Source organism: Bos grunniens, chromosome 11 (assembly GCF_055505025.1).
Source record: "Bos grunniens cultivar Pamir isolate PY7600 chromosome 11, Bosgru_T2T1.0, whole genome shotgun sequence".
NCBI classification, from domain to species: Eukaryota; Metazoa; Chordata; class Mammalia; order Artiodactyla; family Bovidae; genus Bos; species Bos grunniens.
The window spans coordinates 40,032,739-40,609,454 of NC_141175.1; the positions used below are offsets into that span (position 1 = coordinate 40,032,739).

General features: G+C 41.5%; 6 protein-coding genes and 2 long non-coding RNA genes across 12 annotated transcripts; 5 read left to right on the forward strand and 3 right to left on the reverse strand.

The window, feature by feature from the left end:
- Positions 1–9,540: 9,540 nt before the first annotated feature.
- Positions 9,541–74,084, forward strand: GFPT1 (glutamine--fructose-6-phosphate transaminase 1). 4 transcript variants are annotated; one of them, XM_086326250.1, is made up of 20 exons: positions 9,541–9,732; positions 19,955–20,062; positions 22,296–22,408; positions 28,141–28,266; positions 36,299–36,357; positions 37,309–37,443; positions 38,878–38,939; positions 40,421–40,500; positions 40,700–40,753; positions 43,612–43,717; positions 45,637–45,800; positions 47,077–47,172; positions 51,933–52,030; positions 54,951–55,071; positions 55,654–55,811; positions 63,151–63,265; positions 64,346–64,473; positions 65,048–65,215; positions 66,515–66,676; positions 67,849–74,084. In XM_086326250.1, exons 4-20 carry the CDS (start codon positions 28,152–28,154, stop codon positions 67,891–67,893), a joined length of 1,866 nt encoding a protein of 621 aa, XP_086182376.1. In that variant the 5' UTR covers positions 9,541–9,732; positions 19,955–20,062; positions 22,296–22,408; positions 28,141–28,151; the 3' UTR covers positions 67,894–74,084. The 4 variants fall into 4 exon arrangements, with proteins under 4 accessions (XP_086182376.1, XP_086182374.1, XP_086182377.1 ...); XM_086326248.1 differs by having other exon boundaries at positions 22,296–22,403; XM_086326251.1 differs by lacking the exon at positions 40,700–40,753.
- Positions 74,085–158,244: 84,160 nt separating this feature from the next.
- ANTXR1 (ANTXR cell adhesion molecule 1) lies at positions 158,245–416,422 on the reverse strand. Its single transcript, XM_086326257.1, has 18 exons — positions 416,136–416,422; positions 388,867–388,938; positions 384,014–384,085; positions 359,565–359,646; positions 358,984–359,017; positions 357,323–357,402; positions 354,688–354,756; positions 353,131–353,211; positions 337,209–337,269; positions 321,980–322,078; positions 294,951–295,020; positions 293,375–293,453; positions 263,545–263,640; positions 243,282–243,323; positions 232,775–232,870; positions 232,079–232,246; positions 219,730–219,810; positions 158,245–162,122 (listed from the first exon to the last, which is right to left on the reverse strand). The coding sequence occupies exons 1-18, from the start codon at positions 416,285–416,287 to the stop codon at positions 161,862–161,864; spliced, it is 1,695 nt and encodes a 564-aa protein (XP_086182383.1). The 5' UTR covers positions 416,288–416,422; the 3' UTR covers positions 158,245–161,861.
- LOC147362976 (uncharacterized) lies at positions 260,094–264,945 on the forward strand. The gene is made up of 2 exons (XR_015136685.1): positions 260,094–260,415; positions 263,885–264,945. It is a non-coding gene; the product is annotated as an uncharacterized LOC147362976 (long non-coding RNA).
- Positions 416,423–461,408: 44,986 nt separating the features above from the next.
- Positions 461,409–467,261, reverse strand: GKN1 (gastrokine 1). The gene is made up of 6 exons (XM_086326258.1): positions 467,208–467,261; positions 465,184–465,237; positions 464,952–465,089; positions 463,889–463,999; positions 462,315–462,462; positions 461,409–461,648 (listed from the first exon to the last, which is right to left on the reverse strand). The coding sequence occupies exons 1-6, from the start codon at positions 467,217–467,219 to the stop codon at positions 461,554–461,556; spliced, it is 558 nt and encodes a 185-aa protein (XP_086182384.1). The 5' UTR covers positions 467,220–467,261; the 3' UTR covers positions 461,409–461,553.
- A 14,508-nt stretch (positions 467,262–481,769) lies between these two features.
- Positions 481,770–489,641, forward strand: GKN2 (gastrokine 2). The gene is made up of 6 exons (XM_086323637.1): positions 481,770–481,875; positions 484,510–484,563; positions 485,002–485,139; positions 486,872–486,982; positions 487,712–487,868; positions 489,425–489,641. Exons 1-6 carry the CDS (start codon positions 481,864–481,866, stop codon positions 489,505–489,507), a joined length of 555 nt encoding a protein of 184 aa, XP_086179763.1. The 5' UTR covers positions 481,770–481,863; the 3' UTR covers positions 489,508–489,641.
- Positions 489,642–493,091: 3,450 nt separating this feature from the next.
- On the forward strand, positions 493,092–500,391 carry LOC147362979 (uncharacterized). The gene is made up of 3 exons (XR_015135852.1): positions 493,092–493,201; positions 496,891–496,992; positions 500,257–500,391. It is a non-coding gene; the product is annotated as an uncharacterized LOC147362979 (long non-coding RNA).
- Positions 497,063–505,215, reverse strand: LOC147362980 (gastrokine-3-like). 2 transcript variants are annotated; one of them, XM_086323639.1, is made up of 6 exons: positions 505,150–505,215; positions 503,809–503,862; positions 503,338–503,407; positions 501,574–501,681; positions 500,441–500,582; positions 497,063–497,385 (listed from the first exon to the last, which is right to left on the reverse strand). In XM_086323639.1, the coding sequence occupies exons 3-6, from the start codon at positions 503,380–503,382 to the stop codon at positions 497,291–497,293; spliced, it is 390 nt and encodes a 129-aa protein (XP_086179765.1). In that variant the 5' UTR covers positions 503,383–503,407; positions 503,809–503,862; positions 505,150–505,215; the 3' UTR covers positions 497,063–497,290. The 2 variants fall into 2 exon arrangements, with proteins under 2 accessions (XP_086179765.1, XP_086179764.1); XM_086323638.1 differs by having other exon boundaries at positions 503,273–503,407.
- Positions 505,216–559,068: 53,853 nt separating this feature from the next.
- BMP10 (bone morphogenetic protein 10) lies at positions 559,069–567,021 on the forward strand. Its single transcript, XM_086323640.1, has 2 exons — positions 559,069–559,437; positions 564,885–567,021. The coding sequence occupies exons 1-2, from the start codon at positions 559,104–559,106 to the stop codon at positions 565,823–565,825; spliced, it is 1,275 nt and encodes a 424-aa protein (XP_086179766.1). The 5' UTR covers positions 559,069–559,103; the 3' UTR covers positions 565,826–567,021.
- Positions 567,022–576,716: the final 9,695 nt, after the last annotated feature.

Below are 576,716 nucleotides of genomic sequence, written 5' to 3' on the forward strand. Positions count from 1 at the left end.
GGAAAGATTGTCTTCCTTGATTGAGAGAGAAGGAAGTTTATATGTAAAGAAGGCTCTTTGCTTCTCCATTCCATTCCTCCCTGCTAGGTACACTGTAATATGAAGACTTGATGTCCAAGGCTCTGACAGTCAGCTTGTGATCATGAAAAGCCAGTTTGCTAAGAATGGCAAAGAAGAAGCGAAAAAAAAAGGAGATCTGGATATTTGAGGACTCTATTGACTTTTGAGCTAGTCCAGGAACCACCCATTTTCAGAGTATCATGTGAGATAAAAGGTTTTCTTGTTAAAGCTGCTGTTATCAATTACTCTCTCATTTGAAGCTGGTTGCCTTCTAACAAAGAACCTGGTAAATCATGGAGAACTTTGTAAGTAATTTTACTGCTTAATTATTTGTGGTAGACAGTGCCTAATGTTTGGAGAAGGCAATGGCAAGCCACTCCAGTACTCTTGCCTAGAAAATCCCATGGATGGAGGAGCCTGGTAGGCTGCAGTCCATGGGGTTGCTACAAGTCGGACGCGACTGAACGACTTCACTTTCACTTTTCACTTTCACACAATGGAGAAGGCAATGGCAACCCACTCCAGTGTTCTTGCCTGGAGAATCCCAGGGATGGCAGAGCCTGGTGGGCTGCCGTCTATGGGGTCTCACGGAGTCAGACACGACTGAAGCGACTTAGCAGCAGCAGCAGCAGCAGTGCCTAATGTTGATCCTAAAATGACAACAAATTTACATTTTTAACTGAGCCACTTTTTCAAATATTTTTTCAATCAAATATTAATTTAGATTTAGATTAATCAGGTGATAGTTTTTCATTTTGAATATTTAAGTTATATTTAATTTCCTCCTCCCGGACAGCCACAAAGAAAGTAATCATTAGTTAGTTGTTTTTCACTAAAACAAAAAAATTAACCCCTCAAAATGTATAAAATTTTTGTTACATGAAATATTCTTGAAGGCACTTTATGGGATATTTTAATATGTATTTGAGACAGAGATTATTGGCCAAAAGTAAAGAGAGCACCTGGAGGATTTTTTACTAAACAAAATTAGGGTGTAGCCTATCATGGAAGGAGTAATTTCCCCCTCCACCTCTCTTGAGTTCTTATGAGTGGACACATAATTAAATTGATACAAGATAGATTCGCTGGAGAAAAAGAAAAAAATTTAATTCTTATAGATGTCTCATAGCAATGCGACCTAAGAAGTGGCCAAAGCAGTTGGCTTTTATATTTCCAGACAAAGTTGAGAGGAATTGACAGAACAAAGAAATGTAAGTTTGGGTGCTTAATTAGTAGGACTTCCCAGGTGGCTCAGTGTAAAGAATTTGCCTGCCAATGCAGGAGAGGCAGGAAACTGGATTCAGTCCTTGAGTTGGGAAGATTCCCTGGAGGAGGAAATGGCAACTCACCCCAGTATCCTTGCCTGTAAAATCCCACAGACAAAGGAGCCTGGCAGGGTTGCATTGAGCCAGACGTGACTGAGCACACAGGCTCAATTAGTAAGGAAGAAGTTTGGACTTGGGTGGGTAGTAAGGTAGAAAGGAAGTGACGAGGTTTGTTTAGATAACCTCCTGGTCCGAATTCCCTATCTCTACTGATAAGGATGTCTTCCTACCTCCCAGTACAGGAAGGGTACCTGTCACATGGAAGATTTATTTCCTGCTTTCAGGGAGACGAGAGGGTCAGTGAGTCCCTCTTGTAATGGCTATTTCTTAAGTAACTTGAATTCAAAATAATATGTCTTTGAGGCATATTTTGGGGTGCCTGCCTTGAGCCCCAACAAACCCTAAACAGAATAATGAGCAAAGTATATAAAAGTAGTAAACTTTCATTGTACATTCACTGTGTGACACTGTTGTAAGCACCTTATATTTATGAAGTCATTTAATCTTATGAGATCAGTAACTATTGTTGTTTCCATGAGGCACAGAGAAGAGAAGTACATATTCCATTGCCATAGAACTTAAGGGGAAAAGACAGGAACATGACCCCTGGGCATTCTGGTTGCAAAGCCTTTGCACAATACTGTACTATTTTGCCTTAAGGGAATTGAACCCATGTACCTTTCCTGAGTATTCCTATCTCAGGGAAGGGAAAAAGCATCTCTTGTCTCCATAGCTACTGCTTTCTAGTGGACAAATGTCTTTTCCATCTGTTATTTGCTCCAGACCATTACAGGCCAAAGCAGTGCATATGGTGGACAGTTTTAAATGCAGGAATATGAAGATAGCTGCTCTCCAGTCCATTGGGAATTTACATCCCTTTGTGAGGGTAAATTTACACTCCCAGCCTTATGCTCTGCTTCTCCACATCAGGATTATCAATGACAATTCCACAGGGTGCTTACAGTCTGCAGAATCCACTTTTGGAAGAAACTCCAGAAAACAGTATTTTTCGTCACTGTACATTTCTAGCTGTCTTTCAGCTCTAGGCAGCTCCTTAGAATGGTCCACTTTTATTTTGGCTCTGGTCACATCCTGCTGCTGCTGCTAAGTCACTTCAGTTGTGTCCGACTCTGTGCGACCCCAGAGACGGCAGCCCACCAGGCTCTGCCGTCCCTGGGATTCTCCAGGCAAGAACACTGGAGTGGGTTGCCATTTCCTTCTCCAGGTCACATCCTAGAGGACAGAAATAGACAGGCCCGGTTAATCTCATGGTGTCCAATTTGTTGACAATTTCTTGGCAGTAGAATGAGTTTCTTTCTAGCAGAGGAAGAAAACTTGCCCCGGGTTCTGCCTACTGCGGAAATTTGGAGCCACCCCTAGAGGGGAGTATTGGGAAGTGTGTTCATTGTTCATTCTAGTTGGAGTCAGTACCTCAAGTTTGTCCTCAAACCTGAGGAGTGGACATCTTTTGATTGTGTGTCTTTGGTGTCCCCTCATTCTTTTCATCCTTTCCTTTGAAGACCTACATTTTCCTGACTCCATGTGGCTCTGTCCAATCACCATGTCCTGCCTTCTTTGCAATGGAAGTGGGGCATGTGACTCACACTAGACCCATCAGAATCCTTGCCTAGAATATAAAAAATGAGGATGGAGAAGTAACCTCTTTCCCCTTGGACTGCAAGCTGGAAATAGGTGATTTCAGAACTGTGGGGGGTGGGGTGGGGGTCTTTTCCTTGTCCATGAGGTCACAGAGAGAGACAGAGTTCTGACAGTTTGTGTCCCTGGATATAGATGTACTTGAAACTCTGTATCTCTGTCCTTCCAATTACATTAGCCAATAAATCCCCTTCTTCAACTAGTTTGAGTTTCCTCTAGAAATTTAAAATAAATACATATATTCACACTGAGGAAATCAGTAAGATCAACCTCGGATGTATTAAGGTTCTCTAGAAAAACATAACTGTTAGGACAGACAGGGAGAGAGAGAGAGAGAGAGAAGGAGAGAGGGAGGGGAAAAGAGAGAAACAGAACTAATAGGAGCGATAGGAGAGAAAGTGAGAGAGGGAAGAAGGGAGAGAGTGAAATTCATTTTAAGGAAGTGGCTCATGCAGTCATGGAGGCTAGCGAGTCCAAAGCATGCAGGATGGGTTCCAGGCTGGAGACAGGGAAGAGCTGATGTTGCAATCCAACTCCAGTTCCGCTGGGGAATTCTTTCTAGCTCTTAGAGGCGGGTGTGTCAGTGTTTGTTCTGTTCAAACTTTTAACTAACTGGATGAGGCCCATCTACGTAATGGAAGGCAATGTGCTTTACTCAAAGTCCATTGAATATAAACATCCGGAATATAATATTTTACCAAATATCAGGGCACTCTAGTGCAACCAAATTGACACATAAAATCAACCATCACGGTGGGTAAAGTTTGCCTTCATCTCCAACTTCTTTCTGATTCCTTCTTCCATATCTCAGCCTCCTCTCTCCGGCATTACCACACCTAATTCCACACGCCCTTATGTTGTCCCTTTCTCGCCCAGTGTGGTAATTTGTCTGGGTGTTCTTGTCTGGAGAATCCCAGGGATGGGGGAGCCTGGTGGGCTGCTGTCTATGGAGTCGCATAGAGTCGGACACGACTGAAGTAACTTAGCAGCGGCAGCAGCCTTCCTTCTAATTTTAGAATTATCTTCACTTTATCCCCATCATAACTTGTATTTCCTCAGGGGTTTTTTTCACACCTGATATCCAAATGAAAATAATCCCATATTTTCACTCTAAAGTATAATGGATGATAATGACTTAATGTAGATCTCCTTGGGGAGGGAGTAGTGAGTAGTGTTCCACATTAAATATATATGTACAGGTAGAGTTCAGGAAATGTGATAGGGAAGAAGTGAAGGTAATTTTGCACAGGGAACTTGCTGATTCCCTTGTAATCTTATTTTGTGAGTAATTGTCTAGTTCTCTATAGTTAAGTCCTAACTACTTAATATTTGGTTCCCTTTTTAATGCTTCTTTTTTAAAAAGGGGAAATGCAAAGATGCAAAAGTTCAGGATTTTTCTTTAGGGAACTACCAATAGATTAAATATAGCTAGACCATAAGATGCTTGAATAGAACGGTGGGAGATGATGCTAATAAAACTGACAAGAGTGAGATCTGAATAACAAATGGTGTGTGCATAGGAATCTGGACTTAACCCTGCAGGTGAAGGATACCCACTGAATTGGAAGCAGAGAGAAACAGGATCTGATCTATATTTTTGAAAGATCACTCTGGTGTGAAGGTGTATAGGATGAACTGGGGCAGTGGTGGAACCAAAGGGGTTCACTAGAGGGGTCTTTCTGAGGCCACGACTGGTGCCTTCTGTTCTTCTGTTTGTTGCTTTCTTCTCATAGGCCTTTGTGGCTCAGCCTACTTCTTTTTCCTTTGATACTTGCTACCACCTTCTCTGTTCACTGAAGTACACTTCACAGAACTCCAGAAAAAGTGGGCTACACATGTTCTTGCTTCCTGTATTCTTTTAATGCACAGACTTTTTAAAATATTGAGATAGGGGCTTCTTTGGTGGTCCAGTGGTTAACAATCTGCATGCCAATGCAGGGGACACGTGTTCCATTCCTGTTCCAGGAAGATCCCACATGCCAAGGAGCAATAAGCCCATGGGCCACAGTTACTGAGCCTGTGCTCTCGGGCCTGTGTTTTGCAACAATAGAAGCCACCGCAATGAGAAGTCCATGCACCACAGTGAAGAGTAGCCCCTGCTTACTGCAACTAGAGAAAGCTTGTGTGCAGCAACAAAGACCCAGTGCAGCCAACAATAAAAGTTAATTAATTAAAAATATTGGGATATAATTGACATATATTCGTTTCAGGTGTATAAAATTATTGATTTGTACTTATTACAAATGATCAGCACAATAAGTCTAGGTGACATCCATCACCATACAGTTATAATTTTTGACCCTGGAGATGAGAACTTTTAATATCTTAGCAACTTTCAAATATATAATATGGTCTCATTAATTATAGTCACCATCCTGTACACTACATCCCCAGGACTTATTTATCTTATAACTAGAATTTTGTACCCAGGCCTTTTTAATTTTAGTAATTTATTGCTACTTATTGTTATAATCCAGATGAGGGATAACAAAAATCACAAACATGGGAGCATTTAAAAATCTTATAAAGCCATTTCAATTATGGTTCTTTGTTTCATTGGTAAAGACAATGAAATCTCTAATGGCCTTCAGCCCATCAGTTAGCATGGCAAGGAGAAGGCTGAGAACCATCATATTCAACAGGATCACTTATTTAACTTATATGCAGAGTACATCATGAGAAACTCTGGGCTGGAAGAAGCACAAGCTGGAATCAAGATTGCTGGGAGAAATATCAATAACCTCAGATATGCAGACGACACCACCCTTATAGCAGAAAGTGAAGAGGAACTAAAAAGCCTCTTGATGAAAGTGAAAGTGGAGAGTGAAAAAGTTGGCTTAAAACTCAACATTCAGAAAACGAAGATCATGGCATCCGGTCCCATCACTTCATGGGAAATAGCTGGGGAAACAGTGGAAACAGTGTCAGACTTTATTTTTTGGGGCTCCAAAATCACTACAGATGGTGACTGCAGCCATGAAATTAAAAGATGCTTACTCCTTGGAAGGAAAGTTATGACCAACCTAGATAGCATTGAAAAGCAGAGACATTACTTTGCCAACAAAGGTTCATCTAGTCAAGGCTATGGTTTTTCCAGTGGTCATGTATGGATGTGAGAGTTGGACTGTGAAGAAGGCTGAGCGCCAAAGAATTGATGCTTTTGAACTGTGGTGTTGGAGAAGACTCTTGAGAGTCCCTTGGACTGCAAGGAGATCCAACCAGTCCATTCTGAAGGAGATCAGCCCTGGGATTTCTTTGGAAGGAATGATGCTAAAGCTGCAACTCCAGTACTTTGGCCACCTCATGTGAAGAGTTGACTCATTGGAAAAGACTCTGATGCTGGGAGGGATTGGGGGCAGGAGGAGAAGGGGATGACAGAGGATGAGATGGCTGGATGGCATCACTGACTCACTGGACGTGAGTCTGAGTGAACTCCAGGAGTTGGTGATAGACAGGGAGGCCTGGCGTGCTTCGATTCATGGGGTCGCAAAGAGTCGGACACGACTGAGCGACTGAACTGAACTGAACCATCCTTACTTTTTTTTTTTTTTTGAGTTCAGTTAGTTCAGAACTTTCGTTCAGGAAAGAAAATCTTTTCCATTTCCTCAGATGTTTGAATTAGACCCAGATGTCCTGTTTCTTTCATAGACCATTTATTTTCTTCTCCTCCAGCCCTTATCCCCAAAGGTCCAGCTATGGCAAAGCTCTGTAGAGATGGGGGTCAGACAAAGTTCTTCTGTATCAGTGTCTTTTGACTGATGGTTACAAAGGCTCTTTGTTGCAGTGGGTGGGTGAGCTTGTTCAAGGTTGGGCTGGGAAAATATTGACCTTCAAAGTTTCTTCCTAGCAACTGGTGCATAAGCATCTTCCAAAATAGCTGTAGAACGGACAAGACAAATTGGTAGTCACGATAGATGAGCAAGCAAAAGAGGAAAGCCAGGGTCTGATAGATAATTAGTTTGAGCATGAGAACTTTGGTGACACTGGGTAACATTTTCTTTGTGGCATCAACGGGTTTTCTGGTGATGCACAAAAGTAATGTTCAAACTTTGGAATCGTACCTTCACTCCTTGAGTGAATATCACTAAGTAAATATCACTAAGATTTTGCCAGAATCTCTTAGATCACGGTTCTGAGGCTAATATGTACATGCATAGACTTTTTTGCCTCTTGAGTTAAAAAATGTGTAGTCTATTAACAAACAGCAAACAGCTCACTGTTTTTTAACTTTGCTATGGGTAATTAAGGAACCTATTTCAGGGCCTGAAATATTAAATGGCTTTCAGGTAAGAAGTACTTTAATTAGTTAAATGTGACATTTTCCTGTCTTCCTTTGAGAACAGTGATAAAAGGGCATCTTTTTCCTTTTTTGAAAACAAACAACTTTTTATTGAAGTATAGTTGATTTACAATGTTGGGTTAGTTTCAGGTGTACAGCAGTGATTCAGTTATATATATATATATATATATATATGTTGAATGTATTAATAGTTTCCTGTGCCATACAATATGTCCTTGTTGGTTATCTATTTTATCTATATTATATATTTTATATATAGCAGTGTGTGTATGTTAACCCCCAAATTCTAATTTATCCCTCCCCCCTTTCCTTTTTGGTAACCATAAGTTTGTTTTCTATGTCTGTGAGTCTACTTTAGTTTTGTAAATAAGTTCATTTGTATAATTTTTTAGATTCCACTTATAACTGATATCCTGTGATATTTATGCTTGTCTGATTTACTTCACTTAGTTTGATAATCTCTAGGACCATCCATGTTGCTGCAAATGGCATTATTTCATTCTTTTTATGGCTGAATAAAATTCCATCATATATATATATATAGAGAGAGAGAGAGAGAGAGAGTATGTAATGGAATATAATGCACCTTCTTTATCCATTCATCTGTCGATAGACATTTAGATTGCTTCCATACTTTGGCTACTGTAAATAGTGCTGAACATTGGAGTGCACCGTATCTTTTTGAATTAGTGTTTTCATCTTTTACAGATACATGCTAAAAGGACATCTTTTTTCCTCTAAGAAAAACTGGAAAGCCCTTTGCATTTGATTAGATAACCAACCATAGAAAGTCAATTCTGCTAAGAACACAGGACTTTTCCCACTCATTCAGAAACATTTTTGATCTCTTACTTTGTGCTAGGGTATACTAGGTGCTGGGCATGCAAAGACTTGTTCTACTCTCAAGAAACTTAGCTTTGCAGGGAAATACTCAAAAAATCATAAAATATAGATGCATATTGCTTTAAATCTGGCAGCTCAAAGAATGAGAGGTTAATGAATAGGCTTAAGTCTCTCTGGGGAAGACAAAAAGGGTTTTCCCCAAGAAGCAGTACTTAGGCAGAGATGGGCTGGGGATTCCCTGAAGGTTAACTAATACATGCAAAAGATTGAGGATGTTGAGAAACTGCCCAGTTGAGAAACTACCTGTTCAGAGTGTAGAGGACTGAAAGGTAGAGTAGGAAGACATCAGTAGTGCGAGAGACGTGGAGTCAGAATATCATGTGGTATTCTGTATATAACACAAATTTTACTTGATTCTAATCTTGGCCATTAATTGAGTTATGATAGCACTCTACGTTTGACCAAAGATAGCATTTAAATCTTCTTAAAGCAAATGCTCAGGTAGTAAATTTTCAGAAACATCGTCTCTCTCTGATTAAGTCTCTCTTGGCAGGAATGGTGCATTAATTCATAGAATTAATCATTCATGAGCCCAAGCTAAGGCTGTCAAATCTAGGCAATTCCTACACTCCTCTCCTGTTGGCCATTCGAAGTCTGGGCCAGCAGAGTTTCTTAAGCCCGAGCACATAGTATTGGATAGTTGAACCTTACAGTCAGCCCCTCCGCCTCTGCAAAAAACGGGGGTTATGCGGTGGGTATGGGGAGCAGAGGTTTTAGAGGCCACGCGTATGACTTAGAGCTTAAGCTGGGACCTGAATCTCCTGTCACCAGAAAGACTGGCCGAACCTGAATACTGCCTTTCTCCCCTCCCCTCACTCAATCCTGTGCAATTTCTCATCAGTCTTCCGTCCTTTTTCCTTCCTGACTTGTTGGTCCCCCAGGATAAGGCCGCCTGTTCTCTTCCTCCTCCTCCTCCGCTCGATGGGGTGCTGGGTCTTGGGGCCTTGGGCTACACGAGGCGAACAACGCACGCTATTTGCTTTGCTAACAAGTCCATCCTCTTTACTGATCCTTTCGTCGTTCCCTGCCAGCCGCCGTGTTCCTTATTCCCCGCAGGGCAGTGCCTAGCGCTGCTCGCCCCGGGGCGGGCGTCTCCAGGAACCTCAAGCGGATACGGCCACGAACCGGTGCCACGTCTCCGCCGCCAGCAGGCCAGGGCCTGCGTGGGCTCGGGGGCGGGGCGGGGCGGGGCGGTGCGAGGAGGCGGGACCTGCGCGTGAGCGGCGCGGGCGCGGCCCAATGGGACCTGCGGGCGGCGGCGGCGGCGGCGCGGTGCGCGCCGGGGGGCGGGGCCCCGCGGCAGTTGCTGGCAAGCCCGGGAGGCCGAGACCGCTGTCGTTGCCTCCGCCGTCGCATCCCCTGAGGGAGTCGTGTCGGCGCCCCCTTGGTCCCCAAGCTCGCGGGTTGCCCTACAGGCTCGTGTACGCTCCCGGACTCGCCAGCCGCTCGCCATTCGCCTTGCCAACCGTGCCTCCTGCAGCATGTGTGGTAAGGGGGCCGCGGGCGGGGGGCGTGTTGCGGGGCGGTGCTGGGGTGCCGTGCGGGCGCCGTTGAGGCCGGTGGCGCCGGCGGGAGCGGGGAGCGGGAGTGTGGAGGGTGCGAAATCTGGGTGTTGGGCCGGGGGCGTCCCGCGGTGGCTGAGGCTGCTGGGGGAAGGGGAGCTGGAGTGTGGAGGGGTGGACCTGGAAGGGCACCTGAGAGGAGGGCGGGCCTTAGAGGGGATCTGGGGGGCCGAATGGGGGCTTTGCGAAAAGAAGAGAAATAGGAGGGAAAAGCAGTGTCTTGTATTGGAAAAGGGGCGAGGGCTGAGGGAACTGAGGTGTGGAGGGGAGTGAATTCAAAAGAGTCCAGGTGAGTGAGGCAACCTGTGGAACATCAGGTGAGGTCTCTTGAATTTATCTCGCATGTTTCTAGGATTTATCCTTTAAAAAATACTTAATTTTAGTTTCTTTCTTTCGGGCACGCCCAGCAGAAAATAGAACTATAACTAGAACTACGATAATGACATTATGCATGATCTTACTTCCTGCCTATCCCCCCGCCCCGCCCCCTGCCCCCGACTCAGCAGAACCCAATGCTGATCAATACCTTTGCGAATGGGCCCGGAAGTGGCCGTGGAGAGAGATCGTACTTCATTTATCCCTTGAGTGTGCTTCCATTTGAAACACTTACTTATGAGAAATATTGGCCTGCATTTAATGAATGTGTTACCTAGAACAGCTAAAACCTGAAGTTAGGCTCTTCTATTACATGATTTGAGACTTAGTCATTTTAATAGTAACCTGAAAGTGTTGTGAATTAAAAGGGGCTTCCCAGGTGGCGCTAGTGGTAAAGAAACGACCGGCCAATGCAGGAGATGTAAGGAGACGCAGGATCGTACCCTGGGTCGGGAAGATTCCCCAGGAGGAGGGTATGGCAACCCACTCTAGTATTCTTGCCTGGGGAATACAAAGGACAGAGGAGCCTGGCGGGCTACAGTTTGTAGGGTCTCAGAGTCGGACACGACTGAAGTGACTTAGGACGCACGCACAGTGAGTTCGAAAGGAATTGTCAGAATTGTATCTGAAATGACTAATATGCTCTAAAATTGGTACTAACTTGGCTATTGTAAACAAAAAGAATTGAATTCTTACCTTCCTTATTGAAATTTACAACAACTTTACCCCTGGAAGATAAACACCTTTTAAGGGAATTATGATTGCAATAGAATTGAAGCTACCTGGGAAAGTTATTCTTTGTAGCCCTTTTCAAGAAGAACTGAGCAGGAGGTAGCTGGTGCTGATTAGTGTCTCTTTTTCTTGTATTTAACTTAATGCTAATTTCAGCTTCTAAAATGAAGATCAGATTTAAATTTAGAGTAGACTAAAAAAACTGCACAAAAAACAAACAACTATAAATAGCTTGCTGAAATTATTTGGAAGAGTGGACTTTAGAATCAGTTATACTTTTGCTGTGTCTCAGGGTAGCAGAATGGTTTTCCGAAAGACATAATTTAGTTTGGAGCTGGCCCCCAAACTAAAGGGGGCCCCCAGGGTGCTTGGTTTGGTAATTAAGTGTTTCTAAGTGATGAAGCATTCACCTAGTCAAGTACCTGGCTTTCTGGTTGCAGATCATTTCTTATCTTGTTCCAGGAAAAAGGAAGTAAAAAATAGATTAGTATAAAAGAAAACATAAGATCTGGTTTAGAAAACGTTCAGATAAGAGTGGAGGTTCAGATTTTAGGGTGGAGATTAAATGTTAGACATTTTCACACAGCCAGCATCCCCATTCCACTGTGTTTTACTACTGAGGAAACAGGTGACGGAGCAAGAAATAAAAAACTAGTATTTGAGGCATTTCGAAGGTCCTGCTCTTAACCTGGATCAGAGTTTTACATGATTCCAGGAATATCCAGAATTTATCTTCTCTTTGGTGTATGGTTCTGAAAGTTAACTGTTAAGACAAGATTTGTCTTTGTTTTCTTCCCACTTATTAATTATTGAAATAGAATTTCTAGGCAGAGGAACTGAGTGGAGATGAGATTAGATGGGAAAATTTAGAGGTTTACTTTGTGAATACCTGCTGCTTGTTAAAGGTTTTCTAAATGATTATTTGATTTCAACATTGCAGAATATTGAAACAGAAGAATGAGGGTAGCAATTCTTTTTTGATAGCTTTTTCCAATCAGAAATACTGGTAAAACTGTTATTTATCAGATTGTATTGGGATGTTAGTAAGTGTTACTGAGGGGAAAAAAGATTTTATGGTCAAATAAACTTAAGAAGCAAATTTAAACAATACTGAACTGGCCTTTTTTTTTTTTTTTCAGTTTTTTAATTGCAGGATTTATTGGAACGTTTCATGTGCCAATAAGCATTAAGAACCTTTGTCTTCCTCTTATTCTTGATTCTTCGGAATGCACTTTGTCCTTTATAATCTGTTTTACCTTTGGCTTCAGTAAGAGAGTCAATTCACTTAAACTTCACACAGCTCTTAACAGATTTTGCTGCATTTTTTTTTTACATAAGTATGGGATTATACGTTTTTGCTTCAGTGGTATATATAAGCGACATTTTCGTAGATGAGATTGTATTTAAAAGCAGTTAGAGAGCCGCAATTAAAAAATATTCTGAAATGAATCCTTAAAAATTGTTTTGTAATTATACTGTGTAATGGCTGTGGGGCTATTTAAGTGATGCTGAGACTGGCTTCTATGATAAATCATAAAATTAGTTATATTGCCATATTCTTAAACATACCGAGTATGAAGTAGAAGTGAAAGAAAAGAATTATCGCTTAATGAGCATTTTCTCAGTTGTGTTCCCTGGAAAAGGAAAAGTTAACAGGTTCTGGTAATGAGCAGTATAAGGTGGGAGTTTTGTAACAGATAAGTTTGGGTAATTCTGCTTTTGGAGATTCTCAATTAGCAAGTTTAAAGTTTTTAGGAAGTTCTACAAATAAAACTGTTAACTTTGTTTAATCCAGTATTTCTTAAACCTTTAATTATGGAGACTTTCTTTTACTGTATGCCTACTTAGCATCCTGCAATATAGTGTTCTCTTTCTGTGGTTTGAGAATTTTTGACTGTACATTTTAGGTGCCTAGAAAGTACTAGAAGGTATTTGATATGTATGTATAACTGAGTCACTTGGATGTACATCAGAAATTAACACACCATTATAAAGCAACTATACTTCAATAACAAAATATTGGTAAAAGAAAAGAAATTTTAAGTGATCTCTTTGTACTTGGCACTCTGCCCTTAGGAGAGACGACTAGAACAAGGGAATTGCCTTCAAGGAATTGCTGTCTGATTGAAAGGAACAGTAAATACACGTGCAACAGGTGTGGGTGATAATAACACAGTCCTTGTTCATTGCCATGTTTAAGATTTTGAGTGAAATGAATAGAAATTCAGAGACTGGTTAGGCCAGGAATGTTCCAGATGACAGGATAGGACTCTTGGTGAGGACTGCTGCCAGCTGGTAAAGAACTAGTGCATTGTGAGAGACACCACTGATGACACATTTTACCAAACAATGTATGAAGTCAGAAATAATAAATTAAGAAGCACTACCAGTGGGTTTGAAAGAAGAAATTGAAGTACCAGGAAAAGAGGCCAAAGAATAGTAGTTAGAGGCACAAACGTTCTAAAGTGGTATATTGCCTTAGTAGAAAGTCTGTAAGAGTAGAAAAAGGGTCATTCATGTTTAATACTGCAGAGAGAGATTAATTGCATTTGGCTATAAAGAAATCATTAGAGAAGTTACACATATGAAGGTAGAAGAATTTAAGTTTGTGTTCAGGAAGAGAGCATGTATACCAACAAGAGAGACAATATTGTGAAACTGAAGTCCCTGGTAGAGTTGAAAAGTTGATTTCCAACATGTAAGCTATGAAATTAAAACCAGGTGTTAACTGGTTGATTCATACCCTAAGCATTGTCTCTAAATTGACTGAAAGTTGAGCTAGATCATTAGATAATGAAAACTCAACCCACTGTTGTGTAGGACAGGGATGCCTGGTGTGCTGCAGTCCATGGGATTGCAAAGAGTCAGACACAACTGAGCTACTGAACTGAACTGTTGTGTAGGATCCTCATAATATTTTGATGTTAACAAAAAGTTCTGTATTTATAAAATCAAGGACTCACTTATCAAGACAAGTAGGAGAGGTTTGTTCAAGTAGGAGAGGTTGGTTCATGGAATAGTGTGTAGAATATCTTTCTCTATTTTGAGTTTATAAGGAAGGATAAGAGAGGTATAGAGTATTATACCCTTAAGATGAAGAAGAAGGCTTCAGTTCTACAAAGAATCTACCAGAAATGAGAAAGAAGCTGGAAAGAGAGAAATGAGGATTTAAGAGTTAGTCTAGATTCTAGACTTTAGCATAATATCTGGGGGTGATTTGAAAGTTAGACAAACAGTGAATTAGCAGAACTGGTCAGCAGTTGGGAGGGTCTCTAGGAAAGTAGACCTCAGATGGATGGATGACCTGAAATGGATGGATTTCACTGTAGGAGTGCTCAGGGACACAGGTGAGAGCATAATGGGCCCAGAGGGGCTGACTTGGCAAGATGATGAAAAACTGTGGTCTGATGTGTGATTGATCAGAGAGAAGCAGGAGAGATGGAATGTTGGAATGTGTGTAAGCAAGGAATGCATGCTTTTTCTCAGGAAAGATGATGACAAAGGTAGACTGTGAGGGAGTGTATAATTAGTGATGTCAGGGTTTAAAACACAGCTTTGAGTTCCAGGGTGTTAAATACGCAAGAGAGAAGTGTTTTGGAGCTCCGTCCAGTGGCCACAAGTATTTACAACAAAGTAGGGGACAATTCAACCAGCATTTTGTAACTAGGAAAAAGATTTTGAACAGTTAAATAAAAAATGGGAATTTCTCTTGTGTCACTCCATGTAATTTTTTCTTTGTGTTTTTGGGGTTGTAGAAAATGTTCTCTCAAATATTTCATCTTTTAGAGGAATCTTACCTATAGAATGTGCCTGCACAATTATAGTATTGACTGTGTTTTATGGCAAGTGTCCAGTTGTGTATAACTTTAATTGCAGAATTGTTTATAATTACAAAGAGTTAGGAAAGCCTCAATAAATAGGTAAATGGCTGGGTAAAAAATGAGAAGTCTATTATGATCTACTATTATTATCCAGCCATTAAATAGACTGGGGTGGATGTGTTGTACTGACATAAAAAGATCTCCAACATCTTAAGAGAAAAATACAGAACAATATGTGTATTATCACATTCATATGCTTTTAGAAAAACCTCTAAGACCATATACATCTGAGTTTATATATGTAGAAAAATTCATACCTGAAGGTTTGGTGCAATTTGTGTGGGGTTAATGGTAGTTATCTCTTGTATGGAGGTGGAAAAGAGATTTTTCACAATTTATTCTGTAGGATTTGTGTAATTTGAATCTTTAGTGATAATTTGTAAGTTGTTATAAGAATTGTAAAAAGGAAACAAATGACATTGTGGATGGATTGTTTCAGAAAATATAAAATTTGGAGAAGGGATTTGAACTCTTAATACTGATAAACTCTGATATCTAGGTTCTCATCAGAATATTGAAGCTGTCAAAGTGAGAAAATACGGAAGAGCAAAATTTCTTCCTGAAACTAATACAATATTGCAAGTTAATAATACCTCATATAAAGTAAAATTTTTTGTTCATAAGAACCTAAATTAAACCAGACATAGAAACAATAATGTGATTGGTCAGCTAAATTGCATTGTTTTCATTTCAGTACAGTTGAACAGTCTTTGCCTATAACTAGATTGCTTTTAACCAGGTGTGTCAAGTCTATGATCTAGGTCATGTCTGAATATCTTGTTAAGCAAGGCGCTTATAAGTGCTTTTATGTCACTGAATTTAAGTTGCCGTTTTCTGAGAATGGTGCTTGTAGGTGCAGCCTCTTGCTTCAGTTAGGGATATATTTATTCCAGGTATATTACATTAACAAGAAATTTTCACTTTGGAAACACAAGCCGACTTGGCAGTAGAAAATCTCCTGTGCTCCATATAGCTACTACTGTTAGTGGCATTGGAACAGTTACTGAAGAGCTGTGAAGAGTTGGTTTTTAGGCTTTTGTAGTTACCTTAAGCAGAACTGTTTATTGTGAGGTTTGACAAGACAAATACCAAAGACCTGAAGTAGGGATTGCTACTCTGTTGCTTTGAGTTATGAATACTTACCCTGTAAACGGCTGTAAATATGCTCTGCATGCCCAATTGGCAATTGTTTGCGGTTCTGTTTTCCCCAAGATTACAGATAACCCCCTAACCTGAACAAGTGGGCCAGCTGTGCTCTCAAGGGGCTGGTGTGTAAATCAACAGATTTATCCTCTTTATCTTTCATTTTCCTAATGCTGGATAACTAACTTTCTTCTCCCAGCTCTGATACTTTGATCTTAGAGAATTTTTCTATGTGTGTCGTCCTTTTAATCCTCTTAGTTTCTGCCTAGTTATGCAAGGAGAAATATCGCTCCTACTACTTCCTCTATTCTACCTCTTCTTTTTTACTTTGTTCCAATAGTGAACCAAAACAATGACAGTAATGATTATTGGTAATAGTAGTGCTTCCTCTCTTGAGAGAAAGGCAGGTTTTGAATTGGAATTGATATATGGTATTTCATTGAATATAAGATGCCATTTATTGGGAAATGTACCATTTTTATATGGACCACAAAGAAAGAAAATATGAATGTCTTGAAATCAGTGTTGTCAGTATCTAAAGGCCTAGAAATTGTTATGAGAATACTTTCAGAGTATCATAGGCTAAGCGATATAGTTGTCTTTACTGTAAAGCTGCGATGAATCTTAGTATTGCTAATAGGGAATCAACAGACAATATAAAAAACATACATACTTACGTGAAACTTCCCTGGCGGTCCAGTGGTTAACCCTCTGTGCTTCCATTGCCGGGCGCGGGTTCGATCTCAGGTTGGGTAACTAAGGTCCTGCACGCTGCAGTGAAGGCCAGAGGTCCTGTGTGCTGCGACTAAGACCTGGCGCAGCCAGATAAATAAAAACCTTGTTTGTTTGGAGAGGGATATTGGTTTAGAGAATATTTCTCTTCCTATAAAATTGTACTCAGGATCTCAGGATCCATACAATGAACCAATGTAAACCAGGGAGATTGAAGTTAGGAAAAATATCAAAGTTGAATGTTGTTGAATTACATGTGTTGAAATTAGTGAATTTAGTATGACATCACTGTGAATTTTCTTTTAAAAAATGTATTGAATCTCTCTATAACTTGTCTTAAAAACAATGTTTTTGTCATTAACATTTAAATTGTTTTAAAAATTGGTATTTGATTATCATATTTCATCTTTAATTCTATGAATGTATTATTTTTTTTACCATCAGAATTGCATTTCTTTAAGTGAACAAACCAAACAAAAACAAGAATGTAGCAACACAGAACAGAGTATATAAGGTATACAGAAGTAGAAATATAATGTTGTATGTGTGTGTGTGTTAGTTGCTTAGTCGTGTCTGACTCTTTTCAACCCCATAGACTGCAGCCCACCAGGCCCCTCTGTCCATGGGATTCTCCAGGCAAGAACACTGTTGGGGGCGGGGAGGGGTTGCCATTTCCTTCTCCAAAAGGAACTATAGAAAGAAGGAAAGTGATGTCGCTCAGTCATGTCCGACTCTCTGTGACCACATGGACTGTAGCCTACCAGACTCCTCCATCCATGGAATTTTCCAGGCAAGAGTACTGGAGTGGTTGCCATTTCCTTCTCCGATAATGTTATATACATGCAACTTATTACCTCAATAAAAAAATAAATACCTCATAAATTATATTGAGGTAGAAAGAAATGCCTCAGTATTACCTCAATAAAAAAAATAAATCTCAGGAAACAGGAATTATATTTCTTTTATTTTTATTTGTAAAAAAATTTTGGCCATGTTTCACTGCACATAGGATCTTAGTTCCCCAACCATGGATCGAGCCCACACATCCTTCATTAGAAGTGCAGAGTCTTAATCACTGGAACGCCAGGGAAGGAATTACATTTCTTAAGGGAGAGCTGATTTAGTAGTGAATTTTTCTGAATGTGTTGCATTATTGGGATTTGGACTTCTTTAAGGCTTTTGGAGAGTGAAAAAGTTGGCTTAAAGCTCAACATTCAGAAAACGAAGATCATGGCATCTGGTCCCATCACTTCATGGGAAATAGATGGGGAAACAGTGGAAACAGTGGCTGACTTTATTTTTCTGGGCTCCAAAATCACTGCAGATGGTGACTTGCAGCCATGAAATTAAAAGACACTTACTCCTTGGAAGGAAAGTTATGACCAACCTAGATAGCATTGAAAAGCAGAGACATTACTTTGCCAACAAAGGTTCATCTAGTCAAGGCTATGGTTTTTCCTGTGGTCATGTATGGATGTGAGAGTTGGACTGTGAAGAAGGCTGAGCGCCGAAGAATTGATGCTTTTGAACTGTGGTGTTGGAGAAGACTCTTGAGAGTCCCTTGGACTGCAAGGAGATCCAACCAGTCCATTCTGAAGGAGATCAGCCCTGGGATTTCTTTGGAAGGAATGATGCTAAAGCTGAAACTCCAGTACTTTGGCCACCTCATGCGAAGAGTTGACTCATTGGAAAAGACCCTGATGCTGGGAGGGATTGGGGGCAGGAGGAGAAGGGGATGACAGAGGATGAGATGGCTAGATGGCATCACTGACTCAATGGACGTGAGTCTGAGTGAACTCCAGGAGTTGGTGATGGGCAGGGAGGCCTGGCGTGCTGCGATTCATGAGGTCGCAAAGAGTCAGACACGACTGAGCGACTGATCTGATCTGATCTTATAGTTTGATTTTTCAGTTTTTATACATTTAAGCTATATTCTTGCTGGCCAAAGCACAATCATGGAAGACCTCAGAATATTTTCATGCTGCTATTCCTAAAATGTGGATTTCCTTTACCTGTGTTCTGTTGCCACTTTACTGGATCAGTTTATGTTGTACAAGTCTCTGTTTATAGTTTTGCTTTTCGAAATGATTGCTCCTTTTCTATGAATTCTCAGTTCAGGTTCAGTCACTCAGTCGTGTCCGACTCTTTGCGACCCATGGACTGCAGCATGCTAGGTTTCCCTGTCCATCACCATCTCCTGAAGCCTACTCAAAATCATGTCCATCGAGTTGGTGATGCCATCCAACCATCTCATCCTCTGTCATCCCCTTCTCCTCCTGCCTTCTATCTTTCCAGCTTCAGGGTCTTTTCAAATGAGTCAGTTCATTGCATCAGGTGGCCAAAGTATTGGAGTTTCAGCTTCAACATCAGTCCTTCCAATGAATATTCAGGACTGATTTCCTTTAGGATAAACTGGTTGGATCTCCTTGCAGTCCAAGGGACTCTCAAGAGTCTTCTCCAACACCACAGTTCAAAAGCATCAATTCTTCAGTGCTCAGCTTTCTTTATAGTCCAACTCTTACATCCATACATGACTACTGGAAAAACCATAGCTTTGACTAGACGGACCTTTGTTGGCAAAGTAATGTCTCTGCTTTTTAATATGCTGTCTTGATTGGTTCTCAAGAGTGAGAATTCTCAAGAGTTAATAATATGTGTTACAGTTATTTGTCCTTTACTAGAGTCTGGTGAACAAGTGAGAAACCACTGCTTCTATGATGATTACATATTTTTTAAGCCTTTTTCTCTATGATTAAATGATTTAGATTGTGAGTATTCTTCACATCATTGTTATTTATAAGTTATTTATTCCTAAATGTGTTGATAGCATGGTCATTGAAAGTAAGAAAAATTATTCTATGTAAGTTTTGTAGGGTACATATGTTACTTAAAATATTTAGTTCAGAAAATGTTTTCCTTTAAAAATAATGCTCAGTGTATAGAACATAAATCCCAAATTTGTTGGTTAATTTTGAAAAATAAATTTTACTTGATAAAATGTCAATGATGAAGGTAAGTCACCAGTCTTACAAACTTCTTTGAAAAACTGAACATTTGTTTTGACATATTTGCTTCAGTCTTTTTTATATGTATAAGAATTGAAAAAGTTTCACTGCCTTTGAACAGTTTGAAGTGAAGATTTCTTTTGTTTTCAAAGATGGACTCAAGCTTCACCTTTTTTGCACATCTTATACATTATTATGCAAATTAGGGTTTTGGTCATAACTATGCCAATTTTGATTCTCTAGTCAGAATTTTCTATTAATTAAATTTGTTTATTTGCAGGTATATTTGCTTACTTAAACTACCATGTTCCTCGCACAAGACGAGAAATTTTGGAGACGCTAATCAAAGGCCTTCAGCGACTGGAGTACAGAGGATACGATTCTGCTGGTATTTCCTTTAAAAAATATTACGGGTGTTGCATGATTCTTGACTCTCAATAAAAAGGGTTTTTTGTTTTCGGTTCCTAGACTTTTTATAATATCCATTTTGTTGTTTCTGGTAAATCTAAAATCTGAAGAATTTTTGTTTTTTATCATATTTAAGGCTTGTTCATTCAGTTTCAACAACATTACCATTTATGTAGAGAATTGCTTCTTATGGGTCTCTTCTTGTGCTAAGAATGTTACTGTAAAAACAAGTTACTGGGGCCATTTTCATTATAGAACAGAGTTTTTGAAGGCTTTACTCTCTAAAATTTTTTTTCTTTCCAATATCTTTTAATTTCTTTTTCTCCATGGATTCCATGCTTCTGGCGTGTGATCTTGCCCAAGATTCTGTCTTACATAAATGACAAAGCAAAGAAAAATAACTTTTTGTCAACTTTATGTTCTACTCCAACTCCTTCCCTTAATCATATTGGGGTTCCCAAGACCATCTCCAGTTTCACTGATTCCTTCAGAGCATTCAGCATATAATTGTACTCATGGCTATAGTTTATTATAGCAAAAGAATAAAAAGCAAAATTAACAAAGAGAGAAGGTGCGTGGGGCGAAGTCTGGAGGAAGCCAGGCATAGGCTTCAGAATTCTCTCCCTGTGGAGTCCCCACACGTGCTTGATTCCCCCAGCGAGTTGGACAACATGTGTAAAATGTGTACCAGGGAAGCTCATTACTAACTCTGTGCTCAAGATTGTCACTGTGGGCTGGTTATGTAGATACCTGGTGCCTAACATGTACCAACATTGCAGGCTCTTAGAAGGGAAGTGGATGTTCAGCATAAGCCACATTGTTTGCTCCAATGGTATAGGTGCAATAAGCCATTCTTAATCAGTTAACCTGGTGGGGGCCAGCTTTGCAAGCAAGCCTTTCTAAGATAGCGGTCTTGGGCCTACCATATTAACTCTTTACACTCAACATTGCCCTATGTAATGGGCGTTTATCTTCCTTGACTCTTCCTCAGCTAATGGAAAGTCAATTCCTCAACTCTTTGTTCTTCAAATTCTCTCTCTCCTTCACCTCTGACAACATATCTTCTCATTCTCTTCCTAACTTGCTGATTATTTCTTTTTTGTCTGCTTTGGAGGCTGCTTTTCTTTCACCTATTACTTATTTTAATGTTCCTCAAGATATTGGGTTGGCCAAAAAGTTCATTTGGATTTTTCCATAACATCCTGTGGAAAAACCCGAATGAACTTTTTGACTTACTCAGTGTTTTCCTGAGTCCTCTTTCCTTATTTTGTATCTTTGTGCGTGAGCTCTGACTTCATCAGCCTCCTGTATGTTGGTGACTTACAATCCATATGTATTTCCCATGTTGCACACCTGTTTTTCCGGCTACTTCTTAGAAATTTTTCCCTGGACAAACCACGATATTGTAAACCTTGCATGCTCAGAATTGAACTGAATACATTCCAGTTCTCATCCGTGTCTCACTCTATCCTTTCTCTCTTCCTTTTGCCAACAGCCAGTCATTCAGCAAGTCCTTTGAGCCTGGGAGTTGCTTTCTCTCGTTACCTTCAGTCAGTTCTGCTTTTCAGTACACCCATCACTTCATGACCATTGTGTAGCTCAGGCCTTCCTCATTTTTGCTTTGCTGTAACTGTAACTTCTGACAGCAGGTTTCTTCTTCCCTGTTTCTCTCCTCCAGCTTTTGCACTGTTTTCAAAGAGTTTTCTAAACTTCTTTGCCGTGTCATTTCTCTGCTTGAAACAACTCAGTGGTTTTCCAGTACCTCTAGAGTAACTTTTTCAAATTCTGTAGGAACTTTAGTAGAATCTTGAGAGCTGTGTGTCCTGGCATCCCTTCCTTACCCTGCTTCTGAGGTGGTGCCAGTCTTCTATCTCCATTGTGCTGCAGTCGCAACCTGTAGCACTTTTATTCTAGTCACATGACTTTTATTATATTAAAACCACACTGTATGGTAATTATTTTTTCCTTGTCTGTCTTCTCAATAGACTGTTGAGAAATTTGAGAACAGGAATTGAATTTTCTTCATTTTTATCTCTAGTGGCTATCATGGTTCTTGACATATAGTACGTTTTCAGTAAATTTTGAATTGATAAGTAAATGAATTAATTAGATGAAAAAAATTTATTTTTCACTTACAAGTTCTGCCTTTCAGTCATAGTTTCTAAGTAGTAGCCAATTTCTAAATCTTGCTTTTCTACCTCTGGATGATTCAGGTGTGGGAATTGACGGAGGCAATGATAAAGATTGGGAAGCCAATGCCTGCAAAATCCAGCTCATTAAGAAGAAAGGAAAAGTTAAGGCACTGGATGAAGAAGTTCACAGTAATGTACTTAGTTTGTTTTTTGTCCCCCCTCCTCTTTTCTTCCTTCTCCCTTCCTTACCAAATTATTTTTCCTCCCATATTTTGGGGCCCATTTTAAGAATGGTGATTCTTAAAGTTGAAGGGAGGGAAGAAAAGTAGTTTTGATACTGTTTATACTGCTTTTAATGTACCTTTGTTGCAGAAATATTATTAACTGGGGAGGGAAATAGCCATCATTCCTGAGGAAGGGCCTTTCATAAGACAAAAGGTATTTTTAGTAGTGCCCTTACTCATGTGGCTTCACTTGGTGCTTGTCTTCACTTTGGACTAAAATGCTGAGTTTGGATATATCATCAGTCTGGATGTTGTACCTTTTAGTAGGTCTGATACAATCAGGTAACTATCATATTTTTACCTCGTGATTTTCTTACTCCCCGAGCATAAAGTAGTTGCCAGAGATACATATTCCATCATACAGAGTGTACTTTACAGTATTTATTCATTATTTTGTGTTTATACATTTTATTTTTTCACAGAAAACTTGAAAACAAAGCAAATACTTTGAAGTAAATTGATTGAAAAAACATATAAAAAAAATCCTCCACAAAACCCAGGAAACAGTAGGTTGTTTATATACCTGCTGAAATGGATGCCATCGTTATCATTGTAAAGGGGTACAGGTGAAAGAGGAGAACAATGGATTTACTCATCTTTAATTTTTGCATAAGCCAGACATTCAGCTTCATGGTACAATTGATGCTTGAACAACATGGGTATGAACTGTGCAGGTTCATTTATATGGAGATTTTTTTTTTTTCCCTGTAGTAAATACTACACTGCTACACCATCCATGGTTGGTTAAACCTGTGGATGTGGAACCTTGGATCCAGAAGCTGGCTATAAGTTACATGTAGGTTTTTGACTGCTCAGTGAGTCAGCACCCCTAACCCCCTGTGTTGTTCAAGGGTCAACTGTACTTGTTCAACAAATTATGACAGTATTTATTTTGAATCTGTTATGGATAAGATTAGCTTGGAATAAAGCAGACACCCAAACAGCTACACTTCAAAAACTTGATTATAAATATTTGGTCTACTGTGTGTACTGCATCCTGTTTACCAGGTTGAATATAGTAGGTTTTATAGGAGAGAACAAACGGATTGGTTTAAGATTCAGAGGAGAGCTAGTTCCCACAAGTTGGGGAGGCTAAGTATATGTAAGGATTGGCTGCTAATTATATTGGGGCAGTGAAGGTGAGAGGGAGGACCTTCTGAATAGATTAGCTTGGGTCAAAGTAAGAATAGGGAAGGCAAGTTTGATGGAATGGTAGATAGCTTTCAAAGCTGCATTGTTGGTCAGTGAGTATGGCAGGCTGGAAAGGAAGATAGTGACCAGAATCACCATCTTTGAATGTCGTCATATTGAAACATGTTCCCTCCTGCAGGAAAGTGATCTCTTTTCTGGAATGGTCACTTGCAGACAGAGCTGGAGAATTTGTACCTGATGAGTCCCTTGGGAGAGCAGTCTGGCACTGTCTAAATGGGAGATGCTTATCCCTTATGGCCAGGCACTTCCATTCGTGGGTGTGTACTCGAAAGAAACACTATGACAAGGAGACATGACAATTAGATGGCATTGCAGCAAAGTTTAGAAGCAACTTCAGTGTCCACCAGCGAGGGAATGGGAGAATAAGCTGTATGTGACAGTGAATGACCATATTTAGCTTCTGGAAGGTATGTACCAGATCTGGCTCTGCTTTCTGAGAACCTAATATTGGAGTGAAAAAAAAAAACACAAAACCTGTGGAAAGGTATGTACAGTATTGTGCTATTAAAAAGAAGAACACTATAATTTATAGCTGTATTAGCACAATGGAAGTTTGAAGGCACAGGTGGGAAAGCTCTTGTGACTCCTTTGGGGAGGAAAGGAATGAAGTAGGGTATAAAGGAGGCACCAATTGCATTTTTTTTTTTTTTACATTTCAGGACTTAAATAGATCTAAAGCATAAATGGCTAGAAATTAACATTTGTTAATTTGGAATGTGTTGTTTGGATATTTGTGGTGTTTATTTTGTTATTGCCAGTGTGTTAGTGTTTAACCTCTTAAGACAAAAGGGAAGGAAGACATCTCAAAGAAGGTCATTAGACTGGTTATTGGTAGCTTCTAACTTGGATAATACTTGCTGACATTTGTTGCTTTCTGTGTCCCAGACGCTTGACTGAATGCCTTCTGTGTAGTCCTCATTGTAACTGTGGAGTAGTTAAAATTATCTTCCTCATTTGCAGATGAGGAAATTGAAGCTCAGAGGAGCAGGTACTGACTTTAGATGGTGTCAACAGTAAAGCCAGTGAGGTTTGGGAGCAGAGGAAAGGCAGAAGAGGATTGCTATCCTAGATCGTGACAACTAAAGATTTTTTTAGTATTTTATATCTTAAAGCTGTAAAACACAAATGATTATATTAATATGTTAACATTTGTTCTCTGGGTGTAGGTATTTAGGTATTTTGTTATTACCAGCACATTAAATATGTTTGGACTATTAAGAAAGGTGACATCTGAGAAAAGGTACCCAGGGGACAAAGAGCCTTGGGAGTGAATGCAGGGGGAAGAGAGAAGATGCAAGAAAGGAAGTGATTGAGGCATTCCAGCTCAGAAAGGTGGGTTTGGGTAGGGAGTTAGCCTTCGTAGGGGTTAAGGGCAAAAGAAAGGCTGATTTAAACAGTTATGAGGTGAAAGAAAGCTGAGTAAGGTAGAGATTGAGGGACTACATAGAATTGAGTCTTAAGGAGAGTGTAAAAGATGTCATGAACTGTTGGGGAATTGAATGAGCTCTCAGTTTAATTAATAAGGAACATGGGTACATGGCTTTAGAGTGGAGTAACAGCGAATAGAAACAGTCAGGATTGGAGCCATGATTAATCTATAAAACCTGAAATACTACTTGTGGGGAATTTGTGTATTGTTGTAGCAATGATTTTTTTCTTATTAGACCTTAAATAAAGTTCCTTTGGCAACAGTGTACTGCTGCTGCTGCTAAGTCACTTCAGTCGTGTCCGACTCTGTGCGACCCCATAGATGGCAGCCCAGCAGGCTCCGCCGTCCCTGGGATTCTCCAGGCAAGAACACTGGAGTGGGTTGCCATTTTCTTCTTCAATGCATGAAAATGAAAAGTGAAAGTGAAGTCACTCAGTCGTGCCCAACTCTTAGCGACCCCATGGATTGGAGCCTACCAGGCTCCTCCACCCATGGGATTTTCCAGGCAAGAGTACTGGAGTGGGGTGCCATTGCCTTCTCCAACAGTGTACTAGATATGGTAATTACCTTGAATTTGAAATGGGTTCATTTTATAGACTCCTGTTATTTTCTCTGATGTACTTTCTCTTGCCAGTATGTGACGGGACATACTGCTTTCAGTTACAGTTAACCTTAATCTAAAAAAGCTAATTACGTGTTTTCATTGCTTGTATTGGCCTGTTAAGTAGTAATAAACGGTGATCCTTACTTTTCTGGAGGTCATTTATCAGGTTGCCTTAATTATTTAGAACATTGTTAAATCAGAAAAGACACTGACGATTTTTCTTCGTTGATTGATTGAGCTAGCCAACAAAAATTCGAGTATCTGCTCTATATAGCTTAATACTTAGAATTCAAAGATAATAAGACAAGCTCCTCCTTTTTGTAGAACTTAAATTCTGGTAGAAGCCAGGTTGACAATATGTCAAATGTTGTAATAGTACAGAAGAGTGTACACTGTGGTTTTAATCTTAGGCTCTGGAACCAGCCAGTCTTGGCTTCAAATTCTATCTCTGCTTCCTATAGCCATGACCTAGGGCAGGTTTTGTGACCTTGTGAGCCTGTTTCTTCATCTATAAAATGGGGACAGTTATACCTAATAGTATGTAATCGTATTGTGAGGATTCAGTAACAGAATGAATATCTATTGAGTACCTGTTGTATACCAGCCATTGTTCTAGGCCCTGAGGACAGAGAAGAAGATAAGCAAAGTCCCTGCCCAGATGGAGCTTACTGTCCAGTGAGAGAGCCAGACAACAAATAAATACATAATATCAGGTAGAGATCAGTGCTATAAAGGACAAGTATGGTAGAGGTGACATTTGAGCAGAGATCATGTGATTGTCTGTATGAGGGAATTCTAGGAGGAGGGAACACCAAGTGCATAGATTGTGTGTGGGCTTGGCCTGCTTGCAGCTGGAAGTCAGTGGGGCTAGAGCTCAGTAAGTGAGGAGTAGAGTGCAGGAGACGAGGCTAGAGAGGAGGCTGATGGCTAGGGCACAGAGGGTCTTCAGAACAATGGATTTTGCTGTTTGTTGGGAAGCCATTGGAACATTTTGCATAGGAAGTAACATGATCTAACTTCTGCTTTGGGTGGATCACTTTGGCTAGATTGTACAGAAGGAAGAGTGGACACAGGGCCACCAATTAGGATTCTGTTTAGTAGTCCAGTGTAGAGATGATGGTCAGAGTGATAGGAATAGAGTGAGGAGGTGTTTGTAGTACCTCACACAAGATAAGTTCTCCATAAATGTTAGCTGTTGTTATTTGTAACAGGTGCATTGAGAGCTTTGAGGAGTGACTGGAGAGGGTTGGGAGATGAGGATGGAAAGGGGATGGAAAGGTAGGTGGGGGCCAAATGGTGAAGGGCCTTGTATATTGTGAAAAGGTGTTGGGGCTTTATCTTGTGAGAAAATAGTTTTTGAGTTGTGTGTTAGAATTTGAGAATCTACGTATAAATCCCTGACCAGGTTTAGGATGGTTCATATGGGTAACTAGGGATGCAAACCACATTTTAAGTAATTGGAAGTCTATTCAAGGATTTTAAGCATTGTTTCTTGATCAGATTTGTATTTTAGAATGACCTTTGATTAGCCAGGATAAAACCCACAAAGACTGTATATTAAACTGCATGGACTTTCCTGTTCAGACTTCTCAGCAGTTTGCTCTTAATTTCGACCTAATTTGATAAGCTTTGTTATTTGCTTCCTTAGCCAAGTGAATTTTGTATGTAGGCAATTAAAAGGGGACATTCTTAGTATATACTAGAACTCTTTTTTTTTTTTTTTTCTTTCTTTCCCCTGGAAGAAGAAAAAAGAGTTCATAGGGAGAGGGAATTAGAGTACCTGCTTTTTAAAACAGAGGAGGAACACCAGCCTGTAACCTCATGCTTTCATAGTATTGCTTTGTTCTCAAAGACTGTTCTTTGATTTTGGAAACTTCATAATTGCAGTTTATGGTGTGAGATACAGGCCACTCACTGGGGACCAAAGACATTGTGGTCATAAGGTTGTGTGGCACTGAGAAAACGAATTTTTCTTAACATGATACTAATTAAAATGATACTAATTTTTTTTCAAAGAAAGGATTAAATAAGATTTTTAAAGATCACATTAGCTCTTTTTGACCATAAGTTTGAAAATTTTCAAATTTGTAGAAAAATTGAAAGAATAGTACATTAATCATCCATATACTTCATCTATTTTTACCAGTTGTCAACATTTTGTCATATTTGCTTTATCTCTTTGTACACACTTTTGGGGTTGTTATTGGAACCATTTACCCTAAATATTTCAGCTGCATTAACTCCTCTAAGTCTTTTAATTACTGTTTGAATAAGCCTGATCTTCAGTTTTAATAATTGTATATTCCAGGTGTAAGACTGTAATAATTTAAATACAGCTTATAGCATTATCCCTACAGTTTGATTTAATATTGGAATTTTTTATTTTATCTTCTTCAGAACAACAAGATATGGATTTGGATATAGAATTTGATGTACACCTTGGAATAGCTCATACCCGTTGGGCAACGCATGGTGAACCGAATCCTGTCAATAGCCACCCCCAGCGGTCTGATAAAAATAATGGTATGGACGGATTGTACACACTTTGGAATGTTTGTATTTTGGAAGCCAGTAGGTAGCACATAGATACATATATCACAGATAACTGGATATCATAGCAATTAATCTGTAATTATGTAAGAGTGTGTTTCTAAAAAGTAAGGACCTAGCAGATTGATTTGTCTCCTAAGAGACTTCTCCTTTTCTCTCCTTTCTTCCTTGCAGTTTACTCTGTTATTTGTACTATTGAGTTTCCTACAGTCTAAATCTTGCTAATGGCATGCATCCTGTGGTGTTATTTCACATGATTCATGATTCTCTGTGTCTAAATACTTTGATAAAGAGAAGCTTCTCCATGTTAACAGTTTGATTGCCCAGATGTACAGATTGTCTAGGAAAGGCAAGATAAATGTTTAATTTTTCCCCCTTTATTTACCATTTTTCAAATGAAGTGGTTCTAATGGTCCAAGATGAACAGATTTTTTCGTTGTTATTATAAACTCATGTATTTAAAATATTTGGTTTCAAAACACTGAAGTAGTTATCTATATTGATGCACAAAATTTTGCATCTTTAGTCACTGGGAGCTTCTTCAGGTTGACTCCTGAGTACTTTTGATGTGATCCAAGTAGGTCCAGTAGTCTTTGTTATTTTGGTAGTTGAAGATATGCAGGTTTTTCTAATCCTGCCCCAAACTTGAAATCAGCCAGTTCTCTAAAGAACCCTAGTTCCTTTCAGTGGAAACAATAAAGACTCTAAGCCTGGGTATCACAGTGGCTGTGGGGGTGGATGTGGAGCAGATGCTGGAAGTAAGGGTACCACTTACAGTGAGAGGGGTACTGCCATACAGTGAGAGCTGCGGCCTGAGGGAGTGGGCGTGGCAACCACAGAAACACAGCACTGTCTGTCCCCTCTTCTCCTGGGGCCTTGTTACTCCCCTCTGCCAGCTGTGGTGGGTGAGTACCTTTGCTGCAGGAAAAGGAGAAGGAAAGCATTGAAGAAGACCACCAAAGGAATAGTAGAAACCCTGTCTTTCATAACTCCTGGGACACATAGTCTTCTAGCAGTGTTAATGGTGGGAGCAGCAATAGCAACAGCATCAGTAACCTAGACAGGGCCAGTGGGCTTGAAAGCAGCTTAAACCACCTCGTCGCCAGTCCAGCCCACAGCATCCCCAGCCTGTGCCGAGCAGTCCATGCTGTGCCAAGGCCCTTACTTCCACATCAGCCAGACCCTGGAGGAGGCCCACTTTCATAGCCAACAGCACTGAGAATGGCTTCCCATGTGGTGTGCTGGCAGTTTCTTGCCTTCTGTGAAGGAACAGTTCTGTGCATGTTTGATATTTCAACTTATAGTGTTTTAAAAAGTTGCGCAAAAAAATGCTTGTTGGTTTTTCAATCAGTATTTGAAATAACAGGTTAATAGGGGTTGCTAAGAGTCGGACATGACTGAGCGACGTCACTTTCACTTTTCACTTTTACTTTTCAGAAGGAAATGGCAACCCACTCCAGTGTTCTTGCCTAGAGAATCCCAGGGACGGGGGAGCCTGATGGGCTTCCGTCTATGGGGTCGCACAGAGTCCGACACGACTGAAGCGACATAGCAGCAGCAGCAGGCAGTTGTTTACTTGTGGTTTTGCTGCACTATTATGATTTCAGAAAGATTTTGAAGCAGTTTTTTATAGGATGCTTTTGAATGTGGGTATCAGGGTAACCATAGGAAGAAATCTCATCTGCATGTTGAATCCATAGTTTGTCCAGTTCAGATTGGTTTCTATATAGACCTGTAAGTTAGAAATTCTACTTTATGTAAAAAAGGACTTTAAAAAATGTGAGCGCTTTAATTTTTAAAGTTCAGAAAATGGGGTGCTTCCCAGGTAGTGCTAGTGGTAAAGAACTCACCTGCCAATGCAGATAGACGTAAGAGACATGGGTTCGATCCCTGGATGGGGAAGATCCCCTGGAGGAGGGCATGGCAACCCACTGTAGTATTCTTGCCTGGAGAATTCCATGGACAGAGGAGCCTGGTGGGCCACAGTCCTTGGGGTTGCAAAGAGTCAGACATGACTGAAGTGACTTAAGCACAGCACAGCAAACTAGATAGAAAAGAGTATCTAATTTCTAAAAAAAAAAAAAATCTAAGTTTTTTCCCAGAAGATAGAAAGCTTGATTTAGTTTTGCACTGAGATTAATTGCTATACTACCTCTTAGTATGCAGATGTTATATTGAAAGTACTCTTTCCTCTGCAGTAGGAGAATAATCAGATCCAAATTAAACTATGTAATAAGCACCCTCCCTGATAACTGTCTTCTGTCTTTATTATATATTTGTGTTTCCAGAGAGGTCTTTCAGACACTTGGATACCCAGATAACTTATTACCATTATTCCTCCAGAGCCTACCTACATCACACTGCTCAGTTCTGACAGTCGAGAAATATGTAGTGAATTTCTGTCTTACAAATTTGTCCAACAGTAGCTTATGTGATCTCATTGATAGTTCCACCTTGTAGTGTCAAGAATTAAGGCATGGGCCTCCCTGGTAGTCCGGTGGTTAAGAATTCACCTAGCAGTGCATGGGTTACAGGTTTGATCCCTAGTCTGGGAAGATCCCACATGTTGCAGGGCAGCTAAGCCTGTGCACCACAACTGCTGAGTGCGTGTGCTCTAGGGCCCATGCTGCACAGTAAGAGAAGACGCCGCAAGGAGAGCCCTCTGCACCGCAGCTAGAGAGTAGCCCCCCTCTCGCTGCAACTACAGAAAAGCCTGAGCAACAACGAAAAACCAGCTCAGCCAGAAAATGAAAAACCACAGCAAAATCTAAAAATGAATTAAGGCATTGGTGAAGGCTGACAAAGTGTAAGCTATCTGAACTGATGTCTGAAATCACAAGTACTGTGAAATTATTGGAAAAGGATTCACTTTCTGCTTCAAGTAAGCCCCAGCAGGAACTAGAGCGCCGCATTCTACCACTGAACCTGGAAAAATGGATGCAGCATAGAAACAGACGAGCAGAGACATCTCTAGAAGAAAGTGTTTATTTAGGGATGATTGTTCCCGTGTCATTTAGTCATATTAGAGAGCCACCCAAGTTTAAATAAATTAAGGCATCTGTGAGTCTTCTTCCTCAGTGACAAGCTGTCTGAATGAGGAGCCAGGATGGGTTGAGTCAGCTGCTCAGGAGAGGGCTGGGGGGACAACCTGCCCTTGTATGTGGAGGAAGGTGCCATAGAGTCTACCTGAGTCCTCCTGTCACTCTCCCTCCTCTCCACTGAGTCTGCACCGCATACATAGCAGATCTGAGGAACATGGATAGTTGTAGAAGAGAACTTTCCTCCTTGTGAAGATTTGAGAAGGATACGGGGGCAGAGTGAGATTTTTTTCATGTGACAGAACTAAAGGTAGAAGATGAGGGTAAACTCTGTACCCCCTTTTCATGGTTGGTTGGTTCCTCTAAATGGGTAGGGTTGAAAGGTCGGTTACTTAAAGTAGAAATGTAGAGTTGTGAGGGAAAGGTTCACAGGCCTGTGCTTATGGAGTAGGTGGTTTGTGTAAGAATTTTTTTTTTTTAACTACCACCTCCCAAGTTCTAAAATCATCTGTTTGACAAAGATTTTAAATCTTAATGGGTTTGATGGCAGGGAGTAGGGAAAGGATACATTGCTAATGTTTTATCTAACAAAAAAGCAAACAACTAAGTACTGTAAGAAGATAAGCTGTCTGAGCTCTCAGACACACATGTACACGACACAATTCAGAAATAGCCAGGAGGGCCCCTGCAGGCTTAATGGACGGCAGCCTACTGAAACGTGTATTAACAAGAACATGGAAAACTCAAGAAAACACATTTTTAAAAATTTCCTACACAGCTAAAAGAAATGAAAGATGAAACCATCACCGAAAAAACAGTTTTTTCCCCAAAAGTGCAGTTTATATTATAAAGTACTAGGCTAGCAATTAATTCTTTAAATTTAAACTTTGTTCTTTGAATTTTCTGTTCAGTTCAGTTCAGTCGCTCAGTCGTGTCTGACTCTCTTCGACCCCATGAATTGCAGCACGCCAGGCCTCCCTGTCCATTACCAACTCCCGGAGTTCACTCAGACTCACGTCCATCGAGTCGGTGATGCCATCCAGCCATCTCATCCTCTGTCATCCCCTTCTCCTCCTGCCCCCAGTCCCTCCCAGCATCAGAGTCTTTTCCAGTGAGTCAGCTCTTCACATGAGGTGGCCAAGGTACTGGAGTTTCAGCTTTAGCATCAGTCCTTCCAAAGAATACCTAGGATTGATCTCCTTTAGAATGGACTGGTTGGATCTTGCAGTCCAAGGGACTCTCAAGAGTCTTCTCCAACACCACAGTTCAAAAGCATCAACTCTTCAGTGCTCAGCTTTCTTCACAGTCCAACTCTCACATCCATACAAGACTACTGGAAACACCATAGCCTTGACCAGACGAACCTTTGTTGGCAAAGTAATGTCTCTGTTTTTCAATATGATATCTAGGTTGGTCATAAATTTCCTTCTAAGGAGTAAGCGCCTTTTAATTTCATGGCTGCAGTCACCATCTGCAGTGATTTTTGAGCCCCCCAAAATAACTCTGACGCTGTTTCCCCATCTATTTCCCATGAAGTGATGGGACCAGATACCATGATCTTAGTCTTCTGAATGTTGAGCTTTAAGCCAACTTTTTCACTCTCCTCTTTCACTTCCATCAAGAGGCTTTTGAGTTCCTCTTCACTTTCTGCCATAAGGGTGGTGTCATCTGCATATCTGAGGTTATTGATATTTCTTCTGGCAATCTTGATTCCAGTTTGTGCTTCCTCCAGCCCAGTGTTCCTCATGACGTACTCTGCATAGAAGTTAAATAAGCAGGGTGACAATAATAGACAGCCTTGACGTACTCCTTTTCCTATTTGGAACCAGTCTGTTGTTCCATGTCCAGTTCTAACTGTTGCTTCCTGACCTGCATATAGATTTCTCAAGAGGCAAGTCAGGTGGTCTGGTATTCCCATCTCTAAGAATTTTCCACAGTTTATTGTGATTCATGGGGTCGCAAAGAATTGGACACAACTGAGCGACTGATCTGATCTGATTGTGATCCACACAGTCAAAGGTTTTGGCATAGTCAGTAAAGCAGAAATAGATGTTTTTCTGGAACTCTCTTCCTTTTTCGATGATCCAGCAGATGTTCGCAATTTGATCTCTGGTTCCTCTGCCTTTTCTAAAACCCGCTTGAACATCTGGAAGTTCACGGTTCATGTATTGCTGAAGCCTGGCTTGGAGAATTTGGAGCATTACTTTACTAGGGTGTGAGGTGAGTGCAATTGTGCGATAGTTTGAGCATTCTTTGGCATTGCCTTTCTTTGGGATTGGAATGAAAACTGACCTTTTCCAGTCCTGTGGCCACTGCTGAGTCTTCCAAATTCGCTGGCATATTGAGTGCAGCCCTTTCACAGCATCATCTTTCAGGATTTGCAATAGCTCAACTGGAATTCCATCACCTCCACTAGCTTTGTTTGTAGTGATGCTTTCTAAGGCCCACTTGACTTCACATTCCAGGATGTCTGGCTTTAGGTGAGTGATCACACCATCGTGATTATCTGGGTCGTGAAGATCTTTTTTGTACCCGAATTTTCTGTTAAACACAAGAAATAATCTCCATCCCATCCTGCTTATTTTCTGCAGTCTTGGAAGCCTGAGATACATTTCTGTTATGAGGCTTCTTGATAGTAAATGGGCACCTTTTAAAACTTCTGTTAGTTCAAGCTACTAACACTGTGTTCTTATATATTTGTGCTCCAAAAAAAAAAAAAAAAGACTATTAACCAGGGAAGTGCTTATTGTACCTAGGCCTTTTCAGTGGGCAGAGCTAAGAGATAGAGACACACACACACAGACACACACACCTGTGTGTGTGTGTGTCCATGTGTGCCTGCATAAATTTAAAAAGAAAATACAGATAATTTTACACTAATGCTTCCAATTCAAATCCAGGGCTATACAGTTTTTATTTTACCTCATTGATTTATATGTTTCCTGTCAATAACACTTAAAACCTTAGTTCTTAACACCAGCGACATACTTACATGATCTATCAAATGATACATGTACAACAGAATCATAATGCCAACATTGCCACAACAGTATATTTATTGTTTTTTGTTACTTTCTTTTGTACTTAAGGGATATCTCTCTAGGGATGTATAATCAAATTACTGTATTTTGGAGTCACTTGGACTAATCCTTCTGTAAGTGGTTGTGCTGCTAGCTGGGTACAGCATTCTGTTAATGTATTTTATTTTGAATTTTAGGGATTGATTTTCTTAAACCGTTTTTATTTAAAATATTTGCATAGTTCTCAGAGGTCACACCTATAAAAAAGACATACTAAAATAAGTCTAGCTTCTATCTTATTTCCTTTTCCTTATTTCATCTTTTCCTGTATATAAGCATTTAACAAAATTTTTAGTGTCTCTTCTTCCATGGTTTTTAAAAATAAGCGAATGCATACATATGAATATATGTATAAATATGCATATGTATGTGTGTGTATATATCCCTTTGAGGTAAGATTTTGTAATTTAATTCAGAAGCCATCTTTTTTAGGTTTTTCATACTTCACATAATTACTGGATTGAATTAGAAAGCTACTGAAATTTTTAATTCAGAAGCTATCTTTTTTAGGTTTTTCATACTTCACATAATTACTGGATTGAATTAGAAAGCTACTGAAATTTTTAACACTGACAATCTTTATAAAAGATTCCTGAAAATGTATATCCATAATTATATTTTGAGAATTTGGCTTTAACTTCAGGCTTTATATCAGCTACTTATGATTCTCTGTGTTCTAGCATTAAAATTTTTTTAAAGTTTTTATAGTATTTTATGATATCTTAATCTGCTGCTGCTGCTGCTAAGTCACTTCAGTCGTGTCCGACTCTGCGCGACCCCATAGACGGAAGCCCACCAGGCTCCCCCATCCCTGGGATTCTCCAGGCAAGAACACTGGAGTGGGTTGCCATTTCCTTCTCCAATGCGTGAAAGAGAAAAGTGAAAGGGAAGTCGCTCAATCGTGTCCGACTCTTAGCGACCCTATGGACTGCAGCCCACTAGGCTCCTCCATCCATGGGATTTTCCAGGCAAGAGTACTGGAGTGGGGTGCCATCGCCTTCTCTGATCTTAATCTAGTGACATGTTTATTTTATTATTTGGTTTGTAGTGCATTCAGTTCAAGCTCACTTAATGTAAGACCAGAATATTAGATCTTATTTTGATAGTTATCAAATGTTATCAAAATAAAATTTTGATAATTTGATGTAAAAGTGAATTTAGTAGTAATTTCTCTGCTGACTTACATGAACTTTGAATAGTAAATCCACAGTAGTAGTCTTTACATACATTCTAAACATACATTCTAAGTGGCTAAAGATAATGTTGTCAACTGTTGATATCACATTTTTAACATTTTTGAAAGTTATTTAATCAAAAATATGAATAAAAATTATCCCACTATCATCTGTATTTGATCTTGGAATTTTCTGGACCTCAGGTAAATATAAACTGAATAACTTTTTTTCTTGCTAAGTTCTATAACTTTAGTTTTGAACTTATTTAGTGTAAACTGGATAAAGCCTTTCTCTTTAAACTTTGGATTGTTTTATGCATAAGATTGAATGATAAAAGAAGTGAGAATATAGTTAGTTCAACCCTTTCGTTTTGCAAATGGAAGAAACTGGCCCAGGGAACATGCTTCTTTTGCGTGATGACATTGGACTGGTATTTTAGCCACAACTGAAGTTGATGCCTCTAAACTCCAGTTTATTCTATTAATCTGCTATACCCACTTCTAAGCACTGTGTGCCTTTACACATGGACTATGCTGCTGATCTACCTGAAGGTAATCTGATGATGAAAACTGGATAATACTTGATTACACCTGAAGTACAGTATGTTACAAATTTTTTGACGTGAGAAAAAAATCTATTGACAGTAATGGCAATTTATTGTGTTTATTAGACCTGTAATTTTTTGGTCAGCAGTGATTTTATCTCTTTTTAGAATTTATTGTTATTCACAATGGAATCATCACCAACTACAAGGACTTGAAAAAGTTTCTGGTAAGTAAAGTGACCTAAAAAGACCACCAGTCTTTGAGAATATTTCTAATGAGAGCATTGAGGTTGTTTGGGATGTGCAGTAAATCCCATCTAGGTATGATTAAATAACTCCTACGACAGTTACAGGGTATGTGGTTTATTGGAGTTTTCTTTGTTGACAGTGGAACTTTTTTGTTTTCTTATATGAAAAGGAAATAATTATTTGGCTTTATTATAAATGACCCAAAAGTGTCAATAAAATTGGAATTTGGGAGAGTCTCTTTTGCATTGAGAGAGACCTTGTTTGTCATTTTTAAAAGTTTCTAGAGTGTCAGAAGACTTAAGACAGATTGAATGAAGGCTCTATGCCCTAAATAGCTATATACTACATTGTCATGATAATGATGATGACCTTCATTAGTGATTGAGCAGAGCTGTCCAGTTCAACTTTTCTGCAGTGATGGAAACTTTCTATACATGTACTGTCCGAGAATGGTAGCCAGTGTCCATGTGTGGTTGTGGAGCTGGGATGAATGAGGAACTAAATTTAAAATTTTATTTCACTGTAAATTTAAATAGCCGCATATAGCTAATGGCCATTGGATCGGATAGTGAAATATCATCATTAAAGAATCATTATGTTCATAATGAAATTAATGTTTTGTGAATGTTACGTATTTCATTATATTTTAATTATTTTAAAATTTATTTAATTCATATATGGCATATATAGATTTATATAATTATAAGTATTATGTTTGTTCATAGGGAATACCTTACTATTTTGGCTTCCACATAATTAGATGGTGACCTTAATTTTGAACAGTAGGTATAATTGGGTGTTTGGTGGTCAAAAAAAGACCAGCAGAAGTTGGCTAATGAGATTTTTGAGGAAAAAAATTACGTAGAAAGAGTTTAGATATTATGAATATTTCCTTAAATGTGTCAATTTTTTTTCCTTTCTAATTATAGGAAAGTAAAGGCTATGACTTTGAGTCTGAAACAGACACAGAGACAATTGCCAAGCTTGTTAAGTACATGTATGACAATCGGGAAAGTCAAGATACAAGTTTTACTACCTTGGTGGAGAGAGTCATCCAACAATTGGTATTAAACCACAGTTTTAAAGATAGTTATTGCCAATGTTAATCACAATTAAACAAACACTTAAAAAATGATAAGTAGGAACTAGCTAATTTTTCAAGCATTTTTTGCTTTTATTCCTCCATATGTGTAAAACTATTCAATTTGAATAATTTTGAGACTGCTGCTTTAATGATTTTACTTCTTTCACTATAATTTAGTGTCATGGGAATGAAAAATGTCTAAATGTGAAGAGTTTGTCGAAAAACTGTGTATACTCATACACAAACCCATACATACCACACACAAGCATGTATACAGTACGTAAGTTGGGGGTTCATCACTTTCCCACTTCCTGCTCATTCAAGTGTTCTTCCCAGTCAATAACTTAGCAAAAGGTAGCTTTGGTGAAATACACACTTATTATTCTGAGATAATGTCTGCATGTCTCTGAGCCAGTACAGTCAATTAATTTTTCCTTATGGGGACTTTTACTTGGCACTGTACCTTTTCAGAAGAATATTTCCCAGCCCAAGAGAAAAGTGGTATTTTTTTAAAATTTCATCCCAGTTGTCCTACTTTAAAGATATCAAAGATACACAAAGGTCCAAATACATAGTGACTTCACCCCACCCTTCTACCCCCACAACTCTAGCTTTCCCGTTTGAAAGCTCTTTACTTCTCTGTAAAGGTCCACCCTTCCTCCCATCTCACCCAGATCTTACGGTGTCTGCAGCAAAAGGAATGAGGAAGATAGAGAAGGTAGAGGACTGTTCTTCCCTTTACTCAAGGCAGAGTAGTGTGCTTTCCCAGCCTTTTTTTGTTTCTACTCATTGTATAACCCAGATTGTTCTGTTCCTTCCCTCTCCTACCTTATGTTCCTCCTTTATTCATTCTTGATTTCCTTAGACCCTGTCTCTGAGGAGTTTGGGTTGAGGGAGTTGTATGGTGTGCATGTTAATAATTATGACTGTGTGTGTATATGTCTCATTATCAAGGGTCACAAAGAGTCAGACATGGCTGAAGCAACTTAGCACAGCACACACAGCACATCAAGTTCAAAAAGAATGAAGGTTAACAGTGATGGAGAATTTCTGGGCTAGAGAATGGGTTTTGAATATGGAGCTTAGTATCTTTTCTGACTCTGCCCTTCCTTTACTAATGCATAGTATGGGACACAGGAGAAGCGTTGGTAGCATGTACAAAGGTGACTTTTATAATGCTCTGTTTTTGAACTATTATCCTTTGACCCTATTTTAAGAGTGGGCTTGTTTAAAAAATGAATATTGGAAACATCAAAGCTGGAATAAGTGCCTGAAATTTAGGCTAATTTATAAAGTGCAAAAGAGCAGTGTGTGAACTGAAAATTTCTGTGCTGAAGCCAGTATATTTTAGGCATTTCTCATTTAACAGTTGATTATAATACATATTGCTAATGCACTTTTTTTCCCTCCATAGGAAGGTGCTTTTGCACTTGTATTTAAAAGTGTCCATTTTCCTGGCCAAGCAGTTGGCACAAGGTATATATAGATTTAATAATGACTAATATTTATATGTATTTTGAAACTTCTGAATTATAAGCATATTCTCTTTATACTATAAAATGATCCTTTACTATAATGGCTCTGCCTTTTCTAGATATTTGTGAGAATCATCCCTTAGTATCCATGAGGGACTGGTTCTAAAAACCCTTGTGAATCCCAGAACTCAAGTCCCCTATATAAAATGGTGTGGCATTTGCGTATAACCTGTACACATATCCTGTATACTTAAAAGCATCTCTAGATTACTTACATACCTAATATGATGCAAATCTTATGTACTTAATTATAAATCCAATGTATATACTACCAGTGTGTAAAAATGTTGCCAGTGTGTGGCAAATTCAAGTTTTGCTTTCTTGGAACTTTCTCAAATTCTTTTTCCCTGAATATTTTCAGTCCACAGTTGGTTGAATCTGCAGATGTGGAGCCCATGCATATGGAGGTCGACTATATATTTTTTTCACATGTTTTCTTATCTGTTTTACTCTTCTTCTATGTGACAGAAACCCTTAACAAAGCAGAACCATTCTGGCATTTGTAATTGGCCTTTTGTCTGCAGTGGGGCACCATTGTTACTTTGTGAATTTGGAGGTTGAGTATTCTATACAATATCCATAGTTTTTGGAACTAAATAGTCTAGACAAAGTCCTAGATGATTGTACGATTATTGCTTTTGCTGGGATATTCAAGCCTAAGCATTAAGTCCTTTTGAGAACAGTGTGGAGGCCTAAGACTTTGTAAGAGAGAGGAGTCTTTAAAAAGTCAGAGGAACTAAGGATAAAGTGCTGAATGTTCATATATTGTTCATCTATCAAAAGAAAGTTTCCATTTAATGTTAAAAATGAGAAACTTTTTAACGTATCATCATAGAACAGGGGTCTGCAAACCTTTTCCGTAATAATGCAAGCGTGCTCAGTTGCTTCAGTTGTGTCCAACTCTTTGTGACCCTGTGGACGGTAGCCTCCCAGGCTTCTGTGTCCATGGAATTCTCCAGGCAGGAATACTGGAGTAGGTTGCCGTTCCCTCATCCAGGGAATCTTAGCGACCCAGGGATGGAACCTGCTTTTCCTGCATCTCCTGCATTGCAGGCAGATTCTTTACCCACTGAACCACCTGGGTAGCCCTTTCTATAACAGGCCAGATAGTGAATATTTTAGGCTTTCTTGGCCATGCCATGCCACTCAGTTTGCTGTTGTAGTGTGAAAGCAACCGTAGAAATAAGTAGAGGAATGGGCGTGGCCATGTTCCAGTAAAAGTAGACAAACCTGGCTGTGGGTCATAGTTTGCTAACCTTTGAATATTTTTTAAAAACTCATTCTTTTGTTACATCTGAAGTCGACCTCAGAGGGAGAATTTAAGCATTATTTGAGTAGCATTCCCTCATCATATTTACATTTTGTATCATTACTGCATTATTTATAAAAATGGTTTAATTCTGTTTAATTTTGTACTAACAGACGAGGAAGCCCTCTGTTGATTGGTGTACGAAGTGAGCATAAACTGTCTACTGACCACATTCCAATTCTCTACAGAACAGGTAAAAACTATTCCTATATTATGGTACGGGGAAAATGTATAAATTGAGTGCAGTAGATACAAAAACTTGTTTTCCATAAATTGATTAAATGCCCATTTGATCAGATCCACTCATATATATAGTTCTGTCTAGACATGAAAAGGATTTGTTTTTGTGATTTCTCTGACGAGTAGAATTTTTTTCTGTTGTATATCCTTAGCTAGGACTCAGATTGGATCAAAATTCACACGGTGGGGATCACAGGGAGAAAGAGGTGGGAAATGCACTCTGCATGGATGGGGAGGAACCTTTATCCTCTTTTGTTCATTCTTTACTAATTCTTTGTTCTTGGAGTGAATGAATGTGCTGGGCCTCTAAAAATGTGCTTATTTTATGGGGAAACATATTTTGACCTTATTTTTCTAATTTGCAGAGTATATTTTGTCTGTCTGCTTTTGCCATTTAGAAAACTGCTTTTAATAATTTGTTTCTTTAAGATCTCTGAGATTTGAGGAAATGGTTGAAATTGTAACTTTTTTTCCCTTTGTTTTAAATTAAAATCATGTAGGATATATTATTATAAATAAGATGCTAAGATTAGGAAAAGAGCATTGTGTGTTAGGCTGTTATAGATTGAACTCCATGGTAGTTATTTGAATAATTTAGCCGAAATATGTTTAAATGGATTTTGTTTTATGCATGACATTTTACTTTTCGATTTACATTCGATATCTTGATTGGGTTTGTTTGAATTTGGAATTTAAAAAAAATTTATGTTTGAAATTTATCTTTTCAGCCATACAAACTAGATCATTTTATTTAGCAAAAAATTAGCAAAAAATGATGTGTTCTTTTAGTTTACCTTTTTACTAAACACTTTCTAGGTAAAAGACACAGGGAGTGGTAAATTCAGGAGATTGAAACCCATATTATTGATGCATAATTCTTGGCTTCTTAAAAAAGATTTAACAAAGTACTCTAAACCTATTCATCCTTAGATAGTGGCTGCTTTCACTATTTTATCTAGAGCAGACAGTTATTTCCTTAAATAACCTTCAAATCCTGAGGTGTTAGAATTTATTTTCCTCTTCTCCTCCAACTCTTTTTGGAAGTAAAGCTAGTCTACCAGTATAAATTTTGGATCCAGAGTTTCAGGTTTCTTTTAATGATTCTGCTTGTGTATATTTATTACTTACATGTTAACATTGTACATTGTCTTAGGCTGCTTTTAGAAGCAATAGAAAAATATTGGCTAAGATCTTAAGAGGCTGGAAGAAAACTTTGTAATGAGACAGATCTTTTTGAGATCAGGAGTTGTGTTATAGTAATCCTGATTTTTTTAGCTCTTAGTAGGTAAAAAGTTTTTGAAGTACAGCCTCTTGTTGAAGAGGCTGTGTATAGGGGAAAACATGGGAGTGACTTTCAGGCATTGCTTTTTCTCCAGGTGTAACCACTGACCAAATAAAGTAGGATGATAATAATTGTTTTCCACTTAGATCAGATGAAATAATCAACAGATGGAAGACGTTTTACAGATTGTAAGAGTCATATAGATGTATGTAAGCAATGTTCATTTAAATAGGCAGTGATACCTTAATTAAGTATGCCTTGTTACTTGAAGAATGAAATAACCAGTATTGGAAGAAAGAATATGGTGAAACTCAACCCCAGTAGGACATTTTATAAGCAAAGCTAGTTGTTTTTATGTAAAAAATGTAGGTACTAGCCGATCCTTTTGCTTATTTTTTAACTTACTTTTTCACATACAGTAAAGTTCGTTCTTTCTGATGTACAATTTAATGAGTTCTGTCAAACACAGTCAGTTGTATAACCACCTCCACAGTCGAGATACAGAGCAATTCATCCCCTATAAAGTTCCTTCAGCTGACTCTGTAGTCAACCCTTGTCCCTGTATCCAGCCTCTGGCAAACACTGACCTGCTTTATCTTTCTGTAGTGTTGTCTTCTCTGGGATGTCTTCTTATACTTATTTTTTAAAAGCATGGTGTCATTTCTACTGTTGGGTATGGATGGGAAGAGCTGTTTTGTTTTCATGCCTAAATTACATCAAATAATCGTGGACTGTGGAGAACTTTGGATATATGTTACTAAGAATAGTTACTACCAAGTTTTTGTACACATTGATTTTAAAGGATGGACACAGTATGAGTTCTTACAAGTGTATTTATAGTATTCTTGGGCCATTGTGTCCATTGGTTATAAGGTCTGCTGTGTCCTGATCTTTGAGAAAGGTGCTTTTTTGTCTCTGAGAATTTATATATATAGTTTTAAGTTAATAGTATTTTCTGTATTTGGCTAATTGGTCAAACTTCATTATACCTTCCAGTTTTGACTTTAGTCAAAGAGGAAAAAGAAATTCTTCATCAGTAGCTTAACAAGTTAAGTAGAGATGCCAGAATTCTACAGTGCTAGAATTAAAAGATGTTACCATTACAAAAGGACTACACTTTATCCTGACTTAAAAGAAATGTAAGAAAATCCAGTTTTTTTTTTTTTTTTTTTTAAGAAAGGAGAGGTTCTGGGTTTATAGTTCCAGTCCTTAGCAATAGCTGCCTTGTATGGTATACCACAGTTAGAGAGTATCATTGTTTTGTTTTTAAATCAGAATTAGTGTAGCCTGAACTTTGATTTGTTACTTACCTTTAAAATCTAGAGAAGTTTTATTTGGAGGTAACACAAATATGCCACTAGCCTTCATTTTATTTTTCATTGCATAATTTTCATATTTTTAATGTAATTTTAATGTTTAAGTGCACAAATTTATATGTATGAATTCCATTAAGTTTTGTTTAAAGTTAAAATTAGGCTATACATACATTTAAAAAGTTAGTGACATCATTTGCCTTTTACTTGGAAAAGAAATATTACATTAAAAAATGCATAACATAGCACTGTATATGCCACGCTGTCTGATAGTTGCTCTTTCACTCTGTGCCCTTTGTTCTTGTTGGCTTATTGCATGGAAATAGGGTGATCTACCTGGCATTGAAAAGTTGCTGGAATTATTTTGCATTGCTATGGTTTTTTTGTTGATTTTGTAGAAGTTGTGTATACTTAGAAATCAGCCATGGTTTTCTATGTGTTTGCTGATTCCTTTAACTCCACGCTCTAGGCAAAGATAAGAAAGGAAGCTGCAATCTCTCCCGTGTGGACAGCACAACTTGCCTTTTCCCTGTTGAAGAAAAAGCAGTGGAATATTACTTTGCTTCTGATGCAAGGTGAGCATCATTGGTTGATACAGAGAAAATTTTTAGTAAAGCTTCTTAGGCTGCAGGAAACCAAAAAGTCATTTTGTATAAATCTAGTCATGCTATATAGGAGAACTTTGTTAATTAAGGTTGTGAAGGTGACCATTCTGGGGTCCTAGAATGTCTTTTCTCTCAATTTAGAGTATGTAGGTCCATCTGCAAAGAAGAGATAATGGTCATTGAGACTTGTTCTGATATATTTACTTGGAGCTCATGTATTTTTTTTGTCTCTTTTTTTAGAGCCATAACCCAGGTTTTATAGGGAGGAGAGATTTTATTTATTTATTTTTACCTGTTTTTTTTTTTTTTTTTTACTTTTTATTTTGTATTGTGGTATAGCCAATTAGCAATTTTGTGATAGTTTCAGGTGAATAGTGAAGGAACTCAGTCACATATGTATCCATCCCCTCCCAAACTTCCCTGGGAGGAGAGATTTTTAGATTGGAGAGTAGAATGGCTTAGCATCATACCAGTGAAAGTATAATTGCTTACCCAGATTGTAGTTTTAATCCAGTGTGGACACATCTTTTTGATTGAAAAATAACTGGCAGCAAAATCACTTATATAGGAAATAGTACTAGACTGAGACATTTTGAGAGAAAATGCAGTAGGATGCTTGGAGGCATTTATAAATGAAATTTAAATAGTAATGAGGGTAAAATGAAATCACCCAAATTGCCAGCAGGTGTTTGAGTCATTCATTGTGCCTGAAAGTAAGGGAACCTAAAAATGAATATTCATGCAGGTTAGGACTGCAAAGGGTGTATTATCTCAGTGGGAAAGCAAGCCTCACTATTTTCTGAATTTTACAGGTGTGTAGGGTATGTAGTCAGTGCTGAGATGTGTCATTGCTGTCATTAAGTAGGCTTGTTACAGAGTTGACAGTTTTGGCTTAAGTGAGCTGGAAGTTATGAAAGGATTTCAACATTTTTTCTTTCACTCATATATTCATATTGAACACTCCAGCAAAGTAATGTACTGGGCTCAAGAGACAAGGGTGAGTAAAAATAAAAATATTACTTGTCCTTAAGGATCTCTTCCTTAATGGGGGGAGACAGATTTTAGTGAATACTCACCAAGTATAGAATTCCATTTGTGACAAGAGCTACAGAATGCTGTGATAGAGGGATTTAACTTTCCTAATGGTACATTTCTTTAAGAGAGTGATGTTTGAACTGAGACTTAAAGAGTTACTAGGAGTTAACTCGGTGAAGAGGTGGAGGGGAAGAGCATTCATTCTCTGCAGGTGCATCAGCCTGTGAGAGCTAGAACAGGTGTGAGTGTGGCTGGAGTAGAGAGAGGAAGTTTGGTGGGAGATGAGGCCAGAGAATGAGGTAGGGGTTGTGGTAAAGGCATTTTGCTATTTTCCTGAGAACTAAGGGGAAGGTGTCAGCTGGTTTACTGGGTGAGGGAGAAATCTTGATTAGAATTGACCTTTGATACACATTTTGGCAGAAATGGAGAGTGGATGGAGGGAGGTTAGAGGGAACAGGGGTGGAAGCTAGGAGGTTGCTGCAGTAGTCCTGTGAGGGCTGGTAGTAACTTGAACTGGTTTGTGGTGGTGGACACAGAAACTCTGGGAAATATTTAGGAGTTAAAATTGGAGGACTTGGTGGTGAGTAGGATGAGAAGGAAATAACCATGCCTTCTGATCTGATCTCATCAAATTTGGCTTTGGTTGTTAGACTGAGGTTTTATTTTCATTGTCTGTATTGACCACCCCCTCCTTCATTTCTCTGTAAGGAATAGCATTGATAACCAGAAATGTATCAGAGATACTGCCAGATGCAACTTTGTATTTAAACTTGGTCCTTTTGTTCTAATGATAGTTATATTTATAATAATCATCCTAGATTATTGATTGTTCTGTCTCCTGGAACATTTTGTAGTGCTGTCATCGAACACACCAATCGCGTCATCTTTCTGGAGGATGACGATGTCGCCGCAGTGGTAGATGGCCGTCTTTCTATCCATCGAATTAAACGGACTGCGGGAGATCACCCTGGACGAGCTGTGCAGACCCTCCAGATGGAACTCCAGCAGATCATGAAGGGTGAATGTTTTTGTCCTGTTATAGCCCAGTGTCCTCGATGGAAAGGATACATCCTCCTTCCTGTCCTGGTGTAGGAATCTGGTGACACAGAAAATAGTGAAGGGTTCACACCAGAAAGGGGGATGATTCTTTGGAGAAGGTATCTGCTCATTTGACCATATTCTGCTACCACCTAACTCATAGTTTGTTGTTTCTCACATTAAAAAAGAAATCAATCATTTAAATAGTACAGGGAAGCCTGGTGTGCTACAGTCCTCGGGGTCACAAAGATCAGACACGACTGAACGACTGAACTGCACTGATATTTTTAAGATGCTTTATAAGCATAGTTTGTGTTCTCTTCTTTATTCGTCTCTTCTCTTTGTGCTTCAGCTTTCTCATATATGAAGTGGAGATCATAGGACTTACCTCATTAAGGTTGTTTTGGGGATTAGCCCTGACAGCAGTGCCTGACATGCTTAGTGAGCTCTATATAATGTTTGTTTCTATTAACTATTGTGATTATGGTGATAGGGGTTTTTATAGTCCTTTCTGATGGGGTTGTAGTGAAAAACGAGCTAAAGTTTATTGCATAATGACTATATATGTCAAGTCTTTACTATATTAACCCACACTACCACACTATGACGGTGAAGGCAATGGCACCCCACTCCAGTACTCTTGCCTGGAAAATCCCATGGATGGAGGAGCCTGGAAGGCTGCAGACCACGGGGTCGCTGAGGGTCGGACACGACTGAGCGGCTTCGCTTTCACTTTTCACTTTCATGCATTGGAGAAGGAAATGGCAACCCACTCCAGTGTTCTTGCCTGGAGAATCCCAGGGACGGGGGAGCCTGGTGGGCTGCTGTCTGTGGGGTTGCACAGAGTCGGACACGACTGAAGCGACTTAGCACCCTTAGCACCACACTATGAAGTAACTGTTAGAACAGATTTAACTGGTTAAGGAGTTTCCCAGAGCCTCTTAGATAATAACAATAGAACCATTATTTGAATCTAGATCTGACTCTAAACCTTAAGCTTGTCTCACTCCCCTGTTTTGCTGTAATTGCATATTTTAGGTATACAGTTAATAAAAGGCTTTTTTCTCCATACTTGCTTATTTTTCTTCCCATAGGGTAAAGTGTCATAAATGAATATTGTTCTCTACTGCATGACCTTTTGTTTAATTTCATTTACTAAGGTTATATCGAAGGAGATAGACTTTTACTTGAATACAAATTTCTTACCCTTTGGCTTGTTAATTTTTGTTTTAATGATACAATTTATATTACTTTAGGCAACTTCAGTTCCTTTATGCAGAAGGAAATTTTTGAACAGCCAGAGTCAGTTGTGAACACAATGAGAGGAAGAGTCAACTTTGATGACTATACTGGTAATTACATATGAACTATGTTATTATTTCAAAGTCTTATGGGGGTTGACATTGACAGCCTTATTAGAGTTCATTGTCCTTTATAGCCTTATAGAATAACTATGGCTGCCAGCTATCAGTGGAGCCCAGTCCTCTTTTAAAAGTCCTTCAGTGTGTGATTCCACTGATACGAGGTTATATCTAAGTTATCCTTAGGGGCTGAGGAGAGGAGGGAATGGGGATTTAGTGTTTAGTGGATATATATCTAAGTTAGATTTGTAGAGACAGAAGGTAGACTAGTGGTTAGCAGGGGCTGAGGAGCAGAGAGAATGAGATTTAGTGTTTAATGGATGCAGAACTTCAGTTTGGGATCATGAAAAAGTTCTGAGATGGGTGACTGTGATGATTGTACAACAATGTGAATGTGCTTAATGCCACTAAATTATACCCTTACAGATCATTAAAATAGTAAATTTTATGTTATGTATTTTACAGTAAAAATAAGGGAATAATAAGTAATGGTTGCCAGGAGCTGAAGGGATGGGGGTGGGGAATGGTGAGTGACTACTAATGGACATAGGTTTTTTGGAGGTGATGGAAATATAAAATTAGATAGAGGTGATGGCTGTACAACTCTGAAATACTAAACACCACTAACCATACACTCTGAAAAGGTGAATTTTATGGTAAATGATAGCATATCTAAAATGGTTATGAAAAATGTATAAGATGGCTAGAGAGTCACATTTGAAAATTGTTGTCAGTTATGGGAGTATTTGGGCTTCCCTGGTGGCTCGAACAGTAAAGAATTTGCCTGCAATACAGGAAACCTAGGTTTGATCCCTGGTCAGGAAGATCCCCTGGAGAAAGGAATGGCTACCCACTTCAGTTTTCTTGTCTGGAGAATTCCATGGCTACAGTCCATGGAGGGTTGCAAAGAGTCGGAGACGATTGAGCGACTAACACTTTCACTTTCATGGGAATATTAGGGTGATCTTCCTGGGACAGGGAAAAGTCCTTCAGTGTACCATTAGAAACATTTAACCCATTTTCAGTTCAGAGATCTTTTATTGAACACTTGCTATTACCAGGGGCTGTTCTGAGCACTGAATTCTCAGAAGAATGCGATGTGGTCCCCTTATTGGGAAGCTTACTTGTATCTGTTCAGCCTAGGTTTTTTCTCTCAGTTTATAAATGAGTGAGATGTGAACTTCCCAGAGGTTTTCAAGTGTTTGCCTAATGCCTTTTGTGGTACTTTGTCTTCCTGTGTGTGTAAGGTGGGATGATAGTGCAGCTCTGGTCTTATTTCTGAAAATTCTCTCTAGACCTTGTGTCATAGGATTTTTTGCACTTAGTAAAATGAGTTTGAGATTGACTTTCTGTGGTCATAGAAGATCAGATTGGACATTCCTTGTGACCAGTTTCATAAACAAGCTTTGGGCTAAACTTCTCAGTGTTAGGAATCAGTTTTTGAGAGATTTTGTCTAGTACACAGAAATCTTTTCCTGAATTTGTGTGTTAAATAATAAATGCCTTCTCCTTTTTGTGATGTCCTGCTAATTGATAGAGAATTATTTCTCTGATAAGTGTGGTTTTTGTATACTTCATTGTCTGAGAATCATCATACTCTTTCTCAGCTAGAGAGATTTCTCGATGGCTGAGTTATAAGTGACATCTGCAGGAGGAGCACCATGCTGAATGCATCAGGAGCTGTGGGAAAGTTCTCTCTGCTGTGGTCTCTTCCTCTAGGTTCTTAGAAGGCGGAGGATTTGCATAATTTTACATAATTAACTATTTAAAGAAAGGTAAAATATGATAAATGACATTAGACCCACAGTTTAGTGTTGAAATGTTTAATGTTGAATTGAGAGAGAATGAATCTGTGTGGACAGGGGGCCAGGCCAGGTTCCATGATGTAGGCAGATATAGTTGTAAAGGATTTGGAAGGTTGGAATAGGTGACAGGGAATTGGGAGCTTTGCAGCTGGGTAGAATGCGTTAGCTAAGGGGAGATAGTGGAAAACCATCAGACGTTTATTTGTGATACAATGTGTAGTCCGGTTTGTCTGCCATGTCTTATACATGAAGAGGGGTAGGGAGCAGTAAGTCTAGGCAGGAGGATGAGAGGATCTGTCAAGGAGGGCCTTGAATGCCTTCTATTGTGTATGAAGGGTGCCTCCCTTGTAGAAATTACAGAGCTTTTAGGAGACTTAGGAGAGGCTTGGGAATGATCCTAGCTTTGCTGAAGCCAGGAATGATCCTAGCTTCATTGACGTGACCGGACTACCAGTCTCCAGTGTGCACTGGAGGAATGAGAGGCTGAGATGCAGTCACCAGTTACAGTGTTGTCCCATCTGGGGTAAAGCGATGGGGAAGGGGAGGCAAGTGGAGGCTAGGAGAGAAACAGGAGCATTGGAAACCAGAACCTGCATCTGCTTGTATGGGGCGAGGGAGTTGTGGAAGGTGGTTGAACTGAAAGAACTGGGAGAGTAGCAGTAAGCAAATACTGTTACAGCATGGAAGGGAAGTAAGATTAGGAAAAAGCGTTGTTTTATAAAGGAAGAGAATAAGATGAACTTTGAGAAGTCATGATTTTAAAAAGCACTTTTATCTATGGTATGTGTTCCTCATAAAAGTTCTGTAATATAAACAGGATGACTGTTATCTTTTTTTATTGTTAAGATAAGGAAGTTGAGGCTCTGTCAGTTTGAAGTCTTGCCAGAGGTCATACGGCTGGTCACTTATGGAGTCAGTCGGGCCTCCAGCGTTCAGTGGTTCCCACTCCTCCAGCCCATCCTCCAGGCGCTCCTGCCACAGTCATGATCTCCCTTACCAGGAGTAGGAGTCTCTCCAGAGCATCCATTCAGACCATGGGCGACTCCTTCCAGAACTCTCCCAGACACCCCTCAGCTAGCAGGGAATGGCAACCCACTCCAATGTTCTCGCCTGGAAAACGTCATGGACAGAGGAGCCTGGCGGGCTATAATCCATGGGTTTGCATGGAGTTGGACATGACTGAGCAACTAAAACACAGACAATTTTAAGGAAACACTTAATGACCAGCTAACCTCATGGTCCAACCTTCCTGTCCTTCTTGGTCATCATCTGAAGTACTGGTCTCTCCGATAGTCTGTCTGCTTTACACTTAGTCATCTCCAGACTCTTTTGCTTTTCCATGACCCCATACCTAGATTCTTAAAGTTGTTTACTCTCCCCCGACTCACATCTTTTCAGTACCTGCTGAGGTCTGTGGAAAAATGCCAGAGACAGAGCTATACGTAAAGGAATAGCAAGGCCAGTCTGGCTGGAGTGGCCTTGGTGAGAGGGCAGATGCCAGGAGGTGAGGTCAAAGTGAGGCAAGAAACAGGGTGTCTGCCTCCTGAAGGCCATGATAAGGAATTTGGACTTTATTCCAAAGTTTATTTGGGAAGCCATTGAGGCTTCTCATTATTGTTTTATATTCTGCTTTACTCATTTCTTAAAATAGAGAAATACAGTATGCCCTCTCAGTATTGAAATTTAAAAGGAAGAATATAAAGTTATTCAAAAATATTCAAAAACCTATATCTTGCTTCCATTTTATAACTAGTTAAGGTAGAAAAAAGAGTGGAGGAGACAAAGAGCAGGGGCAGAGTAGACAGACTGATGGTGAGTCAGACGGAGAAGGAGTCTGCTCACGGGCGTGCTCCTCACTCTCACAGTCAGATGCTGAACTGTCTGATAGCCACACAGGCCTTGGACAGTGTGTTCACTTGGTAGGTGCTCAGAATATTAGTTGAGTGATTGAATAAATGCTGGATGAAACTTGCTCACAAGTAGAAAACTAGCCATGTAACCATGTGTAGAAGAATCCATAGACAAGGCACCTTTAGAAGGATACATACGTGGCTATAGAGACAGACTCATTGGAGGGTTTTGATATCAGATTTGTTTCTAAAGAATCCCTCTAAAAGATCATTCTGGCTGTGTGTGGAGAAAGGCTTTAGGAGGCGGAGAAGAGGTTGGAGAATGTGATCCAGGGTAGAGATGTTGAACTCGGGTGATGACATTAGAGGGGCAGTTTGAAGGTAGGGCTCTCAGGACTTGCTTGTGTAGTGGTTGTGGGGCAACCAAGGATGACCCCGATGTTACGTGAGTGGTTGGCATTTACTGAGATGGGAAAGACTGAGAGGGGTGTGGTATATATTGTGTTCAGAGCACTGTTCTGGGCACGTAGTAGAAATGAACATAAGATAATTTTTTTTTCCAGATAGACTTAGAGATAATTATATAATAAAACTTGACTGTTCTTAATTATAATTCAGTGAGTTTTTACAACCTCTTACAACATGGTCATAATCCTAAACAACCTGTACAACAGTCAAGAGTTAGCAAAGATCCTTCTTAAAAATTTCCCCATGGCCCTTTTAGTCAGCTCTTTCCACATCTCCAGGCACTAACATCTGCTGATCTATTGTCTGTGTTCTTACCGTTTTTGCCTTTAAGAGAACTTTTAATCTGAAGAGAGGAATGTAAAAATGACCAATCAGGGTAGGTTGTGGTAAATACTGTAGTTGTGTAGGCATGTTTGTGCAGTGAGGAAGGTTAATTACAAGTTTGGGGTGATCAGTTACATTCTGACTTATTTAATTTACTTTAAAAACTAGAGAGAACTGTGTTTCCTAAGAGGAATATGAACAGCAGTGTTGTTTTCCCAGAGAGGCAGTGGACACTCTTGGAAAGTGATTACCTGTTTCATATGGTTCTTTCCTAAATAATTATGTCCACAAACTTTCTTTTCAGTGAATTTGGGCGGTTTGAAGGATCACATTAAGGAGATCCAGAGGTGTCGGCGTTTGATTCTTATTGCTTGTGGAACAAGTTACCATGCTGGTGTAGCAGTAAGTGGCTTCTTAAAATTTTAACTGTGTTATTTTGGTTATTAGAAAATATCTGCAGACAAATAGTACCTCCAGTAACATAGCATGTAAAACTATTTTTTTTTGTTGTTATTGTTAAAACATCATGTTTTCATGTTTTGATGACAAAAATCAAGAAGGTTGAGGAAAGGAATTTTAATAGCTACTTGGAATTACTTATCAATGGATCATCTACTTTAGAAAGGTCCTTAGATATACAGGTGGACTGCCTGCAACTGACTTAACAAAAGGCAAAGAGTGGCAAGTTCTTGTGCCCTCCTGGCCTTGTGGTTCACACCGCATGCCTGCTTCTGTTAGAGCAGTTCCTGGGTTTTGTGTGTCATTGTTCACTTACCTCAAACAGGGGGATGGGGCAAGTGAACCTTAACAGGATTTTACCTAGTAAGCACATTTCTGCAGAGAAAGAACGTCTTCTTTTTTGATAGACTTGACTGTTGATTTTGGAAGCTGAAATTCTGTATCAAAGATGTGTGTTGGTTCTCAGTATGGAAATATGGGACTTTAACAGTCTTTCAGTCCAATAGATCAGATCCACATGTAGTTACACTGTAAAGAGACAGGTTATGTGCTATTGATACCAATTTCTATAAGTACAAAAAACCCTTACCCACTCAGTTTCTGCTTTAGGATTGATTTCCAAAGTTCATGACAGTAATTTTTTAATTTGCTGGGGCATAAATATTACTTATCTACAATCGTGGGAACCATTCATTTGATGAGTGAGTAAACCAGCCCTTGCCTCTCAGTAGGCTTTGTTCTCTCTCTTCTCCCTCCTTCCCTACTTCCCCTAAATTACATGGTCCTAAAAAGGAAAATCTGTGCAGTTTTGAAGGGAAGAGTTGTAAGTAAGTAATTGTTTTGAGCATTAGAAATAAAAAGAATGAACTAAAGACATTAGTGTAAATTAAGGGATTGGTTAATTAGTGGTGGCTTAGATCTGTTACTGAATGAACCCTCTATTCAGAAATTAAAAATTGATTAAATGTTTCATCTAATGCTAAGCCTGTATTGTGGGGCATAAATTATATATATGCTGTGTTAGAATTCTCTGATTTGAAAAGATGTATGGTCTTCTTTTGGTTTGTTTGGTTTTTTGGAGACTCTTCAGTTCAGTTCAGTTCAGCTCAGTTCAGTCACTCAGTCGTGTCCGACTCTTTGAGACCCCGTGAATCACAGCACGCCAGGCCTCCCTGTCCATCACCAACTCCCGGAGTTCACTCAGACTCACGTCCATCGAGTCAGTGATGCCATCCAGCCATCTCATCCTCTGTCGTCCCCTTCTCCTCCTGCCCCCAATCCCTCCCAGCATCAGAGTATTTTCCAATGAGTCAACTCTTCGCATGAGGAGGCCAAAGTACTGGAGTTTCAGCTTTAGCATCATTCCTTCCAAAGAAATCCCAGGGCTGATCTCCTTCAGAATGGACTGGTTGGATCTCCTTGCAGTCCAAGGGACTCTCAAGAGTCTTCTCCAACACCACAGTTCAAAAGCATCAATTCTTCGGCGTTCAGCCTTCTTCACAGTCCAACTCTCACATCCATACATGACCACAAGAAAAACCATAGCCTTGACCAGACGAACCTTTGTTGGCAAAGTAATGCCTCTGCTTTTCAGTATGCTATCTAGGTTGGTCATAACTTTCCTTCCAAGGAGTAAGCGTCTTTTAATTTCATGGCTGCAGTCACCATCTGCAGTGATTTTGGAGCCGAAAAAAATAAAGTCTGACACTGTTTCCACTGTTTCCCCATCTATTTCCCATGAAGTGATGGGACCGGATGCCATGATCTTTGTTTCCTGAATGTTGAGCTTTAAGCCAACTTTTTCACTCTCCACTTTCACTGTCATCAAGAGGCTTTTGAGTTCCTCTTCACTTTCTGCCATAAGGGTGGTGTCATCTGCATATCTGAGGTTATTGATATTTCTCCCGGCAATCTTGATTCCAGCTTGTGCTTCTTCCAGTCCAGCGTTTCTCATGATGTACTCTGCATATAAATTAAATAAGCAGGGTGACAATATACAGCCTTGATGTACTCCTTTTCCTATTTGCAACCAGTCTGTTGTTCCATATCCAGTTCTAACTGTTGCTTCCTGACCTGCATACAAATATTAAAAATCTCGTGTGGTGGGATTTCCCTGATAGTTCATTGGTTATAACTCCAGGCTTCCACTGCTGGGGGCACAAGTTTGATCCCTGGTCAGAGCACGAAGATGCCGCATGCTGCACCACTGCAGCTCTCCCCCACCCCTGCAAAAAAAAAGTAATTCCAGTGTGGTTTAGGATACAAAAGTGTCATTGAATTAATCCTATCTAGTTATCTACTGCCTACTCTACCCTCCATACTGCAGAGTTTGAAAATAGTGAGCTTTCTTAAATAAGATTTCTGAAGTGTATTGACTTTTTGAGAAAATGCATTCTTAATGAATACATAGTATTTTGAAGTGTTTAATTTTTCATTTGGTATTTCTGCATCTGTTGTCTCATTTGAAATCTCTTACTGATCTGGTATTATATGAATTGTCATTTAAAACTTAGGAATTGGGAAGGTAGAGTTAATATGCAAGCTAACTCAGAACAGTGCTTTTTCCACTACTCAAAACATTTTATATGTGTGGGTGTATTTGCTTATAAGAACACATGCATTTATTATTGTCTAAAGAGACTTGTGCTGAAATGTTAACAGTGCTTATCTCCTGGGTGGTGGGATTTTGTTGTGTTTTTTTTTTTTAATGCTTTAATCTTTGTGGTTTGTATTTTCTAACATTGCTTACGTATCATTTTTATAATCAGAAAAAGTGAAAACTATACATTGAGTCTAAAGTATTCCAGTGAAAAAGAGTATTTGAAGTACAGTTGTCTGATCAAGGCATCTTTTTCCTCTGCAGACACGTCAAGTTCTGGAAGAACTGACTGAGTTGCCTGTTATGGTGGAGCTTGCCAGTGACTTCCTAGATAGAAACACCCCAGTTTTTCGAGATGATGTTTGCTTTTTCATTAGTCAGTCAGGTATGCTAATTTTAAAGACTTAAAAGGAAAGTCATTCTTTCTAACAACTACAGCATATATCAGCAAAACTGATATTTAAAGATAAACTAGTATTTGCTGGTAGCTTGACAAATAACAGATTTATTTTGATATTATGTTAATGAGTTGATAAAGGCAACACATTTTACACTCAAAAGAGCTGAAGTTTTAAAGACAAAGAAGAAAAGGAGATCCTAAGAAGTAGGATCCTGTTATTAAAAGCTTTATAATTTTATCCTTTTAAGTACATGTTTTAAATTTTATTTAAAACAAATGAGGGGGAAGGCGGGGGAGGGATGAATTGGGAATGGGGATTAACAGATATATACTACTATATATAAAATAGATAAACAAGCACAGGGAGCTATATTCAATATCTTATAATAACCCATAATGAACAAGAATCTGAAAAACATATATATAACTGAATCACTTTGGTGTATGCCTGAAAAATAATAAAGCAAATGATATTGTTGAAAGAGTTGTCAGTTTTCTGTTTTTGCATCTGTGGAAGAGCAAATGTTCACTGCTCTGTCTGTTACTATTGTCTTCTTTTATATCCAGGAGAGACAGCAGATACCTTGATGGGACTTCGGTACTGTAAGGAGAGAGGAGCTTTAACTGTGGGGATCACAAACACAGTCGGCAGTTCCATATCGAGAGAGACAGACTGTGGAGTTCATATCAATGCTGGGCCTGAGATTGGTGTAGCCAGCACAAAAGTAAGTTCTTGACTTAATTCTCATGTGATAATTTAATCATAGTGTTGGTGAAATAGACTAATCTGTATCTTCTATTTCATTTCTTAGCAGTTGTACAGTTCATATAGTTAACTAGTCATTGTAATTATCCTAAGACTTAAGGGTCAAAAATAGATAAAAACACTTGTCATCTCCCTTCCTCATGCTCATCTTAAGAGCTTAAAAGGGACAAAGGTATATAATGTAAGTTCATTTTGCCTGAGTCTCTGCGGGGTCTCTCCATTCAGCATTTATATTACTCCTGCCCTGGGGGTAGGATGTGTGGTAAGTATAACAGCTTCTTCTTTGAGTATAGTAGGGAATTAGAAAAATAACAGAAGCATCCAGTTTAATTCTAATAATTTTTGACGTCTTTATTTACGTATTTATACTGTCCTGATAAATGTGCCAAAATATGCACACTACCTTTGAAGGTTTGTAAAGAGAAATACACTTTTAGTATAAAACTTGGTGATATTAAAAAAAAGAGTAATATATGACACTATCTGTTTTTTCTTTAAATATACCATACATTTGTGGAGATTTAAAAGCACCTTTATTTTTGTTGAGGCCTAGTGAGACTACTTTGCTCTTTGAAATTAGGATATGCATAATTTTAGTACTAGTAATAAAAATAGGAATCTTAGGAAGTTGTATAAATGCAGGAAATGTTCTCCACACATGTATTATTCTTTGTGACTTCAAAATTTCAGTTTCTTGTCTATTGTTCTGCTTAATCTAATATTTATTGCTGATTGTTGAATAAGATGCTTAGGTATTGGTGGATTTATGTTAAAGATGTGTATAGTATGATGTTAACATATACAAATAACATTTGGATTCTTTTTTTCATTTAAAGAACCCCATGGAGAGTTTTTTTTGTGGAAAAGTTACAATTTTCAAGTAAACATTCCAATTTTCAAGTAAACACTCCAAGTGAGGTTTTTGTTTCTTGGTTACTTCGATATTGCTAACACTATAGTTAACAGAAAACTGAAGTCTGAATTTTCTCCATGTGGTAATTAAAACATGTAGGATATTTGTTCTTGGGTTTCTGTTACCTGAATGAATAAACAGCCTCCCTCAGCAGCAGTTTGTGGATTCTTGGAAAGTGTCCAGACCGACAGCTTTTGATCAGGGGTTAGAATCCCAGACCCTTCATTCAGACACATTTGAATCAAGGGCTTCAGCATGGCATGTGTGGGATGTGGGATCATAGCAGTGAACAGGAGCTGTTGATTTATCTTTTTATTGAATCTTTGTTAACTATGAACTGCCAGGAGAAATAATTTATTTTTGAATTTCTAATTCTGTCATTCATGAAAAGATAATTTTCCTCAGTGTTTTATTATAATTTTCAAACTTATTAGCAGAATTAAAAGAATTTTGCATTTAACACCTCTATACCCATCACTTAGATTCTGCTGTTAACTTTTTTCTAAAGCTTTACTGAGGTATAATTTTCATATCAGAGTATTCACAAATTTTAAGTTATACTTTTAGTAGATTTGGCTGTTTATCACCATAGCCTAATTTTAGAAGACTTAATTACTTGAAAAAGTTCCTTTGTGCCTAGTCAATTTCCACTTCTACCCCTCAGCCTCAGCTTCAGGCAAGTATTACTTTCTCTTGCTATATTACTTCATATTTAATTTTATAGAAATTTCTTATAAATGGAATTGTAATAATACATGTCTTTTGTATCTGGCTTCTTGCATTTAATATGAAGCTTTGAAATTTATTCATTTTTTTTAATTTTAATTTTTTAGTTATTTTTATTTTTTTAAATTTAATTTTATTTTTTAACTTTACAATATTGTATTGGTTTTGCCATATATCAAAATGAATCCACCACAGGTATACATGTGTTCCCCATCCTGAACCCTCCTCCCTCCTCCCTTCCCATACCATCCCTCTGGGTTGTCCCAGTGCACCAGCCCCAAGCATCCAGTATCGAGCATTGAACCTGGACTGGCGACTTGTTTCATATATGATATTATACATGTTTCAATGCCATTCTCCCAAATCATCCCACCCTCTCCCTCTTCCACAGAGTCCATAAGACTGTTCTATACAACAGTGTCTCTTCTGCTGTCTCGTATACAGGGTTATTGTTACCATCTTTCTAAATTCCATATATATGCGTTAGTATACTGTATTGGTGTTTTTCTTTCTGGTGTATTTCACTCTGTATAATAGGCTCCAGTGTCATCCACTTCATTAGAACTGATTCAAGTGTAATCTTTTTAATGGCTGAGTAATACTCCATTGTGTATATGTACCACAGCTTTCTTATCCATTCATCTGCTGATGGACATCTAGGTTGCTTCCATGTCCTGGCTATTATAAACAGTGCTGCGATGAACATTGGGGTACACGTGTCTCTTTCAATTCTGGTTTCCTCAGTGTGTATGCCCAGCAGTGGGATTGCTGGGTCATAAGGCAGTTCTATTTCCAGTTTTTGAAGGAATCTCCACACTGTTCTCCATAGTGGCTGTACTAGTTTGCATTCCCACCAACAGTGTAAGAGGGTTCCCTTTTCTCCACATCCTCTCCAGCATTTATTGCTTGTAAACTTTTGGATGGCAGCCATTCTGACTGGCATGAAATGGTACCTCATAGTGGTTTTGATTTGCATTTCTCTGATAATGAGTGAGGTTGAGCATCTTTTCATGTGTTTGTTAGCCATCTGTATATCTTCTTTGGAGAAATGTCTATTTAGTTCTTTGGCCCATTTTTTGATTGGGTCATTTATTTTTCTGGAATTGAGCTATAGGAATTGCTTGTATATTTTTGAGATTAGTTGTTTGTCAGTTGCTTCATTTGCCATGTTTTTTTTTTAATGTCAGTAGTTTGTTTTTTTTTGGCAAGTCATTTTCTAAAATCTTTTTGTTTTGAAATAACTATAGATTTATAGGAAGTTGCAAAGATAATAGAGAAGTCCAGGTACTCTTCACCCAGTTTCCCCCGGTAGTTGGATCTTGTATAGGAAAATAAGCATCTCTTTATAGTATGTACTTCAATTTCTTTAAAAAAATGACTCCCTGAAAATATAGTATTATGACAGTTTAGTCTTAGTTTAATTTTTCTTGGATTCACTAAAAGCTCCAGGCCAATTATCACTGAAGAACATAGACAAAAAAATCAACAAGATACTAGCTAAGCAAATTCAATAATACGTTAAAAGAATCTTACACCAGGATCCGTTGGGTTTACCCCAAGGAGGCAAAGATTTTTCAGTATCTGCAAGTCAATCAGTGTGATACACCACATTAACAAATTGAAGAATAAAAACGATATCATCTCAGTAGATGCAAAAAAAGCTTTTGATGAAATTCAGTATCCGTTTATGAAAATGCTCTTTGGAAAGTGGGCATAGACAGACTCTGCTGCTGCTGCTGCTAAGTTGCATCAGTCATGTCCGAGACTGCGTGACCCCATAGACGGCAGCCCACCAGGCTCTGCTGTCCCTGGGATTCTCCAGGCAAGAACACTGGAGTGGGTTGCCATTTCCTTCTCCACCTCAACATAATAGAGATCATATGTGAGAAACCCATAGATAACAATATACTCAATGGTGCAAAACTGAAGGCATTTCCTCTAAGATCAGGAAGAGACAAAGATGCCTGCTATCACCATTTTTATTCATCACATTATTGAGACCCTATTCATAGCAATCAAACCAGAAAAAGAAATAAAAGGACTATAAATTGGAAAGAAGTAAGACTGTCACTGTTTGCAGATGACATATTATACATAGACTATCCTAAGGATGTCACTAGAAAACCGCTAGAGCTCATCAGTGAATTTAGCAAAGTTGCAGAGTACAAAACTAATACACAGAAATCTGTTGCATTTCCAAACACTAACTATTAGCTATCAGGAAAAGAAATTAAGGGAATAATCCCGTTTACCATTGCTTCAAAAAGAATAAGATGCCTAGAAATAAATATACCTAAGGAGGGGAAAAGACCTGTACTCTGAAAACTATAACACAGTGATGAAAAAATTGAAGATTACACAAGTGGATGGAAATACATTGTGTTCTTGGATTAGAAGAATTAATATTGCTAAAATGAACAACTGCCCAAAGCAATCTACAGATTGAATGCTGCTGCTGCTAAGTCACTTCAGTCGTGTCCGACTCTGTGCGACCCCATAGACGGAAGCCCACCAGGCTTCCCCGTCCCTGGGATTCTTCAGGCAAGAACACTGGAGTGGGTTGCCATTTCCTTCTCCAATGCATGAAAGTGAAAAGCGAAAGGGAAGTCGCTCAATCGTGTCTGACTCTTAGCGACCCCATGGACTACAGCCTACCAGGCTCCTCCATCCATGGGATTTTCCAGGCAAGAGTACTGGAGTGGGGTGCCATTGCCTTCTCCGAGATTGAATGCAGAGCCTATCAAAATACCAATGCTGTTTTTCACAGAACTAGAGCAAGTAATTTAAAAATTTGTGTAAAAACACGAAAGACCTTGAATAGATAAAACAGTCTTGAGAAAGAAGAACAGAGCTGGAGGATTCATGCTCCCTGACATCAAACTATGCTACAAAGCTATAGTAATCAAACAATATGGTACTGGTACAAAAACAGACACTTAGATCAATGGAATGGAATAGCGAGCCCAGAAATAAACCCATGCACTTAAGTTCAATTAACCTATGACAAAGGAAGCAAGAATATACAGTAAAGTCAATCTCTTCAATAAGTGGTACTGGGGAAACAAGACAGTTACATGCAATGGAGTTAGAATGGAGTTAGAATGTTCTCTAACACCATAAACAAAACTAAACTAAAAGTGGATTAAAGAAAGACTTAAAAGTGAGACCAGAAATCATAAAATTTCTAGAAGCAAACCTAGTAGAACACTCTTTGACTTACATTGCAGTAACTTTTTTTTGTATCCTTTTAAAATAATGGAAACAAAAGCACAAGTAAATAAATGGGACCTAATTATACTTAAAAGCTTTTGCACAGTAAAGGAAACCATCAGCAAAACAAAAAGACAACCTGCTTAATAGGAAAAATATTTGCAAATGATATGACCAATGAAGGACTAATATCAAAAATAATCAGCTCATACTTATCAGAATGGCTATCATCAAAAAGGGCACAAATAACGAATGTTGATGAGGATATAGAGAAAAGAGAATCCTCATACTTTGTTGGTAGGAATGTAAATTGATACAGTCACTGTGGAAAACAGTATGGAGAATCTTCAAAAAATTAAAGACAATTATCAGATGATCCAGCAACTTCTCTTCTGAGTATATATCCAAAGAAAATAAAAAATACTAATTCAAAAAAATACATGGACCCCAGTGTTCATAACAGCATTATTTACAGTTGCCAACTTATGAAAGTAACCTAAGTGTCCATCAACAGATGAATGGATAAAACAGATATGTATATGAATCACTTCTTTTTTATCCATTCACCTATACACACACACACCCACACACACAGTGGCATACTACTTAGCCATTAAAAATGAATGAAATTTTGCCATTTGAAATAACATGAGTGGACTTGGAGGATATTATGCTAAATGAAATAAATCAAAGATAAATAATATATTGTGTCACCTATATGTGGAATCTAAAAATATAGGAATCTAAAAAATACAGCAAACTAGTGAGTATAACAAAAAAGAAGCCGAGTCACAGATTTAGAGATCTAGTAGTTACTAGTGGGAACGGGGAAGAGGAGAGGAGCAATATAGAGGTAGAGAATGAAAAGGTACAAGCTATTATGTGTAAAATATGCCACAAAGTATAATATAGGAACTATATCCAGTATTTTATAATAACTATAAATCAACTATAATCTTGAAAAATTATGAATCACTATTTTGTACTCCTGTAGCTTACGTAATATGATACATTAAGTATTACTTCAATAAAAATAAGTTTTAAAATATACAGAAGTCTTTCTCTGTAAGCTGACAGTGGCTACTTAGAAATGTATGGGTGTGTGTGTTTGGAGAGGGGATTCTATTTTTTAACAACTATGTGTTAGTCACTCAGTCATGTCTGACTCTTTGTAACCCCATGGACTGTAGCCTGCCAGGCTCCTCTGTCCATGGGATTCTCCAGGCAAGTACTGGAGTGGGTTGCCATTTCCTTCTCCAGGGGATCTTTCCAACCCAGGGATCAAACCCAGGTCTCCTGCATTGCGTGCAGATTCTTTACCATCTGAGCCATCAGGGAAGCTATAAAAATACTTAAAATACTTAAAAATAACTCTACCAAGAAATGTGTAAGATATTCATAAATGTTTGTCAAACAGATGAAAACTATATAACTTTTTTTTTTTTTTTTTAAATGGGCTTCGCTGTGGCTCAGTGGTGAAGAATCCACCTGCCAGTGCAGGAGATGCGAGTTCGATCCCTGGGTCGGGAAGATCCCCTGGAGTAGGAAATGGCAACCCACTCCAGTATTCTTGCCTGGGTAATCCCATGGACAGAGAAGCTTTGGTGTGGGCTACAGTCCCCGGGGTTGCAAAAGTCAGACATGACTAAGCAACTAAACAACAACAACATATAACTTTCTAGACTTTTAAATTCCTAACAAATTGATAGAAACCATGTTTCTGGATGGGACGATTGTTTTGTAAATAAACTAAAAATGTGAGGCAGGATCTGTATTCTGTGACATAGCTCTAGTATATCAGAGAACTTAGGCTACAGGAAGTGTCTAAGGAAAAAAGCAGAAAGGGACAATGGAACCAACAGAATTAAGAATATTTAATAATACTTAATTGATGTTAGGGTGGAAGGACTGTTTATGCTAGAAAGTATGACCTAAAGTTAAAAAATTAAAACTTTTGTGTCAATACACACTATTATAAAAGATTAGCCTAAACTGGGAAAATGTATTTGAAATTTAACGAGATCTTTCAAGACCAACTGAAAAGAAAATAAACCAAGTCAAAAAAAAAGCAAGTGAAGAATAATGAAATTAATTTTCAATAGATAAAATGACTGACTAACATGAAAAATCTTAATTTTTTGAATTCAAGGGCTGTATGATGAAGTAGTAGTGAGAGTCTATTGTCCAGCTGTCTGGTAAAAGTTTGTTAAAAGGATAATTCTCCACATTGCAAAGAATGTGGTAAAATAGGCATATCTCATATTCATGTACAGCTAACAGGAATGAAGAGGGTCTGGGCACTGTGATTGCAGGTCTTTAAGATATTCACAATCCTGTAACCTCAGTGGAAATTTTTTGTTTATTTTCATCTTTTTTTTTTTTTTTTAAGTTAATTCCAAGTTCTTAAAATGCAGTGCAGCTAATTCTGCGCATTCTTGTGCTCTTTCAGGCATACACCAGCCAGTTTGTATCTCTTGTGATGTTTGCTCTTATGATGTGTGATGACAGGATCTCCATGCAGGAGAGACGCAAAGAGATCATGCTTGGATTGAAGCGGCTGCCTGGTATGAAGACCCTTACACACACAGTAGTTATTGTCTGAGGGAGTGGGGGATGGGTGAAGCTGTGGCTTGTACCTATTTAGTCAGTAGTATCTTTTTACTTTGTACCTGTTCATTTAAAAACCCCGCACTGATAGCACAGAAGATTAGAAACATTGGTGTTTTACCGATTGTTACCCGTATGGGCTGGAAGAAGCACAAGCTGGAATCAAGATTGCTGGGAGAAATATCAATAACCTCAGATATGCAGATGACACCACCCTTATGGCAGAAAGTGAAGAGGAACTAAAAAGCATCTTGATGAAAGTGAAAGAGGAGAGTGAAAAAGTTGGCTTAAAGCTCAACATTCAGGAAACAAAGATTATGGCATCTGGTCCCATCACTTCATGGGAAAAAGATGTGGAAACAGTGTCAGACTTTACTTTTTTGGGCTCCAAAATCACTGCAGATGGTGATTGCAGCCATGAAATTAAAAGACGCTTACTCCTTAGAAGGAAAGTTATGACCAACCTAGATAGCATATTCAAAAACAGAGACATTACTTTGCCAACAAAGGTCCATCTAGTCAAGGCTATGGTTTTTCCAGTGGTCATGTATGGATGTGAGAGTTGGACTGTGAAGAAAGCTGAGCGCTGAAGAATTGATGCTTTTGAACTGTGGTGTTGGAGAAGACTCTTGAGAGTCCCTTGGACTGCAAGGAGATCCAACCAGTGCATTCTGAAGGAGATCATCCCTGGGATTTCTTTGGAAGGAATGATGCTAAAGCTGAAACTCCAGTACTTTGGCCACCTCATGTGAAGAGTTGACTCATTGGAAAAGACTCTGACGCTGGGAGGATTTGGGGGTAGGAGGAGAAGGGGACGACAGAGGATGAGATGGCTGGATGGCGTCACCAACTTGATGGACAAGAGTTTGGGTGAACTCTGGGAGTTGGTGATAGACAGGAGTCCTGGCATGCTGCAATTCATGGGGTCGCAAAGAGTCGGACATGACTGAGCGACTGAACTGACCCATATGTTATTATTATATTGTTTAGTATATTGTCCTTGTTTCATAGATTTTGCTAATATTACTTCTTAACAGATTTGATTAAGGAAGTTTTGAGCATGGATGATGAAATTCAGAAACTGGCAACAGAACTTTATCACCAAAAGTCAGTCTTGATAATGGGCCGTGGCTATCATTATGCTACTTGTCTTGAAGGGGCCCTGGTAAGTCTTCTCATTTCCAGTTGTAGTCTGTTGACTCATGAACCTGGCACATAGTCATATTTTCAGACTGAATGAAATAGATGGAACTTTGACAAAAGTGCCTTTATATTTACACATTCTGATTTGTTTACCTTGAGAAAGTATAACAGAATACTTAATTCAGAAATTGAAAATCAAGGAAGTACACTTCAGCATGAGAACTTGGGTTTAGAAAGTAACTTGGGTTAATGTTTTGTCCACATGTGAATAAAATAAATAATATATTCTCTAGGTGTGAGATTTGAGGTGAAATATGAAACAATTAGGAAAACAGTTACAAAGAAATACGAGTACACTTGTGATAACCTAAAATCTTCAAAAAGTCCTTTTGGAGCTCTAAAATTCCCAGCTGCTTGTTAACATTATAGAAATAATGATCAGTAAATGTATTAGCTCTGTTTGTACATCACAGATCCTTTAATACTGTCTGATAAATAAGACAGGGATTTCCAACAGCAGATATCTTGTGTAATATTTATGTAAGAATGGGTTTTTGAAAAACAGACTGAAGACTAATCTAGTTCTTTCCTCTTAGAAAATCAAAGAAATCACTTACATGCACTCTGAAGGTATCCTTGCTGGTGAGTTGAAACATGGCCCTCTGGCTTTGGTGGATAAGTTGATGCCTGTCATCATGATCATCATGAGAGATCACACCTACGCCAAGTGTCAGAATGCTCTACAGCAAGTGGTTGCTAGGCAGGTAAGTCGGGGGCTACTGTGAGGACACAGGCTGCACGTGCAAGGGATCTTGGTTGCATTACGAGAATCATCCTGAAACCATCCCAACCCTCCCCCCACCCACCCAGGTCTGTGGAAAAATTGTCTTCCACAAAACTAGTCCATGGTGCCAAAAAGATTGGGGACCACTACCACAGAGCTTCTATTTCCTTGACTTATGCATGAGACTTACCACATGGGATTGTGAGTTTAAATAAGCTTAAATAAGTTTAAATCAGTGTGGAAAATTCTGAAAGAGATGGGAATACCAGACCACCTGACCTGCCTCTTGAGAAATCTGTATGCAGGTCAGTAAGCAACAGTTAGAACTGGACATGGAACAACAGACTGGTTCCAAATCGGGAAAGGAGTATGTCAAGGCTGTACATTGTCACCCTGCTTATTTAACTTATATGCAGAGTACATCATGAGAAACTCTGGGCTGGAGGAAGCACAAGCTGGAATCAAGAATGCTGGGAGAAATATCAATAACCTCAGATATGCAGATGACACCACCTTATGGCAGAAAGTGAAGAACTAAAGAGCCTCTTGATGAAAGTGAAAGAGAAGAGTAAAAAAGTTGGCTTAGAGCTCAACATTCAGAAAACTAAGATCATGGCATCCAGTCCCATCACTGAATGGCAGATAGATGGGGAAACAGTGACAGACTAGTTTTTTTGGCTCCAAAATCACTGCAGATGGTGACTGCAGCCATGAAATTAAAAGACGCTTACTCCTTGGAAGAAAAGTTATGATGAACTTAGCATGTTAAAAAGCAGAGACATTACTTTGCCAACAAATGTCCATCTAGTCAAGGCTGTGGTTTTTCCAGTAGTCATGTATGGATGTGAGAGTTGGAATATAATGAAATCCAACCAGTCCATCTAAAGGAAATCAGTCCTGAATATTCATTGAAAGGACTGAAGTTGAAGCTGAAACACCAATACTTTGGCCACCTTATGCGAAGAGCTGACTCATTTGAAAAGACCCTGATGTTGGGAAAGATTGAAGTGGGAGGAGAAGGGCACGACAGAGGATGAGATGGTTGGATGGCATCACCGACTCAATGAACATGAGTCTGAGTGAACTCCAGGAGTTGGTGATGGACAGGGAGGCCTGGCGTGCTGCAGTCCATAGGGTCGCACAGAGTCAAGACACGACTGAGCGACTGAACTGATGTCAATGAGGCCACATTGAATTGAGCAGTGCAAAACATGCATGTTCACGTGTTACAGCCCTGCCTTTACTTAACCAGTGATCGTGCCTGTGATCTCTTTCCCAGGGACGGCCTGTGGTGATCTGTGACAAGGAAGACACTGAGACCATTAAGAACACAAAAAGAACAATCAAGGTGCCCCACTCAGTGGACTGCCTGCAGGGCATTCTCAGCGTGATCCCTTTACAGCTGCTGGCCTTCCACCTGGCTGTGCTGAGAGGTTATGATGTAAGTGACGGACCACTGTGGAAATTGAGTTTCCTTCCAAATTTTTAGCAATAGAATTTGATAATTCCATCATACATACATCTGTCACCTGTTGTAGTTCCATGGCCCAGTTTTGTCAGTTACATCCTGACATTTTCACACCCATCGAACCTGAAGGAGTTTTGGACATAAGCTCCATCAGGGGAGATTACCTCCCTGGGGACTCTCCACCTGTTTTCTTTCTGTGTTTCTCAGTGGGGTAGCTCTTGGAAATTCTTTGGGACTTCCTCACACATTGAAGGACTCTCAGCATTCCTAGTCCCTCATTCATTGTGACAACCACAGTGACAATCAAAACATTCTACTCTTAACAGTCTCTGTGGCAGTCACTATTATTTTTCTGTTAGGACTGCATCACTGCCTCTGAGCTTTAATCTTGAGGGTCCAATTGTACTTACTGTTCCACATTTTCTGAGGGCAGAAAAATGGATTAATCTGTATTTAAAAGATTTTAATATAGATTCAAGTCAAAAGGGCTCCTTCTGCTCAACTTTTGGTTAATCTAAAGAATCTATTCCAAAATCACATATAGCTAAAAATTTACTAAAATGTATCCTTCTATTGTGTTTTGTATAAAAAAATAAATATACAGACAGTGAATGCTGAAAAACAAACAAAAACATCGCACTCTTATACATTTCTAGTGTCCCGGGAGAGGGATGCCAGCTCATAGAGGACCACAGAAGTTTTCCATGTGCTGAACTGGGTCCTTTGGAATTCTTGTTCTGAATTGATTTCAGGTCGTTTTAAGATGCATTATATCACTATATTTCTAATCGAATTCTTTGTAGTCTCTAGTAAAGATGGTTAATGAACAAGTTGTTTTCTATTTTCATGGGGTTTCTTTGGTCATTTATTTGGCTGTACCAGCTCTTAGTTGTGGCATGCAGGATCTTCTGTTGCAGCATGTGAACTCTCAGTTGGCATGCAGATGGCAAATCAGTTGGCATGCAGCATATAGTCCTCGAGCAGGGATCAAACCCAGCCCCCTACATTGGGAGTGCAGAGTCTTAGCCCCTGGACCACCAGGACAGTCCCTGTTCTTATGTTTGTATAAGCAAAAATAATTTGTTGATGGCAACTGCCACCCCAGTTTGTATCATCTCTCAAATCTTACTTTTTTTTTTTTGCAGGTTGATTTCCCTCGGAATCTTGCCAAATCTGTAACCGTAGAATAAGGAGCATCTGAAACTGGGCGATTAAGCAACACAAGACACCTTTGTATTTAAAACTTGATTTAAGATATCACCCCTTTAAGCCTTTTTTAGTAAATCCTTATTTATATATCAGTTATAATTATTCCATTCAATTTGTGATTTTTGTGAAATTACCTCATATTTTTCCAGTGATTTGTGGGGGAGTTTGAATAGTGGAATCTATGTTGGTATCGGTATCAGAGAGATTTAGCTCTCATTTTCTTTAAAGGATGCTGAGAGTTGGATTTTGGGACCCTCCACTTCAAACTGAAAGGATTGTGTGTTATTAAAATAATTGGCATTTGTTTCAGCATACATTGACATTTCATTCAGGCCAATGAAAGTGTGTTTAATTGGAATATTTAAAGCCGGTGACAGTGTACTTGGATATTTAATTAAGGTTTTGCTAAGTTATAAAGAAAAAATGCCATGATTATTTTGAAATTTATTGTTTGTTTTTAAATCAGTCTATGAAACTTAAAAACTGAAAACTTCTTCATGGGATTTCTGAGTTAATCTTAGTCTCTCAGATTTATTGCCTGTTATCTGTAGATCAAGGTTTCTTAGGAAGCTAAGAAGTATAGTAGTGCATTGGTTTTCTCCAGCTCTTAACAGAGAATGCTTGTGCAATTTCATAGCACAGACTTTAAATCTGAGCTGCTTTGAACAGCTGACAATATGATATTAAATTTGAAGATGGGATACAGATAAGTTGGATATCCTACTTCTTGTTTTTTTTTTTTAATCTCCTAAAAATGGTTTTGGTTTCCTTGTATCTGTAGTTTCTTTTTAAAAATTACTGCTGAAGGACATTCTATCTTGTTCTTTGAAATCACCACAGAGAGTTGCTATCAAATATGTCAAATACTGATGTTCAGAATTCTCTTCAGTTTTGTCCCAGAGAAGAATTCCTTACAGTTAATTTTAACTTCCCTTTACTGCTTTGTTGAATCAAACTCTAGTACCTGCATGCCAATTTGGAAACTCCTTGCAGTTATTTGGAAGATTTGCAAGTCTTTTGACTAAAATTTGGCTAAATGTATATGATGGGCTAAAATTAGAAAAAGCTATCAGCTTTACAGTGATAGTAGTGAAGGATTATATAAAATTTTTAGTATTACTTTCTAGGTATTTTTCTCTCTGAATATTCTGTGTTTTACCCCTGAAATATACTTAGGAATGAAGAAAATATAAATATAAAAGGGATATTGAGGTGCCTTTAGCTGGCTAGTGTCAGAAATGGAAACTTAACAACTTAGATTAAAAAATTTAGAGTAGAATACTAGTTTGACACCCAAAAAGTTGTGAATAATAATTTCTTCACGGAGCTTTCTAGCAACATCTTGGGCATCACAGGGCAGTGTGTTTATGTTTTGGTTAAGTCCTTTTCCTTCAAAAGTTTTCATTTTTAAATTGCAAAGGTAATTAGCCTAATAAAGTTAGCTGAGCCTTTCCCATTTTCTGTGTTTGAACTTCTAGTAGCTGTTGTCAGAGAAGCATAGAATTCTGCCTTGTGTTAGCGTTAGAGAAAGCACTGGCATATTTTGAGGTAATTCAGAAAGACTCTTAGATTGAGACTAGAAACCTGTTTTTAAAATAGGATTATTATTCATGTCATTATATAGCTACTGCAGGTATAAATTTATCTATTTTAATTGTTTGTAATATTATTTTGTGTAGGCCTGCTAGTTTTAGTCTGTGTGTAGTGTCATCCTTAACTATGTTATTTTAGCATTTTTATGCACATGATTTGTATGGATTTGTAGCATTTCTGAAGTTCAGATTAGCTTTCTAAGTGAAACTGATATGTGAAGTCAGTCATTAGTTTTCAGTCTGTTTCCTCTCCCTCTTTGTGTGTGTGTGTTTGTGTGTGTGTGTGTGTGTGTCTTTCTCTCACAGACACACACAGATACACTTCAAGCTAGGATAAGTTCTAAATCAAATCTCAAAAACCAGTAGTAAGAAAAAAAGAAGTGGTATTTTCCAAACAAACATCGTTTTTCTTCCCTACCCCTTTTTCTTGCTCCCTACACTGTTTAATGTAGTGATTTTTAGATGCTTTTATGAATTATGAACACAAAATAATGTAATGAGGCAAACTGCTAGTAAGTGTGGATGCTCAGATAAAACCAATGTAATAAGTATAAGAAAATCATTTTGGGGGAAAGATATTCTACAAAAGGAGTCCTTCATATAAGAAATTCTTTCTTGTAATACATTTAAAATTAAATTCACTTTTGTATAACTTAGTACTCTTTACCCAGGCCATGAATCCTTTTTAGGCCAAGGATCATGTTAGCATCTGACACGTGGCACAGTAAATGATTGTTACTTTGACATCAGTCAGCTCTTCCGTCTGTTTAAATCACCTATGCCATAGGAATAAATAGTTGAAGGAAAGTTAATGTTAACTGTCTTTGGCTTGTTATAACTCTGTCAACAGTGTATTATGTGAAAGTCACTGTGCCAGAAACTGAAAAATACATCCTGTTTAAAGTCCACTTGTCTCCTTGTGTACTTACCGCTCCTGGAGACTAGGATCATTGGAAGGTACAGGGTGAGAGAGTGGAAAAATGGAGTTGAGCTTTTAAATGTTGGGAGTGAATTTGTTCATTGAAATGATGGTTCAGGTTTTGGTGTATATCATGTTCCTAAGAGGTGAAGTGCCTTTTGCAGAGTTAACTGTTACCACAGGCTATAAATCCATGTGTCTGTAGTACTGTAAGGAACAGCAGTTGTTAGATACAAGGTGAAAACAAGCAACACAACTAAAAGGGAACTGACACAGGTGACACGTAGGTGAGACTGTTGGTTAGAGAGCTAATAAAGATTTTCTTTAAGGTTCTTAGAAAGATGTTTCTGAGATGATACTGTTTTAACCTTTTGAATACAGATCTCTTGACCTGAGTTAATTATGAGGATGAGAGGAAAGGAACCCCTTTAGCTCCTTGGTTATATTCCTTTGACATATTTCTAGTAACTCTTGAAAGAGGGAAAACTATCTGAAATGTTGACTTCAGCAAACATATTTTAAGAAGTCCTTTGGGTTCAGTTTCCTTTGTCTCTCTCTCTCTTTCTAATTAGGCTATATACTATAGCAGTAAAAGGGAAAGACTGAGGTTAATTATTATATGCTACAGCTTAAGTGATTTTTCTAAAGAGAACAATGTCATTGAAAGTGTTTATTTAAAAAGAAATCACAGCTCACATTGAATTTATGAAGGCCAAAGAAATTGAAGGGAATGGTAAAGGTAGATAAAAAAGTGTTATATCCACATATTTAATAGATTTTTTTTTATATTGGAATACCAGGTAGTGTTTTACCTGTGAAAATGTATTTCAGATTACTTTGTTTTCTTGTGTTAGAGCCTCAAGTTAAAAATTGTAACAATTAAATCATTTTTTCCCGGAGTATTTAAAGATTGTTAATATGACAGTGTTTCTCTAGCTTGACGAATTTAACTCTCTTTAGATCTGTGATGATAACCAATAGGATGGATAGTACTAGCTTTGAACTGATAGTATCCGCAGTTAAAATAAAATCATAGTTAACTAGCAAAACTGTCAAGTTATGCCATATTAACTTGTGAGTCTGTAATAACTTGATATCAATGTTATGGAATATACGATAAATAATGGCTAATGAGAACTTTTTAAGAAATCTTAAATTACCTTTCTTACTATACTAGTTTTCAGAATGAATATAAAAATGATCCTGTTAGCCTTTTAAAACTGTTCTGCAGTAGAAATTTTTTTTTTTTTTGCTTAAATAAAACTTTTCATATTTGTTTAAGTTATATTTCTTTTGAGCTGGAAGTTTTAGAGTCATCCTGGCTTTGTTTCAGTTTTCTGTTCTTTAAGATGAATGTTTAGTTTACTGAGCCACTTAGTCATTTCTTCCTCATGTCTTCTCAGTCTAATGACTATTTCTGAACTGTGAATAAGTTACCCAAATCTTGCTGCGAATTACATTTTTAAGCAGTTTGCCAATATTTGAAGTATATACATGTTTGTTGTTGTGTTAAATATTGTATTGTACTAAGATTGTAGCCAATGTTTAGTTGTCAGTAAACATTTTTGATGCTAAAAGTTTATTCATCACTGTTGCTTTTAAAAAGAAGAAATATTACATTATATTCAAAAGTCATGTCTTCACTCCAACTTCCCAATTACTTTAAAAAGGATCATTAGATAAAACAAAGGCTCTACTTTTTCTGATGTTATGCTCTGTAAATATTATACTTACTCAAGTCTTTTAGACTTGTGTGTTTCCAGCACATTTACAGGGTATACAGTGATCAGCAACTTTAAGTTGTTGATAGTTGCAAAAGAAGGGTGTTTAGGATGGGTGAATAGTAAAATAACATATACTCCAAATCTAAAGTTTCTGTCATATCTGGCAGTCTATTAATTGTAGAACAAAGAGTCCTTTTACAGGATCCTTTGATAAACAGCAAGCTAAAAATCTCTGTCCCTAGTGCTTACAGCACTTGCTGTGTTTTGCAGGAGACAGAGTTATGCCCAGCGTGGTTTGAATGAATGGATATGCTGTGTTGCCTTCCCATAGAATTGAGCCCAATCTTTCATCTCTCTTTTGCTCTGTGTTGCTCTGCAGCAAAGCCCAGGGCTGCCACACCAGCATGAATCATTTTTTCCACAGGCCACATTTTTTACATAAAATTTAGCTTTACTTCTAGTGAAAAGTTTTCTTTAAATCCTCTTCAATTCACTATCAGTAAGTATTTACTGAGTACTTTTAAAGGCCAAGAAATAATTTCCCTAGAAATTACGAGGCCACTTTTCATTGGAGTGGATTTAAGGAAAAATAAGTTCTTTAATTTTTTGGATGAGTGAAAGAAGTCTTTATTAAGTTTCTCTCATTATCCATGGTTAAACTGTTCTATCTCACTTCAAAAAATGACGTAGAAGCTTTATTAGCTAGCTTTAACAAGCATCCCAGAGATCAAAACTAATCTTGTAATAATATAAGAAAAGTTGCCAGGTTATAGGTCATTTAACCAGACAAAATTTATTACTGTCTTTTTGGTTAGCATGTATACAGGAGATTTTTCCCACAGTTGAAAAGACACGTTTGTGATCTTCATATTAACATGATTCATTGACTCAAACACCAAAGTTCACACATGTATTTTTTCATAAAGAATGCTGTTATGCAGCCACATTTCCTTTTCCGTATTTCAAAAAATATTTGAATATGGAGCATGGATATGTAATTGAAATATGGAATAAAAAGTGGAGCTTGTAAGCAATTGGAGAAGTGCTCTCTGGATAAAATGATAGCTATTTCCTTCCCATTCATTTATCAATCTGCCTTTATATATGTTTATAAAAAGTAAAAAACTTTTACTGTTAGGAGGAAAGCAATTGGCATGGTTTCATATGTTTTTAATTTCTGTTGGGTAGTGAGTATTGCATTATTTCCAACAATGCAAGTAAGTTATATTGTGGAACTCACAGCAATTGTACACCCGGGGGATCTTTAGGGGTTAATTTTTGCCTCTGTCACTCAGCTTTGTATGTTTTGAAATGGAGATAAATACTGTGTGGTCTTCGAAGGAAAATGGCCAAAATTCCCAAAGCTTGTAATATAAGTAAATACTCATTGAGAGTTCTAGATCCATTGTACCGAAAAGGCAAATGATCACGTGTTCTTAACTAATGTGTTCTTAATTTGTGAGACCCAAATGTTGATTTCCATTAATTTTAGATTGTCATGCAATAGCCAAGCTTCAAAGGTCTAGATTTGTCAGCATCACTACAGTTTCTGCAAACAGCCCCTTTGAGGTGACACTGTTGTTGGCATTAGGAAAAGCCAGTGTGGCAACAGTCAAGGATGTTTTACTATGGCAAGTTCAATGTGAGATGGACTCATTAGAAAACTTTGTCTTCAAAGAATGCCCCACACTGGGATGGAAAATAGTCTGAGACAATAAAAACCAGTTTCTAGGTAAGCAAAATTGCATTAAATTCAAGTTTCTTTCTGTGTTAGACTTGAATGTATCTAGCTAGTGTGATTTATGGGGGCTTTTGGTGGGGTTTTTTCCCCCTATTTGCTTTGTGTGTAGAATTGTTTTGAAATACTGAGTATATTTGCTTTGAATTTTATCTCTTTCTGTTTTGTATTCAACCTTTGAATAAAATTGTAAATCCAATATTGATTTTATTCTTAATTTACTTTTACCGCTGCTGTGGAAAAACCAAGGAACTGTGGGAGATCTTTGTAGGTTTTCTGTCTGAAGTTCTTGGTTATTAACTTGGAATCGTGTGTTACTGAATTTCAAAGCATTTCTTTCTTTGAAAGAAACAATTTTAAAACTTATTCATATAGATTGTCTCTTTTTGTGCTTTAAGTGAAGTGGAAAAATATACTGGTCTCTGAAAGCAGAATTGACTTTACTGGTACAACATTAATAATTTAAATACTTTGAGTTGTTATCTTGGCAGAAAAGACAGGTTTATATCAATTTATTTGCAAATTCCTGAGATTCCCCAAGATAGAGAAAAGTTAGCTGCCTTATGGAATTACGGAATAAAAAATGGAGATTGTAAACAATTGGAGAAGTGCTCTCTGCATAGAACTGTAGTTACTTTCTTCCCATTTGTTTATCAGTCTGCCTTTGTATATGTTTATATTAGTTAAACATTGGTCTCTTCAGTGTGATGTTCTGAAGTTAATGGTTCTCAACTTTGTTTGGGCTTAATATGCTGAAACAAAATAGGGGCTGCTCTGAGAATGTTGATAGTCACCCTATCAGAAGATGGAGCTGATATTTAATGGTAATATTTTAAAAATTAAAGATCTATAATGGCTTAGCTTGTGCTCAAATAGGATGCCTGAAAATTGGATCAATATTTAAATGGATAATCTCTTTACAAAGTTTAACAGCCAACTGTTGCTTTCTTGTCCATCTTACCTTATGTTATCCAGTGTACTGGGTACACCAGATATACAAATCATATGAGAAAGACCTAAGGATAAATGGGCTTCCCTTATAGCTCAGTTAGTAAAGAATCTGCCTGCAATGCAGGAGACACGGGTTCGATTCCTGGGTTGGGAAGATCCCCTGGAGAAGGAAATGGCAATCCACTCTAGCATTCTTGCCTGGAAAATCCCATGGACAGAGGAGCCTGGCAGGCTACAGTCCATGGGGTCGCAAGAGTCAGACATGACTTAACAACTGAACCACCACCAAGGATAGATGAGCTCAGCATAAACAAGATATATCTCTGTGCCTGAGCCCATGACTGCCATAGTAGTTGGCTAGTAAAATACTGGCTGACCTAAGTTATACTCTAAATAGCATTTTCCCTCTTATTTTTTCTTTCAATGTCTTTGCTTGCTCAATTAAAGTTTGGTCAAGAAATCATAAATCACTACTGGCATTTCCAGTAAGAAAGGATTTAATATGAGAATTGGGTTTACACAGGCATTAGGTCTGAGAAATGCAGATCAGGGAGGAAACAAATCTGCAGGAATTGCAGGGGACTTCTGTTGGTGATCTCAGTTGTCCATAGCACTGGGGTGAGTTCTCGGAAAGATGCTTGGAAGATAATGGCAAGTCCCGCATTAGCTGTCTGATGCTCATTAGTCTGTTTGCAATTGCCATTGGAGAATATTATTTGTCCTTTTCTTTTTCCTTCCAAATTGTGTTCAAATGATTCTCACTGGAGAAATCGAATGGGATATCTGTGTACAAGTATCCAGTAGGAGGGAGAATTTAGAAGGGTGGGTATAGTATATATAGAATATTCAACAGATGTTGTCCATCACAGTTCACCCTTTGGAATACACGGTGTCTTTACTTACCCTTGTATCCATATTTAAGTTTCCAGAAAACAAAAAGAATATCATGATTCTGCCTGATATGCAGCAACTATCCCTGTTGAAATAAAGATGTTCTCAACTTCTTCCCAGGAAGAGATACATTTCGTGAATTTCTCTGTCCATCTCTGTGTGATGTTTTTCTTTATCTGTAAAAACAATCCTCCTTGTTATAAAAGTCTTATATAGTCTTAAGTGGAATAATTGGAAGGAGAAAGGAGAAAAGTTGATTAATTATATAAATATATATATATCTCTCTCTCTCAAGGAAAAACAGTATACATTGCTACTAAGTCCCTTATTTGTATAAAAGTCCATAGTTCTATTATATAAATACATGCATGCAGATACTTACTTACAAATACGTACATTTTCTCTTCCATTACCTGTTTTGTGCTTCCTTAGCTCTCACCCAGCACTCAGGTAGTTGTGATATTTGCCAGAACCTTTTGCTTCTCTCCTTAAACCTCTTCCTCCCACCCATTCTTGTACTTAAGCTAGGGGCCTATATGTGAAAAAGATACCAGCAAGAATTTCTGACAATATGGTAGATTAGATGACCTGAGGAACTTCCTAGGACAAATTTTAATGCTGTATAAAAGTCCAAAAAACCCACATTTCCTTTATATAGTTAAATTAGTTGTTAAGAAGAAGAAAAAAAGGAATTCTAAGACACAAAAGGTAAGACAAATACTGAAGCTGATAGTTAGACTAGGAGAGGGGGGCATTGGTTAATATCTTGCTGACTACATCGTTCAGTTTTAATGGGTTGCATATGGGAGATGGGAAACTAAGCCATGGGTTGGAGAAAGGTGGGAAATCAACCAAAATGGAAAATGACATGTTTGGTAAAAGAGTAAATTAGGAAATAAAATTGTCAGAGTTATTGTGAAGAAAATGCAGGCCTCAACTGAGGGTTGTGGATGAGAGAGAAATCTGCCATGAGAATCCCATGGGAATTCTTACCACAGCTAATCTCCACGTAGGCTTTGTGTAGAAGTTTGCCGTACCCGTATGTCCTAAAAAGCCTCAAACTGAGTTTCTTTCACAGTGATTCCGAGTTGATGGAGTCCCAGGAAGCAACTCCAAATCCTTGCTGGAGGAGTGTGCTTTACCACAAACCACAAAGCATTCCCACTAGTATTCCAAGAAACAAGCTCAAATCCAAAATCACAAACATGCAAGAGAAGAAATTACAAATGGCAAAATCAAACCTTCAAAGGTTGCAGAAATTGGAAGTATCAGAAGCAATGTGGGAATAAGACAATTATGTATGTATGACAAAAGAATAAGAGAAAATAATGTCAAGGCAGAGTTCAGGACTAAAAATGAGATGTAGAAATTAGAATGGATAAATAGACATAATTGAAGAGAAAATTAGGGAACTCAAAAGAAGGTCTGGAGAAGGTTTGATGAAGCAAAGAGTTATAGAAAACGAATCAAAAGTCAAAGCTTTTCAGAGAATGTCCTAGACCAGATTAAAGGCAAGTTATGGAATTTAGGGAGCCCCCAAAATCCAAAGCATTAGAAGAAATTCCATTCTTAGATACATTGTTTCAAAACCACAGAAAAAGAGACCTTAAAAACAATTAGAGATAAGTTAAATAAGCAGGGTGACAATGTACTTGTCAGCCTTGTCATACTTCTTTACCAATTTTGAACCAGTTCATTGTTCCATATCTGGTTCTGTTGCTTCTTGACCTGCATACAGATTTCTCAGGAAAGAGGTAAGGTGGTGTGGTATTTCCATTTCTTTAAAAATTTTCCACAGTTTGTTGTGTTCCACACAGTCAAAGGCTTAGTCAATGAAGCAGAAGTAGATGTTTTTCTGGAATTCCCTTGCTTTCTCCATGATCCAGTTTGTGCTGGCAATTTGATCTCTGGTTCCTCTGCCTCTTCCAAACCCAGCTTATACACCTGGAAGTTCTCAATTCACGTACTGTTGAAGCTTAGTTTGAATGATTTTGAGAATTACCTTGCTAGCATGTGAAATGAGTGTCACTGTGCAGTAGTTGGAACATTCTTTGGCATTGCCCTTCTTTGGGATTGGAATGAAAACTGACCTTTTCCAGTCCTGTGGACATTGCTGAGTTTTCCAAATTCGCTGGCATGAGTGCAGCACTTTTCACAGCATCGTTTAGGATTTGAATTAGCTCAGCTGGCATTCCATCACCACTAGCTTTGTTTGTAGTAATGCTTCTGAAGGCCCACTTGACTTCATACTCCGAGATGTCGGTCTGTAGGTGAGTGATCACACCATTGTGGTTATCCAGGTCATTAAGATCTTTTTTGTATAGTTCTGTGTATTCTTGCCACCTCTTCTTAATATCTTCTGCTTCTATTTGGTCATTACCTGATGAGACATAAGTTAGATTATCTCACCCTATTCTCCGTGCCTCTCTCATCCTCTCAGGTGTATTTTCCATCTTTTTGTCTCTCTGTGAATCATTCCAAATGATTTCTTCTAATCTGTTTTCTGGTTCACTAGTTTACTCTTATCTGTGTCTAATTTGTTTTGAAGGCAATTCTTTGAGCTTTGTTTTTAAACAACTTTATTAAGGACTACTTTATATACCATAAAGGGCTTCCCTGTTAGCTCAGTTAGTGAAGAATCTGCCTGCAATGCAGGAGACACTGGTTTGATTCCTGGGTTGGGAAGATCTGCTGGAGAAGGGATAGGCTACCACACTCCACTGTTCTTGGGCTTCCCTTATGGCTCAGCTGGTAAAGAATCTGCCCACAACGTGGGAGACCTGGGTTCAACCCCTGGGTTGGGAAGATCCCCTGGAGAAGGGACTTCAGTATTGTGGCCTGGGGAATTCCATGGACTATACAATCCATGGGGTTGTAAGGAATTGGACATGACGGAGCAATTTTTACCTTATATACCCATAAGTTTTATCCCTTTTTACTGGAGAACTGATAAGTTTTTGTGAATTTATGGTTGTGTAACAATCATCACATTTCAGTTGTAGAATATTTTTATCTCCCCAGAAAGTTCCTTTGTGCCTGATGACAGTCAAGCCACTGACTTTTAAAATTTCAATGATTTTTCTCTCTCTCTCTTTAAATACTTAATATTTATCATAAAAATATTTTTATAATATTTAATACAAATATATGTATATTTAGCATAATTATATACACATTTATGTATATATATGTGTATATATTTATACATTTACTTTTTGGTTATTTTTCAACTTTGGTCATTGTTTTCCTTCAAGCTTTTTTCCACCTCATTTTTACTTCTTTAAACATGATGTGGAAATTATTTTTAAGTCTATGCCTGATATTTCCAGTATCTGGATAGTCTGTTGTTTCTGCTGATACGCACTCCTAATGATTTCTTTCTTTCTGTGCTTTGTTCATTTTGACTGTGAGTTCCCCAGTGAATTACTTCTGGGAATTCTTTGAGTCCTAGGTTGAAGATGCCTTCCTTCAGAGAAGTTTTGCATTTATTTCTGTGAGGTGCCTCAGACTCTACCAGTTCAGAATTTTGCTTTCTACATTCATGGTTTGAGATTTTTTGCTATCGAGTGATGTGAATTTGGGGCTTAAATGTGCACAACTGTCACTCCTAAAGGGCTTGATTGGTATCTGGTCAGCACTGATTCCCAATACAATTTTACAAAGAGAGACTACCACATCTTCCTTAGAGACATGTCTCCTTTTAGGCCTTGGGGAAGTAGTTCTTGAATTTTAGTGTGCTAAGAAGCCTATTAAACAGTGCAGATTCTCAGGTCAACAGCAGGGACTGTTGATTCAGTGAGTAGAGTTGCAGCCCAGGAATCTGCATTTCTAATAATCACCAAAGATAATCTGGCTATAAGCAGCCTAGATCCACACTTTGAGAACCATCACCCTTAGATCTCATAGCTTCATTGGATCCATTGTACAATCTTGAGCAAGAGTGTATGTGAGCATGGCTGTCTCCCTGGAGGAGAACATTCATTACAATGTTCAGTAACCATTTATCTCTTTATATGCATGGGCTGACCTACTTAAGTCTATTCTTTGACCATGGTACAAGAGGGAGTATTCTGTCCTCTTGCAGATCTGATTCTGAGTGAAATAAGAGAAAAAGTACCTTGTATATTGTGGTTTTGTGATTTATAATAGATATGTATTGTTTAGTCTCCGGCACAGAGCTCCTAAAACACTTGGAATTTCCTGAGTGATGAGCATCATAAGATGCTCTTGTATTAACGAGGTGACTTTAGAAAAACTTCTGGTCACCTCAGGATGGTAGTTGGTGGCCAACCACAGGATTAGAGGGTTAGAATTTTTAGTCCCATCCTCTGATTTCCAGGGAGGGGAGAGGGGCTGGAGGTTGAAACAGTCAACAGGGCCAATAACTTAATCAACCCTGCCTCTGTGATGAAGCCTCTGGAAAACCCAAAAGGATGGTGTTTGGAGAGCTTCTGGGTTGGTGAACACATGGAGATGCTGGGAGAGCATAGGAGCTCCATGTCCCTTCCCCATACCTTGCCTTGTGCATCTCTTCTATCTGGGTGATTCATATTCTTTGATAGTCTTTGTAAATCAGTAGCCTGGTGGGGAAGCAGGTTTCCCGAGTTCTGTGAGCTGCTCTACCAAATTACCTGAACCCCAGGAGGAGTCCCAGATGGCACTAGTGGTAAAGAACCTGCCTGCCAATGCAGGAGATGTAAGAGACGCAGGTTTGATCCCTGGATCAGGAAGATTCCCTGGAGGAGGGCACGACAACCCACTCCAGTATTCCTGCCTGGAGAATCCCATGGACAGAGGAGCCTGGAGGGTAACAGTCCATGGGGTTGCAAAGAGTCAGACACAACTGAAGTGACATTATGTATGCATGCAAGGAGGAGTCATGGGAACTCTGATTTATAGCCAATGAGAAGCATAGGTAATACCTTGGGTTTGTGATTGGCATCTAAAGTCTTGTGGGATTGAGCCCTTGTCCTGTGGCCTCTGATACTCTTTCTGACTAGATAGTGTCAGAAATGAATTAACTGCTTGGTGGTGTGGGGAACACCCCTGCTCCCACATTGGAGTTGGTATCAAATTATTAATATAGTTATTCTGGCACTAGTTATAAAGAACCTGCCAGCCAATGCAGGAGACATAGAGATGTGGGTTCGATCCCTGGGTCAGGAATATCCCCTGGAGTAGGGTATGGCAACCCAGTTCAGTATTATTGCCTGGAGAATCCTATGGACAGAGGTGGCTGGTGGGCTACAGTCTGTAGGGTCACAGAGAGTTGGACATGACTGAAGTGACTTTGTACACACACATTCAAATATTTACCACACTGAAGAAAGTAATGATGTAGAAGGTTTCATTTATGCAGACAGGTATTTAGTTCTTTTTTTCTTGCAGTTCATGCAGTTCTAAGCAGAGAACTGCAGTTCATGCAGAGCTCCCCAGTTCATGAAGAGCTAAGCAGAGGCTTCATTTTCTTGGTGTGACACTTGGATTGAAACACACCAGCAGAAGCCAGTCTGCCCTTCTCTAAAAGTAATTTTTGGCTCCCATATACCCTTGGCTGAGTTGGAAGTGTATGAATTGAAGCCTGAGTTGAGATCGAAAAGAGGGTGAATTGAGGTCATGAAGCTCTTAAACACTTATTACCTGAGAAAATATCTATAAAAGGACTTTTAATCCTATAATGTATATAACATATGTAATATATGTAACATATGGAAGGGGAAACTTACCAGAAATGTGAATGAGAAGTAGGTAATACAGAGAGAAGGTATTACTTATTCTCTATTAAATTAAGAACTTTAAAGAGTAAGCAAAATTGTAGTAAGCCAGGTTTAAAAAAAAAAAGAGAGAAATCTAAAATGTGACCAAACTTAATAAATAACTGTGTGTTGCAACCTCACTGTATCTCTCAGACCTGGTTTCCTGGTGTATCAAGGAGAACATTTCAGGTAAAAGCGAAACGATGCTCAATCGTAAATCCACTTGAAAATAATAAAGTTCTTGATTCCAGTTAATTTCCCTTTTATATTATCAATACCCCAGAAATGGCTACCCAGTCCCGTACTCTGGCCTGGGACATCCCATGGACAGAGGAGCCTGGCAGACTACAGACCATGGGATGGCAAAAGAGTAGCCATTAATGAGCGACTAACACTTTCTGTCCTTTTGAAAACTGGAATGTGGAATGCAATGTGGCAAATGTTAAGAAGTGGGAAACGCTGTTGGAAAATAATCTGATGTCAATGTACTTTTCTCCTGGAGTAGAGCAATCCTTTCCCTCAGGGCTTGGGCCCAGACCATCAGCCTCAGGCGGGCAGATGGAGACGGTGGATGTCACTGCTGCATTCTCTAAAGGTCTCTCCTGTTGGAGGGATTGGAGTTCCCCACTTGAGTGTAAGTAGGTCAGACATGTTGGGACATGTCTGAACTGGTAGGCGGGGCCCCCAGATGCCTGTTTGGGTGAAGGCCTGAGCAGCCTCCTGTGGATTAGACTGGATGCTTTGACCTCAGTCACTGGAGGGAAGGGTATCCTGAGACACGCCAGGCGCCACCACTTGGACTGGCCATTGGATATGTGGCTGGGTTCTTTGCATGGCAGGGACATCTTCTGCTACAAACGTTAGTAAGATAATCAGACAGTGGGCACAGTAGCCTGGTTTGATGTGTGTTAATTGAGCAGAACATCAAGGGATGCAAGGGCTTCTCTGGAGTTCCCCCACACATCACTGGGTCCCCTGACTTCCAGGGAGAGCGCAGAGGTGGTGGGGGCCCTGTGGACACCACCGGGGGAGAGGCTGCACTGTCTCACACTGGATTTGTTCAGGGGCACCTCTAAGTACACCCCTTAAGATGCTCTGTGAGCAGGTAGGAGAAAGACCCAGAATACGGGTTACAGCTGCCTGTATGTTGTTATTTCATTGGTCCTGCAGGCTTGTGGGGCCCAAGGAAACTTTGGTTACATAAAAAAGGAAAAGCATACTGTAACTGGCAAACAAAATCTGTGTGTGTGTGTGTGTGTGTGTGTGTGTGTGTGTGTGTGTGTGAGAGAGAGAGACAGAGAGAGAGAAATGAGCTTTCATTTAGAAGCTTTGGACGTGGTTGCAACCGGTTCCCCCAATACTTTTTAAATGACATTTTCTGAGCCTGGAAACCCAGCAGGCAAATCATGGAATTTTGGCTGGGGATGTTTTTAAAAAATGTAGGCTAGCAGTGAAAAAGGAGGCGGGAATTTGGCTGGGAGGCTTTAGGCTGTAAACCAAGCAGGGTTACCATGGTGGTGCTTCTACTGTTTATATAAACAAAGGTTTTTCCTGACAAACATACTTCATATTTAATAATCTTCAATCCACAGGGGCCTCTTCTCTTTGTGTGTAGCTAGTTCAAGCCATTTGGACTTGAGTAGAATTTTATTATTTTGGGAGGCTGTTTTCAGGCACCCTATACACTTTAAAAATTAAGCATTGAGGACTTCCATCTTGAAGTATAAGGGTGAGAGGGGTCTAATGATTGGAAGAGAGATTAATCTGCAATATGATAGTGTCAAACAGGCTTCTTGTGGATCTAAAGTCTATAGGACCAGCCTCCACTGAGCCCTCTGAAGAATCGACTGCCATTTTAATTCAGCTCGTGTGTCTGACAAAACACGTACTCCATCCCCCTGACTTCTCAGTCTCTCTTAAGAGCACCGAGTCCCCCTAGTCAACTCTGCTTCATGCTGCCATTGCCCAAGATGGAACCCGCATCCAATCATATGTAAAGTTGTAACAAGCTCCTGTATTGTAAGAGGACTCATTTGGTTATTAGTAAAGAAAAATCCTACTTTTTTGAACTGAAGCACAAAAGGGGATTTATTGGTTCATATAACTGCAAAGGCAGGGGTAGATCTGGCCTACACACCCATATCTCCAGAGGGCCCCGGTTCTGGTACATCAGACATTGCTTGCTCCTCAGAGACTTTAGGTGGAATTAGTCTTTCTAGAAGCTTTTTTTCTTTTTTTTTGGCTGCACAGAAACTGTAGTTTCTGACCAGGAATTGAACTTGGGCCCTTGGCAGTGAGACCGTGGAGTCCTAATCACTGGACCACCAGGGAATTACCCAGTCCTTCTAGAAATCAGGACTTCTAGAAATAAGGAATGAGATAAGGAACTTAAAGAGCGCTTTCAGGCATCCTTTTCCCAAGACCATGAAGTGATCAGGAATCTCTGAAAGCCTCTGGGTAAAGAAAGCCGTTTGCCATTTTTCTCCCCCCTGAACATCTGGACACTTGCTCTGAGCAGCCTATGGGCTCAGAGCAGCTTCTTCAGGTGTCTCGTCATGGCCCTCTGGAATCTCCAAAGCCTGCAGGGACCACCGGCTTCTGGGCTGTTGCCCCTTCCAGAGTTTCCCTAATAAACTGGTTCCATTCCAGGGGCACCAAAGTGCATGATGCCTGTACACATGGCACGAGGGTTCCAGAGACCCAGATGAACCCTGGTGATGTCCCCTGGGCATCTCCAGGACCAGCCAACCTGGGGTCCATCCATTAGCTTCATGACCCCAACTGCAGGGCCCCTAACAACTACAGGACCTCTGGGTTCCCTGCTACTCCCGGTGACATAGGAATTTTGCTCAGGTGTTTGGGAAAAGCCCACTCGTAGGTCTTCTGCCAGGTCTGGGTTGGATGTCTGTCTCGCTTGTCACGCCCTCTCCTAGGGCCATGCCTGGCCACCCCAAAGGTGCACCTTTGAGGCACCACAGGGCTCAGTTCCTGGAGTGGATGGGGCTGGGATGACACACCACGATGTCCACTCTCTCGCCCTTGGCTCCACCAAGAGCCATCTCCTTCTCAAGATTCTTCTCCATCGAGTGTCCCATTCCCCTCTCCCCCATCCTATTCCTCCAGGCTTCCGTACTCACTACTTGTTATTTTAATGGGGAACAAATGATGCACAAAGAGATCTCCAGATTCCAGAGCTGGTTGGTGACCACTGGGCTGGGATCCAGGTGTCCTCATTCTCTGCTTTTTTCTTTTATAACAAAACAAAACAAAAGACACAGTGCAAATATAGCTGGTGTGTTAGTTCTGACAGTCTAATTTGAGAACTTTGGGGGATGCCAGTGTAATTACAGTGTCGGGGCTATTGGCACCAGGGCCCTAGCAGATAGTGGCTGAAGGCAACACCAGACCCTGATGCTGGGAAAGACTGAAGGCAGGAGGAAAGGGGGATGACAGAAGATGAGATGGTTGGATGGCATCACCGACTCAATGGACATGAGTTTGAGCAAGATCCGGGAGTTGGTGATAGATAGGGAAGACTGGCGTGCTGCAGTCCATGGGGTTACAAAGAGTCGGACATGACTGAGTGACTGAACTGAACTGAAGGCAACATCAACTTGGTCTGAAGACAGTGGTTGATGCTCAGAGAGAAAGGACAAGCTTCGAGTAAAGTGGCCTCTGAGAGGGCCCCTACTGGCGCTCCGAACTGAGAGTACTGGGAAGAGACGGAGATCAGTGGGTGGCGAAAGGGCCACCTTGATAAGAGAAAATAGTGGACGTCACAAAGGGGCTCCCAGGGGTTTGTTAAACTAATTTGGTTGGAACTTGTCGGGGTCCACAGTACTCACAATTCTGCAAGTGGGGCCAAACCAGAAAAATGCTGTTCTGTGCTGTTACTGCGATCCTCTTGTACCTGCTTCCAGGTAGATGTGATCAGGAGCAAGCAGAGGGTGACTCAAACGTACAGAACCGAGAAGTTTTGTTCAGTTCAGCTTACTCTCTCAGACTCATGTCAGACTCTTTGCGACTCCATGGACTGCAGCATGCCAGGCTTCCCTGTCCATCACCAACTCCCAAAGCTTGCTCAAACCCATGTCCATCGAGTCGGTGATGCCATCCAACCATCTCATCCTCTGTCTACCCTTCTCCTCCTGCCTTCAATCTTTCCCAGCATCAGGGTCTTTTCAAATGAGTCAGTTCTTCGCATCAGGTGGCCAAAGTATTGGGGCTTCAGCTTCCGCTAAAGAAATTTTGTTACGAAATGTGAAAATCTCGGACGGAAGACAGTTGCTGTGACGGGCGGAGGCCACAAGGGGGCAGTGCCTCGCCAGTCTGTCTCGGTCCAAATGTGCAAAATCCCGCGGGAGTCGGAGGAAGAAAGGAAATGTAGCCACATCGCCAGGCCTTTTATCCACACTGGGCACCCGCTCCCACTGCAGAGGTCGGAGGCACCCCGCTCCCTGCTCTCACCCACCACAGCCCCCTCCCTCTTCCCCTTTCCAGAAATGTTTGGTAAGCAGCCACTGTTGCTCGGGCACTTTTCTAGGCCCTGCAGGCACCCGCAGTTCTGGGATCTAGATCCTGGAGGGGAGGGGCCGAAGTCTCCCGGCAGCTCCTCCCACCTGGCCACCACCTCCACCTGCGCCCGGAGCCCCAGACTCGCTCGGCCCAGCGGCAGATGCTTCAATCGCCCCAGGCCTGACTTTAGAAGGCCGGGTGACAGAGGACCTTCAGCCTTGCCACATCTGTCTCCCACACCCCGGGTGTGGCTGGGATAACAGAATGGTGATCGGGTGACAGAGCTGCAGGGGCGTGCAGTGACCACCAGGTGGCGCTTGGAGACACCAAAGGCACTGTGATCGCAGGGCCCTAACAGTTACTTCTTTGGGGATGCCAAAGGTCATAGAGACAGGGCAAGCGCAGCATAGCTTTAGAACAGTTCACTTGCCCCTGCGTGCTTAGAAAATTCCCAAGAGTGCTCTAAACGCAGAGATAAGTGTTCACTTGCAAGATGGGGCCAGCCTGCCTCCCACCCAGGGTCAGGGCAGGAGTAAACGAGCTGGTGTCTGCAGGGCATGATCCCTAGGCAGAAGACTGTTTCCCTGAGTGTTTTAGACATCTGTGGTTTCTTCCTTCCTCCTTAACTGGATCCAGGAAATGGCTGTTGCCTGGGACAGCTGGGTCCTGAGTCCTGGCTTCTAGTGGAAAGAGGGGCTGAAGGGAAGTGGGGTTTCTGGTTGATGGATGACCACCCTAGATGGGTGTGTTAGTTAGATGCTGGATTTATTGGTAAAGAATCTACCTGTAATGCAGGAGACCCAGATTCAATCCCTGGGTCAGGAAGATCCCCTGGAGAAGGGAATGGCAACCCACTCCAGTATTCTTGCCTGGAGAATTCCAAGGACACAGGAGCCTGGCAAGCTTTAGTCTGTGGGGTCGCAAAGAGTTGGACACAACTGAGCAGCTAACTAACATTTACATGCAGAAAGCCCTCCTTCAGTTATGCAAAGCCGCAAAATGCTCCTATTTTTGGTGGCTAAAGCCCATCTCTTGTGAAAGCCCACTCTTTTATTCTCTGCTGGTTTGGAGTAGAGAATTCAGGGTCTGATATAGCCACCCACGCCAGCCAGACATTTGCCTGACATTTGATAGCAAATTGCAACTTTCCAGGTTAAAATTCAGGTGTAGAAATCAAGAAAGTAAATCCATCTTTAAATGTTCTTCTCCTTAGTGTTATCTTTTTTCTTTTTGGCTGCTATCCCTTTGGCACAAGGAATACAGCTGAGGGTCGCAAAGCTGGAATGTTTCTTTCTCAGTCCACAGCACAGTGGGGATAAGAAAAGAATGTCAGTGTCCTCAAGGTAAGCGTGCTGTCTGCCTCAGCATCCCAGGCTGGGTGTGACCAGGGCACCCTTATCTCTGACTGTAGCTAAAATGAGAGTCTAAGGTAAGTGGAATTTTGCCTTGATTTGGAAGTTGGATCTGGTTGTTCAAAACAATTTGGAATTCCTGGGTGTCGAGGTAGCTTTGGGACCCTGGGTCTCATTAGTGCCTGCTTCTTGCTCCATGAGCAGTGGCCCTGGTGTGGAGAAGAGCAGACATCAGCCTCTCAGGTGGCCAGCTTCCTGGTTAATCTTCAGGGTCAGCTTGGAGGGATCAGAGGTCTGGCTGAGAGCAGATCTGAAAAGACCTGCTAGGGCATGGGGCCAAGAGAACCAGTCACGCTGAACGGCAGATACAAACAGGTGGACGGTGATTCAGCCTTGATCTCCCAAATGCCAAACTGGCTTGTCCTGGTTTGGCCAGTATGTGTGACTCTCAGCAGTTACCTGCTAGTAGAAACTCACATTTCAGTCAGCTTTACAGATCACTACCCACACAGGGCCCTTGCCTTCCCCCTCCCTTCTCCCAAGCCTCTCCCAGTGTGCTGTCTTATTATAAGAACTCACCTGTGGTCCTAGCTCTGCCTTGTCTCAACACATGGCTGCCCTGGCTTGGGACAAGGGACATTGTTCTTCTTTTTGCTATTCCATGGAAAGATATGGGTGTCAAATAAAAATCTAGTCACAACCTGAAAGTAGAGAGTTATTTTATTTGGTGGGAATGTTTAGGACCCTGAGCCTAGGAGACAGCATCTCAGTATCTCTGAGAAAACTGCTCCAGGGAGGCAGGAAGGGGAGTTAGGGCTATATATGAGTTTGCAACAAAGATTATTGTGAGGTAAGGAAAATCAGATACCAAGTTAAGAAATTTAGCGTTCTTCTGTGTATGGGAAGATGCAAGCCTCTGGGCTCACTGAATTCATTCCTTTCATACACACCTCAGCTATCTGGGGCCAAACCTGGTTTCCTGATTGTTTACATCCTTCTTTCCTTGTTCACCTTATGGGGTGGCAGATGGCTGCTTCTGCATTCCCCTCCTCCCCCAGCTCCTCAGCAATCACCATGGGGCGCTGGGTGGTGGCATCTGCTGGATCACGTGTGTTGTGTTCCATTTTGGGAGCCCTCCTTCACATTTGGAGGCCCGAAATCGCTGATGGCTGTGACTTTTCTTGTTTATTGATATAGCAGCAGATATTCCATTTCACATGGGTAAGCTTTTCTCTCCATACCCTGTGATGTGGCTGTGATCAGCTGACATATTTCATAGACTGTAGGAGAGGCTTGGACAAGCAGAGGTCTGTGAGACACAGAGTGTCCTGGTATCCACCTACCTGATGTAGTGGTACTTAGGGCCACCAGCCCGTCCTTGGGGAGCAGAGTTCTATCGTCATCCTCTCTCCCCCGGAGAGAGGGCCGTGTACACCCTCCCTACATCCTGGCCTTCAAGTGTGAGAGAGGGTGGGGACTGGAATTCACCTTTGGGACAAACTTTACTTTATCCCCAGGCCCAGAGAGAAGAGGAAATGCCTTTTCACCCCAGCCCAGGACTCAGATCCTTTCATTTCCTGTGCTGGGACCTGCCTTTCCTAGGACATTTGATAGTGGGGCTGTTCATCCAGCCCCACCCGTCGGGGTTGCTCTGTCCTCCTGGCCAGCAGGATGGACCTCGCGGCGTAGCAGTGCACTCTAGCACACTTGGCGGGTGTGGAGGATGGCAAAGTCCAGTCCCTTTGCCTCCCCTCAGCACCAGGTGAAGCTCGTGTCTGCCAGGAACGTCCTCATGCAGCCTCCGGGTAGCTGCACAGGTCCCCTTGGGGATAATGTGTGGACATTTGCTGGACTCAATGTGGTTTTCTCAGAAAAAAGGCAGCTCTGCCTTGGGGGTGGATTTAACCATTGACCGGTCCTTATGGACACAGACTGACAGCCTCGTGAGAGACCCTAGGTCAAAGGACCCAGCCAAACCTGGCTAGACCCCCACTGCAGGAACTGTGAAATAATAAATGTTTGTTACTCTAAAATGCTAAATTTTGGAGTAATTTATTACACGGCTATTTGTTTTTTTTTTTTTTAATTTAAATTTATTTATTTATTTATTTTAATTGGAGTCTAATTACTTTACAATATTGTATTGGTTCTGTCCATCAACATGAATATGCCACAAGTATACACGTGTTCCCCATCCTGAACCCTCCTCCCACCTCCCTCCCCGTACCATCCCTCTAGGTCATCCCAGTGCACCAGCCCCAAGCATCCTGTATCAAACCTGGACCGGCGATTCATTTCTTATATGATATTATACATATTTCCATGACATTCCCCAAATCATCCCACCCTCCCTCTCCCACAGAGTCCAAAAGACTGTTCTATACATCTCTGTCTCTTTTGCTGTCTCGCATACAGGGTTATCGTTACCATCTTTCTAAATTCCATATACATGCGTCAGTATGCTGTATTGGTGTTTTTCTTTCTGGCTTACTTCACTCTGTATAATAGGCTCCAGTTTCATCCACCTCATTAGAACTGATTCAAATGTAATCTTTTTAATGGCTGAGTAATACTCCATTGTGTATATGTACCACAGCTTTCTTATCCATTCATCTGCTGATGGACATCTAGGTTGCTTCCATGTCCTGGCTATTATAAACAGTGCTGCGATGAACATTGGGGTACACGTGTCTCTTTCTCTTCTGGTTTCCTCAGTGTGTATGCCCAGCAGTAGGATTGCTGGGTCATAAGGCAGTTCTATTTCCAGTTTTTGAAGGAATCTCCACACTGTTCTCCATAGTGGCTGTACTAGTTTGCATTCCCACCAACAGTGTAAGAGGGTTCCCTTTTCTCCACACCCTCTCCAGCATTTATTGCTTGTAGACTTTTGGGTAGCAGCCATTCTGACTGGCATGAAATAGTACCTCATTGTGGTTTTGATTTGCATTTCTCTGATAATGAGTGATGTTGAGCATCTTTTCATATGTTTGTTAGCCATCTGTATGTCTTCTTTGGAGAAATGTCTGTTTAGTTCTTTGGCCCATTTTTTGATTGGGTCATTTATTTTTCTGGAATTGAGCTGTAGGAGTTGCTTGTATATTTTTGAGATTAGTTGTTTGTCAGTTGCTTCATTTGCTATTATTTTCTCCCATTCTGAAGGCTGTCTTTTCACCTTGCTTATAGTTTCCTTTGTTGTGCAGAAGCTTTTAAGTTTAATTAGGTCCCATTTGTTTATTTTTGCTTTTATTTCCAATATTCTGGGAGGTGGGTCATAGAGGATCCTGCTGTGATGTATGTCGGAGAGTGTTTTGCCTATGTTCTCCTCTAACAGTTTTATATTTTCTGGTCTTACATTTAGATCTTTAATCCATTTTGAGTTTATTTTTGTGTATGGTGTTAGAAAGTGTTCTAGTTTCATTCTTTTACAAGTGGTTGACCAGTTTTCCCAGCACCACTTGTTACAGAGATTGTCTTTTCTCCATTGTATATTCTTGCCTCCTTTGTCAAAGATAAGGTGTCCATATGTGCGTGGATTTATCTCTGGGCTTTCTATTTTGTTCCATTGATCTATATTCCTGTCTTTGTGCCAGTACCATACTGTCTTGATGACTGTGGCTTTCTAGTAGAGCCTGAAGTCAGGCAGGTTGATTCCTCCAGTTCCATTCTTCTTTCTCAAGATTGCTTTGGCTATTCGAGGTTTTTTGTATTTCCATATAAATTATGAAATTATTTGTTCTAGCTCTGTGAAAAATACTATTGGTAGCTTGATAGGGATTGCATTGAATCTGTAGATTGCTTTGGGTAGTATACTCATTTTCACTATATTGATTCTTCCCATCCATGAACATGGTATATTTCTCCATCTATTAGTGTCCTCTTTGATTTCTTTCACCAGTGTTTTATAGTTTTCTATATATATGTCTTTAGTTTCTTTAGGTAGATATATTCCTAAGTATTTTATTCTTTTCATTGCAATGGTGAATGGAATTGTTTCCTTAATTTCTCTTTCTATTTTCTAATTATTAGTGTATAGGAATGCAAGGGATTTCTGTTTGTTGATTTTATATCCTGCAACTTTGCTATATTCATTGATTAGCTCTAGTAATTTTCTGGTGGAGTCTTTAGGGTTTTCTATGTAGAGGATCATGTCATCTGCAAACAGTGAGAGTTTTACTTCTTCTTTTCCAATTTGGATTCCTTTTATTTCTTTTTCTGCTCTGATTGCTTACACAGCTATTTGTTGTTGTTGTTCAGTCATGTTAGTGTAGTCAAGGAAGCAGAAGTAGATGTTTTTCTGAAAGTCTCTTATTTTCTCTATGATCCAATGGATGTTTGCAATTTATCTCTGGTTCCTCTGCCTTTTCTAAATCCAGCTTGTACATCTGGAAGTTCTCGTTCACATACTGCTGAAGCCTAGCTTGAAGGATTTTGAGGATTATCTTGCTAGCATGTGAAATGAGTGCAATTGTAATGATAGTTTGAATATTCTTTGGCATTGCCCTTCTTTGGGATTGGAATGAAAACTGACCTTTTTCAGTCCCGTGGCCACTGCTGAGTTTTCCAAATTTGCTGGCATATTGAGTGCAGCACTTTTAACAGCATCATCTTTTAGGATTTAAATAGCTCAGCTGGAATTCCATCACCTCCACTAGCTTTGTTTACCATGATACTTCCTATGGCCCACTTGACTTTGGATTCTAGGATAACACCATTGTAGTTATCAGGGTCATTGAGATCTTTTTTTGTATAGTTCTTCTGTGTATTCTTGCCACCTCTTCTTAATCTCATCTGCTTCTGTTAGGTCCTTACTGTTTCTGTCCTTTATTGTGCCCATCTTTGAATGAAAAGTTCCCTTGGTATCTCCAGTTTTCTTGAAGACATCTCTAGTGTTTCCCATTCTGTTGTTTTCCTCTGTTTCTTTGCCTTGTTCATTTAGGAAGGCCTTCTTATCTCTCCTTGTTATTCTCTGGAATTCTATATTCAGTTGAGTATGTCTTTCTTTTTCTCTTTTGCCTTTCTCTTCTTTTCTCAGCTATTTGTAAGGCCTCCTCAGACAACCACTTTACCTTCTTACATTTCTTTTTCTTTGGGATGGTTTTTGTCACTGCCTCCTATACAATGTTACGAATCTCCATCCATAGTTCTTAAGGCTTTCTCTATCAGATATAATCTCTTGAACCTATTTGTCACATCTATTGTATAATCATAAGGGATTTGCTTTAGATCATACCTGAATGGTCTAGTGGTTTTCCCTACTTTCTTCCATTTAAGCCTGAATTTTGCAACAAGAGGCTCATGATCTGAGCCACAGTCAGTTTCAGGTCTTGTTTTGCTTACTGTATAGAGCTTCTCTATCTTTGGCTGCAAAGAATATAATCAATTTGATTTTGGTGTTGACCATCTGGTGATATCCATCTCTTGTGTTGTTAGAAGAAGGTGTTTGCTATGATCAGTGTGTTCTCTTGGTAAAACTGTTAGCCTATTCCCTGCTTCATTTTGTCCTGCTTCATTTTGTACTCCAAGGCCAAACTTGCCTATTACTCCAGGTATCTCTTGACTTCCTACTTTTGTATTCCAATCCCCTATGATGAAAAGGACATGTTTTTGGGGTTTTCTTTTTGGTGTTAGCTCTAGAGGTTCTTGTAGGTCTTCATAGAACCATTCAACTTCAGAAACGTTCAACTTCAGGCATTAGTGGTTGGAGCATAGACTTGGATTACTGGTATAGCTATAGATAAAGAATACAAGGGCCCTCAGACTTGTCAGTTTCTTAGCTCTGAAAAATTTGAAAAGATTTGAAGATCTACATAAGGTTGCCACCTTCTTAGTTTACACAATAGGTCTTGAAAAATGACAGTCAATTTTTACTTCCATTATTTTTATAAAAGAAGGATCATTTGAAATTTTTATCACAGTGTTATTTGTTTACATACACTAAAGTTCATCCGTTTAAAATTTGAGGAATTTTGATAATTCTAAGTGATTTTAAACTCCCTTCCATAATTTATATATAGAATGGCTTCTTTGTCCTAAAAAGTTTCCTTATGCTCCTTTGTTGTTAGCCCCCTCCTAAGGTGGCCCCCATGCAACCTTTGACTGGCTTAAGAGGAAGGACAATTGAATATAGCAAAACTTAGGAAGGATGTAATCTCAAAATAAAAGGCAACCATTAAACTGAGTATATTTAAATGTATAAGCCAAACTTTATTTATACAAGGTCTTATGAATTCATAGACTAATGGCTTTCAACACCACTGTTCTGGCTCCCAACAATTTTAGATAAGCTAGGCTGCAATGGCACCCCATTCCAGTACTCTTGCCTGGAAAATCCCATGGACGGAGGAGCCTGGTAGGCTGCAGTCCATGGGGTCACTAAGAGTCAGACATGACTGAGTGACTTCACTTTCACTTTTCACTTTCATGTGTTGGAGAAGGAAATGGCAACCCACTCCAGTGTTCTTGCCTGGAGAATCCCAGGGACGGGGGAGCCTGGTGAGCTGCCATCTATGGGGTCGCACAGAGTTGGACACTACTGATGCGACTTAGCAGCAGCAGCAGCAGCAGGCTGCTATAACAAACAGTCCTGAGTACACTGGTTTAAATAAGATGGAAGAGTTTTCACTCCCTCACATTTCAAAGGTAGGTCGGCAGTTAAGGCAACTAGAGGGCTCTACTGTACAAGGTCATCTGGAAAACAAGGCCTGTGAGCTGACCTGCCGACCTCTGTAAGTGATGCCCTTCTCCAGGCCCAGAGCAGCTGCTGCATTTCCAGCCATCAGGAAAGGAGAGAGTGTGTCCATAGCAAACACCTTTAAGGAAATAACCCAGAAATTTAATATGCAACTTAAAAAAATTTTTTTTTTATTTTTCAGTTGTGCTAGGTCTTTTTTTGCTATGCGTGGGCTTTCTCTAATTGTGGCTAGCTGGGGCTGCTCTCTAGTTGCAGTGTGTGGGCTTCTCACTGATGTGGCTTCTCTTGTTGCAGAGCATGGGCTCTAGGTGCACAGGCTTCAGGAGTTGTGGCACTTGGGCTTAGTAATTGTGGCACATGGGTTTCGTTGCCCTGCAGCATGTGGGATCTTCCTGGACAAGGGATCAAACCTCTGTCCCCTGCATTGGCAGGCAGATTCTTAACCACTGGACCACCAGGAAAGCCCTAACACCTAACTGTTGCTGATATAGCATTGGCTCAAACTAGTCAGATGACCAAGTCTGTGGGAGGTGGGAGGCAGGAAAACACAGAGACTGCTGGGTGACCCAAAGTCCAGTTAACAGATGGAGGATTCTACTGCCAGCCAAAGAGATGGTTAGCATTATGCCCTCTCTTCTGAACTGCCAGTCTTTTCCTCTCTTCTGCTTCCAGCTGTCAGCATTTCCAGTGCTTCTCATCTTTAAAAGCGCTTCCTTGGGCTCCATGTGCTGTGCTCTCCTTGTTGGTACCCTATCTCCTCCCTGTTCCTCACACTCTCTTCCTTCTTCCTGAATCCTGTTCACTACTCAATCCACGCAACTTGGCTCTCTCCCAACATGTCTCTAAGACTCATTTTTATTGAATTCATGCTTTCCTTACTGGATGTTTCTTTAGCCTCTAATATGTTGACCTTCTCTCTTAAATATTTTCTTCCCCTCATTCATTTGATATCATGACTTCATGTTTTCTACATTCACTTAGTTGCTGTTAGTCCCTGCCCAGAATGGTTCTCCTGCTGCCTTCAGTTACCTCTCAGCATTTCCCAAGACACTATTCTGTTTTATTCTTTTGTCTATACACTCATCTTAGTAGACCCACTCCTATGGTGAGTCAGTTAGGATTGTGTTTGACTGCATGTAACAGAAATCCAACAAGTGGTGGCCAACAAAAGTAAAAGGATCATCTTTTTCATGATGTAACAGGGTGTTTGGGGGCAGGCTGTCAGTCCAGGGATATCTGTGCTCCTTTTATGGACCTGCTTTGCCAACCTGAGTGTGTGGCTTTTTTCCCTGTGGTTCAAAGTTGCTTCCATGTCTTCAGGCATCACATCTACATTCCAGGCAGGAGGAAGGAGAAGAGAAAGGGCAAAAGGCAAAAGGAGGATACTAATTAATCTGTCACATTGCAAGAAAGCTCCCTCAGGAGTTCCCCCAGGACTTCTATCTCAGAAACAGTTCCCATGGCCTCTTGTATCTAGAAGAGTGTCCTGGGAAGTGAGTGATGTAGCTGTGCACAGCGCCAACATGAACAATGCTGGGAGCATTAAGAAAGAAGGACAAGATGGATACTGGATGGGAGTGGATGCCACCCGTGACTTGAGCATCTATCTGCTGACAACTCAAAAATCTGTATCTTCTGTGCAAATGGCCAGTTCTAATACGTCACTAATGATCAGTTCAGTTCAGTCGCTCAGTTGTGTCCGGCTCTTTGTGACCCCATGAATCGCAGCACGCCAGGCCTCCCTGTCCATCACCAACTCCCGGAGTTCACTCAGACTCACGTCCATCGAGTCAGTGATGCCATCCAGCCATCTCATCCTCTGTCGTCCCCTTCTCCTCCTGCCCCTAATCCCTCCCAGCATCAGAGTCTTTTCCAATGAGTCAACTCTTTGCATGAGGTGGCCAAAGTACTGGAGTTTCAGCTTTAGCATCATTCCTTCCAAAGAAATCCCAGGGATGATCTCCTTTAGGATGGACTGGTTGGATCTCCTTGCAGTCCAAGGGACTCCCAAGAGTCTTCTCCAACACCACAGTTCAAAAGCATCAATTCTTCGGTGCTCAGCTTTCTTCACGGTCCAACTCTCACATCCATACATGACCACTGGAAAAACCATAGCCTTGACTAGACGGACCTTTGTTGACAAAGTAATATCTCTGCTTTTCAATATGCTACCTAGGTTGGTCATAACTTTTCTTCCAAGGAGTAAGCGTCTTTTAATTTCATGGCTGCAGTCACCATCTGCAGTGATTTTGGAGCCCCAAAAAATAAAGTCTGACACTATTTCCACTGTTTCCCCATCTATTTCCCATGAAGTGATGGGATTAGATGCCATGATCTTCATTTTCTGAATGTTGAGCTTTAAGCCAACTTTTCCACTCTCCTCTTTAGCCTTCATCAAGAGGCTTTTTAGTTCCTCTTCACTTTCTGCCATAAGGGTGGTGTCATCTGCATACCTGAGGTTATTGATGTTTCTCCTGGCAATCTTGATTCCAGCTTGTGCTTCTTCCAGCCCAGCGTTTCTCACGATGTACTCTGCATATAAGTTATGCAGGGACATGCAAATGATGCTAATCAGGGACATGCTAATGATCAGGGACATGCAAATCTAAACCGCAAACCTCACACACATTAGAATGGCTACCATGAAAAACAAAGAACAGAAAACTAGTGTTGGTGAGGATGTGAAGAAATTGGAAGCCTTGTACATTTTTTGTGGGAATGTAAAATGGTGTCACTGTTGTGGAAAACCATAGGGCAGTTCCTTAAAACATTAAATATAGTATTAAAAAATAGTATAAAAAACCAAATATAGTATTACCCAGCAATTCCATGTCTAGGTATACACCTAAAGAAATTGAAAACAGGGACTCAAAAAGATATTTCTACATGTGTGTCCATAGCAGCATTATTCACAGTAGTCAAAAGGTGGAAGTAATCCAAATGTTCGTTGACAGTTGACTGGATAAACAAAATGTGGTGTATATGCATGGTGAAATAGTAATATATCTTCTAAAGGAATGAAGTTCTGATCATGCTACAATGTGAGTAAACTTTGAAGACATCCTGCTAAGTGAAATAAGTCAGACACAAAAGGACCAATATTTAAATAGTGAAATAGGCAAATTCACACAGACAGAAAGGAGAACAGAGGTTACCAGGGGCTGGGGAGAGGGAAGAGGGGGAAATTATTACTTAATGGGTACAGAATTTCAGTTTTGCAAGATGAAAAGAATTCTGGCAATGGATGATGGTTGATGGTTGCACAATAATGTGAATATATTTAATGCTACTGACCATCCACCTAAAAATGGTTAATATGGTAAGTTTTATATTATATATATCTTACCATAATAAAAATCCATATCTTCAGTTTTGAGCTCCTTTGAAAAAACCCACTTACTTAGGTACTAGACATTTTAATTTGGATACCTCTGTGTTCAGAATGGAACTCCTAAAGTCCCACACGAGGCTTGATGTTTTAGCCCTTTGAAATCACACTCACTCAGTCTCAGGCCTGCAGAGCTTCACAGGGCACCAGGATAGGAGGGTCTGCAAAAGTTCCAGTTTCAGCCATAGGCTCATGGGAACCAGCCTCCTCAGTGACCCTCGGCTCCTTGGGGCCAGCCCAGGTTACTTCCCCTCCAACAAACGAGCAACTCTTTCCTCTTTTCCTGCTGGTGAGTTCCTCTTTGGAGCTTATGGTGTCTTTTCCTGATATGTTGCCAGCTTTGGAACAAGTGTCTGGGCTCTTCTTGGACATACAGCGCTACCTTTTTCCAGAATGCTGCCTGTCACGAGATGTCAGGGACTGGAATGCCTTTGTCCAGCCTCCCAGGCTTCTGGCACACCTATTCCTCAGGACTGGGGGCTTACCCGGGACATGATGAATCATCCAGCATCCATCCTGGTCAGTTCTCATGCCCAGACTTGTTAAATATGTTGAAGCCTAAGGCTGTGGGGCCACTTTCTGCAAACGGAGGTCCGCTGACTCTTATGAGAAGGAAAGTTTTCTCCAAGGGGACCTCCAGTCCCCTACAGTGTCTGCTGACATTGAGTGTGACATAATGTAAGGGCTTCTGCTTCATCCAACATTTCTACAGACACAAAGTAGTTCTCAAGTTGAATGATTTAAAAACTATGTACTAAGCTTTTTGGGAGACATACTAATTAATGGTGAGGACAGGGGAAGATTTAGATGAAGGGGATATTTCTGCTTGTATCAGGCACAAATGTCAGCTCAGGCACACATATGACCTGGTTTTTATCCCTGGAAACCTGATTAGACTGGGTATTTGTTATCTCTTGCTGGATAACAAATAACCCCAAACTTAAGGACTGAAAACAACAATATTATCTTCCAGTTTCTGTGGGTCATTAATGGATTGGTTGGGTCCTGGGGCTCAAGACCTCCTAACCAGCCATCAAGGTCTCAGTCAGGGCCACAGTTATTCTAGGCTACCCCGGGCAGAATCCTCTTCCAAGTCAGTACAGTTGGCAGGATTCAGATGGTCGATGGCTGTTGGCCAAAGGTCACTCTCAGTTCCTGATCATGTGGACCCTTCTGCCTCTCATAACGTGGCAGCTGGTTCGTCAGAGTGAGCAGCTAGATGAGCCAAAGAGAAAGAGTGAGCAAGAAGGAACTCATCGTCTCAGGTCTAAATCAGAAGTGACAGCCCATCCTTTTTGACTGTATTCTTCTAATTTGAAGTCTCTCACTAGGTCCAGCCCACGTTCAACAGGAGGAATGGTGGGGGCTGGGCGGGGGGCAGTCATTGGCAGACATTTGGAAGTTGCCCACCACAGAGGTCTCATTCTTGCGAGTGTATTTCATCTTCCAGGGAACTTTGATCAATCGGTGGGATCAATCAAAAGCTAGGAGGTGGATAAATCACCTGACAGATCTCTGAGCAGCTCTCCCTGCCTCTGCATGTCTTTTCCAACTCGGGTTGATTTCAGTATTTTTAAGCACAGATGGTGAGATTGCAGACAGAGTGGAAGGACCAGGTTTCCTCCCTGGTCTTTTAAGAAGGAGAGAGCGCCGCTTCTCAAGGCAGCTTCTCCTCTCTTTGTCTGACTAGCTCTCTGTGGTTTGGCTTTGCTTTGTGGTTTGTTTACACGGCTGGCAAGAAAGATGACTTAACTCATCCAGACTGAACTCAGGGCTGATTTTAAAGCGAACCATCCGTCAAAAAAAGGGCATAATCAACATAACAAGCAGAAATTCATGTCTTTGCTACACACGCACCAGAGTGAATCATATTCTGTGCCTCTGTTCCCATCTGAAATGCTCTCCCGACTTCACCTATCCTTCCTGCCAGGGGCCCCTTCAGGAACCTTCCTGACGATTCCTGTCCACACAGCTCTTCCTCTTTCTTCTCTGAAGTTTTAGAGCAATTAATGTCTGTGCCTCCCAGTTGATCTCCTGGTTACATCCTGCCTCATGGGGGTGATTTCCTGCATGTGGGCTTTATGCTCTGTCTCCGATGAGATGTAAACTTCTCCAGGGCAAGAACTGTTGTCCAGTTACACCCGCCCTGGTATCCAGGCCAGGGCACACAGTTTGTTGATACTTGAGGGCAGAGGCCTGGTCAGGTCTTATATTCTGAGCCTCTCTAAACTTCTTGCACAGCATCTGTCCATGCATGGCAGGCTTTCCCTCAATAAGTGTAAATTTGATCTTGGTGTCTGTAGCATTTGCATGGGTGGAACCTGTTACTGAGGAGATGGATGGAGAGGATGCTGGTCTCTTCCTGTTGGCAACGGTGGTGTGTGGGCGGAACCCGCTGTCATTCAACCTCCTCTGCTCATTTCACACAACGTCTTTGTGCATTTCACTCACGGCATCTGGGTTAGACCTTCTCTCCTGGGGTGGCTGGGTGTGCCGCCTCCATGGTGATGCCCAGTCTCTAGAAATCTCTCGGACTAGGGAGGGGAATCTGAATCTTTACTTCTGGGCAAGGAACCCTCGCCTCCCCAGCATTCCTGTCTTTTGGAAAGAGCAGCTGTTTTTCTGCTTTGAAGGAAGCAGAGGAAAATGTACGTGGGAACTGTGGGGAGAAGCTTGGCGGTTGTTCAGCAGCCTCTCTGCGCAGGCGCAGCCCTGGTGCCAACTTGGAGCCCGAGCTGGAATGGAGCAGATAGAGGGGTTGGCTTCTTGCAAGGGTCATGCTGTGGATTCTGTCCTCAACTCTGCAGTTCTAACTCTAGGACTAGGCCTGGAGTGTTCTGGTGCCCCTGGGAACAGGAGGCCGTGTGGCCCTTCTGGTGGCATTCCTGTCTCCTGTGAGCGCCAGGGAGCCTGTGACTGCAACTGAGTCTAGGGGCTGGGATGGGGTGGGGCCAGGATTCCTTACCTTCCTGTGCAACTGCATTTATAACCAGCATCTGCTGGGCTCCCACTGTGTTCCAGGCTTTGGGGTGGCAGACACTGAAAATGGTCACATAAGGCAGGTCGTTGCCCTGGAGGAGCCCTTACAGCCTAAGGGGAGAGGACAAGGGGCCCTCAGAGGACTGCATCCTCGCTTGGCTGCCGAGGGGCTTCCCATGTGACACAGTGGGTAAAGAATCCGCCTGTCAGTACAGGTACCTCAGAAGACCCGGGTTCAATCCCTGGATGGGGAAGATCTCCTGGAGGAGGAAATGGCAACCCACTCCAGTTTTCTTGCCTGGAGGATCCCATGAACAGAGGATCCTGGCAGGCTCAGTCCTTGGGGTTTCAAAGATTTGGACATGACTGAGAGACTGACCACTCATGCATTGGGTGCTGAGAGTCTAGATGAGGGGCCATTGCAGGTGAGAGCCATCAGGGATAGTGAGGGAGACCGTGCTTAAGATGAAATTTGACAAATATGAATGAGTTACTTGGGGAAGAGGAGTTTCAGTAGAGGAGGTGTAAGGTGTGTGAAGACCCAGCAGGATGGGACTACACGGTGCATTGAGGGATGCTCGGTGAGTTGGACCTGGCTATAGTATGAGGATTTCAGGCAGGAGAGAAGCAGTCAGGCTTGGATTTTAGAATGATTGCAGTGCCTTGTAAGGTGGGAGAGCTGGAGGGGCCAGGAGAGCAGTGGGTAGGCGGGGGGTGGGTGGGGGACTGTGCTCTGCAGTGGTCCCCTCCCCTGAGGGAATCCAGAGAGCAGGTGGCCATGGAATAGATGTTGTGGAAGGCAGCCAGAGTTTCTGCTGGTTGTGTGTGTGCAAGCGTGTGTGTGAGCGTGTACAAGTACACATGTGCATGTGTGTATGCACGTGAGAGCAGTGCCTGCATATGTGTGTGCATGTGCTTGCATATCGAGATGCATGTTCGTGCACGTGTGTGCTTGTGTGCTGGGACTGGGGGAGGGTATGAGAGAGCCAGGGAACCCACATTTGGTGAACTTGGTATTGTAGTCTCTGTTTTCCATTTGAGTAAACTGAGGCTTCCGTGTATTAAATGATGTCCTTTCTTCATTTAATGAATATTGAACCGTCCATTTGAAGGGCATATTTCACATATTTAATCCTTAAAGAAACATAAAGAAGGTACTGTTATCACCCCATTTTATAGATGAAGAAACTCAGGCTCAGAGAAATAAAACTCCTGAAGAGATTGAACTGACTATCGTGTATTGTATGTGGAATCCGTGGTAAATGTCAGCTGGGACTTTTCTAGACAGGTGGGATTCTCATTTTGAATATTCCAGTTCTCTCCCTGCTACCTTTCATTTTTCACAAAAAGTGATCTGAGTGCTTTTCAGAGCCCTCCAAGGATACGAGCAAGACAGACTGAGAGGACCAGTAAAGATTTCTTCAAACAATAAGAAATATATATGCACACCATCCTCCATGAGGCAGTTCCCTCTATGACAAAGTCCAAAGCAGTGAATGGGGGTAGAGGGAGTCCGCTGGGTCACTCTTTGCTGCAGGGTGGACATCCTTCTGTTTTAATGTCAAGCCTCTATGTTGGATACATGTTAAAACAATGATCATTGGAAAGAAAGATGGTTGTGATACATGATGCAAACCTGCACTTCCAAAAATTACATCTGGGGATCTTGTTAAAACACACATTCTGATTCAGTGGGTCTGAGTGGGAACTGAGATGATGCGTTTGTCGTGAGTTCCCAGGGAAGTCCATATGCCCACATGGCAGGGTTTGAACAAGCCTCTGGGGAGCAAGACCAAAAAGGAAACAAAGTCAGGGGTGCCTGTGATTAATGATGAGGGGAGCATGGCCAGCTGCTTAAGGGAGAAGAGAATGAGTGTCGCTTTGGATGTGTTGGTTTGAGGCACTCAGATTCTTGTGGGAAACTGTGATGACCAGTGGGGTCAGAGTTTGGTGAGAGTCAGCAAGAGGTCAGCAAGAGGCCAGAATCAAAGACACAGATCACCCCCATCTTGGGGACTGCATGGATGCCTGGTGGGTGGGAAGGAAATGAAGTTGTTAAAGGAGGGAGGGACAGAGTTTGTGAAGACAAAAAATAGTCAGGCATAGGGTCTAGGACAAGACAGTTAAGATGTTGGTGGGAGAGAGGGATCAGTGAAGACCCTGACAAGTGTGGTTAAAGCGTTAGGAGAACAACCAGAAGAGTCAGTGACAAACCAGGAGAGAAGACAGGAGGAGAAAGAGAGGCAGTGCCGGGGCTTTCTGTCCCCAGACCCCCATCCCCATTCAGCTCCTGGGAGGGGACCTGCACCCGCAGTGATGGCGCTATTGCCTTCTGGGCTCTGGTCGGTTCAGCCAGTGGGGAGCACTGACTGGAAGGGGAGGGTGGGTAGCTGTGTGTTCTCCTCGCCCCTACCCTCCACCTCAAGCCTCCAGCTCCCATAACTCCCTCTGGTTCTGGCAACTCTTCTGTCCATTACTGGCCGTTACTAGTATTCTGACCATTCCTTGTGAATAGAGGTGCTATTTGCAGAGGTGCTGGGTGGTTTGGGAAAACCCCCAAGTTTGGTGTGTGCCATTTGCATTCTGTTTGAACCATGAACAATAGGGAGGGAATGGTTGGCAGGGCTAGATGCTGTCAGAGGAAGACTGGGACCAGGACAGAACACCTCACAGTTGAGAGCTCGCCTTGTTTCCCCAGAGCCATTTCCCAAAGATGCTGGGCATGGTGAATTGAGGATGGAATGAAACTGGAGGAAGTAGAGCCTACTCCTTTGAAAAGCTTGGCTTTGGAGAGAGTGAGGGAAGGCAGGCAGTTGCCAGAGGGAAGGCTGGGGTCGAGGAAGGTGATCTTAGGGTTGGAGACACTGGAGCATGTTTATGGCAGACAGGAAGGTGCTGTCAGAGACGGAGAGACCGAAGATGCAGAAGAGCAAATGGATGACGGGTGGAGAGATTGAGAGGGCCTGAGGCCTCAGGATATACATGGGAGATGGAAGACTCAGCTTCGTAAAGGAGGAGGCACGTTACCTTTGTGACAGATAAGGAAGAAGGGTTGAGTGGGCAATGACAGTCATTTGTGGAGGAGGGAAGGGGCATGGACATGCCTTCCCTTGGAGGCTTTGCTTCTTCTCCTGATGGAGGAGGCAGATCTCCACTGGAAAGTGAAGGGGTGAGGGGTGGAGAGAGGTTTGGGAAAAGCTGCTGTAAGGAGGGAAGCCAGAAACATCTGGAGAACAATGAAAGGAGGGGCAGCAGCCAGGAGGCCTTTTCCACGTTCTGTGGTCTCCAATTTCTCTCACCGCGTGGGCTACTCTTCATGTATTGGCCCATTCTCTTTCCCCTCACAATGGCTTCTGCCACAGCATTCAACACTAAACGCACTGTGGTTGTGAAGACTCTTGCCTTTGTGGCATAACTGCTTGTCTTTCAGGATTTCTGCCCCCTCTCCCTCCTCTGTTCCAGCATGGTGTCTGGGTTGGGTGGGAAGCACATGAGTCCTCATCAGGTTTGTTTGATGGCTCTGGTTGATCTCCCGTTGAGGGCTCAGACCCCCTTCTCAGGTCTAGGGGCATCCATCTACACCCTTCATTCGGCTCAGCTCCTCATGGCACTAATCCTGCTTGGTCTGGAATCACAGATCCAGGGCCTACCTCTCTCTTATCCCCTTTTGAAAGGGAGAATCTGATTGGCTCAGTTCAACCAATGGGTAGGTTTCATCTGGGTCAGGACTACACTGGTGTTTCAGGCAGGACTAGGGGGCCACATGGTCCAAATATGGGCCTAGACTCACCCTTCACAGAAACTGTGCTTGGTGTTCAAACAGATTTGTATGAGAAGCTCTTAATGAGACTAGTATCCTTGAAAGAGTTTATTTTACTTTATTAAAAAAAATTTTTTTTTGACTGTGGTGTGTCTTCGTTGTGGCAGGCAGGTTCTTTGTTGCAGTGGGTTGGCTTTCTTGAGCTGTGGAGTGTGGGCTTCACTTATGGCAGAGGTCAGGCTCTACAGTGGGCAGGGTCAGTCAGTCATTGGCAGCCCATGTGGTATGAGGGCTTAGTTGCCCTGTGGCTTGTGGGATATTAGTTCCCCAACCAGAGATCGAACTTGTATCCCCCTGCGTTGGAAGGTGGATTCTCAACCACTGGACCACCAGCAAAGTCCCTTGAAAGAGTTTAGTTCATTGGACTCCGGATTGATGCGAATGAGATTGTTTCAAGAAAATTCTTTTGATGATTTTCCTGGGATGGTGAGAGCTTCTGGAGGGATAAAAGGGAATTAGGCTCCCCAAAGATACTTCACCAAGAGGTGGAACTACCTAAGAGGAAAAAGTGATATTTCTCTTTATTGTTATTATTTTTATGACTCCAGGAGATAGATCTGACTGGTGAGCCCATCTACTCAGAGGCTGAGGTGGTAGAAATAGAATGTGGGCATGCTTCTCACCATCACCTGCCCAGAGCTATTATGCCTTAGGCAGAGAATGTCTTAATAGCCCAGAGAAGGGAGAAGGGCTCCAGCCTCATCCTAAGGCATAGCGGTGAGGTCTGGAAGGAGCTTGGCATTTAGAGTCAGAGCATCTTGTTGGAATCATCCCCACTCTGTTCCATATAATTTCAGTCAAATCTTTATCTCACTGAGATTATAATTTTCAATAGACAACACTCCAGGATGGATAAGACATTGGGTTAAATTCACACTAAGGTGTGGCTGATGGATTATGCAAACTTTTCCTTGGAGCCAGTTCTGACTCTAAGAAGAGTACTGAGCTCTGAAGAACAGGAGTGGAGGAAATACCACAGAAGGAAGATGTCAGTAAGTCTAGAGGCCAGGAATTCTACTCTGGAGATTTCTACCCTCTTAGCCTTGGGCTGATTATTCTCAAGCCTGATTGCATAGGCATGGTGCCCAGTGGGCTTTAAACATGCATGTCGATGTAGAAGAAAGCCATCACTTGGAATGTTTGTAAAGGGTTTGTCTGTCACGGACTTGAAAATGTTTTGCATGAGATATGTGCCGACTCTCCCCCTCAACTGTCCACACCAATTCTGCTTGAAAGAGACAATTCTGAACACTGTCAGTGCTCTGCTGTGACCCTTCAGTCTGCTGACCCATGAAGGTATGTGTTCCCTCCATAAAGGGCCAGGTACCCTGACTTATTGCCAATTTTCTTGAAAAACTAAAAGCAAAAGCTAGGGAAGCTTCCCTCCCCAAGCAGCAGCAGAGCCACAACAACAACAGCAGCAAGACCCCCTTGGGCCTGTTTCTCAAGGAGACGCTCCTTCATCAAGTCTCACTGCGGCATGTTTTTCTTTTGTGAAGGAGTCCTGACTTCATGTCTCCCCAAGGACTCTGTCCGGATGATCTCACCCTCTGAAAATGGCAGGAAAGAAGAATTCTGATTGCGTTCCAGCTCAAGAACAGAAAGGTGGTTGTTAAGCAGAAATTGTCCAGTCAATAATCAGACAAGCCCAGTCCCTACGTCCCAAAAAGATTTGGGCCAGATCCTGGAGATGCTTTCTGCATGTAGGGTTGACCTTGAACTCACAGGCATCTGCTTCTGGCTTCTGTTTAAAGTCCTGGTTGCTTTTGAGGGGCTCTGTGAAAGAAAGGAAGTCTTGGGAGGAGTGGACTCGTGGAACCCTTCCTGTTACAAGCACAGAGAAATGCAAGATAAAATGAAAACCAAATCAGTTCAGTGGCTGGAACTGAAGAGGTAATGGAAACACATAGCTGGAAGTGGCGAGTGGTGCCCCAGCAAGCCAGGGGTGTGGGTGTGTCTGTCTGTGCTCTATTAGATGGGGGTAGGGCCCATGCAGAGATGAGAGTGAAGGCCTTGGGCCAGAGCCAGGCAGAGGCCTAAACAAGAAAGCAAAAAGGCAGAGGGACTGCAGGGCTGAACTCTCCAAGAGCGGAGGACTAGGAAAAAAATAATCCAGTCATGAATCAGGCAGATGCCAAGAAAGTTTGCCTCTGCCTGGATTCTGGGTGGAAAAAATAAAAGCCATTTTGCAAAAAAGTGAAACCCCAAGCTTCTGCGTTGATAGGTTCTGGAGACAATGTACACTGTCTGAATTGGGGACATCCTAGATTAAGAAATGCCCATAAAAGAGTGGTCTCGGTTATGTTACAATTAGGACACATGCAGAAGCAGATGAAAAATCACTCTGGTCATAGGAGTTTTCATTGAAAACTCAAGTTCAGTTGAAGATTAGCTTTCAGTAAAAGATCACAATATGAAAAGATCTACCATGAACAACAATTTGCAGAAACAAGAAGTAGGTGGTGGAGGTCAGCAACCCCCACCTTGAGATCATAAAGAAGCAATCAGAGAGAGACCATAAATATAGGGATGTTTAAATGATTAAAGAGAGAAAAAGAAAAATATAGAAACCACAATAAAAGAACAACCATTATGAAAGAGTGGGAGTAATACTGATAATAAAATATATTTGTGTTCACGTTCAGATTTACAAATAAGTAGACTTAAACTAGGAGCTTCCCTGGTGGCTCAGCAGTAAAGAATCCACTTGCCAATGTACAAGATACAGGTTCAATTCCTGGGTCAGGAAGATCCCATGTAGAAGGAAATGGTAACCCACTCTAGTGCTCTTGACTGGGGAAATTCCATGGACAGAGGAGCCTGGTGGGCTACAGTCCACGGTGTCACAGAGTCGGACACAACTTAGCGATTAAATAAAAACAACAAGACAAACTGGGGAAGATGGGTTGCCACCAACCAACCACCTGACCAACAAACAAAAAAACAAAATTCTAGAGCATCCCTCTACCCAGCCCCTTTCCCCTCCCCCGCAAAAAAACCCCTGAATTAAAAAACAAACCAAAACTCTAAAGCCAGACCTTGGAAAGAGAAAATGGGAGGCTAACATCTTGTCTTTGTGTATTTCAGCCCACTGAAGATTAGCATGGTTTGCATTAGGTTAAACCGGACCAGTTAGCTTTAGGTTTGTCATGAAGATGAGAATGCAGGCTCTCAAATTGGTTGCCTAGGATGCCAAAATAATCTATATGATAATGGAAAGAAAAGTATTGGGCCAGTAAAATTTCTGTGAGCAGCCCCATAAGGTTACACAGTGGGAGAGAATGAATGGGAAATCTGAATGAAGACATGAGATGGGGAAAGGAAGTTGTATAATTGTAGAAATAAAAATTGTATAATTGTACAATATGTGGTAGAGAACGTGGGCGCTGAACACCCCTGATGGTCAGCCACCATCAATTTTAGCTTTACCTCCTCCTCATTCTGCTCATGCTCCATCCCAGTGTTGCCACAGTGTTGTTAGTACTGGATCTAGGTTGCAACTGATGTGGTTGTAGAAAAAAGAAGAAAAAGGTTGGATAGGAGAAAAGGAAACTGCCATGATTTGAGATTATATGATGGCCAACTTGGGTCACCTATGAGAACCTGTGGGCAAAATATTCAAAATAGTTGAGTTTAGAAAAGTTATTGGAAATGATCAGTGTACAAAATCATTAGTAACAAAATTTAGAAAATTTAATGAGAGATACTATTTATAATAACAATAGCAACTAAAAACTATGAACTCCAAGAAACAGACATAATAAAAGAGTATAAGATCATTAGGGGAAAAAAAAATCAAAACAATTTATTGAAACTATAAAATAAAACCAAAGTAGTTGGAGACAAAATACCATGGATGGGAAGACTTGATATCATAAAACATGTCAATTTTCATCCAAATTAAAGTCTATTCAATTCAAATAAAAATTCCCAAGAAATTTTTCCTCCCAGAAATAGACAAAAATAGGTTCAAATAGTCACACAAAAGAAAGAATGCCAAAAATATTCAAAAAATTTAAAATAATCATCGTAACTGTAATGATGATGAAGAGAGATTTGCCCTACCAGATTTCAAAAATTTGTACAAAACTATAGTAGTTTAAACAGTGTGATGTAGGCATTGAATAGAGAAATCTAACAATGAAATTGAATAGAGATTGTAGAAACAGATTTATGTATATGTTAAATTTGACTTATGATGACAAAGGTAGCATTACAAAGTAGCAGGAATAGGGCAGACTATTTAATAAATTGATCTTGGACAATAAATTACGGATAAAGATAAAATAAGATGCCTACCTTACCACATACACATACACTTCTAGCTAGATTAAAATATAAACATAGTAACTTTTGTTGTTCCTTCACTGTCATGTCTCTTTGTGACCCCATGGACTGCTGCACGCCAGGCCTCCCTGTCCTCCATTAGCTCCCGGAGTTTGCTCAGACTCATGTCCCCTGAGTTGGTGATGCTATCTAACTATCACATCCTCTGTCAACCCCCTTCCCCTTTTGCCTTCGATCTTTCCCAATATCAGGATTTTTTCCAATGAGTCACCTCTTCACATCAGGTGGCCAAAGTATTGGAGCTATAGCTTCACCACCAGTCCTTGCAATGAATATTCAGGGTTGATTTGCTACAGGATTGACTGGTTTGATCTTGCTGTCCAAGGCACTCTCAAGAGTCTTCTCCAGCACTGCAATTCGAAAGCATCATTTCTTCAGTGCTCAGCCTTCTTTATGGTTCACCTCTCACATCCATACGTGACCAATGGAAAAACCATAGCTTTGACTAGATGGACCTTTGTCAGCAAAGTAATGTCTCTGCTTTTTAATATGCTGTCTAGGTTGGTCATACTTTTCTTTCAAGGAGCACGCGTCTTTTAATTTCATGGCTGCAGTCACCATCTGCAGTGATTTTGGAGGCTAAGAAATTAAAATCTGCCACTCTTTCCACTTTTTCCCCTTCTATTTCCCATGGAGTGATGGGGCTAGATGCCATGATCTTAGATTTTTTTAATGTTGAAGTTTTAAAAACATGTATTCTTATTTATTTATTTAGCTGCATCAGGTTTTAGTTGCAGAAAGTGGGATCTTTGATTGTCTTTTTGGCATGTGAACTCCTAGTTGCAGCATGTGGGATCTAGTTCCCTGACCAGGGATCGAACCCAGACCCCTTGCATTGGGAGTGCAGAGTCTTAGCCACTGGAGCACCAGGGAAGTCCCTAATGTTGAGTTTTAAGCCAGCTTTTTCATTCTCCTCTTTCATCCTCATTAAGAGTCTCTTTAGTTCCTCTTCACTTTCTGCCATTAGAGTGGTATCATCTGCATATCTGAGGTTGTTGATATTTCTCCCAGCAATCTTGATTCCAGCTTGTGCTTCATCCTGCATAGCATTTCACATGATGTAATCTGTATGTAAGTTAAATAAGCAGGGTGACAATATACAGACCTGTTGTACGCCTTTCCCAGTTTTGAACCAGTCTGTTTTTCCATGTCTGGTTCTAACTATTGCTTCTTGACCCATATAAAGGTTTCTCAGTAGACAGGTAAAGTGATCTGGTATTCCTGTCTCTAAGAATTTTCCACAGTTTGTTGTGATCCACACAGTCAAAGCCTTTAGCATAGTCAATGAAGTAGATGTTTTTCTGGAATTCCCTTGCTTTCTCTATGATCCAACGGATGTTGGCAATTTGATTTCTGATTCCTCTGCCTTTTCTAAATCCAGCTTTTACATCTGGGAGTTCTTGGTTCACATACTGTTGAAGACTTGCTTAAAGAAGTTTGAGCATAATCTTGCTAGCATGTGAAATGAGTGCAATAATATGGTATTTTGAACATTCTTTGGCATTGCTCTTCTTTGGGATTGGAATGAAAACTGATCTTTTCCAGTCCTGTGGCCACTGCTGAGTTTTCCAAATTTCCTGACATATTGTGTGCAGCACTTTAACATCATCATCTTTTACAATTTGAAATAGCTCAGCTGGAATTCCATCACCTCCACTAGTTTTGTTCATCTTCCTAAATCTTCCTAAAGCCTGCTTGATTTTACACTCTAGGGTGTCTAGCTCTAGAGTATGGTATGGAAAATATTTTAAAACAAAATGACATAGGTAAAAAAGTTAGAGGAAAGAGGAAATTTTGATAAATTTGACTACATGAAAATGAGAAGATATTTGCAACCTACATAGCTAATAAAGAGCCAGTTTGCAGAATATACAAAAAGCCTTGAAAACTAAAAATAAGGATCTAGGCAATAATATTGGTAATTTATAAACAATTGAGTAGGTAAGGATGACCCAAGGAGGAACTTGGTTTTTCACTAATGAAAGAAATACAAAATGAAACAAGAAATCATAGCCTTCCTTGGTGGCTCAGTGGTAAAGAATTTGCCTGCCAATGTGGGAGACATGGATTTGGTCCCTGTCTGAGAAGATCATACAAACTGAGGAGCAACTAAGCCCATGCACCACAGCTATTGAGCCTGTGCTCTTCTAGAGCTAGGGTGCTGCAAATAATGAAGGCCATGTGCCCTAGCGTCTGTGCTCCACAACTAGAGAGGAGCCCTTGCTCCCCCAAGTTAGAGAAAAGCCTGCACAGTAACAAAGACCCAGAAGATTTAGCCCAACCAAAACTAAATAAATAAAATTATTAAAAAACATCATCTCACTCCACCAGATTGACAAAAATACAAAGACTTGTAACACCAAGTGGTGGAAACTCTTTAAAAATGCTGATGGCAATGTAAATTCATACATCAGTTTCTAGGAAAATTTAGCAATATTTACTACAGTTAAATAGGTGCAAGCTTTGACTTAAGCAGTTTCATCTCCAGTTATGTATCTTAGAGAAACTTTTGAGTTTATGTGTAAGAAAGTTCACTGCAGGACACGTTGCAATAGTGAAAAGAGAGAATCAGGCTAATTGTCTATAAATAGGAGGATAGATAAATGTTTGAGTAACATGACTAGGTAAAAATGAATGAACTCCTTGGGTCAAAATGACGAATTCTCAAAAACTATTGGACGTGAAAAAAGAAGCTATAAGATGATATTACAGTGGAATGCTAATTTTCTCAAACTGTTGGTTATGACCCATCTGTAAATTGTGAAATGAATTTAATGAATAACTGCCAGCATGACGAAATAAAATTAGAAAATCTCCGCATGTGCTGATGGTAAGAAAACAAGTAATTTCATGAAAGTTTTATTTCATTTTATGTATACATGCACACACTCAGGTGTATATGTATATGTACACACACAAGTGTTTGCATGTGCATATTTATGGGGTCAAAATGTAGAATGCATTTTTTTTACACTGGGTGTGGTAGAGAAGTCTAAAGCCTCTGTTTTATATAAAAAGAATACTATATGCTTACACATCCTGTAGAATGCATGGGAGTGATAAATACAGTATTCAGAGAGTGTTTTCCTCCAGAGTGGGTGGAAGGAGGAAGACACGGAGTCAGAGTATGAAGACTTTATTCCATTTATGTTGATATATTACAAAACCACATTAATATCTGTTAAGTCTAGGATAAACATGGATGTCCATTACAGTATTATCTGTACTTTTCCATATGTTTGAAATATTTCACAATGAAAAAAAAAAAGCCTTAAAACTTAACCAACAATAAAAGCTACAGGGATGTAGGTGGGGAGGCAAGAGGGACCCAGATGGTTGCAGGAGGCTTGGAGCAAAGGAACAAGTTGTATTCACATCTCTGTGGCCAAAAGTCCCAGGAGGTTCTGGGGCTCTGGGCCAGTAGTCTGGGCAGCCAACTGCCATGTGCTGATGTGGCCTCACTGCTATCCCTTCATCCTTATCTGGTATTGTCACCAATTTTATTCTTCTCCATCAGATCAGCATCTCTCAAAGCAGCCTGGCTTCAGAAAGTTACTGCTAGTTATTTACATAAAATTCTTTTCCTAGGATCCCATTGGGCCTCTGGCCTTGGAATTCTTCCTACCCCAACTTTATTGAGATATAATTGGCATACAACATTGTGTAAATTTCTATTTTTTCCCCTATTTATTTGCCATGAAGTGATGGGACCAGATGCCATGATCTTAGTTTTTTGAATGTTGAGTTTTAAGTCAGCTTTTCCACTCTTCTCTTTCACCTTCATCAAAAGGCTCTTTAGTTCCTCTTCACTTTCTGCCATTAGGTTGGTATCATCTGCATATCTGAGGTTATTGATATTTCTCCTGGCAATCTTGATTCCAGCTTGCAATTCATCAGTGACAGACTATTTTCTTGGGCTCCAAAATCACTGCAGACAGTGACTGCAGCCATGAAATTAAAAAATGCTTGCTCCTTAGAAGAAAAGTTATGACAAACCTAGGCTAAGGCTAAGTCACTTCAGTCGTGTCCGACTCTGTGTGACCCCATAGACGGTAGCCCACCAGGCTCCCCCGTCCCTGGGATTCTCCAGGCAAGAACACTGGAGTGGGTTGCCATTTCCTTCTCCATGACAAACCTAGACAGCACATTAAAAAGCAGAGACATCATTTTGCTGACAAAGGTCTGTATAGTTAAAGTTATGGTTTTTCCAGCAGTCATGTACGAATGTGAGAGTTGGAGCATAGTGAAGGCAGAGCACCAAAGAATTGATGCTTTCAAATTGTGTTGTTGGAGAAAACTCTTGAGAGTCCCTTGGACACCAAGGAGATCAAATCAATCAGTCCTAAAGGAAATCAACCCTGAATGTTCATTGGAAGGACTGATGCTGAAGATGAAGCTCCAAAACTTTGGCCACCTGATGTGAAGAACTGACTCTTTGGAAAAGACCCTGATGCTGGGAATGATTGAAGGTGGGAAGAGAAGGGGACAACAGAGAATGAGATGGTTGGATTGCATCACCAACTCAACAGATATGAGTTTGAACAAACTCCAGGAGATGGTGAAGGACAGGAAAGCCCGGCATGCTTCAGTACATGGAGTCGCGAAGGGTCAGACGTGACTTAGCGACTGAACAACAATTGTATAAGTTTAAGGTGTAAAATGTGACATGTGATTACCACCATAAGGCTAGTTAACATCTCCATTACTTAACATAATTACCATTCCTTTTTTTGTGATCAGAACATTAAGATCTACCCTCTCAGAAACTTTCAAGTGTACAACGCAGTATTGTTAACTATGCGCTTTCCCAGGTGGCTCAGCGGTAAAAGAATCCACCAATGCAGAAGATGCAGGAGACCGGAGTTCAGTCCCTGGGTCTGGAGGATCCCCTGGAGTCAAGAATACTGGACTGGCTCATCATTTCCTACTCCAGCCAGTATTCTTGCCTAGAAAATCACATGGATAGAGGAGCCTGGGAGGCTACAGTCTACAGGGTTGCAGAGTCAAACATGCTGAGCTCATATGCGCACACCCACACACACGCGCGCGCGCGCACACACACATTGTTAACTATAGTCACCATGCTATACCTTCGTTCCCCTAGGCTATCCTGGTGGCTCAAATGATAAAGAATCTGCTTGCAAGGGAGGAGGTTTGAGTTTGATCCCTGGGTTGGGAAGATCCTGGAAAAGGAAATGGCAACCCACTCCAGATGTTCAATCTGGTTTTAGAAAAGGCAGGGGAACTGGAGATCAAATTGCCAACATCCGCTGGATCATCAAAAAAGCAAGAGAGTTCAAGAAAAATATTTATTTCTGCCTTATTGACTATGCCAAAGCCTTTGACTGTGTGGATCACAATAAACTGTGGAAAATTCTGAAAGAAATGGGAATACTAGACCACCATACCTGCCTCCTGAGAAATCTGTATGCAGGTCAGGAAGCAACAGTTAGAACTGGACATGGAACAACAGACTGGTTCCAAACAGGAAAAGGAGTACGTCAAGGCTGTATATTGTCACCCTGCTTATTTAACTTATATACAGAGTATATCATGAGGAATGCTGGGCTGGAAGAAGCACAAGCTGGAATCAAGATTGCCGAGAGAAATATCAATAACCTCAGATATGCAGATGACACCACCCTTATGGCAGAAAGCGAAGAAGAACTAAAGAGCCTCTTGATGAAAGTGAAAGAGGAGAGTGAAAAAGTTGACTTAAAGCTCAACATTCAGGAAACTAAGATCATGGCATCCGGTCCCATCACTTCATGGGAAATAGCTGGGGAAACAGTGGAAACGGTGTCAGACTTTATTTTTTTGGGCTCCAAAATCACTGCAGATGGTGACTGCAGCCATGAAATTAAAAGACGCTTACTCCTTGGAAGCAAAGTTATGACCAACCTAGACAGCATATTAAAAAGCAGAGACATTACTTTGCCAACAAAGGTCCATCTAGTCAAGGCTATGGTTTTTCCAGTAGTCATGTATGAATGTGAGAGTTGGACTATAAAGAAAGCTGAGCACCGAAGAACAGATGCTTTTGAACGTGGTGTTGGAGAAGACTCTTGAGAGTCCCATGGACTGCAAGGAGATCCCACCAGTCCATCTAAAGGAAATCAGTCCTGAATATTCATTGGAAGGACTGATGTTGAAGCTGAAACTCCAATACTTTGGCCACCTGATGCGAAGAGCTGACTCATTTGAAAAGACCCTGATACTGGGAAAGATTGAAGCTGGGAGGAGAAGGGGATGACAGGGGATGAGATGGTTGGATGGCATCACCAACTCAGTGGACATGAGTTTGGATGAACTCTGGGAGTTGATGATGGACAGGGAAGCCTGGCGTGCTGCAGTTCATGGGGTCTCAAAGAGACGGACACGACTGTGGGACTGAACTGAAGTGATCCAACTCCAGTATTCTTGTTTGGAAAATGCCATAGACAGAGGATCCTGGAGGGCTATGGTCCACAGGGTCGTAAAGAGTTGGACACGACTGAATGACTAACATGTGACTTAGTTCCCCAGAATTTGCTCATCTTGTACCTGGAGGTTTATGTCCTTTCACTTGTATTAACCATCCCCCACCTTCTGCCCCTGGCACTACTATTCTACTCTCTGTTCCTTCCTATGGGTTCAGTTTTTGTTTTTGTTTTTTTAAAGATTTCTCACATAAAGTGATATCAAACAGAACTTGTCTGTCTCTGTCTGACTCATTCTACTTAGTGTAATGCCCTCAAGGCCTATCTGTGTTGTTGCACGTGGTGGATTTCCTTCTTTCTTATTCTTTATTAAGTAATTTTCTGTGTATATATGTACCACATCTCCTTTATCTATTTGTAGACGGACACTCAAGTTGTTCCCATGTTTTGCTATTGTGAATAAAGTTGCAATGATCATGGGAAGGCCAATATCTCTTTGAGATTTTGATTTCATTTCCTTTGGATATTTACTCAGAAGTGGGATTGCTGGATCATATTGTAGTTCTATTTTTAATTTTTTTTTTCATATTCCTTCATTTCCATAATGGCTATACCAATTTACATTCCCACCTTTCTTCCACATTCTCATCAACACATGGTCTCTTGTCTTTTTGATAACAGCCATCCTAACAGGTATGAGGTGATATCTTTTTGTGATTTTGACTTGCGTTTCCCTGGTGGTTAGCCATGTTGAGCATCTATTCATTTATCTACCTGTTGAATACTTGCATGTCTTCTTTGGAAAAGTGTCTATTCAGTTCCTTTGCCCATTTTTAAATCAGTTTGTTGCTTATAAGTTGTATGAGTTCCCTGTATATTTTGGATATTAGCTCCTTATCAGATAGATGATTTGTGAATATTTTCTTCCATTCTGTGGGTTGTTTTTTTCATTTTGTTGGCAGTTTCTTTTGCTGTGCAGAAGCTTTTTCATTTGCTATAGTTCCACTTATTTATTTTTACTTTTGTTGTTTGTGCTTTTGTTGTCACATCCCCCAAATTATTTCTAAGACCATAGTAAAGGAGTTTCCCCTAAATGTTTCTACTAGGGGTTTTATGGCTTCAGGTCTTATATTTAAGCCTTTAATTCATTTTGAGTTAATTTCTGTGACTGGTGTGAGATAGGGGCCCAATTTCATTTTTCTGCATGTGATTACTCGGTTTTCTCAGCACTGTATATTGAAGAGAGAATCCTTTCCCTGTTGAGTTTTGTTGACTCCCTTGCCAAATGTTAGTGGACCTTGAAAGCAAGGGTTTAATTCTAGGCTTTCAATTCTGTTCTATTTGTCTACGTATCTATTTTCAAGGCCAGTGTCATACTATTTTGATTATGATAGCTTTGTAATACAGTTTGAAATCAGGACCTGTGATGGCTCCAGGTTTGTTCTTTCTCAAGATCACTTTTGCTCTTTAGGGTCTTTTGTGGCTTCTTATGAGTTTCAGGATTTTTTCCTGTGAAAAATGCCATTGGAATTTTGATAAGAATTGTACTGAGTTATAGATGACTTTGGACATTTTAATACTATTAATTATTCTGATCCATGAACATAGAGTATATTTTCAGTATTTGTGTCATCTTCAATTTCTTTCATCAAAGCCTTACAGTTTCCATTCTACTTATCTTTCACCTCCTTGGTTAAATTTATTCCTTCTTTAGTTAAATTTATTTTATTGTTGTTCATGCTATCATTAATGAGATTGTTTTCTTTATCTTTTTTCAGATATTTATTTCATTGTTAATGTATAGAAATGCGATTGACTTCATATACTGATTTTGTATCCTACAACTTTACTGAATTTGTTGATTAGTTCTAACAGTTTTTTGGTGGCATCTTTATTGTTTTCTATAGATAATATCATGCCATCTGCACAAGCAATTTTACTTCTTCCTTTCTGATTCAGATGACTTTTTTCTTGATTAATTGCCCTGCCTAGGATTTTCAGTGCTTTGTTGAATACAAGTGGTTAAAGAGGTCACCCTTGTGTTGTTTCTGATCTTAGAGGAAAGCTTTCAGCTTTTTACTGTTGAGTATGATGTAGGTTGTGAGCTTGTTATCTAAGGCCTTTACTATGTTGAGGTATGTTCCTTTTATACCCAGTGTATTGAGAGTTTTTATTGTGAAAGCATTTTTTGGCAACTGTTTTTTCTACATGTATTGAAATGATCATAAGCTTTTTATTCTTTATTCTTTTAATGTGATGTGTCACACATTGATTTGAATATGTCAAACCATCCTTGTATCCCAGAAATAAATCCCACTTAATTATGGTGTTTAATCCTTTTAATGTGCTGTTGGATTCAGATTCCTAATATTTTAAGATTTTTGCATCTATGTTCTTCAGGGCTAATGACCTGTAGTTAGTTTTCTTTTCTTATAGTGTCCTTGTCTGACTTTAGTTTCAGGGGTAATGCTGACTTTGTAAAATGAGTTTGGAAGCGTTCCCTCCTTTTCAATTTTTGGGAAGAGTTTGAGAAGAATTGGCATCAGTTTTTCTTTCAGTGTTTAGTAGAATTCACAAGGAAACCATCTGGTCCTTGACTTCTCTTTGTTGGAAGGTTTTTAATAACTAATTAAATCTCCTTAGTCATTGTTGGTTTGTTCAGATTTCCTATTTCTTCATGATTCAGTCTTGGTAGACTGTATGTTTCTAGGAATTTATCCATTTCTTCTAGGTTATCCAATTTGTTGGCATATAATTATATATGGTAGTTTCTTATGATCCTTTGTATTTCTGTGGTGTCAGTTGTAATTTGTTCTCTTTCATTTCTGATATTATTTATTTGACTTCTCTCTTTTTTTCTTAGGTTAGCTAAAGTTTTGTTAGTTTTGTTTATCTTCTCAAAAAAACCCAGCTCTTGTTTCTTATGATCTTTTCTATTATTTTTCTGGTCTCTGTTTCATTTATTTCTGCTCTGATCTTTGTTACTTCCTTCCTTCTTATAACTTTGGGCTTAGTGTGTTCTTTTCCTAGTTCCTTGAAGTGTACTTTAGATTATTTACTTAACGATCTTTCTTTTCTCTTAATGTAGGTGTTAATTGCTACAAAATCCCTCCTAGCCATCCTAAAGTTACTTTTGCTGCATTTTATAAGTTTTGTTGTGTTGTGTTTCCACTTGTTTCAAGATTTTAAAAAACTTTTTTTTTCCCCTTTTGATTCCTTCTTTGATCCATTGGTTATACTGGAGTGTATTGTTTTATTTCCACTTTTTAAAAATATTTTCCAGTTTTCCTCCTGTTATTGATTTTTAGTTTAATAGTGTTGTGGTCAGGTTTTTTTGGTCTACATACCATACATTGAATTATTTTAGTGTTCTTAAATTTGCTAAGACTCATTTTGCGACCTGTCATATGATCAATCTTGGTGGATGTTTCTTGTTAGGCAGGTTCCCCTCTGCCCTCCGCCCCATTCAGCACTTTGAATATATTATCCTATTCTCTCCTAGCTAGTAAGGTTTCTGCTGAGAAATCTGCTCATAGCCATACAGGGATTCCCTTGTAAGTTACAAGCTTCTTTTACTGCCTTTAATTCTCTCTTTGCTTTCATATTAACAATTTTATTAAAATGGGTCTTAGAGGATATACCTTTGTGTTGAGTTCAGGAACCTAGTCACTTCATGAATTTGGATGTCCAAATCTGACCCCAGACTGGGGAGTTCTCGGTCATTATCTCTTTAAATAAGCTTTCTATCTCCTCTCTCTCTCTCTTTTTCTCCTGACACCCTCATAATTTGCAGAGTGTTTCTTTTGATGGTGACCCGTGGATCATGTGGGCTTCCCTCGTGGCTCAGACAGTAAAGAGTCTGCCCACAATGCAGGAGAGACCTGGGTTTGATCCCTGGGTCGGTAAGATCCCCTGGAGAAGGAAGTGGCAACCCACACCAATATTCTTGACTGGAAAATCCCATGGTCAGAGAAGTTTGATGGGCTACAACCCATGGGGTCACACAGAGTTGGACACAACTGAGCAATTAACCGTTTCACTTTTATACTTTTATTGATTATGTAGACTTTCTTTACTCTTTTTCAACATTTCAATGTTGTTCTCCTCTGGATAATTTCAAAGTTCTTGTCTTTTAATTTGCAGAATTTTTTTCTGCTCAATTCATTTTGCTATTGATGCTCTCTGTGGCATTTTAAAATTGTAATCATTGTATTCTTCAGTTCCATACTGTCTGTTTTTTAAAGTGATTTCTGTGTCTTTGTTAAACTTTTCATTTTTGTGTGTGCATTGTTTGCTCAATTTTGTTGAATTTTGTCTTTCCATGTTTTCTTCTAGGTCACTGATCTTTCTTAAAATAGATATTTTGAAATCTTTATTGGGTAAATTGCAGATATCCCTGCCTTTGGGGTTGGTTACTGGAATATTTCAGAAAACGAAGATCATGCCATCTGGTCCCATCACCTCATGGGAAATAGATGGGGAAACAGTGGAAACATTGTCAGACTTTATTTTTTGGGCTCCAAAATCACTGCAGATGGTGACTGCAGCCATGAAATTAAAAGACGCTTACTCCTTGGAAGAAAAGTTATGACCAACCTAGATAGCACATTGAAAAGCAGAGACATTACTTTGCCAACAGAGGTCCGTCTAGTCAAGGCTATGGTGTTTCCAGTAGTCTTGTATGGCTGTGAGAGTTGGACTGTGAAGAAAGCTGAGCATCGAAGAGTTGATGCTTTTGAACTGTGGTGTTGAAGAAGACTCTTGAGAGTCCCTTGGACTGCAAGGAGATCCAACCAGTCCATTCTAAAGGAGATCAGTCTTAGGTGTTCTTTGGAAGGAATGATGCTAAAGCTGCAACTCCAATACTTTGGCCACCTCATGTGAAGAGTTGACTCATTGGAAAAGACTTATGCTGGGAGGCATTGGGGGCAGGAGGAGAAGGGGATGACAGAGGATGAGATGGCTGGATGGCATCGCTGACTCGATGGACATGAGTCTGAATGAACTCCAGGAGTTGGTGATGGACAGGGAGGCCTGGCGTGCTGTGATTCATGGGGTTGCAAGGAGTCAGACATGACTGAGCGACTAAACTGAACTGAACTGAACTGGAATATTATTATGATCATCTGGTGGCTTCATGCTTCCTTGATTGTTCATATTCTTTAAAGCCTTGTGTTGCTGTCTTCACATTTGAAATAGCAGTTGACCCCACAAGTCTTTACTGACTAATTTCTCCAATGTGTCCAAATGTGTGTGTGCATTTTTTTTTTTTTGCTCCAACACTGTGTCAGAACTTTCTTGCTAGACACCTGGACTTCCACAGAGCTCTCTAATCTGTGGGTCATTGTCTAAGACAATGTTCTCCAGAAGCTCCTGGACCACAGTTGAGAGGGCCTAGAGGAGCTTCACTGTAGGATCCATCAGTTCAGTTCGGTTCAGTTCAGTTGCTCAGTCGTGTCTGACTCTTTGCGACCCCATGAATTGCAGCACGCCAGGCCTCCCTGTCCATCACCAACTCCCGGAGTTCACCCAAACTCATGTCCATCAAGTCGGTGATGCCATCTAGCCATCTCATCCTCTGTCATCCCCTTCTCCTCCTGCCCCCAATCCCTCCCAGCATCAGAGTCTTTTCCAGTGAGTCAACTCTTCGCATGAGGTGGCCAAAGTATTGGAGTTTCAGCTTTAGCATCAGTCCTTCCAAAGAACACCCAGGACTGATCTCCTTTAGATGGACTGGTTGGATCTCCTTGCAGTCCAAGGGACGCTAAAGAGTCTTCTCCAACACCACAGTTCAAAAACATCAATTCTTCGGTGCTCAGTTTTCTTCACAGTTAACCCTCACATCCATATATGACCACTGGAAAAACCATAGCCTTGACTAGACGGAACTTTGTTGGCAAAGTAATGCCTCTGCTTTTCAATATGCTATCTAGGTTGGTCATAACTTTCCTTCTAAGGAGTAAGCGTCTTTTAATTTCATGGCTGCAGTCACCATCTGCAGTGATTTTGGAGCCCAGAAAAATAAAGTCTGACACTGTTTCTACTGTTTCCCCAGCTATTTCCCATGAGGTGATGGGACCAGATGCCATGATCTTCGTTTTCTGAATGTTGAGCTTTAAGCCAACTTTTTCACTCTCCTCTTTCACTTTCATCAAGAAGCTTTTTAGTTCCTCTTCACTTTCTACCATAAGGGTGGTGTCATCTGCATATCTGAGGTTATTGATATTTCTCCCGGCAATCTTGATTCCATCTTGTGCTTCTTCCAGCCCAGCATTTCTCATGATGTACTCTGCATATAAGTTAAATAAGTAGGGTGACAATATACAGCCTTGACGTACTCCTTTTCCTGTTTGGAACCAGTCTGTTGTTCCATGTCCAGTTCTAACTGTTGCTTCCTCCATACAGGTTTCTCAAGAGGCAGGTCAGGTGGTCTGGTATTCTCATCTCTTTCAGAATTTTCCACAGTTTATTGTGATCCACACACTCAAAGGCTTTGGCATAGTCAGTAAAGCAGAAATAGATGTTTTTCTGGACCTCTCTTGCTTTTTCCATGATTCAGCGGATGTTGGCAATTTGATCTCTGGTTCCTCTGCCTTTTCTAAAACCAGCTTGAACATCTGGAAATTCATGGTTTATGTATTGCTGAAGCCTGGCTTGGAGAATTTGGAGCATTATTTTACTAGCGTGTGAGATGAGTGCAATTGTGTGGTAGTTTGAGCATTCTTTGGCATTGTTTTTTTTTGGGATTGGAATGAAAACTGACCTTTTCCAGTCCTGTGGCCACTGCTGAGATTTCCAAATTTGCTGGCATATTGAGTATAGCACTTTCACAGCATCATCTTTCAGGATTTGAAATAGCTCAACTGGAATTCCATCACCTCCACTAGCTTTGTTCGTAGTGATGCTTTCTAAGGCCCGCTTGACTTCACATTCCAGGATGTCTGGCTCTAGGTGAGTGATCTCACCATCGTGATTATCTTGGTCATGAAGATCTTTTTTGTACAGTTCTTCTGTGTATTCTTGCCACCTCTTTTTAATATCTTCTGCTTCTGTTAGGTCCCTACCATTTCTGTCTTTTATCGAGCCCATCTTTGCATGAAATGTTCCCTTGGTATCACTAATTTCCTTGAAGAGAATCTAGTCTTTCCCATTCTATTGATTTCCTCTATTTCTTTGCATTGATCTCTGAGGAGGTTTTCTTATCTTTCCTTGCTATTCTTTGGAACTCTACATTCAGATGCTTATATCTTTCCTGTTCTCCTTTGCTTTTCACTTCTCTTCTTTTCATAGCTATTTGTAAGGCCTCCCTAGACAGCCATTTTGCTTTTTTGCACTTCTTTTCCATGGGGATGGCCTTGATCCCTGTCTCCTGTACAATGTCACAAACCTCCATCCATAGTTCATCAGGCACTCTGTCTATCAGATCTAGTCCCTTGAATCTATTTCTCACTTCCACTGTATAATCATAAGGGATTTGGTTTAGGTCATACCTGAATGGTCTAGTGGTTTTCTCCACTTTCTTCAATTTAAGTCTGAATTTGGCAATAAGGAGTTCATGATCTGAGCCACAGTCAGCTCCCGGTCTTGTTTTTGCTGATTGTATAGAGCTTCTCCATCTTTGGCTGCAAAGAATATAATCAATCTGATTTTGGTGTTGACCATCTGGTGATGTCCATGTGTAGAGTCTTCTCTTGTGTTGTTGGAAGAGGGTATTTGCTATGACCAGTGTGTTCTCTTGGCAAAACTCTATTAGCCTTTGCCCTATTCCATTCTGTATTCCAAGGCCAAATTTGCCTGTTACCCCAGGTGTTTCTTGACTTCCTACTTTTGCATTCCAATCCCCTATAATGAAAAGGACATCTTTTTTGGCTGTTTGGTCTAAAAGGTCTTGTAGGTCTTCATAGAACCATTCAACTTCAGCTTCTTCAGTGTTACTGGTTGGGGCATAGACTTGGATTACTGTAATATTGAATGGTTTGCCTTGGAAACGAACAGAGCTCATTCTGTCGTTTTTGAGATTGCATCCAAGTACTGCATTTAGGACTCTTTTGTTGACTATGATGGGTACTCCATTTCTTCTAAGGGATTCCTGCCCACAGTAGTAGATATAATGGTCATCTGAGTTAAATTCACTCATTCCAGTCCATTTGGATCCATAGTTAGGACTGAAATCTGTTTGTCTACTACCTGACACAAGGGTGGATGAGACTCCTCTCAATTCCCTTGGCATATGGTGATGGATCCCACATCTCCCACAAAGACACTTTTATCTGGATGGAAGCCAAACAGTTGTTGTGGGGTGGGATACAAGCAAGGGACTTCTTATTTGGCTGTCTTGCTGATGTTCCTCTCTTAGGATTCTATTAGAAAAATTTTCCCATTATTTTTATTTATTTTAAAGTCTTTATTGAGTTTGGTACAATATTGCTTCTGTTTTACGTTTTTGATTTTTCGGCCATGAGGCAATGGGATCTTAACTCCCTGACAAGGGATGGAACCCACACTCCACTGCATTGGAAGTCGAAGTCCTAACCACAGAACCACCAGAGAAGTTCTCTCATTATTTTTAAATTGTGAAATTACATAAGATTTACTGAAAACTTAGAGAATAATTTACCAACATTCATGTATGCATCATTTAGTTTAATAAGTAGCAAGTGCATTTGAAACTTCCTGTATCTTCCTCTGCACCCCAGTACCCACTTCTCTTTCTAATTATGATGTTGGTATTTATCATGCCCCTATACAAGTTTATAACATACACTTTTAGCTTTAAATAATGCATTGGATTACTTTGCATATTTATAAATTTTACAGAGATGGGATAATGCCACATCTATCCTTCAACTTCTTTTTTCACTCAATATTATGTGTTCTGAGATTTGTCCACATAGATACTACTAGCTCTAGTTCATTTTTTATGAATATGACACCATTTATTTATCCATCCAGGTTGTTTTCATTTTTTACTATTCCAAATAACACTGCAGAGAACCAGATTTTCATTTTTTACTATTCCGAATAATATTGTAGAGAACATTCTGGTTCATGTCTCCTGGAGCACACTTAGCATACTCCCCATATTTCATGGGTAACAGAACACGAAATGCAAACCTTCCTGTATCTATGGTTCTGGCAGAGACTTCAAAGTCTGAACCAGTTTTTCCTGATGGACTATTTGCCTTGTTTTTACTAATTTGTAGAAGTTTTAAAAATGTTTTCTAGAGACCAGTTCCTTGCTGATTACAATCATTGTAAATACATCTCCAAAGTTTTTATCTTTGTTAATGTTTATTCTGCTTAAAATAATTTTAAAAATTCTGAAAGTGTCAAAATTTGTGAATCTCTTCTTATATTTGTTGTGCTTTTTGGGTCTTATTTAAGAATGGCTTCATCAAGCCCTGTAGTGGAAGGATTTCTCCTTTAATTCTAGCTGTTTATTTTTAGTGACATAATGGGTTTTGGCTTATATCCTCTGGTAGTGTCCTCTGTGCCCTGGGTCTATTCTCATCCATGAAAACTATGACTTATGCATACAGAGACTCATCTCCCAGGCCTACCAGACCCATTTCATCCCAGGGGTGCTGCCATCTTGACCTATCTCATTTTTTTTAAGTGCCAGCCCCAACCTTTTTGTCTTAGTTAATTAATTTCCTTTGGGTTGTGCTGGGTCTTCATCGCTGCACAGGCTTTTCCCTGGGTGCAGCAAGTATGGCCTATTCTTCATTGCAGCACTCGGGCTTCTGATTGTGGGGGCTTCTCCTGTTGCAGAGCACGGACTCTAGAGCGCAGGTTCGACAGCTGTGGTCCAGGGCCTCAGTTGCCCCTTAATTGCATGTGGGATTTTCCCGACCCAGGGATGGAATCCGTGTCTTCTGCTTTGGCAGGCGAATTCTTTACCACTGAGCCACCAGGGAAGCCCGACCTGTCTCGTCTTGTCTCCAAAAGAATTACCTAATTTAGTCAGTAAGCTTGGCTAGAATTTTTTCAGCAAAGGTTTTTGAAATTCTTCTCTAGAATAATGTTAGATAGAGATTGATAATTGGACAGTAGAAATGGTTTATATGGGTTTTAGAGCAAGATGACGACAGCCATGCAATTAAAAGACACTTAATACTTGGAAGAAAAGCTATGACAAACCTAGATATCACTTTGCTGACAAAGATCTGTATAGTCAAAGCTATGGTTTTTACATAGTCATGTACGGATGTGAGAGTTAGACCATAAAGAAAGCTGAGCGCCAAAGAATTGATGCTGGAAAAGACTCTGGAGAGTCCCTTGGAAAGCAAGGAGGTCAATCCTATAGGAAATCAACCTTGAGAATTCACTGGAAGAACTGATGCTGAAGCTCCAATACTTTAGCCACCTGATTTGAAGAGCTGACTCACTGGAAAAAACCCCGATGCTGGAAAAGGTTGAGGGCAGTAGAAGAAGGGGGTGACAGGATGAGATGGTTGGATGGCATCACTCACTCAGTGGACATGAATTTGAGCAAACTCTGGGAGATAGTGAAAGACAGGGAAGCCTGGCGTGTGGCAGTCCAGGGCTCACAAAGAGTCAGACACGACTTAGTGACTGAACAACAAAGACTGGTTTTAAAATCCCAATCAAAAAAAAAAAAAAAAATCCCAATCAAGTCACTCGTTCTGAGTCTTAGTTTTTACTTTTTATCTATAATTTGGGGATTAGTTGTATTTAAAGTGAAGAATGTTATAAGTTTTGAGTGTACAATTCTGGACGCAGAGCAGTTGTAATAAGCAATGATGGTTAAATTTGTTAAGTACTTAATATACGCTAGTCACAGAGCTAATTGTTTTATGTGAATTATTGTACTTGGTCCTTATGACAGTCCTCTGAAGTTAAATACCACGACTGTAGTAATGTAGGGGTGAAGGTAAAGGTTTTGATTGGATTCAGATCTCAGCCCAGCTACTTACTGTATGAACTTCAGCTCTTACATTTTGGTTTTTTCATCTATAAAGTAGAAATATGATAATAGTATATTTATTAGATTTTTGCTGCTGCTGCTGCTGCTAAGTCACTTCAGTCATGTCTGACTCTGTGCGACCCCATAGACAGGCTCCCCTGTCCCTGGGATTCTCCAGGCAAGAACACTGGAGTGGGTTGCCATTTCCTTCTCCAATGCATGAAAGTGAAACGTGAAAGGGAAGTTGCTCAGTCATGTCCGACTCTTAGCGACCCCATGGACTACAGCCTACCAGGCTCCTCCATCCATGGGATTTTCCAGGCAAGAGTACTGGAGTGGGGTGCCATTGCCTTCTCCGATTACATTTTTAGGGTTGTTGAAAAATTGATTAATAATCTAATTACATTAGATTTAGGGCTCCTTTTTAATAAAGGGCCATAAATGAAATGGCATATAGAGATTTTTCTCTCAGGGCTCTGTAGGCTAGAAGTCTGAGATTAAGGTGTCAGCAGGGCTAGGCTCCCTCTGACAGTACAAAGGAATGATCTGTTCCAGGCCTTTCTCCTCCCTTGTGGCAGTGTAATGCCAATCTTCACATAGTATTCTTTCTGTATGCACATGTTCATGTCCAAATTTCCCTTTTTAAAATAAGGACAGCAGCTTCATTGGATTAGGGGTCCATTCCACTTTAATATGATCTCATTTTAACTAATTACATATAATGACCTCCATCCCCAAATAAGGTCACATAATGAGGTTACAGAGGTATGGTAGGACTTGAACATATAAGTTTTGGGAGGACACAAAGCAACTCATAACAATATACATGAAAGTTTCTCATGAAGATAAAAAAAGTTGATATATGTTGAGAGTATAGAATATTGGTACAGAGAAAATGATCAGAAAGTATTAGTTCTTGTTACTATCACCGTGAATCAGATGGAGAAACTGACAGAGTCGTGAAATGACTTTCCTAAAGTTACATAGCCAATAAGTGGCAGAACCATGGTTTCAATCCTGATGTGACTGATCCCCAAAATTCTGTACTACGTGTCTTCATCACCTAAAGAGGACAGAACAGAGACCTTTATTGTTCAAGTCTCTATTTAAAAGAAGAGGCTCACCTGAGTATAATTATGTACAAAGAGTTCGTGCTTAGTCACTCCATTTCCTTCTCCAAGGGATCTTCCTGACCCAGGCATCAAAATTGCGTCTCCTGGATTGGCAGGCAGATTCTCTACCACTGAGCCACATGAGAAGCCCTAAGTACAAAGACTGTTCTGAAAATTGTGTTTAGTACTTCAGTTGCATAGTTGCGTTGCATATACATTTTCTTATTTTCAGTAACATATTTAAGATAAAACGATTGTCAGTGATCAAAATGAAATAAATTAAAAGAAAAGTAAGCCTTGCATCATTGTACTTCTGTTTTCCTAGTCCTTATTTATTGCGTTGTATCATTTGTGCTCCCCTTTCCTCTGTGCTATTTTTTTTCCACTTAGTATTGTCCAGAGCCAGGACAATACCTCCTTACTGAGGCTGCCTTCCTAGTAAAGTATTCTGTTGGCTGTTGTCTTTTCCTTCCAATTAATAGTTACATCCCATTTGTATAACAGGATGCTTGCCCAGGCGTCCTGGGTAAAAAAATCAGTGAGGTAAGCCCTGCTGGGGCACATGTGTCATTGCCCCAGTGAGTTCACAAAGACTCCCCCAACAGCCTGGAACTGAGGGCAGTAGAGTTTGCCCTTAGGGACAAGTGAGAGGTGGTCACGACAGGACAGGCCTAGCCACCTTTGGAGGCTGAGACTTTTACCACCTCATGTCGTGAGACCAAGCCTTCAAATTCCCCCTCGTTTCCAGGGTGGCTAATCCCATCTCTCCATCAGGGTCCCACAACAGCGTCCTCACCCACCAGGCACTGTGGAATTAGGATTTTGTTTTCCTTTTTCCCCGTGTGGTTCATCGTGCAGTTAATTCTCCCTGCTTGTGCTGAGGCGAGGCTTCTCTGGGATGTTGGAAGGAAATTTCCTCACATTTTCCATTTCTTTCTTTCTGAGACAGTTTGCTGGCAGAGTAATGGCCACTTCTCTTGGCAGCCAGATGAGAAGCCGAGCTTAAGGCAGAGGCGAGAACAACGCTTATGTGGCCAGTGTTATTCCTTGGCATTAAAAAAAAGTCAGTCCAACTTGGGGTCTTTTTTTTTTTTGAAAAGTAAAGGAAAATGCAAAATTTTAAAAAGAGAATGACTGTGGCTGGGTGACAGATGCCGTGTTTCTCTTTCCTCCCAGGCATCAACACTCACCCTTCTGTGTCACAAGCCCTGGCCTGGGTCTCCGGTGGCTGGGCTCCTGGGCTCCAAGGCCCAGTCCTCCACCTCTTGTTCCCAAAGGCCGCCTCTCTCAGGCCCCGTGTCCAGGTGCCCAGCCCCACGTCCCAGTGGCTGGCCACCCCCCTCAGATGTTGGCTACCCCGCCACAGGCCCTTAGTCACTCACTGAGTTCCTCTCTTCTTGTTCCAGATGGCCCTGCTGCCAGAAGGACAATATTCACGTTAAAGGGCTTCTGAAGGGCTTTTTGCAACTACAGTACAATTATCAAAATCATAAAATTACCATGAACACAATATTATTATATATTCTATAGACCTCATATTCAATCCATCACTTTCGATTAGTTCTTGCTTAAGGAATTGCTATCACTTTTAAAGAAAGTGATGAAATAAAAGCAATATGTGTGTGTGGTTACAATACAAAAAAGAGCAACATTACGGAAAGGCTGACAGAAGTTCCCATCTCTCGTGCCATCACCACTCATAGCCCTGTCTTGCTTCCTAGAGGAAACCATACTTAATCATTGCTTTCTTTCTTTTATCTATTTAGTTTTTTATTTTGTTTATCATGGTTTAATGAGTTACATAGTTCTACAAGGATTGTTATTAAAACAGCAGTACATTTTCTGTCTGGGGTGATGACACTGATCTAAAATTAGATTGTGGCAATGGTTGCACAACTCTGTAAATGTATTAAACCCACTGGGTTGCACACTTTACATGGAAGAAAAGTGTGGTCAATCATGTCTGACTCTTTGGGACCCCATGGATGATACAGTCCATGGAATTCTCTAGGCTAGAATACTGGATTGGGCAGCCTTTGACTTCTCCAGGGGATCTTCCCAACCTGGGGATCAAACCCAGGTCTCTGGCATTGCAGGTGGATTCTTTACCAGCTGAGCTACCAGGGAAGCCCTTACATGGATTAATATAATGTAAATTATATCTCAATAAAGCTGTTCTAAAAAGGGGAGGATAATAAACATTTCCAAGAAAAACTTGCTGAAACCACTCTCCCGTCACTTCCCAACAGCAACACATTTCAATCAGGGTGAGATTTTCCTCCATATTTCTAACTGGTTTGCTTGCATTGCTATTTTTGATTATTCATTTTTTGTTGTTGCTGTTCAGTCACTCAGTCGTGTCCTATTCTTTGTGACTCTGTGAACTGCAGCCCGCCAGGCTTCCCTGTCCTTCACTATCTCCCAGTTTCCCCAAACTCAAGTCCATTGAGTTGATGATGCCGTCCAACCATCTCATCCTCTGTTGCCCCCTTCTCCTCCTGCCCTCTGTTTTTCTCAGCATCAGGGTCTTTTCCAAAGAAAATAATTAAAAACAACTAAAATTAATTTTCATGGTTTATCTATTTGTTGATTCAAAAGTTAAAAATTAATAATAAAATTTATGAATATGTAATATTTTAATTGCATACCCAACTTAATTGCATTTTTATTACATTTCATTTTTTGTTCAGTTTTTATTTTTTCCTGGAATTTTTAACTGCCTTTCTTTTTCTCTTGCATTGTCTACCTGAATTATAAGCTTAAGTTTCTAACTAAGAGTAGATTATGTTAGTTATAGTTATTAATGTATTGGTCTTAAAAACACAGAGGAAAAATTACAGATGACAAGCTAAGGAGTGTAAATGGATGAGAGAGGTAAATGAAAAAGAAGAGAAATAAATATATCCAGATCCTTTTCCTTGATTTTTACTCTCTGGTGGTCTCTGTTGTTTAGCTTTAGTCTGGATTGACTCTTCTTTCATTGTGCTGAACAGTTTTTATTCTGCAACCTTAAATTCCTGAGTTGAATTTGTTGTTTCCAGAATCCTGTGTCTTCCTCTTTTTACTCTCTTATTTTGCTGGAATATATCCTCAAGTGTATCTATGAAAAAGAAGTAAATTTTTCTTTTCTTGAAAAGAAAATCATCTTTGTCTAATTTTATGTTAGATTGATAGGGTGTACAATTCTATGCTGAAACTAGAATTTTATCAGAAATTTGAAGGCTCTGTATGTTCTAGTGTTTTCTGGAATTCAGTATTTCTGATGCAATGTCTGAGGTCAGTTTGGTTCTGGTTCTCCTGTAGACAATTTTATTTTCCTTTCTGGAAGCTTATAGGATATTTTTCTTTATCCTTGGTGGTCTTGAACATGTTTTTCTCTCATTTTCTCTTTCTCTTTTTTTGTGCAATGCAGTTGGTTGACCTTTCAATCTAAAAACTTGTATCTTTCAACTCTGGGATTTGGGGGTATTATTTGAAAAATAAAGATTCTGTTATATCGCTTTCTTTTTTTTCCCCTGGGACTTCTACAAATCAGATGAATTAATCCTACATGTCTCTTATCTTCTTTCTTTCTTTTAAAAATTATTTTGTATTCTTTTTGTTTTTATTTATTTATCTTATTTTTTTGGCCATGCAGCATGTAGGATTTTAGTTCTCTGGCCAGGGGTCAAACCCATGCCCTCTGCATTGGAAGTGTGAAGTCTTGACCATGGAACCACCAGGGAAGTCTCTCTTATCTTCATTCTTTTATTTTATATTTTCTTTTCTTTTTTATTCTCTTTGTTAGGAGATTCTCTTGCTTCCCTGGTAGCTCAGGTGGTAAAGAATCTGCCTACAATGCAGGAGGCCCAGGTTCAATCCCTGGGTGGGGAAGATTCCCTGGAGAAGGGAATGGCAATCCACTCCGGTATTCTTACCTGGAAAATTCCATGGAAAGAGGAGCCTGGAGGGCATGGACAGAGGAGCCTGGTGGGTTGGACATGACTGAGCAACTAACACACACACACACACATACACACACAGGAGATTCTCTTAGATTTATTTCCCAATCATTCTGATAATTAAATTCTTTTTGGATTGTTCCTTTTAATTGTAGTACTGTGTCTCACTGGGCTTCACAAGTGGTGCTAGTGGTAAAGAATCTGCCTGCCAGTGCAAGAGATTTGAGAGATGTGGGTTTGATCCCTGGGTGGGGAAGATCCCCTGGAGAAGGGAATGGCAACCTACTCCAGTATTCTTGCCCAGAGAATTCCATGAATAGAGGAGCATGGCAGGCTACAGCCCACAGGGTTGCAAAAAGTCCAACACTACTGAAATGACTTAGCACTGTTAGTCGCTCAGTCATGTCCAACTCTTTGTCAGTGCATGGACTGTAGCCCACCAGGCTCCTCTGTCTATGGAATTCTCCAGGCAAGAAAACTGGAGTGGGTTGCCATTTCCTTCTCCGGGGGATCTTCTTCACCCAGGGATTGAACCTGGGTCTTCTGCATGGCAGGCAGATTCTTTACCATCTGTGCTGCTAGGGAAGCCTGCACTGTGTCTCACTATTATTTCATGTGGCGTTGCCTCAAATCTCTCTGAGGATACTAATTAGCAATCTGCTGTGTCTGTGAATTGCCCATTTCTAATTGTTTGTGTTGGTCTTTCTCTTCACATTGTGGGATTCCCTCAAAAGTCTAGTAAATTTTTAGTTGTTTGGTTATATTGAAGGATGAGGCAGTAGAAATGGGTGATTGGGAGGTCTGTGTGAGAGGGCAGAGCTTGTCAACTGTAGCTTTTCTTTAAGGAGAGTGGACAGGAAGTTGGACTTTACCGAGGAGACTGCAAATGCCCCACACTGACTATCCTAGTTTTTCAGTTGGTCTACTTAAAAAAAAATAATTAAATTGTGCTGGATCTTGGTTGCTGTGGGCAGGCTTTCTCTAGTTGGAGCGAGTGGGGGCTACTCTAGCTGTGATGCCCAGGCTTCTCACTGCAGTGGCTTCTATCATGGGGCACAGGCTCCAGGCGTGCAGGCTTCAGCAGTTGCTGCATGTGGGTTCAATAGTGCAGCTGTTAGGCTATTGAGTGTGGACTCAGTAGTTGTGGCACATGGGCTTTAGTTGCTCCCGGCATGTAGAATCTTCCCGGACCAAGGACTGAACCTGTGTCTCCTGGATTGGCAGGTGGCTTCTCATCCACTGGACCACCAGGACAGTCCTGTCTACTCTTAAAAGAGAAGAACTCTCTTATTTGTTTGGAGTAGGGAGATGGTGATTAGACAATATCAGATGACTAGGAGTTTTGCACGAGGTGGAGGCAGGGGGTAAATTGGGGGACAACTTTTTATTATTCCATCAATCTCCTTGTTTTTGGCCCCCCATTTACTCCCACTTTCTGGTACTTGGCATGTCTGAGTTGGAAGCTGCCCTGGAGCTGTTCAGGGGAGAGTTCTCCTTCTTCAGCTGTGGCTCCTTCTATAAGTCCTGTAGACTGTTGCATCCTTCACCCTGTTTCATCTCTTGCCAACTTCTTAAGTATTATTTAATGTCTTTCAGAAATTTATCAAAATCCATGACCCATTGATGGATACTCTCACTCTATTGTGATGGATTTTAAAATATTTTTACTATTATTTAATGAGGTCTTGTAAGGGAATGACAGCAGTGTGTTATCTTGAATTAGAAACTCTGTTTTGATAGTTATAGTAGAAAGATCTTGTGTTTGTTTACAGATCTGGATTCCAGTTCCATGAAAGTAAAAGTGAAAGTCACTCAGTTGTGTCTGACTCTTTGTGACCCCATAGACTCTACAGTCCATGGAATTCTCCAGGCCAGATTACTGGAGTGGGTAGTCATTCCCTTCTCCAGGGTCATCTTCCCAAGCCAGGGATTGAACCCAGGTCTCCCACATTGCAGGCAGATTCTTTACCAGCTGAGCCACCAGGGAAGCCCAAGAGTACTGGAGTGGGTAGCCTATCCCTTCTCCAGCAGATCTTCCTGATCTAGGAATCAAGCTGGGTCTCCTGCATTGCAGGCGGATTCTTTACCAACTGAGCTACTAGGGAAGCCCAGTTATATAGTTATATGCCACTTCATCCCTTCGAGCTGTGGCTTTGCTAGTATGTGGAAGACTGGAGAAACACTGAGAAGAGTAGGCTAAACAATTAATCTGTCTGAGGCCCAGGTCCCTCACTTTTAAGTCATTCATGCAATTCATGAGCATCTACCCTATACATGGTTTTGCGTTAGATGCTGGAAGAGCAAAGATGAAGCAGTTATAGTCCCTTCCTGTCAGGTATTTGGGGTGAGGGTTGTTGTTCAGTTACTCAGGCATGTCTGACTCTTTGTGACTCCATGGACTGCAGCACGCCAGGCTTCCCTGTCCTTCACCATCTCCCGGAGTTTACCCAAACTCATGTCCATTGACTTGATGATGCCATCCCACCATTTCATCCTCTATCACCCTCTTCTCCTGCCCTCAATCTTTCCCAGCATCAGGGTCTTTTCCAATGAGTCGGCTCTTCAACTCAGGGGTGGGGGTTGGATAGAGAAAAGAATGAGGTGAGCGCTATGACAGAGATATTTAACAGGTGATGTATCAGAATAGAGGAAGGTGAATCATGGAAAGTTTCACAGAGGAAGTGATACATAAACTTCCATAATAGTTATCCAGATTGACAAGGAAGAGGAAGGCATTTCAGGCAGAGAAATCAGCATGTATTTAAGCATGGAGTCTTGACAGAGCTTGGTGTTTTCTGGAAACATCCCCAAATAATAATTCCAGTGATAATTCCATATAACTGGGTAGGGCATAGGTGCTTGTGGAGGAATGATGAGAAGTGAGACTAGAGAGTTAACAATGGCAGCTAATAGGTCTTATATGAATAATGACTATGCACATTTACAGATGAGGAAACTGAGGCGCACAGTCACATGACCTCAAGTTTCCCAGTTAATAAGTGGGAGAGCTGCCATTAGATCCCTCCAGTCTGGCTCTAGAGCTCATTCTTTTTGTTGAGGGATTAGATGATCAAGGACTTTATTAAGGAGTTTTGGTTTGTTCCTTCAGACACACTTTAAGTTAGGGGAGTGATATGATCAGTGTTGTCTTTTAGAGACATAACTCTGGAGCTATCATTTGAAAGGCTGTTAGGCCAGAGCCAGAGAGCCTATAGAGCTAGTTAGGGGGTGACTGCACCATGTTTCAAACAACGGATGTGGCTCCTGAGTTTAGAAGGAAAATGGGACTGCGATGGAAGAGGCTATTTGTTATTGTTATTGTTGTGTTGTGTTGTGTGCTCAGTCATGTCCGACCCTTTGCAACCCCATTGACTGTAGCCCACCAGGCTTCTCTGTCCATGGGATTTTCTAGGCAAGAGTACTAGAGTGGGTAGTCATTCCCTTCTCCAGGGGATGCCCAGGGATCGAACTGTGTCTCTTGCATCTCCTGCATTGGCAGACAGATTCTTTACCACTGTACCACCTGGGAAGCCCCAGGAGAGGCTACTGTGAAACTTATTTCAGAGGCAGTATCCACAGAACTTGGTCACTGACAAAACATGAGAGTTAGGCGAAGATGGAGTCAAGATTGGGTGGCTGAGCCTCGATGGTTTGTCTGTCATATCTGGGAGTACACACTGAGCGTGCTTGGGTGGGTGGGGAGGCAGAGAACGAGTCCGTGTTGAAAATCGTGCAGTTGAGGCGACTGTGCAGTATCCAGGCAGTCAAGTCCAGCAGTGGTTGGAAAGGTGAGTCTGCAATGCGGGGGGGCAGATCTGTATTGGAGGTACAGAGGTGGGAGTCACTGACTCGTGAGGAAAATGAAATTGTGGGGGTGGACATGAAGAGCGTATGCGGTAGAAAGAGAGCTGAGGTCTGATTTCTGGGAAGCATCAGAATTTATGAGGACCTTGCCTAAAAGTTGGCTGATGACATCCCTGAGAAGAGGTGGCGGGGTGGGGGCGGTGGGAGAAGTTAGGAATATTCTAGCACTGCTGCTGGGCCTTGTGGTGTGCGGGGCTGAGGGCTGTAAGGGGAGAGCAGGTCTCTGAAAGGCAGGAGGTTGAGGCTGGGGGTGAAGGAAAAAAGAGTTATCCCAGAGATGAGGACTGCAGGAGGAAGAGGGGAAAGGGGTGCAGAGAGGAGAGCATTCAGAAGGTTCGTGGTGGCAAGAGGATGCTGGACCGAGAGCTGAGTGACCAAGGGCACCATAGAAGGCGCATGAGGGAGGGGAAGGAGCCATTCCAGAGGGGCTCCTCATGTGGTGCATATGTGCAATGGAATACTACTCAGCCATCACAAGGAGTGAAATAATGCCATTTGTAGCAACATGGATGGACCTAGAGATGATCATGTTGAATGAAATAAGTCAGAAAGAGAGAGACAGCTGTCATATGATGTCTCCTATGTGGAATCCAAAAAAGTAGGAAAGTCGCTCAGCTGTGTCTGACTCTCTGTGACTACATGGACTGTAGTCTACAGGCTCCTCTGTCCATGGGATTCTCCAGACAAGAATACTGGAGGGGGTAAGCCATTCCCTTCTCCAGCAGATCTACCCACTCCCCAGAGATTGAACCTGGGTCTCCTGCATTGCAGGCAGATTCTTTACCATCTGAACCACCAGGGAAGCCCATGTGGAATCCAAAATATGATACAAATGAATTTATTTACAAATCAGGAACAAACTCACAGACATTGTAAACAAATTTATGGTTACCAAAGAGGAGAGGGGGGAGGAGGGATAAACTAGGAGTTTGGGATTAGCAGATGCGAACTACTGTATATGAAATAGATCCTACTGTATAGCACAGGGAACTATATTCAATGTCCTATAATAAGCCACAATGGAAAAGAAAATGAAAAAGAATATCTACGTATCTGAATCACTTTGCTGTAAACCAGAAACTATCACAACATTTTAAATCAAGTATACTTCAAGAAAAAAGAAAAAACAAAGTGGTTTCTTTTCTCTCAGCTGTTTTCAGTCCCTAGTCTGCTTGGGTGCCTGCAGGTGGTGGTCAACCCTTATGGATCTGCAAGGTTGGACCTGGGTTCCTGAAGTGCTGATGGGCAGGAACCACTGTATACATTTACATCTACGTATTTGGCTTCCCCGAACCTGAGGACAGATGTGGAAAGAGCAATCTTGGCCAGCCAAAGTAAGCAGGGAGGCTTCCAAATCCAATCCTTTCTGTTTTCACTGGAATGTAAGAACCCAGCTTCATTCCTCCAAGCTGCTTTGGTCCAAAAGAAATGGACCATCCCTACTTGAGTAGAGCATGACGACTGCACGCCACATATCCAATGGGCTGGTCTAGACCACCACGCACCCTGCTCCCTGGCCACTCCGGAGCCCTCTTCCATACCCTGTGCAGATGTCGTGATTGGTTTCTGAGTGTCTCCTGAACTTCTCTCAACAGCTCATCCAGTACTATTTGATCTTATTTGCAACTAGATAAAAGGGAGGCTGGGGATCACGCAAATACAAAATGGGAGAAGTAGAACGTATTATATTAAATTTTTCTTTCATTAAGAAAAACTCCAAACAGAAACATTCCCAAAATAATATATTTGATACTTTCTGTACCCACTGATAGTTCTGTAAGACTCTACCGAAGAACCATCCTTGTCCCATATTTTAAATTTTAAAAATAGTTGTTTTAATTTATTTGGCTGTGCCGAGTCTTTGTTGATGTATATGGGATCCTTAGTTGAGGCATGCAGGCTTTTGGTTGTGGCGTGTGGGATCTAGTTCCCTGACCAGGTCAAACCGGGGCCCTTTGTGTTGGGAGCTCAGAGTTTTGACTGCTCTGCCACCAAGGAAGCCTCTAGATTTTTTTTTAAAGAAAATTTTTGTATATCCAGCTGAAGCTTTCTGTCTTCCTTCCTGATGTTTCCCCTCTCCCTGTCTCTCTAGAGATAACCACTATTTGAAGCTGGTATTTATTATTATCATGCAACTGTATATGTTTTTTCACATATATTATATTAAAAACAATCTCAGTATTATTTTGCGTGCTTTCAAGTGTTGCATATGTAATATAAACTCTGCATTTCTTTTTTATTTTTTGGATTCCACTTGAGTGCATTTAAGATATCCATCGGTGATCACGGACCATGTTCACTTCAGCTTGCTTCAAGCAAGCCAGTTTTGTCAGCTCTGACATGAAGTGCTCATAGGCTATGAAAGTTTAGTGGCTCACAATTCCATTCCAGTCCTAATAACTCAGAGCTCCAACTCCTTAGCTCCTAATGTGGATATTGAGGTCAATTTCCTTACTTCCTTGGGTAATGTTACAGGCTTTATTATTGGAAATTTGTCTTGGTCAAGGCATCCTTGCCAAACCATTCTGTATAATAAATGAAACATGTACAATATTTTCCATAGTGTGGAGGTGGGGGTGGAGGATGGGGAGAAATGTAGACCAACCAAGAAATCAGAGGACATAAGAATATCAGAATCTTCTCAACAATGTTTGCAATAGTCTCAAGGTCCTTTATTACTCCTGATTCTTCTTGATGAGCCTCTCTTCTTTGGCAAAAAGAGCTATCCTGGTATTGAATTCAATAGGAAGTGGAGTGTGTGGGCTTTATTAAAGGTATTTCTCATGTTTTGCCAATTTTCCATGACTCAAAGACAATGAAATAAATAATCACAGCTATCTTCATCAATAACAAGCTCTTCAGCTTCTGTAACTGAATATACAATGTATAATGTAATATACAATGTTATCTGAAGATTTATAGACTGCCCAGAATTTTCAGTAACAATGGAAGTGTTCAGTATCTATACTGTACAGTAATAATGGCTATAAACCACTAGCCACATGTGGCTATTGAGTACTTAAAATGTGGCTCATGTGACTAAAGAAATGAATTTTAAAATTTTATTTATTTTAAAAATAATTTAAATTAGAATGCCCCACAGACCTAGTGACTACCACATGAGATAGTACAGTTCTAGAGCATTTAGAGCAATATGTGTTGAGAGAGCTTCAACAAGTCTCACATTAAATTACAATGGCTTTATTTGCTCTCTAATTCCCCAAATCTGTAGTTAATATAAGAAACTGGTTAGCTTGGAACTATCGTACAGAGTACTTTTTCTCCAAGAACTGCGAATCTGTTATTTGCAGTCAGTATATTCTTGTGGTTTTTGTTGGCATTGTTGACTGCCAGGTACTAGTGGCCTATCTGCTTGCACTGTCTTGTCCCTGGCCTTATGGCTCACTCAGTCCTCATTCCCCAGCTCTGCTGATTCTGACTCCTTTCAACTCAGGCTCTCCTTAGCATCCCTCAGCTCCAGCACAGCCTCCCTTTGCGAGATAGGTGAGAGTGGGGATCTGGACCTACCAGACCCTGATCATAGTCCTGGTTCTGGACTACAAAAATGTTCCGAATGGGACAGTGGTATAAAGAGTCTTAGAGTATATTCTTCACCCAGATTCCCATTTTTTTCACATGGTTAATATTTTACCACCTTTGCTTTATTCTTCCTTCCCCCCTCTTTATGGCCATATCATCATCTCTATCAGTATCTGTGCTTATATCTGTTCTTCCTCCTTTCCGTCTTCTTCCTCTTCTCTTTCTCCTTCTTTCTGTTGTTCAGTCGCTCAGTCGTGCCCGACTCTTTGCGACCATGGACTGTAGTCCAGCAGGCTCCTTTGTCTGTGGGATTCTCCAGGCAACAATGGAGTCGGTTGCCATTTCCTTCTCCACTCCTTCTTTCTAGCTCTTTCTATATATTTTCACTACAAACAGGAATATTCTCTTATATAACTATAGTATTATTATCAAAATCATAAATTAGCATGAATACAATATTATTATCTATTCTATAGGCTTCATTTGGAGAAGGCAATGGCACCCCACTCTGGAATTCTTGCCTGGAAAATCCTGTGGATGGAGGACCCTGGAAGGCTGCAGTCCATGAGGTCGCTAAGAGTCAGACATGACTGAGCGACTTCACTTTCACTTTTCACTTTCATGCATTGGAGAAGGAAATGGCAACCCACTCCAGTATTCTTGCCTGGAGAATCCCAGGGACGGGGGAGCCTGGTGGGCTGCTGTCTATGGGGTCGCACAGAGTCAGACACGACTGAAGCGACTTAGCAGCAGCAGCATAGACCTCATTCAAATTTTTCTGGTTGTCCCATTAAGGGCCTTTATATCATTGACAACAAAAATCTTCTGATCCAATATTCAACCCAGGGTCATAGGCTGTGTTTTTGGTCTCATTAGTATCCTTTAATCTAGAAAAGTTCTATAATGTTTATCTCTCCATGGTCTTGATATTTCTAAAGAGTGTAGGTCAGTTATTTTGTAAAATTTCCTTCAATTTGTATTTGTCTGATGTTTCCTTGTGATGAGATTTAGCTCATACATTTTTTGGCAAGAATGTTAACAGAAGTGATGGTATGTCCTTGTCAGTTGTTCATATACAGAAGAACAGGATATCATTTTTCATTTGTGATTGCTTGCTGAAGATCTGCCAGTTTTCTCCATTATAAAGTTTTTATAATTAATAAGTTCTCTGGTGAAATATTTTGAGACTATCTAAATATCCTGTTTTTGTTACAATTCTGCCCATTAATTTCAATATCTATTTTTCATTCTTACTTGAAATACTATTGTGGCTGCCAAATGGTGATCAGCTAATCATATCATTCTTTCTGTAGTTGACATTTATTTGTTGACATTCTATTATAAGGAAGTTTTAAAAAAAATTTTTGTCTATATCTCTGTATCTATCATCTACCTCTCTAGCATATGGTGCTCTATTTCAGTATAAACTTGTGGATTCTTATTCCTTTACATGAATTTTACTCTAATAAACTGTCACAGTTTATTATGAGGCCAAATTTTCCCAGATGTGAACAGTGGGAATCCATTCATTCTAGTTCCTTTTTAAAATATCTTGCAATCTTTTTTTTGGAACAATTTCTTACTCTCTGATACAACAAAATGTTCCAGTCTCACCGTATATTTTTTTGTGTGTACCAACTCTGGAAGCACTCATTTCTTTAATGAGACCCAGCTTTCATTTTGATGATCACATGTTGTAGAGTTAATAGGAGGCAAAAGCCAAAGGAAGGAGCTGTAACAGTAAAAGACAGCATAGTGTATGAATGAACTTGAAAAATATACTGCTTTACAGATAGAAATAGCAAGGAAGCTTGCTTGTCTGTGTTGGGTTAAGGGAGAAAATTTTCTCTTGAGATTTCCTAACCATAAACTGGCACTCATTCAAGTTTGTAACTCAAATTTATGCTACCTGCTTGACTCTAAATACTCTTAGGTCAAATTTTATTTTAAAATAGGTCTGGATTGGTAATGCTTCCTGAAGTTTGGAAGAAGCAAAAATAAATCCTCTTTGGAGAAATGCAATCACAACAAAACCCTCAAAGTTTTCCATGAATAAAGTTCAGAGGAATGTGGGCTAAGAGACAGAATCAAAAAGCATTTAAGGAGACAAGGCAGCACTCAGAGCAAAAGCCAGCAGGAACAACAAACCACAGAATAAGGCCAGCAAAGTTTTTAGATATAGGAATTATCAAACATGAAATAGAACTTAAGCATGTTTAATATATTTAGAGAAAGAAAAGTGGTGATTAAAAATACAAGGTTAAAGTTATTATGAAAAATAAACAGGCATAGTTGAAAAACAGCCAAATAGAATTTTTATGAAAGACACATCTAAAAGTTGAAATAAGAAAACTCAGATGATGGTTTAAATTTAAAGAGAGAACTAGATATTGGCGATAAAACATGAACAGGAAAATAGATCTGAAGAAATTATCCAGAATGCAAAACAGAGGGACAAAGTAGTAGCAAATATGAAAGACAGGTTAAGAGGCATGAAGGACAGGGTGAGGAGGTCTAACTTATGTCTAATTGGACTTCTAGGAGGAAGAAGAACAAGAATGAAAGAGAGGCAGTTTTTGAAGTGATATTGAATAATGACTGAAAAATTTTCAGAATTGATGAAACATGCATGCATACTGCAGTTTTAAGAAGGTCAATGAATTTATAGCAATATAAGCACAATTTTCCTTAGACAGTAGTAGAACTGAAGAATACCAAAGACTGTGGCTAGGTCTTAAACATAGCCAGAATGTAAAGACAGATTAAAGAACCTTTCTGTTAGTAGTTCTTACTATGGAGCTCACAAACAAAGTGGTGTCCATAAGACATTGGAATAATATTAATATCTTCAATATTCTGAGAGAAAGTAACTGTCATCCTAGAACTGTATATACAGTGAAACTATCAGGAGGGAAAGAGGGAAATATAAGTATGGTTTGGTCAAATGAAAAAATCAGAGACTTTTTAATTAACAGATTTTACATTAAGGAAATTCTAAAGATGCCCTTAGGGTACACAAAAATTTGATGGTCTACTGCAAGAAGGGATGAAATAAATCTTTAAATATGTGGCTATCTATAAATAAATGATTGAGTTTAATAAAAACTAATGTCTAAAGATGTATAAAAATTACAAAACAAGTAGAACTGAAATACTGAACAAAAATAAAAAACAGGTTTGGAACATATGATTCGATTTAAAAGTCTAAGTTCTTGTATTTTTTAAAACAGTAGTATATGTAGACTAAGGTTAGATATGTCAAATCTATGGGGTGATGTCAGCAAGATGGACAAATAAGACATCCCTCTCTTGTATTATCCCCTCAACAACAGCTTAGGCACCTGTCTATGGAGAAAGTATCTTTGTGGGAGGTTGGGATCCAGCACCATAAGCCAAGGGACCCAGGGGAGACTTGCTCATTAGATAACAGGCATACAGACTTTGGTGAGGTCCCTCTTCAGCTTGTGATTTCTCCCGTGTGGGAAATGAGAGAGTGAGTGACCACCAGCTTCCCCAGCTGTGTGGGATGCGGCCACAGAGGTCCATTTCTCTTTTGTCCCGTCAAGAGTACTTAGTTGTGAGTTGAATGATTGTAGGTGGGGGTGGTAGAGGAGAAGCTGGGAGAGAGGCAGGTGGGGCTGGAGGGCCCTGAAAGGATGTGGATCCTACTAACTGCCTCCTGACCTGTGGGACTCCATAAAGAAACCCACCAATGAGGCCCTGGACATGCATTATGGATACCCCAACTGGCCTGTTGCACCCCCAGTGCTCTGGATGCCTCGCCCACACACTTCCCCATGCTGTGGCCAGATCCTTGGGCATGCTCACGATGGTGGTGTGAGCAAGCCTTGGCAGATGGCTAGTTGAGGACACACAGAAACCTGAACTACTGCCCGGCCAGGGAGAGACCACAAAGCTGAGCTTTAGTTCTACTCTGAGAGCAAAAAAGAGGTTAGTGTACTGCAAGACTGAGAGTAGGCATACAAAGTTAAGAAGCCTGCCACAAGAGGGAGAAATAAGGGGAGAGCAGGAATATCCAGGTAAAACTGGTCTGAGGAAACCTCAGCATCCCTAGCAGGGCTGGTGGAAGTTGATTTTCTCCTGAAGTCAATTTGTGAAGACCAGAGGAGGTGATGACAAGTTCAAATGCAAAGACAGCAATGCAAGCCTTCAGGGAACATGAGATATCAAGGAAATATGATGTCACTGAAAGATCAGAATAATTCTTCCAGTGACTAATCCTAAAACACGGAGATCTGTGATTTACCCAAGACAGATTTCAAAAACAAACAAACAAAAAAGGTTTTAATGAAGCTCAATGAGCTACAAACAACAACAACAACAACAACAACAACAACCCAAACACACAGAAAGATAATTTAACAGAGTCAGGAAAACAATGCACACAAAAAATGAGAAGTTTAACAAAGACACAGAAATCATTAAAAAGAACCAAACAGGCACTCCAGAGTCAAAGAATACAGTGAATGAAATGAAAAATGCAGTAGAGAGCATCTACAACAGAATGAAGCAAGCAGGAAAAAAAAAATCTTTGAATTAAAAGACAATAACTATGAAATTATCCAGAGGAGAACAAATTTAGAAGATTCAAAAAGAGTGAAGAAAACCTACATGATTTTTGGGTCACCATCAAAAGAAACAATCTGCAAATTATGGGAGTCCCAGAAGGAAAAGAGAGGGAGAAGGGCATGAAAAGCTTATTTAAAAAAATAATGGCTAAGAACTTCCCAAATCTGGGGAGAGATTTAGACATTAAGTTCATGAAGTGAATAAGTCCCCCGAACAAACTCAACATAAGGATATATTCTCCAAGACCCATTATAATAAAACTGTCAAAATCAAAGACAAAGAAAGACTTAAAAGCAGCAAGAGAAAAGAAGTTTGTAACTTAACAAGGGAAACCCCACAAGCTGTCAGTGGATTTCTCATCAAAAGCCTTACATGACCAGATTGAACCCACAGAAATGCATCTCAAGGGGCTCTGAGGAGCTCTAGTTCTTATGTCTCAGAGTGGAAAGAATTCAGTGAGTGGCAAAGTGATAGCTAAAAAGTGACTTATTAAAATAGGATTCTTGTGAAGTTTACAAGTGAGTGGGTGAGAGGGCGCTTGCTATCCAGAGAATGCAGTTACCATGTTTTATAATCAGAGGAAAAGTGAGGAGAGGGAGAAAACCATCTTCTTCCTCATTCTTGTGTAGGTGTCAAGCTTTTATCATCAATTCCTCCTCCACGATGGGTGGAGGAGTTTTTTTCTCCCTACATGGACAAGCCAGGACCGTCATGAGGGCAATGGAAATGAGCAAAAGGAGGTAACATATACTAAAACATGGTAAATCACCTCAGGTTTCAGTATAATGTCAACTTTTCCTTGTGTTTTTGTTTTTGGTGTGCAACGGAGTAGCATGTCCTAGGAATCACTGATTCACTGAGTTCACTGGGCAGCATGTGAGTCTCATTTCACCATTGTTTTATTGTTTTGGGGCATGCTTCTGTTGCATGGTTTTGTTGCTAACTAAGCCTTCTTGGTTTTGTGGTTAAGCAAACCTGCTTTCTTGAGTGATCATAAACTTACAGGGGTCTCTCATACTTTTTTCCTTACTTATGATCCCTCAGTGGAATCAACTATTTAATTACCTTACTTTGTCTCTTTACTCCATTCCTGTCAAAAGCCTCCTTCTACTAGTATCCCATCCCAGTTTTACCATTTGTGAAAGTTTTAATAATTACATCACCAGAGCATGCCAAGGGCTCTCCATTCTCCATTTACCATCAGTGATGGGGTTGCCCAAGGGATTTCCCAAGGGATTGGTGTAAGTCACCCAGCTACAGAATTCAATGTTAGAGTCTGCTTCCTAAGACCATTTCTGGTGACAACTGTCTTAGATTCCTTGAAACAGAGTTGATGAGCTATATGGGGGGAGAGGGGGTGGTACTCTCAGATTAGAAGTAAATAAGGGAGCTGGTTTTCAGTGTAGCTGTAACTGAAGCCTCACCTGATTCTAAAGGGATCTCTGGAGCTGACATGGTTCTTCTGAGTTTTCTCAATTTGAGACAAGAGGGCTCTCTGCATCTATGCATCAGCCTGTCACTGGCATGGGCTTACCCAGGAGGGAGCATAACCTCGGCCAAGGCCAAGAACAAGTCCTAGTAAGGGAATTAGCTGTGAGCTGCCAGCAACTAATATACCCAGCAGCTGGGGGTTGGTATGTCATTTGTTAGCCTTGAGGAAGTGTTCTTGGCAGAGAACCAAATATCCACTACAAAATTTCATAGTATTAAGTGAGAAAAACAAGATAAAAATTGCATTTATTCTGACTTTGGTACTTTACAGTGGGAATATGTAAAAAATGACTGGAAAGAAATTAAACTGTTTAAGAGATTTTGTTTTGGTGTTGGGATAATGGGTGACTCTTATCCTCCTGCTCCATGAAACACCATCTATGAAACCATCCATGTATGTTTATAAAGATACATGAAAAACCTCAGAGAATCTTATGGAAAACATAAAGCCATCCCACTGATTCCTGTCTATGAGCTGTTCAAATCAGTCATAATGAACATCAGTGTCACTTGAATGGATAAACATGCTGTAGTACATCCAAACAATGAAATACTATTCAGCAATAAAAAGAAATGAGTTATCAAGCAATGTAAAGACATGGACTCTTAAATGCATATGGAGTGGTGGCTGCGCGGGCGCAGGAGGGCCGAGAGGAGCTACTCCATGTTCAAGGTCAGGAGGGGCGGTGGTGAGGAGATACCCCTTGTCCAAGGTAAGGAGCAGCAGCTGCACTTTGCTGGAGCAGCTGTGAAGAGATTCGACGTGTCCAAGTTAAGAGAAACCCAAGTAAGATGGTAGGTGGTTGCAAGAGGGCATCAGAGGGCAGACACACTGAAACCATAATCACAGAAAACTGGTCAATCTAATCACGTGGACCATAGCCTTGTCTAATTCAATGAAACTAAGCCATGCCATGTGGGGCCACCCAAGACAGGTGGGTCATGGTGGAGAGGTCTGACAGAATGTGGTCCACTGGAGAAGGGAATGGCAAACCACTTCAGTATTCTTGCCTTAAGAACCCCAGGAACAGTATGAAAAGACAAAATGATAGGATACTGAAAGAGAAACTCCCCAGGTCGGTAGGTGCCCAATATGCTACTGGAGATCAGTGGAGAAACAACTCCAGAAAGAATGAAGGGATGGAGCCAAAGCAAAAACAATACCCAGTTGTGGATGTAACTGGTGATAGAAGCAAGGTCGGATGCTGTAAAGAGCAATATTGCATAGGAACCTGGAATGTTAGGTCCATGAATCAAGGAAAATTGGAAGTGGTCAAACAGGAGATGGCAAGAGTGAACATCAACATTCTAGGAATCAGCGAACTAAAATGGACTGGAATGGGTGAATTTAACTCAGATAACCATTATATGTACTACTGCGGGCAGGAATCCCTTAGAGGAAATGGAGTAGCTATCAAGGTCAACAAAAGATTCCAAAATGCAGTACTTGGATACCATCTCAAAAACGACAGAATGAGCTCTGTTCGTTTCCAAGGCAAACCATTCAATATCACAATAATCCAAGTCTATGCCCCAACCAGTAACACTGAAGAAGCTGAAGTTGAACAGTTCTATGAAGACCTACAAGACCTTTTAGAACTAATACCCCCCAAAATATATCCTTTTCATTATAGGGGATTGGAATGCAAAAGTAGGAAGTCAAGAAACACCTGGGGTAACAGGCAAATTTGGCCTTGGAGTACGGAATGAAGCAGGGCAAAGGCTAATAAAGTTTTGCCAAGAGAACACACTGGTCATAGCAAACACCCTCTTCCAACAACACAAGAGAAGACTCTACACATGGACATCACCAGATGGTCAACACCAAAATCAGATTGATTATATTCTTTGCAGCCAAAGATGGAGAAGCTCTATACAGTCAGCAAAAACAAGACTGGGAGCTGACTGTGGCTCAGATCATGAACTCTTTATTGCCAAATTCAGACTTAAATTGAAGAAAGTGGGGAAAACCACTAGACCATTCAGGTATGACCTAAATCAAATCCCTTATGATTATACAGTGGAAGTGAGAAATAGATTCAAGGGACTAGATCTGATAGACAGAGTGCCTGATGAACTATGGATGGAGGTTCATGCCTTACAAATAGCTGTGAAAAGAAGAGAGGTGAAAGGCAAAGGAGAACAGGAAAGATATAAGCATCTGAATGCAGAGTTCCAAAGAATAGCAAAGAGAGATAAGAAAACCTTCCTCAGTGATCAATGCAAAGAAATAGAGGAAAACAACAGAATGGGAAAGACTAGAAATCTTTACAAGAAAATTAGAGATACCAAGGGAACATTTCATGCAAAGATGGGCTCGATAAAAGACAGAAATGGTATGGACCTAACAGAAGCAGAAGATATTAAGAAGAGGTGGCAAGAATACACAGAAGAACTGTAAAAAAAGATCTTCACGACCAAGATAATCACGGTGGTGAGATCACTCACCTAGAGCCAGACATCCTGGAATGTGAAGTCAAGTGGGCCTTAGAAAGCATCACTACGAACAAAGCTAGTGGAGGTGATGGAATTCCAGTTGAGCTATTTCAAATCCTGAAAGGGCTGCACTCAATATGCCAGCAAATTTGGAAAACTCGGCAGTGGCCACAAGACTGGAAAAGGTCAGTTTTCATTCCAATCCCAAAGAAAGGCAATGCCAAAGAATGCTCAAACTACTGCACAATTGCAGTCATCTCACACACTAGTCAAGTAATGCTCAAAATTCTCCAAGTCAGGCTTCAGCAATATGTGACCCGTGAACTTCCTGATGTTCAAGCTGGTTTTAGAAAAGGCAGAAGAACCAGAGATCAAATTGCCAACATCTGCTGGATCATGGAAAAAGCAAGAGAGTTCCAGAAAAACATTTATTTCTGCTTTATTGACTATGCCAAAGCCTTTGACTGTGTGGATCACAATAAACTGTGGAAAATTCTGAAAGAGATGGGAATACCAGACCACCTGACCTGCCTCTTGAGAAATCTGTATGCAGGTCAGGAAGCAACAGTTAGAACTGGACATGGAACAACAGACTGGTTCCAAATAGGAAAAGGAGTATGTCAAGGCTGTATATTGTCACCCTACTTATTTAACTTATATGCAGAGTACATCATGAGAAATGCTGGGCTGGAAGAAACACAAGCTAGAATCAAGATTGCTGGGAGAAATATCAATAACCTCAGATATGCAGATGACACCACCCTTATGGCAGAAAGTGAAGAGGAACTAAAAAGCTTCTTGATGAAAATGAAAGAGGAGAGTGAAAAAGTTGGCTTAAAGCTCAACATTCAGAAAACGAAGATCATGGCATCTGGTCCCATCACTTCATGGGAAATAGCTGGGGAAACAGTGGAAACAGTGTCAGACTTTACTTTTTTGGGCTCCAAAATCACTGCAGATGGTGACTGCAGCCATGAAATTAAAAGACGCTTACTCCTTAGAAGGAAAGTTATGACCAACCTAGATAGCATATTCAAAAGCAGAGACATTACTTTGCCAACAAAGGTCCGTCTAGTGAAGGCTATGGTTTTTCCAGTGGTCATGTATGGATGCAAGAGTTGGACTGTGAAGAAAGCTGAGCACCGAAGAATTGATGCTTTTGAACTGTGGTGTTGGAGAAGACTCTTGAGAGTCCCTTGGACTGCAAGGAGATCCAACCAGTTCATTCTAAAGGAGATCAGTCCTGGGATTTCTTTGGAAGGAATGATGCTAAAGCTGCAACTCCAGTACTTTGGCCACCTCATGCGAAGAGTTGACTCATTGGAAAAGACTCTGATGCTGGGAGGGATTGGGGGCAGGAGGAGAAGGGGACGACAGAGGATGAGATGGCTGGATGGCATCACTGACTCAATGGACGTGAGTTTGAGTGAACTCTGGGAGTTGGTGATGGACAGGGAGGCCTGTCGTGCTGCAATTCATGGGGTCACAAAGAGTCAGACATGACTGAGCGACTGAACTGAATTGAACTGAACTGAATGCACGATGTTAATAACAGGGAAGACTGTCCAGGAAGAGGGGATATACGGAAACTCTCTTCGCTGCTCATTCAAAGATAAAGAAAGACAAAGAAGAAAGTGAATGTTCGTTTTTGTAATCTACCAAAGGCAACAACATAAGCAGCCTTGAGAGTGAAGATGACAGGCTCAGCAACCCGGGGTGAGATCTACTTATCATGGACTGAACAAAGCCCGCTCAGGCAGTTGTGAAATATCAGAGCCCAGATCTACAGATGAACAGCTGCTTTGTTGATGAATGCACTATTGAGTATCACGACAGCTTGACTCTTGATTCTAGATTCTTGCTATTTCTCAATGAACCATGACAGGGCTGTTGAGTCTTGCTCTATGCACTTACAGAGTGGCAGGGAATCTGGTCCTGTGATAGGACATTTGATAAACAAACAAGGGAAATTGGAGCTGATTCTTCTGGTGACTGCCAGTGCTGGCGCCTTTTTTCCCTTTTGGCACATACCCTAAATTCCTGGCATCTACTCTTATTTTTCCTCCCAGGCAGAAAGGACTTGACCTCAGCTGACATAGAATGTGAAGGAATGTGTATGCATTGAAAAGTAATTCAGTCAGTGGAAGGAGTTAATGAATTTGCATAGGAATTTATTCAATACCACCCAGTGAGAGTCCACAGTTTGAATATTTGCTCAAAGGCAGTGGGGAAAGGAAGAACCTCTTTACCACTGCTGGTTCTTGAAAGTAAACATTGTCTCAGATACAGCTGTTTCTTCTGTTGATTTGCTTAAACATGGGACTTGTTGGGATTCTTCATTTGTACGTTTATTCTCTCAACTACAATTGATTAACTACTGTGGGTTGGGCACCATATGCATAAATTATTACTGGAGAGCTACACTAATACACAGTCTACTTTAGTGTCAGAATGTAGGGGGTGAGAGGACCCTTTTATTTTCCTGTTTCTTCTTGCTATGACCATAGAGAAGACAATTCTTCCTTGCCTTCCATTCTCCTTTTTGCCGTTTTCTTGATTTTCCCTGAGGGTTGATTGGCAAGATAACAAGAACCTTCCGTTCATGGACAGGCCTGCCAATGAACAGTCACCATTAATTAGAAGCAAGAACACTTCTTTTACATTCTCTCTCCATTTTTAAAAGTCCATTTGGAATCTCTTTCTATGTAGTGGAGATCTGACATCTTTTTTGTATTCAGTTTTCCAATTTAGAAATGTAGTACATCTCTCTTTTTATGAAGGGTAATTCATAAAGTTTTATAGCTGTCTTCCTATAGGTTCTGCACATTTTTTGGCTAGGTTTTTTCCTAGTTACTATATATATACATATATGTGTATAATTTATACATAATTTTAAAATTTCATAATTTATACATATTTCTATTATGAATGGACAGAGCGCTAACAGGTATGCTCATTGACTGTGTTGGTCATGTCCCTGTCTAGCTCACTGACCTCCTTTGTTAGCTGTAGTAATTTTTAAGTTGATTCTTATATTGATCTGTTGTTATTTTAGTTGCTCAGTCATGTCCGACTATTTGTGACCCTGTGGACTGTAGCTAGCCAGGCTCCTCTTAAGTTGATCCATTATATGATCTGCAAATAATGACAGTTTTTTTCTTCCTGATTTTTGTAACTGTTTTTATAACTTTGTGTTATTGCACTGGTTAGGGTGCAATGGTTAGTAATGGTGATGGTTAGAATCCTTTCTTGTTTTTTATTTTAAAGGAAATACCCCTAATACTTCAACTTTATTTTTTATTTTTTTAATACTTCAACTTTAAATATGATGTCTGAGTAGTTTTTGTGGATACATTTTATCAGGTTAAGGAAGCTTTTCTTCTTTCCTATTACTAAGTTGCAAAGGAAATTAATTTTTTTTTTTTTTTTAGAAAATCAACTACCAGTTACTATTAATTAGAAGCAAGAAAACTATGTCCAGGACATAGAGCTGAATGGGATCTATTTGTTTTTACTAATGATTCAAGACTAAATAAAGGTAATAATCTTCTAAGAATCCCCTAAAAGCAAATATTGAAAAACCTATGAAGATGCTGATCTAAATATAAAAGTTTAGCATTTTAGAGAACTGATAGTCTCAGCCAGTAATATGTGTAGTGGCCTGGGCTTTTTGAAGAGGAGTCTTTGTTTTGGCATCTCTAATGGGGCAAATGGAAATGCCTGACGAAGGTAAGACGTGGACTTGAATTCTCCTGGAGCTCACTGCAGGTCTATTCCTCATAAGCAGGAATAATGTCATCAGAGCAGATACAAATGTGAGTGAGTCTGAAAGAGTGAGTGAGTCTGAAAGTCTGTTCAGCTTCATGGAAACATACAATGCAAAGCCATGGAAACAAAACATGTGTTACACAGACATTAACAATATTTCTGTGTTAGCACCAAGAGGTGCTCATTATATCCAATTTTGTATGGAGTGGAGAAGGCAGCCAGGTGTGGTGTTAGAAAGGAGTTTTGGTACAAAACAGTTACATGCCTATTTGAAGCAGGAAAGAAAACTTCTCTTCCTGAAGGGATGACTGGGAGCCACATTACTATTCTTGAGGCTGGGTTTACTCACCCAAAGCTTAAAGTCCACCATCGTGGCCACCATTTGGAATGAGAGGAACTGAACAGGGTCTGTCTGGACTTTCCCTCAGATCAATCCCATCAGTTATCAGTACTGTTTTCAGGGAAGTTGTGCCCAAATGTATAGTTATTGCCACCAAAAGTTGAATAATCCTTTGGTCATTTGCTACATCCTAGTACTCTTGCCTGGAAAATCCCATGGACAGAGGAGCCTGGTGGGCTGTAGCCCATGGGGTCGTGAAGAGTCCGACAGGACTGAGTGACTTCCCTTTCACTTTTCACTTTCATGCATTGGAGAAGGAAATGGCAACCCACTCCAGTGTTCTTGCCTGGAGAATCCCAGGGACCGGGAAGCCTGGTGGGCTGCCATCTCTGGGGTCACACAGAGTCGGACATGACTGAAGTGACTTGGCAGCAGTAGCATTAGTAATCATATTGGGCTTCCACTGTGGCTCACTGGTAAAGAATCTGCCTGCAATGCAGGAGCCACAGGAGATGTGGGTTTGATCCCTGGGCTGGGAAGATCCCCTGGAGGAGGGCATGGGAACATGCTTCAGTATTCTTGCCTGGAGAATCCCATGGACAGAGGAGCCTGGTGTCTACCGTCTACAGGGCCGCAGAGTTGGACACAACTGAAGTGACTGAGCACACATGCACAATGACCATACTATCATGTCTGATGTCTTTAGCCAGCAGGACCACAGAGCCGAATCAGCATCCCCACCCCTGGGCCCTAGTTTTTTGACACTGGAATTAATTCCAGGTGTGCATTATCAGAAAATTTGTAGTCTGATTTGACAGCTCTTCCTTTTCCCCACTCTTGCCTGGAATCACTCTTTTGCTATTCCTGTCTGAGGGTCTCCCACTGTCTTCTTTCCCACTCTTTGGAGCCTGCCTGTGAACCCGAGAGCCAACCCTACAGAGCAAAGGCTGCTTCTCAGTCACCTGATATCCACCCCAGCTGGGGAGAAGCCTGATCCTTCAGGTTCAGCTAAGTGTGAATGCTTCTGCATCACCTTTATCTATGAGGTACTCTGCATTCACAGGGAATATTTAAAGCTTGGATGGAAATGCATATTACCATCAATTTCAAACTGGTCTTTTACAATGTGTATATGTGTGTGTTTGTGCTCAGTCACGCCCAACTCTTTGCAACCCCAGGGACTGTAGCCCACCCTAGACTCTGTTGATGGAATTTTCCAGGCAAAAATACTGGAGTGGGTTGCTATTTCCTAGGGGATCTTCCTGACCCAGGGATCGAACACCTGGATCTGTTGTATCTCCTTACCACTGTGCCATTTGGGAAGTCTCTTTTACAGTAGGAAAATAGTTTTAAAATAGTTTTAAGTGAAAAGAGATGTACTCTGTATTACATAGTTTCAGGTGGGGCTCACAGGGAGAATGTCAAAGGGCTTGTATTTATTTATTGGCTTTTTCATAACTAATATTTATTATTTTAAATTTAATATTTATTTAATATTTTAAATTGAAGTGTAATTGACCTACCACACTGTTATTTCCAGGTGCACAGAATAGTGATTTGATATTTTATTTTAATTAATTAATTTGGAATATATTTAAATTATTCACTTGGCTGTACTGGGTCTTAGCTGTGTATGTGGGAGCTTTAATCTTTGTTGTGGCATGTGAGCTCTTAGTTGCAGCATGGGGGATCTAGTTCCCTAACCAAGGATGGAATCTGGGCCCCCTACATTGGGAGTGGGGAATCTTAGCCCTTGGACCACCAGGGAAATCCCTGATAACTTTTATATGTTATGAAATGATCACAGTTTGAGTAGTGACATCATCATAGAAAGTTATTATAATATTATTGACTATATTCCCCATGTTGTATATTTTATGCTCAAGGCTTAGCTTTTTTGTAACTTCCACACCTCCCACCTATGGCAACCACCTCTTCGTTTTCTATATCTATGAGTCTGTTTTTTTTTGGTCATGTTAGTTCATTTGTTTTTTGGATTCCACATATCTGTGAAATCCTGTGGTGTTTGTCTTTCTCTATCTGACTGATTTTACTAAGCATGCTACGTCTAGGTCCATTCACATTGTTTCAAGTGGCAAAATTTCATTCTTTTTTTATTGCTGAGTAATATTCTATTGTGTACACATACCACATTTGTCTGTTCATCTATCGGTGGGCACTTAGGTTGCTTCATATTAGCTATTGTAAATATTGCTGCAAGGAACATAAGGTTGCATATATCTTTTCTAATTAATAGAATTGATGGATTGTATGGTAGCTCTGTTTTTAAATTTTGAGAAATCTTCATAGTGTTTTTCATAGTGGCTACACCAATTTACATTCCTACCAACAGTGCACAAAGTTTCCCTTTATTCTACATCCTCTCTAACATTTATTTGTTGTCTCTTTTTTTTCTGGCTGTGCCATTAGGCTTGTGGGATCTTAGTTCCCCAACTAGGGATTGTACCTGGGTCCCCAGCAGTGAAAGCACTGTGTCTTAACCATTGGACCACCAGAGTTTCCCTCTTGTCTTTTTGATGATGATCATTTTGATAGATGTGAAGTGATACCGTGGTTTTGATTTGCTTTTCTCTGATAACTAATGATGCTGAACATCTTTTCATGTTTCTTGGCCATCTGTATGTTTTGACAAAGTATCTATTCAGGTCTTATGCCCTATTTTAATCTAGTTGTTTGTTATTTTGATGTTAATTGTATGAGCTCTTTGCATATTTTTGATATTAATGTCTTAACAAAGATATTATTTGCAAATATCCTATCCCAAACAGTCTTTTTGTTTTGATGATAGTTTCCTTTGCTGTGCAAAAGCTTTTTATTTGTTTATTTTTGCTTGTTTCCCTTTCCTGATCACTATGGCTAGACCTTTCATTTCTGGATTGAATAAAAGTGGTGAGAGTGGGCATCATTGTCTTGTTCTTGGTCTTAGGTGAAATGCTTTCAGCTCTTCAACATTAAGTATGATGTTGGCTGTAGGTCTGTCATATATGGCATTTGTTATGTCCCCTCTATACTAACTTTGTTGAGAGTTTTTCTCATAAATGAATGTTGATTTTTGTCAGAATTTTTTTTCCATGACGTTGAAGGGGATAGGCCGCAGGGTTTCTGCTGAAAAGTCAGCTGATAACTTTATGGGAGTTCCCCTGTACATACCTTGTTGCCTTTCCCTTGCTGCTTGATTTCTTCCCCATCACATACACATTTTCATAAAAGAACTGCATTCCAAGCATATATACTTTCTACTTTCCCCCAACACTAGACCATAAACACTTTTCATGATTAAATATTATACCTGTCCATGACACATAGATTATCACTCAGCCACTATTGAGCATTTAGGTTATTTCTAATTTTCCTATTATAAATGATGCTGTGATAAGTTTGAAATAGCTAACACGAATTTACTACAAAGAATTACCAATTTTTTCTTACCTCTTTTGAGAAGATGTAAATGAGAGCTAAGGAAATACTAACCATGAGGGCAGCTTAAGACCAAACTGGGCTTTGTGAAATTTCTTAAATAAAACTCTCAGATGCCTAGGGAAAAAAAACATTTTTTTTTCTCTTTAATTTTTGTCATTTTAATTACAATGAGTTTGGGTGTGGATCTCGGATTTATCTCTTTTGGGATGTTCTGTACTTGCTGGCATGTTCTCTTTCCCAGATAGCTGTAAATTTTCAGCTATCATTTATTCAATTATCTGCCCTTTTTTCTCTTTTCCTTCTGTGACTCCTCTAATGTGACTGTTATTATGCTTAGTATGGTCCCAGAGATCTCTTATACTATACTTCTGTTTTAAAATTCTTTTTTCTGTTCAGCTTTGGTGATTTCTTCTACTCTCTCTTCCAGTTTGCTGACATATTCCCCTGTCTCATCTATTCTACTGTTGATTCCTTCTAGTGAATTTTTATTTCAGTTATTATATTCTTCAGTTCTATTATTTCTTCTTTATGTTTTGTAGCTCTTTAACTTCTCATTGTGTTCATACATTTTTCTCCTGAGTTCATTAAACATCTTTATGATCATTACCTTGAACCCTTTATCTGTTAGATTGTTTATTTACAGTTCACCAAGTTCTTCTGGCATTTTATCTTGTTCCTTAAGTTGGGACATAGTCCTCTGTTCCTTCAATTTGCCTAATTTTCAATGTATTAGGTATATTGTTATGCTTTCTGATCATGGAGAAGTCACTTTGTACAGGAGATGTTTTATGGGACCTAACAGCATACTCTTCTCTGGTCACTGGAGCTATATGCTCTACAGTGACCCTGTGTGGGATGCTGGGCCCTTCTGTTATGATGGGACCAATTGCTGTGGGCAGCTGGTAGGTAAAGCTGGTCCTTGGCCTGGTTTGTTGCCAGGTTCTGCTTCATGCAGGGGCTGCCAACCTGCTGTCTTGTGGTGCTAGGTCTTGGTGTGGCTGGCTGCATGGACAAGGATGTCTGGGGCTATTGCTCGGCCCGCTTCTGGGCAGGGCTTAGTTCCTATGCTGCTGGCCTTTCAACCTGGATGGCCCCAGGACTGGTGCTGATCTCCTGGTGAGTAGAGAAGTCCTTGGTGCTAACAGGCTAGAAAAAGACTCCAAAACTGTGCTTGCCAGCCCAAATGTCACCATGGTAAAATGAGCCCTCAAAAATAACTGCTGCCAACACTACGTTCTCAAGGGGAGTCCTTGTTGAATCTTGCTTCTCTGGGAGCCTCTCCAAGATCAGTAAGTGGGTCTGACCCAGGCTCCTTTAAATTATTGGCTTTGCACTGGGTCTCAGAGTATGTGAGATTTTGCATGTCTCTTAAGAGCCCTGGTAGCCGAGTCAGTAAAGAATCTGCCTGCAGTGCAGGAAACCCAGGTTTGATCCATGGGTTGGGAAGATCCCCTGGAGAAGGAAATACCACTTTGGTATTCTTGCCTGGAAAATCCCATGGACAGAGGAGCCTGGTGGGTGACAGTCCATTGGGTCACAAGAGTTGGACACAACTTAGCAACTAAACCACCTTAAGAGTCTCTAGCTCTCCCTTAAGCAAGTCCCATTAGCTTTCAAAGTCAGACATTCTGGGAGGTCATCTTCCTGGTGCAGGACCCCTGGGGGCTAGAACCCAAAGTGGGACTTGGAACCCTTGTTCCTCTGGGGAGAACCTTTGCAATTATAATTATCCTCCTGTTTATGGATCACCTACCCATGGTTGTGGGTCTTGACTATACTGCATCTTTGCTCCCACCACCAATGTTACTATGGGGACTTCCCTGTAGTCCAGTGGTTAAGCATCCACCTCACAATGCAGGGCACGTGGGTTTGATCCCTGGTCAGAGAATTAAGGTCCCACAGGCTGCAGCCAACTAAGCCAGGGCGCCACAACTACTGAGCCCATGTGCTGCAAAAAAGACCAATGTCACTATGGTTCCTTCTTTACATCTTTGGTTGTGGAAAATCTTTTCTGCTAGTATTCAGGTCATTCTCATTGATAGTTGCTCTGTAAATAGTTGTAATTTTGGTGTGCCCAATGGGAGAAGGTGAGCTCAAGGTTTTCCTAACCTTGGCAACATCTCCAAAGTGCTGGTATTTTAAAACAATGTGAATATAGGAGGTTGTAAATCTTCCATGACTAATCTTGGGGGTACAAATTTTTGTTGTCAATGATGAGTGGTTGACATGTCTCTTATGACTTCTCCTTCAGAAGAAAATGAAGCGTTTTCTGCACTCTTAGCACCAATGTTTCTTGTACTTTTAAAATGCTTTGCAAGAATGCAAGCCATTTCACTAAAAAGAAGTATGTCTTTTATGAATTGCATCCATTTTAATGTTTACAAGGATCTCTCAACTAAAGATGCTGGCTAAAAAGTACTGAATGTGCACAACTAATTGAACATCTTTTAACAGAGCTTTGCTCTGCACTCTCCAGTGACTCAGGCATTATGTTAACTGCTGCTGTTGCTTTATAAGGACATTGTGAAATGACATTTGAAACTAAACAGAGGAAAGGTTGCACAGTTTTAACTCCAAACTTTAAAACTGTCCCAAGTAGAGAAGGAAGGGTTTATATAACTAAATGACCATTTTAACATTTAGCAAAAAGGAAGGAACCAAAGCTTATGCCCAGAGGAATTAAAAGGCTTCTAATCTGTTTAGGTATGATAACTTTAGGGTAGAGGCATGGTTCAAGCCAACATGATACAATTGTAACCAGAATAACTTCATTTGTTTTGCATATGCCAACTCTCTGGTCTATGTTTGATAATTATAAGTACCATGGACCTTGTTTACAATGTATTGAGATGGACAAAGTGTTATACTGATTGTTCTACACCTAAGTGAGACTCTGCTGCTGCTGCTAAGTCCCGTCAGTCGTGTCCGACTCTGTGTGACCCCATAGATGGCAGCCCACCAGGCTCCCCCGTCCCTGGGATTCTCCAGGCAAGAACACTGGAGTGGGTTGCCATTTCCTTCTCCAATGTGAGACTCTAGGGAAACACATTTATCTGAAGATAGAAAACTGGATTTAGTGACAAACAATTTTGTACCTGCTGCTCAACTTTGCAGTTAGCACTTGATCAATAATCTTATTCCTGTTAGTTTCTTTGTTTATTCAACATAATACATTGGAGCATGACTCAGCATTCAGGACTCAATCATTGAAATGATTATATAAGAAAGTTGGTTGGCAATGCAAGCAATATATGAGATTTAAAAATTCTTCATTCCGTACAGTAAACATTTTTCCTACTTTTGGTACTTTCCTGGTTTCATCTGTTACACTTAAATACAGCTGGAATTTATTTTGGTATAAGGAGTGAGGTAGGGCTCCAACTTCTTTTTCCTTCCAAATTGCTAGTCAATTATCTCAAAATGATTTAATGATGAATGTAATTTGAAAAAGTCCATGTGCCCAAAATGCTATTAAAGTTGAATACTAATGAAGCCTTGGGAAGAAATTGTGGAATGATTTTGTTTTCAGATGGTTTTATTCTAATTAAGATGAACTAAGGCTTAATGAGGACTTACAAAGAAACAGATTCAGGAACTAGTAAGAAACACTGTTTTACCTACAAAAAATATAAGTTGAATGTTGGACAGCTAAAGAAGAAAGAGTAATCAAGATAGTAGAAGGCACAAAATAATTTGGGAAATATAATCTGCAGAATGATAGCCATTTTTATGATCACAATGTTAAGCACTTGAGCAATCTGTACTTCATTTTCATAGCAAAGAGACAACCAGTAAAAGAGTTGATTTTCGGAATTTATTATTTTTTTTTAAAAAAAGCAACTTCCAAGGTTTGTCATTGTACACATTTAGCCCAGTCTTCTATAGCAGGTACAGCAATAACTGATCTTTATAACAATGACTCAGAGGCACTGAAGATCCATAATGTCTTCTGAATTATCACAGATAGAAGAAAGAATTAGAAGAAGAGTTTAATGTTAAGTGTATTTAAAACATCATATTCTAATTCTTTTAAATTGGTTATCCAAGTACAATAATATAGTAGAGTTCAGATAACTAGAAAACACGACTAGAACATCCCATTCCCATCTGATGTGCATTAACAGGCTTTTTACTGCATATATCTTTATTATAGTTTGCAAACTAATTCAACCCACTTTTACACAGCATTAATTTCTTTTTGAGTTGGTGCTGGGCTGAAAACTGTGGTGCAATATTTCATGTTTTTTTTTTTTTTTCTAGTTCTTGGATGAATTTCCCTCTTCTGACCTGGTGTTTGAACTTTAGTGTGTATGAGACTTCCACATAGTCTCTGCCCATTCTAGATATATTTACAGTAAAGTTACCCACAGCCAGATATCCAAGACTATTAATTAATATGTCCACCAGCTCTGTTCTTGACTCTGGTAAAAGAGACCTTGTGTCTCACTGGAGTATGTGCCAAGCTACAGGCCAGACACTGTTTGTGAATTGGTCGTTAACAGAGGTAACCACTCAAGGTTCTTCTTAATGCTGTGCAAATAAGGGTCTCGTCATTTCAGTAACTATTTGTACATTTATAAAAGCAATACAGTCATGGGAAAAACCAACAAGCACAGCTTGGTAGAATAACCTGCCATGAAATTTCATTGGCCTTATAATAATTTACTACAACTGTTCCTTTTATTCACACTGGATAGGAAATGCTTCCATCTAACACATGGAATATGAATATATACAACAAAAAGTTGGTTTTTATTAAAAAAAAAACTTTGGGAGGACAATAATATGAGGGTTGAAAAAAATAATTTTGTGCAGTTTCCTGATCACAATCATATGTCTGCGACCTTTTACAAGGAATGACCCAAGTACGGACAGACTTATAAACCAGTTAAAGAATTTTCCTGCCTGTAATAGCCTACTATTCAAATATTACCTTATTCATACAGTATAGAAGTTTCTCCTTCTCCACTGTCATTCTAAAGGACTAGGGTTTACATGAAGAATCCGTTTTAAGGACAAACCCTGCTAATCCTCTTCAAAGCCATCATGTATTTGCAGTTCCCCATTTCATCAAAGAGTTTATCAAAACAACATCTTGGAAACTGCACAGGGGCTTCTGATTGATGAATGGTTGAGATTGTAAATGTTGCATTCTCACCTTATGCCTGCCGTCTTGATGCACAATGTTAACATTTTGGCTTGAACTTTTTGATGGCCGCAGTGAGCCCGGCGGCAGTGGTGTGGGGTGGACTGTTTTGTACCGCCAGCAGTCAAAACAGTGGCCAGGGGCTCAACGCCTCTAGGCCGTGAGCCTGGGAAACCCTTTGGCCTGTGGGATGGGTCTCTGGAGTCCAGCAATGGCACTGCGGGTCGCTGCGACAGTCTGACACCTGCTTCATGGAAGACTGTACTAAAGAAGAAGCCCAATGTTTTCAAAATAGATAATTTGGGCCAGGATGGGGTGGGGGGTGAGGGAGGGAGCCCTGGAAAACATCTCTGATTTTAGCTCTATGAGGAAGCTGTGGGCATCTCTGGAAGTGGCAGGCTGGAAGAAGGGAGGCCCAAGGTATGCCTGGGGAAGTGTCAGTTTGGTGTTGGCAATGCGTTTAGTGCCTGTAGCCCCCCACTAAGGCACTCTGCCTAGATCTAGTTTCCCCTGACTGTACCTTTTATGTCCAAAGGTTCCCCCATCCCCCCACACAATCCTTGTTTGCTTTTGCTTTCTAAAGTTGAGATGGCAATTAAGGATCATTTCTCTCTCAATTTGAACTGATGAGTGGTGGCTCTTCAGACTTATGGTTTGAAGGTTGTGAGGGAATCCTGGGCTCATTGGAAGATGTGCTGTGATTGATTAGCAATGTCTGCCCTGGCTACAAGCGTTGGTGTGTATGCAGTGCATGCTGCGTCCTATGTCTCTGTTCTAAGTAACGTGAAAGAATGAGACTGGCTTGGGGGGTTCTTGCAAGATCTTTGGAGACCACAGCCCAAAGCACCAAATTTGCATTTACTTTATATTCTGCTTTATTCTCGAAAAGATTTAAGAGTTTTACGACTTTTAAGACCTGTGGAAAGTTGGAGGGCGGGGTGGGGGGAGGGGCGTAATTTTGAACAGGCTGGTGCAGCAGGCCCTGAACAATGGCTTCTGTTTTCATCTTTGGGTGATGAAGTCTAATGTTTAGAAAGTGATTATGTAGCTTCCTGGTGACAACAGATTTAGAAAGACTTGGAGGAGTGGAGTGGTTCCCAGGCATGGTGGGAATTTCAGGCAGCTGATAGTATTTGTCAGTGTGCTGAAAAGCCAAGGAGAAATATATTTGCACCAGCTTTTTTGGGGGGATATATTCCTTAGTATGTTGGGACTATTGTCTCTCAGCTCTACCTAGAAGTCTCTGGTGCACAACTTAATGAAGAAAGAAAAACAAAATTAGTGAAATTGTGTGGTAGGTGCTAGTGATGCCATTTTGGGAAGGTCAACTCATATTTGTCTCTGGAAAATAGTATCAGTCACTTCTTCATATCTCAAGTGATCTACATTGAAGCCAAATCTTGATTTTTCTTTTAACATAAATCATGAATAAGTTGCTCTTCGACAGTGCTATTGTCTGTTGATTTAGGGGCCATGTTGGGCCAAAGCCAGCCACCTCTAGCTGCTGATGGCCTGTGAGCTTTAGAAACTGTCCGATGCTCCCACCAGTACTCGCCTGTCGATGCACACACCTGATTTCACTTACACAGCAACATGGCAACATACCTTTTCCATCTGTGAACAACCACCCTCTTCCTCACTTGGAAACTGGGAGAATCTGGAAGGTTTTATTCCTCTGCAAGTCCCAGAACATGCTTTTGGATACCTATCTGATGTTGAGTTTCTTGTCACAATGGGGACCCTAATCTTTCCCCAAAGTTGTAGGTGAAGGGTTTTGACCTTCTTGGCTGGCATGGAGAGGATTCCTTGGTTCGTAGGTCTAGGGTCAAGAGATGGAGGTGGTGTGGAAGAGGGAAGGCAGCACTTAGCAACCCAGCAATATGACTTCTTATCTGACGCTGCATTTCACCCTCAGAGAAATGATTTTCATATTGGTCTCCAGGAGACCCAATCCCACTTAGAGCATCTCAGCAGTTTCACTGTCTCTGGAACCTTCTAGAGATGATGGCTGGCTGGTGGCTATGATTGTGACTGTAGTTGCCTCATCACTGGTTTTCAGGCAATTCAAAATTTCAATTTCTTTCCGCTGATCACAATTGTTGGTGTACTGGTGTTACAAACAAATTTTTATAGTGTGTGAATGTCAGTGGGCGTTATCACCACTCTTTTCCAAAGTGGAAGCCCCCTCTAACTGAAAAGACTTGTTCTAACACCACAGAGGAGCCTCCTCCCCAAAGTTTCTGAGAGAACCCAGAGCATGAACTGTGGGTTCTAGACAGAAGGTCTAGGAGGAGGTCGGGAGGGGGGTGGCGCCCTGTTGGGAGGGGGAGCCTGCGGAGGAGGGGGGAGAATGGAAGGTGGGGATGGAATTGGAGGGGTGGGGGCACTGGGAGGTGGGGGAGGGCAATGGGGAGCAGGAGGTGGTGGGGTGTAGATGGGGGCAGGAGGCGGCGAGGTGGTGTGGTAGGCGTTGTTGAGGGGGTACTTGGCAGGCGGATTGTTCTTGACTCTGGTGAAGTTGATACAGCGTCCCTGAAAGAGAATCAGAGAAAAAGAAACATGAGCTGATGCTTGCTGGGGTTTTACAATAGGGCGGGTGGGAAGTGCAGGGAGCGGGCAGAAAGAAACCTGCAGAAAGCAGATGCTTTCTGTGAGAGTTTATGTCAGTGCTCTCAGCAGAGCACTGAAATAGAACCTGATAACAAATAAGCTCCCCATTTCCTTCTTCTGGGCTTACTATAGACAGAGTTAATTCTTAGGTACATTGATAAAGAGTCCAGGGCCCTCAAGGAGGAGAAAGGGGTCCGGGGCTCTCAAGGAGGTGAAAAGGAAAACTTTTTTTTCTACACTGCTTTGTCTTAGTCACATAAGATGTTATTTTCTTTAAGCCAAGAGCTAACAGTTACACAAAACTCATCTTGCTCAAGGGTATGTTTTTCCTTAAGCCTTGTACTAAGGAGGAGAAGGGGACGACAGAGGATGAGATGGCTGGATGGCATCACCGACTCGATGGACATGAGTTTGAGTGAACTCTGGGAGTTGGTGATGGACAGGCAGGCCTGGCGTGCTGCAATTCATGGGGTCGCAAAGAGTTGGACCGCGACTGAGCGACTGAACTGACTGAACTGAAGGATTATATAACAACAATGTATCTTGCTGAAAGACGTTTCTCCTTTTTAACAAGAACCTTCTGATTAATCTTGTTATCTTAAGATGTATGTTATGGGAGTGGGTCTGGTAAAGTATTTAAGGCCTTGATAAGACTAGCCAGTGGGGCACTCTCTGTCCCTCTTCTGATGTCTATGTCAGAAGCTTTCTCTGTTCTTTGTCACTGTAATAAAACTTCTGCCACAAAAAAGCTCTGAATATTCCAGCCTGGTCCCTGGTCCTGAAGCTAAATCTTCTTTGGAGATCATGAATCTGACATTGTTCACCATAAGCTATCATATTGGGGGCTTTTAAGAGAACTAAGTTGCCAAGGGAAAGGGGCAGAGTTCTCATTCCATAACTTCTTCGAGTTGGTAAAGGACACAGACCCTAAATTGTTGAGGCCAACACTATGTTGCAAAATTATTTGTTCAACTTCATTTTTGCCCCAGATTCTATCAAGGGTGCGGAAGAGAAGGGGACTGGATGCACAGGGTCAGGGCAAGAACAGAAGTCATTGAATTTAATCTCCTCAACAGCCTTGCCAGGCAGGTATTACTATCAATTGTTCTGTTGCACAGATGAGGGAACTGAGGCTCTGAAAGGTTAAACCACAACTAGGAAGAGGTGGGTTTGTTGTTCCCAGGACATGCCGCCGCCTGCTCCAGGCCCCTGCCTCCCTAGCGCAATGACATAGACAGTTTATCCTGCTTTTGCTTTGGCTGGGGAAGCCTTCTTCCAGGGTGCTGTGGCACCTGCGTGGGTGCCCTTAGATTCTTAAGAAATACAACCTGGGGACCTCTTATTGCAACACAGGCATCTTGAATTCTGTCTTTTCTCCACCCTTCCCAGGGACCCAGCTGGATAACATGGAGTAGACACCTGGAACACTTCCAACTGCCTCCTCAGAGTAGCCCTCTCCCCCCTGGGGCACTTCCTCTCTGCTCTGTGGAAGCACACACCCACTAGCTCTATTCCTTTAAAAAAAATTTTTTTTTAATTGGAGGATAATTACAATATTGTGATGATTTTCACCATATATCAACATGAATCAGCCATATGTACACATGTGTCCCCCCATCCTGAACCCCTTCCCACCTCCCTCCCCACCCCATCCCTCTGGGTTGTTCCAGAGCACTGACTTTCGGTGCCCTGCTTCATGCATCGAACTTGCACTGCTCATCTGTTTAACATATGGTAATTATGCATGTTTCAATGCTATTCTCTCGTATCATCCCACCCTCTCCTTCTCACACAGAATCCTAAAGTCTGCTCTTTACATCTGTGTCTCTCTTACTGTCTTCCATATAGGATTGTCGTGGTCCCGTCTTTTTAAATTCCATATAAATGCGTTTATACAATATTTGTATTTCCCTTTCTGACTCACTTCACTCGTATAATAGGCTCCATTTTCATCCACCTCATTAGACCTGACTCAAATGTGTTCCTTTTTATAGCTGAGTAATATTTCATTGTGTATATGTACCACAACTTCCTTATCCAAAGGACCAGTTAGACCTAATTGATATCTACAGGGCATTTCACCTAAAAACAATGGATTTCAGTTCTATTCTTAATCGGTGCTTGGGAGCCTTCCACTCAACACTGGGCTCTGCAAGGGATGGGAGCACAGGGCCTCTCCCCCTCATGAAGTTCTCCTTCTGGTATGTGGACCATCGCTCCCCCCTCATCACCTTTCCCATTCGACCCTCCCCCTCCTGTCCAGGCGGCGTGCTGGCCACCCCCGTGGGCCCTGGCCTTTTCCCAAACTCCCCACGCCCATGGGGGCATCTTCTCTCCCCACTGTGTGTCCTGGATGCTGACAGAACCCTTCCCCAGGAGGCTGAGGTGGGGTACCCGCTCTGAGGCTGTCCTTTTCTCCTCGTCCTGCTCATTTTAACCTGATTATAACCCATGACAGGGATGACGGGGATTACTCTGGGGCTTCCTCTGAGGAGGAAGTGTGGATTTTTCCTGGCTTCCTTCTTTAGGATGGACACCATCCTGTGCTGTCCAGCCTGGATGTGATGTGTCCTGACAGGCCAGGGTTTCCTTTTCCAGGCCTTTCGAGGAAGAGCCTGGGGGAGTAGGGAATGAAGAGGGTGTGACTGTTGACCTTAAGGACCAATTACCCAAAGGACAAGAGGGAAATACAAATGTGTGATCTGAGACTCGGGTGGGGGCGAGTCATGGCAGGGGCACAATGCAGGTTTGTGGGAGCTGATGGGGGCGGGGCCAGAGCACAGCTTTCCGCACACATGCGCCCCTCCCTGTGTCTTTCAGTCAGGAGTCAGGTTCTTTGTCTCCCACGTATCTTTCCCTGAAAAGTCCGGCTTCTACTCATTCCTTGCTTTCCTCCCTGAATTCTCTAGTTACCATCTACACATACTCCAAAGCCTGCATCCTATAATTGCTTTATTTGTAAATGCCTTGGCTTCCTGACTAGATGAGAAACTTCTGGAAGGCACTGGCCTTGTTTTGTCATCTGCTGCTCCACTGCTGGTTTAGGAATTATAAGGCCATATTTAGGTGCCAGCACCCCAATTCCTATGAGCTTGCATTTTATGAAATTAAACCAGGGCCTGACCTCATTAGGTTCTGATTGGGGTCCACTAACTGCAGAAATCAGCTACCATTGCATTGCTGGCAACTCCAAGATCATGGTCGGACTTTCTTGAGTTAATTTTGTGACCCAGTACTATGAATTCCTATTTGCTCAAGCAGCCCTCTTTTACAGCTTTATAAACCTAAGCCTCAGTTATAGTTTATTTATGATCCTGGATAGAGCGCTTTCTTTCAAGATGTGAAAGTCCTAATTTTATGACCGTCTGTGATAAGTTCCTTTAATGGGTAAGTCAGCGTTGGGATTTACTGTACTACATGTTCTGTCCTATGTTCCCAGATGTGCCCGACCAGACCAGGAGACTAGAGAAACCCATTTGCTTTAAAGCTGAAGGAAAGTTCCCTTCCTGGGGAAGGAGATGCTGATGCCTGTGGTCGAGTCCCCACGTACCTTCAGATCTCCTTTAGGGTTGGCTGTCCCACTATTCTCTCCCTCCCTCCAAGGATCAGTTGATGGTCAGGGTGGGCAAGAGATGAGGTGAATGAACCCAGAGATCCGTTTAATTATTTCATGCAATTGTAGCTAGTACTTTTACCAGAGACAAAATTAGGAGCTCCCAGGCTTCTCTATCAATATTTTCATTCATAACCCAGATTTGGATTCCTCAATGTCTTCAAAGGATTTGAAAGGATCCACTGAGCAAAATTCTCTCACATCTGTCAGCTAAAGATGGAGTAAAAGTAGGTAGGGGTTGAGGGGGGTGGTGATGAGAGTGGGGAGAAGAGAGATCTTCCTTGGTCAGCCCCTCCCCAGCCACCATCACAGCCTATGGCCATAGCAGCTGAGGGACAGGGGTGGGGTGGGGTGGGGGAGAGGCAGAGAGCGCTCCTTCCTATAGTCAGTAACACCCCAGGAGTGCCCTGGGGTCAACTGCTGCAGAGCACAGGCACAGGCCTAGCACGCTGGAGCGGAGTGCAACAGCTCGGAGCCAGAGGGGAGGGGGCAAGCTCACAGCCTCTGTCATGCCCCTCCTGGGTGACACCCCACTGTAAAATAATACACCACCTGCCACTCACTGTCAAGAGGAGGATTAACTTAATCAGCACTGGTGATGTGCTTGGCACTTGTTTGATAAGTGAAGTTGAGTCTATGTGGGGACACAGACAGTAATGTCTGTTGTGCTCAGACATGATAATGACCTTGTCTAGGGTAGAAAGGCCAGTTGGAGGTAGTAGCAGGTTTTCTGACTCCTAGTTTAGTGCCTTCTAGGAGGACTGTGGGGTAGAACCTCTACATTCCTCACCTGGCTTCTAGAATAAAACTGATACACAGGGGTGACAAAAAATGTAGCAATGGACATGTGACCAGAGCAGCTCCCAGAGCCCACTCACTTCCCCACCCTCCTCTGTCCTCCCGTCGCTGCGCCTCCTATGACTTATTCTTACAGGACACAGTTGACTGGCAGTGCTGTCACACGTACTTATCGTCCCCCAAAGAAGATGCAGACACCGCATAAATAGATCCCCGGAGTCAGTTACAGTAAGACGCAGTTAGGACTTCAGGGAGGGGTGTGGCTACAAATTAAATTCTTAAAACCTGGAGCCAGAGGAGCCAACACAAACACTGTAACACTTAGACCATATAATTGGCCTAAAGATCAGTTTACACGACATCAGTTTTTGCTTGTGAGAGGGTAATAGAAAGGCCAGATGCTTTCAGTGTCACATATGCCAGCGAATCTGCACCAGTGTTTGGTTAAAAGGTTGCTAGGACGGTAGAAGCACTTAGTTCCTCCATGGGTCTCTGTAACCAGGTTAATTCTTTGCACTATTGCTTTTGGGTGGTTTGATTCAGAGCCAATATTTGGTTTTGACCTCAGTTTACCTCATTGCTCTTTTACAAAGTAAAAATGCCAGTTATTTTTACATGTTAGCAATAAAATGTCCTGATTAAATTTTAAGAAGAAAATGCAACAGTATTTCCTGCTAAGTGGAGGCAGAGCAGGATGCTAGGTGGCGTTCCCTCCAAACTGAAAAATTCCACTTTGATTTGGTTGCATGGGAAATAGATGGGGAAACAGTGTTAGACTTTATTTTTCTGGGCTCCAAAATCACTACAGATGGTGACTGCAGCCATGAAATTAAAAGATGCTTACTCCTTGGAAGAAAAGTTATGACTAACCTAGATAGCATATTCAAAAGCAGAGACATTACTTTGCCAACAAAGGTTAGTCTAGTCAAGGCTATGGTTTTTCCTGTGGTCATGTATGGATGTGAGAGTTGGACTGTGAAGAAGGCTGAGTGCTGAAGAATTGATGCTTTTGAACTGTGGTGTTGGAGAAGACACTTGAGAGTCCCTTGGACTGCAAGGAGATCCAACCAGTCCATTCTGAAGGAGATCAGCCCTGGGATTTCTTTGGAAGGAATGATGCTAAAGCTGAAACTCCAGTACTTTGGCCACCTCATGTGAAGAGTTGACTCATTGGAAAAGACTCAGATACTGGGAGGGATTGGGGGAAGGAGGAGAAGGGGACGACAGAGGATGAGATGGCTGGATGGCATCACTGACTCAGTGGATGTAAGTCTGAGTGAACTCTGGGAGTTGGTGAGGAACAAGGAGGCCTGGTGTGCTGCGATTCATGGGGTTGCAAAAAGTCAGACACGACTGGGCAACTCATCTGATCTGATCTGAATGGTGTTGGGAGGATTCTTAGAAACGTCCAGGCACATTATCCACTTTATTTATTATCAAACCCCATTAGCTAAGTATTATCATCAGTGTATAGAAAGGAAGTCGACTGAGGAGGTAGAACTATTTAAATAACGTGCCCAAGACCATACAGCTGGTAAATTGTGGGAATGGGATTAAAATCTAGCTCTGCTTGCCCTAGGCTCTCATTCACACCTCCCCCCCCCCCTTTACTGTATTATCCTGAATATAGACTAAAAGTGCTAATAAAGCTGTTGAAGCACTTGTAGATAGTATCATATAATGTAGTACTTGGCCACAGTCCATCAGCTGTCAAGAGATCTTTCCAGAACCTAAGTCTGGTCAATTCACTCCCCAGGTCACCATCATTCAATGGCTCCCACTGATGCTGAAGCTGAAACTCCAATACTTTGGCCACCTGATGTGAAGAACTGACTCATTTGAAAAGACCTTGATGCTGGATTGAAGGTGGGAGAAGAAGGGGAGGAAAGAGGATGAGATGGTTGGATGGCATCACCAACTAGATGGACATGAGTTTGAGTAAACTCCGGGAGGTGGTGATGGACAGGGAGGCCTGGCGCGCTGTAGTCCATGGGGTCGCAAAGATTGGACACGACTGAGTGACTGAACTGAACTGAGTCAACTTTAAAGTAAATTCCAACCACCTCCTTCCAATAGCATACGTAGCCTTTTGTGATCTGGTCCTTACTTACACCTTTCAATTAAATTCTTGCTCTTCTATTGCAGGATGTTTAGCTGAGCACATCCTAAGCTCTCCACAAATATTTATTTAATGAAGTCTGTACTCTGCCACTTGGTTTTCTTCTCAATATAAACTGTGTTCCCCAATGTGTGGGTGAATATTTTTGAGGCTCTATCTGCTTCTTCTCCTTTTGAGGTCTTCATAGCAGCATGAGGGTCAAGTTTAGGCTGGCACTCAGCGAATACTGCTCACATCTCCAAGTCTCTCTGAGGTGGAGCAAGCCTTCTTAGGAAGCTCAGATTTCCCCTGCAAGTTTAGTTTCTCAGAGGACCAAAACTCCATGGTCTCACAGCTCTGTGTTTACATCTCCTCAGGTATCCTGTGATGCTTTCCTTTGACCGTAGGAGTGGTACGAATTCTATGTATTCCCTTTGATTTCCACACTTGAAATGTTGAAACATATCTTTTTCCACACTTGAAATGTTTAAACATATCTTTTTAGGCTACTTTTTATTGATTTATCAAGGGAAGTTGGTCTTCAATAAAACTTTCTATCTAAATTGGAGAGGACACACTCTGAAATGATCGTGGGATAGGCAGGATGAAAGATCTTATTCACCAGGTTCTGGCTTCTTCCCAGCTTTGAACTGCAGACAGATGGTCCAGGAAGAATAGGCAGGAAGCTGGGGGTGTGGGACTGTGGTCTGTCTGCCCTGCGGGTCTGGCCTGGGAGGCAGAGCTCTACCCCCAGTTCTGCCTCTAGCATATGAAACCCTGAGTCCCTTTCTCTCTTGGGTCTCAGCCTCATCATCTCTGAAACAAAACTGTTGTGCTTGCTAGATGATGTCCAAAGACCCTTCAGCTCGAATGTTTTAAAATTCTATCAAAATTCAAACTGCCTTGGAACACTTTAAGTTGGATACTTTAATCTGAAGTCTTTGGGGGCATCCAGTTTGCACATCTTTTTATAGACTATTTAGTTTGGCTAACTCTTTGTATTGCATATTTTCCATTTGGTCATCAGATTTATAGAACATTAATAGACTGAAAATTCAGAATTGGATTCTTTATGCTCTGCTCTTTTTTGTTACCATGGTAAAGGATTCAAGCTTGCCTGCGGGTTCTGAATTTGGGTTTGCGGGAGATGTGTGAGAAGAGCTGAGGTCTGATTGTGTGCAGAAGACTTGCCAGTGGTGAGCTCATGTGTGCTGAGTGCTGTAAAACATCTGTTTGGGTATCAGGCACCCTCAATGGAGAGGGAGCTGGCCTTCAGAGATGGTTAAAAATATGCCATGGCTTCCACTGATTAAACCAAATAGTTTCCTACGAACAGAGGTCACTTAAGGAAATCGGATTTCACAGGAAGAATATGAAAATAATCAGACGGAAAATGGAGAACATGTCTGCCAAGTTTCGTCTGACGAATACCTTTACTCTCTGGTCTAGTTCCTCCATTGATTGTCCTGCTTGGAGGTATTTCTCAAGTTACAAGTGGATCAGGTTTCCAAAGTTTGTTTTATGTCAGTTGTTTAGAATTAGGAGCATAGTTCCTAACTTACATCATTCTAGTAAATGGGGGTTGGTTCTCAGGCTAGACCACAAAAAGCTCACTGGCGTGTTGAAGCAACTGATGTAATTCTGCTGAAGTAGATGCTCTGGTGATAAATGAGGCACATGACCAATGAACAGATGGAGGATGGGATTTGAAGACTGCATCAGGCCTATTCTTCTGCCTGAATCTCTTCATTAGTCATTTGTGCATTTCTTTCCCACAAATGGTTTTTGAGTGCAAACCATGTCCTGGACACCTTATAAGGTGCTGCAGACAGTGCTGAGCAACCAAACACAGTCCTGGCCCTCAAGAAGAATATAGTCCAGAAGTGGAGGTAGACAGCAATCAAACAATCCCACAAATAAATGGATCTCAGCACCCATGGGCTTCCCTGGTGGCTTAGACGGTAAAGAATCCGCCTGCAGTGTGGGAGACCTCACTTTGATCCCTGGGTTGGGAATATCCCCTGGAGGAGGGCATGGCAAGGGACTCCAGTATTCTTGTCTGGAGAATCCCCATGGGCAGAGGAGCCTGGCGGGCTACAGTCCATCTACAGTTGCACATGACTGAGTGATTAAGCACACACAGAACACAATATTTGTGTTCGTGGGACTGTCCTTGGTCATAGTTGACTGGTCAGGGGAGTGGACACCTAATTTGAGGTAGATGGATCAGATTCTCTCTTCTGGAAGTTTGGAATTATGACTAAATTTGCAGGTAGTCATTCAGTTAGGGTTGATCTCAGTTAGGAAATATAAGTGGAAACTGGGGGATGGCCATCTACTGCCACATTCAGGGAGAAGCAGAGTTCTGATTCTCTTACAAATGATGAATACTTTATTTATTTTATGCTTGGCTGCATCAGGTCTTAGCTGCAGTACACGGGATCTTCGTTACAGCATGCAGGATCTTTTGTTGTGATGTGTGGATTCTCTAGTTGAGGCACGTGGGCTCAGTAGCCCCGTGGCACATGGGATCTTAGTTTCTCAACTAGAGATTGAACCCGCATCCCCTGTGTTGCAAGGCAGATTCTTAACCACTGGACCACTAAAGAAGTCCCTGATTCTCTCTAAGATCTCTCCATCCATTCTTTCCTCCATTGAGCCACTCAGTGAACCTGTCTTCCTGCTTTCTGCCTTTCTCTTTTCCAGTGACATTTTGGTTTCCATGTAAAATTTATATGTAGCAGGCAGGAGGAGAAGAGGGCAACAGAGGATGAGATGGTTGGATGGCATCACTGACTCAACGGAATGAGCTTGAGCAAGCTCTGGGTATGGTGAAGGACAGGGATGCCGGGTGGGCTGCAGTTCACCAGGTCACAAAGAGTCAGATATGACTTAGTGACTGAACAACAAATGCACATAGATATACACATATATGCACAAACAGGGATAAATAGAACTATATAGAAGATGTGGGTTTCCCTAGTGGCTCAGCAATAAAGAATTCGCCTGCAATGCAGGAGATACAGGTTCAATCCCTGGGTTGGGAAGATTCCTTGGAGGAGAAAATGGCAACCCACTCCAGTATTCTTGCCTGGAAGACCCCATGGACAGAGGAGCCTGGCAGGCTACAGTCCATGGGATCACAAAGAATTGGATACAACTGAGCGACTGAGCATGCATACAATAAGGTGTATGTATGCCTGTATATGGGCTTCCCTGGTGGTTCAGATGGTAAAGAATCTGCCTGCATGTGGGAGACCTGGGTTCAATTCGTGGATTGGGAAGATCCCCTGGAGGAGGGCATGGCAACCCACTTCAGTATTCTTGCCTGGAGAATCCCCATGGACAGAGAAGCCTGTCGGGCTACAGTCCATGGGGTTTCAAAGGGTCGGACACAACTGAGTGACTAAGCACAGCACATGCCTGTATATATAAACATTCATATATTTCTATATGTAAATATAAACATATATATAATCATATACATATTACATAAACACACAGTCAATGTTGTCTTCCTGCTTAAATTCTTCAGTCTCTCCACCTTCTACGGGAAAATATCCAAGCTCCTCAGCGCGAATTGGTCCTGATCCCTTGGTATTTCTTTCTGCCAATTTCATGTGCTTTTCTTTTTTTGAACCCTACACTTCAGCTTTGGTCCATCACTGGAAATGAAGATACCACACTTTAGCTTTTCATTTATAAGTTACAGAGACACCTGTCTTGCCTCCTTCCTCTTCCCCAAAGTCAGAGCCGAGGGCGAAGAGAAGGGTGTGCTGTGAGTGGTGATGCCAGAATTCTTCTCTGCTCCCTTTCCTCCACTGCACCCTTACCCTGTCTATAAATCTCATATAATAGCCTGCCTTTTATGTGCTGTTCGTGGAAAAGGATCCAAGGTCAATTCCTTTAGTTATTTGATGCATTTTGCTGACACACATACTGGCCTGCTCTCCATAATAACTTCTTTGGATGCCAAAACTGAGGGTAAGATGAAAGTACGAAGGAAATATTTGGTAACGAGAACAAACTAGAAAAGTGAAAGGGTAGAAATATATAAAAATGGCACATTTTTAGTGGGACACGTGTAAACACAGGGTTTGTTAAGAACGACGACTGAGATAAGACATTTAAGAGCAAAATTCCCCCCTTTTTTTCTGATTACTAAGTTCTACAATTTATTTGTGGAAAGTTTGGAAATGCACAAAGGAAGGAGGGAGAAAAGGAGGGAAGAATTTTAATGCTCACCCTCAGAGTTGTGCTCATTCTTTCAGATCACACACACGCATACACACACACAGAGTGGGCACATGTTTACAAAAAATTGTATCATCATCTGTCAAAGTTTTTTAAATAAAATGCTATCATCATTTCTCCCCTGCCATTTTCAACGGTTGCATAATCTGTCACATGAAGTACCAAATGCAATTATTAAATTCTTTACTGGGTATTATGAGTCTGTTTAATTTCTAACTATCCTCATATTTCTAAAATAAACTTCTGAAAATTGTTAATTTTTGATTTGGGATTTTTGTACCAATTTTCATATGTGAGATTGGCCACTTTTGTTCTTTTTATCATCAAGGTAGTAATTTTCACTAAAGGAATTGGGAAGATTTTCATCTTTTTTGTATATTCTATATTTGTGAAATAGCCTAAGAATTATTAGGTCACTAAAGAATGAGAAAATGCTCTCAAAATCTTTCTGGACATGTTATTTTTTTTAAGTGCAGCTTATTGATGGTTTTAAAAGTTTTTGCCACAGATATTGACCTATCCAGGCCTTATAGTTTTTCTTGCATATTTTCTTGCATATTTCTTGAGTCTATTTCTATAACTTATCCTTTCTTAGAACATCATTCATTTTATCAAGATTTTTTAATCCCTTGCATAGATCTATGCTTTGTACATAGGAAATTCTTACAATTAAGCAAATCTTTCTTTGTGATAATACCCTTTTTCTCATTATCCATATTATACATATTTACATATCCTGACTTTTCTGAATTTCAAAGATTTGTCAATGATATTGGTATTTGCAAAGAAAACTTTTTAAGATTTATTTCTCAGTTCTACTCATTTTGTTTGGTTTTCATTAATTTGTTCTTAGACTCACAGACTTCTTGTTACTGTTTTTTGTAGATTTGTTTCATATTCTTTTCTAATTTTTAACTCAATGCTTAGCTCATTGTTTTCATTTTTTCTAATAATGAAAAAAATTAAGGCTATGATTTTTTCCAGTTCCCATAGGTTTTAATTGTGGTGTTCTAATTGTCTTTATTTTCTAGAATCCCAGTAATTGTCATTTTCATTTCTCCTTAGACTCAACAGTAATTTATGAGAGTGTTTTAAAACTTCTAAGGGCTTTAAAAAATAGTTAAATTCTTATTCCTAACTTCCAGGAGTGGTTTGTTTATTTGTATTTTTGGTGGTGATGTGGTGGGAAAAACGTAGCTTGTAAAATTATATTTTTTCTCCTCTTCCCAGTTTTCTTTGTTGCCTAAGTTATAGTAATTTTTCACAAATTTAAAAAATACTGTGAATTTTCTAGTTGATGGGTACACTGTTAAAGAAATACCCAAAAATCTATTTTTATTAGATTATAATAATCTATCTGTTGTTTATTTATTTTTTCATCAGCTTGATCTGTTGAAGTCTAAGAGTGGTATGTGTTTATTAATTCCTCTATGCTTCAATTTTAAACAATTGTATTTGCCCAAATTTTGCTTTGCTGCGTTAGTCATTGGGCCACCCAAGAGCAGCAGGGGAGGGGCCTCTCTCAGAGCAGTCTAGGCAGAGAGTTCTGTTCCAAAGAATTCTCTCTTCCTGTTTGGGTAGCTTGTCTGCAGGAATGGCTACCATCAACTCCTTCCTCCCTCTGGGTACAGGCTTCTGCCCCTGGTGAGGAAGAGTCCATTTTTCCACACTCTTGAATCTGGTTTGTGATAGTTTATTTATTTAGAGTTATTTATTTATTTGTTTTTGGTTGCGCTGGGTTTTTGTCGCTGCTCCCGGGCTTTCTCTAGCTGCAGTGAGTGGAGGCTACTCTTCGCTGCCGTGTATGGTCCTCTCAGTGCAGCAGGTTCTCTGTTGCAAAGCACGGGCTCTAGGTGCAAGGGCTTCAGTAGTTGCAGAGCACGGGCTCAGTATTTGTGCTGCATGGGCTTAGTTGCTCCATGCGGCATGTGGAATCTTCCCGGACCAGGGATCATACCTGTGTCCCCTGCACTGGCAGGCAGGTTCCTATCCACTGTATCGCCAGGGAAGTCCTGTGATAGTTTTGAATAATGAAACATAATGGAGATGATGTACTAGCTTTGAGACTGATATCAAGTGGCCTGGAAGTTTCTGCTTCCTGTTTTTGGTGCCCTGAGACTCGGTGTAAGAGGTCCAGACTACTGCAGTGAAAGGCCATGTGGGGAGCACTGGGCACAGCCAGGTGAGAGAAGAAGCCTTCCTGGACATCTAGCCCAGTCGATCCTGATGACTCTAGCCCTAGCCACCATCTGACGGCAACCTCATGAGAGACCAGACCCCAGGTGAGTCAGGTCAGCCCACAGAACTGTGAGAGAAATAGCAAGTTATTGTTTTAAACCACATCGTGTACACTACAGAGCAATCACCACCGCAGGTCTAGTTACCATCCCTCACTATACAGTTGACCCCTCACCCATTTTGTCCACCCCCACCTCTTTCCCCTTTGATAACAGCTAATCCGTCCTCTGTATCTATAAGTATTTTTGTTGTTGTTGGTTGTTTTTTAGATTGCACATATGAGTGATGGACTATGGTGGCTGTCTTTGACTTATTAGCTAAGCATAATATCCTCAAAGTCCATCCATATTGTTGCAAATAACAGGATTTCATTCTTTTTTATGGCTGAGTAGTACTCCATTGTGTTTATGTGTATGAAAAGTAAAAATGAAAGTGTTAGCCTTTCAGTTGTGTCCTACTCTTTGCGACCCCATGGACTGTAGCATGCCAGGCTCCTCTGTCCATGGAATTCTCCAGGCAGGAATACTGGAGTGGGTTGCCATTCCCTTCTCCAGGGGAACTTCCCAACCCAGGGATTGAACTCTGGTCTCCTGCACTGCAGGCAGATTCTTTACCATCTGAGTGCACCTGGGAAGCCCATTTATATGTGTGTGTATCTGGAAAATCCCATGGACAGAGGAGCCTGGTGGGCTGCAGTCCATGGGGTCGCTAAGAGTCGGACATGACTGAGCGACTTCACTTTTTCATTTTCATGCACTGGAGAAAGAAATGGCAACCCACTCCAGTGTTCTTGCCTGGAGAATCCCAGAGATGGGGGAGCCTGGTGGGCTTCTGTCTATGGGGTCGCACAGAGTCGGACATGACTGAAGCGACTTAGTAGTAGTAGTATATATATATATATATATATATATATATATATATACACACATATGTGTGTATATGTATACATACATACACATGTATACACATATGCACATATACATACATACACACCACATCTTCTTTATCCATCCATCCACTGACAGACACTTAGGCTTTTTCCATATCTTGGCTATTGGAAAAAATGCTTCAGTGAACACACAAGAGTCTATGTCTTTCCAAGTTAGTGTTCAGAAGTGGAATAGCTGGGTCATATGGTAATTCTGGGCTTCCCAAGTGGCACTAGTGGTAAAGAACACACCTGCCAATGCCGGAGACATAGAGATGTGGGTTTGATTCCTGGGTTGGGAAGATCCCCTGGAAGAGGGCATGGCAACTCACTCCTGTATTCTGGCCTGGGGAATCCCATGGACAGAGGAGCCTGGCAGGGTACACTCCACGGAGTCACACAGGGTCAGACGCAACTGAAGTGACTTAGCACACACACACACACACACACACACTATTCTTCATTTTTTAAAAAATCTTAATACTGTTTTCCATAGTGGCTGCACCAATTTACATTCCTACCAGCAGTGCGCAGGGTTCCCTTTTCTCCACATCCTCTCCAACATTTTTATTCCTTGTCTTTTTCATAATAACCATTCTAACAGGGGTGAGGCAGGATCTCATTGTGGTTTTGATTTGCATGTCCCCGATAACTAGTGGATGCCTGTTGGCCATACGTGTGTCTTTTTTTTTATTTTTGGTACTTAAAAAAACTTTTTTTTAATTGGAGGATAATTGCTTTACAATGTTGTGTTGGTTTCTGCCATACAACAATGTAACAGCCAAAAGTATACAAATGTCCCCTCCCTCTTGAAACTCCCTTCCACCCCCTACTTCATCCCAGCCCTCTATGCTTTCACAGAGCATTGGGTTGAGCTCCCTGTGTTACACAGTGGCTTCCCACTAGCTATCTATTTTACATATGTAAATTCGATTCTGGTCAATGCTACTCTCTGAATGCGTCCCACCCTCTCCTTCCCCTGCAGTGTCCACAAGTCTGTTCTCTATGTCTGTGTCTCTATTCTTCCGCTGCAAATAGGTTCATCAGTACCATTTTGCTAGATTCCATGTGTGCTAAGTCGCTCCCGTCATGTCTGACTCACGTCCGACCGATGTGATCCTATGGACTGTAGCCTACCAGGCTCCTCTGTCCATGGAATTCTCCAGGCAAGATGGGGAGGGAGATGGGAGAGAGGGATTTGTTGAGGTTTGACAGAAAACAATAAAATTCTATAAAGCAATTATCCTTCAATTAAAAAAAAAAAAAAAAAGAATACTGGAATGGGTTGCCATGCCCTCCTCCAGGGGATCTTCCTGACTCAGGGATCAAACCCATGTCTCTTATGCATCCTGCATTGGCTGGAGGGTTCTTTACCATCAGCGCCAATTACATGATATTTATTTTTCTCTTTCTGACTTACTTCACTCTGTTCATCCACCTCACTAGAAGGGACTCAAATCTGCTCCTTTGTATGACTGTTGTATATATGTGCCACAACTTCTTTATCCAGTCATCTGTTGATGGGCACCTAGATTGCTTCCATGTCCTAGCTATTGTAAATAGTGCTGCAATAAACACTGGGGGTACATGTGTCTTTTTGAATTATGGTTTTCTCAGGGTACATGCCCAGTAGTGGGATTGCTGGGTCATATGGTATTTTTATCCCTAGTTTTTAAATAAATCTCCATACTGCTCTCCATAGTGGCTGTATCAATTTACATTCCCACCAACTGTGCAAAGTTCCCTTTTCTCCACATCCTCTCCAGCATTTATTGTTTGTAGATTTTTTTGATTATGGCCATTCAGACTGGTGTGAGGTGATACCTCATTGTAGTTTTGATTTGCATTTCTCTAGTAATGAGCGATGTTGAGCATTTTTTTTTTCCCTTTGTTTATTGGCCATCTGTATGTCTTCTTTGGAGAAATGTCTGTTTAGGTATTCTGCCCATTTTTTGATTGGGTTGTTTGTTTTTCTGATATTGAGCTGCATGTGCTGCTTGTATATTTTGGAGAGTAATCCCTTATCAGTTGTTTCATTTACAATTATTTTCTCCCATTTGGAGCTGTAGGAATTAACTTTCCTGTATGTCTTCTTTAAACTCAGACAGTGTGATACCTTCAGCTTTGTTTTTCTTTTTCAAGGTTATTTTGACTATTTGGGATCTTTTGTGATGCCATACAAGTTTTAGAACTATTTGTTTTAGTTCTGTGAAATATGCCATCATGCAAGCATGCACACTAAGTCACTTTAGTCATGTCTGACTCTTTGTGACCCCATAGATTATAGCCCATCCTCTGTCCATGGATACTCCAGGCAAGAATACTGGAGTGGTTTGCCATGTCCTCCTCCAGGGGATCTTCCCAACCCAGGGATCAAACCCACATCTCCTGCATAGCAGGCAGATTCTTTACCGCTGAGCCATGGGGGAAGCCTTTGTAGCCATTATATTTTAGAGTGACTTGTCACAGAATGGTACTGAAATAAGTGGTAACTCATCTAGTAGGATCATTCCTTTTTGTGGAGTTGAGTAAAGGAATTGTGGGTTTCTCTTTTTTTGTGGATTCAACTTGGTATCCTTCAAAGGTGTTGGTAAGGACCATGATCTTTGCTCTACTTATTGACTGATTGGCTAGGACTTCAGATGGCTAGAATCCATGGGACCTCAGGAGACAGATAAGCTTGCTGAATGAGAGAAAGATATAACCCCAAAGGAAACCATCACAATTTTCCCTTTTTGTTCTCTTGATATTACCCTGCTGCTGCTGCTGCTAAGTCGCTTCAGTCGTGTCCAACTCAAATGTAGGCTGTTATGGTGATGAGAAAAGTTGAACTGGGAAAGAAATAGGCAAGATGTTGCAATATTGAAAGGCTTTTCCTTGTTTATACACTTGTGTGAGCTTACTTATGTGAGCTGGGCCTGAGATATCCCATCACTTACTTCTATGCTGCCAGTGGGTAGCTCAAAGTTGAAAGGTCTTCCCTGCTTCTGCAGTCAAGTGAAGTAACTATGCTCCAATTGCCATTCCAGCACTGAAAGTCTTTAACCATATTTTTATAAGTACCCTGACAGAGAGGAAATACAGTAAGATAAAGTAATCCTGCCACTCAAATGTGGATGAATAAGTTCTGTCCTAAGGTTACATGAAAGTCTGCTAAGTGCCCATGTCTAAACTATGCCTAAAGTTGCAATGAATTACTTGTCATGCAAATGAATGTATTAGTGAGTCCATGTAGAGAAGGACTCACTTTTATGGCTTCTGAGGAAGATCAATATGCCATTGCGGTCAACAAAGACAAAAACACACACAGTGACATAAGGAACTGCTTTACAAATGAGTTTCCCATTTGATGCTTAAATCCCCTATTTATGTCTCATCATTATATAAAACCTTGACGTATTATGTCTGCACCTGTCTAGTTTGGACACATCTTAAAAACAACAACAAAAGAAGGAATAGGACCAGAGAAAGGAGATCCAGGAAACGTGATCAGTGGCCAAAGGGACTCTAAAAATTCAGAGCATTCAGGGTAGCAAGACAAAGATGTATGCAGAGATTCCAAGGGTCACGCACTTAGAAGTGGAATTAATTGAAAACATTTGCTGATTCAAGAGGAAATGAATGGTGCTGAGCGGTCAGACCTGAGGTAGCATGCCCTAAATATTGTTTCTAAGCATGCCCTAAATATTGTTTCTAAGCTTTGCTTTTCTAAAAACCAGCCCTTGGTATTGACCATTTTCTCTTCATTGGTGGTATCAAGTTCAATGTTGGGTCCTGCTAAGCAGTGCAGCAATTATTTTTCCAAAAAGCCTGGTTTTAATTGACATTTTGGATGGGTCTCAGTAATAATGTTGCTTTCATGCACTTTTCTAAAATTTAAGAAAACACTGTGGCATGGTCATGCTGAGTGAGTGAAAGTCTGACCCAAGATGAACTAATTTTATTCAGAGACTTCCTTCTCTCCCTTTCTGTCTCTTCCAGTTAACAATCTTGAGGATATTTTTCCTGTCCTTGTCCATAATCCCAGTTAAATGAATCGGACTACTTAGAACTATCATTAATATAGTCTATTTATTATTTTATTTATGTTGAGATATTTGCCTTAAAAAATAGGGGCCAGAAGATAAACTGAGATTGCCTTGCCAAAAGCATTATTTAGCTTGGATGTGAAATGTCAAATTACGAAATTACTTATTCATCTGGTGCATAGCTCCAGTCCCATCCTGCTCCACACATACAAGATCCTGGATGAAGGTCTGTTTTCTTCTTTTGCACAATGTGAGGAATTCCATCTTTAGGGCGAGTTCTTTTCCAATGCCTGTAGATATCAAAGTACTTTTCCCAAGTGGAGAGGATATTAATTAAAATTTAAAGAACATTTTGCTTTTGTGACTACTATACTCTTGCCAATGAGTGGCTGGCACCCTAAATGGGTATGTGTCCTTTAGATTCACAGCATCTCACACATGTACTGTTTTTCTATCCTGTGACCTGTCATAATGTCTAAGCTCCATATTTGAGGGACCAGTTGCTTATCATGAGATGAAAGGTTTCATACTAATTGCATCCACCATTCACTGAGCCAGGCTGTAACTAGTACATCATCTCATTTTGTTCTCTTAATAGTACTGAGTGTATGTGTGTTAGTCACTCAGTTGTATCTGACTCTTTGAGACCTCATGGACTGTAGCCCACCAAGTTCCTTTGTCCATGGAATTCTCCAGGCAAAAATACTAGAGAAGGTTGCCATTTCCCTCTCCAGGGGATCTTCCCGACCCAGGACGGAATGCAGGTCTCCTGCATTGTAGGTAGATTCTTTACCATCTGAGCCAACAGGGAAGCCCTAATAGTAAGTACTACTAGTTAATATTAATACTGTGATTCCAAAATGTAGAAATGGGCTCAGAAAGGCTAAGTAATTTGTCCAGGGTCTTTCTGCAAGTAAATGATGGAGCAGAGATATAACTCCAGCTCTGCTGAATGTTAAACTCTTTCTTTTGAGCAACATGTGCTTTTTAGATTGGAATGAATCTAGAGCAGAAGGAATCAAGAAGCATGTCTACTTAAAGAGCTGGCCACCGGTGATATTATATATTTGGGGATTGGCTTTGGGTCCTGATATGTTCCCGTTCCCACCATTCCCTTCGACCTCTCCACATCTCTATTTTTAACTTCCTCAGAATTTCAGTGCCCTCCAGCTGCCCTTCCTAGAGAAGGGCTCCATATATCCCCACTTTCTTCTAATCAAAACTTGCTTACCCTTTCAGTCCTCTGTTGCTTTCTATGTGACAATCTCTAATATGATCCATGGGCTGGGACCACTATGAAGGTTTATTCCTTAATAGGCACTTTCTTTTCATGTCTGCAAACATGTACTGTAAAAAGCAATGGCTAACTGTCTCCCAGATCCATTTTCACTTTCTTCCTTCAGGGGTAGAACCATGGAGTTCCACTGGGCACAGGACCACATAGTAATGACAACACTTCCCAGCCTTGCTTGCATAAATTGGTTCAATTGGTGGAGTAAGTGATGCTGAAAGCTGACCTAGTGTGGTGCAGGAATTTTCAGATGGGTGTGTCTTCCTTTCTGTTGAGGTGTGGCCACATGACCTAAACTTTGACCAGTTGGCTGTGAGCGGAAGTGGTGTGTACGAATTCTAGGTAGTGCCTTAAAAGGAAGGGACATACCCTTCCCTGTTCCTTTCTTGGATTATGCAGATGAAAGCCACTACACTTGGGTTAGTGGAGACACAGACAGAAGGAACCTGGACCCCTGACAGCATGGAGCCACCATACTGAAGCCTCTGTATTGACTCTGGATGGCTTATCCCCAGAAGGTTACATGTGGGAAAAAAAGTTCTATCTTCTTTGCTGTTTGTTTAGTTGCTAAGTCATGACTGTTTTGTGACCCCATGGACTGTAGCCTGTTACGCTCCTCTGTCCGTGAGGTTCCCCAGGCAAAAATACTGGAGTGGGTTGTAATTTCCTTCTCTAGGGGACCTTCCTGGCCCAAGGACTGAACCTGTGTCTCCTGCCTTGGCAGGCAGATTCTTTACCACCGAGCCACCTGGGAAGCCCCTATCTTGTTGCTCCTGGCTTGTATTGTTTTGGGATTTGCTAGACCAGCTGAACTGCTAACCTTAATATTGTAACTCCTAAAGGGAAAGTCCCAAGATAGTGTTTAAAGGGGCGGCCCCAATAATGGGCATTTGGGGGGGCTATAGCAAGCCACTATGGTGATGTGCTGGAGCAGGTAGGCTTTGGGATGCCTCTTAAATGTTGACCATGAAGTTGGCTGCCCACTTCAAATTTACAAAGGCTGATCCTTGCCCAGCTGGCTCCAGGCTGCCACTGATATTTTCCTGGACTCATCTGCTTTTCAGGTAAGGGCTGCTGTGATCCTGCCAGAGTGCCTCTTAAATTGAAACCAAAGGAAGACAGTAGTCAAAGCCCTGAAAGGTCATGGTTGATGTTTGCCATTGCCAGCCGAAGAAATGGAAAATTTATAGCATTCAGAATCTGGGATTCATTTAGGAGTAAAAAACATTAAGTTATTCAGCCTTAAAATTAGTTTCAGGCCTCCACTGGGCCCCCATATTCTTCCCAACTATGACACAGTGTAGAGTTGGATCTGAAAGGGGACCCAGTATTGAAATGCCTCATCTCCGTGGTACAGGAAACACCTCACTAATTCAGGCTCATTAATTCAATATCTGTGATATTTAATTCTTCCTAGGCTGGTCTGAGCTTACATTCTGTCAGATCTGGGAAGAAATGGTTTGTTAGACTGATATTTAGTGAGAGTAGAGCACGAATCATTAAGAGGAAAAAAATTATACCTTAAATCCCTTGGAAAGAAGCAGGATATAAAATATAGGAAAGCTTCTGTGGATTTCAGCACCTTAATTGCAAATAAAGGATGTTGCCAATGACCAATGCATTTTATTTGTTCAGTGGAAGTGGACTCAGTAGAGTTCACTCTCAGCAGAGGGTCCACTCTTCACTTGGAGAGACTTAGGTGGCACTGCCTGCTTCATTTCTATCCATTTAAACGGTCCCTTCCAGTTGTACAAGCTCCTCCCATGGCAGCAAAATGTCACCTAAGTGCCTGCATGGATCTCTGATTCTGGAATTCTTCTTGGCCTCTACCCAGGTTATGTTGATGTAACTGGTTTTCTGCATTTCTTCCTTCTTGAACACTCTTCTGGCCCCAGGCTCTCTCATTTGTATGGGTTGATGAGACCTTTGAAAATAGCTTGACCTTCATTTCCCTTGGCTGCATGATCTGCTCCAGGTCCTGCCTAAGTGACTGGGCTTTCAGCAGGCCCCACTCAACAGGGGGCAGAGAACGATCTGGAGCAGATGATCACATTTACAGATAGGAATGCGGCTGCCCTGAGAAATGGACAAGTCAGGCTTTTGTTAATTTGCTTTGTGTTCCCTCTTCCCCTGTGTGCATGCGTGCTAAGTTGCTTCAGTTGTGTCCGACTCTATGTGACCCCATGGACTGTAGCCCACCAGGCTCCTCTGTCCATGGGATTCTCCAGGCAAGAATACCTGAGTGGGTTGCCATGCCCTCCTCCAGGGGACCTTCCCAACCCAGGGATGGAACCATGCCTCTTATATCTCCTGCAATAGCAGGCAGATTCTTTACCACTAGCACCACCATGGAAGCCCTCCCTCTTCTCCTTTGTTGTTAGTGTTCAGTTGTTCAGCTAAGTCGTGTCTGACTCCCTGTGACCCCATGGACTGCAGCATGACAGGCTTCCCTGTCCTTTACTATCTCCCATAGTTTGCTCAAATTCATGTCCATTGAGTCAGTAATGTTATCTAACCATCTCATCCTCTGTCATCCCCTTCTCCTCCTGCCTTAAATCTTCCCCAGCATCAGGGTCTTTTCCAATGGGTCAGCTCTTCACATCAGGTGGCCAAGAAAAAGTATTGGAGCTTCAGCTTCAGCGTTAGTCCTTCCAATGAATATTCATGGTAGATTTCCTTTAGGTTTGGGTGGTTTGATCTCCTTGCAGTCCAAGGAACTCCCAAGAGTCTTCTCAGCACCACAGTTCTACAATCCCACTCCTGGACATGTATCTGAAGAAAACTCTAATTCAATACACACACCCCAATGTTCATAGCAGTACTATTACAATAGTCAAGCCATGGAAGCAACCTAAATGTCCATTGACAGATAAAAGAATAAAGAAGATGTGGCATGTATATATACCTAAATCTAATATTACTCAGCCATAAAAAGAATGAAATAATGCCATTTGTTGTAACATGGATGGACCTAGAGATTATCATATTAGGTGAAGTAAGCCAGACAAAGAGAAATATATAATATCGCTTGTACGTGGAATCTAAATAAAGAGAGATACAAGTGAACTTATTGACAAAACAGAAATAGACCTATAGACATAGAAAACAAATTTATGGTTACCAAAGGGAAAAGGGGGAAGAGAGATAAATTAGGCTTCTGGGATTAACATGTGTGTGTATGCTAAGTCGCTTCGGTCATGTCTGGTTCTTTGCGACTCTATGGACCACAACCCGCCAGGCTCCTCTGTCCATGGGATTCTCCAGGGAAGAAAACTGGAGTGGGTTGCCATGCCCTTCTCCAGGGAATCTTCCTGACCCAGGGATCAAACCCCAGTTGCCCCCACTGCAGGCAGATTCTTGATCTCCCAGTTTGGATCAGCCTTATTGGGGCTGAAGGAGAAAGTCCTGAGTTACTCTGCTCATGTAGAGGGCTATCCTTCCAATGAGAGCACTTCTTCATAGTTCCATTTTAAGGATGAACTGAGAAGGAAGTCAGAAAATTCAGAAGCCTCATCTCTCCAGGTTGGTAAATTAGTAGAAGGGGAAACCTACCAAACCAAAATGAGAAACCAGTTAAGAAGGGAAGGGAGACTATGGAGGATTTGGAAAGGGAGATGTCAGCTGAAGAGTGACAGACAGCATTTGGGGGAGACTGACAGAAGAGGTTGCTTGTGATGTTATCTACAACGAGGAAGGAGCTGGCTGAGTAAGGCATGGCCCTCCCTCTGGGTCTGTCAGTGTCCAAGCTGTTGGTTACTCAATCACCCTTGTGTGTACTATTTTATTCCCTATCCATGTACTCCTGAAGGGATCTCAAGTTGTGGTTCACAGCCCCACCAGGGCCTTCTGAGTAGAGGTGACCTGATGCCATCTCAGAACTGTTCTGGACTTGAAGAGAGCCATTTCCTTGTTTCTCTTGGAAACACAGGGACCCCCAAAGTGTGGAACATGGTTAGTGAAGGGGCTTTTTTCTGAATGCAAATCACAAATGTATGCATTCTTTATATAAATGAAAAGATGCCACTTCTCCTTATACCTGAAGGTACGTTAAAGAGTACAAAAAGGAGCAGTTCCAGAAAGTGATTATGAAAGTGTAATTTATACAAAATAAAACCTCAGAGAAGGTTCTAGGCCATGTGAAAGGGGTTTATGGACCACAAATGTCAGAGTACTATCACTTCACATCCCTTTTTATGAATGAGGAGAACATTATCTTCTTGATATGCCAGGGCTGGGACAATGGTGCTGTTCCGCTCCATCTCAGGAAACCTACACAAGGACGCCTCCTCCACCTCCGCTACCTTGGAAACCAGACAAGGTGCCTCCAACTCCATGTCACTCCTCACCCCTTTCCTCAGCATCCAGCGATTTTGGGGTCATTCCTTATCCACTTTCTGGCCTGCTATTGTTCAGACCAATATAGAAAGCCTACTAAATAGTCTCTGGGGGAAAAGACAGTTTTCTTGGGTCATTTTTAAAAGTTTCTACAGTTCATTACTATTGTTATAGAGAATAACTAATATGTTTATAATTTTGCAATGGGCACATGTAGGGACAATGACAGTTCTGTCACTCTGTTACTAGCACTAGGAAAACATCACTGTGTACTCAAGAACGTTGAATAAATATTGTACATTGGCTTTTTCAGCTCTCAGTGCTTTTCACTTTTAAAGGTTCAAATCTTGGGTCAGCCTGCCAGAAAACATTACCTCATTATACTCTGTCACTGAGAAAAGAAAAAAATTCTGAACTAAATGAAAATTGGATTTCATACCAAAGTGCTGAGTCCAAAGACCTTGGGGGATCACTAGACAAAAAGAGAGACAAGAAGACCAGAAAATGACTTTGAATGATGTGACCTTGTGAATGGGTGTCTTGGGAGACTTGGGCCACAGATGTGAAGATGGTGCTGGATGCAGTGTAAGCAGGAGTGGGCAAGGCAAAGAACCATCACGCTCTCGTGTGACCAACCACTCACACCTCCTTGCTTTGGTGCAATGAACTGGAGCGTGTTTTATCCTCAGAAAGTCTAGCTCAGATATCACAGACCCAGTTCTACAATCACCCCTTCAAGCATGCATTTGCAGTTTTCTCTTGCTTCTTAAATTCCCACTTCTTTCATTAAAAAAAAACAATTGAGGACATTAAAAACTTTACAGAACTAAAAGAAAACCTCAGGCCCACGATCCCAGCTTGAACACTGTTAATATTTGGGAGCTACATGATTTTTTCCACATTTCACCATTTTCACATTTCAATGGATCTGCCTTTTTTTGGGTGATGCAATAGGAACCAGAGATTTTTTTCTTTTTTTTTTCTAGAGGGGAAAATGCCATCCAGGCAAAAGTAATCAACTGCCAACAGTCTCTCTTTGATGAACTGTGCCATGATTTGAATTAAGACCCCACTGAATGCCTTTTAATTTATTTTTAGGTCCCCCTTTCACTCTCATTCAGATTAAAAGTTGAATTATGATACAGGGACAAGATGGGGCTTTATCTGGATCATTTTAAAAGAAACAATCTTTCATTTGGGTGTAAGGGCAAATAAAACTCCCAAACTCTGATATCTGGTGAGATTTTACTGTATTTTAGGTACATAAAGTTGTACAGATACTTTTGAAATGTGTTTTTAAGTCAGTTTCACTGGAACTTGATTGTTTGGGGGTATTGTGGCCACTGAGTTCTGGTCCTCTGTAATCATGTGTGTGCTCTGTCACTAAGTCGTGTCCAACTCTTTGTGACCCTATGCACTGTAGCCCACCAGGCTTCTCTTCCATGGGAGTCTCCAGGCAAGAAGACTGGAGTGTTGCTATTTCCTTCTCCAGGGGGTCTTCCCAACCCAGGGATCAAACTTGCGTCTCCTGTATTGGCAGGTGGATTCTTTACTGATGAACCACTTGAGAAGCCTCTCTAACTGGAGGGTCTCTTGATAACTCCTGGTCAGCAGGCTGCTGTTATAAATGTATAGTGTCATTTAAAAGCCCCACATTGTTGGAAAAAAGGCAACAGAAAAAAAACGCCTTCCCATATGTTTCTACTTAGTGTATACACAAATATTGCTTAAGTCTTTTTTGTGACATTCCATCCACCTTCTCTGTTTTGTACATGATGTTTTATTTAATATACCTTCATTTTATTATGATGGATCATATGAGCTGTATTCCCAAGACATATCACATAAAATCACTCTTTGTATTTGAGGCAATGATGATCTCTTTGAGTTTCAAAACAAATTTGATTCAGGGGAGAGGAATCATTGGAGCATAGGAACTTCCAGGGGTCAAACACTCCACCCTGTAGTTTCACAGTGAAGATCAGCCCCCAACAATCTCTGCACAAGGAGAAGATGCTGGACTCTGTCTTTACAATCCACCAGAGGACAGTCCACTACTTGTTACATAAATCCATCCTAAGAAGCACATTCAATTGAAGCTAAGACATGGAATACATGTTTTGAAAAGTTGTTTTAAAGAAATAGAGAACAACACACACACCTGATTTCAGAATGATTCTTATTTATAATTCCTAAATAGTACATGGAAGTCTTTTAGGTTATAGATACAAGCTGTGAGTTTCCTTGTGTCTCAGACTTGGAGGTTTCAAAGCAGTGTCTTGTTGTTCCTCGACATATGAGAAAACTCTCAGCTAATTGCTTCTTTACCCAAATTTAAGCATTTCTTATCAGGCTCCCCTGGTGGCTCAGATGGTAAAGAATCTGCCTGCAGTGTGAGAGACCCAGGTTCGATTCCTGGGTTGGGAAGATCCCCCAGAGGAGAGCATGACAACCCCCTCTAGTATTCTTGCCTAGAGGATTCTATGGACAGAGGAACCTGGTGGGCTACAGTTTATGGGGTCGCGAGGAGAAGGACATGACTGAGCAACTAACACTTTCATCATTCCAGGCACCATTGGGATCATCTGGTGGATAAGGAATCATAGTTTCAGGGGATGATGCTATAACTGTAACTGTTTAATTTTGCTTCAGAAACTCTAATGCCAGCATGGCCTTATCTTGTGGATCACTTCAGTTTCTCCATGTGAAGAGGAGGGAGCAGGAATCATCATTCCGTTATAGGCCGGAAAAGCTGAGCCACAAAGGGGAAGGAGAGGGCCCAACTCCAAGGTTTCTTGGACTCCCTGTGTGGGGCTGTCTTGGCTTCCTATGTGGATATTTCTGTTAAATATTTTTGCTGTTTCAGTAGGTGAAACCACCATCAACATGAATGTTAACCAAAACAGACTTCAAATTAGTTGGCCTCCCATTTCTTTAAATCATGGTTCTAACTCTGAGAATTTCATAAATGCAAAAAAGGTACTGTCCTTAGGGCAGACAGTTTCTTTCCAATAAAAATTTCCTTACAGTGGCCTGCTTTGGTTTTCAATAGCTAAAAAGCTTGTACAAAAAATACACAGGGAGGATAGAGATGATTCTGGAAGAACTCAACGAGAGGGGAACTTCCTGGTGGTGGAGGGGCTGTGGCCAAGTCCAGAGCTGCTGGTCTGGGCAACTCCTGTCCCCAGTGGACAACAGGGTACATGGACATTTTCTGCCATGTGTCCTGATGACCCCTGGCTACGAGGGCTGCCAAATGCATGGGAGAATGGAGCCAGGTTGAGAAGCAACAATAGGCTAAATTAAATAGCTTAGGTATTTAGGATTAAAAACCAGGTCTAGCACTTAAGAAAACTGACTCTGGCATGGGGGAGGCCCTGGCTCAGTCACAGCTGGGGTGAAGAGGATCTGGCGGTTGCAAACTAGCTGGTCAATCTGAGTCTGCTGTATGACAGCCCAGGAAAAGTGAATGGATTTGTAAGTCACATTGGGAGGTCAGTGCCCCTCACTCAAATGACCAGCCTGCTGCTCTCTGCTCCGCGGTGATGAGATCCCACCTGCTGGGAAATTGGGGGCACCTCAGTCAGGAGGCTGTGGGCAAATTGGGACGCCTCCCAGGAGAGCTGCTCAGTCATAAGTATCAGTTGGGATCCTTGTCAAACACACTGATTCCAAACCTCGGATCTACTGAATCATGATTACCAAGGTCATCTATCATTTCTGGGCTTCCCCTGTGGCTCTGCTGGTAAAGAATCCGCCTGTAATGTGGGAGACCTGGGTTCAATCCCTGGGTTGGGAAGATCCCCTGGAGAAGGGAAAGGCTACTGACTCTAGTATTCTGGCCTGGAGAATTCCATGGACTGTATAGTCCATGGGGTCGCTCAGAGATACGACTGGGCGACTTTCACTTTCACTTCACTTCTATCATTTCTACATATACTGAAAGCTTTCTGATACATGAAGATGATTAATTTGGTAAGAATATAGCACAGTGCCTGGCTCATAGTAAAGGATCTAATTATTAGCAATACAAAAAATGGTGAATAAATAAAGAACAAGATCTACTCTTAGCCAGTTGATTAAAGAAGATTTAACTGATATCATTTTCATCAGTGATGTGTGTGTGTGTGTGTGTTTGTGTTCCTCAAGCTGGTGGACATTGATGTTAACTAGGTTCAAGTTTCCTAAAGCAAAGAAATGAACCTTTCTCCTTTTGGAGACTTTCTGGTAAGTAGGTTGGGGAGATACATATACACAGAAGAGTTTTCTAATCACAGCTTATGAACTGCTCTGACTAAGCCTCCAATATAAGAGTAGGACTACCAAAACCCTGGTAAGGAAACTGGGGACTTCTTTACGAGAGGCTGGCTCTGAGAATAGATGTCCATCTGTGATGGATGAGGAAGTTTGATCTTTGGTGATCTTTAGTCTCACTGGTTTAATTCTTCAAGCATTGATTAAGTGCATGAAATAAAGCATTAATAATCTCTACATTGTAACCATTAGCAGAACCAAGAATGAGTTCCCTGATGTCAACATAGGGCAGCAATTGAGGCCCCTAGTTTGTTTTAATCAGACCTAAGTTTTTAGACCTGGAGGGCCCCCCACCCCAATTAAGTGGTGATCTAGGTGGGGCAGGGATATTTAGTAGGTCTTTGGTCTTCTGTTAGCCTTTTATTAACGCTGAAAGTTACAGGGTTCAGATGTTCTCGGCTGTGTTTCCATCTATGCTGGATTCCTGGCTGCTGTGGTTTTGTTCCGGTTATGATCCCTGACTCTTGCTGAAAGCTGGTCAAAGTCAAGGCTGGAAGTGCTGCCCCTTCTAGCAAAGCCTCAGGCTGGGCTAGGCGCTTTGTGAAGAAGCAGCCTGGCAGGCACCACCTCCCTTTCCAGGGACCTCGCCAGCAGCTTTCTGCTCTTAACCTACCCTTGTCACTTCCATATCGTCCAGCCAGGAGGGCTTTTTCTAAAGGGTCTCAATCTGTGACTGTGGCATATTGAATTAATTACTTTTAGACTGACAAACACAATGGAATCTCTCTACTGAATTATCCTTAATACGAAAATATACAGGGATACCCAACTCCCTAATTTTTTTCAGTTTGAAAATAAAACTTTTAAGTTCCCAGCTGTCATCTATTACTATTGCCTTTAGCTCAAGTATTTAAAAAATAAATGTGCTTTAGAAATTGGCCCAGGAGTTCTAAAATCCACTGCAGCTGAATTCTGCCAGTTTAATTTTAATCAACAAAGGCATAGGGTGACTGTCCAGCAGTTTTCCCACAAGGGCTGGGAGCGTGGATTGTGATAACGCTTGCCCTCTGGATGGACATTTCTTTGGAGGGTTCTCTCTCTTGGTTCCTCTGGATTTTCCTGAGTCCTCAAGGAGACAGAATCTCTTGTACTGAGCCCTCTGTGGGTTAGGAGCTACACTGAAGAACTTACCCATGAAAACCATAGATCTTCTGAAAAGTGACTCCAGGAACCAGCTGGGGGCCAGTCCTCTGGGATCTCAGCCTGACATGAAGACAGCAAATTCACAAACCATGTGGCTTCAGGGACATTTTTTTTCATGATTTTTTTCCTCTACAAGAATCCAAGCTTTATAGGAAGACTGTATAGGAAGACTGTCTTTCCTGTATACCTCCTGATGCCTGGGAAAATGAATTGTGTACTTAGGAGCATGCTCCTCATACACAGATCCCTTTCTCTGGGCCTATCCCTTGCCTTGTCCCACCCTTGACCTCCAGGAATTGATCAACAAGGTCATTTTCTCATAGTGACAGTCATGATGTGTGCCAGCCACCATTCTATGCACTTCATGGACCATCCTGCATTTAGTCCATACAACCTCCCGCAAGTTCATTTGACAGGTTCAGTGAAAGTGAAGTCAGTCACTCAGTTGTGTCTGACTTTGTCACCCCATGGACTGTAGCCTGCCAGCCTCTTCTGTCCATAGGGATCCTCCAGGCAAGAAAACTAGAGTGGGTTGCTACAGTTAACCAAACCCAGGCAGCGTGTGGGAGAGCTGGGTTGCAAATCCAGCCGTGCTTCTTTGTAAAGTCTTGTTCTTCTGCTCTCGGCTAAGCGATTCTGAGCCCCGGATTGGTGTTGCTGATACAGAAATAATTCCACTAACTTGAACTCTCCCTGCTTCCCATTGTGCTCCTGTAACAAGCAGGAGGATGCGGGAGCCATCTCTGTGTCCTGGACTTGGGCCAGCACCTGGGACAGGAGTCCCTGAGGCCCTTAACTCTTGGTGGGAACTGCTGACTGGTGAGATGGACGTCAGTCCTTGGCAGGAAGCTTGAACAGGTCATTACACAGATGGTTTGTGAGTTCCAAGGACAGGAAGCAGTGGTCGTCCCTTTGAGCCAAGGTTTGCAGAAAGTGAATTGGGGCCAAACCTCATTTTTTTTTTTTTGCAAGTCTCACCAGAATTATAGATGGGGGCTGACAGATGTAGTTTATCTGCATTTCAGCAAATCATTTCACAGTGTGTCTCACAGCACATTTGAAGAAAAGATGGATAGATGTGGGCTGGATGTTTAGTTGCAATTGAGATGGTTCAGAGAAGGTTGAACAAACAGCATCCGGAGAGTGTTGATGAATGCAGCTATGACAATGACCATTTGTCCTGAGTGCCATACACAGGGTCAAGGGTGTAGCCAGCACTTAGTAAATATTTGTTGGTTGCATTAAACTCAGGGGGGAAGTCTTTAGTGGCCCCATGAAAGGGCTCTTTCTTCGATTCAGCAAACATTTACAGAATAGATGAATTTGGGGAGTGGAGGGAGCAAGGTCTGACCCTCAATGGAGGGAGGGAAAAGTCGGGTCTATTTGCTTTGACCTCTGGAGCCCAGCCTCACAGACATGCTGATGACAGAGGACAGCATGGGTCTTTCACGGTGTTTGGACCCACTGCTTCAGAGTACTTAGGAATTCTGAGGGGGAGGTTTGGGGCTACTGTGGGAAAATCATGTGTGTGTGTGTGTGTGTGTGTGTGTGTGTGTGTTTGGCTTTTCTGGCTCACTGCCCATCTAGAACCAGATCATCTCTTCTTATCTGTTTTTCGTATTGGCTTCTGGTAAGATTTCAAGAATTCTCCTTTTGGCTCAAAAATGTTTGAAAACCACAGACTCTGATGGTATCTAAAATTGCTTCTAGCTCTAAAAATTAAGTGGTTCTTAAAAGCTGTGTGGGAGGAGGCAGTGCTAAAGGCAAAACACATTGTTAAAAAAACAATGGCTTTGTTTCCCATTCCCCTTCCACCTCCTGGTAGGCTCAGTCTCCTTGGCGAGTCTCTCAAAGGGTCCCCACCTGGAGGGGTGCCATTTTTTTTTCCTGTGGGCGCTCCCTCCTGGCTCTTTTTAGGTCAACTAGCCTTCCTGTATCAAGCTGCCTTCATAAGTATAAATGACTGACAGCTTCCATTTACTTAGTGCTGATGTATGGATTGCTAAGACTCACTCTGAGAGAGATCTCTGATGGGTACAGTTTCAAGCAGTGTGGCCAAGTGAAGGATTTGAGGAAGGGTGCCAGAGACTTTTGGGGTTAGTGGAGCGTCCATGAATTCTACCGGAAGTGTGGCCACTTGCCCAGGTTCATTAATTCATTCAAAGCTACTTTTAGGGACTTCTCTGGTGGGCCAGAGGTTAAAAGTCTGCCTTCCAATGCAGGGGACACGGGTTCAATCCATGGTCAGGAAACTAAGATCCCACATGCCAGGGTAAGTAAAGCTGCACATCACAATTAGAGAAGAGCCAGTGAAGCCCAAAACAAAATGAAACAAAAACTACTTTGAAAACACCTACAGTGGGCTAGCGTTCTACAAGATACTAGAGGTAGATGTTGAGTAAAAATTAGCCCAGTCTCTATGCTCATAAAGTTTACAGTCTAGAGAGAGACCAAGACTTTACTTAAAAATTAATTAATTCAACAATTATTCCCTGAGTGCTCACTATATGGTGGGATATAGCAGTGAATAAACCAGATGAATTTCATGCCCTTTGGGGCTTATATTTAAATAAGAACATGATTAAACTCTAAGATGAGTGTGTGCAGAATGTTAAAATGGAAGTTCTGACTATGTTCCATGATGTAAGAGTTTCTGAGGAGATGTCTTGCCATCAATGCAAGTTTCCACGGCAACATCTGTAAACTGGCCCCATGATGCATGGACTCCTCAGCTGAGGTCTATAAATGGGCTGGGGTAGGGAGAGGGGTTTGGAGAGGTGCTTTGCTTGTGTTGTGAGTCCCCAGTGGACCTCCTGCCAGGGAGAGAGGTATGGGGAGAAGGGGAGGCTTCCCTTCTAAACTGGTGAGGTGAGTGAGGAACAGAGAGCTTGGAAACAAGTTCCCTGAAGGTGGTAAGTGCAGAGTTCTGGAAGCAGCCAGGGCAATGGAGTAGAGACGGCTGCCATGGGGTTGGCCTGGCCACGTGCTGTCTGAGTGCCTCCTGTGGAGCAGATGTAGCCATGCAGAAGGATCCAGTGTGGAGCCATCTTAGATCCTGTCTAAAGCCATCTAATAGGAGAGAGGGAGTAGGAAGCTGGAGATGAACCATCCAGAGGTTGTGGAAGCAAGTAATCCAAGTAAACAGGTCATAGGAACTGCCTGCAAGGATCCAAAAGGAGTTCCAGACACATCAGGGGAAAACAGAGCCAGCGTTTAGCCTGGGCTGCACTCAGCTTAATGTCCAAGATCAAGGAAGATCTGCTCTTTCTCCTATCTCTGCTCACCTGTCCTCGCCTAAAAGGTGTTAAGAAATTGGCTAATAAGCTGGGGTGGGACTGAGGAGAAGAGTGAACTACAGAAGAGAGGAGAGACACCCAGACTTGTGCTTCATAGGGAGGCCAGCCCAGGGTGGGGAAGGGAAGACTGAACACCGGTTGAGGTGTGAGTTTTTGATTGATCTCTTAGATCAGACTTTCTGAGTGCTGAATTTAGGTTCCTCTTTTGATTGCAGATCTGCCTATAACCTAAGAGTGGGCCTAGGGATTATGAGGCCTGCTAAGTTCGTGTCTGGTGGCAGGAGGGAAATCTCTCAGTGAATGAAGTATACGAGGGGTGGAGGGAAAGACAAACCAAAGTTTTATCTTGATCATGCACAAGTCATCTTATGCCACGTTCCAGGTACCAGAGCTCAGAAGGAGAGAGACTCAGCTTTGTGGGGCTGGTAACAAGGAACTGACCCAGCTACAGGGCAGGGAATGGCTTGGTCTTCCTGAGTCTGGGGAATTGTGCATCATTTTCTCTTCTTCTTCCTCATAAGCCCCAGAAATGCTCTCCTGGACTGGGCTCTTACACACGTTACACACTTCCAGCTCTTTTTCTCCGACAGGGCTGGCTGTGAACTAGTGTGGATGGCTCTGGCCTCAGCCCTGCTCTGGCTCAGCTCTGCCAACTGTGGGTCCCTGGGGGCTGGGGGAAGGGCCAATTTCTCTCCCACGGCCCACGTCAGCCTTTTCCGCTCAGGGTCCACTATCTCCATCATGTCCCATGGCTTCTGGCACATGGGGCCCCGTCATCTGCTTGCAACTTGTAAAAGTCAGAGGAAACACTGACTGGAACCCGGGCCTCCTGGCATTCAGGTTCTTTCCACGAATCACTTTCAGGAGACGGACTGAGGTGTTGCCCTGATACTCTGAAATGGAATTTATGCACATGCATGAAAGAAACACATCTGGGCATTTAACAGAGTGTTAGAGACAGGTCTGGCAAACCCGCCAAGCCATGTGCTTCCATAGGATGAGCTTTTCCAGGGTGGGACTCTGGCAGGGCCCCAGCCTTTGCAGAAAGGACCTAAGGTGATGAAAATGGACTGATGTCTTACCAAAGCTGGGCTCTTTTGGAAGATATCTGTTTAATCTGATTTATAAAGTACACCATTTTGCTTGACTTTTTTTTTAAGAGTATAGGGGAAAAAAAGAGGAAGGTTGGGCCCCATTTAAAAAAAAATGCTTTGTTAAATGGGGTGGCCATGTTTGTGTGAGTCAGAAGCATAAAGCAGATGTGGGAAGGTTTCTTGTGTCTCTGTCTCAGGCAGTGGGCCATTTGGCTGAGAAAGAGATCACAGACTTCCTTGCCAGGGAGGCAGAGCTTAAAGTAGTTCAGAAAGTGAGTGCCCAAGGCTACAGATTCAAGGTTTAAGCTCAGTTTCAAGGCCCAAGATGCTCTGTGTTTCAGGCCTCTTCCATGTAAAAGGAAGGCACTGGCTTTAGCAAAATGCTCTTTTGATGATTGCTTTAGGGTTAATCTGTACTTTGTTATTTATTTTGCTTAATATTTATCATTAATTGTATATGGTGCTATGTTATCTGGGCTTCCCAGGTGGCTCAGTGGTAAAGAATTCCCCTGTCAGTGCAGGAGATGCAGGAGACACAGGTTGATTCCTGGGTCAGGAAGATTCCCTGGAGCAGGAAATAGCAACCCACTCCAGCATTCTTGCTTGGAAAAGTCCCATGGACAGAGGAGCCTGGTGGGCTACAGCCCATAGGGTTGCAAAGAGTTGGACACAACTGAGCACAATTATGTTGTTGACAAAAAACAACAAAGAAAGGGGTACATATGATGTTTTGTTAATACTGTAAAGGCATACCTAATTATGTTAATTATTAAGGCACAAGTCAGGTTAAGGGGTCACAGCTGGGGCCAGTCTCAGGTATGGCACCTCCAGTGTGAGCTGGTGCTCTACAGTTGGGCACTGGGCCTTTTGCAAAGTGGGCCTGGGGACCGGTCCCCTCCCTGGGGGCTGCTGTCATGGAAGGAAAACCCAATGGATCTTCTTTTCTGCAAAGTAGTTGAGGTGCAATTCCTGGCTGTGCCTCTCCCGACACTGAATGAAATACCACGTCTAAGATCCTGGAGGACTCCTTTTCCCTCTGTCACCTCAGTGCTCTTCTCTCCTCTTCCTCCACCTCCATCATCCCGTCCTCCTTCTCCCTGGCTCCTTTTCTTGTCCTCTCTTCCTTCACTGCCTTCCTATTTCTCCTCTTGTTGAGCGCCTACCACATGCGAGGTGTCACAGAAAGTTAGGGTGGGGGGACCTCTATGAAATGCTAGATGAATGGGACATGAAGCAGGGTGATGATGGATCAGAGGCAGAAAGCATCTCGGAAACCTGGCAGGGACTGGCAAAGAAGAGACATGATTTGCATTGAGTTACAATCAGAGGACAGGAAAGGCCAGGATCATTTGGGTTAGGGCATGGTGTGAGTGGAGCTCTAGATGCAGGAATACACAGGGCCTGTCCACTGAAACAGGGTCTCAAAGGGAAGACTGTTTTGTGTAGGACTCATGGACAGGCGGGCAGAGTCTGATCCACTGTGCAGGGTGATGGGGGTCAGGGGGTTGGGGGGAAATGCTGGGCAGCCCAGCACTTCCCAAATTTGCCTTCCACAGGGCACAAGTGATGCTCAATCAAAACAGAGCAGTCATTTTCAAGTTTGGGAAATATGGCATGATACATTCCATGGGAATTCTTTGGAGATTCCCAACGCAATTGGGTCATGAAAGCATCTTTGAAGTCTTGCAGATTAAAAAGCAAAATAAAACCAAACCTTTAACACTGTCAAGTGCAGCATTCCCCAAACTTATTTGATGCCTATGAGCAGCTGGGGAATAAGTGTCCATAAAACACATCTTGTGTGCAGGCAGTGGGAGCCAGTGGAGGTTTCAGAGGGGGCACAGTTCATTGCTGTCAAGGAGTCAGAACTCCCTCACATCAGGGAGATGGGGGTGTGGGGCATATGCAGACGTGCCAAACACCTGCTGCTGTGGTTAATCGCCCTCTGTTTTCCTGGGAAGAGGCTGGCTGGCTAGTAGGTAAAGGAGAGCGAGTTCTCATTCCTTAGCACTGAGAGCATTTAATGAAGGCTCAATGTGCACGCCAAGAAAATGTTTTCTCTGGCTGGAGAAGGGGCTACATATACATATACACGCACATAGAAACTTGCTGACTGGCAACCCTGTTGGTCTTACTTTTTTTGTTTTGTTTTGTTTAGCCAAAGCCTGAGCATCCTCGAAGGAAAAGCTGAAGTCATACCTCCTATCTGCAGTCTCTTTCAATCAAACTTGACCTCTGGCTTACCCCCTCCACTCATGATCTCTCCATTTTACTGTCAGCAGCAAACAATCACTTTATGACACACCACCCAGTTTCTTTCCCATCCACTCTGTCCCTTAATCAGGAGTGCCTACCCCAAGCTGGGTCCCAGTGTGCATGGTGCATTGGCTGATGACTGGCATACATGACAATGCATTCTGCTTTTTCAGTCTCCAAATGGCAGCAGGGCAAATGAATGTGCAAATGACTCATCTTCCTGCCAGCCCCAATGTGAGAAAGAACAGAATCACTTCTCTATTATTTCCATGGAAGAGATTCTGGAATACAGTAAGGTCTCACTGTTCATCTCGATATGATTCCAGAGCTTACCAAGCATAGTCAAGAGGCTGACAGCGAGGCACGACAAGAATTCACAAAGCGAAACCAAAGGGTGACACACAATGGCGCTCTGCTGGAGTTTCCTTCTGCTCTCTGGGCATGGTGGAAAGGCCCCTACTGGGTGAATGGGATGTGAATTTCCAGGACACAGTGTGCTGGGAAGGACACTGCAGGAGGTGGAGGGGGCTAGAGGAACAGCCAGATGGAAAGAGGGATGAGCACCCATCAGCTAGTCTCATCAGCTGTGTTTCCAGAATACTTTCTTCCTTTCTCTTTTTCTCGGCTGCACTGGGTCTTCATTGTACATGGGCTTTCTCTAGTTGTGGTGCACAGGCTTAGTTGTCCCAAGGCATGTGGGGCCTTAGTTCCCTAACCGGGATGGAACCTGTATCCTCTGCATTGGAAGGTGGATTCTTAACCACGGGGCTGCCAGGCAAGTCCCTCTACAATACATTCGGATTGCATTCACTCCTTGCCACTTCTGCTCTATTCTCGCCAGGCCATCACTGCTGCCCCTCACCCAGCTCTATTTGCAACGAGCTCCTTACTGGTTTTCCAGTTTCTGCTCTGGGCCCTACAATCCCTTCTCCCCATTGAATCAAGGGCAGTTTGAGTTGAATGTGAATCACACCATGTCCCTCCCCTGCTAACCCGCTACTCCATGCAGCCCTCCTGTTAACACACAGAGTAAAATCCAGTCCCTGGTTTACAAGCCTTGCCCTCCTGTCTCTTACTGCGCTTGGTGACTTCCTCCAACAAGCCATGCTCTCTCCAGCCATACAGGCATCACACTGCTGTTCCTCTCCTGATCTTGACATGGCCAGTCCCTGCTTGTCATTGACACCTTAACTTCAGTGCCACCTCTCCAGTGCCCATCTCTCTAAAGAGAGGGCTTTTCTAACCACACAGGCTAGGTGTTTATTTTCTTTCTATACCACCACCCTACTTTAATTCTTGGCATAGCACTTAACCCTTGGGTACTGGGAACCCTACAGTGCAGACCGCAGGGAGGGACCATGGCCTCCTGGTTCACCGGGGCTTAGCCTGACAAACGTGATGAGTGAATAAATGCTAGCTTTTCCATGTATCAGCCATGGACTCAAGAGGCTCTTGAGTCCTCTGTAAAGTGCATTTCCTCCTCTGTAAAACAGGGATGAGAACACTTACATCAAAGGATGATCAGAGGAAATGCATTCAAAATAATTACACATTATGAAGCTCCTGGTAAATACAAGTTATTATTTCCCAAGTCAAGTCAGTTTTCTTTTTGGTAAAATGGGGATAATATTTGCTTTCTAGGAATTTTTCAAAGATAAAGCAGAGAATCCAATAAATGTACAAATATCTAGAACAAAGTTTTAAATGCAGCAAACCCTTTCTTCCCTGTGATGATAGTAAAAGGAAGCTTAAAAACAAAACCCTTCATGCTGGTTTGGAGCATGGAAGACTCTTGGCTCCGAACAAGAAGTTTGGAATAGGAACTGGCCCAGAAAGGCAAAGTCACAGCTGACCTAACAGAAAACCAGGAAGGGCAGACTGTGACCCAAAACTCTGAAATGATCCTTATGTGTACTAAATAGAGATGGCTGGAAGAGGCGGGGCCTGTATGAAATCATGTTGTCCCTCCTTTCACAAGTGTCTTGCAGGCTAGTTCTCTAGGCCAGCACAACCAATAGAAGTGTCACACAAACCACATACGTAATCTTCAGCTTTCTAGTAGCCCCATTTGTAAAAAGTAAAGAAACAGGTGAGAGTATTTTTAATAATAGATCCAGAATGTTATCATTTCAACATGTGACCAATATAAAAATGACTGGTTGCAAACTGGGAGAGGAGTATGTTAAGGCTGCATATTGTCACCCTGTTTATTTAACTTATATGCAGAATGCTGGGCTGGATGAAGCATAAGCTGGAATCAGGATTGCTGGGAGAAATATCAATAACCTCAGACATGCAGATGATACCACCCTTATGGCAGAAAGTGAAGAGGAACTAAAGAGCCTCTTGATGAAAGTGAAAGAGGAGAGTGAAAAAGCTGGCTTAAAGTTCAACATTCAAAAAGCTAAGATCATGGGATCCGGTCCCATCACTTCATGGCAAATAAATGGTTAAACAGTGGAAACAGTGACAGACTTTATTTTCTTGGGTTCCAAAATCACTGCAGATGATGACTGCAACCATGAAACTAAAAGATGCTTGCTCCTTCGAAGAAAAGCTATGATCAACCTAGACAGCATATTAAAAAGCAGAGACATTACTTTGCTGACAAAGGTCCATCTAGTCAAAGCTATGGTTTTTCCAGTAGTCATGTACAGATGTGAGAGTTGGACCATAAAGAAAGCTGAGCGCCGAAGAATTGATGCTTTTGAACTGTGGTGTTGGAGAAGACTCTTGAGAGTCCTTGGACTACAAGGAGATCAAACCAGTCAGTCCTAAAGGAAATCAGTTCTGAATATTCACTGGAAGAACTTATGCTGAAGCTGAAGCTCCAATATTCTGGCCACCTGATATGAAGAACTGACTCCTTGGAAAAGACCCCGATGCTGGGAAAGATCGAAGGCAGGAGGAGAAGGGGATGACAGAGGATGAGATGGTTGGATGACATCACCGTCTCAATGGACATGAGTGTGAGTAAGCTCTGGGAGTTGGTGGTAGACAGGGAAGCCTGGCACACTATAGTCCATGGGGTCGCAAGGAGTTGGACACGACAGCGACTGAACTGAATTGAAGGATATCGTTTACATTCTGTTTGTCATGCTACATCTTTGAAAATCCAGAGTGTATTTCACACGTACAGTACATGGCATTTCTGACTAGTCACATTTCAAGTGCTCAATAGCCACACGTGGCTGGGGGCTGCCTTATGGGACTGTGGAGCCCTACACTTTACATTTTTTAGAAAAATTTGCTTTAATTTTTATATTTTGCTGTGCCAGGTGTTAGTTGTGGCATGTAGGGTCTAGTTCCCTGACCAGGGATTGAACCCAGTCCCCCAGCATTGGGAGTGTGGAGTCTTAGCCACCGGGCCACCAGGCAAGTCCCTAGATTCTCCTTTTGAGCTGTTCAAGATCTTTTGCTACTTGTGAGGGTGAAAGGGGAGGTCACAAACAATTTTGTAAAACACTCCATTTATTTGTAACAGACCACTGTTTATTTGTAAAAGACCATTTATTTGTAAAAGACCATTAGTTGCCCACTGTTTCCCACAGCTGGAAGAAAAGTTCCAGTTGACTCTTTCGCTGGCCAGTGAAGAGCTTAAAAGAAAATTTAAGAGTTTAAATTCCTGTCATGGAAATACTTTTATCTTCTGATCTCCACAGACTCTTCAAGGTATGTAAAACTGTTTGAAACTGTGCCCGTCTGTCTGTCTGTCTATTTATCTATCCTCTGGAAGTGATAGGAAGCTTTATACTCATTTAAAATCAAATCATGCCGCTTTTCTCTCACCCTGTGTTTCAGAGAAAGATTTATGAGCAGCTGTGTTTTTTCAGGGTGGGACAGTTTGGTCCATGGCTTGCAAAGCAAGAGAATTTCAAAAATCAAACTGTTGTCTTTAAAAAATAAATGGATTAGAACTAAACACATCAATGGAATGAGCTTAAGAGAGCAAGAAAACGATTACAAGGTAAAGTTACCCAAAAATTGTTCTCTCTTGATTCATAAATCTGTTATGTAGTCTCAGGCTTTTTGGACACAGACGGATGAGTTATAAAGGACAGGCATCAAAGCTTGGCTGTGTCCACCGAGGATCAGAACAGTCATTTCACTATTGGCATTTACAGTAATTTGAAGGCATAGTAACACTGCTGGATGAAACTGGAATTTTCACACGGGTAGGTTAAATCTTTGGGAAGCTTCCATCTGTGTTGCTTATTAGTGACCTTGTGTGGGATGTAGTCACGTGAGTTGTTGGTGTATGTGATGTGAACTGCTTGTAACCCTAATTTTTTGCTAGGAGGTTCTGTTGTGAATCATTCAAACACATTTTAACTCTAGGCCACCAGCAGAGGATCTAGTGCAGAACAAGCCAGGGCAGCTGATGTGGTACAGTGGGGACCATGGGCTACAGGAGTTCTGTACTTATTCCTGGTTTGGAGGGATGCTTACTGTCTGCAAGCACAGAAGGTGACCTCAGTTCTACAGCTGCCTTGTCCATCTCTGGAGGACCATACATCCCCTGGGCATGTATGGTGGAGCATCGAGGGCGTGGCTTCATAAATTTTGGGAAGTTTGTTTCCACCACCAATTGGAAAATATTCCCTCTTCTTTCCATTTCTCTCTACCTCCATGCTTAAGAAGTCCAGGCCTGCTTGGTCAGAACTACTTCCCTGTTAGAAAAAAAGAAGGGAGGATTCCACAGTGGACTTTCCAGTGGACCCACTTTGATTAATGATCCCAGTAAGGGGCATGGATGTCTGTTATGATGTCCAATTTTCCAGACTCTGTGACATTCAAGAGTTTCCCATTACAAATCACCTTGAGTGAGCAGTAGAGAATGTGGAAAAGCTTACACAAGATTTACTCCTACTTAGAGCTTATATTTGAGTTGGAGTCACAGAGGCCTTGGAAAGTAGGTACACTGGGGACTGAGGCCAGTGACTGGGTGTCAGCTGTGTAGGGCCACCCAGTCAATGGGGTGACCCAATCCAGATGTTGGGGGGATACAGGAATGCACACAGGTGCTGAAGGCTAGAGGAGTGAGCGCCCCTGAAGCTAACTCTGCCATTACTACGGATTCTGAACATAGCTCTGCTCTCGACGGTCTTAGCCAAAAGAAAAAATGGAAAAACACTAAAACGTTAAACAAATATCACAAGAATGAATTTACAAAGCAAGACGAGTAAAGTCAGAGAGTCGTTTTCCTCTCAAATTTTCTATTTTCAAAAAATTTAAAGGAAAAGTCAAAGTTATTAATGGCAATGACAGAAAGTATGAACAGCAATTATAATGAAAGTTTAATGTTTTAATAATGCTCAATCAAGTGGCGTAGTGGTAAAGAAACTGCCTGCCAATGCAGGAGATGCAAGAGATGTGGGTAAGATCCCTGGGTCGGGAAAATCCCCTGGAGCAGGAAATGGCACCCTCCGCCAGTATTCTTCCCTGGAGAATTCCATGGGCAGAGGAGACTGGTGGGCTACAGTCCGTGGGGTCACAAAGAGTCGGACACAACTGAGCACACACGCAAACTGTTGGTGTAGTGAGGTGAGTGATAGGTGTGTACACACAGGTGCATGTGTGAATATAACTGAATAAACTGAATGCTCAGCCTCATTTTACCTGAAGATGCCCCTACAAGAACATGTGAACGCTCCCTCTTTGGTAAAGGTGAGGATTTTTTTGAGACATATTTGGGCACTGCTGAAATGCAGGTACCTATGGAGGGAATCTTATAAAAGTTTACAAACAGCTATGACCTGGGGGTCACAGAAAAAGTCTTCACAGAACAAGAAAACAAATTGAACCACGTTCTCAGTGCTGTGAGGGAAAGGAAAGGAAAGGAAATGTCCCTTTCCTCAAATCAGTTACTGCTTCCTCAGGCAGTGAAATGTCAGTACTGCCTTTAAATTAAAATGGTGTGAAATTTTGAGGCAGCAGCTGTGAGCACAGGAGAAACGAAGGACCAGACAATGAGCAGGAGTCAGGGGAGAGCCTCGGAGAGCTGGGCACCCGAAAGATGTGAGCAGCTGTAAGGGTGGAGAAGGCAGAGCTGGGAGGTGGAGTGTGACTGCTCTCCCCTCCCCCTCCAGTGTCAGCCTGGGCCACCTCTTTCAGCTAGTGTCCTGTCTGGGCCTTCATACATGCTGTTTCTCCCACCCAAATGCCTTTCCCTCACTTCACCAGGAAGTTCATCCTTTAAATCTCAGTCCAACGGTCTCTTTTCAAAGTCTTCCCTGGTCGTCCAGCCTGGATTAAATCTCTGTGTTCTATGCTCCCATGAAACTTCAGATGCTCCCCACAGTTCCATACAACTCATCACATCAAGTTCTAATTTAGTGCTTTTCTGACTACTCTGATGAACATCCCACAAGGGCAGGGATTGGCCTCATTCGTGTAAATCCCCATTGCCTAGCATGGTACCTCCTGTAGGGTCGGAGCTCAAGACCAGTGCACGGGTGCACTCTGTCTTAGACACAGTGTTGGTGATAAAGGGAGAGGCAGGCAGAGGTGGAATCAGTAAGAGAAAATATGAGGTAACTTGGGAACACAGCACACGGAAAGAGGGCAGGTCACTAAGGGAGGCAAGCAGTGGGTATGCCATCTTGGGCAGGGTATAAAAATGGAACAGCGCTGGGAGGTGGGCAAAGGTAAGTGGATAGGAAAGGAGGGGTTTGGGTCACAGGGACCAGCTCTACCTCCCAAAATTCAGTCTGGTTTACCTTTTCTTCAAGGAATCAAGCCCAATCATGAGCCCCAGCCTCTTCTCCTGGCCTGGGGAGAGAACTCAGGAGAGCCAGGGTATGTAAAGGGCTGGAGGGGTCTGGTCCTGCCACTTCCAATAATTCCCTTTGTAACTGTGAATGAGGCAGGGATCTTAGTATGAGAGCATTAATCCAGCTAATATGAAAATAGATAAGTAAAGCAGTGATGGGGAGCATCCGAGAAAATGTACTTGGGAGTGTTTGGAGGTGTCCCCATCAGCTTGCTAAACATCAGTTTCCTTATCTTGAAAATGAAGGGACTGAGATCATAAGGAACCTCCAACCCATTCCTGAGACTCAGGGTCAGGTTGAGGTTAGGTGGTAATGGGGATACTGGGAGAAGGGGTGTGTGTGTGTGTGTGTGTGTGTGTGTGTACAGCAGACTGTGAATTCTGGAAGGATATCTCCTAGGTCAGATCCTGCCACCTAAGATTCAACATAACACTTTTGGACCAGAATAGAACTCCCCACCAACCTGGGTTAAATAAATCTTAATTGAGGCCTATGGCAGAGGTGTAGACCATTCACTAGAGATGATCTTTTCTGATGCCCTCAGCTGAAAGAGAAGGCCCATAGTTGCCAAGTGGCTAGACATAAACATCACACTTGAGCAAAGTAGAAAACTTCCTACAATGTTATACACTTGGATGAAATTTTGACCCTAGAACCAAGCCCAATTTCCCTTAGTCCTGACTCTCTTTGGCAGGAAAGAGAAATGAGATCAGAGAATTTCAAGAGGGGTGTCTCTATTACCCAGCCCTGCCTTCTTCAACCCCCAAATTCTCTTCTGTTTGCTATTTGCAACTTGATACCAGGACTTGACCTGTTGCTGCAGCTGTTTGGGAGATGAGGCAATTCAAAGGTGAAAGTCATCAGTTAAGCAATAAAATGATGATCCTGATGAGTATGGAAATATGTATGGGTGTGGAAAAAGGAGGGGTTAGGTTATGGGAGATTGAAAGGGGAGGAAGAGACCTCAGCCACTTCAGATACCGTCACAATTATTTATTTAAAGAGACCTCCCACTGAGAGCAGGAAGTTAGTTCAAAAAAAAAAACCCTCAAGATGGTATATTTTGCAGCATCAACTTTGGGTTTAACCTTCAAAAAAAGTTAACTTTGCAGGTTTTGGGTACAGTTTGGTTTTTGCTGTGGACAGAGGATGTCTTGAACTTTTTCTTTTGTAAAATCAGGCGGGTAAGCCAAGAATTCTAAGTACTCATGTTCCTCTCCAATGAGACAGTGAAGGAGAGATTTCCAAGGGTGAGAACTGAATAAATACTACTGAGGATTCAAACATCCAGGGAAGGGGCTCAGCCAAAATAAATCACACCCTCTAGGAACATTTCCTATAATTTGCTTTTTTTTTTTTTTCTTAAATGATCTAGTCTTACAAAAGGTTATGAAAGGTCAGAAGTCAGTGGCCAGCAAGTTGGACTTTCTCTCTAGATCTACCGGGGACTTTACATCTTGGTGTCAGACACTGATAGAAATTTTGAAGATCCCTGTTTACTCAAAGTAAAAACCAATATATTCTATGCAAACTTCTTTTCCCCCACTTTAAAATAAAAATGTCTACTTTTTCAGCAGTTCTGTGAATTGAATTAAAGAGCAGAGGGACTAAGAAAAAAGCCTTATATAAAGCCTATTGTCTATTGTACAAGAAGGAATTGACCTTTACATAAAGACATTAATACAGTAATTTGATTCTTTTAGTCACTGCTGATTTAAATATGAGAGAGGAATTCTGAGAAGTTTTTCTTGTGTGCAGAGATCTAACTTCTTTGAAATCAATTGTAGTTTTCAGGGTAAAGAAGGGAAGAAAATGAACTCCCATCTGTTTGAATTATTTACACTTGTCATTTTGTTTCATCCTGACAAACCAATATCATTAATTATTAGCTTATTAACTATTTACCAACACATTGGATCCTTTGCGTTCTTGAGCTTTGGTAGAATGATTTTAACTGGGCTGTTCTGCAAGACAAAGATGCCTATGGCCAAGTTTTCTACATACATTAAAAACAATTAAAAACTCTATCAATATTTTGTCAAACCAGAGCTTTGCAAAACTTTTGAGAAACTGTGCCTGAAATCAAATGTCTTGAAATACAATGCAATTTGGCACTCAATATTTATCCCAGATGAAGACTAGCTCAAAATGGTGATAGTGTAAAATTTTCAGTCCCTATCATCAGGGTGGCAATATCTCACCCTTGTTCCCCCTCCAGCCTCAGGAGGTACACTCTGTATCCCATCCTGGGGTGTCTCCTCTCACTCCGCAGGTTGGCCATGGGAACTAATGGGCTGCAGGCTGGTCCTGGAAACCTGCTACCCTGACCTTTCTACTTCCTGTCTGCCCAAGTCCCAGCTTTCCTCCAAAGCCCACTTCAAGCCCTTCCAGTCCAGGAGAAGGTCTGCCATCCTCTCAGATAACTGCCCTTCCTGTGGCTTTCATTCCCTTCAGCAATCTTGGTCTGTCCCGGGAGCTACCTTGACCACCCATCTGTTCTGTCTCCTCAACCTTAGCCATCTGTTCTTTGAGGTCTCACACTTGTTTGCCTTTTCCCCAGAGCCCTTCCCAGCACCTCAGTAATATTTGTTGAAAAGGATCTCACTTAGAAAGTTGGGTAAACATTTCCTGCTCTCAGGTTTGCTCCGTTCATTTTATTTTCACCAATCAGTGTTGTCAGAACAGAGGCATTTACTAGCGATGCAATGAAGCAAATTCAGAGGAAAACTGAAGGGAGGAGTTTCAAACGCAAAATGTTACTCGGCAGACAGACAGGAAATGACTGATAAGAGCCTCAGGGTCAGGTGAACTTTCCACAGAATATTAACCAACCAATTGTGTGTATTATGGACACTGGGACTTGCCCAAGTCATCCATTTTCACCACGTTTTGGGGATGTGTCTTAGAATGTGCTGGTATTTACGTACTTGGATCTGTTGTTTCATCAGCAAGCTGTTCAAATGGGGATGTTCATGGCTTTACATAGCCGCCATGTGTTTTAAAATTGCCAATATTCAGGAAGGAATGTCTTATCAGCACACATAGAACAGTGGTTTTAATGATTTTAATTGCCTAGCAATTTGAAAAATTGTTTCCCCCTTACGTTAACAGGGATAAAATTAAATAAAAGAATCAGACATTAAGTTATATACATGCATGATCACAAGTGAAGAAAGAAAAAAGATAATATAGGGTAAAAACTCTATTAACTATGTAAATGCTTTCTTGGTGAGTACAAGCAATGGTGAGAAGGATGTTGCTGGGAATGATAAAGTTGGGGGAACCCACTGGACTGAGCAATAGTATCTGAAGCAATCCTTGGGAGGAAATGAGTTGCTTTGTATTTTCATATGATGGGGGCCATCACTAGCCCACATGGTGCTTTTGTGTGAGTCAGGAAGAGACACTCCTCTCTGAGGTGGGATGCAGACCTGTCTCAGGGAGCTTGACCAGTGATGTTCAGGGTGGTCCTCTGTCACAGGGCACAGCCTGCACATCCAGGTGTATGCATTCCTGGTAAACAATTCTTTGGAAAATGGACATGATTTTAAAGAGCACAGTGGCCTGAAAAGTGACCCTGCTAGGACATAGTAGAGTGAGAGACTAACTCCAGAATTGTTGGTTTAACCTAATCCCGACCAAGGACATTTGTCAATGGCTTTGTCTATGAAACGCAGGGCTCTGCCACAATATTGATACATGACAAGTATCTCACTTAAGTAGCTGATTATAACCTAGTATAAAACTATTAATTGGTAATTGACAGATATTATGGGATTAATTTATCAGAGAAATGGGAGGCTGCCCCTAACAAAAGAAGTGGGAAGCCTCCACTAACAAAAAAATACCTCAATGCAGTCAGCACTGCCCTTTAGGTGCCATGGGTAGAGAAGATCATTATTTCCATTTTGCCACCAAGAAATAAAACATACAGTGATATATTCTAGGAAACCAACAATGGGCTCTCTTGCAGGTGGAGTTTTGAAGTGAAATTGCTTGTAACATGGCATCCCAAATTACCATGTTTCTTGCATGAAGACTCTGGAGAAGGAAATGGCAAACCACTCCAGTACTCTTGCTTGGAAAATCCCACGGACGAAGGAGCGTGGTAGGCTATAGTCCACGGGGTCGCAAAGAGTCGGACACGACTGAGTGACTTCATTTTCACTTTGCATGAAGAAGAGATACCCACCCTGGAACTGCAGAAAGTGCGGATGCACGGGAGAGGAGGAAGGTGTGGCTGGTTTCCTCCTCATCCTCTCCTCAGACAATCTACGTCTACATGCCCTGCTTGGCTGGCCTATCACAGGGAAGACAGAGGCCACTGAATGGGGGGGGAGCCCATCTTGGACTTTGCCACTGAGGTCACTAAGGAAGAGAGGCATATCCCGGCCTCTAGGTCATCTACTTCCTCAGGGCTCTTGCCCTCTAACAGTGAGCTCTTCAGTCTCAGCCCCTCCTGGTCTTGCATCATAGGCCCTTCATCTTTCTTAAGTCCTTCATCCTGATCAAACAAAGAGCCTCTTTCAAGCCCAGCTCTCCTCCAGCCACTGCTTTGGTTCTCCCTTCCCATTTTCCACTAAGCCTCACTCCTGCCCCCATCGTTGCACTGAATCCACGTCACTAAGACCTCCAGGACCTTCTTACTGCTAGTAATTAGAGGACCTGTCAGCTTGCATCTAAATTTCCCATACTTGAGGCTGTTGACCCCAGCCTCCTCTGTGATGAGCCATCTTCCCTTGGCTTCCATGACCCAAACTCTCCTGTCACACCTGCTCTTTCTTTCGCTGGTCCTTCTTCGTTTCCCTCTTGTTCTCCTTTTTCTTTCCTCGCCCCAGCTCAAAGGATGTGACCCTGGGTGTTCAGCACTCAAGCCATTTCCCTTCTGTCTCTCCACCCTCTCCCTGGCTCTGCATCTGTTCACATTGGTCTCAGCTGTCATGGTGGTGACACTTAAGTCTCTGCCTCCTGCCCAGAACTCTCACTGAGAAAAACTGCCTCCTGACAGGTCGGGTGATGTCAGGGGGCATCCAGGGCACACCTTCCACTCTCAGGTCCTGTAGGTGCACACCCTGCATGTATATGACTCTGAGAGTGAGCATTCCTGAAGTGTAATAAGCTGGTGGTACTTACACTCAATTCTGTAAGTGAAAAAGCTAAGTCCTCCTCTTCCCTCCCAAAGCTCTTCTTGCACCCTTATCCTGGTGACTGATGTCACAGTTGGCTCAGACCAAAACCTGGAGGTCCTCCCTGACAACCCACTCTCTCATCCTCCACACCAGCCAGTTGCCAAATCCAGTCATTCTGTTTCTTCAATATCTCCTAAATCCAGCCTCTTTCTTCCTCCCACCACTGACTCTGGTCAGGCTGCCACCATGTCTACACTGCAGCCAGCATGACTTTTCTGAAACACAATGTGACCACAACTATGCCTAAAACACTTGGCAGTGATTCTCCATTGTCCCCAGAGTGGGCTCCATGACCAGCACCCCCTCCACCCACTCCCTCCACTCCTCACACTGTCCTCCACCAAACCCTGCTCCTCAAGTCTCCTGAAGAAGCCACAGACCACCCCCAGATTCTTGCTCAAGATTCCTTCCCACAGAAGAGCCTCCTTCCACAACTCCGCTCTGATCTTAGCCTCAATGCCACTTCTAGAAGCCAGTTTTGATCCAAAGCTGGTGAAATGCCCTTCCTGGGTATATTCCTTCCCCTGCCCCCAACCTTTCACATCCATTACAGAGCCATCACACTTGTGTTTGGGGCCTTGACTGTTGGTTCCTGCTTCTCAAGGGACAGGACACAGCTTATTAATTGGTGAACAGCCAGCACAAACTCAGTGCTCATCTCACAGGAAGTATTTGATAAGTATCTATTTTTTTTTTAATATTAGCAGCTTATTAGGAACTCCCTTTCTCACTTATACTAGTAACAAGACACTGGTATCAGTATTTTAATCTAGACTTAGTTAATCTGTATAATAACAAGAAAATAGACATTAATCTTTTAATAAAAAAGGACTATATAGAAACTCTTAGGTTTTGGAATATATAGAAACTTTTAGGTTTCTATATTATTCAACAAGTATCTACTGAATGCGTAAAGGATTTGAGGAATCCCAGTGTGGACTTCAAGTCTGATAGTCCTGAATTAAGCCCCAGATCTGCCCCTTCCCAGCTGTGTGTCCTAGGGAAAGTTAATAACCTCCCCTCGAGTCTCAGTTTCTGCTCTATACAGTGGAGATAGTAGTTCTTCCCCTTCTTGTGAATGGATCTGTGCTTCTCTGTGTGCATGTGTGCTAAGCCGCTTCAGTTGTGTCTGACTCTTTGTGACCCTATGGACTATAGCCCACCAGGTTCCTCTGTGCATGGGATTCTCCAGGCACGAACACTGGAGTGGGTTGCCATGCCCTCCTCCAGGGTATCTTCCCAACCCAGGGAATGAACTCATGTCTCTTATATCTCCTGTCCTGGCAGGTGGGTTCTTTACCACTAGTTCCACCAGGGAAGCCACTGTGCTTCTATCAGTTCAGTTCAGTTGCTCAGTTGTACCGACTCTTTGCGACCCCATGAACCGCAGCATGCCAGGCCTCCCTGTCCATCACCAACTCCCGGAGTCCACCCAAACCCATGTCCATCGAGTCGGTGATGCCATCCAACCATCTCATTCTCTGTCGTCCCCTTCTCCTCCTGCCCTCAATCTTTCCCAGCATCAGGGTGTTTTCAAATGAGTCAGCTCTTCGCATCAGGTGGGCAAAGTATTGGAGTTTCAGCTTCAACATCAGTCCTACCAATGAATATTCAGGACTGATCTCCTTTAGGATGGACTGGTTGGATCTCCCTGCTGTCCAAGGGACTCTCAAGAGTCTTCTCCAACATCACGGTTCAAAAGCATCAATTCTTCGGCACTCAGCTTTCTTTATAGTTCAACTCTCACATCCATACATGACTACTGGAAAAACCATAGCCTTGACTAGATGGACCCTTGTTGGCAAAGTAATGTTTCTGCTTTTTAATATGCTGTCTAGGTTGGTGATAACTTTTCTTCCAAGGAGTAAACGTCTTTTAATTTCATGGCTGCAATCACCATCTGCAGTGATTTTGGAGCCCAGAAAAATAAAGTCAGCCACTGTTTCCACTGTTTAACCATTTATTTGCCATGAAGTGATGGGACCAGATGCCATGATCTTAGTTTTCTGAATGCTGAGCTTTAAGCCAACTTTTTCACTCTCCTTTTTCACCTTCATCAAGAGGTGTCAGGAAGCATTTAACAGGAGGCTTCCTGTGTGCTGTTTTGGATCTGTCAGGAATTCTCTGTTCCTTATTAATTCCTGAATATTCAGGAATTAAGAGGAGAGGCAAGTCTCTCCCGGGGGCTGAGGAATCCAGGCATTTCCTTTGTTAGTTTTTCTATACAGTGATAAGTACCTGATTCCTTTTTATGAACCATTTGGTAAAAGTGATTATTTACAACCCTCTGTCTTTCATATGGATGACCTCATGTTTCCTTGATAACATGTAAGTTTTGATTTTATCTCTGCTGAAAAGCTATCTTGTAAGACAGTATAAATACCTACACAATGTTGAATAAAACACCTTTGCTCAATCAGAGCTTTGGTCCCCGTGTCTTGCTTTCTCTCTCTCTCTCCCTCTATCTCTTTTTCAGGCTGATCCCCTGGAGCACAGAGGCTCTCTGAGTTCACTTTCCTGCCCGGGCTTCTAAGACCCTCTCAAGAAGGCGCCCTGCACCTTCACCCTATTGAGAGGGCGCCTGAGGCCTCCGTGAACAGAGCAAGCCCCGTGTCAGGGGCTTTATGGCTTTCTGCGTAAACCAAGGAATATCAGCCTCTTTCTCCCTCCTTCACTTTCTTATCGGTCGACTCCAGACCACCAGGTTCTGGTCCATTAAAGGACCTCAACAAACAGGCTCTTTAGTTCTTTTTCACTTTCTGCCATAAGGTGGTGTCATCTGCATATCTGAGGTTATTGATATTTCTCCCGGCAATCTTGATTCCAGCTTCTATAAACGTCTATAATTAATACAATGCTTTACTCTTCTCTTTCAAATCATGCACTGAACTCCAGGAAGTTAGAATTAAGTCCTATTCTAACTGACATCTCCAGTGCCCAGCCCAGGGATGGGTTTCTAGGTGGGAGCACAGTAGATGAAATTTGATGAAAGAATGTTTGAGGGAAGGTAGCCAAGATGAAGATGGAAGAAGGAGGAGGAGGTCATGCAAGGTACATGAAGAGGGAGAAAAGAGAAAGCAAGAAACAGAGTGCACACACTTTGAGTCTATTTATGTTGCAGGAGGCTAGTCTGCTTTCGAAGGACTGGGCTGAGGACGCTCTGTCCCTGGAGATAACCTGCCCAGATCATTCTTGCTTCTGCAACAGTAGGAAGGCATGGGGCCCACGTGACTGGCCCAGCTCCCTTGCTGGAAACAGCTGTGCAGACGGCAGCCCTGGGGAGCTCAGGGAGAGGATTTCACAACCTCTGCGCTGCCCTTCAGAGGAGTATCATATGTTGTTTACATACATCTCCATCTACATGTGTGTTTCCGGGGTCTCTTCTGATTGCAATGAGGCTCAGTCTTGCAAAACAAGTTCAGAGTGTGCCTCATATTTTGTTTTTGCAGATAGTGATGGAGCGATGGAATGTACCAGCCTCCCCATGCCAGATCAGAGAGAAACTGAGGAGCTGAAAACAAAGACATCCAACCCCAGTGGCTCCTCCCAGAGCATGTGCAGGGGTTGGGACTTTAAAGCTGGGGTAAAAATGCCTGGGGAGGGTTTAGACAGGTTGATATTTTAATTCCATCTGGGAAAGACCCAGGAGGCAGAGTTATATTTTCTCTTTTCCTTTCTCTTCACCCAAGCAGTAACAATATTGGAGCAGGAAGAATCTATGCTTATTGTCTGGTGATTGTAATCATCCATTTTCCTTATGCCTATGAAACACAGGATAGAGTTTTTGAAGGGATATTGAGAGTTGCCTTCAAATTGTTCCATGAAGGAAACAGAAGATGCTGCCCAGGACAAGAAATAGAGACTTGGGTCAAATCACTGATTGTCAATCCTAGTTGCTTCTTAAAATGACCTGGGGAGCTTTTAAAACTCCTGTATCCAGACTTCATCCCAGAAAAATTAAATAGAATCTGGCACCAGGGCCTTAAAACTCCCCAGATGATTACAACACGCAACCAGATTGAAAATCACTGGATTCTGTGAACCCTGATCTCTGAAACTCCCTTACATTTCTGTGCTTGAAACTAGAAATCTAGGAACAAAACCATCTGCAGCTGGCAAGATTTCTCTGCAACTGGTTGGTACTTAATATTTAGACTTCTGCTAGAGCAGTTATTCCCCAATTAGGCTAATAGGTGTTCTGCAGAGGAACATAGGAAAGTAGTCACTGGTGGTCAAATAAACACAGAGATGCTGACTTCAAGTCCCCAGCAGTCAGGGTTAGAGGGATCTTGATGGGCATCTAATTCCATTTATCTCACTGGTTCCAAAGTGTGGTCCCCAGACCAGTAGCATCAGTATCACCTGGAAGCTTGTTAGAAATGCTAATTTCCAGGCCTCACCCTAGACCTGCTGAGTCAGAAACTCTGACAGTGGGATCCAGCAACCTGTGTTTTAACAAAACTTCTAGGTGATTCTGTGCTCAAGTTTGACAACTAGTGATCTGCTGCAGGAACTGTTTACTATGTCCTGGCCCAGTGGTTTGACTGGTTTTACCCCTGTTTAGTAACACGGAGCAACCCCAGTGAGGCCTGTGGAAGCCCATTTGTTGTTGAAACTCATCTTTCAGTTTTTTAAGATGAAATACGTGTTATTGTAATTTCTACCTGTGGCTTAACTTCATGTCTTCTCTGAAATCATATTCTGTGCTTTAGAGGCTTTAGTGTTCCAGGGCTTCTGGTTGATATAACATATAGCTGATATACCTGAGGGCACTTCTCCAAATGTACATAAAATACCCAGGAAGATAAAGAAAAGGTACCAACTCACACCACCACCAAAACTAAAAGTGACAGAATAGAATAGAAAATTTTTGTGAAAATTTACATCCTCTTGGAGTAGAGAAGACTGTTCTAAGTTTGACACCAAAGGCAGAAATTAGAAACATTCATAGATTTAACTATAAAATTATAGGTAATTTCACATGCACTCACACACACACAGACACAGACACAAAATTAGACTTTAAGTTTCATGAAGTAAGCATCTTATACTTAATGTATACCACTGGATCTTCAAAACATTTGACTAATAAATGAATGAATATGAGTTAAGCAAATGGCCATATAAAAATCAAAGCTAAAATATTCAATAGAAAAGTAGGATAGAGGCATATATAGGCAATAGACAAAAGGGAAAATAGTTATTTGAAAGAAGTTTCACTTCAATAACAGAAAACACAAATTAAATTAACACCTGTCAAGTAGATAAGGTTAATAATGTTAATGGGAGATGGGATTTTCACAGATGGCAGGCGGTCATGTTAATTCACACAGTGTTTCAGGCAATAATGAATAATGAGCCCAACCTGGCAATTCATGTCAAAACTTTAAAATTTTGCATGCTGTTTGATTGATCGACGAGACAACTGCATGCTTAATCCTAAGGAAACATTCATGAATGTGCACAATGATCTAGCAACAACTATACTGATTACAGATAGCTTCATTTGTAAGAATAAACACTTGAAATAAACATTCTAAAAAGAGAAGGCAGGCCGAAATATAATGTCACAGTTTGCACTTAAAATCACATCATATAATGATAGGAAGTGGCATGAAAAGATTATTCCTTGAATACAGGTAAGTGATTAAAAATATTAATGAAAGTGAAAGCGTTAGTCTCTCACTTGTGTCCAACTCTTTGTGACCTGACCCCATGACAGGGCTGACAGGCTCCTCTGTTCATGGAATTCTCTAGGCAAGAATACTGGAGTGGGTGGATATTCCCTTCTCCAGGGCATCTTCCCAACCCAGGGATCAAACCCAGGTCTCCCCCACTGCAGGCAGATTTTTTACCATCTGATCCATGAGGCCCAGAGAGAAAATATTAATAGTTTATAAAAAGAATGCTTAGAATGATGACCAAGTTAAAAAGCTCTCAGCTCCCTTTAAGTCTTCTGCCTCAGACTGAACATTCCCAATTCCTTCTGCCATTTGTCCTTGAATGGTAAGAAAATTTTCTGAAGTCAGAGAGGCTCCCATATAGGAAGAATTGGGGACTATCCTGGCAAATGCTCATGGGACACAAGTTCTAATTGCCAGACTTTCCTGCTAAGTCTCTGTAAATGTTCTCTACTTCGGTAAAACCCCCTTTAAAGCCTGGGTCTGGACAGCAACGTTTTGTGTTTACAGGGGTACCATGGGGACAATGAACAATATTACCAAGGTAACAGTTCAGTAGGTAGAGATGATGGGAAAGACATCCCAGGCAGAGAAATTAAGACTGTGCAAAGGCACAGAGACACAAACGATTCTGGCATGTTCAGGGAATAGGGAGCAATTCTAGGTGGCTGGAGCCTCTATGGAGTGATAGGGGAACCAGAGGGAAAAAGTAGATGAAATGACAAGGAAAGCCTTTCTAAATCAAGCTAAGGGTTTGGGGCTTCTTCCTAGCCTTTGAAAGACTGAAGCTTTGGGATGGCATGCTGAGATCCATGTTTTCAAAAGAGCAAAGCGGTGGCTATACACTGGAAGCCAGGGGATGGTTTAAGCAGAGGATACTATATGGTTGGGGCTTCCCAGGTGGCGCTAGTGGTAAAGAACCTGCCTGACAATGCAGGAGATGTAAGAGAAACAGGTTCGATTCCTGGGTTAGGAAGGCGCCCTGGAGGAGGGCATTGTAACCCACTCCAGTACTTTTGCCTGCAGAATCTCATGGACAGAGGAACCTGATGGGCTACAGTCCATAGAATTGCAAAGAGTTCGACACGACTGAAGCGACTTGGCACGCAAGCACCATGTGCTTAGTGAGCTTATTAAATTTTAGGATCCGATGTGTTGCTGGTTTGCTACTTAAGTGGCTTCTTTGGTACTTTACCTTTTATGTTGGCTCAGGCTCTCTTGGTGGGCTCCAAAACACAATAGGACTGTGGGCCCACCCCAGGCAGAAAGAGGAAGATGGTGGTGGCAGTCAGAAAGCATTCATGTCCCCTGCTGTCATCCCATTCATGTTTTCCCTGACCCAGGGAAAACATGGACAGCTCCCATGAAGTGGGCACCAATCCCAGAGAAGGATGTGACTCTGGGCTCAGGCCTCTCTCAGCCCTCTGCTCTGTGGTGGGGGCTGGAGGCATTCTGCTTTTCCAGCAGCCTCCGAGGCTCTACTGGTGAGCCCATGTCTGCCTCTGTAGAGCAGGGGTGGGTTCATTTGGGGAAGGATAGAGCAGATAGGAACTGAGAAGAACTGCCAGGTTTTTGTGCGATCAACATGTGTTTGAAACAATTCAGAATGTAACTGAGAATGTAATTAGGTGATGTTTGTTTTTGTTTTTGTTTTAAAGGAAAAACTCAGAACCTGTGACTCTTGTTCATGAGCACATGCCTGGATGTAGTCATTTTGAGTTTATGGAAAATGTGGTCAGCCCCATAAATCAGTGCTGAGGAATTCTTACAGAGTCATCCACCGTGCAAAGAAGGCAGGTCTGTAGTGAGTCTGTCGAAGTTATGAAAACAGAACAGAATAAGCACATAATAATAAGCGACAGCATAATCTTCTCTTCCAGAATTCTTTCCTGAGTTGCGATAAGGTAGCTTTGAATTTCCCTTCCTACATAATCTATGATCTTTCTTGTGTATCTCCATGTATACAACTAGAAGTCTGTGGCCATCATCATGATTACAAAGACACGGTTCTCTGCATCTACTCTCATGTGTCTTAAAGATTTTAGCAGGATTCCTGTAAAGAATGTCCATTTCGAAGTAGGCTCAGCAACTGTACTTTGCAACACCTCTAAGAACATGGTCACAAATGTATCCTAATTCTCAGACCTCCGGTCCTTCCCATCTATTATTTTGTGTGACTGGAGAATGAAATTTCAGGGTGGGATTGTATTTCTCAAAAGCACACAGAAGGTCTTCAAATGTGAAAGACACAAACTTTCATTCAGAATTTGTAAATAAGAGATTCAATCTAGGTGTGATTCATTAGAAGGAACTCCATCCATTTTCATCTCATTTTTGTTAGATTTATCCAATCAGCCATTTGCCCTCAAACAGTTTTAGTTCTTGTATCTTATCTACCATAATATTTCTCTTATCCTTCCTCTTTCCTACACTCGATTCTCTGGTTGACCCAGTTTATAAATCTGTTTCTGGCAAACTGGTCAGTGAAGAATGGAATGTTAACAAATCTGAGTGGAGATGTTTTTCAAGTGCTCTGAGAAAAATGGTCTTGTTCATGGACTAGTACGTTCTATCACAAAAATAGTACTGCTGAGCCCGAGGAGTTTACCTATCCTATTGTTTTCTTCTTATTCTGTTAGATGCGTTTCATGCAGGCTAAAAAATTTCTTAATTTTCCACAGAAACCATATGTATAACTTACAAGGCCAGATACCACGCTGAGTACAAAGCTGATGGCCAAGGCTCATTTCTGTTAGCTGTTTATACTTTAAAATCTGCTCTAGCAGATTGTTCTTGTTGTGTTCTTGTTGACTTCCAGACAAAAAACAAATTCTAGAGATCAAGAAGGTCAAGTTGGCCCAGCATTTATATGCCCTGGGTGGTTTTTTTTTTTACATCATACTTGCCTGCTGTCCCTGCCACAACATGGAGCAGGAACAGCTAGCTGGCAGCAGTCTGCTCAGGCTGTGAAACTTTGGACCAAATCCTCTCAACCACAAGCCACCTGTTGTCACCAGGTGCAAAGGGAGGGCAACCTGCCTGACTGACCCTGCTCTCATGTTTTATCAGTTGTACCGTGTTGCAGAGTGGGCAGTGCAAAGATGCAGGTATATCTGACATAGTCAATAGCAATATAGTTTGAATTTCTGCACCAACCTTTCACAGACAGAAAAGCACAAGGTAAATAATCATAATAATGTTTGACTGAGCATTACTATTTAATGTGTTCAAATGTTAAGCCAAATGCTTTACAAACATTACTGTCTCCAGCCAGCCACACTGAAGTAATTATTATCAACCACTTTACAATATGAAGAATGGAATTCAGAGAGGTCAAGGGACTTGCTTAGAGTTTTCCAGGCAGGAAGGAAGCAAAATTCAGACCCAACTCTACCTGATTCAAAAGGAGCCCCAAATTAGACACCTTGATTTTGCTTTTGGGTTAGTGTGTCTGATTCCCAGAGCAGCAGATGAAAGATGCAGGTTGCGGGTGGTTGAGGGAGAATTTGGTCCCAGGCTTTGCTTTGAAGGTTTTATAAAAGAGAGACTAGCTCTTCCCAGAAGAGCTAGCAATGGCATGATTACGACAGAACTGAGGTTGTTTCCAGCGTTGTTATTATTCAGCTTGTCCTGTCCTCTGTTTCCTCATTTACAAAATGAGGACTAAGGCCGCTGTGGCCTCCTCCCTTTCTATCTCCTTCCAGTTGGAGACACTCAGAGCTTGGTCCTAACAGTTTCAGGGCAAATCCTCACTGTGGAAGACCCTCCTGTGATCCTGGACCAGACAAACCCAACACCTGCTGGACGATGGGGGAGTTTTCCCATGGTCCCTATTCCCTGGCTCCACCTTGTGGCCCTGGCGTCCTGCTTGTCACCACTGGCCAGTGTGGCCGAGGAGCAGCAGCCCTCTCTCCGGAAGCTGCCTGAGCATCCTTGCTTTATTCACTCACCGTACATGGAAACCCAGCAGCTCAAGTCCTAGGAAGCTAATCTAACCTGTTTCGGTCAAAATCCTTTTCAGAAAAGCAAGTCGAAACTCAAGGTCTTGTAGAACCTAAAATTTGAAAACTAGTATCTGATTTGTCACAACATGAAATGATAGCTGGATTCATTATCTGGAGTTATTCCAGCTCAACAGTCAGAGGCAGAGAGAGAAAAAGAAAAAGAACGCGTGTATGCGATACTGTTAATGAATCCTACCGTGTCTCCTGGCTGTGGACGCATCACGGACACACGATCGTAGCCTTTCCTTAGTAGGACCCACAAGGCATCAAGTTTTCCCTGAAATAAAACAAATGCACCAAGATTACATCTGAAACCAGACTGAGGGCCCGCACTGACATGAACTTTCCATACTTCTTCAGTCATATGAACCACACTTCACCAGCAATGCAGTTGTCACAGGATGTGACTCTCTAGTTCAAAATGTGGATTTCAGCAATAGAGGAGAAGAGATGCATCCCAGAGAACCCTGATGCTCACGCAGGAGACACCTGCAACTGTAGCACAGCCTCAGGTGTGCAGACACACAGGAGTCATCCAGCCTGTTGCCCTCATTGCATTTCTGGGCATCTTCTCACACTGCAGGCTTTTCAACTTGCACTCAAGTTTTTTCTTCCCACTTAGTGTCCCGAGTTTACAAATGAAACAATGAGGACAAATTCAGGAAAATGACTGAACAGAAGCGTGGATGGGGCTAGACCAATGAAAGGGTCCTGGGGCACAGATCCACAGCTGTCCCCACAAGAGGCTCCAGAATCCTGGACTTGAGGGACAAATGACCAAGGATCATGGATCACCACAAATCACAGCCCCCTTTGGAGTTGTAGGTGATTGGCTGAATCTGAGAAGACTGAATCTGTGAGGGCTAAAGTTTTCATAGTGTGTGACAAAGGGAGTCTAATGTTCTAGTTCCTTAGACATGCTGAGTGGTGCTGGTTTCTGCCACTGCAAACACTAAAAACACAGGAAAAAAAGGACCCTGGCTGGTGACGCCACCAACAGGCAGAAGTCACCTTTACTTTGTCTGATTTCCCTTCACCACCAGGAAATCTGCTCGCCTCCACCTCTAAATATGACATTTTAGCCTCTGGAACTGGTGACTACGTTCCCTTTCATGGCAAAAAAAGGACTTTGCACATTTGATTACTGTTGAGTCCTGCTCCAAAGCCACAGGTGCGAGCCCTGTACCAAGGCCACAGAAGTGGAGCACAGAGCCAGGTCAACAAGCTAATTGACCCTTTGTTGCCAAAAGCCCCTGATCATCACTAACAGGCCTCCTGACTCCAAATTAGGCAAAGATGCCCACTCTAGTAAACACTCTATAGTGCCCCAACCCATCACCTAACACCAACCTTCCAGCAGGAATTTTCTTTGTCTTGAGGCTGTAAAAATTGGCTATTAACCCACAAAGACTGTCAACTCTTCTTGGTCTGTCGGGTCAGCCCACTGTGTCTGCAGTGCCTCTTTTATCTCTGCTCTTTGTTCTTAATAAACTCACTCCCTTCTGAAATGCTGTGTGTCTGGAAATTCTTTTTCAATCTGCGCTCGAATTGCCCCAACAACTACGTTAAGGATCTTAGACTGGGGACATGATCCTGGATCATCTGGATGGACCCAAGCTAACCACGTGGATTTGTTTATTATTTATGTATTTCACAGGGGTCCTTAACAGAGGGAGGCAGGAGGGTCAGACTCAGAGAAAGAGATGGAGAAACAGAAGCAGAGTCAGAGTGATCCCATGTAAGAAGGACTCAACCCATGGTTGCTGGCTTTGGGGAGGAAAGAAAGAAAGAAAAGAAAGAAAGTGAAGTTGCTCAGTCGTGCCCGACTCTCTGAGACCCCATGGATAAGTAACCTGCACCAAGCTCCTCCGTCCATGGGATTTTCAAGGCAAGAGTACTGGAGTGGGTTGCCATTTCCTTCTCCAGGGAATCTTCCCAACCCAGGAATCGAACCCAGGTATCTCACACTGTAGACAGACATTTTACTGTCTGAACCACCAGGAAAGGGGGCCACAAGCCAATGAGTGGGCAGCTTCTGGAGTCTGGAAAAGATGAGGAGATGGATTCTCTCCTAGAGCCTCCAGAAGGAGTGCAGCCCTGGCCTCGCTGTCATCTTAGCCCAGTGAGACCCATTTTGGGCTTCTGACCCCCAGAACTATAAGACAATAACTTTGTGCAGTCTTAAGCCACTTAGTTAGAGGTAATTTGTTAGAGCAACAGTAGGAAACTAATACAGCCCTTATCACTCCCTGACAAGGACTCTGTTTATTTGCTTAGTATTTGTCTCTGTTGTCTGGAATGCCAGCTCCGTGAAAGCAGAGGTGCCTCTGGTTTTTTTAAGTGCTGTATACCCAGCCCTTAGCCCAGCTTCTGGTGCTCAGAAAATATGTGTTAGATGAATGAATGCATCCAGTGCTGCTATGTGCGGGGCGAGGTGCTTTTCTGAGTGTCTGCTCGTTTCATTCTCCCAGCAGTCCCAGAGGGTTATGGGGAAGGAATCAGAGAGGTCAACTAACTTGGCCAGAGGCACACAACTTGCAAACTGGAGAGGTGTGACTGGATGCCCCCACCATGTCTAATTCTAAATATTAAAAAAAATTTTTTTATGGCATTTATTAATTTTTAAATTGAAGCATAGTTGATTTACAATGTTATGTTAATTTCTACTATAGAGCAATGTGGCTCAGTTATACACGTATCTACATTCTTGTGGCTCAGCTGGTAAAGAATCCACCTGCAACGCAGGAGACCTGGGTTCAATCCCTGGGTTGTGAAGATCCCCCGGAGAAGGGAAAGGCTACGCACTCCATTGTTCTGACCTGGAGAATTCCATGGACCATTCCATGTGGTCACAAAGAGTCGGACACGACTGAGCAACTTTCACTTTCACTTCACCTTCTTTTTAAATATTCTTCTCCATTATCGTCTATCACAGGATTTTGAATATAGTTTCCTGTGCAAAGCTCATATCCTTTCTATGATACCAACTGCAGCTTCTTCCTTGTGCAGATCTTCTGGTCGGAGCACTTTCACTTAGATCCTCTAGAATAGGGTTTCTAAACTGGGGGTTGCAACTCTTCAACCCCTCATGAAATAATTTTGTGTATTAGGATCTGAATTAATAGGAAAGAAAATATTTGAGTTAATGGCACATGGTGAGGATAAGTATTATTTGTGAAAAATGTGTATCAGTTAAACATGCATGGGTGTGAGTATTAGTGTATGAAGTGAATGCACACATAAGGATTTACTGGGCCAACATGTATTCCTGTTGGGGTTTTGTGAGCATGTTTGAAAACACTGATCTGTAAGTGGTCTTTGAAGGATAATGCTAAAGGCTAGAAGAGTCTAGAAACTTCAAGTTCCTTGCCACAAAGCGTTCATAGTAGCAGCATCAATTTAAGAATGCCACTTGAAGAGTTGGTGTTCTGAAGTTATTTTCTGGTGGGTTTTATTCAGATACGAAAAATGTGCTCTGCAACCTTTATCAATGGTCGCTTGAGTTCTTGTGGGTTCAACTCTGTCTTGCTAAGCATAATGTTTCTCATCTCTCTTGGCCAAGTATTTACAAAAACCTCTAAAAATATTCTGGACTGACTTCAGAATGCTGGGAAGGACTGCTGCTGTGTTCAGCATGGTTTTCTGCATTAAACCGTTTCAATCATTGGTTAAATGTTTTCCTTTAAAGTTCTTTGGGATAAGTATTTATGTGTCAGGATATAACCAGGTGGACTTCCTGGACGAACGCCTCTTTTCTTTTCCATTTTTTAGGGGGGACTCCTGGTAACTGACTTGGTAAATCATCCCCCTCTCAGTATTCTGTGCCCTGATCACTCAACTCCTTGACAAATGAGGTGCAATGAGATGGGGCTAAAAGAAAAAGTGGCTGTTGAGGAAGTGTTATAATTAACTCAGCAGAAATACAAAGTTCCAGGCAGGGAAAAGGGGCAAAAACCACCTAGATGTGCAACACCAGGAGAATGGGTGGCAACAGATCATAGAGCAATATTTAAGCACAAAATGACTGGCTTTAGACTGTATTTTGGGGCTGCCCCTCACCAGCTCTGCTGTGGCCTTGAACAAACTGTTTCATGTCCTTAAGTCTTACCTTTCTCATCTTTAGAAAAAAGAGAGATAATATTGTCTGCTCTATGGATTTCTTAAAAGGCTTACAATTAGATATTGAAGTAAGATGCGTGCATGGTAAGTCGCTTCAGTCACGTCTGACTCTTGGTGACCCCATGGACTGTAGCCCGCCGGGCTCCTCTGTCCCTGGGATTCTCTGGGCAAGAATACTGGAGTCGGTCCCCGAGCCCTCCTCCAGGGGATCTTCCTGATCCAGGGATTGAACCCATGCCTCTTATGTCTCCTGCATTGGCAGGCAGGTTCTTTACCATTAGAGCCACCTGGGAAGCCCTTGAAGTAAGATACTTGTCTCACAGAAAGCATTCATTCAATGTTATCAATGTATTAATCCTTAGGTAGTCATTAAAATAATAATTTGGAATGCCCTGTAGAAAGATGGAAATGAATGTAAGATGACGAGTAAGAATCCAACAATTTGTACTTTACAAGCATGGAGCGCCCGCCCTCCACTCTGTCCTGCAACCACATTTCCGCCTTTCCCCCGGCTTCTATGACGGTGTCTGGGGACCCCCAACACTCCACCACAGCTGCTTCGCTAAGGCTTGGCTAAACCTTGGCTCTGCCTGCTCCTTCTTAACTCTCTCATATCCTTTTCAGCTTCTTCTTCCCCTCCCCTCTGCCTACACTTGATGCAAGGGGGTCCCCTCGGTGTCCCCCCTCTACCAGACTCACCCCCAGGCAGAATGCTCACCCCGCGTACTCTCACCTAGTCTCATGGGTCAAATTTCCACCTGTCTGCCCATGGCTCATATAAGCTTCCAATCCAATTACCAAATCTTAGTTGTAAAGTAAACATATCACAGGTATAAAAAGCCCCCAAACATCACATATTGAATAATTTTCCTCCAACCTGCTCCCCCTTTGGCACCCTGCCTTGAGTATGCCATGGAGCACCACTGACATGGAGACAGGCAATGACCAGACAGGCCATTCTCACCTCCTCTCTCTCTGCCACCCCTTCACATCCAACTTCGACCGTGTCCAGTGGATGTTCTGTCCCATCTTCCCTCTTGCCTCTTCCTGTCCAGCCCTGCCCCATTGTCTCCTTGGCTACTGCCTTGGCCTGGATCACCTGTCACTTATCCTGTGAATAGTTTCCTGATTGGTCTTTTACCTCCAGGCTCCCAGTCCTTTCTACTACTTGATTAATAACAGATTTCATGGCTAGCTGGAATGGATGCTTTGTCAGTAATAAAATAAATCAAGAAACGTATTAGCAGTGTGAATTTAGGCAAGTTACCCCTCTGTGCCTTGATTTTCCCATTTGTAAAACAGAAGGAGTAGTAGCAGTTTCTAATTTTGAGGGCGTTGGTGAGAAACGAAGAAGTGAGTGCAAGCAAGGCCCTCGGGACTATGCCCGACTTGTGGTACATGTGTCACCCAGGTGTGCCCTTCATCCAGGTGAGCTGCTATCAACAGCTGTTCTGGCCGAGGTAAGACCAGCTAGTTCTGATCGTAGCCCTCAGTGTTCTGAATTCTAAAAGTTCCACAGATGAATCCAAAGTCCCCATTCTGTGTGGCATAGAAAACAGCTGGGGTAATCTATACATCCTATACCTTGTTGTACTTCTTTCAATACATCAGGTAGCATTTTATGCAAGAGCTGAAGTAAGCTATAGAATAAGTGTGTTTAGAATCAAGAGGATGAAAAATAACTCTTAAAAGTCAAAGAGAAGTACATAACAAGGTTCCTTTGCTTGATTTTCTGAGAGGAGGCAGAAGTTTTGTCATTTCAAGACAGTTGCTACTGGGCTTATTAATAACATCCCTTTGGGGCCAGAAGAGCCTCAGGAGATTCTTCCAAGTGGTCGGTGGGTTTTCCTCACAGCCTGGGGGGAGCCTCTGAGTTGACGCCACTATTTCTCTCAGATCTGAGAGTCCTGCCTGCATGGCCCTCTCTACAAGGTGCGTTTCAAGACACAGGTTCTCACTTCCCAGGAGGAATGCTTCTGCGAAGCTTAAAGATTCTCCGCCACTCTGGGAACCCTCCACCACAGTGTATCACCTGATATTTATATATATCTTTCTTTCATATGAAATGGACACACTTTGACTATCCCATGAGAAGTGTACCAATTCCAGGTTCCCCAACTCTACCCTAGCCTGATAATCAATATCTTCCAATCCACAAAGGCTGGCAAACCGGGAATTTTACATCAATGCTCGCTTGTTTCTTCCTAAACAAGAAGACCACGCCAGGAGGTTTGTGAGGTCCATAGCTCAAAGCATTTCAGTGCATGGGCTTTGTGGCTGCCTTTCTTTCCTTTTTTGGGGGTGGGAGGAGGGGTGGGCAGGCAGCAGCTGTATCTTCTCTCCTGGTTTGTCTGCCTCAGCTAATTGGAAGTTAGTCAGAAGCTGGGAATTTTGAGGGTAGTTCAACTTAGAGGGGTGTGAGAGACTAATACTAATTTTTTATACCTTAAAATATATAATAAATATTGTGACTCATGCTTCTCCTTAAATGAAACAAATGAATGCATAAGTTAGAAACTTCCCCTACATATACCCACACATAGACACACTCATACACGGTAATTTTTTTTCTCTCTTCTTTTGGTCTTTGTTTAAAACATGTTTGGAACCATTCTGAATTGTAGCCAGGAAGGGACAAAAAAATGTCTGTTCAACGTCAACAGCACATCTGACAACATTTAAGGCTTCAGTGTGTCTTACTGGACGGCATACAGCTTCGTTCAGTGCAGTTTCAGCACTGAATGCTGCTTGATTACAAGGTCAAGGTGCTTAAGCAGGGATGACAGGTTTGCCTGAAAGAAAATGAACAGAAGACCACCGGCTTCCCGGTGCTGTGAGCAGCACAGGCTGGTCAGGCTCTTCTGCAGAACACAGCGGTCTGCAGGGCCAGCCAGGGTCTGGCTTTTGTCCTTCGGCTGTCATTTCTGTCATTGCCAGTCAAAGGGAGGAGCTACTGGAAAAGGAGGAAAATCATTTCTCTGAAGGCTGCAAGCCTTCCAGCAAACTTGAAAACAGACCTGGTTTTCATCTTTCTGGTGGCCATACATCTGGGCATTACTTAACTCGCCTGAAGCGGTCAGTCCCAATTTAATGAGAAGCACGGGATTGCTGTAAATCCAGGGGGTGAAAACCAAGCAAAGAAAAATTCAGGCCAAATATCGGAAAATTTCCTGATCATGAGCCTGGAATGAGGAAAGGGTAAAGTGTGGTCAGCGTGGTCAGTGCCTTAAATTAGCCTGGGCGATGGCAGGGAGCAGCCCGTTGTGGACTCCTTCTCCTAGTGAGCTCCCTTGGGGTGTGCTGAGGCAATGTGCTCCCCTGCTTCTCTGGTCCTCAAATCTATTTCCTGGAATACTTGAGAAACTGAGTCAAATGCAATCAGTTCAAAGGTGTGTGATTCTGACCACCTTCACTGGGGAACCAGGACTCTTTCTAGAACTTTCTGAAAGTTTTGCCCTGGGTGGAGATGTTCTCCCTGTTGATAGTGGGGCAGAGAGTGGGCGGGCCATCCTCCATGAGCTGCCTGCCCCCATCCACTCTCTGCAATTCTCTGCCTTCCTTGTTCCATGCCTTGGAAGAGCAACCTCAACAGATGGCATCATTTAGCTTCCCTTTGGTCTGGCCAACAGGTAGCACCAGAAGATGACAGCAGACAGATGAATGGATAAAGAGTATGTGGAGTGCGCGCGCACGCGTGTGTGTGTGTGTATATATATATATATATATATATATATATATATATAGCAGAATATTACTCAGCCATCAAAAGAATGAAATAATGCCATTTGCAGCAACATGGATGGACCTAGAGATTATTACACTAAGTGAAGTAAGTCATACAAACATGATATTGCTTAAATGTGGAATATGAGAAAACATGATATAAGTGAATTTACTTACAAAACAGAAACAGACCCATAAACATAGAAAATGAATTATGGTTACCAAAGGGGGGAAGGGGGTGGAGGGATAAATCAGGAGTTTAGGATTAACATATACACAATACTAGATATACTAGATATAGAATAGATAACCAACAAGGACCCCACTATATAGCACAGGGAACTCTACTCAGTATTTTGTAATAACCCATAATGGAAAAGAATCTGAAAAAATAAAAAATAAATATATAATGGAATCACTTTGCTATACAGCTGAAACTGATACAACCTTGTAAATCAGCTATACTTCAATTTAAAAAAGGAGAGAAGAGGGCAAGATAACGAGGAGATTGGTACTTGTTCCTTCTACTCCCTCCCCGATCCCCACTTCCATCAGTGGCTGCTTTCTTATAGGGCAGGGGTCTGCAAACATTTTCTGTATAGGCCCAGAGGGTAAATATTTCAGGTTTTGTAGGTCAAGAGGCAAACTCAAGGCTATTATGTAGGTGCTAATAAAATGATTAAAAAATACAAAAACCATTCTTAGCTTATGGACCATATTAAAACAGGGAGCAGGGCAGATTTAGATTACTGACTCCCTCTCTACGGCCACAACTCCCGTTGGGTGACCTCTACTCCGGGGCTGCAGCTCTCACTGGATCCAGTAACACCCTCTCCTCTCCTTGCCCTTCAGGCCCAGGGGTGTCGCAGCTCTCACTGTTGAGTGCCTGCGTGCCTCACCATTGCCACGGATTCTCTTAACCCTGCCCAGATTGTTTGAGTTTGACCCTCTTGAGTGTGCCTTCTGTTTCCTGCCAGGACCAAGACAAATCCAGCACGAGGGTTCAGGAAAGGGAAATAGAGTTTACGGCACAGCTTGAGGCTGAATGCTTTGTCCAAGGCCTAGTGAGTGTGTAGAGACATTGTGGCTAGAATGGGGCTCATCGTGAACCACACATGGGGTTACAGTCCAAGGGCTGAAGTTCTGGTGGAGAGTCTGCTCTTCTTCTGAACAGTGTACATTATGCCTTTTCAATTCTGTTCTGTGCTTCCACTCTCAAACTTTCTTGTTCTTTCCCTTCCCTTGCCCATATGGCCCAGATACACATAGGATGACCTTTTTCTCTCCTTGCCTCAAAGAGATGGCAAGAAGAATGTCACATTCTTTAGTCCAAGAGTACCAAAGTGATCTGTGTAGGTCACAGGAGAGTCTATCCGGCATGATGCTCTGGATGTGGTTTCATAATTACAACCCACGCATCAGCTCTATTATCAAGAGGTGGAGGAATCCTTACTCCATGCCAGGTATAATGCTGTTTGTGGGTGATTCAAAGATGAGTTAAGGATAACTGGTGCCTCCAGCAGGGATTAAATCTGGTTGGGGGAAGACTCACAAACAGGAGCAGTCACACAAACGAGCTGTGCTACGTAAGCCTTGGTGTGAGCTGCTCCAGCAGCAGGAGGAGCAGTCACACTTTCTCAAGTCCTAACAAAGGGGTCCTACAGAGGTGCCTAACGAGCCCACCAGCATCACAGGTTTTTTCCAGCTGGCTTTTTTGGTGATCCCTTAACATGCAGTTTTCCAACCATTCAACATTAATCCAGCAGCTGTGTTTGGGAGAACAATGGACCCATGTGAAATTTAGGATGTCTCCCAGGCATGACTGTAGTCACTTTGCCACGCACCATGGTTCCTGCCCTCAGGGAGTCTCCTCTGGAAGGCTGACTGGTACCTTGGGTGATCCCTTCTTAATTGGGCCCCAACCCCAAAGCTGCTAATTCAGCAGGTCAGGCTTGGGGCCTGAGGGTGTTCATTTCTAACAAGCTCCTGGGGGATGCTGATGCTGCCCATTCAGGGACCACACACTGGGAATCAGCGTGAGACCAAGGCTGAAGAGCAGGGGCTGGGGAGGGAGTGGTAACTGAGGTAACAGTGGGGTCTCCCTTAGGGAGTTTGGATGGGAAATTTGAAAACGGAGAAAATTAGGGGAAAAAAGGAGTTTCACTTTATGAGAAAAAGTGGGCAGGTCATGAAGGCTAGAGAGACTTTGAAAGCCTTTTGTGAGACTGAATCATGAGGTTTGAGACAGCAGGCCTGGGGATTTGTATTTTTACAGCTCCTACAGGTGACTGATTCTCAGCCAAGTTTGAGACCCTCTATAGACTCAATATCCAGCAGTACTGGCATACAGTAGGTACACAGCAAATTTCAGTTCAACTGACACTAATTCCAAGTGCGTGTTGGGAGTATTTTGAGATTTCTAAATCCAGTTGACCATATGCTCATTTGTTTCATAAAACTCAGTCCTAGACAACTAGTTAACAGATGAATAACATGCTCTCAAGCAAATATGAATTCTTCAAATAGAATTAAAGCTCTCTCAATATCCAAGATTACAGAGATGAAACCCTGGCTCTTACCAAATATGTTGTATTAGTCACAAGGTACAGATTTCTGAAAACAACATAATAGAAAATCCCCTTTCGCCTTCATCTGAGATTCTCCTTGGCTCCTTCCTGTCTGTGCATGCATGCACGCCACTGAATGTTCCACATTAGAATATAATTAGAAGCAAACAGCTGTTAGTCAAGCAAACTACATTTGGGCCACATTTTTTCCAGAGTTCAACCCATTGCTCTAGGAGAGGGGGTGGCTTATCTTAAGAATCTCACCACTTGAAACACAACAAACCAAAATGACAATGCACTGAGATTAGTTTGAGAATGAGGTAATTCAACTCAGCAGAGACAACTACCAAGAAAGTGTCCTCCACTGTTAAAAATGGTTACTACTTTTGATTTCATGGGAGAAGAGCTGCTCTGAAATTAGCAAATATCTCAGTTTATCACTGGAAGGGGGTAAAGCTGTATGTGTGTGTGAGGGGGGTGGCTGCTGATGAGATCTGGTTCTTTTTTTTAAAACTTTTTATTTTATTTTGGAGTATAGCTGATTAAGAATTTTGTGATAGTTTCAGGTGGACTCAAAGGTGAGCAAGGGGACTCAGCCATACATATACATGTATCCATTCTTTCGCAAAGAGAGCTGGTTCTTATATTGAGTCTTTCACCGGAGGCCTTGGAGTTGGCATAGTTCTGTCTGCAGCACAGAGCTAGAGGGTACAGATGTGAGTTGGAGCCTTGGATTCCAGACAGACCTGGGCAGAGCAAAGACTCTACCACTCTAGTTTTACTGGTAGACTATGTTGGTCTTTTTGGCTACAATTTTCTAGTGCTCTTTGATGGTTGGCATAGTGCAGATGCTTATGGGGAAGATCAAGGAGCAAGGGTGTTGAATGAATCACATGAATTCAAAGACATCTGCACCCATGAGGAAGAGAAAAGAGGTCTTTGGGAAGCATTAACTGCCTCTTATGACTTAAATTTCTCAATAAGTCAAAAAGGCTTTCAGTTAAGCTGTGGAACTGTGAGGGGGGAAGAGAGATGCTGGAGAAATAAGACATTTTGTTCGCAGCCAGGGAGAATGAGTACTAGACTCATGGCCAACACAGCCCTCTACACCAGCACACGGCTTGAATAAAGGGAAATGGGCTACTGTTGAGGCAAGAAGGATAGATATTAGGCATTGAGGAGAATCCAGCTATTGTTGTTAGACTATGGAAAGCTTACCAATGAAATTATTCAAAGTTATAATCATTCTCTGGGGTTACTACCCAAGTTACTTTCTTCAAGTCCACTCTCATTCCACCACTTTGCCATGGGGATTTTAAGAAGCCCAGCTCCTACTGCTGGGCATATATCAGGAAAAGATGAAAACTTTCAAGCACCTCAGTGTTTACAGCAGCACTATTTACAATAGCCAAGACATGGAAACAACCTAAATGCTCGTTAACAGATAAATGAAAAAGAGATGTGATGTATATATATACACAATGGAATATTACTCAGCTGTAAAAAAAAAAAAAAAAGAATGAAATAATGCCATTTGCAGCAACATGTACGGACCTAAAGATTATACAGCAAGTGAAGTAAGTTAGAGAAAGATAAATACTATACACTATCACTTATATGCTGAATCTACAAAAATTATACAAATGAGCTTATTTAAAAACAGAAACAGACTCACAGACACAGAAAACAAGCTTATGGTTTCCAGACAGGAAGTGGGGGGAGGATAAATTAGGAGTTTGAGATTAACAGATAGAAACTACTATACACAAAATAGGTAAACAATAGGACCTATTGTATAGCACAGGGAACTATACTTAATATTTTGTAATAACCTATAATGGAAAAGAATCTGAGAAAGGATATACATGAAACGGAATCACTATGCTGTACACCTGAAACTAACAAGACACTGTAAATCAACAATACTCCAATTAAAACAAAAAAGCCCAGCTCTCACCTCGATATTGTGGAAACTGGGAAAATATACATTTAAACTTTCAAGTCCATGATTTGAGAAATTTGTTTCTTTGTGATAAGCTGGGTTTTGGTTTGATATCATCTCAAGAGATTCTGGTTCTTCCTATGTAAGTGTTTTACAAGGAGTGAGGATGGGTTTTTGAATAGAAAGAGGCGCACCTTGATCGGAGAATACCACTTTCGGGGAGAGGAGGGCCGGCGCATGTTGTTGTTGAGATTTCGGGGTTCAGGGAACTCATACTCCTGCTCTGGCATCTTGACTCTTGCATTCTTTGCTTTCTCCAACTTAGCACCTTCTTCTGTGGAGCCCTTTTCTCCCCAACGAACCTAAAAGAAATAACATACAAAAAACCCCATGAAATGACAAAATAAAATATGATGCCCCTGGAGAACAGGGATCACAAATAACTGCAATGTGCTACCCAGTCCTCATTTCTTTTGGGTCATGAGGACCAGAGAAGAGGGGTGGAGTAGAGAAAGGGAAAGGGGAAGGGCTGGAGGAGCAGCGAAAGCAAGCAAGGGGCGTGGGCATTTGGGGGAGGGACCATCCAGGGCGTGGGAACAACACAAGCAAGGGCATTGTGGGCCCAGTAAGAACTCTGGATTGTATTCCAGTGACAGAAGAAACCACTGGAGTGGGGGTAGGGGGACTTGAGCTAATGAGTGAATTGCTCTGATTCACAGTGGACAAGACACTGGGGTGCAGAGGTAAAAGGCTATACTTGCCATCTCTCCATTGATGCCTCACGAGTCACATCCCCATTAGACCGTAAGTGTGAGTTTTCACCATTTTGCTTTGGTTTTCTGTCACTGAGTAGTCAGCACGTAGACATGAGTAAGTGAAGCTGTCCTTACCTCCATCCTTTTAATGCCTCCAACGCCTCGGCCACCATAATAAGAAGCGTCTACCGTAGGCCACTTTTTCTTAGGCAGACCATCATCATCTTCTTCCTGCAGAGAGATTGTGACACATGAAGGAAGCAAAGCGCCATTGTGTCCACTATGGCAGAGTGGATGGGAGCAGACTGCCTGGGTTAAATCCCAGTGCCACTGTTTATTGGGCCTTGAGCAAATCGCTTAACCTGTCCAAGTTTATTTTCCTTATCTGCGAAGTGGGAATAAGAGCAGCACGACCTGGTTAGATTGTGTTGCGTTCTTGGAACATGTTCTCTTCTGCATCTCTACTCCTTTATAGCATATTTCATCTAATCCTGTCTACATGTTAATGCCTCATGAATGTACATCTTTGTCCCTGACTTCTCTGACCTCTGTTGGCACTGACATCTTCTCGGGGACTAATCAACTTCTCAACAATACATGTCTAAAAGAAGTCCCGATTTCCCCACCTCAGATTGTTTCCTGCCATAGTCTCTCCCTCTGCCTGGGAGTCAAGCTTGAATTCTCTCTTCCTCTGCTTCCCCTTCCCTGTCTCATCTCAATTTTCCAGCAAGTTCTACTGGCCTTAATTCTAAAAGATCCTCAGTTGATGGCTTCTCCAACTCAAGCTCCATCACCACCTCCACCACCCGGTACCAAGGCTTCATAAGTTTTCTCCTGGGTATGGAGACAGTCTCCTAACTGACCTCTCTTACCTATAATCCATTCTCCACAAAGCAGCAGAATAAATTCCAAACCTCAACTCTGACTTGAGAGCTCTGGCCTTTATTCATTTCTCCAGCCTTCTTCCTTCCACACTCCCCTCTCTCAGATACTCTCAATGCATTCCCTGGACATCCTTCTCAGGTAGCTCCAGTCTCTTCATCCCATCAATCTATTTTATTCCTAGTTTTTGCTCTTATAGGGCTTCCTAGGTGGCTCAGTGGTAAAGAACCCGCCTGCCAATGTAGGAGACGCGGGTTTGATCCCTGTGTCGGGAAGATCCCCTGGAGGAGGGCATGGCACCCGACTCCAGTATCCTTGCTTAGAAAATTCCATGGACACAGGAGCCTGGCGGGCTGCAGTCGATGGGGTCACAAAGAGTTGGACACAACTAAAAAACAGAGCATACACATGGCTTGCTATTTATTTATTGTCTGTCTCTCCACACTGCAATGGAAGTTTCAAGAAAGCTTCTGTTTATTTGTCATAGTTACCACTGCAGTCTCAGCTTTTAGAACAGCACCTAGTACATGGTAGATGCCCAAGAATTATCTGCTGAATTTACAAATAAATTCAACAAGATGATTCAAATAAAGCAGTTAACTAGGTGTCTGGAACTTAGCTTACCGACAGAAGTTAGCATTTACTATGCTTTTTAAGATGAAGGGAGAAAACAACAGGAACTTGTAAGCTTATGGGTGGAAAAGGGAGGGATAATTAGCAAAACTCTTCCTTATCTTGGCACTGATTCCTGTTGTGGGGAGAAAAAGTCACCATCTATCGTCCTGGATGGGCTAGGGGGTGGTGGCATAATTTCCCTTCTGGGTAAGGAAAGGAAGCTGAAAATGGAGTCTGCAAAGTAGATAAATGTGCTCAGAACAAGCTCACCTCCCACAGCCCTGGGTTGGAGGCATCTGGGGAGGCAGAGTGGAGTCCCATGTGGGGCCACTGCTGTGCGGAAAGCGGCAGGCATGGGACTGGGTACATGCAAGGGTCCACGGAAGAGAGATCAGAGCCAGCGGTGACAAAGCAAAGCAGTAACACGACACATTCAGACCTTCAAGGTGACCTTCTGTGCTTGTGATGGGCAGGCTTCTTTTTAAAAATTAATATATCTAAAGGACAGTGATCACATTCTGGCAGCTGACCAGAATGGGTCAGTCTGCATGTGTGTGTTTGTGTGTCTTAAATGAATTTTTCTTCATTTAAGAAAATGTCCTTCTTGTATGTGGGACTGTGAGCCCTAAAGGCACAGTGGATTCTGTTGACTCTTGTATTCTAAATCTTGCACAGAGCCTGGTGCATAGTAGGTGCTCAATAACTGTCAGTATTGAATTCGTGATAACACAGCTGGATTTATGTAGCCTTTAACATGTATGTGCTGGTCACCCTTCCAAGTGCTTGACGTATATTAACCAGCCAGTGATGTCGGTGGTGCTATTACACCCACTACACAGGAGGAACAGAGAGGTTAAGTGACTTAGTCAGCAGCTTGGATGTGGCAGAGCTGGATTTGAGCCCAGGCAGCCACACTCTTGTTTGATTGTTTCTCAGTGTTGACAAAATTCTAGGTTTTGGCCTTTTGTGTTTTGCTTTTCCAATCATTTGATGCTTTCAAGTAAATGCAGTTTTCTACTTCTCACCCCTTGTACCTGCTAAGACTTCTGACTACATGTGCCAAAATAATAAATAAAAACAAACAAAAAAGATACCAGCAAGAAAATACTATAGCTCACAGTATCTCACCTTATAATTTCAGAAAATTTATTATGTCAACCAGGAACCTTATATGGTTAAACTTTATCACCAGAATGTGTCTGTGTCATACATGAAACATGGCTTCCAAAACTCTGGGCATGCCTGGTCAAGGACTTAACTGAAATTACGTCATCCTAAACTGAACATAGCAGCACAGAGAATGTATGAAATTCCAAGAATAAAGCTGCTCTATTCATTAGGGCACTGAAAGGGTCTCATGAATCTCCTAATTTTTTAAATGACAGGGGCACAGATGTTAAGAGACCATCTAAGTGGGATTTTTCACTGCATAGAAGAGGATAGCTGGATCCAGAGAAGTAAAGAGACCAGTGGAGTGGAGTTCTGATCTGGCCTGCCTTGTCGGGTATTCCCCTTATACTTGCACGCATAACAGCCCTTCCCCCTATCTCTTCCTGCCCCTGGGCTCTATCCCCCTCTGTGGTTGCCGGGTACCCAGGCTGGGCTGGCCTTCTGAGTATGTGCAGGTCCTGCATCCCATACAGGAAATGCCTAGATGGCAATCCGCTCCACCCGCTCCTGATACAACTAAGCCAGCCTTTAATCCCGTGACCTGAGCTTGCGGGCCAAACTCAAACAACAACAGCAAAAGACAACACAAAGGCCCAAGGATTGACCAAAGGGAGAGTCCCTTCAGTTACTATGGCTCTGTTTACATATTCTAGAGACGGAAGGGTTTTGCAATCTTCAGAAGAGAAGGGAATTTTTGATGTGGTGTTTTTTTTTTTTTTTTAATCTGGCCAAAAATTGATGGAGTAAAATCAGAGATAGTCCCCAGCAATTTCACTGACAGAATTGGCAGCACCTGAGGTGAGTCTCAACCTCTAATTAAATAGCAGGGCTTTGGGGGGAAGTCTCCTCTCACACTGTCCTTTAAGGATGTAGCAGGGAAGGGAAAAACCACCAGGACAGAAATCCCCTATGATAAATGGAGGACTGGATGAGCCGAACTGCTTTGTGTCAGCAAAGCCATAGGAATCAGGGATTTGTGGGCAGTCAGCAGAAGATGAGCAGAAGAGTGGAACTGAATTCCAGGAAACTGCCAGGTTTCACCGCAGAAGACGGCCGGGAGAACCTTCCAGGAATGGGATGACAGGGATAGTATACATGTATATGTATGGCTGAGTCCCTTCACTGTTCACCTGAAACTATCACAACATTGTAAATTGGCTCTGCTGCTGCTAAGTCGCTTCAGTCGTGTCCGACTCTGTTCGACCCCATAGACGGCAACCCACCAGGCTCCCCGTCCCTGGGATTCTCCAGGCAAGAACACTGGAGTGGGTTGCCATTTCCCTCTCCAATGCATGAAAGGAAAAGTGAAAGTGAAGTCGCTCAGTCGTGTCCGACTCTTAGCGACCCCATGGACCGCAGCCCACCAGACTTCTCCATCCATGGGATTTTCCAGGCAAGAGTACTGGAGTGGGGTGCCATCCCCTTCTCCCAAATTGGCTATACCCCAATACAAAATGTTTTTGGTGTTAAAAAAATTAAAAATAAAAAAGAAGAGGCTGTTTAATATTCTGTTTAATTGGCTGCACTGTATTGTAACCTACTGGTACTTTTAAACCTTCAGTAAAACTTCCTACATAGATGGCTTTGTGCCAGTTGTGCCTTTGGGGAATAGAGGGATCTGATTTGTTAGATGGTTCCAGCAAAGGAAGAAGAGGAGATAAGGCAGAAGAAGCAAGTAGTAGGAGGCGGTGGTGCCTGGAGCAACCGCAGACATTAGGAAGGGATGCTGGTTTTCCATCAGCGGAAGTTTTGTTTAAATTTTAAAGGATGTGGTGGCCCCAGACATCCAGTTGGCTGATGCTTGAGTGGCAGCACATGACTCAGATAGGGAGGTCTGTTCTGACCTGTTCATCCAGGCAGACCTGGACAAGAAAGAGCTGAAAAATAGAAGTCTGATGCACACATTTGGGAGTCCTCTGCTGCCTGCACGCACTGCACTTTTTCCATCTTTCCAATCATGCCAGGCTTTTATATATATAGCTCCATGCTTCAACATTCACAATTCCATATGCTTGAAACAAACTTCTCCCGCTTCTTTTAGCCATCTTTTAAGATATTGCTCAAATGTAACCTATTCCATGAAGAACCCCCTGGTTCCCCAGGGAATTCAGTGCTCCCTTCTTGTGTTTGCCATGATTCCTTGTATTGACCTTCACTCACTCAACAAATATTGACCTCTTAGTCAGTTATTAAGCAAACCAGCAAGGAAAGGGGTGAGATTATTGATCTTGGGGATCTCTCACTCCTCATGCAGACCATGCTGTGAATAGCGCCCCGGAGAGTTGTGCCTATGGTGGCCCTCTGAGACTCAGTCTACAAGTTCTTTAATATTCCTGCTTCTTTGATATCCATCTGGCAGAAGAACCAAATGGCCATTTTGATCCAAATAGGCTCTCAATCTCCAATTCACTACGGGTAACAGTAGGACCCATCTATAGAAGGGAAAACATAACTGAAATAGAATGGAGCCCAAGGAAATAGTTTTAAACCAGCCTCTGAATTCATTAAAAAGTTCCTTGAACTGTTGCACATCTTAAAACCTTATGCTAAACCCTACATACCCCCAACAAGGGCCCTATATTTGTCCATTCCTTCCTTCACTCACTCAGACAATTTTTTTTTTTTTTTTTCTTATCAGGCCTGACGCAGCTTGGGAGCTGTCAGGAGAGGCAGCCAGAGGTTCGGATACCTGGGCAGGGGCACACCTTACGGCTGCCACTCCCCGGGACCCTCACCAGAGCCCGCCCGCCCGCACGCACTGGAGACCCTTCTCACTCAGACAATTGTAGTTGTGCCTCCACTGCAACATGTTCTATTTTGAGAAAAATAGAATGCAACTGTCAATGAGATTGTTTACATTTATAGAAGAGTAAGTTTTGTGAGGATGATGATATGAAATAAAGGACGGAAAAAAACTCCCAGGTCTGAGAGGCTCTGGAGGGCCGACCTTAAGTAGCTCTGGCTGTACTGTGTCCTCGGAAGTCTCTGGGGATAAGCCAGAGAGGTCAGCTTCAGCGTCTGTCTTGGAGACGAATTCCTCAAAATGAACTGGTGAGTCAAAAAAATTCATCAACCCTTCTGTGTAAGTGCAAAAAAAAAAAAAAAAATCTCAGTTGACTTAACTGATATGTTTTGGTACCATCCGGCACCCCACTCCAGCACTCTTGCCTGGAAAATCCCATGGATGGAGGAGCCTGGTAGGCTGCAGTCCATGGGGTCGCTAAAAGTCGGACACGACTGAGCGACTTCACTTTCACTTTTCACTTTCATGCATTGGAGAAGGAAATGGCAACCCACTCCAGTGTTCTTGCCTGGAGAATCCCAGGGACGGGGAGCCTGGTGGGCTGCCGTCTCTGGGGTCACACAGAGTCGGACACGACTGAAGTGACTTAGCAGCAGCAGCAATGATTAATGCAATGGCTGTCCTGTGTTTTTCAATAAAGAATTCTGTGTGCACTTTTTAAAGCAATTGTGTGTTTATTTTTTTAAACTACTGAATATAGAAGACTGAATTTGGGTCTGTTCTAGGACTTCTGATTGGAGCAGACATGTGTACATAAGGGTGTATTTGTGCATGTGTGTATCGGATGTGTCATATGTCCACTGGAAAAAAAAGATGCCTGGCAGAAACTTGGCTCTTCACCCCTCCACAGTAGGATGCTAGTCTGGCTGTTTGTGTAGACACAGCTGTGAGAGGGACCAGGTCTGCTGCTGTTAGGGAGTTCAAAACAACAAGACACATGTTTAATTTTTCTGTAGCCCAGTTTTCCCATCTAAGAAATTCTGGCCACAGAGAAATCATTAGCATCAGTGAGCATGATGATAAACCTGGAAATAAATCCATCATTTAAAGCCAGGTGCTTACTATTAATTGGGTGCTCACACAGTGTCAGTTAACTCAACACATGTCCCTTTCCCTCTCAAACAGTCAGAAAATGCATGGAGGGTGATGACCTTTAGAACTAAATTAGCAGGTCAAGTACTCCATTATTGATTCTTCCATAAACTGCCAATTATTTAGAATAACTGGAGATAGTGAGGAGTCCTCAGCCTACTGCCAATTAGGGAAGACCCTAAACCCAGGAAATACTCTTCTTAGTTGCTAAAATTTAGCTTTCTTGTTTTTGTGGAGAGCTTGAAATTTCAAGTAGTTTTTCTTTGTCTTGTCTTTATACACAGAGATACACTGTCAGTTGCTCAGAATCTATAGCTCCAGAAAGAATGAAGTGGCTGGGCCAAAGCCAAAACAGTGCTCAGCTATGGGTGTGTCCGGTGAGAGTAAAGTATGATGCTGTATAGAACAATAATGCATAGGAATCTGGAATATTAGGTACACAAATCAAGGTAAACCGGACGTGGTCAAGCAGGAGATGGCAAGAGTGAACATCAACACTTTAGGAATCAGTGAACTAAAATGGGTGGGCATGGCTGAATTTAATTCAGATGACCACAATATCTACTGCTGTGGGCAAGAATCCCTTAGAAGAAATGGAGAAGCCCTCATAGTTAACAAATGAGTGCAAAACATAGTACTTGGTGCAGTCTCAAAAATGACAGAATGATCTTGGTTCTTTTCCAAGGCAAACCATTCAACATCACAGTAATCCAAGTCTACGCCCCAACCACTGATGTAGAAGAAGCTGAAGTTGGCTGGTTCTATGAAGACCTCAAGACCTTCTAGAACTAACATCAAAAAAAAGATGTCCTTTTCATCATAGGCGACTGGAATGCAAAAACAGGAAATCAAGAGATATGAAGTAACAGGCAAGTCTGGCCTCAGAGTACAAAATGAAGCAGGGCGAAGGCTAACAGAGTTCTGTCAAGAGAACACACTGGTCATAGCAAACACCCTTTTCCAACAACACAAGTGATGACTCTACACATGGACATCATCAAATGGTCTATACTGAAATCAGACTGATTATATTCTTTGCAGCTGAAGAAGCAGTAGCTCTATACAGCCAGCAAAACAAGACCTGGAGCTGACTGCAGCTCAGGTCATGAGCTCTTTATTGAAAAATTCAGGCTTAAATTGAAGACAGTAAGGAAAACCACTAGGCTATTCAGGTATGACCTAAGTGAAATCCCTTATGATTATACAGTAGAAGTGATTAATAGATTCAAGGGATTAGATCTGGTAGACAGAGTGCCTGAAGAACTATGGACAGAGGTTTGTTGAATAAGCTATGACAAACCTAGACAGCATATTAAGAAACAAAGACATCACTTTGTCAACAAAGGTCCATATAGTCAAAGCTATAGTCTTTCCAGTAGTCATGTACAGATGTGACAGTTGGACCATAAAGAAGGCTGAGTGCCAAAGAATTGATGCTTTTGAGTTGTGGTGCTGGAGAAGACTCTTGAGAGTCCTCTGGACAGCAAGGAGATCAAACCAGTCAATTCTAAAGGAAATAAACCTTGAATATTCATTGGGAGGACAGATGCTGAAGCCGAAGCTCCAATACTTAAGCTATCTGATGTGAAGCACTGACTCGTTGGAAAAGACCTTGATGCTGGGAAAGATTGAAGGAAAAGGGGAAGGGGGCGACAGGATGATATGTTGGGATAGCATCATCGACTCAGTGGACATGAGTTTGAGCCAACTCCAGGAGATAGTGAAGGATAGGGAAGCCTGGAGTGCTGCAGTCCATGGGGTCACAGAGAGTCGGCCATGATTTAGTGACTAAACAACAAGAATAAAGAGGATAACTGAGAATTCATTATAAAGTTGTGTTCATTTTCTCAGCATATTTATTACCTTTAGGATATGATGTTTATAGAGCTGATGAAAGTTTGGATAATTGATACTTATTCATATATATGGCAGAAAGCATTTAACCTCATTTGGCTATTAATTAAATGTTAGATATTGTAAATCCTTTGGGGATAAGTCAAAGATCCATTAGATATAGATCCTGACCTTCAAGTATAGCTAATAATCTTAAACTTTGATGCAGAAGGAAAATGTCAATAAAATACCCTGGGAATACAGAGAAAGGAGAAATTAGCTGTGGTGAAAGGAAATTAGAGCACAGGAGCTGTCTTTGAAGGGCTGGTGGGATTTGAACACAGGGAGCCAGAGTGGAGAAGGTTGTCTAGGTTCAGACTGTGATTCAGGGCTTCGTGTAAAATACTTTGGGGTTTCTTTTTTATGATTATTTTCTTTTTTTCTGCCAAAACACATTAGGAAGGAGATGAGGGCTGCTGAGCTCACAGGGCCAAGGAGCAATCAGGACAAGCACACATGCCCAGAGAATCAGCGCCCCCTTTAGCCTGTCCTGGAAGCTCCTATAGGTCTAACACAGCCTGCTCGGTCTCAAGGGTCCCCAGGTTGTCAATTGTGTCTCAGGTCTGCCTTCTAGAGGTGAAAGTATGACTCCCATAAGAATATTGGATGAAACTGGAAAAATCCAACTACTTGTCTTCTTTTGCTTTTAGCTATTTTTTCTTGGTGATTTACTGATTTGGGCTTTATTTTTTACCTCCAAAATTGTAGGACTTTACTTTACAAATACTTATTGCTTTTGTTTTGTGCATGGAGTCCTATGCTAGATGCTGGGGCCTGGGGTCAACCATACCCCACAGTCTTGGACCTAAGACCCCTGGTGTATTTTGGCTATGGTGGCTGCCACATCACCTTCCAAAAGCAAATGCAGAGCCAGCAGCAGAAGAAAGGGTAATAACTCCGCTGATTGAACATGATGAGTGAAGGGAACATTCTTCACCTCAGGGCAAACAGAGCAACCTCATCGAGAGTTTCTTGCCCTATTTTTCTCAGAGAGTATAAGACACAGCTGCACACAATAGAACCACAGCCAAATTGGAACTGGGGGAGCTAGCCACGGTGCTTTCTCTTGAAGGATTAAGAAGAGGCTTTTGTGGATGTCAGGAGAGTTTTTTTCCTTCCCTTAGCTGTGCACAGCAATGTAATTTCCTCCACTGATTTCTGGGCAGAAAGTTAGCATTCCAACAAGATGCGCTTTAATTGATTGCAGTTATTAAATCCCTTAGCTTACAAGCTTATAGTTCAGGATATAAGAGCCACATGGAATTTTAATCATTATCTTTTTTTCTGTATGAAGGAAATTTGACAAAGGCACTGGGAAGAGGAATGGTGAGGGGGTGGTGCTCACTTTGCATGCAACCTACCTTAGGGATTAAGGAAAATGAACTGGAAACCTCACTGATATCTCTGGATCCCACTCAGCTTGCAGACCTGTACTCTGGCTTCTACATTGGTGAATGCCACATTGAGGGAAGCCAGCTATCCCAGGAGTAATCAGAGGACTAGGAAAAGCTCTGGGCAGGCACTGCTCCCCAGGGATGCTCCTTCTCACCATTAGCCTTTAACGCCTCTAGGCCACACATGACCAGATCTGCTTATTGGGCAATTTACGATGGAATCTAAGACATTTTTCTCCTTTCCAATGATGAGGATCTAATATCCTATACAAGGCCAGAATACTAGCATACTGGAGGGGGCTCCAGTATATTTTCTTTATTGCCTGGCAAGTCTTTAGGTAACATTGTTTTAAATTAAAGGAAAATGTAATACTTCAGCATCAGTCTGTTCCTAGAATCACTGATTGTTTGGAGAATGTGGCAAATTCACTCCGATCCACCCACAAAAAGCATTGTCTCTTCAGGGAGAAGAGATCCAGCAAGTATCTGCTTTGGAGAAAAATCAGTACCTCAGGGCTCCAAATAATTGTACTGAGAAAACCATTTATGTTCACATCTCAATTTTTTCTTCCAGGGAGAAAACCTTCCAAAAACCATTGTGCCTCCAGCTGTCAGTTCAGATCAGTTCCTGTTTATCCTTGGTTAAGAAAGAGCCAAAGACCTCCCTCTTTGCTGCTTCATATGCAGTGGGAGTCTAGGCCTGATGTAGTTCTGCTCTGTGGGGGCCTGAGCCTGGGGCCAGCCCAGTCAGCTCTGTGTCCCACCCTGCCACCCAGCCCACCTGGTCACTCACCTCACTTTCCTCAGCAGGGGGTGGAGGGACCTCCTTGATAATCTGAAAAGAAAAAAAAAAAAAAAAAAAGAACAAATGAGTAGAAATCTCCAGCCACCTGCTTTCCAAAGGTACCTGGGTGGTATGGCCATAATTACCACCGTAATGGGTTCAAGCAAGGCAGGTGTCTTTCTGGGCAGAATAACTCAGTAATTACATACAGCATGATCCATCTGAGGGCTCCACACTCAACTGGGCCTCTTATAGTTTTGTATATGGAAAAAAATATTCCACAGCCAACAGTTTCATCTGTTACCCCAGGTAATGTCCTGCAAATGTATTCACTCATTTATTCATCTAGTCATTCCTGCATCAACTCATTCACCAGTCCACCCGAACCGCTGCACATCTAACAAGAATGGTACACAACAGAAGTTAAGATAGTGCTGCAGAGGTCAGTCAGGTATGGGCCACACTCAGACTGTTGGCAATCCCATTCACTGTTGCTGGCCCCAGGTGGTACTCTTGGAGGGAGGGTGTGACAAGCAGGCAGACTGATTCCCAACAGAAGGCAGCAAAGAAGGGCTAACCAGGGATTCCTTTCAGGGCCTTGAAACTGAAGAGGTACAAAGATTTACATATCAATATTCTAAGACTGGACTCCGCAAACACCGCATCCTCCGGGTTAAAGAGAGATGTGTGGTCACTTTGGGAAGGCAAGCAATTGGGAGCCGCTTCTAACCAACGAGAGGATGGGTAACACGTGGGAGAAGGACAAGCAAGGAGGACAGAGGGGTGGCAGTAAGCCACCTGTCTTCATTTGTATCTCCAACTTGTACATCCATTCATAAAAGGAAAGCTCTTGCCACCTTTAAGTTAAATCTGTTTAAAAATTTTTACAAGGCAGTTTGGCCATTTATTCACTCTGACTCTACCTCGTGAAAAAGCTGGCTTAAAACTCAACATTCAAAAAACTAAGATCATGGCATCTGGTTCCATCAATTCACGGCAAATAGATGTGAAAAGGTGGAAACAATGGCAGATTTTATTTTCTTGGGCTCCAAAATCACTGCAGTGGTGACCGCAGCCACGAAATTAAAAAATGTTTGCTCCTTGGAAGAAAAGCTATGACAAACCTAGACAGTGTGTTAAAAAGCAGAGACATTACTTGCTGACAAAGGTCCATATAGTCAAAGTTATGGTTTTTCCGGTAGTCACGTACGGATGTGAGAGTTGGACCATAAAGAAGGCTGAACACTGAAGAATTGATGCTTTCAAACTGTGGCACTGGAGAAGACTCTTGAGAGTCCCTTGGACAGCAAGGAGATCAAACCAGTCAATCCTAAAGGAAATCAACCTTGATTATTCATTGGGAAGACTGAAGCTGAAGCTCTAATACTTTGGCCACCTGATGGGAAGAGGCAACTCATTGGAAAAGACCCTGATGATGGGAAAGACTGAAGTTAAATGAGGAAACAGGCAGCAGAGGATGAGATGTTTAGATAGCATCACCTACTCAATGGATACGAATGTGAGCAAACTCCAGGAGATAGCGAAGGACAGGGAAGTCTGGCATCTTGTAGTCCATAGGGTGGCAAAGAGTGGGACACAACTTAGCGACTGAACAACTACCACATCCCTTGAAGCTTCCCTCCTCTCACACTCCAAACTTTATTATCAGAATGTTGGGACCCCAACATGCAGTCCTTTTCCTGAGAATTCTGGAAAATACAAAAGTCATTATGTATCTTTTCATGTGTTAGCATCATCGCTGGCCTGAACCACTTCGTGGATGGGTGCTCAGGTGCTGTCCATGGGACCAGTTTCTTAATCTGATTGGAGAGCTCTACCGGCTACAGAGCAGGCTGCCTACTAGGCAGCGCTTCCTCCCCATCCCTCTGACTAAGCACATCCCACCTTTCATTTGATGATTATTCTGGGGACCTCTTTTGGGTTCTGATCCCCACTGCTGTCACCCATGCTACCACTATCTGTAATGTCATCTCTGTTGCTGAGATAGGCTACTCACTTGAGGTTCTACTAACACCAGCCAGGGGACTGAGCCCTCAGTCACCCAAAAGGATGGTATTCAGTTAATCAAGAGGCAGAGGTGATCATTTCAAACTATTGTTGCATTTGCTTCCATTTCCTGGCCATTGTGAGAAACCTGCTGAAGGTGTTTGTAAAGTACAAAGCCATGATTTTTCTCACCCACTCAACGCTGGCTCCAAACTCCTTTAAAAAAAATCTCTGAGGAGGGTCTGCTGCTGCTGCTGCTAAGTTGCTTCAGTCGTGTCCGACTCTGTGCCACCCCATAGATGGCGGCCCACCAGGCTCCCACGTCCCTGGGATTCTCCAGGCAAGAACACTGGAGTGGGTTGCCATTTCCTTCTCCAATGCATGCAAGTGAAAAGTGAAAGTGAAGTCGCTCAGTTGTCTCCGACTCTTCGCGACCCCATGGACTGCAGCCTACCAGGCCCCTCTGTCCATGGGATTTTCCAGGCAAGAGTACTGGAGTGGGGTGCCATTGCCTTCTCTGCTGAGGAGGGTCATTACTGCCCAATGCAGACTTCCCATTGTCCCAGAGGCAGTGGTGATTTTCAAATAGGAAATGGAAGGAGGAGTGAGGAGCCAGGGACAGCAATCTGGCATACATCTCTTCTCTCAGGGCAGTCTTAGGGAAGGGAGTGAGAGGAGAGCAGGTGACTTGGGAACACAGACAGATGTCGACCAGCGTGCTGTGAGCTATGTGCTTGCTGAGTACTCGAGGTGAACAGAGGTTTGCTGCAGAGCAGCTGGGCTTTTGTCTTCAAAATGCAATCAGCCTCGTCCCTTGCTGCATGGAAGTACAGAGTAGTTGTCACTTGTGAACCCCAGACCTGCCTCTTTCTGACTGTGAAGATCAGACAAGTCTTCGAACCTCTTTGAGCTCCACTGTCCACTTCTGTGAAATGGGAGCAATAACACTAACCTTGCAGGAACTGAGTCACGGTGAGCAATAATGTTTGCTCTGAAACAGGGTGGGTGCTCAATAGATGGTGCATACTATTATTAGTCCCCTTTCCTTTTCTTATAGTCACTGTCTCTTGCTTTTATCACATCTTTAATGAAGGTTTCACTTAACACTGCCCACCCTCCCCTCCCCTCCGCCCCACATATACTGAATGACTATGTATGGTGATTTCCAGATGGTGCAGCCTACAAGCCAGAGCTTCATAAAATGAGTGAGATAGGAGGCTGGTGTTCAGACAGTGGCCAGGGGGGCCTGACAGTGGCCAGGGTCTTCACAGGGGTCAGCAGCAGTGTGTTTTACCACGTATTTTTAAGAACATGACATTAGCTAGGAAGTGCAGATATCAGCCAAGTGGCCCACCACTCAGACCAACCCATCTTATGTGAGCTTATGTTCAGTGTCTTATTGGATATTTATTGAACTTTACAGCCAACAATGTCCCAAGGGGAACCCAAAAGACAAAGTGCAAGATTTATTAAGTGTTAATCAGAAGCAGACTAATCTATAATCTAGATTCCACTCTGACATACTTGTAAACTGGCCACCTGAGCCTCTGAAAAAATGCCACCATGTTCAGGTAGACAGGATTTAAGCACTTCCATCTGGCTTCCTGGGTTGGGTGTCTGGCTGCATTCAGTGGGAATGAAGAAGACTTCCTATTGCCTCCAGCACCGCCTGCCGCCCCCTAAACACCACTCCCCCCCGACCCCACCCTGAAGTGATGGCAAGAGAGCATCTCAAAGTGCGATCCAGGCAGGCTGAGTTGAAGTCATATGATTACTCCAAGCCTCGAAGCTGGCTGGGCTGCCTGTGAGCGAGCCAAACCCTCATACCAAGACCAGCGCCTGGGCCACCCAATGGAGTGCTCTGAGTATACAGCCACATCAGCCCTCCCCACCTCACCCGCCCAAGGGCCCTAGCCCAGGTGGCCTGGAGGAGCAACTGGGCAACAGCCTGCTTTGCTCTCCAGCCTACAGCCCACTGCGGCCCTGCTACACAGAGTGGCCCAGGCTCACAGGATAAAATGCAGACTGCCCTGGCCCCCACAAGACCTGTAAGACAGGGCCCCCCACTTCCCTCCCTCCCTCCTCTCTACCTCCCTCCCCTTCACTTCTGCACTTCAGCCTCCTGTCACCTTCCTGCCCATTCCACGCACCTGGCTGCTTCTCACCGGAAGCATCTTCTGCCTAAATGCTTGCTGCGTTCCCTGCTTTGTCTGCATATCTGCAGGTCTCCGCTATGGGGTCTCACACAACCCAGTGTTTTCTGTCATACTTTTAAATGTAATCGAAAGTTAATTGCATAATTTCTGGGCTTCTAACTAGTATGACTGGAGGATCTTTATTTCTTACAAGAATGCACACAAGAAGCTGCTGAGCACTACCAAACTTAGGCTTGATTTGGGCCACTTCCCTTCTTAGAAGGTTCTGGAGCTTCCTCTTGGTTTTGGGTGGGCTTGTCAGCTCCTTTCTCACTAGGAGGGACAAAGAGAAGATGGATAAGGGTGAAGAAATCCTTAACGAAATGTTTAAGAGGAAAATCCCTCAACAGACATATTTGTAAGCATGTCATGGCAGGACTGGGGAGAACTCTGGTCTGTGATGTCTGGAACAGAACTGTCTCTGAAGTACGCCTGTATATATTTTAGATTTTTTTGGTTATGGTAAAATTCACATAACGTTAACCATTTAAAAGTGTGAGCCAATTATATTGGGTGTACCAACTGCTATCAGGTGACTGTGAAGATGCCGTCCAGTTGTCAGTAGTGACCTGGAAGAAATACACAAGACTCTCTCTCTCGCACACACACCTCATCTGCTTTCTCACTTATGTTTTCCCCTGTGCAGTGCAATTACATACCACACTTGTGAGCACGTGTATTTTCTTCACTAAAGCATTTACTATAGCATCCTTAACACAAATGTGTGTCCTGGTTAAAGAAGCCAGGTATTCAGGGAAGGAGGAAAATCTTAAGCTTTGGTAGAACTCGTGAAGACGTGAGAGACAGAAGACACCCAGAGAGCAAAGGAAACAGAGGGACCCCCGAGGGCTTCATCAGAGACCACACTGAAGAACACAAAGAAAGGAGAATGGAACTCATGGGGCCCATCATTTGCTTTACAGGAGATTAGAAGCATGTGCCATGGATGAAGAAAAGGCTATAATGCTGAGAGCAGCAGAAAAACAAATTTGTGGCATTTTTTTCTTATTTGGAATCACACAAATAGCTTTTTTTTGTTGTTAAGAAAAGAGGACCCTGGCAAGACATCAAAAGCTGGGTTTCTATTTTAAGCCAGTGCAGAAGGAATAACAAGACAATGAGTCACAGCCATCCACCTCTGTTGTTGTGATACTTCATCCTAAGAATGTCCTTCCTTCCGTCCTGTTAACTCAAAGGCATGGGGCTACATCATACTCAAACCCATCATGAAACTTCATGTGTTTATATTTTAAAAATTGAGACATAGAGCTATTTATACTGTAGCATTATTTTAATTGGGCTTTCCTGGTGGCTCAGACAGTAAACAATCTGCCTGCAATGCAGGAGACCTGGGTTCAATCCCTGGGTTGGGAATATTCCCTGGAGAAGGGAATGGCAACCCACTCCAGTATTCTTGCCTGGAGAATCCCACGGACAGAGGAGCCTGGTGGGCTACAGTCCATGGGGTTGTAAAGAGTTGGACACGACTGAGGGAATGACTAAAATACACACGTTACTTTAATTAGGAATTTAAAGCATTTAAAATGCTAGAAAATTTTAGTGTATTATTAATGTTAAAAAATGTGTTACTTTAGAAGGCTTTGGGTGTTCTGTTCTGAACCTATTTCCCTCACTAGGCTGTTACTTTCATGGGGCTAAAATTCCATAAAGAATTGACATTTTAATTTATTTATTTTGCTTTTATTTTTAAATTTATTTTTTAATTGGAGGCAAATAGCTTTACAATATTGTGATGGTTTCTGCCATATAACATTGCAAATCAGCTGTAATATACATATATCACCTCCTTCCCTCCCCCCAACCCTCTAGGTCATCACAGAGTGCCAGGGTGGTCTCCCTGTGTTATATGACAACTTCTCACCAGTCATCTATTTTACAGATGATGGTGCATATGTGTCCATGCTACTTTCTCCATTTGTTCCACTCTGTCATCCCCACTGTGTCCGTAAGTCTATTCTCTATATCTGCATATCCATTCCTTCTCTGCAAATAGATTCACTGATACCATTTTCTTAGATTCCATATATATGTGTTAATACATGATATTTGTTTTTCTCTTCCTGACTTACTTCATTCTGTATAACAGGCTCTAGAACTCACCAGAACTGACTCAAATCCATTCTTTTTTATAGTTGAATAATAGTCCATGGTATATATGTTCCACAGCTTCCTTCTCCATTCATCTGTCAATGAATATCTATGTTGCTTCCATGTCCTAGCTACTGTAAATAGTGCTGTAACGAATACATGTGTCTTTTTCAATTATGGTTTTCTCAGGGTCTATGCCCTGTAGTGGGATTGCTGGGTCGTATGGTAGTTTTTTATTCCTAGTTTTCTAAAGAATCTCCATACTGTTCTCCATAGCAGCTGTATCAGTTTTTATATTCCCACCAACAGTGCAAGAGAGTTCCCTTTCTCTATATCCTCACTACCATTTATTGTTTGGAGATTTTTGGGTGATGACCATTCTGACTGGTGTGAGGTGATACCATGTTGTAGTTTTGTTTTGCATTTCTCTAATAATTAGTGATGTTGAGCATCTTTTCATGTGTTTATTGTCCATCTGTATGTCTTCTTTGGAGAAATGCTTAGGTCTTCTGCCCATTTTTTGATTGGGCTGTTTTTCAGATATTGAGCTGTATGAGCTGCTTATTTATTTTGGAGATTAATCCTTTGTCAGTTTGATTTGTAATTATTTTCTCCCATTCTGAGGGTTGTCTTTTAACCCTTGTTTATTTCTTCATTTGCTGTGCAAAAGGTTTTAAGTTTAATTAGGTCTCATTTATTTATTTATTTTTGTTTTTATTTCCATTACTCTAGGAGTAGGGTCAAAGAGGATCTAGCTGTGATTTATGTTAAAGAGTGTACTGCCTATGTTTTCCTCTAAGAGATTTATAGTTTCTGGTGTTACATTTAAGTCTTTAATTCATTTTGAATTTATTTTTGTGTATGGTGTTAGGAAGTATTCTTGTTTCATTCTTTTACAGGTGGCTGTCCAGTTTTTCCAGCACCACTAACTGAAGAGGCAGTCTTTTCTCCATTATATATTTTTGCCTCCTTTGTCAGAGATAAGGTGCCCATAGGTGCAGGGGTTTATCTCTGAGCTTTCTGTCTTGTTCCATTGGTCTATATTTTTGTTTTTTGTGCCAACACCATACTCTCTTGGCGACTGTAGCTTTGTAATATAGTCTGAAATCAGGAAGGTTGATTTCTCCAGCTCCATTTTTCTTTCTCAAGATTGCATTGGCTGTTTAGGGTCTTTTCTGTTTCCATACAAACTGTGATTTTTTTTGTTTTAGTTCTATGAAAAATGCCATTGGTAGTTTGATAGGGATTGCACTGAATCTGTAGATTGCTTTGGGAAGTATAGTCATTTTCACAATATTGATTCTTCCAATCCAAGAACATGGTATATCTCTCCATCTGTTTGTATTGCTTTTGATTTCTTTCATCAGTGGCTTACAGTTTTCTGCATACAGGTCTTTTTCTCTTTAGGTAGATTTATCCCTAGGTATTTTATTCTTTTTGTTGAAATGGTGAATGGGATTGTTTCCTTAATTTCTCTTTCTGAGTTTTCATTGTTAGTGTATAGGAATGCAAGGGATTTCTGTGCACAAACTTTATATCCTGTGACTTTACTATATTCATTGATTAGCCCGAGAAATTTTCTGGTGGCATCTTTAGGGTTTTCTATGTATAGTATCATGTCATCTGCAAACAGTGAGTTTTGCTTCTTCTTTTCCAATCTGGATTCCTTTTATTTCTTTTTCTTCTTTGATTGCTGTGACTAGGACTTTCAAAACTATGTTGAATAATAGTAGTGAGAATGGGCACCCTTGTCTTCTTCCTGATCTTATAGGAAATGCTTCAGTTTTTCACCACTGAAAATAATGTTTGCTGTATGTTTATTATGTTGAGATACATTCCCTCTATGAGTTTTTTTTTCTGTATCATAAATGGCTGTTGTATTTTTGAAGTGACATTTTTAGAAACACCCTTTAAGTTATGGGACAAATAATGGTACTTAGAGAACTTTTGATGTATCTGCTACTTAATCATTGTTAATTTTGTAAAGAGGACAGGAAGGACAAATGACAGGGCCTGACTTTCTCAACTGGTTTTTGGTCTTTTGTGCTTTCTATGCATAGTACAACACCAAGGAATCTGAGTAATAATATTCCTTGAGTTTTGGGTAATTTTCAATTGTGAACTCATGTGCAGTTTGCATTTACCTATGGGAGTCTTATGAAGACTCAGCTAAGGGATCAGCCTGCCAGAGGGGATTCAAGTTTCATTTTGCAGATTCCTAAGTACTTCTAAACTGTGAATCCCTTTCTCTTAGTTTGTAATTTATAGAACCCAAAGTAATATATATTTGAACTCTAAAACTGAGAGGTTGTTGTTCTGAATTTTTAGGGACACACACATACACACATTAAACTCATAGCCCATCCTTTTACTCAAAGTCTCAACTGTAGGCAGAAGATTCAGTCCTACTGTCAAACTTTTATGGACTTATGTAAAGTTATGAAACCAAATGTCTAGGTTATTGAGATTAGAAAATCACCACTGCTTTAGGGTCAGCTAAGCACCTAATTTCCAGAACTTTCTTTGTTTTGTCCCTGGAAATGTCTGTTTTCTTGTGATCCTGGTTATGCACTTAAAACAAACTTTTATACATTTTTTCCAGGAATTTTTTGTTTTTATTTTTCTGTGAGGTCTAGTGTATCACCAGCTGGGAGTAATCGATTTTTTTGCAAATGATTACCTCCTGCATACTCAGGAGGCATGCTAAGTTGCTTCAGTCATGTCTGACTCTGTTCAACCCTATGGACTGTAGCCTGCCAGGCTCCTCTATCCATGGGATTCTCCAGGCTAGAATACTGGAGTGGGTTGCCATTTCCTTCTCCAGGGGATCTTCCCAAACCAGGGATCAAATCCGTTTCTCTTACATCTCCTGCATTGGCAGGTAGGTTCTTTATCACTAGCACCACCTCAGAAGGGTTAACTCAAATAAATGTATTTAGATGCTTAAAGTCATTTGGAGCTTTTGATTCAAAACATGGCATATTATGGGACTTCTGGACTGATACCTTAATTCCAACTCTTTTGCTACCTCCCTGGCCTTACAGCTCAGTTAGTATAGAATTCGCCTACAATGCATGAGGCCCTGGTTCGATTCCTGGGTTGGGAAGATCTGCTAGAGAAGGGAGAGGCTACCCACTCCAGTATTCTTGGGCTTCCCTTGTGGCTCAGCTGGTAAAGTATCCACCTGCAATGTGGGAGACCTGGGTTCGATCCTTGGGTTGGGAAGATCCCCTGGAGAAGGAAAAGGCTTTCCCACTGCAGTATTCTGGCCTGGGGAATGCCATGGACTGTACAGTCCATAGGTCGCAAAGAGTCGGACACAACTGAGCGACTTTCACTTTCACTGACCTCATAGGTTCTGTGTGAGGAGAAGCCATCAGAAGAGAGCTGTGTATAGAAGAAATGCCAATGAGATCTGAAAAGCCATATAACAAAAGGCTTTAGTCTCATGGATGGAAGGAGATGCTTGCTCTTTTACTTTTACAATCTAGACTTCAATTCTGATTCCTTAACCTTATAATAAATATCTTTCTAATTAAAATCAAGAAACCAAGGGAAACTAGGCAATGCAATGTGGAGAATGTCCAGCAAGTATGAGATATTAGCTGATGACAGATAAATGAATCTTACTATACAAACAGTATAAATGTAATAGAAACCTCACAGCTGATTAAAGCTGGCCAAGTACTGCTTGAATTCAATAAATTTACACTGTAAAAGTTTAGTAAAGGCTACTGCCAAGGGTGTTGATCTAGAATGTAGTACAAGACATTTTCAAAGAAATGAGCTCAACTTTTTTTGTCTTTTGCATTTGGAACTCAAATTTCAAATAATTCTTGGCCTTTCATCATATCTCCCTTAAGACTGGAATTATTTCAAAGGCAAAACTCATCCATAACTCAAGAGAAAATGGTGGCAAGAATTTTAACATCAGTTGATAAGGCCCAAATGATTTACATGGTAATTCAAAAAATTGGCTATGCATAGTCTCCAGTAGACAATGTGCCAGGCACTGCAAAACTGAGACAGTTTTAAAAAAATCCATGAATTCAGATTCCCTGAAGCTTGGAGGAGCATCTTGTCTGCCTTGGTTATGAGCAAGGTGATTCCAGCCACGGGGAGTGGCTGTGGATCTCATCAGGACACACACTGAGCAAGGATGGGGGGTGATGTTCACAGCATGTTTGAGCTTGTTGGTGTTGACGTACCCTTCGAGAAGGGAAGGAATGGGGCCGTTCTTAGGAACCCAGGAATATGACATTCAGCATTCTCTGGGATTATGTTTCCCAAACAGTCTTTGGCAGGATGGTAGTGTCCTTCCAGACATCAGTATGTCTATGGGTGTTTGGGAATGAATAGTGTGCCAGGTGCTGGTATGTTAATGGGTGGGGATAGGACTAGGCCAAGGGGAAGGGGCTCCAGGATCAAAAGAAGCTTAGGTGGACGTTGTTTAGAAATGTTGCCACTGACTACTTGCATCATATTTTGATGTGTAACCAGATTTGAGGATCACAGGCCAGGACATGTTGAAGGGGAGGAGTAGATTCACTTATACTAGGTGAGAATAAAAGGAAGCAACCTTAGAGCCAATAAGGTTCCAATTTTCTAATTTTTCACATGAGGAAATGAATTTAAAAGATTTTCCTTTAACTGATGGACGATGATCTCATATTGGAATCCTGTTGTCTTTAATGACGGCTCGTTTCTTCCCAGCTCACTCGGGGGCATAAGGATGGTGGTGGGTGGGTTCCCAAGCAAGTGTCAAGACCAGCCCTGCAGGGATGAGGGAAGCCATGAAGGCAAGGTGGAGATGACAACAGACTGGGCGTCTGGGGCTTGCGGTGCAGGGCAGGCCACGGCAGAGCTCTGTGTAATCTTGCAAGCTTCAGAGCAAGGCGTGTTCAGATGGGAGTGGGTGGAGGCTGGAAAGGGGTCCAGAAAGCACGATGAATCTAGACCTAAAATGCCTGGCTAAGGAGCTGCTTGTACTTGTTAGGTTTCTATTAAATAAACTTCAGTAAATCCCTTTGGTGATGTGAGGTTTGGTTGTCTGGCCCTTAAAATTAAATATTATGCTTAAAGGTGTGGAGGGCAATATTTGAAGGCTTTATTTTTATTTCAATTTAAGGCATATCAATTTCCTGATTAGTTTTCATCCCTTGGAATTTGTCACTGGTGATGACAAAGGGGCTTATTTGTTGAGCTACCCTGGAAATTCAATAAGGGAATTAAACATGATCCTTTACATAATTCTTTAAAAACTGTTCATAAAACACCTACAAGGCTGTTAAAAACAAAGCAAAGCAAAAGGGAACTGACTTTTGTTTATATGGAGAGAAATTCTCAATACAAGCACATAATCCTTTCCCAACAAACTGAATAAAAATATTTGCTATTATTTGAACAGAAATATAGCAATTTGATTTCACCTAAATAGTGTGGTTTAATTAGCTGGGTTGCAGAAGAATTGCGACTCTCTAGCAGGATCTCTTTGAAGTAGGAAATGGCAACCCACTCCAGTATTCTTGTCTGGAGAGTTCCATGGACAGAGGAGCCTGGTGGGCTACAGTTCATGGGGTCGCAAGGAGTTGGACACAACTGAGCGACTGAGCCCAGCACAGCAGGATCTCTTACTTTCTTTCTAGTTGTGGAAAAAAAATGCACAACCTTCTCTTGACCATTTTAAAGTGTACAGTTCAGTAGTGTTAAGTATATTCACATTGTTAGGCAACAAAGCTCCAGAACTTTCTCATCTGGCAAAATACAGCAGGATCTTTTGTCTCAGGGCTCCTGATCCCATTTACCTTCCAATAAAATGGGCACATTTCTATGATTATATTTAAGAAGCAGATATAAATGTGCTTTGTTACGCAATGTTTGATACATATAAAACCATGTGTTAACAGACATGTAATTTATGAAACCTAATAATAATGATGCAAACACTCATGAGACTACCATGTCCTACAGTTCCACTGTTTGTGAGCTCCTTGCATATCCCCAAGATGATTTAGCTTTTTAGTTTACTTTGGAAAACATATGAATTACATGCCAGGCACTGTACTCCTTTGTAGGATGATTTTCTGTGACTAGTTTCTCCCTCCCCTGGAGGGGTTCATTGTATAGTGACAGGAACATATATATGAATGAATGGCTGTGTTAGAATGAAACAGTTCTCTAGTCCAGTGGTACCCAATCTTTTTGGCACCAGGGACAGATTTCATGAAAGACAATTTTTCCAAGGATGGTGAAGTCGGAGGGATGGTTTTGTGATGATTCAAGCTCATTATATTTAGGGTTCATGCTCCTATGGGAATCCAGTGCGGCCCCTGATCTGACAGGAGGCTGAGCTCAGGTGGTAATGTGAGCAACAGGGAGCAGCTGAAAATATAGACGAAGCTTTCCTCACTGGCCTGCCTGCTGCTCACCTCCTGCTGTGCAGCCCTGCTTCTAATAGGCCATTGACCGGTGCTGGTCTGAGGGTTAGGGACCCCTGCTTTAACAGATGTGTGAAAAAAGTGCTATGAAAACCAAGGAAAGTTGAAGCTAATTCTCCCAGGTGGGAGAAAGGAAAACTAGTTAGATGGAGTAATCATGAGCAGGACTTCAAAGAGGAATTGTAGACAGAATAGATAAAGACTATGAGAATATTTCAGCAAGTGGAAGCAACAGAAAGAGATCAATAATAACTACATGGTATGTTCAAGGAGCCCCAAAGAACAGAGCGAGCCTGGAGACTGCTCTCCTTCCATTTGGCTACTCAAAGAACTTTGAGATTTATAAGTAACAGTCTTGAACTGGGCGCGGTTAATGTCTGCGGAACTACACTCCTGGCTGCCAACAGCTTATGTCCACAGGGGAAGATTGACAAGTAAACAATCAGTAACAACAGCATGGTTGGTGCCATGAAGAAGCCCTCATGGGGTGTTTAGGGGGTCCATGCACACACAGGGAGAAGGGGAGGAGGTGAGGCTGGAGAAGGGGGTTGTGGCCAGACTGGGAAGGGTCTACACATGCCAAGTCAAGGAATTTGAAGTCTATTTTAGAGAACTTGAACAGTCATGAGGATTGGGGGCAGGGAAGGGAGTGGGATCATGAACTGTTTCCTTGATTTTTTTTTAAAGGAAAAAACCTAGTGACGGTAGACTAAAAGAGCAGTTAGAAAGTTACTGCAATAGTTCAGGTGGGCAATGCAGAACCTTAGACTAGGGCAATGACACCCATCTATTCACTCGTTCATTCATTCCAAACCATTTCTTAGCAACTCCTGAGTTCTAGGTAATATACTTGGGCTGGGGTAGAGGATGTGGACAGAAGTGCCAGATGAGACGGGGTGTGAGAGAAGAGGATGCTCTATACACAATTCCGAAGTGAGAGAAGACAAGAAGAGAGAGAGAAGACATTGGCAATCACTCTGCTATCTCTAGTTTGGGCAGCTCCGAGGATGATGACATATCCATTGATGGAGACCAGTTCTGGCGTCAACAAGTTTAATTGGGACATGTTGTGAGGGTGGGTAGAGATACGCATGTTTGAGAAATCCACTTGGTCCTGATACTATAGACCTGATCTTTTGAAGCCAAGGCCAGAGATGGGTGGCCACACTGAGGAGCCACTAACATATCCGTTGTAGCCGAAGTCATGAGCATTGGTGATATTGCCAGAGACAATGTGTAGAGAAGGCTGAAGACAATCTCAAAGAACAAGAGGTGAGCAGCAGCAGAAGGAGACAGAAGAGTCAGCAGCAGCCGGCAGGGGAGAGAGTTGAAAGGAGAGAGTGCCCACTGCTGGAAGAACTAGAGTAGGAAGAGAAATGAGCACTCCTGGCTAGGAGTTCAGGCTTGCAAGGGATGGACTAGAGAAGCAATGGTGATGGAGCCCAGGACGCAGCAGGCTGAAGAGTGAATGCAAGAACAGTCTGCCCTGCAGAGAAGTTTTCAGATGAAAGAGAGGGATAAGGAATAGGGCAACGTTAAGGAGGAATAAGCTATGACACATTTGTTAAGGTTGAAGGAGGCCAGCAGGCAGCAGGGAGGAAGATGGCGGAAAGGATGAAGATACCATAGGCAGAGGTGGGTGGGAGAGAACAGGATGAAAGATATGAGTGGAAGGAGAGGGAGAGGGGCCAGTCTGCATCTGGGGAAGGGAGGGATGTTGGAGAAGGATGCACACAAGTCTGTTTGAAGTGGAAGGTTTCTCACAGGATGGTTTCCATCTTCTCACTGAGACAGAAGAGCAGGTTGTCTGCTGAGAGTGAAAGGGCCAGAAGTAGCATAGACCTCTCCAGGAGAAGGAGAACAGTCTGGGAGAGACACTGTGAGAGTGAAATTGGGGCTCCATACGAATGAGGTCAGAGTGTGCTAAGCAATTCAAAGGACCGGTAAATGTGCCCTGGCTTCATCAGTGTGCTCGGGCTTCATCAGTGTGCTCGGGCGATTATTTTCTGAAGGGATCAGCATCTTGGGAGCAGGAGAGAAGACTTAGAATTGCTCTGTTCAGGTGCAGGAAGGGGCCAGGGCAGGTGGAGAAGGAGTTACGGAATCAAGGGTGTTCCTGAGAGTGGCAACATGGGATCAGTAGGTTAAGAGACCATGCAAGATTTTATTCTATCCCCAGATTTTTGATTTGGAGGAGTCAAGTCCCCACTACTAATCAGGGATCTATCAGTGTCTGGTGACCTGCTGAAGTTTAGGCCGGAGGTGATGGCCTTTCCCTGTGTACATGAAGCTACCACCCTAGCTGGACTGCAGGCTCTTGTTAGGGTGCTGCCTCTTGGCTGGGACGATGGTAGACACCCAGGGTTACCTATACTTTCTTCATCTATATTAGATGATATTTATTGCTAATACCACTGATTTATTGTTGACTTTTTCACTCTTACAATATATTTCAACCCTTTTCTCATGATCATCTTCTTATTTAGATTTCTTGGTCTTCCTTTTTTTAAAGTTCAATTGAGAAAGTTCAATAATATTGGACCAACTAATAAGTAGATAGAATGGCCATTGCATGACTTAAAGGGTTCTGGCAATGTCCCTTGTGGAACTGAGGCAAGTCTCTATTTACTTATCTATTTTGGGGTAAAATATTGGCTCCTGAATTCCCTTTCTGCAATGGCAAACAAACCCAGGCTACACAGTCCAGTGACTCTCTCCCTTTCAATGGGAAAGTTTTTCGTGCCAGTGAATAAAGGTAGGAATCTTAGAAATCAAAGGTTTACCTGGGGATATTGAGGTCCTTGCTGGGAAACACTAAAAGGTTTTGATTCAGGGTCTGGAAAAATTCTCTCTCCATTGGTCACCACTGATAGACTATTCTCTGCTATTTGGGCAAGAAGTTAACCCAGGTTTCATCTAGGCAGAAGATAAGAGCCAGATGGGAGTAAGGTCCTTTCAGAAAGGCAAAATGCAATGAGTAGCACCAGTCACTCTCACCCTTCAGATTTCTGCTTCCAGATGGGGCCAGCAGGAAGCAAGAGGATGCTGAGTTCTGCAGAGGGCCAGCTTGTAGTAACCAATACGCTTGCTCTGGTCATCCTGGTCATTACTTTTAAACTGTTCATTATGATGAGTAAAGAGTGATCTAATTGCCTGCCCCCTACCTCTGCCACCCTCCAGTACTTTGTGGACCACCTCCATTCCCAGTTCATATCCAGCCACTAAAGGGTTAATGTTTGGCTCAGTTTCGATGGGGGGCCTTGCGGGTTGTTAAATACTTTAAATATCATTCCTGGAGAGAATTGTGTAGAAGACAGAGGAAGGACACAGCAGAGAATCCTCATGGGCTCCTCACGTTACAGACCCTTTCTGCTCTCTGGTTATTTTCCATCATTGAGATGTGGCTTGGTACCAGGTCACTGAGGCATTCCTCACACTCGAGGCAGGGTAGAGAGAAGGACAGAGGAAGGTTTCAGGACCATCAGTTACAAGGATGCCCTCTGTCAGTCCCAGACTTGGAGAGGGATGCTGTCAAACAAGGGAGAGAAACTTCCTGCATTCTGCCTCTTAGGGAGGCAGGAGATGATGTTTGCCCTCCTTCCTGTGTACTCCCTTCAGAAAACACATGACTTTATCCTATCCCCCTCAGAACATCACCATTCATGAAGGAAGCCAGTGATCAAGAAGCAATTTTGGGGGTACACCAAGTGTCAGCCCCAGCCAGCTTTCAGAAATAGCTGTGAGGGCAGTTTCTATAGACCTCATAAACAGGGAAATCAATCTCTAAGATCTTCCCCTTGCAAAGAAATCCTTCAGGACTTACAAAATCAGACCGCATTAAGACTTTTGGCTGTCTTCCAAAGCAACATAGGCTTAACCAGATAGAATCGTTGAAAAATATTTTGAGTATTGCAAAACAACCTGGCCTTATGTAATCCTGCTCCCAATAATGAAAAGCGTTAATTAAGAGACATTTTCCTGGAAAATAAAACCACAATAAGATATCATCTCATGCCTGTTAGGATGGTTATCATCAAAAAGACAATAACAAGTGTTGGTGGAACTCCTTATACACCATTCATGGGAACATAAACTGGTATAGCCACAGTGGAAAACAGTACGGAGGTTCCTCAAAAAATTAGAAATAGAACTACCATGACCCAGCAATTCCACTTTTAGGAAACAAAATTACTATCCCAAAGAAGTACCAGCAGCCTCCTGTTCATTACAACCTTACTTATAATAGCCAAGAGGTGGAAACAACCTATGAAGGATGAATGGATGAAGAAGATGTGATATGCATATACAGCGAAATACTATCCAGCCATAAAAGAGAAGGAAATCCTTCTGTTTGCGACAACATGGATGGACTTTGAGGACATTACGCTAAGTGAAGTAAGTCGGGCAGAGCAAGACAAATACTGTATGATCTCACATGTGGAATTTAGAAGAACCAAATTCACAAAAGCAGATCATATTTGTGGTTGCCAGAGGCAGGGGTTCGGGTACAGGTTTGAGGGTAGAGGAACTGAGTGAATGTACAAATTTGCAGCTAGTTCTAAGATAAATAAGCTCTGGAGCTGTAATGTAAGACACGATGTCTACAGTTTAGACTACTGTACTGTCCATTTAACAGTTGCTAAGAAAGTAGTCCTTGGGCTTCCCTGGTGGCTCAGTGGTAAAGAATTCATACGCCAGTGCAGGAGAACATGGGATTGATCCCTGGGTTGGGAAGATCCCCTGGATGAAGGACATGGCAACCCACTCCAGTATCCTTGCCTGGGAAATCCTATGGACAGAGAGGCCTGGTGGGCTATAGTCCCTGGGGTCACTAAAGAGTCGGACATGACTTAGTGGCTAAACACCACCACCACTACCAAGACAGTAGTTCTTAAAAGTTCTTATCACGAAGGAAAAAGTGTGTGACTATGTGGGGTAATGGATGTTTGTTGTGGTAAACTTTGCACAATACATGTATCAAATCATTAAGTTGTATACTATAAACTTATAAAATGTTATATGTCAATTATTTCTCAATAAAACTGGAAAAAAGAGACATTTCTCACCAATATAAATTGAATGCCATATGGTACAGCTATGTATTCTTATTATAGTAACTATTTTAAAATAATATTAATTATTGTTATTAAAAATAATACAAGGAACTGCTTCAAGCAGTATATATACACATATACATATATATCTATACATATATAGATATACATATTTATGATCCTTTAATTTTCACTATCTACCTATGAGGTCAGAGCTCTCATTGTCCTCAGTATACAACTGAGGAAACTGGGGGACAGAGTGGTTAAGTAACTTGCTCAAGATCACACAGCAAGTAAGTCATAGAGTACTGCTTGGCTGTTTTATTGTTTCTAGCTGCCCTCACTCAGAGGTAACAGTTTTTAACAATTAAGGGGACTCAGTGAACAAAGGTGATGCCTACTATAACAGAAGCCCTGGTGTTCACTCTGGGCTGCCACCAATACCACCACCAGCCACCCCTTCTTTAAGAGCTCCTCCAGAATTCCAGACTTGGAAAGGTGTATATTTCTGAATCACCATACAGAGCACTCTGGCTGGCTCATTTTTTTTTTAAACCTTCAAAATAAAATAGTTGTGCAGCCTTAAGTATTTAAACATTTAACTTTTGAGGCTGCCGTGGCCGAGACAGCTTAAAATCTTGGTGAAATCACTCCAGCCTGGATTACACTAATTGACCCAAGATTTGCACCTGTCTGGAGTCCCTCTCCACTACACATTCTTGTCTGCTAAAAGTCATCTTTTCCCGTCTACACCAGAGGCTTCTGTTGGTGCAAAGGCTTTACTTTCCAGAAATCCTTGCCACATGGATCCATATCCTGGCTGAATTTCTTGTTTCATTCATTTCCCATCTCCTTTAGATGTCCTTTGAAGATATTTCCTCCTTCAGGTCAAGTCTAGTACTCTATGAGTCTTTGGTTTCTGTTCTTCACACAGAAATTAAAAAAACAAAACAAACAAACAAAAAAACACCTTTTTTTTTTTTTTTTGCTGTACTGAGCAGCATGTGGAACCTTAGTTCCTTGGCCAGGGATTGAACCTGTGCCCCCTGCAGTAGAAGTACAGTGTTAACCACTGGAACTGGTACCAGGGTATTTCCACACATAGATTTTAGGAGCTTTGTGCTGTATGCTTAAATGCTGGCATTCCAGCGATAACGTGAAGACAAACTGACTTGGAGACTCTCATCATCTGTTTTCCCCTCCGGGGCTGGCCATAGAAGGACTGAAATCCAGGGAATGAAAGATGCTGCAGCAGCAGAGCAGCGCTGATTCAAACCTACCTGGCTTTACAGTGCATGCTCTGACTAGCAAGAAGGCAGGGCGTGTGCTAGAACTAGACCTGTGAGACCTAATGTTTTTCTTCATTTGAATATTACGTTGTTTGGGCTTTTCCTTTTGTTTGGGTCTCTGGGCCAGGGAATGGAAACTGACTGTTGCTGTTGTTTAGTCGGTAAATCCTGTCCGACTCTTTTGTGATCCCATGGACTGTAGCCCGCCAGGCTCCTCTGTCCATAGAATTTCCTAGGCAAGAATACTAGAGTGGATTACCATGCCCTCCTCCAGGGGATCTTCCTGACTCAGGGATCGAACCCATGTCTCTTATGTCTCCTGCATTGACAGTTGGGTTCTATACCACTAGCGCCACCTGGGAAGCCCAGGTGCATGCTATAAAAGGTAGGTGCCACTCTGTATTGTTAAAAATAGAGGCCTAAGTCACTTTCCGGAGAAGGCAATGGCACCCCACTCAAGTACTCTTGCTTGGGAAATCCCATGGATGGAGAAGCCTGGTAGGCTGCAGTCCGTGGGGTCGCTAAGAGTCGGACACGACTGAGCGATTTCACTTTAGTTTTCACTTTCATGCGTTGGAGAAGGAAATGGCAACCCACTCCAGTGTTCTTGCCTGGAGAATCCCAGGGACGGGGGAGCCTGGTGGGCTTCCATCTATGTGATTGCACAGAGTAGGACTCGACTGACGCGACTTGGCAGCAGCAGCAAGTCACTTTCTCGGATGAGCTGACAAGTTGCTAAGACCAAGTTGGCTTTGGAAGAGTATCAGTTGGTGCAACTCCACAAATATGTGTGCGTACGTGTGTGCACACATGCACATGTACCAAACACACACACATGCATGTGCATTGGTTACATATCATCATTTACAGTTTACAGTATTCTACTAATCCTTCCTAGGCACTGGACCCAGAGCAAGCTCTCCAGCTGTTCTACCCAAATGGCATGTCCACAGGCAAACTCACTCCCTAACCCATTTGAACTCCTAATGACTCAGTTTTATTGACTGTGTTAGATTTTGCCAATTTTGTATTAATTGTACCAGAAAATGCTAGATTTATACTGAACTATTCACACATTTTCCCGTCACCCTTTCCTTGCTCATGGTGCTGTTAACTTTGTGTCACTCTTCACTTTGAGTGGCCAGAGGCCCAGGGTCAGGGGAGGGGGCTGTGTTACTTACCACAGTGCAGCAGAGGGGCCAGAACCACCAGAGGAGCGCCAGGGCCAGGAGTAGGAACAGGATCAGCAGGGCGATCGCCAGGATGGAGCCATCGGACTGTGGGGCCGAGAGAGAGGGTGGTCAGCAGTGGGACTGGCTGTGTGTGCAACCAGCACCAAGCTTTCGTGGGGCAAGGCAACACCTGTGGTTCCCCCCACCCCACACTCCCATCCTCAGTATGCAGATTTAAGGCCTGGAGAAGAGCACGGCTCGCTAAGCAAATGGCTGAGACTCTGTCCAGCATTTTGGGCAACACACTCTATGTAGCCAATTCTCATGAGAAATGGATTCCTCTTTTCAGCGAGGCCCTGTTCTTCTCTTTGAACAACATCCCGAAGGACCAATCCTGCAAGAGACAGAGCAGATGGCCGCTTATGCATCTGGGCGCTGAGAAGGCCCGCCACACCGTGCCTGCCTGCGGACCATCATCCTCTGCACGGTGACAGTTTCCTGCTCCCTGGATCTGCTGCTCCTATCACCAACTGGGCTGGAATCACGACAGTTCTTAGGACTCAGTCTGCTCCCCTGAACCCGTTTCTCATATGTGCATGTAACAGATTCATGAGCAAAGACTAGAGCCCACAGATAGGATGTGATAAAGGGCAAAGGGATTCCAGGGTATGGAGGGTAAAGCAGCTGCTGCTAACCCTGGGAGGAGAGGGGTGTGGTGGCTGAGTCAATGCTGCTGTCAGATCCAGTGAGACAAGTAGCCAAGACAAATTATGCCCACTTCCAAACATGCCTAGGCTGGTCCCCAAAATGACAGTTGCCGTGGCCTGAGATGGTTAACTTTTAGCAGCAGAGATCTCATTGGCTGGGTGTCACTATTCTGAGGCTGCTGGTTCAAAGAGGCAGATTTAAGTGCCCTCCATCTCCCTTCCTTCCCAGCTACTGGGAATGCAAGGGGGCACAATGTTTGGAGCTAAGGGTTAGAGGCAAGTTGACACAGTTATTAACTGTCATGGGTACCCTTTCTGAATACAGCTGGCACTTCTACTTTTAGCACCTCCCTGGGAAAATCAGGTACGTTTGCACAGATAATGATGATGATGATAAAGGAAAGCAACCTAAATGTTTAACAAAGGATGACTAATAATACATCATAGAACCACCATGCAGTCAGTTACTCTGTAGACATTATGTTTGCAAATATCTAAATGACCCAAGAAAACAGCCCTGATATAAAGAGTGGACTTATGTATATGTGTCAAGAGTGAGAGAGACTGAGGGATATTTACTAAAATATTAATGGTGGTTTTGCAGGTAGTGGGTTAATGGTAATTAAAAAAAAAATCTATCTTTGTTTTTTTCCCTTTTTAACATTGCATAATAAAATAAACTCCTGAAGTTGTATTTTAAAAATCTGAACTTGGAAAAAAAAAATCTGCACTTGGGGAACCTCGCTTTGGTGTGAGTGCTCACATGACCCTGGGGCTCTCACCCTGGGTTGGTGGACCTGTGGGGTACACAGACGGGCTCAGCTGGATGGAAGGTGTCACCCTCCCAAAATGACACTTATGAACTTTAGGGCACACAACTTCACGGGAAGCTGTTCACAGTGTGACCAGGTTCTCAAAGCTGCTCCCTCCCACCCGTTTCCAGAGCCGGGAGGCTGGGTGGCCTGTTGGAGGTTACACAGTAGGTTAATGACAGAGCTGGGGTGTGACTCACTCTTACTCTGAGTGCTCATCAGGGACTACTGGAAGCTGTTCAAAGGCGTCTCTTACTCTGTGGAACGTCTTTGACCCAAAAGCCAGGGAACTAAACATTTGACTCCCACCAAGCCAAGGCTTGGGAATGCCTTATTGTCCCTGAGGGAGCTGCACCTCACAAGGGCAGGTGCAGGGCTGGGCAGTGGGTGGGGAGAGGGCACAGTGGCCAGAGGATGCTCCTGGACCACAACATTTATGCATGAGCTACAGCAGAAAATGATGCTCTTCTGGAAGACACAAAGAAACGATGTGTGTTTTCCAGACTTACTGTTAGTCAAAGACAACCCTCTTGATCTTTCCATCCTTACATTCCATGCCCATAAAATGGAGATACTAAACCTCACCTGCCTCACTGCATTGACGTGAGGAGAAAATGAATTGTAAGATGAAAGCAGACAGGCCTGGATGAGAGATTCGGAGGCCATCAAGCCAGACGCTGAGCTGAACTCACCCTCTCTCTGTTTCCACATGGCCAGCAAATATGGTGGCCATTTCACATCATAAATCTGTTTGCACTCGGAATAATAAGTGATTCGGAATAATAAGTGATTTTGTTACTGCAAGGTTTATAGACCTTTGATATTTCAGTATTAAGTTATAATTTAGTAAAGACTACAGACTACATGTATTCACATTATATGCAGTCTCTCTTCTTCTGATTTAATTCTCACTCTAGAGAAAGGAACTGAAGCAGAAAGGCTGATGTATTTGGGGGATTTTAAAAAATCTCCTTCTGGAAAAAGGAGAAGGTTTCCTATGAAGTGGGGAGGGTGAAGGACAGGGCCCAGATGGGAAGACAGAAGCCTTCATTACTGGAAGAAGATTTCCTGGATTCAGACAAAGCTCCGTGTGGCCTGCCTCTGGCCAGGTTTGGTCTGACCCTACCCAGCCCCAGGCCTCCCTGCTGCAGTAGAGGAAGACAACGTGGGACTCCGGCAGGGCCAAATACACTGGGGATGCTGGGGGGGAGGAAATGCGGCAGGGTGGGAGGTCCTGAAGGCACTGACCCCTGCTCTGGATGCAGCCCCCAATAAACCCCCCAAATGCACTGCCTGGTTTTCAAGATCTTCCAGCAAAACTGGGAATTGAACCTTCACAGTCTGATTTTAGCACTTTGCCCACTTCTACTTCACCATTATACTGTAGTATCAGATTTATTAAAAAGTCACTTAAGAAATATCGATACTTTAAACATTAAATAGCCACGTGAGAGACTGACAATGTGTTTGTAATTGCTACATCTGCTCTGATGGAAGTTCACCCACATGGCTCCAGGTGGACTGGAGTCTCACATGGTGAAAGTGTACTTCAGAGTAAAGTCCAAAAGGGATGGGGGCCACAGCAGAGCTTGCTTGCCCTTTATGAACTTGGATTGGAGTTTTAATCAATTACCTCATGACAACTCATATTAGGAGACTGTGTTACCTTGTTGAGTATATATCAGAGTGTAGTAGAGAAATACATACACACCTGCACTGTGTAGTAAATGGTATTTTTTCCATTCCAGAAGTTGGTTCAGTTACTCTAAACTAATCCTTTTGTATCTTCACCAAATTCCAAGATGAAGAGCTCCCTTGGATGTTAAGATTCTTCCATAAGCCAGGAGACATGTGGAATGCTCCAGAGCCCAGAGTATAGCCTGGCGGCCCATAAGCTGCCTCTTTTGTTCTGTTCTGGTGCCACCTTCTTTGGTTCCTTGAGCTCTGGCCTTCCACCAGCCCTCCTGTGTCCCAGGTCACTGTGTTACCCACTGCTTGCTCCCCAAAGCTTCTTCCTGGCCTGGAGCCTAAGAGGGTCATGGGCTTAACCATTGCTCTCAGTCTGACTCAGGACAAGTGTGTGGATTTGGCCTCTGCTCTCCGCTTCACCAGGCACAGGGTGACCAAGACTGGAAATACCCCTGGGCCCACATAGCCTCCACTATGGGGCTGAGCAGGGCCATTTGAGGCAGTGCGTAAATGTGTCTGCCCCAGCCCTGTCTTAGATGACTAGCTGGCAGGGGGCGAGCTGGCTGCCTCACCACTCACAGTGCCGCCCCAGCCAGCCTCCAGGCCTGGAAGCAAATGTAGCCTCTATTTTCTCTGATGCTGGGGAGGGACCTGCCTGGACCTGATTTTACGACATAAAGTGAAAGCAGAAGCTGACCTGCCCTGCAAACTCTGTCTTGACACCTGTCCTTGCTGGGAAGCCTCTGCATGTAATTCTCTAGAAACTTTGAAAGAGCTTTCTGAGGGAAAAGAAAGCAGCAGACAAATAGCCAAAGATTGATTCCTGCCATTGTTATTTTCTGGACAGCCTAAATATCCAACAAGTTAAATTCTTATTTTATTTAAAAAATAAAAACAAAGTTTAATAAATCAACATAGCCCTTTAGTTTGGAATATTTTCAGCAGGAGGTTGGGGGTTCTGGGGTCTGTGACTAGAGCTGAACGGAAGCGGCCTAAGGTACTTCCAGCTGGGGGAGGGGACACTCCTAGACAGCGTATTAAAAAGCAAAGACATCCTTTTGCCAACAAAGGTCCGTATAGTCAAAGCTATGGTTTTTATAGTAGTCAAGTACAGATGTGAGAGTTGGACCATAAAGAAGGCTGAGCACCAAAGAACTGATGCTTTTGAACTGTGGTGTTGGAGAAGACTTGGAAGTCCCTTGGACTGCAAGGAGATATTCATTGGAAGGACTAATGCTGAAGCTGAAGCTGAAGCTCCACAACTTTGGCCACCTGATGTGAAGAATTGACTCACTGGAAAAGACCCTGATGCTGGGAAAGCTTGAAGGCAAAAGGAGAAGGGGGCGGTAGAGATGGACGGCATCACCAACTCAATGGACATGAACGTGAGCGAACTGCAGGTGATGGTGAGGGACAGAGGAGCCTGCAGTCAACGGCGTTGCAGAGAGCTGGACACGACTTGGGTCTGAAGAACAACAATACGTCGGTTTCTTCAATGAGTAGTAGTTTCATGCCTTTTTTTCCTGTGAATGCTGAGGTGTAACATGCTCACAGAAGCCTGCAGTGAAGCAGACATGGTATATTAAATACGAGGGCAGGATGCTCACCTGCTCCTTCCTGCAGTCATCCTTTGTTAGGATAACTTTCTCTGAAGTAGACCTGGCTTGAAAGGCAAATCCCCGCTGAATGGCTTTGTCAGTTCCTTTGTTCCCAGCTCACCAAATAAGGGTGTATCTTTTAAAACAAGGAGGCATTATTTTCAAGGGTATAGATTTGGAAACTTGAATAATGACAGCAACTCTCACAGTAGGTTTAGTAATTTTGGATTTCTGACTCACAGTAGTGGGGCATGAGAGATTTTGTATAATAGGAGGGAGGCAAGCTTCTAAGTAAGAGAGCATTAAGCACCACTGCTCCTTTCTGTCTTGATATTTTGCTTTTTTGTTTGTTTGCTCTGAATATATCTTTTAAAAAAGGAGAAAAAATAAAAAACACAAACCTGTCCCCACAAGGGGATGGTCTCTAGTGGGACCCTGCCTGTTGTTTTCCCTGACTCCAGAGACTTCTATATAGGTCTTAGCTGCTTGCTGACCCGGGTAAAGGGAGGAGGGTAAAACTGAGAGGAACGGTGGGAAACTGGGGAAAGCTCAAGTTTAAGAAACTTAGATCTTCAAGGTGGGTTTGAACTGGGATTCTGCCTGATGTCCAGGCATGGGGTTATTAACATGTAGCCAATGAAGTGTCTTCAGTTCTGGATCAGTTAAGGAGGGTGTGTTCTTCCCCACTCCTGCGTATCTTTCCCTGTTGAAGGCGCTTTGTGCACAACTCCAGGCCTTTCTTCCTCTTTGAGTGCATAGTCGCTCAGTTGTGTCTGACTCTTTGTGACCCACATGGACTTGCCATGTGGCTTGCCAGGCTCCTCTGTCCATGGGATTTCCCAGGCAAGACTATTGGAATGGGTTGCCACTTCCTTCTCCATTCAGTAAATAGGACCAGAGCATAGAGAACATGGGCCTCTGCTCTCCACTTCCTCTCCTGGGAGCATGCTACCCACTGGAAACAGCTCCTCTTCAGCTCCATGCAGGCTGGTTTTGTGTGAGGCCTGATGCTTGTACAATTTGGGGAGTCCTCTTTAAGAAAAAGAATGTAAAAATACAAACTCATAATTATAAGTGCCCCTCCTGGGGCCTTAAAAGGGCTAGGAGGAACCCATTCAAATGAGGATCCTGGAAACTTAAACTTCATCAGCTCCCCCAAAGCTCTGCATCTTCCCTGGACAAGTCCCAGGTGAGAGGAGGCTGACAAGTCTGTTTAATCCTGGGCTTCAGTTTCTAGCCCATTGCTGTACCCTCAGCCTCAGTTTCCAGTCCACAACAACAAAGGCTTTCATATATGGTGTTGAGCGTCTTATTTCTGTTTGTTCACATGCTTTATTGCCCCTAGGACTGTGACCCCTCAGTACCTTTTAACTTACCCTAGTATGGGCCCTAGGGCTTCTCTGGTGGCTCAGACTGTAAAGAAACCGCCTGCCAATGTGGGAGACCCACATTCGATCCTTGGGTCAGGATGATCCCCTGGAGAAGGGAATAGCTACTCACTCTAGTAGTCTTAGCTGGAGAATCCCAGGGACAGAGGAGCCTGGGGGGGCTAGAGTCCATGGGGTCCTAAAGAGTCAGACAGGACTGAGTGACTAACGCTTTCACTTTTTAGGAAGGGCCCTGGTAAATTGTAACAATTACATGTTGACAAGAGTGTACAGGAATTATCAATAAAGCAGTATGGAGAGCCCTCCCTGATGGGTGGTGGGTTTGCTGCAGTTTTAGGATCTAGGCTAGGTTTTACAGATTCTGAGCATTATCACTGAGTTACCGAAGATAATGATTATTTCACCTGTTTAGATGAGATGGTCTTTTAAACATTCAACCTGAAGAATAAATTAGCAGGTTTATTCTGCCACATTGTAGGCTATCAGCCAAACTCTGCCAAAAGTATGACAGGAAAACAGCTGATGATCCATTAGATCTTTTTAAAAGCTGGAGAGGCTGCTTCCCTGGATTCAGCCGGGAAATGATGATGCCACAGGGCACTCCAGGACACGACTAGGCGTGTTTGCTATGGGGTGTGGCTACCCAGTGGTCCCTCTTCCTCTCCTGCCTCCATCTTTGGCTCCGTCCCTCTATCCCTGGTGTTGAGCACGGCTGTCTTTGAAGCGCTGTCTGAAAACACTCAAGGGAAAGAAGCCCTTCGGCCAGGGGCAGTTCTGGTTCGTGACCTTGAGATCTCATGGCAACTCGCTTGTTGTAAACAATAAAGAGGCCATCTGGCGGAGAGGGAGATGTGCAGACACAAAGGGGCCAGGGACATGGTGGACAAGTCGGGCGGGAGTGTCAGCTTCTCCCAGGAGGCCAAAGGGCTCTGTACCCCCTGCTGTACCCCCACGCTCCGCTCCAGGCAGCTTCCCTCCCTCCATCCCTCCCTAGGCAGAGGCTGCCACTTGGGAGGTGTCACATTCCAGGGCTCTGAAGTGGAATTTCAAATCATCCTCAGCAGCTGGTATGAGCTCTGTTTCCTGCCCAGACAAAACTGGCAGAGTATGGGCAAGTTTTATTTTGAAAGATGAAATTTAAGTCATTTTATTACTGCTGAGAAGTTCTGGATGGGCAAGCCCTGAGACCAAAATTCTCTCTCTTTCACTCTCTCTCTCCCAGAGCTTATATATTCCTGACTGTTATTTCTGGAAGTAACTTTAGCCGTTATCTAATTCACTGCCCATCCCGCCCTGCATTTTATTGGAATTCTGTTGCCCTGGCATCTGTGGTGGCTCTCTTCAGCTTACCACCTCTCATCTCAGATTACTCCTTGCCCACCTCCTCATGGGCTTTTCCTTGTATGCAGTCCCTTAAATATCAGCAGGCGGCATGGATCTTTTTTTTTTTAAAGCAAGGTATATACTTTTTAAAAATTAATTTTTATTGGAGTATAGTTGCTTTACAATTTTGTGTTAGTTTCTGCTGTAGAGCAAAGTGAATCCGCGATACACGTACATATATCCCCTCTTTTTTTGAATTTCCTTCCCATTTAGATCACCACAGAGCAGTGAGTAGAGTCCCCTAAGCTATACCTGAAGTGCCTACTTTTTTCTCATTTTAAAAAGCATGGTAAAATACATATACACACAGCATATGCCACTTAAACCATTTGTAAGTGTCCAATTCGGTGGCATTCAGTTTGCTTACCATGTTGTACAACCCATGGATGCATTCTTGGTCCCTTGCTGTTTTTCTTTCTATAAAACTGGCCACGGGCTGTCTCTCTTCCTTTCACAGTTTAAACTCTTATCTAGATACTGATGACTTAACTCTTTATCTCTAGCCTAGATCTCTCCTCATGCTTCAGGGTCATGGTCAGGGTCATTCCACTGTCTGGTAGGTTCTACTGGCACTGCACTGCAAACTCAACAATTCAAACTGAGCTCACTGTTTCCTTTTTCAAACCAGCTCATTCTCTTCTCATTCAATGATAAGTACTAAGTACTTCCCAGGTGGTGTAGCGATATAGAACCCGCCTGGCAATGTAGGAGACATGGAGACCTGGGTTTGATCCCTGGGTCAGGAAGATCCCCTGGAGAAGGGAATGGTTACCCACTCCAGTATACTTGTCTGGAGAATCCCATAGACAAAGGAGCCTGTCAGGCTATATAGTTCATGGAATTGCAAAGAGTCGGCCACGACAGGTGACTTAGCATACACGTACCGCCTATCAATCCAAGTTGGAAATCCGGAAGTCCATCTCAGTTTTCTCTTTCTTCCTCTCCCCCCTCCCCAAGTTCACACCCTCCTATAAGTACACCTATTCCTTTGACCAGCTAAATACTTCCTGAATCTGGCCTTATCTACTCCTTCTTCAACACTTGATTAGATTTAGAATCTTTTTTTTTTTTGGCCACTTATAGTTATATCTTCACTGGTTTCTCCACCACCAGACTTGCTACCCAAATTCCATCCTCCACCACTGCATCTAGAGTTATTGACCTAACATGTTATAATAGCTCTGCCGCCCACGAATCTTTAACAGCTCTTCACGGTCAAGGGTTCTTAATATTGGAGAATTTGATGAAAGTGATACAGCCCTTTCCTCAGAAAAGGACACATTCAAATTTATAAACAAGCTCACTAATTTTGATCATATTTTCAGAGGGGTCCATCAAACCCGCAGAATCCATTTATGAGTCCCTCAGTCCAAGAGTCCTTAGCTCAAGGCCCTTCACAACTAGGCCTCTCTTTTCTCCAACCTCCTCCCTCACCACCTCCCTCCTTAAACTTTGGGCTTTGATGAAACTCAACCACATGTAGTTCCCTGTACACCAGCTCACTGTTTCTCTCATGGTCTTCTCCCTGAAACACCCTTTCTTCCTTCATTCCTTGGGCAACTGTTTTTCATCTTTCAAGTCTTAGCTAAGTGAATGAGTGACGTTGCTTAGTTGTGTCCGACTCTTTGCAACCCCATGGACTGTAGCCTATGACGCTCCTCTGTCCATGGGATTTTCCAGGCAAGAGTACTGGAGTGGGTTGCCATTTCCTTCTCCAGAGGATCTTCCCGACCCAGAGATTGAACCTGGGTCTCCTGCATTGTAGGCAGATGCTTTACCATCTGAGCTACTTCCCAACCAGTCTTAGCTAAGGCACCACCCAATTCATTCATACTGTACATATTTATTGAATACCTACTCTATGCCAGGCCCTCTGTAAGCACTGGCATAAAAGATGAATGTAGTCTTTGTAATCACTGACCTTGTAATTGAGAGGGGAACACAGATAAGTAAGTGCTACCACTCAACTCCAAGTCTGGGCTCTCATCTTACATCTCTATCTCAGTATCTCCTGTGTATTTTAGATATTATATCATTATGTGCTTGTCTCTCACTGAACTATAAGACCCTGGAGGACATAAGTCTGACTTTACTTATCTTTGTGACTGAGATGTAATATAATGTTTCAAACTAAAAGGACTTGTCACTCAGGTATTTATTAGATTGAGGGAAATAAAGATTTGGTAGACCAAGACCTTCCACGGCTAGTGGGTAGCCGAAATGGCACAGTTGCCAGTGTTGCCCCAGGTTGCTCACCTCCCCTCCATGGTCCTGTTGCTAGAAACAGCTCATCAATCTTATTGCAAAGAGCTTGTGCTTTGGACTCAGTAAAATTTAAAGTGCTAATTCTTTCACTTATTAATACATAGACTTTAGGTAACTAACCCAGCCTCTCTTAAACTTCCTTTTCTCAACGGGTATGAAATTGCACTAATTCCTACTTCCCAGGATTGATTCGATATGACATAGGATAAGGTATGTAAAGATCCTGGCACACAGCCATCCTTCAATAAAATGTGACTTTCCTTTCCATTCTCCCCCTTGCTTTTATGCCCAAGCGGTGTTCCTGGTGATGTGCCCAGACTTGGCTCAGGTGAATAAATTTGATTCCTGTGAACAGTCTCTTACAACTATGACTGGGCTGTGGTGTTGATGGGTGGTCCCAGGTTACATAGTGGGAAACCACAGGCCTTCAGGTTGCCATTGCAATGTCAAGCAAAGGAAAACCCAAGTGAGTGTTCCAACAGTAAATTTACTGCTGCTGCTGCTAAGTCACTTCAGTCGTGTCCGACTCTGTGCGACCCCATAGATGGCAGCCCAACAGGCTCCTCCGTCCCTGGGATTCTCCAGGCAAGAACACTGGAGTGGGTTGCCATTTCCTTCTCCAATGCATGAAAGTGAAAAGTGAAAGTGAAGTCGCTCAGTCGTGTCCGACTCTGTGCGACCCCATGGACTGCAGCCCACCAGGCTCTTCCGCCCATGGGATTTTCCAGGCAAGAGTACTGGAGTGGGGTGCCATTGCCTTCTCCAGTAAATTTACTAGCTTCCATTAAAATCAATCAAACATTAATAAGGGTAAAACACTATCAAATATGATGATTTATTCTTGCTACCTGAGAGGTAATCCAGGCTAGAGGTAATCTGTGCTAAAATGGTGATAAAATTGATAAGCACCAAAGATACTGGATTCCTTAACCCATAAACTGGGCAGTACAGGAAAAATACTAGGTGAGAATTACCTTGGCTCCTGTGGGACTCTGTAAAAAGCATGACTATAAAGTAATGAGGCTGTTCGTGTATTGAACATAGTAGAACTCCCAGAGAGGAATCTAATTCTCTCCAAACTAGTGACTCTGGATGCTGGAGACTCTCCAGTGATTCAGCCCATGCTCAAAGCAATTCTGAAATACCTCCTTTGGAAGTCTTTCTGAAGCTAATTTATAGGCCACAAAAAGAAAATCTGTTATCTTATAAGCTACGTGTTGCTTTTTATCAGTGAGTTTCCCAATTTGATCACCCAACATTCACCAGACCTGGTTCCCACAACTTTTGGAGTTGTTTTGATATCAAATGATGATGATGTCTTCCTAATTCTTTGACTGGGGGTATTCAAATACTGTGCCTTCAGAGTCATGCCAGTCTCACAGCAGGAGTGCAGAAGATAGCTGAAATTTTGAGTCTTGAAATTTTAAGCATACGGCTTTCCAAGGTAAATATTTTGAAGAAGCAGTAATAATTTGGATGTGTCAATTCTAGTTTGCTATACATCTTATTATTTTTTGCCTTATACAAATAATACCAAAAGGCCTCAGACAAGCCACCGTTATAATGCAATGAGAAGGGGAAGATTAATGCCACACTCCTAAAACTCAAGCTTTGAGGTCCTTATCATGGAAGGACACTGTCAAGATTTTCCAGCATCACCTTGATCTTCACTCGCAATGGTGAGGGTGATAATAAGTAGATGTTGGATTCATTCACTTTCCTTTCCATAAAATTCACAGAGCTTGCTAGTCAGAACCAGTTTTTAGAGAATAATGCAGACAAGATGTAGCTCCTAAGTACTCAGAATGCCTTAATTCCTGTCAGTGGGCTGTTGAAATAGGATTACAGAAAAAGTAATGGTCAACTACTGATGGTGGAAGAGAGAGACTAATTTCTCATTTCCACTTTTTGTTCCATTAGCTACAGAGACTTGTCTATTTGCCTTTAATGTAACTATTTATTTAATGTTAATGCATATGCTCAATTGGTCTTAGTGATCATACTTCTTATGTTAGTCAGCATCATTATTATCTATTGTCCATAAGCATATCTTCACTATACTGTTAGCTATTGCTTTAGACTATGAACTTGGAAAGGTAGAAGCCATGTTTATGATTTGCAGCCATTGTCGAAAGACAGCTGCTTACTACTGGTGACCATGATGATCTAGTCCTTAAGACAATGTCTCTAAACTGCATAATAGGGTTTCCTGGGTGGCTCAGTGGTAAAGAATCTGCCTGAAATGCAGGAGATGTGAGTTCGATTCCTGGTTGAGAAGATCCCCTGGAGAAGGAAATCGCAACCCACTCCAGTATTCTTGCCTGGAAAATCCCAGGGACAGAGGATCCTGAGGTGTTACAGTCCACGGGGTCACAAAGAGTTGGACATGACTGAGCGACAAAATAACAACAAAACTGCAAATAGTATCAGGAAACCAACAGATAATTTTCTATTGAATAGTTAACATATGTTCAGCAGTGGGAGACATAGAAAGATGAACAAAGTCAGCCTACAAGCTTGGAAGATGTTATCACCGTCCAGTGAGAAAGTCAGGACTGACTCACAGAGCTTACTCAAAGAGCAGCACACATTATATGCAGTTAATCTCTAAATGATGCTATAACCCGCAGTGCTTGAGCTCAGAGCAGGAGGAGATCAGTGAGGCAACCTGGGGCAGGTCCAGGCAGCACTTGGCAGGCCCTGTAGCCATGGTGAAATTTGGGTAGGTGGAAAGGAGGAGAGGGCATTCCAGAAGAAAAGTGAAATTTGATCAAAGGCACTGAGTAAGGATGGACATTATTTAGAGTGAGGAAATATGAGATAGAAATATGGGATCATCATCAAACATTTTTTTTTAATCTGTCAGGGATCCAAAATTTGCATTCACAAATTTTAAAGCCAGCAGCTAAAGGCCAACTGAGGTTGCCATGTCGGACTCTACTGTGAAGAAGCTTTGTTAGATATTTACTCTGACGGGTTTGCACCTTTTACATACAGTCTCAAAAGCCTTGAGCTACCTTTTCTAAGTCGAAGGATTTGGGCAATGCAGATAAAACAAAAGTGCCCTAGCCGCATCTTTTTCATTTTCTTGGCCTGCAGATGAAGCAGTTTTCCTGCTGCTGGACGGTATATAAAAGGAAATCAGAAATATTTTAGTTGTCACTTATTCAAGTGCTTTCTAATTTATTAAGTAAATGAAACAAAATATTAAGCCCACTGCTTTGGACACTGGCTGAACTAACATCTGTTCTAGGAACCACGGTTACAGCAAAGGAATGCTAGTTATGTATTACTTGTGGCACAGACTCTTCTTCTGGAGAGCTATAAATTAAATCACTGAACTTTGAATTTCCTTGGTGCCCTAAAGAATAGCTGAGAAGCTGGTTGATTTGCAAAAGGAAGGGCGCTCATGTACCCTGGTGGGACTTTGTCATTCTCTGGGGAGCAGAGGGAAGAGTCTGTTTGCTCTTTGGGGGTGCAGACAATGTAAATCACAACATCCTGGTCAGAAAATATATGTAAAGACCCCGTGGCAATTTGTGATTTGGTGCATTGTGACTGTAAACTCCTAGCCAGGACAATGTAGCCTGGGTCTGGCTGCTGTCTCCTCTAGTTCTGGGATAGCCTAGTCCACTGGTTTTTGCCAATTTGGGACCACTTAAAGAGTTGGCATTATTTTAGTGCCGGCAGAGAGAAATGCTCAGAGGCTTTCTCTGTGATTTGGTTGTATTTCCCCAACTATGAATCTGTCCTCCCTCTCTTCCTGCCCCACTCCCTCTACTCCTCTTTTCTCTTTCTCTCCACAAACACACACTTTTTGGATCCTCTTTAAATTGTGCACTTCTTCCTAAAATTGTGCCTCTCCCAACTGGATTTGCTAATTCAGAATGCTCAACCTAAAAGACTCAATCTTTTGGAATAGTCTCAATGACCCAAGAGCACACGTAAAAGCACACACTGGACATTCACTAAAACTTGTGTACTTAAGGAATATACTCTCTTTCAGGTTCCTATTCAGAGACTGGGGATTCTTATATTATATTCAAAGAAGCTTGGTTGTTTGATATCTGAGCACCCAGAAGCTTCTGTCAAATCAGAAAAGAGAGGGGGGAGGGGATCTAAAATAGAAGACCAGGAAGTGAGAGGCTAGAAAAAGCAGAACCATAAACTTCAAAAAACAGTGATCAGAAGACATCCCTAGGGGCAAACAGCCACAGATATCAAGGGTTTCACAGTAACATGGAAAATTTTAGTTCCTGATAAGAATGGCAGAGAGTAAGGGATTTTCCTGACAGTCCAGTGGTTAAGACTTTGCCTTCCAATGCAGGGGGTATGGGTTCAATCCCTGGTTGGGGAGCTAAGATTCTGCACACCTCTTGGCCAATCACAGCCAAAAAACCAAAACATAAAACAGAAGCAATATTGTAACAAATTCAATAAAGACTTTAAAAATGGTCCACATTAAAAAAAAAAAAAGAACTTAGAAAAGAATGGTGGAGAATAAAATGTAAACACTACACAACACTTTATAACATTCACTTTGTGTACAAAGGCTTCCATAGGAGGAAAGACCTCGAAAGGAGTGAGTCCAGTTTAGTTCAGTTCAGTCGCTCAGTCGTGTTCGACTCTTTGCGACCCCATGAAGGGAGTGAGGGATGAGCTCAACTGGCATGTGTTTTCTTTGTTCACTCAGTAGATGATCTCATTGTAGCACAGCCTGAACCTGTGACAGAAGGGAGTTTGTGTGTCCCCCAACCAGAACTGGGGGCTTCTCTGGTGGCTCAGATGGTAAAGAATCTGCCTGCAATGCAGGAGAACTGGGTTAGATCCCTGGGTCAGGACAATCCCCTGGAGAAGGGAATGGCTGCCTACTCCAGTATTCCTGCCTGGAGAATTCCATGGACAGAGGAGTCTGGCGAGCTATAGTCCATGGGATTGCAAAGAGTCAGACATGACTGAGCAACTAACACTTTTCATCCAGAACTGACTGATGAGAACACAGTTCTTTGAATACATGTTTATTCTTTTACCTCCCTTCCCCACAACTCTGGGAGAAGGCAACGGCAACCCACTCCAGTACTCTTGCCTGGGAAATCCCATGGATGGTGGAGCCTGGTGGGCTACAGTCCACGGGGTCTCGAGGAGTCAGACACGACTGAGCGACTTCACTTTCAAGTTTCACTTTCATGCACTGGAGAAGGAAATGGCAACCCACTCCAATATTCTTGCCTGGAGGCTCCCAGGGACGGAGGAGCCTGGTGGGCTGCCGTCTATGGGGTCACACAGAGTTGGACACAACTGATTCGACTTGGCAGCAGTGGCCACAACTCTGTTTTCTCTCTATTTTGTTTTCTATTCTCTTACTTTATTGTTTTTGTTCTATTTTTGGAGGCGCTTACTCCATTGTTTCTCTGTAATGGTTTGAGCTCAACGCTTGGCTAATCAACTTATGCCTTTCTTCTTTTCTCACATAGATATTTAAGGATACACATTTCCGTCTAAGACTCACTTTAGCTGTATTCCACAAGTTTTGGTATGATGAATCTTTATAATCGACTACTTTATTTTCTAATTTCCATTATGATTTTAATTTGACTTATAAAAGATTTAAATGGTTTATTTGAAACTGCAAGCACATGAGATTTTCCTATACACCATAAGCCCTGCAGCAGCACTATGAAGATGTCATGGATTTGGCTGTAAGGTGGTTGGTGATCAGCTCCTTCCCTCTGCCTGGCCCCCACTCTCCAGAGGAGAAAGGAGCCTCCATTTCCACTCTTGGTAGGGGTGATTGGGGGAGAGGAAGTGAAAAATAAGTTTTGCTCAGCATATATTTCATCATCTTTACTTTGGGTACAGCACAGACTGCTGGGAAATATTTTAATGAACTTAAGATGCATCCATTGTAGGATGACTCATTATTTTATGAGCCATTAGGGAAAAACACTATGAGATTATGATACATTAATCTCTGAAATTTTCCAATTTCAGAGATATGTTTCTTAAAATTTATGGAATAATGGTGTTTTTCATTAATCTTATAACTGTATAGCCCTCATTTTATGCAACCCCCAAATTTTGGATCCTATTTGAAACATTTTGCTGTAGCATTACGGTGTGTCCACTAGATCATGTTTAACTGCATGATTTAAATAATTTTTTCAGGTATTTATTCTTTTTGCAAAGAAACAGAGGAAAACAATAGAATTGGAAAGACTAGAGATCTCTTCAAGAAAATTAGAGATACCAAGGGAACATTTCATGCAAAGATGGGCACAATAAAGGATAGAAATGGTATGGACCTAACAGAAGCAGAAGACATTAAGAAGAGGTGGCAAGGATACACAGAAGAATTGTACAAAAAAGATCCTCATGATCCAGATAACCACAATGGTGTGAAAACTCACCTAGAGCCAGACATCCTGGAATGTAAAGTCAAGTGGGCCTTAGGAAGCATCACTATGAACAAAGCTAGTAGAGGTGGTGGAATTCCAGTTGAGCTATCTCAAATCCTGGAAGATGATGCTGTGAAAGTGCTTCACTCAATATGCCAGCCAATTTGGAAAACTCAGCAGTGGCCACAGGACTGGAAAAGGTTAGCTTTCATTCCAATCCCAAACAAGGGCAATGCCAAAGAATGTTCAAACTACTGCACAATGACATTCATCTCCCACGCTAGCAAAGTAATGCTTAAAATTCTCCAAGCCAGGCTTCAACAGTACGTGAATCGTGAACTTCCAGATGTTCAAGGTGGATTTAGAAAAGGCAGAGGAACCAGAGATCAAATTACCAACATCCGTTGGATCATAGAAAAAGCAAGAGAATTCCAGAAAAACATCTACGTCAAAGCCTTTGACTGTGTAGATCACAACAAACTGTGGGAAATTCTTCAAGAGATCGGAATACCAGACTACCTTACCTGCCTCCTGAGAAATCTGTACACAGGTCAAGAAGCAACAGTTAGAACCGGACATGGAACAACAGACTGATTCCAAATTGGGAAAGGAGTACGTCAAGGCTGTATATCGTCACCCTGCTTATTTAACTTATATGCAGAGTACATCGAGAGAAGGCAATGGCACCCCACTCCAGTACTGTTGCCCAGAAAAATCCCATGGATGGAGGAGCCTGGTAGGCTGCAGTCCATGGGGTCGCTAAGAGTCAGACACGACTGAGTGACTTCACTTTCACTTTCCACTTTCATGCATTGGAGAAGGAAATGGCAACCCACTCCAGTGTTCTTGCCTGGAGAATCCCATGGATGGAGAAGCCTGGTAGGCTGCAGTCCATGGGGTCGCACAGAGTCGGACACGACTGAAGCGACTTGGCAGCAGTACATCATTCGAAATGATGGGCTGAACGAAGCACAAGCTGGAATCAAGATTGCCGGGAGAAATATCAATAACCTCAGATATGCAGATGATACCATCCTTATGGCAGAAAGTGAAGAGGAACTGAAGAGCCTCTTGATGAAAGTGAAAGAGGAGAGTGAAAAAGCTGGCTTAAAATTTAACATTTAAAAAATGAAGATCATGGCATCTGGTCCCATCCCTTCACGGCAAATAGATGGGGAAACAATGGAAACAGTGACAGACTTTATTTTCTTGGGCTCCTAAATCACTGCAGATGGTGACTGCAGCCATGAAATTAAAAGATGCTTGCTCCTTGGAAGAAAAGCTATGACCAACCTAGACAGCATATTAAAAAGCAGAGTCATTACTTTGCTGACAAAGGTCCATTTAGTCAAAGCATGGTTTTCCCAGTAGTCACATACGGATGTGAGAGCTGGACCATAGAGAAAGCTGAGAGCCCAAGAATCGATGCTTCTTAACTGTGCTGTTAGAGAAGATGACATAAGGAGATCAAACCTGTCAATCCTAAAGGAAATCACTGGAAGGACTGATGCTGAAGCTGAAACTCCATTACTTTGGCCACCTGATGTGAAGAACTGACTCACTGGAAAAGACCCTGATGCTGGGAAAGATTGAAGGCAGGAGGAGAAGGGGACAACAGAGGATGAGATGGTTGGATGGGATCATCAACTTGATGGACATGAGTTTGAGCAAGCTCCAGGAGTTGGTGATGGACAGGGAGGCCTGGCATGCTGCAGTCCATGGGGTCACAAAGAGTTGGATATGACTGAGTGACTGAACTGAACTGAACTGATTCCTTTGGCTGCTTGACCTATTAATTACTGAGAGAACTGTTTTAAAATGTCCTATTGTGATGGTGGATTTATCAATTTCTCTTTGTAATCTGGTCAGCTTTTTCCTCATATATGTTGAGGATATGTCATGAAGTACAGGTTAGAATTATACTTCCTAGGTTAATGGTTCCTTTTAACATTATGTAATGGTCCTCTTTTTATCAATAAAGATTTTTAGCTAAAAAGTTTAATATAGCTATATTAACTTTATTTTGGTATTCCCTTGACATAATTTTTCTCATACTTTTATTTTTAACCTTTGTGCCCTTTTATTTTGTTGAATGCATGCTTTATTATAAATAAAATAAAGCAGAATATATTTTAAACACAATATATCAGTCTGTGCTTTTCAACTGCTGGGTTTGGTTCTTTATATATTTATCTTGGTTATGGATTAGTATTTGGAATTTTTATTTCTAAAAATAAATATTACCTTCTTGCTATGTGCTTATCTGAATTTCCTCAAGTATAGATTCAGAAAAATCCTTTTTTTTTTTTTTTTTCTCATTTACTCTCAAAACAGGGAAATTTCAAACTTAGGGCAAACATTCTTTAAAATGCCTTGAGATAAAAATACTGAAAGTCAATTCCTCAAACATCCAAGAAAAACAAATCAGCACAATCCTCCAAAACATATTTGAAAAGATTCTTATGTATACAAGGGTTATCAAAATAGAGATGCCGCCAAACTATTTTTATTTCAGTTCATAAACAACATCTGACATCTAAGTTTGGCATTCTGATATTCCTGTGGTCTTTCAGCCTTTCTAATGACAGTACAAGAAACCATAGCTCATCTTGTTAAAATAATAGTAATAAATACTAGGATATTGTAAAAAAAAAAACAACACACCTTGAATTATATATGTCTCTCCTAAGGCCAGCTAATAAATAGATGAGACTGATTTGTGACTAGTGTATTAATTGTTTGTAAATGAGATGGTGTGTTTGAAGTTATTTGAAAACAAATTTTTCTTGGGAGGAGCTTTAAGCTCACTTTAGTCTGAAATATAATCTCACTTGTATCAGGCGAAGGTTGGCTCGTTTGAACCACACTAAGAGAAACTATCTCCAGTGTCACCAACAAAAGGCTTTCATTTATTTTCAAAATATAAAAGCCAAGCTCATTTGTTACACCATTTAGGACTGATAATATTTGCCTTACTCTTTCACTAGATCACTTTTAGTTCTAGAATTTCACTTTCAGCATTGGAAGAAGTCTGAAAGTTTTTCTAGTCCAATTGCCTATCTGATGCATGAATGGCCTTTACATAATTCTGCCAATTTATCAAGTTGCCTGGACTTGAATATAACCACAACAGGGAGTTGACTCCCACCGGTACGGAGCACCCAATCAGAAAGACCTTTTACAAAACTGAGCCACAAACTATCCATCAGCCTATTCTACTCCAATCTTTGTAAACTCATGGACTGTAGCCTGCCAGGCTCCTCTGTCCATGGCATTTTCCAGGCAAGAATACTGGAGTGGGTTGCCATGCCCTCCTCTAGGGGATCCTCTCAACTCAAGAATTGAACCTGGGTCTCCCACAATGTAGGCAGATTCTTTATCATCTGAACCACCAGGGAAGCCCCATTCTACTCCTTAGATATACACAATAAAAGCAGTTGTACCTCAGGAGAGCCCAGCCCTTGAAATATTGAAAATGTCTATCAAATCTTTATATCTTCGGTCTCAATTCTATAGATTATTCTAAATGATTTATCATACTTGGTAATCTTTTTTCACATATTCAGTTTTTTGAGGTTCTCCTTTGTAGTGTCCTTACTATTTAATATGATACTTGAAAGATGTTCCTTCAGCAAGTTGAAAGGTTCTATCAACTTCCTTAGGCTCAGATACCATTCTCCTGTTAATTCAATCAGAAGTCAGAGACTGTCACTGCACTGATTCTTAGAGAACCTATAACATCAGCCTAAGGAAACTAACATTGGGTATCTATTCTGTACTAGGACCACTGCCAGCTATTTAAGGCCTGGGATTTTAGCCACACTGATCTGATTCCAAAGTCCATGATGGTTCCTACTTTTCTTCCTCAACTAAGTCTTTCCTTCGTACTTTGCTAAGCCACATCTTTCACAGGACATATCACCTATAATTACAGCAATAAGAAAGTAACAGCCATCCTTTTTCAGGGGCTGATTATGAGACACTAATGAATCACTTGTAGCCCTAGGGTTGTGGATTGGTCATTCTTGGAACAAAGTTTCTTTCACCTAAATAATGGAACACTAAACTGGAGCCTGTTCCTTTCCAAATGACCAAATTATAAATCAGGGACATCCAGACAAATAATATTTTGCTAAAAGACTTGGAATAAACAAATGCTGAATTAATCTTCCAAAAATATTGCCTTGTTCTTTCTTTGAATGGTTTCCCATCACCCAGACTCCATCTTTTGTCATTCAAACACTCTGCAATGTCAGTCTCCTATTTCCCCTCCAACCCTGACACCCCTTATTCTTCCAGGATAGGAATTCTTCACCCTCTGTGAAGACATGGGGGCTAAATGGATAAGGAGAAAGATGGGAGAAAGGTGCACACGGGAGTGAGCTGTACAGGCAGTGGAATGATGTCAGGGTGAAGAATCTATAAGCAAAACTGGAGTGTGGGGCTTGGTCCTGCCCTTCTCCACTGGTTGTTTGGAAGGGACTTGTCTTCTCCATGAGTTTTTTCCTGTAATTGAGAAATACAATTGGGGAGAAATAAAAACTGGGGAGGGTCTTGTTGGGAAAAAGACACTCTGAGCTCAGTACATCATGAGCCGTCTACATGTTATTCTTGAATTTCTAGAATTTGTCCAGCTCCCTTTTGCAGGAAGTCATGAATGCCTTCTTAAGTAATTGAGAATTAGGGTTACAGTTAGAACCTGGTAACCCGCTAGGACCATTAAATGGACTCTCCCCAAAGTGTGCAGTGCTTGTGTCAACTTACTTATCCACAGGCCTGGGTGGAGGCTCACAAGTCTTTAGAATAGACAAAGAATTTCTGGATATCCTGTGGTATTTGTCTTTTGCACCCCCAAATATAATATTTACCTTTTATACCACCAAATACAGCATTTACCTCTTGGAGTATGTATTCTGCCTTGATAACTAGTTTGTATGTTCTGGAGGGCAAAGACAGGCTACGCGCTTCTCTGAGACCCTAACACTTGGACCATAGTACTATTTCATACATGCCAGTCCCAGTCTTTGGCTCTGTTCACCATCAGCAACTGCTTCTCTAAACTACTTTACTTAATGAAGAGGCCCACATGCTTATAGCTGCTGGTATGAATTAGCTACTTCAAAGATAGCTACCTATTTTGATTAATGGACTGTTTTGTTTACCTTGGAAAAGAAATAGAAGAAAAATGACTTCTCTGATTTCTACTTTTTCTGAAGAGTGAGCATTAGTTTTTTATTAAGTTGGAAGGCGAGATTGCCACTCAGCACAAGGTTCTGGATTCATTCCCTACCAGGCTGGTGAAATTCAAGAAATTTTGGCAAGGGCAGTCACGCCAACTGTCTGTTTACCTAGATAGTTATACAACTACAAAGCTGGGCTGGATTTTTATTTTCCTAAGTTATTTCAAAGCAATTAGTAACAGAATTGAACTCACTTACAAAATGAACCCAGGAAGTTGCTAAGAATAGAACTCTGCAGACAAGGTTGGAAGATGCCCCCTGACCTCCATCTGAAGCCTCGCTTTGCTGCAGCCACTGGAGCATTCTTCTATGGCTCCAGCACACTGTCTTCTGAGCTAGCCCTAACCAAGGCTGCCTGTGCAACCCCAGCCTTCACTGGCAGCATCCAGGTTATTTAAGTTACCATCGCCTTGGTTTCTGGTGAAAGTGAAAGTCGCTCAGTTGTGTCTGACCCTTTGTGACCTCATGGACTATATAGTCCATGGAATTCTCCAGGCCAGAATACTGGAGTGGGTAGCCTTTCCCTTCTCCAGGGGATCCTCCCAAACCAGGGATCAAACCCAGGTCTCCTGCATAGGAGTCAGATTCTTTACTAGCAGAGCCACAAGGGCCCTTGGTTTCTGGTACTCCAAGGCAAACTCAGGCCATGACAGTTTTCCTACGACACTGCTTTCCTCTAGATTCTTTTTTTGAAGATGAAAAATGTTTATTTCCTAAATGAGGAGATATTGGCATTCAACATCAAAACAGCATTCTGTATTATACTTAAAGTAAACACTAGAGAAAAACTCCAACTAAGGAAGGCTTCTCCAACTGGTCCCAGTTATCTCTATCTTCTCTCCTAACATCCTATCCCAACCAACCACAGCCACATGGGCCTCAAACACACCTTCACCCAGGCCATACCCTGAGCAAATTTATCATCTTTCTTGTGAATCAATCCTTCTTTGACTCCCCAGACACTCCATTTCACCGTATCACTGGGCATTGTTCATTTCTCAATTAAAGCACTTATGTCAAATTGCAAATCTTTGCAGTACTTGTCTGTTTCCCATGCATTATCTTTGTGTTCCTTGGACTTAGCAAATGTAGTTACTTAGATTCTGTATCAGTCGCAATGGTTTTGTCTGCTTTGTGCTGTAGATCCTCATGTGCCAGAGCCTGCCCTGAATCTTGATCTTGATAGCACACACACACATTTTTTCTCACTCTTTTTCTGGGAAAAATCCCATTAGTTTGGGAAAAGAACTGTCTCAATTCATGAAAATCTGAAGAATAAAATCATTTAAAAACCCTTGGGAAACAAATTGGTACTATGTTCATCCATATAGAAGTCAAATGTGCTCCAAACCCCAGTGAGTTGTGGCTATCTCAGGGCACGCTGGAGGATCTAGGCTGTCAGAAAATTCTGAGCTTGCAGTTCTCATCTGTGTGAAATGGTACCTCCTGTGATAAGACGCTTCCAGACATGCTGGGTGTGATAGCATATTTTAAATTATAATACTAGAAATCTTCTATGTGGTAATGACACATCAAATTTAGTTAATACTTGTTTTGACTCATTCTTCTAAATAGTCTCCGTGATTCATTTACTGAGAAAACTTTTTTTTTTTCAAAAATAGTGAACATTAACAGAACACACCACTATGTATAAAGTAGATAAACAACAAGATTTACTGTATAGCCCAGGGTACTATATTCCATATCTTGCAGCAACCTATAATGGAAAAGAATTTGAAAAATTATATATATATATATATATATGTAAAACTGAATCACTTTGCTGTACACTTGACACTTGCACAATATTATAAATCAACTATACAAAAAATATTGAAGAAACTGCAGCTTAACCCAGTTTGACTTATCACCAGATCTAATTTACTGGTGCTGCTTTCCCTCGTTATTATGCAGGCAACATCTTCAGTCTTTCCCAGCCTGTTGGAACAGGCTTATCATGGACTCAGAAGGAAGCATACTTCTTAATCAGGGGAAAATAGGCTGTTTATAAATAATGAACAGCAAATCTTTTAATGAGATAGTCCCTTAGACTTTTACTCGGCAAGGAGAGGGAATATCAATGAACTAACACACAGCTGTCACTTTTTAAACTTTACAACAAGACAGACACTGAGACAGGCTCAGATTAACTTGCCCAAGATCACTGTAGGAAATGGAAGGGCTAGAACCTGAAATTAGGATTTTTGACTCAATATTATTCTTAATTCTTCCATTATGCTGTAATCATAGAGCATTTGTTCTGGTTTTGATGCCTTAGGGTTAAGTCTGTTGCATTTTTATTTTAATTCAAAAATTTTCTCTGAATAGGAACTGACATGAGTCCTCTCAGATTTACTCAGCCTTGTCACTGTGGGGCTTCCCTGGTGGCTCAGTGGGTAAAGGATCAGCCTGCAATGCAGGAGACACAGGAGACGTGGGTTTGACCCCTGGATCAGGAAGATCTGGAGGAGGAGGGTATGGCAACCTACTCCAGTATTCTTGCCTGGAAAATTCCATGGACAGAGGAGCCTGGTGGACTATAGTCCATGGGGTTGCAAAGAGTCAGACACGACTGAGTGACTGAGCATGCTCACATTCACACCACTGTAGCCAGGCTATTGATCATATAAATTAGGAGGAAAGAGAGGGTGTCCACTGAGTTAGTGTTGATTTTAGACTTTTATGTCTAACTTTAGGTCTCCTCTTCAAAGATTGTGATTCTCCAACCTGGAAACCAACACTAATCAAATCCTAATAGTTAGTAGGGAAGAGCATCAGCTGGGTCTCACTGCTGATCACCAGGTGACCAAGGGTGTGGAGTGCACATCCTAGGAAAGTAATTGGCAACCTGAGAGATGGACCTCAATTAGAAGGCCCCAGATATTGATACAAAATAAGAGGGAAAAAAAAAAGTCATGTTTCCTGGGAGGGACCATGAACAAACTATGCTTATGGCCGTATCCAGTCCTGCTCAGGTTGGTTTCACTTTAGCAGAAGGTCACTTTCCACTTCTCACCTGTTATTATCATTTTTCAAATCACCACTTGGGTTTTGTCTCCTTTATGAAGCCCTCATGACTCTTCGTGGATTCTCCCCTTTTTCTCTACTCTGAAATCCTACAGCATTTATACACCTGGCTCCCACAACCTTGTTCTTTATTACATACTCTTTTATGAGTCTGTTGGACTCACGTCTCAAAATGGATTTTAAGTTCCTTAAGGACAGCGACTTGTAAAATGTAAATGGAGCACCAGAGACACAGGAAGAATTTGAGAAATACTTGTTGGATGATTCTCTGGTTTTTGTACACTTCAGGTGGAAAATTATACAATTTTAAGGTTATTTACATAAAAGAAGACAATCTTTCATAAAAAGTTCTGGTAAGGTCCTAAATTTGCTTGCATTGTTATCAAAATGACAAATTGCTTTTTGCTATTTCCCTTAGAGCAGTACATTTTGGTGATTTTTCTCAACCTATTTCTAGAGCTGGGGAAAAAAAAGGAGGCTGGTGAAGACTCTTAGAGATGGGATGTATTCAAATATGCTGGGAAGAGAGAGCTTTGGATCTTTGACCATTTTCTATAGTCATGGAGCTCAACAAAGTTTACCATTTGTATAGGAATCTTTTAGTTCTTGGATGGAAAAATGTCTTTCCTGTAAAACTTCATGGAATTTCTGCTCCTGGCAGAGGCAATAGTTATTCATTGCAGATCTTGAAAACTTGTGACATGGTTGTCCAAATGGGCACCAAATAAAGCGAGAAAAGAACAGGTTCAACTACATATTTTAAAATTATTTTTGGTTCCAGGGGATGGACTGGGCAGGCTGCAACTGGCACTGACAAGACTAACCCTTTACTCAGACCCAAGGGATCATTTTTGATCTAAAAACCTTGTCCTCCAAACCAGCTGCCCAAGAAACAAAGGGAAGTCCAAGACCTTCATATTCTGGAGGACCACCCACTCCTCTTGCATCTCTATTTGTCCAGTGATGGCTTTAGTCCTTTTAATTTGAGCTTCTACAGGACCTGTTGGGGACTGGGGTTGAATATTTCACTATAGGTCCTCTTCTCTGGATGATTTTGGCCAACTTGTCTGCCCCCTTGCAATCACTTGGGTTTGATCAAGCGACAAACATGTTCTCACAGGACTACCTGTTGTGTTGAAAGAGTTATTTTGTTACACTGGGACTCTGAAGTGAGGAGCAACGCCTTGGGAAGAATCTCCAATTAGGTCCATCATTTTGACTAAACTTCCACTATAATAACAACTAACATTTATTGAACACTTACTACAGGCCAGGCCTTCTACCAAGCCCTTTACATAATCATTTCATTTAATACTCACCATACTGCTAAGGGATGCAAATTATTATTATTCTAATTTTACAGATTAGGAAGTTGAGGTACCTAGAGGCTAAATAACTCAGTCATAGGCCACGGGACTAGTGGACAAAAAACTGATGTGATTCCTCCTCTGCCTCAGATCCTCTCTGGCTTTAGCCTTCTTCCTGTCAACTGAGGGCTACTCCTTGGCCAAAGCCCTTGGGACCATTCTTTTTTTTTTTTTTTAATTATTTACTTAAGTATAGTTAATTTATAATGTTGTGTTAGTTTCTGGTGTACAGCACAGTGATTCAGTTATATTTATATATGAGTATATAGACTCTTTTTCATATTCTTTCCATTATGGTTTATTACAGGATATGGAATTCAGTTCTGTGTGCTACACAGTAGGACCTTGTTATATATCTATTAAATATATAGTATTTATTGGATATATGGCATTTTGTATCTGCTAATCCCAAACTCCTGATTTATCTCTTGCCCATCCCTTTTCCCCTTTGGGAACCATAAGTTTGTTTTCTATGTGAAGTTTCTTTGTATCATATTTTAGATTCCACGTATAAGTGGTAGCATATGGTACTTTGTTTTCCTCTACTTACTTCACTTAGTATGACAATCTTCACCTAGTACAACGATAGGTCCGTCCTTGTTGCTGCCAATAGCATTATTTCATTCTTTTTCATGGCTGATTAATATTCCATTGTATATATGTAAATTACATCTTATTTATTTATTCATCTGTCAATGGAAATTTAGGTTGCTTCCATGTCCTGGCTATTGCAAAACGGTATTGCTATTAACATTGCAATGCATATTTCCTTTGAATTAGATATATGCCTAGGAGTGGGATTGATGGATCTTATGGCAACTCTATTTTTAGTTTTTTTATGGATCCCCCATACTGTTCTCCATAGTGGCTGCACCTTGGGGCCATTCTTGATTCCTCTCCTCTCAAGCCGTATGTCTAACGATTTGGGAAATATGCTAGCTTTGCCTTCGGAACATATCTGACTATGATCTCTTCTCTCGTCACCATTGTTCCCACCTGAGTCAAGTTGCCATCATCACTTGTGCCTGAAATATTGCCATAACCCTCCTAACCAGTCAAGGTCCTTCTATCCTTGTCTTCCTATTGGCCATTCCAGCAGCCAGAGTGAACTTTCAAACGCAAGCCAGGTTGCGTTGCACCTCTGCAAAAGCCGAAGTTCTCACAAGACCCTCCACTCTCCATCCCATACCCTCACTGCCTACTGCTTGCCTCACTCTCTCCTTGTGACTAATCACCAGCCCTCTTTCTTCCTTGAATATACCAGCTGCCCCTGGTGGTGGGCTCTGAGCAGTGGGGCTCACCGTTCGCAAATTCTCCCTCACAGTTAACTTCAGAGTCTCTATTCAAATGCCACTTCTCAATGTATCTCTATTTAAAATTTGTACTCACTCACTCACTCACGCAGTACCAAATTCTCTTACTTGGTTCTATTCATTTCTTTATTTTACTTCTGGTGGTATGGGTTGTGTGATCTTAGTTCCTCTACCAGGGATTGAACCCAGGCCCAGAGCAGTGAAAGCATGGACTCCTAACCTCTGGATCATCATGGAATTCCCTTGGCTTTTTTTTTTTTTCTAGAGCTTATATCACTTCTAACATAGAGTGTGATTCATTTGTTATGTCTATTGTTCGCTGTCTGCTTTCTCCCCTGCATCCCTGTGAGATAAGAGATTTTTGTCCTTTGTGTCTTCTAATGTATCCTGAGCACCCCGGGCAGTGCCCATCTGGCACATTGTGCGTGATCAGTGAATATTTGTTGAATAAATGAGTGAATGGACCTGGATCTGAAATCTTAGGGTCCTTATAACTTTGTCATAGATATGCAGCCTTCTCAAGTGAAAGGCGAATAATGCAGATGTTATGAGGTGATGGTGATCAAGGGTTAGTTGAACAGAAAACTTAGTGATTTGCACTCAGATTAAGGAGATGGGAAATGTAAGGGAGGGGGCGATACTAGAGTGACTTGACTGGGAGTTCTTTTCCTTTTGGGTTATGTCAGTGAGGACACCATCTCTTCTTGGCTTAGAGGCCCAGGACTTGAATTTATTGTCCTGCCCCTGCCACCCCACAGGCTTGGTCCCGAGATATTTCCCCTTCCCACCTCCCTGCCCTCACGACTCAGGACATGGCTGTTTCTCTGGTCCGGTCAGACATAATGAGAAACACAGGCCCAAACTGTTGGGTCATTCCAAAACGGGGAGGAATCTGGAATGGCGTTGTTAGATTTGGGGTATTTTAATCATTTCCTGCAGGTTGGCAGTTTCCAACAGGGTCAGTTTCTGAAAGAATTGGGCAGGGCATGCTTGGAGACATGTCACTGCTCCCGCATCCAGCTTTCAGCTTTGGTCTCCAGATTTGAGGTTCCACTGAGGTGTGACTGAGACACAGACATCGCTCAGGGGTGACAAGTCTGACATGTCTCTGTGATGACGCTAGGCTCTTACTTTGGTCAAGTGGAACTTTTCCGTTGTCTGTACCCACTGCATTGGTTTACCCAGCTGTCAAGAAAGCTGAGTGGCTCCTAACATAGGATGGACTGTATATGTGTGGGGGGAGAGGTGGAGGAGGGACAACTGGGGAAGCTGGGTGCATCGTCCCTTGTGAGGCCTGGCCTCCTGCTCCTCCAGGAAACAATTCATGTTTATCTTGTCCAGCTCCAGGGCCTGCCTGCTCTCCCTCATCCACCTGGATAGTGTTAAGGACACAAACCCCAATCACTGAGGGATTCTAACGACATGCCCCCCAAAGGCCAGCTGGAAAGTAACTAAGGTACCTGTCTAAGTTGGCCAGCAGGTCAAAAAATGCTAGTCTCTAGAGTGATCTTCCCAGGTGGTGCTAGTGGTAAAGAAGTCTCCAATTTGCCTGCCAATGCAGGAGACATAAGAGGCACAGGTTCAGTCCCTGGCTTGGGAAGATCCCCTGGAGGAGGGCATGTCCCCAAGGATAGAGGAGCCTGGTGGGCCATAGTCCATAGGGTCGCAAAGAGTCAGACACAACTGAAGTGACTTAGCATGCAGAGCAATCTCATGGGAAAAGTGCATTTGGTAGAATAGAAACTGAATATTCAACAAAGATCCTTTTGGAAATGTTCATATTAGGAGCTGAGGTCTGTATATGAGCTAACAAAGCCCTGACTGCTCTCTGACGGGCTGAGCTCCAAGACACTGACAGTGGGAGCAACCTCATAAACCCAGGGGTTCCCAGCCATAGTTGCACAAGAGAACTCCCAAGGGGGCTCTGAACCCACCAAAGCTGGGGCCCGCTGCACAGACTTTGTCCCTGTTGGTCAGGGAAGCCATATTTTTAAAAAGCTTTCCAGGTGATCTCATGGTAGCCAGAAATGAATACTACCTTCCATGAAGGACCCAGAGATGGGGCATCAGAGGAGCTGGCAGAGGATACAGTCTGCCCTCTGCCTCACTACCCCTATGGGCCAAGGTCCCTTCCCCTTCTCTCCCACTTCATGAATTTTCCATTTTCCCCTGGATTATTTTCACAAGCATATTAACAAGTGGCAACTTTTCCAATTCTAAATAAAAGCCTCTCTTTTTACTCCACCTCTTCCTTCAGCTACTGCACCACCCACCTCCCCCCTGCTTCCTTTTAGAGGAAAAACTCCCTAAGATGGGTTTTCTGTATATACTGTGCCATTTCCTTCTGTGCATTTTCTCTTAAACCCAGTCCATCTAGGCATCCCCACTCCATACTGCACAGGCCCTGGCCCCATCGTACCGTCTGGTCATGCCAGTGTGTCCAGGTCTCACTTTTAGTAACAGAAACGGGGAACCTGGGAGGCACAGGCCTTCCTGATACACTCCTGACATGTGTACAGCCCCTGAGGTGGCCAAAGGCTGGCCTCGCAGTGCCAGAGTCAAAGCTCAGTTAACAGAATGCAGAACTGGAAAAAACTCGCCAGGGAGATGAGGATGACAGTGATGTTCTCGGTCAAGGGAAAGGCAGGGACTTACGCAGTGTGTGGTGGTGATGATGACAGAACTGGAGATGAAGGAGAGGCCGTCGTTCATGCTGACCTGAAGTGCGGCTTTCCTGCAATGACACGGGGACCAGGGATACTCAGCATGGCGTGCAGACACACAGGGCCCCGGGGGCTCCGTTCTAAACCACCCTCTGAGCTGGCTCCTTTGTAAAACGCGGAGGATGCTCTCCAGGGGCCCATCCATCTCTAACACCCTAGAGAGATGTCAGGATACACCCAGCTGGTGCAGCAAGGCAGTGTATCCAGCCTTTCTTACATCATGGCAAATAGAATTGAATGGGCAGAGGCTGCTCCCGTTTAATTTACTTGCCACACTGTAGTAGGTAGGAAGAGGTAGTCTTAACAAACGGTCCAAATCAGCGGGGGATGAACTGGTTAAGCTAGAAACTGTACAATTGTTATCTGGAGTCTCAGTGATGAGATTCTGATGGTGATGGTTTGTTACCACCCAGCCAACACAGAAAGGTACAGCAGCACATGAGCTAACCTGCCTTCTATTTCCTCCCATCTAGAAGATGCTCGTTGAGACACAAGCTTGCCTTCTGCAGCATGGACACAGGGCTAGTTTGTGGAATCAGTGGCATCATGAGCTGATGTCAGGCAACTAGATTTGGAGGCTTTATGATTTGAACAAACGATTGAAAGCAGAATTCAGATGAACAAGTGTAGCATTTTTCCTTAAAGCTACCATTCTGTCTTCAGTCTGTTAGAGATGTGTTTACAGAGAGGTTAGTTTCTTTCTCTCACCAACACTGCTTGTCTGTTTCCCTGCATATTTCTTTTCTTGCTCAGGATGCTAATTCTCTTCCTTCTCTTGAATATTTTGATCTCATCTCACTAGCACTTATCACAAATGCATCACTGTGAGATTTTCTCCGTAAATTAGTTCACAGAGGCTTGGGCAGTGTGGATGAAGACACGGAGGAACACTGAACATGGCCTCAGAGGGTCTGACTGTAGGGTCCTGAATCAGCTGTGGATCACTTAGCCTTGCTGAGCTTCTTTTCTGAGTTTCCTTACGACAGCGCTTTGGGCAGCCTGAGAGCTTTCTAGAAATGTAGTTGTGATGAAGCCAGACAGACCTTGTTTTGAACTCATATTCTTCCACTCACTATGTGACCTCGACAAGCTACTTAAATTCTCTCTGCTACAGACTGCACATCTGTAAGATTGCGATGGTTCATTGGGCTTCCCTGATGGCTCAGAGGGTAAGGAATCTACTTGCAATGCAGGAGACCCTGGTTTGACGCGTTTGGGGAAGGTCCCCTGGAGAAGGGAATAGCAACCCACTCCAGTACTCTTTCGTGGAGAATCCCATGGACAGAGGAGCCTGGCAGGCTACAGTGGATCTTGGGAGAATCAAGGTCCCCTCTGTGAAACACTGATGCAGTGCCTAGCTCACTGCACTCATAGCACCACCATCATTATCTGGAGGAGTCTAGAGAAAGGTTCCATAAGGACAGTGAAGAGAGACTCTTCTCCTTTTGTCCGCCCCCACCTCCTCTCACTTCCCTGGCTGTGGGGTTTAGTTGCTGGTGGAAACTTACATGCCAACTTCCTTTAAGATAGGTGCTGGACACAGCAAATAAGTATCTTCCACAGTGAAGGGCTTCTCATCTGTAAAAAGGAAGTCACTGGATTAAGAGGAGTGAGGCAAGTTGATAATTTCATATTCGGTGCCTCCTGCAGACCATCAACCAAGTCCTAGAAGACACTAGAAAAGCCGTGATGTTTTGAAATATAAACTTGAGTTGTAAAATCCATTAGAGTGAACGCAAGCTCTTCTGCCTGAATGCTTTCTAACCTGTATATCCAACTGAGTCTCAGTGAGCACACAGAGTGAGCTTTTACCACAGACCAGGCACAACCGAGGGGAAATGAGAAGGTATTAGCCTGATCCTTGGGAGCTTCAAGTCTAGGTCTAGTTTGAGAGAGGAGTCATATTCATGGGGAAAGTTTGTTGATTCAACATTGTTTATTGATACAATAGCCAAGACAGGGAATCCACCTAAGTGTCTATCTACAGATGAATGGATAAAGAAATTAGGGCATATGTGTGTAGAATGCAGTATTATTCAGCCATAAAAGTGGAAACCTCGCCATTTGTGACAACATGGATTGACTTTGAGGGCATCATGCTAAGTAAAATGTCAGACAATGAGAGACAAACACCGTATAATCTCACTCATATGTGGAATATAAAAAGGAGAAGAAAAAAAAACAACCAAAAACAGAACTCACAGATTCAGAGAACAGATTGGTTGTTACCAGGGGCAGGGGTAGGTGGGGTAGGTGAAATGAGTACGGTGGTTAAAAGGTACAAATTTCCAGGTATAAAATAAATAAGTAATGAGCATGCAATGTACAGCATGATTTGAAAGTTTACAAGAGTAAATCTTAAAAGTTCTTATCCTAAAGGAAAAAATTATAACTATGTGTGGTGATGGATGTTAACTAGATTTAATGTGGTGATCATTTCACAATATATAAAAATATTGAACCATTATGTTGTACACCTGAAACTAATTATATCTCAATTAAAAAAAAAATTGCTGACACATACAAGAAGTAGCTAAGCCAAAACATCATTTGGCTTCAGAAGACAGAGAGCAGCTCCCTCTAGGTGGGTGACATGATAAGGTCACAGGGAACATAACAGCAGCTGAGTTTTGGAGGAGAGATGGGAAGATGCATTTCTGGTGGAAGAAATGGAAAACAGCAAAGACAGAGCAAACAAAAGGGATGCTCCAGGGTAGGACACAAGGAGGATTTGAAAAGATCAGTATAGGAAAATGTTTGGTCCAAGTTCTTTGAGTTAGACCGAGGGATTTGGACCTAAGCCTATGTGGCTATGTAAAGAACTTTGGAGGTTTTTGGAGAAAAACTTGAAGTGATGATTTTGGAAGTTTTAGCCAATGTAGTTATGAAAGATGGATTCAAGCTGGGGAGGAATCTGGAGCTGGGGGATTTCTTTTTCTTATCCTAATGGATGTCCAGGGAAAAACTTAAGCAGCTTTAATCTGGAACTCCTTAAAAACTTCATCATATCTCAGATTCTGGGGCCAGAAGCAGGGCTGAGAAGTTACTATACTCAGCATATGGTAGCCATTCTTTCATGACTCAACATTTATTGGGAACTCAGCATTCTTTGTTCAAAAGATTGTAGTAGGAACTGTAGGTGATATGAAGATGAATAAATATGCCCCTTTAATCAAGTTGTGAATATAAATGCCTAGAAGACAGAAAGGAATCCATGTGTAATGGAAGGATGCTATGCTGCTGTTGCATTTGATAGGAAATTGATATCTCTAATGACATTTAAATGCAATTGACATTAATCACTTGCCTGAGTGGAGATTAGGAAGCTTCGTGCCCTCCATGATAGGATTTAAGGACCAGACCCACATGAGACAGGAGCTGGAGGACACATCTGAGTTCTAAGCACTGAGTCTCCGTGGAAGGAGGAAAAAGGGATGGCCAATTACAGTTTCCCCTGATGTCTAGGGAGACCTTCAAGTGGTGAAAAGGTAGGGAGATTATTCCAAGTCATTCATTCAACAAATATTTATTCAAGACCTACTATGAACTAGAAACACAGGCTTTTAGAAGAGAAACATGGTCTCTGTTTTCATGGATTTTATAGAAGTTTCAGGGGAGATAGTTGTTAAACACATTCAATTTTTTGAAGCAGTAAAAATACTACATTTACTTAGTCTTCAGTACAAGATTTTTTAATTGAAGGAGAGTGGATTTATAATACTATATTAGTTTCCAGTGTATACCATGGTGATTCAATATTTTTATAGATTATACTCCATTTAAAGTTATTACAAAATAATGGCTAAATTTTCTTGTGCTGTACAATATATCCTTGTTGCTTATTTAAACATTTATTTATTAAAAATATATTCTCTTGAATGTCTACCATGTGCCAAGCATTATGCTAGGTCTGGAACTGAACACAATAGACAAAGCCTCTCACTTTTTTTTTTTTTTTAATGGCCAGTGTTTTAGTTATCTATTGGAATTAGGGATGTGGCCAAGATCTATGTCCTGGGGAACATCAGATATTGAACTTGCTAATAATAAGTGGCATTTATTTCCTGTTATTCTTTGGGTCTGTAGCCTAAGGAGAAGGGATAATTAGCAGAACAAAATGCAGACACTCTTACACCTTCCAGACAGAGGTCACCTACTAAATCAAAACTTCAGTTAGAGTTCTAATGAGTAACGCTGTTTGCGGGAGGGCTTCACATAGGAAATACAATGAACATTGGGTTTTGCTGAGTGAACAGGAGTTCTGGAGGAGGAGAAATCATGAGGAAAGTACAGCAAAGCACAAAAAAATACTGTTATTACACATATTACTATTTAATTAAATTGTGTTCAGTACAAAGAAGGAGAATCAGGGGGCAGACTTTCATCTGGAAGGTCAGGAAACATTTCCTTGAGGAAAGGCTCTGTGAGCTGAGACCTGAGGCCAGGTGGAGAGGAAATGGGTTGGCAAAGAGGTGGACCTGCACAGATTCTGGGACAAGAAGCAGCCCAGGTCTTAAGGAGCTAGGAGAAAGCTGACAAGGCTGTTGGATTTCAGTGAGACAGCGGGTAAAATACGAGGCTAGAAAAGGCAGCAGGGCCAGCTGATCAAGCCCTTGTAGATCATGGTGGGTTTGGGGGACTTTTCCTAAGTGTAACAGGAAGATACTGGAGTTTCCCCTCATATTTAGAATGAATGCTGGCAGACTGGGCTTCCCGGGTGGCTCAGTGGTAAAGAATCTGCCTGCCAATGCAGGAGACGCAGGAGATGCAAGTTCAATCCCTGGGTCGGGAAAATACCCTGGAGTAGGAAAAAGATTTCCACTCCAATACTCTTGCTTGGAAAATTCCATGGACAGAAAAGCCTGGCGGGCTATAGTCCATGGGGTCACAAATAGTCAGATGGGACTGAGTACACAGCCCGCAGACACTGGCAGATTATGGAATATGTCAGAATAGTGAGTGTGTTGAGAACAATTAAAAGCTTATGAGAACAGAGGCAGATCACACAGGGCTTAAACTGGGCATTATCTTCAAGATGCTTTTCTGTCCATGATGGTGATGATGACAGTGAGACTTGGGGCATGCTGTGTGCTCTAAGTCATCACACACATCACATAACCATTTTACCTTCCAGTAGTGCTGTCAGGGAAGGCTATTATTCCCTTTACTTTATTGTTTAAATTATTTTTGGCTGAAGGGGGTTCTGGTTGCTTTGCGCAGGCTTTCTCTATTTGCTTTCTTTCTCTATTTGTGAGTGGGTTCTACTCCCTAGTTGTGATGCTCCAGCTTCTTATGCCAGCGTCTCTTGGTGCAGAGCCCGGGCTCTAGAGCCCGCAGGCTTCACTAGCTTTGGCCCATGGGCTTAGCTGCCCTTGCCAGGTGGGATCTTAGTTCCTGGACCAAGGATTGAACCTGTGTTCCCTGTACCGGCAGGAGGATTCTTAACCATTGGGCCACCGAGGAAGTCCCTATTCCCTTCCTGTAAAGGTGAGCAACAGACAAAGATGGAGACACTTGCCAAGTGTTACACAGGAGAGCTCGCATCAGCACGTGGGCAGTCTGGCCGCCACCTCTGGATAAAAGCCAGGCTTGATCTCTTCTCACTATGACCTTGGGAACCAAGGCAAGGCAGGACTCACTAGGCTCATTTTCCAGATGCAAAATGGAGGCTCAGAGAGGCTGTAGTAAACTATGATCTCACAGCAAGTCAGAGGCAAAGCCAGGACTAGGACTGGATTCCCCAGTGTTCACACCAAGGGCCTCTCCGTTCCAGGAAAAGCTCGTATTAGAGGAGAAACAAAGCCCAGGATAGGCGTGGCCAATGACAACCTATATTGACTTGCTCTGGGTGCTGCACATGCTCTAGTAATACATGGGAGTGTGGGGTCCTGCCCACGGAGCCACCAGCCCACCGCAGCGCGGCCACAGGAGGCCTTGTGACTCCTGGCTGCATTCTGCGGGGGGAGCGGTAGGGGGCGCAGTACAACCACACGTCCGGGCCCAGGCTCCCTCCCCTGCGCTCTTCCAGCAGTTCCTCTGCTCCCTCCCAACAGGAAAGGCAGGAGAGGTGGAGGTTGTCTCGGTTAGCCTTGGTCAGCCTGGGTCAGCCTTGGTCAGCCTGGGTCGAGCAGACTCCTTTCTCACTTTCCCCCTCCTTTCATTTTCTTTTCCTGCCTGGGAGACCAGCGATTTCAGGAGCAGAGCAGAAGAGACCCTCGCCGCTGAGAAGCCCGAGGAGACGTGGCTGAAGGCGGTGGCACCGCCTCCCACCAGTTCATCGGAGTCCCAGGCTGTGGGCCTGCTCTGGGGAGCTGGCATTTTCGGCTCGGAGAGAGATTGTTTGGTTTGGAGGCTGGTTTCACTTTACCACAAAAATGAGTGATTTTTTTCTTTTTTCTTTTTTTTTCTTTCTCTCTAAACAAAGGAGGGCCATTTGGTTTCCATAATTCTGATCATCTGACTCCTTCTTGGAACGTCCACTTGGGAAGCAGGGCCCAAAGCCTTCCTCCTCTGGCTGGGCTACGTTTGGCTCAGGGGCCACGCCAACCTCAGGGCCACCTCTGCCAGAACCACTGGTGTGGTGATGTTTACGGGGCAACATCCACTTTGGAGGATGGTGGAGGGCCCTGGTCCTCTGTCCACTGGCGGCCATTCACCGCTTGTTAGTACCAGGTGGGCGGGGGAAACGGAGGAAAGCTGGGAGGAAATTAGTGAGGGGAGGGGGTTGAAACCAGGCCTTAAGGGAATTTTTGGATGATCTATAAATATAAATGTCCTTGCTTTTTACCTAAGATAGTTCCAAATTCAGTGCATACCCATGACATAGGTGAATTCAAAGCATCTGTCTTACAACAGTCTGATAATCAAACTGAAACTTGACTTAAATCAGGATTTGGGGATCAACAAGTGTCCTTAAACCAAGCCATCAGACACCCAGGCTTGGGATCTGAGCAGCTCTGGAGATGAGTACAGGGGTTACAGTGCCGGGTAGACTCCAGAGTCAAACAGATGCAGGTTCAAATCCCAGGTCCTGTGACTAGTGTGTGACTGAGGACAAGTTCCTTATCTGTGAACAGTAATGATGACATCATTGCACTAGGCTGTGTGGGGATTACAAGAGTGCATGGAAGTACATTACTTGGCACTCAAGAAACATTTACTAAATGTTCAGTTCAGTTCGGTCGCTCATTCGTGTCCGACTCTTTGCGACCCCATGAACTGCAGCACGCCAGGCCTCCCTGTCCATCACCAACTCCTGGAGTCCACCCAAACCCACGTCCATTGAGTCGGTGATGCCATCCAACCATCTCATCCTCTGTTGTCCCCTTCTCCTGCCCTCAATCTTTCCCAGGATCAGGGTCTTTTCAAATGAGTCAGCTCTTTGCATCAGGCGGCCAAAGTACTGGAGTTTCAGCTTCAACATCAGTCCTTCCAATGAACACCCAGGACTGATTTCCTTTAGGATGGACTGGTTGGATCTCCTTGCAGTCCAAGGAACTCTCAAGAGTCTTCTCCAACACCACAGTTCAAAAGCATCAATCTTCGGCACTCAGCTTTCTTTATCGTCTAACTCTCACATCCATACATGACTACTGGAAAAACCATAGCCTTGACTAGACGAACCTTTGTTGGCAAAGTAATGTCTCTGCTTTTTAATATGCTGTCTAGGTTGGTCATAACTTTCCTTCCAAGGAGTGAGTGTCTTTTAATTTCATGGCTGCAATCACCATCTGCAGTGATTTTGGAGCCCCCCAAAATAAAGTCTGTCACTGTTTCCACTGTTTCCCCATCTATTTCCCATGAAGTGATGGGACCAGATGCCATGATCTTCGTTTTCTGAATGTTGAGCTTTAAGCCAACTTTTTCACTCTCCTCTTTCACTTTCATCAAGAGGCTCTTTAGATCTTCACTTCCTGCCATCAGGGTGGTGCCATCCGCACATCTGAGTTTATTGATATTTCTCCCGGCAATCTTGATTCCAGCTTGTGCTTCCTCAAGTCCAGAGTTTCTCATGATGTACTGTGCATATAAGTTAAATAAGCAGTGTGACAATATACAGCCTTAATATATCCCTTTTCCTATTTGGAACCTGATTGTTGTTCCACGTCCAGTTGTAACTGTTGCTTCCTGACCTGCATACAGGTTTCTCAAGAGGCAGGTCAGGTGGTCTGGTATTCCCATCTCTTTCAGAATTTTCCACAGTTTATTGTGATCCACACAGTCAAAGGCTTTGGCATAGTCAATAAAGCAGAAATAGATGTTTTTCTGGAACTCTCTTGCTTTTTAAGTGATCCAGCGGATGCTGGCAATTTGATCTCTGGTCCCTCTGCCTTTTCTAAAACCAGCTTGAACATCTGGAAGTTCACAGTTCACATATTGCTGAAGCCTGGCTTGGAGAATTTTGAGCATTACTTTACCAGCGTGTGAGATGAGTGCAATTGTGCAGCAGTTTGAGCATTCTTTGGCATTGCCTTTCTTTGGGATTGGAATGAAAACTGCCCTTTTCCAGTCCTGTGGCCATTGCTGAGTTTTCCATATTTGCTGGCATATTGAGTGCAGCATTTTCACAGCATCATCTTTCAGGATTTGAAATAGCTCAACTGGAATTACGTCACCTCCACTAGCTTTGTTCATAGTGATGCTTTCTAAGGCCCACTTGACTTCACATTCCAGGATGTCTGGCTCTAGGTCAGTGATCATACCATCATGATTATCTGGGTCATGAAGATCTTTTTTGTACAGTTCTTCTGTGTATTCTTGCCACCTCTTCTTAATATCTTCTGCTTCTGTTAGGTCTCTACCATTTCTGTCCTTTATTGAGCCCATCTTTGCATGAAATGTTCCCTTGGTATCTCTAATTTTCTTGAAGAGATCTGTAGTCTTTCCCATTCTATTGTTTTCCTGTATTTCTTTACGTTGATCGTTGATCACTGAGGAAGGCTTTCTTATCTCTCCTTGCTATTCTTTGGAACTCTGCATTGAAATGTGTATATCTTTCCTTTTCTCCTTTGCTTTTCACTTCCCTTCTTTTCACAGCTATTTGTAAGGCCTCCTCAGACAGCCATTTTGTTTTTTTGCATTTCTTTTTCTTGGGGATGGTCTTGATTCCTGTCTCCTGTACAATGTCACGAACCTCCGTCCATAGTAAATGTTACTTCATGTTATTACATGGGTATCCAAGCCTTTAAAATGGACTGTAAACTAAATGTGTGGTTTAAAATCAGAGGAATTGAAAATTCAAAATTTCAAAATGCCTTAATTGCTTGATTACATTGTTCTATCAAACATTTTTTTAGGCATTAGTGATAAGAATAGAGTAGGATAATTAAATAGTTTAGAAATCCCACTAGGGGATTAAAGATAGAAAGGGAATTTTAAGGGAGTTTGGGAGACTGCTGAGAGCATATGAACAGTCAAGAAAAGAATCCAGTCACCTAGCAACAATCTACTCTGTCTTGAAGGAAGACCAGGCACATTCAAGTGCCAGGCACAGTCAAGCCACAAATCCTGAGAGTTATAACACAAGACAATAGATATGAATCTTGTTACCTGAAGTCAGGGAGTTAATGGTCCTTGGAAGACTGGTATTTCTGCATGTAGCCAAGACAAGAATTTAGGTGAAAGGGTAAATGAAGGGCATGTTATATCAAAACCTAAGACTAATCAACATGTGTTAGTATATGTCATCACCCTTTTGCTCAGTCGTGTCCGACTCTGTGACCCCATGGATTGAAGCCTGCCAGGCTCCTCTGTCCATGGGGATTCTCTAGGCAAGAATACTGGAGTGGGTTGCTATGCCCTCCTCCAGGGGATCTTGCCAACCCAGGGATCGAATCCAGATCTCCCACATTGCAGGCAGAGTCTATTAACTGAGCCACAAGGGATCAGATCAGATCAGATCAGTCGCTCAGTCGTGTCTGACTCTTTGCGACCCCATGAATCGCAGCACGCCAGGCCTCCCTGTCCATCACCAACTCCCGGAGTTCACTCAAACTCATGTCCATCGAGTCGGTGATGCCATCCAGCCATCTCATCCTCTGTCGTCCCCTTCTCCTCCTGCCCCCAATCCCTCCCAGCATCAGAGTCTTTTCCAATGAGTCAACTCTTCGCATGAGGTGGCCAAAGTACTGGAGTTTCAGCTTTAGCATCATTCCTTCCAAAGAAATCCCAGGGCTGATCTCCTTTAGAATGGACTGGTTGGATCTCCTTGCAGTCCAAGGGAAGACCTTTGCTAATATACATATGATTTAAATAGCACCATGACAGTATCAGTTAAACCATATAGGGACAAACTAAATGACATAAGCCTGATGTCTACTCCAAAATGAGGAAGAAGGTGGTCTTCTCCCCTCCCTACTTTTTGATTATAAAAATATAGCCCTCTTTGTTCTCAGGGCTGCAGTCCCTTGCCTGCCTGCTTGTATTTCTAACAAGCATCTTATGCTAATAAACTCACTCTTAGCCTATTGTTCTACCTCATGCTGAATTTTTTTCTGTGGCAAAAGAACCTGAGCTTCATTAAGTCTGGATGCCAGGTAAACAGTTTCAGTTAAAACACAATGGATTCTAGTCCCTTCCCAAGTCAGGAACTGTGGGTTCAAGTCCCAGTCTGAGTTTTGGCTGGGTCTGAGTCCCATCTGAGAAAGAATGTGATTTTATTAGAAATTCCTGGGAAAATGAAAAGTTTTAGTGAATGTGTTTTGTGTGTATATATGTGCACACACACAGGCATATATATTTACCTATGCATTCACACATATATTTATACCTATACATACATATATATATATCTAATCTATACTGATTTTGTGTAACACTATATACCTATGGACACCATATTAAAAAGCAGAGACATTACAGACATTACTTTGTCGACAAAGGTCCGTCTAGTCAAAGCTATGGTTTTTCTAGTAGTCATGTATGGATGGGAGAGTTGCACCATAAAGAAAGCTGAGTGCCAAAGAATTGATGCTTCTGAACTGTGGTACTGAAGACTTGAGAGTTCTTTGGACTGCAAGGAGATCCAACCAGTCCATCCTAAAGGAAATCAGTCCTGAATATTCACTGGAAGGACTGATGTTGAAGCTGAAACTCCAGTACTTTGGCCACCTGATGTGAAGAGCTGACTCATTTGAAAAGACCCTGATGCTGGGAAAGACTGAATGCAGGAGGAGAAGAGAACGACAGAGGATGAGATGGTTGGATGGCATCACTGACTTGATGGACATGAATTTGAGCAAGCTCCAGGAGTTGGTGATGGACAGGGAGGTTTGGCATGCTGCAGTTCATGGGGTCGCAAAGAGTCGGACATGACTGAGTGACTGAACTGAACTGATATACCTATGGTCTCATTGGACATTATTATTATTATTATTAATTTATAATTTGGGAAACTGAGTCTCAAAGAAGTTGGTTAATTGAGTTAGTGTTGTAACATGAATAAAAGACCTGGAAATCAAACCCAGGTTTTCTTGAAATAACTTGCCCATAGTCAACTCAGCTAGTTTTTTTACAGATATAATTTAAACTAGTTAGTCATTTTATATTGTCGTACTCTCACAGCTAGTTTTATGATATGGCCTGAAGTATACCCAGAGCTGAGTCTGACAGCTGTGGAGGCAAAAGTCAAGATTCTCCATGGGTGAGGTTGAATAAAGTTAGGAGGCTTGTCTTCCATGAGAGGCAACCAGGGTTGAGAAGCTCTGTGATAAGGTTCCAGTGTCTTCTGGGAGACCCTGACTTATTATAATTAACCCATATCTCAAAACCATACTGGAGAAGGCAATGGCAACCCACTCCAGTGTTCTTGCCTGGAGAATCCCAGGGACGGGGGAGCCTGGTGGGCTGCCATCTCTGGGGTCGCACAGAGTCGGACACGACTGAGTGACTTAGTAGCAGTAGCAGCAGCAAAACCATACATTCAAATGTGTATAACGGTTTTGATCTCAGATCAATGTAATTTTTTTCAGACTGGTTAAGAAGTTTCCAGAATTCTTAGTTGCAGTTGGTGACTGTCTAATGGAGTTGGAATAAAACCAAGATTAAAATTTATTAGCTAATTCAAACACCAATCACAGTGAATCCTTTTAAAGGGCTGATTAAATAACTGAAATATTTTCCAAGTCTTGGCAATCCTTTCTTGATATAAATATTTATTTCTGGCCAAAAGGACAAGAAAAATAACTCTTAGTCTTATCTAGGGGAGCTTGCTGAAACCCTCCAAAAGCTGATGTAAGCTCCAAAGTAGGGTTTACATTCCTACTGTGACAAAAGAGTGGAGGTTAGGGACTGAATGAGCTCACCCTGCTCTTTCTCCCCATCTTCCCTGGGTCTAGGGAGCATTTTTGTGGCATCTCTGCGCCAAGTATAACTGTTCAGCACCAAATTATCAGCTGGTTGGGGAATGTGTCCCTGAATGAAGGGAGAAAAGACAGGCTAGACTAAATGTTTCTACCTTTTCACTGACTTGAAAAGTAACCAGCTTTTAAAAAATTAGACTTTTAAAATGCTGTGCAAAAACTGGAAATAAAATGATACTCTGCAGGACTCCAAGTTGATGAAATTCAAGGCATCTGTCCTGAGCTTTCTGAGGTCCCAGCCAGAAAAGAGGTGGTTGATTGCTCTACTGGGACTCGTGCAATGAAAATTCACAAATGTGAGGGTCTTACTGTAAAGCTAAATGGGATCCATTGCTTAGAGTAGAAAGAAGCTATTTATTAGGCCTGTGAACTCCATGTCAGACCCTGAACTGGAAGATTTTTCATAGACAGGTTTGGTAACAAACCTATGCATTCTCCTGATAGAAGTCATTAAACTCTACAGAAGGGGACCCAGCATGGATTTTCAAAGTGGAGAGGGAAGCTTCTACTTGGAAAGGCTAAACAATGGTTTTCTGTGGTCAGAGCAATGAGAAGAGTCAACACAGAATGGGAAGAGCCAGTAGTGAAGCACAGGAGGGTGTGGCCAAGTTGGGAATGATCCTCAGAACATACACATCTGCTATAATGTTCTCTCATGTCTTTAATATGGCAGAACCAGGCTGGTCACTATTTTTTTCCCCTCAGACATGACCCATATCTATCCACCCATCCCTTGGGCTGGAGTTGTTGCAAGATTTCTCTGGAAGCCCTCACTGCTTAGTTACTATGAGATCAGCTGATGAGCTTGGCCAGCAGGTTCCAGGTAAGTTTCCTGGGTCTATACATGACTATTTCCCTAGTACCTCTGTGTTAAGGTGTCCAGAATATACCTTTTGGTTTTCTTCTTTGTTCTCTGGGCAGGTTAGAGTAGGAACCATGAGCACATGAATAGCCTGGTCCCTGGCTGGAGCCCCATCACAGCTTGCTACCTACAGACTGTATAATCCTATCCATAACCCAGAGTTCTCACCTGTAAGATGCAATAATAGTCATTTCATACTCACTCATTTAATGAGATGATATGATTAAATACTGAACACTTAATAAGCACTTGACATATGTCAACTGTGACTACTAAAGTGGGGTACTTCTGGGTTCATAGCCTGATGTACCTGTACAACACATGATGTGAGGGTATATATAAACTGACTAGGTCCTACAGAACTTATTTCCTAGGTTGTGTCAGGCTATATAGTGTAGGTATGACAAGAAGGCATTCATTTATTCTAATAGCACTTGTGGACACGTATGCAGTGCAGCAGTCCTTGCATGGGGGTGGTTTTGACCCTCAGGAGATGAAAGGCAATGTTTGAGGCAATTTTGATTGTCAGACCAGAGGGGAAGTGCTATTGGCATCTAGTGAGTAGAGACCACGTACAATGCTAAGTAGCCTACAATACAAGGCATTCCTCTCCCTCTTATTAAAAAATTATCTGGCCCAAAATGTCAGTAGTACCAAGGTTAGAAATCTTGGTATAATATCTACCATGGTTTTGGTGGCTCAGATGGTAAAGAATCTACCTGCAATGCAAGAAACCTGTGTTTGATCCCTGGGTTGGGAAGATTCCCCTGAAGAAGCAAATGGCTACCTCCTCCAGTATGCTTGCCTGGAGAATTCCATGGACAACAGAGCTTGGTGGGCTACAGTCCATGGGGTTTGCAAAGAGTCTGACACAACTGAGTGACTAACACTTTCACACATGGTTTTGGCCCATTGTAGAGGGTTCTGTAGATATTACTAGGTAGTTCACAGTTCCCCCTGGGGTACTGACAGAATGTCCAGAAAAGTTCAGAGGTGTTGAATGATTATGCATAGAGGAGGGTGAGGGAGTAACAGCTTGGGGGCCATTGGAAGGCATCTGGTTAGAGTAAAGAAGAGTGTTTTTTTGGTAAATTCTTCCATGCAGGCTTTGATGGGTCCAGGTTTGCCTAGTGGTAGGTGGCACCTGAGCCACTCTGCTGGGTGGGGCTTTACAACTGAAATGGGGGTGCTCCAGAAGTGGGGATTAGATTGCTGCTGAGGCTCTGAGGATATGGGTGGGAAGGCTGCAATCAGAACACCTTACCTACAAACACCAGTGTAGGACAGAGAGCTGAATGCAATCTTGGAAAAAAATGAAGTGGGTTATCTTGAACATTGTTTACAGGAGGATCAAGATTACATCATGGCGCCAGAAGGAGAGGCAGTAAAGGGTGAGGGACCATGAATGCATTCCCAGAGAAGCCCAGGGATAGTAGCCAGCAGCCTGCTGGTCACTGGGTTGTCTTTTGGGGGCTTGATCTCTGTGCCTCAGAACTCTCCAGCTTTTAGAACTGGTCCTTAGCACAGCTAGTCTGACTTCTCAGGATGTAAATTATTTTCAGCTCATATTTACTGTTATTTTTAGTGACTGTAAAAGTAATACATGGTGAGTGTGGGAAGTCTGAGAAATACAGAGAAGAATATAAAATGCATGAAAATCCTTGGTAATCCTAACTTCCAGTAACAAACACTGTTAATGCTTAGGGGCATACTATTTCAGAATTTTTTCTATGCATATTATTTTTTACATAATTGGAATCATACTGCACATAATGTTGTAGTCTTCTGCATCATCTCTATCCAAAGTTAATAGGGACAGATTTAGGTATTGCAAGAAAACCAAATGAAGATAATGGGGCTCAGGGCTCTGGCAAAATGTTTCCTCCTCTCAATAAATCTAGACCAAAAATTCTTGACTGTTGACATTTACAAAACTAACAAATTATCTTATAAGCAAAGCATCAACCTTTAAAAAATTTGTAAGCTTGAGGTCAGAAAACTGGTGCCCTTGAGACAGCTGTAATTTGCTAAGAAATATATTTTTTAAAGTTTTGTTTTCACTTGGCGGAAGACAATTTAGGATTCATGCACAAGGTATGTGTCTACTGACACAAAGTCTTTCAGCTGTGCACAATTAGGTTTGGAAGGGTTTACCTTTGGAATTGGGATTGAGGGACAAGTCTATTAAAATATGGTAAAGACTCTGCCTGCAATGCCGGAGACCCAGATCTGATCCCTGGGTCAGGAAGATCCAATGGAGAAAGGAATGACAACCCATTCCAGTATTCTTGCCTGGAGAATCCCATGGACAGAGGAGCCTGGTGACCCTGTTCATGGGGTCGCAAAGAGTTGGACACGACAGGGCGACTATCTATCACTATCACTATCTATCACAGGATCATGACCATGACCTATGGCAAATGCTGACTGCTTTTAAAGAACACAAATTAATACGGAAATGCAGAGAAGAGGTGGGAAGCAGACCTCAGGCACGCACTTGAGTCACAGTGGACATCACTAAGCTGCTGTGCTGTGCATATTAGGGGCCAGAGCTGAACCGCTCGAAGGAAAGATACATCAGTAGCACTCTCTTCCTTTCCCTCAGAAGCACCCAACTTTTCCTCTAAATGAATGTGGAGCAAATATTTAACATCAAATGCTAATTTGAAGGGGGCATAGCTTATTAGCCTCCTTGGAGTTCCCATAAGTCTGGTCCATTTCTGTTAACCACTGTTTCTTCCGTCGTCCCACTGAAATGACAAAGGAGTAGTGCTCCATGAGGAAAGGCACTGCAAAAGTCCAGTTATCTGGTACAGAATAGAGGGGGTGCCAACTTCCCCTCCTGAGACAACAGGACTAGGGTAACAGCAGTTTCAGGGACATTCACAAGCAAATCTCTCTTAATCATGCTTCAAAGAAGCTCACTGGGTGCCAGAGTCCGCAGGCAGCTTCCAGTTTTCATTTGGCAGCAATTGCACCCTTGGTAGAACCGGGGCAATGCCAAGTTTGACCATCTGTCAGGCACTGCTGTAGTTAACTTTGTGTCAGTTTGCCCCTGGAAGAAACTCTTTTGCCCCTAAATGAAAGTCTTCACCAGTTAGTTACATCTGGTGGCAAATTCTCTTTTATCACCACCTCATCCCAGATTCCTGAGGTTTTTGTCTGACCAAGCAAAACTGCAGTAAATTTCCACTTATCTATATTTTTGTCTGGATCTGAAAGATAGAAACATGGACTAACACAGTCTTGGCAGGAGCCATTTCAGAAACAACTGGGCAAAACCCAAACTCCCTCTGAGAGCAGGGGCAAAGGGAAACATGAGCAGATAACATGGAAAGCTCGTAAAGTGTAAGACAGAGAGGCCACTTGGGGAACCAGAAGAGGTGGCTTCCCCGTGTTCACAATCAGCTGCATAAACTGACCTAAAGCCTGGGCTCTTCATCCCCTGGTTCAGGGCTTTTTTTCCCCTTTGAACCAGAGCTCAAGTCTTGACTAACAAACCCAATCTTGGGCAAGTAGCTGAATCTCTCGGAGCTGAGGTTTCCTGTCTCTACAGTAAGGGGAAGCCATGGGAATCAGTGTCTTCAAATCAGGCACGTGTCAGAGTGATGTGGGCATTCAGGATCAGGGACCCGGGGACCTGTGGGGATCGGTGTTTAAGAAGCAACATAAAGAAGCGGGCAAGAGCCTCTGGAGTAGACCGCCTGGTGTCCACACTGCTCCAACCTCTGGCCACCTGGGTGACCTTGGGCAGTTTCTCTCTGTGCTTCAGTTTCCTTGTCAGCCAAGGGGGATACAAGTAACTCCTCCCTCACTGGGCTGCTGGGAGGATGAAACGAGTTGGTTTAGGAAGGAAACCAGGCAGGTGCTCACAATCAGTAATTGTCATTACTTGGATCACGCTTCTGGGGGATTCTGATGTGAGACCTGATTAAGAAGCAGGAGTGGAGGATGGATCATTAAACTGAGTGAAGTAAGTCAAACACAGAAAGACATATATCCTATGATATCACTTATAGGTGGACTCTGAAAAACGGGTACAAATGAACTTACAAGACAGAGGTAGAAGCGCAGATGTAGAAAACACATTTATGGTTACCAGGGGATAAGGGGCGGGTAGGGATAAACTGGGAGGTTGGGACTGACATATACATACTACTATATATAAAATAGATAACTAATAAGAACCTACTATATAGCACAGGGAACTCTATTCAATACTCTGTAATGGCCTGTTGTTGTTTAGTTGCTAAGTCGCATCTGACTCATTGAGACCCCACGGACTGTGGCCCACCAGGCTCCTCTGTCCATGGGATTTCCCAGGCAAGAATACTGGAGTGGGTTGCCATTTCCATCTCCAGGGGATCTTCCTGACCTAGGGATTGAACCCATGTCTCCCGCATAGGCAGGCAGATTCTTCACCACTGAGCCACTGGGGAAGCCCAATGGCCTGTGTGAGCAAAGAGTCTAAAAAAAGAGTGGATGTTTGTATATGTATAACGGATTTAATTTGCTGTATACCTGAAGCTAACACAACACTGTAAACCAACTACACTCTACACTCCAACAAAAAAAAAAGAATTACGAGACAAGATGTCCCTTTGTATCATTTAATTCCGAGTTGCACAAAGTGACATTCTGTTATCTTCATACGACATCAAAGCCCTAAGTAAGGATGCATCCAAATTGCGCTAAGTACCTTTGACTGATAGATGCAACATTCCAACCAGTGAGAAAAGAAACAATAGGCTTTTGTTTGGGAAATGTTTCTCCTTCTCTCTCCCCAGCTGTCACCATAGGTGCACTTCGATGATCTCCTTAAGGGGCCCAAAGCAGTCCTGAGGACCAGATGTTTTCTAAGATAAAGTATAGTTTCTGGATAACTGGACAGATTTCTAAAAACAAACACACTGGAACTTCTATATTTGAGTGAGTGTAGTCTCTCACCCCCTTGGGAAGAAGCCCCTCTCTGAAACTCTCTTAGAGCTGCTTTCAGGACTGATGTTCAGTTTGAGAAAAAAAATCTTCAAAGGGGGCAATGTTTTATTCTTTGAGAGTGAACCAAAAGTGAACCAGAGCTATGCCTTGTGAATAAGATTGAAGAAATAAAATCCTGCATCAGAAAAGAAATGTGCCTATAAAACCAAGAGGCTGATTTTTCACATGGCCCTTCAATTGAATTTTAGTAAGTTTGCTAAAAATCAGTTTCTTTTGTTCTGGTCATACCTCGTAAGTCTCCATGCAACACTAGGAGAGTCTAACAAGTTTCTCATTATGGTATTAGTAAAACCATCCATTTTTTATTTACTGTTCTTTAAAATGGGTCATTTCTCAGCTCCTACCTCAGTGTATCCTTTTTAGCATTTTAATCTGTCTACAAGTGGATTTCCAATTGAAAGTGGATCTTTTCGTGGCACAATACACCGAATACTGAAGTAGGAAAAAGTGTAGCCAGAATAAATAAAGTTTGTGTGAAGATTTCCAAGATACTTTCTTGGCCAGGAGTAGTAGTTCAGCCTGGTAACTGGAGAACCAACTGAATGCTACACTTAAGATGCATGCTTGGCCTAAATAATTAACAAGAATTTTAAAATGAAAATTTAAATAACTGTCTTTTTTTTTTCTTATGACAGAAGGGACATATGATCATAGAAAACTTAGATGGATAGAAAGAAGTAAAAACTCATAGTGGACTCATTCAGAGGTAACTACTGTTAACATCTGGATGTGTGTCTTTCACATTTCTCTCTCTGCATATAAATGTATGTGTCTAAATCAGGAGCAGTTTTAAGGCACTGTTTCATAACTTATTCTCGACATGTGAAGCAGTACTGTTAACATTTCCCCCACATAGGTAATTACTCTTCCTTCTCACAATATTAATTATTTAAACATGAATATAATTTATATAACACACCATCAATTGTAAAACATTTATGTTACCACCTAGATGTTTCGATTTGTTTACTTGCTTTCCTCTCTGCTTCCTTCCTTCCTCTCCCCTCTGTCTCTTTTTTTCCTTTTTGCTAACATAAAGCAATATTATGATGAACATCTCGCAGCTGAGTCTTTGTTAACATTCTCTAGCATTTCCCTTTGATGAAGTTGAAGTTGAAATTCTGGGTCAAAAATGTACAAAAGCAGTTGATTTGTTAAGAGTGGCCTTCCTGGAGAGTTCCCTGATGGCCTAGTGGTTAGGATTCCGGGTTTTCAGTGCTGGGCCTGGGTTCAGTCGCTGGTTGGGGAACTGAGATCTTGCAAGCTGTGTGACTCGGCCAAAAAAAAAACAAAACAGGAATGGCCTTCCAAAAGATTTAGTGATCTTTAATGGTCTCTAGCTAATGATGAATGAAAACACTTCTTCCTCTGTATCTTTGCCAATACTGGCATTGTATGTCTGTTAATCTTTACCAGTTTGATAGATTATTTTAATTTGCATTTCCTTGACTACAGTGAGCATTTACCATATTCTTATTTGCCATTATTTTTCTTGTAAATTTCTTTTTCCTATCTTTTATCCATTGATGTACTCATCTTTTCTGATTTTAAGACCTATCTATACATTAAAGTTATTGACCCTTTATTTGTTATACGTCTTAAAAATAATTTAGCAGGTTTTCTGTTTCCCTTCAGATTTTTTTAAGGGGGGGAGGTTTAAAGAATTTTAAAATGTGTACTCAAACCATTCAAATTTTCCTTTGTGGTATCTCCTTTCAGAGTTATGCTTAAAAGGATTTTCCCCTGTGGAAAATTATATAAATATTTATTTTTGTTTCCTTCTAAAACTTCTATAGTTTCATGTTCACATTTAAATTTTTCATCTGGAATTTGTTTAGATGTAAAGTGTGAGATAAAAATTGAACTGAATTGTTTTTCCAAGGGGTTAGCCAATTGTCTCAATACCAAAAAGCATAATCTACTCTTTTCCCACCGATTAGAAAGGTCACTTTATTTTATACTAAATTCATAGAAGTGTTTGGCTGTCTTTATGGACTTCGTGTTTCCTGTCCCAACATTCAGTTTGCCTTTTGGGGCACCAGTCATACATTGTTTCAATTACTGCAGATTTTTTCATACATCTTAAAATGGGCTAGGGCAAGTTTCCACATTTTTCTTGGCTATTCTTAAATGTTTATTCTTCCATATACACTTTAGAATTATTTTGTTAACTTCAAAAGTCCCATTGGACTTTTCCTTGGGACTGCAGTAAAAGTAAATATTAATTTGAAGACAACTGATGTCTCTACAATCCTCAGTTGCTGCTCCACTGAATAATAGTGATAATGATAATAATAAATTAATACTATCAGCCAACGTTGATTGACTGCTTACTGCATGCTTGGCCCTGTTCTGGGCCCTAATTATTACACTGAAATACCATAGGGATCCACCACGGAGGTGCTATTGTTGCCATACTCATTTTACAGCTGGAGAAATTAAGGCTTAGAGAAGTTAAGTAACCAGCCATGGTCAAAAAGCTTTAAGACAGAGCCAGGGTGCTTTTCCTGAGTGGTTTGGTTCCAGTGTGTGTTCTATGCCATGAGTCTATACTGGCTCTCTATTCACTTACATTGTCTTCATTTCCCTCACAGAGTTGTTTAACTTTCTTCCTATATGTCTTTACAGTTTGGTTAAATTTAGTTCTTTCTAGAGTCTATATGCTGCTGCTCTATTTTTCCTGTGAATTTTTTCTTTTCTTTTTAAAAATATAATTTTATTTATTTATTTATGGCTGCACTGGGTCTTCATTGCTACATGTGGACTTTTCCTGGTTGTGGAGAGCTGGGGCTGATGCTGGCGTGGAGGTGTGCGGGCTTCTCACTGCGGTGGCTTCTCTTGTCACGCAGCACAGACTCTAGGGCGCTTGGGCTTCAGTAGCTGCAGCTCTCGGGCTTGAGAGTGTGGGCTCAGTAATTGTGGTGCATGGGCTCAGTGGCTCTTGGCATGTGGAATCTTCCCATACCAGGGACTGAACCCATGTCCCCTGCATTGGCAGGCAATTCTTGGACCACCAGGGAAGTCCCTAAAAAAGTATGTATTTTTAAAATTTGGAATGGATAGTGAATTTTATTATCTTCTTGGCATCAAAAAATTTGCTATGTGAGAGGAAAATTCCCCTCTCATTTTTTAAACGGTATTACTTATCCTGGTCCTTTTTAAATACATTGCTGGATTTTTGTTTACCAATAGTTTATCTGTATGTTTGTCATCAAAGAAATCGATTTCAAATATACTCTACTACTAGTGTCTTGTCCAGTTTTTAAAAAGTCAAGATTACATAATTTTCATAAGTGAATTAAAATTCTTTTGCTCTATTTCTTTTCTCTAGAAGAATATGTATCAGATATGAATCACTTGTCCTTAAATTCTGGTAAAACACAGATGAAAAAAATCTGGGTCAAGTGCTTTGGTTGAGGGGTAGTATTTCCTCACATCTCTCTTCCAGTTCATGCATTTCATCTTTATCTGTGTCTAATCACATTGCTTAGTCTATCCACTAAGTTGTGTATATATGTGGACAGAGGAGCCTGGTGGGCTACAGTCCATAGGGTCATAAATAGTCAGATGCAACTGAAGCAACTTAGCACACAACACACACACACACACACACACATATATATCACATGTTCCTCATCTATTCACCTATGGATGGATGTAAGTTGCTTCCTCATCTTGGCTACTGTAAATAATGCTGTAGTGAACAGTAATATGCATATATTTTTTCAAATTAGTGTTTTTGTTTTCTTCAGGTAAATACTCAGGAGTGAAACTGCTAGATCATATAGCAGTTCTACTTTTAAGTTTTTGTGGAAACTCCATACTGTCCTCCAAGTGGCTGCATCAATTTACATTCCCACCAACATTGCACAAGTGTTCCCTTTTCTCCAGATCCTTGCCAACGCTTTGTTATCTTTTGATGATAGCCATTCTGACAGGTATGAGTTAGTATATCTTTGTGGTTTTGATTGGCATTTCCCTGATGGTTAATGATGTTCAGCATCTTTCTATGTGCCTATTGACTATCTGCATATCTTCTTTGGAAAAATGTCTACCCAGTTCTTTGCCCATTTTTTAATTGGGCTGTTTACTTTTTTAGATGTTGAATTGTATGAGTTCTTTGTATATTTTGAATATTAACCCTTTATCAGATACATAGTTTGAAAATGTCTTCTCTCATTCAGCAGGTGGTCTTTCCTTCTATTGATAGGTTCCTTTTCTGTGTAAAAGATTTTAGGTTTGGTGTAGTCTCATTTGTTTTATTTTTTTCCCTTGCCTGAGGAGACAGATCTAAAAAAATATTGTTAAGACAGATGTCAAAGTGCATACTGCCTATGCTTTCTTCTAGTTCTGTGGTTTCAGGCCTTACATTTAAGTCTTTAATCCACTTTTGAATTTATTTTTGTATGTGGTGTGAGAAAATAGTCCAGATTGATTTTATTACACACAGCAGTACAGTTTTCCTGACACCACTTTTTAAAGAGGCTGTCTTTTCCCATTGTATATTCTTGCCTGCTTTGTTGTAGATTAATTGACCATATAAGCATGGGTTTATTTTGGGGCTCTTTATTCTGTTCCATTGATCTGTGTGTTTGTTTTCATGCCAGTACATAGTGGTTTGACAACTGTTGCTTTGTAGTATGGCTTGAAACCCAGGAGTGTGACAACTCTAGCTTTGTTCTTCTTTCCCAAGATTGCTTTGGCTATTTGGGGTCTTTTGTTTCTTCATACAAATCTTAGAGTTATTTGTTCTAGCTCTGTGATATATGCCATTGGTATTTTTATGGGATTGCACTCAATCTATAGATTTCTTTGGGTAGTGTAGTTATTTTAACAATATTGATCCTTCTAATCCATGAGCACAAAGTATCTTTCCATTTGTTTTGTTGTTTTTGATTTCTTTCATCAATCTCTTATGGCTTTCAGGGCTTTTTCATCTTTGATCAGATTTATCTCAAGTTATTTTATTCTTTTTGAGACAGCTATAAAAAATGTGATTGTTTTATGAATTTCTCTAATAGTTCACAATTAGTATTTAGAAATGCAACATATTTCTGTATATTACTTTTGTATCCTACAACCTTACTAAACTCATTTCAGTTCAAATAGTTTTTGTTAGTGTCTTTAGAATTTTCTGTGTATAGAACCATATCATGCACAAATAGTGACACTTTTACTTCTTCCTTTCCAATTTTATTTGGATTCCTTTTCTTTTTCTTTTTTGATTGTTGTGCCTAGGACTTCCACTTCCATGTTAAAAAAAAAAAAGAGTGGCAAGAGTGGGATCCTTGTTTTGTTCCTGATCTTCCAGGAAATGCTTCCAGCTTTTCACCATTGATTATGATGTTGCCTGTTGTTTGTCATACATGGCCTTTATCATATTGAAGTATGTTCCTTCTATGCTCACTTTGTGAAGAGTTTTTATCATAAAAGGATGTTGAATTTTGTCAGAAGCTTTTGCTGCATATATGGAGATGATCATATGGTTTTTATTCTTCGGTTAGTTAACATGGTATATTATGTTGATTGATTTGTGGATACTGAACCATCCATGCATTCCTGGGCTAAATCCTACTTGATCATGGTGTATGATCCCTTTTAACCTACTGTTGAATTCAGTTTGCTAACATTTTGTTGAGGACTTCTGCATTTACATTCATCAGTGATAATGACCTATAATTATTTTTTGTGGTATCTTTGTCTGGCTTTGATATTAGGTTGATGTTACCCTTGTAGAATGAGTTCAGAAGTATTCATTCGTCTTCATTTTTAAAAAATAGTTTGAGAAGGATAAATTTCTTATTTTAATTTTAATAGAATTTCTCTGTGAAACTGTGTGGTCCTAGAGTTTTTTGGTTGGAAGTTTTTTAAAGTAATGATTCAGTTTTACTACTGGTAATTATTAGTCTGTTCATTTTTTATATTTCTTCCTGATTCAGTTTTGGGAGATTGCACATTTCTAGGCATTTATCCATTTCTTCTAGGTTGCTCTTTTATTATCACATAATTGTTTGCAGTACTGTTTTATGATCCTTTGTATTTCTCTGTTGTCAATTGTACTTTCTCTTTTTTGACTTATTTATCTGGATCCTTTCTCTTTTTTTCTTGATGAATTTGGTTAAAGGTTTGTCAACTTTGTCTATCTTTATATAAAAGAAAAAAACCTCTTCTGTTGCAGAAAAAAACATTTTCTGTTGCTTCCTAACTCTCTATTTTGCTTATTTCCACTTTGATCTTTATTTCTTTCCTTCTAATGACTTTGGGTTTTGTTTGTTCTTATTTTTCTAGTTCCTTTAGGTGTAAAGTTAGATTTTTTTTTAGATGTTTTCTTGTTTTAATACACTTTAAATATGTTTATTTTACCATCTTTTTTAAAATGCTCCCTAGTCATCTTGCTTGTTCTCCTTTTTCTTTCAACTATTGCCATATGATTTATCATTTGGTGCTGTGAGCCCATCTTCAGAGGGAGTTATGGCTTCAGGAGTGGTGTAGGTTGGACTCGATGTATACTGCCTCGGCCAGGGCCACAGCCATCAGGATGGCCACAGACACATTGTGGTGCTTCTGTATTATGTGGTTGGTAGAGCATCTTACCTTACTCCCCTGCCTGCTTTCCTGAATCACTGAGCGCCTGTCCCTGTACCCATTCAATGTGTGTTACAGCCCCTGAAGCCTGATCTCTACAGGTGGCTCTGCTTTTGCCTGCTTTCCAAATAGGAAAAGGAGTACGTCAAGGCTGTATATTGTCACCCTGCTTATTTAACTTATATGCAGAGTACATCATGAGAAAAGCTGGGGTGGAGGAAGCACAAGCTGGAATCAAGATTGCCAGGAGAAATATCAATAACCTCAGATATGCAGATGACACCACCCTGATGGCAGAAAGTGAAGAAGAACTAAAGAGCCTCTTGATGAAAGTGAAAGAGGAGAGTGAAAAAGTTGGCTTAAAGCTCAACATTCAGAAAATGAAGATCATGGCATCCGGTCCCATCACTTCATGGCAAATAGATGGGGAAACAGTGACAGACTATTTTTTTTTTGGCTCCAAAATCACTGCAGATGGTGACTGCAGCCATGAAATTAAAAGACGCTTGCTCCTTGGAAGGAAAGTTATGACCAACCTAGACAGCATATTGAAAAGCAGAGACATTACTTTGTCAACAAAGGGCCATCTAGTCTAGGCTACGGTTTTTCCAGTAGTCATGTATGGATATGAGAGTTGGACTATAAAGAAAGCTGAGCACTGAAGAATTGATGCTTTTGAACTGTGGTGTTGGAGAAGACTCTATAGAATCCCTTGGACTGCAAGGAGATCCAACCAGTCCATCCTAAAGGAGATCAGTCCTGGGTGTTAATTGGAAGGACTGATTTTGAAGCTGAAACTCCAATGCTTTGGCCACCTGATGTGAAGAACTGACTCATTGGAAAAGACCCTAATGCTGGGAAAAGATTGAGGGCAGGAGGAGAAGGGGACGACAGAGGATGAAATGGTTGGATGGCATCACCAACTCCATGGACATGGGTTTGGGTAGACTCTAGCAGTTGGTAATGGACAGGGAGGCCTGGCATGCTGCGGTCCCTGGGGTCACAAAGAGTTGGACACGACTGAGCGACTGGACTGAACTGAACTGAACTGAACTGAACTTCCTGGTGTCCTGTATCTATATCAGTACTGAGATCACAGCCTGAAGATCCCTCAGGCCTGGAGCCCTCACAGCTTTGCCTTCTGCTTAGATTTTGCATTCCCTTTTTGTTTCCTGTACCTGGGGGTTTTCCTCATTCCTTTGAGCAAGACCACATGTCACAATTTTTACATCATATTTTATGCATAATTTGGAACCACTGACCAGAAACAGGTCACCAAATTGTTTTAGATTCCTAAGTGGTTGATTTATTTTTAAGCAAAGGCAAGGAAAGCAGGATGGATATAGGTATTAACCTATGCTTTTTATTTTCTGGTTATATTTATCATCTAAAAATATATGTAAACAATTTCAACACTTTGGCATTAATATGTCAGTGGTTTTTTTCTTAGTGCAATACATGTTAAAGGGAATTCATAGCCATTAAAAAAAAGTATATATATTTGCTCTATAGCTTTAATTTTTTTATTATCCATCCAAAGGCTTTGACAGTTATGTTAATATATCTCACTATAAATGTAATTTTTTTGTTATTTTTTACTTAACTATTTTTCTTCACATAATCTGCTACAAATAATACATTATTTCTTGAAGACTCCAAGGCTTATATAATAAAAACCATAGCTTCATTATTGGGCCTTCAATTAGTCATTTTTTGATTAATAAGGGAATTCTATTCTCTTTTTTGTTATAAAATGTAATGCAGTATTTAGGGAAAAATCTTGAAAGAGGAAATATATACTATAAAAATGAAAACATAATATTTTAAAACATGATCTGGAAGTGGAAAAGGAGAATGGGAAAAATAAGAGAATCTGAATTTGTCTTATTTTATGGGGACAACTCAATAAGATACTTACATTCATAAAGTTGACAGAAAGATAAAGAATTGAATATGTTGCATTTTAAAATTTATTTATCTTTTCTGTCCTCCGTAGTTTCTTACTTTACTGAATATAATGAACAGATGAATTAATAAATACAATTTTTAAAAAAAATTTCAGTATTTCCCCCTTAGCTAGGATATTTCTAGTAACTATTTGTTTGAGTTCAGGAGTGTTGCTTGTGGCATATAATATGGTTGAGTCACTGCCTTTCTCTTGTCCAAGCTGTCAGTGCTTGTGTTGAAAGCATAATTAGGTTTGTGGTTTAAGCTAAACCCAACAGCCTTTATTTCTTTTAAAATATGTATTAGGTGAACAGACTGTGCAGGTGTTTGCAAGTTTATATTAGGAAAGGAAAAGAAGCTAGTTTTCCAAGAAATAAAATTTTATGGAGAAGCTGGAAAATACGTGTTTAAAATGTCATTCTATAAATCCATCATAAAAAATTTGCATTTTTTTGTTATCTTAGTATAGAATCTCTGGGTAACCTTTCAAGCAACAGCAATGCTATACTCATGGCCATACATCTTCAGAGAGGAGTTGGTTCTAAAGGCTTGCTTGTCTGGGAAGCCTTCTTTGGAAGGTGTTGATGTCTTTTGAATTTAATCCTCAGGAGTTTCTGATCTTAGATTTAAGATTAAGAGGAGAGAGGGAAGGTGGACTTGAACATCACAAATTAAAGGAGGAAAAAAAAAATGGAAAGATTCTGCAGAGGGTGCATGTCCAACTTTCACACTATGACAGGATACTTGAAAATGTTTTCAAAAAGCAAGTACTTTCTGGATACGTGAGGGCATTTCTAAGTATTAGGAAAAAATAACTGAATATTTCAAATCTTTGCAGTTTCTCCATATACAGGAATTCCAGATGTAAAGAAACCATTGCATATCTTTGTTTAAATATTCATATGGGTTTTGAGATGCTAAAGAGGGAAAAAGGCATACCCTTCAGTTCTTCCTTTTTAAAAACAGGATAGTAGCTACTCCACAATGCTAACAGGAGGACAAAACCAGTGTAAAAGGTCAATAAATGAGTATGCTCTCCATCTTCTTTGTCTTTCTACCTCCTAGGGCTGTTGTGGTAAAAAGATGTGAGGTATTTAAAAGGTCCTAGCACTGTAGAAAATACAGTATATGATTGCTGTTTACTGCTGCAGATACTGAAACAGTAATTATCTGTGGGATGAATGCCAGATGTAAATAATAACAGGGACTCCTGGCCATCTGTCTTAACATAACCCATCTGCCCCCATCTTTCCTGGACAGTAATCTGAGTCACACATGTCTTTAACTTCCCTGCTACAAATGTCTTGTGAATGTGCCAATGTTGTGATAGTTCATTTTTCCCATGAAATACACTTAGTTTTACATCCATCTTTCTGTATCTCAGGTCAGGTATCTCCCTGATGAGATTTTTTTGGCTTTTGGTTTACTCAGAATTAATCAATTTGGAACACCTATTGTTTTCCTCTTTTTGTTTGGAGAGTCCTGATATCTCACTAAGCTCCAATGTGGAGCTTTGTAAGCCCCAACCAGTCAGGGCCACCACTGCCACCTGAGAGTTTGGAACTTGGTACAGGTATGCTGGCGGACTGGGAAACAAGTACCCGCTGCCTCTCCTCATGGGAGCAAGGGGCCTGCAGGGGCCAGTTATACCCTTTGCTGGTGGCCTTTCTAGCAGGGAGGACCCTTCTCTGTAGTTTCCTGGGTGTGGCTTTTCGGGGAGATAGGCTGGGAGCTCCCCCTTCCCAGAAGCCAGCAGCAGAAACCCCCAAACTCCGCAAGAACTTACTGAGCGTGACTGACTCGTTGATCTTAAAGCTGCAGAGGACCCTGTCCACGTTGCGGGCGTGTCGGAAGCCATTCCCTCTCACGACTACTTGAAATGATTCTGAAACAAAGAATAATGACAAGACACCTTAATTGACTGCACAACGTTAACCTTACATTTCCCATCTGCCCTGATTTAGGGTACTTGTTAACTATTCATCAGGCTTAAAACATTCAAAAGCAGTTCAAGCTGGGAAACAGGAGCATCCATGCGGGAGCCTTTCACCACCTAATCACTACCTTCTCACTAGTTGTCCACAGGAAGACACAGACTTCTTACTTTAAATTCCCACCTTGGCTTTGCCTTTACTGTTCGTCCTCCCTGGAGTGCCTCTCCCTCACCTGTGTCCTGCAAACCTTACCCATCTCTCAAGTCGTGGCAGTTTTAAAACCTGTGATGTCTGCTGCCAGCAGGCCTCTTGTATCTCTTTTATACATTGGATGCAGAGGAAAGGATTTCTTTAGAACTCAAGGTGCCTAGGGTTTTTGAAGACCACTGTCTTCTGGCATTCACAGTCTGCCCTGAATAGTGTAGCATGTGACTAGGTATCGTTTGCCGTTGTCCTTTTGTGTTTTCTTCCACAGCTAGAAAAGCATTCCTTTGTGTTTAGAATTTGTTTGACAACAGTTTCAGCTTTCCTGTCTCTGCAGGGCACACAGTAGGAAAACGTAGTGTTAGGTGGGAGTAACTGTACTCACCAGAGAAGACAAGTCTTGTTTATGGGTGGCCAGTTGTCAAGCATTTCCCTTTTGAACTGACATAGGTCCTAGTGCGGTTAATGCTCTCTTCTCTCCAAATAGAAGAGCTAATATAGCTCACTGGCCTCTAGCCCTGCATGTTAATTTCATGTTGGCATAATTCATGCTGAATTAACACAATATCTTCATAAAGTAAAAATAATGATCCTCTTACTAAGGGGAAAAAAACAACTAATTAATTTATTAAATGTTTAGGAATATTTGCTTAAGTTTGATGGTAACTAATAGCCAATACTTCATTTTCTTTTATTTTTGTCATCCTTTTGTATATAAAAATTGGGGCATGGGATAATGCTGTGTGGCATTAAAAAAAAAGAAAAAGCCTAAAAGTTAAAAGTCAAAGTACAATATTTGTGAAAGTGGATTTGGCAGTGTAAAGTTTCAGATGGAGATTTTCATTGGAGGAAGAATGGAATTAAAGGACTAGCATAGGGGACTCTTCCAAACTTTAATAAATGGCATGAATGTATGTCACCTTCATTCCCAGGAAACTCATTTAGGGGTCATGTTTGCCAAGAGAATAATAACTGATATCAATTGCTCCCTCTTTGTGTGCCAGACTCTGTACTAAGTGTTGTAAATGTCTGATGTCATTTAAACCTCACTACAGGGAGGTACAAATGAGAAAAACAAGCTTAGAGAGGTTAAATAGCTGGTCCCAGATCACACAGCTGGTAGTCAGGATTAGAACTGGAATCCAGGTCTGTCAGGTGTCAAGTGTCATGTGCTTAGAACTCAGCCATGCTCTTTACCATTATGCTAAAATGAATCCTCAATGTCTTGTGACATATGACTCATTTGGAGATTAACACTGTGATTTTTTTTAAAGCTTACTTTATTTTTATTTTGGGCAGGTTTGCCTGTTTTGCAGGTAAGTGGAGCTGGCCTGGCTGGGAGGCGGAGAACCCAAAGTAAAGGAAAGGAACCTAGAGGCACTAAGTGTGCCAAAAGGAGAAACAAGTTAGCACAGAGTGCTGTTGAGACCTATGAATGAACTTCACTGTAAGGAAACTGAATTGTAAATGACTTGCCCAAGATCAAGTAATCTGTAATTGGTGAGCAGCAAAACTGGGTACTAATATATGAGTATTCACTGCCTTAGTTTTGAACTATATTAAGGTCATGGGCACATGGCTTTTTCAGATCCAATTACCAGGCTACCTGATGCCAGCTATGACTGTTTTCAAACAATGCATGAAGAAGAATGCCAAATTCTCACTTTGTTCCTTATTACATACCCCAGACTGGGAGGCCCATCTATATGGTCCCCTCTGACTCCCCAGGGTGGGGGGCACTGGCCTGCTGTGTTCTTCCCTCAACCAGCTGAGGATTCAAGCCATCTTTCTAGTTCCTCCAAACTCTGTCTTTGTAATTTTTTATTTGGCTTCAGTGGCCAGAGAAAGCCAAGATTTTGGTGGTAACAAACAGGGGCTTATAGTCTGGGGATGTGATGAGGAACAAAGTAGTGAGAGTTTTCTGTCCTTCTCCTTCTTGTATTGTTTCAAAATACTCATAGCTGGCATCATGAAGACAGGTAATTAGTCTCTGTTAGCTCAGACAGTAAAGAGTCTGCCTGCAGTGTGGGAGACCTGGGTTTGATTCCTGAGCTGGGAAGATCCCCTGGAGAAGGGAATGGCTACCCACTCTAGTATTCTTGCCTGGAAAATCCCATGGACTGAGGAGCCTGGTAGGCTACAGTCCATGAGGTCACAAAGAGTCAGACACGACTGAGGGACTAATATTACTATCTCTGGTTTATTTTCCTGTGGCCTTCTTTTTGAAATGCAAAAAGCTACAAGGGGTGGTCTGCAAAGGGAGAGCTCAGGAAAGGTAAGCACCAGGTACAGGATGTAATTAGCATAGAGTTAAGGGGCAATACATGCAGGATGTAACTCATGCAGAATAATTTACAGAGTGTCAGGTTAGTTTGTGAAAAGCAAATCTAGTAACAGACTACAGATTAGGAATAGTTAAAAGTAAAACTAGGAGTGATCAACTCTTTCAGGTGTGTTTATATTTCTTCCCTGACCTGTTCACTGTTCTCTTTCTTTGTTCTCAGGAAAGGGAAAGAAAACAAAAACTAATTCCTCTATTTTCCTTTTCACTGCAACAGTATGAGTATTAAGAATTTAGATATGCATGTTGATACATAGATAGGATTGCTAAATTTAGAAGGATGAACTAAATAGTTTTCTTTATTTTTTTCTTTTTTAAAAAAGTTTATATTATTTTTAACACCAAAAACATTTTGCATTGGGGTATAGCCGATTAACAATGTTGTGATAGTTTCGGGTGAACAGCCAAGGGACTCAGCATTTTCTTTCGATGCCTGCCTGGCATGTGATCGATGACACTGTCGGTTCAACAAGCATTCTGTTAAGTGCCTGGCATTGTGGAAGAATCTTATTGTACAATATCTTTTTATTCAGTTTAGCCTTTAGAAACTCATTTCTGTTTTTAGTCTGAATGCTAGACATCCAGAAATCTGCCATTGGATGTTTCTGCTGATTCAAAATGTTTTCTGCCTCACTGCTGGGCCTACTTCTCTTATTTCCTCAAAGATCAGTGGAAGGAGAGAAGATGCTGGAAATGTAGGTCATGTGCCAAGTTCTCTTCTCTTAAGGTCATATCCTAGCCTTAGCAGTGCTGCTGAGGGGTCCTCTGTAAGAGAGGATGTCTGTCTGGTTGGGCCTGGCACACCCTCAGGGTATTAGGAAGAAAGACATCAGGAATCCATGAACAGCCACAGTGGAAACCAAACAATTTAACCCCCAGGCCTGGGGATCAGATGGAGGAAATGATGCTCTGGGAGGCACACCAGAGCAGAGGCCAGATGCCACCCTGCCTGGTACAGTTTCTGTGATAGGATGCACATTTGGTCTCCAGAACAGCCCAAATACTGACCCTGCAGCCTGACTGGAATGTCAGCCCTTCACACGTAGAGGTTATGTAACAAAACCTTTGTCAAGTGGATCTGCCAGCAAGTGAGACCAGGACACACCAGAACCAGGACATACTGATTGAATTACACTATTCACAAAGCCCTAAACCTACCTCTCACAATAAGTACATCTAAGGTTTTTTTTTTTTTTTCAGTTCAGTTCAGTCTCTCAATCGTGTCTGACTCTTTGCGACTCCATGGACTGTAGCATGCCAGACCTCCCTGTCCATCACCAACTCCCAGAGTTTGCAACATGTATGTTGGGTTACAGCTCCTACAAGAAGTGCTTAGAGATTGGAAAGCTTCAAGGAGGACTTTCTACCAGGCAATGATCTTTTACTCCATCTCTTTACATATTCTTTAAGTTAGCTTTAAGATATATATTTATTATGACTTTTTGTCACTTTATTCTCAATTATAATTTAAGCTTCCTGATGGGAGAGGCCATGATTTCTTTTTCTTTATAATTTTGGGTTGTGCCTAACCCAGGGCTGAGTCAGCATCAGTCTGCTGCTGCTGCTAAGTCGTGTCAGTTGTGTCTGACTCTGTGAGACCCCATAGATGGCAGCCCACCAGGCTCCCCCGTCCCTGGGATTCTCCAGGCAAGAACGCTGGGAGTGGGTTGCCATTTCCTTCTCCAATTCATGAAAGGGAAAAGTGAAAGTGAAGTCGCTCCGTCGTGTCCGACTCCTAGCGACCCCATGGACTGCAGCCTACCAGGCTCCTCCATCCATGGGATTTTCCAGGCAAGAGTACTGGAGTGGGATGCCGTTGCCTTCTCCCAGTGTCAGTCTAAGCTCATTTAATGAATGGATAAATGACGTCTTGGGAGAGAAAGGGAATAAGGGAAGGAGAATGTGGTCATTTATTCAGGTACCAGTCAGATAAAAATCCTGTTTATTTTCTGAGGCTTAATAAGGTCATTGAATGAGAAGATGCCCAACATCATTAATTATTCAGTTCAGTTCAGTTCAGTCGCTCAGTCGTGTCCAACTCTTTGCAACCCCATGAATCGCAGCACGCCAAGCCTCCCTGTCCATCACCATCTCCCAGAGTTCACTCAAACTCACGTCCATCGAGTCGGTGATACCATCCAGCCATCTCATCCTCTGTCGTCCCCTTCTCCTCCTGCCCCCAATCCCTCCCAGCATCAGAGTCTTTTCCAATGAGTCAACTCTTCGCATGAGGTGGCCAAAGTACTAGAGTTTCAGCTTTAGCATCATTCCTTCCAAAGAACACCCAGGGCTGATCTCCTTTAGAACTCATTAGTTATTAGGGAAATATAAATCAAAATCCCTCCACACTCTCCAGAATGGCTGTAATCAAAGAGATGAACAATAACAACTGTTGGTGAAGAAATTAGACCCTCTGTACCTTGCTGGTGGGAATGTAAATTGGTGCAGTTGCTTCGTAAAATAGTTTGACAGTTCCTCAAAAAGCTAAACCTAGAATTACTATATGACCCAGAAATTCTATCCCTAGGTATACACTCAAGAGACTTGAAAATGTATGTCTACACAAAAGCTTGTATATGCGTGTTCACAGTAGCATTATTCATAATAGCCAAAAGGTGGAAATAATGCAAGTATCCATCAAATGATGAATATGGTGTTCATACAATGGAATATTATTCATCCATATAAAGTAAGTAAGTTCTGACACATACTGTGATGTGGATGAATCTTGAAAACATCATGCCAAGTAAAAGAAGCCAGATACCCATTCCCTTTCATTTCCATATGAATAGCTCAGATTAGCAGATCCAGAAAGACAGAATATTGTCTGGCAGTTGCCAGGGCTGGAGAGAGGAAGAAATGGGGTGTGACTGCTTAAAGAGTAAGATTATGAATATATTCTGGAATTAGATAGTGGTTATAGCTGTACGACTTTGTGAGTATATCAAACATTACTGAATTGTGGAGGAAGCACAAGCTGCAATCAAGATTGATGGGAGAAATATCAATAACCTCAGATATGCAGATGACACCACCCTGATGGCAGAAAGTGAAGAAGAACTAAAGAGCCTCTTGATGAAAGTAGAAGAGGAGAGTGAAAAAGTTGGCTTAAAGCTCAACATTCAGAAAACTAAGATCCAGTCCCATCCAGTCCCATCACTTCATGGCAAATAGATGGGGAAACAGTGACACAGTGGTTGACTTTATTTTTTCTGGGCTCCAAAATCACTGCAGATGGTGACTGCAGCCATGAAATTAAAAGATGCTTGCTCACTGGAAGGAAAGTTGACCAACCTAGATAGCACATTAAAAAGCAGAGACATTATTTTGCCAACAACGGTTGTCTAGTCAAGGCTATGGTTTTTCCAGTAGTCATGCATGGATGTGAGAGTTGGACTATAAAAAAGCTGAGTGCCGAAGAATTGATGCTTTTGAACTGTGGTGTTGGAGAAAACTCTGGAGAGTCCCTTGGACTGTAAGGAGATCCAACCAGTCCATCCTAAAGGAGATCAGTCCTAGGTGTTTTTTGGAAGGACTGATGTTGAAGCTGAAACTCCAATACTTTGGCCACCTAATGCGGGAGCTGACTCATTGGAAAAGACCCTGATGCTGGGAAAGATTGAGGGCCAGAGGAGGACACGACAGAAGATGAGATGGTTGGATGGTATCACGGACACAATGGACATGGGTTTGGGTGGATTCTGGGAGTTGGTGATGGACAGGGAGGCCTGGCATGCTGCAGTTCATGGGGTTGCAAAGAGTCGGACACAACTGAGTGACTGAACTGAACTGAACTCTTTGAAAGGGTGAATTTCAGGATATGTGAATTATAGCTCAGTTTAAAAAAAGAAAACTGTTAAGGTCAGAGAATAGATTGATAAAGTTATTCTATTCCCTCCTTTTTCTTTTTTTGAAAATATGGAACACATAGTTTTGTGATGACCTCAATAAAGATCCTTTTTCAATCACTGGATCTGAAAATGAGATATCTGTATATTCACCATTTGCTCTGGTCACCTAAGACTTTTGTTGTTATCACTAACAAAATTATTGTTAGTGATATTTCTATCTTGTGAGTTAGTTTTAATTTTCTCTCCTATTAAATGCTTATTGTGACATGTAACATCTAAAATATAATATAGAGCTGAATGTTTATTAAGTGCTTTCTGATGCCTAAATTACTCTGCTTCGTCGCTTCAGTCGTGTCCGACTCTTAGCGACCCCATGGACTGTAGCCCACCAGGCTCCTCCGTCCATGGGATTTTCCAGGCAAGAGTACTGGAGTGGGGTGCCATTGCATTCTCCTAGAAGATTCAAAAAAATTTTTATAGCTATTTACTTTTTAGTGAGGTATAATTGATATACAAGTTGTATGTAAGGTGTATAACTGAAACATTTTGATACAGTTACACAATCATGGGGCAATACCACAATCAAGGTGGTAAACACACCCAGCAGCCTCAGAAGTTTCCATGTTCCCCTTCATAATCTCTTCTTCCAGTCCCTCCCCATACCATGCAACCACTGATCTGTTCTCTGTTGTTATAGGTTAGTTTGCATTCTCTAGAATTTTATGAAATGGAATCATATGGTAAGTATTTCTTTTTGGTCTGACTTCTTTATACTCAGCATAATTATTTTAAGACTCATCCATAATTACTTTGAGGTTTATGCATAGTCTATTCCTTTTTATTGCTGAGTATTATTCGTTGTATGAAAAACCACAGTTGTTTATCCATTCATGTGTTGATGAAAATTTGAGTTGTTCACAGGTTTTGGCTCTTAAAAATAGACCAGTTATAAACATCTGTGTACAAGTCTCTGTCAGAATATACATTTCTTCTTTTCTTGGGTGAATACCTAGGAGAACAATGGCTAGGTCATGTGGTAGGTGCATATTTAACGTTTTGAGAGACTGTTAGAACTGTTTTCCGAAGTAAGAGTACCATTTTACATTTCCACCTTCTAAGTGTGAGTATCCCTCCTTCAAATAGAAATATCTTTGAATGGAAAAGAAGACAAGCAGAGAATTAAACAACTGATTCAGACGCGGTGCCTATGGGCCAGGCAGGAGCTTTTTGAAAGAAAATGAAGAGTGAAAGAAACAAAGCCACTTTTTGATTTTGCTTAAAAGTGTCTGGTTTAAGCTGCCTAAAAGTACCTTCCTTTGCACTCACTTGATCATTGTTTATTACAATGGGAAACAACAGAGTACAATAATACAATTGCTTCTCAAATGATGATGTGGGGAGCTGATGAAAACCTCCTTCCACTTCTGGAGGACAAAAGCTTCACATGAAGAGTAGCTGGCAAGTTGTATGCTTAATTCCAATGAGTTTCTTCCTGGAGTATTGCTTACATAGAACACTATGAGCTTTGACTGTGTGGATCACAATAAACTGTGGAAAATTCTGAAAGAGATGGGAATACCAGACCACCTCACCTGCCTCTTGAGAAACCTGTATGCAGGTCAGGAAGCAACAGTTAGAACTGGACATGGAACAACAGACTGGTTCCAAATAGGAAAAGGAGTACATCAAGGCTGTATATTGTCACCCTGCTTATTTAACTTATATGCAGAGTACATCATGAGAAACTCTGGGCTGGAGGAAGCACAAGCTGGAATCAAAATTGCCGGGAGAAATATCAGTAACCTCAGATATGCAGATGACACCACCCTGATGGCAGAAAGTGAAGAACTAAAGAGCCTCTTGATGAAAGTGAAAGTGGAGAGTGAAAAAGTTGGCTTAAAGCTCAACATTCAGAAAATGAAGATCACGGCATCCGATCCCATCACTTCATGGCAAATAGATGGGGAAACAGTGGACACGGTGGCTGACTTTATTTTTCTGGGCTCCAAAATCACTGCAGATGGTGACTGCAGCCATGAAATTAAAAGACACTCCTTGGAAAGAAAGTTATGACCAACCTAGACAGCATATTAAAAAGCAGAGACATTACTTTGTCAACAAAGGTCCGTCTAGTCAAGGCTATGGTTTTTCCAGTAGTCATGTATGGATGTGAGAGCTGGACTATAAAGAAAGCTGAGTGCCGATGCTTTTGAACTGTGGTGTTGGAGAAGACTCTTGAGAGTCCCTTGGATTGCAAGGAGATCCAACTAATCCATACTAAAGGAGATCAGTCCTGGCTGTTCATTGGAAGGACTGATTTTGAAGCTGAAACTCCAATACTTTGGCCACCTGATGCGAAAAGCTGACTCATTTGAAAAGACCCTGATGCTGGGAAAGATTGAGGGCAGGAGGAGAAGGGGACGACAGAGGATGAGATAGTTGGATGGCATCACTGACACAATGGACATGGGTTTGGGTGGACTCCGGGAGTTGGTGATGGACAAGGAGGCCTGGTGTGCTGTGGTTCATGGGGTTGCAAAGAGTTGGACATGACTGAGTGACTGAACTGAGCTATATACATCTGAGGCCATCATTGTGGTAGCAGAAGAAAACTGTGCTTAGGCAAAGGATGCATTTCCTAAAGAGGAGCTACACTAACGTAGGCAGGGCCAATCCAACATTGGGCCTATTCTCCTAATTACACACAGGCTAATCTGCAAAACTATTTAATTAGGAAATTTTAAAAAGAGTCTATATTGGAAGGGAAAGAGAATCATTTAAATGTAGGCAATGTCAAAGCTGGGGTTTCCCAGGTGGCACTAGAGGTAAAGAACTTTCCTGCCAACGCAGGAAATGTGAGAGATGTGGGTTCAGTCCCTGAGTCAAGAAGATCCCTGGAGGAGGGCATGGCAAACAGCTCCAGTATTCTTGCCTGGAGAATCCCATGGACAGAGGAGCCTGGCTGGCTACAATCTATAGGGTCACACAGAGTCAGACATGATGGAAGCAACTTACCAGGCACACATGCAAAGTCAAAGGTGCTGTAAAGGCTCTCCACAGAGCAGATGACTTCCTACATGTTTTAGAACAGGAGCTGTAAATCCAGGGACTTCAGCACCATACTAAATGGCAACCATATGCTTGGCCTTAGTATAGGGGTGACAATGGGGAGAGGTGGGATAGTAGGTGAGTTGGAAAGAGTACATGCTTCTTTTAAAGGGAAGTTATTCCGTCTCTAATAATCATTATCATATGATAAATACAGGCCCAGTGTTGCTAGATCTGATTTTTCAATATGAGATGAAAATCTGAATTTTTAGGTGAAATCAGACTTTTAAGTGTTAGTAATAAATTTGTTTTGTTTTTTTTTAATTGCGATGTGAATCAAAAAGAACATATGTGCAGACCAGAGAGGGCTTGTTGGCTGCCAGTTTATAACCTCTGGAACTGGAGGCTTTGGGGGACGTCTCTCTCTCCAAATAGTTTCACTCATTTCATTGAATGAAATTCTTTTTGATCAGGGCAGATCCTTACATCTTCTTCCCATTAAGACTTTTTGTTAAAATGCAAAATAGTTCCAAGTGTACTGGTCTCTTTAGCAATTAAACAATAATCAGCCATTAATATCTTAGCTGACGTTGAATTAAGTCTTTAGAAACTCAAAGTTATAAAGGAAACCCAAAGGAGGAGTTCTCTGGACAGCATATGTTTACAGATGGCCATTCAGCTGTTGCTCACATAATTCTAGGGGTGGAAAGTTCAAACCATCTACTCCACTGTTGGGAAGCTTTCATGGTAAAAGTTGCATGTGTTAAACCAAAATCTGCCTCCTTGAATTCCTCCCCAACCGCTCGGTGGTGGTCTCCTAAAGCTACATATAATAAGACCAATAAGTCCTTTCTGCATGGGAGTTCTCCAAATATCCTTGTGTTTCAATTCTTTGTCTAAATCTCTGTGGTCGCTTCAGTCCTTTCTCATCCCACAAGCATCTCATTAGCATCTCTTTGAGCAGATCTCTGCTATAGTACTTCATACATGGTTTTGTATTTTATCTGAACATATGACCATCTCCTAGAGAAGACTGAGAATTTCATGGGGGTTGGGACGAGGCATGCATTTTGGCACTCAAATCTTTTCACATTGTTTGGTACGTAGTAGACACTAAGAATTGATGGAAAAGGAATAAATAAAGGAGGGAGAGGGAGAAAGAAGGAAAGAAAAAAGGGAAGAAGGAAGGAAGGAAAGAATTAGTGACTGGATTCTTAGAAGCTTGACTATCCTGCGTGTTCCTGTAAATGGACCTTGAGTGCTTGTTTGGAGGTTGTAGCAAGGGAGCACAGCTACTTGTATATCCTTGACTGAAGAATGGACTACAGTGCATGAAGCACTATAGCATTCATGAACTACGCATGAAGCACTATTGCAGAAGGTTATCCTCTTCTACTAAGCATACAGCTTCAGAAGGGACACACGTGGGAGGGAGGGAGGGGACACCTGTCTAGCCAGCCAGATCAGCTCAGTCAATCCTGTCTATCAGTGGAGTGACAGATATCACAGCCAGGCTGCCCTCACATCCTGAATGAATTATTAAATGCTTTCTAGTTCCATCTCCTCTTCTATTAAGAACATGTGTCAATGCTATCCTTAAAATATGGGACTTGGAGCCATGGTCTGAACTTGGAATAGCACAGCATGGAATTAGCTCTCTTACCCTGGACACTGGATGGCTACTGATGCACCCTAAGATGGCATCAGCTTCTTTTTTGTCAAAGGCATTCTTGTTGGCTCTCAAGATAGCTATGCGTCTTCTTGCTTTTTTCTTTTTCTTTGCACGAAATGTTACTAAGTCAAGTTTCTCTAAACTTGCTTGTATATGAAACTGTTTGCAAGTTCAACATTTTATATCTGTCCTATTAAATTTCACCATGTTATTTGCAGGCCAACATGGAAAGGTCTGTGTTGGATCTCAGTTTTGTCGTCCAGTGCGTTGTCTCACTGCCTCACTCAGAGCTTGGTGTGCTGTCAGAATTATGCCTATTGCTGAGTTGTTGGTGAAAGCCAGCAGAGATCACTGTCTTGGGGGAATGCAGTCATCAGCATAGAGTGTCTTGAGCGGACAGGCCTGGGTGGGGCTTCACAGGAGGGGGTGCTCTGGCGGCCAAGGAAGGGAAGTAATTCAGAGAGGCAGGGGAGGGGGCTGAGAGGAAAGGTTTTGGATGAAAGCAAATTCTATCTTCTTCACAGGGTTTAGTCTCAATATTTCCTTGTTTACTTTCCCCTTCAGTACATATTGAGTTAGTGAATCATTTTGCAGATACTCTGAACTCTATGTATTTCTCCAATTTTCTTTCAGTAGAGAAACATTGTTGTTGTTTAGCTACTAAGTCATGTCTGACTCTTTTGCCACCCTATGAACTGTAGCTGCCAGGGTCCTCTGTCCATGGGATTTCCCAGGCAAGAATACTGGAGTGGGTTGCCATTTCCTTCTCCAGGGATCTTCCTGACCAGTGGATCAAATCCGCGTCTCCTGCATTGGCAGGTGGATTCTTTACCACCGAGCCATCAGGGAAGCTCAGAAAAACATACAGGCATATTTTTCTCATCTAGGTATGACATTATCAACATTCTCACATTGACCTTCAATCCTTATTAAAACGATACTTATGATAATAATATCACCTTGTTTTGTTATAACAGTTCATGATTTTTAAAGCACTTTCACATAAATCTCCAGATCCTCGCAGTAGCCTAATGAAAATTTCAGACGGGGTATGCCTGGGTCTACTTGACAGGAGTTCATAACCACGGGGAAGTAGCCCCCAATATTTCATGAAAGCCATGCTTACTCCAAGAATGATCAGAGATAGACCTTTAAGAGAATCCTTGGAAGAACTTTTGGAGTAGGGATATCTTATGAAAGTTTCATTTTCTTCTTAATAAAGTTATTCTCTAATCAACATGCTTTAACCCTAATGATTCTAAGTCAAGAGAGGTGAGAGCTTGCCTTTTCAAAACATATGACTAGGTCTATTGTTGTGTCTTTGTTAATTTTTTTCTAAGAAATAAAGGAAATGGGGGGGCAGAGGGGGAGTTGGGGGTTAGCAGATGCAAACTCGTATATACAGAATGGATAAATAACAAGGCCCTACAGTATAGCACAGGGAAATATTATCCTGTGATAAACCATACTGGGAAAAAGTATAAAAAAGAATGTATATATATATACACACACGCACATATATAACTGAATCATTTTTCTGTACAGTAAAAATTAACACAACATTGTAAATTAACTATACTTTAATTAAAAAAGAAATAAAATAAATAGAATTGGATAGTTTACTCTGATATGGGAAACTATTGTTTGTTTATAAAATATGCACTATTGCATTTCAGTCAGAGATTTAAAAAGTATCCAAAGGAAGATTCTTTGGTCTGGATTTACCAGAGATTTGTCTATTTTATTGGTCAAAGACACAGCTCCTGGCATAATTTATCAGTTAACTTGTTTTAATTTGTTTAAATTAATTAATGCATTTTAATCTTTTTTCTTGTATTTTCCTTAGCTTTAAAAATATCTTTTACTTAATTATTTTTCTTTTTTGTTTAATAAGAAACAGACTAAAAACTGAATTTGCTAGGATTAGATCTTGTGGATCTTGATATTTCTGTGACAAATTCATTATATTTATATATGTGGGCTTTTTATTGTCTTGAACACCTTGATGGCAAGTAAAGTAGATTTTGGTTTATTAATCTTTGATTCAAGAATTATTTAATAAGATATTTTTCCATTGTCCAACCAGTTGAGATTTTGTGGGTTTGAGGGGTCTTGTTCTGTCTTCGGCTATTTCTAATTTTGCTTCATTTTAAATTGGCAGTTCAAAGGTCTGATAACTTCTTGAGATTAGGTGAAAGTAGTTGTTAATCAGGGTCAAATGAGCAAAAATTGGTGCATTGTTTATTGAAGGAATATATGAATCAAGGCATTCGGTCAACATTTATTGACCACCTATTAAGTACCATGTACTCTGAGGCAGTGGGAAGTGGAGAGAAAGATTTCTTCTCTGTCCCTAATAACCTTACAGGAAGGGAACTGATTATGCTGCTGATTTAACAGAATTCAGTATTCATTGTCTTTAAATGTTCTGATTCAATACACGGTTGCAAAACATACAGTAGGATTGCTAAACTGCAAGTCTGGGTTGTTTTTTCATGAATGAGATAATTGCACAATTAAGGAACTCCCCTGTTTTCTAATTGTTTTAAAATAAAGGAATGATAAAAATTGTGGAGGCAGATTTACCTTGGAGCTAATGAACCCTGGTTAGGCTCCTGGCACTGGGTTTCATGTAGTCATATGCTTTTGTAAATTTGCAAAAGTAAGATATTTCAATTCTTTTTCTTAAGAAGGTTTTCCTGGACCTGTCTTTGTGCCAGCTACATATGTTGCTGCCATCTGTGTTGCCAGGTAGCAGTGTATTTAAAGGTCAACAGATACTCTTTGTTGATTGCTTTTCTTCAGGAAATTTACACACATTTCTGAATAGTCAGTACCCAAATACCACTAACAACTTTGTATGTTTACATATATCCTTAGTGTTTTGTTGTTGGTTCATACTATTCAGTACATCTAACTCCTTGAAAGTGTTTCAGCTATTCTAAAATATAGCCAAGAAACTAGAATGAAATCCTCAAGGAATTACCTCACTTATATCAATAGAATATGCCATAAAGAATAAAACTGTACAGTTTTTGAAAAAGCTGGAAAGTTCTTCCTCACTACTTACAGGGTTGCATGATATATTTTCTATGATAAATTAATAATTGGCACTTGGTATTTTAGGAGACTAGAAAGATTATGTCAACAGTGAGGTCTCAACAGTGGAAGACTCCAGGTCCTAGAGCACCAGGAAATAATGGAGAGAGTTTATCCTTTTCGAATCTTGAGCACCTACCACAGTGCCTGGCATTCAGTAGGTGCCTAACGGTACTTTTTAAATAAATAAAAGGAGAATGATGGGGAAACTACCAGGAATTGTACGAGGAGAGCCAGCACGGTTGAAGCTTTAGGCAGTCCATTATAATACAAAACAACAACAAGACCCCAATTTTGATCAGTCAGAAAAAATACTGTGACCCAGAGAAGGGTGATTCTTCGTTAAGCAGAGGTTTGCTGCATTAATGATAAAATTATAATGGCTCTTTATGGGGACAACTGGAGCTGCCTATTGACATTCTGTAAGGGCTGGCAGATGGGGCGATTAACTAAAATGAAAATATTAGTTATGGAAAGAGGTTCAGCACCAGTTAAACAATTAAATATGTCAACATTTCAGAGGTGGCCTATGATCACTGTGATGTGATGTAGGGCTGCCATGAAGATGAAGGGTTAAAGGGGTATTGGTAGCGGTGTGTGGGAATCCAGTATTTCTGTAATATTCCTATAATTAGTTTCCATGAAAGGAGAGAATTTGGATAGGCTTTTTCAAACTTTCAAACAACTGACATGTTGTTTATTTATTACCTTTTTGCCCCAGAAGCAAATTTAGCAATTTCTACTCCTTTTTTCCCCCTCCCCTTTTGTGCCCCAACTCCCTTCTTTGCTACTGATGAAGTAACCGTGACCTGAATTCGATATCTCATCATTCATGTGACAGCAATTAACACTTAGTTTCAATTTACCTCCTGCACATATGGTGGATGGTTCAGCTGCTAGAATTTCGATGCAGGATTTCTTCAATATCTAGGAGGAGAGGAAATCAAAAAGTCAAAGTCAAAGCATAGCTATTTTGTTAGAAAAGTGGGTTTGATTTTAGCTACCAGGATCAGAAGGCTCAAGGATACTATGCTGTAGTGGGTGGATAAGTAGAGTGTTACATTTTCACTGATATTATTAATGTCAAGCATTTAATGAGCAGTACTGTGCTAGATGTTCTGGGTGTCACAAAAGCTATGTGCCTATGTGCTAAGTCGCTTCAGTCCCGTCCGACTCTGCGACCCTATGGACTGCAGCCTGCCAGGCTCCTCTGTCCATGGGATTCTCCAGGCAAGAATACTGGATTGGGCTGCCTTGCCCCGCTCCAGGGGATCTTCCTGACCCAGGGATTGAAGCTGCATCCCTTAGGTCTCCTGCATTGGCAGGTGGGTTCTTTACCACTAGCAACACCCTGGAAGCCCCACAAAAGCCATAAGAATTATTTATTCATTTGTTCTGGCAGATATGCATTGAATCTATGAAAGGCCAGTCCTAGTTATAGAGACGTTTACATCCAGTAGATGAAATGGGAGCTACACTTGAAAAGATAAATAACCATGGACCATTCTATGTGATAGATGCCAGGGTAAAAGGGCAGACAGTACAAGCTACAGAGTTCATGGGGGAGATCACTGAGGGCTGTAATTGAGAAGGGCTTCCTGGAAGAAGTGGCTGCTGAGGGTGGGATGCAGTCAAGTGGGCAGGAATAAGTTAGGGGAAGGTTAAGGTCCCAGCAGGGAGTGGCATTTGCAAAGGTGAGAAACTAGAAATGCATAGACCTCTTTAGCTGGAACAAAAGAAGCTTAAAAAGTAGAAAAACAAGTGATTAATAGATAAGACCAGAGAGATAGGATGGAAATGGCCAACTCTCTAGAAGAGATGCACGCTCAGATTACTCAGTCGCCTTCTAGTTAAAGAAGTGGAAACATGTTGCAGGCAAAGGATGTCTTTGAAGCCTACTTATTGTGCCTCACACTTTAAGAGGACCTTACGTAAATGGAAATAAAATAGTTTTTCCCCCAAGTGAGTCTTTCAGGGTTCAGTGGAGAGTCTGGAGAACTCCAAGACTGCACAGGGAATTAAAGGCTTCTGGCGAAATCGGGGTATCTGACTTTTAAGCTTTTCTCTAGCATTTATGAATCTCACTGCTTACTGCATAAGGATTCTAAAATTTTGGCTAAGCATTTTAAACAAGTATAGGACACTGAGTGATATACCGCAGGATCTTTTATTTGGGTGGGCCTTACTTAATTTGGAAATTGAAATGGGTCAGAGGGCTGAAGAAGACCATTTTGCTCTATTTATGAAGGGGGCATTTGTTAAAAGAATTAATAGTGAAATAAAATGTAAAGTCTGTAAAAGAAAAAAAGGATTTTTAGCACTGGGAAACACACATTAACTTGCATGGATGTTTTTAGCAAATATGCTTCTTTGTTCCAGCTTAAGTGATACATATGCCACAAGGATACAGTAAAACAAAATATATAATAAATTACAAAAGGGGAGGAAATGGATTAAAGGGAAAATCAGGGGAAGATGAAGTAAGGAGTGAGAATAGCATAGACAAAATACACTGGGAAGAGCTTATTTCCTTGTTAGGAGTGGCTCCTGAATTTAATTCTAAGCTTTCTAGTAGCAAATGAGGACAGACAATATTTATGAGATTCTCAGTCTGAAGAATGAAAACAAACCAGTTTCTCAGAAGAGATAATATTTACCCATTCCAGAGAGAAATCTGGGCATCCTCATAGAGAAGCATTGTGAAAGGAAATGAACAACATGCTTCAGAAAATTGTTCTCTGATATACAGACGACAAAACATTCAGACGTATTCACTGAAAGAGGCTCCCTCGCAACCAGGTATTTGAGGTAATTCTCTATACCTGAGAGTCATAAGAAGCAGCATGGTCCTCCCTCAGTACCTGCAGGAGGACTAGTCCAGGATCTCCATGGACACCGAAATCAGAGGATGCACAAGTCCCTTATATAAAATGCTGGAGTATCTGCACACATTCTTCCGTATACTTTAAGTCAGGGGTCCCCAACCTCCAGGCTATGGAAATGGTACACATCCATGGCCTGTTAGGAATTGGGCCGCACAGCAAGAGGTGAGTGGCAGGCAAGCCAGTGAAGCTTCATCTGCCACTCCCCATCACTCGCATTACCACTGAACCATTCCCCCGCCCCCACCCCTGGTCCATGGAAAAATTTTCTCCCACAAAATCAGTCCCTGGTGCCAAAAAGGTTGGGGACTGCTGCTTTAAATCATCTCTAGATTGCTTATAATTCATAATACAATGGAAATGCTATGTAAATAGTCCCCAGCATGCTGCAAACTCAAGTTTTACTTTTTGGAACTTTCTGGATTTTTTTTTTTTTACAAATATTTTTGATCCCCAGCTGGTTGAATCTGCAAATGTGAAACCCAGGTTACAGAGGGCTGACTGTATTTCTTTTTCTTGACAATTCTAAGATTTAGACTTCCAGCTATTTTTCCTGAACATTCTTTCTGCCTCTTTCACAATTTAAAGGCATTTTAGTATCTGTTTTCAGCTTCTATGTGATTCCAGAGTCAAAGCAATTTGTTCCTTTTTGTCAGCGCTTGACTTCTTTCCTCTCGCTTTAGCTTACCCAGTCACCACGCACCTCAAGCACAGGTGCAGTCTCAGTTCCCCCTGTTTCGCAGGAATGAGATAACATGCACCCAGCTCTCCACCTCCATCTCTGTTGGTCAGTGGTCCTCACATACCTGGCTCTAGGGACCCAGTATCACCCCTGAGCCCTTCACTGACATTGTTACTTGGAATGAGGGACAGCCCCACCCCCTCCACCCCCACCCCCCCTCCCCCACCCCCGCCCACCGAAGGATATATCCTGGGCATCCGTGTTTCCCTTCAGGCTTTTCCTTCCTCCTCTTTCCAATGGTCAATACAGTCCTTTAGATGAAGCAGCATCCTAGGATTGGGGCTTGCCAGGATCCTCATCCAGATCCTCCCCAGATAGCACCCAAGCTACCTGAACTGTGATGACTGTCCTCTCCTCTCTCCCCCCTAGTTTGCTGCCACTGGGCTCTTCTTGCCTGAAGGGCCATCCTAGCTACTGGTGGCCGTTACTCAGAGAGGCAACCACCCTCTTCATCATGTTTTCAGGCATAAATCTCCAAACAGGCCACATTGGAAGAAACACAATTGACCCATTGGAGAAATTTATTTAAGTGATATTAGAACAACATAAAGCTGTTTCTTACGTTTTAAATAAAATTCCTCCATCTCCATTTATAAGTCATTTTATTATCTTCAACTAAAGATTTCAACAGTCCAAGAATGAAAATTGAGCTATTGGATCTATCCTGTCCCATTCCTCAAACTCCATCAAAACACAAAAATGAAATTTTCACCCATGTTACGTTCCTGACTTGGAAGCAACATTTTTGAACCAACTCTAATACTTAACCAGGGGTCAGTAAAGGAAACACCCGTGAATCTTTAACCACAAAGACACACTTGCAGGTTTTGTCATAATAAACACATGCCGTATGATTCTCTCAAAGTGTCTGCAATTAGCTGATAAATCTAAGGAGTGTATTAGGGCCAAAAAATGTCAGCCAAGTGCAGTGATTCAATCCAGTAAAAACACAGCTTTCCCAATCTTAACATAAAACATCTGGAAGGGATATGGTGCAGCCAATAGAGTAAAATTTATCAGTGAGGGGGATGGGCAGGATTTGTCTGGGACTGTGGCTTCTATTAGTTTGAAATATCTGGTTTCAAAAGGTAGGAAGTCAGAATGGCATGGGGTGGATTTGGGGTCCTTTGGTTATTAGCAGCCCAGACTGTACAGTAATCAGTCTGTCTGAACTTCAGCAGACAGCAGAGCAGCCTAAGGGACTGGAGACTGGATGGGTGTGGGGAGGCAGAGGATCCGTCCCCGATCCGGGCACTGGTAGCCATGGAGGAGGTACAGACAGAGCACTGGGAACCAGAAGATGGGAAATGACTAGACAGAGCGGGAAGAACTCACACAGGGTCAGGGTGATGTCAGAGGTGACAGAATAATTGACCTCCACCGGAGACTGGGCTAAGACTACCACATGTCTCAAGCCTAACCAGTGTGAAGAACTGGCTTTTGGCCTTGATCTTGGCCCTCTACTTGTTGACTTATGGTCCCTGGCAAATCCTTAAACTTGTCTGAACCCCAATTTTGTGAAACAGTTTAACATACTAATAATTTAGAATCTGGAATCAAATTGCTTGGGTCAACTCATAAGCACTGTGACCTTGGGGAAGTTCCATAACCTCTCTGAGTCTGTTTCCTCATCTGTAATGGTAGGATAAGAACAGTACCTACTGCATGAGGTTGTTGAGTTGGGAAGATTAAATGAGATACTATAGGTAGAGTCCATAGCACAGGGCCTGGAAATCCTCAACTAATGATAATTTATTCTTAGGAACCTGGGCTCTGGAGACAGAAAAAAATAGATCTGGACTTTAAATAGATTTCTGTTCAGATCCAAGCCCCACCACTTACTGGCCAGGAGGATTTGGATAAGTTATTAAACTTCTGCATCTCAGTTTCTTTTTCTGTAAAATGAGAATAAGAAAAACACTGACCTCAAAGAGCTGTCTGATGGTAAAATGAGTAACAGACAAGAACGCAGAGAAGTTTCATTTGTAAAATCAATAGAACTTAGGTGGTAAAAGTTGGCTTAGAGAGTGAGGAAGAGAGTGAGATTAAGGAATACTGACAAGGTTTTTGTTCTGTAGACAGAACTAGACAGATGTGATTAGTCAATAGTTATTTAATGACCTTGGGCCATCAGCCAACAAGTGCCTTTCATGAAAATAAGGTACCAAGAAACAGGCTCAGAGCAGCCTGAGTAGTAAAGCTCTTAGCAGGATGTCTAACACATACTCAGTTCTCAAACAATGGTAGCTGTTACTCTTACTTCTGTTACCTACTGCTATGACTGCTACTACTCTTGGGCAAAGACAATCACTCATAACTGCGTCTATCTCATCACTCACCATTGGCCTCTTGCTAAATCCTATTTGCTGAAAATGCCTGAAAGATGGCTAATAATGTTATCCTGCTACCTTTTGGGCAGATTTCAAAAAGAAGATATATGGGTAAGCATGTTGGAATCTGTAAAGAGCTCTAGAAATGCACGTGTTGTACTGGTAGTGATACTCTTGAACACCTCATTAGATTATTAGGGGAGTAAAAGAGGCAACCGATGTAAAATAACTCTGCCAAGTAATAAAAGCTATTCAATATATTTAAAGTGAAATCCATGGTGGATTAGTCCAGGACTTTACTTATTTACTTTGAAGACTTTTCTCATAAAGTTCAGGGTTTATGCAGAGATTTCTCAAGAATCCTTAAAGACTGTGAATATTTGCATAGAGTTGTTATGAATCCCTCCCTTACCATAAGCTTACCTAATTTTTTCCCCCTCATTGCTCTGCCTCCTTCCCTAATAAACTATCATTCTTTATTTACTTGGCCATTTCCTGTTGGAAGGGTTTTGTGTGTGTTCATTTAAGACCAATTTCCTTTATCCATTTGTAGTATTAGGGCCTTTTGCTTCTACATATCTATATAGCATGTTTCTTAGTGTCTTATTTATCATGAAAGGCATATTCTGCTTCTAAGATGCCTAGAGCTTGAAGTAGGCTGGCCCATAGGTGGTTAACTATCTATCACCCAATTCACTCCAGTATTCTTGCCTGGAGAATCCCAGGGACAGGGGAGCCTGGTGGGCTGCCGTCTATAGGGTCGCACAGAGTCAGACACGACTGAAGTGACTTAGCAGCAGCAGTTCTCTAAGCCAAGACTTAGCAATGTCCCTTACATTCACTCTCCTTGTCACCCTCCAAATTCAGTATGGATTTTGTGACCTAAGTCTTGGTGATTTTACCAATGAAATATTTCTGTATTCATTCACATTTTAGTATAAATTACCATCTTCCAGAGGACTTATTGTGGTTTATAATGATATATTTATGATTGGTTGGTCATTGTCTATCTTCCCTCTTAGACTATAACCTCTACAAAGGCAAGGAGAATTGTTTTTATCCAGCACATAGTAGGCACTAAATAAATATTTGTTGCACAAATGGCACACTTTCTGTATGGCTTCATTAACTGGCATTTTAGTATATTATATAGCAGTCTTTCTTTTTCCCCATAAATATAATCTTTTATTACATTAATCTTTTCTGGTTTTTTAAATTGAACTTTAAATCTTTTATAGTCTTTTGAATACAAAGCTAGTTTCAACATCTTGTAGCATCTCCCTCTTCTTATTAAGCACCACCATCTTTGGAGACTGCCCTTTCAGCAGGACTACTTCTCACCTTCATCCTTTTAAATGACTTATATTTTAAAACAGTAATGTTGTAGGTGTACTATATCCCCATGTTTAAGGTCTAGACAGGCCTGCTTTGTAAAAGGTCTTGGTCCCTTTACTTGGCAAAAATGTATATGTTTGAGAGGTGGGGTTCAGACTCCCAGGTACAATACTATAGCTGATGGCAGTATTCATGTTGGATAAACCTGGAGGATATTGCTTTTAGAAAATGTCAGGGAGCTTGGGACACGTATCTGGCTCATCCTTGTCTTCAGGACTGTCAATCTTGCCCCCACGACTTTTGAAACTATTTGATCTATAATAAAATTTTGGAAAGAAAAAAAAGATAGTCACCTTTCCTAAGTAAATTCCATTCCACATTTAAAACTCAATAGACATATCACTCTAGTACTCTTGCCTGGAAAATCCCATGGATGGAGGAGCCTGGTAGGCTGCGGTTTATGAGGTCGATAAGAGAGCAAATTCACTTTCACTTTTCACTTTCATGCATTGGAGAAGGAAATGGCAACCCACTCCACTGTTCTTGCGTGGAGAATCTCAGGGGCGGGGGAATCTGGTGGGCTGATGTCTATGGGATTGCACAGAGTCAGACACGACTGAAGTGACTTAACAGCAACAGACATATTTATTGTTAACTATGGACATTATCCTAGATTCCTATCAGTTCTACGGAAACTGAACTTAAAAATTTACTAACACACAGAGATCTTTCTAGGATTCATACATGATTTTATGTATAGTCATTGTTGTGTTTAGTTGCTAAGTTGTGTCTGACTCTTTGTGACCCTGTAGACCCTAGCCCTCCAGGCTCCTATGTATAGTCATGCATAATACCAAGTAAATATTCCAACGTGCAAGAAAGACATGTTTAAGAGATTACTGAATTTTAGACCATAAAGTTTATTATCCTCAAAACATTCAAGAGTTTTTGTCTGGAGAGGGGCATCCAGCTTATCTAAATATATGCTACTCTTCTCTTAGTTTCACACTCAAGGAGAGTCTGGTGTGAAGGAGCACAGGACAAACAAGGTTTTGAAACTGAGGAAATTCATCGTTTTTCTATAAAACCACTTTCCTGTCTTGTTTTCAGAAGGAAAGCTCAGATAACTGTGAACTCCAAGAGGAGGTTTATTTAGTAAGACGAGCTTGTTGATTTCATGAATACTGGCAAAGTCAGTGGCCCTCATGCGGAGCTGGACCCTGCAGTGTTTCAATGGATTTTGTCTAAATTCTGCTATTGCTTTTACAGTAAGTCTTAACAGATTCCTAGATATAGGAGAAGGAGCTGGAGGGTGTGGGGTTGACCTGAGGATTAACTGAACATACCTCCCTGCAATCTCTTCAGCCTATTTAAGTAATGGGAATTTTTTATTACATTTGGATTCTTTACTGAGTTAAATAGAAATAATAGTTTAGCTGAAATGCCTGACCTGAATGTCTGTAAAGTCTAATTAGTGACTCCTGAGGCAAATGATTTTTTAAAAAGCTTTTCCACTCACCACAAAATCTATAATTAATTCTATTTATGCTTCCAGGCCTGCTAATGTGAATGCAGCACAAAATGCCATCTTTTATAGATACAGTCCTGGAAAAGAGGGTAGGGAAAGACTAAGAGGATTTTACAAGAAACAGAGCCACAAAACTGCCCACGTGTGGTGCCACGTAGGTCACGAAAGCTCTGCAGTCCTTGGCGCCGCTTTGCAATGAATTCTTATGCTCAACCCCGCACTCGATGCCACAGGGGGAATACGACAAAGGGGGCGGGCTCTGTGACTACACAATTCAGCAACTGACCAGGAGGAAACACAAGGGCCAAGCAAGTGATGCCAACAATTAGCGCCAGTGGAGTTCAAGGCAGGGAGAGTTCAAGGTGCAGGAGAGATCAGGGCAGGCTCTGTGGAAAAGAGAGGATGGGAGCAGAGCCTTGAAGTTGAGACAGAACTCCAGACAGGATTTAGATGGGGCAAAGGTAGAGAGGGCAGTTTCTTCCTTCACAAACAAGGCTGATTTAAGAGAAGGGCTGCTGCTGACATGAATCTCCCCTCTGCTAGCCCTGGAAGGAGAGCTGGTTCAGTTAAATCAGGTACTTTCCAGGACTACAGGCATGTGATGCAGATACTGGTTTTTTTTTTTTTTTAATGTGGAACATTTTAAAAGTCTTTATTGAATTTGTTTCAATATTGCTTCTGTTTTTTATGTTTTGGTTTTTTTGGCCACAAAGCATGTGGGATCTTAGCTACCTGACCAAGGATCGAACCAATGCCCCCTGCATTGGAAGGTGATATCTGAAGCACTAGAACCCCAGGGAAACCCGAGGGATTTAGATTTTGATTGGAGAAAAACCCTTAGCAGTCCCTTGTGGAGGAGAAGGCAATGGCACCCCACTCCAGTACTCTTGCCTGGAAAATCCCATGGACGGAGGAGCCTGGTGGGCTGCAGTCCATGGGGTCTCAAAGAGTCATACATGACTGAGCGACTTCACTTTCACTTTTCATTTTCATGCATTGGAGAAGGAAATGGCAACCCACTCCAGTGTTCTTGCCTAGAGAATCCCAGGGACGGGGGAGCCTGGTGGGCTGCCACCTATGGGACCGCACAGAGTCGGACACGACTGAAGCGACTTAGCAGCAGCAGCAGCAGCAGCAGTCCCTTGTGGGGTCTTGGAAGAGTAGATGGGTGGGAAGCCAGGAAGATGGGCTTTGCCTTTTGTCAAAGCTCCGGTAGGGCTGGACGAGGGGCTTTCGCATTCCCATAAGGGGAAGGGAGAAATTAGCACATGATATGGTTACCATAAACAAAATAAATATATATACACCATGGAATAGATACAGTCCTCAGTTTCAATAGTTCTTACAGCTTCCTTGATAACAAGGATGTTAGTGCCAAAACTTGCAAGAAATCCCTTCAAATATAGTCATGTTTGCTCAATACTTGTTTATAGTTGATCAAACATGCAGAAAGCTCTAGGCACTGACTCACCCCTCGAATTAGGAGGAAGCCCAGTGCAGGCTTAAATATTTATTCTAGAGAAATGCTCCTGGATGGATATAGTTTGGTGCCAGTGACTGGGTTCTTCTCAGAGACCAAGTGTGCTTGGTTCTAGACACCACCCTTGATTGCACGAGAAGTGGGGACAGTGGGGAGGAGGAGCTGGCACCATGGTAACCAGGTCAAGCGTTAGGATTCAAAGCTGCAGACCCATTTCAGTGTTATCCGAACCCAGCTTTCATGCAGGTTCCCATTTCACTGCCTGCAGCACTTTTGAAAAGGCAAACAAAGACCCAGGAGCCTCGCTGGACCTTTGCTTCATATTTTCACTTGAGGGCTGGCGCTGCATTCACCAGTTGTGGTCAATGGAAACTCCCGGAGAAAGCCACAATAAGAAAAGGCAAAGAAATAGTTTCTTCCTTTACAGTTTTACTGGCTTAAAGGGCTCCAATCTACTAACCTTCCAAATTTTGTTTTATAATTTTATCAACTGAATCCTGCAAAAACAAGGAATTCTGTCCTCCGAGGTAGAGTCCTGAGCAAATGTGAAAGTGAAGATGTTTCTTTCAGCTGTGGCAAGCTGCCAGCCTCTCAAAATGATGGAATTTCATCCACTGACTAGAAACTGAGATTTTCAGAGATGCTCTCCACCTAATAGTAAATGGCAAAGGTTCTCCTGCCCACCAGTGGTGCACTCACACCAGAGCACCTGCCTGGACTCTGGTCTTGTCTTTGCTATAACTCTGTAAACTGTGTTGAGTCATTTCACATTCTTGGTCCTCAGGGTCCTCTTCTCCGAAATGGAGCTGCTTCCCGGCCTACCCACATCAATCATTAAATGCTGTGGTCATCTTGTTATGGACCTTAGAGACAGAACTGAGTCTATTCTGGATCACTGCCCACTGCTGTGCAATCTTGGACCAGTTAGCTAATCTCTCTGTGCTTAGGGTATCTGCTTCTATGGAAGGAGTAATAATATCTACATTAAACAGTAGGGGTGAGCATTCGATGAGAAGACTATGTAAAATGATTTTCACTGTGCCTAACAGGTAAGAATTCACTAAATGATGACTTATTTTTAACCTTTCTAAGGAAATTAACGTGGGAGAAAGCCTGAGCTCTAGAGTCATGTACTTGGGTTCCAACCTTGATCTCCCCATTAGAGCTGTGTGCCCCTGTGCAGGGTATCTGAGCCTCAGTTTCTTCATCTGTTAAATGGGAATATTTCCTTCACAGGGCTGTTATAGTTTTTAAATGGGGTAATATTAAAAAAAAATAAATGGGGTAATATTAAATGAGAAAAAGGAACAATGTTTGGTACCAAAATAAATTACAAGCTTTTCTCTCTGCCTATTCCCTGTGTTGCACTGATGGGAGATTAAAATGGAAAACAAGTGAAAGCACTTTGAACTAACACGTTACACAAAATCTGAGTACTTCTTCCTTAAAGTAGAGAGGACTGAAGGATAGTAAAAAGACCAAAACACAGGAATCATATTGAGGAAACAGAGAATCCAAGGACTTGCTGCATCCGTACCTTAGATAATCAGTTCCCTATAATCCAGTGATTTTCCATTTCCTCAGACTTTCACAGCCCAGTATTGTGGAAAAAGCAGACTCTCTGGACCCAGATGTGGGTTCAACTTCCCTCCTCCACCATTATGAGTGGGCAGACTTGGGCAGTTTATCTAACTGCCTACACCTCAGTTTCCTCACCTGTAAAATGGGGATAGTAAGTCCCTCTTGACAGAGTGGTTGTGGAAGTAGTTAACAGAGGAGCTGGTAGAAGGAAGATGCTCAATAATCATAGTAATTTTTCTTCTTTTTCACAGGTCTCATTTCACAGGTCCTGAGTGTTGGTTTATTCATCATCCAAAGGGGATAAAAACCACGATCTCTAGATTCCCTGAGCATCTTGATTATAAACATGATCGTTCCTTTGTTGGACTTTGTATTGGCCACAGTTGCCTATTGTCCTTATAGTAAAATACCATAGTTTTCAAGGCTCCATGTGATTTAGCCACTTCTTGCTTCTTCCTTCATCATCTGTCACTTACCATCTAAGCCCCACTCTTCTTCAATTCTGTTATACACCTTCTTAGGGTTCTGCTCTGCCAAGAATGTTGTATCCACACTTTTCCAATGAACAACTCCATTTCACTTTGAGGCGATCTCTTCAAAGGAGCCTGAGGTCTTTGCCAACCACTTTACTCTTAATCTCAGTTGTATGTTACTTTCTATATATGATGTATCACAATTTAAATTATACATGTTTATTTATTGAGTTGTTTTTTTATGTGTTCTTCCCACTAGATTATAAGCTCCACCAGGATAGGGTCTCTATCTGCTTGCTGCTGCTGCTGCTAAGTTGCTTCAGTCGTGTCCAACTCTGTGTGACCCCATAAACGGCAGCCCACCAGGCTCCCCCGTCCCTGGGATTCTCCAGGCAAGAACAATGGAGGGGGTTGCCATTTCCTTCTCCAATGCGTGAAAGTGAAAAGTGAAAGTGAAGTCGCTCAGTCGTGTCTGACTCTTCGCGACCCCATGGACTGCAGCCCACCAGGCTCCTCCGTCCATGGGATTTTCCAGGCAAGAGTACTGGAGTGGGGTGCCATTGCCTTCTCTGCTCTATCTGCTTACATATAACCAAATGGCCAGAGTCTACCGTAAAAAGTTTTCAATGAATATTAGAGGAATGAATAAATATTAGCCCATGCATCTTGACTGGGGATTTAAAAACAAAGTCACTATTAAGAGGTACAAACCTCTGTATAAAATAAATAAGCTATAAGGATATATTGTACCACACAGGAATATAGCCGGTATTTTATAATAACCTTAAATGGAGTATAATCTATAAAAACATTGAATCATTATGCTGTACACCTGAAACTAATATTGCAAATCAACTCTGCCTCAATAAAAAAAGAAGGTCACGGTGGATCTAGAACTTCATGAACTATCTGAGCTTTTGAAAGCTGCTCTGCACTCCTATTCTGGATAATTAAGCCCAGTCCTACTTTATTATGAGAAAAAAACTAGCCACAAAACAACATCCATGGGAAAAAGCTGGAAAAGATTCTTCAGATGGGGAGAGGGGATACAAGAGTTTCCTTTTCAGTATCCAAAAAGAGAAATGAACCCACTTTTTAAAATTAGTTAGCCAAATTTCAGGCCATAATTGTTTTTGTCTGACTTGAGAAAGATGAGCTGTGCTGTGTTTGTCCTCATTTTTCTGTCCAAGCAAATGAATTAACAACTGCAATAAACATGGGTTTCAAGTATTGGAAGGATGGAAACCACCAGCATAACTCCCAGATAAAAACTCACAAGAATGCTATCATTCAGCTAAAAGGTTGGAGTCTCAAATTATTTTTTCCCTTTTTGGAAGACAGTTTTACTAAAGTTTCTTAAACATCTTTGGAGTGATTTCTACTGGAGGGGTAGGGAGAGCTTTACAAACATCTGAGCTCATACTGAGCTTGAATGAGTTGCTAAGGCTGAAACAGTCAAAGAAAACACAATTTATACAGATAAAAATACTCAGATTATTTGGGGAGGAACCAACTCCTGAATGATGTGGCATAACACTCATAAGAATCTTTGAACAAGTAAGAGTTGTCCCTGTTTAGAACCCAGCCATCTGAAGAAAGGACTTCTACAGTAGCCTCATGACTGGGCTTCTGCCTCTGGGGCCCCTCAGTATCCTTTTTATATACAGAGACACTGCTATCAGATTCTCTTCTTAAATATCACTTGTTAGATGTTCAAATACTTCAGTGATTACACTAAGTTGGAGTTAAAATTCCTTCCAGGCTCTCATCAATCTGCTTCCAACCCAATGTCTTAGTTTATTTCTCATTATTCCTGACTCCTTTACCCAAACTCTCCCAGACAGATTATTGTCCTCAAAATATGTTTGCTCCTTTCCATGCTTTGGGCTGAGGTCATATTATCTCTTCTCTGGAGCTATCCATCACCCATCCTTGGTCTTTTAGGAATTCAGGTCTGCTCAACTTCTCATGAAGTCTCCAGTCCAGAACAGTTCACCTCTGAGCTGCCACAGGATTCATGATCAGGCCTGAATCCCATTTTTAATCATCTGGAGAAATCAGTATTTGGGTGTTGTTTTACATGCTTATTACATTTCTTATTGTTTATACTGTCAAGTGTGCCACACTGACCTCAGAAGTTATTTATAGGACCCCAGGGGTCCCTCGCCTGGGGATCCATAATTGGAACTGATAATCTTCTATCCTTTCAATTATTTCCACTTTCTGATTAAGGTACTTTAAGTGGGTTTCTGTTTCTTGCAATCACATCTTAAAGAAGATGTCTGTCATATGTACACATTTAGGATAGGAGCTCTCAACTTGGGGTGGAATTATTTTTTCACAGTTCTGGAAATGTAAGGTCATACATATCGATGTTCTGAATGTACAACATCTGGGGCACTGACTAAAAAGTGCAGATTTAAAAGATGCAGGTTCATAGGCTCCATCTCATACTGATTCTGATAGAAGCTCTTGGGGACAGACCCTGGGAATGGGTAGTGCAGACCAGATTCTCCACGTGATCATTATGCATATTCAAGAAATTCAGAGGATCAGGAGGAAGCTAACACTAAAATTTCCCGTGTGGTGGTAAAGGGATGTGGAAGAGGAAATAATTCATATGTCTTGAATACTGATTATGTGCTTGAAAAAAATATTAGGCATTTTAACTGGTGTTATCTCTTGTAATCCTCAAACAAGACTACAATGTATGTCTTATCATTAATCCCCTATACAAATATGGAACGAAAGAAAATACCTCATCCAAGGATCTACACATGATAGTTGTTGGGCCAGCCTTTAAACTCTGGACTGACCAGCTCCAAAGTTCATACATCTCACTCTCCTTCCCACTCTGCTGGGGTTCTTAGCAAACCTTGGAGGGAGGGAGAGGGAGCATCAGGCACAACAGGTTGGGGGCTTCCTAGGTCAATCTGCAGGAGCTGGACAGATCCTGAACTCCTGAGGAGTAATCCCTGGATTAAAGCCACACTGACATCTTAAAAGGACAGTGATCCTCTGAGCTCTGAATCTGTACTTTGGACCCCAAGTCTAAAGCCTGGTGAACTCCAACTGCAGATACCGCTGGCTGTCTGCCTGGTTCCCAGACCTAAGGCTTTAGCAACTCTGGACTTTATTACGGGTACAGCACACACACAGGCCTTTTGGCTAAAGTTTCAAAGATCAGCATTCTCCAGGATTCCACTGGACCAAGGGTCTAGCTAGGGGATGGAGGGTAGAAAAGAAATCCAGGAAGCCAGGTCATGTTCATTGATAGGAAAGGGATGATTAAAAACAAAACAAAACAAAACCAGGTTGTGATGGAAAACAGGGCTGGTGACTGTGCAAACCCTGGGGAACATGGAAACCCTCATATTTTACAGTAAGGTGAACTATTACTCAGTTATAAAAAAGAAAGAAACAATTCTATTTGCAGCAACATGGGTGGGCCTAGAGATTATCATGCTAAGTGAAGTCAGTCAGACGAAAGACACATATGATACTACTTAAATGTGAAATCTAAAGAAATGATACAAATGAACTTATTTACAAAAGAAAAACAGGCCCACAGACATAGAAAACAAATTTATGGTTACTAAAAGGGAAAGTAGCAGGAGGTATAAATTAGGAGCTTGGGATTAACATATATATACTACTATGTATACAACAGATAACCAACAAGGACCTACTGTACAGCATAGGGGACAGTACTTAATATCTTGTAATAACATATAAGAGAAAAGAATCTGAGAATCTGAAAAAGAATGTGTGTGTGTGTAACTGAATCACTTTGCTGTATATATACCTGAAACTAACACAATATTGTAAATCAACAATGTATATTAAACAAACAAACGAGCCATGAAAAAACAGAGAAACAAGAACCTATGTTGTGTGACTCCAGGTAAGTTCCATTCATTAAATAAATAAAAGTTTAATATTAAAAAAAGAAGCCTTTTAAAATCACCAGGGAAGAACTTAAAACTCCTGTTCAGATAATCGTCAACGGGCAGCCAAGGTAGAACACCACAGGTGGAAAGTACCTCTGATGAGCAAGTGATAGGGGCTGAGCGTGCAACGGTCTGAAGGGAGGCTGCAGTCAGTCATGACTGGGAAAGCTGAGGTCACTCAAGAGCACAGCAATGGGCCACAGTGCTTCCAGTAGAGACCTGCCTGAAGTCTGGCTCACTGCCAGAGCAGGACTCCCTTCCATTTTTAGTTTTCCACTGTAGGGTGAAGAATTGGCACAGAAGAATAGAAACACGTGTGAAAGGCAGGAGGGAGAAGTGGAACACAGCAGATACGAAGACATACAGAGGCGTGTGTCTCAAGAACAAGACCACCAGCCTCAGCGAGAGGCAGTGGGGCCACTGGGCAGCAGATCAGGGGGCCGGAAGGGCCGGAGTATTCAGTCCCAGAGGAAGTTGCTCTACTCACTGAGTGGATGATGCCTTGCAGGGCCTGAAAGCCGTCATTTACCGGAAACACGTGATCCTTACTGTCCGCAATCCGGGCCAGCTGAGAACACAGCAAACACAAACACACACAGAGACGTGTAAGGTTCGGACACGGAGAACCGGGAAAAGCCACTGGGTCCAGGGGGCTCCATCTCATGTAGAACCCGCAGGAACTGAAGGCCTTGCCTGGGCGCAGGGGCCTCACTGCAAGGCCCTCAGTCATAATGAGCTTACCAGCCGCCCTTCTGGAGCGGGTCCGGAGAGTCGGCTCCAGCTTTTACGTTTGTTTTAATGCTTGTCTCCTTGGGAGCAGGGGTAAGATTGCGCAGCGAGATGAACATTTGGCCTGGGTTGATGTATTTATGGATTTGGGGGCAGGCCATTGGCTCATTTCTCTCCCATTCAACCACATTTCTATTGGCAACGGTATTTGAATCAAACAGACTCAGGTTTCCTTTCAGAGCAACTTTAAAAATAAATTCAAGCTTCGGTGTTGGGTGAGGTCAATGAATGGGGACCCTTATCTTAGACCCAAGCTGCTCATTGAGGGAAGAACCCTTAAAGACTGGTTTGGCTGCTCCTGCCTGATGGAGCAGAGGACTGAAGAAAGGAGAAACTGATCTGTGAGCTTTTCTCCTCCCAAATTTCTGTCTAGTGCTGAGACTGCCACAGTTAGAGTCAATGCCAGGATTTTTACTGATTGCAAAAGGAACACACAATCATTGGGAAATTTCAAAAAACCCAGGAGTATTAAAAAGAAAAAAAGTTCATATAATTCATCTGTTAAAAAAGGTTCATATAATTCATCTATCTACCCATTTGTCCATTCATCCTTCATCTATTATTGTTAATTTGATATATATTTTGAATATATATTATTCATACTTTTTCTATACAAATATCATATTTTATTTTAAAAAGTGGGTTCATACTATTCCCAAAACAGTTTTTGTTACCTTATTTTACTCATTTAGCAACATATCATGAGTATTGTCCATGTTGTCAAAACAAAAATAAATTATGAAGAACTAGGTTGCTAACACATTTTCACAATTTGATTATATATACCTGGACATATTTTTCTGCCCACTGGCCAATTATTTCCATTTATGGGAGGGGTATTGAAAATGCATTGTGTTTTTAATAAGATAAAAGGGATGTTTGCCATTTAAATAAGAAAATCAGATTTGTCAAAATAAATTTTAAAAAACCAATCTGTTTCCAAGTTAATTTCGATCTGTTTTGACTTCTTGGCAATTTAACATCAACTAAAAGACTTTTCACTGAACTGAACTGAAAAGTCAACTAGAAAGGATGCTGCCTAGATGCTCTGTGTTGAAGACCCTCAAGTGTATTTGCAAATGGGTTCACATCCCTCACACATCCAATGATTCCCTTCCTGTTTAGCATTCCTGGAAAAATCATCTATCTAAAGGGTATTTATACTGCTGATGTACCCTCCTCACCAAATGCATATGTTTTCTATCATTCACAAGCTTAATATGCTCCCAAGCATGAAGAAATCTAATGTTCATACCTGCGTTTCATTGAAATCCTTCACGCCTACACAGTAAACAATTGCACCGAGATCTCGGGATCTGTTCGCCTGGGCCAATGAAAAATGACATTAAAGTGAGAAGCAATGGCAAATGCAGTCCTTTTGGATCAGCCAGACTAATTGCAATAATCAGGTATTTATTGAGCATCTACTGTGTGCCACGTACCATAAGGGAGAGGGCAGTCCCTGTCCCTGAAGAATCAATACTCCAGTGAACATATTCTAATTCAATATGGTAGATGCAAAGGGCGTGATTAGTCTAATGGGAGGTGTTGAGAAAGACCCACAGAAGTAGAATCTTGATGAGAAACTTTGCATGACGAAGGGAGGAAAAGGAAACTGTAGGCTAAGTCGTATTAAATATTCCGGGGAAATAATTATCTTTTCTGTTCCTCTGATGGATTTTTATTGACATAGGTTCTTCCTTTGTAATGGCATCATGCTCTGGCAGCAAGGTTGTAATCTTTGGAACCTGATATACCTGTGTTTGATGCTTGACTTAGCTCTGTGAAGTGTTTGGGGGATTAAATGAGATAACATATGCAGAGCTCCTCACATGAGGCCCAGAACAATACAGATGGGCATCAATGTCAGCACCTTTGTGAATAAGGGTTTTTTATTCCCAAAGACACAGGGTCAATGGTATGGGGATTGCAGTCCATATTTGAGTGGGTGAACCTATGACCTTCTCTACAATTAAGTATTGAGAGGGCAACACAATGAATAGTATACAGATTTTGGCTTGGTTTTAATATTTGATTTATTAAAGACTCTTCCAGGTTTTCTAGGTTGTTTGTTTCAGAATAGAAAACAAAATTTGTAATTCCTTGGTATATGTCAATACAGTAGGAAATTAATAAATAATTGATAGGAAACATATAATAGGTGCCCAATATATGCATATTGATTTCAATGGTATCCTTTTATCCCCCTTTCTTAGTACTCCAACCCACTTATGATTAACCTTGAATTTTAGAAGGGACAGAAACATACATCTTTTTACCTTCAAGTTAGAAATTATTTCTTGCTGCTTTCAGGATAAAATTAACTTTTAGATACAGTCTAGCCCCAGCCTTATCTGCAACAACTTCTATATGACATTTCTCCTCTAGCAGGGCTTTATATAGAATTATCAGAAATGGAAAGGTTCATTTTCTTTCTGTATCTTGAAATGTATCTTTCTGTTTCAGACACCCTCTTCCTATTGGCAGTGGCACTCCAAATATTTTTCTAAGTTTGCATGTGCCATACCTAAAATTCTTTTCTACCAATCCCTATTTTAAGCCTGTCACTTACCATTTATTTTATATTCACTTATTCCCTTATTAGGGTTTTTACTTTGATTGCTACTTTGCATCTAGATAAACCATTTTGCATTCCTATTATATAGTTAGTTTCAACTTTTTCTAAAGTTAGGAATTTCTATATAGGAATATATTTTCATATAGGAATATATTGTTTCCCAGATGCTCAGGGAGTGTCTGTCATAATTTACTCATATGTCTCCCCATTGAGAATTTTGTACAAGTTAAGGATGGGGGACAGTGATGTGTTTACCCACTTAATATCCTCATGCCCTTTGCCAACAAAGCCTTCAAAAAGTTGAACATTATTACATGATAAAGTCCTTGAGGGCAGCAACTGTGTCTTACGAATCAATGTTTCTCTAGTCCAGCAAAGTGCCCATACAGGTCAAACCCTAAGTAAATAGTGAGTGAATGAATGAATGAATATACACTTCTGGCTTGTGGAGAAAGCTGAATTTAAATTAAATAGTAGTCAAGAGCTTCAGGTAAGGGTAATGCTCTGATTGATTTCTCCTCAAGAGGCTGGCATCGCCCTTCCTCCCCGCCTGTGTTTCTTCTTATCGTGTTTCTTTTGAGGTTGTCCTGAATGAGCCTTTGTCACTAATGAGGCTTCAATACATTTCTATGGTGAACTGGTTTCTTTGGGTTACTTATACATATAGCTCGCATGTGAAATTTGAAAGGAAAGAATTTCCTAAATGTAAACATCACTTTCAAGTCCTAGACAAACCTCTTTTTCTGAATCTCTTTATACAAACTGAAAGCTTCATTTAGAAAGAATTCCTTTAATTGCTTTGGGGAGTACTTTTCAAGAGCATAAAGAAAAGGAAAAAAGGAATATTGAAGGAGAGCTTGCAATTTACTTTGTCACCAGTTAATGTTCAGCTTTGATTCTTAGTAAGAATTTCAGTGATTAATACATTTTGACAAAATTGGCCCTTACATATTTCAAGTAATTCTTTCCCCTCCTGTTTTTAGTAGAAATGAAAGAAAAATAGTACCAACGGATTTGTTAAAAAATGATATAGTATTTCAAAACTGCTTTCAATTAAGAAAGGCATGACAGATATATTTTATCCCCCAAAGTAATATGCAAATATTTTGTAAAAGGGAAAAATACCCACCATGTGTGAGACATGTGGATTCACTTTAAAAATAAACTTACTACTTTTCACATATGGGACTCTATTTTATCTGGGGATTTTACAAAGAAAATCTATCATTTTTGCCCAAGTAGAGAGACTGCAGCCCATTTCAGAAGGAAGAAGCCCTGTTTGTATGTCAGACAAGGCCAGGCTGTCTCTTACCTCCCTCTCTGAATAGAAGAAGAGGTCCTCATGGAGTTCTCCATCAGTCAGAGCAATGATGACGCTGGCTGTCCTGTATCCTGGTCAAACAACACAGACCCACTCAGTTCATCCTGCCACACCAAGAAAACCCCCTCAGCCCTGGGAGTCTCTCTCTTCAAAGCTGCACCATCTGAGTTCAGTATTGTGAGAATCAACACCTTTTCTTTTGAGACTGGAAGTTGCTCCAGCATGAAGAAGAATATGGAACAAACTCTAAGGGGGAACATGTTTTGTTTCTGGGTTGCCAAGTCTTGTCTTTAAAAAAGACCAAACCTTGTAAATTGGTCACTGGACTGATAGCTGGGGGCTGGGGGTAGCTACAGGGAATCACACATGACTATTTCCCAGGAGCAGTCCACCTGACTCTTGCCAAGGCCTGAGGGCAAACTTGACCACCTGGGCCATCCAGGTGTCCTTCTCACATGCTGTCCTTGACTGCATGCTACATACCTTGAGGAGTTTGGCAAAGAGGAACAGTCATCATGATTTACAAGTTGACTGGAGAAGGAAATGGCAACCCACTCCAGTGTTCTTGCCTGGAGAATCCCAGGGATGGGGGAGTCTGGTGGGCTGCCGTCTATGGGGTCGCACAGAGTTGGACATGACTGACGCGACTTAGCAGCAGCAGAAGTATTATAGCAGTTGTCAAAACTTACTAGAATTCTGTCAGTGATTTAGAAACTTCTAGTAACACTGTTTGTCAGTTGTTCAGTTGTATCCAACTCTTTGCAACCCTATAGACTGTAGCCCACCAGGCTCCTCTGTCCATGGAATTCTCCAGGCAAGAATACTGGAGTGGGTGGCCATTCCCTTCTCCAGGGGATCTTCCCAGCCCAGGGATCCAACCCGGGTGTCTCACACTGGAGGCACATCTGAGCACATCTGAGCTCACATCTGAGCCACCATTGCTGATGATGTCTTTGTATTAACAACTGTTGCTATAGATACTGGGTCTGGCTTATTTGTTGCAGTTTAGAGTAAAATAGGAAGTGGACACCTCTACAGGTCTGGGAGAAAAGTCCCTACTGTAGTGCTGACTCTTTTTGGAGATTTGCCTCAGATAGAGAAATGTTACCCATGAAAGATAAGGTAGTAATAGTATATTAACTAAAATAATAATAAATATTATTTCCATGTGCTAAACACACTAGCAAGTGCATTTCATGCCCTTTCCCCATTTAAATGAAGGAACGATGAAGCCAAACTGGTATCTTAATCTAAAATCATATCCAGTCACAATGATGAAGAGGCTTGGAGCTCAGAGAAGGACAAGAGAATTAAATTTGACATAAAAATCCAAGACTTTACTAACTCATCCAAGTGTTTATTAACTTGATGAATTCAGCATGCAAAACTGGTCATGAGCATTACAAACTGTAGCCCGTAATGAGATCTTAATTACTTTTATATAACTTTTTGGGGAATCATCAGAGCAGTAGAATTTGACCTGGTACATGCCATCTTTCTATGTGTCCCTTCTCTGTGATGAAGTGTGTGTTCAAGGATCTGAAGCAATATCATATGTGTCTTTTGAAACAGGAAATTACTGAGGTAATTTTTTCAGAAGGAAACACAGAAAAAAAAGTTAATCATAATGGTAATTCAGAATATAGTCTTACCTTGACTGTTTTCATAATAAATCTGCTCACTGGCCTGAAAAACACATGAAAAAGTCATTAGATATATCTACTCTTTGCTACAACAAATGCCATTATGGGCAGTGGTCTCTGATGTTGGATCCACAGTCTTGGGTCAGTCTTGATTCTTATGTAATTCACCCAGGTTTCACTCAAATACCAATGGATGACATTCATCTAAGGTTACCTTGGATCAATATCTTACTTCTCATAGACTGGGACTTGTTTTTCTTAAGACTGAAATGATGAAATTCTGTCTCAACCTCTGAAGAAATATATAGAAAGGCTACCCTGGGAATAGAGAGGACTTGTGTGTGGCATGATTCATGAGCATCAGCCAAGCATTAGCTGAGACTCTTCATCCAGTGTCAGGGAAGGAGGAAGGAATTTCATTTATTCAGCTCTTTTGGATGGAATTATTGGGTACACACTTCTGGGAAATTTTTTTACTCTTGCCATTGAGTGTGGCTTAGTTCTGTTAAAACATGTGTCTCATCTCATCAGTCATCCCTGTTTCTACATCACAATCTACATTTGGAGTTTAAAACTCTTTTTAAAGTTACCCTTTCAAATCCTTCATGCATGTAAGTGTCTCCTCCTGGCAGAACCTTCTGGAGTTCTTCTAGCCCTTGACGGATCTGTTCCCTGAAATCCAAAGACACCCTGTTAGTCTTGTTTTTATTTTGCTGTTGATAGTCACATGCATTAGTCTTTATCTCCATGGATAGTCTGTATTACCCCATTAGTCCCATAAAAGCCTATCGGCAGGAAAGTCTTTGCAGTAAATCATCAATTTAGGGCAAGCCATAGTGTAGAGTAAATGAGATTCCAGGGACTGAGGGAAAGGACACTTCTTCAGGAGTCTGTGGGTGAAAATTTTCCATTCCCTGGAACAGGACAAAGTTTTCACTCTACATTGGGAACAAGTCTTGAGATGCAACTGGTCTTGAAGGAAACATACCACCCTAGGCAACTTTATATCGAGATGCAAAGGGCTCATGTAGTCCGGAGAGAGGCGGGTGCTAACAACCCAGGGCAAGGTCACCACAAGGACCACAGGCAGGAGGGACAGGCGTCTGGAGCAAAATGCCACCAGCACCATTGCGCCAGAGAAAACCAAGTAGTCAGCTTTGAAAATAAAGACCCTGGCAAACTGGGCTTTCCAGGACACCAACAGTGTTTTCTGTGGGTTGGAGTCTGTGTTTTCTTACTTTGATTGCTCAAGGTGGTAGTGGTGCAGGAAGAGGAAGTGGTTATGGTCTTGGGAAAGGGTCTGACAGCAGCGGAAAACATGAAGCTTAGGGGACCAATTAGAATCCTTGTGGACCATTCCCTTAGGGATGTTAGATGTCCACATACACATTCCCATCAATTACATAGCTAAATGGCAACCCACTCCAGTGTTCTTGCCTGGAGAATCCCTGGGACGGGGGAGCCTGGTGGGCTGCCGTCTATGGGGTCGCACAGAGTCGGACACGACTGAAGTGACTTAGCATAGCATACTATGCTGAAAAGGGCAAGAAAGTGTAGTTTTTGACAAAAGAAAAAAAAATGAACTTCATTCATGAATAGTAAGCCCATAAAGGGTTTGAAATTATTCTTCCTCCCACTGGAGTTTCTTTAGGGGCAGAGGGTGGAGATGCACAATTTAAATTGGGTGGGGAAAGTTCTTTTCAGCAGGGAAGGAAACTAATGTTCACTGAGCATCCACTAGATACAGGCCCTACACAGATTTCAGATTTCATCCTCATAATAACCACTCCAGGTGGGTATCATTGCCCTCAGGTAAGAAAACGAGTTCAGAGAGGTTAAGTAAGAGAACAGAGGCTTGACATCAAATCTGCCTGATTAGAAGAAAAAAAATTTTTTGCCTGGATTTCTACTTTGCCAAGCAGCATAGAACAGTGAGAAGTTTTCAGTAAAACTTGAATTAATGAAGAGCAATGGCAAATTTTAATACCATCTGTGTACTAATACTGTGTCAAACTGTTTGAAAAATACATACAATTAATTCACTTATGCCTTATGATAGCTCTCTGAGGTAGATACTAGAGTTATCTTCATTTTGCAGATAAGGAAACTGAGTCACTATATTGCTGAAAGTATTAAATAGTCACTTGACTTCCCCAGTTCAAATTAGCTCCCTCAATCAGACTTCACATGGCACCTGACAATTCTGGATTTATAGCACTTACGACATTTTATAACTAATAACATTTGACATTTTATAACTAATTTATAAATAACGAATTCTATAACTAATAACATCTGTTTGTTTCAGCTCTAGACTTTAAGGAAGTTGTCCAAAGCTCCTTCACTACCAAGTGGCAGAGGTGGGATTTCAACCTAGAGACCCTGCTCTCGGTCACTATGATAAACTATTCCTCTCTTGAATAAATGAATGAACAAATGAATGGATAAAATTTATTACTTGTATATACTGGTAATTGCTTAAAGAGGAAGCCCAACGCAGAATTAATATTTTTGTTAAACTGATGTAATGGGGTGCTCATAGGTGAGACTGGATCGTCAGGTTGGAAGTTTTAAAAGACGAATTGAATAGGGTTTAAACTGAGGTTGCTGATGCTTCTAAGGTGGAATATTTAAGGTCAAGTAACTTAGACTTTGGGAGACGTACAGAGTATTGTCTGCTTCTCTTATCAGTGCCCAGATATCAGCTCACGTGCCAAGCTGCCCAAATCATCTAACTGGAAGCCTTCTTTGACCCCCTCTACCTTGACTCCCCTCTCTCCTAATCCCCTATGTAATCTAACATTAGATTCCATTGGTTGTATTCTAAAGATATCTTGAGACTGACACTTCTATTTCTTTTGCCAACCTCATGGCCTGGGCCACCATCATTTCTTACTTAGACTATTGGGAAAGTCATTAGCTATCAGACTGCCTTTTCAACCCTCTTCTGTTCAATCTCCACATGTTCTTAAACTATGTGTCAAAACATGCCATTCACTCCGCTGCTCAAAACCCTTCATAGTAATTGATTACACTTGGCATAAGATCTCAAATCCTTACCACAACCTTCAAGGGCCTACATGGGATGGTTCTCTGCCAGCCTGACGGTCTCAACTTGCACCAGTCTGCCCCTACTCCCTTCATTTGAGTGCCACTGGTCATCCCTAGCTCCTTTCTCCAACAGATCCTTCACATCTGCAGTCACTGCTGCCTAGGGATGGGAGATATTCTTTGCCCAGCTCTCCACTGGGCTAATTCTCTCCCAGCCTTCAATCCCAAGCTAAATATCAATTGCTCAAAGTAGCTTCATTGGACACTTAGCTCCCTCAATCAGACTTTACAGGGTATCCCACAATTTTTGCTTTATAGCACTTAGGACATTTTATAACTAGTAACATTTGATTATGTCATCATCTGTTCAGTTTAGTTCATTTGTTTCAGTTTTAGACTTTAAACTCCATGAGCATTGGGCCATGTCTGTTTGGGTCTCCACTAATCTTCTGTGTTTATGACATACCTGGAACATTACAGACATTCAAAAAATATTTGCTAAAGAGGTAGGGGAGGGAATAGGCTTCATTGCTACATGTGGACAGTGGCCAGGCAGAAGCTCACCTGGTAGTAATTGACTGTAGGGCAGGCCTGGGTCCATGTAACTATAAACCATTCTCTACGCTGTACCTCTTTACAGAACCCCCACATTTTAATAAATTCCATTAAAAGCCATAGTTTAATTTCAACTCTGCTGTTCGGTGATGAGAAAGAGCACATATCTGTGCATTAGAAGGAGGGTTAAAGATGAGAGCAGAGTCCCCCATGAGGCCACCATGGTAGGGGGAGGGTGGCATTAGCATTCACCTGGCAGAGGGCAGCTTTGCCCTGCAGGTCAGCCTTTTCATGAGGGTAACAGCAAAGGTCCATCTAGTCAAAGCTATGGTGTTTCCAGTAGTCATGTATGGATGTGAAAGTTGGACCATAAAGAAGACTGAGAGCTGAAGAACTGATGCTTTTGAACTGTGGTGTTGAAGAAGACTCTTGAGAGTCCCTTGGACTGCAAGGAGATTAAACCAGTCAATCCTAAAGGAAATCAATCCTGAATATTCATTGAAAGGACTGATGCTAAAGCTGAAGGTCCAATACTTTGACCACCTGATGTGAAGAACTGACTCATTTGAAAAGACCCTGATGCTGGGAAAGATTGAAGGCAGGAGGAGAAGGGGACGACAGAGGATGAGATGGTTGGAAGGCATCACCGACTAGACGGACATGAGTTTGAGTAAGCTCCGGGAGTTGGTGAAGGACAGGGAAGCCTGGTGTGCTGCAGTGCATGGGGTTGCAAAGAGTCGGACACAACTGAGCAACTGAACAACAGCAACAAGGGCCAACAAGGTGGCAGGATGGTGAAGCTGGGATAGGAGAGTGTGGCTGAGACAGAAAACTGGGGTTTGTTCCTAAGTCACAGAGGTCATACGCTGAAACTCTCCGGTATAGCTGAGGTGCATTATGGAGTCGGAGGATAATTTCTAATTAGGTGGACGCAGATAGGGCATTGAAAGGAAATGTGAACCAAAAAAGTAAATGTGGTCTTGTCTTGGGTCATTGACTAGTGAGGTTTAGGACGTTTTGGTAACACTAAAATTGGTGTATTGTGTTAAAATTGGAACTTTAAAAAGAGGAAAGAAAAACGGGATACTGGGGGTGTGGAAAAGATTCCCTGGCTGCTTTGTATTTTTCTCTGCCAAAAAATGTCTGGGAACGGGGGTGTTTTCTCTAAGCCTATTTCCTTTCCTTACAAGTGTTTTCTTGAGCTTTCTATTTTTTTGGTACCAGAACAAGCACAGGCTGTTTTGGGAGCTGTCCTTATCCTTGATGTGTCTGGCAAGATATGATGAGCTCACTGGTCCCAAGCAGTGGTCAAACTTCCTTTATACCACCCTTAGTTGGTGAAAGATCAGATGACTTATGGCCCCATCTCCCTACTCCATGCCCCTTCTCTAAGCTCCCACAACATCCAAGCAAACAAAACAGATGGTTTCATGGAAATTGTGGGTCTGTTTTAATTCTGGGACAACAGAACTATTAATAAAGACCTATTTTTTTAATGCTGTCTTAGAAATGAAAGAAAGCGGGGAGAAAGGTCTTTTAAAGGGATTGATAAGAACCTCTCCTTTTTCTGAGAACTGGGGTATTACCAAATGAAATGTTATCTTCCTGGGAAATGAGAGAGTCTGGGAATCCTACGAAAACAGGCTGCTATTAAAGAGTCTCCTCTTTTCCTTGGTGGTTTCACATGTCTGCCAGTGTTCCTACTTAGAAGTTAAGGGTTTTCAGGCCACATGTCTTGTGTTCCTTTTGCAACTCCTGCAATACTTAATGATGGACATAGTTGAGTGATTTGTTGCTGAATGAATGACTCCACTTTGGACAGTCCATCCATCCATTCATTCATTTTCACAACTACTTACTGAGCACTCACTTTGCACCCATACTATGCTGGTTTGTAGGGGGAGGGGGTGGGGAGAATCAGTTACAGTGTCTGTTGGGCTTTCTCTTATCCTGGAATTTTTCTACATTTCTTGAAGATTACTTTCTGGGATTCCAGTTGTACTGTGATATTTTAATATTTGCTGATTGAACCATTAAAGGAGGAATGTACATAAGTACATCAAGAAGCACTTCAACAACTTTTTACCCCAAGTATCCCAGTGATTCTTCTACTGCAAAATCCACCTTGGGGTTGGGCAATGTCTACCACATTTCCAGTCTATAAAAAATAAACTCCACCACCACCTTTCTGACACCCAGCGTCAGCTCTGAATTGGCCAATTTTTGCCTCCTAGTGAAGGAGCTTCCGTGGAACTGACTTTCCTCAAATGTCCTGCAGTTTTTGGCTTTGGAACCTCAAGGATACAGTAAACATGCATCACAATTAACCACTAATGCTACACTCACAACCTTTCCAGATGTCTCAGGCCTCCAGTGTCGGCTACCCAAAACATGGAGTGAACCGAACAGAATAGCAAAGAAAGACGTTTTGCTGCTACTTGGGAAGTCCCGTAACCAACTCTAATCACTTGTTTATAATGTATAAAGATCATGTCCTCTTTACGATTTTTATCTCAGAGTAGGCCAGTATGATTAATGACATCAGGATGCATGTTGAACCAAAGATCCATTGTTATATTTTTTAAAGTTAGGTATAATTTATAGATAGTAACATGCATAGGTATTCATTAATATCCATTATAATTGTTGAATTTATTTCTATTACTTTTCTCTTAATATTCCTTCATTCTCTTTTAATATCTGTAGGATCTCTAGTGATATCCTCCCTTACATTTCATTTCAGCAGTTGCTATATGGATTATGATATTTATCCTTATTTTATAATAAGTTAATATCACGCTACTTCTCATATAATGGAAAAACCTTTTAGTATTATACTTCCATGTAATTCTCTGTCATACTTTGAGTTATTGTTGTCATATATTCTACCTCTGTATGTAATACACTCCAAAATATAGTGTTAATTGTTTCTGACTTAAATAATCATCCTTTTATGAAATTAAGAAAATAGTTGGCCTTCCCTGGTGGCTCAGTGGTGAAGAATCCACCTGCTCATGCAGGAGACAGTAGTTCGATCCCTGGTCCGGGATGATCCCACATACTGGGGAGCAATTAAGCCTGTATACACGACAACTAGAGAAGTAGCCCCTGCTCACCACAACCAGAGAAAAACTCGCACAGCAACAAAGACCCAGCACAGTCAAAAACAAAAAATAAAATTATAAATGAAAAAGAAAATAGTTATCATTTCTGGTTGTTGTTTTTAATGTGTTGTTATGGATAGTTTGCCGGGAGAAATTTCAATAACCTCAGATATGCAGATGACACCACCCTTATGGCAGAAAGTGAAGAGGAACTATAAAGCCTCTTGATGAAAGTGAAAGTGGAGAGTGAAAAAGTTGGCTTAAAATTCAACATTCAGAACACGAAGATCATGGCACCCGGTCCCACCACTTCATGGGAAATAGATGGGGAAACAGTGGAAACAGTGTCAGACTTTATTTTTCTGGGCTCCAAAATCACTGCAGATGGTGACTGCAGCCATGAAATTAAAAGACGCTTACTCCTTGGAAGGAAAGTTATGACCAACCTAGATAGCATATTCAAAAACAGAGACATTACTTTGCCAACAAAGGTTCGTCTAGTCAAGGCTATGGTTTTTCCTGTGGTCATGTATGGATGTGAGAGTTGGACTGTGAAGAAGGCTGAGCGCCAAAGAATTGATGCTTTTGAACTGTGGTGTTGGAGAAGACTCTTGAGAGTCCCTTGGACTGCAAGGAGATCCAACCAGTCCATTCTGAAGGAGATCAGCCCTGGGATTTCTTTGGAGGGAATGATGCTAAAGCTGAAACTCCAGTTCTTTGGCCACCTCATGTGAAGAGTTGGCTCATTGGAAAAGACTCTCATGCTAGGAGGGATTGGGGGCAGGAGGAGAAGGGGACGACAGAGGATGAGATGGCTGGATGGCATCACTGACTCAATGGACGTGAGTCTGAGTGGACTCCGGGAGTTGGTGATGGACAGGGAGGCCTGGCGTGCTGGGATTCATGGGGTCACAAAGAGTCGGATACGACTGAGCGACTGATCTGATCTGATGGGTAGTTTACACCTGGTATCATTTTTTCTCTGAAAAATTTCTTTTAACATTTATTTATTTTGTAACACAGATATGCTGGTAATGATTCTCTCAGCTTATTTTTTCTTTCTAGAAACGTTTTGACTTTGCCTTTAATTTTAAGGATATTTTCAATGGATACAGAATTCTGGTTGGACTTTTTTTCATTTTATCTCTTTAAAGATATTGATCCTTTGTCTTTTGGATTGCACAAGCTTTTTTCCAGGGAAAGTACAAGATTTTCATTGATATTTCTCTGTAATATGTCTTTTCCCTCCCCCTTTGACAGCTTTTAAGATTCTCTCTTTATTCTGGTTTTCAAGAATTCAGCTGTCATGTGCTTGGTTTTCAAGAATTCAGCTGTGATGTGCTTAGGTGATTTTTTAAAAAATTTATCCTGTTTGGGGTTCTTTCAGCTTCTTGAATCTGTGTGTGAAATATCATGTTTAGTATTCTAATTATACATATATTAGATCACTTGATATCACCCCACAAATAATAAGATCTGGTTCATCACCCTCCATGTTTTCCCTTCTCTCTTTCAATTTAGATAATTTCTATTAATGTGTTTTTAATTCATTAATCCATTTTCTGCAGATATTGTATTTTTTAGTCTGCAGTTTTCACTTGGTGTTTTGAGATTCTTTCTTATTTTTCAGATACTCCATGTCTTTCTCCATTATATGCACCCTTTCCTGTAAATTCTTTATATGTTTATAGTGGTTGTTTTAAATTCCTGTCTATTAATTCCAATAATTGAGTCATTTGTAGTTTGCTACCATTCCTGTTTTTTTCTTGATCATCGGTTACACTTTCCTACTTCCCATGTCTCACAATTCTTAAATTTGTATTTCACACATGGTATATTTTTTAAAAGCAGTGGAAACTTAGGTATAATATTGATTTGTTTTTTTTGACTAACTGGAGACTGTAAGCCTTTTGTCTTTGTGAGCTGGAGTCGGGGTGGTGCTGAATGTTTAGATTCTCTCTTGAGTTAGGTTGATCTTCGTTTGGGATACAGCTTTAATTAGACTGTATTCCCTGTTATTAACCCAGTTCCCAGCCCTGTCTTTGTGATCTTTTCTGTATTTGAGATGGGAGTTAGGTGCAGTTTCAGATAATTTTGCTTGACTTAGGACTCCAGAATCCAAGCAAGCACCACAAATGGGATGAAGTGATTTCTCTCTCATTTTCAACAACTCTTTTACTGCTACTTTCTTGGGAAACTGCAGAGGTTTGGATGAGAGGGAAGAATTATTAGGCTGAGAAATTTTTCTTTATTGGGGCTCTTTAAGATAATCCATCTCTTTGGTGAACATTGTTGTCTAAGGTTCAGCTGACTTTCCCTCATACCTGAGAGGTCTGTCCATGGCTCACCTACATTTCTAATTTCCCAAACCCAGATCAGGTGGCCACCTTCAAGCACAGAAGCTTCTGCAGATGTCTGCTCAGTTCTACTGGGCTTGTTTCTCTCTCATCTCATCAGTGCTTCCTGTGTGTCTGCTAGCCCCAGTGGAACATATGAATTTTATTTTGTCTGGGCTTTTCTGGTTGACCATGGAAATGAAGGTTTTTCACATCCCTCTACATCCTAACTAGAAGCAGACATACTATAAAGGCTTTTTCTAAATATTTGCGACTACACATTTGTTTCAAGACAGGAAGAAAAATACTGGAGATGATTACCAGCATATAAATATACTCTAGTACCTTTCATCGTAACAAAATAAATCCTCTGTGACCCCACATGTCCCTCTAGCTATTGACCAATTCATTTGCATGTCTCTTCAAAACAAAACTTCTTGAAAGAGTACTTGCTTCCCAGTTTTTCTTGGTAAAGATTTCAAATGTAAAGTGATCTTTATCTATCTCTTCATAGTGATTGAACAAGACTAAGACTGGTTGGAAGCTCTGTGTGCACGGTGCGTGCGTGTGTGTTGGAAGCTCTGTGTGCACGGTGCGTGCGTGTGTGCTGAGTTGCTTCAGTTGTGTCCGACTCTGTGTGACCCTATGGACTGTAGCCTATGAGGCTCCTCTGTTCATGGGATTCTCCAGACAAAAATACTGGAGTGGGTTTCCATACCCTCCTCCAGGGGATCTTCCTGACCCAGGGATCGAACCCATGTCTCTTACATCTTCTTCACTGGCAGGCAGGTTCTTTACCATTAGTGCCACTTGGGAAACCCTGCGTGCATGGTGGGGCATACCAGGTGGTGGGTGATCAGCTTTTATCAACAGGATTCTTTGTTGGATGGATCATCCACCGATGCATCAGTGTATGAACGTTTTTTCCCCTCTGAAATGATTATTTCTACAGAGAAGTCGTTTTCAAACTCTTTCCTTAGGTGTTAATTCTGGAATTGACAAGGGAGAGGGTTGGAAGTAGCAACATTTATTGTGCATACGTCTCCATAATCTCCCTTGTGTGGTGTCTGTCCATGAAACTTTTCTTGTTTAATTTTGCCAGAGAATACACTTCTCTTTTCTAGTGGAGTTGGAAAAGAGGGAATTTTTCAAATTGTAGTGGAAGCAAGTGGTTCTGAAGGTTGAAAAGATCCTTAGGTAAACTTTTAAACATGTCCTAGTCTTCACCCTGTAACACTTTCTTGCCTTCTGCAGTAGCAGAAGACAGTTCCAGGTTTTGAGCTTTCCAAGGTTCTGCAAGGCTACAAGGCTATTTCCTCCTCAGTATCTCTTATTATGTATGACTTCTCTCCACACTGCTTACATCGTTTGCCACTCTCTGTTTTTTTTCTGTCCTGTGTTTTTGTGGTTTTAATTTCCTCAAAGATGGGCTTTGTGGTTTTGTCTCACCTTCTCCTGATTGTGGGTGCTTTTTGCAAGAAAAGGGGCTAAAATGTCTTTCCCTCTCAATTTAAAATTGAAACCCCTCACCTTTTAGCTCATTTTGCAGTGACTTTTGACTCAACAATTCCACTGAAACTGCCTATTTCAAGGCCCTCAATGATCACCACATTCCCAATTTAATGGTTACTTCTCTGCCTTCCTCTTACTCACTCTTTAACAGCAGCACAGTTAACTCCCCTCTCTCAATTAAAAATGCTTTCTTCTCTTGACTTCCATTGTAGCATCCTCTCTCCATTTCCCACATCAGTTGTCCTTTCTCATTTCTGAGTAAGCTTTGCCTTCTCTTCTAGAACTTTAAAGACTGGAGTGCCCCAGAACCCAGATCCCCTATTCTTACACCTACACTGAACCCCTGGAGAAGGGAACGGCGACCTACTCCAGTATTCTGGCCTGGAGAATTCCATGGACAGAGGAGCTACAGTCCATGAGGTTGCAGAGTCAGACACAACTGAACGACTTTCACTTTTTTCACACTGTCTTACAAGGCAGTCTCATTCTTCACATGGGTTCAGTACCATTCACAAGAGCATGGACTTTGCAGGAAATCAGACTGAATTGAATTCTAGTTCTGCCACTTCTAACACATGTCAACCTTTGGTTTCTCAAATGCAAAGTGAAAGTGTGGAACTATAAGATCTACCAGCTTCCTTCCAGCTCAGAGTCCTGCATCTGATTTTATGTTAGGACCAATGGTTGAAATAGAAGCAGAACCTGGGAATCTGCTGGTAACTGGAGAGGCTACATTTGACAGGCAGGAGTAGTCTACAGTACGACACAGGGTCAAGTGCAGACCAGTAACTGGAGCCCATCAAGGAATTTCCAAATTCCTGAGCTGTCCTAAGCTAGCATAAAGGACAGGAACAATGGTTTAATCACAGGGCAACATGATGAATTTGTCCAAACAAACTCCTCTGTATACAACTCTAATTTGGTTTATTACTCATTTGCAGAGTGGTTTTCCCCATGCAGTTTCCTATGGCATTGAAAGTGAAAGTGAAGTCGCTCAGTCGTGTCTGACTCTTTGTGACCCTGTGGACTGTAGCTCTCCAGGGTCCTCCATCCATGGGATTCTCCAGGCAAGAATACTGGAGTGGGTTGCCATTTCCTTCTCCAGGGGATCTTCCCAACCCAGGGATCGAACCCAGGTCTCCTGCATTGCAGGCAGATGCTTTAACCTCTGAGCCACCAACCTGTAAGACCTTCCCCATCACTAACCCTTTCCCCTAGTTGAGTCATATTTTGCAAGAGATGGGAGTGGTGCAAAGTAGGCTCTATAGTCAGGGTTGCCCAAATACAGATTTTTATCCTGTGAGAACATTTAGTTCCACAATCCTCTTAGTTCAATAGGGACAGGGTCTCTCCTGGTGCTGGTGGCATCTAAGATGGTCAGTTTGATGTACCTGAGCTTAGTACTACTGACCACAAGGAGTGTTTGCAGGGGCAGAGGATAGAGTAACACTCTGCCAAATCCTGAGCAACAGAGAATGAGGAGCCCAGAGTCACTTTCTTGGATGGAAGCTGAAAGTAGACAGTTCTACGGTAGATAATAGACAAGAGTCTGCTGTTCTGGTCACGCTGAAAAAAGCTACAGTTCTCTCCAAAAGACAGGACTTCCTTGTCACACTTTGGAGCAATGTTGGGCTGGAGGTGGGAGTAGGTAGGAATATACTAGGTTCACACCAGATAATCCAATCCACAAGTCATATGTGGGCACATCTCTTTGATAAGAATAGGAGAATCACACAAGACATCGGTAGAATGTTGGGAAATGAAAATTCTTATAATCACTAATGGCAGTGTAAATTGGTGCAGCCCTTTTGGAGTACAATTAAATCATGTCTACTAAAGTTACATATTCACATACCAAAGACCTAGCAATTCAATCCCTAGGTATATATCTCTATATCAGAGAAATCTTGCTTCCCACCTTCTGGGAGACAGGTACAAGAATGTTCAATGCAACTTTGTTTATAATGGTGAAAAGTTAGAAACAAACTAATTGTATATTAATGAGAGAATAGATTAGTACATGGTGGTACATTATTACAATATAATGCAATGCAACAGAAAGTATACATTAGTTAAAATGAACCAAGTGTAGCTACACATATCTACATAGAAAAAGTTTCAAAAACATGATGTTAAGTGTAAAAAGCAAGCTCAAGAAGAACACAGTATGATAGTTTATTATAAAACTGAATATGAAAAAATACATTATTCATGGGTATGCAAAAATATACAACAGTCATTAAGATGATAAATCCTACTTTCAGGATAGTAATATCTCTGATAAGAGAAAGAGGGGTGTCAAAACATGTAGCATTTTCTTTCATAAGCTTGGTGGTGGATAATGAGGGTTTACAATCCTTTCTTTGTATACTTTGGTTATACTTAAAATATTTAATGGTTTTTAAAAATTGTTGAGGGTGAATATCAAAGGCTGAACCACAGTTCACAAGGAAGCATTCTGAGCCTGTGAAAGGCAGTGCTAAACCTGAGGTTCACGTTCCCACCCGAGAGGCCAAGGGATTAGGAGGTGATGGACAAGCCTGATGTTGACCAATAGTAGATTTTTTTTGGTTAGCCCACAGAAAATGTGTTGGTCTTAGCTCTCTGATTTGAATATGAGAACTCTACCATGTTTGATGCTGCTATTTCTGACGTTTGCCTTGCTGGCTTCATCCAGATAAGAATGTTTGTGGCTGCTGGTCTGTAAGATGTTATCCTTTATCTATGCCACATGCCAGATAGTAGGTGAGCAGGGCAAGTTGTATTTCCTGAGGATCCATGCTGTGCTGGGGTCTCTGCTAGGCTCTTTCTATGCATTAGTTCACAAAGCATCACAACACCACCCAATGGTGTTTATCTTCATCATGCATTTGAAAAGAAAACAGATTTTCTATGTGCTGGTAGAGCCCAGATTGGAGCTGAGGCTGGTCCTGGTACAAAGTGTGTGTTGTCTCTACTACGTATGTGGCATCCAAACTTGGTACAGGACAGTGAACTGTACACAAAGACACAGAAGATGTGTGCGTGTGTTTGTCTGTATAATGTTTTTTCCTAGGGCATAGATTATACTCCAAAATTTGAGAAAGGACTCAACATGATTTTTATGTGAAGTTAAACATCGGTGTGTTACAGAATAGAATACAAGTGTACATTCATTTTAAAGATGAAAGGATGTTGAGGAAATTTCTTATTTTGATGAGCCACTTCAAACTCAACCTAGGGACCCCAGGGCTATGCCTTTTCTTTCTCCTTCCTAACAGCGGCCCTCCAGAGGGAGACTGTGAGAAGCGCACAGTCTGCTCTCACACATCCATCTGTTCCTAGACCTACTGAATTGCTTTAAGGTGGGTTCTTTTTTACCATCATTGAGATTCAATATGAGACGCCCTTAGACAATCTTCCTCTAGAGACATTGCCTGTGTGCTCCCGTCTGGAGGAAGTCTTGCTAGAACCATTAGACAAAGGAAACAATCATTTGTACCTGACGCCATGCCAAAGCAGTCTTTTCTACCCATATCACTCTGTGTAGGGAGAGACCAGCCAACGGTTAAAAACTTCAGAGAGGGATGTGAGGCATGGAGACCCGGGGACTTGCTCTGAATTATTCTTGGCTATGCTGTGATGATTTAAGTGGGATGTGTCCATGAGGATTTAGGGTGATTCCTTAATTCTTTGTTAAAACCCCCAACAATAACCACAAATGTAACAGCACCATCTACTAGGCGGCTGGCATTGCTAATCCTTTCAACAGTTCTACGAGGTAGGGATGATTGTAACAGTATTCATTTCACAATCAGAGAAACAGAGGCACAGAGAGGTAAGGACCTTCCCATAGACTGAGACACCATGATATTCTCTCTCAGTCAAAAGGAGAAGATATATAATAAGTGCTCTGCTCCATTTCTCTTAATTTTGCCATCAAATCTTCTTGTATCCGCATGAAGAGTTCTTCAAAATGGAATGAATCCAGGTGCTTTCAAGCACAAAGTATCTGAAGACTCTTTTTCTCTCCTGTTACTTTTAAATTTAGAAAAAGCTTTCAGAATTATGCCCCTTGGTAATGACAGCCTGCAATCATTCTGCTCCAGGAATCAAGTGATGTGTTCAGAATATGTCATTTTCCCCCATGATACTGATGGCAAAACCACACTCTCGACCAAACCAAAGGCTGACTGGGAGGGAGACAGAAGTGTGGTCTCTTGGTTTCTACTCAGCAGTTTGAGCCAAGCGTCCTTGGCTTTCTTTCCAACTCCTTAAGCAATAAGCAAGATGCTTAACCTCTTAACCCCATCTGCAAATTGCTGATTCTACCTCTGTACTTCTTTGTGAGGAGTATTTCCAAGCTATGTTGTTAAAAGGCCGCAAAGATAAAACGTGTAGAGGGCACATGCTTTCAGGGGAAATGCTTTCTGGAAGAAGTCAGAGGGTTTGGGGTGGTGAGTTATGTAGGCTCAGGTTTATTTTTAATTTAAAACTGTATATAGTAGTAAAACTGTGGGAAACTCTATAGTGCAGTGATTAGGCATGTGGGACATTGGGGCCATGGTTCCCGGGCTCAAATCCAGGTTTCTACATTTACAGTAGAGTGGCCTTGAGCCTTTTCTGACTCAGTATCCCCATCTACATAAAACATAATAAATAATATAATTCCCATAGCAACCTTACAAGGTAGGTATCATTATTTTCTATTATAATTGAAAAACATATTCTAGGTTGTCAGTACATAATAAGCCATTAATAGAAGACTATATATATATATATATATACACACACACATATATATGTACACACAAATGCATATATACTTCTGTATTTGCACATATTATATGTAGAGTGGTTGCTACCATTTAATTATTCCACAGATAAGAAAAAGGATAACAGTATGCATACAGATACAGTGAATTAGGTAAGCTATGTAATGTAATCGAAAAAAAAATCATTGGATTTAAACATTTTAATTCTGTGAATTAAAAAGAAATCCTACTCTTACTGACCACTTATATGAATTTAGGCAAATAATTCAACCTCTCTGAGAATAATTTTCTTAGCAGTGAAGTGAGCCATTGAGTTGGATAAGACATAATAATTCTTTGACTCACAGTTGTTTCATTATGCTTTGTTTTTTTTCATCTTGCAAAGTTTACAAGAAAGGTGAAATTTCCAGTTAAAAACAGTGATCTGGTTCTACACATTTCCACCTTTCTTTTTCTTTCCAAAATGCTACAAAAACAGCTGAACTAGTATGAAGGGAAAATGTTTTGCATTGCTGGCAAATTGGTAAGCGTGTTATATACATGCCAGACTCTTAGAATAATTCCTGCAAGATGTAGAGCTGCTGACATCAAGGTGACAGAAGGACCTACCAGCCTGCAAGTCTGTGACTTGAGGGGGAAAGCCTGTGGTTGATGGTGAGATAGATTCTCAACATAGTGATCCAACATTTACACTTGACTATTTTCCTTTGGCATAAGCTTCCTCCTTACCTTGAACATACTAAGTCTCTACCTTCCTCAAAAAAAAGTTACACTACATATAAATTTTCCCATCTTCTTTTCCTATGATCTTCACATTTTCAACAAAGATTTACATGATCTCTGACAGAACTCATCTCAAATCCTAGTAAATGTAGTTGTTCCTCTTTTGAGTCACTCTACTAAGAAAAATTCTCATAAGATGGAAAGAAGAGGAGCAATTTAAGAAAGTTAAAATTTCCTCTTTGAAGCAAACTCATATAAGAAACAGGGGGACACATAAGGCAATTCTAATTCACATTCATGATAAAGATATATTATCTCTAACACAGTGATAGTGTGTGCCCCTCCACATACAAAGAAAAATTCAAGATCAGAAAAATATTCATAGGGTTGAAAGATATTATTTGTCAGTTTAAAAATGCAATGGCACTGATGAAACAAATTAAAGAATGCCTCAATAAATGGAAAGACAGCCTATGTTCATGGATCAGAAGACTTAATATTGTTGAGATGACAATACTACTCAAAGTGATCTACAGATTCAATGCAATCTCTGTCAAAATTCCAATGACATTTTTTTTTTTCCTGCAGAAACAGAAAAACTTATCTTAAAATTCATGAGGAATCTCAAAGGAATCTAAATACCCAAAACAATCTTGGAAAAGAGCAGAAGTTGGGAGATTCATACTTCCTGGTTTCAAAACTTGCTCCAGAGCAATGGTAATTGAAACAGTTTGGTACTAGCATAAGGACACATGTATAGGCCAATGGAATAGAACAGAGGCCCAGAAATAAAACTTGGCGTATATGATCAAGTAATTTTCAACAAGAGTGCCACCCACTGAATGGGGGAAAAGATAGTGTTTTCAACAAAAGGTGCTGGGAAAACTGGATATCTATTTTCAACATAATGAAATTATGCCCTTATTTCAAACCATAGGTAAAAATTAACTCAAAATGGATCAAAGACCTAAATGTAAGAGCTAAAACTATAAGTCTCTTAGAAAAAACAAAGGGGAAAGCTTTATGACCTTGGATTTGGCAATAATTTCTTGAAATGTAAAACCAAAAGCACAAAGCAGCCAAATAAAAAAATAGATAAATTGGATTTATCAAAATTAAATAATTTTATATATTAAAAGACACTATCAACACAGTGAAAAGATAGCTCACAGAATGGGAGAAAATATTTGTAAGTCATGTATTTAATTAGGGCTGAATATCCAGAATATGTAAAGAACTTTTAGAATTCAATGACAACAATAAAAAACAACCCAATTAAAAAATGGGCAAAGGACTTGAACAGACATTTCTCTGAAGAAGATATACGAATGTGCCAATAAACAAATGAAAAAATGCTCAACATTCATCATCATTAAGGAAATACAAATAAAAACTACAATGAGATACCATTTCATACCCATTGGGATGGCTATTACAAAAGAAAAAAAAAAAAACCCACCAGATTAAATGGATTAAAAATGAATGTAAGACCTGAAACCATAAATTCCTAGAAGAAAACATAGGTAGTACACTCTTTGCCACTGGTCTTAACAATATCTTTCTGAGCATATATCCTCAGGCAAAGGAAATAAAAAATCAGCAAACCAGACTACATCAAACTAAAAAGCTTCATATCTGATGTGAGTTTAATATCCAAATACAAAGAACTCATACAACTCAACAGCAACAAAACAACCCAATTTAAAAATGAGTTGAGGACCTGAATTGACATTTTTCCAAAGGCATACAGGTAGTCAACAAGCACACAAAGAGATGTTCAACATCACTAATTATCAGGGAATTGCAAATTAAAACCATAATGAAATATCACCCCATGCCTGTTCAATGGCTATTAACAAAATGGTAAGAAATAAAGAGTGCTGGAAAGGATGTGGAGAAAAGGGAACTCTCAAACACTGTTGATGGGAAGGTAAATTTGTACAGCTATTAATGGAAAACAGTATGGGTTTTCCTCAAAAAAGAATAGAACTATCAGCTACTTGACTTCTGGGTATTTATCCAAAGAATATGAAAACACTAATAATAAAAGACATATGTGCCCCCATATTCATCATAGTATTAGCATTACTTACAATAACCAATGTATAGAAACAACTTAAGTGACTGTCAATGGATGAACATGACATGAATAAAGAACATGAATGGATAAGAATATGTGCGTATATGTGTATGTCTGTATGGAGAGGAATACACAATGGAATACCACTCAGTCATGAAAAGATAAGTGCATAAAAAGTCCTGCCATTTGCAACAGCATGAATGGACCTAGGGGATACTATGTTAAATGAAATAAATCATTTCGGAGAAATTTTCGGAGAAAATAAATCAGACGGAGAAAGACTGATAAATACTGTATGACTTCACTCATATGTGGAATATAAAAGTCAAGCAAACAAACAAAAATAAGTGAATACACCAAACCAACCAAAAACAAACATGTAGATTCAAAGAACAGAGTAGCTGTCAGAGGGGAAGGTATTGTAAGTGAATGTGAAATGGCTAAAGAGGATCAACTATGGTGATGAATGGAAACTAAATTTTTAATGGTGTCCATGTTGTAGTGTACACTGAAGTAGAAATATATGTTGTACAAATAAAACTTACATAATATTATAAACCAAAGTTATCTCAGTTTTTAAAAAAATCAGAAAATGATCAATAAGAATGTGAAGAAATTGGAATCTCTATGCGTTGTTGGTAAGAATGTGAAATGGTGAGGCCACTGTGGAAAACACAAAACACTATGACATTTCCTCAAAAAATGAAACAGAGAATTACTATATAATCCAGCAGTTCTACTTCTAGTGTATGCCCCCAAAGAACTGAATGCAGGGACTTGAACAGATATTTACATGCTAATATTCATAGCAGCATAATTCACAACAGCCAAAAGATGGAAACAACTCAAATGTCCGTTGACAAATAAATGGATAAACAAAATGCATTATATACATACAAAGCAATATTATTTGGGCCTTAAACATGAACAAAATTCTGATGCATGCTACAATGTGGATGGACCTTGAAGACATGTTAAGTGAAATAAGCCAAACACAAAAGAACACAAATTAAATGATTCTATATGAAGTACCTAAAACAGACAAATCCAGGGAGATAGATGGTAGAACAGAGGTTACCAGGGACTGGGAGAGTCTCAGTTTAGGATGATGAAAAAGTTCTGGACTTGGATAGTGGTGATGGTTGCACAACTTACTGCCATCACATTGTATGCTTAAAAATGTTTAAAATGTTAAGCTTTATGGATGTACATTTTATCACAAATAAAATATATGATGGATATGAATACAATGGAAAAGAAATGATGTGACTGACGATGGGTTAATATGCAAAATATACAAATAGCTCATACAACTCGATATCAAAAAACAAACAACCCAAGATACCCAAGAGGCATAACAGCTATAAATATTAGAAAAGAGGACAGATGTTATCATTAATTGCAAATAATGTAACCATCTTGCTAGAAAAAATACTTCAAAAGTAGAAAAATACTAGAATTAATAAAATGGTTCTTTAAAATGTTGAGATAAGAAATAAATCTACAAAGCAATGATTTCCCCCAGGCCAGTATTTCTTAACTGTTTGGGAGGCATTGGCCTGTTTTGTTGCAAATTATAATCTCCTTGACTTGCAAATCTTAAAAAATAATTTTATGGAGTTCAGTAAAAGCCCAGGGATCCCAAGCTATAGATTAATTGCTTTATAGTGAACAATAGTTTAGAAAATACAACAGAAAAGAAATTCATTCATGACAGAAGCAAAATTTTAAAACGTCTAAGAATAAACCTAATGAATACTGCATGAGACTGATTTGAAGAAAATATCAAAACCGTACAGGGGGACATAAAAGAGAAGTGATATATCCTTAAGTAAGAAAATAGATACAGTAATAATGTAATGCTATTTTGTTCAGATTATTCTGTACTTTTCATACAATTCAAGCAAAAACTCAGGTATATTTTGGAATATTTAATAATTTAAATAATTACTTGAAGTGCACATGGTAGGGAAAAAGAAACCCAGTCACTTAAAGACCAGATTTTCACCCAAGATTAGAGGTAAGGAAGGACTTATCTTTCCATGTTAAAACTAATTAAAATAATGAGGTACTAGCATAAGAACAGACAAATGCAGTACATCAGAATAGAAAACCAGCAAAGGACCCAAGTCTATGAGAAAGTTTAAAATTTTAAATCAGTAGTAAAGGTTTACCCAGCATCTAAATGGTGTTAGAAAAACCATCTAAACATCTGGAGAAAAATGATGGCCCTCATACCTTATATCAGGTTAATTCTAGAAGTAATAATGTAAAAAAATTATTAAAAAAGTACAGTTACTAAAGGTAGTCATATAAAGGAAAATAGTAGCCCAATCATAATTATGAATACTGATTTAAAATTTCTGAATAAAATACACAAAACAGAATTCAGCTCTACTTTAAAATAATAAAATATCACAACCAAGTGTAACCAGAAATGCATCTGACCCAGTAGTAAAATATCTTTTCAATGCATTTCACTGTATTAGTTAGGTCAAAAAAAAATATGATCTCAATAGATACCAAAAATGCATTTAATTAATTCGAGTATCTATTTCTTTTTTCTTTTATAGGAAGAGTTGGACTTCCTTGACATGGTCTGGTTTCAAATGAAACATTTGAAGCATTTTTCTATTAAGATCAGGAAAAAGACCATCCAGGGAGTTTTTAGGGACTCATGTGCAATAGTTAACACTAAAGTAATGTATTCTAACAACTCTTAACATCAGTTAACACTTAAATTAACTTAAATTAATATGTTAATGAAGAAACCTAAAAAAACTTGCTACACATTGTCAATTATTTTTCAAACTGATGACGCCAAGAAATCTTGAAAGAGCAGCATGATAGAATGCAAAGCACATGAGTTGAACTGAATCCAGAATCCAGAACCAGAATGCCAGTTCTGCCATTTTCATTCTTTGACCTGAACAAGTTGTCTAAACTCTGAATTTCAGTGTCCTTATCTGTAGTACTGAAGCAGCAGCAGGTAAGATGGAGTTAAATTTGCTGTCTTTTCTGTTGATTGTAAAAATGTCTGGACAAATGAAGAAAGCAAACACAGTAAAACTCTGAAAAGCAAAAAATCAGGTGAATTGGAGAGTTAAAACCTAGAGAAATAACCCATACAGGAATGAATTCCAATTTTTTTTCCTTCATTTCCTTCATAGCTTTAATCCGAGGGTGGTCTCAGTCACATGGCAGTAGCCTGGGATGTCATCTGAAAAACTAAGAAAGTCCCCATATTTTTGGCCTCTGGGAAAAGAGGTCCCTGTGGTCCAAAGAATGTGGAGGAAATCCCATTTCTATTCTCTTTTATTATCCTGGCTTTGTCCCAAGGGTGGCCTCGGTACAGAACTGCACGCAGCAATGTGGTGACCAAAACTCCACGAGGAACCCTGTTTTTCTTGCTTGGAAAGGGGGGGCCCTCACTGAGAAAATTAGTGTGTGGGGAATCCTAGAGAGGAGAGAGCTGGAAAAGGGGATCCTTCTAACTGTGTATGAAGCTGTGTAAGTCCCGGGCTCATCTCTGAACCGCACATGTGCAGCAGAGACCCAAAGCAACTTAGCAAAAACTGAAAACTGAACCAAAAAGAAAAACCACCACCCACAGAAGAGATAGAACTTGTGATCTGAACTTCGCCATGGCGATTGCCAACTAAAGCAAACAAACAAATCAGCATTCTCTATAGGATTTGAATATGACTTAGTCTTAACAATCTAATATTAAAAACTTTTAGAATATAACCTAAAATTGTTTGACATACAAATCACCTGGAAAATGTGACCAAGTCTCAAGAGAGAAGACAAGAAGCCAATCCTGAGCTACTGGAATTATCAATTATAATATAATAGTTATTATATAATAGGAGTTAAAATAACTATTTTTATAGTCATAGTATTATAGTTATATAACTATAACAACAATATAATCCATGAGGTAAAGGTAAACACACCTAAAATAAAAGGAAAGAAATTCTCAGCAGAGGAAATTTTTTTAAAAGAACCAAATAGATATTTTAGGATTGAAAAAATAAAGTATCTGTAATTAGAAATTCAGTAGATGAGCTAAGCAGCAGCATGGAGATGACAAAGGAAAGTCAATATGAAGATAGAATGACAGAAACAATCTAGTATAAAGAACAGAAAGAAAATTGCAAAAAACAATTGAACAGAACTTCAGGGACATGTGGAATAACACCCAAAAGGTTGAACATGTATGTCACTGAGATCCCAGAAGGAGAGGGGAAAACGACCAGTGCAAAAAAAACTATTTGAAAAATAACGGCTACAGAGACACCCAATTTGATCAAAGTCATAAATTTCTAAATTCAAGGAGTTCAACAAAGCCAAAATAGGAAAAACTCAAAAAACAAGCAAAAAAAGAAAAAGACTAGCTATGGCAGACATATCATAATCAAACTGCTGAGAACTAAAGGTAAAGAGAAAAACAAAATCTTTAGTTAGTGAAAAATAATACTTTACATAATTATTTTTCACTGTATTAGTCCAACCTTCCCCTGGTTTCCCTGTGTGGACCTAATGCGAAGAATTGGTTTCAAATGTACCTTTGATATTATTTCTTTTAATACGCCCCAAATCTTTTGCTCTTGTTGAAATAAAGAGAATCTCTAATTCATGTCTTGTTTTTCAGCAAGTTTTTAAAAATTCTATAAGTTTCCACATTATTATACAGGTCTAATAATGCATCTTTCCCTGTCTTGCAGGGATATTATGAAGATCAAATGAGACAATTGATCTTCATATTAAATATAAATATTTATTATATTTCAAAAAATATAAACTAAAACTCTGAAAATTATGTATTTCAGAAACTATCAGTTTGGGAGCTTTAAAGCCTAATTCATTACACCAATCTCATGAGGAAGTATTTTAAATACTTTCTGGCTTGCCCACATCTCTCCACAGGCTGACAAGGTTAGGGATGTGTCGGTGAACCATTGCCATGCTTCACCAGCTGATCCGTAGTTTAGGCCAAGAGGTCACCACATAAAACTCATTCAGTCTTTGTTGGATTTACAATGTTGTGTTAATTTCTCCTGGACAGCAAAGTGATTCACTTATATACATTCTTTTCATATTCTTTTCCATTACGGTTTATCACAGGATATTGAACATGGTTCCCTGTGCTATACAGTAGGGCCTTGTTGTTTATCCATTTTCTATATAATAGTTTATATCTGCTAATCGTAAATCATTCAGCCTTTAGCAAGGTATTTCTGGCTGTTATTTGATGTATCTTCATCCTTTAATATTAAATGCTGCATCCAGAAAAGTAGAGATTCGAATCCCAGCCTTCTCCTTGGCACAAGATACCAAGAGTAGTAAAGGCACAAAAAACTAGATTCAAAGTAGGATTCAGATGACTAATTGGAACTAGCATAACCAAAATGGGTCTGAAAGCCTCAGCGTTCTAATAGTGTTTATAAATCTGTGACCTTCCCCGACCTCTCCAACTTCCCAGAGGCTATGAGCAGTAGCACACAAAATATCCACAAGGGATGTGTGATCTTGGTCTCTTGCCAGACTCTCAGGCATGGAGAGAGTGGAATCAGCATAACACAGCATTAGGCAGCCTTGGGTTACAGGAGGATGTGAAGAATGGCTAAGAGAGGAGTTTTCTCTAAAGAAAAGACATCTTTGTAAATTAAGACCGAGATATTATCATATATAAAGACTGAGAGAGATTAGGAGTCTTGCATGTGGTCCACAGGGTACAGATAGTGTCTCGGAGTTTCTTAAAATCCTTGGCCAATACTGAAGGGAAGTCACACAGGCTTCTTGGGTGTCATGAGTCTCTGATTACCAGCAGGTGGAGCAGAAAGGATATGCAGCCTGGATCTACAGTGGGTTCTGCTCTTTTCTTAGGAACAAGATAAGGCTCAGTTTCCCCTTCTGTCATAAGGAATAAGAAACCTCTATTTTGAAAATGGGGTTTCAGTGAGTCTCATATGGCATGAGTGCTTATAATAGACACTGCTGAAGGTGTAACAGGATTTGGAAATTCCATGTGGTACGGAGGACTATTTTTGTTACAGATGGGAAGCAAAGACATGGAGAAAAACAAGGACTAGATTGCTGTGTGAGTGCAAATTCCAGGAAACCTTACTCCATCCTGTTAGTCCTATTCTCATTTCTAGAAGAATGGTAGAGAATAAAGTCCTTTGCCCTCCCTGTACTTGCTATTCCTCCCTTTCTCCATCCTGTTCACATAAGTCAGTCAGTAATCCCAAGAGTGCCCCACCCTGGGGCCTCTCTCATGTGGACCACACCACTTTTTAAAACATAGAATCATTAACTCAGGAAAAGTGTCGTCTCCTATACGCCACCCTAGCTGTGAATAAATGACACGTCTCTGTTACTGCTAGTTTTCACCTACAAGTGGTAAAACCCCAAACAATGTTTGTGTTACGCTAGGTCTAAATAATCCTTTTATGTCAAAAACATTTTTCCACACCTGATTCAGATTGTCTTTTATCTTGTGGTACCATAAGCCCTCCCTTTCTATTTCCTGCCTTTATAATTATGGATGATAATATTTCAAGTTCTTGGTGCTTTCACCGTGCTCAATCCACAAAATAAATCTAATTTAAAGAAAAGAAAATATAGTCCCCTAAGAATCTGGTTTGCTAACATTTTGCTCCACGTCAGCAGACTGAGTCACCAAGGTAAAATTTACCTTAATGTGATTCAGTCATTTATAAAGTTTCACCAACAGCAGGAAATTCTATCAAAGTCATCGCAGAGTAAATTAGCAGATGGGTCAATGTGCAAAGTTCAAGGCATAAGTGAAGAGAACTATTTGATTAAAATAACAGGTCAAGGCTGGCAGGAGGGCACAAATATCAGAACTACTCAAGAAAAGATGGGTTTTGTAATGACAGAGATGGGGAGCATCCTTACCTGTCTTCTGTGAGTTTCATTAGGGTTGTTCCTTGAGTAGAGAAGACAATAAAGGACATTCTTAGCTGTGGGCTGGAAGGAAAAGCAATTCTATTAGGGCAGAAAGAGACACAGTGGAATGCCATTCCCTTCTAGGCTTCCCCCTCTTTCTTCCCTTTTATTATGGCTGCCAGAGCTGCCAACCTACAACCCAAAGGGCACTTCCACAGCTGGTGTTGCAAGTATTTGGCCACCAGAAAACCTGAAGCTGTGGATCAAAGAGAAGACTCTCTTTGTCTTCCTGGAAGCTGCTTCTGATTTGACACCATCACTCAGTGAATGTGGATTACAAGTAAGAAAGCTAAAACTCATCACTTTCCTCTGCTATGTCTGAAGTGTGCCCCTAGAAGACTGGTTTGCATCCTGTCTATACAATTCAGGATCCCAACAGGAAAATTCGTGGGTGTCTCTGCTATAGTCTGGTGTATCCTATAATGAATGGAGTGTCTTAGGCAGTGGCAGCTTTATGCCATTAGTCACCAATATTATACAGTTTATTTTACTTGGAAAGTAGGATCAGAATCAATTTGTCATCTCTATTTGGCTTTCTAAGGAGGTTACCTTGTAAGGAGAGCATATGCGGATGGGCCACAAGAATAACTATTCTACTTGGTAGTTAGAACTTCTCATGATTAATGAATACATCAGCATGGTTTTTACATGGCAGTGATTGGGAACTTTATCAATGTAAAATCCACACTCTGAAAGATAGGATAACCCTCGGGTGAGGACAAACGTAACTTTTTGTCTGCAAGATGGACTGTCACACTACCACGGATCCACCACGGGAATGCCGCCCTTTGGGGCTCTCTCTAGGTAGCCAGCTGGCTTCATAATATCAACCTAGTTCTACATGATGCAATAATTTCTCATATCTGACCTGGCCACAGATCTTATAGTTCCCACTTCCTAAAATGTTTCCCCAAACCTGGTCCCCTTTTCCTGACAACAGTAATTGTTTCCTAGCTGGTGACCCAGCTGATCATCATTCCTTGCTCCAATTCATTCCTCACACTGCTTCCAGAATTATTTTCCTAAAATATAAATCAGATCTTGTCACTCATCTTGTCATCTCTATCAAACCTCCAATGGCTTCTATCGCCTCCAAGATAAAGTTTACATCCATTACCTTATGTCCAATGCATCTTTGGAAACCCTTAGCGTGGTCTGTAATACATAGTAGGAGCCCAGGCAACACCTGGTGAGTTGAAATTGGCCTCTTGAGAAAGACCTGGGTTCTCTGTCCATGGCATCAGGCTGCCTGGTACTACTTCACCAGTGCTGAGGACATTACATCACAAGTGATAATAACAATCATAAGTTTCATAATAATATAATAATCGCCAGTCCAATGATGTGCTTACTATGTGTCAGGCACTATTGTAAGTGATTCCCATGTATTATCTCATTAAACTTGTAACAACTTTATGAGATCATTACTATTACCAATCTTTATTTTCCACAAAAGGAAATTGAGACTCTGAAAGATAAAATAATTTTCCCAAGGTCACACAGTGGGAAAGTGGTGAACTTTGGGCTTAAAACCAAGCATTCTGATTCTAGAACTTGGGTTCTTCACCACCAGGTTATACTGCCCACCTTATATAGAATTATTAAGCTCTGGAAAGAATGAATTTGAAATGTGGGAAATGTAGGTCTCCAAACAGTAACTGGTATATGAGTCTGGGCTGAAGACATAATTTGGGAATTCTCAGCATACTAATGTGAGTAAAATTGTTCAGAGTGTCAACAGGGAGATGGGAAGGGAGCCAAACCTAGAACCAACACTAACATTTAAAGGCCTGGCTCCGGTCAGTGGATGAAAGGTGAGCCAGAAGTCAGCGAAGGAGAGGATTTCAAGGAGAGAGAAATCTGAATCCAATGAAGTGCCTCTAACCAGCAGAGCAAGCACTACATGGCTCTCAATGGATTTGTCCTATTGAGCATCACTTTGGGACTGTGGTGAGAGTAAGCAGATGTAAGGGTGGGGATAAAGGCAGATGGGAATGGGTTAAGGAATGAATGAGATGTAAGGATGGAGCCAGACAGTCTTTAAGGATATTTTAGTGAGAAACTGGGAAAGAAGGTAGCATCTATAGGAAGACAGGACCAGGAAATTCTTTTTTTTTTAAATGAGATTTTATCTATTGGCAATGGAAATGGAGCCAGAGGAAAGGTAGAGAAAAATACAAGAAAGAAACAAAGACCTGGGGGAATATTGGAGACAATGGGATAAAATGGACTAATGCGAAAAGACTGGCATTAGATAAAGGGGATACTTGAATCTCAGAGGCAATGGGAAGGCATGAATATATCTTTTAAGAGGAGGATTAGAGTAAGAGGTAATCCCTTGCCTGCTATTCTCTGGGCTTTTGGTGAAACAGCAGGTGAAGTTCTTTGCTGAGAGTGATGGGTGTGAGGTGTTGTATGAGGGTTTAAAGAATATGGTGAAAAGTTATGGTATTGAATGAGCATGTACTGTATGTTGGGCACTATTGGCGGCCCTGGGCCTGCAGCAGTTAACAAAAGACAGTTCCTCCTTTTGGAGTCTGCATGGCAGTTGTGTCCTGATGCCACATTTTAATGGGGGTCCATAGCCAAAGAGGACCAGAGGAGACATTGAAAGGAAGGTGGAAACTCCCTGGTGGTCCAGTGGTTTAGAGTCCATGCCTCCATTGCAGGGGACACCAGTTTGATCCCTGGTTGGGGAACTAAGATCTCACATGCCTCATGGCACAGACAAAAAAACAAACAAACCAGGAAAGTGCCTCGTGGTCTGGATTAAGCCATATCAACTACTCTGGTCCTTAGTTTCTTTGTCTATAAAACAAACAACTGGATTAAATGGTCTCTTAGTTTCCTCAATCCCTACCTCTAATTTCTTTGAATCTAAAACAGCAGAATGTCTGGAGGTACTGAAGGAACTGGGGAAGAGAAGTGCGGAGTGCCCACTCTAAGTCAGGTGCTGGGTTTGTTGCTTTGAGCACGTTTTCTCTTATAATTTTCACATGTAAACTGAGGTTCAACCAAGGTGAGTCAGTTGCTTTGGTTGCCCAGTGGAGCTTGGATGCAACTCCACACCTGCCTAACTTCAAATCTTTTTTCAGGAGACTCCTTTGTTTTAGAGGAAACAGGAAATCATCAGAGCAAATAGAAACATAGCAGAGACTCCCAAGTATCTGGAGGTAGATTTGTTTTATATCACTCCTGGATGAGAGTGTAGGAAGGGACATTATGGGTCAACGACAAAAGGAAACTGGAACTGTCCAACTATTGGGTTTGTATTTGACTCAAAAGGCAGCAGTTTCTCACCAGAGCTTTTCAAGCTGGCAGTTAGCGGGTAGCTCTTAGGATAGCTTGGAAAGTTATTCCTTTCAATTCTAAGCTTCTATGAGTCTCTTAAATATTTTGTTTCTCTCCTTTCCCTCTGTTTTCCCCCTCCATCTCCTCCCAGCTTCTGTTTTCTCCATTCATCTGGGCTTATATGCTACTTGCTCTGCTGCTGCTGCTGCTGCTGCTAAGTCGCTTCAGTCGTGTCTGACTCTGTGCGACTCCATAGACAGCAGCCCACCAGGCTCCTCTGTCCCCAGGATTCTCCAGGCAAGAACACTGGAGTGGGTTGCCATTTCCTTCTCCAATGCATGAAAGTGAAAAGTGAAAGTGAAGTCGCTCAGTCGTGCCTGACTCTTAGCGACCCCATGGACTGGAGCCCACCAGGCCCCTCCATCCATGGGATTTTCCAGGCAAGAGTACTGGAGTGGGGTGCCATTGCCTTCTCCAGCTACTTGCTCTAGTTTCCAATTTTTGGCATCACAGAGAGGATACCCCTTACCCTGCTCCCTCTGGTCAGGCAGATGGGTACATGTGGAGACCAGAAGGTGAATTTGCAGGGAACACATTTATCAGTACCCTGGTCTCAGAGGACAACTTGTCTCCTGAGTTAAAAACAAAACAAAAAAATCTCACTCACAGAAGATGTATACGGCTACTCATATTGGCTGGAAGACTCAATAGAGGCCACCAAGCAGAAGTGGAGTTGCTTTCAAATTTACAACATCCAGAACAATTTTTACCAAAGACCTGGACAACTGGTTTAAACTCTAGCATATAGGTGAACGCTATCAAAGTTGTGTTGTCGTTTGGCAGCTGCACCCAAAGAGGGTAAAATGACCTCCTTTCTTTTACTAGTGGGAGTCTACATTTACTGGACTGCTAAGACCCCTGCAACGTGTACAGTGCTGACGTTCAAAATTTCATTGTCCTCTCTTGGACACATGGTTGAGAATGCTCAGAGCATTCTATATCACAGGACACATAGCCAGGCTGAACAAGCATGGTGGTTTGCCCAGGATTGAGGAGAGCTCCCAGGGTATGAAACTTTCAATGCTAAAACCAAGGAGGTTCTGGGCAAACTGGGATGAATTGGTCACTTTACACTCCATAAGGTGTAAGACGACCTTACACCATACACATGGGTCCAGCTAGAATGAGCCAATTTCTCCAGCATAATGCACTGTGAAAGAAAATATTAATGATCCTTCTAGAAGGATATTATTTGACAAGAGAGGGAGAAAGTTAAAATGTTGATCTTATAACCAAATTGGGTTCCTCCTGAAAACACATAGTCAAGTTATTCTATTTAAAAACAAACAAAAAAATAGTCTGACATGTGGAAAAGATGAAAACAAAGGCAAGTCTCTCTTCCAAGGTCTGAGATTCTACCTTTGTCAAAAAGCACCCCCAAACTAGTCAGTAATTAGAATAGCAAACATAGGCTGGGTTTACTTTATGGCCAAGAGCTACATATTTCTCACCTGATGAATTTATGAGCCAACTGTTCCACAAAGTAATAGATTTCATTCCAGTGGTGCAGCACACTTCCTGACCTAGGGAAATAAAGCAGATGTGATTTAATCAGGTGTTCATTTGTCTTTACCTTGTGTCATATATTCTATTCTTTCACAGTTGATCTATCCTTTAACAGGGCTCACCATCTGAAACTTCCATAACTTTGGAAATTACCTGAAAGGATGCTTAGAATTAATTTTAGAATTCTGAGAAACTTTGGTAAAGAACTCTCTTCACTCCACCTCCAACTCCTTACCACCCCTACTCTAGACACTCATATGTCAAAAAAATTCCTGGGCCCAGCCAGATTCACAGGTTAGTTTCACAGCTTTAAGGAATAGTTATTTTTGTGCAATTTGTTGCTCTGATTAGAGAAGAAATGGTATTCCAATTCATTCAAATGAAATTGGCACAAACTATATGCCCAAATAGACAAAAACAAATTCCACTCCTCAAAAGAGTCAAAATTCATTGGTAAATACAGATTCAAAGTCTCTAAAAAAAATATTAGCAAAACAAATCCAGCAGGAATTCAAAAGAATGCTAATTAGTTCATTGGTGATTTATTTCCGTAAGATATTGATAGTTCAAAATTTAAGGATCCAGTACTTTGGCCACCTCATGTGAAGAGTCGACTCATTGGAAAAGACTCTGATGCTGGGAGGGATTGGGGGCAGGAGGAGAAGGGGACGACAGAGGATGAGATGGCTGGATGGCATCACCGACTGGATGGACATGAGTTTGAGTGAACTCTGGGAGTTGGTGATGGACAGGGAGGCCTGGCGTGCTGCAATTCATGGGGTTGCAAAGAGTCGGACATGACTGAGCAACTGAACGGAACTGAACTGAATGTATCTAGTCATACTAATACTTAAAAGAAGAAAAATGATACAGCCCCTCATCATTAAAAAGGGATCCTTTTACTGAAAAAAAAGAGGGAAACTTTCTCTAAGACATATGGAATCATAGCACTTTAGATTTGGAAATGGGCTTATTTCCCACAGTTGACTTCTGTTTCACTGATACCACTTACTACTGCTTCAATTCACCTTATAAGTATTTTTCATAGTGCTCATACTCAATCTGTTGCACTGACTTCATAGTAGCTTTTTCTATTTTAACGTACTCTTCTGTAGACTCGATGTTCTTTTCTTTTTATTAAGGATCTGTTTCAGCTGAGCTCTGCATTTCTGCCTGTCATAATTGTTGAGGTTAGTTTGCTTTTTGGACTCTGACATTTTGTACTGAAAACATTTTCCACTGGTTTCAGATAGCTTTTATTTTTATGCGCTCATCTACCTTAATTTTAACTTCTAGAAAGTTATTGTTATTTTTGTTTCAGACTATTTTATAGATCTTTAAGATGAATCTGTGCAAAGTAAATTTTATGCCTTTTTTTCTGTGATTCAATATGTCTAGGAACTCTTATTCTGGTTAAGTGTATTCCACCTCTATGAGTAAAATCTATTTTTTTCTGCCCCACATCCAGTAATGACATGTCTGTCTGATCTGAACAGAAGTGATACAATATGTTATGGTCAAACACTGCAAGATTACTTATCATAAGGATATGGAAGTTCTCCAAGTTAACCTATAACTTCAATTCTAGGAGAAATTCTGAAAAAATGTTTTGTGAAACTCAAAAACTGACTTCAAAAATGAAATGAAGATTAAAGTTATAAAAGTAATCAAGGTAATAATGAAAAATAACAAAGTTGGAAAGCCTGCCCTATCGAATATAGCAACCTCATACACATGATATGTAAGAGTAGAGCCAATGGAGTAAAATGGAAAACTACATCCACACCCCAGTGTATGTAAGGTCTTGCTATAATACATAGGGAAAGAGGTGATTCAAACTGTGGAGGGAGAATAAACCCTTCCATGTCATTGCAGTGACAATGGATTTCTAATTGGAAACAACCAATCAGATCGCTATCTCATACCAAATGTAACCCTAGGTGTATTAAAACCTAATAGGAAAAACAAAACTTTCAATCCTTGGGTGAATTATAGAAGATTTTCATGTCATCAGGTTAGTGAAGAGTTCCCTCAACCAAATACAAAAAGTAGGAATTGTTCTTTACAAAAAGAATTATTATGACTATTATAAGTGTCTAAAATTCTGGATGACAAAAGATAAGGATGACAAAAGCAAAGATGAGGAAGAGATTGAGAGAAGATGTTTGCCACAAAAATAAATGGCAAAAGATTAGTGTCTAGTATATGTAAATCGGTACAAGTAAATGTTAACAAGGCAAACAATACAAAAATAGACAAAGGATCAGAACAGGCAATCCCTTGAAGGATGGCAAATCAGCATTTGAAAAAATATTCAACTCCTCCTCTAATAAATCCAGAAATGCTTTGTTTGGGGAAAAGCAAGTAGTTTTGGGGGGCAGCAGCATAAAGCCTACAGGGTCGAGGAGTGGGGAGTTGGGGAGATGCGGAAAAATAAACCTTTTCCAGTAAAACTCTCTATTCCAGCTTCTCAGCCTTTATACATTCCATCTGCTTGAGACACACAATGTCCACACTGGCAAACTCCTACTCATCTGTAAGAGCCAACTTGATCTCTGCCTGCTGCCTTTGACCAACACAGATGGGGCTCATTGCTTCTGCCCCGGGATCTCAGGGCACTGTGTCCATCTCTCAGTCATCATCCTCGGATACTGGGTTGCCATCACTTTTTTTCTTCAAGCTTCCATTGTGAGAATGTGAAGGATATTTCCCTCCCCAGCATCTACCTATTAGTTGGATGGAAGGAAGGAAGAAGAGCGTGGGGAGACGTCTCTATTGCTCATGGATGCCTCCTGATCTTTTGCCAGCTGGTCCTGGCTTCTGGCCTTGTTTGGATGAGTGTCTCAGGCCTGAGACTCAGATACCTCCAGCCAATTCCTGTGACCCTATGTGATCCCGAGGAGCCTTCCCAGAGGGGCCAATGATTCTAGAGTACAGGTCCTCAATGAATGGGCCTATCTAATCAATGCAAAGAAATAGAGGAAAACAACAGAATGGGAAAGACTAGAGATCTCTTCAAGAAAATCAGAGATACCAAAGGAACATTTCATGCAAAGATGGGCTTGATAAAGGACAGAAATGGTATGGACCTAACAGAAGCAGAAGATATTAAGAAGAGATGGCAAGAATACACAGAAGAAATGTACAAAAAAGATCTTCACAACCCAGATAATCACGATGGTGTGATCACTGACCTAGAGCCAGACATCCTGGAATGTGAAGTCAAGTGGGCCTTAGAAAGCATCACTACGAACAAAGCTAGTGGAAGTGATAGAATTCCAGTTGAGCTATTCCAAATCCTGAAAGATGATGCTGTGGAAGTGCTGCACTCAATATGCCAGCAAATTTGGAAAACTCAGCAGTGGCCACAGGACTGGAAAAGGTCTGTTTTCATTCCAATCCCAAAGAAAGGCAATGCCAAAGAATGCTCAAACTACCACACAATTGCACTCATCTCACATGCTAGTAAAGAAATGCTCAAAATCTCCAAGCCAGGCTTCAGCAATATGTGAACCGTGAACTTCCAGATGTCCAAGCTGGTTTTAGAAAAGGCAGAGGAACCAGAGATCAAATTGCCAACATCTGCTGGATCATCGAAAAAGCAAGAGAGTTCCAGAAAAACATCTATTTCTGCTTTATTGACTATGCCAAAGCCTTTGCCTGTGTGGATCACAGAAAACTGTGGAAAATTCTGAAAGAGATGGGAATACCAGACCACCTGATCTGCCTCTTGAGAAATTTGTATGCAGGTCAGGAAGCAACAGTTAGAACTGGACATGGAACAACAGACTGGTTCCAAATAGGAAAAGGAGTACGTCAAGGCTGTATATTGTCACCGTTGGCCTGCCGTCTATGGGGTCGCACAGAGTCGGACATGACTGAAGTGACTTAGCAGCAGCAGCAGCAGCAGAGTACATCATGAGAAACGCTGGACTGGAAGAAACACAAGCTGGAATCAAGATTGCCGGGAGAAATATCAATAACCTCAGATATGCAGATGACACCACCCTTATGGCAGAAAGTGAAAAGGAACTAAAAAGCCTCTTGATGAAAGTGAAAGAGGAGAGTGAAAAAGTTGGCTTAAAGCTCAACATTCAGAAAACGAAGATCGTGGCATCCGGTCCCATCACTTCATGGGAAATAGATGGGGAAACAGTGCAAACAGTGTCAGACTTTATTTTTCTGGGCTCCAAAATCACTGCAGATGGTGACTGCAGCCATGAAATTAAAAGACGCTTACTCCTTGGAAGGAAGGTTATGACCAACCTAGACAGCATATTCAAAAGCAGAGACATTACTTTGCCAACAAATGTTCGTCTAGTCAAGGCTATGGTTTTTTCCTGTGGTCATGTATGGATGTGAGAGTTGGAGTGTGAAGAAGGCTGAGCGCCAAAGAATTGATGCTTTTGAACTGCGGTGTTGGAGAAGACTCTTGAGAGTCCCTTGGACTGCAAAGAGATCCAACCAGTCCATTCTGAAGGAGATGAGCCCTGGGATTTCTTTGGAAGGAATGATGCTAAAGCTGAAACTCCAGTACTTTGGCCACCTCATGCGAAGAGTTGACTCATTGGAAACGACTCTGTTGCTGGGAGGGATTGGGGGCCGGAGGAGAAGGGGACGACAGAGGATGAGATGGCTGGATGGCATCACTGACTCGATGGACGTGAGTCTGAGTGAACTCCGGGAGTTGGTGATGGACAGGGAGGCCTGGCGTGCTGCGATTCATGGGGTTGCAAAGAGTTGGACACAACTGAGCGACTGATCTAATCAATGGTAGATCCCTGACTTTAATGCAACTGGGAGTCTCCCAATAGCTCACCAGAAGAGCATATCCCAGCCCTAAACTTTTAAAGCTTTGAAAAGTTTTTCATTAGAATCCCAGCCATCCTCTTGGACATGTTTCAGTTGTATATTTAAAATCTCAAAGACTGGTTCTGATTCCCTTTCTTCAGCCAAAGGGTAGATGCTCTGGTCCTGGGGGTCTTAGTGAGGGTCTGGCAGATCTGGCTCAGTGCTGTGTATGTGCTTCAGATGAGCCACCACGTGACTATTAACCACAGTCTACTTAGAATTCTACAACTCTTTTCCACTAGAATCAAGAGATCTCCTTGAACACTGGTCATCTATGCCCACTTCTGAAATGCAATACTGTGTTTTGCAATGCTGTGTTATGACCCAGACAAGTATCATCTGAAATTTTGGTCAGTGAGGAGTAGGATAAGATACCTAATGACTGGAGAGGAATCCCCACAGTTCCTCCATCCCAGGTCTGATTTTCTCATCAGTAGAGAAGTCCTATAGTGAGGGAATTAAACTGGAAAGGGAGGTAAAGAGTTGAAGTAGGGACTTGAACTAGAGTTGGGGGTCTATTCTTGGCTGTCTACTAAAGAAGCAGGGGTCTCAAGTAAATCCTTTTTGTGTTAGCAGTTTTCTGTCCTCAAGAATTGAGCACAGATCATTTGTATTCCTTTACTTATTACAAATGGCACTAGTGGTAAAGAACCTGCCTGCCAATACAGGAGACATAAGAGACACGGGTTGGATCCCTGGGTTGGGAAGATTCCCTGGAGGAGGGATGGCAACCCACTTCAGTATTCCTGCCTGGAGAATCCCATGGACAGAGAAGCCTGGTGGGCTACAGTCCGTAGGGTCACGAAGAGTCAGACACAACTGAAGTGACAGCACATATATACACACTTATTACAAAGGATCACCCACTGTTAATTAATTCACATTTTCTTTTATCTTAAAATATTTCATTTGCACTGTTCTTCTATCTGATTGACATGTAAAATTTAGAAAATGTTGGTATTCATCTTTGATTTCTAGATGCTAGATATAAGGAAAGATCCAAGAAATATTCTGGAGTGTTGAGAAAATTCTAAAGCCATCTGGAACACTTTCTTGCCAATGGACAGGTGCTGTATTTTCTCAAGAAGAAAATAAAACAAGAGGTAAGGGGATATTGACAGGCTTGCTTCTCCCATCCCAACTCTACTAATAATTGTCCTGTTATTTCATATGTACTCATGATCATTCTTTACACAATTATATAAGCCTTGACCAAAATATATCCCCTTTGGGACACCCTTGAGATGTGCATAGCCGATTCCCTCCAACACTGAGGGTAAACATAATGTTCAAAGATTCTGGGAACAACATTGACTTTATTTTCTCTTTTGTTACATGGGACCCTAAAGGACCTCAGCTACTAAAGTGGCATAGGAATATAGGATTATGTAAGTCTGCACCTTGGAATCCTTCTAGTCCTCAGGACTGACCCTTCTTAACCCACATATGCATGCTCTGTGCTCCCCAAGATCAAATAATCACTTAGAGAAGGAAATAGTCCCATGGCAGCTCCTTATGGTTTTAGCATGGAGGTAAGCTTGTTGGGCATGCAGCTCATTTCTCTTTAACCCAAATCCCCAGGAGGAAGGGGCTTGCCTGCTTGGTGCCATGGTCCTTTCCCCTGCCTCACCACCACCCACTGGCTACAACTGGACTCCTAACTCTGAACTCTTAACTAGTTCATCCATGGAGGATCTCAAAACTACCCCCCTGAACCAGACTCCTGCACTTCTGTCATGGGGAAAGATACACTGGGTTTTTTATTCTGTTTGGACTTTCTGTTAAAACATGCGTGTCTCTCCTGTACTTTGCCTTGTGAACTGATTTTCTCGTTTGGAATCTAAACTAGTAGATACTCCCAGAATAATCAGCCCGAGATGGTGTGTCCATGTTCTAACATGGCTTCTTTTCAAGCTTGAGGACCCATGTGGACTTCTGGTCACAGCCAGAAGTAAGGTGTTGGTTGGGGAAGCTTCTCTCTACCCTACAGTATGTTAAATATCTCATTTATCATGCTAGACTGTTCAAGAATTACTGATGTTAACATCCCAGCTATGGGAGCCCTGATGTTCTCTTCAATAATGGCTCATCCAGCCATTGTTACCAAAGCCCCAGGGTAGAAACAAAAAGTCCTGCCTCAGTCAGTTCAGTCACCCAGTCGTGTATGACTCTTTGTGACCCCATGGACTGCAGCACACCAGGCCTACCTGTCCATCACCAACTCCCGGAGTTAACCCAAAGTCATGTCCATTGAGTTGGTGATGCCATCTAACCATCTCATCCCCTGACGTCCTCTTCTCCTCCTGCCTTCAATCCTTTCCAGCATCAGGGTTTTTTTTTTTTTTTCCAATGAGTCAGTTCTTTGTATCAGGTGGCCAAAGTATTGGAGTTTCAGCTTCAGCATCAGTCCTTCCAATGAATATTCAGGACTGATTTCCTTTAGGATTGACTGGTTTGATCTTGCAGTCCATGGGACTCTCAAGAGTCTTCTCCAACACCACAGTTCAAAAGCATCAATTCTTCAGCGTTCAGCTTTCTCTATAGTCCAACTCTCACATCCATACATGACTACTGGAAAAACCATAGCTTTGACCAGACTGACCTTTGTTGGCAAAGTAATGTCTCTGCTTTTTAATATGCTGTCTAGATAGGTCCTAACTTTTCTTCCAAGGAGCAAGCGTCTTTTAACTTCATGGCTGTACTCACTATCTGCACTGATTTTGGAGCTCCCCCAAATAAATAAATAAATAAATAAAGTTTGTCACCCTTTCCATTTCTTCCCCATCTATTTGCCATGAAGTGATGGGACCAGATGCCATGATCTTAGTTTTCTGAATGTTGAGTTTTAAGCCAACTTGTTCACTCTCCTTTCACTTTCATCAAGAGGCTCTTTAAGGTTCCACTGAACTTGTGTGGATTGTTTTGTTTTTAGAATTGTTTTTAACACACAATTGCTGACAAACTATAGTCAAAGAGTTGAAATATCCATGTTTTAGATCCAAGTCAGTGGATGTGAAATGTCCCAGATATTTGCCTCAATTAAATTCTAACTCATGCAATTCTAGCCCCTGAAGATTTCCGTGAGCCCACTGGGTATCGAGATGCTGTAGAGAATTCAGGTCCCTTCTTAGGAGCTCATGCTTTGGCTCCACAAATATATATCTCAACAAAATTTGGAATTCAAGCAGCCTCCCAGGGAATTCTGCTTGAACACAGTCCTACAGAGTTCTTTGCTTGAAGATTCACTTACTATATCTGGATCCACTCAAAATCAGTCACCTCCTCTTCACATCACTTTCTGCTTGGCTTTCAGAAGGGTTCCCCAGACCACAAGGAGGCGAAGCCACTGGTCCCCTGAGAAGGTAATTGCTGGGAGCAGCTCCAGGGCTCCTTACTTATTTTTGTTTTTCTAGGCCCTCTCCAAGGTTTGGAGCCTGATAAGAAAGTCAATACATCTTGTGTATTCACTGTGTGTTTGCAGAGAGAGGTCTGCATGGAACTTGACCTGGTCCTCAGATTACTGCTCAGTTACTTTCAAGGATCTCATATGCAAAGAGTAACAGCAAAAGAAGAACCCTGGGTGTCATTCTGATTTGTTTCTGAAACACATTCTTTTGTGTTTATATGAGTTTCCAAACTTCCCTGTGGTTGAGCTCCTTTAAAAACACAAGCTCTTTCCATTAGCCACAGATACAACCAGTCAGAAAGAATTAAGTGGTCCAAATTGAGTTTAAATTGTCCTCTCCTTGGCATAAGGGTCAGAGCAAAATGAAAGGGAAATAAAGAGAGCTCACAGTTGGAAACATCACCCAGGAGTCTTTTAGTCCTGGAAGAGCATAGTCCCAGTAAGGATGGAAATTATAAAACTGTCAGGTCCTGCTTTTCTTCAGCCCCACCCAGTTGAAGTCATTCATGTCCTCAGTGACCTACCAGGTCCCCAGCTAATCCTGCAAGGCTAGGGCAACCTCAGGCCCACTGAGCAGAACAGGCAATTAATTCTGGCCCCACATTCATCTGTATCCCCCTCTGACCCCCTACCCCACTCCACTTCTTCCTTGGCCCTTCTCTCCTTCCTCCTAGCCTTCCTGCACCCTACCTGGCTGGGGCCCAGATCTTCAGCTCTTGTCCTCTTCTGATTGGCTGGAGTCATGAACCAGCCTCCCTCTTGCTCTAAAAGCTGACAGCAACTCTTACCCTTCTCCAATGTCTTCAGTGCAGACCCAAGTCAAGCCACTGAACACTGTACCCACCCTGCTCCTATCTGTGTCTGGAGACCCCAGCCCCACTGTACTGACTTGTAAGGAATTTCCCTGTTAGTCCACCTCACTGAAGGCTATGACAGCAATGACTTTTATGCTGTGGAATGCAACCTATTAGTGATTTGGGAAATCAGTTTGGTGGGATGTTGCCAACAGTTAATAAAAATGAAATAGAATAGAAATATCAGAATATATTGTATACCATGACAGAAAGTCATGTTATGTAAAACTTTCAGTTAACTATGTGTAGGTATATAATGCACATATACTGTGTCAAGATGTAAACTAAACTGTGTTTTTCTTGTGAATGCTCAGGAAGATACTAGACCAAAATATGTAATCCTTTCACCTCCACTAATTTACCTTTCCAATACACACACACACACACAGAGCAAGAAAAGTCTAAAGATATTTCTGATATCACGTATTGGTACATTTGGTGCAAATTCAACACAGAATTGTTGTTAAAATTGTTGTTAACTGTTGTTAAGACAACAGTTTTAGTTGTCTGAAAGCAAGATGTGATAAATGAGCCTGAAAGGCCACCAGTCAAAGCCAGCAATGTGATCTGTGGATGAACACCAGGTGACCGTGACAAGACAAGGTATGGTACTATGGATGCCAGAAAAGTCAGAGGCACCCTTCACGTGCAAGCCACGAGGACACAATGAGCCCCCTTCAAGCACACAGCCATAGGACTGAGAGAACTGGGGTGGCTCTAAGTTGTGCCTGACTCTTTGCGACCCCAGAATCATGATCTTTTCCTGTGAGTTGGCTCTTTTACATCAAGTGACCAAAGTATTGGAGCTTCAGCTTCAGCATCAGTCCTTCCAGTGAATACTCAGGGTTGATTTCCTTTAGGATTGACTGATTTGTAAGCTAGATAAAAGTAAACTTCATTTTAGGGGGGCAGTATATGTGAATATAGTATGAGCAATTTTTTCTATGTGGCATAAAAAAATTTATACTTTTCCCTTTCTGTTTTGAGAATCCATTCTTTTAACTTTTAAATTTTGCTGTACAATCTCATTGATAACATTACTGTGACATTAACTTTTCTGAGGCCATTACTTCTATTTCTTTTATATTATGTCTTTTTCATATCCTTTATTTACAAAAGTTTTCCATTTTGATGTCAATACTTTCAAGTGATATTTTTTTAATAAAGGTATGTGGGTGGTATATATTTTGGATTTTTCTATGTCTGAGGAATTTTTTATGCCTTTGTATTACTTACCTCTGGTTTCATAATTTTAATGTCTGTATTCTTTCTGCTTGAGTTCTGGAAAAAGTTTCTTAAACTGTCTTTTGATGAGTTGAATTTATTTTTGTAATATTCTTTGTGGTGGTCATTTTTTCCAATGAATTTGAATACTCAGAAACAGCATATTTTCTCTCCAAAAGTTTCTTATTTTCAGCTGTTCCTTTCTCATAACAGACTGCTCTTATTAGTTGATGTAATATCATCTCCAAATTTAATGAAAATACTAATGAGACATATTTGCTTAAATGGTTTGGATGGTCATTGGAAGTTCTTTTATATAATCACTATTAAGTTTTTTAAAACCCTGATTCACTTTTTGAGTAATTTCTTAAAGAAAATTATCCCCACTCCCCCTTTTAGAAGAATCTGTATGTATTTGAAAATCTCTTTCTGTTTTCATGTAAATGACATCTTGACAGAACATTTTTGTTCATAACTTTATCCATTAAATTTTTCCAGCATTTAATGTTGCAGAACCTTTGTAGGTAACCTGTATCTTTTCCCATTCATAAAATTCTTCTTCTGCTTTTGAAATTAAACATTCTTACCAGGAAATGTTTAAGTACAAATCTCTTTTAATTAATTTTGATTATTACTTGATGAGTTGAAATCTACATTTTCAGGTTTTTGTTTTTTAATCAGGGAAGTTCTATCAAATTGTCGAGTGCTTCTTCTGGATTATTCTTTAGCAATGCAAATTATCTGGTATACTGGATATCTACTTTTGTCATTCATTATTTATCATCTTCTCTCTCATCATCTTTGTGTAACTCATTTCCTATTCAACTTAAAAGAACTTCTCAAACATTCCTTCATCCTTCATTTTCTGCATTGTCAGTTCTTTACTGCTTCTCAGGTGGCTTTATGACTTTACATTTTTCCGTATTATTTTATATTTCCTCAACTGTTTTAGGTCCCTTTTCTTTTCCTTTCATATTTTATCACCTAACAAAGTTCTTATTTTATTTAATGTCACTGAAATCATAAAACATATGGTGCTAAAACTGACTTCTTTTGCTGTTGAAAATTCTTTCCATAGACATGTTCTTCCACCTCAGGAATTTTGTTACATCATTTATTTTCAGTTGTTAAAATCTTGTAAGCCCTATTTTCATCTTTCAATGTGGGAAGGTATAACTGGGTCTCATATTTGCCATATATATGGCAATGTCTTGAACTTGCAAACTTCTCTAAAAACTAAATCTGGGGAACAAATATCGTATGATGTTGCTTATATATGGATTCTAAAAAATAAAAAAGGTACAAAAGAACTTATTTATAAAATGGAAGTAGAGTCATGGATGTAAAAAACAAACTTCTGGTTACCAGGGATAAGGGAGGGGAGGGATAAATTTGGAGACTGGGATTGACATACACATGCTTATATATAAGATAGTTAATAAGAACTTGCTGTATAGCACAGGGAACTCTACTCAATACTCTGTAATGGGCTACATGGGAAAATAATCTTAAAAAAAAAAAAAAGAGTGGCTATATGTATATGTATAAATGGTTCACTTTGTTGTACACCTGAAACCAGCACAACATTGCAAATCAACTATACTCCAATGAAAAAAAAAATTTTTTTTTAAGAAAAGAACTTCGTTTGGGGGAAGGGAGTTGGCCTTAATAGCTAAAGTAAGCTTATGTTATTGTTCCATCAATTAGGGGAGAGTAGGGAATGGAATAATTCTTCATCGTTTTTCACAAAGGAATCTCATCCTTGCAAAGTTAGTGTGTTTGTTTTGGACAGGGCCATATCAGTTCCAGCTTGCCATATGTTGGGCTTTTGGACCTGATGTCTACTCCAAGTTCACACTGCTGTATCTGACCTCATTCCTGATCCCTACTGCATCCACATAATCAAAGACAGGACTGCCATTTCCCTGGAGGCCCAGGATATGTGGGGAGGACTCAGCAATGCTGGAGGGAGTCACTGTCATGAAGATGCCCGGTGTTCGTGCGCTCTCTCTTTTGTGGCTTCTTTTCCCCTCGACTGTCCTGCACAGATGCCTCTGGGTGATACTGATGCCGCAGGGTAGCAGGGCTCTGTGGAGGTGGCCTCTGTTCTTCTGATGTCACAGTCTTTCCTTCAGACTCACTTCCAGATTTGGGATTGTTCTTGAGGCTCCTCCAGAACCCTCCTCTACATGTTTTTCTAACTTGGCAACAGGATTGAAAGCAGACCCGGCTGGACCTCCTGCAAACTCAGCTCACCTGCTTTGTTCCTAGTGGAATTTCTTACGAGGGTGTTGGAGGTCAGTGTGGCTGTCCTCCACGCAGGTGGCGGACACGCAGGCGTCCTGCATGGACCTGACGCAGGCTTCCCCGGATGCCTTCTGAAGACTTTCAGGGGATGAAACAGTTTTAGATGATGGTCGGGAAGGCAGTAAGAAGCTAACTGTCTGTGTTCAGCTTCTTTTTCAGAAGTCATCAACAAACTTTCTTTCCTTTCTCATCTCAAACTAAGCCCCTGAGTTCATTCAACCTTAATTTCTGCATTTATGAGGTCCTGAAGCAACATTTCCAAAAGTCACCAATGCCTTCAGCATAGGACCTTTCTCGGTTCTTTCTTGCTGGATATATTTGTAGTATATATAAATAAAAAAGATATGTATTGATGCAGCAAAATGATTTTTGAATGCCTGGTAGGTCCTTTAGAATCTAGAAGATTAATTACAGAACAACATGCACTAAGTACTTACTAGGCAGCTGGCATTGTGCTGAGCACTTTACATTCACTGCCATTTAATAATGTGGTGGTTTAGTTCCTCAGTCATATCTGACACTTTTGATGCCCAATGGACCGTAGCCCGCCAGGCTCCTCTGTTCATGGGATTTCCCAGACAAGAATACTGGAGTGGGTTGCTATTTCCTTCTCCAGGTGTTCTTCCTGACCCAGAGATCAAACCCGTGTCTCCTGCATTGCAGGTGGATTCGTTACCAACTGAGCCACCAGAGAAGCCATTTAATAATAGCTAGCACTTAATGAGCACTTCCTGTGTGTGGGCAGCATTCTGCTCTGAGCACAACCCTATGTGATAATACTATTAGGTCCCTTTTCACAGATGAGGAAACCTAGTTCACAAAGAGAATAAGTAACTCATTCAAGGGCACACTAGTGAGTGGTAGGGTTGGGATAAGGACCCTAGAGTCCATGCTCTTAGTCCAAACACTACTCTCCTCCAGTCTTTCCAGTGTTTAAGCCTGTACTCCTAACACCTGTGCAACACTGCCTCCCCATGGAGGGAGGAAGCATACGATTACAATTCGTAGTGTTAGGCTGCTAAGTTAGCGAGAAGTACTGCAGAAGTTCCACACATTTTTATGAGAATTTGGGAATGGGGATGCCAGGGCAAGGTTAAAATTGGTGTACTTGAGTGGAATCAGAAGTGCCAAACTGATTGCCCATTTTAATGGAATAAGGTGTATCAGAGGATTCACCTGTTCGGCCTTCAATCCTCTTGTGTTCCTTTGATAGTGTCTTTTATGACAGTCAATAATCAGGATGAGCATATAATTTAAAATCCAAACTGAAACACTTTCAAGAGTAAACTAGGAAGCCACTAATAATTATACTGGGACAAGCACAGGCGAGGAATGAACTGGAATGTACCATCCATTTACTTATGGTTAGATTATGGCTGTCCAATGGCATTTTGTACTTCCTTTGACCTTATATTGCTTATTATTGTGACTGGAGTGTAGTTGAGTTAGGATATTTCTTTTTTTTTTAATTTTCTATATAGTTTCCATAAACTTGATATTTGCATTATCTTTTATGGTGGCTCAGATGGTAAAGAATCTGCCTGCAATGTGTGAGACCCAGGTTCAAATCCCTGGGCCGGGAGGATCCCCTGGAGAAGGGCATGGCAACCCACTCCAGTATTCTTGCCTGGAGAATTTCATAGACAGAGGAGTCTGGTGGGCTACAGTCCATGGAGTCGCAAAGAATAGGACAAAACTGAGTTCCCTTGGACTGCAAGGAGATCCAACCAGTCCATTCTGAAGGAGATCATCCCTGGGATTTCTTTGGAAGGGCTGATGCTAAAGCTGAAACTCCAGTACTTTGGCCACCTCATGCGAAGAGTTGACTCATTGGAAAAGACTCTGATGCTGGGAGGGATTGGGGGCAGGAGGAGAAGGGGACGACAGAGGATGAGATGGCTGGATGGCATCACTGACTTGATGGACGTGAGTCTGAGTGAACTCTGGGAGTTGGTAATGGACAGGGAGGCCTGGCATGCTGCGATTCATGGGGTCGCAAAGAGTCGGACACGACTGAGCAACTGAACTGAACTGAACTGAGTGACTAACACAACATTTTATGTAAATAATGATGGTTAAGATTCTGATCATAATCCTTTTGCCAAAAGGTGTTGGCGAAGTCCTGTTCTAGGTGATTCCTACAGGAATGAGCTGTATATGGTTAAGCAGCAGGGTATGAGGAAAAGAAGATAAGGCCACTGAATGAGACCTCAGAGGACAAACACCAAGGGTTATTCTTCTCCATGTCTTGATAATGGACCCCTCTGCTGCTTATTATGTGATATGAGCTGTTACAGGGTTGAGAGACTCTGAATAAAGAACAAATGTAGAATGAAGATGATATGTAAAGAGATGACTATTTTCAATTTTTCTGTACCACTGTGAGCCCACAGCTAGTGACGGGAAGGGAAGAAATGCCAGTATCATCTCAAAAGTTATGAGGGTATCACCTATACAAATATGGAAATGGTGATGAGGTCACTAAAGCTAAAGGCAAGAAACAGCATGGGGTTAGTTCAGGGAACTGCACACCAACAGTTTTGTTGGAAATTGCAAGGGTGTTGGGTGTGGTAAGAGATGAAACTAAGGGCAACACATAGTAATCAGAGCAAAAAAGCTTTAGAATCCCTTGCTAAGGAGTTCACATTTTATACTGAAAGAACTTGGGGAGTATTTAGAAGTTGAAGGAGTGGGGGAGATGAAAAGATCAACTTGGTACCAATGTCAAGACTATAGAGTAGTGTGTACATGCTCAGGTGTGTCGACTCTTAGGAACTTCATGAACTGTAATCTGCCAGGCTCCCCTGTCCACAGAATTTTCTGGGTAAGAATATTGGAATGAGTTGACATTTCCTACTCCAGGGAATCTTCCTGACCCAGGGATCCAATCCATGTCTCCTACATCTCCTGCATTGTCAGGCGGATTCTTACCACTGAGCCACCTGCAAAGCCCCAGGGGGAAAGGTTAAAAAAAAAGAGGAGGTAAAGAGACCAATTTAGAGAACATTTCCATGAACTGGGTGGGAAATGGCCTGAACTAAGGTAATGATAGGGCTTCACTGGTGGCCCAGATGGTAAAGAATCCGCCTGCAATGCAGGAGACCTGGGTTCGATCCCTGGGTTGGGAAGACCCCTGGAGGAGGGCATGGCAGCTGACTCCAGTATTCTTGCCTGAAGAATCCCCATGGATAGAGCAGCCTGGCATGCTACAATTCATGGGGTTGCAAAGAGTTGGACACGACTGAGCAACTAAGCACAGCACAGCAAGGAGATGACAAAGCAGAGATGTGGGAGCAGACACTGCCAGGCTTAGGAGTATAAGAGGATTCATCCCAGCCTTTTGGCTTACGTGGTTAGATCTATGGGTGATGCTGCCCCCAAGACTAGGAACAGAGATGATGATTTTAGGGGGAAAACATCTAGTTCGTCACCCCTCCACTGAAATTCTCTCTCTCCTGGCCTCAGTGGTAACAGTTCTTAGTTGTTTCTCTTCTAACTGTTCTGGCGAATTCTTCTCACCTCTAGTTAATGGAGTTTTCTTCTTTGGCCCAGACATTCCTTTTGGCAATTCCTCGAGGTTGGACCCTGGCCATCTTCCTCATTTAACACCACCTCTCCTTGACATTTTTTAACCCTGATATTATCTTGATATTATCTCCATATTATTTATTATCATATCCATATTTTCATCTACTACTCTTGGGCTGACAACTCTCAAGTCTTTTTTTTTTTTTCCCCAGTTACAGGGTATAAATCCAACTGCCTACTCAATACCTTCACCCAAATGTCCTACGTGTTCAGACTCAACATGTCCACACCAAACTCCTCTTTTCTTCTGAAACCTACTCCTTCCCCTCATAGCTCTTTCTTCTCACTCACTCACAGCCAACTGCTCATCAAGTCCTGGTACTCCACCCTACAAAGTCACTCAATTTCATTTGTTCTTTTTTTCCCATTCCCCCAACATAATCCCGTAACCTACTGTTGATATGAAAAATCCTGCTCTTCCCAGATTCTTTTTCTGTCACCCTCACTGTCATGCTTACATCACAAAGAGTATGTGTCATTTCACCTTCTTGTGTTGCTCCTTGGGCATCGATGTTTTTTTCTTTACTTTGTCACCTGGAAAAACCCTGCCTGAGGTTCAAGTCCTGGATCCGGTTACCTTCTCTAGAAAATCTCCTAAACCTCTCTAATCTCAATCAAAATTCATTATTTCACCAACTCTGTTTCCCTAGCCCTTTGTCTCTTCTGCTAAACTGTGAAATCCTTTAGAGCCAGGAACATGTCATAGGCATTTTGTAATCTGATACATTTAGCAAAGTTTGATAAATACTGAATGGAACTGATGTACTCCTTACCCTAGACAGGAAGTCCAATTTATAATCTAAGGAGATGTCTTTTGTTAGAAGAACACATCCATTTCCTCTAGGGGTAATTACCACCATTACCACCACCAGCATCACTGTCATCACCACGACCACCACCACGACTGCTACATCATCAATAATACTATAATCATTATCACCTCTACCATCATCATCAATACCATCATCACCATCACCACCACCAATACCATCATCAGTAATACCACCACCAATACCATCATCACCACCACCACCATCACATCATCAATAATACCATTATCTTGATCACACTACCATCACCATCAATACCATCACTGTCACCATCACCACCACCATCACATCATCACTATCATCATCACTATCACCACTGCAATCACCATCAATACCATCTTCACCATCACTGTCGCCCCCTCCACCATCATCCCCATCACCACTGCAATCGCCATCAACACCATCTTCACCGTCACTGTCGCCCCCTCCACCATCATCCCCATCACCACTGCAATCGCCATCAACACCATCTTCACCATCACTGTCGCCCCCTCCACCATCATCCCCATCACCACCACTGTACTGTCACCACCATCACCACCACCATTATCATCATCTAGGACACTCACATACCAAATGCTTCATTAAGGGTTTTAATTGAATATTATTTAATCTTCAGGATACTTCTGTGAGGCAGTAGTTTTAATACCTGTTTTATTAATGAGAAGACTGAGGTTCGGAAAGGCTAAAAAATCTGTTCAAGTCATACAACTTAGTAAAAGGTTGAGCTGGTATCTAAAGCCAGAAATGCCTGATTCCAAAGTCAGCTTTCTTAACCTCTGTGATTAGTCCAGTTCATGCCCCTGAGGAACTGGGGTATGTTTCCTGCCTGGAATCTTGACAGAAAGGGAACAAAGGATTGTCCTAGCAAACACTACGGCCTCCATGTGTATGCACACACGCAGGACCTGCCAACACAGCAGGGCAAAGCATGGCTTATTTGTGACCTTGGCTCTTCCTTCGCTATATCATGTTGAGCCTTCCATACCACCATCTAAAGTAAGAACTCTGCTTGGCATTCAGTTATCAGGTGTCTGCTTCCTTAGCCACATCCGCATGAGAGAGGAACAAGGCCATCACTATAGGACAGCTTTTCTGGTCTTTCTGTTCACTCTCATGATTTATTGTGGGAGGGAAAGAACCACATCACAATCACTTGGGAAATTTTCCAAAAGATACAAGCCTGCCCTTGACCCTTAAGGTTCTGATCTGGTCCCTAGTTGAGAACCACTGGTTGAGCACATTCATTTCCAAGGTCAGCAGTTTCCACTGGCCCTCTGGTTCCTCCTGTAGATAAATGCTCTTCCTCATCAGATGTAGTCCTACGATGCCTAAAATCAGTATCACTGGCATGCCTTGCTCTACCTGCTTTCTTTCAGTCAGGAGTTCTCAACCAGGGTGGTACCACCTCAAGGAAGGCATTTAGGGATATATGTAGAGGTATTTATTTATTGAGTGTCACAATGACTAGAAGCTCACGGCATTTACAAAGGAATGATCAGAAATGCTAAGCATCCTACAGTCCCTCTAAGTGAAGAACTGTCCACTGAAAATGGCAATGACACCTTCACTGAGAAACACATTTGGTTGGAACCCAGATACTCTTGATTCAAGGTCGGAATTAGCCTCTGCAACACACAGCATCCTCTGAGCCTGGCTGCCTCAGTGTTCCAGGGGCTGCTCTCCCCTGGTGTACAGGGGTGCCAAGTCGCTTCCGTTGCAGCCAACACTCTGCGACCCTACGGACTGTAGCCCACAGACTATTCTGTCCATGGGATTCTCCAGGCAAGAATGCTAGAGTCAGTTGCCTTATCTCTTCCAGGGGATAGTCCCGACCCAGGGATCGAACCCTTGTCTCAGGCATCTCCTGTATTGGTAGATGGGTTCTTTACCACCAGCACCACCTGGGCATCCCGCTCTCCCCTCACAGCTTTTCAAATTCCCTCATAGTCCACAAACTATGAACAAAGGGATTCTGAGCTTCTGAATACATTCATGTAATACTTAGCTATCAGGGAAACATGTCTCATCTTCATTTCTACTTTCTATTTAGTCTAATTTAATCCCGTGCCCACTGCACTGAATTTTTCATGTAAAGAATGGGAGCAATGGGCAAGGAAGGAAAAGAACAAGAGGCCATCACTGCCACACAGGCGGATTTGAACTGTCGTGTCTGACTGTAATTCCAGGTTGATGAACATATCTAAGACATGGATCAACACTGACCCTGGACCAGAAGTCTTATCCTTATATCCTCTCCCAGGGACTACTCCTTTCTTGCTTACTCAGGCAAAAGTAGTGTATAGTTAAAGATTTATAGTAAAGACTTTTCATGCCCACCCATATCTGGCTTTCCTCTCCCTTTAGAAAAACAGGAGGATGGTATTTTTCCACACCCTATTTGTTGGTTTGGTGGTGATGGCAGTGGGCCTTCCAGGTGGCTCAGTGGGTAAAGAATCCACCTGCAATGCAGGAGATGCAGGAGACATGGGTTTGATCCCTGGACTGGGAAGATCCCCTGGAGGAGGGCATGGCAACCCACTCCAGTATTTTTGCCTGGAGAATCCCATGGACAGAGGAGCCTGGTGCACCATGGTCCACAGGGTCCCAAAAAGTAGGACACGACTGAAGCTACTTGGCACGCACACCTGCGTGTGTGGTGATGGTAGTGGTAGTATTGATGGTGCGATGGTGGTGGTGATGTTGAGTAGTCACGTGACTAGTTCTGACCAGTGGGTTGTGAGTGAAGGATGCATGTCATTTCACATGTCTACAGAGTTGAATTTCCCTTTCCCATCAGATTCAATCTGGACAAATCATTAATTTATTGGCAGTGCTCCAGCCAGAGACTCTCCAGCATTTCCTTCCTTTGCAGCAATGATGGTAAAAGCCAGTATTGAGGAATTTGCACCAGTCTAGCTTCCAGGATAGCACCCTGAGCAGAGCCCCTGTTGCCCCTCACCAGATGTGTAGCAGAGACAGAAATTACAAAGATTTATACCTTTGCTGTTTTGTGTCACTGTGATTTGGGGGATTTTTTGTTACCATGGCATACCATAAACTGCACTGACTGAGTCAATGTTCTCCTGCATGCTTAGATTCTTTTCGTCTCTGTGCATAGATCGTGAGTCAGAGATGCCTGGATTTGAGGCTGATTTCACCACTTACAATGACCTTGGCTAACCTTGCTAAACCTCAGTTTCCTCATGTGTCAAATAGTGATCATGGCCTTATGTGGTTATAAAGGAGATAACTAAATGGGATCATACAGGCAAAATGTTTACACAATGCGTGGCAGGTAACATGGACTCAGTACACTTACTTATTTCTTCTCCTTTTTGATCTAAAATTGACTTTACCTGCGTGCATGGTAAGTCACTTTATTCGTGTCCAACTCTTTGCGAGCCTATGGACCGTAGCCCGCCAGACTCCTCTGTCCATGGGGATTCTCCAGGCAAAAATACTGCAGTGGGTTGCCATTCCCTTCTCTGGGGGAATCTTCCTAACCAGGGATCGAACCTCTGTCTCTTATGTCTCCTGCGTTGGCAGACATGTTCTTTACCACTAGCACCACCCGGGAAGCCCAACCTAACCTGCCCCCCGCCCCAAACCCTCATTAGAGCCTTTAGCTTTGCCTGCCTGGAGTCCTTCTAATGTCCTCCTACCTAAAAAGCAAATAGCTTTGGACTGCTTGCTGTTTTCTTCCATTCCTTGCAGCCTCCAGGACAGGACAGTGTTGACAACAGGTATTGTCACCTGTACTTTTACTGGAGCACACACTTGTGATCAGACTTGAGAACAAATCTATGCCAAATGAATGAAAGAATCAGCTCTTCCAGATGGAAGAAATCTAATCACTATTTTCAGTACAAACATGGTATGTCTGGGAAGCACATCAGGAAATAGCCAAATACCCACTTGGTCTTTTGTTGCCCAGTAATCACTGCAAGAGGCAAAATACAGTCTCTGGACATCATATCAAAAATAGACACATGTTCTAAATTCAGTTCAGTCGCTCAGTTGTGTCCAACTCTTTGCGACCCCATGAACCACAGCACACCAGGCCTCCCTGTCCATCACCAACTCCAGGAGTCCACCCAAACCCATGTCCATTGAGTCAGTGATGCCATCCAACCATCTCACCCTCTGTCATCCCCTTCTTCTCCTGCCCTCAATCTTTCCCAACATCAGGGTCTTTTCAAATGAGTCAGGTTTTCGCATCAGGTGGCCAAAATGTTGGAGTTTCAGCTTCAACATCAGTCCTTCCAATCAACACCCAGGCCTGATTTCCTTTAGGATGGGCAAATCCTATTTGCATTTGTGTGACAGCCAAGTCTCACTAAGGGATGCCAGAGTTTGCTCCTGGACTGTTGGGAGTCCTACAGGATTTGAAGATAATTGCAGGTTATCTCAGGATGGGTGCCTTCCTCCAGCACTCCTGGATTCTATTCTCAGCTTGACACTGAGTTTTACCAGGTCTCCACATATAGAGGTAATTACTTGGCAGGCCCAGACAGAAGCACAAAATAAAACAAAAGAGTTCTGCCCTATTTATTTTGAACCATAAGCCAAACCTTCCAATTTGCAAGCAGTTCTACCAACTGTTACCTGACCTGATAAGACCTCTCCAAAACTACAATTCTTTCAATTAAGGAAGAATAATGAAAAACCATCAAATCCATCTTGATATCAAAAAGAAGACATTCCAAGGCCCTGAAAAGCTATTTTCCCTGATGCTTCTCAGAATTATTACTGTATCATTTTCAAGGTACCTTCTAATGAACTCTGTCTTCCTTATTCAGAGTCAAGTTTGCATTTTCATTACTGGAAGTCTTCTTCCAAAGCACTTCTGAAAACAAGCTACATCTGTGAGTTTTAACATGTCTACAGAGTTGAATTTCCCCTTTCCACTGGATTAAATGTGAACAAATTATTAATTTATCAGATCTTTAAGGGCATTATAATCAGAGGTCCTTAGAGTCCTGCTACCCATCAGGTAATCCCCAGACCTCTGGAACATCTCCATGGGCTGCAGAGGGTTGGAGACCCTGAAACTTTCAATCAATTTAGAACTGCTTTAACAGCAGAGCAGTAGCTCCTCAATTAAGTAACCTTAGTTGCCTTATGCACCATCATTTCCTGAAACTCTGATGCAGGGATTTTTAATTCCTGGAATCTACCCAGTCGTATTGCCATGTGCTTCTCATTATGACCCAACTGCACAGGGCAATGATGAGTGGAAAGAGCTGGGCTGAGAGTCAGGAGCAGACAGCATCCCAGCTTTGTCATTATCTAATCCTAGGTCCTTCCACAGGTCACTTAATCCAGTGGGTTGACCAAGGTTGAACAGTTTTCTCATCAGTAAATTAGACACTAGTGCGTTTGCCCTAGCAACCAAGCAAGGTTTTCTCTGGGGCACTTGTGAGACGGTGTAAGTTTTAGGAGACTTTCGTTTTGACTCTAAAGATTTCTTTTGTAAGTTAGTAGCTGGGAATCCAGAACATGGTGTGGTTCCCAGTCTAATGTTATAAAAATCCATTTAATGACTGTGTCTCTGAAGTGTAACACATAGGAAGGGTTCTACAGAGCATCACCACATGTGACCACCCAATTTTGGATGCTGGGGTTGGACTTGCATGAGTGGCAAGACAGGGTCCCTTTGTATGGGGAAAAGAGGAAGAGAAAATTGGTGCTGAACAGAAAAGACGTCGTGGAGGGAGGAGCTGGGGAGTTCTAATGGGGAAGGAGCCCACACAGTGAGCCTGTAGAGGGTCTTTGCAAATGTAAGGATTTGTTGGGTGACAGGCTGTGGCTTTAGGAAACCCTGTAGGTCAACTATTCAAGGCTTACTGCCATCCTCCAGCTCACTATCTCCTCCACTTCTCCTGCCCCACCCCACTCAACCATTCTATTTTTGAAATCTGTAGGGCACACATGAATATAGCCAGCACTTCCCCAGACTCATGATGGAGAGTCCATTTTTTCCACTTAAGTGACTAACAGCTCTCTATAAAACAGACCAATATGTGATATATAAATATCTAGTGTAATAACAGAAGAGCCCTGCAAGAGAGGAAAGGTCCACGCATGTCCATGGGTTGGCCAACTGGGTGCACTAATCTTAGAGGGCCCTCTGGGAGATTTAAGGTGGCTAGCTGCTCCTTGACTGTTTTCCTCTGGATAAAGTCCTTCCAAATCTGACTTTTCAAATCCCTGATTGAATTCCCAGCAGTCTACTTTTCCTGACTGTAACCAGAAAAGCATGCTTGAATGAACATAAAATTCCATCATATAAAGCCTTGTGAAGCCCAGTCCATCAGCTCCGTGGCCAAAGCCGCTAATAATGCCCTATTGTGTTACTGTGGTAGTCTAGGTTATCATTATGAAGTCTTTGCTTCTGGTTGAGAAAACATGACGTTCCATTAAATGTATAATCTGGGTTTCTTCCAAGCCAGAGGTGCATTCTGCTTAAAGCTGAAATGAGCTGAGGTTTAATGTCACAGAAAAGAAGAGAACCATTCGCTGGGAAAAAAGGGAGTTGAGGGGTGGGGAGAAGAATGGTGAATCTACTGCCTTGTGAGCCACTGGTTTCAGCCTCTACAGTGTCTTGTCCGCCAGAGGATCTGAGAAGCCCAAGGAAAAAAAACTCATCAGCATTCTTTCCCTTTGCAAGCTGTAGTGTTTGGGTGCTGGACAGCACTTTCTGGGGAGGTACTTTCTAGGACAAAAGACCATGTCTTTAGGGACCAGCTGGGGGACTGTTTGCTATCACTGGCTTGTGGCCCATCCCCCAGCTTTGGGTTCCACAATCCCATAAATCAGCTCGAATCGAGATGGCAAACTGGAATTGCATACGCTTATCATACCAAGTTCTAGCAACTTTCTCATTCAGCACAAAAATGTCCCTCTCTTCAAGCAATAAGACAACTAAAAGAAGTCAGAGGAGTCCACCTCCATGTAAAGGTAGGTACCTGTAAAGGTCTCCCCACCATTTTTTTCCCAGAGCATTTTTGGGTCCTCAACATTGCCAAGGACCCTATGGTGTATTTAGAAATGTACTCCAGGATTAGACATGAAAGCAAATCCTCTATAACTGTGAGGGGCTTGGAGTTCAGCACTCTGGTTAAGAGAGTCCCCTCACACTTGAAGTGACTTTTTAAAAACTCAAAATAACTTATTTTTGTTGAATATGAAAGTACTATACATTCATTGTAGAAAAATTTGAAGATTCAGAAAAGTGTAAAAAAAGAATTTTAAAATTCTACTTTCTACAGACAAATACTATTACATATTGGGTAAATAAAGACACACATGTGTTTAGCATTTTTTACAAAGGTAGAAACATAGCGTATAATGTTTGGTAATTGTATTTTCCCTTAAGAGTATATTATGTGCACTGTGTTTCTCCTAAAAATATCTTACATGCATGTATAACATGTGTACTCAATATCATGCATATACCACGTCTAACTTATTAAAGCCTCTGTTGTTGGACATTTAGATAATTTTCAGCTTCATTATCATAAACAGCACAGCCACGAACATATAGGCACTCTTTTCTGACTATCTTGGAGTTTTCCTTTGATACGTGTTGCCATGCTATCTTCTTGTCTATGCTATTCAAAATAATAGACACATATGGCTACTGAAATTTATATTAAACTTAAATAAAATAGAAAGTTCATTTCCTCAGTCCCACTGGACACATTTCAGGAGTCCATACCCACATATGGCTAGTGGCTACCGTACTGGAAAGCACAAAAAGAGAGTATTTCCATCATCATAGAAAGTTTTACTGGAGAGCACAAACCTAGAAAGACCAAACCAAATTTATATTTTCCTTATAAGATATGACAACGGCCCTCATTCCCACAAGTTAGCCAATGCTGAATATTACAATTCTTTAAAAATCTTTGCCAACGTAATAAATATTACATCTTGTTTGATTTTCCCATTTCTTTGCTAGGGAACTTGAACTTTTTTGTTTATTACCTTTCATAATTTTTTGTGATTTATTCATATAGTAAGCCTGTTTTCTACTGAGATGATCTTTTAAAAACTGCTTATTACATTTTAAGGTTACTCTATAGAGGCGAATTTATGTTGCAAAAGTTTTTGTAACTTGTTATCTTTTATTTGTGGCATTTTTTTCGCTTATAGACATGTCAGATTTTAATATATGTAAATCTTTTTGCAGTTTTCTTTATTGTTGCTACTCTGTTTTTAAAGCTCCAAAGTTAAGATTACAGTAATACTCATTAAGTTTTCTTCTAATTCTTTCAATACTTCATTTTTCAATTAAATGTTTAACATTAAAATCTTTAATTCCCTTGGAATTTATCTTGGTGGTGGTGGTGGGGGTAAAGAGTAAATCTAAACTTCTTCTTTTCCTATGGACCAACCATTTGTTCAAGAACCATTTTTTAAAAAGCCATCCTGTGTTTTATTAATTTGCCTCACAGTACATTTTAATATTTGGAGATATAAGTATTCATTATTCTTTTTCCAAAATGTTTTAGCTCTTAATACTTGTTTTTTTTTTTTTTCTCTAAGATAAACCTAGAATCATTTTGCTAAATTCCTCTCACCAACAAAATTCTTTCAGAACTCTGATTTTAAAGTTTAATTCAATCTATAAGGTAATTTGGAAAGAGTTTGATAAATCTGCAATGTGGAGTTGTTCCATTCCAGGACATGGTGATTCTGTCCATTTTCAAGCTTCCTGTATGTTCTTCTGAACTGGCTTTAAAAAAAAAAAAAAAGGCAAAATGATGGGCATCTGTGTTTTCAGATGGTCTGAATCTGTGAGCTGGTGATCCCAGCCGCTAGAAGTAACAAAAGAAATTCCATTTCTTAGCACTGGAGTATATTTTCAGTATCCACCTTCTCATAAATCTGCAGGAAAGAGATCTCCCTTTTCATCCAAAGAATCTGGAGTTCAAAACAGCCTTTACGGAAAAAAACCAAACTCCAGGGGCAACTGCAAAGCACATTTGGTGTCTAGCTGGCCAGCTTGCTTTGCAGGACTCTTTTTCCAACTCGCAAATACTTTCCAGTCTGTGAAACTCATGTCCCCTCCACTGTACCAGCAAGCGTCCCGTCCTGGCAGCGGGGCGCTCACAGGACGCTAGTGAGCACTGATCTTCGCTGAGGGGCTTTTTATTGTTAAAGCTGCTTTTTAGTTGATAGCAGGCAACTTCCTTGAATGACTGTGGCTTGGCAAGTCTACGGGGGATTGGGCAGAGTTCAGTTCTCCCTTGAACAGTCCTGAAGCCTCATCCATTTTTGCAAGAAAACCAGGGCTCCTGCACTTCCCTGGTAGCCCACCAGTCAAATCGCCAAGAACTTGACTTCGCCTGCATCAGGGTTTCTCAAGCCCAGAGGGAGGAGAAATATACCCGCAGGGGACTTTTGGCAATGTCTGGAGACATTTTTGCCTGTCACCACGGAGAGACTAGTGGGGGTTGGGGAGTGGGGTGGGGGACGTTATGGAGCGGGTAGTACCAGCATCTACAGGGTAGCGGCCAGGGATGCTCAACATTCTACAACTCACAAAACATCCTACAACTCACAAGACGTCCCCACAACAAAGAACTCCCTAGCCTCAAACTTAGTGAAGTGGAGAAATTCGCCTTATATTCCCACGAAGTGCCCAGTCTGCCTACATTCTATGATGAGGAACCAGGGAAAAGGAATATGTAGGGCAGAGTTTTTAAACAAGAGACGATTGGCTTTTAAAAGCCCACGCCGCTTACTTTAGACGTGCCTGAACGTTGTTCTACCTCTCCTAAGTCAGCTTTTCTCACCAAGGATTCTAAAGCAAATGGAAAAGGTTCACAGAGAGGTAGTAGGTCAACAGCGTCTTTACACTCCCATCCTCAAACTCAGGCGCCTCGGTCGCCGGAAAGCAAGGCAGAGAAGAAGCTGTCTGGAGAACAAGCAGCGACGCCTGCCCGTCCGGCTCCTGCAGCCGGGAAGGATGGGGACGCGCGCTCGGTCCACAAAGGCGCAGAGCTGGGGCCAGCGCCACCTCCCGCGGCCCCTCTGGGTCCCTGGAGATGCGCGCCTGTCCCAAAGCCACCCTGCCAAGGAGCCCAGCCCGGGAAGAAAGCATCATCAGCTTAGCCTAGGGTGGAACAACTCACGGCACTTACTTGTCCAGAATGAAGTACAGGTCAAATCCCCCGTAGCAGGCTGGACCCCCTTCCTCCCTGCGTCCCCCTTGCCCGGCGCAGATGAGCACAAAAGTGGCCAAAGAGAGACACTTGAAGCCAATGCCCAGGGCTTTCTGCTCCACGGTGGCCATGACCTGCAGCCCAAGGGAGAGGGTATGGTCCTCTCCTCCCCACGCTCCTCGAACTCGCCAGGACCCTCAGGGGCGCGCCATCCGAGGGGCCCTCCTCTCGGGCCCTTTATTCCCCCTCGCTCTCCCGAAAAACTCCCCGGAAGCAATTGTCTGGAGGAGTTCAAGGTTTTCCTTCTGGTTTCCGCTACGATTCTGTTTCTAGGTTTCGGGTTTCAAGAATCCCAATACTGTAGTCCGCTTTTTTTTAAAGGGGCTGCTCCTGACTCGGGCCGGCGGGCCGCTCGGGAGGCAGCGCTGAGGTTTTGCAATTGAAGCAGTTCCGTCCTGACGGTTCTTTGTCCCAGATTTTAAATATTTTGGGGTGGGTTTTCAAATTGTTCTTGGTTGGGGGAGTGCTTACTCTTTTCTCCCTCCTTTCAACCCCCCCGCCCCTTTCATATTTTGATGAGGAAAGAAAGTTCAAAGGGTGCCACCTTGTGGCCAAGGACGGCGAAAGCACTCTTGCGCGTTCTAGGGAGCCTGGCTGTGCACGTTTCTTATTCCTTCTTTTTTCTCACGCATCTTTTCTTTCACTCTCCATTTTTAGTTCTTCCTCACTCGCTAGCCTTTTTATCCTTGTTCTTTCTTTTCCTGTTCTACGTCCGCTGATAAGGTCCATGTAAGCAATTGGTGAGAACTTACTCCAAGCACCACGGCTCTGACCCCAGGCTAGGACCTTTGCAAACAAGATGCTGGACAAACGAGCAGAGAAGAACGGGCCTTTGTTATCTGAATTACCCAAGTGACCTTACTGTACACTTACCGCAGATCATAAAAGAGACTGTTAGGATGCGGTCATGTGACTGTAAACAGCAAAAACAGTACCACACAGAAAGCTGTTCCTGGCATGAAACAGCGGAGCATTCTAGACGGTCTCCAACTCCGATTTTGGAGATTCTGTGGTAAGTTCTTTTCAGCCTGTGAACTTTGACTTTTTTCACCCAATCTTTGATTTAAGACAGAGGAAACAAACAGCTTACAAGAATGTGAACCTTCCAAACAGTTTGGGACTGCCAGAGAAGCTCGGTTTTATACAGGGAGAGATCCTCTTTAGAGTGGGCTCTGGACCCCCGTTCCCAGCGGGAACTCAAGTTTTATCTTCCTATGTCTTCCACTCTGGGAATCCTCAATACACACTCGTGCTCTGTATTTCAGGATTATTGCTCCAGACACTCATCTTCTCCTCTGCTTGAGAGCCTCTAAATTTTGGAGATTCCTAATTGCACTGCTGCTGCTGCTGCTAAGTCGCTTCAGTCGTGTCCGACTCTGTGCGACCCCGTAGACGGCAGCCCACTAGGCTGCCTCCAAAATGTTCCTTTATGGTCTTCATCTCCTGATATTCACACCTCCTCTCCCACACTGAATGAGACTGAACTGTGTGTAATAAATAAGGTACAGCAGAATGATGGTTTGTGACTTCTGAGAATATAAAAGATATTGTGCATTTATCTTTTTAAATTAGAATTTTCTCCAGATGTATGTGTAGGAGTGAGATTGCTGGATTATATAATAAGTCTATTCTTAGTTTTTAAAGGAACCTCTATCCTGTTCTTCACACTGGTTGTACCAATTTACATGGTCACCAACAGTGTGGGAGGGTTCCATTTGCTTCACACTCTCTCCAGACTTCATTATTTGTGGACTCTTTGATGATGGCCATTCTGACTGGTGTGAAGTGATACCTCATTATAGTTTTGATGTGCATTTCTTTAATAATTAGTGACTGAGCATCTTTTCATGTGCCTGTGGACCAGCTGCATTTCTTCTTCAGAGAAATGTCTGTTTAGGTCTTCTGCCTGTTTTCTGATGGGGTTGTTTGGTTTTTTTATATCGAACTGTTTGACACCAATGTTCATAGCAGAACTAATTACAGTAGCCAAGACATGGAAGCCACCTAAGTGGCCATCCACAGATGAAAGGATAAAGAAGATATGGTATATATGGACAATGGAATATCACTAAGCCATAAAAAGGAATGAAATAATGCCATTTGCAACAACATGGATGGACTTAGAGATTATCACACTAAGTGAAGGAAGTCAGAGGAAAAAAATAGCATTTGGTGGTATTTAAAATGTATACTTTCCCAGGTGGTGCTGGTGTTAAAGAACCCACCTGCCTATGCAGCAGACCCAAGAGGCTTGGGTTCGATCCCTGGGTCAGGAAGATCCCCTGGAGAAGGACATGGCAACCCACTCCAGGATTCATGCCCCAAGAATCCCATGGACAGGGAGCCTGGTGAGCTCATGGGATCGCAAAGAGTCGGACACAACTGAGTGACTAACACATACTCCAGAATATATATGTGGAGTCTAAAAATATACAAGTGGACTTATTTACAAATCGGAAATGGACTCACATACCTAGAAAACAAACTTATGGTTACCAAAGAGGAAAGTGCAGGGGGAGGGGTAAATTAGGAGTTTGGGATGAACTCCTATATAGAGAATAGGTAAACAACAAGGTCCTACTGGGTAGCACGGGGAACTCCATTCAAAACCCCTTGTAATAAACTGTAATGGAAAAGAATCTTAAAAAAGAATAGATATGTATATGAATCACTTTGCTGTAAACCTGAAACAATTACAGTATTGTAAATCAACTATATTTTAATAATAATGATAATAAAAGATATTGCGGTTTCCTCCTTGTTCTCCTGTACTGCTTTCTCTGGGGAACCCAGTGCCATGTCATGAGATTGCTCAAGCAGCCCTGTGGAAGAGTCCATGTAGTAAGAAGCTTACTGCACCTGCTGACAGCCAGCATCGATCAGCCAGCCACGTGAATAACCCATCTTGGAGGTGGATCCTCCAGCCCCAGTGAAGCCTTCAGATGACTACAGTCCTGACTGACTTCTTGACTGTAACCTCATGAGAACCTCAAAGCCAGAACCACTCAACCAAGCCAATTTCAGATTCTTGACCCACAAAAATTATGAGAGAATGAAAGTGTATGTATGTTTCAAGCATCAAATTTTGAGGGCAATTTGTTATGCAATAATAGACAACTAAGAAATGCCTATTATCATGTTAAAAATTTTCGGCTATCTTTAGGGGGAAAAAAATGTCTAACTGTATTTTCCAAGCTTAGTTGACCAAGAAACTGTTCTTTTTTTTGAAAAGTACTGTACCTATTAATACTTATACTTTAGGAATAACTACTCTCAGGAAAAAAATAATTGCAGGGAGATTAAAATACTCTAACTTATCCAAGTTTTTTTTTTTTTTTTTTCATATATTCTCCCTCTCTCCAAAACTGAAAACCTCTCCTGGTCCCATTGCAGCTCTATGATGAGAAAGAAGGTGAGGAACATCTACCGAAATTAAGTGGGTAGATGAATGCAGAAAAACCAGAGGAAACTGATTAGAGAAGGAACATGAGATAGAAAAACATACTGAAGAGAACATTTGTGGGTAACAGGATTGGCAAAGGAAAAGAAAGGGCTTGAACCTGAAAGGGATTTAGGGGATGGGGGGGTCAGGGAAGCTTAGGAGTGTCTTCTCTCATCCTCATGCTCTAGGGACTCTCTTTAAAGTTTGGGTGACAGAAGCGTGTTTTGAAGGGTTTATAGATTAGGAAGCTAGTCTGGCAGGGGATCAGAAGAGTCTTAACAGAACTCTTCAAAGTTAGAGACACGATTGTTAAAGATAAGTGAGGGAATTCCCGCGGGAATTCCCGCAGTAGGAAGCCGTGGGGAGGGAAATTCAGTATGAAACAAAGTTATGGGAAACGGGAAAGAGTGGATCGGTCTCCCCTGGGACAAAGAGGGTTCTTTCGAGGACAGAGAGTTAGATGGATTCAGATACTTGAAAGCCCAAGTTGCCTGTTTTTCTTTCACTATCCTAGATAAAGTGAAAGTCACTCAGTCATGTCCGACTCTTTGTGACCTCATGGACTATACAGTCCATGGAATTTTCCAGGCCAGAATACTGGAGTGGGTAGCCTTTCTCTTCTCCAGTGGATCTTCCCAACCCAGGAATGGAACCCAGGTATTCCCCGCATTGCAGGTGGATTCTTTACCAACTGAGCTATCAGTTCAGTTCAGTTCAATCGCTCAGTTGTGTCTGACTCCTTGCGACCCCTTGAATTGCAGCACGCCAGGCCTCCCTGTCCATCACCAACTCCCGGAGTTCACTCAGACTCACGTCCATCGAGTTAGTGATGCCATCCAGCCATCTCTTCCTCTGTCGTCCCCTTCTCCTCCTGCACCCAATGCCTCCCAGCATCAGAGTCTTTTCCAATGAGTCAACTCTTCGCATGAGGTGGCCAAAGTACTGGAGTTTCAGCTTTAGCATCATTCCTTCCAAAGAAATCCCAGGGCTGATCTCCTTCAGAATGGACTGGTTGGATCTCCTTGCAGTCCAAGGGACTCTCAAGAGTCTTCTCCAACACCACAGTTCAAAAGCATCAATTCTTCGGCGCTTAGCCTTCTTCACAGTCCAACTCTCACATCCATATATGACCACTGGAAAAACCACAGCCTTGACTAGACAGACCTTTGTTGGCAAAGTAATGTCTCTGCTTTTGAATATGCTATCTAGGTTGGTCATAACTTTCCTTCCAAGGAGTAAGCGTCTTTTAATTTCATGGCTGCAGTCACCATCTGCAGTGATTTTGGAGCCCAGAAAAATAGTCTGACACTGTTTACACTGTTTTCCCATCTATTTCCCATGAAGTGATGGGACCAGATGCCATGATCTTCGTTTTCTGAATGTTGAGCTTTAACCCAACTTTTTCACTCTCCACTTTCACTTTCATCAAGAGGCTTTTTAGTTCCTTTTCACTTTCTGCCATAAGGGTGGTGTCATCTGCATGTCTGAAGTTATTGATATTTCTCCCAGCAATCTTGATTCCAGCTTGTGTTTCTTCCAGTCCAGCATTTCTCATGATGTACTCTGCGTATAAGTTAAATAAGCAGGGTGACAATATACAGCCTTGACATACTCCTTTTTCTATTTGGAACCAGTCTGTTGTTCCATGTCCACTTCTATCTGTTGCTTCCTGACCTGCATACAAATTTCTCAAGAGGCAGATCAGGTGGTCTGGTATTCCCATCTCTTTCAGAATTTTCCACAGTTTATTGTGATCCACACAGTCAAAGGCTTTGGCATAGTCAATAAAGCAGAAATAGGTGTTTTTCTGGAACTCTCTTGCTTTTTCTATGATCCAGCAGATGTTGGCAATTTGATCTCTGGTTCCTCTGCCTTTTCTAAAACCAGCTTGAACATCAGGAAGTTCACGGTTCACGTATTGCTGAAGCCTGGCTTGGAGAATTTTGAGCATTACTTTACTAGCATGTGAGATGAGTGCAATTGTGCGGTAGTTTGAGCATTCTTTGGCATTGCCTTTCTTTGGGATTGGAATGAAAACTGACCTTTTCCAGTCCTGTGGCCACTGCTGAGTTTTCCAAATTTGCTGGCATATTGAGTGCAGCACTTTCACAGCATCATCTTTCAGGATTTGAAATAGCTCAACTGGAATTCCATCACCTCCACTAGCTTTGTTCATAGTGATGCTTTCTAAGGCCCACTTGACTTCACATTCCAGGATGTCTGGCTCTAGCTCAGTGATCACACCATCGTGATTATCTGGGTCGTGAAGATCTTTTTTGTACAGTTCTTCCGTGTATTTTTGCCATCTCTTCTTAATATCTTCTGCTTCTGTTAGATCCATACCATTTCTGTCCTTTATTGAGCCCATCTTTGCATGAAATGTTCCTTTGGTATCTCTAATTTTCTTGAAGAGATCTCTAGTCTTTCCCATTCTGTTGTTTTCCTCTATTTCTTTGCGTTGATCGCTGAAGAAGGCTTTCTTATCTCTTCTTGCTATTCTTTGGAACTCTGCATTCAGATGCTTATATCTTTCCTTTTCTCCTTTGCTTTTTGCTTTTCTTCTTTTCACAGCTATTTAAGGCCTCCCCAGACAGCCATTTTGCTTTTTTGCATTTCTTTTCCATGGGGATGGTCTTGATCCCTGTCTCCTGTACAATGTCAGGGAATCATTAATACATCTTGACCATTTCTAGATTTTAAAGTCACTCTACCTTTTCCTCTCTCTCACTAGTCCAGAGAAATCCATTTCATGTGCATCTTCCAGTTAGAGAGTTTTTGCCAGCTTCACTCACTATGGAGAGGTATCCTCCAAATATGCCCATGAAGTGAACTTGATATTGAGCCATGGAGATATGGTTAATCTCATGGAATGCTGAGTAGAACAAAGATGTCCAGAGTCTATAACAAGACAAATGAAGTCCCTGGTATGATATCAAAATGGTGGTTCAGCAGGTCCTCAAGAGGAGACATTTTCAGGTTCTTCAAATTGGCAATATTTTCTTTTGGAAGTGAAAATGTAACAGACTTATAATTAGTGCACATAGGGAAATGAAAGGGGTGGATCAGTTCCTTGAGGTTGGAGAAGAAGTTTGGAAGAGTTTTCAATGGGTTTCTGCTAGCATTTCTCAGATTGATTTCACAGCTCAGAGATATTCAAGTATCAAGATACCTTTCCACAGATGTTATCATCTTCTCAAGGAAATGCTAAATATTCTACCTGGACTAAGGGTATCCAGGGTTCTAATCTCTTTATAGAACATTGGCTGGCCTTCCCAGGTTTCACAGAGAAAGCCATATGGAGTTTGGAAGGAACTCCCCCGCTTCTCAAAGTCAAGTCAGTGGAAGAATGATATAAATGATGGTGCTGGGGCTATGGAAAGATATTTCTGGGGTTGAAGAAGCACAAGGGCAAATTAACCATGCACGTGAAAGTGTTTGAGTGATAACTGGAAGTCAAGGCAGGGAAGAGCTTCTTGGAGGAAGAAACAGTCAACAGTGCCACATCGTGTGGAAGTCAAGAGCATAAGCAGTGAGAAAACACTACTGGTCTGACATGTGTGTTATCGTGTCACCAAGGAGCATGCCAGTGGAGTAGTGCAGGGAGATGTTGGACTGCAATGAGTGGCCAGGAAGGGGAAACTTCTGTGTCAAGAAGAAAGAGGGACAGGTGGTAACTTGTGAATGTTTGCACATTTTATGACACAGAGAAGGATCCCAGGATACCTAAGAATGCCAAGAATTTCAAGTTCCCTGGCTTCCAAAAGATGGGGACTTTGTAATACTAGACTGACCATCTTAAGGCTTTATCTTGCACTCTAATCACTATTTCACATGAATTTTCCAGGCTTCTTTCTTTGAGACAGAAATTGTTAAATATGACCTACCTGTCTACCAGCCCCTAGTGACTCACTCTCCATCATTTGTCCTCTACTCTTCAACACATACGATTGAGCCCTTTTGTCAAGCTCTCAAAAACAAAGTTTGCTCTCCTGATAACATTGCCATCTAATCTTCTAAGAATCCAATTGAGTACCAAAGGACCATTGGTCTAGGTTTTTGGCAAAGGTTTTGGAAGCTCCAGATAACAGAGTCTACCAAAGAAAACTTGGATAATTATTTCTTTAGGAATACTTGTTCACAGTATGGACAGATCTGGCATCCTCTGCCAAAATTTGTGTCAGTCAAATATGCTCAATGTTTGCTAAGGTCTTGGAGGTCTCACAGGTCCTCGGGCTTTGGTGAGACTCCATAGCCTTTTAAGGCAAAACAGCTTTTAGTTAAAAAAAAAAAAATCTCTTTTCATTGTTATGAGATTTCCTTCATGCTTATCTTCCGTTAGGACCACCACTTGCAAAAATTCAAGAGAGCATTCCTAGGAGCAATTTATTGTCCATAACAATATTTCTAAAGAATCTGAATTATTTGAATGCTGGTTTTTGGTCATAGGAAAAGAAAAGCCACCAGTAATAGCTTTAAGTCCAGCGGCAGAATCATGATTTATAGCTAAATAACTTGATGCATTCCATAAGACAGGTTATCCACAACCTCAGCTCTGAAACAGGCAAAACCTTGCTAAATCCAGCATGCTAAAGCCCAGCACTGCTGCTGCTACTGCTAAGTTGCTTCAGTTGTGTCCAACTCTGTGGGACTCCATAGATGGCAACCCACCAGGCTCCCCCGTCCCTGGGATTCTCCAGGCAAGAACGCTGGAGTGGGTTGCCATTTCCTTCTCCAATGCATAAAAGTGAAAAGTGAAAAGTGAAAGTGAAGTTACTCAGTCGTGTCCGACTCTTAGCAACCCCATGGACTGCGGCCCACCAGGGTCCTCCATCCATGGGATTTTCCAGGCAAGAGTACTGGAGTGGGGTGCTATTGCCTTCTCTGAACACGGGCTAACTTAAAAATCAGTTAACTTCACTATATCCCTTGATTCAATTTAGGGCAATCCCAAAACCCTGTTTACAGCCATCCAAGTGAAGAGAAAGAACTTATTCAACACAGTCCCAACCCAACTCTAATAAATTCAGAGCCATGAAAAAAAATGAGCCAATTTCATATATCTGTCAGCATTATCCCAGAGACAGACCATGCATAATATGGTTCACAGCTGAGTTCAGCTAAGCCTACAGACCATCCCAGTAGATCCTAAACCACATCCAAGCCCAGCCTGAAGTTGAACTGCTTACCTCCTTTAGCCTAATCCAACCAGAGTTTAGCCAAAGCTCAAAGTCAAACACAGCAAGCCTTATTCACATCCCTACAAGGACTAGCAATAGCACCCCACTCCAGTACTCTTGCCTGGAGAATCCCATGGATGGAGGAGCCTGGTGGGCTACAGTCTGTGGGGTTGCTGAGAGTTGGACACGACTTCACGACTTCACTTTCACCTTTCACTTTCATGCATTGGAGAAGGAAATGGCAACCCACTCCAGTGTTCTTGCCTGGAGAATCCCAGGGATGGGGGAGCCTGGTGGGCTGCCGTCTATGGGGTCGCACAGAGTCAGACACGACTGAAGTGACTTAGCAGCAGCAGCAACAAGGACTCAGCCAAGAGAATAATCCATGATTCATACCAACATATTGAAAAAAGAAATCCATTCCAGAGCCTCACAAGACCCAAAGCCTTGCAAACAAAACATTTACTTCATCTAGAGTAGAGACCAGGCCCGTCAAATACAGAACCCAGAAGAGGGATGAACTGGACCAGTACAGATAATCCAAGGTACTGACAGGTCCAGAATTTACAAATGCCTAATGGAAGCTTTATCAGATGACTCGAGGCCAGCACAAAGGTACATACAAGACCAGTTCAGCCCTTTTCTACCCAGTTCTGCTCAGTCTTGGCATATTTCAGGGTATTAAAAACCAAGGTCTTACTCAGAGACCCTGGACCAGTTTATAATTGAAGACGACACAAAAAACCTACCTAGGCCTGTCAAGCCCATAACTCCTTCAACACTTTTGGTAGTGGCCACTGTCCAAGTTCTAAGCCAAAAAGAACAGTGGTTCTCAAAGTGTGTGAATACATGTGTGTGTGGGTGGGGAAGTGTGAAAGGTGGGGGCAAAGATATTAATCACCCTGGAATAACCAATGGAGTTTTTTCAAGATATATATCTCTGTAAAATATCAGAAATGGATGTGGAGATTCCAGGGACACGTACAGTTTAATACAGCCTTACAGTGAGCAATTTCTTTTTCATCTCTACCTTTTTCTTCTCTGATGAGATCTGTTGAAATAGGTAGAATTAATGGTAATTCCCATAAACTATTTGAGCACTAGGCAGGACACACACTAATAAATAGTGTAATTGCACAACAGGCTATTTGAGACAAAGCACAGCTCTGCCATTATTAATGGGTGACCGAGCAAGTCAAGTGACCTATCTGTAGTACAATTTCCCATCTGTGAAATTGGGTTAATATTACTTACCTCATTGGATTGTTGTATGGTTTCAATGGGATAATATATTACATGTGGCCTTCAGGAAGCACACAGTAGATTTTGGCTTTTAGGGTTATTGAGAAATTCTGGGAAATTGCATGTGAATTTGTTCTAGGGATGAAAAGAGTAAGTTTAGAAGAACCACTTTCAGAGTGTTTGATTTTCTACCACCAATGAAACAAAGCTGTTTCTGTACCATGGGCATTCACATTATCAATTTTGAAAAATGCAAAGATAAAGATTTTAGCTCATCCAGGATTTAATGGGAGTTGATGGTTTCCTAGGGTGTGTACAGAAAACAAATGGAAAACATGCTTTGGGGCTATTAATAATCTATTGGCACCAATTCTGTTTCTGCTAGCCAAGAATGCTAGAGAGCTAAACTCTAAAGAAATGTCTGAGGAAATGGTTATAATCAGTGATGCTTCTTTCTGGTACTGTATTTCTTTTTTTTTTTTTTAAGATCTAACAATTTATAGAAAACAACCATTATTGTTTCTTCTTCCTAACTCATTCATTCATTCATAAATAGCTTTTGGATATCTGCTATAAGGCAGGCCCTGTGCTTACACTGGTGATAGAAGGATGAATGCAACGTGGACCTTGCCGAGTTTAGCTGGGAGGCACAAATATATAAACAGGTCCAACAGTGTGGTTAATTTACCTTCTAGAGAAAACTCAACTTATCTCCTTGTCTCCTCTAGACCCCACCAGGACAATTCCAAGGAGAAGGAGATCTGACACAGTGGAATCCTCAGTGATACACTATTGGAAAATATATAAACAGTCCAACAGTGTGGTTAATTTACCTTCTAGAGAAAACTCAACTTATCTCCTCGTCTCCTCTAGACCCCACCAGGACAATTCCAAGGAGAAGGAGATCTGACACAGTGGAATCCTCAGTGATACACTATATTGGACCACAGTCTTTGGGATGACCTGTTCCAACACCTGGAACACTGTCCTCTAGAAATCAGATTTGCTCAGAGGTAGAGGGAAAACTTCAGGTGATAGCTTTCTAAAGAAAGCTTTAGAATTTGGTGTCTAAAAACAGAAACTGTGAAGTGTGGAGGGAATTCATCACAAGCTTAGTAATGGAATCAGCTTAAAATATAGTTCTTAATCTTGCAGTCAATTCAGGGACCGTGGGAAAGAGATAAAAGGGAAAGAAAAACATTCAATTCAGAAAACTCTATGGATATAGTAGGATTTTCAGAATACTTTTTCCACAAATGGATAGTTCTTCATTAAGCACGTTCTCCTAACATAAAATTAAAACAACAAGTCTTTATTGATGCTGTAGTTCAGATCTACATGGGTGGTCCCATGGTTATGTGTTTTTAGTTGGATTACTTTCTTCCTCTCTAAGATGTCTATTTATACTTTATTTTTAAATTTCCAACATATGCTTCTTTATTCTTAATTGATACTGCCGCTTCATATTTTTGGAAAGTTAGAATGCAGAAGACATTCATCTGTGTGAATCTTACACTCAGGAATGGTGACTGGATGAAGAGCATTGTAAGTCACGAGTGTAGAAGTTGACGGTAAGAGTACACTTACATATTATTTTAGGCCAAGTGAAGAGAGCCACATAATGAGGTCAAGAATGGAGCCTGGGGATCTTGAACATTTTTACAGAGCTTTTCAGAGAATGAGGAACCAGAGGGAAAATAAGACACTTTTAGGAAGGAGTAATCATGAGCATCAATCACGATAGAGAGGGTGAGAAAACAAGAACTAAATACCCTTCATTACATTTAGTAATTAGTTCTTTGCTGATCTTTATGAAAGGAGATTAATAGAAATGGTGCTAGAAAAAAGGGACATTCAGAGAGGGGGAAAAAAGAACTCTTAGAAATTAAAACACAAAAATAAAAATAAAAAAAACTCAGAATAAATGGAAAATAAGCTTGAAGACTTTTTTTTTAAGGAAGTGGAGTTAAAAGACCACAAGAAGAAAAAGATGGGTAGAAAACGTATGTGAAACAATGGACCAGTGCAGGAGGTCCAATATCTGAATAACAGAAGTATAGAATGTGAGAACAGAGAAAATAAAGGGGAAAAAATCATCAAAACTTCTTAGAATTAAGGACATAAGTTTCTAGCTTGAAAAGACCCTTTGAGTCTCCAAAACAAGGGCTAGAAATAGACCTACCCCAAATTCATTACTAAATATCAGTATATTTGGAATCCCTTTCATGGATCACTGTCTTGACGTGGCAAAGGGACTTGCATAACTCAACGAAGTTATGAACCATGCCATGCAAGCAAACAAAACCATCACAAAGAAAAAGAAAAGCAAGAGGGCAAAGTGGTTATCTGAGGAGGCTTTATGACTAGCAGAAGAACAAAGAGAAGCAAAAAGCAAGGGAGAGAGGGAAAGGTACATCCAGTCAAATGCAGAGTTTCAAAGAATAGCTGGAAGAGACAAGAAGTCCTTTTTCAATGAACAGTGTTTAATAATAGAAACAAAAAACAACAACATAAGGGGAAAGACTAGAGATCTCTTCAGGAAAACTGGCAACATCAAGGGAGCATTCTGCCCAAAGATGGGCACAATAGTGGATAAAAACGGTAAGAGACCTAGTAGATGCGGAAAAGATCAAGAAGAGATGGAAAGAATACATGGAAGAACTGTACAAAAAAGATCTCAACGAACCAGATTACTACAATGGTGTGGTTAGTCACCCAGAGCCAGACATTCTGGAATGCAAAGTTCAGTGGGCCTAAAGAAGCACTGCTGTTAATAAAGCTAGTGGATGCAATGAAATTCCAGCAGAACTATTTAAATCCTTAAAGGAGGATGCCATCAAAGTTTTGCATTCATTATGTCAGCAAATCAGGAAGACCCAGCAGTGGCCACAGGACTGGAAAAGGTCAATCCTCATCCCAATTCCCAAGAAGGGTAGTACCAAAGAATGTTCTAATCATTGGACAATCACACTGATCTCTCATGGTAGTAACCTCATGCTCAAAATCTTGCATGCTAGACTTCAATATTGTGTGAACCAAGAGCTTCCAGATGTCCAAGCTGGGTTTAGAAAGGGAGGAGAAACTAGAGATCAAATGGCCAATATTTGCTGGATTATAGAAAAAGGAAGGGAATTTCAGAAAAACATCTATCTGTTTCATCCACTATGCAAAAGCCTTTGACTGTGTAGATCATGACAAACTGTGGAAAGCTCTTAGAGAGATGGGACTACCAGACCATCTTACCATTCTCCCGAGAAACCTGTATGCGGGTCAAGAAGCAATAGTTAGAACCCTGTATGGAAAAACTGATTGGTTCAAGATTGAGAAAGGAGTATGACAGGGCTGTCACCCTGTTTGTTTAACGCTGAGCACATCATTAGAAATGCCGGTCTGGATAAGTTACAAGCTGGAATCAAGATAGGCAGGAGAAGCATCAACAACCTCAGATATGTGGATGATATCACCCTAATGGCAGAAAGCAAAGAGGAACTAAAGAGTCTCTTAATGAGGATGAAGGAGGAGAGTAAAAGAGTCAGCTTAAGACTACATATTAAAAAACTAAGATCATGGCATCTGGCCCCATTACTTCATGGCAAATAGAAGGGGAAAAGGTGAAAGTAGTGACAGATTTCCTCTTCTTGGGCTCCAAAGTCACTACAGATGGTGGACTGCAGCCATGAAATCAGAAGATGATTGCTTCGTGGCAGGAAAGCCACAACAAACTTAGGCAGTGTGTTGAAAAGCAGAGACATTCTGCTTCTGCTGACAAAGGTCCCTATAGTCAAGGCTATGGTCTTCCCTGTGGTCACATATGGTTGTGCGAGCTGGACCATAAAGAAGGCAGAGCACCAAAGAATTGATGCCTTTGAACTGTGGTGCTGGAGAAGACTCCTGAAAGTCCCTTGGAGAGCAAGGAGATCAAACCAGTCGTTCTTAAGGGAGATCAACCTTGAATATTCACTGGAAGGACTGACGCTGAAGCTGAAGCTCCAGTATTTTGGTCATCTGATGTGAACAGATGACTCATTGGAAAAGTCCCTGATGCTGGGAAAGATCAAGGGCAGAAGGAGAAGAGGGCATCAGAGGATGAGATGGCTTGATTGCATCACTGATGCAATGGACATGAACTTGGGCAAACTCTGAGAGATGGTGAGGGACAGGGAGGCCTGGAGTTCTGCAGTCCATGGGGTCACAAAGAGTCAGACACAACTGGGCGACTTAACAACAACAACAGTATTTGGAACAGAGAGGAATTTTCATAGGACTCTAAAAAGAAAAACCATGGTCACATATAGATAAATAGTTATCAGAATGGCCTTGAACTTCTCAACAGCAAAATTTGAATCCAGTACATAATGAAGCCTCTGAACTTCTGAAGGAAAATCCAGAATTCTGTACACAGCCTAACTGTCAATGAAATATCAGGATAGAATAAGACATGTTCAAACATTCATGATCTTTTACTTGCCACACATATTTCTCAAGATGGTGCTGGAGGAGTTCCACCAAAATGAGGGAGTAAATCAAAAAAGAAAGACAAAATGCCAAAGCAAAAGGGAACCATTGTGAAGGTAATTTTATGTGTCAACTTGGCTAGGCTGTGGTGGTTAGTTTTTCGGTCAAACACCAGTACAGATGTTGCTGTGAAGGTATTTTTTTAGATAAGATTAACATTTAGATCAGTAGACTTTGAGTAAGGTGGACTATCATAATGTTGAAATGTAAGCTTCATTCAAGCAGTTGAAAGTGTTAACAGAAAAGATAAAGGTCCTCAGAAGAAGGAATTCATCCTCCAGAATACCTTGGGACTCAATACTACAACATCATTTCTTTTCTGGATCTCCAGTCTGCTGGCCTGCTCTACAGATTTCAGACTTGTCAAGCACCGCTGTTGCACAAGCCAATTCCCTAAGATAAATCTCTCACTCTTGGCCTCTCTTTCTGTACACTGTATTAGTTTGATTTCTCTGGAGAACTTTAACTAGTACACCAGCTCAGCATGAAGGTAAAGACAATTCTTAGGATGACAGCAAAGGGATGTCCCTGAGATGTAGCCCAGTGGGACCTTAAAGGCCTTCCTGGGACAGATGCTCCCACCACCCACCCATCATGTCCTCTGCCTGCCTCTTGTTTGTAGGAGACCTTTAGCTTCCTAGGCCTTCCCTGACATCAAAAGACTAAATGTAATCAGAGGAGTGAGAAAATGCAGAAACAAAAGAAAACAGTCAAGCAATATAAAATAATAATGTTAGCCGTTAAGCAAAGCCAAGAACTTTTAGTTCCTCCTCTAGGGCTAGAGATAATAATATTCTGAGCCATATCCTTTGCACTGTTTTGCAGATACTGAAACCCCCACCAGGTGGTAGAAGTTCAGTGCATGCTGACCACAAGCACATAGAGCCCAGACTGGTTGGAACTAGAAGGTTGAGGCTGACTCCCCATTACCTTACCACCAACCAATCAGAAGAATGTCCATGAGCTGATCATGTAAGCTGAAACACTTTCCCTCATCTCTCATCCTTTAAATACCTTGCCCTGAAAGTCATAGAGGAGCTTGGGCTTCTTGAGCATTAGCTGTACATTCTCCTTGCTTGATGCCTTGTAATAAACACTGCATTTTTCCTTCACCACAACCGAGTGTCAGTAGATTGGATTTACAGCACACGGGTGAGTGGACCTGAGTTTAGTTTGGTAACAATGACACATACACAGATGGCCTAGAGGGCAGCCAGTCCAGACAGGAGAATGAGTTCTCCCAAAAGGACACTGCCAATAAGCAAGAAAGAAATTGATAGCTCATATGATGTGATTGACACAGGAGAGCTAAATCTCACCTCTAAAATAGAAAGTCAGTGGATAATATCTGAGGCCAATGAATTAAAATATATCAGTGTGTATGCATCATTTAGAGATATGGCCATGTGTAAATGCCAGAAAAAATGACCTAAAATAGTTAAAAGGGAAAGGAGACTGAGAACTGGGGAGTATGGTGGGACAGGAAACAGAAACATTTTACTATAAGACTTTCAGAAATTTGACTTTTAAACTATGTGACTTTAATATTTTGAATAAAAATTTTGAGTCTTCAGATTTTGCCAATGTTCTTGCTAAGGAATTCTGCTAAGTTTGTTTCATTCTATTGGGTTATTAATACAATGGAATGCCATGTTGTCTTTAAAAGTGACAATCACGTGGGCTAGATATAAAAATAGGGAGATATTTATAAAATAAAGGGGCTTCCCTGATAGCTCAGTTGGTAAAGAATCTGCCTGCAATGCAGGAGACTCCAGTAAAAGTGAAAAAAAAAAGAGAGAAAGTTGAAAAATAGTCAGAGCACAGAGTAATTTATAAACTTTGAAAGCAATACCAAAAATCATATACATATATACACACACATATCATATGTATAGACAATATATAATGATATATATATATTTGGTTTGGGGTCATTAATAAAATGGTGCATTATATGCCATTAAAAATAAAACACAGGAAGGTTAAGTCTGTTTTGACTTTCATGGTGATCACTTCCTAGGCTTCTTTATGACCTTACCATTGGTTGGGAGCAAGGTAATGCCCTCCACCACTCGCCTCACTTCCCACTTTGGATGTCCAGGTCCTAAACTCCAGAACCTGTGAACTAGTTACCTTATAAGGTAAAAGGATTTTGCAGATGTGATTAAGGTAAGGATCTTGAGATGAGGAGATTATCCTTGATTATCTGGATGGGTCCACATACACACAAGGGTCCTTATCAGTGAAAGAGGGAGGCACAAGGGTCAGGGAATGAGAGATGATGACAGAAGCAGAGGTTGGAGTGATTTGATGGCTGGAAGGGGCCCTGCAATGAAAGGAGTGTAGGGCGGCCTCTAAAAGCTGGGAAAAGCAAAGAATAGATTCTCCCCTTGAGTCTCCAGAAGAAACACAGCTCTGCTGACATCTTAACTTTAACCCCTAAAGATCAGTTTCGCACTTCTGACCTCCAGAACTATAAGATAATAAACTCATGTTGTTTAAAAAAAAAAATAAAAATAAGACACAGGAAGACTATAAAACATGAGAAACTGTTCATGGTGCATTGTGATATGAAAAATTTAGAATCTATGTAGGTTATGATGGCAACTATGAAATATATTAATCTGGATAAGGACTCAGAAGTCATTTTTACAAATCAAATCATTTAGAAACAAAAAGAACACACTGAAGAATAGTGGATGCAATTCATATAAAACACGAGTTTTGGAGCTGTAAAGAAGGGAATATCTGAGATGAGGGAATTGGAGGCAGGACAAGGCTACAAGAGGTCTACTTATTTGCCTGATTTCTTTTTTTAAGCTGGGAGATGTTTTAGTTGATATCCATGATGGGGAAGGGACAAAGGAACTGTAGAGACCAACAATGTGAAAGGTCAAAGATGGGAGAGGGGAGGAGGAGAGGAGAGGAGAGAGGAGGTGGTGCCTGTGTGAGGAGATAGGAAGGGGGGACTTAGAACACAGAGAGACAGGTCAGCACTGGCCAAGGAAATGAACATATCACAAGGCAGTAAAGATGCTAGAGGACCATGGATGCTGCCTTTCTCTAACGACAATAGCGTGATTTCCATATTACAATCCTTATTTCATGAATGAAAACCTGAGACTCAAAGAGGTCAAATAACTTTGATTAATCATCTCTGTACCTGTTTGTGGGCCTGGGATGCCGGCCTGTACCTGTTTGCCTTGGCTCTTCCCACTGTGTGATCCTTTGAGACAGTGGAAAGGATGTTGACAAGTTGACAAGTGAGTAAGTGGAAAGATGAGGAGTTGAAGTTTTGAATGATGAAGTATAAACATAATCGTCCTTTCTGAGCAACCATCTTCTACTTCTAGAGTTCCTGGAACTATATTTTCTGGATTCTATTCATAACATAGCGTTTGGCATAATAAACTTTGACTATGTCAAAGTACTTTGACATTTCTTTATTCTACTGTCAAGACACTGGTTTTTATAGCATTAATTTATGTTCTATCTAAATGTTTTAAGTCATATAAATGACTGTATCATGTGTTGGTTAGTGGATAATGAGAGTCCTGCCTCTGAATTATGCAAGGGCCAAGGATGCTTGAATTCAAACACAGGGTTGCTACTTCTTTTACTGTAAACTTAATTCTGCAAACCAGATGTGCAAAACAAACAGGGAAGGGATCACTTAAACCATAGTGTTGTGATTGCATTTTGTTTCCCAAAATGTTGATGGGTGCCTGTGGATACCTGCCATGCTCTGAAGGGTGATGCTTTGGGGTGGGGTGGGATTCTGTCAGACCCACCAGGGTCTTGGCAATGCCATCAGACACTAACCAGCTACACATGCCTGCCTATGGGTCTGTGTTCTTTGGAGTTTATGAAACAGGGGAGGTCAATGCAGGATTCTAGGGAATCAGATTCTAAGAGTGCTTCTCGAAAATGTCGTTAAGTATGTTTGGAGTCAAAGGCAAAGATTGTCTACAGCGGAAAGTCTAAGGGTCATTTCAGTTCCATCTGAGCTGGACTCTTCCTGGAGGAGGGGACATGGGGACATGTATGTGCCTTCAGAACTCGGACAGCATACCCTCTCACTGTGGACTCCCTCCCCATTTGTGAAGTAAAACAGGCTGGAGAGGGAGCTTAGAAGGTGCTAAAACCTTTGTCAAAGGGGAAGCAGGACCAACCCTAGGAGTGTGATGAATCTGATGGTGAGCAGGGAGTTTTTAAGTGGCAGATTCTCTGTTCAGCAGGGTCCTTCATGGTTTCAGTGGCTGCCTCATCTACCAGGTATCCAGAATGAGACACATGGAACAGATCAGAGCCAGCTGGATTCACAGTGATGTTCAGCCAAGCCTTGCCTAGGACACCCTACCTAGCTGACCACTGATGGGTGAAAAGAAATGCTTATTATTGAACATAACTGAGAGTCTGTGGTTGTTCATAATAGTTGACTAATACAGCAGGCATTATTAATCCTGTATTTTTTGCCCTGGGTCCCTGAGAAGTTAATTAATTTACCTAAAAGGATTAGCTGTGCTCAGTCCAGCTCCCCACACCATTCACTGGTACTCCAAGAGATGGGTTAAGACAAGTGTGACCAAGCTCCTACACTGCCTGATGGGCATGGGTTAGAGAATTGGAGGAGGCTAGTTTCTAAGGATCTAAGTGGGAAGGCTCCTCTCTATATTTATTCCTCAGGAAGTTCTTAGAGATTGCCGAGAATTTTGATCTTGGGGTGCGTGTGGGTTGGGAGTGGGGGTTGCTGTGCCTAGTTTTACTGTTTACTGAGTAATTTCCATGGCAGAGATGAACAACTAAGGAGGGAAGTCCCATCTACAGAGCTCAAGCATGAAAGAAAGCATTGTGGATTTGGCTGCCTTAATGTGGTTAGCTAAAGGGCTCAAAAGACCCTGGAAAGATGCTGGTCTCACAGAGATGAACTCTGCCTGTGTATGTGTGTGAGAGGATGGGGATTGGGATTCTGTACCCTAAAGGTCTACCATTTGATACTCTTCACAATGAGAACAAACGGAAGACTTGACATTCATCTAAAACTTAGTTTTCATGTTAAAACTCTCTTCTATATCCTGTGCTTGTGTTTTCAACAAATCAGATAATGTGAATAAATGTGCTAGAGAAAAAACTGGACTCAGATCCAAATCAGAGACCCAGTCCTGGTCCTCCAGCATTTGCTAGCTACCTGATTCTGATTGAAAGCTTTACCTTGCTAAGGCTCAGTTTCCACATGAACTGCTGCCCTAACTGCTGCTGCTGCTGCTAAGTTGCTTCAGTCGTGTCCGACTCTGTGCGACCCCATAGACAGCAGCCCGCCAGGCTCAGCCATTCCTGGGATTCTCCAGGCAAGAACACTGGAGTGGGTTGCCATTTCCTTCTCCAATGCATGAAAGTGAAAGGTGAAAATGAAGTCGCTCAGTCGTGTCTGACTCTTAGCAACCCCATGGACTGCAGCCTACCAGGCTCCTCTGTCCATGGGATTTTCCAAGCAAGAGTACTGGAGTGGGGTGCCATTGCCTTCTCCGGCCTGCCCTAACTACCTCACTCCAAAGAGCCAAATGAGACCATCGAGGGAGAAACATACACTTTCATCAAACAGATGATAAAAGAACAAATCCACATAGTTCTGGAATAGAGGTTATTCATGCATATAAATAACCTGGAAATATGATTTTCAATTTTCTTACTTTTGCATTTGTGAAAAAAAAAAAAAAAAAAAGGCATGTGAACCTTGTTTGTCATGATCTGGCTGCTGTCTGTCTAAGTCAATACCAGTATGGTCACTGTCCCCTGAAACCAGGCAAGACCTGTAGAGAGAGACATCAGCAGTTCAATTGCCCCTCTCATTTTTTGAATAAAATCATAAATTGGTTTTGAATTTGTCAAATGATTTTTCTGAACCTATTGACTGTTTTTTTTTTCTCATTTAATTTCTTGATGTAATTTGTTGTTGTTCAGTCGCTCAGTCATGTCGACTCTTTGCAGCTCCACGGACTGCAGCATACCAGGCTCCCCTGTCCTTCATTATCTCCTGGAATTTGTTCAAATTCATGTCCATTGGGTTGGTGATGCTCTCTAACCATCTCATCCTCTGCCTCCCACATCTCCTTTTGCTTTCAGTCTTTACCAGCATCAGAGTCTTTTCCAATGTGCAGGCCCTTCACATCAGGTGGCCAAAGTATTGGAGCTTTAGTTTCAGCATCAGTCCTTCCAATGAATATTCTGGGTTGATTTCCTTTAGGATAGACTGGTTTGATCTCCTTGCTGTCCGAGGAGCTCTCAAGAGTATTCTTCAGCACCACAATTAGATAGTATCAATTCGTTGGAACTCAGCCTTCTTTATGGTTCAGCTCTCACATCCATACATGACCACCCTCAGTCATGTCTGACTCTTTGTGACCCCTTGGTCTGTAGCCTGCCAGGCTCCTCTGTCCACAGGATTTCCCAGACAAGAATACTTGAGTAGGTTGCCATTGCCTTCTCCAAGGGATCTTTCCGATCCAGGGACTGAACCTGGGTCTCCTGCATTGCAGGCAGATTCTTTACCAACTGAGCCATCAAGGGAAGCCAGAAAAATCATACCTTTGACTCTGTGGGCATTTGTTGGCAAAGTGACATCTCTGCTTTTTGACATGTGGTCTAGTTTTGTCATAGTTTTCCTTCCAAAAAGCGAGCGTCTTTTAACTCCATGGCTGCAGTCACTGTCCATAGTGATTTTGGAGCCCAAGAAAATAAAATCTGTCACTGCTTCCACTTCTTCCCCTTCTACTTGCCGTGAAGTGATGGAACCAGATGTCATGATCTTAGTTTTTGTAATCTTGAGTTTCAGGGCTCGAGAGGCTCTCCTCTTTCACCCTCAAGAGGCTTTTTAGTTCCTTTCCACTTTCTGCCATTAAAGTGGTATTATCTGCATGAGATGAATGATATCTATAAATATTTGAATGTTAAATCACACTTGAATCCCTAAGATAAACCCAATTTAATCATGATATATTGTATTTCTTATACATTGCTAAAATTTGATTTGTCAATATTTAGTCTAGAATTTTTGAACATTCAGGAGTGAGATTGATCTGTAATTTTTCCTTTCTATACTATCCTTGCCAAATTTGGGTTTTTAAGTTTATACCAAGTTCTCAGAATAAGTGAAGAAGTATTGCCTCCTTCTCTATATTCTGGAAACATTAGTATAAAATTGAAACAATTTGTTCATTAAAGCTTCATAAAAAAAAAAAACAAAAAAATAATTCTCCTTCCCGTCCCTCAGCACCAGAGACACCACAGCCCCATCAAAATTGCTGCTTTCAACAGTCATTTGCCAGACCTTCAAAGCCCCATGACAAGGTCCTGTTGGGGTCTGACATTAACTCAGCTTCCTCTCCAGCCTCTGGTTGAAGGTGGCATTTAAAGTCCATATAGGACTTCCCTGGTAGTCTGGTGGTTAAGAATCCACCTGCCAAGAGACACAAGTTTGATCCCTGGTCTGGGAAGATTCCACATGCAACTAAATTCATGAGGCACAAATACTGAAGCCCACATGCCCTAGAGCCTGTGCTCTGTAACAAAAGAAGCCACCGCAATGAGAAGCCCGTGTACCGCCACTAGAGGGTGGCCCTCATGACTGCAAAAAGCCTGCGTGAAGCAACGAGGACCAAACACAGCACCCCCCCCAAATTGTATATTAACTACCTTCTCATCCATATTCTTTTAGAACTTAATAACACAAAGAGTCGGACACGACTGAGCGACTGAACTGAACTGAACTGAACACAAAAATAGAGTAAAATTTTGTTTTAGCACTAGGAAAGATGGACGGTTGCCATTGAAAGGCCAGAAGCTGACAAGTTTTTGCTACCTACACCAAGGCAAAGGACCAGTATGACGGAAGTGACAAGCAACCCATGATTCAAGCAAGGGAAATAAAATGTTCTGGGAGAGCACATTAATGGGACAAAGGGCAAAGGCCCCTAAGGCTGGGAGTGAAGGGTGGTGATGACACTTCAGTCAGTTCAGTTCAGTCGCTCAGTAGTGTCCGACTCTTTGTGACCCCATGAATCACAGCAGGCCAGGCCTCCCTGTCCATGACCAACTCCCAGAGTTCACACAAACTCATGTCCATCGAGTCGGTGATGCCATCCAGGTATCTCATCCTCTGTCATCCCCTTCTCCTCCTGCCCCCAGTCCCTCCCAGCATCAGAGTCTTTTCCATTGAGTCAACTCTTTGCATGAGGTGGCCAAAGTACTGGAGTTTCAGCTTTAGCATCATTCCTTCCAAAGAAATCCCAGGGCTGATCTCCTTCAGAATGGACTTGGTTGGATCTCCTTGCAGTCCAAGGGACTCTCAAGAGTCTTCTCCAACACCACAGTTCAAAAGCATCAATTCTTCGGCGCTTAGCCTTCTTCACAGTCCAACTCTCACATCCATACATGACTACTGGAAAAACCATAGCCTTGACTAGATGGACCTTTGATAGCAAAGTAATGTCTCTGCTTTTCAATATGCTATCTAGGTTGGCCATAACTTTCCTTCCAAGGAGTAAGTGTCTTTTAATTTCATGGCTGAAGTCACCATCTGCAGTGAATTTGGAGCACCAAAAAAATAAAGTCTGACACTGTTTCCCCATCTATATCCCATGAAGTGATGGGACCAGATGCCATGATCTTTGTTTTCTGAATGTTGAGCTTTAAGCCAACTTTTGCACTCTCCTCTTTCACTTTCAAGAGGCTTTTGAGTTCCTCTTCACTTTCTGCCATAAGGGTGGTATCATCTGCATATCTGAAGTTATTGATATTTCTCCCAGCAATCTTGATTCCACCTTGTGCTTCTTCCAGCCCAGCGTTTCTCATGATGTATCTACATATAAGTTAAATAAGCAGGGTGACAATATACAGCCTTGATGTACTCCTTTTCCTATTTGGAACCAGTCTGTTGTTCCATGTCCAGTTCTAACTGTTGCTTCCTGACCTGCATACAAATTTCTCAAGAGGCAGGTCAGGTGGTCTGGTATTCCCATCTCTTTCAGAATTTCCAACAGTTTATTGTGATCCACACAGTCAAAGGCTTTGGCATAGTCAATAAAGCAGAAATAGATGTTTCTCTGGAACACTCTTGCTTTTTCAATGATCCAGTGGATGTTGGCAATTTGATCTCTGGTTCCTCTGCCTTTTCTAAAACCAGCTTGAACATCTGGAAGTTCACAGTTCACATATTGCTGAAGCCTGGCTTGGAGAATTTTGAGCATTACTTTACTAGCGTGTGAGATGAGTGCAATTGTGTGGTAGTTTGAGTGAAAAGGTTGGCTTAAAGCTCAACATTCAGAAAATGAAGATCATGGCATCTGGTCCCATCACTTCATGGGATATAGATGGGGAAACAGTGGAAACAGTGTCAGACTTTATTTTTCTGGGCTCCAAAATCACTGCAGATGGTGACTGCAGCCATGAAATTAAAAGACACTTACTCCTTGGAAGGAAAGTTATGACTAACCTAGATAGCATATTCAAAAACAGAGACATTACTTTGCCAACAAAGGTCTGTCTAGTCAAGGCTATGGTTTTTCCTGTGGTCATGTATGGATGTGAGAGTTGGACTATGAAGAAGGCTGAGCACCGAAGAATTGATGCTTTTGAACTGTGGTGTTGGAGAAGACTCTTGAGAGTCCCTTGGACTGCAAGGAGATCCAACCAGTCCATTCTGAAGGAGATCAGCCCTGGGATTTCTTTGGAGGGAATGATGCTGAAGCTGAAATTCCAGTACTTTGGTCACCTCATGCGAAGAGTTGACTCGTTGGAAAAGACTCTGATGCTGGGAGGGATTGGGGGCAGGAGGAGAAGGGGATGACAGAGCATGAGATGGCTGGATGGCATCACTGACTGGATGGACATGAGTCTGAGTGAACTCCGGGAGTTGCTGATGAACAGGGAGGCCTGGCATGCTGCGATTCATGGGGTCGCAAAGAGTCGGACACAACTGAGCGACTGATCTGATCTGATCTGATTGAGCATTCTTTGGCATTGCCTTTCTTTGGGATTGGAATGAAAACTGACCTTTTCCAGTCCTGTGGCCAATGCTGAGTTTTCTAGAGTGCCAGGCTGCGACGGCGCAGGAAAGGCAGAGAGGAGCTATTCCACGTTCAAGGTCAGGAGGGGCTGCGGTGAGGAGATACCCCTCATCCAAGATAAGGACCAGCAGCTGCGCTTTGCTGGAGCAGCCGTGAAGAGATACCCCACGCCCAACATAAAAGAAACCCAAGTAAGACGGTAGGTGTTGCAAGAGGACATCAGAGGGCAGACACACTGAAACCATAATCACAGAAAACTAGTCAATCTAATCACACTAGGACCGCAGCCTTGCCTAACTCAATGAAACTAAGCCATGCCGTGGGGCCACCCAAGACGGGTGGGTCATGGTGGAGAGGGCTGACAGAATGTGGTCCACTGGAGAAGGGAATGGCAAACCACTTCAGTATTCTTGCCTTGAGAACACCGTGAACCATATGATGACACTTAGATGCAGTCAAATTTCCAATGTACAAATAACTCAACTCCAGAGCAGCTGACTGCACCCAAATGCCAGCTTCCATTGCACTCAGATGGCCTGGGAAAGATTTTGCAATAGCAGATTTGAAGTGGAACATCCATTTCAGGCAAAGGAGGCAGTGCCCATACTAATTTCAGCTATACCACTGGGAAAGAAAACATTTGACACAGTGGACATGCCCAGTGTAACAGGGAAGAGAAAACTGACTCCACATTGGATCTCTTTGTTACTTTAACCTTCTCTTTTTGTTGCTTTTGTTATTATAATAGCTGTCTATAGCTGTAAGCATACATAAAAGCAAGTCACAGGGAACCCTGCCCCCCTGCCTGACTGTTAAACTAAAGTGCCTTTGATCAGCTCGCAGGGAGACAATCTGACCCTGCCCACCTGTGAATGACTGCAGAGGAGAAGAAATTAACACATCCCCTCCCCTAATGCTGGCCAAGTAAGGAGATATTTTGCAAGATAAATGGCCTTTTTACTTTACTTCTTCACCTCCTCCTCTTCTCTGTTCTATAAAAGAAACTGACCCCAATAAGATGGCCGTTTTCAGACAATAGTCTGTCATCCTCTAGTTCTGCTGGCTTTACATATAAAGTATTCCTTGCCTCAAAACCACATCTTTCGATTTATTGGCCTGTTTACAGTGAGTATACTGAGCTTGGACTCAGTAACACTAGAACTGAGGCCACCTCCAGTCAGAGATGCAAATACTGCCCTGTTCAGAATGGCAGAGAGTGGAGTGGAGGGCAGTTCTCACGGACAGAACCTGACGGCCAGTGGCTTCAGGATTTTCCAGATTAAAGGCCTTACAGAGTATGATGGGCTTCCACCCTTGTTCCAACCAAGTAAAGAGCTACAAGAAAATGGGTGTCAGTTGCTTCAGCGGTCCCCTAACTGGAGAATCCTACTAAGTAGAAGACCCAGCTAACTTCAGGCAATAAAACATAAAAAGAAAACCTTGTGTCCAGTTGGGACATCCCAAATATGCCACCGTTGTTTTGGAGCTCTCTCCAAACTATTAACAGGTAGCATATAACAAGCAGTAAAAGATTTGAAGAAAATTGTAGGAGAATTTTAGTTGTCAAAATTAATTGTGTGTATCAGACACACACTGAAGTCATTTGGAGGGTTGCTCAGCTGAGATTGCAATAGGCTCCGTGATCTTGTCCTACATCCCATGTGATTTTTAATCTAAATTAAGTTTAGATAACACTTATCTTTATCTAAACTCAGTTTTCTGGATTTAGATACTAACTTATTTTACATGGAGAGATTTACTTTGTACATTTTTGGGTGGTTCCAAAATTTCCAGGAATGAATGTAAATTGAGGGAAGATGTTGTTTAGAACTGTATCAGAAATTGTTTGCCTTTGAAAAAAAACCTCTTCAACAATGAACACAGCTCATGGTATTTAAACCACTGAAAGCAGATACTGACATGACTGCATGTCATTGTGATTCTATGTTAAGATGCAAACATATGATATTGAAGTTTTTCATATTCTATTTTCATGTATTTAATCTTAAAAATTGATGGATATGGTATAAGTTTTCCTCTCTCCTCTCTCTAACTTCAGTTCAGTTCAGTTGCTCAGTCGTGTTCAACTCTTTGCGACCCCATGAATCCCAGCACTCCAGGCTTCCCTGTCCATCACCAACTCCCAGAGTTTACTCAAACTAATGTCCATTGAGTCGGGGATGCCATCCAGTCATCTCATCCTCTGTCATCCCCTTCTCCTCCTGCCCCCAATCCCTCCCAGCATCAGGGTCTTTTCCAAAGAGTTAACTCTTCACATGAGGTAGCCAAAGTATTGGAGTTTCAGCTTCAGCATCAGTCCTTCCAATGAACACCCAGGACTGATCTCTGTCAGAATGGACTGGTTGCACCTCCTTGCAGTCCAAGGGACTCTCAGGAGTCTTCTCCAACACCACAGTTCAAAAGCATCAATTCTTCAGTGCTCAGCTTTCTTCACAGTCCGACTATCACATCCATACATGACCACTGGAAAAACCATAGCCTTGACTAGATGGACCTTTGCTGGCAAAGTAACATCTCTGCTCCCCAATATGCTATCCAGGTTGGTCATAACTTTCCTTCCAAGGAGTAAGGGTCTCTTAATTTCATGGCTGCAGTCACCATCTGCAGTGAATTTGGAGCCCAAAAAATAAAGTCTGACACTGTTTCCACTGTTTCCCCCTCTATTTCCCATGAAGTGATGGGACCAGATGCCATGATCTTTGTTTTCTGAATGTTGAGCTTTAAGCCAACCTTTTCACTCTCCTCTATCACTCTCATCAAGAGGCTTTTTAGTTCCTCTTCACTTTCTGCCATAAGGGTGGTGTCATCTGCATATCTGAGGTTATTGATATTTCTCCCAGCAATCTTGATTCCAGCTTGTGCTTCTTCCAGCCAGCGTTTCTCATGATGTATCTGCATATAAGTTAAACAAGCAGGGTGACAATATACAGCCTTGATGTACTTCTTTTCCTATTTGAAACCAGTCTGTTGTTCCATGTCCAGTTCTAACGGTTGCTTCCTGACCCGCATATAGGTTTCTCAAGAGGCAGGTCAGGTGGTCTGGTATTCCCATCTCTTTCAGAATTTTCCACAGTTTTCTGTGATCCACACAGGCAAAGGCATTGGCATAGTCAATAAAGCAGAAATAGATGTTTTTCTGGAACTCTCTTGCTTTTTCCATGATCCAGCAGATGTTGGCAATTTGATCTCTGGTTCCTCTGCCTTTTCTAAAACCAGCTTGGACATCTGGAAGTTCATGGTTCACATACTGCTGAAGCCTGGGTTGGAGAATTTTGAGCATTTCTTTACTAGTGTGTGAGATGAGTGCAATTGTGCGGTAGTTTGAGCATTCTTTGGCATTGCCTTTCTTTGGGATTGGAATGAAAAAAAGATGTCCTTTTCTTTATAGGAGACTGGAATAAAAAAGTAGGAAGTCAAGAAACACCTGGAGTAACAGGCAAATTTGGCCTTGGAGTACGGAATGAAGCAGGGCAAAGACTAATAGAGTTTTGCCAAGAAAATGCACTGGTCATAGCAAACACACACTTCCAACAAGACAAGAGAAGACTCTACACATGGACATCACCAGATGGTCAACACCAAAATCAGATTGATTATGTTCTTTGCAGCCGAAGGTGGAGAAGCTCTATACAGTCAGCAAAAACAAGACCGGGAGCTGACTGTGGCTCAGATCATGAACTCCTTATTGCCAAATTCAGACTTAAATTGAAGAAAGTAGGGAAAACCACTAGACCATTCAGGTATGACCTAAACCAAATCCCTTATGATTATACAGTGGAAGTGAGAAATGGATTTAAGGGACTAGATCTGATAGACAGAGTGCCTGATGAACTATGGACAGAGGTTCGTGACATTGTACAGGAGACAGGGATCAAGACCATCCCCATGGAGTCATTTCAGTCAGTTCAGTTGCTCAGTCATGTCCTACTCTTTCGACCTCATGAATTGCAGCATGCCAGGCCTCTCTGTCCATCACCATCTCCTGGAGTTCACTCAAACTCAGGTCCGTTGAGTCAATGATGCCATCCAACCATCTCTTCCTCTGTCATCCCCTTCTCCTCCTGCCCCCAATCCCTCCCAGCACCAGGGTCTTTCCCAATGAGTCAACTCTTTGCATGAAGTGGCCAAAATATTGGAGTTTCAGCTTTAGCATCAGTCCTCCCAAAGAACACCCAGGACTGATCTCCTTTAGGATGGACTGGTTGGATCTCCTTGCAGTCCAAGGGACTCTCAAGAGTCTTCTCCAACACCACAGTTCAAAAGCATCAATTCTTCAGCGCTCAGCTTTCTTCACAGTCCAACTCTCACATCCATATATGACCACTGGAAAAACCATAGCCTTGCCTAGACGGACCTTTGTTGGCAAAGTAATGTCTCTGCTTTTCAATATACTATCTAGGTTGGTCATAACTTTCCTTCCAAGGAGTAAGCGTCTTTTAATTTCATGGCTGCAATCACCATCTGCAGTGATTTTGGAGCCCCAAAAAATCCCCATGGAAAAGAAATGCAAAAAAGCAAAATGCTGTCTGAGGAGGCCTTACAAATAGCTGTGAAAAGAAGAGAAGCGAAAAGCAAAGGAGAAAAGGAAAGATATAAGTATCTGAATGCAGAGTTCCAAAGAATAGCAAGGAGAGATAAGAAAGTCTTCCTCAGAGATCAATGCAAAGAAATAGAGGAAAACAACAGAATGGGAAAGACTAGAGATCTCTTCAAGAAAATTAGAGATACCAAGGGAACATTTCATGCAAAGATGGGCTCGATAAAGAACAGAAATGGTAGGGACCTAACAGAAGCAGAAGATATTAAGAAGAGATGGCAAGAATACACAGAAGAACTGTACAAAAAAGATCTTCACGACCCAGATAATCATGATGGTGGGATCACTCACATAGAGCCAGACATCCTGGAATGTGAAGTCAAGTGGGCCGTAGAAAGCATCCCTACGAACAAAGCTAGTGGAGGTGATGAAATTCCAGTTGACCTATTTCAAATCCTGAAAGATGATGCTGTGAAAGTGCTGCACTCAATATGCCAGCAAATTTGGAAAACTCAGCAGTGGACACAAGACTGGAAATGTCAGTTTTCATTCCAATCCCAAAGAAAGACAATGCCAAAGAATGCTCTCTAACTTAGCTAGTTTCTTTTGGCAATTCCAACAGGGATTTTTAGTTTCATATAGTTTGGATATATGTAATTCAGTATATAAAGTTTATGACTATTAAGTCTTCCATGTGGATTACATGTTCCATCATCACAAAAGTCTTCCTATTACTTTATTTACTGATTTTGCCGTAAGTTTTACTTGGCAGTAATAATATCACCACTTGACTTTATTATTTATTTTAAATGTAAAGCCAAACATCTTTGACTATTTTTTCCTGACATATCAGTATTTCTTTTTATTGTTTTAGCTGGTCTAATCTGGACTTTTAAACAAACTCTTGAGTTTTTATCTCTTAATAAAATAGTATGATATGGTCATTTAATGGAGAAGGAAATGGCAACCCACTCCAGTATTCTTGCCTAGAGAATCCTGTGGATGGAGGAGTCTGGTGGGCTGCTGTCCATGGGGTCACACAGAGTTGGACACGACTGAAGTGACCTGGCATGGCATGGTCATTTAAACAAAACTTTTGACTTGAAATAATTTTAGATTTATAGAGGAGTTGTGAAGATAGTACAGAAAATCCCCATATACCCTTCACCTAGTTTCTTCTAGTAAGAATGCATATCTTACATGATCATGGCACAATAATCAAAACTGGGAAATATATATTAAGGCAGTGTTAAACAATAATAAGAAACTAATATTGTCATGGCTTTATTAAATAACATACAGATTTTATTTGCACTTTACCAGTGTTTATCTTTAATGTCTCTTTTTTTAACTCCAGGACACCACATGGCATCTAGTCATCTCTGTCCAAGCCCCAACCCCTGGTACCTGTGAATGTGACCTAATTTGGAAATAGGGTCTTCACAGATTTAAATTAAGAATCTTGGGATAAGATCATCTTGGATTTAGAGTGGATCCTAAATCCAATGATTGGTGTCTTGGTAAGCGAAAGGAGAGGAAGTTTTGAGACACATAAGGAAGGAAGATGGGGCATATAAAGATGGGGCAGAGACTGGAGTTAGGCTTCTCAAAGCTGAGAAACACCACAAGTCACCAGAAGCTGGAAGAAGAAAAGCAAGATTCTTCCCACAGCCTTCGCTGACATGTTAATTTCAGACTTTTGGCCTCAAAATTATAAGAAAATAAATATCTGCTATTTTATGGGCTTCCCCAGTGGCTCAGCAGTAAGGAATTCATCTGTAAGGTAGAAGCTGTGGAAGACACAGTTTCAATTCCTGGGTCGGGAAGATCCCCTGGGGGAGGGCATAGCAATCCACTCCAGTATTCTTGCCTGGAGAAGCCCATGAACAGAGGAGCCTGGTGGGCTACAGTCTATAGGGTTGCAAAGAGTCGGACAGGACTGAAGCGACTTAGCATACTGCACATTTTAAGGCAGTAGGTGTGTGGCAATTTGTTTTAGTGGCCCTGAGAAATGAATACAAGAACCTTGACACTTTTGAAGAGTACTATTAAATACTTTATAGTTCCCAGGTGGCCCTAGTGGTGAAGACCCTGTTTGACAATTCAGGAGACATAAGAGACATCGGTTTGATCCCTGGGTCAGAAAGATCTCCTGGAGAAGGGCATAGCAATACATTCCAGTATTCTTGCCTGGAGAATCCCATGGACAGAGGAGCATGGTGGGCTACAGTCCATGGTGTCACAAAGAGCCAGACATGACTGAAGTGACTTAGCACAAGCACATTAAATATTTTATAAAATGCTCTTTGTTTTGGGTTTATCTGATATCTTGTCATGATTACACTGGGGTTATAGATTTTGGGGAAGGATATCAGATAAATATATACATCATATCAGAGGGCATATGATATCTACATGACTTAGTACTAGTGCTGTTCACCCTGATAACAAAGTGGTCTCTATCAGTTTTCTCCATTGTAAAGTTACTATTTTTTCTCTCCACATTTGATTTATTAGAAGCAAGTCATTGAATCAATACATACTCATGGGCTAAGAATTAAGTTCCACCTCTGTAACTTTATGTTCTGCCTTGAATCTTGGAACTGACACACATTTTTTAAAAATAGCCTTATGAAATTTTAGGTAATTTAAATAAATAATAGTACTGTCAATAAACTGGAAAATTCTGAAAGAGATTGGAATACCAGACCATCTGACCTGCCTCTTAAGAAACCTGTATGCAGGTCAGGAAGCAACAGTTAGAACTGAACATGGAACAACAGACTGGTTTCAAATGTGAAAAGGAGTACATCAAGGCTGTATATTGTCACCCTGCTTGTTTAACTTATATACAGAGTACATCATGACAAATGCTGGGCTGGAAGAAGCACAAACTGGAATCAAGATTGCCAGGAGAAATATCAGTAACCTCAGATATGCAGATGACACCACCCTTATGGCAGAAAGTGAAGAGGAACTAAAAAGCCTCTTGATGAAAGTGAAAGTGGAGAGTGCAAAAGTTGGCTTAAAGCTCAACATTCAGAAAACTAAGATCATGGCCTCTGGTCCCATCACTTCATGACAAATAGAGGGGGAAACAGTGGAAACAGTGGCTGACTTTATTTTTTTGGGCTCCAAAATCACTGCAGATGGTGATTGCAGCCATGAAATTAAAAGACGCTTACTCCTTGGAAGAAAAGTTATGACCAACCTGGACAGCATATGAAAAAGCAGAGACATTACTTTGCCAGAAATGTCTGTCTAGTCAACGCTATGGTTTTTCCAGTAGTCATGTATGGATGTGAGAGTTGGACTATGAAGAAAGCTGAGGGCTGAAGAATTGATGCTTTTGAACTGTGGTGTTGGAGAAGACTCTTGAGAGTCCCTTGGACTGCAAGGAGATCCAACCAGTTCATCCTAAGGAAGATCAGTCCTGGGTGTTCATTGGTAGAACTGGTGTTGAAGCTGAAACTCCAATACTTTGGCCACCTGATGTGAAGAGCTGACTCATTTGAAAAGACCCTGGAGCTGGGAAAGATTGAGGGCAGGAGGAGAAGGGGATGACAGAGGATGAGACGATTGGATGGCATCACTGACTCAATGGACATGGGTTTGGGTGGATTCCGGGAGTTGTTGATGGACATGAAGGCCTGGCGTGCTGTGGTTCATGGGGTCGCAAAGAGTTGGAAACGACTAAGCAACCAAACTGGACTGAACTGAATGTCAGTGTTGTTGTTGTTCAGTCACTAAGTCACGTCTGACTCGTTGTAACCCCGTGAACCGCAGCTTGCCAGGCTCCTCTGTCTTTCGCTATCTCCCTGAGTTTGTTCAAAGTCCTATCCATTGAGTCAATGAGGCCATCCAACTATCTCATCCTCTGTTGCCCCTTCTCCTCCTGCCCTCAGTCTTCCCAGCATCACGGTCTTTTCCAATGAGTTGACTGTTTACATCAGATGGCCAATGATTTGGAGCTTCAGATTCAGCATCAGTCTTTCCCAATGTAATGTGAATAGTACATGTTGAAAATGAAGGAATAAAGTTGAGTCAGTTATACACAGGAAGAAATTAAGAAATTAGTAAACGTTTGTATTATTTAACAATGGAAAGAATGATAAAGATAAATTAAGTCATCAACTCAATAAACTAGAAACAAATAACAAACTTAAGAAGAATAAGAATGAATAAACATATTAAAGAAAGTGACATATTATAAAAGAGAATTGATAAGCAAATTCTAGAGCTTTTTCTTTGGTTTGGCACAGGGTCCACTGCTATGATGACAGTTACAAAAGTCACCTTGATGAACCTTTACAGCTTTGGCAGGAATCTGAACCAGGAGCCCTTTGCAAAGCAGGAGGGTCAGCCTTAGCCTCATGTCGGACACTTACAAGTTTTATGAGGGGAAACTCTTCCTAGTATCTAAGTTAGGGTTAGGACCAGACCTCCTATTTGGGCACTAAGAGCTATAACTCAGTAAGTTCTGGTAGACACTGAGGATTCTTCCAGGTCCATTGAAGCATGTCTGGTTTCTGATTCCATGCGGAAACAAGAATAACCAGAACAGTTCTTTAGACATGAGTACATTCCCAGGACTGTGGAGATGCAGAAGGGAAAAAGCCCTGTGGAGACACAGTGGACTTTTGCTAATCTTGATAGACAGGTTTTGAGTGTCTTCCTTTCAGATATGACCAGAGAGACAGTATTTGCACTGTAACTATAAAGCAGAACACATCAATTAGATCAGAATTCACTAGAAGCTGTAGCCCATTTCTGATTAAGTTCAATGTTTTATTTTGTATTGTAAAACAGACCTCTTAATTTTCTTATCTGACTAAGCTTTTATCTTCCTACCTCAATAAAATAATACTTTCTCAATATAAACAATTAAAAGGTCTTTTCTTTCTCTTTTTAAAGTTAAGGCAATCCAAGAAGTAGTTAGATAAATTAGAAATAAATCTTCCAATCTATCTTTGACAAGCTGATTGTTGGCATGCTGTTTAATGGTAAAAAATGAAGGTACAAGTTGTGTGTAACTGCTATGACTTTATATTTTATACTGCTATTAATGTTCTAGCCAATGCAATTAGGCAAAGAAAGATAAAGAAAGAAAGCAGGAAGGAAAGAAAAAAGAAAGAAAGAAAGATAAAGAAAATAGATATTAAAGGAAGCAACATAATCAAATTTGTAGGCATTATTATCTCCACAAACTGCCTTTGCTTTGGAAACGAGCTATGAGGTCAGGAGTCTCCAGGCTACCCAACCTCTGACCAGCTGGCTAAATATTCAGGGGTTCTCACTACAGTTTCAGATTGAATAATTAACTAAAATAACTCAGAACTCAGTTTTACTATACCAAAGGGATACAAATCAGGACCAGCCAAAGACAGATGCATAGGGCAAAGTCTGGGAGGGTCTCAGTCATGAAGCTTTCTTTGTCCTCTCTCTGTAGGGTCAGGGTCCTCACTCTCCTGACACACTGATGGGGAGTGTTATAACCAGAGAAGCTTGCCCAAGCTTTGGTGTCCTAGTCCTTACTGGGGCTTACCTTATTAGGTAAGCACTACTGATTGAATCATTAGTCATGTGATTCGATCTTCAGCCTTCTTTCTTCCCCTGAGGTCAGGTTGATATCATTAGGCTCAAAGTCCCAATCTCTAATCAGTTCAGTTCAATTCAGTCACTCAGTCATGTCCGACTCTTTGCGACCCCATAGACTGCAGCTCGCTAGGCCTCCCTGTCCATCACCAACTCCCAGAGTTTACTCAAACTCATGTCCATTAAGTTGGTGATGCCATCCAACCATCTCATCCTCTGTCGTCCTCTTATCCTCCAGCCTTCTATCTTTCCCAGCATCAGGGTCTTTTCGAATGAGTCAGTTCTCTGCAACACTGGCCAAAATATTGGAGTTTCAGCTTCAGCTTCAGTCCTTTCAAAGAATATTCAGGATTGATATCCCTTAGGATGGACTGGTTGGATCTCCTTGCTGTCCAAGGGACTCTCAAGAGTCTTCTGAAACACCACAGTTCAAAAGCATCAATTCTTCGGTGCTCAGTTTTCTTTACAGTCCAATTCTCACAACCTCTCCAGTGGACCACATTTTATCAGAACTCTCCGTTTGGGTGGCCCTACACGACATGAGGAGATACCCCATGTCCAAGGTCAGAGAAACCTCAGTGAGATGATAGGTGCTGGAACAGTGGCTGCGCAGTGCTGGAGCGGCTGTGAGGAGATACCTTATGCCCAAGGGCAAAGGAGAAGCTCCAGCAAGGTGGTTCAGTTCAGTTCAGTTCAGTCGCTCAGTTGTGTCTGACTCTTTGCGACCCCATGAATCACAGCACGCCAGGCCTCCCTGTCCATCACCAACTCCCGGAGTTTCCAGAGTTCACTCAGACTCACGTCTATCAAGTCAGTGATGCCATCTAGCCATCTCATCCTCTGTCATCCCCTTCTCGTCCTGCCCCCAATCCTTCCCAGCATCAGAGTCTTTTCCAATGAGTCAACTCTTCGCATGAGGTGGCCAAAGTACTGGAGTTTCAGCTTTAGCATCATTCCTTCCAAAGAAATCCCAGGGCTGATCTCCTTCAGAATGGACTGGTTGGATCTCCTTGCAGTCCAAGGGACTCTCAAGAGTCTTCTCCAGCACCACAATTCAAAAGCATCAATTCTTCGGTGCTCAGCCTTCTTCACAGTCCAACTCTCACATCCATACATGACCACAGGAAAAACCATAGCCTTGACTAGACAAACCTTTGTTGGCAAAGTAATGTCTCTGCTTTTGAATATGCTATCTAGATTGGTCATAACTTCCTTCCAAGGAGTAAGCGTCTTTTAATTTCATGGCTGCAGTCACCATCTGCAGTGATTTTGGAGCCCAAAAAAATAAAGTCTGACACTGTTTCCACTGTTTCCCCATCTATTTCCCATGAAGTTGTGGGACCAGATGCCATGATCTTCGTTTTCTGAATGTTGAGCTTTAACCCAACTTTTTCACTCTCCAATTTCACTTTCATCAAGAGGCTTTTTAGTTCCTCTTCACTTTCTGCCATAAGGGTGGTGTCATCTGCATATCTGAGGTTATTGATATTTCTCCAGGCAATCTTGATTTCAGCTTGTGCTTCTTCCAGCCCAGCGTTTCAACAGGGTGACAATATACAGCCTTGACATACTCCTTTTCCTATTTGGAACCAGTCTGTTGCTCCATGTGCAGTTTTAACTGTTGCTTCCTGACCCGCATATAAGTTTCTCAAGAGGCAGGTCAGGTGGTCTGGTATTCCCATCTCTTTCAGAATTTCCCACAGTTTACTGTGATCCACACAGTCAAAGGCTTTGACATAGTCAATAAAGCAGAAATAGATGTTTTTCTGGAACTCTCTTGCTTTTTCCATGATCCAGTGGATGTTGGCAATTTGATCTCTGGTTCCTCTGCCTTTTCTAAAACCAGCTTGAACATCTGGAAGTTCAAGGTTCACGTATTGCTGAAGCCTGGCTTGGAGAATTTTGAGCATCACTTTACTAGTGTGTGAGATGAGTGGAATTGTGTGGTCGTTTGAGCATTCTTTGGCATTGCCTTTCTTTGGGATTGGAATGAAAACTGACCTTTTCCAGTCCTGTGGCCACTGCTGAGTTTTCTAGAGTGCCAGGCTGTGACGGCGCAGGAACAGCCGAGAGAGGCTCCCCACACCCGAGGTCAGGGGCATCAGCCCGGAGGAGCTACCCTATGCCCGAGGCCAGGGGCGGCGGCCAGGAGAAGCAACCTTACGTCCAAGGAGCGGTGGCTGCGCGGGTGCAGGAGGGCCTAGAGGAGCTATTCCACATTCCAGGTCCGGAGGGGCAGTGCTGAGGAGATACCCCATGTCCAGGGTAAGAGAAACCCAAGTAAGATGGTAGGTGTTGCAAGAGGGCATCACAGGGCAGACACACTGAAACCATACTCACAGAAAACTAGTCAATCTAATCACATTAGTACCACAGCCTTGTCTAAGTCAATGAAACTAAGCCATGCCATGGGGCCACCCAAGACGGGCAGGTCATGGTGGAGAGGGCTGACAGAATGTGGTCTACTGGAGAAGGGAATGGCAAACCACTTCAGTATTCTTGTCTTGAGAACCCCATGAACAGTATGAAAAGGCAAAATGATAGGATACTGAAAGAGGAACTCCCCAGGTCAGTAGGTGCCCAATATGCTACTGGAGATCAGTGGAGAAATAACTCCAGAAAAAATGAAGGGATGGAGCCAAAGCAAAAACAATACCCAGTTGTGGATGTGACTGGTGATAGGAGCAAGGTCTGATGCTGTAAAGAGCAATATTGCACAGGAACCTGGAATATCAGGTCCATGGATCAAGGCAATTTGGAGTGGTCAAACAGGAGTGAACGTTGACATTCTAGAAATCAGCGAACTAAAATGGTCTGGAATGGGTGAATTTAACTCAGATGACCATTTTATCTACTTCTGTGGGCAGGAATCCCTCAGAAGAAAAGGAGTAGCCATCATGGTCAACAAAAGAATCCAAAATGCAGTACTTGGATGCAATCTCAAAAACGACAGAATGATCTCTGTTCGTTTCCAAGGCAAACCATTCAGTATCACAGTAATCCAAGTCTATGCTCCAATCAGTAACACTGAAGAAGCTGAAGCTGAACGGTTCTATGAAGACCTACAAGACCTTTTAGAACTAACACCCAAAAAAGATGTCCTTTTCATTATAGGGGGCTGGAATGCAAAAGTAGGAAGTCAAGAAACACCTGGATTAACAGGCAAATTTGGCCTTGGAGTACAGAATGAAGCAGGGCAAAGACTAATAGAGTTTTGCCAAGAAAATGCACTGGTCACAGCAAACACCCTCTTCCAACGACACAAGAGAAGACTCTACACATGGACATCACCAGATGGTCAACACTGAAATCAGATTGATTATATTCTTTGCAGCCAAAGATGGAGAAGCTCTATACAGTCAACAAAAACAAGACCGGGAGCTGACTATGGCTCAGATCATGAGCTCCTTATTGCGAAATTCAGACTTAAATTGAAGAAAATAGGGAAAACCACTAGACCATTCAGTTCAGTTCAGTCGCTCAGTCGTGTCCAACTCTTTGCGACCCCATGAACTGCAGCACGCCAGGCCTCCTTGTCCATTACCAACTCCTGGAGTTCACTCACTCATGTCCATCGAGTCAGTGATGCATTCAGCCATCTCATCCTCTGTCGTCCCCTTCTCCTGCTGCCCCTAATCCCTCCCAGCATCAGAGTCTTTTCCAAGGAGTCAACTCTTTGCATGAGGTGGCCAAAGTACTGGACTAGCCTTGACTAGACGGACCTTTTTTGGCAAAGTAATGTCTCTGCTTTTCAATATGCTATCTAGGTTGGTCATAACTTTCCTTCCAAGGAGTAAGTGTCTTTTAATTTCATGGTTGCAGTCACCATCTGCAGTGATTTTGGAGCCCCCCAAAATAAAGTCAGCCACTGTTTCCACTGTTTCCCCATCTATTTCCCATGAAGTGATGGGACCAGAGGCCATGATCTTAGTTTTCTGAATGTTGAGCCTTAAGTCAACTTTTTCATTCTCCACTTTCACTTTCATCACGAGGCCTTTTAGTTCCTCTTCACTTTCTGCCATAAGGGTGGTGTCATCTGCATATCTGACGTTCTTGGTATTTCTCCAGGCAATCTTGATTCCAGCTTGTGCTTCTTCCAGCCCAGCGTTTCTCATGATGTACTCTGCATAGAAGTGAAATAAGCAGGGTGACAATATACAGTCTTGACGTACTCCTTTTCCTATTTGGAACCAGTCTGTTGTTCCATGTCCAGTTCTAATGGTTGCTTCCTGACTTGCATATAGGTTTCTCAAGAGGCAGGTCAGGTGATCTGGTTTCCCATCTCTTTCAGAATTTTCCAGAGTTTATTGTGATCCACACAGTCAAAGGCTTTGGCATAGTCAATAAAGCAGAAATAGATGTTTTTCTGGAACTCTCTTGCTTTTTCCATGATCCAGCCAATGTTGGCAATTTGACCTTACCATTGGCTATTCCCTTTGCCATTAATACTTTTCTCCCCAAAATATTGACATTGCTGACTCCTTTATCTCCTTCATTCTTTGTTCACATGTCACCCGCTCTGCATTTTTCCCTTAGCATTTCTCATTTTATATCCCATTCATAACAGTACACAATACTGTCCTATCAAATATCCTATTTATTTCTGTTTGTTTGTTAATCATGTTTGTCATTTATTTTTGCCTCCTCCAACTAAAACATCACCTTCATGAAACAAGGATCTTTGAATTTTTATTTGCTGATGGATTTCAAGCATGTACAGTAGTGCTATACATGTAGCAGATACTTAGGAAATATTCTTAAATAAATTAAATATTTTTCCCTAGGTATGTCATATCTGTTGCTGCTTTTATTCCTGTTATCAATGTTTTTTAAAAATTAAACTTTCTGTATGTTTGCTGCTGACATATTGAAACACAATTCATACTTAATAGTTATTTTTGTATTCAGAAAAATTTCCAAATGCTCTGACTCCCATAACTTATCTATAGATTTGCATTTTTTTTACACAGAAAATCTTGGCATCTCAGCATAATAATAGTTTTTTCTTCTTTTTCTTCTAATTTTTATAGTTCACTTTTTGCTTGTTTTTACTATACAATACCACCTGACCTGCCTCTTGAGAAACCTATACGCAGGTCAGGAAGCAACCGTTAGAACTGGACATGGAACAACAGACTGGTTCCAAATAGGAAAAGGAGTACGTCAAGGCTGTATATTGTCACCCTGTTTATTTCACTTCTATGCAGAGTACATCATGAGAAACGCTGGGCTGGAAGAAGCACAAGCTGAAATCAAGATTGCCTGGAGAAATACCAAGAACGTCAGATATGCAGATGACACCACCCTTATGGCAGAAAGTGAAGAAGAACTAAAGAGCCTCTTGATGAAAGTGAAAGAGGAGAGTGAAAAAGTTGGCTTAAAGCGCAACATTCAGAAAATGAAGACCATGGCATCTGGTCCCATCACTTCATGCGAAATAGATGGGGAAACAGTGGAAACAGTGTCAGACTTTATTTTTTTGGGCTCCAAAATCACTGCAGATGGTGACTGCAACCATGAAATTAAGAGACCCTTACTCCTTGGAAGGAAAGTTATGACCAACCTAGAAGGCATATTAAAAAGCAGAGACATTACTTTGCCAAAAAAGGTCCATCTAGTCAAGGCTATGGTTTTTCCAGTGGTCATGTATGGATGTGAGAGTTGGACTGTGAAGAAAGCTGAGCGCCAAAGAATTGATGCTTTTGAACTGTGGTGTTGGAGAAGACTCTTGAGAGTCCCTTGGACTGCAAGGAGATCCAACCAGTCCATTCTAAAGGAGATCAGTCCTGGGTGTTCATTGGAAGGACTGATGCTAAAGCCGAAACTCCAATACTTTGGCCACCTCATGTGAAGAGTTGACTCATTGGAAAAGACTCTGATAGTGGGAGGGTTTGGGGGCAGGAGGAAAAGGGGATGACAGAGAATGAGATGGCTGGATGGCATCCCCGACTCAATGGACATGAGTTTGGGTGAACTCTGGGAGTTGGTGATGGACAGGGAGGCCTGGCGTGCTGCGATTCATGGGGTCACAAAGAGTCGGACACGACTGAGTGGCTGAACTGAACTGAACTTTCAGTATAATGTTTCTGGAAGTTGTGATGGCAGGCATCTGTTTATATTTCTTGTTTTAATGGAAATGTTTTCGTTGTTCTAATTGATGCTTACAATTTTCTTTGATGATTTTGGTCTGTTTAATGAATTTTCTTTTAATTCTAAGTTTCCAAAGAACTGCTTGTTTATTGTGAATGAATATTCAGCTCTATTAGGTAATTTTGCTGCTATTGAGATATTTAGTAAGTTTGTTGTCTTTTGATTTTTATTGTGCCAAACCACATTATTGGTTTTCTAATATAAAATCTGTAATCTTTCCCAGCAGATAAACAAAGTTGAAGATTGAAGGCAGGAGGAGAAGGGGACGACAGAGGATGAGATGATTGGATGACATCACCGACTCGATGGACAACAGCTGAGCAAGCTCCAGGAGTTGGTGATGGACAGGGATAGCCTGGCATGCTGCAGTCCAAAGAGTCGGACACAACTGAGTGACTGAATTGAACTGAACTGAATATCAAACCACCTGGCATGGATAGGGAAAATTCCACATGGTCACACTGTATTACCTTTTCTACACTTTGCTTGATAAGTTTGCTATCATTTCATTGAGACATTTTGCATCTATTTTTATGACAGAGATTGCCCTGTACTTTTCCTTTCTCATACTTGTCACATTTTGGAATGAACTAAATATTCTTATGAAAGGAACTGGAGAGTACTTCTCTCCTTGCCACCATACATTTGAATAGTTTTATGATTAGAATAATCTATATTTTCAGTGTTTGTAAAATCTCAATGTAGAAACTATTTTAGCTTGTAATTTTCTTGTGTGAAGTTTTTATACTTTTCACTAACTCCTTTTCTGGCCATAATTATTCAGGTTTGCTATTTCTTCTTGAATGAGCTTTGGTAGGTTAAGTTTTTAGATATGCAGTTTACCCAATCTTTAAAATTCATCTGTATAAAATTCATATCATTTTATTGACATCTTAATATTTGTGATATTTGTAGGTTAGTATTATTTTTATTACTAACATTGCTTATAATTTATCTCTTATTTGTGGTCAATTTTACCTAAAGGTTGTCAACTGTCTGCCTTCCCAAAGAACCACTTTTTGACGTTGTTGAGTTTTTCTAGTGTATAGTTGTTTTCTATGTTACTTACATCTGCCACCGTCTGTGAAATGGAATATCTCTGGCCATATCAATCAACCAGAAATGTCATAGCCATCAGCGATTTCAGGGCTCCAAATGTGAATGAGAGCGCCCCCAAATGGAAATCAATGCCTGTGATCCAGCAGATTCCCTACTCCTCACCCCTACCCCCACAGTGACTGCTAAGGAACTGAGGAATGCAAGAAGCAGCCATCTGCCGCATCTGCCACCCAGTAAAATGAACAGGAATGGAGGATGTAAACAATTAGGAAATAGGATATGGCCCCAGATAGCAGAGGTGCACGTGAAAGGAATGAATTCAGTGAGTCCAGAGGCTTGCATCTTCCCATACACAGAAGAACGCTAAATTCCTTAGCTAGGTATCTGGTTTTCCTTACTATCAGTAGTCTTTGATGTTCAGACTGCCTGCCCACTTTGTGCAAACTTGTATATAGCCTGACTCCCTTTCCTGCCTGTAGGAGCAGTTTTCTCAGGGCTGCTGAGATGCTGCCCCCTGGGTTCAGAGTCCTTCATACGCCCACCAAATAAAACAACTCTCTTATTTATAGGTTGTGACTAATATTTTTTAGTCGACTTATCCATATTATTGTTTTCCTTCTACTGATTTTGGATATTTTATTGTCTTCCTTTATTTTTAAAGTTGAATAGTTGACTCAGTTTTTAGCTTTTCTTTGAACATTTAAAACAGTAAGTTGTTACAGCCGCCTCTCACAAGCTTTTGACACGTAGCACTTCCACTATTGCACTGTTCTAAATAAATTGTATTTTTCATCATGGATTTTTCTTTGGCTCAAGTGTTATTTAGAATTATGTTGCCTAATTTCAAAACAAATGAGGCCATCTTGTTTTATTCAGAGGTGAATGCTTATACTCTCTTAATTAAATTGAGATCTGTAAAAGTGTGATCTTTTTGATACCAATCATTGAATGTTTTTGAGATCTGCTTTATGCCTCAGCATGTGATTGATATTTGTATATGTCCCATATATGCTTAAGAAGAATGTGATTTCTGTAGTGTTCTTTATATATGTTCATCAAAATAAGCTTGTTATTATTAATTACATTCATTTTTTCTTAACTGTTTACAAGTAATAGAAAAATATGTGTTAAAATCTTTAATAGCATACTCAGATTGTTAAATTCTCCTGAAATTCTTACAATTTTTATTTCATGTATTTGATAGGTATATATAATCTAAAATTTTTACTTCCCATTGAATTCAATTTCTTATCCTGAAATAGTGATGAGACAACTCTTCTAAGAAACATGAGACTCACTGGTTCACTTAAGTCAGCTCCATGACATTGTGTCTAGTTGGGGAGTCGTGGTTTTCTTTCTTACTTGCTTGCTCATAGGAGGGCAGTATGTAAGACTTTTATTTTTAATGGATCTTTGACAGGTTTCCACATCTCATGGCTTCAGGGTATTTTGGAAGTTCTACTCTGTTGGTAGCACACTTCTAATGAACAGCAGTGGAATAGAGGCAGGAGATAGATGGACTCCAGGCTAGGCATTTACAACTGGTCTCCTGTTCACACCTCCTTGTATATAGCCTGATGAGAGGTGAGAAGGTGAGCTCCAGGTCGGACATTCATTACCAGCCTCCTGTTTATATTTCCTGAAGCAAGAGACAAACAGGCTCCACGACTACATATTTGTGACTGGACTCCTGTCTATATTTTGAGATCTACACGTTAATATAAAAACCAGCAACAGGAATAGGGTAAATAGCTGGACACTGGACGTTTTCATGGCAAGGACAGAGTGAAACTAAACCCTGTTAAAAGAGCGGTTGTATATTTCCCATCCTTGTGGCAAGGAAGACATTTCACATGCACAGAAAGACTCCTTGGGGGAACCAAAGGAGGTAGTACCATCTTATAATACGTGATGATAATATTCCATAGGCCTCTGGGCTGGAATGCATCTTGGAAAAAACTTGCACAAGCATGTCAGGGAGGGTCTTAGGGTAGGTCAGGTGTGGAAAAGGAAATCAGATAATTGGTTAGAGACAAACAAAGATCCAGAAAAACTACCTCATGTAAATAACTTAACTGCCTCTTTGCTGCACTCCTCACCAGGAGGGGTACTCACATCCCTCCTCTCTGGGTGTGCATCTCTGTCTTGCTTCCACATTAACTAAGCAAACCACTTCTCTGTGTGCTCTCCCACTTGTTGTGCTGTGTCTCTAATAATAAACTTGGCACTTGCAGGAACAGTTTTTGCCTCTGGGATAAATGCATTTTTTGCTGGGGGCAAAGGAAAATAGCTTCTAGCCTCTAGTCTTTGCTGTCTGGTGGCAAGGATTCCTGTTTTTCATACAGGCTTCCCAGATCCGATGCTTAGGCAGGGAGTTAGGACCTCACTTCATGCCACCACTCACTGCTGCCTCGCACCAAGATCAGAATTGTTTCAGAATTTAAAAAATTATAATGTTTCCCAATAAGGGCTGGTAAATATGGGCATTTTTCCAATGCCATTTTCACCATTTCAATGCCCTTCATTTTGTTTGTTAGGTTATTTAGGGGTGTCTTATACGAAGACATGGTAATGGATTAATATCCTCTTATGGCATCCAGGATATAAAAAATATATGTGGGAGTAATTTTTAAAAAGAGCTGCAGTTTCATATGAGAACACACACCAGTTCGCACCTCTGTTTTCTCTGAGATTGTTCTCCTTCAGCGGGGACCTCAGTGCTGTGTGTACCATGTGACTTCACTCCCCTGCCCGTCAAAGAGTGGAGGTTGTGGGCTCTTGAACCATGCATTGTGAAGAAAATTTGGAATATGGATTCAAAAGTACAAGACTTGATCTTGTGAGCTGGAAAGACACAAAAACATGGGAGATGGGGATGACATTCTGGTTCAGCCATCTTCTGCCATGAATACAGAGAAAGTCATCAAGATGGAAAGAAGAGAGAAGTTGAATTTGAGAGGAACAGAGAAGAACTATATGTGGTTTCAGAGACAAGGAGACTTGGGTCTTGGAGCCAATATAGTTCCAAGACCCAAGTCTTCTTCTCCTTTTCTTTCTCTAAGAGTAATTTTAGACATTCTAATATCCTTGCAATACCCTTCCCCCTCTTTTGGCTTATGCTACGTTGAGTGGATTTCTGTTGATCTGAAATGTTACTATGCACATCAACTATAGGCAGTCTTCAGAGCAGTTGGATGGTCTTGGAACTATTCCCAGAGCTGCGGTTAGTAGTGTCTGAAGCAGCTGAAGGGGCTCTTTATAAGGCACAGGCCCTGAATATAGGCTAACAGTTGGGTCTAATGCACTTCGACAACTTGCTGCCACCATACAGCACTTTTGACCCTGTGCTTTCCAAATAGAAATACTAAAGAATTTTAGTATAAACTGAACTCAGTGCTAAATAGGTTTATTGACTCTTAAGGAAACCAAACAGGACTAGGAGAGAACATTTCAGAATGATACGATAAACACCATTAGAATCCACATTTTTCTGAATAGAATATTCTGATGACTAAACTCACAGGAACTTTTTTTTTTAGTTCTCCATTGCTTCTTCACATAAGGAAATGTTCAGAATCCAGAGTATATCAACATTGAAGCACTTTTCTGGGTACAGAATCAGGTTTGCTCCTGATAAAAGAAGAAGAAAGCACCATCAATGCCTTTTCAAGGACCTGTCTTTTTGGGGATGGTGGTGAGAAATGTTGCACAGTTTTCAAACCAACTCTGCAATAATTTCAAGATTAAGCTGGTTAGCCATAAATTAACCAATTAAGAGATCTAAAAAGTTGGTGTTATATTCGGTTCCTGAGTGGACACTCTGTTTCTGCGTAAATTATTGTTTTAATGCTCAGAATTGGTGATTGTTTGAGCTATAAAAAACCCAACAGATTCTATCAGCATTCTCCTTGCATTTAATGATTTATGCATTTCTTGAGTTTACTCTAGATTCACCCATGAAAGGAAATATTTCCGAATGGTTAAAAACCACAGAATCCAGAGCCAAAATACTTAAGAATGACCCAGGCAAGGAGTTTGTGTCCTCTTTCTGTGCCTGTTTCCTCATCAGAAATTGAGAATAACAATAAAGTCTATCACATAAGACTGGGATCAAGAGCAAATGAGCTAACTCACGTAAAGCCCATTGAATGGTGCATGGCACAGAGCAAGCACGACTTAAGTGTTAGCCTTGATCACCACCTCCTGAGTAATTTGTGTCCTCTGTGGACAGGCCTGAAAACAGTCTGACAATCCTACCAGCACTAACTCAGAATGCACAGTAGGGGGGTTCCTCACCCTGAATCTCTTCAGCCATGTATGTTGGAATCCCCTTGCACATGGTAACAACGGATTTCCCAAACTGGTCCAGGTTGTTGACTTTGTCAGGCTTGACTGAGTAGATCAGGCTCTTGGGAGGTGGTCCCTCTGGTCCTCTACCCTGAAGCTGAGTGTGGGGAAGATGTGGCAAGGAGGAGAGAGAGTAGTGTTAAACCCAGTGGTTTGTTGAATTGGGGGTTGGATACAAGGCCAAGCAGAGACATTGATTTGCCAACAACGGTTCGAATAGTCAAGACTATGGTTTTTACAGTCATCATGTATGGATGTGAGAGTTGGACCATAAAGAAGGCTGAGTGCTGAAGAATTGATGCTTTTGAACTGTGGTGCTGAAGAAGACTCTTGAGAGTCCCTTGGACTGCAAGGAGATCCAACCAGTCCATCCTAAAGGAAATCAACCCTGAATATTTATTGGAAGGACTGAGGCTGAAGCTGAAGCTCCAATAGTCTGGCCATCTGATGCGAAGAGCTGACTCATTGGAAAAGACCCACCTGATGCTGGGAAAGGTTGAGGGCAAGAGGAGAAGGGGACAACAGAGGATGAGTTGGTTGGATGACATTACTGACTCAATGGACATGAGTTTGAGCAAACTCCAGGAAATAGAGAAGGACAGGGAAGTCTGGTGTACTGCAGTTCATGGGGTCGCAAAGAGTAGGACAACTGAGGGACTGAACAACAACAAGGCTGACAGGGCATATTTCTTGGCTATAATTTTTCCATAACCAAAATGAAGAAGAACCAATTACAACCCTGTATATCTCAACACTTTGAAATGTCCTAAGGGATTTAGCTGATTCAAAACCTCAGCTTTTCATAACAGCATAAGTCTGAGGATAAATTTACCCTGAAGGTTGTAGCTCATTTGGTCATCTTATAGTTCTTGGATTGATCTATATGATAATCAGTCTCTGAAAATGTAGTTTCTTTTCTTTCCACTGTCAATGAAAGATACCCACTTATCAGTTATACAAATATAAACTCAGGCTGACATTTTAGTGATAGTTCCCCTCTCCCTGCCCACCACACCTAGGGTTACCAGATAAAATACAGGACACCCAGTTAAATATTGATTTCAGGTAAACAAAAGATCATTTGTAAGCATGTCCCAAATATTGCACAGGACATAGTTAGGCAAAAAAAAAAAAAAAATTATCCACTGTTTATCTGAAATTCAAACCTAACTGGGCATCCTCTATTTTTGTTTGTTAAATCTAATAACCCTAACCCAACTCTTCTGGGAAAATGTCCTTGAAGTGCGGAGGACTCCCCTTGATGTGAACAGAGCTTTGTTCCCCTAATAGTAAGAGTGAGGTGCTCTGATCAGACTCCAGAGGCACAGGTGTGAGTCTCAGCATTTGAGTGTGATGGCAGTTGCCTCTCCTCAGGCAGTTCCAACTCCTCTTGCCCTTTTGTGCTGCACAGGACAGCGTACTATGTGGTCAGGAGGGAGCAACTGTGACCTTCTCACTGTTTATTGGAAATCATAAGATCCCCCCTCTCCCCGAGTAAGGAATAAAATGACTTTTGCTTTTACCTTGTTTTTCTTGGCCAGCATATCAAGGGCTTGAATAGAGGGCATGACTTCCTTGTTCATTTTGTGCACAATGCACGACTTCTTCTTAAAGGGTCTGATGACAGCAAAGCCCTATTAAAGAAGATGGTGGATGGTAAGCAGTATGTTCTCCAAGGTGTCTTTCTCATCAGAAATTAGTTTCACCAGCAGATGGAAATGGAATTGTGAGATCACAATGAACTGAGATAAGAGTGCTGGATCTGGCCCTGTTTTGCAATCATTTTTATTGCTGACATTTGTAAGCACAGATCACAAACTCTTTGAGGGAGAGACTGTTGAATTCACTTCAGATTCTAGCCCAGCAAGAGTCTCCCTACATGTTTGTTTTGCCAAAATAAATTTTTAAATACTATCATATTTTAATCTCCTTTGATCTTCACAACATTTCAAGGAGGCTAGCAGTATAGTAATTAGTTTTCTAATTGACCAGATGATAAAACTGAAACTACAAAGAGTTGCCTTTTCTAAAGGACAAATTTTGTTAAATATAGAGCTGATAATTGCAGAGTTAGGTTTTCTAACTAGAGCCAAGTGGGTATTATTTTTTTGTTGTTTTCTTAGGTGCCCTTACATTTAATTAATATTATTACTTACATTTACTTTGGTCCTTTTGAATTATAAATTAAATGCCAATTTCTGTCTTTTTAGGAAATTGACAATAGAATGATGTGGACTATGGTTTGGCAACAGTAATATTATGAAGGTCTTTCATCTTTATTGAGGGTTTCTGCAGGTAAGGCCAAAGGATGTTGCACTTGTTTTATAGCCTCATACCATTCACTGGATTCTAATGAACATTCATTGACTTGAATTTTAACTTACTATGAGAAACTTATTGACAGCAATTTTATCTAGGAAGTGAAGCTGAGTAAGCAAAAGAGACACTTTTACTTATAACTCTCTTATTTGCAATTAGAATTTACATAAGTTTTTTATTTATTTATGGTTAGCAGGCAGTTTTCATTATTGTTTAAAAAGAAATGCCATGTTTGCAAAGAACAGAAATTGCATGTTGACTACCTACACTTCCGTAATCCCAGAGGGAGTTCCAGGAGTCCCATCCATTGTTATTGTCAACATTGGCCACGCCATGTTCATTGTTGACACTCACTGACTGCTGCCCACTTCCACCACTGTTGTTGTTATCATTAACACTGATATCCTGAAATTTACAAGAAATTGATAATGATTTAATACCATTTTTTTTTTTTTTTGCAAATGCATTTTGGTAACACACTTTAAAAAACGAAACTTACATAGTCAGCAAGAGTAGGAGTCAGGAAGATGCCAAGAAGTCCAGCAAAGACAATCTGAAATCACAAATAACATTGGTCTACTGTTAAATGGCAAAACAATGTCCTCATCGTCTTTTTCTAGCTAAACTTGTAAAAGTGCTTACTAAATTTATTACTGTTGAGTGATCTGTCTTTTCTTCTTCTTTGATCTTCAATTTTTTTAAACTGTAGAAAATTTAATGATAATGTTGAATTGTAGGTTAATTATAAATAATTATGTTGTTTTAGAATTTTTAATGTAGGTCTTACGAAAAACTGATGAAGTGTAAGTATATTGAAAAATAGCATTGACACTGAATAGCATACTTGGCATGAAAATGGTTTTAATTTCTGAGAAGCAGACCTGAAAATGAATTAAGATAACTTTCCTAATGTGGTCTAGAAACCAAATAGGACTAATTTCCAGATCAAATTATTGACCTGAATGCTTTCTTCTCTTCCTAGACCCCCTAATCTCAAAAGCAGTCTTTATTAAAAACATTTTTTATTGTGGTAAAATTCACACAATATAAAACATATTCTTTTAACCATATTTAACTATATGGTTCAGTGACACTAAGTACATTCATATTGTTGTTCCTATTTCCCCTTCCCATCCTACCCCCAGCCCCTGGCATCTATCAATGTACTTTTTGACTATGAATTTAACTATTCCAGATATCTCGTGTAAGTGGAATCAAATAGTATTTGTCTGCATCTACTGTGTGTGTATATATATATATATATGTATATATATATATTCAAAGCAATGGATTAGTAACCAGGTTGGATATGAATGATGAGAAGCCAAAGATGGAGTATCTGGCTATCGAGTATGCTTAGTAGAAGGGAAGTCAATCAGTGTCCCAGGATACCTGGGTAATCATAGTTGTCATTGAGTACATGATACTGGTTCTCAGAACACGGAGCTTTATGCAGGATGCACAATTTTGGGTCCCTATCTTCATTTTCTTTGCCTGGAACAAAACGGGTTGAGACCTGCACTAGTGATTCAAGATAATTAAAAAAAAAAAAAGTTTGATGTATCCCCTGATAGTTTAAAAAGGAGGATGAAAAAAAATCAGAGGTGAAAGAAATTTTAAAGATCTACTAGCACAACATAATTCTTCACAGACGAGAAAATGGAGCTTCAGAAGTTGAGTGACTTGGCCAAGGGTCTACCTTTTGTTCAGACCACAACTGGAAGAGAAGTCAGGTCTAACCTGTCTGAAGCTCTTTTTTCCCTTAACCTTCCTATCATTAGCACTTATTTCCAGAAAATTATTTCACACTTGCAACTCCATTATGAAGCAGAATCTACTGTCATATATTTGAATGTTTAGTATGTCAAAATATGAATGTTTATTCACCCTACTCTAGCCCTTTTGCATCCTGTTATGAGACACACAGCATCACCGGTTGCTTTGGCAGAATTTTGCTGTCCATTTGCTACTCTCTCAGCCTTTTACATGAAACAAGTGAGATGATGAACTAGCTTCATGCTTCTAGTGTTTTCATGAATATAAGACTATAGACAGGGTTCAAGGTAAAACTTTGTTACTTAGAGATCCATTTCAAAGGAGGGAATGTGACAGTAAGTCTCTCACTAATTTATTTTGATAATAAGCTTTTTATCTTGCCTGAACCTGTTCAGTAGTATTTTTTTGTCAAAAAAGGAATTCAAGAATGTAATGAAAAATCAGACATTTCATATAGTTAGCAGCTGTTTGCTCTGTGCCTAGATCTGAATCAACAGATCCAGAAAGCAATTTTTTTAAAAGATAGCATAGTATAAGATGCTCAGGCAGCTGACTAATCCCAGTATAATTATCCTTTTCTATGGAGATGTGTATAAATGCCATAATTCCATAAAAAGGGATTATTCTTATTTTTACAAATTTTTCCATGACAGTGATATTATAATAAGAAGCATACCCCCACTTAGCTGAGTATATTAGCAGTTTCCAATTATAAGGTAATAAATTCAAAAGGAACAATCTACTCACTGTGAACTTCATCTTGACTTCACCAAAGCAATGAAGCTGAGATGACAGGTATGCATTCAGATAAAAAGTGTTCTCATATTTGTACTTGGCCAGCTTTACTCAAGCTAGGTGTGAACAGGTGAGGCCTAAGACTTATCTTTCTCCATTTTCCATATCTGTGCCACATTCCGGCATACCAGGAAGCCTTTTGGAATATCCACCTGGTTGGCAAGGCATTTTGACATGGAGCTGATCTGACTCACCATATGTTGATGTTGAAGATATCAAAATGATTGATGACAACTTCTGGTCCAATTGAAGCCGTGGCTGTGGGTATTTCATACATTGATATTACTGAGATTTAGGAAAAGAATCATCCCTAAAATCAAACAAGATAAGAAACTATGGACCTTGCAGAGAGCAGCTCATGCAAGAACGTGGCATGGCTTCCTCTTTGTACCTTCAACTGAGCCACTGTGAGGTTTTTGCTTAGGCTAAGCTGTTCTATTAGGGCTTCCCAAGTGGCGCGGTGGTAGAGAATCTGTCTGTCAATGCAGCAGACACAGGAGATGTGAGTTGGATTCCTGGGTCAGAAAGACCCTCTGGAGGCGGAAATACTAACCCACTCCAGTATTCTTGCCTGGGAAATCCCATGGGTGGAGGATCCTGGTGGGCTACAATCCATGGGGTTACAAAGAGTTGGTCACAGCTGAGCATGCAGGCATGCAAACGTATTCTATTAGCTACTTCCACTAAACCTATATTTTTCTCTACAATCCTGAACTCTCTCAGTGACAGGACCATACATCTGGTTAGAAAACTAAGGACTCTCTGTGACTCTTCTTACCACCACATACAGTTAGTTACTAACCCTTGTCATTTCATCTTAGAATTGGCTGTCAACCCTGGCTTTGTCCACAGATTTGTTCACCTGGACTTTTACAACAGTGATGTAATTGATAGCTCTGGTTATCAGTCTCATATTCCAGGGCATTTTCTCCATTTTCCCTAAGGCTGTTTTTCTAAAGTATTTAAGTAAACTGACTACTACGCTTTGAAATTTTCACTGGCAACCTACAAGATAAACTTCAAGCTCATTGGAATGGCACAGAGGGCGTTTTTTAATAAGATTTCCAAAGCCTCTCCAGCTGTATCTGTCACTCTATGCTAAAAATCTGTATTTGAGCTACACCAGGGTTCTCACTCTAGTGGAAACATTCAGGATGGTTCATGCCTCTCTGCTTTCATACATGCTGTTCCTTCACCCTGGAATGCCAACCCTTGCCTTTATCTCTAACTGGTAATTGTTATTCATTTTCCAGGCTCAGCTCAAATATCACTGCCACCATCACGTCTTCTCCATATCCTGGGGCTAAATCTTTTTTCTTTTTTCCTGGAGTTCTAAAAGGAATTCTTGCCCTTTGACTTGTTTTTAGATAATTAAATTTTCAGAAATGATGTTAACATAATCTTTTTTTGATGTTTTTATCAGAAGCAGAGAGTAGATATTGTCACTTGGACAAACAAGTAAATGCTCAAAACAATCTTGGAGGTGAATTAAAGTCTTAATTTTTTTTTCCTGCTCTCTCTTACAAATGGAAGTTAGTAAATTAAATTACTGAAGAGAAAAGCTATACGTCATGAATCACTGATCTATAAATTTTCCTTTGGGAAACCTTCCTGAGCCCATAGCTATCTTTCTATATATGGACTGCAATCACAGGACTGGGTTATGTGGTTATAAAGCTTGATCACTATCCACATCTCTTTCAGAATGTTGGCTTGAGTGATTTAGTGTAGCTGTGGTAAGCTTTTATGTTTTTAATATGTTCACTAATCTTTTCCAAACTTTCTCTTTAACTGCATAAGATCAGGAAGCCTGGGATAGAGGCAGAGATCTGTGAAGAGGTCTTCATCTTCTTCATGTGCTGTCATGTGACTTCAAAGTCAGCGGGACAGCACGGTGTCTGTACACTCAGCCATGTGCAGTCACTTAGGTACATGGCTGCAGTACCTAGGATATGTTTTGCGTGTCATATCTTACGAAGGATTGGAGGTTGACGTATTTTCCTCTGGGGCTATGGAATGCTGGTCTGGAAGATGCTCCACAGTGAGTAATTAGTTAACTAGCTAACTAGAGTTCAGGGTTCAATAATCTCCCTCTTAGGGACTGACAACTCACATTCACCTATCAAATGGGCTGAGGATTTTGTGGAGGAGAAATCTATGTCGCATTGCTTCATCCAGATTCTCCTAAACTTAACTGACCATAGAATCTGGTTTTCTTTTTTTCTTTTATTGATTTATTTTTCCTAATAGCTATTAACGTTCCTGGGAGGCAACTTCCTTAGGGAGACAATTGTGCTGCCTCTGAGGATGCATTTTGGATTTGACAATAATTCATCCTTCATATAATATTGTATTTCAGTGGCCTGAAAAATCAGAAGAATCTCTTCCTCTGTACTTTGTGTGTGCTGTGCTGTGCTTAGTCACTCAGTCATGTCCAACTTTTTGCGACTCCATGGACTGTAGCCCACCAGGCTCCTCTGTCCATGGAATTCTCTAGGCAAGAATACTGGAGTGGGTTGCCAAGCCCTCCTCCAGGGGATCTTCCCAACCCAGGGATCGAACCCAGGTCTCCCACATTGCAGGTGGAATTTTTATTGTCTGAGCCACCAGGGAAGCCCATGGATACTGGAGTGGTAGCCTATCCCTTCTCCAGGGGGTCTTCCTAACCCAGGAATCGAACTGGGGTCTCCTGCATTGCAGGTGGATTCTTTACCAGCTGAGCTACCAGGGAAGCCCATACTTTGTGTGAAAGTGAAAGTGAAAGGCGCCCAGTTGTGTCCAACTCTTTGTGACCCCACAGACTATACAGTCCATGGAATTCTCCAGGCCAGAATACTGGAGTGGGTAGCTGTTCCCTTCTCCAGGGGATCTTCCTGACTCAGGAATCGAACTGGGGTCTCTTGCATTGCAGGTGGCTTCTTTACCAACTGAGCTATCAGTGTAGTATGTATGAAATATACTCACCTCACCCCACACCTATATATGTGTGGGGAGGGGTCAATTCTGACCCCAACACTAGTCTCATCCAAAAGTCTTAGGGAAGTGGGAATTCCCTGGCAGTCCAGTGGTTAGGACTCTGCACCCTCACTGCTGAGGACCCAGGTCCAATCCTGATAGGGGAACTGAGATCCTACAAGCCACATGCATGAGCAAGTCTCTTGCTCCCTTCCATTCTGAGAGCTATGTTTTATATGTTTCTTGCCTTCCCTTGAGAGAAAAACAGGTGTTTTTGTCACCTCCATAGAACCTAGAATATATATGGCACATATATGATGCTCCATAGGCCTATTTTGGGCTTCCCTCATGGCTCAGCTGGTAAAGAATCTGCCTGCAATGTGGGAAACCTGGGTTCGATCCCTGGGTTGGGAAGATCTCCTGGAGAAGAGATAAGCTACACACTCCAGTACTCTGGCCTGGAGAATTCCACGGACTATATCCATGGGGTCCCAAAGAGTGGGACACGACCAAGCGACTTTCACTTTCAGGCCCATTTTAAAATTTAGAATTAGAAAAAGGAGAGGCTTCCCTGGTGGCTCAAACAGTAAAGAATCTGCCTGCAGTGCAAGAGACCCAAGTTCAATCCCTGGGTCAGGAAGATTCCCTGGAGAAGGAGATGGCAACCCACTCCAGTATTCTTGCCTGGAGAATTCCATGGACAGAGGAGCCTGGCAGGCTACAGTCCACAGGGTCACAAAGAGTCAGACATGATTGATTGACAAACACACACTGAAAGGAGATGTTCAAGCTAGAAGATAAAAGATGCACGATATTCATTCATTTCTGATTTTTAGAGGCAGCTAGATAGCTGCTGCCTTGCACTGGCTATGGTAACACAGCAAGGGAGTCTTGGGAGATGGTGTGACCCCAGTGCCCAAGGTCAGTGTGGGGCAAACCAGCCGCTGCGTAAATAAAGCCTCCTTTGCCCGCAGAGCTCAATGCTGGGCCATGCCAAGAATAAGTCCCTGTTTTATCTCACAGCACACACACCCAGGACCTCACGTCACCCCACACCCTGTATGTCCAGCTGGGTGGAAGCTCTCTTTGTGTGGATCAAACAGGGGTGCGATATGAATGCGATATGGTCAGACCACAGATCCAGAGGAACTTTCAGAGCTGTTTTGCATAAATCAGACTTCTATTTCCCTTCTCTTTCTCTGAGTTAAAGGGATGTTTACTTACAGGGCAATTTTTCATCATTAAATATCCTCATTCAAGATTCCTGCTCTGGTGTAGGTAGGTAGAGGGGCTGCCCTCAACATCTAGGAAGCCCGAAAGAATCTCATCTTCCCTTTCCTTCTCTCCCATTTTCTGATATTTAGGACTCAGGTGGCCTTTAACCTCTGTGACTTCACACTATACTGTCTTTGCTGGAGAGGGGAATCCTCTTCATGCTGAGATTCTGTCTCAGTCTCTCTGTCTCTGTTTTCTTGCTGAACACTAGTCTGTGATGGTTCCACATCAGATGGTTGATTGTGAGATCTGAGCACCCTTCATCACCTGGAGGTGGGGAGTGGAGGGGACTTCTGCCCCCTCCCACAATCTTGGTTTACCAGTTTGCATCTAAGACTCTAATAACAGTCCCTGTGATTACAGCTCCCAGGGCTTTTAACCGTGATGTACTCCTATTGAATCTTCCATATGTATTTCTGGCCAGGAATGACACATCTGAAAAAATAGCAATAAGGACATGTAGAACAGCATGTTAATAATTATTGCTAGAAAGCTTCCAATTCCAGAAAATCCATACTTATTACATAGTTGTTTTTTTGTATAGGAGAGAAATTCTTTTCAAATTACAGCAACATGGAGGAAGCTCTTTCTTATGGCATCACAGAACCTTCTCTTTTTGTTATTTCCTCTAGGACCATTGCCTGCCAAAATCTATATAATGCTGCCTTTCTGTTGCTGCCTGTATGTCTGCCCAATCACATCTGCCAAACCTCTGGAACCCCTCAGAGACAACCAGTGACACATTATGACTCCAATCGGTCGCTAACCTTGAGCGTTAGAGTGCTGTGAACAGGATTTGGAAACATCTTGCTAAAAGAAGGTCTCCTGAGTGATGACATCATTTCTATAAAACATATGAAAGTAGAGCTAAAGGGAATATTGATTAATAACTTCATTTTTCATCACTATAAAGAGTAATCAAATCAAAGTACTTTTATTCTGAAAAGGAGTTGGAGAAAATGTGCCTGCTTGAAGAATAGAAACAAAGTGATAATACCGTGCTGCTTTATAATTATTTACAGGTAATTCAGAAGTAATAGCACATTCCTTGTTGATTGCTCATATTGAAGCAATTTAGAGAAAGTGGTGTGAAAGCTCATGCTGATGGTATGTTCCTTCAGCCATAGGAGTCAGGCCTGGAAAGGATCAAAGTGAACACTGGAAGATGAAAATCAGATTATAAGTGATGAGAACCAAAAGTAGCACAGCTGTGAGAGTCACACCCGGAGCCCAGGTTTCGTGAGGACCCCATGGCCCTTACACTGAACTATCCCCATGACTTCCCTGGCAGAAGAGCCAAAGTGAAGGACTTGCCCTAAGACTAAACAGTGAAACATGATTTTGTGGATCATTGAATGTTCTGCAGGGTGACTGATCTAAACTGGTTTTCTTTTCTGCATCCCAGATAGAAAACACACACATGTGTGTAATCTGTTCGTCTGGAAGCATACATCCTCAGAGGAAGAAGCTGGATACTCAGAGGTGCTTCAGGGAATACTGAGCTCCATGTTTATTCAATTACGTACTCGTTCTACCCACACCCCCAGTCTCCAATTCCTGGAAATGCTTAATACAGTGTATCCACTGGGATTTATTCTGGAATGTATTTTTTCTTCAGGGGGCCAACTGCATTTAAATAAAGACTCAATGCCCCTCATCCAGCCTGGGAAGTTTTTTCATTTGCTGCCCAGACCTACAATTCTTTGCTCATTTTCTCATATTGAAAAGTAATCAATTAACCATGTTAATTAATCATGTTAATTAACCAGCTAATGCAATGAGCCAGTTAAACACAAGTGCTATAGAAGATTCAAAGATATAAAACAAGTGCTCACACTCCAAGATCCTGAAATCTGTCCAAGGGCAGGATTCGTTTTTTGGACATGTGATCACTATAGTACCCATGCAGGACTCATGCTCAGAAGAGGGTCCCAAACTTAACATTTTGAAGTTGCCAACTTGAAATTATTGTTAATTACATTTTTGAATTTGTGTTTTGTAAGTAGAGTCTAATGGGACAATGCAGCATGCCCTGGGGGCTTGGATTTGTGGCTCAACAGTTCAGTTCAGTTCAGTTCAGTTGCTCAGTCATGTCCAGCTCTTTGTGACCCCATGAATCGCAGCACGCCAGGCCTCCCTGTCCATCAACAACTCCCGGTGTTCACTCAGACTCATGTTCATTGAAGTCAATGATGCCATCCAGCCATCTCATCTTCTGTCATCCCTTTCTTCTCCTGCCCCCAATCCCTCCCAGCATCAGGGTCTTTTCCAATGAGTCAACTCTTCACATGAGGTGGCCAAAGTACTGGAGTTTCAGCTTCAGCGTAATTCTCTCCAAAGAAATCCCAGGGCTGATATCCTTCAGAATGGACTGGTTGGATCTCCTTGCAGTCCAAGGGACTCTCAAGAGTCTTCTCCAACACCACAGTTCAAAAGCATCAATTCTTCAGCACTCAGCCTTCTTCACAGTCCAACTCTCACATCCATACATGACTACTGGAAAAACCATAGCCTTGACTAGACGGACCTTTGTTGACAAAGTAATGTCTCTGCTTTTGAATATGCTATCTAGGTTGGTCATCACTTTCCTTCCAAGGAGTAAGTGTCTTTTAATTTCATGGCTGCAATCACCATCTGCAGTGATTTTGGAGCCCCCCCAAAAATAAAGTCTGACACTGTTTCCACTGTTTCCCCATCTATCTGCCATGAAGTGATGGGACCAGATGCCATGATCTTCGTTTTCTGAATATTGAGCTTTAAGCCAACTTTTTCACTCTCCACTTTCACTTTCATCAAGAGGCTTTTTAGTTCCTCTTCACTTTCTGCCATAAGGGTAGTGTCATTTGCATATCTGAGGTTATTGATATTTCTCTTGGCAATCTTGATTCCAGCTTGTGCTTCTTCCAGCCCAGCATTTCTCATGATGTACTCTGCATATAAGTTAAATAAGGAGGTGTGGTTCATGGGTTGTCCCAATTCCTGCTTCTCCCCAACTTCCTGGATGGTCTCTCCACCTCCCACTCCTCTACCTCTACTGTGGACTCTGGGTGCAAATGCAAACATAATCAAGGTCAGACACGTACACCTGCATGCTGAGTCATAGTGAGGGGCCCCGGGTGCCTCTGAGGATTTGCAATTACTTCCAACTATCCCCATGCCTGAGAGATTGTGACATTAATTATCAAATCAAAGATACCATCATAGGTTGAGAGAAAGAGAGAAACTATGGAAGAAAGGAAAAAACTTTTTTTTTCTTTCTTAAAAATGTATATATTTATTTTAATTGGAGGCTAATTACTTTACAAAATTGTGGTGGTTTTCTGTTTCTTGAGCAAGAGGTCCCATATTTTCATTTTGCCCTGGGCTTCACAGATTACATATCTGGCTCTGTAAGGAGACAACACACACACATAACATGGATATATCAAAGTAAGGTAAGAGGAAGGTTCTGGGAGGCTTTGAGCTTATCCAAGGTCACATGGCAGTTAAAAAGGGAATAATCCTTTCATGAAACTCAGAAGCCTATATTCTTTTCTTTTACGCCTTGCAGTTTTTCCAAATGAGCAGTAGAGACAAAATATTCAGAGGAGTGTGTGCTCTTTAAGCTGGAATAGTTATGGAGGCTTCATGCAGAAGATGGACCTTTGGTCAAGATCTGTGGGGCAGTCTGGATCTAGATACCTAGGAACCAAGTGTCAGCCTAGGGGAGCAGCAGAGCCAGGTGGTGTGAACTGGGGGAGTTCCATAGCTGTGAGAATCACCTTACAACATTCTTAATACTCTCAGATTCCTCTTTATAGTTATGAAATCTCCCATTTAATTGGATTTCAATAGATAAAAGTTGAGTCAGAATTATTCCACTTATCAAGAACTGACAATTGGCTACACACTAAGCTCAGAAAACTAAGATCATGGCATCTGGCCCCATCACTTCATGGGAAATAGATGAGGAAACAGTGGAAACAGTGTCAGACTTTATTTTTGGGGGGGCTCCAAAATCACTGCAGATGGTGATTGCAGCCATGAAATTAAAAGACGCTTACTCCTTGGAAGGAAAGTTATGACCAACCTAGGTAGCATATTCAAAAGCAGAGACATTACTTTGCCAGCAAAGGTCCATCTAGTCAAGGCTATGGTTTTTCCAGTGGTCATGTATGAATGTGAGAGGTGGACTGTGAAGAAAGCTGAGCGTCAAAGAATTGATGCTTTTGAACTGTGGTGTTGGAGAAGACTCTTGAGAGTCCCTTGGACTGCAAGGAGATCCAACCAGTCCATTCTAAAGGAGATCAGTCCTGGATGTTCATTGGAAGTACTGATGCTAAAGCTGAAACTCCAGTACTTTGGCCACCTCATGTGAAGAGTTGACTCATTGGAAAAGACCCTGATGCTGGGAGGGATTGGGGGCAGGAGGAGAAGGGGACGACAGAGGATGAGATGGCTGGATGGTATCACTGACTCGATGGACATGAGTTTGGGTGGACTCCAGGAGTTGGTGATGGACAGGGAGGCCTGGCGTGCTGTGGTTCATGGGGTCGCAAAGAGTCAGACATGACTGAGTGACTGAACTGAACTGAACTGAAGCTCGAGATATTCTAGGGATTTAATCCTCACTGATACCCATGTGAAAATTCCCTTTCTCCCTGGGCTCTGAGCTCAGGTATGTCAGCCTCATACTTCCCTGTGTGTGTGAAGGCTCTTTTCTCTTTGCCACACCTATAAGTTCCTTGCGCTCCTCCCAGAAAAATAATATTTTAATTGGTGTTAGTTTCTGTGGGTGTTTCTCTAAAAAGGCAGTCACTCATTTTTAAAAATAATTAACACACCTTTAAATTTGATTTACTCTCTTCATATAGGCACATATTTAAGGGGGTATGTAAATAAATATGTATATTTTAGAAATGTAGATAATATTTATTGTGTAGAATTTCATGGCTCACCCTAAAATAAATCGAAGAATTGACTCCTTTATCATGCTGTTATTGCCCACTTTATCTTGAATAATTTTTTTTGAGGCCTGCTTTATCTAAAATTAATATAGATACTCTAGCTTGTAAAAATTAGTGTTAGATGGTATGTATTTCTTTACTCCTTTACTTTAAACTGTATTTTAATATATAATCTGTATCTTTATATTTAAAGTGAGTTTCTTGAACATAACATATAGTTGGGTCTTGTTTTTCTGATCCACTTTGACAACCTCTTTTTTACTTGGTGTATTTAGATCATTCATATTTAAAGTAATTATTGAAATAGTTGGATTAATATCTAATATGTTTGAAACTATTTTGTATTTGTTGCATTTGTTTTTTTTCTTTCCTTTTTTTAACTTCTTCGTTTTTTTAAACAGTTTTTTTAAAAGATAAGTTTTAAGTTGGCATTAAAATTGAGTGGAATTCCTGTATCTTCCTTGCCCCCACACATGCATAGCCTCCCTCAGCAACACTGAAAGGAAAGGCACATTTGTTACAATTGATGAACCTCTACTGACAGATCATTACCACCCAAAATCCATAGTGTGCATTACATCTATCAGATCAATTAAGAATAAGGAAAAAGATTTAATTTTACCTTCTTTATTCCTTCTCTGATTGTCTTAGGCATTCAGACTTGGTGGCTTATAAACAATACATATTTATTTCTCATAGTTCTAGAGGCTCATAAGTCCAACAGATTCATAATCTGTGAGAGCCCACTTCCTCTATGAGGGCCATCTTCTTACCGAGAGGCTCTGCAACTTGTCAAAGGTCACATGGCAGCTAAAAAATGGAACGATGTTTTCATGAAATCCAGGAGCCTGTACTTTTCTTTTGTGCCTTGTAGCTTTTTCAAACGAGCAATATAGACAAAGCATTCAGAGGAGCGTGAGTTCTTTAAGCTGGGGTGGTTACAAAGGCTTCAACCAGAAGATGGAACTTTTTTCACCTTATACTCACTAAAAGAAGTAAATGGTTTCTTATTAAATTATTGATTTGCAATTTCTTAATAACTAACAAGACTGAATGTGTATGCTGAATAATAAACAGTGACCATAATATTAGCTAACATTTATTAAGAACCTACTGTGTCTGTTACTCTACTACGTGCTTTATATGTGTGCCCTCGTTTAATCTTCATGGTACCCCTGTGAGGAGATGCTTTTATTACCCTTTCTTTACAGATGAAGATATCGAGGCATAGAGAGATTAAACAACTTGGCAAAGAACACACAGTGAGTAGCTGAAACACCTAGACAATTCAAATTTGGGTAAGACGTGTCAGAAGCTATAACTCTAAGCACCTCCTATTGTTTTGTTCCCTCTAATCATGTCTTTGGCCCTAAAGACATGTTCCATGTGTTCATTTTATAACCTGTGGATTTGTAAAATGTTTCATAAGTTGAGACTAAATCTACATCTGTGACTCAATTTCTGTTTTGTAAATAGGTTCATTTGTACTCTTTTTTAAGATTCTATGTTTAAGCAATACCATATGATCCTTGCCTTTCTCTGTTTGACTTACATCACTCAATAGGTCAATCTCTAGGTCTGTACATGTCGCTGCAAATTACTTGTGTTTCTTTTCTGATACTTAACATCTACTATATATTTCTTGATTATTATTTTTTAATTAAAGTATAGTTGACTTACAATATTGTGTTAGTTTCAAATGTACAACAAAGTGTTTCATATATTCATACATATATATATTCTTTTTCAGAGTCTTTTTGCATGTAGGTTACTACAAAATACTGAGTATAGTTCCCTGTGCTATACAATAGGTCATTGTTGGTTATCTATTTTATATATAACAGTGTGCATAACACCTACTATATTTTAATAGTTATTTATGTTTATGATAGCAAGCTCTAAGAACAGATACTCATTGGGTCTGATTTATTCTTCTATCCATTTCAGAATATTTATTTGGTGACTTTCATAAGAGAGACTGTCATTAAGAACAGAAGGAAGAAGAGAAATAAAAGAAGGAAAGAAAGAAGAAAGAAAGACAAAGTAGATAAAGGTAATATGAAAAGAAAATAGCATGGTGAAAAGTGGGGAGCCTAAGACATGGAGGGAAAGGACAGGAAAGTAAAGTTGAGTGTCTTTTGTGGCTATTGACTACATGAACATCTCTCTATCTCTATAACCACATCCTCTCTTCTTCATTTCAAATATTTCTCACTCATACCACTTGAGAAATTTAGTTTGCAATGAGACTATAATAGTGAGTTAAGTGCCAAGCTAATAGTCTTCAATTTCTGCAAAAGCCTACAGTTTCTGGAGAATTTTAGAAAGTCTTTGAACACAAGAGCGACTTAAGCAATGTGGTGCCTTTAAGTCTTGAATTAATTGGTTTTGAGGATGGAACAATGGAAAGTCTGGAAGCAAGAAGACAATGCCCAAAGACTGGCTTCCTCTTTTTGACACAGAGCTAAGCTTCATTTCCCTCACATCTAGATATGAACTGTGGCTGGTCCTTACTAATGGATAATGAATGGATGTGGTCATCTTCATTCTGAAGAAGCTAAAAGAAGATGTGTTTTCATCATGCTGTTTATCTAAACTCCCAACTGCTGGTTTGTTGATGCCAGGATAACCATGAAACTACATTTCAAGATGGGGAAGCTGCATAAGAAAGAAGCTGGAAGCCATAAGTCATCGGTTGGAGGAGAGCCATTGTCCATGAAGTCATCTGTATTGGCCTTATGTGAATAAGAAATAAAAGTTTATGTTGTCAAATCACTGAGATTTAAGTGTTTCTTGTTATAGCAGCTACTGTAGCAATTCTGGTTACTTAAAGTCATTGCAACAGGGACAGTGTGTGGTGGTGAGAGTGAGAAAATGGAGTTTGAGCTCATAGATTGAAAAGAAAGACACAAATGGTCAAGGCATTACAGAGGAAAATGGCAGAAAAATCAAGGATAACCTCAAGGTGAGCCTGAACACCTGAGGGAAATTGTCAGCAGAAATAACAATGTCCAGAAAAAAGGCTGCTCTGAAGGAAAAAATGTAGGAACTTTTGTTTTAGATGTATTGAGTCTCATGTATTATAGTATATCCAAACATAAATGCCTGGCAAATTAAAAAAAGAGTTACAGAATTATGTTCATGTGTGTGTGTGAGAGAGTGAAAGAAAAATTGCAAAAATAGGGGATGTGGTGTCATAAAAAAAGTAATAGTTAAAATAGGCTCAAACTTACATAAGGAAAGCTAACAAAATCAGTAAGGGAGTGGATTTACTATTTAGTTTGAACAATAAAATAGCAAGAAAAAGTCTTATCTTTTCCACTAACCGTATCTATACATGACCTTGGCCAAGTTTCTTAACCTATTTGAATCCTATTTTCCTCAGGAGGGGTTTGGACAGGATTTGAAACAGCTCTTTCAATTAGAATCACCCAGGGAAGTTTAAGAGTCTACGTGGCTGTGCCCCTTTTCGGACCCACTGAAGAAGAGTCCAAGGTGTAGGTAAGTCCAGCAGGAGCCCCTTCTGCTAGGCAGTTGAGTCTTGGATTTTATTTATAGTAGCTTTTGTAAATACAGTGTCTCATTCACCCTATTTAAATTTTTTACCCTTAGGTTGTGGGTTAGGCCTATTTCCAAGTCTATCTTTTTGTCAAGAAACTTTCTGGAATCACAAGGCTCCTTGCTAATGCCTCCATCTCAGAAAGGCAAGAAGTTACACTTAGCACCCAATCAGAGAGGACAGACAGCGCTTGTTACCAGTGTGGACTCTGGTGACACAACATGATGTCAGATTGTGCTCTGACCCCCACTTGCATCCTGAAAAGTTGAGTTCTCTGCACCCTAGTTTTCTTATTTGTAAAATGAAACATGGTTAGAAAGTAACCTATAGGATTGTTGTGGGGACCAAATGAATTAATATATGCAAAGTTCTTAGGAAGTGATAGAACATATTAGGTGCTCCATTAATACTAAAGTGAAAATGATAGTCATGTCTGACTCTTTGTGACCCCACGGACTATAGCCCACAAGGCTCCTCTGTCCATGTGATTTCCCAGGCAAGAATACTGGAGTGGGTTGCCATTTCCTACTCCAAGGGATCTTCCCAACCCAGGGATTGAATAGGTGTCTCCTGCATTGCAGACAGATTCTTAACCATCCTGAGCCACCAAGGAAGCCCCTATTAATGCTAACTATTGTCGTTATTAGACATACAGACTCAGAACTCTTGAGGGGACAGGGGACACATTAAAGGGTAGAGTGTAATACCTCTAATTCTAATATCTATTGTGTGATTTTAGGGGGGATTTTTGGAGCCAGATATGGGAGAAAATTGCAGATGTACTGTAACCCTTCTTGCTGTTGCTATCTTAGATTAAATGAAAAGCCCATTTTACATCCAATGCAGCTGAACAGCCAAGGTAGGGGAATTCCAACGAGCTAGGTAACTCCCAAATTGCCCAAATGTCTGCTTTTTAAAAGCTCAAGCTTTAAATAGTTACTGGCTAAGAAGTCATTCCAGCTCTAGAACAAGAACATCATTTATGTTTTTTCTTTGCTCACTGTAGTAATTTTCCGTATTGAACAATTCTGCCATTTACAGGTGCTATTTGCTTTTGTATTTTCCCACATTTGAGTTCAAAATCCCACCCTAATACTAGCTAGCCATTTCTAATGGCAGAATTATAAAAATTACTTGCTTTAATCTTTATTCTCTCTAATTTTTCAGTCTGAGAATTTCTCAGTGTATATCAAGATAGCAAGAACTATATGTCATAGTTGTGATGGAGTCTTAGGTAATGTTTAAACATAAAAATTGGTTAATGCTGGTAATTGGGCAGAGGGATCTCTGAGACTTGTTCTTCATGGATTTCTGGAAATTGGCACCAAATCTGAAGGAGAGGAGAAAAAAAGTCATAAGATGGCTTTTTCTTACAAGATGTCCCCAGACAATACCCTCAGCTCTAGTCTCATATCCAACTCTTGGATGGAAAAATTCAACAGGCAGGGATGAAAAGACGCTGAGTGGGGGCCCAACTAATGTCTTAAGGGTGGACTTTACCATCAGGTGAGATTTAGGAATATAGTATTAGTATAGATGACCATGAGATGTTTGTGTAAAACAAGGATCTTGCAATGCTTTTAAAGGGTGGACATTGACATCACAAATGCAACACGGAATAGATAAGTGGTGATATTTACAGAGTGACCAAGTGGCGAATTTTCACTATTGAGTAATCAACTTCTCTGATATTATGTTATGTGGTTGGGTCTTAATCCTGAAAAAGGAGTTTGCTGGGGTGTGGCATTGATAGGAACATGGCCTTTTTCAAAGTGATCCTTCTGGACAGAGATTTCTGCACCTGAAATCTGATATAAAGGTCGAAGTTGCACTGGGCAGCCTCACTTGCTCCAGCAGCTTCTTTTCAGGCAAGATGAAAATCCTTGTGAGTATTTGTTTATGCTTCTTTATACTCTTATGGTAACTGCTTGCAGAGAATGTTCACATCCAATATGTGTTGGTTTTCAGGGGTCTTAGACAAATACGCATGCTTCTAAGTTTCTTGACTGAATTAATGCTGTCTTTGGCAGGAATGATGTCAAATATTAATTAGTCCATATTTATTTGTCCTTTGTTTCTTGAGATGTTTACTAAGAAAATACAAAGAAAAAATGGGAAATAGCTAGGGAATTTTAATTTGTAATATTATAATAATAATAATTCCTTATTGTGAAATTTGGAGGGAATATAGGCATTTTAGGATAACTATACTTACCATCTAAAAGGGAAATAGTCATTTGAAAATAGTAATATCAGGGACCTTCCTGGTGGTGAAGCAGTTAAGGCTCCGTGCTTCTGCTACAAGGGGTACAAGTTCAGTCCTTGGTTGGGGAACTAAGATCCTGCATGCCATGAAGTATGGTCAAAAGTAATAATGATATCAATAATAAAAAAAATCTGCCATTTCCCAAGTGCAGACTAGGCCTTATGCTGAACATTCACATGAATCACTTCGTCTATTCACTGCAACAAGTGTATGTGTGCTATGCTCATTTGCTTCTGTTGTGTCTGAACCTTGCACGACCCTATGGACCACAGCCTGTCAGGCTCCTCCGTCCTTGAGATTCTCCCTGCAAGAATACTGGAGAGGGTTTCTTACTCTAGGGGGTCTTCCTGACCCAGGTATTAAACCTGTGTCTCCTGCATTTCCTGCATTGCAGGCGGATTCTTTACTGCTGAGCTACTGGGGAAGCCACTGAACTGAGTAGTATTGCCCCATTCTACAGGTGAAGAGATTGAGGCACAGAGGAATATGATTTCCCTAGGCCAGGAAATGTGGGGTTTAGTCTTAAAATCTATCCATCTTAGGCCCCACATACAGAAGCAATCATGGCAGAGCAGCCCTGCCGTGACCACTCCAACTGATCCCGGCCCTGGTCCCGGTCTCCCATAGCTTCACACGGCAGCGCTCCATAGACAGTGAACTATGATCTATTGCAGCATGGAGCCTCTACCCCTTATTCTCACTGAGTTGTTGAAGGAGAGAGTAATATAAGTACCTCCCCATAAGCTGTCAAACACTGACAATTTAATGAGTTCCTTCTCCCAGGATCTCTTGATTTTCCAAGAGAGATCTAACCCCCAAATGCACACCTAGGACAGTGGTGTATTAATCACATTGTTGGGTGGGTGGCTATTTGGGGGCAGGGGACATTTCCTGACTAATCATTCCACTAAGGTGCTCAGCCCTCCACCCATCTAACTCAAGCTTCTGTATTTGACCCATTAAACAGAACACGTAGGAGTGTCAGAGGTTACTAGAGCTGGCCTTGGAGCCCAGGTTTTCCGTATGTGAGTAGACAGGTTGGACATCTGCACTTAGGTCCATGTTAGACATTCTACCCAGTCACCAGGACAGAAATATTACTGATGAGATGCAAAGGGAAGTAGGAAAACCTCACTGCTGCTGCTGCTGCTAAGTCACGTCAGTCGTGTCTGACTCTGTGAGACCCTATAGATGGCAGCCCACCAGGCTCCCGTCCCTGGAATTCTCCAGGCAAGAATACTGGAGAGGGTTGCCATCTCCTTCCCCAGTGCATGAAAGTGAAAAGTAAAAGTGAAGTCGCTCAGTCATGCCCGACTCTTCGCAACCCCATGGACTGTAGCCTACCAGGCTCCTCCGTCCATGGGATTTCCCAGGCAAGAGTACTGGAGTGGGTTGCCATTGCCTTCTCTGAAACCTCACTGACAGGTACTAAAAACATCTGCCCCTCTGAAGAATCTCTCCATCAGCAGTCTCAATGACAGTGCAGTGCCCTGTGATGTTCAGAACAGGGAACACAAAACCAGCATCAGCATATTGAATGAGACCCTTGTACAACTGCAGCAAGATGTCAGCAATGCCCCTGGGTCAGTCTCACATTCTGCTGGCCTAACACTTGTCTGATGGCATCACTAATGGGAATGTGGATGTTTTCTTTGATGTCAGCCTCAGAAGTTATTTGTGCCTCCACAATCTGATTTTCATGGTTTCCCTTAGGAATACATGGGTACCCCTATCACCCATGAATCTATTTTAAATCTGTCTTACTCTCTTTATCTCAAGGAATTAAATAATTTTTTAAACCAAAAACCACAACTTGATTCCTGACTACTAAAGCCAATGTGAATACCTCCAGGGTCCTCCTCTTAGTAAAATGACCCCTTTCTTACTGCTCATTTCTCCCAAGTATTTTTTAAAAATTTATTACTATTATTATTATTATTACTTTTAACACCAAAAAGCATCTTGTATTTCTCCCAAGTATTTTTCTGGCATATTCTTTCTAGAAGGTTGTGTTGTTGGGAAGGGTCAGGAATTTGGTAACAAAAGGAGAACTAATCTGAAAATTAGAAAAAACTCACCAAATGCCTGTCAAATGAATGAGTGTTGGCACATTTTGGAAATGGACTGCTGACCATCCATGACCTCCCCCCAGTGTCTTTAAGTATGTTTTCTGAGATATTTGTGCTTGTCCTGTGTCACCCCACTCCAAATGACAACCCTATTATGAATGGATGTGACTGATCTGTTTTTCAGGTGGTATTTCTGATGGCACTGGCCATCTTTGGGACACAATCTTTGGGAAATGAGGTGAGTTAGTTCACTATAGATATTATATCCTAGAGATATTGGGAGAGCAAAAAGAAGACACAAAATAATCTGAAGGACAGTGGGGAGTCTACATGCCCTACGCGTGGGATGAAATCCCAGAAATAACCAATAACAGAAACAATAAGGCTGACTATTTCTTCCAATCACAATACCTTAAAAATATAACCCATCGCTTTAAAATGTGGTCAATTTCATTTCTCATGTGATGTCATTGCTTTGCCCATGTATAATTCAATGAACTAAGAGGAAGACCTTTGCATTCTTATTTTAGCATGGGCTTTTGGTCTGGGATGCCAGTGGGAACATCTCAATGTTCAATCTCTTGTTCAAAGCAATAGAAGGCTTTACTTTGCTGGGAGGGTTGCCTTTCAAATGCACATGGTTTGTGAAAACACCATTATGTCTTTGTCAATCTAGGTTTATAACATCATTAGCCCAACTGACAAAGGTGGCCAAATTCAGGAGACGATGACAGTTGACAATGAAAAAAATGCTGCCATCATTAACATCCATGCAGGATCATGCTCCTCTACCACCATTTTTGACTATAAACATGTAAGCAGCAATATTTTATATTCTTCAAGAATGGACTCCTACAGGGTGGAGGGACAACCATTTATCATGCATTTGAATTCCAGGATCTATCCTTGTAATTCTTTCAGAATTTCCTTACTTCTTCTTTTCCCATTTCTAATTTAAAAATTGATGAGACAGGAAATATACAAATTTGCTTGATTTTTTCAGGTAGGAAGCCTGATGATGCTGGCTCATTACAGGCTCAGAAAGTGCCTAGAAGACTGACTAAAACCCAGGGCAAGGCCTGGCACACAGGCTCTCAAAAATATTTCTCAAATGTGTGAGTGAAGTAGGGCTTCTTCTAATACAAAAAATTTTGCAGAAAGAGAGCAATCATGAAACAAGCAGTCACAAAATAGCAGAAGTCCTGAACAGCTACATAGTTAACTATGTACATAGGATATGAAATAAATTATACTTTTGGAAGAATTAAAGCATGTTAACTTAAAAACATTATGCTATTTCCAAGTTTCAATTGCTGGAATTAACAATAAATCTCAGAAACCTGTTCAGAAAACTTATTCCATCCTTGATTCATTCATTTATGTTTTTGTTTTCCATTTGTTCCACCTGGGTGACAAACCTGCTTTTATCTATGGAGAGAGTTATGCGCTGTGGATATAAGTAGTCCACAGTCTATGGCACTGGGCATTTGAACTTGCTTTTCTTGTAGAAACCTCCTCCCTGCCTCTGTCCCACTGTTATTGGGAGTTTCATGACACATTTGAAAGCATCAGGTCTTAGTTTTCAAGGAGTTGTGCTGAAATTCTTTTTAAGCAGATATCAGGGAAATCCCAAAAGTATCTTTAAAAAGTAGCATGGTGAGAAGTTGGTATAAGCCTCTCCATTATCATCAGGCTTGGCTTCTGGATTTTTGGATTTTAGGAACTGGAAATTAGTGAGAACTAAAAATTAGGGACTAGAAAGATTTGCATTATATACAATCTTATATGCTGAATAATTATTTGGAACTATGCAGAGAAAATTCCACTCCAGATGAATATTCCAGAAGGTTCCTTTTGGCTCCAAGTTCTTCACCTTCCATTGTTCTTCCAATCCCAACTTCCTTCATTCCATCCTTATGCAGCCAGCTTGGGTTTGAGGTGGAGAAAAGATGAAGAGAAGATGGTGAAGAGGGGAGAGGAGAGTCAATGAAACATGTATGTGTGGAGCATGAGGGTGGTGTGGATATGTTGAGGAGATCTTCTAAAGCAGTACTGTCCAGTGGAACTTTCTGCAATGGTAGAAATGCTCGGTATCTGCATTTTCCAATAGGGAAGCTACTAATCACTTGTGGTTACAGAGCACTTGAAATATGTGATGGAGGAAGTACAGTTTAAATTTTATTTAATTTGACTTTAAATGTAAATGGAAACTTGTGGCTGGTAATTAACATATTTGAAAGCACAGTATTTACTCCAAATTGAGGACGTGGAAGAACAAAATCAATAGAGAGAGACAAAGAACAATTTCTCCTTAACCTTTCAAACCCCAAACTGCAAAACCAAAACGTGAAAAGTGAGAGACACATCAAGAGTTTACAGAAATTTAGAGATAGAAATGACAAGTGAAAAAGTGAAATGATGCGGTAAATGGATTGCAGCTTGAAAATCTTACTGTGCATGTTTGAAGCTTTCCTGAAGGGCTGTACTCACTAAGTTCAGAACCCAGGGAACTGGGAGGGGCAGTGACTGTGCTCTTGCTGCTTTAGGGCTACATTGCGCTCAGGGTGCTCTCCAGAAGAGCCTGCTACATCCTGAAGATGGACCACAAAGCCATCCCTGCTCTGGACCAGCTCAAACGGTACATCTTTGAGAGGAAGGTAATTATGGGGTAGCCTTAAGTATTCCCTGCTCTTGAGCCAGAGAATATAGGGTCCATGGAGAAATGAAGAGGGGAAGGGATAAGGATACGGTACTCTCCACTTTAAAGCATTTTCATATACATTGATTTTAGAGCAGGAATATATCTCTTAGCTTGAGTTCCACTATGCAGCCCCCAGGTATAAGAACTTATAATACAAAGGCTGCCTCTGCTCAGCCCTAGATATGTGTCCTCAGGCAAACTACTTACTTCCTTAGAAAGTAAAAATAACAATTAAAAATTTAAAAACCTATCATAAATGCCAGTGTCTTTGTAGAAAGGACTAACTGCTCTTTTCTTAAAACAAGGCTTCAGGAAGTAATGATTGGGAGGAAAAATGAGTGAAGTTATAATATCCAATAACACAATGCTGCAAGTAAATACAATATAGTGAGAATAAGCAAACATTGTGTGAGGCTAGGAACCCGAGGTTTAATTTTCCTTTTGTGTCTTCTCATTGGGCACAGGATTCACTCTCTCTAGGTTTCATTGTCATTAGCTGCAAAATAACATTGATAATAATAATGAGGCTTCTCTACAGACCAAGCGGTCAGAAGAAATGATGTCTTGAGATCCCTGACCACCTTCTGTTCAATAATCTGAAAGAGAAAAAGTCACAATTTAGAATAAGGTACACCAGATTGTATTGATTTATTTCATCTTATTCCACTCTGTCGTACTGATCTAGGCTTTGAACAGCATGTTCTCTGACAAATACATCTGGGTCAAGTACAACCCACTGAAGTCTCTGATCACACATGTGGATTGGTTCCTGTTTGGATCACCCATCAGGCAGCTTTGCGAACATGTCCCCTTATATCAGGGGGAAGTGGCTGATAAGACACGTAAGTACCAATAAATCATTCCTTCACCAAATATTTTCTGACTGCTGCAATATGTCAGGCACTCTGTTAAGTGCTGTGTGAGATACAAATAAATATGAAACATGACTCGATTTGGTTTATTGGGGGAATTAAATATCTTTCTTGTGTGGAAATGCTTCTAAATGTTGGGGGAGACACAGAAATGAATAAAACTCTGCCCCCAAGGAACACATGATCTGGTGGAGAAGTTAATTCATTAAGATAGGGGATGGAATAAAAAGAGATTCCTTTGGGACCAAGGAAAAACTATTGGATTTTCTAAAGTATAGTATAGGGCTTCCTTGGTGGTTCAGTGGTAAAGAATCCACCTGGAATGCAGGAGACACAGGACATGTTGTTCGATCCCCAGGTTGGGAAGATTCCTTTAGAGTAGGAAATGGCAACCCACTCCAGTATTCTTGCCTGGGAAAATCCCACAGTCAGAGGAGCCTGGCAGGCCCATAGGGTCGCCAGGGGTCAGACATGACTGAGCAACTGAACACAAAGTTCAGCATGGTAACTCTGGTTAATAATATGGTATTGTACACTTGAAAGTTGCTGACAGTAAAGATTAAGAATTTCTACCACACAAACACAAAAGGGTTAACTACAGGTAGTGATGGATGTGCTATTTTGACCTTCTATAATGTATCTGTATATCAAATTATCATATTGTACACTTTGGTGGTGGCTTAGTCACTAAATCATGTCCGGCTCTTTGTAACCCAGTGTACCGTAGCCTGTCAGGCTCCTGAGTCCATGGGATTTTCCAGGCAAGAATACTGGAGTGGGTAGCCATTTCCTTCTCAGGGGTATCTTCCTGACCCAGGGATCGAACCTGAGATTCCTGTGTTGAAGGTGGATTGTTTACCACTGCGCCACCAGGGGAGCCCCAATATATTGTACATTTTAAATATATACAAATATATTTGTCAATTGTTTCTCAAAAAGGTTAAAGAGCAATCAGAATTTAGGATAAGATTGGTCCAAAAAAGAGCAGGCAAAGTGGACTGACAGACGGGGAATAAAAACTCTGATTTATCCAGGTAACATATGTCACTGCAGTCATTCCTGGTATTTTTGCACAAAACTGCTAAATATGGCCAATTATTAAGAGTGGCCAGAGTGAAAGAGAGGCTGGATCACAGACAGTGAAGGCAGCAAGAAAAATTCCTCAGAGTAGTGGGAGGTAGATAAAGAAGAAAAGAAATGGTGTTTATTACCTTTCTATTGCCCAGGTGTTAAGGTATTTTTCTTTTAATAAGGTCATTAGTACTTACAAGTAAAGGCACACTGGCATGCCATCAATGCAGAATGCCATGGCATCAACTGAGTCAGAGAGTACTTCCAGGAGTTGTTAGTCTTATTTAAGCTAATATATAATTATTCTTTACAAGTATAGCTGAAATCTTGAGCAACATGAAATTATATGTACAACCCCTTGTCAAAACATTTACAAAAGGGCATTGGTTTGCTAAATTAAACCTAATTTGCTAACGTCTTCATTCTCTTTCTTTCAACAATTTCCCCCTTTTCAGATAATACTGGTGCTGGAGTCTGCGCAAAGGCTGGGCTCCTGGGCATCTTGGGAATTTCCGTCTGTGCAGATGTTCACGTGTAAGGCATTCAGCTCACTGGTTTCATCTTTTTAAAGAAATACACTCTTGGTTTCCACTCAACACCCAAATTAAATTCTTTCTCAATGCCCCAACTAATTTGGAGATTCACTAGTAAAACACGACTAGTATATTTATAGATATCTGCGTGTTTGTTTTTGTAAACCACAAAGGGAAGCCAAATGATGTTTACATCAATATATGACAGAAATTGCCAGGATTTCAAATAAAGTGCATAGTGTGAAAATTCCCAGATAATATAGGTGAGTTACATACAGGCTGGTCACTTATGTGCAAGTCTCCATTTTTGCATCTGTCATTTAGACCAGCTGCCCATCTCTCCATCCAACACACTGAGGTAGCTTAGGTAGGGCAGGGGCTCAGGTGACAGGAACTTCCACCTAATGAGAGGGATAGTTTATTTATACCCTTTAAAGACAACTTGACTGATCAGATGATGCAAACTTTATAAATAAAATTTATGTTATCAAGTATACCTTCTGACAAAGTCCCCAGCTTTGAGGGGCATTTATGTAACTTTTAGTTCATCAGATTAGTGACTCAACTGTAATAAACACTATCATGACATATTTCATCCCAGAGTGTGGAGAGAGAGGGGGAGAAACACCCATCACCTAGAGAGCGATGCATATTCCTGAAAGTTTTACAGGAGTGAGGACTTGACTGGGAATATCAAGTCAATGTAGGAGGAAACAATTTCTAACATTTCAAATAAATTGCAAAAGGTGGGCAAATTTCCAGCTCATATAATTAATTCTCATATGGACTGGTCAGTGAATGCAAGTTCAGAACAAAGAGGAACTACTTTAGCAAGAATTTCTATCGTCAATTGCTCCTATTTCTAACATATACTCCTTAATAACCATTAGCACCAGGATAGATATGCTGGCAAAACTACCATAGTAAAGAAAGTTATTTTCTTGTTAGGCAATGAGTCATTTATATGAAACCGTTTGAGAACAGCAGTAAAGAGTGTATAATAAAGTGTCAAACAAAAGTAGAATATATTAGCTGGGCTCCTAATGTTTGCAAATGATGGCACCCAAATCAAAATAACAGGTGGGAGTGGCGAGGTGGGAATTTATTGTCTCGTCTACCAAACGAAGATAGGTATGTTTTGGTCTTGGTTGGCCAGAACTAGGTGCTTGAAGGTGACCAGACTATCTTTTTCCACTCTCAACACTCTTCCTCTCCACATGCCATAGTCAGTATCTTGCATTAGCTTTCTCCATGGTGGTAAAACCAACATGACTATGAGTCCCAAGGTCTCCATCTTCCTTGTGTCATCATCAGAAGGAAAGGACTCTTAGTTCTAATTTCAAATTAGCTTGACTTTAAATTACCAGGAAGATAAAACAATTATAAATCTATGTACACTCAATGTCAGAGCACTTAAACATAAAAAGCAAACATGAACAGATCTAAAGGAAGTAGACAGCAATATAATAATCATGGGGGACTGCAACACCCCACTTTTAATAATAGATTTTTCACAGAAAATCAATAAGGACACAGCAGACTTGAAAACTATAAACTGAACAAGCCTGGCAACATATAGAGAATATTTCACCCAACAGTAGCAAAAACACATTCTCCATAAGCACTCATGGAACATTCTGTAGGGCAGATCATGCTAACCCAGAAAACAAGTCTTAACAAATTTAAGAAGATTGAAATCATTCCAAGTATCTTTCCCAACCACAATGGAATAAAACTAGAAATCAATAACAAGAGGAAAGTATTCATAAGTACATGGGAATTGAACAACATACACTCGAACAACCACTGAGTTCAGAGAGAAGTCAAAGGGAAATTAGAAAATATCTTGGGACAAAAATGAAAACAGAATTAATATCTTCCCTCCCCAGCCCTTACACAGGGACTCCTTCTGGAGAACATTTAATGCAGCCCCAGCTTCCTTGTAGCTTACATTTGACTCACTTCTTGTAGGCATGGGCCTGTCCTATTTGATTTGCTTCTCCTAATAAGTTTAATTGAAGTGTAATTGGCCTACAACACTTAGTTCCAAGTGCACAAGATAGTGGTTTGATATTTCTATACATTATAATATGGTCACCATCAGTCTAGCTACCACCTGTCATCATACAAAGATACTGCATTATAAATGACTATAATCCTAATACCTCACCTTAATTTTGTAACTGAAGTTTGTACCTTTTAATCTCCTTTAACTATTTTACTCATCCCTCCACTCCTTTACCCTCTGGCAACTACCTGTTTGTTCTCTGTACCTATGAGTCTGTTCTGTTTGTTCATTTGTTCTGTATTTTGAGTCCACATATAAGTGGAAATATATGGTGGTTATCTTTCTCTGTCTGAACTATTTCGTGTAGATTAATATCCTCTAGGTCCATCCAAGTTGTTGCAAATGGCAAGATTCAATATTTTTATGGCTAATAGTCTGTTGTGTGTGTGTGTATCCATTCCACTTATTCCACTGTGCATGCTGCTGCTAAGTCGCTTCAGTCGTGTCTGACTCTGTGCGACCCCATAGATGGCAGCCCACTAGGTTCCTCTGTCCCTGGGATTCTCCAGGCAAGAATACTGGAGTGGATTGCCATTTCCTTCATCAATGCATGAAAGTGAAAAGTGAAAATGAAATTGCTCACACGTGCCCGACTCTTAGTGACCCCATGGACTGCAGCCTACCAGGCTCCTCCGTCCATGGGATTTTCCAGGCAAGAGTACTGGAGTGGGTTGCCGTTGCATATATACATCTTATTTTTCTATTCATCTATGGGTGGACACTTAGGTTGATTTCATATCTTGAGTATTGAAATTAACGCTGTAGTGAACATATGGGTGCATATATCTTTTAGAATTAACATTTTGCTTTTTTCAGCTATATACCTGGGAGTGAAATTGATGGGTCATATGGTAATTTTATTTTAGTTTTTTTAAGAAAACTTCATATTGTTTTTCTTTATAGTGGCTGCAGTCATTTGTATCCATACCAACAGTGTACAAGGTGTTCCTTTTTCACCACAATAACATTTGTTATTTGTGGTGTTTTCGATGATAGCCATTTTGATATGTGTGTGGTGGTATCTCACTGTGGCTTGGATTTGCATTTCTTTGATGATTAGCAATTCTGAGCATTTTTTCATGTGTTAGTTGGGCTATGCATATCGTCCCTGGAAAAATGTCTATTTAGGTCTTCTGCCCATTTTTAAATTGTTTTTTTCTACATTGAGTTGTTTATATACTGTGGATATTAACCAATTTTCAACCGCATCATTTACAAATATTTTCTCCCATTTAGTAGGTTCTCTTTTTGTTTTGTTGATGGTCCCCTTTGCTGTGCAAGAGCTTTTAAGTTTAAATAAGCCCCTTTTGTTGATTTTTACTTTTTCTTTTTTTGCCTTAGGAGACATCCAAAAATATTGCTATGATTTATAGGCAAAGTGTTCTGCCTATATTTTCTTCTAGGAGTTCTATACTTTCAGGTCTTATATTTAAGCCTCTAACCCATTTTGAGAGGTTTTTTTTTTTTTTTTTTCCATGTATGGTGTGAGAAAATCTTATAATCTCATTTTTTCCCACATAGTTGCCCAGTTTCTCCAGCACCAGAAGGATGTTTTCTGCTAGTCTTCAGATCATTCTTATCAACAGTTGCTCTGTACATAGAAGTAATTTTTGATGTGCCAGTAGAAGGAGGTGAGCACAGGGTCTTCCTACCCCATAATCTTGGCAAATCCTCCTCCTCATCTATTGTTGATCAGAATTTTCCAATCTCTACAGCAAAAACAAAACAAAACAAATCCACCAACTACCTAATCCCTATTCCCCATTCACATCTTTCCTGCCAACAGTAGTCGTTTCCTGTTTAAGTAGCCATTAAAAAGATCCTTCAATTTTAAGGAATATGTTCCTTATTTAGTTCCAAGGCTTCCATAATGATTAGTCTAAATCAGTGGTTTTCGGTTAGAGCTTTTTAATAGACTGTCTTGGTTTGTCATAGCTTTTCCCCCAAGGAGCAAGTGTCTTTTCATTTCATGGCTGCAGTCACCATCTGCAGTGATTCTGGAGCCCAAGAAAGTCTGTCACTGTTTCCGTTGTTTCTCCATCTATTTGCCACGAAATGATAGGACCAGATACCATGATCTTAGTTTCCTGAATATTGAGTTTGATGCCCAGGTAAATAGCACCCACCTGATGAGGCCAATGAAGCTGCTTCATAGGAGTAACTGCAGAGATAGTTTTAACTGTGAGGATGGTCCTTCTACCTCAGGCAGGAGTAGGAAGAAGAGGAGCAGCACATTCTCGGCAGGACAAGGGGCCCCCCTCTGACCCCTGGGGAATTTGAGAGCATGGAGTGGGCAGGGAGCCAGAGAGTAAGCTCTGGGCAGTCACTGCCCTCGGCTGGTGAACCTGCCCACCCAGACTCACAGATCTGGGGTTCGGGGCCAGTTGGCTCATCCCTGAGGCTGCAGAGAGGCAGGCGTGATGAGGACAGGTAGGGGAGCCTCCTTCTAGGGTGGAAAGAGCAGGGCTAGTGAAGGGAGCAAGACTCCCCTCAAGGGAGCCTATCATTGGAGCCTCATTCTTCAAGCTCAGAGGCAGGGAAATTGACCTCTATCTTGGGCCTCCTCCCTGAGAAAGGCCTAAGGGCAAGGGTGGAATTTTTGCAAGAATCTCAGAGATTTCTTGGCAGGAGGATTTTGAGCAGTTCCCAGCTGGGATTTAGACATGATCCTTCCACGGCATGTTGGCAGGAAGATAAGGACAAAGCTGAGGGAGATAGAAAGCTCAGGGAAGAGGGAACTGGGACATGGTCATACCCAGCAAGTCCTAGATGGGAGGAGTGGTGACGAACACCCTGTGACATCTGTCTTGTGCTCAGATTTGCCCCCAGTCCAGTCTCCAGAGGGCTCAAGCTTCAGGCTCCAGGGTGGTGAGTGGGAGCTGTGAGCAGAAGCAAAAGAAGAGAGAAGCCTTTTCTCACTACACTTGCTCGAAGAAACCAGAGCAAACGTTGCAGCAGTGCGAACAACTGACAACAAACCCCAGGGGGAGACACACTTCCCTATTTCACGATAAGTCCATGACCCGCTGAGGCTGAGACAGCAGTGTCTGCCCGGGGCGCATGCTCAGTGGAGGCGTGGCAGATGTGACTGCTCAGCTGAGAGCACCTTGGGCTGTGGGTTCCCAGTCCCTTCCGCCCAGACCTAAGAGGCAGCATTGGAGATGTAGACAGAGGTCAGTGACAGCAGCTGTACCAAGAAATGGGGGAAAAAAAGAAAAGAGAATAGAAGATTTCCCTGCTTAGAAGATGAATGGTTTCATAAGCCAGTTCAAAGATTATTGCAAAAGACCTAGCGAGAAGCTTGGGTTCTTCAGTCACAGATGGAGGAAAACACTTTGCTATGAATATTAATGTGATTGCATCTTAAACAGAAGGCTGGTGGTGTTGATAACATGGAATATGTTTGGGTCAGGGTGAGGGGTACTGGCTTGAGATTCAAATATGGTGAATTTCGCTGAGTGATGGATTAAGGATAAATATTACAATGGTCATCAGTAGGGTGGTGCTGTAGACAGGAATGTTTATGTCTCCTTAAAATTCATATGTTGAAATTCATATGTTGTGGGATTAGTCTCCTATAAAAGAGGCCCTAGAGAGCTCCCTTTTACCTTCTACCATGTTAGGACACAGTGAGAAAACGGCTGTCCGCATGAGGAAGTGGGCTTTTATCAGACACCAGATTTGCTGGTGCCTTGATCTTGGACTTCCCACCCTCTAAAAATGTGAGAAATAAATGTTTGTTGTTTACAAGTCACCCAGTCTATGACAGTTTGGAATTTTGCCCCTTCCAATCCCATTTCCTAAAATATCTAAATCCTGGTGCACACATGGAAGATTCTTTATGAGATGAAGATTGAGCCTGAAGGACCCGAAGGACCAAAATCTATCTTGACAAGTTCTGTAAGGTCTAGAGCAGTGGTCTCCAACATTTTTAACACCAGGGACTTGTCTCCTGGAAGGCAATTTTTCTGCAGACCGGAGTCAGGGGGAGCGTTTCAGGATTATTCAAGTGCATTACCTTTATTGTGCACCTTATTTCTGTTATTATTACATGAGTTCCAATTCAGATTATCAAGCATTATCAAGCATTAGATCCCAGAGATTGAGGATCTCTGGTCTAGAGGACTATGCTAGTTGTTTCTCAGAGTTGGTATAGAGCTCTTACAGCCCAGTCAATGATAGCCAAACATGGCAGGCCTTGAACCAAGAATTTCCTGAAGGAAAGCAGTCTAGCTGGCAGAATGTCTGTGGGGAGGGTAACAGATGGAAAGACACATGGTGGATGTTGGGAGGTGGGATGTCTAAAGTCTCCTGGAAGTAACTGCGATGTTATAGTGATCAGGTGGAGCCCCGAGATGATGGGAAATTTAGAAACAGCTGAAGCTCAGATGTCCAGAGGGGAAGATGTGATAGATACCAGAACCAGTCAGTAGGCAGCAGGGGTCCAGTAACTATAACAGGGACTCAGGCACCTGGGACCAGATAGGGACTGCTCCTGAAGATGCTGGGGGCTAGATGTCAGGGATAAAGCATACACTAGTCAAGGAAGGACTGATAGCCATGGGGACTTAACTCCAGGGACACTTTAGGTCAAGCCTTGAGGGCAAGAAGATGCTTTGTGGGCCTCTGGTTGAAAAAGACTTAATCTGTCACATCTGTCTGATTCTTCCAGCCTGGATGCTCTGTGCAGGTATCTCCACCAGCCTTATCCTTGACAAGATGCTTGTGACCAAATGCATAGTTTCAGAGATCCTGGCCGACCCAGCCACACCTTAGTTAAATCCAGCTAGAGGTTTATTCTGGGCCTTTCCCATACAATCACCTTTCCATTCGTAACTGTAAGTCACATCACATCATGACCTTGCAGAGCGGAGCTGAGCTCCAGCTCTGCCTGTGGCAAATCAGTGCTGAAATTCACCCCAGTCTGTCTACTCCACGCGCATGTGCGGTTCAGCAGTCCCCATCCCTCCCATTCCAGTCCTGTTTTATTTACTCCAAACTCCAGCATGACTTTTGGTGGATGTCTATGTATTTCCAGTACTCTTTCCTTGTTTATTCTGGTTTAGGCAGGTCAGGGATGTTCTGGGTGCTGTGGGTGGGGCTGACTAGGGATTCCCATGAAGGGGTTTAGACTGGTTCCAAAGAGAGGTCTGAGAGGCCTTGTTCATGCAGTTAACTCTCTCTTAGGGATTTTCACTGTGCAGGCTGGGCCACAGTGAACAGCATCAATTTGCAGGAGATGGAGATGTGACCTCAGACCTGAAAGCTTAAGTCAGGCTGTGGCTGATGTCTTTTTGTTCTTTCTTTCTTTGTGTCCCAGATTCTTCAGGAATTCTTCAAGGGACACACCAAAGAGAGGCCCTTAGAAATGAGACCTTCCAGGAGAGGCGTGTTCTCCTCTGTGCCTTGTTTGTGTGTGATGGTATGGACAGCATGTGGATGGGAGCCCAGTAACTCTAGAGAGGATAGTGTAGGCAGGCAGTGCTCATATGTTAGATCAGGGAGGCAAGAAACTTTATTGTTCTAAGCCAACAGAATAGGGAGAAAGTATATTCAGTTTCTAGGTCACAAAGCTGGATCTTGGGTCAAAAGATAGGGGTAATCAGGCCTGAAATGAGCAGCTTTCCATTGGCAGAGGTGGGCTGGGTCCCTGAGCTCTGGGGTCAGGTCAGTGGCCCCAATCCAGACAGGTCTGCCCCTCACGTGGCTGACCTGGAGGTTCAGAGCCCAGGTATCTCCCCACAGATGGAGAGTCCCAGGAAAGACAGGAGTTGGATTTCAAAACAGGAATCTGGGTCAACAGCCAGTGCAGTACCTTTAAAAAGAAAGAGAAGCATTTTATTTAAAAGATCACTTAATTGCTCTAAGACTCTAAAGTAGAGTGGATATATTATGAGTTGCATCTAGATGAGGTGTGATGCTCAAGACAACGTCACTAACCAGAGACTTGGGAACAAAATGGAAGATCTCATCAATGCTGCAATAACGGGTCCCACATTCTTTTTTTCTATTTCTTTTATTGATCTTTAATCACCTTCTGAACCCCTTATTGCCAAATTCAGACTTAAATTGAAGAAAGTAGGGAAAACCACTAGACCATTCAGGTATGACCTAAATCAAATCCCTTATGATTATACAGTGGAAGTGAGAAATATATTTGAGGGCCTAGATCTGATAGATAGAGTGCCTGATGAACTATGGAATGAGGTTCATGACATTGTACAGGAGACAGGGATCAAGACCATCCCCATGGAAAAGAAATGCAAAAAAGCAAAATGGCTATCTGAGGAGGCCTTACAAATAGCTGTGAAAAGAAGAGACGCAAAAAGCAAAGGAGAAAAGGAAAGATATAAGCATCTGAATGCAGAGTTCCAAAGAATAGCAAGAAGAGATAAGAAAGCTTTCCTCAGCAGTCAATGCAAAGAAATAGAGGAAAACAACAGAATGGAAAAGACTAGAGATCTCTTCAAGAAAATTAGAGATACCAAGGGAACATTTCATGCAAAGATGGGCTCGATAAAGGACAGAAATGGTATGAACCTAACAGAAGCAGAAGATATTAAGAAGAGATGGCAAGAATACACAGAAGAACTGTACAAAAAAGATCTTCACGACCCAGATAATCACAATGGTGTGCTCACTGACCTAGAGCCAGACATCCTGGAATGTGAAGTCAAGTGGGCCTTAGAAAGCATCACTACAAACAAAGCTAGTGGAGGTGATAGAATTCCAGTTGAGCTATTTCAAATCCTGAAAGATGATGCTGTGAAAGTGCTGCACTCAATATGCCAGCAAATTTGGAAAACTCAGCAGTGGCCACAGGACTGGAAAAGGTCAGTTTTCATTCCAATCCCAAAGAAAGGCAATGCCACAGAATGCTCAAACTACCGCACAATTGCACTCATCTCACATGCTAGTAAAGTAATGCTCAAAATTCTCCAAGCCAGGCTTCAGCAATACGTGAACCGTGAACTTCCTGATGTTCAAGCTGGTTTTAGAAAAGGTCGAGAAACAAGAGATCAAATTGCCAACATCCGCTGGATCATGGAAAAAGCAAGAGAGTTCCAGAAAAACATCTATTTCTGCTTTATTGACTATGCCAAAGCCTTTGACTGTGTGGATCACAATAAACTGTGGGAAATTCTGAAAGAGATGGGAATACCAGACCACCTGACCTGCCTCTTGAGAAACCTGTATGCAGGTCAGGAAGCAACAGATAGAAGTGGACATGGAACAACAGACTGGTTCCAAATAGGAAAAGGAGTACATCAAGGCTGTATATTGTCACCCTGCTTATTTAACTTATATGCAGAGTACATCATGAGAAACGCTGGGCTGGAAGAAGCACAAGCTGGAATCAAGATTGCCTGGAGAAATATCAGTAACCTCAGATATGCAGATGACACCACCCTTATGGCAGAAAGTGAAGAGGAACTAAAAAGCCTCTTGATGAAAGTGAAAGTGGAGAGTGAAAAAGTTGGCTTAAAGCTCAACATTCAGAAAATGAAGATCATGGCATCCGGTCCCACCACTTCATGGGAAATAGATGGGGAAACAGTGGAAACGGTATCAGACTTTATTTTTTTGAGCTCCAAAATCACTGCAGATGATGACTGCAGCCATGAAATTAAAAGACGCTTACTCCTTGGAAGGAAAGTTATGACCAACCTAGGTAGCATATTCAAAAGCAGAGACGTTACTTTGCCAACAAAGGTTCGTCTAGTCAAGGCTATTGTTTTTCCTGTGGTCATGTATGGATGTGAGAGTTGGACTATGAAGAAGGCTAAGTGCCGAAGAATTGATGCTTTTGAACTGTGGTGTTGGAGAAGACTCTTGAGAGTCCCTTGGACTGCAAGGAGATCCAACCAGTCCATTCTGAAGGAGATCAGCCCTGGGATTTCTTTGGAAGGAATGATGCTAAAGCTGAAACTCCAGTACTTTGGCCACCTCATGCGAAGAGTTGACTCATTGGAAAAGACTCTGATGCTGGGAGGCATTGAGGGCTGGAGGAGAAGGGGACGACAGAGGATGAGATGGCTGGATGGCATCACTGACTCGATGGACGTGAGTCTGAGTGAACTGTGGGAATTGGTGATGGACAGGGAGGCCTGGCGTGCTGGGATTCATGGGGTTGCAAAGAGTCGGACATGACTGAGCGACTGAACTGAACTGAATCATCCTCTTTAGCCCCCCAGCCTCTCAAGTTCTCTTTGTTTTCCTGCTGGAAGTTCTCGTTATGAAGAAGCCTTGTTCACTGGGTTAGTTTATACTCAGATGTAGTTGACAGACAACAGTGTAATGGGAAGTGGTTATTGACTCTTTCTGGAGCACCAGGGAGATTCTATTCTTATCTGGTAACTTCCCAAGCTGGTAGACACTGATCCCACTGTATCCCCATCAGGGATGCCAGCCACTAAGACATTTCTTTCCCAAAGTGTAGTCTATAACTGTCAGAGTCCTGCTTTACAGCATCTGGGCCGCCTGATAAAGAGGAGGACTGAGATTCTCCAGAGCCATGGGCCTCTATGGGGGATTCCAGGCACTGTGCTGCTGGGGTGGGGGGAAGGGAGGGGAGGCTGAAACTTTGGGTCAGCTGAGAGTATCCACCAGCTGTCAGTTTTCAGTGGCAAAATGACTGTCCTCAACCATTTGGTAAAGCTAAGTTCACTCTGCTTCCTGTTCTCAGTAATTGGAAGTCATCTCTACCACCAGAGGGAAATACATCTCAGGCCCCATTATTTTTATACCCAATTGCAAAGAAATGGAATAGACCTGAAAAGTGTCATTAGAATTTGTCAAGGACCTAAAAACCATTCCACACCTCTTGCCTCACCTGTGGTCTTGAGTTTCTAGGTAAGTGATTCATGTACCTTCTTTTTGCTGTTGGGCAAAATAAGTGGGGACTGCTCGGCACATGTCCTTGATGGGTGCTCCGAACTGGGCTAAGTTCTTGACCCGGCTTGGTAAAACAGTGTAGGTCAGGCCGTGAGTAGATGGATAATGCTTTGGAGCCTGGAAGATGTGACATTTCAAAAGGGTGAGACAGCAGGTAGAGGTGGCCCAGCAAGGAGGAAGCGTGAGAAACCTATTCCAGTGCATGGGGGCACTGGATGTCCAAAAATAGCCTTGAACCTGCACTAGCCCTTGAGTTTCCTCTCTAATAGCAATATTCTATCTGACCACAAGGTGGCAAAATTATTCCAGAAAAGTCTGTGTGCCTCTGTGACTCAATCTGTACTCCTTTCACCCTTGAATTCTCAGCGCTTCCAGACTCCTGTGCTATTCTCTTTCTAATAATGATATACAATACATTTTAAGTTATGGTCTTCATTTATATTATGCTTTTTACTTGTTATAAATCAGATGAGGGGAATACTTATTACCTCTCTTTTTAAAAAGTGACAAATTATTTTATTTTTATGTGATCCAAAGGCATTTTCTTCCCCAGGAATCAGCAGCCCTGCTGCCATGGACATCAGGGACACAGCCCAAATGTGCTGGGTTGGTTATTTAAGCAAAATGATGCCAGATTTCAATGACTTCCCAAGGGCTTCCTGCTGATTTTTAATTTATCTGACAACCCTTGGCATTTAAGAGACAGGAAGAGAGTTTCAGGAGTCCTAAACTCATTTTCAACTAAAGATATTATGTGTGTATGAGCTTAAAGGGTCTGCAGGGGAGGAGAGGAGGTATGAGAATGAAAATACTCTAGTATTTCACTTTAATAATTCATATTCACTAACGTGTAGTTCACACCCTTTTGGAATACATCAAAATTATGTCATTGCATGGAATGCAAAGGTTCATTTTCATTAATGTGCTGTGACTTAAATAGGCCACGGATTGGACTTGGAGTCCTTTGCACGAAGATGGAATTCCATGGGCGTTAAGATCAAGTATGAAATGAATTCCCCAGCATGTACAGCATCATCTTAGGAGGTCAGAATGTAGAGTTCAAAAACACCAAACTAGGAGGGGACTCCAGTGAGCTGATCTCACTTACCTGGTGGTCCAGGGCCTTAACAATGTCATCCAAAGTTGGGAAGACAGCTTCATCCATCTTGGCCAGGACACAGGCCATCTTGCTAAACAACTTAGCCACCAAGAGGGCCTTAAAGCAACACAGCAGAACCCTGTCATTCATTTAGTCACAATACAGGGGCTCCTACTTGTCAACAGAGCTGCACATAGCTGTCCTTCAGACTGTGGTGTGGAGCATCCTGGCAGAGCAGGCCCTGGGCACCAGAGCAAAGTGCCAGCCACAGGACTGGCCTTGCACATGGGGCCCTGCTGCAGGCATCACGGAGGGTATCCCCTGGGGCACTCTGTGTACCACTAACAGACTGGGGGACTGGAGGGACAGGGGGTCGGCCGCAGTGACAGTTCTGTTCATGGTCCTCAGCCGCCTCCACGACCCTCAGCTTCCCCATCTGCAAAGCAGGAAAAGTAGACTCTCTCCAGGGGGATGTCCTGAACAGATGAGACAGATAACGCCTGCCTGTGAAGCCAGTGTGTGAGTTAGTGTCCCTTCTGGGTTTACAAGATGAGGAGGAGCCTGGGCTTAGACCTCTAGGGTCAGATCCCGGCCCTCGATTTGTGACTAACTGCCCCCAACGTAGCCTTGGACCTGACCTTCGGCCTCTCTGAGCTTTGGAGTAAAGCAACGATTCTCCAGCTGAGTTTGACACTGAGCCCATCTCCCTCACCTGCTAGGGTTCTGACTTCTGTTCCATCAGGTGGAATTTTGCGAAATCTTCGTTGGAACAAAAGTCTTTATGGCTTAAAACAGAGTTACAAATCCCTGGCCTGCATGTCCTGTAAGAAGACTCGGGAGCTGTGTCCTCCAGGAAATCAGGAGTGGGTCAGGTGAAGAATGGGGAGGACAGAGTCTGGGGAGGTCCAGGCATAGCAGAGAGAAAGCCTGTGTTTGTGGATTCTGTCCTGAGTGGGGAAAGTAGGAGCGGGGCTTCCGAACACCAGGGGCTGGATGGCAGAGGGTCATCCAGGGAGTGGGGGCTGTGGTCTTTTCCTTCACTTAATCCTCTGAATCCTTTCTAGTAGGAAAGGCAGCCATTGATTTTCCTTTGCAGATGAGGAAACCGAAGCACACAAAAGCTGCATCCTGTCTCTGGTTGCCTCGTGTCTCTGATTGCATCATGTCTCTGATTGCGTCGTGTCTCTGGTCATATAACTTTTCTATTGTGGAGCCTCTCTTCCCAATCCTGCCTCTTTCTTCCAGGTCATGCCTCACCATCCCTGACCACATGGGCAAGTGGAAGCAAGATTTCTAAAAGTGAAAATAAATTATTTTCCTGCTTTGGAAATAAACTGATTAAAATCTGAGAGCAAGACCAAAGAACCTCTATGGTACATACAAGTTGGAGGACATCAGGATTCTTAAAATAGCTCTCTTATTTCAGAGGCCTTCAGGAGCCCTGTGAAGTCAACACAGGAGAGGGACACAAAGCCTGCTGGATCCCTAGAGATCTCAGAAGCTCTTCCTATGGTCACTGGCTCAAAAGCAAGTCACTGCAAATGCACGAAAGCTGGTTCCTTACCAAGAGAGATGTATTCCCTCAAGATCCTAAACTTAGAGAGGCCTGTGTAGACAGGGTTCTCGTCTCTCTGGAAAAGCAGGAGGCTAAATTTTGGAGCAGGCAAGGCTTTCTTTGGCATTGTAATGAACGTGTTCTACATCTTACATTCTCGTAGTCCAAGACTCCATCCCATTCACTCAAAACATTGTTGTCTCGGATGCTGACCATACCTCGAAAGGCATTGACATGGATGCTCTGGGTCCCAACAGATCCATCCAGAGGATGGTTGTCACTGATGTTCTGGAGAAGAGAAGGCAGCAAGGAGAACAGTCCTAAGTCCAGAGTTCCTGCATTGCCCGTCTCTCGCAGGTATAAAGGGGTCCTCACAAGAAATTTGACAGAGGCCACCCCAGATTCCCTGGTGGCTCAGATGGTAAAGATTCCACCTGCAATGCAGGGCACCTGGGTTCAATCCCTGGGTTGGGGGTGTCCCTTGGAGGAGGGCATGACAGCCCTCTCCAGTATTCTTGCCTGGAGAATCCCCATAGACAGAGGAGCCTGGTGGGATACAGTCCATGGGGTTGCTAAGAGTAAGACATGACTGAGTGACTAAGCACAACACAGCACCCCAGATTATCACCTTTGAAGTACTTCTGCTTCAGGAGGACCAGACAGGTTGGACCCTCTCCACCCTCACTTACCATCAGGGCCAGAGATGGAGCTAGGAAAAGGACCATAAGGATTGAAGGCACAATCTGAAATGGAAACAAATGTCAGTGTACAGGGCTGGCTCCCTTAGCCTCAGATGAGCCCAGGGCGTGGGGCTCAGAGTGAGCCGAGGGTTGGACCCTTTTTAAAAGATCTGTAACTTTCATAGTGTCTCTTGCCCTAGAGGCCCCAGATGCATCAGGAGACTGTCATTCCGTGTGTTCTATATGGGATGTACTGGCTGCTCAAGAAGGAAAGCTTTATTGTTCATTCAAAGATACCTTTTGTTTTGCGCTACATCTGCTATCGATCACTGGGCTAAAGATTAGGCAACCTGACCAAGCACTTGATCTGCACATAGTGCAAGGCCATCTTAAGTCAAGTCGTAAAATAAGTGATAGTTCAGGTCCCCCATCTTCCTTTCTGTACCTCCTTCTTTCTTCCCAACCAGTGGGGACCCCCTCTCTGTCCCCTCTGGAATCTGATAATCCTTCCAATTTCCTCTCCTCCAGTTTCTCCCACCTTGCCTGAGCATAAAGATTATGCATCACTTGTTTACACCTTATTTTGAAATAGATTTGACTCAAGGGTGAGTGGTTCTTGAGATATTTGCAGGGAATCGTTTGCTCCTGCTGTGACCTGCCTAACCTACTGGAGGCATTTCAGACACCAGAAAATAAGTGAAAGAGAATTAGAAGGACGGGAACTGGCTAAGATAAATGTAGCGGAGAATCTTTCCCTACACTCACAGCTCAAGGCTCACTCAGCTCAAGAGCACTTACAACCTAAGCCGAAATCGACAGGAAACCCCTCCTCCCCTTCCCCACAATATCCTATGCAGTATTCTGCATGTGATGACACCATGAATGTGAGATACATCTTCAAAGAAAAAGACTACAGTTATTCTCTGAATAATAACCACAATGCAATGAGGTTAACCAAGGAAAAACATGTGATGCAGACAGCAATAATATTCTATTAAATGTTTCTTAGAATTAGTGCCATGTGTTAAATACACCTGAAACTTTCTTTGCTAGAAATTTATAAATAAGATGAATCTAGGAAGAAAAGACCCCCAAATATGAATATCTACTCAATCCCCAAAGATGGTTGACCTTTTAAGAAACTAGCTATTAATTCTTTTGGGACAGACCCATTTTCTGATATTCTAAAAAAAGAGAGGCTTACCAACAGGGAAGTTATGTGCCAAGTTAATATTTGGAAGTTCTATTTAGGGTTCATTTGAAGAGTCAATGGGAAAAAGGAACTGCTCCCTGGCTACTCTGGCTCTGAAAACATAGTTAACTATATTCAAAACCAGAAAAAATACTTACAAGGTGTTTCATACTGCCTCTTTCTCAGAACCTAGGCAACTTCACGCATAAAAGAATTTTCATGTCCTATTTGCTTTCTAAGTCTGGTTTATATAGTCTTGGACCTTTCAACTACTGCCATGGTAAAAGATTCTGGAAAATTAATCATAATCTGAATACCATTAGGGGGGGAAAAGGCAAGTTTATGTAATCACTGCTATCACTTTTCTTTAACTACTTCTAATATTTTCCTTTTACTCAAATACCTCCACTGGTTACATAAGGCAAACATGGCAAAGAACAAGGCTTTGTGGGCTGGCGTGCCCATGACATTAACAGTCAAGGAAGGATTGCAAATAGTAGATCTCACCAAATGGTCCCGATACAAAATCAGTGTTTACCATTTCTATTTCCCAGTCCAGAGAAGTTCTTTACTAATAGTGGAGGTGGTTGAGAAAAACCTTATGAAACCAAAAGAGTTGAACTGTAACCACAAGATTAGATTGGAGAGCAGACTAGTCCAGTTCTTCATCCAAACCCCAAATCACATGGTTGGTCCTGTAATGCCTTCTGCCCACCCACCAAGCTGACCTCATTTAATCTCTTCAAAGATCTACCTCTGGCTGACTTCCTGATATTCTGATATTTTGCTTCCACTCTATGATTTGTCTTTCTCCTCCCAGCCTTTGTTTCAGGGTGACTTTTTCCATGAAGGACCATTTGAGCAGCCCTGGATCTCCTGAGACATAGAACATTCTATGACTAGACAACACTAACTCAGGCTTTTTCAAACATTTTCTTATGTTTTTATCAAGCCCTTAACTGGTTGTGACTCAACTACCTGGACCAAATTCCAAAAAGTCATAATCAAATGAACGTATTTCTTCAGAGATAAAGATGAAGTATATGGATGAGGTTGGGCACTGGAATGATTAAAGTGGAAGACAGACAGCTCAGTTCTTACAGTACTTCCTGTGAATTTTCAATGAGAGCATGAACTAAGTGGGCCCTGGGGACTATCAGGTCACCCAGGGCTCAGATAATATAATCTCAATTGCTATCAGTACTTCAAAAACACCACGCACAGAGCACATGCTCAGTAGTTATTGGCTGAATAAGTAAAATGCAATGAAAGAATGACTTTCATTTTGGGGTACGTGGTTATGCATTTTTCCCAACAGGATTTATTGACTACATTATCCTTTATCCACTGTATGTTCTTGGTGCCTTTGTCAAAAATTTGTTGACTGAACATGCATTGGTTGCTGTTCTGTTCCACTGATCTATGCTCCTATTTTTATGTTCAGTTCAGTTCAGTGCAGTCACTCAGTCGTGTCCGACTCTTTGCAACCCCATGAACTGCAGCACGCCAGGCCTCCCTGTCCATCACCAACTCCTGGAGTCCACCCAAACCCATGTCCATTGAGTCAGTGATGCCATCCAACCATCTCATCCTCTGTCATCCCATTCTCCTCCTGACCCCAATCCCTCCCAGCATCAATTAGTACCACACTGTTTTGATTACTCTAGATGTGTAATATAGTTTGAAATCAGAAAGTTTTATGTCTCCAGCTTTGTTCTTCTTCCTCGGAATTTCTTTGGCTCTTTGGGACCAAAGACTTAAATGTTACGACCTGAAATAGTAAAACTTCTAGAAGAGAACATAGGAGGAAAGATCCTTGATATTGGTTTTGGCAATGCTTTCTTGGACACCACACCAAAAACACAGGCAAAGAAAAGCTAAAATAGACAAACCAAAGATCTTCTGTACTGCAAAGGAAACTATCAATAAATTAAAAAGACAACCTACAGAATGGGAGAAACTATTTGCAAAGTATATATCTAAATAGGAGTTATTCAATATATCTGAAGAAGTTATACAATTCAATAGCAAAAGGGAAATGATCCAGTTTAAAAAAATGGACAAAGAAACTGAAGAGATATTTTTCTGAGGAAGAAAGACATTTACGTGGCCAATAGGTATATGAAAAGGTGCTCAACATCACAAATCACAGGGAAATGCAAATGAAAACCACAATGAGATATCACCTCATACATTTTAGGATTGTTGTTCCAGCACCCAGTAATGTTCAACTCTTTGCGACACCATAGACTGCAGCACACCAGGGTTTCATGTCCCCCACCATCTCCCGAAACTTACCCAAGTTCATGTCCATTGCATTGGTGATGCCATCCAGCCATCTCATCGTCTGATGCCCTCTTCTCCTTCTGCCCTCAATCTTTCACAGCATCAAGGACTTTTCCAATGAGTTGGCTGTTTGCATCAGGTGACCAAAATACTGGAGCTTCAGCTTCAGCATCAGTCCTTCCAAAGAGTATTCAGGGTTGATTTCCCTTAAAATTGACTGGTATGATCTCTTTGCTGTCCAAGGGACTCTCAGGGGTCTTCTCCAGCACCACAGTTCAAAGGCATCATTTCTTTGGTGCTTTGCCTTCTTTACAGTCCAGCTCTCACAACCATACATGACCAGTGGGAAGACCATAGCCTTGACTATACAGACCTTTGTTGGCAGAGTAATGTCTCTGCTTTTCAAAACACTGTCTAGGTTTGTCATAGCTTTCCAGCTAAGAAGCAGTCATCTTCTGATTTCATGGCTGCAGTCACCATCCACAGTGATTTTAGAGCCCAAGAAGAGGAAATCTGTCACTACTTTCACCTTTTCCCCTTCTATTTGCCATGAACTAATGGGGCCAGGCTTCAGCAATATGTGAACCATGAACATCCAGATGTTCAAGCTGGTTTTAGAAAAGGCAGAGGAACCAGAGACCAAATACCAACATCCGCTGGATCATGGAAAAAGCAAGAGAGTTCCAGAAAAACATCTATTTCTGCTTTATTGACTAAGCCAAAGCCTTTGACTGTGTGGATCACAATAAACTCTGGAAAATTCTGAAAGAGATGGGAATACCAGACCACTTGACCTGCCTCCTGAGAAACCTGTATGCAAGTCAGGAAGCAACAGTTAGAACTGGACATGGAACAACAGACTGGTTCCAAATAGGAAAAGGAGTACATCAAGGCTGTATATTGTCACCCTGCTTATTTAACTTATATGCAGAGTACATCATGAGAAACGCTGGGCTGGAAGAAGCACAAGCTGGAATCAAGATTGCCTGGAGAAATATCAATAACCTCAGATATGCAGATGACACCACCCTTATGGCAGAAAGTGAAGAGGAACTAAAAAGTTTCTTGATGAAAGTGAAAGTGGAGAGTGAAAAAGTTGGCTTAAAGCTCAACATTCAGAAAATGAAGATCATGGCATCCGGTCCCATCACTTCATGGGAAATAGATGGGGAAACAGTGGAAACAGTGTCAGACTTTATTTTTTTGGGCTCCAAAATCACTGCAGATGGTGACTGCAGCCATGAAATTAAAAGATGCTTAGTCCTTGGAAGAAAAGTTATGACCAACCTAGATAGCATATTGAAAAGCAGAGACATTACTTTGCCAACAAAGGTCCGTCTAGTCAAGGCTATTGTTTTTCCTGTGGTCATGTATGGATGTGAGAGTTGGACTATGAAGAAAGCTGAGCGCCAAAGAATTGATACTTTTGAACTGTGGTGTTGGAGAAGACTCTTCAGAGCCCCTTGGACTGCAAGGAGATCCAACCAGTCCATTCTGAAGGAGATCAGCCCTGGGATTTCTTTGGAAGGACTGATGCTAAAGCTGAAACTCCAGTACTTTGGCCACCACATGCGAAGAGTTGACTCATTGGAAAAGACTCTGATGCTGGGAGGGATTGGGGGCAGGAGGAGAAGGGGACGACAGAGGATGAGATGGCTGGATGGCATCACTGACTCGATGGACGTGAGTCTGAGTGAACTCCGGGAGTTGGTGATGGACAGGGAGGCCTGACGTGCTGCGATTCATGGGGTCGCAAAGAGTCGGACATGACTGAGCGACTGAACTGAACTGAACTGAACTGAATGGGGCTGGATGCCGTGATCTTAGTTTTTTTTAATATTTATTTAAAAATAGCTTTGACTCTATGGACCTTTGTTCACAAAGTGCTATCTCTGCTTTTTAATACATTGTCTAGGTTTGTCATTCAATGAATGAATATAAAAATGTGATTAAAAGCCATATATATATATATGGCTTCACTGGCGGCTTAGCAGTAAAGAATTTCCCTGCCAATGCAGGGAATTAATTCCTTGGTCAGGAAGATCTTCTGGAGAAGGAAATGACAACCCACTGGAGTATTCTTCCCTGGCAAATCCCTTGGACAGAGGAGCCTGGCAGGCTACATTCCATGGGGTTGCAAAGAGTCAGATATGACTTAACAACAAAACAATAACAGCTATATATATATATATACACACACACACACATACACACATATATATAAATATTATATATATACATATAGATATCACATGTCTATATGAGTATTATTCAGCCATTAAAAATACTGATATATAAGTTTGTTAACAAATAACTGTATAGCTATATAATGAAATCTGTATTTATTTCTGCAAAGAACAAAAGCCATGTGCACAAAGGAAAAATCAATATATCCAAACAATGAAGTCTCATTAAGGAATGCGCATTGGCCAAAAAAAAGTTTAGGAAGCACTTCTTTTTCACCCAACATTCTCTCTTCTATCTTCCAATCCATTCCACAAACTTTTGTAGTCTTACTACTTCACTTTTCCAAAGTCACCTGAGGATTTCCATGGTTTGCCCCGCCCCCCCCCCCCCCAGTCTTTGCAGTCCTGTCTTCCACTTCTTTCAGCCTATGCCAGGATGCCAACCAAAGGTGGCTGTCCACTGTTCCCCATATGGAGCGCATGCTTTCTGGACTCCAATCCTTGGTCCATACCAGAGACTCCTTACCTGGCCTCTTCCTCTTGCCCATTCTTTAAGGCCAATTTAAATAGTGCCCCACTCCCCACCCTGCCATCACTCCTAGCCACATGTGACCACTTCTTCACAATCTCATAATTCCATGCTTGGGCCTTACTTTGCTATTTATACTCTTTGCTGTGCTATGTTTAATTGTATAGTTGTTTGATCTGGTCATTAAATGACACATTCATGTCACTAGACCATAAACTTCATAAGTTTAGAGGCTCCTTTACTTTCTGCTACAGCTCTGATATAAAATACCGAGAGCAGTACCTGGCACAGAGAATGTGCACAAAAATATATACATTAAGAAGGTGAGTGAATGGGTGCCACTCTTGATATATCATTCATCGCTCTATCTCCTAGAATACTTAGCAGTGGTCAACACGTAGTGAGTACATAGTAAATGATTGTTAAATTTAAAGGCAAATTATGAAATCAACAATTTAATAATAATGTGAATGAGGAAGGCAATTAAATTTTGAAGAGCATAGCGGATTCAACAAGAAAAAAATGAGCCTTTTTATAGATGCCAATTATAGGGCAATCATAATGTTAGCCAAGACATCATTAATATTTCTGCCCCTGGATTTGAGGGTAGGGGGTGAAGAAAAAGGAAAAGAAAGCCAGGCATCTGCGAAGCTGTTTGCCTTTTATCTTGCATCCTGGAGCCTCTGGCATGAGCCCAGCTCCCTTGACTGGATCCCTTGTTGTACTTGGTGTTTGCTAGTCACTCTTTGATTTCTTCTGTAATGGACTTACCACTTGCTGCAAACCAGAAACTTCCTCATCCTTGTTTTACAGTTTCTAGTTCCTGCCTGGAGCGCAGGCCTCTGTATTCATCCCTGTCATGGTGCTGATATTTAGTTAATCTTTCCAGCTTTGTAGAACTCAGCAGGCATCACAACTGGGGAATGACTTTTTTAATTAGTAAAGCTAAGGAAAATGACTAAGTCATTCAGATATGACCTAAATCAAATCCCTTATGATACAGCAGAGGTGATGAATAGGTTCAAGGAATTATATCTGGTAGACAGAGTGCCCAAAAAACTGAGGACGGAGGTTCCTAACATTATACAGGAGGCAGTAACCAAAACCATCCCAAAGAAAAAGAATTCAAGAAGGCAAAGTGATTGTCTGAGGAGGCCGAGGAAAGAACAGAAGCAAAAAGCAAGGAAGAAAGGGAAAAACATACCCAATTGAATGCAGAGTTCCAGAGAATAGCAAGGAGAGATAAGAACTTTCTTCAATGAATTGTGAAAAGACATAGTGGAAAACAATAGAATGGAAAATACTAGAGATTTCTTCAAGAAAATTGGAGATATCACAGAACATCTCATGCAAGGATGGGCATGATAAAGGACAGAAATGGTAAGGACCTAACAGAAGCAAAAGAGATTAAGAAGAGGTGGCAAGAATACACAGAGGAACTATACAAAAAAGGTCTTAATGACCCAAATAACCACAATGGTGTGGTCACTTGCACAGAGCTGACATCATGGAGTCTGAAGTCAAGTGGGTCTTAGGAAGCATTACTACAAATAAAGCTAGTGTGGGTGATCAAATTCTAGCTGAGCTATTTCAAATCCTAAAAGATGCATGTTGTTAAGGTGTTGCACTCAATATGTCAGCAAATTTGAAAAACTCAATAGTGACTACAGGACTGGAAAAGGTCAGTTTTCATTTCAATACCAAAGAAAGGCAATGCCAAAAAGCTGTTCAAACTACTGTACAGTTGGTGTTTATTTCACATGCTAATAAGGTTATGCTTAAAATCCTTCAAGCTAGGCTTCCACAGTACATGAACTGAGAACTTTCAGATGTACAAGTTGGATTTAGAAAAGGCAGGGGACCAGAGATCAAATTGCCAACATTCATTTGATCATAGAAGACGAAAAAGAATTCTAGAAAATCATCTACTTCTTGCTTTGTTGACTATGCTAAAGCCTCTGATCATGTGGATCACAACAAACTGTGAAAAATTCTTCAAGAGATGAGAATATCAGCCCACCTTATCTGTCTCCTGAGAAACCTGTATGCAGGTCAAGAAGCAATAGTTAGAACCTTACATGGAACAAAGGACTGGTTGAAAATTGGGAAAGGAGTAAGACAAGGCTGTATACTGTCACCCTGCTTATTTAACTTATGTGCAGAGTACATCATGAGAAACGCTGTGCTGTATGAATCACAGGCTGGAATCAAGATTGCCGGGAGAGATATAAACAACCTCAGATACGCAGATGATACCACTTTAATAGCAGAAAGTGACGAAGAACTAAAGAGCCTCTTGAGGGTGAAAGAGGAGAGTGAATAGCTGGCTTAAAACTCAACATTCAAAAAATTAAGATCATGACATCTGGTCCCATCACTACATAGCAAATAAAAGGGGAAAAAACGGAAGCAGCAACAGATTTTATTTTCCTGGGCTCCAAAATCTCTGTGGAAGGTGACTACAGCCATGAAATTAAAAGATGTTTGCTCCTTGGAAGGAAAGCTATGACAAACCTAGACTGGATTAAAAAGCAGAGACATCACTTTGCTAACAAAAGTCCGTACAGTCAAAGCTGTTTTTCCCAGTAGTCAGGTATGGATGTGAGAGTTGGATGATAAAGAAAGCTGAGTGTCAAAGAATAGATGCTTTCAAACTGTGATGCTGGAAAAGACTCTTGAGAGTCCCTTGGACTGCAAGAAGATCAAACCAGTCAATCCTTAAGGAAATCAACCTTGAATATTCATTGGAAGGACTGATGCTGAATCTGAAGCTCCAATACTTTGGCCACCTGATGAGACCAGTCGACTCATTGGAAAAGACCCTGATGCTGGGACAGATTGAGAGCAGAAGGAGAAGGGAGTGACAGAGGATGAGATGGTTGGATGGCATCACTGACTCAATGGACACGAGTTTGAGCAAACTCTGGGAGATAGTGAAGGTCAGGGAAGCCTGGCATGCTGCAGTCCATGGAGTCACAAAGAGTTGGACAAAACTTAGTGACTGAACAACAACAAAGCTTTGCCCACACTCTATGTACTTGTATTTCTTCCCTAATCTCTAAGCAAATGAAAAATAGAAATCAATAACATCATTTTAGCCCACAAACCAATTCTCTTTTTTGATACTCTTGTTTCATTTTTTTAATATAAATATTTTTTCAAAAGGAAGCTCATCTGTTACTAACTGTTTTTGGTTGCACCAGGTCTTTGCTGCTGTGTGCCGGCTGCCCCTGGCTCCTTGGAGCAGGTCTGCTCTCCAGCTGTGGGATGCAGGCTTTGTGGTGGCTTCTCTTGTTGGGGTTTGCGGGCTCTGCACACTTGGGCTTCAGTAGTTGTGATGCAGGGGCTTAGTTGCCCCAAGGCATGTGGAATCTTCCCAGACCAGGGATCAAACCTGTGTCGCCTGCATTGGCAGGTGGATTTTTAACCACTGGATCACCAGGGAACTCCTCTTTGATTGTTATTAATTAGTTTTTTTTTCTCCAGAGTTTGATACTCATGTGCATTTGGACTGCTTCATCCATGCACCACTTGTTTCACATTCGTAGATTCAATTATGATTGTATTTATATGTTCTCTATGACTGTTTTCAAATTTCACTCCACCCTTCTCTCTCCCTCCCCTTGGATTTTCTCCTTTAGCCCCTTTACCTTCTGGATGCCTCCATAAATCTTAGGACTCAGGATCTCAACTTTAGGACACTCCCTGTCCCAGAACTGTTCTGCAGCTGTGTCTCTTCCCTTCATGGGTCCATTGCCCTGAATGTTATCTCTGCCCCTTCTTTTGTCCTCCCTGGATCCCAGACCCAAATATTTTTTTCCACAGCAGGCACTTCTGAGCCTGCCTTCCCTGAACAGCTACAACCTTCTAGCAGACATTATTTTGCTGCATCTTGTCTTGGCTCTGAGCTGCTATTCTCATGTCTGTGTCTTCCTGACCTGCAATTGCTTGATTGCACTCACTTTTTCCTGAGTCCATTCCAGGTAAATTGGCAACCAGAATCCACTGCGTCCTGCCTTGGTAGGTAGCTGACGTCATCCTTTACAGGGGCTTCCCAGGTGGCACTAGTGGTAAAGAATCTGCCTGCCAATGTAGGAGACATAGAGATGCAGGTTCGATCCCTGGGTTGGGAAGATCCCCTGGAGGAGGGCAGGGCAACCCACTCCATTAGGCTGACTGGAGAATCCCTTGGACAGAGGAGACTGAAGGGAAATGATCCATAGCATTGCAAAAAGTCAGATTTGACTGAAGCAACTTAGCACACAAGTGTCATCTTTTACAAAGTAAATTTTTACAGCAGAGTTTTTCTGAAAGCAGAGATTCTCACCTGGGCCCACGATGAAATGGTTCTAAGTCTTCCTGAAATTGCAAGTAAAACTTATATTTGTGCGGACATACGTGGTTTTTTCCTCCCAGGGAGAAGTGTCATGCCCTTCATCAAAAATCTCCAAGGAGTTCTATTTTAAAAGTTTAAGAATCTCTGCCTCAATGATCCTCCTCCCACAGAAAATACATGTTTATCTTTTCTTTTGTAATTTATTTTCTCATTTCTTAGTTTAGTTCACTTGGGAGAAAACTTAGGAGGGGGACGCTAGTAAGGAAAGACGAGTTTAGGTGGTAAAACCATTGTGGGGGAGGTGGAGATGGTGTAGTTGGCCCATTTCACAGATCTGGAAACTGAGACTGGACTGTGGGGTGGGGCTAGAGGTCGTTGGTTGCCACTGAGACCACAGGCCATCAGTAAATAAGCTCACACCTTGCCCTCTCCTCTACACCCCAGACAGCATCATGAAACCATGTGCAGGGCATCTGGTTAAGGAAGGGGCAGGGGGTGCTAAGGGCTTTTTTGCTCAGGAATCAGGAGGACAGAAAGCAAGGGAGGTGGAAACAAGGACTCACTGGCTACTTAAAATGAGCCAGGAGGATGCAGGGAATTAAAAGACCTGTTTGGTTTTCTGATTTTTTGAGGTGGAAAGCCTTGCCTCCATCCCCCTGCCCTGAGACCCAGCCGCAATGAAGACATCTGGATGTCACACTTCACTAACTCCCTCGGATCTCCACCCAGCAGGTGTTTGCCAGAAAGTGAGAGCAATCTTGGGTCCCAGCAAAATTCTGACAGACCTGGGCCCTGTGTGCTTCCATTTGGCCCTTCCAGGCTCTGCATCACCCCAGCTGGGGAGTCCTTTTATCCTTAACCCAGAACCTATACCTGATGACCGATGGCTCATTTTCCGGCAGATTTGTGGGCCAAAGTCACCCATTCATGAAAGATATTCCTTCAAGTATCTCAAACCTCTAGAAAAACAAACTGGAAGGCCAGCTGTCCCTGGAGCAGCAGCCTGGAGCCAATAACTTTAGCCTATGACTTCTCCTCTGGGCCTCCCTGTGGATCCTGAGTCAGAGAAACTAGACTCCATCCGCTTCAGACCACCCAGCTTATGCTCTAAGACGCTGCTCCTTCAGGGGATGGGTGGAAATGGACTTCTAGAAATGTTGCCTTTCTCTTTTTATGCTGAACCTCTGTCCTACCACTGTTCATCTTATGGGTGTGTGGGAGAGGAAGACCACCTCTCTGAAGATGTGGCATTTTCCTTCCTTTGGCTTCTAAATGTCTTTGTTTGTATGTGTTTTCTTTCCTTTTTAACTTAAAAAATTAATTTTTTAATTGGAGGCTAATTATTATAATTATTTATAATTGGAGGCTAATTACTTTACAGTATTGTGGTGGTTTTTGCTCTACGTTGACATGAATTAGCCACAGGTGTACATGTGTCCCCCTGTCCTGAACCCCCCTCTCACCTCCCTCCCCCTTCCATCCCTCTGGGTTGTCCCATTGCACCGGCTTTGAGTGCGCTGTTCCATGCATCAAACTTGGACTGGTCATCTATTTCACGTATGGCAATGTACACGTTTCAATGCTATTCTCTCAAATCATCTCACCCTTGCCTTCTCCCACAAAGTCCAAAAGTCTGTTATTTATATCTGTGTCTCTTTTGCTGTTTCACATATAGGGTTGTCATTATCATCTTTCTAAATTCCATATATATGTGTTAGTATACTGTATTGGTGTTTTTCTTTCTGACTTACTTCACTCTGTATAATAGGCTCAGTTTCATCCACCTCACCTCATTAGAACTGACTTAAATGTGTTCTTTTTTATAGCTGAGTAATATTCTATTGTGTATATGTACCACAGCTTTCTTATCCATTCACCTGTTGATGGGCATCTAGGTTGCTTCCATGTTCTGGCTATTGTAAACAGTGCTGCAGTGAACATTGGGGTATATATGTCTCTTTCAATTCTGGTTTCCTCAGTGTGTATACCCAGCAGTGGGATTGCTGGGTCATATGACAGTTCTATTTCCAGTTTTTTAAGGAATCCCCAGACTGTTCTCCATGGTGGCTGTACTAGTTTGCATTCCCACCAACAGTGTAAGAGGGTTCCCTTTTCTCCTCACCCTCTCCAGCATTTATTGTTTGTAGACTTTTTGAGAGCAGCCATTCTGACGGGCGTGAGACGGTACCTCGTTGTGGTTTTGATTTGCATTTCTCTGATAATGAGTGATGTTGAGCATCTTTTCATGTATTTGTTAGCCATCTGTATGTCTTCTTTGGAGAATTATCTGTTAAAACCCTCACTGTTTGCAGATGGCTTCTAAATGTCTCGATCCTTCTACTCAGTAGAATGTTGAGAGAGAAACCCGTCAGGATGCGTGCTGTCATGATGCGCATGGTGTAACTGGAACCTCACACTTTTGTCATGCGCATTTACTCAAAAGGCACTGTTAGAGGAACATAAAATCAACTCTAGTCAAAGGATTCCTACCTCTTTATTCTCTATGACATTCTCTTGTATTGTTATTGCGTACCTCATTTTGCCTTTTTATCTTAAATTCCTTGGAAGACATACAGTGTATTGGAAAAAGCACCAAATCTGAAGTCTGAAAACCAGGGTTTTAGTCTCAGCTCTTCTGTTTTTCACCCTCACTGACTGACTGTCCTCCATCTTCCAACAGATAAGGGTTTGGATGCTTGGCTGACGTCTTGAATGCCTGCAGGAAACCCACCTCAGGTGTCAATAAGCAGCGGTAACCAATTCCACTGATATCTACTTGTTTTTCATCAATCCCTGGTGGGTTGAGCCCTTTCAGAAATATATTTATTTTATTTTGGGGCGGAATGGCCAAGAGAAATTAACTTGTTGGCACTGCCTACAGAAGTGTATACCCTTACATATGTCCTGCTTGCTTTTTGTGATCTGTCATAAGCAGTAACTTGAACAAGAGAATAGCAGAGGTTAAAATGCAGTGTTAAGACCAAATTAGCTGAATGCTCCTGTTACTGAACTCTTTATTCAAGCAAAAGCCTCAAGTGGCCTGACCATTTTTCCTCTCTGAATGACAAATGACCAACATTTGGATCACTTGCTTCCATGAGTGTGTCCAAAGAGTGTTCCATCCAAGTTAAGATTTTGGTAAAATTGTATTGGTCTGGCTAACTTTCAGGAATGCTCCTATCAGTAATCTGATTGGGCAGGATCTTGGAAGATTTGACTCAAGAGATGACACGGCCAAGCCTGCAGTTCTGTTGGACTGTCTCTGGACTCTCAGAGCCATAACGTTGTCAAAGCTGCCGTTTCTGAGAATGGAGGGATATCGTCTGGACTTGCACAGTAGGGCAGGCCTAGGAGGTACAGGGAGGCAGCGTGCTGACATGTAATAACCCATAAAAGGAATCTAGGGAACCAAGGGCAGGGATCACCCACTCATCCCTAGTTCCTGACAAGGTGTCTCATTATCAAGGATCAATAATCCAGTTACTTAGGAGAGTCTTCCTTAAAAGAATATTTTCAAAGAAAATAGTTGCAGTGTAGTTTTCAGCAAACACAGATGCCTGAGGCACTTTGTAGAGACTCAGGCATGATTTGTATAGTACCCCACATGTATGCTATTCACATGTGGTATTTCCCGTGTTTTCCCAAGGCTGCCTTTTGTTCTCTGCTTTTGGTGGTCAAGTTCATGTTGAGCAGGGGATGTAATTCATTACTACTCCTTGGGTAAGGGCCAGGAAGTGTGGTAACCAATCTTCCAGGTGGCCCCAGGTGATCCTTCCTTCCTGATATTCATGTCCCTGTAAAGGTCCCTTCCACACTAACCTGTGCAACCAATGGATGGTGTGGAAATGATGGTATGGTATTTCCTAGGCTAGTCCGTACAAGACATTGTGTCTTCTGCCTTATATGCTCATGGATCACTTATTCTGCGGGGGAGCCCACTGCTGTGTTGTAAGGACATTCCATCAGCCTCATGGGGAGGTCTATATGGCAAGAAGCTTCCCATTCCAAGCTAAGCCATCTTGTGAGGGAGCCATATTGGAGGTGGATCCTCCGTCCCTAGTCAAGCCTTCAGGTGAGTGTGGCCCCCACCAACATCTTGATGGATACCTCACGAGAGACCCTGAGCTGGAACTATCCAGCTAAGCCCTCCCAGATTCTGACCCTCAAAAGCTATGTAAAGTAATAAATATTTATTTTCTTTATGTTTGGGATAACTTGTTATGCAATAAGAGCTAATATTTTTCCATGAAGGCAAAATTCACATAAAATTAACCATTTCACAGTGGACAATTCATCAACATTTGTACGTTCACAAAGTTGTACAACCATCACTTCTATATAGTTCTAAAACATCACCTTAAAAGGAAGCCCATACCCATTAAGTAGTTATTCCCTATCTTTCCTTCCCTTAGCCTATAGCACCACAAATTTGCTTTCTGTCTCTATAGATTTACCTATTCTTCATATTTCACATGGATGGAATCATATAATATTTGTCCTTTTGTGTCTGAATGGTTTCACTTAGCATATTTCATCCATGTTATCAGCACTCCATTCCTTTTTATGATTGAATAATATTCCATTGTATTTTATATCACAATTTTACAAATATATTGAATTTCTGCAATATGCCACACACTGTCATAGTACCAAACAGATAGAAATGAAAAAAGTTAGACATAGTCTCTGACTTCATAGAGCTGACAGCCTAGTAAGGCTGTGAACTGTCCTCAACCTTAGTACTTGGGCATTTCCTCTTTTCTGTCTATATTTGGCTCACTTAGTGATTTTACTAAGTGTGTTATGGCCTTAAATATCTCTTCTCTAAGACTCCTAAGTGTATACACTCCTAATCCCAATTCTCTCTCAACCCCCAGACCCATATGTCTAGTTCTCTACTTGATGTCTAATCACCTAAAAGTCGACTTGTTTGGAACTGATCTTCAATGGTTCCACCTCCACCAACCTGCTGCCCACAGTCTCCATCCCAGAGAATGGAATCACCATCCATCATTCACTAAGGTCAAAGTCACTGGAGTCACTTGACTCTTCTTTCCTTCCCCACCATATCCAATTGAGTGAAAACCTTTTCAGCTCTATCTTCAAAGTGTATCCCAGGTTAAGGTATCAACAATGCTACAACCACCCTTGTTAAAAATCCACCCCAGGCATCTTTTGAAAGTCTCCACCAGGGGTTTGTCAGAGCCCTGTCCTGTGAAATCCTAAGGCAGATCATGTTATTCCCTGATCAAAAGCCAGCTGTATCTTTCTAGCTCACTCAGTGCAAAAGCCACATGTGTTATAGGGACCTAGTAAGTCCCACAGGGTCAGACCTCTGTTACCTGTCTGTCTTCACCTCCAATTCTTGCTCCTCTTGCCTCTCAGCTCTGGCCACTCTAGCTTCTTCATTGTTCTTTGCTCAGGGCTTTTGCCATCTGTCTGGAACACTTACCCCAGGAATCCAAGTTTTGCTTCCTCATCTTTTGAGATCAAGATGTAACCTCCCTCAGGTCTTCCCTGGACACCCTGTCTGAGACAGTCTCCACCCTGGATATTCTCTGTCCCCTCTTGCTTTCTTTTTCTCTACCACACTGATCACACTGTGGTTTGTTTATAAAAACCACACCATTTCTTCCCCTAGGATGTAAGCTCTTTGAAGTTAAGGCCTCCTGTCGGCTTTGTTTACTACTTTATCCCCAGCCCATAAAACATTAGCACCAAGTCCTTAATAAATGATTGTGAATGAAGCAGTAAATAATTATCATGGGTGTCCTCAACCAGAAAGACTTTCACAAGATAGAGGAGTAGTGAGGACCCAATTTAGATGTAGGGGGAGAGTCAGGACTCTCTGAAAAGTGACTTTGGGGCTAAGAGTTTCTGGAAGCCTGGGCATGGCCAGTTAGGTACCTGGGGTTGGATGGGGAAGCAGCCTGGTCCATGGTTTGGGTCTGCTGGGGACTGAGAGGTTTCTGACGGAGAAGGCAATGGCACCCCACTCCAGTACTCTTGGCCTGGGAAATCCCATGGGCGGAGGAGCCTGGTAGGCTGCAGTCCATGGGGTCGCTAAGAGTCGGACAAAACTGAGCAACTTCACTTTCACTTTTCACTTTCATGCATTGGAGAAGGAAATGGCAACCCACTCCGGTGTTCTTGCCTGGAGAATTCCAGGGATGGGGGAGCTTGGTGGGCTGCCGTCTATGGGGTTGCACAGAGTCGGACATGACTGAAGTGACTTAGCAGTAGCAGAGAGGTTTCTGAAGTGTTAAAAGGAAAGTGCCAGGTCAACCAGGATGCGTGGGTCATTATGGGGGAGTGAGAAGAGTATGTCCCCAGCAGAGGCTGGGAGAAGTGCCAGTGTTCAGGGGGTAAGGCGGGAGGGCCAGGTTGGGCAGGCTGGAGGCTGGGCCCAGGTGGTTTTCTATTGCTTGTGATGGGAAGCCACCAGAGGTCTTTGAAAATCCTTTCCTAGCTCTCTGTGGACAGTGAATTGGAGGCCAGTAAGAGCAAATGTGGAAACTTGTTATCTTCTGGTAGTAAGGATTCTGAAAAGGGGTCTGGGTTTTATGAGCTTCATTCCAGACTCATTCCAAGCCCTGGGGTGAGGGTGAGGGTGAGGAGCCAAGCCTGAGTTATTGCTGCTTTGTCTCCTGGGGTTGGACATAGCAGGCAGACTGAGAGCTACCTAATTTCAGTTCATACAGGCACTTAGTGTGAATTGCTAAGTGGGTGAGATCCGAGTGGTTTCTTGATAAAGAGAGAGGTTGTCAAGGAGGATTTTGGAGCCATTTTCTCCATCAAATCAGTAGAGGTGTTAATCCTCAATCTAGATAATGGAATAATGCAATTGCAGATTTTGGCTTTAAACCCCACTGCAGATGAACCAACTGTCAAGGACCTCAACTGCCAGCAGACAGGCCTGGATGGTGAAGAATGCCAGGCATGTGGGCCTGAGACCGTGGACATTCCAGACCTCATTCCCCCCTGTAGGCACAGGGTGCTGCCCATGAGCTTCTGGATGGCTCTGTGCTTTACTACCTGCCGGCACTATACCCGTGGCAGGAAGAATCCATCCAGGAAAAACCTGTGACAGACTGTAGGGTGGGATATCCTGGCCCAGGATATCTTTAAGGCAAAAACTATGATTTAGAAAAAGAGCTTGGTAGACAGATAAGCATTGTAACAGTTGTCCTACACGGACATAGACAATAGACTGGGAAGTTGGGGTTAGCAGATGTAAGCTTTTATCTATAGAATGGATAAATAGCAAGGTTCCACTGTAATGGGGTTTCCCTGGTGGCTCAGCAGTCAAAGAATCTGCCTGCGACGCAGGAGACACAGGTCCAATCCTTGGGTTGGGAAGATCCCCTGGAGAAGAAAATGACAACCCACTCCAGTATTCTTGCCTGAAGAATCCCATGTACAGAGGAGCCTAATGAACTACAGTCCATAGGGTTGCAAAAAATTGGACACGACTGAAGCAACTTAGCACACAATGCAATAAATGAATAAAACAAATCTTTGAACAAGATGAGAACATTACTAAGCATCTTGAAAATAAATTTGACAAGGCTATGATTACTCTTGCATAACCTCTGCTGGTATTTTCCCACGGGAATTTATTAACATAATTTCCATAAATGAATGTGGTGTTCTAATTTTTTTATAATGAAATATTTCAATTAATTGTCTAAAGATGCTTTAAAAAAAAAACAAGGGAAAGCAGAGGATATATAAATACAAAATACCAAAATTTTTTTTTCTAACTGTCTGCATAATGTTGGAATGAATGTCTTAGTGTGAGAACATTTTTCATCTTTTGTATTATTCCTATAAGATAAGCTCCAAGAAGCAGATCAAAATCAAAATGTTTGCAACCCATTATGATTCATGATACACACTACCAGATTGCTTCCCAAAGAACTCTGTTCATCTGCACTTTCACCCATAATTATGTATATTCAAATTTCATGGAAATAAACACTCTTTTTTAAAAAAGTTTTAATGGTTTCAGTATGACATCAAATCTTGTTTTTCTTTTATTTCTTTGATTATAGATGAGATGACTCAATCTTTTCCCATAAGAGTTTCTTTGTTTTAAAACTAGTTCTCATTATGTGTAATTCCTGTGTGAACCTCATCTTCCTCTTCTGTAAAATGGGGATGTCAGCAGCATTACCTTATGGGATTGTTGTCAGAGTTAGTCAGTCTCAAGCCTGCGAGAGTGCTCACAGACTTCACTTGGATGTCGTCTAGATTATCGGGCTTTGGATGCCAGTTCTGATATTTGAAAGCTGATCAAGTGGGAGGCGTGTGGCAAGGTCACATTGCCAAAAGCAGGAGGGATTGGACATGCTGTTGCAGCCATCTTTGAAAAATACCATCTGTCACTTTAACCTGCTTCTTCTTTGAATAAGTCTCTACATGAATAATGCATCCTTGTAAAACATGAAAGTTAGGGCTTGTATCCCTTTTGACCAATACTTCAATTCCCATCTCCTCACCAAAGATGACCACCATATTCTGTTTGTTGAACGTCTGATGGGAACTTTGCCTGTGCCTACCTCCTTGTACATAAACACATGCCCACAGGCTTTTGTAGAAAATCTGGAGTGTTTCTAATGGTTCACATTAATAGCATCTTACTGTATGTATTTCATTTCAATTTGATTTTTCATTCAGTACATCCAGAGATTGTATCATGTGAGGCACTGAGATCTCTTTTAGCCTTTTCCACTTATGCACAATATAGATATGATGTGGTTTATTGAATTACACTATTCACCAACAGAAAATGAGTGTGCTTTTCCCACATCTTTCTGACAGTTATAAAAAAATGTTCTCAATTTTTGCCAGTCAAATTAGTGAAAAATGGCATACTAACTGTTTTATGTTGCATTTCTTGGGTTATTAAGTAAATACTTATATCTTTTCCTAAGTTTATTGACCATTTGCTTTACTTCTGTGATTTGCTTATTTTTATACTTGGCTCCTTTACAACTGAGTCATTCAAAATTAATTTATAGGAGCTTATATACTATTCATTTGTTGCAAAATTTGTTTCTCCTACTTTCTCTTACTTATCTTTGTTTACACTCTTTTAATGAACATAATTTTAGAAATGTTGATGTAATCAAATTTTTCAATCACTTAGGCCACAGCTTTGTTTTGTGGGTTTTAAAAACTTTGTTTAAGAGCCTTTGTTACTCCACAAATTTTTTACTTTAATATTATATAACTGAATTTTATAAGTTTAGATCTACAGTCCATTTATAATTAAATTTTATGAATATATTATTTAGATCTTAATGGACAGTCAATTGTTCTAATCACATTTATTGAGTAATTTCCCCTTAATTTGAATAGTCTTTATTGTATGCTAAATTCCTGTGTGTGCAGAGATGCTTCTGAATTTTCCATTGTGCTTCACTGAGCTATCTGCTTACTCTGTGACAATACCCCTGTTTGTATAACTATAGCTGTCTAACCTATTTTTCTCCCTATCTTTATTCTTATTTCTCTAATTTGTCTTGACTATTCCTGCCCATTCAGTCTTCCATTGCTATTTAGAATCAACTTATTAAGAGCTTTTGATTGACAATGCATTAAATTTATTAACTAACTTGGAAAGACTTAAATACTTTTTTATTTGCAAATAAACTGTGGTGCTGGAGAAGACTCTTGAGAGTCCCTTGGAAATCAAGGGGATCAAACCAGGAAATCAACCCTGAATACTCTTTGGAAGGGCTGATGCTGAAACTAAAGCTCCAGTACCTGACCACCTGATGCGAACAGCTGACTCCTTGGAAAAGACCCTGATGCTGGGAAAGATTGAAGGCAGATGAAAAGGACAACAGAGGATGAGATGGTTGGATGGCATCACCGACTCAATGCACGTGATCTTGAGCAAAGTTTGGGAGATGATGAGGGACAGGGAAGCCTGGCACGCTGCAGTCCAAAGGGTCACAAAGAGTTGGACATGACTTGGCAAGTGAACAACAAAACTTGTTTTTTTGCTTAGTGTCCCTAGTTGTGGCATGCAATTCACAAGGCAGCCACAATGTGGCGGTAGTAGCAAAGGAGGTGAAGCTCGGGTCCCCTCATGAGAGACCCAGTGAGAGGCTGAGACTGAATGTGGCAAAGTGAGCTTGCAATTATCTGCACATGATACCTTACACTTATTCTGCATTGTTTACAAGTATTTCATTCACATTATTTCCCTTGGAACAAATGAAGAAGGTTATCTTTTATAGAGGAAAAAAATGAAGCCCAAAGAGGTTAAAAGACTTTTCTAGGACATGCAGCCGCCATTCTGGGAGATGCGGTGCCTGCAACTCTCCAGGTCAAGTTCAGTTCTCTTTCCATTCATGCCCCTGCATGTTTCAGACTTCTCCACACTAATTGAATATAAAAGTAGTGGAAACTAAAATCCAAAGCAACAGCAGGAGAATGTATGCCTGACCATCATGCCTATGTTCAAACTCCTGGTGTCACTTCTACATGTCTGTCTCTCCTTTCACTAATTTAGATGGTCCCTAAACGTGTGAATTTTCCCTCTGTGACCTTTTCTCTCTTCCCCAAATCATCATCTTCATCTCAATTCTTATTCAGTTCAGTTCAGTTCAGTCGCCCAGTTGTGTCTGACTCTTTGCTACCCCATGGACTGCAGCACGCCAGGCTTCCCTGTCCACCACCAACTCCCAGAGCTTACTCAAACTCATATCCATCGAGTCAGTGATGCCATCCAACATCTTATTCTCTGTCGTCCCCTTCTCCTTCTGCCTTCAATTTTTCCTAGCATCAGGGTCTTTTCCAGTGAGTCAGTTCTTCACATCAGGTGGCCAAAGGATTGGAGTTTCAGCTTCAGCATCCATCCTTCCAATGAATATTCAGGACTGATTTCCTTTAGGGTGGACTGGTTTGATCTCCTTGCAGTCCAAAGGAACTCTCAAGATTCTTCTCCAACACCACAATTCAAAAGCATCGATTCTTTGGCACTCAGCTTTCTTTATAGTCCAACTCTCACATCCATACATGACTACTGGAAAAACCATAGCTTTGACTAGATGGACCTTTGTAGGTGAAGTAATGTCTCTGCTTTTTAATATGCTGTCTATGTTGGTCATAACTTTTATTCCAAGGAGCAAGTGTCTCAGGTTTCCCCTCCAACTCCTCCGCTTTACCAAGGTAATAATTTTTATCTGTCAGAGATGGGAAAACTGGGACAAACAAGGCTACTGTTTTAAGGACAGACTGACTGGGGTTGAATAGGAAGTTGGTGGGGCTTTTGAAGCAGGTGGGACCTTCTGGGAATATTTGGGTGGGTCGATGCACAAGGTGCCCAGGGCATGGGAAGCTGAGACGTCATCCTTCAGGTGATCATCGCTGTCTGACTACCTGGTATGACTCAAGTAGGGAAGATGCAACAGGAGACAGATGAGGGGCTAGTCAAAGATAGGCAGGCTTGGGCCTTTTGATTTTCCTGGAGATCAGCCCATGCCGCAGCCACACTAACAGCCTAGGCTTTGGAATCACTTGTGCTCTAGGCCACGCTGATCCGACAGCCTCAAGCCAGTGGCTTCAAGGTTCTGACGACTCAGGCTTCTGTTGACTGAGCCCTTGTCACCTTCCTCATGATCGGGGCTTTACTTCACATCCAGGTCCAATAATGCTCTTATACCTAAGCAGCTGACTGGACTCTGAGCTCAGCTCCCCAGTTCTTCCCGCTCCAGGATCCTGCTTCACGTCCTGAGGGTCTGGTCCAAACCTGGCCTTGCAGGTCTTCCTGACCCTGGACATCTGCCTCCCTGGAGCACCATCTCTTTTCTGCCCCCAGGTACCCTGCCATCTGACTCTGCACACAGGCCAGGGCACCTCCCGCTCCTTCACTGGAACTTCCGGCCCTGCGTGCCCGCCTGATCCACCGGGCTCTGCTTGACCACAGTCCCCTTGTACCTGCTGGAGCTCCGCCCATGGGACCTCTCTCAGTTCCTACTGCGGCGTCCACAAAGACCTCTCCAAGCGCCTCCAAGGACAAGGGCATATAGTCTGTGGATCCCAGGCAATGGGCAGCAAAGCCGATCGTGTTGGGATAAGCATCTGGCAGCATGGACACTGCTCATCGTCCAGAGGCTGCTGAAGAAGAGCACCCTCACTGGGATCTGTTTTCCAAGAAGACTCCCTGAGTCACTGTGGAAATGCAACCCTGGACCATGCCTCTCTGCACCTGCTGTTTCTACTCCCTGCAATCTTCAGAAGAGAAATTAGAAACCTCAGTTTTGCCTTATAAGGCAAATTGGGGCACTTCTCTGGGAAGGCGGGGCTGTGACTCAGAGAAGCCTGCAAGGGGCCTGAAAGAAGGTCTCTGTGCAAGTGTAGTTCAGATATTTACACACACACACACAGGAGCAGTGCTCTGGTTTAGGAAAGAAGACAGGATTCCTTTACCTTTACAGGATACCTTTACAAACACATACAAGCTTTACAGATGCTCTCTGTATTTCGTGAATTTTTTCCCTCTAAATTCACAGAACCTGGATTCATTATTGCAAATAGGAGTATGGCTGGTGTTTATTCCCACTATCTAAAAAAAAAGGAGGTCTGGGGACTTCCCCGGTGGTTCAGTGGCTAAGGCTCTGTACTTCCAATGCAGGGGGTCTAGGTTCAAACCCTGGTCAGGGAATAAGATCCCACATGCTATAACTAAGACCTCATGCAGCCAAATAAATAAATAAATATTTTAAAAGAAGGTCTAACACCAATACAGTATACTAACACATATATATGGAATTTAGAAAGATGGTAACAATAACCCTGTATATGAGACAGCAAAAGAGACACTGATGTATAGAACAGTCTTTTGGACTCTGTGGGAGAGGGAGAGGGTGGGATGATTTGGGAGAATGGCATTGAAATATGTATAATATCATATATGAAATGAGTCGCCAGTCCAGGCACGATACTGGATGCTTGGGGCTGGTGCACTAGGACGACCCAGAGGGATGGTACAGGGAGAGAGGAGGGAGGAGGGTTCAGGATGGGGAACACATGTATACCTGTGGCGGATTCATGTTGATATATGGCAAAACCAATACAATATTGTAAAGTTAAAAAAAAAAAGAAAGAAGGTCTCTAAGAACTGTGCTTCTAAAAGGAAAACATCAGCTTATAGGGCTTAGCATGGGGTAGGGGCAGGAAAAAGATGGAAACCTTAGCCAATCTGATGAACAGAATCAGAAATTGTGTTAGATTTTAAAAAGATTTCAGCAGGCAACAAACATTTCTTAAACAAGCATTGTGAGTCCACAACCTTCAAAAAATAACACTTTATTTGAAGAGTTATAAAAGCACAAGCATCCTCACTCCATTCTTCCTTAATCCCACCTTACACCCCAAGTGAATGCTGATAAGACCTTATGTAAGTAGAATAAAATAAGGAGAATTGGAAAAAGGCTTTTTCCCCTTCTTTTGTTTCCCCCTTCCAGTTTACCCTGTGGCCTGGCAACAAGGGCTGCTGGATAATTTGTTGAGAAAGTTCGGGAGTGGTCTGGACCCTGGAAGGACAAGGACGTTTTAACTACTAGGGCCGATCAGAGAGGACCAAACCCAAGTGTTTCTCTTGGTTCAAGTCACCTCCCTCTGCAGTGACTACTGCCCATTCAAACCCCTGGGTGTGGTCTATGGAGACTTTCGGGGGCTGCGGCCAGCCCACTTCCACCTATGTTCCTACTCAAGGACCAAGAACTACCTCATGCCCCCTGAACAACAGCTACAAGCCTTGCCCATCTTTAATCTCCTGAGATTTTTTTCACATCGTATCTCATTTCCAACTGGGCCATCCAACACTCAATACTATTCTGTACGTGTCTTTATAACCCTTTTTTTCCCCAATGTTTTGGTTTTTTTTAGCTCACCTTGCAGCATGTGGGTTCTTAATTCCCTGACTAGGGATGGAGCCCATGCCCCCCTGCAGTGGAAGTGCAGAGTCTTAACCACTGGACCACTGGGAAGTCTCTGTCCTTATAAAGAAAAGGTGCATCTTACCTCCTTGCCTAAGCCCCAGCTACAGCGCCTTCTTGTTGGTGGGATATTTCTCCACTTCTTCCTTCCACCCCTGGATCCCCAAGTTTCCTGATATTCAACCTGGGTCCCTAGTTAGAATCCTGGTTTTGAAAAGTGCTGTTCAAGGCCCTTCATGATAACCTATCTACCACCCGTGACTAATTGCCAAGTAGAGCAGTTCATATAATATCAGATATATGTTCCTGGTAAGTCACCAATATTTACCTGTTACCACAGAATAGGACTAAACCACAACAACAGATTAGATGGTGCTAAGTACTCTTGCCTGGAAAATTCCACGGACAGAGGGTCCTGGTGGGCTACAGTCAATGGGGTCGCAAAGAGTCAGACACGACTAAACGACTTCACCTTCACTTTTCACTTTCATGCATTGGAGAAGGAAATGGCAACCCACTCCAGTATTCTTGCCTGGAGAGTCCTAGGGACAGGGGAGCCTGGTGGGCTGCCACCTATGGGGTTGCACAGAGTCCGACACAACTGAAGTGACTTAGCAGCAGCAGCAGAGGTAAAAAACCTGCCTATCAATGCAGGAGACATAAGAGACTACGGTTTGATCCCTGGTCAGGAAGAGCCCCTGGAGGAGGGCATATTGCGTTGGCCTCCAATATTCTTGCCTGGAGAATCCTATGGACAGAGGAGCCTGGTGGGCTACAGTCCATAGAGTTGCAAAGAGTCAGACACAGCTGAGTGACTGAGTGCATAGCACAGCACACAGAATGTTTCCACCCTCCTTATCAGCACAGAATTGTGTGTGCGGTCTTGCTGTGCTTGCCCAACCCAATCCCCACTGTTCTCAGTGGAAGGAGATAAAGGAGACTGTATTATTGTTCCAAATATGCCCCTCCCTGAAAAGGACGAAAGCATTTTATCCCCCTGTCCCATGGGCATCAGACTTGTGCATGTGAACTGTTTTGGTCAATGAATGTGAATGGAGGTGGGATGTGTCACTTCTGGGCAGAAATTTTAGGAGCTGATATTTGCTGCACCATATTCCTGTTCCTTCTGCCACAAGGAACAGTGATGTTCCAAGCAGACGCTACTCTGTCTTCCTGAGTCCCAGAGTGAAGATGACCAGTCGATTTGTAACTGACACATAATCAGTCAGTTCAGTCGCTCAGTCGTGTCCGACTCTTTGCGACCCCATGAACCGCAGCATGCCAGGCCTCCCTGTCCATCACCAACTCCTGAAGTCCACTCAAACCCATGTCCATTGAGTTGGTGATGCCATCCAACCATCTCATCCTCTGTCGTCCCCTTCTCCTCCTGACCTCAATCTTTCCCAGCATCAGGGTCTTTTCAAATGAGTCAGCTTTTCACATCAAGTGGTCAAAGTATTGGAGTTTCAACTTCAACATCAGTCCTTCCAATGAACACCCAGGATTAATCTCCTTTAGGATGGACTAGATGGATCTCCTTGCAGTCCAAGGGACTCTCAAGAGTCTTCTCCAACACCACAGTTCAAAAGCATCAATTCTTCAGCACTCAGCTTTCTTTATAGTCCAATTATCACATCCATACATGACTAGTGGAAAAACCAGATGCCATGATCTTAGTTTTCTGAATGTCGAGCTTTAAGCCAACTTTTTCTCTCTCCTCTTTCACTTTCATCAAGAGGCTTTTTAGTTCTTCTTCGCTTTCTGCCATGAGGGTGGTGTCATCTGCATATCTGAGGTTATTGATATTTCTCCTGGCAATCTTGATGCCAGCTTGTGCTTCCTTCAGCCCAGCATTTCTCATGATGTACTCTGCATAGAAGTTAAATAAGCAGGGTGACAATATACTGCCTTGATGTACTCCTTTTCCTATTTGGAACCAGTCTGTTGTTCCATGTCCAGTTCTAACTGTTGCTTCCTGACCTGCATATAGGTTTCTCAAGAGGCAGGTCAGGTGGTCTGGTATTCCCATCTCTTTCAGAATGTTCCAGAATTTATTGTGGTCCACACAGTCAAAGGCTTTGGCATAGTCAATAAAGCAGAAATAGATGTTTTTCTGGAACTCTCTTGCTTTTTCGATGATCCATCAGATGTTGGCAATTTGATCTCTGGTTCCTCTGCCTTTTCTAAAACCAGCTTGAACATCTGGAAGTTCACGGTTCATGTATTACTGAAGCCTGGCTTGGAGAATTTTGAGCATTACTTTACTAGCGTGTGAGATGAGTGCAATTGTGTGGTAGTTTACTTAGTATAATAATCTCTAGGTCCATCCATGTAGCTGCAAATGGCGTTATTTCATTCTTTTTTATGGCTGAGTAATATTACATTGCATATATGTCCCACCTCTTCCTTATCCATTCATCTACGATGAACATTTAGATTGTTTCCATGTCTTGGCTATAGTGAACAGCGCTGCAAGAACATAAAGGTGTAAGTATCTTTTTGGATTATAGTTTTGCCTGAATATATGCCCAGGAGCAGTATGGCTGGATCCTATGGTATCTCTACTCTTAGTTTTTTGAGGAACCTCCACATTGTTTTCCGTAGTAGCTGCACCAGTTTACATTTCCACCAACAATGTAGGAAGATTCCCTCAAGAAGAGATTTGAGAGTGTTAGAATTTAGAGCTGGGAGGAATGTCAAATGCCTACTGCTTCTGGGCCTTCCTTACCACTGCACTTTGTGTGCACACGCACGGGCACACACACACACACACCCTCAGAGAAGAGTTTCAGTGTCAGCTTCCATAGAGAAAAAGATTCCCAGGGGAGCAGTTATAACTCCACCCTCTTCCCACGGTGATTAATACACCCAGACCAATAGGTCTCTTCCAGTTTATTTACTGCATTGAGACAAAAACTAAGCACCAGAGCTAGTTAGTTTGCGTTGAGATATCTAATTTTAAAAATGAAATAGTGTGTTGGTCAACTGAATGTCGCCTCCTGTGCCTTTGTTAAAAATGAATGTTGAAGTGCTCATCACTAAGGAGCTTTTCTTGTTCAGAGTAGAACCACAGATTGAGCAAATAAATTAACATCCCATTTTGATGGTCTCACTTAGTGGGAACCAGGAATATAAATAAGGAAAAATGAGCACAGCAGAACACTTCCTACATTTTATCAACAGATGAGCACTGATTCCACATTATTTGTTTATAATTTATTTTTATTTTAACACAACAAAAAAGTTACACTAAAGTTATAAGCAGAGGGAAAAGAACCTTATTTTCCTGACCCATCTGAGTGTAAGTCCCACCCTAATGGTCACCAACCATGAATTATTTGCATATCCTGCAAACTAGGACATTCTTCTACATAACCAGAATACAACCAACAGATCAGGAAATTAACATTGGTACACTATTACCAATTAATTCTTAAGCTCCCAGTCAAGTTTTGCCAATCATCTTATTAAGGTCCTTTGTAGAAAAAGGATTCAGTTCAGAATCAAGAGTTGCATTTGGTTGTTATACCTCTTTAGTTCCCAGTTCCTCAATCTTTTCTTCATCTCAATGGCCTTGATACATCTGAGGATTACAGGCCAGCTATTTTATAGAGCATCCCTTGATTTCCTTTGTTTGATGTTTCCTTATGATTAGATTCAGGCTATATATCATTGGTAGGAGTACCACTGAGGTGATGCTGTATGTGTCTCACTGCATCCCAACAGGGAGGTCTTGGTTTGGTTTTGTTCTGTTACTGATAATGCTCACTTTGATCCTTTGATTAAGGTGGCTTCTGCCAAGCTTTTTCACTCCTTTTGCCTTTATACTTAATGAGGCTTTTTTTGAGAGATACTTGGGAACCATGTTAATATTCCATTTCCCACTAAAGGTTCCATTGATTCATATGTTTATTTGTGTTTATAGATGCCCGATTTACTATTTTACTCAATGGGTTGCAATCCATTGCTATGATTATTTATTGGAGGCTCAAATTGTCCTCGATTTGCCCAGAAGGAGGGCTTTCCATTGGCTTCTGTATCCTGTTGAGGGCCCCCATTATTCCTTGTGTTCTTCGTAATTGTCTTTTGAAGACAACAGATGTGCTAGGCTCATCTTGTAATTTCCCTGCTCCAGCCCTGAAATCAGCCATTTCTACAAGGAGCACTGATTCCTTTTACTGGAGAATGATGTTCAGAAGCTAGGATATGGGCTCTAGATGTGTTCACAGAGATACTTATGTCAGAGTATCTTTGCCCTTACTTTCTTAGTGGCCAGAGTGAGGGACGGTATGTATATACACACATATTTTTAAATATTTGTGCATATTTAGAAATATAGACATAACATTTTATATCTATAGATATTGACACAATTTATCCATCATATATCATTTAGATCTATATCTACTGAAAGTCATGGTTCACACGAATACCTCCAATCTAAATTTAACAGCAAAAGGTTCATTTCAGTTTCTCACTTTTCCCATTTGTAACTCCCTTCTCTGACAGTAAGGACTTAACTCCTGTTACCCTTAATCTATTGATTTATTTGATCAATCATCCTGCACCATCAATTCCTCCAGAGCCACTAGCAGCTCTTCCCCATGTGGCTGACCTCACCCCACTTGGACCCTGAATCCCTTCTCTGACCACTATGGTTCCTACTCTCCTTCCTTCAAGCATGGATGTCTACTTTGCAGGGTCTCACCTAATGAGTTTGGGGAGAAATCGTTTAGGAAGGGAAAGAAAATGATTAGAAACAGCACATATATTTATTTATTTTGAAGAGAAAGGAGAGTTTTTCCACTATAGCACTCTATTATGTGAATCTTCTTAACGGTGAGTACTTGAGCTGGTTTAGAATTGAAAGGAATAAATGGAATGATATCCCGAAAGTTTTACACCAAGAGGTGTTCCCGAGTAGATAATCTTTGCTTAAAGACAGTCTCAACAAGCCATGATAATCCAACCCACAAATGACTGAAGCAATGTGTGAATAAAGACCCTGTGAACTTCTCTATGGTTTATCCTATAGATTCCCGGAGGAGGGACCTTGGGGCAAGCGTGGGGAGTGTACTGAGCAGGGAATTAGCTCTGGGTTCTAATATGGGCAGCACAGCCCATTCAAGGAGGCCACATGATGGATGCTAAACCCGCTGAGTGTTGGCCTTCTTGTGAGTAAAGCCTGATAATCCCTAGGTCCTCTTACAGTCAGACAGCACAGGGTCCCCAAAGCATGCTACAAGTTTATCACATTGTCTGCACATCCTCCTCGAGGACAAGCCTCGTTCATTATCTCCACGGTGCCCCAGCCCGGGTCTGGCAACTATAGGCATTCAGTTGGCCTTTGTGGATGAGTGAGTGCATGACTGACGGCCCCCAGCTGGCTGGTCTGATCCCCTCTTTAAAAGCATCTTCTCTTAGCACAGCTGAGAACGCCTTCCCAGACTGCATGCAAGAAGTCAGGCTTGTTAGGACTGCTGGTGTTCTGCAAGGGCTGACATCCACCCCATCCCTCATAAAAAGCCCCGATTGCCTGATAAGGGGAGGAAGTGACTGACACAGGAATTTGATCTGTGATAACCCGTTCCATCACCCTCGGTGGACTGTGGTGTGCGGCCGCTGGTCGCATGAGGCAGCAGCAGCCACAGCCTCTAAAAGAATGTGTGTCCAATATTTGGTGCTGAAAGGCTGGAAGGAGAAGCACAGCCCAGGACGTGTCAGGGTGGAGGATTCCTGTGATGAGAAGGGTGTGATCCTCATGTGGGCAGAAGTGGGGGACGGGGTCGTGGGGAAGAATTTAAAGAGTATCAGGTCTTGCTTCCTGGGGCAGAATTTTTTAAGAAATATAAAATCTATCTATCTTTTTAACATTTCATACTGTTTCCTCTGAATCTTTCAACCTGGCCCCCACTAAAACCGAATTTTAAATAATCTTAAAGTTTGCAGTGCCTTGCGTGCATCCATGAAACTTATGAAGAGCTCTGTTCCTTTGGAGACGAAAGGAAATAGTCTCTCATTTCAATCTGGAAGACAGCAGACAGAGGTCTTTTAGTTTAGCAGTAGGGATGGGAGTGGGAGTGCAGGGGCAAATATTCATAAGAGCCAAATGGTTGATTCCTATTCTTGGAGGAAGAAGGAAAAATCTACACTGCTCAAAAATACCCCAATAGGCTTCCATGCTTTTATCAAGATAATGTGTTAGTGGAAAGAGTCCTGGATTCAGTGACTGAAGTTCTGAGCATCCACTTCATCTTTGCCACCTATGTTTTCTGTCCAGAGAAAGGAAAACTTGCCTGAGTCTTAGATTTCCCCATCTGTACAATACATGTCATACTGTTGATTATGCAACTCTGATATGAAATGTAAATGCTCTGTAAAAGGCATGGGGCTAGGAACACGTGGAGAGTATTGGATGTATATATTCCCTGGAGGAGTAACCCATCACCATTCACATCTTAATGTTAATTGCATGAGCATTCTCTCAATTCTTAACCATAATTAACAGTGGAGGAAGTGAATTTTGTTTCAGATCAAGCTCCTACTCTCACATCACAAGTTATTGGGGGAAGGAGCTTTTAGAGCTGGGCTTGCAGGGAGGGTATTGTAGAGAGGAGATTAGCTGTGACACCACCCTTATGGCAGAAAGTGAAGAGGAACTAAAAAGTCTCTTGATGAAAGTGAAAGAGGAGAGTGAAAAAGTTGGCTTAAAGCTCAACATTCAGAAAACGAAGATCATGGCATCTGGTCCCATCACTTCATGGCAAATAGATGGGGAAACAGTGGAAACAGTGTCAGCTTTGTTTTTTGGGGCTCCAAAATCACTGCAGATGGTGATTGCACCATGAAATTAAAAGACGCTTACTCCTTGGAAGGAAAGTTATGACCAACCTAGATAGCATATTCAAAAGCAGAGACATTACTTTGCCAACAAAGGTCCGTCTAGTCAAGGCCATGGTTTTTCCAGTATTCATGTATGGATGTGAGAGTTGGACTGTGAAGAAAGCTGAGCGCCAAAGAATTGATGCTTTTGAACTGTGGTGTTGGAGAAGACTCTTGAGAGTCCCTTGGACTGCAAGGAGATCCAACCAGTCCATTCTGAAGGAGATCAGCCCTGGGATTACTTTGGAAGGAATGATGCTAAAGCTGAAACTCCAGTACTTTGGCTACCTCATGCGAAGAGTTGACTCATTGGAAAAGACTCTGATTCTGGAAGGGATTGGGGGCAAGAGGAGAAGGGGATGACAGAGGATGAGATGGCTGGATGGCATCACCAACTCGATGGACGTGAGTTTGAGTGAACTCTGGGAGTTGGTGATGGACAGGGAGGCCTGGCATGCTGCAATTCATGGGGTTGCAAAGAGTCGGACACGACTGAGTGACTGAACTGAACTGAACTGAACCAATAAGAAATGGTGGATGCTCTGGACTCATGGCGAGTTGAGTTGAAATCTCAGTTCTATTAGAGACTATGTCACTTGGGAAAAGTCATCAAACATCTTTGGGTTAAGATTTCACATCTTCTGTATAATGACGTAGGGCTTCTATAGATGATCTTTGGGCCCTGACATTATTGCATTCCATGGTTTAGGTTGGGAAAGCAAAATACGGTTATCTGGAGTATGATATGACATTACCTTGAATTATTTTCTCAAAAGAATTAGGAATATCGTCAATGAAGTGGTAGTTCAGATCTTATTTAAGGACAAATAGTTTCTGTCATTTGTAGGTTCCCCAGCACAAAGCACAGTGGTGGCACACAGTAGGTATCTATGTATTATAGAGACATGTTATACAATATTAGCCTGCATTTTAATGGAAGGAAAAAGTCAATTTTTCTGCTTGTACCACTGACAATTTTAAGAGTTCATCTAGTCTTTTATCAAAGGTTTTCCCTGTTCATTTTTGTTTTCTTAGGTATAAAGAATTATTTAAATAGCAAAAATTCTGAATATTTAATAATTAGTGATTGGGTAAGGAAATGTGGGTATATGCAAAATAAATGAAGTGTTATGTAGCCATGTAATAAAGATTATATAAATGCACATTGGCATATAAAGATATTCAAGTTATATTAAGTTTTAAAAGGTAGATTACTACAAAGCTCTCTCAACATGGAAAAAAAGACCGAAAGACTTATATACCAAAATGTTTACAGAGTTTATATATCTTCATGGTACAACTAAAGATTTGTGAAATGAAATTCTGCTTCCTTTTTTCTTTTTTCCTATTTGTTCTTTTAAAGATTTTAAATGAGATATAATTCACATACCATATAACTCACCCAATTAAATTGTATAATTTAATGGCTCTTAGTGTATTCATAGAATTGTGTGACTACATGACCACAGTCAATTTTAGAACTTTTTCAACATCACATAAAAGAAACCATGCACCCCTTAGCCATCACTTCTGAGTCCCACCCACCCCACCACCCGTACCCTTGCAACCACTAATTTTTCTTTTTTGTCTCTATATATTTAAAAACATTCTCTGGATTCATATTTTAAACATATTTATATGTCTTACCTAGGCATTTCAGTAGAACTCACCTATGATATATCCAATGATCATGCATGGACACAGCCATCACTCAACTGTTTGATCTGGATCCAGACGAGGGACCAAAGCTGCATCTATAATTATGTGTCATTTTTAGATCTGACGGCATTGGCTGGATTACTGTGTGGGGTGGGGTATGAGGATCCCAAGCTTCTTTTGGTTTCTCATGGTGCTCTCATCCCTGGCTGGAGAGAGAGAGAGAGAAATTTCCCAGTAATTTTTAGCTCTTTTTATTCCTGACCTGGGATTTCTTTTCATTTTTTGGAGAGGGGACAGAGATATGACTGAAACCCTCACCCTTAACATCCATTTTCTTTACTTTTTTTTTAAAATTTTACTTTATTTTTAAACTTTACAATATTGTATTGATTTTGCCAAATATCGAAATGAATCCACCACAGGCATACATGTGTTCCCCATCCTGAACCCTCCTCCCTCCCCAAACCATCCCTCTGGGTCGTCCCAGTGCACCAGCCCCAAGCATCCAGTATCGTGCATCGAACCTGGACTGGCAACTCGTTTCATATATGAAATTATACGTATTTCAATGCCATTCTCCCAAATCATCCCGCCCTCTCCCTCTCCCATAGAGTCCAAAAGACTGTTCTATACATCAGTGTCTCTTTTGCTGTCTCGTATACAGGGTTATTGTTACCATCTTTCTAAATTCCATATATATGTGTTAGTATACTGTACTGGTGTTTTTCTTTCTGGCTTACTTCACTCTGTATAATAGGCTCCAGTTTCATCCACCTCATTAGAACTGATTCAAATGTATTCATTTTAATGGCTGAGTAATACTCCATTGTGTATATGTACCACAGCTTTCTTATCCATTCATCTGCTGATGGACATCTAGGTTGCTTCCATGTCCTGGCTATTATAAACAGTGCTGCGATGAACATTGGGGTACACGTGTCTCTTTCAATTCTGGTTTCCTCAGTGTGTATGCCCAGTGGGACTGCTGGGTCATATGGCAGTTCTATTTCCAGTTTTTTAAGGAATCTCCACACTGGTCTCCATAGTGGCTGTACTAGCTTGCATTCCCAGCAACAGTGTAAGAGGGTTCCTTTTTCTCCACACCCTCTCCAGCATTTATTGCTTGTAGACTTTTGGATAGCAGCCATTCTGACTGGCGTGAAATGGTACCTCATAGTGGTTTTGATTTGCATTTCTCTGATAATGAGTGTTAACATCCATTTTCATGCTATGGTTTGCACAGCTTTGTTTTTCATCAAGAATCACTGATTTGAAGTGAAATGATTTCTATATGATAGATCTAGTTTGCAAACTCAACCAGGTCAACTCAAGTCATACATATGTGCTATTCCAGTTTTTTTGAAATGATGGGTCAATTGGTCTTAGGTATTAGAACTGTGATGTTACAACTAAGGAATATAGGCTGGTTTTTAACAAGTAGTTTGCTATTTCCTAAAGTTTTGTTATATGAATTAATTATGCTAATATTTATTAATCATCTCCAATGTAGAAAGCCTTGAGAGAAATGCTCAAATATACAAAGTGTAATATGACTGGAATAAAAATTATACGCCTGGACCTCCAGTCTTTGGACACCATAATCCTTTCCTTATGTACATTATTAAGGAGATCAGTCTCCTTAACTCTGATGGCAACCAACATAAGCCTATCTGGAAAACACAACTATACAAGAAGTTAAATCATATGACCACCAGTATTCTACCATTTCAACCTACAAAGGTGGCAATTGCAAACGGCTCAATCTAAGCAAATAAGAAAAATGTGCACTAAATAACAATAATGAATCTTACCATTTACCTGTAGAGGACTTAAAATATTTTATGGTCTCACAACAACCTTATGAGGTAAGTAGTGTTTTGGTCTTCATTATATTTTTATTTCTTTTTTTATTAAAATATAGTTGATTTACAATACTGTATTAGTTTTAAGTGTAAAAGCATATTTATTTTACACATAGTATTTTATAAATAAAAAAACAGAGTCTCAGAAAGGCTCAGTAATCAACTCAAGTTTGTATGGTCAATCAGTGGTCTTGCTGCGTTCAATATGATACACAGAAAGGTCTGTGTAACACAGAAAGTTATGTTCTTAAATATTGTGTTAAAGGAAACATTAAAGAAGTTATAAGAGAAAGTAGTGGCTATGGAAAGGCTTGTATCCAAATTTGTAGCCAGTAGTGGGTGCTTAATAAAATTAGAAGGCAGAGAAGGGAATGATGAATGCTAATAAAAATGCCAAAGCATTAAATTGTTTTCATATCTTTCTTTTATATTCAAAAGTATACAGAACCATGTCCCCTTATGCTATAACATCTCTCCTTGAGCCCTATCTGCATCTGATTTTGTTGTCAGAGGTTCTGGGAGAATGAAGGCTCCCTTTAGTCAGTAATCTCTGGCCACTATCAAGAATCTTCAAACCATTGAACAAAAATTTCATTTCCACATGAAGTTCTTTCTTCTCTTTCCAACGGGCTCCTAACAAACTCAGTATCCAACCATAAACTAGTTGAGATAAGATGTATACTCATGAAAATTGAATAGCAATACAAAACATCAGAGGAGATATATGACCTCGGAATGGGTCCTGACCAATATGTCCCAGTCAGAATTCTGTTGCATCTCCAATTCAGGCAGTCTTTGGGCAGAGGCAGTCTGCCTGGTAGGACACCTCTGAGTTTACTAACAACAATCACCAACTGATAAAACACCAATGTGTGAACCACTTGACTCCATCTTATGATGAATACTTTTTCCCGAAGTTCCGTCATTGGAATTCACCACTCTATAAGCTTTGTTTGTAAAATATGTGCTGACAACTGCTTCTGCAGCTTTATTTCAGAATCCTGACATCTATCAATGATTTGGGAGCAATGGAATGATACAAATCATTCTCAAAAGTCATTGATACCAAAGGGCAATTCTAAGTTCTTCCAAAGCATTATGGGATGAGCAACACAAAGATGTCTATAAATGCTATCAGACACTGCCCGCAGCATGAGCAAAACCTTCGGTGAGAAGAGAGATACAGAGGAGTGTGACAGGGGTGGGCGTGTGCAGGATAACTAAAATTAGTTCCCAATCTGAGCTCCTCATTTCTGCCTTCTCTGGAATGGCTGTCATTTCCACATTTTTCCCATACATGGTCCATTCTGAGATGATTCTCATTCAGAGGTCTAAATGTCAATGGCGCTAAAAAAGCTACTGAAATTCTGATGATGAATGAATGTGTAACATTTCAAACAGATACTCTGGAATCTTCTCAGTCTGCCAGAAAAGCAGCTAGGGAGAGAACCACGGGTATGTATTGACGCAAGACCTTATTTCTGGCCTTGTAAAGACATGTCTCAAACATACAGGAGCATACTGCTGGTTGATACTTCATCCTATTAATAGAGTTTTACCTTGACCTAGAGCTCCCTGGCCCTCCCATTGTTTCATGTAGGCAACCTCATTCCCCAAGAAGGTCAGAGGCTGGCAGTTAATAGGCAAATGGGCCTTCAGGCCAGCTGTTGTAGAGGCCCAAGTGAAAGGTCAAGACTTCCCCCAAAGTTCTCCTTTAGAAAAGAGTCCACTTCATATTTGAGGCCTTACAAGTCTCATGCTACAATTACTGTCTGAATTCTTTTCTCTTGACCAGTAAAGTATTGCTTGAAGAAAACATCAACATGATAACCTTAGTTGGATATTTATTGAGGTCTGTCTGAACCGATAAAGTAAAAAAGAAGCAAAGGAATTTAACTCATATCTCACAATTATTTCTGAAAGTATGCTTCCCAACTGCAACCACCCAGTGATATAAAGGGGGGAAAAGCCTTTTGAAAATAAGCTTTAAAGCAATAAATTGGACGATTACCTTAGATAGGTCATAAATGCATACCCGAGGACAGTTGAAAACCTGACAGCTAATGTTATCCAAATGTGTTTGTGCTTGGGATCAGTTTTCTAGTGACAGGCTGATTTTTCCAATGTCTTAAAAGTGAAGATGAGGAGGTCTTGAAAATGTGATAAATGACTCAAAAATGGCTCAAGCAATGACACTGATGTTGAAGATTCAACTAAAGGGTTTGAATGCAATCTTTTGAAAAATATGAAAATAGAAACAATTTTATTTTATTTTTTTTTGACAGCTTTAATTTTTCAGCACTTTACTTTTTTTTTTATTTGATAAATTTAACGCCTTTTATTGCCATACCTCATTTTACTGTGCTTTGCTTTAGTGAACTTTATAGATACATGTTTTTTTTTTTTTTTTCATTGTTAATTTTCTGTTTAGTTGATCTATCCATAAGTGTGAGTGGGGTATTAAAGTCTCCCACTATTATTGTGTTATTGTTAATTTCTCCTTTCATACTTGTTAGGATTTGTCTTACATACTGCGGTGCTCCCATGTTGGGTGGATATATATTTATAATTGTTATATCTTCTTCTTGGATTGATCCTTTGATCATTATGTAGTGACCTTCTTTGTCTCTTTTCACAGCCTTTGTTTTAAAGTCTAATTTATCTGATACGAGTATTGTGACTCCTGCTTTCTTTTGGTCCCAATTTGCATGGAAAATCTTTTTCCAGCCCTTCACTTTCAGTCTGTATGTGTCCCCTGTTTTGAGGTGGGTCTCTTGTAGACAACATATGTAGGGGTCTTGTTTTTGTATCCATTCAGCCAGTCTTTGTCTTTTGGTTGGGGCATTCAACCCATTTACGTTTAAGGTAATTACTAATAAGCACGATCCCGTTGCCATTTACTTTATTGTTTTGGGTTCGAGTTTATACACCATTTTTGTGTTTCCTGTCTAGAGAATATCCTTTAGTATTTGTTGGAGAGCTGGTTTGGTGGTGCAGAATTCTCTCAGCTTTTGCTTGTCTGAAAAGCTTTTGATTTCTCCTTCATACTTGAATGAGATCCTTGCTGGGTACAATAATCTGGGCTGTAGGTTATTTTCTTTCATCATTTTAAGTATGTCTTGCCATTCCCTCCTGGCTTGAAGAGTTTCTATTGAAAGATCAGCTGTTATCCTTATGGGAATTCCCTTGTGTGTTATTTGTTGTTTTTCCCTTGCTGCTTTTAATATTTGTTCTTTGTGTTTGATCTTTGTTAATTTGATTAATATGTGTCTTGGGGTGTTTCTCCTTGGGCTTATTCTGTTTGGGACTCTCTGGGTTTCTTGGACTTGGGTGATTATTTCCTTCCCCATTTTAGGGAAGTTTTCAACTATTATCTCCTCAAGTATTTTCTCATGGTCTTTCTTTTTGTCTTCTTCTTCTGGAACCCCTATGATTCGAATGTTGTAGCGTTTAATATTGTCCTGGAGGTCTCTGAGGTTGTCCTCATTTCTTTTAATTCGTTTTTCTTTTATCCTCTCTGATTCATTTATTTCTACCATTCTATCTTCTAATTCACTAATCCTATCTTCTGCCTCTGTTATTCTACTATTTGTTGCCTCCAGAGTGTTTTTAATTTCATTTATTGCATTATTCATTATATATTGACTCTTTTTTATTTCTTCTAGGTCCTTGTTAAACCTTTCTTGCATCTTCTCAATCCTTGTCTCCAGGCTATTTATCTGTGATTCCATTTTAATTTCAAGATTTTGGATCAATTTCACTATCATTATTTGGAATTCTTTATCAGGTAGATTCCCTATCTCTTCCTCTTTTGTTTGGTTTGGTGGGCATTTATCCTGTTCCTTTACCTGCTGGGTATTCCTCTGTCTCTTCATCTTGTTTAAATTGCTGGGTTTGGGAGTCCTTTCTGTATTCTGGCAGTTTGTGGAGTTCTCTTTATTGTGGCGTTTCCTCGCTGTGTGTAGGTATGTAGAGGTGGCTTGTCAAGGTTTCCTGGTTAGGGAAGCTTGTGTCGGTGTTCTGGTGGGTGGAGCTGTATTTCTTCTCTTTGTTCAGTCGCGCTTAAAAAAAAAAAAAAAAGCGCGACTAGAAACAATTTTAAATTCATATTTTGTTTTTTTTTTACAACACTATTCTAAATACATGTGTTAACATTATTAAATGAAATAATATAAGTAAAAATTTGACCATTTCTTCTACATCTTTAAAAGATGCACCCCCTCTTCCCTCAATCTATGTCTTTTATTAATCCTTCATTGGGAAAAATGGGAGAAATTACATTATACTTGGTGTATATCGGCCATTTGACTAATAAAGAGAAAATGTCAAGTGTCCTCCAAAAAAGAGATATTAGATGTGATTTTGTCTTGTTTTACCTGAATTACTCGTTATGATTTTTAAAATACTGTCAGCAAGCATTCTGTAGAATATTTAAATCTGTATTACGACTGAAATCATTAAAACCATTAGCCAACTTAGTAAATTTATTGTTCTGATGCTATCCAGCTTATTCTTTAAAAAAATCCTGTCTATTTCTCGGTTTAGCTTAGATTTCGATCTCGACTTTCAGGATCACTGTAAGAGGTCTTTGACAAGTTTCATTTCACTTTGGGGCATTTTGGTTTCCCTATTTATACAAAAAGATGATGTTGTGTGCCCTGCTTTTTCCACAGGATTATAGTGAGGATCTGAATACATGAAAGTGAACTGAGAATATTGCAGTAGTCAAGTTTTCTTTTCTTAAGTGTATATACTAAAAAAAAAACTAACCTGAAGCATTCAGAACATATATGGAGGAAGGGAGAGAGGGAAGATAGAAAGAAAGAAGAAAGGGAGGAAGGATAAGAGGGAAGGCGGGAGAGACAACCCAGAGAATACATTTTCTGGACTCCAGATTATAAAGGTTGAGGGTTTTTCAGCCCCTTTTCTTCCTTACATCTATCAAATCTGGTTACTTCATTCATCCCACGTGGCGATGAGAGGACAAGCTGCAGGAATCTTCCTAATTCTCCTGGCTTTGCAGACCTCCGTTTTCCATGAACTTTGTTTTCCTTTTTCAGACACAGCTAATGTGAACTTCACTGGAGTTCGGGGTTTGACCTTCTCTTGTATGGAGTATTTTAATGACTGTATCAGCCAATGAAGAAAGAAATGGTCCATTCAGTGAATGAAAACTTCTCATTAATAAGTTAACTGTGTACTCATTTAATCATTTTTCCAAAGTTTCTACTGCTGCTGCTGCTGCTGCTGCGTCGCTTCAGTCGTGTCCGACTCTGTGCGACCCCATAGACGGCAGCCCACCAGGCTTCCCGTCCCTGGGATTCTCCAGGCAAGAACACTGGAGTGGGTTGCCATTTCCTTCTCCAATGCATGAAAGTGAAAAGTGAAAGTGAAGTCGCTCAGTTGTGTCCAACTCCAGCAACCCCATGGACTGCAGCCCACCAGGCTCCTCCATCCATGGAATTTTCTAGGCAAAAGTATTGGAGTGGGGTGCCATTGCCTTCTCCACCAAAGTTTCTAAGTAGTTTTCAAAAGCTGTGTTTGAATCACAGCTTAGGGCATGATACAAGACAGAAAAGATAACAAATTTTAAAATGAGATTTTATTTAAAAGGGAGAATAACTATTCTCAAAGCCTCAAGCTGAATAGATATCTACATTCACAACAGTTACTAGAACTAAGCCTTATGCTAAAGACTGTTGTCCATGCATTACAGATGGCAAAGGCAAAGCTTTGAGGGCTTAAGAAACCTGCCTATTCAGGGCACAGATCGAGTGTTTCTGAGGACCAGGTCACACTGAGAATCAGGAAGTTCTAGGCTAGACTATGTTTGATTCTGGGCAATACATTTTAAATTGCATTTTCAAGTCACAAAGATAAAAATAAAATATTCAAAATTAAAAAAATTATTCCTAGGAATAAAAAGAATAGAAATTTACCTGCAAATTCAATGCATAGCTGAAGTGGGAATATCACTAAAAGGCTGGGGTAAGGCAATTTAAAGATGCTATAAAGGGGAATCCCACAAGGTTGCCTGGTTGGTGAGAGCCCTGTGGATGAAGGCCGTGTAGAAGTTTTCTTCCATAGAGCATGGGAACAAGCGTGCCATGTGTGTGCAGAGCAAGACAGTGTGTGTGGGCTTGGCTGAGAGTGATAGAAAGAATCAACAGAGGATCATGGGAAGGAAGGGATGGAAAAAGTCTGGGGATACTGGTTTACAAGAAAACCAAAGATGCTGTTAAAATGTTTTAGCTACTTACTGGAGATGTTTGTTCATTTAATAAAACCCTTGAATGAGTGACATTGGAGCCTGGCCTTTTCCTCAGCGACAATTCAGCAATGAAAGAACTTCTTTCAATGGAGAGATTAACTTCTTGTTGGCTCTGTACCAAGTAAAGAATAGAAAATAGCAAAGAAAATAAAGCAGGAGCCAATCTTTATCTTCTCCCTGGAAAGCCCCCTGTTTCCCCAAGACCCTCTCCCTCTGGTCCTTGGCAGCCTCCTTCACAGCTGTCCTCCTCTTCTCGCTGTTGAACTCACTGGCGCTTTCCATGGAGAACCTTGTCTTGCTGTTAATGTGATTACTTCTGGTGCTACAGACCATTTATCTACTTCCTTCACCAGTATACTCTGCTTATGTACTGTTTCAGGGCAGCTCACAGTATCTGCCATCAGCTCTGTAGTTCTGCAGGATAAGTAACTTTACACCTGAAGTTTACAGTATTTCTTCAGTATGACTGAAACTCAAATTAGACTTGACTTTAGTAAAAATGAAAATAGTTCTGATTCTACTTTATAGATTGAGATTCTATAGGGTTTGCTTAAAATCTGTTGTATTTAACTGAGTTTTGTGGGCAGAGATGATATATTTTACTAACTTTAATGAATGTTGGGGTCTATATATACATATTTGCATGTGTGTTGAATTGTATCACTCATTCAGTTAAAATTCTGGTGACTATAACATCATGCATTTGTTCAGTTGCTCAGTCACATCCAATTCTTTGTGACCCCATGGACTGCAGTATGCCAGGCTTCCTTGTCCTTCCCCATCTCCTGGAGTTTGCTCAAACTCAAGTCTGTTGAGTTGGTGATGCCATCCAACCATCTCATCTTCTGTCATTCCCTTCTCTTCCTGCCTTCAATCTTTCCCAGCATCAGGGTCATTTCCAGTGAGTCACCTCTTCACATGAGGTGGCCAAAGTATTGGCGCTTCAGTGCATATGATATGTTATTGCTATAAAAGCTCTACACCTAATTTCTCTCTTGAACTCTGGTTTCTTCATGTCTAAATACCTCCTTGGCATGTTGGCTTTGCTGCCCCATGTTCTGTCTAACATGTTAGGCTAAAATTCCCCCTGCAAACCACCTCTTAGATCACCGGTTTTCTAATGTTTATCTTTTAAACGAAAAGCATATGAGGAGTCATCTTTTTTTATATCCTGAACGGTCTTCTCATTTTCCCCTCAGCAGGTTGGGCTCTAGAGTCAGACTTCCAGGATTGAAATCCCAGTTTTATTACTTAGTCCCTGTCCTGTGATAGGCTTTTCTATTTCATTTCTTTGAGCCTTGGTTTCCTGGAGTCCAAAATAGTGCCTATCACATGGAATTGTGAGAATTAAAATAGATCACTCATGTTAATAAATTAGTACATTTTCAGCTCTTAATGGGAGCTTCCCCTGTGGCTCAGCAGTAAAGAATCCACCTGCAATCCAGGAACCGCAGGAGATGCAGGTTTGATTCCTGAATTCGGAAGATTCCCTGGAGGAGGGCATGGCAATCCACTCCAGTATTCTTTCTTGGAGACTCCCATGGACAGAGGAACCTGGCAGGCTACAGTCCAGAGGGTTGCAAAAAGTTGAACACAACTGGAGCGACTTAGCAAACAGGCAGGCAGCATGTAATGAACTCAATATTTGCTGCTCTTATTGTCATCATCCTCATCATGATCACTACCTCTTCCCTATCCTTGCACTAATTTGACTCAAACAGATGATTTTGCCTCTTACTTCTTAGAGGAAATTGAGGATGTCAGGTATGAAGTTCCTCAACTTCTACCATCACCAATGTGGCTGGATCTCCACCAGTCTTCTCCTCTCTCCCTTCACTGTAGACAAAGATGATCCCCTTTCTATGGTTTATCCTCCTTCTCCCAGTTGTGTGTTCTTTGCCATCCTGCTCAGCCCATCAAACCAGCCTTTCTTGGGGATGGAGAGCAGTGTTAGAGTGAATGACTGGGCTTGGGACTGAACCAAGCTGGCGTCAATCTCAGACCTTCCTCTTCCTGGTTTTCCGACTAGCCTCTTCATCTGAAAAATGGACACGATGGCTTAAATGACTCTAGGTCATAGAGTCTGGGGGAGAATTGGGTAAGATAATAACCATAAGCATGGAGCTCAGCGCCTGGCACAAAATAGGATCTGAATAAATGGCAGCCTTTTATTCTCATTGTTACATCTGTGAGCGCTGCCAGCCTCGTGCCACTGTGCATTACACAGTGTAGGTGCTTGATAAACATTTGTTCTAGAGGTGGTGGTGAATGACGAATTATTAGCCATGATAAGTTGACTCTGGCTGGGACTCAAGATTCCTGACTCCTCAGAGAGCTGCATGATATCACAAGTTCAAGGGACCAATATTCATGTAGCAGGGGGATGTTCCAGGCAAAATCATTGTATTTCTATGAGGATTTTTGCCCCAAACCTAATGCAGTCTCCTGATGAACTGGACTGGACCAGGGAGAGGAACATTTTCTGGCTGTTTGCAGGTTCAAAGATTACAGCCCAAGGGCAGCAGCAATCTCTTTTCCCCTGAGGACCACACATCAATCCATTTGAGAAGAAAAGCAACCCTGTAGAAACACAGGCTTCCCTGGTGGTTCAGAAGGTTAAAAATCTGCCTTCAATGCAGGAGATCCAGGTTTGATCCCTGGGTCAGGAAGATCCCCTGGAGAAGGAAATGGCAACCCACTCCAGTATTCTTTCCTGGAGAATTCTATGGACAGAGGAGCCTGGCAGGCTACAGTCCATGGGGTGGCAAAGAGTAAGACATGGCTGAGCAACTAATATTATAATAGAAACACAGTAAGAAAAAAAAAGGGGGTCCAGAGACTTTGATCCTGAAGGTCTATCAAAGAGAGTGGTGGCTTGGGGAGGGTGTGCTTTCTTAATTGGAGGATACCCAGACCTTTTTTGTCTCATCTGCCATGTGGAGGAAGGGTTCTCATGTGTCAAGATCTGGCTAGTATTCCCAAAGACTTTGTCTGTAAAAAAAATAGTTAAAAAAGAATCTCAATATTTTCAAAGGAGACCTCAAGGAGAGAGAGTAGATGGGTATGGCATGGAGTAGAAGATAGATGGCAAGAGAGGTAAGTGTCTTTAAGGATCTGATGCACCAGCAGTTTTGGGGAAGATGGGGACACTTAGGAAAATTAGTAAAAGTAATTAAAAGTAGATTCCCTTGAATATCTTTAGCCTAGTTCTCTCTACAGTACTATAGAAAACCCAAAGCAGATAAATATGTGATGATGTCACATCAAAAATATGTTCCTGTGTTTATTGATTTATTGAGCATGTACTACGTGCCAAGCTTCATACTGGGTTCCAGGGATAAATAAATGGAATACAGCCTCTGCATTCAACTTGTCTGAGAAGACAGGCATTCTAACATTATCTCAGGAAAGATGACACAACTCACGAGTATGCCAATCATGTAACAGAGAAGGGCCATTCTTGTGCCTGGGATAACAGCTGGAGGATGCATATTTTGGAATTCTTTTTATCACAGATTTGGTCATTTGGCTTTATAACAGAACTCACATGGATATTTCATGTTAGCTAAGCCAATGGATTACTATGTAGTGGGAGTGGCAGAATCAGGTGACCATAGCAATCTCCTTAAACCAAGTCTTACATGCTGTTCTTTGGCACTCCAAACTCCACTTAACTGTTTGATTGGCTGTTTAAAGAATTCAGTTTTCAATCCTAACTGCACAAATTCTCCAGAGGTAATTAACCAGTGATTTCTAACAAAACCTTGGTAGATAATTCACTAATAATAATTTTGGATGGTATGTGAAAGAACAAACAAATAGCTTTGGTCCCTTGGACTTCTACATCAGAACAAGCTTAATTGAAGGTGCTTATCTAAAATTCACTTTGTCATCTTCCAGTCATGTATTCACATCACTTTGTAAGGACTGCTTAAACTAAATTACTGTCTTATGACATCATATGATTGGATTGGAGCTTGACTCTATAATCTGACCTTTTGCCATGGAAAGAAAGACAGAGAAAGAGATTTTCATGGGGAGGTAACTAAGCCTTTTAAGGGAAAATGATCATCCCTTTCTGTTTAGGAACTGAAAGTTTGACTCTAAAAGTATCTGCTTTTGCAACATTTCCTAAAGATTATTCATGGTTTGGAGTTTCTTTTTCTCTTTGTTCTATGCATGACATTTAATGAAGATGGATCACATGCAGACTCTAATTTCACAAAGAACTGTGTGATGCTCAGCAGCAGTTCTGTCACAAGACACTTAGGCTATCGCTCTGATACAGAAGACCTTCTCCAAGAAGCCCTTCTGGCATGCAACCTTCTGAACTTGTCAAGTGAAAGTAGTCAGAAAAGTGGCTACCCACTGATAAGGCAGGTCTCAACTGTTACTCTCTCCTTCCTTCTCCCTTCCTGCAGAGTGTCTGAGGCCAGCTGGGCTGACCTCTTTTGTTCCTTCCAACTTGGAGACGCAGTGAGTCTCAGTCATAGAGTTTGCCTCAGTGAGTCACGACACTGGGGAGCAAGGAGTTTCTTCGGGAACATTCTGGTAGTTACACAGTCTCAGACTGTGACAGTGGCATTCATATTGTGATTTGGCTGAGATGAAGCTTATAAAACTACATGCCTTCTTCCTCCCCCAGGGAGTCATCATCTAGTAACAGTCACCTTCCAAGTTCAAAAATATCGTGAGTGGTTTGCCTTGACCTTGCAGCTGTCTGCAGAAGGTCCTGGTGATGATCACTCAAAGAAGGAATGTGTGTTACTCCTTTAAAATGTAGGTACACTGAGTTCTGCAGGTAAGGTGACCATATTTTCTTAATGAAAAAAAGAAAGAAGACTCATATTTTGCCTGGACAGAACATTTGAAATTGGAACCATTCTAGGAAATCTAAAAATATTAGAGGTTTCATGCAGTCTTTAGGGAAACCACAGAGGAGTCAGAGTACAGACTAGTCCACCACTCTGTGCTTGAATTAACCCGGGGTCTCCTGCAATGCAGGCGGATTCTTTACCAGCTGAGCTACCAGGGAAACCCGAATAATCACACCAGTCAAGGTGTTATACGGGCATACCTTGGAGATACTACAGATTTGGCTCTGTAGATCACCACAATAAAGCAAATATCACAGTAAGGTGAGTCACACTCGTATATTGTTGGCCTCTCAAGGCATATAAAATTATGCTTATACTTAGTTATTAAGTGTGCAACAGTATTATGTCTAAAATAGCAGTGTACAAATCTTAATTTAAGGATACTTTATTTCTAAAAATATGCTAACCATCATCTGAGCTTTCAGCAAATCATAATCTTTTTCCAATAGTAACATCACCATAACAAATACAATAACTGAAAAAACTTGAAATATTGTGAGAATTACCAAAATGTGACACAGAGACACAAAGTGACCAAATGTTACTGGGAAAATGATGCTGATAGACTTACTCCATGTAGGGTTGCTGCAAACCTGTAAAAAATGTAGTATTTGTGAAGTGCAAGAAAGAAAGTGAAGTGTAACTCACTCAGTCATGTCTGACTCTTTGCAACCTCTTATACTATACAGTCCATGGAATTCTCCAAGCCTGAATACTGGAGTGGGTAGCCGTTCCCGTCTCCAGGGGATCTTCCCAATCCAGGGATCGAACTCAGGTCTCCCACATTGCAGGCAGATTCTTTACCAGCTGAGCCACTAGGGAAGTCCTGAATAAAGAAAAACATAGTAAATAGAGGTATGCCCTATTTACCTTCGCAGAGTCTAACTATGTGGACTACCAGCTGTTCAGACAATTCAGAGGGAGCAATACCAAGAGGGTGAGGCTGAATACAAATTTCCCCAATGCACGAAATTGGCGCAAGTTGTTTCGACCTTTCAAATGTCAGTTTCATCTCTAAAATGGGGAGACAAATGACATCTTTCAGAGAGGGGCTCAGATGTAAGTGCAAAATGGCTGATAGCGAGAGAGACTCAGGGCCCTGGGGTTATTCGTCTCCTCTATCCACATGTTTGCAGAGCCTAGAAGACACGCACGTCTTGGCTCCTCATGAAGCTGGAATTCAAATAACTTGAAACCTACTAATTTTCTTCACTGAAATAAATAATTACACTTATTTGAATAGCTTTTTTTTTTTTTCTTCTGAGCTGCTTTCCAGATCTGAGTGTCTTGTGAGGCGTGAAAGGCAGCTTATCTTGCTGAGAGTGTGGAATAAAACCTTAGCAGCTTCTGGTGTTAAAGGGCTTGACTTATCTCAGGGTGGTGGCAGAGCGCCCTGGCTGGCTTTGCTGCTTTGTCTTCGCACTCTGGATGGTTGCTTAGCGCAGCTGTCAAACACCTCTAGTGATCCTAAGAGCACGTTGACGGACAGTCTATGCCACTCCCAGGATATCCTAGGTCAGTGGGCATTTTCCTTTTTAGCACTGACTCCTTAAGACGCACATGCCAAAAAATATTTTGTTAGCTTTAAAGAACTACGAAAACGTGAACTAAGATGCAAATAATGTAATCTTCTGTGACAAGGAAAGCTTGCCTCATTCCATGAATAACTGTGTTCCTGAAAGCAGTGTAACAAAATCAATTTACCATGTAATTGGGGAACTCTGTTCCAAGGAACTCTTGGTGACATTTTTTCTAAAGCTAATAATGATAATACTATTTTGCTACTTTGGAATTTGATAGATAGAATAAATTTATATGCTTTTTTTTAAAAAAGCAAAAGGCGATAGGACAATGATTTATCTCCTTTTTATCTTCTGCCGTTGGAGATAGCATATGAAACACTAGCTCTTGGGGTGAAAGGAGCTTTTCTCCCAGGATTATTTTTTTTCTCCCAGGAGTCTCTATGTCACCAAGGCAAAGGTTCAAAATTACTCTTTCACATTAAGCTCTTACTCTATCTCAATTTGATTTTTGCAGAAAAAGTGAAGTAGATAGTATTCTCCAAGGGTATCTAAGCTATTCTTAACTCTTTGCTCCTGCATTCAAGTTTTAGGATCATCTTTTCAAGTTCAATGAAAAGTCTTGTTAGGATTGTGAGTGGGATCTTACTGAATCTATATACTAACTGGGGATTACTGACAGCCTTGTTATATTCTCTTCCTATTCATGGACTTAGAATGGTGTTGCCAGGACTTCCTTGGTGGTCCACTGGTTAAGACTCTCCACCCCCAATGCAGGGGGAATGGGTTTGATCACTGGTTGGAAAACAAAGATCCCACATGTCACACAGCATGGCAATAATAAAAAATAATGGTGCTGTATTTATATCAGTCTCCTTTCCTGCCCTTCAATAAGTTTTGTCTTTTTTTTTTTTTTTGCTCTGGGGAACCATGCTTTATATGGTTTGAATCATTTATTACAGAGTTTTGGGAACCGACACAATACCTTAAAACAGTGCTTGCTTTCCCACATAAACTATGCCTTTTGTCCAAGAGACTATCTCCTGCTCTGTCGTGGATCCTGGGAATAAACAGGGCCAGCAACAGATGAGACAGCCTCATTCAGCCCCCAGAACAAGTGTTGGCAAGGATGTGGAATAACAGGTACTCCTGCTGGGATGAACAGAATTGGGAAAAACAATTTCAATTTGGCAATAAGATTACTCATAATACACTATAAATAATGAGGAAAAAAGGAATAACCCAAGTGTCAATCAACAGCATAATCAAAAAGCACATCTTTATATATTTGTAAAGCTGGTAACTATGTAGTTATGAAAATCAATGGACTACAGGTTAAAAAGTGCAAAAAAAAGTAGGCCATACAAAAGACATACAGCATGATTCAATTTGTATATAAGTTAAAACATGCAAAGCTAAGCTATATGTTTTTTGGAATTGGTTCATTTGTAGTAAAATCACAAAAGTGTAACAGATTAATTAATTAAAATTTTTAGTCTGATAGACTATTGGAATCTCTCTGTTGGAGAGGAGATGAATTGGAAAGGGTTACACTGGAGATTTTAAAGGTACTGGCCTTTTTCACTTTTTAATTTTCAAGTGGTAAGTGTGTGAGTGTGTCTGTTCTATTATTGTCTTCAAACTTTTGATATATTTCATATAAACACTTTGTATATATAGTACAATGCATAATAAAATTTTAGAATGATAAACCAATTCTTTGCAAAGTTTTAGTTGAATGGTATGTAATACCATTATATACCATTCTAGAACATAAGCCAACCTAGATATATATACTGTGTCTCAAGAAAACACATGCACATTTTAATAATGGTTTAAATAGTATTAAAATTATTACATATTATATTACTTATAATAATTTTACTAATTGTTATTTATTTTTAATGGCATTTATGTTTTTATGAAAGTACTGTAAGTAGTCTCAGGAAGAAGATATTTAAGAGTTTGATATCATTTTTCCTTGAGTGACTGTGACTATTTATTAGCCACTGTGGGGAAAGTAAAGCTCTAGGCACTTGTGATATAGCATGGAACATAACTAGGATTCCTGCCATTCCTGGAACACATATTCTAGCTAGGGGGTGAGGAGCAGATGGCAAAGAGAGACAGACTGACAGACTGAAAACAATGAGTATACTATATAAGAAAATCGTGTTATATCTTATGTTGAGAGGTGATAAGTGACCACTGGAGAAGGGTTGGTAAGTTCTGGATTGCTGAATGAGCTGCCATTTTGAATAGTGGTCAGGGTAGGCTTCATGGAGGAGGTTGCTTCTTAGCAGAGACTTGAATGGGGTGAGAGAAGGACCATGTGGATTACTGCGGAAAGCTTGTTTCAGGTGGAGGGAACAAAGGCCCTAAAATGGGAACAGGCATGGGGTGTTTAGGAATAACCACTGGCCCTAGAGTGGGGTTAGCAAGTAACAGTGACGTCAGAGCAGCAGTGGAGGGTCATGAGGACTTTTGTAAGACTTTGTCTTTTTGTCTGAGTGAGGAAAGGAGTGATGGTACAATATCATAGCAGGATCTGGTTATCATAGTGAGAACAGATGGTTAGGAGTTGAGGGCAGAAGCAACTGGTAGCCTGCTACCATAATCCAGACAAGAGGCAGTGTGGCATAGACAGTCTTCAAGTATTCCTGAGACTGGTGGTCTTCTATGAAGAAAAAAATGTGATTTAAGTACTCTGCATTTTTCTTGGACCTACATTCCAGGTAAGTGAATATATGAACAACTGCTCTCAGTCTTGGAATATGTTGGCAGTTGTATTTGAATCTAAATATCCAATGTCTTTACACTTTAATAAAATTGTAAGTTTTCCTTTGCTACTTTAAAAATCCTCTTGCAAGGTTATGGAAATTCTACCCAACGGAATTATGCAATTATTATAATGAATGGTTATAAACACTATATGCCAACGTGAAAAACACTTAAGATGAAGCAGTCAGTGAAAAATAAAAACAAGAGGAAAGTTGTGTATTTGCACAGTGTGACTATTAAAAAAAAATCTATGACTTTCTAATTGGTCCAGCCCATTTCCTTTTGGGTTTATCATACAGCTCCCCCTTGCTTGGGTTCCTATAGCCATCTTGACCTTCTCATTGATGCTTAAGCCTCCCAAGCATCCTGTTTCTTCAGAGCCTTTGCATGAGCTGTTCCCTCTGCATGCAGTCCCCTTGTGTGTGCTCCATGGGCTCCCTGGACCCATCCGACTGACTCCCTCACCTCCACCAGTAAGGCCTTAACAGTGAAACAGCAGTCCCCTTCCCCCTTGGCTCTTCTTCATATCATTTTGCTTCCGTTTGGTTTTGCCATTGTACTTATCACCACCCAACAGGTACTTTGCTTGATTTGTGTATTTGTCTCTCTCCCTCCAACTGAAAAGTAAGCTCCACAAGGTCAGGGGTTTGGCATGTTTCCTTCAGGTTTTGTTTTTGAACCATACCTGGCACATAGTAGGTACATGCAAGAAATTGTTGAATGGAAGACTATTACAAAGCCTTGAATTTTTTTTAATTGCTAACAATTATTGACGATGATTCACATTCTAGGCCTCATTGGAGAGTGAAGGGATCAGGTGGAAGTTTATTGAAGGACGGACCTAAGACCCTACATCGGAAATACCCTACATCGAAAAGTTGAGTTGAGGCACTGGCTCCTGTGTGTTAGGGCATGAGAAGCACTTGGCACACTGCTAACCTTGGGTCAGCAGCCACCTAAATGTTGAGGGGTCAGTAGAGGCAAGGGTAAACATCTCCTACTGAGAAGGTGGACTGTGGCCTGTGGAGTTAATGAGAAATACCACTGCCAAGGCAACTTCTAATCCTAGAAGGAAGTCCTGGGCAGACCATATCAAAAGAAAAAAACCCACCCTGGGAACAGCAGCACCCAATCCCCCCTCAGTGGATTCCTACATCTGGTACAGTAGGCACCATCTGGGAGGGAGAAAAAAAGGCAGCTGGAGAGCAGATTTAGTAGTAGCTTGGAAGTGAACAGAGCAAGCTGTCATCCTTATGTTGACCTTCCAAGTTTTAACAGCATGAAATTTTCAGAGCTCTGGCTGAGGAATTTCCAGCAGAACTTAGATTTACCTGTTATACATGGTATAGCAGTACTATGTCGTGCTAAAATTTATCATCATGTTCCCATACCGCTTGGTAGGTAGCTGCTGCCCAAGTTCCTTCCTCAGCATTACACCCCAATCTCCCCAGGATTAAGTTCCCCAGAGCTTAAGAGGTGAAGCTTGGGCCCCTGGGATCCTGCTAGTATCTCTTTTAATTGGCTGGGACCTGTTATATATGTATCTTTCTAAGCAATTTTATTATATACCTTCAAAGTAATGGAAGAGACCATGTCTACAAATGTGAAATAAGTCAGAAAGAAAAAAACAAATATTATATATTAACACATACAAGGAATCTAGAAAAATGGTACAGATAGACCTATTTGCAAAGCAGAAATAGAGACACAGACATAGGGAACAAATATATGGACACTAAGTGGGGAAAGAGGTGGGGTGGGATGAATTGGGGTATTGGGGCTAACACATATACACTATTATGTTTAAAATAGCTACCCGATGAGAACCTACTGCACGGCACGGCGAGCTCTACTCAGTGCTCTATGGTGACCGGAGAAGGGAAGGAAATCCAAAAAAGAGGGGATATGTGTATATGTATGGCTGAATCATTTTGCTGTGCAGCAAAAAGTAACACAGAATTGTAAAGCAACTACACTGCAATAAAAAAAAAAAAAAGGAATGTGGAGATATTTGGACTTTTCAGAGTCATTAGAGAGTCACCAGGAAAAGCCCGAGATAACTGTGGTAATAAAGAGACGCTGTAGCTAAAATGTAAGATGCCTAGAAGAGGGAGGAAGTTGTGTATGCTTCTTTTATGCCTGAAGTCCGATCTTCTGCCTTATTTACCCAGCACAGGTGAGAAGCCTAAGGACCATGCATTCCAAGAAGTCATAGGCATTGAGACGTGGTTGTAGACACTTTCCTATTCTATCTTTGTGTGCGTTAGTTTCTCAGTAATGTCTGACTCTTTTGCGATCCCACAGACTGTAGCCCATCAGGCTCCTCTGTCCACGGGGATTCTCCAAGCAAGAAAACTGGAGCCATTCCCTTCTCTAGGGGATCTTCGCGACCCAGGGATCAAATCCAGGTCTCCTGCATCACAAGCAGATTCTTTACCATCTGAGCCACCAGACAAAGGCTCACTTCTATCTTTAAATCAACCCAAAAGTTAGACATTTGTGATGGGGAAATGGGTCCAAATATTTAACCCCACTGATACTCTAGCACAGAGTACAGGGAAGCCAGTGAAATCTCAGCTGCACACCTTAGCCCTGAGAATGTTCAGAACCAGAATTCTGCAAGACAGGATGCCTCTCTCTCCTCCTGACATCTGAAACCAGCGCACCCGGGTTATAAGTACCACCACTTACTTGGCTGTCCTGTGGCAGTTAGACGCACATGCCTGCCATTCAGAGTTTTGGAGTGTGTGCTGACATTTGTGTGTGTGTGTGAAGATAAACGGGCGCTGGTTTCAATGCAAAGTGTCATATAGGGGCCCTGCTGGTATGCTGTCAGGAGCCTGACAGTAAAGCCCAAGGGATGGAGTATGGCCCTTGGACTCACTCACTTGTGGACCTGTTCAGGTTGCAATCTATTTTCAGTCTACGATTGTCTTTTTAATAGAGGGGCAGAATCTTTTATTGAAATAGAGCATTGAATCAAATCCACAACTATTAACTGCTACTGCTACTGCTAAGTCACTTCAGTCATGTCCGACTCTGTGCGACCCCATAGACAGCAGCCCACCAGGCTCCCCCGTCCCTGGGATTCTCCAGGCAAGAACACTGGAATGGGTTGCCATTTCCTCCTCCAATGCATGAAAGGGAAAAGTGACAGTGAAGTTGCTCAGTTGTGTCCGACTCTTTGCGACCCCATGGACTGCAGCCCACCAGGCTCCTCCGTCCATGGGATTCTCCAGGCAAGAGCACTGGAGTGGGGTGCCATTGCCTTCTCTGACTATTAAAGAGATGACCAATTTTGTGGAGGGATTTTTTTATCCCCTCAAAATACAAATCTTTTCTCTGATTCTTATAAAAATTTTGTTATAAATAATAAAATTTTGTTATAAACAATAAAAAAATTGTTATAAAAATTTGCATTTTTAAGAGGGGGAAGAATTAGAAGATGACAATAAACCATAGCGAACCTAGAGGAAAAAAGGAGAGATGCTGTAGTTATCTTATTGGGGGAAATGTAGGAAAATGTAACTCAGAAACTAAGACTATTTGAGGGCATCAAATACATAGATGCAGACCCCTGAACCAAGGCGTGCCCTGAGCAGGTCAGAGAGACATCAACCCCAATACTTCAGCAGAAAAAGCAACCCTGGCGTGTTGTCTGCAGAAATACCCTGATGGCTGCATGCTGCTCCTGCCACTAATTAGGGTTGAAAACTGGGATGACTTTGACTTGTCTTTCCCTACAGCAGACACACAGTCAATTCCACCATTGTTTTCCAGACCAAGGCATTTGGCACTTTTCACCTGTTTGCAAGCTTTTACTTGAACCATTTGATGGTCCTTTGATTTAACCATAAAGGCAGAGATTGTGGTCTTCTTAGTAACTCATCACACAGGTGAAGGACCTGAGCACCACACCCAGCTGCAAACTGTCACCTGCCTTCTCCTGACTGTGGACTCCTTGGGGACAGGCTGGCCTGGCCTGGCTAAACTGCCTCTGCCCAGACTAGGGGAAACCTGGTTAAATGGTCTGATTATTTTCTTGCTTCATAAGAGTCAGGCTGCCTGGATTCAAATCCTGGCTCTATCACTTTGTAGCTCTGTGAGTTCTGGCAACTTCTCGAACCTTAGTGACCCGTATAGGCCACGGGGATAATAGTAGGGTTATTATAGGAAGCACATTCGGTGATACATGCAAAGCACTTAGTACAATGCCTCTTCGTAGGAAAGCACCTAATAAATTTTAGTTGCTGTCATAATGAAGCACTTGCCCTATTTTCCCAAAGCCATTTTAGCCAGATCAAATCTGTACGAAAAAGGCTATTGCCCGTGAAGTTTATACTTTCCCGTTTCTAATAATGTCAGCTTCCAACGATTTATGTAAGATCATTCATATGTATTAACTCAACTTGGAAATGTTGGCTATTTTGTCTTTCTTCAGAAAAGCTTATGTGAGGATGAAACCCCATCACTTGCATTAATACGTATCACCATTGATGTGTATCCTGTAGATTCCTAATGTCTATTTTATGCATGTGTGAAACCAAACCATGTAAAAGCAGAATTTAGGCGTTCCTGCCAAAAGGAAGTGAATTAAAAGGAGAAACAGAGCCTTTGCGAGGAGAAAATTGTCCTATCTCTCAGCCAGTGTCAGAATGTGGAAATGTTTACAAAATGCTCATTAAAAGAAAAAAGGATTGCAAGATAGAAACAAAATCTGGTGTGCAGTTTACACTAGGGAGATAAGAAAGGCTAGGCCCCTATGGGGGATTTGTTATCCAATTACTGCAACCTGATTTTTTGGTTGGGGGGGAGAGGAAGAGTGGTAAAGGGGAGGGAGAGAGAGGGGAAGTTTCCAAACTTGTCTCCAGTGACACGAGACATTTATGCTCCGCGAGATAAAACTGCCACTTAGAGCCCCAGGAGCGCTAAACCTTCCTGGGTTGGCCTGGGGGCTGGAGCAGAGTCATGGGTTCCGTGGTCCTGCAGCTGTGCACTCTCTCCTGCCTGCTGGTTCACTCGGTTTCTGGCAACCCTATCATGAGTCTGGAGCAGTCGCCCCTGGAAGAAGACATGCCCCTCTTCGATGATGTCTTCTCAGAGCAAGATGGTGTAGACTTCAACACACTGCTACAGAGCATGAAGAATGAGTTTCTCAAGACATTGAACCTGTCTGACATCCCCATGCAGGACTCAGCCAAGGTTGACCCACCAGAGTACATGCTGGAGCTCTACAATAAATTCGCAACAGATCGCACCTCCATGCCATCGGCCAACATCATCAGGAGTTTCAAGAATGAAGGTAAGTGGAGATTTTACTGATTAAATTTGGCTTCGAGTCTTCAGAAGTGGTGGGTAAATTTACAATGAGTGGAAATAATACAGCTAAGAGTGAAGACATCTATATAGGGGTATGTGTACATAGATGTTCCAAAGCAATGCACATTTTGGTCTATACTATTTTTATGGTCATTTTCCAGATAGTACTAAAAGGTATTAAAGAATAGCTTTTTAATCCAGTGCCATAAAGTGTCTACCATTTCACTATCATAATTGGCTCTTTGAAAAATTTCAATTTTGACAGCAGGTTAAAAAAAAATATTAATGTTGGTCTACCACTACACCTTTGTCATTTTCCAGATAGGCCTCAGTCCCATTTGGCTTTTAATTGACTCCAGGTTTGTGAACTTCTACTTCAAATGAAAAGGTTGAAGAAAAGACAAAATACAGAGTTGTGATTTGTGTTTCACTCAAACTTTGAGTTTTCATTTTGTGACTTGATGTAAAAAATATTCAAACAGGATGGAAACTTACATTTTAGAGATTCTTCCTAAATTTTTGTTTTGTTTGATGTGACATGTAGATCCTTGAGGGCTCAGTGGTAAAGAATCTGCCTGTAATGTAGGCGATGTGGGTTCAGTCCCTGGGTGGGAAAGATGCCCTGGAGGAGGGCACAGGAACCCACTCCAGTATTCTTATCTGGAGAATCTCATGGACAGAGGAGCCTGGCGGGCTGCAGTCCCTAGTGTTGCAAAGAGTCTGACACGACTGAAGCAACTGAGCATGCATGCGTGTATATCCTCGAAGCACTGGTTATAGTTTCCAGGAAGTGTGCCTGCCCAATTAATGATTCAGCTTATTCTATGTCTTTATGAAGAACAATGCACAAACTTTAAATTTCATGGGAAAAGTGTGTTTTCTCCCTCTAGATCTTTATTCAGTACTAAATCTAATGACCTAGAAAGTTAATCCTTTGTTTAATATGGTGCAAGTAATCAAAAAAAAATTTTTTTTTCTAGAATCTATGCTAAAAGCTGTGGGTCCAAAAAACCTAATTCTCTCATATTTACCAATTATTCTTTTATAGTCATTAACCAGGTACAAAAGACGGTTTAGGTAGATGTTGGCCAAATGTTCTTGAAAGCGAACAGGTAGTAGCTCAGAATTTGGATTTTTGAGACAGAGTTGACTTAAGAGATGTGGATATTTAGTTTAATTTCTCTGAATCCCAATTTTTCCTCATCTGTAAATTGAGAATAATATACCTACATAGCGGGCTTCCCAAATGGGGCTGCTGCTGCTGCTGCTGCTAAGTCACTTCAGTCGTGTCCGACTCTGTGCGACCCCATAGATGGCAGTCACCAGGCACTAGTAGTAAAGAACCCACCTGCCAATGCAGGAGACTTAAGAGACATGGGCTCAATCCCTGTGTCAGGAAGATCTCCTAGAGGAGGGCATGGCAATCCACTCCAGTATTCTTGCCTGGAGAACCCCATGGACAGAGGAGCTGGTGAGCTACAATCCACAGGGTTGCAAAGAGTCCGACACAACTGAAGTGACTTAGCAGACACGCATACATACATATAACACATTGAGCAATTTCACAAAGAGGTCATGAGTAAGAAAGTACACAACTGCTATGAAGTTCTGAATGTCAGTTATTGCTAATGAATTCCTCAAATTCTAGGCATTGGAGGAAGTATTGAATAGGTATTGCTCAGTCCTAGAGAAACTATTTGGTTTAAAATGTAGGTGACTGCCAGTTTCAAATATTTAGTAACATTGGAAATGAGACTTCATAACATTTAGTAACATAATGACAATGACAAGTTGACACTACAGATTCATTTTGGGTCAGTCTGGATTGAAAATAAACAACCTCCTTCCCTATGAAGACTTCCTAATGTTTCTGATTACTAATCCCTGGGCAGCTGGCTCAGAATGTGGGTGGGAAAGTGTTTGCATCCCTGGGGAAAAAAGTTTTTTCAGTTCTCACTTCTGTGGAGGATTTGGATGATCTAGGTCAGGAAGTGAAGTTTTCAGAGCTTCTTATTACTGAAGATCAGCGAGGGTGGGAACAAACCTCTCCATGAACGCCCCTGCTGCCCGCACTTCTGTCAGTCCTCGGGTGAAAATGCACAGCCCGAGGTCATGAACCCCGCACTGCGCTCACCCTGTTGGCGTTATTATCTTTCTTTGATTTTCTGCGTTTGCTCAGTGCAACTCCCTAAGAGGCAAAGACCAACAGAACAAAATAAAATTTCCTCTACATCTAACCAATCAGGGAAAAACAAGAGCTCCTTCCAAGGTGGAAAAACACAACTTTATTTCCTACCACTGCTTTGACCTCATCTTGGAGAAGTCAGTTCTCTGCATTGAGGCTTGATTTCTTCCAGAATCAGATGAACAGAAGAGAAATACAAGCATTATAGAATCATTGCAAGAGCTAGATAAAACAGTTTGCAAAACACCTGGCACAGGAAATTTGCTCAACAAACCCTAGTTCCCTTGCCTGAAATATAACACCATTATTATCACTATATTTGCACAAGCACAGTGAATGTATTTTTTTATACCAGCTCTATTGAAGCATAATTGACATACAATAAACTTCATATATTTAAAGTGTATAATTTAACAGGTTTTGACTTATGTAAACATCCATCAGGACCATCACCACCATCCAGATAGTGTGACCATACGCATCATCAGTGAAAGTTCCTTTGTGCTTCTCTGTAAACACTTCCTCCCACAACAGTGAGCTTTTATTGTGTGCATTTTTTAAATGGATGGAACACTAGTCTATTTCCTTATTTTGAGTTTTCTCATGTTTCCTGTCCAAGGGGAGTGAAGCTTCCTCCATTCCTATGGTAGGGTGGGGGGGAGGCGTCCAACTACCAAATTGCTCGATATATTAAGGACACATATCGTGCCCATAATCAGTTTGGTTTGATGCCCAGAATCATCAACTCATCAATATTTTTTAAAGTGCTATCTCCATCACAGTAGATTAGGGGCATAGAAGGGAATTTAAATTGTGGTATCTGAGTAGGATGTCAATCTGTTAATAGTCAGGAGGATCCACTTATAAAGACAACTGAGAAACAAGGACGTGAATGGCAAGGTCAAAGGAGAGATAGACAGAGTAAGCACTCAAGTTACCCAAGGGAGTGGACTTCCAGATAGGGAGGTGAGGAGAGGAGGGTCTCATAGGGAGGGGTCACAGCTAGATAGGTGGAGAAGAGGGAGTAGACCTTTCCAAGGGTCAGAAGAACATATCTGAAGGTGCAATAGACAGTAAAGCAAAGAAATGTTTGGGCAAGTAGTGAAGATATCAGTCTACTTTAAATAAGAGACTTTGTTTAAAAGATTTGTTTAATCTTTCAATGAATATTAATTGATAAATTGCAATATTCCATGCTGCTGGCGAAGAATGGGAGCTATGACTGGGTCAACAGATTAAGACCTGATTACAGTCCAGTTTTGACAGCCATGCTAGAAAGTCTAAATTCATTCCATTCACCTGTAGTTCTCACTGGTGGTGTATGAGAAGATTTGGGGTGGTGCCCAGAGGAAGCTGTAAATCATGCAAAATGATTATTTATTTTTGTTAATGTGGATTGAAAAAAAAATCCACGCAACTATCATCTCAAACCTCTCATTTCAAGAATAGAGCTGCTTGGGACAAGTCTAAAAGTTAGTAGGAAAACAATAAAATCAAATTAAATATTAAAAAATACAATCTGGCATAGGGACCTAACAGAAATCATGAACTGGATATACAAATGGGAAAAGGTTGCCAAAGATGATGGAGATCCCTTCAGATGGTGATTCTGAACATTTTTGGCATCATGGAACACTTTGATTGCAGACAGATGCCTTTAGGGATTCATCATAGACAGGTGCTAGCTGGGGCAAACTACTTCCCTGGTGGCTCAGATGGTAAAGAATCTGCCTGCAATGTGGGAGACTGGGGTTCGATTCCTGAATTGGGAAGATCCCCTGGAGAAGGAAATGGTAACCCACTCCAGTATTCTTGCCTGGAAAATCCCATGGACAGAGGAGCTTGGTGGGCTATAGTCCATGGGGTCGCAAAGAGTTGGACATGATTGAGCAACTAACACACACGTGTACAAGATTTGGACACCTATAAAATTCGCATATAGGGAGTCAACATGATAATATCTGGAGGTGTGCTTCTAAGACTAAGGGACCTTTAAAGTTTTATTTCATAACCATTCTGAATGTTTCCTATGTTCACAAAATCAAGGGCAAAATTAAGGCAACCAATTCACCCTCAAGGTTCATTTTCCCCCATCCTTCCTTACAAAGGACCACACACTCCAGATTCAACTGCAGTGACTCCCTTAGTGTTATGGCTATCTTGTTGAACTTGTTAGGCTTTGGTGTCTAGAGCAGGGGTCAGCAATTTTTTTTTTCCTGTAAAGGGCCAGATAAGTAAATATTTTAAGTTTTGTGGGCCATATGATCTCTGTTGAGACTATTTAACTCTGCCATTGTAGTGCAACAGTAGCCACAAACATAATGCAGAAATGAATAGTATAGTATAGTGAAAGTCGCTCAGTTGTGTCCGACTCTTTGCAACCCCATGGACTATATAGTCCATGGAATTCTCCAGGCCAGACTACTAGAGTGGGTAGCCTTTTCCTTCTCCAGGGAATCTGGAATCTTCCCAATCCAGGGATCGAACTCAGGTCTCCTGCATTGCAGGTGGATTCTTTATCAACTATCTATCAGGGTGAACTTTATTTCCAAAAACAGGTGGGCCAGGACTCCCCTTGTGGTCCAGTGGTTAAGAATCCACCCTCCAATGCAGGAGGTAGGGGTTCAGTCCCTGGTCAGGGAACTAAGATCCCATATGCCTAAGCCAAGTTTAAAAAACAGATGACAGGGCCAATTTGGTCCATGAGCTAGGTTTACAAACCCCTGGTCTAAATGGATGTTTTTCTGGAAGGCCCTGACTATGTGAAGGACTCCATCCATAAGTACAAATATGAAAAGCCATGACAACCTCATCTCTGACAAGTTTCAAGCAAAGAACGACCACACACAGCTCATTTGATAACTCCTCACTGGTTAGAAAAGTTTTGCCTGCACAATCTCCAAGGACCCTCCCAGTTTTTTAATTCTGTGACTGATAAGCTATGGGGGCCCTCCCAGTTGTGTAATTCTGTGACTCATAAGCTATGGGAACCAGGCTGGGTGTATCTTCTTTCATTCATTAGGGGGCCAGTTTCCATTTTAGTCTTGGCAGCTTAAGGTGGTCTAGCAGTCAATGCTTGACCTTCGGTACTTCCTCTTAGAGAATGCCAACACTGTGTTTGTTTTCACTGATTTCCTTCATTCTCTCTGTGTGGAGAGAATGGACAGGCACTCTTATTGCATAAATAAGCATCTGTTTTCCTCTGCTACATGCTGCAAATCTGATTTCTTTTTTGTTTTTTCCAGATCTGTTTTCCCAACCAGCCAGTTTTAATGGACTCCGAAAATACCCTCTCCTCTTCAACGTATCCATCCCTCACCATGAAGACATCATCATGGCTGAGCTCAGGTTGTACACCCTGGTGCAAAGAGACCGCCTTATATATGAAGGAGTGGACCGAAAAATCACCATTTTTGAAGTACTTGAGAGCAAAGAGGACCATGAAGGGGAAAGAAACATGCTGGTCTTGGTGTCAGGGGAGATCTACGGAACCAACAGTGAGTGGGAGACTTTTGATGTCACTGATGCCATCAGGCATTGGCAAAAGTCAGGCTCATCCACCCACCAGCTGGAGGTCCACATTGAGAGCAAACACGAAACGGAGGACACACTTGGCAGGGGACAGCTGGAAATAGACACTAGTGCCCGGAATAAGCACGATCCTTTGCTTGTCGTGTTTTCTGATGACCAAAGCAGTGAGAAGGAGCGGAAAGAGGAACTGGATGAAATGATCGCCCACGAGCAATTCCCAGAGATGGACAACCTGGATTTGGACGGTTATTCCAACGGACCTGGGGAAGAGGCTTTGCTGCAGATGAGGTCGAATATCATCTATGACTCCACTGCCCGCATCAGAAGGAATGCAAAAGGAAACTACTGCAAGAGGACCCCGCTCTACATCGACTTCAAGGAGATTGGCTGGGACTCTTGGATCATCGCTCCACCTGGATATGAAGCCTATGAATGTCGTGGTGTTTGCAACTACCCCCTGGCAGAGCATCTCACCCCTACAAAGCATGCGATTATCCAGGCCTTGGTCCACCTCAAGAATTCCCAGAAGGCTTCCAAAGCCTGCTGTGTGCCCACCAAGCTCGAGCCCATCTCCATCCTCTATTTAGATAAGGGCGTCGTCACCTACAAGTTTAAATATGAGGGCATGGCTGTCTCTGAATGTGGCTGTAGATAGGAGAGGAATCCTGTGGCTTATTTAATAACTGTAAATGTGTATATTTTGTGTTCCTATTTAATGAGATTATTTAATAAGGGTGTACAGATCATAGAGGCTTGCTGCCTTAGGGAATTTGACAGGTCGGTTTGTTGTAGGAAATCCATGTTTTACTCTACAGTCGAGTCCCTTCCAATCTATTTTTCTTTGGACTTACTATGTCCTGGCAATGCCATCTCTAACAGCAAGGGGCAAGCCCACACTACTTGCCTTCTATGTCAATTCAAAAGGAACACCGCTAAGCAGAAATACAGTGTCAGGAGAGGTAGATATTTGTGTATGTATATGTGTACATAGATAAGCTTATCAACCCTTTTGGGTCTATAGGAGCAGATTCTACTCACATGCACCATCAAATGTGTATATCTTAAAAGCCAGTGGGAAGGTCTCAGTCACCTCTTCTCTGAGTAGGATTTACATCAAGATAAATTGCACCAGGAATTTAACATCCTAGAGCTATTATATCTCTTCAATACTCTTGGAACTCTAGATGCAGCTTTGGTGAGTTGAATTTCTGTCATTACTCAGAGCAGCAAGGCCTGGTAAAGAGGCTGTACATTTGAGGGGAGGGCTTGTTTGATACAGAAACCAAAGGCCTTCAAAGGGCAGTGGCCTTAAGGGACAATAGCAAGGAAGGAGCCCATGGGAGACTAGTGTGCTTTCGAAGGTGGTGCCTTGTCAAGAAAGGAAAGCAGGGGACTTCGTCTGTTCCTGAGGTGATAGAAGATTCAAGGCCTTGTGTGTTGGACTTTATGGCTACAGAGGGTGTGGGAGGTGGGAGAGGCTCCTAGGGGAGGAGGGGCAAAGAATAGAGATGTCCCAGGACTGTTTGTAACAGTATGCTGCTGCAAAGTCACTTCAGTCGTGTCCGACTCTGTGCGACCCCAAGACGACAGCCCACCAGGCTCCCCCGTCCCTGGGATTCTCCAGGCAAGAACACCGGAGTGGGTTGCCATTTCCTTCTCCAATGCATGAAAGTGAAAAGTGAAAGTGAAGTCTCTCAGTCGTGTCCGACCCTCAGTGACCCCAAGGATTGCAGTCTACCAGGCTCCTCCGTCCACGGGATTTTCCAGGCAGGAATAATAAGCAGGTCTAATTGGATAGTTAAATATTTTGGACAAAATAAAATTATCAAAGACCAAGAGAAGGAAATATCAGAAGGGATCTATTTGTTGGACTCTTCGCTTTTACTCTTTTCTTCACATTTTCTTCTTGGCCTCTGAACTCCCGCTCTTGCTTTTTCCCGCCTTTTCACTTCCGTCTCTCCCTCTGCCCAGCCCCTTGTGTCCTTCTTCCATTCCTGTGTCCCCTGTCTTCACTGGCCTTCATTGCCCCTGCTGTGAGCTGAAAGAGGACGCCTAAAAAGCATTTGCTCTTAGGATAGGAGTTAGTGCCTTATGCCGAGGTTTCCCCCTGGTATTTTAGTTGAATTGCTAATATATAAGATTTTTGTTCATGAAGAATACTAAAGTGTAAGAAAAAGAGAACCAGAGTCAAAATGAACACACTTAAACAAATGAGGTAGTAAACAGACACACAACCAAATGACTCGAAAGCCAAGCTGGAATTTAGAAATCAGCTATGGTAGAAACCCGGGGCCTTCCCTTCCTTCTCCCGCTGCAGTCTTTCCGTTTTGCCAGGATGAAGGGGCTGGGAAGTTGTTTCTGATGGGAATGGTCTGGGAGGTCTGCCCAGTAGTTGGCCAGTTGGAAGGATACTTGGGACTCTGACTTTGGTTCCAGCTCCTCGTGCAGGACCACAGGTGCTGTGCAGGCAGAACCATGACAGAATTGTTCCGACACCTCCAGGCAGACGACAGGGATGGTCCAAACTAGAACTGGAAATGTGGTTACCCCACCTTCACCCAACTCAATACTTCTTTAAGAAGTTTTGCACTTTTTTTTTTAAACCCTGGGAAGCCATCAGCCTTCCTTTGACAAAACCCTGGGTTCATAAAACTCATCTTGCACTAGAAAATGGAGGCAAGGGAAGCTATTTTGAAGGACATTTTGCCGAATTTGGATCTCAGCTCTGCACATCCATTGTCTGCTGGTGTCCAGAGGGTGAGTCCTGGAGAATTTATTGGCCCTGGAAAAATGGAGTTTTGGCCATCAATGGGTATATGGTGACTGACAATTTGAGACAGCTAGGCAACTCAGAATTATTCAATGACGAATGCCTTCTACCTAAAATGGTGTGCTTGTGTGTGTGTGTGTGTGTGTGTGTGTGTGTATGTGTGTAACTGGCTTTATATAGCCAAGCTTAGTACCCTTTGTCGGAGAAGGCAATGGCACCCACTCCAGTACTCTTGCCTGGAAAATCCCATGGATGGAAGAGCCTGGTGGCTGAAGTCCATGGGGTCGCTGAGGGTCGGACACGACTGAGCGACTTCACTTTCACTTTTCACTTTCATGCATTGGAGAAGGAAATGGCAACCCACTCCGGTGTTCTTGCCTGGAGAATCCCAGGGACGGGGGAGCCTGGTGGGCTGCCGTCTATGGGGTCGCACAGAGTCGGACACGACTGAAGTGACTTAGCAGCAGCAGCAGCAGCAGCAGTACCCTTTGTGAGAAGGGGTCCATCCTTTCCATTCATGGTACACACCATTTACTCTCATACTCTATAGTATTTCTAAAGGACACTGTAATAGACATATGGTAAAACCTTGGTTGAACAGGATTGTTGTAGTTAGATAAAAACCAACCAAGATTTTCTTTATATGTAAAATACATAGGAGGCGTATGCTGGTGAATGCTTATAACCAGCAGTGGTAAGGATGGGAGTGGTGGGAGGGAATAGCTCTGATTTGCGGGTTTTGATGGTATAAATACCCCCTTCCCCTCCGCCCCCCACCACTGCCTATTTCAAGCCACCAGTGTGTTGTCAATTGGCTCACAAAATTCCCATAAACGTAACAGCAGGTTCTCAGGAGTCATGAATGCTAGCTCTGGTACACTCTGCTGTTAGCACATAGATAATAGAACACTGATGGTGTGAGGTGCCAGACTCTGCTTTTCTCATCCCCTCTGCTGGCTCTGCTGGGTTCCTAGAGAAGTTTGTCGTGAGCCCTCATCACCACTCTTCCATTTAAAAGATGTGAAAATCTAGGCTGTAGGCGATCAGGCTGCATATGCCAGGTATTTCTCTTTTCACTGCAGTCCAGATGTAAGCATGTGTTTCTAAGATTTTCTTCTACCCTACAGAAAGAGAGTGCAGAAAGCCTTTTATTGCTTATTCAAATGTTTGTTTTTTTTCTTTTTTCTCATCAAAAAATGAAGAGACACTGACCATAGATAGCGGAGTCCTGCCATCTCCCCTTAGACCTCCTGAAGCATGTTTGCAACCTCTCTACATCACTGCATTGATACAAAGCCAGAAAGTTGTCAGACCCTTAGGAAAGTAGAATTCACTACTGTCTTTTCTGGTCATAGACCTTTGCTATGTCCCACACCAGTCTTTTTTTATACTTTTATGGCAGAATTATCATCATAGAAGTTGATAAACCTGAATAACTTCCGAGGAGAAAGATAGCAGAGGGACTTTGGCAGCCAACAACCCAAATATTCATGTAAAAGTTTCTAGGCTTCCTACTATTTATTGATGGATATATTTATTTTTGTAATATAGTGTAGAATACCAAATATTTTATTTTTATGTTTGTGATTCTCTCTTGGATAAAAGCGTCTTCTGTGCTTTTTCAAACAGTACCTTCCCCTAAATATGGCTCCTTTACAATGTATGGCCTGTATTTTCATCTCTCTCTTTTTGCACCAACATTTCCTGTTACTTTAAGGAGTCTTTTCATAACTTTGCCATAACTTTGTATATTTGTACCTTGTAGGTATGCTGTGAGCTCCTTGGCATGTTTACTGATTTGTAAATAGGACAGTTTTAACTGAAGTGCCCATGTTTTCAGAAAGCATTTCATCAGTAAATGTCACTCTGATGAGCTGACATTATTATTTTACTGTGAGAGGCAAATGTCAGGATGTGAGGGACTAGGATTGCTGCTCAGTGAATGAAGACAGAATGTAATGGGGGCCTTTCCTCCCCCCAAACTGGGTGCTTCCCCTCTGATCTTATCCATTGCCTTCAATGACCCACCAGTTCAGATATCCAGTTGGAAAAACCTGTTTGTAATTGGACTCATTATGCCGTAAATGAAAAAGATATATATAATATATATATTAATTTAGTGATTTCTCCTAAGAATCAGTCTTAAAGTGAATAACTTCCTTCCCGCATGTAATTTTCTGGTCTGGAACAGTAGTAAATACATTCCCCAGAACTCTTATTAAATTTTGTGGTATTCTTTGGAATTTACATGGTTGAAGTAAAGGATACTTTCACAGAAAGGAATTTTACGTATGACTGCTTACTGCACTCATCAACAGACTATAAAATCCAGCGGTGTTTTAGCAAAACCATTTGCAATTTGTAACACTGGGGGGACCTTGCCCTTTTTAAAGACTGTGGATCTTTTCACAGAGTCACCATGGGTGGTACTCAGCCCTTTTCAGATCTGGTGATCTGTGTGAACTGTGAAGCAGTGTTTCTGTGACTCTGCGTTTTCTTGCCTCCAACAAAGACATTTGATTTCACACATTAGAGTAAAGGAAAGTAGATAATGTTGTATAATAGCAGCAAAAAAGGGTGTTTCTGGGTGTGGCAATGTATCCAAAATGAACAACCCCATCAAGGAATGCCCGTTTGTTGTGATCCACATGTTTCCATTGCACACGAGCACTTGTTTTGTGAGAGTCTGGCCTGAGTGCTGTGGGAATGTGGACTGTTCGTGCCCACCTAACACGCCCCCACAAACACGGGAAATCGGCTAATACCGCAGTCACACTGAACCAGCTGAAGCATGCTTATGTTCTCTTGTCAAACCATGTCTAAATGTATGTAGTAACTATTAGACTAAAGTGAAGGTAGAAATAAATATTTGACACTGTGTTCATAAGCCACATGTGTACATTCAGGATCATCTTGTTAAATAAAATGGAAAAACTATTTTGACAATAATTATTTGCAGCTTATTTTTCCACGAGATGAAATCTTTTCTGCCTTGCCTTCCCACCCCACCCCCTTCTTTTGCATATCTGTTTCACAGTCTATTCTGATGGAATAAAGCTTCCTGCTACATTCGTAGAGCATGGCCAGAGGAAATGATGAGCTGGTTTTGGCTTCTAACTGGTCTCCCCAGAGAGTGAGTAGTTGTTTCTCTCATTTTTTTTTTTTTTTAATTTTTTTTTATTTTTTAATTTTTATTTATTTATTTATTTATTTATTTCTAATTTTATTTTATTTTTAAACTTTACATAATTGTATTAGTTTTGCCAAATATCAAAATGAATCCGCCACAGGTATACATGTGTTCCCCATCCCGAACCCTCCTCCCTCCTCCCTCCCCATACCATCCCTCTGGGCCGTCCAGTGTTTCTCTCATTTTATACAACTTTCTGTGAATCCCAAGAATTGCAGAGACATACATAGACAATGATGTTGGCTCCTGTCAATAATTGAGGAATATTTCTTCTTTGAGTGTGGAATGAGGCAGGACAAGCAGAAGTTTCTTTGGGAAACGTACTCATGCTAAATTTCACTGAAATTTGATTATTCAAACTTTACAGAATCTCAGGCTCAGAAGGGAACTTGAAAGTTATCTGAGGGCTACTCAGGCAGCCACCAGAACACCTTTCATCTTTTCTGCAAATATTAGTGATGAGAAAGGAACACACTTCCTTTAAGGAGCACCTAATGCGTTTTTAGAGGACCTGCCTTGATTATACTCATTTCATCAAGTAGGTTAGGTCCTTATGCATACAGGTCACTTCAGGAGAGACAAAGGTAAGCAGAAAGCTGTTAGGATTCTTCCTTATATGAAATTTAATTCTCTTTCAGTGACCCTCACAGCTTTCCAGTTCCCAGCGCTTGGGTCTGGACATGTACATCTGATCCACCTTCCTGACAGCCTTTCTGGCTTGCAGACCACTCTCCTGTCCTTCTGGATCCACTGTTTTCCTTGTTCTGCAATAGGAAAGGAAAATGTTAGGTGCTCAGTTGTGTCCGACTCTTTGTGACCCCATGGACTGTAGCCTGCCAGGTTCCTCTGTCCATCGAATTTTCCAACCGAGAATACTGGAGTGGGTTGCCCTTTCCTTCTCCAGGGGATATTCTTAAGCCAGTGATCAAACCAGGGTCCCCTGCATCGCAGGCGGATTCTTTACTATCTGAGCCACCAGGGAACAATAGTCTATGTTGAAACACGTGCCCAGAAACAGCTCCTTCAGCCAGAGGCAAACAGAAGGAAGGCCTGTACCTGGTCTAGACCATGGCCCTGATGGGGTAATAGGTCTGGTGGACAGACAGATGGTGCTGCTTGTCCTGGGAGGAAGTTTACTCTTATGGCAGAACATGGGATCTGAAGGACATAGAGACAGTCCCAGGTGGGTTAAAATTCCTTTTGTCAATCATCCTGCACCTCTTTTGGAGGTCATATCTGGCAAGTGTGTCAGCAGGGAGCACCACCCTAGTTCCTCAGCATCAGAAGTGATGAAGGCAGGATGAGAGTTCCAGACACAGAGAAAAGAGAACCAGCAATGCGCAAAGGCCAGGACTGGACTGACAAAACCTGAAAAGCCGTTCTTATACTTAATTTTGAATTTTTTAGCAACATATTCATTCCTTTCTGTAAATAAGTCCATTACTGAGTGTTTCTCCCAGCGTGGAGCCTGGGTTCATTCTCCACCTTGGTCTGACCTGAGCATGGCAGCCCAGGACTAGCTATCATGGTTCTAGAAGTTTCTCATCTACAGTAGAGCCTGGTAGTACATTGGGCAGACAGGGCTGTAAGTGATTTGGGGAGGGGGGTAGTTTGTCTACAAAGTAAGAGAAAAAATGATTTTCAAAGCTCAGATTATACATTAATACTATTTATAGGTTGTATTACTGCTCTTAAGGTGAATGGGTCTTTGTGGTGTTGAGGGAAAATAGTGCCATGAGAGGGCCTCCATGTGACTTTAGTCACGTGGTCAAGAGCCCGCTTTTGTGCAGAAGTGACTATTTGTAAATAAGGGGCCTGCTTGGAGAGGGTGAGAGCTTGTTAACTTGGGTGGTTATAAATGGATTATGTGATTATCTTCAACTCACTCCCCCAAACTGTCAGTTTACAAGAACCAGCTCCTGCCTTCTCTTAATGTTCATCAGACAGTTCACAGATCCATAGGAGCTCAGCTCATCCCAAGGAGAAAGTCAGAAACTACACAGACATCCAGTCCATTTTCACTCTTACGTGAGATTCTGAGACTCTTGTAAAAGCTTTAGGACTCTCAGTTCAAATTAAGATTCTTTGGTGGGAAGTGTGAAGCAGGGTTTCAGCCGAAGATTTTCACTCACAGGATACAAGGCCAGTTTTCTCCCACAAAAGAGAAATGGTGTTAGAAAATCCAGTTCTAACTGAATTTTTGCCTAAAATGCATGACATAACCTAATTACGAGGGGATATCAGATGAGTCCGTTGGGAGAATATTCTAGAAAATAACCAAGCTGTACTCTCTTAAATCTTCGAGGAAAGGCAAAGAAAAACTGAGAAGTTATTATAGATTAAAAGAGGCTAAAGAGACATGACAACTCAATGCAACACCTGATCCTGGGTTGGATCCTAGATCCCCCCCTCAGCGCCCCCCTCCACCAAAAGGGCAAAAGGACATTCTCTTTTTGTTAAGTTCGCTACTGCTCAGGGGGTAGAGTCTTCAGCTCTACACTCTCAAATGATGGTCATTAAAAAAAAAAAAATCTTCTGCACGGTTATTGCTCTTTCTCTGAAGCTGTGGGGAGTCATATGGGAGGAATAACTAGGTCTTTTGCCCAATGTCATCTTCAAGAAGCAAGCAAGTAGCATCCAAAATAAGACCTTTGCCCAGTGGGTAGACAGAAGGAAAACAGAGTGGAAGGGAAACTATTCATCCGCGTGGCAAACGTGATGTCAGTACATGAGCTACGGCCAAGCATTTTCCTGAAATAACCACGCTCAACACTCCATTCCCCGAAAAGAAGCACGCTTTTCAGGCAGTAAACCATCTGTTTTAAGTGTTTAGAAAACGGCTCTCCAATCACTGGTAATTTAAACTTCCTTATACCCCAGTTCAATGTTTGATAAGGAAAGAGTGCTAACAGGATGGGAACTGAGTGACTATATTAAGAAACCCAGCCAGAACAAAAACCAGCCCCCTGCAGCTATGTTGTTTATGCTCCAGATCCATCTGTTTTAATTAACGTAATATTTACATGAGACCAGCTCCTGTCACATGTTCTGTTCTTTAATATTTTTTTTGGTTTTGTTTTTTTTTGGGGGGGAGGGTGGGGTGTTGTTGTTGCCTTTTTAAAAATTCCTACAAAAGCATAACACAGTGAAATCATACCATTGCATCCTAGCTCCCAAGGGCCAAGTCCTCTTGCTTTGTACAGTAAGGGGTCAGGTATTAAGTTGCTGGATAAAATATAGGATGCCCAGTTAGATTTGAATCTAAGATAAACAATTAAAAATTGATTGAGTATGTCTCAAATATTTGCATGGGACATACATATATTAAAAGTATGTTTGTTGTACATCTGAAATCCAAATTTGATTGAGTGTCCTCTGTATTATTTGCTAAATCTGTCTGTCTTCATGGGTTATTGCTCAGAAGATTCCTTGAGCAGAAAGAGCCAGAGGAAATGAAGTGCATCTCCCATCAATTTCCCAACTAGCTACTCAGAGGATAACAAATCAAGCCTAGCTGGGTTCATTGTTGAAAGAAACTTTGAGATTTGAAGTTGAAACCCCAAATCCACTTTACTATGATAACTGCTAACACTAAAAACAGTAGCAATCCCAGACAAATCCTCCTCCTTCTTTCCCTGGAAATCTTACCTTCAAATTTCTATTTTTCACGTGCACTTTGCCTATTTTGGATTTTGTTATATTCACAAAAGTGAAATTGCTAGAGATAAATGATGTACATATTTAGACTATATCATTCTAAGAGATACTACCAAGTTATTATCCAAAATGTTATATACCCTGCCCCACCAGCTGGATACAAGAAGTCTGTTCCTATAGAGTTTCTAATATTAAATACTATTATTTTTCTTAATGGATGCTTCCATGGTTGAAATGTGTCCCCTCAAAATATATGTTGAGGCTCTAACCCCTAGTACCACAGAGTGTGACCTAATTTTAAAATAGGGTCTTCAAAAAGGTAGCTGGATTAAAATTAGGTCATTAGGGTGGTCCCTAACCCAATACGACTGGTGTCCTTATACAAAGGGCAAATTTGGACAAAGACAGAGACATGCACACAGGGAGAACATCATGTAAAAATGAAGGCAGAGATCAGGGTAATGTATCTCCACGATGAGGAATGCCAAAAATTGTCAGCAAACCACCAGGAGCTAGGGGAGAGGCAAAGGACGAATTCTCCATCGCACTCCTCAGATGGAACCAACCTTGCCATCACCATAATCCTAGACTTTTAGATTCAAGAACTGTGAGGTAATATGTTTCTGTTGTTCAAGTCACTCAGTTTGTAGCACTTTGTTATGGCAGCCCTAGGAAACTAATACAGATGCTAAGAACAATGTGCTCAGTTGCTCAGTTGTGTCCAGCTCTTTGTGATCTGCAGCCCTCCAAGCTTCTCTGTCCATGGAATTTTCCAGGTAAGAATACTGGAGTGGGTTGCCATTTCCTCCTCCAGGGGATCTTTTTGACCCAGGGACCAAATGCTAAGTACAATACATTTAATTTAAAAATCTATTTCTTTAATGATTGGTGAATTTTAATATTTGTTTTTACATATTTCTTGATTAACTTTCTTTATTCTGCCAATAGACTTGTCCTGTCTTTTACTCACTGTTCACATTCTTCTAGCTGGTCTGTTGAAATCTGTATATTATATGCAATCAATCCTTTGTTTTATGCTACCAATGGTCTTCCTGGTTTGTCATTTACATTTCAACTTTCAAAAATATTTTATTTTTCTGTTCAAAAGTCTTAAACTTTTATTTAGTCAAATCTGTCAGTCTTTTCCTTTGTAGCTTCTTGATTTTTGCATGTTATGCTTAGAAATAATTTCCCTGCCTCAAAATTATTAAAATGTTTGGTTGGCAAAGTAATATATGGTCCAGCTCAATGAAACAGTTAAATGAAGAAGAAATAAAGAGGAGAAGGAAGCTTTTTTCCTGACTAGGACTAACATAAGCCAATTTCACGCTGGGACTGGAAAAGGCTTAAAGCTTTGCTTCTTTCATGTGAGTTCTTTAAAAAAAAACCTTTGCTTTTGCAACAGCCTTTGACTCTGTAGTTTCTGTGACCTGAGGGTCTGCTTGCTGCCTCCTGCAACACCCAGGGAACCAGCAGTACCACCCCCAGTCCAGGCTCTTTTGTGCTAATGTCCCATCATGTCCTTAGGCAATTATATTGGATGGTGTTCCCATTATGCATCACTATATATGCAACCTTACCCAAATAATCATAGTCATTTGTTTTGTTTATGAAATCTGAGTGCTGATTAGGCTCATGGGGGAAGATCCTTCTTTCCCATCTCAGGCAGTCAGACAGGGGCTGGGGGTTCATCACCTCCAAGGCTTCCTCACTGACAATCTGTGGCATCTGGCCTGGGGCACCTTGGGTCTCTCTCTCTATCTATGCTATCTGTCCATGTGGCTCCTGCAGGGTAGCCAGACATCTTCTCTGGTGGCAGAATGTTTCCAGCGTGCATGTCTAGCCTTGAAAGAAAAGGAATATCACTTCTGCCACATTCTATTTGTGGCCAACAAGCTCACAATCAATGGGATGGGAGTTGGACTCCAC

Bases quoted from the DNA above. Each gene is read 5' to 3' on its own strand.
- GKN1 (XM_086326258.1), bottom strand. The intron at 464,000-464,951 runs GTAGGTAGTCAA...CTTCTTTAATAG, and splicing joins CCCTCTGGGATTACGGAAGT to GGCTTTGCTGTCATCAGACC. The intron at 461,649-462,314 runs GTGAGGAACCCC...TTCTTTTATCAG, and splicing joins CATGGCTGAAGAGATTCAGG to GAGCAAACCTGATTCTGTAC.
- LOC147362980 (XM_086323638.1), bottom strand. The intron at 500,583-501,573 runs GTAAGTGAGATC...CACATCTTCCAG, and splicing joins TTAAGGCCCTGGACCACCAG to GCTCCAAAGCATTATCCATC. The intron at 497,386-500,440 runs GTACATGAATCA...TTCTTTTTAAAG, and splicing joins TGCCCAACAGCAAAAAGAAG to GTACTGCACTGGCTGTTGAC.
- GFPT1 (XM_086326248.1), top strand. The intron at 36,358-37,308 runs GTAAGTAAAGTG...TTCTAATTATAG, and splicing joins AGGACTTGAAAAAGTTTCTG to GAAAGTAAAGGCTATGACTT. The intron at 40,754-43,611 runs GTGGGAAATGCA...TCCACGCTCTAG, and splicing joins GGGATCACAGGGAGAAAGAG to GCAAAGATAAGAAAGGAAGC.
- GKN2 (XM_086323637.1), top strand. The intron at 485,140-486,871 runs GTAAGCAGCAAT...TTGCTGCTTTAG, and splicing joins CCATTTTTGACTATAAACAT to GGCTACATTGCGCTCAGGGT. The intron at 487,869-489,424 runs GTAAGTACCAAT...CCCCCTTTTCAG, and splicing joins GGAAGTGGCTGATAAGACAC to ATAATACTGGTGCTGGAGTC.
- ANTXR1 (XM_086326257.1), bottom strand. From the start codon at position 416,287: ATGGCCACCGTGGAGCAGAAAGCCCTGGGCATTGGCTTCAAGTGTCTC. The intron at 243,324-263,544 runs GTAAGTAACACA...TTTTCTTTTCAG, and splicing joins GGCCCCTCTGCTGCACTGTG to ATTATCAAGGAGGTCCCTCC. The intron at 162,123-219,729 runs GTAGGATTCATT...ATTCTCTTTCAG, and splicing joins GTCCACAGCCAGGAGACACG to GGACGCTGTATCAACTTCAC.
- BMP10 (XM_086323640.1), top strand. From the start codon at position 559,104: ATGGGTTCCGTGGTCCTGCAGCTGTGCACTCTCTCCTGCCTGCTGGTT. The intron at 559,438-564,884 runs GTAAGTGGAGAT...TGTTTTTTCCAG, and splicing joins CAGGAGTTTCAAGAATGAAG to ATCTGTTTTCCCAACCAGCC.